The sequence below is a fragment of the Bufo bufo genome, chromosome 1, assembly GCF_905171765.1.
Source record: "Bufo bufo chromosome 1, aBufBuf1.1, whole genome shotgun sequence".
Classification (NCBI taxonomy): Eukaryota; Metazoa; Chordata; class Amphibia; order Anura; family Bufonidae; genus Bufo; species Bufo bufo.
Genome location: NC_053389.1, coordinates 446,111,834 through 446,688,549, shown reverse-complemented (window position 1 = coordinate 446,688,549; position 576,716 = coordinate 446,111,834). Strand labels below are relative to the sequence as shown.

Here is a 576,716-nt window from a genome sequence, read left to right as displayed (position 1 = left end):
AATGATGACCCCCTTCCCAGCCCCCCTAATTCACTGCTGACCCCCCTCCTAGCCACCCCAATACACTGCTGACCCCCATCCTTGCCACCCCAATACACTGCTGACCCCCACCCTCCCAGCCCCCCCAATACACTGCTGGCCCCTCTAATACAATGCTGACCCCTTAAATACAATACACAATAGGTCCTCCAAGCCCCTTTACTCTTACCTGTAGTACAACAGGTCAGCTTAGCTCAGTGATGCCGGTGTCTGTGTGCAGGAGGGACAGGATGCCGCCGCCGCCACCATGCTGTGCAGTCACTAGATCCGCCGCCGCGCAGCCACCGGATATGACGTCATGTCGTCATATGCCACTCACATCCGGCGGCTGGCGGAAGCAAAATCATTGCGCTCGCTCGGCTCTTCTGATCATGAGCCGCAGCGGGCGCAAAAGGAGTCTGAGTAACAGGAAATAAATATTTTCCTGTCTTGTGGCAGCCACCTATCGGGCCGAACCCGCGAGACTGACTCACCGAACCCCTGGGGTTCGATCGAACCCAGGTTAAGAACCACTGTTCTAGATACTCTGCTTAAAAAAAAATTTATTCACAAACAGATTTAAAAAAAAATCTGAAACGATTAATCAGAGATATATAAAAACAATTCCCTCCTTGGGGAATTATCATATCTGTGGCAATTGCAAATTGTACATTAGGATCCTATAAGAAAGCATGGTTACATTAGCATACATAGCAATTAACCTGTTTAAAACTGTGTTCTTATAGATTCTATTTATCAAAAACAGCGGGTCAGACTTTATGTATAAAGTTCCTCTATTATCCTGTAACGCCCTGAGCTACTAAACTCAACCTCCCTGTATATGGGGGTAAATCTCCAACTATGGGAGTTAACTGGCCAGGAATTAATAGGAAGGTTCCTGAGTCAAACAAAGGACTAGAACCGGACCCTTTACCGCCTAGGCTAATGAGACCTACATCTGTTCCCTATCTTGGGACAATTTACTATTAATTTCTGGCGATACAAAAACATCAATTGTGTTTAGCATAGACAAACAACTCCTGAGTTGATTTACATGTCATGCACTGGTTGCATTCGTGTAATAACACTTTACTGCAGCAACTCATCTGCGGTTCTGGTATGGGCTTAACCCCTGCAGTACCAGGACATTAACTTTGACTATGTATATACCACGCCCTTCTAAGGGTTTTAAACGTGATCTGGCTGTAGCATTCTGATGTCATCTCATCAATCATATCTCACTGGGGCCTCCATTTATGTCAAACTATATTTCAAAAAGAAAGAGAGGAGAAAAATAGAGAAGAAGAGAAGCTGAGCTCTCTAGAGGGGTCTATCAAGATGAAAGCCATAATGAGATGCGCTATGATGGACCACCCAGCTTTCCTAGGAGCAGAAGTGAGATTCCTACTAGGACTTGGTAAGATACACAGAAAATTATATTTAATTTTATTAAGACTAATTTGATAGTGTGGGGGAAATTATACCATCTAGATTGGCGAATAAATAAATAATTAAAGTAATTGATCATCTCCATATTCAGATGTAGTCTTAGGATATTGTGAGACTTCATTCTACCTGCAGAAGAATCTAGACTCATAATCTAGCAAAGCATTAAATAATTGCTTATACGTATATATATATTGATAGAACATTCTTCGCCAAGCTAAAGTGATGGATTCCCACAGGAAAGCTTTATTTCAAGTCCTTCCCATTTAAGATATGGTCTAGCAAGATCCTAGATCCCTGTTATTTGTCTTAATATTCTTACCAAAGTTATATATGTGAAAATAGTCCAGGATGGGGCGGAAGGATACAGTTGTCTCTTCTAAGTTATATCCTTGAATGGATTTGCTCATCTTGAAGTCATGTGATGTGTAGTTGGTTAGGGGGGGCAGAATGTATTTAGCATTCTATAATGATGTCTAGGATTAGACATGCCCATCTTGATATCATGAGGTTTTCTCTGAACAGAAGTAATGTATATAACTTATGTTCATATTTTGATATCCTAACCTAATAATAGCTTGGTTATAATGTGACAAGTTATTTCCACTCACATGTATTGTTAAGCTTGTAATGCTTTATATATGTTTATAACCTTGTAACCAATAAATCTGCATATTTTTATAATACCTGTGTATTATTGTATAATGCAGAACTACATTTTATCATTAACGTCATCTCACGTCAAAAAGAACTTATTTATCTGAGGAAATAGTCGGACTCAGATGTGAATTGTATCAATTAGGTTGTCTACAATTCACCAGGTCATGATTTTAAGAATTTATGACAAATTTTATAAATTTTATTTTTTTATGGTTAATTATTTTTATGACCATAAATAATAATTCTTAATTGAATTATTACCCCCCGACACCGTATCTCCGTTTTTCCGTTCCGTTGAAAGATAGAACATGTCCTATTATTGCCCGCAAATCACGTTCCGTGGCTCCATTCAAGTCAATGGGTCCGCAAAAAAACGGAACACATACGGAAATGCATCCGTATGTCTTCCGTATCCGTTCTGTTTTTGCGGAACCATCTATTGAAAATGTTATGCCCAGCCCAATTTTTTCTATGTAATTACTGTATACTGTATATGCCATATGGAAAAATGGAACGGAAAAACGGAACGGAAACGGAAACACAACGGAAACAAAAAAACGGAACAACGGATCCTTGAAAGATGGACCGCGAAACACTGAAATAACCATACGGTAGTGTGAAAGAGGCCTAAGTAGGGTGTATCTGGATTTTTGGAAGCTAATATAGTAACCTTATTTTATTTTCACTCACCCAGTCCCCCTTAAAAAAGCCCCTGGACTCTAATGTAAAATACCCTAAGTAAACGCCATAACTGGACACATACACTCACCTAAAGAATTATTAGGAACACCATACTAATACGGTGTTGGACCCCCTTTTGCCTTCAGAACTGCCTTAATTCTACGTGGCATTGATTCAACAAGGTGCTGATAGCATTCTTTAGAAATGTTGGTCCATATTGATAGGATAGCATCTTGCAATTGATGGAGATTTGAGGGATACACATCCAGGGCACAAAGCTCCCGTTCCACCACATCCCAAAGATGCTCTATTGGGTTGAGATCTGGTGATTGTGGGGGCCATTTTAGTACAGTGAACTCATTGTCATGTTCAAGAAACCAATTTGAAATGATTCGAGCTTTGTGACATGGTGCATTATCCTGCTGGAAATAGCCATCAGAGGATGGATACATGTTCTCATTCTGTTTACGCCAAATTCGGACTCTACCAGAAATCGAGACTCATCAGACCAGGCAACATTTTTCCAGTCTTCAACAGTCCAATTTTGGTGAGCTCGTGCAAATTGTAGCCTCTTTTTCCTATTTGTAGTGGAGATGAGTGGTACCCGGTGGGGTCTTCTGCTGTTGTAGCTCATCTGCCTCAAGGTTGTGCGTGTTGTGGCTTCACAAATGCTTTGCTGCATACCTCGGTTGTAACGAGTGGTTATTTCAGTCAACGTTGCTTTTCTATCAGCTTGAATCAGTCGGCCCATTCTCCTCTGACCTCTAGCACCTCTGACCTCTAGACCTCTAATTATGGAAGCCGACAGGTGGGGAGATTTTCTGTGCCGAACATTGTCCTGGCGCCTGCGCGGTGATGCTTTAATACGTCACAGCCGCACATCTGGTCGTATCCTGATGCTTGCGTTCCACTACAGGGATTAACGCATGCACAGACATTTTTCACAGTCCCACTTCCGTGCGCACATCAATGACATATCTGCGTTCCAGTGTGGATACTAGCGCATGCGCCTTGTTATTACTTCTGGTGCAGCCGCACCAAGGTGGAACGCACGCCATGGGAATGCGTAAGTAACAAATGCAGCAACGTTTTACTGATTAAAATGGGTATATTAGGGGGCAGCCTCCAGATACTTACCTGGACTGCATATCTCCAGCCGGCACATCACTGCAGCTACCAAGCTCAACAGATATTAAGCTGTAACTTAATCACCTTTTATCCCCTGATGAATCTGTCTTTCATTTTGACAGACAGAGGAAATGCGTTGGGATGGTATATCTGGAAAATATAGGCATCACCTGGGAGTACCTTATATATAGGGTTAGTTACTGTTAGGGTCAGCCATCGATAAGTGGGGTCGCTCCCTCTGGGGGTGATTCTTCCGCACATAGGCGGAAGATTTCTCCACTTTTAAGAAGAGTTCAAATAGACCAAGTAGGGACATATCTCCCATTACCCTGCCTTTTCTTTATAAGAGGGGTCACTGTTATTTGGGAATACCTTTATAATTAATATCTATTGGACATTGTCTACAGCGGATGATCCAGCAATCAAGTTCCATAGACAAGGTGAAAAGCCCAAATGGAATCAGCATCAAGGACGCTTCTTTTAAGACTCAGAGACATCACGCCATCTTGAATACAACTCTCACCATAACCGTGAGTGGCTATAAATATAGTGTAAAGAATTGCATTTGTTGCATATTGAATGCGGTTCCCTGTACCTATATGAGTTTCCAGATAACCCATGCAGTTATTGCAGTCATTCATATGAATTATCATTCTTGTGGGACTTATTTTTAGAAAGTAAATTATAAAAGTTAAGTTTTCCAGTGACTAACATTAACAGATATGACTAAGAAAGGTGCGGATTTCTCAGTCTGGTCCGATGAGGCATTACATGCCTTTTCAGCGGTGAAGGAGTGTTTTGTCACAGCCATTCATTGTGGAAGTTGAATTATCCGAGGTAGGGGTTGGAGCAGTCTTGTCGCAGGGTCCTTCTCCTAGCAAATGGCGCCCATGTGCTTTTTTTCTCTAAAAAACTCTCTACTGCGGAGAGAAATGATGATGTAGGTAATAGAGAGTTGCTGGCCATTAAGTTGGCTTTTGAGGAATGGCGTCATTGGTTGGAAGGAGCGATTCATTCCATTACGATAATTACTGACCACAAAAATCTGGCTTATCTGGAGTCGGCTAAACGTCTAAACCCAAGACGGGCCAGATGGTCGTTGTTTTTTACCAGATTTAATTTTGTTGTCACCTATCGCCCTGGGGTTAAGAACGTCAAAGCGGATGCTTTGTCGCATAGCTTTCCCGGGAGGGGGGGGGGGGGGGATTCGGAGGATCCTGGCCCTATATTAGCTGATGGGGTGGTTGTATCTGCCCTTTACCCTGAACTTGAAGCAGAGGGGTTGGAGGCCCAGGGAGATGCACCCGATTCTTGTCCTCCAGGGAAGTTGTTTGTTCCTTCGGAACTACGACACAAGATGTTCCAGGAACATCACAGTACTGTTCTTACAGGACACCCTGGGAGCAGATCCACGGTTGATCTAATTTCCCAAAGATTCTGGTGGCCAGAATTGCATAAATGTATTGAGGACTATGTGTCAGCTTGTGAGACTTGTGCACGTGCCAAGGTGACACATACTCGACTTTCAGGATCTCTAATTCCCTTGTCTATCTTGTCCCGACGGTGGACTCATTTGCCCATAGATTTTATCACAGATTTGCCTAATTACTCTGGTGGTTGTTGATCGCTTCAGCAAGATGTCGCACTTTATCAGGTCTTCCTAATGCTAAAACTTTCGCACAAGTGTTTGTCGATAACATTGTGAAACTACACGGTATTCCCTCTGATGTGGTGTCTGATAAGGTGACTCAGTTTGTTTCCAGATTCTGGAAGGCGTTCTGTACTCGCCTGGGGGTCCAATTGTCCTTCTCTTCGGCTTTTCGTCCTCAGTCGAACAGACAGACAGAGCACACTAACCAGAATCTGGAGACTTATTTGAGATGTTTTATCACAGAGAATCAGGAGGAGTAGTCTTCATTTTTGTCATTGGCTGAGCTTGCCATAAATAACCGTAGGCATGAGTCCACTGATAAGTCGCCGTTTTTTGGAGCATATGGGTTCCATCCGCAGTTTGGCACATTTTCTGGTACTAAGAATTCTGGTATACGGGAAGAGGAAAGATTTTCCTCTTTGTTGTCATCTATTTGGCGGAAAATTCTAAACAATTAAAAAAAATCTGGTAAAAGTATAAACGTATGGCTGACAAGAAACGTATGAGTGGTCCAGACCTGAGAGTGGGTGATTCTATGTGGCTGTCCACAAGAAACATTAAGTTGAAGCTACCTTTGTGGAAGTTGGGGCCAAAGTTTATTGGGCCATATAAGATCTCTGCCATTAATGCGGTTGCTTTTTGTCTTGAACTTCCGCAGGCTTTAAAAATTCATAATGTTTTTCACAAATCATTACTGAAAAGATATGTCGAACCTGCTGAACTGTCCTCCTTACCTCCTGCTCCTGTCTTGGTGGACGGTAATCTTGAATTTCAGACTGCCAGGATAGTGAACAAATTCTCCGTCGATCTCTTCAGTATCTCATGCACTGGAAAGGTTACTGTCCAGAGGAAAGAATGTGGGTTCCTGCGACCAACGTTAATGCCAGTCGTCTTGTGAAGGCCTTTCACAGGGTGCATCCTGATAAAGTCGGCCCTGGGTGTCCGGAGGTCACCCGTGGAGGGGGGGTACTATCACGGTCCCTCCCATGACAGAGGTGAGAAGATCAGAGAGACTGGCGGCACATGAGGGTATATGACAGTCTCTCTGTTTTCTCCTTGCAGTGTTGTTGTTCAGTAATGACCACATCTCTTGGCAGGTGCAGCTTGTAGTCATTACTGAGGCTCTATTTAGTCCTGACTCACACTGCTTACCATGCCGTTGATATTTCCTGCTGGAGTGGGTCGAGCTGGTGTGTTGTTCCTTTGGATCTCCTGCTCCTCCATTCTTCTTGAAGCTAAGTGCATTTTGTTTTGCATTTTGTTGTTCGCTTGTGTGTGTTGTTGTCTAGGCCTCAGGGAGACGCTGGTTCCTTCATCTGGGGAGCAACCAGTAGTCTCATTCCCTACCACCACTCCTAGGGCCTTCCAGGGTCTTCAGGGCTAAGGTTCCGGTGTATGAGTATTTCCACCTTCAAGGTCTACTCATACTCGCAGGAGTCAGGGAAAGGTCTAGGAATTCCTAGGAGGTCACTTTCCCTTTCTCTAAGCTTTGAGGCCTAGACTCCAGTCTATTCCTTCTGTGTGTCATTTGGTGTTATCCCCTGCTCTTTACCCGTGACAAGGGGTTGTGCCAAGTTTTTCAGTTATCTCCTAACCACAGGATAGGGAGTAACTAGGGGATACTTTTTTTTTTCATTGCATTTTCTACTATTTAATAATTTACATAGAAAAAACTGCATTTTGCTGACAGATATGTTTATCACATTTCTTAGAGAAGAGTAAATTAAAGATTGCTCCATGCTCTAGATCTGATGCTTATGTGGCCAATGTAGATGCTTTTGGTGGCAGACTGAGGTCAGCGTGGGCACTGTCACTGATCTGCAGCTATGCAGTCCCATACTCAGCAAGCTGTATTATATGGTGCGTTCTGACTCCTTTCTAGATTACTTTTGGTACGTTCTAACTACTGCATACCGGGAACACCCAACAAAACCTGCCATTTCAGAGATATTCTGACCCAGTCATCTAGCCATCACAATTTGGCCCCTTGTTAAAATCATTTAAATCTTTTCACTGGCCGATTTTCATGCTTTTAACACAGCAACTTCAAAAATTTAATGTTCACTTACTTCCTGATATGTTCTACCTCTTGACAAGTGTCTTTGTTACCTACTCCACCTGTTTTAATCTTATGGCTGATGGGTGTATATACTGTAAATAACATCATCCATAATCATGTCCTTATCTTTTAGCCCTGTTGGATGGCTAAGATGCTGTAAGTACAATACACAGCCATCCATAGGAATAACTATAGGGGTCGCACAGGGCCCACAGTGCCCTCCATGACAGTGCCGCACTGCCAGGATGGCGATACAGTTAGTTGCTGTAGCGGGCATGGGAGTGATGTCTCCCTGCCCCACCATTCCCGCTGATAGGCTACAGGCACAGGCCTGATGATAACATTATTGCGTCACCTGAGCCGGGCACCGTACAGCTCAGGAAACAAGCCAGAATAGGGTTGCACAGCATTGCCGACAGCCCTATGGTGGTAAGTATTTGATTTTATTATTTTTTATATAGCACCATGCTGTTGGGCCACTATGGGGGGGGGGGGTGGAGAGGAGCACTATGGGGATATTTTTCTACTGGCGGCACTAAATAGGGGCATTTTGTACTGTCACACATAAAAGGGCATATTTTTGTACTGCCAGATATTATGGGAGCACTATGAGGACATTGGCTCTACTAGGTGCACTAAGAGGGGGTATTTTTGTACTGGCACATAGAAGGGAGCATTTGTTGTACTGGCACACATTATAAGGAGGGCATTTTTGTACTGACGCACATTATGAGGGGGTATTTTTTGCGACGCATTATAAGGGGGCATTTTTTGCAATGGCACACATTATAAGGATTGTTTTTGTGCTGGCGCACATTATAAAGGGGTATTTTGTGTACTGGCATGCATTATAAAAGGGTATTTTTTTTGTATTGCCGTGCATTACAAGGTGGTATTTTTGTACTGGCACACATTAGGGGGCATTTTTCTACTAGTACACATTATAAGAAGAATTATTACTACTGGGGAACAATGGGGAACACAATTACTAGTATGGGCACAATGGGTGCATTATCACTATTTGGGCACTGTTAACACTAAGTGCACTCTGGCAGAGAATTATTACTTTTAGTGGGACTTTCAGGAGCACTATTATTGTGGTAGGCGCCCTGGCACAGTATCAGCTTAGCACAATTATTTTTGGGGAACACTATGTTTATATGTTAGGGGCACTATATGCTGGGTGCAGTTATATAATTATTGGGGCACTATCTAAGTGGCACTAGTATTTTTTTTAGGGGGACTGTTTCTGTAGTATAGTATTGGGGAGCACATTGGGCATAGTAATGGGGTTGGCAGGATACGATGTTCAGAAGGTGAGAGGATGATGGATAAGTAGGAAACTAAGATGTCTGTTTGTCAAACTCTGCAGAGACAAGAGACTGCTGAAATAAATTATCATGGAGGTCTGGTCTGAATGGAGAAGATGAGGAAAGAGAACATCAACATCAGAGGAGGCATCACTGGATCTAAGATGTATGTTGTGCTGTATTTTTGTAGTGCTGTTTTCCAAGTATGTCTATAACAGTAGGGCTGGTGGGAAGGGCTTGGGTTGAGCATTTGGAATGTGGGGTGCAGTCTAAATTTTTTCCTCAGGCAGCAGAAAGGCTAGGTGCACCCCTGCCCCTTGCCACAAAGCACTGAGGGAAGGGGGGCCTGGTCTGAACTCTAGCACCAGGGCCCATGAGCCTTTAGCTACTCCCCTGCAGCCATCAACTTGTAATTAACAGAAACTGAAGGTGATACTGCTACATTCTGCTATGTAGAATGCTAAAATAATTAAGAACTACATAAAATACATCATATGTCATGGAAAAGCATATAAATGCACAGAATACTAAGCTGGCTATTCCAATTTTTTCATTTACTGTGCAATTGCTAAAAATAAATGAATCGTGATCTGACCCTAGACATGTTGCCTTCACAGTTAGAAAGGGTTGATTGGAATCACAGATTGCTTGGCCACTGAGCAAATGGAAATGTTTTCTGTTTCTAAGCAGGGTTGTCAATGCTGATACGGTTGGATGCATCCAAAACATTTGATAATGAACAAATTTTATGTGAAACTACGTTGTATTTAACCCATTCACTGTGACTTGCACACAGTTTATTTTAGGATTGTAATGATACAAATCATGTATACAGGAATAAATCACCTTAATTAATCCTCCATAGGATGTCTGGCATTTAAGTGAGATGGAATGCGGTAGAGAAATAGTACATAATAACCAGGAGTTAGGCTATGCACTGGAGAACAGATGCAATGCAATTGTAAACCTGTCTCCTATAAAAGCGTGCTTGGAAATGTCAGCACATATTAATAACAGAAACAATATATTACTGAATGCATACCATTACATACATATACAGCAAGAGAGACAGCACAAATTGGGATAATATACCCTGCTGTAACAGCTTCATATACAATTACTAATGAAGCGAGTGGATAATACACTTTCATCCATAAATTACAAGAGATATAAGATGTCATTGTGTCTTGTGAGATTTATGTGACATGTACAAAGGTTACTTATATATGTCACTTGCATGTGGTCATATAAATCCTAGGTGACTTCTGATTTCCATTTGGGGATATGTTTTAATATATATGGGTGACCCTGGGACTTAGGCTATTTAGACACAGCACAGGGATGATGCTGGAAATCTCTTCCTCATCAATATAAAGTGATTACTGTGCTGACAGCTGATGTTATCTGACAGTGCCGGAGATTTAACTGCATAATATTCAAAATGTATAGTGCTCCAGTTATCACTACTGATGGCTCAGGATGGCTGAACTCTATCCATACCCATTATTATGTTATCCAGATTTTAACATTGAATTTAGTGGGGTTTTTTGGCTTATAAACCAAAGAACAGGAATATATTTAACTTCATCAACTTCATCAACTACAATATAGCAAATCAGTAAATATGTTAGCTGCAAAAATATGTTCGAATGAGTCTATGAATAAACAAGGTCTATTAGGGTGTTGAAAATTATTTAAAGGGTAGGATGGTATCAGTGGCAGCAGGTCAAGGTGTTTCGGAATAACAGTCTACCTTTGTAAGGCCTTCTTGGTGTTTTTTCAGCTTGAATCCAGATTGGATCTAAATTTTAGATTTCTACTTAGGATCCACTTATGTATGCTTTTTCCAGGTCTGAAGAACATCACAAAACTATTTAATTTTCGGGAGAAAAACTAAATGCAGACACACTCAAAATACAAATTAAAGGAAACCTGTCACATTGAAAATGGTGACTGACCTGCAGGTAGTATGTTATAAAGCAGGAGGAACTGAGGAGATTGATATATAGACTTGTGAAAAGGCTTATGTGTAACTTGTCATTAATTGATCTAAGCTCTGCTTAATTTAAGGTTAGGAGTCCAGTAGGTGGTCTCTTATTGAGTAAGCACACAACAATAGCTGGAGTAGGACTACCCAATTTAGATCAATAAATAACAAGTTAAAGCCTAATTCACACATCCGTTATGTAATCCCTGATAAAGTGGTCAGTAATTCATCCGTGAAGATGTCCGTGAAGGATCCGTATTTGGTCTGCATGTCCGTTTTTTGCTCTCATGTGTCATCCGTGTTTCACTGACACTGTACAGTCCAAAATAAATTTTCATTGCATCTCTTCCTAATGATCCATGAAACACGGGTGGAGTCCGTGTTGCATTGTGTTTTTCACAAATCCATAGACTGTAATAGGCGTGATGAATCCGTGAACATGGACAAAATAGGGCATGCTTCCATGCTAAAACCATGAACCAAGCTAAAACACGGATGTGTAAATACACACATTAAAATTAATGTGTATGTGTGCTATCCATGGAGAACATGTGCAGCATGCATCCGTGAATCACTGACGTGTGAACGAGGCTTAAGTCGGGTTTACACAGCCCAATTGTTGGGCCAATTATCAGGAACAAACATCACTACGAATACCTATTCTCAATAATAGTAAATGTAAATGTGCTGCCGATTACCTGATGAACAAGCATATAACCCATTAGTCGGTGAAATGGTCTGTCATGCAACACATTTAATTGTTTCTGGGCAGAAGATTGTGCTGTGTGAACAGTGATCTGCTGCCCAGAAACAGCAAATCTTTATAAGGACAAGAGATTGCACTAGTCAGTGCTCATCCCCATACAGTGAAGGTGATTGCTGCATGTAAATGCAGCTCTTCACCTCCACTGACGAGCAGGCAATTAATAGGAAGGAACGCTCCCTTGCTGTTAACTGCCTGCTCAGTTGGGAAGTGTAAATGCAGCATTATGCTTAATCTAGTTTCAATAAATCTGGTCAGCTTTGTAACATACCGTATATACTCGAGTATAAGACGAGTTTTTTGGCACATATTTTTGTGCTCAAAAAGCCCCCTCGTCTTATACTCGAGTCTAGGTCTGTATTATGGCAACTTACATTGCCATAATACAGACCATGACATGTTGGGGGCCGGAGAAGCTGTTACTTACCTTTACAGCTGCTCCGGTCAGCTCCCAGCACGTCCGCGCGGCACCTCTGTTAAGCTCCCAGTGTAAATCTCGCGAGATTAACACTGGGAGCAGACCGCGAGATTTACACCGGCCCCTGCACAGCCTCCCCTCCCCCTGGACAGCCCCCCCACCCCCTGGACATCCCCCCCTCCCCCTGGACAGCCCCCCTCCCTGGCCAAGTATGAAGTAGGGAGGGGGGGGAACAAAAAAATAAAAATAAACAACCTGATAAATATAAAAAATAAAAATAAAAATGCCCAGTTGATAGGAGACTGACTCCCTGTATTTAATGCAGAGTGTGTGTGTATATAATGCACACACTCTGCATTAAATACAGGGAGTCAGAGTCAGACTCCCATCAATCTGAGTCACCCTCTTGCAGATGTGTGTATATAATGTAGAGTGTGTGCATTATATACACATACACTCTGCATTATAGCTGCATTTCCCACCCTAGTCTTATACTCGAGTCAATAATTTTTCCCATTTTTTTGGTGTAAAATTAGGGGCCTCGGCTTATATTCGGGTCGGCTTATACTCGAGTATATATGGTACTACCTGCGTATCGAATTGCATTTTCAATGTGACAAGTCCCCCTAAACTCTTACTTACTAAATTCAGTAATATTTTTCGGGGCAGGCACCTGGATTCCCTTAGCAGTTGTGGACCATTAGTTTACAGATTAAACAAGTTTGTATCAGCCTACATATAATAGCACACAACAAATTTATATTAGATAAGAGCTAATATATAATGTTTTCTTTTAGTAGAAAAAGAAAGGTTGCTTCATAATTATTATTGTATAGGAATACAAGTATTTGCTAAACAAACAAGTCAGGAGAACTGATTTACTCTCTTTAAAAGAGTTCTCAGGTTATTTCACCTGATTGGTATTCAGTAATAACCTGTGGAAGGAAGACCTTCTACATAATTACCCGTCTGTAGCTCCACCGATGCTGCCGTCTCCGCTGTGCTCACGCGCACGTCGGTTCTTCTGCCCAGGTTCCGACCGGATGTGGTCACTTCTTTTCCTGGTTAACTGCATTCAAGGTGACCTGTAATTCTATTGCTATATCTATATATGTATATAATATAGTAGTATAAAATCAAAGGTTACACTAAAAACACATGAGAGAAACTTGTAAAATGTTTTCCCATGTACCTTCACAAGTAATCAAATGGGAATTTTATTAAATTCTTAATCATTTTTTATACTCTGATAACAGATAGTTATTTTTTCAAATTCTACATTGCATTTGTAATAATTTAAAGACTCACTAGCCCTATCTCCTATTAATCATTTCTCTGTTAGCCTCCCCTGACAAGGGGTAAAGCCATTGATCATCTCTGATTTAAGGTATATACCTGCAGTCGCAGCAGCTGATTTTACAGAAGATTACAATGATGCATTAATAAACCTTTTGTTAAATGCTGTCAAGGGAAGAAGAACAAATACCTCAATGTATACTTGTTAAACAATAAAATCATGACACAACATAGTATATATAATAAGAAAGGAATCTATAGGCTAGAGCGTCTCATTAAACTTTTTCTATTGGGTGATAGCTAAGCCTCACCATTGCTCGAGATCCAAGCCAAAACTAAAACCTTCTCTTAATTTATATTTCATATGCTTCCTGAACGTAGAATTGGAAAATATTATAAGAGTGATCAATTATGAAAATTAAAATATAACTTTTAATCTATTATCTAAAATAAATAGCCCTTATAGTGCACGGCGGCACTTATGTAGATAAACCGTAGTCCTACCACTCTGACGACAGGTCCCTCGATATGGCAACTAAGGTCTAGATAGATACGGATCAACTCCCTTTGTGGACTTGTAATCGCCTTTCAGTGTCGGGGTTGTTTAAAGATACCTGTCATGCCCGGCTCAGACGGTGTGCGGAGGTTTGTCAGATTGGCAGCACATGTCTAACCTTTTGTTTGTTTTGGAATCATGCTGGATCCGCCTTCCTTCAGGTGCTCTGGGTGGGGTCATTGGCCTAAATTGCCTTCAATCCCAGAGGGCTGTGCGGGTTATAGCTTTCAGTCTGGCCTTGAATTCAAGGAAGGAAGGATTGTCTGTTCCAGCTCAGATAAGTTTGATTTCTGTTTGTGTTGTTTGCGGTCTAGGCTATTTGTGTGTCTTCTGCCCCTTCTCCCCTTTCACCATCTCAGGGATTCTAGGGTGTTTGCAGTCCAGGCACGAGGACACTTCATTCCTACCATTAAGGTCTGAATGTGGGCTTAGCAGCATAGGGAGAGAAGTCAGGGATGTGCTAGGAGGTGACCTGTCCCCAGGATCTAGCCTAGACACTTGTGTATTTATTTGTCTGTGTATCTGAGTTCCTGTCCGCCGTGACATTATAACCCGCCATACTGTGACTGCCATCACTCAGCAGTTTTGTGATGGCGTCAATTGATGCACTGGTTGACCACATGCAGGGATTATCCCTGGAGGTTGCGTATCTGCGTAGTTCGGTCACACAGTGTCAGAGGGTTCTGGCATCAGGTGCAGGTCAAATTGGTGGGGAGCCTAAAGTCGCTCTTCCTGAGAAATTTACAGGGGGTGCGGATGATTTTATCTGCTTTAAAGAGTCATGCAAACTGTATTTTCGACTGAGTCTATTGTTGTCAGGTGATGAAAATCAGAGGGTTGGCATCATCATGTCTCTGCTTAAAGGGGACGTGCAATCCTGGGCTTTTTCTCTGCCGCCCGGTTCTCTGCCCTCCGGTCGGTGGAGGAATTTTTCAAAGCCCGGGGATTGATTTACGATGACCCAGATCGGGTCTCGATGGCAGAATCTAAATTGCGTAACTTACTACAGGGTAAACATACTGCAGAGGGTTACTGCACAGAGTTTAGGAGGTGGGCTACTGAGTCGGGGTGGAACGACCCCGCGTTACGTAGTCAGTTTTGTCAGGGGTTATCTGAAAGGTTGAAAGATGCCCTGGCTTTTCATGAATACCCCGGATACTCTAGAGAATGCAATGTCTTTGGCTATACGGTTGGATAGACGTATCAGAGAGAGGTGTAAGGGTCCCTCCATGCAAGAGATCCCTTCTGCATGTGGTTTTGTCTCACCTGCTGTCCAGGGTGATATTAATTATAACTCTGGGGTAGGGGAGGAACCCATGCAGTTGGGTCAGATATCTTTTCGCTCTGGCAGGAGATTACATAAACTATGTTACTACTGTGGTAAAAGTGACCATCTTGTTTTTGCTTGTCCTTTTGTTAAATCACGTGATGATATGAAAGAAAGAGAAACCGTCCTGACTCTTGGAAGCGTGAATGGAGTAGTGGAACAAGCAAATATGCAAGCTCCCTGTAATTCTCGTTTTCTCCTTCCAGCCATGGTGGCACTAGACTCAAGAAAATTCTTTGTTGAGGTATTCATTGACTGTGGTGCTGGGCTAAACCTTATTGACTTTCTTTTCCTTCAAAATCTGGGTCTAAGTACGTGCACTTTGGAAAGGGAGATTCCGGTGTTTGCAATAGATTCTTCACCTCTTTCTCAAAGGAGTCTCACTCATATTGCACATAATATTCAGTTGAGGTTGGATGATTCACATGTAGAGCTTATTTCTTGTTTTGTCATGAGGAATTTGCCTGCTCCTTTAGTCCTAGGTTTACCTTGGCTGACAAAACATAATCAATTATTGATTGGCAGGCAAGACAAATTATTGGTTGGGGAGAGTTTTGTTCGGAGAATTGTCTTGGCACATCTATCTCAGGGGTGTCTACTGTGGTTCTACCTCAATATCTCTCAGACTTTGCGGATGTCTTTTCTCTCAGACTTTGCGGATGTCTTTTCGGAGGGTGGGACCCAGGAATTGCCCCTTCATCGTGACTATGATTGTCCAGTTAATCTCATCCCAGGAGCTAAGTTGCCAAAGTCTCGCCTTTACATACTTTCCCAACCTGAAAGAGAGGTCATGCGAAAGTATATCGCCGAGAGTTTGGCAAAAGGTCATATTAGGCCATCTAAGTCTCCGGTGGCAGTAGGTTTTTTCTTTGTCAAGAAAAAGGATGGATCACTGAGACCGTGTTTGGATTTTCGGGAATTGAACCGTATTACGGTCTGGGATCCGTATCCCCTTCCTTTTGAGCTCCGATCTTTTTGATCAGATTGTTGGTGCCAGGGTGTTCTCCAAGTTGGATTTGAGAGGGGACTACAATCTGATCAGAATCAAGGAAGGGGATGAGTGGAAGACTGCCTTCAACACGCACGAGGGTCATTTTGAGAATCTGGTTATGCCTTTTGGGTTGACGAACGCGCCAGCGGTATTTCAGCGATTCGTCAATAACATTTTTCATCACTTGGTGGGGAGGTTCATGGTGGTTTACTTGGATGACATTTTAATTTACTCTCCTGATCTGAAGACCCATCAGGATCATGTGAGACAGGTTTTGACGATCCTTCAGGAGAATAAGTTATATGCCAAATTGGAAAAATGTGTGTTTTCTGTGCAGGAGCTTCCATTTTTGGGATATCTGCTTTCCGACTCTGGTTTTCGCATGGACCCCGAAAAAGTCCGGGCGGTTCTGGAATGGGACCGACCAGAGAATCAGAAAGCTTTGATGCGATTTTTGGGGTTTACTAACTATTATAGAAAATTTATTCTAAACTATTCCACCATTGTTAAACCTCTGACTGATATGACAAAGAAGGGCACTGACGTCTCTGTTTGGTCGGAGGAGGCATTGCAGGCCTTTTCGACTATTAAGGAGTGTTTTGCGTCTGCTCCCATTCTGGTACAGCCCGATGTGTCTCAACCATTCGTGGTGGAAGTGGATGCATCAGAAGTGGGGGTGGGAGCGGTGCTGTCGCAGGGTTCATCTCCTGGCAAATGGGTCCCGTGTGCTTTCTTTTCCAAGAAGCTGTCGGTCGCCGAGAGGAACTATGATGTGGGAGATAGAGAGTTGCTGGCTATAAAATTGGCCTTTGAGGAATGGCGTTACTGGTTGGAGGGGGCTTCTCACCCCGTTACTGTTTATACGGATCATAAGAATTTGGCTTACCTACAATCTGCCAAGCGTCTGAACCCTAGACAGGCTAGATGGTCACTGTTTTTTACCAGGTTCAATTTTGTTGTCACTTTTCGTCCGGGGGTCAAAAATATCAAGGCAGATGCGTTGTCTCGCAGTTTTCCTGGGGGAGGTGATTCAGAGGATCCTGCTCCGATTTTGGCCGACGGGGTTGTGGTTTCTGCTCTGTATCCCGAATTGGAGATAGAGGTGTTGGGAGCCCAGGAGGGGGCTCCTGTACCCCAGGGAGGTTATTTGTTCCCGAAGAACTGCAATACAAGGTTTTCATGGAACATCACGATACTGTCCTTGCCGGACATCCTGGTGGTAAGTCCACCTGTGACCTTGTGTCCCCGATGTTTTGGTGGCCCGGGTTACGTAGGAGCATTGAGGATTACGTGGGAGCTTGTGAGACCTGTGCACGATCTAAGGTTGCTCATACTCGACCGGCTGGTTCACTCCTTCCTTTATCTATTCCGTCTTGTCCTTGGACACACTTGTCCATGGACTTTATTACGGATCTGCCGAGTTCCTCGGGGAAAACAGTAATTTTGGTGGTAGTTGATCGTTTTAGCAAGATGACTCATTTTATATCGTTAACTGGTCTGCCTAATGCCAAGACTCTTGCGCAAATTTTTGTTGACAATATCGTGAGATTGCATGGTATTCCTTCGGATGTGGTTTCTGATAGGGGCACGCAGTTTGTCTCCAGGTTCTGGAGGGCGTTCTGCTCTCGGCTTGGCATTCAACTTTCGTTCTCTTCGGCTTTCCATCCACAGTCGAATGGACAGACGGAGCGTACTAATCAGAACCTGGAGACCTACTTGAGGTGCTTTGTGGCGGGAAATCGGGAGGACTGGTACTCATTCCTGCCCTTAGCGGAGTTTGCTTTGAATAACCGTAGACAGGAATCCACGGGTAAGTCGCCATTTTTTGGCGCATATGGTTTTCATCCTCAGTTTGGTACCTTTTCTGGGACTAGTTCCTCTGGGATGCCAGAGGAGGAAAGGTTTTCTTCTACCTTATCCTCTAACTGGCGGAGGATACAAGTGAATTTGGAGACGATGGGTGAGAGATATAAGCGAATGGCTGACAGGAGACGTGTGACTGGTCCGGACCTGTGTGTGGGTGATCTGGTGTGGTTGTCCACTAAAAACATTAAATTGAAAGTGCCATCTTGGAAACTGGGTCCAAGATTTATCGGCCCGTACAAAATATCTGCGCTGATCAATCCAGTAGCGTTTCGACTGGATCTTCCGCAGACTTGGAAGATCCATGATGTGTTCCATAGATCTTTATTGAAAAAATATGTGAGACCAGTGGAACCATCGCCATTGCCTCCTCCTCCTGTTCTGGTCGATGGGAATTTAGAGTTCGAGATCTCCAGGATTCTTGACTCTAGAGTTCTTCGGGGTTCCCTTCAGTATCTGGTACACTGGAGGGGATACGGCCCCGAGGAGAGGATGTGGGTTCCGGCACTGGAGGTCAACGCCAGCCGACTGGTTAGGGCTTTTCACAGAACCCACCCGGATAAGGTTGGTCCAGGGTGCCCGGAGGTCACCCGTAAAAGGGGGGGTATTGTCATGCCCGGTTCAGACGGTGTGCGGAGGTCTGTCAGATTGGCAGCACGTGTCTAACCTTTTGTTTGTTTTGGAATCATGCTGGATACGCCTTCCTTCAGGTGCTCTGGGTGGGGTCATTGGCTTAAATTGCCTTCGATCCCAGAGGGCTGTGCGGGTTATAGCTTTCAGTCTGGCCTTGGATTCAAGGAAGGAAGGATTGTCTGTTCCAGCTCAGATAAGTTTGATTTCTGTTTGTGTTGTTTGCGGTCTAGGCTATTTGTGTGTCTTCTGCCCCTTCTCCCCTTTCACCATCTCAGGGATTCTAGGGTGTTTGCAGTCCAGGCACGAGGACACTTCATTCCTACCATTAAGGTCTGAATGTGGGCTTAGCAGCATAGGGAGAGAAGTCAGGGATGTGCTAGGAGGTGACCTGTCCCCAGCATCTAGCCTAGACACTTGTGTATTTGGTTGTCTGTGTATCTGAGTTCCTGTCTGCCGTGACATTACCTATTCGCCCCTGTATTTGACCCTGTGGTTAAGTGTAGCCCTAGCCTAAACAATCAGAGCAACCTCACCACAGGGCACTCGTCCTTATAAGGGCGACCCCATCTGGAACCTGTCCCTAACTACTGGCCCAATATTTCCTTACTCTATTCCCTATTATTATTAATATTTTCTCTGTTGAAATCTTTGCCTGAACGTAGAATTACATGAACAGAAGAATATAAGAAGTCATGTTATAGGGGTTAATCGGTGAAAAAAAATTGTTATTCAGGTGTTATGCAGGTTATTTAAATGTTAAAAAAAATACTCAACTCACTGATTCTCTGCTGCTCCTGTTCCAATGCTACATTGCCCCCCACCATGCTCCATTTCCTGCTTTAACTATGAGATGCAATCACTGCAGCTGGTCAATGGCCTCAGCTGTTAAATGTGCATGACTGGCACATGTGAATGGTAATAATTGTCTGCATTTTACCATTTTTGTAGGTTTTTAGAAGAAATCACTGGCTGTTTAAAAAAAAATAAGAAGAGTGGTCTCATAATTACCCATCAGGTGAGTGGAGCACCCTTGTCATAGTAATCCAAAAAGTGGTAGCTTGATTATATAGGGTCCAGCAGTGTTCATATGATTGCAATTCAGTTGAGCAAACTGCCCACAGAATCTTCAAAAACAGATCAATACAATGGTAATACATATCAGTATGCTTTTTTACTGAGTGTTATGTTCAGGGTCCTCACAAAGGTCTCTCCAAGTACAGCACATAACAGTTCGAGGCTCTACATTACTCCTATAGAAGAAGAGTCATGAAAATAGAGAATATAAAAAAGTAAAATACTAAATAAAATAGCTGCTGCCATAGAATACTGTACCTCAAATCTGCAGTCGTTTTATGTGTATGCCAATTGAATTCACAGGATACAGTATGCTTTCTACATTGTAACTGCTAGTGTCAGAATTATTATCTACTTGACACATGAAGTACTTTTCCATCAAGACAATTGTGTGTCAGACTCCACTGCCTTGTGTTATTTCACCACACAAGTATCTGTTCGAGGGAGGAAGTGGTTTGTAATTATGCCTCATTGGGTCAAAGTGAAATTAAAAAAGATGGGCTACATACATTTAGAATCTACCATTTTCGAAGCCCTACCATTACTGATATCCTACTCAGGCTTGAAAAAAGCTTCATGTGAGGCTAAAACATTGCATGGTGTTTGGATAAAGGTGCAGTAAAATCTAGGTATAGCAGGAATGCTGACATCCAACATGCTTTTTTTACGATCTTCTGGATACGTATAAGCTAGCTATATGGGACGGACTGTTGCTTGATATCCTGTTTCCTTTGTCTAGAAGTGACATTTTGTGCTACTCACATTGACTATTTTTTAATGATATCCCACTCTGTCTTTAGTGTAAACTGTGCGTCATGCAAATTATATAGCGTTCAGTCAAAGAAATGTTCGCCTAACAGCTATGTCCCATGACTTTTCCTATCTTCAGATCAACCAAACACTTCCAGCATAGCTTATCTCTCAGAACAACAGAGAATCACACATGTTAATAATCCAAAGTGCCCAATTCTAATTTCCCATGGTACATGCATATAATATACACATACATATTAGATCGTTAGCAGTGTCTCCCACAATGAATCTTTCATGTATGAGCAGCTTACATTACGTGACTTTACATAACATACATTTATTTCACTCCTAAAACAGGTTCTCTTTAAAAGTATGTAGTGATTTTGATGCATAGACGGCAATACACTGTAACCCGATTATTTTTTGCTTACAGTTCATTCATTTTTCTGAATGACACATTTGACCAAGGCATCTGACAATATTTGGTGTTATAACACTTTTCACATAGGCCGTCACAAGGGCTTAATTCAACCATGTTTAGAGTTTAACAGACTGGAAAGAGCTTGTAGTTCCTTCTACATTGTGTTCAAGGTTCTCTTGTAAAGTGTTTCCTGTCATTGCAATATGTCTTACGGTGACTTGTGCTCACCTTCACCATTTATCTTCAGGTCTAGGTACACTACATTTCTAGATGTAAACTTAGTTCTTCAGAGAGATCAAGTGGGAAAACAGAAGACTTTATACTTGCTTTTACTGATGAAATATTAATTTGAGAAAGCATAGTTATTATTTTAGAATTTTTACCTTCAGTATTGAGATGTGTTTGTGGTCACATGGTCACTAAAAGTCAGAATCCAACAGAGAAACATCAAGTTCCCTGGTACATGCCCCATGTTCCTCTGTGTACGTGCATGAGTAAAGGTCCTGGCAGCAGCAGCACTTGCAGTAAATGTAGGTGTCACATGACAGATGTCCATAAAAGTATTGAACTCTGCTTTACCTGCAGGATCCAGCAGGCCCTAAGCTGTTATAGCCCTTACATATTTAGTCAGCTTAGTAGACCTGAGTGCACGGACTATACCTCCTACCGAGCTCTATTGAATCCAAGAACGTCCAGCTCTACAGATAAGTAAAATGTCCAAACTTTTCTGTGTCACAGAAAATAGAAAACAATCAAAAGACAGGATAAGTGCACTAATGCTTACGTGTTTCAATCGTTATATCGTTACGATCTTAGTCATACCATAGGTTCTGTGAGAAGGGGCATGGTTATTAAAGGGTCACTAATACACAGATCTGATCGGCCTGCTATCAGAAAGATGGATATTCCAGAGGGTATAAGCAAAATCACAGAAAAAAGGGGAATAACCCTCGCTAACATATAACCTGTATTAATGATATTTAAAAAAGGTACTGCCTAATCATGGTAATTCTAAAATTGGTTGAAGGATAACTGGATAGTGCCCTTGGCCGAAATTGGTAAACCATACCTCCTCAGGATGTAGTTTGGATGGTAAGACCTGTGTGACAATTGGACAGGTTACTAGTAAGTGGAATCTATGCTTGTCTTTCCTTATCTAAAGCGAAATAGCCGCCCTGATAAAAGTGATCCCACTGTCTTCGAAGCTGGCCCTCAGAAGCTCTGACCTAGCAGACAGATGTTAGGAGAGTGGGACTGTAACGGACCGTTTCAGCAGACAAGGGGTTAAAATCCGTTTAGGCGATATGCCCCTTTCTGAGAGACAGGCACAGCTACTGCAGAACACCAAACTCCCGACTGGATACAAAATAGCACTCCAAACTGGAACCTCACGAGTAGCTGCTAGCAGACAAACAGGAATCAGCTTACACTCCTGGCAATCAGTCTCTAACAGCATACAGTAAATCCCCCCAAGAACGAGACAAGGCTCCGTGTTGAGGGTCAAGCAGTGGTCTGAGGTGCTGGCACCCCCAGCCTGGTTTTTATTACAGTTATTGCAAATACAGGTCCGCCCACAGGGAGGTATAAAACAACCAAGCCCATCTGGTGTACATGCCCCTAGGGGACCAGAAGGAAGACTGCGACACAGGACAGATATGCAGCAATTCAGGATACAGACACAACACATCCCCACAATGCATCATGGTTTCCTCCTCTCTGTCCTGGAGACAACCGAGGAGCAATCCAATTATCTCTCAGGACAAAGGGAAATCGCCAATACACATGTGAGAACAACAGGACAGACATCACCATTTAAACACACAATGGGACAATGGAAACACACCTAGCATATTCCTCCCCTCTGTCTATCCACTCAACTATCTCCCAAGCGGACAAGCTATACTTATTATAAATTGTTACAACTTTGTGAGTTTACATTGTCCATACATATAACTTACATAAATTTAACCAGTATAACCTGGGGACAAACCTATCCAAAATTCACTTGAATAGGTTCAGGGGTTTAAAAATTAGTATGGGCCATAATCCTGAGGCAAGAGGCCAGCAGCCAGGCCCCTCCAAAACCCAGTGGCGAGGTTGGTTTCGCCACACATCTCCCCCTCCCAGGGAAGACAAACCAGGTAGCTGACCTCACGGTCAGTACCTGAGTTAGTCTGGCAGTCCACCCACAACCCAATACTGGACCTGTTGAATTTGGTAGCCTGTCTCTGTCCAGTGAGTCCACCAAGGTTGTGTTGGTAGCTGGTACTCCCGGTCTCTGTGTTGCTCCCTGGCTTGGAGTGGAGGTTACTTTGTAGGCAGGTATCAGCGGTACTCTGCCCTGGTGCCAGCGTTACCATGGAAGAAGCCTGGTTGGAGCCTGGTTGTTGGAGGGGGAGACAGACTGTCTCTACCCCCTGTGCTGTAAGTGCAGAGACCACGGTCTGCACTGTTGTGGGGCTTACTGTCTCCCCCTGGTGCATTAAGCTGCCACTGGGGAGAGGGGGTAACGAGCTCCTCTCCCATACATACTTCCAGCCGCTGGGAAGGGCGACCGACCGTCTCCGCTCCCAATACAGTGTCCTGCTGCTGGGGAAAGGAGACTGGGCTCTCTATTCCCTGCTGGACACTCTGCCACTGGGGGACAGGACCGACTGTCTCTGCCCCCTGTAACTCCGCCTGCCGCTCGGGAATGGAGAATGGGCTCCCAATTCCCAATAAATCACACGGCCGCTGGGGAATGGAGACTGGGCTCCCAATTCCCTGTACATCACTCGGCCGCTGGGGAATGGAGACTGGGCTCCCAATTCCCTGTACATCACACGGCCGCTGGGGAATGGAGACTGGGCTCCTAATTCCCGGCACATCACTCGGCCGCTGGGGAATGGAGACTGGGCTCCCAATTCCCAAAAAATCATGCTGTTGCTGGGGGGCAGGAACAACTACCTCTGCCCCCTGTAACTCAGCCTGCCGCTGGGGAGGGAGGACGCTGCTCTCCTCTCCCTGCATTTCACACTGCCTTCCTGGCATATCACCCTGCTGCTGGGGGGCAGGAACAACTACCTCTGCCCCCTGTAACTCAGCCTGCCGCTGGGGAGGGAGGACGCTGCTCTCCTCTCCCTGCACTTCACACTGCCTTCCCGGCATATCACTCTGCTGCTGGGGGGCAGGAACAACTACCTCTGCCCCCTGTAACTCTGCCTGCCGCTGGGGAATGGAGACTGGGCTCCCAATTCCCTGCAATTCACACTGCCGCTGGGGAATGGAGACTGGGCTCCCAATTCCCTGCTGGACACTCTGCCACTGGGGAGAGGAGACTGAGCTCTCTCTCTCCCGCAACTGTAACTTCCGATGGAGGTCCACCCAACGTGGCAGCTGACCGTCACCCTCTGCCCGGTATAGTAGGGTCTTGAACACTAGACTCCTCATGAACTTCACGAATTTCTCAGCTGGATTGGGTCCGAAGAAGTTCAGCCGCAACCACATCATACGGTCAAATTCCTCAACAGAGTATCTGTACTCCACTGCTGGTTCCATCCTGGTGCTTTTAGGGTCGCTGTACTGAGACATGTGTTGCCCTTAAGTTGTAAAATCCAAAGAAATGGTGTCTCCTGTAGCTGTCCTTCTGGCTGTAGGAACGATCCCGCTGCTTGCCACCAATGTAATGGACCGTTTCAGCAGACAAGGGGTTAAAATCCGTTTAGGCAATAGGCCCCTTTCTGAGAGACAGGCAAAGCTACTGCAGAACACCAAACTCCCGACTGGATACAAAATAGCACTCCAAACTGGAACCTCACGAGTAGCTGCTAGCAGACGAACAGGAATCAGCTTACACGCCTGGCAATCAGTCTCTAACAGCATACAGTAAATCCCCCCAAGAACGAGACAAGGCTCCTTGTTGAGGGTCAAGCAGTGGTCTGAGGTGCTGGCACCCCCAGCCTGGTTTTTATTACAGTTGTTGCAAATACAGGTCCGCCCACAGGAAGGTATAAAACAACCAAGCCCATCTGGTGTACACTCCCCTAGGGGACCAGAAGGAAGACTGCGACACAGGACAGATATGTAGCAATTCAGGATACAGACATAACACATCCCCACAATGCATCATGGTTTCCTCCTCTGTCCTGGAGACAACCGAGGAGCAATCCAATTATCTCTCAGGACAAAGGGAAATCGCCAATACACATGTGAGAACAATAGGACAGACATCACCATTTAAACACACAATGGGACAATGGAAACACACCCAGCATATTCCTCCCCTCTGTCTATCCACTCAACTATCTCCCAAGCTGACAAGCTATACTTATTATAAATTGTTACAACTTTGTGAGTTTACATTGTCCATACATATAACTTACATCAATTTAACCAGTATAACCTGGGGACAAACCTATCCAAAATTCACTTGAATAGGTTCAGGGGTTTAAAAGTTAGTATGGGCCATAATCCTGAGGCAAGAGGCCAGCAGCCAGGCCCCTCCAAAACCCAGTGGCGAGGTTGGTTTCGACACAGGGATGATTTTGGGGTGGATAACCAAACGTGCAGTGATATAAGTGGATAGATACTCTGCTGTATGGGGGAGAGATCTGCCCCAACCTGCTCAACTGGAGCAGGACAGCAGTCCTAGGGAATGACCCCCACTAGTTAGAGATATGGTCAGGAAACCCTGACTGTCAATCAGATGAAAAACTGTGGAGAACCTTAATGCCCCCAGAGTAGGGTCAAGAAAGTCTAAAATTGTAGATAGTGTGATAAAGTGCACGGTAGAGGTATGGTGGGGGGGTGTATTTCACCCGGTGGTTCAGTTTAGCTGGGTGAGAGAACTGAAATCCAGAAATAGTGCTGCTTCAGCAGGGCATAGCTTGCTGGAGATTGTTTTGTTTAAAGTTGTATTGGCTGGATTTCTTTGGACTGGGAGACAGGTTGGTAGTGGGCGTCTCTCAGTCCACACCCTATTCTACTACAGATATTACCTTTAGCTAATGAGATCACAAGGGAAGGTGACACGATCAGTGTGGGGTGAAAACTCCACACTGAACACAGAAGGGAAGGGGAACAGTAACTGGGCCTGTAAACTAGGGAAGGAACAGGTCACTTCCTAAACAACCCTAATCTGGGCCCTAACTACCTATCAATATGATTAGACCTTGAAGATAGGAATATTCATATGCAGTATACCTAGGCCCTTATTTCCCTATAATTCCCTGGAATAAGGTTAGGATCAGAGACAACCCATTACTCCCCAGATGGATGAATGGAAGTCTCTGTCTCAGGCCCAGATACAAATAACTGGGAATATAAAAAACACAATACAATATGAAAAGACAAGACTTAGCTTAAAGTAGAAAACTGGCAACTCCAGAAGCACCACAGAGTACAACCGACCAGCTAGTAAGAATACAGAAGGAAAATCTATAAACCGCACCTCCAAGAGTGAGAAACGGCTACTTATGGGGAAGGTAAATTACCAACAAGCAACACCTGAAGCAAGGGGTGTGGCATTCACCAAAACACAGACACAATAAGATCCACAAGGAACTTGTAAATTTAACCCACATGTTGCCAGTCTCTCTGATCTCCTGGTACCTGCCACGGGAACGTCCGTGACATGAGGTCAGCTGGGCTATAATCAAGGAGGGATAAGACAACCCTCTGTGTATGACTGGCGAGAGGAAGTGACCCTACAGAGAGGGTTGGAGCCGGTGACCCTGTGTGTGAACCTGTGCTTAGAGGTGATTCAGGGAAAAGTACTGTGTATTAGTTAGAGCCCAGACGGGCAGGTGTTTATTTCAATTTGATTGTTATGTTTGTAATGGTGCTGAAGTGCTAGAATAAAGCAACATTTGGACTTGAACCACGTCAGAGTAAAAATCTGTGATTGCGACCCCCTGTGAGAGAGCGATCCCTTACAATAGGTATAGTATACTCTAATGATATGACCATAAAATTGTGCCCACCTGGTTATGTGGGCCCATGCCCTAGATCAGTGATGGTGAACCTTTTACAGATCGAGTGCCCAAACTGTAAACCAAAACCCACATATTTATCGCAAAGTGCCAACACGGCAATTTAACCTGAACACTACAATCCAATATATAACTTATAAATAAAAGCAGGCACTCACCAGCTGGCACGTCTATACCTAGCCACTGAGGAAGAGGGAGGACCCTCGAAACGCGTCTGGCTGGTTCCTGCGAGTAAATTACCCACCCGAATCTGACTGCAATAACCATCGGAAGATTACCGCACAGCTTGTATTAATATTCCAGTACAAACCTATCTGGATCAAGCTATCGCGAGACTACGTGAGATTACACGAACTCTACTTCCTGACTGGTGACACGCAAGGAAGCAACCTCGTGGAACGCCGAGACCGGCGTGAGGTAACTCCTGCATTTCTGGATCCTGTGTCAACCCGGGAGAACTAAGAGTCCCAGCGCCTATGAGAGCGACACCCTCAAAGAGGACAGTCACAATTAAGGTTAAGGTAAGAGGGTTTGAAGAACTAGGGGGACGCCCCAGTTTCAAAACCCGACCACTCTTTACCTAAACCGTTATCGTCTGGCGCATAGAGGAATCGCTACTGAATGGAAACAATATCAGCTACTAGGTCTTTTTAAGATCACATCGAAACACCAACCACTTAAGATTATTATATCTATTTTTTGTCCAAATTATCCTCTACAGGATACTTTTATTTTATTTATTTTCCACAGGATTATTTCACTTTATTGTATGACATTCTATTTCGGACTTTATACACAGGACATTATTATTTGTATACCATGGCACTATATGCACCTATAGGAATTGATCTAGAGCCTATCATCCATTTAGGCAGTTAATATAAGGAAGACACATAACCATATCTATATACTGTCCCCAGTGCTTTTTATGATAATATTTTATGTGAATATTTTATTGTAAATTTTATGTAACAATTTTATACCATTATATAAAGCTACTACCTATAGACGTGCCAGCTGGTGAGTGCCTGCTTTTATTTATAAGTTATATATCTTCTCATGCGGGATGAATAGGTGAATCATCCAAAAAGCAGAGCACCTTAACCACATTAACAGATACGGGTGAGCCACGATATATATATATACAATCCAATATAGTATATCTTTCATGTACTTTATCATTTAGTCGGCCTACATTAAATGTGTCCTGGCAGGAAAAGTCTAAGGCATATTGGTACACCATAGACTTTTTCCAGGGTGTGGGTGCCCACAGAGAGGGCGCTAAGTGCCACCTCTGGCACCCGTGCCATAGGTTAGCCACCACTGCCCTAGATAGTCATAGATGTCTATGTTCAACGCGTTTCTCCCCATACATCAGAAATACGCGGGTTTATCAGGGACTCATGCAAGGGTGACAAAATAGATTATGGTTGACAACTATTCCAAAGAAGGTTTAGTAATCAAGTAAAATGAAAATCCGCCCAATGTGCATGGTTATTATTATTATACTCACTTATATAGCACTGACATTTCCACAGCACTTTACAGACATTAGCATCAAGCTGTCCCCAATGGGGCTCACAATCTAAGGTCCCTATCAGTATGTCTTTTGAGTGTGGGAGGAAACCGGAGTCCCGGGAGGAAATCCACGCAAACATGGGAAGAGCATAGAAACTCCATGCAGATGTTGTCCTTGGGCAGATTCGAACTCAGGAACCCAGTGCTGCAAGGCGGCAGTGCTAACCACTAAGCCACCTCGCTGCCCGCGAGCCACTGTGCTGCCCATATACCTGTATATATACTTTGCATTACACTGAAGGCCTGTTGAAGACCCTGCCCATTAATGTGTCCTTAAGATGAGCTAAATGCAAAGGACAACTATTTGGTGCAAATAGTCAACCCAGTGGGATAATGGGTAAATGAAGTACATACCAAAGGTCCCAATTGCGCTAAGGTAAATATACAGCAGGGAGCGCAAAAACAAGAAATAGAGTTGTAATGTGTTTGTTTGATTGGAAATGTGTCCAAAAAAGTTTAATGTAGGCAACCATGGGCTATGATATAATGAATGATGGTACTAACGAGAAAAAAAATCATCATAATACTGTACGGAGACGAATCTCCGTACAGTATTATGATGAATTTTTTTCTTGTTATTATAATGTATGGGGTCCGATGAGCTGGAGTAAGTTATTCACAAAGTCATGCAAGACTTTGTTGAATAACTTCGTTAATTGATTATTACAGTGAAAAACCTTGGAACTGAACTCTGCTTCGGTTCCAAGGTACCACTCGGAACTGAAGCCGAGTTCGGTTCCAAGTTTTGAAATGATTTTTTACTCTAATATTCAATTACCGAAGTTATTCAAAAAAAGTCTTGCGCGACTTTGTGAATAACTTACTTCAGCTTATCACAGCCCATACATTATAATACTGTATGGAGACAAATATCCGTACAGTATTATAACGTATTTTTTAGTGAAGCAGGTTCGAACGTAGCATCCAAAGCTCGATTCGCTCATCTTTAGTACTAACCTTGCAGAATAAAGGTAGATAAAGGAACAGTATAGGATAGTTCCATAAAGATAAACACAATACACAGTACAGAATGCATTTGTAGACCAACAATACTTAGCTATCAGACCAACTGTGTGTATCCCATGATGGAGGGAGCTCCTCCACATGAGTTGAGTACCTCTCTGGGCAACCCTCGATCAACACCACCTCTCCTCTGATAGTTAAGTATTGGTGGTCTACAAATGCAACATCTATTCGTGCATTCTGTACTGTGTATTGTGTTTATCTTTATGGCACTATCCTATACTGTTCCTTTATCTACCTTTGTACTGCAAGTTTTGTCCCATCATTAACCCTTTTGGAACATCTAGTCAAACAGACAGACACATTACAACTCTATTTCTTGTTTTCATGCTGCCTGCTCTATATTGTGTACTGATTGCTTTGTCTCCCTTATGGGTGCATACCTTATTACAATAGTGACCTTTGGTTTGCATTTCATTTACCCATTATCACACTGGGATAACTTTTTGCAACAAATAGTGTTGCTACATCCTTGTAGCTTGTCCTTTTCATTTTTATCTTAAGGACACATGAATGGGGCAGGGTCTTCAACAGGCCTTTAGTGTAATGCTATATACTGTATATATACAGGTATATAGGCAACCATATATATTGGGCGGATTTTCCTTTTACTTGACTAGTAGGCCTTCTTTGGAATAGCTATCAATCATACTCTATTTTTTCACTCTGGCATGAGCCCCTGATGAACCCCGCCTCTTTGATCTATGGGGGGAAAGTAGTTGGACATAGATATTTATAACTATCTAGGGTACAGGCCCACATAACCAGATGGACCCAATTTTGTGGTTATATCATTAGCGTATACTATAATATCTACAATTTTAGACTTTCCTGACCCTACTCTGGGGTCATTAGGGTTGCCCACTGTTTTTCATTTGACTGACAATTATTCAGGGTTTCCTTATCATATCTCTAACTAGTGAGGGTCATTCCCTAGGACGGATGGCCCGCTTCAGTTGGGCAGGTTGGGGCAGATCTCTCCCCCACACTGCAGAGTATCCATCCACTTATACCACTGCACTTTGGGAGGTTATCCACCCCAAGATTACCTTAGGTTTAGTGAATCCAGATATACTAGACCCTGGGGCCCTCTACACATCCTTGTACCTATAACATACTATTACACCCCCTATACTGCTGGCTCCATTAGACACCACATCACCCTTCAGTTAGGCATCCCACTAGTCTCCTACCATCTATCTGCTAGGCTAGGGCTTCCCAGGGCCAGCTTCGAAGACAATCAGATCACCCTTATCAGGGCGGCTATTTCACTTTAGGTAAGTAAAGACAAGCATAGCTTCCCCTTACCAGTTACCTGTTCAATTATCACACAGGTGTTACCATCCAGACCACACCTTGACAGGGTGTGGTTTACCTAGTGGGCCAAGGGCACTCTCCAGTTATCCTTCAACCAATTTTAGAATTCCCATGATTAGGTACTACCTATTTTAAATGTCATTAATAAATGTTATAGTTTAGGGAGGCTTATTCCTCTTTTTTTATGTGATACATCATAGAGACATCAAAAGTTCAGATCAGTGGGGTGCGCAATTATAGAATGCTCTCTTTCCGCGCTGCACGAGATGGTTTCATAGACGTCTATGGGCATGCCTCTATTCTGTCCTCAGTAGCAAAGAGGAGACCACGATATGCAAACGCTACTTTCTCCTTGTTTTAGGGATTGTTGGGAGTCTCAACACTCAGACCCCAGCAATCTAAACTTTGGATATGTCTCTATGACATGCCAAAATTTTTGGAAAAGTTAGAGGCCCTTTAAGTTATTCAGAACCAATCAACTCTAAACCAACTCCCTTGCCACAGTTGGACCAAATTAGCCATACTGTAATATGGTCTACATAAAAATATTGATGATAAAAACACCCCCTTTGTGAATCATACTTTTAAATGATTGTATTATACAGGTCATCAAATCACATAAAATATGCCCATTAAAGAACATTATAAGTACACTTCATAACAGAGTTACAAAATGATAAATTGCAAAAAATATGAACATAATGATTATTTCAAGAATTATGTGCAGTCACACTAACCAAAAATCTTCTTGATGCTACTCTTATTCTATTTTGATGATCATAAAGCACCTGATAGATTTATATGCTAAAATGTCTTTACTAATAGGATTCAATCCCTATGTGTTTGATTTAAATGTCTCCATTAAATGCAACTGCATAACTTACAGTGTGAATATTGTCTTATAAAAACAGTTGCAGTAAAACCTTGGCGTCTGTTAGAAAAACAATATAGATAAGAACAGACATTAGATTAACATCTTCAACCCTGGGCCAGTTTTCACCTTCCTGACCAGGCAATTTTTTTGCAAATCTGACATGTGTCACTTTATGTGGTAATAACTTTGGAACACTTTTACTTATCCAAGCCATTCTGAAAATGTTTTCTCGTGACACATTGTACTTCATGACAGTCATAAATCTGAGTCAATATATTTCACCTTTTATTTATGAAAAAATCACAAATGTACCAAAAATTTAGAAAAATTCACAATTTTCAAAATTAGTATTTCTCTGCTTTTAACCACCTCCCGTCACCCTCAGTGTGGCGGCACTCTCAGGTCTCGATGACGCCAATAGGCGTCATCTCGTAAGACCCCGAGATTTCCTGTGAACGCGCGCTCACAGGAGCGCGCAGTTCACAAGTTCAACTACAGCCTGCCAGCAGCGATCATTGGCTGGCAGGCTGTAGATTTTTAAAAGATCCAATGAAATGGGTATGTCAGACGCTATTTTGTAAATAGCGTCTGATATACCTGCTACCTGGTCCTCTGGTGGTCTGGAGGCTGAACGGAAAAAAAAAATCTCATTACCCGTATGCTCAATATAAGGAGAATAGCAGAAACTCCTAATGCTGGCCATACATGTAATGATTGTGGAGACCCTCAAATGCCAGGGCAGTACAAACACCCCACAAATGACCCCATTTTGGAAAGAAGACACCCCAAGGTATTCGCTGAGGGGCATATTGAGTCCATGAAAGATTGAACTTTTTGTCCCAAGTTAGCGGAAAGGGAGACTTTGTGAGAAAAAAAATATAAGAAATCAATTTCTGCTAACTTGTGCCAAAAAAAAAAATTTCTATGAACTCGCCATGCCCCTCACGGAATACCTTGGGGTGTCTTCTTTCCAAAATGGGGTCACATGTGGGGTATTTATACTGCCCTGGCATTTTAGGGGCCCTAAAGTGTGAGAAGTAGTTTGGAATCCTAATGCTTAAAAAATGCCCTGTGAAATCCTAAAGGTACTCATTGGAATTCGAGCCCCTTTGTGCACCTAGGCTGCAAAAAAGTGTCACACATGTGGTATCACCGTACTCAGAAGAAGTAGGGCAATGTGTTTTGGGGTGTATTTTTACATATACCCATACTGTGTGTGAGAAATATCTCTGTAAATGACAACTTTTTAAAAATAAATTATACAAAGTTGTCAATTTACAGAGATATTTCTCTCACCCAGCATGGGTATATGTAAAAATACACCCCAAAACACATTGCCCTACTTCTTCTGAGTAAGGTGATACCACATGTGTGACACTTTTTTGCAGCCTAGGTGCGTAAAGGGGCCGAAAGTCCAACGAGTACCTTTAGGCTTTACAGGGTTGCTCACAATTTAGCCCCGCCCAAAATGCCAGAACAGTAAACACACCCCACAAATGATCCCATTTCGGAAAGTAGACACCCCAAGGTATTCACTGAGGGGCATAGTGAGTCCGTGGGAGATTTTTTTATTTTTTTTTGCCAGAAGTTGGCAGAAATGGAAACTTTATTTTTATTTATTTTTTCTCAGAAAGTGTCATTTTCCGCTAACTTGTGAAAAAAAATGGAATCATACATAAACTTACCATGCCCCTCCGCGAATACTTTGGGGTCTTCTTTTTAAAATGGGGTCATTTGGGGGGTATTTATACTATCCTGGCATTCTAGCACCTCAAGAAACATGACAAGTGCTCAGAAAGTCAGAGCTGCTTCAAAATGCGGAAATTCACATTTTTGTACCATAGTTTGTAAACCAATAAATATACACTTATTGGATTTTTTTTAATCAAAGACATGTAGCACAATAAATTCTGACACAAACTTGTATAGAAATGTAATTATATTTGAACAATTTAACCAGAGAAAGTTAAAAATACACTTTTTTTTTAGAAAATTGCGGTCTATTTTGATTAATATCAGAAAAACGAAAAATCTCAGCAGCAATCAAATACCACCAAAAGAAAGCTGTATTTGTGAGAAGAAAAGGAGGTAAAATTCATTTGGGTGCCAAGTTGCATGACCGAGCAATAAACCGTTAAAGTTGTGCCGATTTGTAAAAAAGGGCCTGGTCACTAGGGGGTATAAACCTGTGGTCCTAAAGTGGTTAAAACAGAAAGTGATACCTTATAAAATATTTATTACTTAAAATATGTCTGCTTGTTGACATAATTTAGAAAATGTCATTTTATTTTTTAGCATGTTAGAAGTCTTAGAATTTTAGAAGCAATTCTTAAAATGTTTATAAAAATTTTCAAAACCCACTTTTTAACCCCTTAGGGACCGTGGTAATTTTCACCTTATGGACCAGGCCATTTTTTTGCAAATCTGACCAGTGTCACTTTATGTGTGAATAACTTTAAAACACTTTTACTTATCCAGGCCATTCTGAGATTGTTTTTTCGTCACATATTGTACTACATGACACTGGTAAAATGGAGTAAAAAAAAAATTCATTTTTATTTATAAAAAAATACCAAACTTACCAAAAAATTTAAAAAATTTGCAAATTTCCAAGTTTCAATTTCTCTACTTTTATAATACATAGTGATACCTCCAAAATAGTTTTTAATTTACATTCCCCATATGTCTAATTCATAGTGTTTTTTTTTGGGGATGTTACAAGGCTTAGAAGTTTAGAAGCAAATCTTCCAAAACCCACTTTTTAAGGACCAGTTCAGGTCTGAAGTCACTTTGTGAGGCTTACATAATAGAAACCACCCAATAATGACCCCATTTTGGAAACTACATCCCTTAAGGTATTCGAAACTGATTTTACAAACTTTGTTAACCCTTTAGGTGTTCCACAAGAGTTATTGGCAAATGGAGAGGAAATTTCAGAATTTAAATTTTTGGGCAAATTTTCCATTTTAATCCATTTTTTCCACTAACAAAGCAAGGATTAACAGCCAAACAAAACTCAATATTTATTGCCCTGATTCTGTACTTTATAGAAACACCCCATATGTGGTCGTAAACTACTGTAGGGCAGGGCGTAGAAGAAAAGGAACACCATATGGTTTCTGGAAGGCAGATTTTGCTGGATTGGTTTTTAGACACCATGTCCCATTTGAAGCCCCCTGATGCAACCCTAGAGTAGAAACTCCAAAAAAGTGACCCCATTTTGGAAACTACAGGATAAGGTGGCAGTTTTGTTGGTACTATTTTAGGGTACATATGATTTTTGGTTGCTCTATATTACACTTTTTGTGAGGCAAAGTAACAAAAAATAGAAATTCTGAAATTTCATCTCCATTTGCCATTAACTCTTGTGGAACACTTAAAATGCTAACAAAGTTACAGTTGCAAGAAAAAGTATGTGAACCATTTGGAATGATATGGATTTCTTCACAAATTGGTCATAAAATGTGATCTGATCTCCATCTAAGTCACAACAATGGACAATCACAGTCTGCTTAAACTAATAACACACAAATAATTAAATGTTACCATGTTTTTATTGAACACACCATGTAAACAGTCACAGTGCAGATGGAAAAAATATGTGAACCCTTGGATTTAATAACTTGTTGAACCTCTTTTGGCAGCAATAACTTCAACTAAACGTTTCCTGTAGTTGCAGATCGAATGTGCACAACATTCAGGAGTAATTCTTGACCATTCCTCTTTACAAGACTGTTTCAGTTCAGCAATATTCTTGGGATGTCTGGTGTGAATCGCTTTCTTGAGGTCATGCCACAGCATCTCAATCGGGTTGAGGTCAGGACTCTGACTGGGCCACTCCAGTAGGCGTATTTTCTTCTGTTTAAGCCATTCTGTTGTTGATTTACTTCTATGCTTTGGGTCGTTGTCCTGTTGCAACATCCATCTTCTGTTGAGTTTCAGCTGGTGGACATATGGCCTTAAGTTCTCCTGCAAAATGTCTTGATAAACTTGGGAATTCATTTTTCCTTCGATGATAGCAATCCGTCCAGGCCCTGACACAGCAAAGCAGCCCCAAACCATGATGCCCCCACTACCATACTTCACAGCTGGGATGAGGTTTTGATGTTGTGTGCTGTGCCTCTTTTTCTCCACACATACTGTTGTGTGTTTCTTCCAAACAACTCAACTTTTGGTTTCATCTGTTCACAGAATATTTTGCCAGTACTGCTGTGGAACATCCAGGTGCTCTTGTGCAAACTGTAAACGTGCAGCAATGTTTTTTTTTTGGACAGCAGTGGCTTACTCTGTGGTATCCTCCTATGAAATCCATTCTTGTTTAGTGTTTTACGTATCGTAGATTCGCTAACAGGGATGTTAGGATATGCCAGAGACTTTTGTAAGTCTTTAGCTGACACTCTAGGATTCTTTTTCACCTCATTGAGCAGTCTGCGCTGTGCTCTTGCAGTCATCTTTACAGGACGGCCACTCCTAGGGAGAGTAGCCGCAGTGCTGAACTTTCTCAATTTATAGACAATTTGTCTTACCGTGGACTGATGAACAGCAAGGCTTTTGGAGATACTGTCATGGTCTTACCTGCTTGCTGCTCTCCTTCGTTTGACATGTGCTGGCGGCCATCTTGGATTCTGGGTTTCTTGTAGCCTTCCACCCTGCGGCTCCTCCTTCCCCTGGGAGGAGCTGGATGCCTAGCTCATATATATAGGAGGTCTGTGGCTTCAGTTCCTTGCTTGGTCCGCTTGTGTTCACATGCTTCTAAGACTGCTGCTGCTTCTGGTTCCTGATCCTGGCTTCGTCTGACTACCCTTCTGGTTCCTGATCCTGGCTTCGTCTGACTACCCTGCTGGTTCCTGATCCTGGCTTCGTCTGACTACCCTGCTGGTTCCTGATCCTGGCTTCGTCTGACTACCCTGCTGGTTCCTGATCCTGGCTTCGTCTGACTACCCTTCTGGTTCCTGACCTCTGGCTTCTGCTCGGTTTCACCATCCGTTTGGACTTTTGCTTTACAGCTTTATTTTCAATAAAGCCTTCTCATTTTCACTTATCTCTTGTTGTACGTCTGGTTCATGGTTCCGTGACATTAGGACCAAGCCATGAATTCTGACGGTACAGGGCCATCCTCGCTACCCACGCTGGTTGCCAGACTTGATCAGCAGGATCACCTGTTGGGTCGGTTCGCTGTGGCGTTGCAAACCCTGCTTGAACGCACAGCTCATTTCGCTCCCGTTGCCGATGGGTCGGTTGTCGCTCCTGGGCTCGCTCCTGCTGCCGCTCCTGTTGTTGCGCCAGAGTCTACCCCGACACCTGTTGTTGCGCCTGCGGTGTTTCGGGGTATGACCGGTTCTGCCCCTCTTCCACAGCGCTTTGGGGGAGAGCCAACTCAGTGCCGAGGTTTCCTTAACCAGGTGGGCATTTATTTCGAGTTGCTGCCACATGCCTTTCCTACTGAGAGATCAAAGGTGGGCTTCTTGATCTCGCTGCTCTCGGACAAGGCCTTGGCCTGGGCCAGCCCTTTATGGGAGAACAACAATCCGGTGGTTGCCGAGTTTTCCGGTTTTGTTGCTTCTCTTCGGAAGGTATTCGATGTGCCGGCTCGTGCTGCCTCTGCTGCGAAGCTCCTTATGTCCATCAGACAGGGTTCACGATCCGTAGCTGAATACGCCATTGAGTTTCGTACCCTGGCAGCAGAGGTGGGCTGGAATAATGAGGCTCTGGTCGCTGCTTTCTCTCATGGTCTCTCGGATGCCTTGAAGGATGAGGTTGCAGCTAAGGACCTACCAGTTGAGCTCGAGTCTCTTATTTCTTTCCTGATTTTGATTGACACCAGACTCAGGGAGAGACCTTCCTTTAAGGAGAACCTGCGGAGGTCTTCTAACAGATTGGTGCCTACGTTTGCTGTCCCACCCGTGCCTCCCTCTCCTCCCACGCCTCCTGGGGATGACTTGTCTGGGGGTGAACCCATGCAGCTGGGGTTTGCTCGCCTGTCCGAGGGGGAGAGGGCACTCCGGAGACGTGAGGGCCGATGCATGTACTGTGGTCTCGGTGGGCATTTTCGGTTGGCATGTCCGAACCGTCCGGGAAACGCTTGTACCCTGAGATCCTGTCGGAGGCAGATCTTGGGTGGAGTCTCCTCGTCCCCGGTTTCCCGTGTTGACAAACCACTGATCACTGTTGTCCTCTCCTGGGTCGGGGGCTCGGTGACGACCCAGGCGTTGGTGGACTCTGGTGCTGGTGGTTTGTTCATTGATAGTGTGTTCGCTGCCGCCAATTCCATTCCTCTGCAGGCTCGAGGTTCCCCACTGGCTCTTGAGGCGATAGACGGCAGACCCCTTCTGCCGCCACACGTGACTCATGAGACCCTTCCAGTGGGGATAGCCATTGGTGCCGTTCACAGAGAGTCGGTCTGCCTCCAGGTTATTTCGTCTCCACACTACTCTGTGGTCTTGGGGTACCCCTGGCTCCAGAAGCATAATCCGACTTTCGATTGGAGATCGGTCGAGATCCTCTCGTGGTCACCGCAGTGTGGGGCTAGTTGCATCCATGAGTCTGTCAAGTTGCTGTGTACTTCCTCGGACTCTCTGTTGCCTCCTGAATATGAGGAGTACCGGGATGTATTCGATAAGGTGCGCGCGGTTGCCCTACCTCCGCACCGCCCATATGATTGTGCCATAGAGTTACAATCTGGTGCCGTTCCTCCTCGTGGCAAAGTCTATCCACTGTCGGTAGCGGAGAATGAGGCCATGGAGGAGTACGTGAGGGAGGCGCTTTCACGCGGACACATTCGCAAATCTTCGTCCCCGGCAGGGGCTGGATTTTTCTTTGTGAAAAAGAAGGGCGGTGAGTTGAGGCCTTGCATCGATTACAGGGGTCTCAATCGCATCACGATCAAGAACGCTTACCCCATACCCTTGATTTCCGAGCTGTTCGATCGCCTTAAAGGGGCCACGGTCTTTACCAAACTCGACCTGAGGGCGGCATATAACCTGGTAAGGATCAAGGCGGGCGATGAGTGGAAGACCGCGTTTAACACCAGGACCGGTCATTACGAATCCTTGGTTATGCCCTTTGGGTTGTGCAATGCGCCCGCAGTCTTTCAGGAATTCATCAACGATGTTTTCCGTGACCTGTTGCAGCAGTGTGTGGTAGTCTATTTGGATGACATCTTGGTATATTCTGAATCCATGGAGGCCCACATTCTGGATGTCAGACGAGTGTTGCAACGGTTACGAGAGAACAAGCTGTTCGGTAAGCTTGAGAAATGCGAATTTCACCGATCCCAGGTAACCTTCTTAGGTTACATCATTTCCGCTGAGGGGTTCTCCATGGATCCTGAGAAGGTTTCGGCTGTCTTACAGTGGCCCCAGCCCAGTGGTCTTCGTTCCCTGCAGCGCTTTTTGGGCTTCGCCAATTATTATCGGAAGTTCATCAGGGACTTTTCCATGCTGGCCAAGCCGCTCACGGATCTGACCAGGAAGGGCAGTAATTCCCAGGTCTGGCCGCTCGAGGCCATCCGAGCTTTTGAGGCCCTAAAGTCCGCCTTTGTGTCGGCTCCGATTCTGTCGCATCCCAACCCTGGGTTGCCCTTTGTCCTCGAGGTGGACGCGTCTGAGACGGGAGTAGGCGCCCTTCTGTCTCAGCGTAGAACACCAGAGGGTCCTCTGCTTCCTTGTGGGTTTTACTCCCGGAAACTGTCTTCCGCGGAGTGCAACTATCAGATTGGTGACAGGGAGTTATTGGCCATCGTGCAGGCCCTTAAAGAATGGAGGCACTTGCTCGAGGGTTCGGTGGTTCCGGTTCTCATCCTGACGGACCACAAGAATCTGACCTACCTTTCTGAGGCCAAGAGATTGACACCACGTCAGGCCAGATGGGCTCTGTTTTTGTCACGTTTTAATTACGTGGTCTCCTACCTACCCGGTTCCAAGAACATCAGGGCGGATGCCTTATCACGGCAGTACTCCGAGCTGTCCAGGGAGGAGTCGATTCCGACTTCGGTCATACCTCCGAATCAGATCCTGGCCGCCATTCGCACCAGCCTGACCTCTCCCCTGGGTGAGCAGATTTTGGCGGCTCAATCTGGTGCTCCCTCTGGGAGACCCAACGGCAGATGTTTTGTGCCTGAGGAGTTGCGCACTCGGTTGTTGCGAACCTACCATAACTCCATGACCGCGGGGCATCCTGGAAAGAATCAGCTGTCCTGGGCTGTTTCACGTCTGTTCTGGTGGCCTTCCCTACGTTCCGACATCGCCGCATATGTAGCGGCATGCTCCGTTTGTGCCCAGAGTAAGTCCCCTCGGCACCTTCCGTTGGGCCTTCTGCAACCCATAGCCACCGGGGAGCGTCCATGGTCACACCTGGGGATGGATTTCATTGTGGACCTCCCTGCATCCCGAGGCCATACGGTCATTCTCATGATTGTGGATCGGTTTTCCAAAATGTGCCACTGTGTTCCTCTCAAGAAGTTACCCTCTGCACAAGAGTTGGCCACGATTTTTGCCAGGGAGGTCTTCCGGTTGCACGGTTTGCCTAAGGAGATTGTGTCGGATCGGGGGAGTCAGTTTGTGTCCAGGTTCTGGCGCGCCTTTTGCTCCCATTTGGGGATTCATCTCTCCTTCTCCTCGGCCTACCACCCTCAGTCCAATGGGGCCGCAGAACGATCCAATCAGGCCTTGGAGCAATTCCTTCGTTGCTATGTCTCCGATCACCAAGACAATTGGGTTGACCTCCTGCCTTGGGCTGAGTTTGCTAGGAACACGGCGGTGAACTCTTCCTCTGGGACGTCTCCCTTCATGGCCAATTATGGGTTCCAACCTGCCGTGTTACCGGAGGTATTCTCTCCCCAGGATATTCCGGCTGTGGAGGATCACCTTTCCGTCCTACGTGCTTCTTGGGTACAGATCCAGAAGTCCCTTGAGGTCTCTGCGCAGCGCCAGAGACTCCAGGCTGATCGCAGACGAGCGCCTGCTCCTTCCTACCAGGTCGGAGACCGTGTATGGTTGTCCACCCGCAACCTCAACCTTCGAGTGCCCACTCCCAAGCTGGCGCCTCGCTTTGTTGGTCCCTTCCGAGTGCTTCGCAGGGTAAACCCGGTAGCCTATGCCCTTGCGCTTCCTCCTGGCATGCGGATCTCCAACGTGTTTCATGTCTCCCTGTTGAAGCCACTGGTGTGTAATCGTTTCACTTCCTCGGTTCCTCGGCCTCGTCCGGTCCAAGTGGGCAATCGTGAGGAATATGAGGTGAGCAATATCCTGGACTCACGCCTGGTCCGCGGTCGGTTGCAGTTTTTGGTCCATTGGCGTGGTTATGGTCCAGAGGAGCGTTCCTGGGTTCCCTCCGCAGATGTCCATGCTCCTGCCTTGCTCCGAGCCTTCCACGCACGCTTCCCTCAGAAACCGTTTTGTGCTCCGCGGAGGAGGGGTCCTTGAGGGGGAGGTACTGTCATGGTCTTACCTGCTTGCTGCTCTCCTTCGTTTGACATGTGCTGGCGGCCATCTTGGATTCTGGGTTTCTTGTAGCCTTCCACCCTGCGGCTCCTCCTTCCCCTGGGAGGAGCTGGATGCCTAGCTCATATATATAGGAGGTCTGTGGCTTCAGTTCCTTGCTTGGTCCGCTTGTGTTCACATGCTTCTAAGACTGCTGCTGCTTCTGGTTCCTGATCCTGGCTTCGTCTGACTACCCTTCTGGTTCCTGATCCTGGCTTCGTCTGACTACCCTGCTGGTTCCTGATCCTGGCTTCGTCTGACTACCCTGCTGGTTCCTGATCCTGGCTTCGTCTGACTACCCTGCTGGTTCCTGATCCTGGCTTCGTCTGACTACCCTTCTGGTTCCTGACCTCTGGCTTCTGCTCGGTTTCACCATCCGTTTGGACTTTTGCTTTACAGCTTTATTTTCAATAAAGCCTTCTCATTTTCACTTATCTCTTGTTGTACGTCTGGTTCATGGTTCCGTGACAGATACTTTTATAACCCTTTCCAGCTTTATGCAAATCAACAAATTTTTAATTGTAGGTCTTCTGAGAGCTCTTTTGTGCGAGGCATCATTCACATCAGGCAATGCTTCTTGTGAAAAGCAAACCCAGAACTGGTGTGTGTTTTTTATAGGGCAGGGCAGCTGTAACCAACACCTCCAATCTCATCTCATTGATTGGACTCCATTTGGCTGACACATCACTCCAATTAGCTCTTGGAGATGTCATTAGTCTAGGGGTTCACATACTTTTTCCACCTGCACTGTGAATGTTTACATGGTGTGTTCAATAAAAACATGGTAACATTTAATTATTTGTGTGTTAATAGTTTAAGCAGACTGTGATTGTCTATTGTTGTGATTGTCTATTGTTGATCAGATCACATTTTATGACCAATTTGTGCAGAAATCCATATAATTACAAAGGGTTCACATACTTTTTCTTGCAACTGTATTGTAAAATCAGTTTTGAATACCTTGAGGGGTGTAGTTTCTTAAATGGGGTCAGTTTTGGAGTTTCTACTGTAGGGGTGCATCGGGGGGGCTTCAAATGGGACATGGTGTCAAAAAACCAGTCCAGCAAAAACTGCCTTCCAAAAACCATATGGCGTTCCTTTCCTTCTGCGCCCTGCCGCGTGCCCGTACAGCAGTTTTCAACCACATATGGGGCATTTCTGTAAACAACTGTATCAGGGCAATAAATATGAGTTTTGTTTGGCTGTTAACTCTTGCTTTGTTACGGGAAAAAAATTATTAAAATGGAAAATTTGCCAAAAAATAGCTGTTTTGGCACAATTTTTATTTTTTATTATTTACATTGTTCATCTGACAGGTTAGATCATGTGCTATTTTTATAGAGCAGGTTTTTACGTACGCGGCGATACTTAATATATATACTTTTTTAATAATAGGATAATACAATACAATAATATAATTTTTGGAAAAAAAAAAGAATAATGTTTTTAGTGGGTACGCCCTGTGTCCCCAAAAGGTTAAGGACCAGTTCAGTTATAAAGTCACTTTGTGGGGCATGCATAGTAGAAATCACCCATATATAACCATATTTTAGAAACTACACCCTTCAAGTTATTCCAAACTGATTTTACAAACTTTGTTAACCCTATTCCACAAGTATTAACCTCTTAAGGACACATGACGTACCGGTACGTCATGTTGTCCTGGTACTTAAGGACACATGATGTACCTGTACGTCATGTGTTGTTCCGATCACTGCCGCCCGGCGGGCGGTGATCGGAACAAGGTGCCTGCTCAAACCATTGAGCAGGCACCTCGGCTAAATGCGCGGGGGGGGGTCCCGTGACCCCCCCGTGTCGGCGATCGCAGAAAACCGCAGGTCAATTCAGACCTGCGCATTGTTGCGCTTTCTGCAGTTTCTGATCCCCGCGGTCCCAGACCGCGGGGATCAGAAACTTTAACATGCCCAAAATATAGATTTTCACCCCCCCCCCCTGCACCCCTGAATGATTTTATGGTGGCGGGTGGTGCAAGGGGGAGGTTGCGGGCGGTGCGGCAGGCGGGATCGCGATCCCCCGCCCGCCTCCTCTTGAATATTCATTGGTGGCCAGTGGGTATACCAGAGTGTCAGCACATTGCTGACACTCTGGTATAAACAGGTAATGAATCCCAGCAGCTCTGTCTTTTGAAAAGTAAGCTTCTTTTTATTTCATGAAAGCAAAAAGTCCTACAACCAGGACGCGTTTCGGCATGCAAGCCTTTCTCAACAGGTACATCCAAGAAAATGAATTAAACTATATATAGGGTCTAGTACCGCTTATTAGGGATGTCTCCACCCTTTTTAGTGGGTGGTGTTTTGAACAATTGTCAATCAACTAATGAAACAAAGTAACATTAAGTGAAACAAAGTAACATATGGCAGAGATTATTTTCTACCTTGTTGAAGAATCCTATAAGTCCTTTTCATCCCAAGGCAGAGGTCTAAAGGGAATATATAAGAGGTATATTAAACATTTACATATGTTTTAGCATGTTAACAAAAAAATGCTTTAACATGTTAACAAAAAATCTCACATATGTGTGACCTCATAGTCCCTGTTCAGGCCCCTCGGGTGCAGTGTGTCTAGGGTGTGGATCCAAAAAGCCTCTCTTCTAAGGAGAAGCTTTTTGACATCTCCCCCTCTCCTTGGTCTTTTCACCTGTTCTAATATTTGAAATCTTAATTGTGCGATGGTGTGATTATATTTGTCAAAATGATACGGAACTGGTAACATCAGTTTTTTTGTCCTAATATCAGATTTATGCTTACTGATCCGATCCCTCACTGCCTGCATTGTCTCACCCACATATAACAGGCTGCAAGGACATTTAATAAGATATATAACATTTGCTGAATCACAGGTAAAAAAAACTTTTACTCCAAAGCTTTTACCAGTGTGTGGATGATGAAACGAAGGGCCTTTAATTATGTGAGAGCACTGTAGACAATGCAGGCAGGGGGATGTACCCATCCGTGGCGTGGATATCCGCTGTTGTTTCAATGTGGCTTTTATGCTACCCAAATCTGCATGTACCATTTTATCACGATAATTGGGATTCTTTTTACTGGGGATACGCTTTATTCAGCAGGTGCCAATGTTTCCTGACTATATTATCAATACCAACATTAAATGGATGAAACTTATGGATAAAAGCAACTCTGGACAATTTGCCTCCATCTTGTAAGGCCCTTTTCCCTTCTATCTCTTCTCTAGCTTCTTTTAGAATAGTCTGCGAATAACCACGTTCATGGAATTTCTCAGTCATTTCTGTCATTCTTGTATTTTGTAAAACAGGGTCTGAAACTATTCGCTTAACTCTTTGATATTGCGATCTAGGGATAGCTTTTTTAAGGGACAAAGGGTGGGCACTTTTAACATGTAGTATACTATTTCTGTCAGTGTCTTTGCGGTGGATATCTGTAGATAAATGACCCCCAGGGTCCTTAATGACCCTGGTGTCCAGGAAACTTACCATATTGGTATCAGAGGTGACAGTAAACTGTAAACCATCAACTGCGGTATTCAGATGATTCATAAAATCGGATAGGGTCTCATATGCCAAAAATGTCGTCGACAAATCTTTTCCAAATAATACAATTTTTCCGAAACAACTCATTGTTGTATACATAATTTTTTTTCAAATGCCGACATGAAAATAATTGCATAGGGCGGGGCCACGTTCGACCCCATCGTGGTACCACGCTTCTGGAGGTAAAACGTATCCATAAATAAAAAATTATTTTTATAAAGGCCAAGATGTAATAACTCGCAAAAAAATTCTTGTTCTATTGTCGTATAGTTGGTTTCACTAAGTGCGGCTGAAACAGCCTGTATACCCTCCTGATGACCAATGGAGGTATATAAACTAACCACATCAATGGTCACCAGGAGGCTTTCAAGGGGAACAGGACCCAAATCAGCTATAATCCTTAGAAAATGTGGTGTATCCCATAAGAATGATTTTGTGGATTTTACCAAAGGGGTTAAAACTTTTTCAAGGACAACAGTCGGAGGGGATAAGATGGATCCCACTGAGGACACTATAGGGCGTCCTGGGGGATCAATCAAAGTTTTATGGCCCTTTGGTAAAATATATAGGACCGGAGTCCTGGTAGTGTGATTCACCAAAAACTTACAAAGATGTTGATCAATTACACCTAAACTTGAATAGTGTTCAACTATCTCCATGATCTTATGTTTTATTTCAAAAAGGGGGTCTCCATTTAATGGCTGATATGTAGCATGGTCTGATAATTGCCGCATGACTTCCTGTATGTATTTCATTTTATCCATTATTACAATGGAGCCACCCTTATCAGCGGGCTTTATTACCAGATTTTTATCCTCCATTAAGGATTTAATAGCTCTCTTCTCACTCACTGAAACATTGTGTCTTAGGTGTAATTCACCCCTCTTTATAGAGTCTAATTGTTCCCATACCTCCCTAGTGACTAATTGTATATAGGTTTCGACAGGGTGATAGGTCTTGGGGGGCATAAACGTAGATTTATTTTTCAGACCTAGGTCTGCCAAATGTAAACCAGATTGAGTCTCTATAGGCTCCGTACTCCACTGTTCTCCAACGGGTCCAGAAAAATGGGCCTTAAGTCTTAGTTTTCTGAAAAAGTGCTGTAGATCAACATCCAATTGAAAGGTATCAAAGTCCGCTGTGGGGCTGAATGATAAGCCCCTCTGAAGAGCAGAAATCTGCTCAGAGTCCAGACACCGAGACGACAGGTTTATAACTAAAGATAGAGTCTTACCTGCGACCTGGTTTGTATCGTCTGGCTCTGCGTCACCCCTGATGTCCCGTCGGTGGTACTTCCGCCCCACTCGCCTCCTCCTCCATGCGGACGCCGGCCGCCTCTCCGGAAAAAAGGACGAGTATCGCGAGATCCGACTGACTCGCCGGAACTTGAACTTTGAGAACCAAATCTCGCGGGTTTTCGATATCCGGACTGTGATCGCAGACCCGTGTCTTACCATCTGTATACTCGATTCAGGTAGTAATCTTCGGTGTCGCGTAGAAATTTTGATCTTTTCTTCTCCTCAGTTTCTTGTTTATAAGCCGCAATCTGAGTATCAACAGCTTCTTTCAACTTTTTAAATTCATCAGAGGAAACAGAGTCGCGCAGCTGTTGTTTGGTGCTGGTCACTTGTTCCTTTATTTCAATGATCGCTTTTTGGATGCGCTTAATCGGAAGAAGTATGAGGTCATACGAACATTTGTTGATGATATGTTCGAAATCCAACACAAGGTGAAGTGCTGACCTGTTTCCCTGATTACTCTGGTATAAACGGCTGACATCTGTGCTGTGATGTCAGCCGTTTAACCCTTTCCATACCGCGGTCCGTACGGACCGCGGTATGGAAGAGCAGAGGTTAACAGTCGGGAGCTCCCTCCCTCTCCCATCGGGGGGCTGCTATGCCTTTGCAGCCCCCAGACAGGATGGGGTCACAGAGGTAGGGAGCCCCTCTCCTTACCCTTCCCCGTCTGCTCAGATGTGGCCACAACTGAGCAGATGGGGAAGGTTCCCATGGCAACAGGACGCCTTCTCAGGCATCCTGCTGTCCATGGTGCTGAACAGATCTGTGCTAAAGGCATAGATCTGTTCAGACAAAGTGTACTGTACTGTATTATACAGACATCAGACCCACTGGATCTTCAAGAACCAAGTGGGTCTGGGTCAAATTTTTTTTTTTTAAAGTGAAAAAAGTTAAGTAAAAAAAAACACATTTATCACTGAATAAAAATGTAAAAAATAAAATACAATACACTACACATATTAGGTATCGCCGCGTCCGTAACGACCTGATCTATAAAACGGTAACGTTACTTTCCCCGCACGGTGAACGCCATAAAAATTAAAAATAAAAACTATGAGGAAATTGAAATTTTGCCCACCTTACTTCCCAAAAATGGTAATAAAAGTGATCAAAAAAGTCGCATGTACGCCAAAATAGTACCAATTAAACCGTCATCTCATCCCGCAAAAATCATACCCTACGCAAGATAATCGCCCAAAAACTGAAAAAACTATGGCTCTTAGACTATGGAAACACTAAAACATTATTTTTTTTGTTTCAAAAATGAAATCATTGTGTAAAACTTACATAAATAAAAAAAAGTATACATATTAGGTATCGCCGCGTCCGTATCGACCGTCTCTATAAAAATATCACATGACCTAACCCCTCAGATGACCACCGTAAAAAAATAAAAATAAAAACGGTGTAAAAAAAGCCATTTTTTCATTTTACATCACAAAAAGTGGAATAGCAAGCGATCAAAAAGTCATATGCACCCCAAAATAGTGCCAATCAAACCGTCATCTCATCCCACAAAAAATGAGACCCTACCTAAGGTAATCGCCCGAAAACTGAAAAAACTATGGCTCTCAAACTATGGAGACACTAAAACATGATTTTTTTGTTTCAAAAATGAAATCATTGTGTAAAACTTACATAAATTAAAAAATTGTATACATATTAGGTATCGCCGCGTCCATGACAACCTGCTCTATAAAAATACCACATGATCTAACCTGTCAGATGAATGTTGTAAATAACAAAAAAAAACGGTGCCAAAAAAGCTATTTCTTGTTACCTTGCCTCACAAAAAGTGTAATATAGAGCAACCAAAAATCATATGTACCCTAAACTAGTACCAACAAAACTGCCACCCTATCCCGTAGTTTCTAAAATGGGGTCACTTTTTGGAGTTTCTACTCTAGAAGTGCATCAGGGGAGCTTCAAATGGGACATGGTGTCAAAAAAACCAGTCCAGCAAAATCTGGCTTCCAAAAACCATATGGCGCACCTTTCCCTCTACGCCCTACTGTGTGCCCGTACAGTAGTTTACGGCCACATATGGGGTGTTTCTGCAAACTACAGAATTGGGGCAATAAATATAGCATTTTGTTTGGCTGTTAACCCTTGCTTTGTTACTGAAAAAAATTTATTAAAATGGAAAATTTGCCAAAAAATCTAAATTCTGAAATTTTATCACCATTTGCCATTAACTCTTGTGGAACACCTAAAGGGTTAACAACGTTTGTAAAATCAGTTTTGAATACCTTGAGGGGTGTAGTTTCTAGAATGGGGTCATTTTTGGGTGGTTTCTATTATGTAAGCCTCACAAAGTGACTTCAGAAAGTGGGTTTTTGAAAATTTCAGAAAAAATTTCAAGATTTGCTTCTAAACTTCTAAGCCTTGTAACATTCCCAAAAAATAAAATATCATTCCCAAATTGATCCAAACATGAAGTAGACATATGGGGAATGTAAAGTAATAACTATTTTTGGAGGTATTACTATGTATTATAGAAGTAGAGAAATTGAAACTTGGAAATGTGCAATTTTTTACAAATTTTTGGTAAATTTGGTATTTTTTTATAAATAAAAATGAATTTTTTTTACTTCATTTTACCAGTGTCATGAAGTACAATATGTGACGAAAAAACAATCTCAGAATGGCCTGGATAAGTCAAAGTGTTTTAAAGTTATCACCACTTAAAGTGACACTGGTCAGATTTGTAAAAAATGGCCTGGTCCTTAAGGTGAAATAAGGCTGTGTCCTTAAGAGGTTAAAGGAAAATGGAGATTATATTTCTAAATTTCACTTTTTGGCAGATTTTCCATTCGAATCAATTTTTTATGTAAACCATCAAGGGTTAACAGCCAAACAAAACTCTATTACCCTGATTCTGCAGTTAACAGAAACACCCCATGTGTGGTGGTAAACTGCTGTATGGGCACACGGCAGGGCACAGAAGAAAAGGAGCGCCATATGATCTTTGGAAGGCAGATTTTGCTGGATTGGTTTTTAGACACTATGTCCCATTTGAATACCCTCTGATGTACCCTTCAGTAAAAACTCCCAAAAAGTGACCCCATTTTAGAAAATATGGGATAAGGTGACAGTTTTATTGATACTTTTTTGGGGTACATACATATGATTATTGATCGCATTGCTCTATATTATGCTTTTTGTGAGGCAAGGTAACCAAAAAATGGTTCTGGCACAATTTTTATTTTTTGTTTTTTATAATGTTCATTTGACAGGTAAGATCATGTGCTATTTTTATAGAGCAGGTTGTTACGGACGCGACAATATAAAATATGTCTACTTCTTTTGTTTGTTTCAGTTTTACATAATAAATAGTTTTAAAAAAAACTTTATGGGGCAAGGTAAATTGTTGTTTTGGCAGTTTTTTTTATGGTGTTCATCTGAGGGGGTAGGTCGTGTAATATTTTTATAGAGCAAGTCGTTACAGACATGGCAATACCTAATATGTATACTTTTTTTTAAAAATGTATTGAAGTTTTACACAATTAAAGCATTTTTGAAAGCCATATTTTTTATTTTTTGACAGATTGTCTTATGTAGGGGCTCAATTTTTTCAGATTGAGGTAATGGTTTAATTGGTACTATTTTGGGGTAGATATGAATTTTTGATCGCTTGGTATTACACTTTTTGGGAAGCAAGGTGACCAAAAAATGGCTTTTTTGAAAGTTTTTATTTTTTATTTTTTTACAGCGTTCACCTGAGGGGTAGGTCATGTGATATTTTATAGAGCTGGATGTTAGAAACGCGGTGATACTTAATATGTAAATTTTTGATTATTTATTTCACTTTAATACAATAAAAGCATTTTTGAAACAAAAAATCATGTTTTAGCATCTCCATTTTCTAACAGCCATATTTGTTTTACTTTTTGACCGATTGTCTTATGTAGAGGCTAATTTTTTGTGGGATGAGGTGATGGTTTGATTGGTACTTTTTCGGGGTACATAAGAGTTTTTAATCGCTTGGTATTGCACTTTTTGTGGTGTAAGGTGACCAAAAAATTGCCTTTTTGGCACAGTTTTTTTTTTACGTGGGTAGATTATGTGATATATTTAAAGAGCCAGTCATTACGGACGCGGCAATACTTATTTTTTATTATAAAATCAGGGTAAAGGGACATTTATTTTTTTACTTGAAACGTTATTGTTTTATTATTAAAAACACTTTTTTTAAACTTTATTTTTGTCCCACTCTGGGACTTCAACTTTTTGGAGTCTGATACCCTCTGCAATACATCTGTATTGTAATGCATGGCCTGTTTGTGTATTACATTGTATAATACACTTACAGTTGCCTAGGAGACCCAGCCAGGGGATGGATCTCCTAGGCTTCCAAAGAAGGCAGGTACCGATGCCTCTGCAAGGCATCAGGCTGCCTTCTCACCCATCAGGTCCCTATCACCGCAGCACGAGGAAACGATGGGAACCCTCATAATGCAACATAATTTCCTGTCGCAAACTTTGCCCATCGGTAGTCGAGACCAACAATGAAAAATCCCCAAAAATGTAATGCATTAATAAGGATTGTTTGTAGTCGCCACCCTGTGCATGTCTATTTTCTTTTCCAATACCTATGACTTCTCTGCACCAGATGCCTCCCCACTGCTCCCCCTCCTCTTTTATAACATACTGTACACCTTTACAAGCACAGATAGAAGCTGCAGGTGCATCCCTTTTCTACCTATTTAGTATTGACTATATTACAGCACACAGGTTTTTAAAAGTAGGGAGGATACTAGAAAAATTCCCCTTATAAGTTACAAAGTTTTATCTGTTTACATTTTAATTTATGCAAAAAAAGGAAATCCTGACAAGACTCCTAAGTGAGACATTGAGCACATAGATGGCTGTCAGTCATCCTTTGTGGGTCTGGTTAGTACGCATCTTGTATGGCCTAACATACAGATACTTATGGTAGATCTGGCTACCATGGTAACCCATTAGCAGATAGGCTCATTGTCAAAAACATAAGATTCCACGGTCCACTACTACTACCAGGCTCCCACTGTTGATTGTTCAGGCACACCTTCTGTGTTCATGAGTTAAAGGAGTTGTCCAGTTTCATGATATTGATGACCTATCCTCATGATGTTACCAATATCACATCAGTGGGGGACCAACTACCCACACCCCTGCCAATCAGCTGTTTTAAGGGGCTGCTGTGCTTGTGCAAATGTTGCGTTCTCTTTAATGTTTACCTGCATGCAGGGGTGCACCTAGCTTTTCTGCTGCCTGAGGCGAAAACTGAAACCGTCGCCCACCTTCCAATACCAATTTCTTAACCTAACCCCTTCCTCCAGCCCTACTGTTAAATACATAAAGATGAAAAAATTCCAGCACTTCCAATCTTTGAGTAATGGTTTCTTTATTTCCAGTAGTGGGTAATAAAACGTCAATAGCATAAATCTTCACACATCCATTTACAGTTAACGTCCACTACTGGAAATAAAGAAACTATCACTCAAAGATTGCAGGTGCTGGAATTTTTTAATCTTTGTAACCATCGAAATTCGTCTTTAATTGTCGCGCGCCCCCTCCTTTCATTCGATCCTTCCGCTTTAACAACTTGTCCCACATTTCCGCTCGATCACATTTCATTTCATCCATTGACCTCCCTTGGATGTGGTATCCCTTTCTCAGGCTCCCTCTCCGGCATGGAACCCTGATTCCTCATTACCCGTGATCACCATGGAAGGCGCATAAAAGAACATCAAAGTTAATAGGGAAGATATCCAATTGGATCATGGCCATCACTAGGACGTGTGACATGGTTGAGCAGTATGTGTGCACATGCCTACACGTACTGACTGATTGGTCTGCCCCCTTCAACCTCTGGGTGTCCAAATTGGGCACATGGCCTGAGCTTGCCCTTTACACCTTAGAGGTGCTGGCCTGCCCTGCAGCCAGTGTATTGTCTGAACGTTTGTTTAGCACGGCAGGAGGGGGTTATCAAGAGAAGTGCAGCCGCCTGTCCACAGCCAATGTGGACAAGCTCTAGTTCATTAAAATAAACCAGGCAGGGACCCTACAGGACTTGTCCGTACCTTGTGCAGAATAGACATGTATAACGGCCTCACCCAGCCATTGTTGTACTCCAGCGCACTTTCTCTTTGTTTTATTTTTTATATTTCCCAATGTTTTGGGGTCTACCCAAATTTGAACCAAAAAAATGTAATAATAAAATAAAATAAAAAACAAAACAAAAAACCAGTGTTGGCTACCTCCTCCTCCTCCACCGCCGCTTCCACCTACATCGCCACATCCACCGCCTCCTCCACCTCCTACTCTATATGGACTGGACCTCCTCCTCCTAGATTAAGATTATAAATTTATTTTTTTACGTATTTTATGTTATTTGAAGTCATTTCCCTATCCACATTTGTTTGCAGAGCACTTGCCATGCTCTTAACCACATTTTGCTGCCTTTTGCAGCCCTTTCCATGACTTTTTTAGGAGCATTTTAGTGCTCCAAAGTTTGGGTCCCCATTGACTTGGGGTTCGGGGTCAAGTTCAGGTCCCGAACTAGAACTTTTTTGTGAAGTTCGGCCGAACCCGTCGAACCCGAACATCCAGGTGTCCGCTCAACTCTAATCATGAGTAAGCAATGTCAAGGATTTATCTAGGGCTTCCTGAAATTGCTCTCAAATTAGACACTAAAAGCCAAAAAAATACCATATTTTTTGCCCTATAAGACGCACTTTTTTCCCCCAAAAGTGGGGGGAAAATAGCAGTGCGTCTTATGGGGCGAATGCTGCTGATTTTGCCGTATTTTCAATGATACACCCGCCGCGATGCCGTGCTGGCGGGTGTATCAGCTGTGAGGGAGGAGGGGCTGGGGGCCGGCATCTGCTTTTATAATGACAGTGGGGCCCGTGCAGTGACTGTATTCTACTACACGGGCACTGCTCACTGTATGATCGTATCTGTAATAGTTAATTATGTATATACCGGTAATCGCATAATCAGAGCTACTTACAACTACAAGCGCTCGGTAGGTAACAGAGAGGAGGGAGGAGGCAGGCCGGGAGGACGGGCGGGCGGCGCGTCACTCACTACGTCACGTGCCTGCGCCGCCCACTTTATGAATGAAGCAGGCGGCGTGGGCGCATGACGTAGTGACTCACGCTGCCAGCGCCCGTCCTCCCGGCCTGCGTCCTCCCTCCTCTCTGCTACCGAGCGCTTGTAGTTGTAAGTAGCGCTGATTATGCGATTACCGGTATATACATAATTAACTATTACATATACGATTATACAGTGAGCGGGGCCCGTGTAGTAGAATACAGTCACTGCACGGGCCCCGCTGTCATTATAAAAGCAGATGCGACCCCCACCCCCTGTATTGAGGGTCATTCACTGCAGGGACACTGTTATGGAGGGGATCTGTGGATGACACATAGCATAAGATGCTATGTGTCATCCACAGATCCCCCCCATAACTGTCATACACAGATCCCCATAACAGTGCCATCCAGAGACCCCAATAAGAGCCACCCACAGATCCCCCATAACAGTGCGTCACCCACAGATCCCCCATAACAGTGCGTCACCCACAGATCCCCCATAACAGTTCGCCATCCACAGATCCCCCATAACAGTGCGCCATCCACAGACCACAATTAGTTCAAAACCCACCAAAAGCACACCTATTGGTTCAAAATATTTTTTTTCTTATTTTCCTTCTCAAAAACCTAGGTGCGACTTATGGGCCGGTGCGTCTTATACGGCGAAAAATACGGTATGAAGGGTCTTCGCTGCGAAAAACAACTGAAATGACTCTGTCCTTTCAGCACTAATTCCTAGATATTCAATTCACAAGGTATTTTTTACAGCAACTGTTTGCCCACTAGGCATTAACAACCTAGCGAAAGTCAATACGCAAAACAGTCTGTACTACACATAGACTCAGAATCAGTGTTCCATGAATTACCATAAAGAGAAAGAGAAAAAAAAACATTTGTGGTCAATGCATCTAATCTGAAATCAATATCCCCAAGCAATTGTGCTTGATGCAGATAGCACTAATTACCCAGCTATTAATAATGTAATCAAATATTTCTGCTGCTATGCAAAAAGAAGGAGCTCATTATTTCTAAATGTTCGTTAATCACAGAAACAGGTGTATTTGATGCACGTCTTAAAAACTGCACTGTAAGACATTTCATCCAGGAAGAAATAAAATATGGTCATCATTTATTAACACTTTACAAGTAATTATATTTATTATGTGAATGATCTCATGTGAAGGTCGGTTCTACTCAGATTTTTTAGTACTTCATCCTGACTGGCTACAGCATTAAAACCACCAATCTAATATTGTATCGGTTCCCCTTGCGCCACATCAGCTGTGACACATTGAGATATAGATTCCACAAGACTTCTTCTGAAAGTGCCCTGTGGTACCTGGCACCAAGATGCTGGCTTCAGATCCTATGTCTTGTAAGTTACTAGGTTCGGCTTATGGATCAGACTTATTTTTCTTGCACATTGATCGCATTGAGATCTGGGGAAGTCAACATATTTAATTTTTTTGTCCTGTTCCTCAAACCATTCCTAAATATTTTTTGCACTGTGGCAGGGTGCATTATCCTGTTGAGGAAGACGAGAAAGACACTACCATTAGGGGTACGTGGTCTGCAACAATGTTGAGGTAGGTGGTACCTGTCATCGTAACATCCTAAAGTTTCCCAGCAGAATATTGGCCAGAGCATCATACTGGCTCTGCAGTCATGCCTTCTTTCCTTAAACACCCTGGTATGATATCTTCTCCAGGTAAATGACACACACACACACACCAATCCACATGATGAAAAAGAAATGTGAATCATTCACCAGGCCACCTTTTTCCATTGCTCCATGGTCCACTATTGATGTTCACCTGCGCATTGTAGGCACTTTTGTCACACTCACTAGTCTGCAGCCCTATATACAACAAGCTGCATTAACCGTTTCAGCAATTTGTGCTCTTCTGTGTGATCATACCAGATAATCTAGCTTTTTCTCCTCACATGCATCAATGAACCTTGGGTGCTTATGACCTTATCACTGGTTGACTTTCCATGGGCAACATATCATCTTTAAGAACTGACTGTTCACTTGCTACCTGCTGTTTTAATGTTGTGGCTGACCTGTGTATCCCGCTTAAAGTCTTGACATCCTATTCCTGAAATATTTAGTTTTTTGTTAAGTCCATAGACAGATTTATGATAACTACTGGCAAAAAAATTCAAACAGGGTCCACTTTCCAGCTAGATATTGACTGAGGAGCCTCTAACCTAAAAGTGAGATAAGACTAAGACTGAGTGCACATATGTCAGTTATGTCCAGTCTTTTTTTGCAGAGCCAGACATACAGGTGAAACTCGAAAAATTAGAATATCGTGCAAAAGTCCGTTTATTTCAGTAATGCAAATTAAAAGGAACTGCATTAATGCAGCTTAAAATTAGAATTTTGTGAAAAGGTTCAATACTCTAGGCTCAAAGTGTCACACTCTAGTCAGCTAATTTAATCCATACTCCCTGAGCAAAGGGTACCTGAGATTGTGACTTTGGGGTTTCATAAGCTGTAAGCCATAATCATCCAAATTATAACAAATAAAGGCTTGAAATATCTTGCTTTGCATGTAATGAGTCTATCTCATATGTTAGTTGCACCTTTTAAGTTGCATTACTGAAATAAATGCACGATATTCTAATTTTTCAAGTTTCACCTGTACTATATATGGTATATTTTTATGTGCACTTTAGTGCACAGGTCTGGTATCCATAGACCGATAACCCTGCAGTATTTAGCATCCAGCATCACAACTGGTACACCAGATGAATATGAAGTATCCCATAAAAAACTATGGGATCAGTTCTGGCTTCAGTTTCCTAAAAGGAAACTGAGCCAAATCTATAGATACATGTGAAGGAGCCCTTAAAGGTAGTCTGTCAGCACTAAATTGATTTTTGAACTGCACACAATGCCTTGTAGGCTGCCTCACCAAATTATACCGATACCTTTAGCTGCTCATCCTTCAAAGAAGCTCCGTCACCAGGATCAACCCTGCTAAACCAGACATAATGCCTGCAAAGATATATGTGTGTTTATTCATATGCAAATGCACAAGTTTGAGCATTTAACCCATAATAAAAGTATATTTCCTTATTAGAGATGAGCTAATTTCCGTTTATGAAATTATGAAATTAGTTTGCTATTCGTTTACTGGTAAAAGCATAATTGCGTTATGGACTCTGTTACCACGGACCATAACGCAATTCTATGAAGAGGATTCTTTACGGTAAGAGCAGTGAGACTATGGAACTCTCTGCCTGAGGAGGTGGTGATGGTGAGTACAATAAAGGAATTCAAGAGGGGCCTGGATGTATTTCTGGAGTGTAATAATATTACAGGCTATAGCTACTAGAGATGGGTCGTTCTGATTGCCTCATTGGAGTCTGGAAGGAATTTTTTATTCCCCTAAAGTGGGGAAAATTGGCTTCTACCTCACAGGTTTTTTTTTTGCCTTCCTCTGGATCAACTTGCAGGATGACAGGCCGAACTGGATGGACAAATGTCTTTTTTCGGCCTTTTGTACTATGTTACTATGTTACTAATGCATAACAGAATGCCTTTAGAGGCATTCCGTTATTCATTTCGTCATAATAGAAGTCTATGGGCTGCATAATGTATACGTCCTATTTCCGTTATGCAGCCCATAGTCCAACGGAAATGGGACGGATCCGTTATGCAGCCCATAGACTTCTTTTATGACGGAATGCATCTAAAGGCATTCGGTTATGCATTCAGTCATAGAATTGATTTATGGTCTGTGGTAACGGAATCCATAACACAATTCTGCTTTCACCAGTAAAGGAAAAGGAATTTCAAAATATGAAATTTGCTCATCTCTAATCCTTATCATATCATATATTTTTTAGAAAGGAATAAATATTGCTGGTGTCTTTATAATAATATATTGTGTCTGTGAATAAATCAACAATCGAAAAAACACTATTCTCAATATAGCAAGGCCTTTTATTGTTATTTATTATAATATAGCCTTTTATAACAGAAAAAAAAGTTTATGTAAGTCTCTCCTGGGACCTGAACTTAGGACTTCTACATGCATGGCAAACCACTTACCACCAAGCTATAGGACTACCACATAGAGAAGTATGTTTTTTTTTTTTATAAGCTAACACATACTACTAGTGTCTTTATAATAATATATTGTGCTTGTGAATAAAGCAGTAACATGTATATTATCTTTCTGAGCATATCCCAATGTGGTGAAACTATACTGCATATTGTATATGATATGTAGATGCTAGGAGACAGCTCTAGGACACAGGTCTGCCCTCAGCATGCTGATGTCCAGCTCTGTCAATCAAGGGAAGGGAGAGTCTGCAGAGCACAGGGGGTTTTACAAAACAGTGCCCAAAGTTTTCAGCCCCACCTCCTCATGTTCATACTTGCTCATTTGAATATGAATATAAAATAAAAACGCAGATATCTCTGCCGCTATGTAGCATACAGGCAAAAGAAAAGTATAATTTTAATGCAGCATGATAAGCCCTACCAAGCAGTCTTCTGGGTTTAATAGGGTTGGTCCTGGTGACAGAACCTCTTTAATATACACTCACCTAAAGAATTATTAGGAACACCTGTTCTATTTCTCATTAATGCAATTATCTAGTCAACCAATCACATGGCAGTTGCTTCAATGCATTTAGGAGTGTGGTCCTGGTCAAGACAATCTCCTGAACTCCAAACTGAATGTCAGAATGGGAAAGAAAGGTGATTTAAGCAATTTTGAGCGTGGCATGGTTGTTGGTGCCAGACGGGCCGGTCTGAGTATTTCACAATCTGCTCAGTTACTGGGATTTTCACGCACAACCATTTCTAGGGTTTACAAAGAATGGTGTGAAAAGGGAAAAACATCCAGTATGCGGCAGTCCTGTGGGCAAAAATGCCTTGTTGATGCTAGAGGTCAGAGGAGAATGGGCCGACTGATTCAAGCTGATAGAAGAGCAACGTTGACTGAAATAACCACTCGTTACAACCGAGGTATGCAGCAAAGCATTTGCGAAGCCACAACACGCACAACCTTGAGGCGGATGGGCTACAACAGCAGAAGACCCCACCGGGTACCATTCATCTCCACTACAAATAGGAAAAAGAGGCTACAATTTGCACGAGCTCACCAAAATTGGACTGTTGATGACTGGAAAAATGTTGCCTGGTCTGATGAGTCTCGATTTCTGTTGAGACATTCAAATGGTAGAGTCCGAATTTGGCGTAAACAGAATGAGAACATGTATCCATCATGCCTTGTTACCACTGTGCAGGCTGGTGGTGGTGGTGTAATGGTGTGGGGGATGTTTTCTGGGCACACTTTAGGCCCCTTAGTGCCAATTGGGCATCGTTAAAATGCCACGTGCTACCTGAGCATTGTTTCTGACCATGTCCATCCCTTCATGACCACCATGTACCCATCCTCTGATGGCTACTTCCAGCAGACTAATGCACCATGTCACAAAGCTCGAATCATTTCAAATTGGTTTCTTGAACATGACAATGAGTTCACTGTACTAAAATAGCCCCCAAAGTCATCAGATCTCAACCCAATATAGCATCTTTGGGATGTGGTGGAACGGGAGCTTCGTGCCCTGGATGTGCATCCCTCAAATCTCCATAAACTGCAAGATGCTATCCTATCAATATGGGCCAACATTTCTAAAGAATGCTATCAGCACCTTGTTGAATCAATGCCACGTAGAATTAAGGCAGTTCTGAAGGCAAAAGGGGGTCCAACACCGTATTAGTATGGTGTTCCTAATAATTCTTTAGGTGAGTGTATATGCAGATTAGTTCTCAAGAGCACCAAGGGCAGGCCTGGTGCACCATAGCTCCAGCCTTTTCCCCTCGCAGCACCTCCCTCTCTTGCTTACTTGCCAGGACCAGGTTCAATTATGTGGGTTTCATTGTCGTATTTTGTTCTTTGAGGTCAGCAACTATTTGAAGTTCATGAGGCAAATGTTGTGGACTTTGGACTTAGCCTTCACTCCTAGAATTCTGACAACTGTTCATTATATTTAAATACATCAGGAAGTTTGCTTATATGTTGCATTGGTAAATCCAAATCCATTGGACTTGTTCTAGAAACCTTGAAGATTGTTTCACTACTCATCAAAGTGCTTATTTAACATTACAGATCAATTGTAATTAGTGGTAGGAAGAGTTTCCAACTTTTGCACTCGGAAGTTATTTAATCAATTACCGAGGCAGCATGAAAGTTATTGAAGAAGATATTAACTGAAGGTATGAAAGTTGCATCACCAACTGTAATTATTTTTATTTCCTGTTGAATTTATAGTGACAAAATATTTTACAGCATTGTACAGAGGTTGTCGAAAATCATATCAGTCCAATGAGGCTCACAGTCTGATTTTACCATATCACACACTAGGGTCAATTGCATAAAAAGACAATTAGCCTATTGGTATATTTTTGGAGTGTGAGAGGAAACTGGAGTGCCAGGATGAAACTCATGGAAACAGAGAGAGACATACAAACTCTGTGCAGATGTTGATCTTGCCCAGATTCTACCCCAGTACCCCAGTGCTACAAGTTATCAGTACAAATTGAGCCCCCTTCCTAATCCAGTTGGTCTTAAGGCCCTTTACACACCATACATTTTATCAACCACAAATGAAATGTTTATAAGCATAAATTAGCAGAAGGACATTTACATTTAATAGAACATATTGGGAACTGGTTGGAGATTATTCTATGGACTATCTTTACCTATAATATTGCAGTGTGTCGCTATTCGTGTTAGCATGTAGGCCAAACCTATCCTAGCCTTACTAGAGAGTTACATTTTTCTGTGGCACTTTGACATTTAACACAGTCATGCCATTTTTTGGTGCATAATCCATCCATGTTCTAATTCTCTAAGTCTCCTATAGAATGCTCTGTGTTCTTTATACTGCTACTGAGTCTCATTTTTATATATATATATATATATATATATATAAAAAGCAAATAAACATTGAAAAATGCTGCAGTTTTTGTGTGAAATCACATAACATAGAAAATTGACTTTGTTGTTCATAGCAACAAATCAACAATCAGCTTTTTTTAATCTGCTCTGTAAAAATTAAGATAGTTTTGATATATAACGTCAATTGCCTTTTATTCAAGATTTGTCATATTTTACGTATATTTGTTTATTGATATAGCATTTCCTTATTTAATAAAGATATACTGAAATCTGTTTTTCAGACTATAAACGATTCAAAAATTCAAAACTTATCCACACTTTGGCTGTAGAATCTATTTTAATCAACTTTCAGAGAAGACACTTACATCTTTTTTTCTACATAATCTCCACAGTCACTGCTGTGAAGATTTGAACATGTTACATCAGTTCATTTGTGACTGTGGTGCAAGAAACAATGGCTACCCCACTTGTGATTTGCATGAAAGAAAAGCAGCGTGCAGTGAATAATTTTTTTGTGATATGAGGGTTTGTCTGATGCCAATATTTATTTAAGACTGTGCACATACATTATGGAAAAAATGCTTTGTCGTAAAGCAGTGTATATAATAGGTGTGTATCATGAATAGAGACATTCAAGTGTCATGTACAATGAAAGTGCTTGGGTTCGACTGGTTCGGCTGAACTTCACAAAAAAGTTCGATTTCGGGACCCGAACTTGACCCCGAACCCCAACCCCATTGAAGTCAATGCGGACCCGAACTTTTGAGCACTAAAATGGCTGTAAAAATGTCATGGAAAAGGCTAGAGGGCTGCAAATGGCATCAAAATGTGGTTAAGAGCATGGCAAGTGCTCTGCAAACAAATGTGGCTAGGGAAATGACTTTAAATAACATAAAATACGTAAAAATAAAAAATAATAATCTTGATCTAGGAGGACGAGGTCCATATGGAGTAGGAGGTTGAGGAGGCGGTGGATGTGGCGGTGTAGATGTAGGGTGCTTTTTGGTTTTAAATTTTTTAAAATTAGGGTACACCCCAAAACATTGGGAAATATAACCTGTGATAACCCCCTCCAGTCGTGCTAAACACACGTTCAGACAATACACTAGCTGCAGGGCAGGCCAGCACTTCCAAGGCGTAAAGGGCAAGCTCAGGCCATGTGCCCAATTTGGAGACCCAGAAGTTGAAGGGGGCAGACCCATCATTCAGTACGTGTAGGCGTGTGCACACATACTGTTCCACCATGTTGCACATCCCCATGATGTCCACGATCCAATTGGATATCTTCTCTATCAACTTTCGATGTTCTTTTCTGCGCCTACCATGGTGATCACGGGTGGCGGGGAATCAGGGTTCCACCCCAGAGAGGGAGCGTGAGAAAGAGACCACATCCAAGGGAGATCAATGGATGAAATTTAATTTTGATCGAGCTGAAATATGGGAAAAGTTATTAAAGCAGAAGAATATAAGGAAAGGAGGGGGCGCGCGCAATTACCCACTCCTGACAAGGGGGGGGGGGGGGGGGGGTTTGACGATAAATAACAATACAGGACTCTTAAGATTCCCTGTTATTTGAATGATTAATTAAAAATTACAGGGAATGTCACTGCGGTATTTTGGATTAGGAAACGTTAGGCAGGAGAGGCCCTGCTGCCGCTTTGTTGACTCTAGATAACTTCTGCCTGATCGCACATCCCTGTGATGTCCATCATCCATTTGGATATCTTCTCAATCAACTTTCAATGTTCTTTTCTGAGCCTACCATGTTGATCGCGGTTATCGGCGAATCAGGGTTCCAGGCCGGAGAGGGAGCGTGAGAAAGAGAGACCACATCCAAGGGAGATCAATGGATGAAATTTTATTTTAATCAAGTGGAAATATGGGAAAAGTTATTAAAGCAGAAGAATCTAAGGAAAGGAGGGGGCGCTCGGCAATTACCCACTCCTGACTTGGGGAGGTAGTAACGATAAATAACAATACAGGACTCTTAAGATGCCCTGTTATTGGAATGATTAATAAAAAATTATAGGGAATGTCACTGGGGTATTTTGGATTTAGGCCCTGCTGACGCTTTGTTGACTCTAGATAACTTGTGCCTGATCGCACGTTCCTGTGACGTCCATCATCCATTTGGATATCTTCTCTATCAACTTTCGATGTTCTTTTCTGAGCCTACCATGTTGATCACGGTTATCGGCGAATCAGGGTTCCATGCCAGAGAGGGAGTGTGAGAAAGGGAGACCTCATCCAAGGGAGGTCAATGGCTGCAATGGGATGAAGCGGAAATGTGGGACAAATTATTAAAGCAGAAGGATCGAAGGAAAGGGCCAATTAAAGACGAATTTTAGAAATTTAAGTTCCTGTCACCTATGCAGAGGAGGGTTTTTTTATCGCCAGAAATGGGTTAATGTCACCCACCAATGGAACAGATTATTTTAAAAAATTTCGGTCCCTGTCACCTATGCAGAGCAGGGGTTTATTCACGTCAAAAATTGTAAAATGTCAACCCAAGAATGTAACAGAAAAATTTGTGAAATTTATTAACCTGTCTACTAAGTAGAGTAGGGGTCTATCACAGCCAAAAATTGTTGAATGTCACCCGAAAATGTGAAAAGGAAAATTTGTGAAATTTATTAAGCTGTCAACTAGGTAGAGCAGGGATATATCACAGCCAAAAATTTGTCAATTGCACCCGAAAATGTAAGCGACAAATTAGTGAATTTTTTTTTACCTGTCTACTAGGTATAGCAGTGGTATATCACACCCTAAAAAAGTGGAATTTCACCCGAAAATGTAATAGACAAATTAGTGAATTTTTTTACCTGTCTACTATGTATAGCAGTGGTATATCAAACCCAAAAATTGGTGAATTTCACCCGAAAATGTAACAGACGAATTATAGTTTTTTTTTATCTGTCTACTAGGTATAGCAGTGGTATATCACACCCAAAAATTGTTGAATTTCACCCAAAAATGTAACAGACAAATTACCGTATTTTTCGCCCTATAAGACGCACCGGCCGATAAGACGCACTTTGTTTGAGGAGAAAAATAAGAATTTTTTTTTTTAACCTGCAATCTTTGAGTGATGGTTTCTTTATTTCCAGTAGTGGATAATAAAACGTCAATAGCATAAATCTTCAAACATACATTTACAGTCAACGCCCACTACTGGAAATAAAGAAACTATCACTCAAAGATTGCAGGTGCTGGAATTTTTTCATCTTTGTAACCATCAAGGTCTCACCTATATCTCCGTGGATCATTTAGATTTACAAAGGGGGTGAGCTTGATTTTCCTATTACCTATGTTAAATACATACTTGGAAAACATTATCGTATTTTTCGCCCTATAAGACGCACCAGCCCATAAGACGCACCTAGGTTTTTGAGGAGGAAAAAAAGAAAAAAAAATTTTTTAACCAAAAGCTGTGCTTTTGGTGGGTTTTGAACTAATGGTGGTCTGTGGATAACACTATTATAGGGGATCTGTGGATGGCACTGTTATGGGGTATCTGTGGATGGCACTGTTATGGGGCATCTGTTGATGGCACTGTTATGGGGGCATATGTGGATGGCACTGTGATGGGGGCATATGTGGATGGCACTGTTATGGGGGCATCTGTGGATGACACATATATAGCATCTTATCTAATGTGTCATCCACAGATCCACCATAACAGTGTCCCTGTGTAGTTAATAGGGGCAGGCATCTGGTTCTGTAATGGCAGCGGGGCCCATTGCAGTCACTGTATTCTACTACACCGGGCCCCGCTCACTGTAGTATAATCATATCTAACTTGTGGGTATTGTTAAAGTATTCAAATCATCTTAAATCCAGCGCTTGTACTACTTACTAACTTCTTGGCAGTCAGGAGGCCGGGCGGGCGCTCGCAGTGTAGCTCACTACGTCATGCACCTGCGCAGCCTGCTTCATTCATAAAGTGGGCGGAGCAGGCGACTGACGTAGTGAGCTACGCTGCGAGCGCCCGTCCGGCCTCCTGACTGCCAAGAAGTTAGTAGTAAGTAGTACAGCGCTGGATTTAAGAGGAATACTATAACAATACCCACAAGTTAGATATGATTATACTACAGTGAGCGGGGCCCGGTTTAGTAGAATACAGTGACTGCACCGTGCCCTGATGCCATTACAGAACCAGATGCCGGCCCCCAGCCCCTCCTCCCTCTCAGCCGATACACCCGACGGTCACAGCATTCGCCCCCATAAGACTCACTGCTATTTTCCCCCCACTTTTGGGGGGAAAAAGTGCGTCTTATAGGGCGTAAAATACGGTAGTAATTTTTTTTTACCTGTCTACTAGGTATAGCAGTGGTATATCACACCCAAAAAAAAGTGGAATTTCACCCGAAAATGTAATAGACAAATTAGTGAATTTTTTTACCTGTCTACTATGTATAGCAGTGGTATATCAAACCCAAAAATTGGTGAATTTCACCCGAAAATGTAACAGACGAATTATAGTTTTTTTTATCTGTCTACTAGGTATAGCAGTGGTATATCACACCCAAAAATTGTTGAATTTCACCCAAAAATGTAACAGACAAATTACCGTATTTTTCGCCCTATAAGACGCACTTTGAGGAGAAAAATAAGAATTTTTTTTTTAACCTGCAAAGGGGAAAAAGTGCGTCTTATAGGGCGTAAAATACGGTAGTAATTTTTTTTTACCTGTCTACTAGGTATAGGAGTGGTATATCGCACCCAAAAATTTGTGAATTTTACCCGAAAATGTAACAGACAAATTAGTGATTTTTTTTTAACCTGTCTACTAGGTATAGCAGTGGTGTATCACACCCAAAAATTGGTGAATTCCACCCTAAAATGTAACAGACAACTTAGTGATTTTTTTTTTACCTGTCTACTAGGTATAGCAGTGGTATATCACACCCAAAAATTCGACCAATTAGTGAAATGACATAAAATTAAATAAAATACGTACAAAAAACTTGATTTATGAGGTGGAGGTCCATATGGAGTAGGAGTTTGAGGAGGCGGTGGACATAGCGGTGTAGGTGGAAGCGGCGGTGGAGGAGGACGAGGTAGCCAACACTGGTTTTAATTTTTTATATTCTTTTATGAGGGTACACCCCAAAAGAGTGGGAAATATCAAAAATACAACAATGAGCAATTGCGATGTAGTATAACAATGGCTGGTTAAGGCCGGTATACATGTATATTCTGCACAAGGTACGGACAAGTCCTGTGGGATCCATGCCTGGTTCATTTTAATGAACGTGAGCTTCTCCACATTGGCTGTGGACAGGCGGCTGCGCTTGTCTGTGATAACGCCCCCTGCCGTGCTTAACACACGTTCAGATAATACACTGGCTGCAGTTCAGGCCAGCACCTCCAAGACGTAAAGGGCAAGCTCAGGCTATGTGCCCAATTTGGAGACCCAGAAGTTGAAGGGGGCAGACCGGTCATTCAGTATGTGTAGGCATGTGCACACATACTGCTCCACCATGTTGGTGAAATGCTACCTCCTGCTAAGACGTTCCATATCAGCTGGTAGTGCTGGTTGTTGTGGCGTGCTGACAAAGCTTTTCCACATTTCGGCCATGCTAACCCTGCCTTCTGAGGTGCTGGCGGTGCCCCAGCTGCATTGACGACCTCTTCCTCCTCTTCTGCCTTCACCTTGTGCTTCCATTGTGCCCCCGCTGTCAGGTGGGAATGCCACCAGCAGCGCATCTACCAGCGTGCGCTTGTACTCGCACATCTTACGATCACGCTCCAGTGAGGGAATTAAGGATGGTACGTTGTCCTTGTAATGGGGATCCAGCAGCGTGGCAACCCAGTAATCAGCGCAAGTTAGAATGTGGGCAACTCGGCGGTCGTTGCAGAGACACTGCAGCATGTAATCGATCATGTGTGCCAGGCTGCCTAGAGGCAAAGAAAAGCTGTCCTCTGTGGGAGGTGTATCGTCTGTGTCCTCTGTATCCCCCCAGCCACGCACCAGTGATGGCCATGAGCTGGTCTGAGTGCCACCCTGCTGTGAACATGGTTCCTCCTCCTTCATCTCGTCCTCCTCATCCTCCACCTCTTCATCCTCTAGAACTGTGCCCTGGCTGGACAATTGTGTACCTTGGGTTTGTGGGTGCAGGAACCCACCCTCAGAGCCACTTGTGAATGACTGGCCGGAAACCCTACAAAATTATCCCTCTTCCTCCTCCTCCTGTGCCACATCCTCCTCCATCATCGCCAGCAGCGTTTATTCAAGGAGGCATAAAAGTGGGATAGTAATGCTGAGAACGGCGTTATCGGCACTGGCCATGTTGGTGGAGTACTCGAAAAAGCGCAACAAGGAACACGAGGTGAAGTGGTGCTGTTCCACAGAGCGACTCACCTGTGCGTGCTGCAGCTGAAACTTCACTATCGCATGCTGCTGCTCGCACAGTCTAGCCAGCATGTGTTCAACCTTGTGGGCACATCGCATATGAGGTGGTGAGCGGGAAGGCCGAAGTTATGCTGCAGCGCTGACAGGCGAGCAGCAGCAGGGTGAGAACACCGATAGCGCGCACAGATGGCCCGCACTTTATGCAGCAGCTCTGACATATTGGGGTAATTTTTAAGGAATCTCTGCACCACCAAATTTAGCACATGCACCAGGCAAGGGATGTGCGTCAAACCGGCTAGTCCAAGAGCTGCTACGAGATTTCACCCATTATCGCACACCACCAAGCCGGGCTTGAGGCTCACTGGCACCAACCACTCATCTGTCATTTGTTCCATGCCCGTCCACAGCTCCTGCGCGGTGTGGGGTTTGTCCCCCAAACAGATACGTTTTAAAACTGCCTGCTGTCGTTTACGCCTGGCTGTGCTGAAGTTGGTGGTGAAGGTGTTACGCTGACCGGATGAGGAGTCGGTAGAGGATGAGGAATAGGAGGAGGAAGCAACAGGAGGCAAACTGAAGTGCCCTGCAATCCTCGGTGGTGGAAGGACATGCGGCAAAATGCTATCCACCTCAGGCCCAGCCGCCACTGCATTTACCCAGTGTGTTGTTATGCAGATATAACGTCCCTGACCGTGCTTACTGGTCCACGTATCCATAGTGAGGTACACCTTAGCACAGATGGCGTTGCGCAGTGCACACCTGACTTGGTTGTGCAGGGAAGGGGTGGCACGCCTGGAAAAGTAGTGGCGGCTGGGCACGACATACTGTGGGACAGCCACCGCCATAAGGCTTTTAAAACTCTCAGTTTTCCCACCAGACGGAATAACAGCATTTCATAGGCCAGTAATTTTGAAATGCTGGCATTCAGGGCCAGGGATCGCGGGTGGGTAGGGGGATACTTCCTCTTCCGGTCAAGTGTTTGGGAGATGGAGAGCTGAACGCTTCCGTGGGACATTGTGGAGATGCTTGGGGACCCAGATGGTGGTGTTGCTGGTAGATCCTTTGTTTGCGGGGTGGCAGGTGGCACTGTCACTCCAGAAGTGGATGAAGAGGCCGAGACTGCAGCAGAAGAGGAAGCAGGAGGAGCCAGAGACCTTTCTTGGTTTTTGAGGTATCTACTCCACTGCAGCTCGTGCTTTGCACTTAGATGCCTGGTCATGCAGGTTGTGCTCAGGTTGAGAACGTTTATACCTCGCTTCAGGCTCTGATTGCACAGCGTGCAAACCACTAGTGTCTTGTCGTTAGCACATTGTCTGAAGAACTGCCACGCCAGGGAACTCCTTGGAGCTGGCCTTGGTGTGCTCGGTCCCTTGCTGTGGTGGGCAGTAGCAGGCGTACTGTCTAGGGGACGGCCGCTCCGCTTTTGCACCCTGCTCCCTCTTCTGCTGTGCTGGTAGCAGGTGACTCCTTGCGACCACCGCCTCTTCCTCTGAACTACACAGGTCACTCGCATGCCCTTGATTCCATGTGGGGTCGAGGACCTTATCGTCCTCCACATCATCTTCCACCCAGTCTTCACCCCTGCCCTTCTTGTCGGTCTGCACACTTTCGAAAGCCACAGCAGTTGGCACCTGTGTTTTGTCATCATCCGAGATGTGCTGCGATGGTCCTCCGATGTACTCATCTTGAAACATAAGTGGTTTGGCATCGGTGCACTCAATCTCTTCCACTTCTGGGGCAGGGCTAGGTGCATGGCCCTGGGAAACCCTGCTAACAGAGTCATCAAAAAGCAGAAGAGACTGCTGCATGACTTGGGGCTCAGACTGCTTGGCTGATTTGCAAGGGGGTGAGGTGAAAGACTGATGGACATCGGCTGCAGGTGCCAACTCTGATCTTTCAGCAGGAGACTGGGTGGAAGACAATGTGAAGGAACTGGAGGCACTGTCAGCAACCCAATCTAATATCGCCTGTGCTTGTTCTGGCCTCACCATTCGTAGAGCTGCATTAGGCCCGATCAAATATCGCTGAAGGTTCTGTCGCCTACTCGCACCTGCGGAAGGGGTTTCACTTGTGCGTGTAGCTGGCACAGATCGACCACGTGCTCTCCCTGCAACAGGGGCCATGTCCCTTATTTGACGCTCTCCTCATATTTCTCAAATTTAGGATTTTGCCCTAAATGGGTGTTTTATTAATAGCAGTATGTAAAGGATATATCTCACAATGAAATATGCAGCAAAGACTGCCAAAAATTGGTGTTTTTTTTAATAGCAGAATACAAACTGGATTCCAAAAAAGTTGGGACACTAAACAAATTGTGAATAAAAACTGAATGCAATGATGTGGAGATGGCAAATGTCAATATTTTATTTGTAATAGAACGTAGATGACAGATCAAACGTTTAATCCGAGTAAATGTATCACTTTAAAGGAAAAATAAGTTGATTCAAAATTTCACTGTGTCAACAAATCCCAAAAAAGTTGGGACAAGTAGCAATAAGAGGCTGGAAAAAGTAAATTTGAGCATAACGAAGAGCTGGAAGACCAATTAACACTAATTAGGTCAATTGGCAACATGACTGGGTATAAAAAGAGCTTCTCAGAGTGGCAGTGTCTCTCAGAAGCCAAGATGGGTAGAGGATCACCAATTCCCACAATGTTGCGCAGAAAGATAGTGGAGCAATATCGGAAAGGTGTTACCGAGCGAAAAATTGCAAAGACTTTGCATCTATCATCATCAACTGTGCATGACATCATCCGAAGATTCTGAGAATCTGGAACAATCTCTGTACGTAAGGGTCAAGGCCGTAAAACCATACTGGATGCCCGTGATCTCCGGCCCCTTAAACGACACTGCACCACAAACAGGAATGCTACTGTAAAGGAAATCACAGAATGGGCTCAGGAATACTTCCAGAAACCATTGTCAGTGAACACAATCCACCGTGCCATCCGCCGTTGCCAGCTGAAACTCTACAGTGCAAAGAAGAAGCCGTTTCTAAGCAAGATCCACAAGCTCAGGCGTTTTCACTGGGCCAGGGATCATTTAAAATGGAGTGTGGCAAAATGGAAGACTGTTCTGTGGTCAGACGAGTCACGATTCAAAGTTCTTTTTGGAAATCTGGGACGCCATGTCATCCGGACCAAAGAGGACAAGGACAACCCAAGTTGTTATCAACGCTCAGTTCAGAAGCCTGCATCTTTGATGGTATGGGGTTGCATGAGTGCGTGTGGCATGGGCAGCTTGCATGTCTGGAAAGGCACCATCAATGCAGAAAAATGTATTCAGGTTCTAGAACAACATATGCTCCCATCCAGACGTCATCTCTTTCAGGGAAGACCCTGCATTTTTCAACAAGATAATGCCAGACCACATTCTGCATCAATCACAACATCATGGCTGCGTAGGAGAAGGATCCGGGTACTGAAATGGCCAGTCTGCAGTCCAGATCTTTCACCTATAGAGAACATTTGGCGCATCATAAAGAGGAAGGTGCAACAAAGAAGGCCCAAGACGATTGAACAGTTAGAGGCCTGTATTAGACAAGAATGGGAGAGCATTCCTATTTCTAAAATTGAGAAACTGGTCTCCTCGGTCCCCAGACGTCTGTTGAGTGTTGTAAGAAGAAGGGGAGATGCCACACAGTGGTGAAAATGGCCTTGTCCCAACTTTTTGGGGATTTGTTGACACCATGAAATTCTGATTCAACATATTTTTCCCTTAAAATTGTACATTTTCTCAGTTTAAACTTTTGTTCCGTGATTTATGTTCTATTCTAAATAAAATATTAGAAGTTGGCACCTCCACATCATTGCATTCAGTTTGTATTCACGATTTGTATAGTGTCCCAACTTTTTTGGAATCCGGTTTGTAGAACCACAGTAAGTAAAGGGTGTATCTCACACGTACAGATCCAGACTAGGCCGCAATTAAAGATTTTTGCCCAAAAGGGGTGTTTTATTAATAGCAGAATAGAACTACAGTATCTGAAAAAAGTGTGTATCTCACACGTACAGATGCAGACTATGCCTCAATTAAAGATTTTTGCCCAAAATGGGTGTTTTATTAATAGCAGAATAGAACCACAGTATGTAAAGGGTGTATTTCACATGTACAGATCCAGACTAGGCCGCAATTAAAGATTTTTGCCCAAAAGGGGTGTTTTATTATTAGCAGAATAGAACCACAGTATCTAAAGGGTGTATCTCACAATGACATATGCAGCAAAGCCTGCAAAATTAAGTTTTTTGCCCAAAATGGGTGTTTTTTTAATAACAGAATATGACAGCAGTATATAACGCTTGAATTTCACACGTGCAGATGCAGCAAGGGCTGTAAAATTGTGTATTTTGCCCAAAAAGGGTGTTTTTGAAAACCCAGAAAATTATAGCTGTATTTCTAGCTTAAATTGCACACTGACTAATGCTGCAAAGGCACCAGATGTCTTTTTTTAAAACCAGATTATTATTGCAGTATTTCAAGCTTGGATTTAAATGTCACAAAAGCACAGATGCAGTGCTGGTGCACTGAGCTTGCATAAAATGGCAGCCACCGCCCACCTAACTAACAGACGTTATTTTTCTCTGTCACTGGGCTCAGGGCAGGATAAAAAGATTGTGCACTGCACCCACACAACTAAATCTATGTAGATCACTGAGTTCAATTGGAGTTCTGATTAAAGATTCTGTCCTATTCTCTCCCTCACAGCAGCAGCATCCTCTCCTTACAGCACTACTTGACTCCAGCTTATATAGAGGCTGGGTCACATGCTGCACTGGCCAATCACAGCCATGCCATTAGTAGGCATGGCTGTGATGGCTTTTAAGGTCACACAGTTAAACGCTTGTTGATTGGCTGCTCTGCAGCCTTTCAAAAAGCGGCAAGAAATCGCCAAACACCGAACCAGAACTTTTACTGAAATGTTCGGGTCCGGGGTCCAAAAATCCTAACGTTTGGTACGAATCCGAACTTTACAGTTCGGGTTCGCTCAACCCTACTTGTAAACTGATTTTGTTGGATAGACAAGTGCCAGTGGATTATGTGGCAAAACAGCCGTGAAGACTATGGTGACTTCATGGCTCACAGCTTAGCCTAAAACATTTTTAATAAGGGAATACAAAAGCTTGTCAACAGATGGACCAAGTGTATTGAAAAGCAGGGAGGTTATATAGAAAAATGACGTATCTGTCTTTTGTGAAAGTTGGCTAAAATATATTCTACAGCCAGAGTACGGATAATTTTTGACTTTTCAACTCATCCTCTGTTGAGGAACGGTTGAGACGTATGCATATATCCATGCATGCCTGCAAACACGTGCGGGCATGTATGGTATATATGTGCATACATTAACCACAGCATCATGGGACGATGTGCGCAGATGTGCCCAGCATCTGCGCACGTCTGCCCATGGTGATCCCCAGGGGCTCATGGTGGCCCCTGTGGGAAATATAGGCCCTGTGGAAGATCTGTGCCCCCTTATACGATAGGGGCTGTGCTCCCTTATAGTGTAGAGGATCTGCCCTCTTATAGGATGTAACTATGTCCCTTACATCCCCCTTCATAATGTATATGATCAATGTATACAGGTGTATGGATGTGCCCTAAGCATACATGCACATGTATATCATATATATATATATATATATATATATATATATATGTTATACCCCCCCCCCCCATCTCCATAGGCTGTAACCAGGTGCATCGGTGTGAATGGGCCCCAAGCATTCACATCGATGCAATCTGGCTAATTGCATCAGGATGACCGGACTAGGGTCCGGTCATCCTGATGGATACAAAGAGCTCAGATTCAACAGAATCTGAGCCCTTTGATATAATTGTCGCCAGCGCCACCGGAGACAATTATACATGATAGAAGAAGGGGAGAAGCCTCCCCTCCTCCTATTATGCGCATTCCGGCAGCGAAATTAACATCTCGCTGGCCGGAATGCAGAGTGCCACAGGTGGGAGATCAAAGGCTTCTCCCGCCTGGTGTGCAGCGCGTTCCCGATGTGCGGGCCGGCGCAGTGACGTCATATCACTGCGCCGGCCCACGTGGATGATGGGCACGCGCGCGCGCGCCCCCGAGTGGGCAGCGCGGCGCGGGAGTGCGGGCCGCCGGGGATAAATATCCGGCGGCCCCAGCACTCCAGAGTTAGGGTCTGGGCCCCCATGTGAAGGAGAGCGCGTCCTGCGCTCAGAGCAGAGCGCCCGACCGGACCCCCCCCAACTGATAGGAGAGCGCATCCTGCGCTCAGGAGAAGACCCCTGCCGCCCCACCTTGAGAGCGCGATCGGCGCTCTGTACAGAGCGGCCCCCTGGCTGGCGAGGATCACCCTAGAAGAACGAGCAGAACCATAAGTATCACCCCCTTATATCTACCCCAACCCCACCAACGATATCCCTGATCCCCTAACCCTTACACCCCTGAGCCCAAACCCCTATCCCACCAACGATCTTACACCACCTCCCCTTATTATTTAAGCCCTGGGTTACCCCTACCCCTGCATCCCCTGGTTCCCTACCCTGTCCATATACACCCCTGGTAACCCTAGCCCTATTATACACCCCTGGTAACCCTAGCACACCCCTTGTTAGCCCTATTCACACCCCTTGTTAGCCCTATTACCCCTGGTAATCCTACAACCCTACACCCCTTGTCAACCCTATTATCCCTGGAGACCCCTTGTTGCCCTGATCCCTGATTTACCCTGGTGGCCCTGATTACCCCGGTCCCTGCCTTGGTTAACCCCTGCATTCCCCTGGTTAACCCCTGCCTTCCCCTGGCAACTACATTTGCAGGGTATACTGTGTAGCCCTGCAATACTGTATTTGTGTCGGTGGCCTGCATAAACCCTTGCAGTGCCACCATTAACCCTGTAGGGACAGTGAGTAGACAGACGGGTGGGTTATTGTGATATACTTGTATGTGTGAACATGTTTATGTTAGTTTATGGGTGGAATTGGGAACGTGTAGTGTAGTTTAGGATTGTATATGTGTAGTGCTGTGTATTTACTGTATATCGTGTGCGTCAGGTGATAATAAATACCGTTATATTTGTACCCTTTGTGTAGCGTGTACTTGTTAGCGGTAGCGAGTTAGTAAGGCGCATGCAGCTAGCGTAGTGATTAGTGTAAAGCATAGCGAAAGTATTGGGTTATTATTATATGAAGGTATAAATGGGCGGAGTCATCAATAGATGGCTCCTCCCATTTATGAATATTAATTATTGATATTTGCATAAATATTGGTGATTAATATTCCCCCTTTACATCCTCATATATAAATATAATGCATAACATTGAAAGGTGAATGTATTTCTGGTTTGTTAATTATTTTTGCCTACTTCTGCTGCTACACTCCAAAAATTATTTTATAAACCAGGAATATATTCACCTTTCACTCTTATGCATTCAGTATGCAAGCTTTCTGAATAGTAAAGTAACGTCTTTCCTTAAAACACTCAAAGGTCTAGAACAGGAGTACTCAACTAGTTTTATTAATACCTGGGTCTGCAGTCAGGTGAAGGTCCGAGCTGAACGCCAACAGTAAAGATGCCATGCGATCATGTGATCCATGCGCATGGGGCGCTCTGCTGTTATAGTGGAGTGCCCTGGGTAAGTCCCAGAATTAGTAATGGCCACATTAGTGCCCCAGTAAGAATAATGCCCCCAGTAAGAATAATGTCCCCATTAGTGCCCCTAGTAAGAGTAATGCCCCCATTACCTGGCTGCGGTGAACATTCGCTGCTTACTGCAAGCTCAGGACCGGTGCTCCAACGTGATGACGTCTTGTAGGTCCTGTCCTGAGCTTCTAGTCAGCAGGGAGTGTTCTCCACAGCGTGAGCAAATGGAGGTGGAGATACCGTAATATATATATTTTCTTTTTACTAGCACAAGTAGCGGTGGAGGTAAATGCTGTACTAATGGGCGTTCCATGATGGAAGCGCTCATTAGTAAGGGTACTTTTACACTTGCAGCATAACGGATCCGACAGGCTTCTCTCCCTGTCAGATCCATCTTGCCACTACTTCGCCGTGCCGCTGCACTGTGCCCATCGACTATAATGGGGATGGGGCAGAGCTACGGCGCTGCACGGTGAGAGGCCGCCAGACTAAAAGTACTACATGTCCGACTTTTTCGTCTGGCGGCCTCACGCCGTGCACTGCCATGCTGCGCCGTAGCTCCACTCCCGCTATAGTCAATGGGGAGTGGCAGTCCGGCGAAATAGCGGCAGGACGGATCTGACAGGGTGAACAGCCTGTCGGATCCGTCCTGCCGCAAGTGTGAAAGTACCTTAACAGTCCTTACAGGAAAATTCTGGCACCGGCAAGGGAACTAAAATACCAGCCTTGCTGGTGAACTACTGGCCGGGTGGCAACCCAAGCCACAGAACAGACATATGATAGTTTTGTTCCGCATCCAATTCCCATTATTGGGGGATTGGATGCGGACCCCTTTTTTTTTTGTTTTTTATAATTTTTTTTTTAATTATAATACAAAATTTATATCCATATTACATTTGTGATATTATAAAATCCATAAGTCCGTCAATTCTGATTTGTGAACATGATTAACAATGATTACATACACGTGTCCATAGTTATGTGAACATTTTAAAGATCAAGTGGAGATCTCTTACTGAAGAGGATAGCAGGAATTACCCGACATCCAGGGCTTAATAAAGCGTATGGACAAAGCATCTCATATAGCGTTTTATCATCTATAAAGGGCAGGGATAAGAGGCCCGTAGCCCAGACGGCCGCCAAGCAGCGAGTGCGTATCACGTACGCCCTCCGCCAGACACGGGTAAGCGCGAACGGCAGGATTAACACTCATGTGGCCAATCACTTAATACTCACATGCTCCATACGAGGCGGGCTTACAGCGATCTTTAATCGCAAACATTTCATAGAGCAGAAGGGGGGGGTCCAGCAGTTTTCTATCACAGTGGTAGAAAACCCACTCGCATATTTTACTGCCTCATCCCCATGTGATTAAATTAAATATTAATGCCATAGTTAGCCGTACCTCACATATATTCACGTTGGAATCTCATATGCCAAATAACTCGAGTCGAGTGTCACTCGGCAGTCATCGGCAATTGAGGAGGATATAGACAAAAAACACAGCCAGAGACCCACTCTGTCCCATTAAAGGAACACATAGTAGTACGCCTACCACATGTGTCATGTCTCTGCCCGCAGTCGAACCTCATGTCTGACAGGAAGAGCTGCACCTCGGGTCGCGCCCGATGCCCGGACGCCCCAAGGTCCCGAGCCCCGGTCCCCCGCCCATGTACCGCTAAATATTATGAATAAATCAAGATTTTAATTATTATTTATTGCCGGAAAATCCTCCCATCCTCCAGCATTCCTAGAGATACTCCAGTACTCCAGTATAACTTCACATTCTTCACTGATACAGTACATATAGAAGAGACCAGACTAATAGGATTTTCCCCAGCCCACCCCCCCACCTTGAAGGGAAAAAAGAAAAAAAAAAGGAAGAAGGGTCCTAATCAATTAGCCGTGTCCCAATCTTTCCACAGATTATACCACTTTGAGTAGGATCCTCTTTGTTTGCACAGAATCTTCTCGTAGCTTACAATGGGGCCACAAGAGATGCAGACAGCACACTGTGTGCAGTCTGCATCTTTTTCCGCTCCATTGAAACGAAGGGGTCCGCATCCAATGCCCCAATAATGGTAATTGGATGCGGAACAAAGCTATCATGGTTTGATGGGGCTTAATCACTTTATTTAATCAGGTTACCTAAAGAAGATGGCCCAGGAGAGATGGGAACACGACACTGACTGGAGTCCTTTCCTGCAGTCAGTGACGTGTTCCCGCCTCTCAGTAGCACTCCCTCTCCACACCCCCCTTCCTTCCCAAATGTGACATTTATTTCATTGGTGGCAGTGGCGATGTCCCTCCCCTCTCCAGCAGCACATAAGTGTCCGTTGGAGCTTGAAGCTCCCTTATGTGCTGCCGCTGCTGCAGGGGAGGAGGGACCTGTGAGCGCACTGAGGGAGAAAGCTCCCTCCACCTGCAGGTGCCGGATGAAATCGCTGGTGCCTGCATGTGGAGGGAGCCGTCTCTCACTGCGCCCCTGGGAAGGAGGAAGTGCGCCGGTAAGCTCCTCCTCCTGCACATACCAGAGTGTGCAGGAGAGGAGGAGCGCTACATGTCTCACTGCGCTCAGCGCTCTGGGAGTGGGACAGGAGGAAGTGCGCCGGTAAGCTCCTCCTCTTGCACGGTACAGTGTGCAGGAGAGGAGGAGAGCTCTGAAGGATGGCCGGGGTCCGGACAACTGGCGGCCGCTGTCCGTATTTGGACCGCGGTCCGCCAGTTGAGTACCCCTGATGTATAGTAATCAGATGATAGTATCCAGGATTACATTATGATGTCACAATGTATGGTCAGCAGATAATAGTATCCAGGATTCTATTATGATGTCACAATGTATGGTCAGCAGGTGATAGTATCCAGGATTGCATTATGATGTCACAATGTATGTTCAGCAGATAATAGTATCCAGGATTGCATCATGATGTCACAATGTAAGGTGAGCAGATGATAGTATCCAGGATTCCATTTTGATGTCACAATGTATGGTCAGCAGGTGATAGTATCCAGGATTCCATTATGATGTCACAATGCATTGTCAGCATTTAATAGTATCCAGGGTTCCATTATGATGTCACAATGGATGGTCAGCAGATAATAGTATTCAGGATTCCATTATGATGTCACAATGTATGGTTAGCAGTTGATAGTATCCAGGATTCCATTATGATGTCACAATGTAAGGTGAGCAGATAATAGTATCTAGGATTCCATTATGATGTCACAATGTATTGCCAGCATATAATAGTATCCAGGGTTCCATTATGATGTCACAATGTATGGTCAGCAGATAATAGTATCCAGGATTCCATTATGATGTCACAATGTATGGTCAGCAGATGATGGTATCCAGGATTCCATTGTGATGTCACAATGTATGGTCAGTAAATAATACTATCCAGGATTCCGTTATGATGTCACAATGTATGGTAAGCAGATGATAGTATTCAGGATTCCATTATGATGTCACAATGTATGGTCAGCAGGTGATAGTATCTAGGATCACATTATGATATCACAATGTATAGTAATCAGATGATAGTATCTAGGATTACATTATGATGTCATAATGTTTCCGGGATTCCATTATGATGTCACAATGTATTGTCAGCAGATAATAGTATCCAGAATTCCATTATGATGTCACAATGTATGGTCTTCAGATGATGGTATCTAGCATTCCATTGTGATGTCACAATGTATGGGTCAGTACATAATACTATCCAGGATTCCGTTATGATGTCACAATGTATTGTATGCAGAGAATATTATCCAGGGTTCCATTATGATGTCACAATGTATGGTCTTTAGTTGATGGTATCTAGCATTCCATTGTGATGTCACAATGTATTGTCAGTACATAATACTATCCAGGATTCTGTTATGATGTCACAATGTATGGTAAGCAGATGATAGTATTCAGGATTCCATTATAATGTCGAAATGTAAGTTGAGCAGATGATAGTATCCAGGATTTCATTATGATGTCACAATGTATGGTCCGCAGATAATAGTATCCCGGATTCCATTATGATGTCACAATGTATAGTAATAAGATGATAGTATCCAGGGTTCCATTAGGATGTCACAATGGATGGTCAGCAGATAATAGTATTCAGGATTCCATTATGATGTCACAATGTATGGTCTGCAGGTGATAGTATCCAGGATTGCATCATGATGTCACAATGTAAAGTGAGCAGATGATAGTATCTAGGATTCCATTTTGATGTCACAATGTATGGTCAGCAGGTGATAGTATCCAGGATTCCATTATGATGTCACAATGTATGTTCATCAGATAATAGTATCCAGGATTCCATTATGATGTCACAATGCACTGTCAGCATTTAATAGTATCCAGGGTTCCATTATGATGTCACAATGGATGGTCAGCAGATAATAGTATTCAGGATTCCATTATGATGTCACAATGTATGGTCAGCAGTTGATAGTATCCAGGATTCCATTATGATGTCACAATGTAAGGTGAGCAGATAATAGTATCCAGGATTCCATTATGATGTCACAATGTATTGTCAGCATATAATAGTATCCAGGGTTCCATTATGATGTCACAATGTATGGTCAGCAGATGATGGTATCCAGGATTCCATTGTGATGTCACAATGTATGGTCAGTAGAAAATACTATCCAGGATTCCGTTATGATGTCACAATGTATGGTAAGCAGATGATAGTATTCAGGATTCCATTATGATGTCACAATGTATAGTAATCAGATGATAGTATCTAGGATTACATTATGATGTCATAATGTTTCCGGGATTCCATTATGATGTCACAATGTATGGTCTGCAGATAATAGTATCCAGAATTCCATTATGATGTCACAATGTATTGTCAGCAGATAATATTATCCAGGGTTCCATTATGATGTCACAATGTATGGTCTTCAGATGATGGTATCTAGCATTCCATTGTGATGTCACAATGTATGGTCAGTACATAATACTATCCAGGATTCCGTTATGATGTCACAATGTATGGTAAGCAGATGATGGTATTCAGGATTCCATTATGATGTCACAATGTAAGTTGAGCAGATGATAGTATCCAGGATTCCATTATGATGTCACAATGTATGAACCGCAGGTAATAGTGTCCAGGATTCCATTATGATGTCACAATGTATGGTCTTCAGATGATGGTATCTAGCATTCCATTGTGATGTCGCAATGTATGGTCAGTACATAATACTATCCAGGATTCCGTTATGATGTCACAATGTATGGAAAGCAGATGATAGTATTCAGGATTCCATTATGATGTCACAATGTATGGTCAGCAGATTATAGTATCTAGGATTACATTATGATATCACAATGTATAGTAATCAGATGATAGTATCTAGGATTACATTATGATGTCATAATGTTTCCGGGATTCCATTATGATGTCACAATGTATAGTAACAAGATGATAGTATCCAGGATTCCTTTATAATGTCACAATGTATTGTCAGCATTTAATAGTATCCAGGGTTCCATTATGATGTCACAATGGATGGCCAGCAGATAATAGTATTCAGGATTCCATTATGATGTCACAATATATGGTCAGCAGGTGATAGTATCCAGGATTCCATTATGATGTCACAATGTAAGGTAAGCAGATAATACTATACAGGATTCCATTATGATGTCACAATGTATAGTAACAAGATGATAGTATCCAGGATTCCATTATGATGTCACAATGTATTGTCAGCATTTAATAGTATCCAGGATTCCATTATGATGTCACAATGAATGGCCAGCAGATAATAGTATTCAGGATTCCATTATGATGTCACAATGTAATGGTCAGCAGGTGATAGTATCTAGGATTAAATTATGATATTACAATCTATAGTAATCAGATGATAGTATCTAGGATTACATTATGATGTCATAATGTTTCCGGGATTCCATTATGATGTCACAATGTATGGTCAGCAGATAATAGTATCCAGAATTCCATTATGATGTCACAATGTATTGTCAGCAGATAATATTATCCAGGGTTCCATTATGATGTCACAATGGATGGTCAGCAGATAATAGTATTCAGGATTACATTATGAAGTCACAATGTATTGTCAGCATATAATAGTATCCAGGGTTTCATTATGATGTCACAATTTATGGTCAGCAGATAATAGTATTCAGGATTCCATTATGATGTCACAATGTATAGTAATAAGATGATAGTATCCAGGATTCCATTATGATGTCACAATGTATGGTTTTCAGATGATAGTATCTAGCATCCTATTGTGATGTCACAATTTATGGTGAGTACATAATACTATCCAGGATTCCGTTATGATGTCACAATGTATGGTAAGCAGATGATAGTATTCAGGATTCCATTATGATGTCACAATGTAAGTTGAGCAGATGATAGTATCTAGGATTCCATTATGATGTCACAATGTATGGTCCGCAGATAATAGTATCCAGGATTCCATTATGATGTCACAATGTATGGTCAGCAGGTGATAGTATCCAGGATTTCATTATGATGTAAGGTGAGCAGATGATAGTATCCAGGATTCCATTATGATGTCACAATGTATGGTCAGCAGATAATAGTATTCAGGATTCCATTATGATGTCACAATGTATGGTCAGCAGATAATAGTATCCAGGATTCCATTATGATGTCACAATGTATAGTAACAAGATGATAGTATCCAGGATTCCATTATGATGTCACAATGTATTGTCAGCATTTAATAGTATCCAGGGTTCCATTATGATGTCACAATGGATGGCCAGCAGATAATAGTATTCAGGATTCCACTATGATGTCACAATATATGGTCAGCAGGTGATAGTATCCAGGATTCCATTTTGATGTCACAATGTAAGGTGAGCAGATAATACTATCCAGGATTCCATTATGATGTCACAATGTATAGTAATAAGATGATAGTATCCTTGATTCCATTATGATGTCACAATGTATGATCAGCAGATGATGGTGTCCAGGGTTCTATTATGATGTCACAATGTATGGTCAGCAGAAAATAGTATTGAGGATTCCATTATGATGTCACAATGTATTGTCAGCAGATAATAGTATCCAGGGTTCTATTATGATGTCACAATGTATGGTCAGCAGGTAATAGCATACAGAATTCCATTATGATATCACAATGTATGGTCAGCAGATAATAGTATCCAGGGTTCTATTATGATGTCAAAATGTATTGTCAGTAGGTGATAGTATCTAGGATTCCATTATGATGTCACAATGTATTGTCAGCATATAATAGTATCCAGGGTTCTATTATGATGTCACAATGTATGGTCAGCAGGTGATAGTATCTAGGATTCCATTATGATGTCAAAATGTATTGTCAGCATATAATAGTATCCAGGGTTCTATTATGATGTCACAATGGATGGTCAGCAGATAATAGTATTCAGGATTCCATTATGATGTCACAATGTATGATCAGCAGGTGATAGTATCCAGGGTTCCATTATGATGTCACAATGTATGGTCACCAGTTAATAGTATCCAGGATTCCATTATGATGTCACAATGTACCGTCAGCATATGATGGTATCCAGGATTCCATTGTGATGTCACAATGTATGGTCAGTAGATAATACTATCCAGGATTCCGTTATGATGTCACAATGTATGGTAAGCAGATAATAGTGTTCAGGATTCCATTATGACGTCATAATGTATGGTCAGCAGGTGATAGTATCTAGGATTACATTATGATGTCACAATGTATAGTAATCAGATGATAGTATCCAGGATTCCATTATGATGTCACAATGTATAGCAATAAGATAATAGTATCCAGGATTCCATTCTGATGTCACAATGTATGGTCAGCAGATAATAGTATCCAGGATTCCATTATGATGTCACAATGTATGGTCAGCAGATAATAGGATCCCGGATTCCATTATGATGTCACAATGTATGGTCAGCAGGTGATAGTATCCAGGAATCCATTATGATGTCACAATGTAAGGTGAGCAGATGATAGTATCTAAGATTCCATTATGATGTTACAATGTATGGTCAGCAGATAATAGTATCCAGGATTCTATTATGATGTCACAATGTATGGTCAGCAGGTGATAGTATCCAGGATTCCATTATGATGTCACAATGTATGTTTAGCAGATAATAGTATCCAGGATTCCATTATGATGTCACAATGTATTGTCAGCATTTAATACTATCCAGGGTTCCATTATGATGTCACAATGGATAGTCAGCAGATAATAGTATTCAGGATTCCATTATGATGTCACAATGTATGTTCAGCAGATAATAGTATTCAGGATTCCATTATGATGTTACAATGTATGGTCAGCAGATAATGGTATCCAGGATTCTATTATGATGTCACAATGTATAGTAATAAGATGATAGTATCCAGGATTCCATTATGATGTCACAATGTATGGTCAGCAGATGATGGTATCTAGGATTCCATTGTGATGTCACAATGTATGATCAGTAGATAATACTATCCAGGATTCCGTTATGATGTCACGATGTATGGTAAGCAGATGATAGTATCCAGGATTCCATTATGATGTCACAATGTATGGTCGGCAGATAATAGTATCCAGGATTCTATTATGATGTCACAATGTATGGTCAGCAGGTGATAGTATCCAGGATTCCATTATGATGTCACAATGTAAGGTGAGCAGATGATAGTATCCAGCATTCCATTATGATGTCACATTGTATGGTCAGCAGATAATAGTATTCAGGATTCCATTATGATGTCACAATGTATGGTCAGCAGTTGATAGTATCTAGGATTACATTATGATGTCACAATGTATAGCAGGGGTACTCAACTAGTTTTATTAAAGGTCTACATGCCTGGGTCTGCAGTCAGGTGAAGGTCCGAGCTGAACGCCAACAGTAAAGATGCCATGCGATCATGTGATCCTTGCGCGTGGGGCGCTCTGCCGTTATAGTGGAGTGCCCTGGGTAAGTCCCAGAATAAGTAATGGCCACATTAGTGCCCCAGTAAGAATAATGCCCCCAGTAAGAATAATGTCCCCATTAGTGCCGCCAGTAAGAGTAATGCCCCCATTACCTGGCTGCGGTGAACATTCGCTGCTCACTGCAAGCTCAGGACCGGTGCTCCAACGTGATGACGTCTTGTAGGTCCTGTCCTGAGCTTCTAGTCAGCAGGGAGTGTTCTCCACAGCGTGAGCAAATGGAGGTGGAGGTACCGTAATATATATATTTTTTTTACTAGCACAAGTAGCGGTGGAGGTAAATGCTGTACTAATGGGCGTTCCATGATGGAAGCGCTCATTAGTAAGGGTACTTTTACACTTGCAGCAGAACGGATCCGACAGGCTTCTCTCCCTGTCAGATCCATCTTGCCACTACTTCGCCGTGCCGCTGCACTGTGCCCATCGACTATAATGGGGATGGGGCAGAGCTACGGCGCAGCACGGTGAGAGGCCGCCAGACTAAAAGTACTACATGTCCGACTTTTTCGTCTGGCGGCCTCACGCCGTGCACTGCCATGCTGCGCCGTAGCTCCACTCCCGCTATAGTCAATGGGGAGTGGCAGTCCGGCGAAATAGCGGCAGGACGGATCTGACAGGGTGAACAGCCTGTCGGATCCGTCCTGCTGCAAGTGTGAAAGTACCTTAACAGTCCTTACAGGAAAATTCTGGCACCGGCAAGGGAACTAAAATACCAGCCTTGCTGGTGAACTACTGGCCGGGTGGCAACCGAAGCCACAGAACAGACATATGATAGTTTTGTTCCGCATCCAATTCCCATTATTGGGGGATTGGATGCGGACCCCTTAATTACAATGGGGCCACAAGAGATGCAGACAGCACACTGTGTGCTGTCTGCATCTTTTTCCGCTCCATTGAAACTAAGGGGTCTGCATCCAATGCCCCAATAATGGGAATTGGATGCGGAACAAAACTATCATGGTTTGATGGGGCTTAATCACTTTATTTAATCAGGTTACCTAAAGAAGATGGTCCAGGAGAGATGGGAACACGACACTGACTGGAGTCCTTTCCTGCAGTCAGTGACGTGTTCCCGCCTCTCAGTAGCCCTCCCTCTCCACACCCCCCTTCCTTCCCAAATGTGACATTTATTTCATTGGTGGCAGTGGCGATGTCCCTCCCCTCTCCAGCAGCACGTAAGTGTCCGTTGGAGCTTGAAGCTCCCTTATGTGCTGCCGCTGCTGCAGGGGAGAAGGGACCTGTGAGCGCACTGAGGGAGAAAGCTCCCTCCACCTGCAGGTGCCGGATGAAATCGCTGGTGCCTGCATGTGGAGGGAGCCGTCTCTAACTGCGCCCCTGGGAAGGAGGAAGTGCGCCGGTAAGCTCCTCCTCCTGCACGTACCAGAGTGTGAAGGAGAGGAGAAGCGCTACATGTCTCACTGCGCTCAGCGCTCTGGGAGTGGGACAGGAAGAAGTGCGCCGGTAAGCTCCTCCTCCTGCACGGTACAGTGTGCAGGAGAGGAGGAGCGCTCTGAAGGATGGCCGGGGTCCGGACAACTGGCGGCCGCGGTCCGTATTTGGACCGCGGTCCGCCAGTTGAGTACCCCTGATGTATAGTAATCAGATGATAGTATCCAGGATTACATTATGATGTCACAATGTATGGTCAGCAGATAATAGTATCCAGGATTCTATTATGATGTCACAATGTATGGTCAGCAGGTGATAGTATCCAGGATTGCATTATGATGTCACAATGTATGTTCAGCAGATAATAGTATCCAGGATTCCATTATGATGTCACAATGTATTGTCAGCATGTAATAGTATCCAGGGTTCGATTATGATGTCACAATGGATGGTCAGCAGAAAATAGTATTCAGGATTCCATTATGATGTCACAATGTATGGTCTGCAGGTGATAGTATCCAGGATTGCATCATGATGTCACAATGTAAGGTGAGCAGATGATAGTATCCAGGATTCCATTTTGATGTCACAATATATGGTCAGCAGGTGATAGTATCCAGGATTCCATTATGATGTCACAATGCATTGTCAGCATTTAATAGTATCCAGGGTTCCATTATGATGTCACAATGGATGGTCAGCAGATAATAGTATTCAGGATTCCATTATGATGTCACAATATATGGTCAGCAGTTGATAGTATCCAGGATTCCATTATGATGTCACAATGTAAGGTGAGCAGATAATAGTATCCAGGATTCCATTATGATGTCACAATGTATTGTCGGCATATAATAGTATCCAGGGTTCCATTATGATGTCACAATGTATAGTAATAAGATGATAGTATCAAGGATTTCATTATGATGTCACAATGTATTGTCAGCATTTAATAGTATCCAGGGTTCCATTATGATGTCACAATGAATGGTCAGCAGATAATAGTATTCAGGATTCCATTATGATGTCACAATGTATGGTCAGCAGGTGATAGTATCCAGGATTCCATTATGATGTCACAATGTAAGGTGAGCTGATAATAGTATCCAGGGTTCCATTATGATGTCACAATGTATTGCCAGCATATAATAGTATCCAGGGTTCCATTATGATGTCACAATGTATGGTCAGCAGATAATAGTATCCAGGATTCCATTATGATGTCACAATGTATGGTCAGCAGATGATGGTATCCAGGATTCCATTGTGATGTTACAATGTATGGTCAGTAGATAATACTATCCAGGATTCCGTTATGATGTCACAATGTATGGTAAGCAGATGATAGTATTCAGGATTCCATTATGATGTCACAATGTATAGTAATGAGATGCTAGTATCTAGGATTCCATTATGATGTCACAATGTATGGTCTGCAGATAATAGTATCCAGAATTCCATTATGATGTCACAATGTATTGTCAGCAGATAATATTATCCAGGGTTCCTATCACGGTCGGCGTGGCTATCACATATGTGACACAGAGGGAGGGAACGAGGAAGGCCCTGCCCAAGTGAGAGGGAAGATGGTGACCCCTGACTCACCTGGCGGCTGGCACCTGGCTGCCCTGACGTCCCTAGACGGGTTCCTCACCCGTACGCCGATCACGTGCCTAAAGCCCTGGCTTTCCCTGAGCTGAGCCCTAGGTAGTGAACAGGGCGATGGGGACACTAGTCCGCACCACTAACTCTAAGGGAAAACACCAAGGGGAGGACAGACAACACAGACTCAACATATATTCCCAGGTGGGCGACAACAGGAGACAACAATAAGCCAAACAGGGATCCGGAGGGTAGCACACAGGAACAACAACCAGGATTAACCACTCCAGTGGGTCAGTATAGATGTCCAGGCAGGAAGCTCTATAACTGGCAACTAGAGAAGTGTGAGGGGAGAATATAAGGAGGTAGGGAGTGGCAGACACGAAACAGCTGAGGAGGAGAAGCTACGGATCCCTGAGAGAGACAAAAAGGATAGCAAGGCAAACACAGAAAACAATAACTAAGAAACACCATGATCTTTAGATATAGAGCGCGCAGCCACCCGCTGCGACTTCCTGACCCCGGGTATAACGGAGTCAGACGTGGCTCTTGATACCCTCGTGTGAAGGAGAGGAGAAGCGCTACATGTCTCACTGCGCTCAGCGCTCTGGGAGTGGGACAGGAAGAAGTGCGCCGGTAAGCTCCTCCTCCTGCACTGTACAGTGTGCAGGAGAGGAGGAGCGCTCTGAAGGATGGCCGGGGTCCGGACAACTGGCGGCCGCGGTCCGTATTTGGACCGCGGTCCGCCAGTTGAGTACCCCTGATGTATAGTAATCAGATGATAGTATCCAGGATTACATTATGATGTCACAATGTATGGTCAGCAGATAATAGTATCCAGGATTCCATTATGATGTCACAATGTATGGTCAGCAGATGATGGTATCCAGGATTCCATTGTGATGTCACAATGTATGGTCAGTAGATAATACTATCCAGGATTCCGTTATGATGTCACACTCTATGATAAGCAGATGATAGTATTCAGGATTCCATTATGATGTTACAATGTATGTCAGCAGGTGATAGTATCTAGGATTACATTATGATATCACAATGTATAGTAATCAGATGATAGTATCTAGGATTACATTATGATGTCATAATGTTTCCGGGATTCCATTATGATGTCACAATGTATGGTCTGCAGATAATAGTATCCAGAATTCCATTATGATGTCACAATGTATTGTCAGCAGATAATATTATCCAAGGTTCCATTATGATGTCACAATGTATGGTCTTCAGATGATGGTATCTAGCATTCCATTGTGATGTCACAATGTATGGGTTAGTACATAATACTATCCAGGATTCCGTTATGATGTCACAATGTATGGTAAGCAGATGATAGTATTCAGGATTCCATTATGATGTCACAATGTAAGTTGAGCAGATGATAGTATCCAGGATTCAATTATGATGTCACAATGTATGGTCCGGAGATAATAGTATCCAGGATTCCATTATGATGTCACAATGTATGGTCTTCAGATGATGGTATCTAGTTTTCCATTGTGATGTCGCAATGTATGGTCAGTACATAATACTATCCAGGATTTCATTATGATGTCACAATGTATGGTAAGCAGATGATAGTATTCAGGATTCCATTATGATGTCACAATGTAAGGTGAGCAGATGATAATATCCAGGATTCCATTATGATGTCACAATGTATGGTCCGCAGATAATAGTATCCAGGATTCCATTATGATGTCACAATGTATGGTCAGCAGGTGATAGTATCCAGGATTCCATTATGATGTCACAATGTATGGTCAGCAGATAATAGTATTCAGGATTCCATTATGATGTCGCAATGTATGGTCAGCAGATAATAGTATCCAGGATTCCACTATGATGTCACAATGTATAGTAACAAGATGATAGTATCCAGGATTCCATTATGATGTCACAATGTATGGTCTTCAGATGATGGTATCTAGCATTCCATTGTGATGTCGCAATGTATGGTCAGTACATAATAGTATCCAGGGTTCCATTATGATGTCACAATGTATTGCCAGCATATAATAGTATCCAGGGTTCCATTATGATGTCACAATGTATGGTCAGCAGATAATAGTATCCAGGATTCCATTATGATGTCACAATGTATGGTCAGCAGATGATGGTATCCAGGATTCCATTGTGATGTCACAATGTATGCTCAGTAGATAATACTATCCAGGATTCCGTTATGATGTCACACTGTATGATAAGCAGATGATAGTATTCAGGATTCCATTATGATGTCATAATGTATGGTCAGCAGGTGATAGTATCTAGGATTACATTATGATATCACAATGTATAGTAATCACATTATAGTATCTAGGATTACATTATGATGTCATAATGTTTCCGGGATTCTATTATGATGTCACAATGTATGGTCTGCAGATAATAGTATCCAGAATTCCATTATGATGTCACAATGTATTGTCAGCAGATAATATTATCCAGGGTTCCATTATGATGTCACAATGTATGGTCTTCAGATGATGGTATCTAGCATTCCATTGTGATGTCACAATGTATGGGTCAGTACATAATACTATCCAGGATTCCGTTATGATGTCACAATGTATGGTAAGCAGATGATAGTATTCAGGATTCCATTATGATGTCACAATGTAAGTTGAGCAGATGATAGTATCCAGGATTCCATTATGATGTCACAATGTATGGTCCGCAGATAATAGTATCCAGGATTCCATTATGATGTCACAATGTATGGTCTTCAGATGATGGTATCTAGCATTCCATTGTGATGTCGCAATGTATGGTCAGTACATAATACTATCCAGGATTCCGTTATGATGTCACAATGTATGGTAAGCAGATGATAGTATTCAGGATTCCATTATGATGTCACAATGTAAGTTGAGCAGATGATAGTATCCAGGATTCCATTATGATGTCACAATGTATGGTCCGCAGATAATAGTATCCAGGATTCCATTATGATGTCACAATGTATGGTCAGCAGGTGATAGTATCCAGGATTCCATTATGATGTCACAATGTATGGTCAGCAGATAATAGTATTCAGGATTCCATTATTATGTCGCAATGTTTGGTCAGCAGATAATAGTATCCAGGATTCCACTTTGATGTCACAATGTATAGTAACAAGATGATAGTATCCAGGATTCCTTTATGATGTCACAATGTATTGTCAGCATTTAATAGTATCCAGGGTTCCATTATGATGTCACAATGGATGGCCAGCAGATAATAGTATTCAGGATTCCATTATGATGTCGCAATGTATGGTCAGCAGATAATAGTATCCAGAATTCCATTATAATGTCACAATGTATTGTCAGCAGATAATATTATTCAGGGTTCCATTATGATGTCACAATGTATGGTCTTCAGTTGATGGTATCTAGCATTCCATTGTGATGTCACAATGTTTGGGTCAGTACATAATACTATCCAGGATTCCGTTATGATGTCACAATGTATGATAAGCAGATGATAGTATTCAGGATTCCATTATGATGTCACAATGTAAGTTGAGCAGATGATAGTATCCAGGATTCCATTATGATGTCACAATGTATGGTCCGCAGATAATAGTATCCAGGATTCCATTATGATGTCACAATGTATGGTCTTCAGATGATGGTATCTAGCATTCCATTGTGATGTCGCAATGTATGGTCAGTACATAATAGTATCCAGGGTTCCATTATGATGTCACAATGTATTGCCAGCATATAATAGTATCCAGGGTTCCATTATGATGTCACAATGTATGGTCAGCAGATAATAGTATCCAGGATTCCATTATGATGTCACAATGTATCGTCAGCAGATGATGGTATCCAGGATTCCATTGTGATGTCACAATGTTTGGTCAGTAGATAATACTATCCAGGATTCCGTTATGATGTCACACTGTATGGTAAGCAGATGATAGTATTCTGGATTCTATTATGATGTCACAATGTATGGTTAGCAGGTCATAGTATCTAGGATTACATTATGATATCACAATGTATAGTAATCACATGATAGTATCTAGGATTACATTATGATGTCATAATGTTTCTGGGATTCTATTATGATGTCACAATGTATGGTCTGCAGATAATAGTATCCAGAATTCCATTATGATGTCACAATGTATTGTCAGCAGATAATATTATCCAGGGTTCCATTATGATGTCACAATGTATGGTCTTCAGATGATGGTATCTAGCATTCCATTGTGATGTCACAATGTATGGGTCAGTACATAATACTATCCAGGATTCCGTTATGATGTCACAATGTATGGTAAGCAGATGATAGTATTCAGGATTCCATTATGATGTCACAATGTAAGTTGAGCAGATGATAGTATCCAGGATTCCATTATGATGTCACAATGTATGGTCCGCAGATAATAGTATCCAGGATTCCATTATGATGTCACAATGTATGGTCTTCAGATGATGGTATCTAGCATTCCATTGTGATGTCGCAATGTATGGTCAGTACATAATACTATCCAGGATTCCGTTATGATGTCACAATGTATGGTAAGCAGATGATAGTATTCAGGATTCCATTATGATGTCACAATGTAAGTTGAGCAGATGATAGTATCCAGGATTCCATTATGATGTCACAATGTATGGTCCGCAGATAATAGTATCCAGGATTCCATTATGATGTCACAATGTATGGTCAGCAGGTGATAGTATCCAGGATTCCATTATGATGTCACAATGTATGGTCAGCAGATAATAGTATTCAGGATTCCATTATGATGTCGCAATGTATGGTCAGCAGATAATAGTATCCAGGATTCCACTATGATGTCACAATGTATAGTAACAAGATGATAGTATCCAGGATTCCATTATGATGTCACAATGTATTGTCAGCATTTAATAGTATCCAGGGTTCCATTATGATGTCACAATGGATGGCCAGCAGATAATAGTATTGAGGATTCCATTATGATGTCGCAATGTATGGTCAGCAGATAATAGTATCCAGAATTCCATTATGATGTCACAATGTATTGTCAGCAGATAATATTATTCAGGGTTCCATTATGATGTCACAATGTATGGTCTTCAGTTGATGGTATCTAGCATTCCATTGTGATGTCACAATGTATGGGTCAGTACATAATACTATCCAGGATTCCGTTATGATGTCACAATGTATGATAAGCAGATGATAGTATTCAGGATTCCATTATGATGTCACAATGTAAGTTGAGCAGATGATAGTATCCAGGATTCCATTATGATGTCACAATGTATGGTCCGCAGATAATAGTATCCAGGATTCCATTATGATGTCACAATGTATGGTCTTCAGATGATGGTATCTAGCATTCCATTGTGATGTCGCAATGTATGGTCAGTACATAATAGTATCCAGGGTTCCATTATGATGTCACAATGTATTGCCAGCATATAATAGTATCCAGGGTTCCATTATGATGTCACAATGTATGGTCAGCAGATAATAGTATCCAGGATTCCATTATGATGTCACAATGTATCGTCAGCAGATGATGGTATCCAGGATTCCATTGTGATGTCACAATGTTTGGTCAGTAGATAATACTATCCAGGATTCCGTTATGATGTCACACTGTATGGTAAGCAGATGATAGTATTCTGGATTCTATTATGATGTCACAATGTATGGTTAGCAGGTGATAGTATCTAGGATTACATTATGATATCACAATGTATAGTAATCACATGATAGTATCTAGGATTACATTATGATGTCATAATGTTTCCGGGATTCTATTATGATGTCACAATGTATGGTCTGCAGATAATAGTATCCAGAATTCCATTATGATGTCACAATGTATTGTCAGCAGATAATATTATCCAGGGTTCCATTATGATGTCACAATGTATGGTCTTCAGATGATGGTATCTAGCATTCCATTGTGATGTCACAATGTATGGGTCAGTACATAATACTATCCAGGATTCCGTTATGATGTCACAATGTATGGTAAGCAGATGATAGTATTCAGGATTCCATTATGATGTCACAATGTAAGTTGAGCAGATGATAGTATCCAGGATTCCATTATGATGTCACAATGTATGGTCCGCAGATAATAGTATCCAGGATTCCATTATGATGTCACAATGTATGGTCTTCAGATGATGGTATCTAGCATTCCATTGTGATGTCGCAATGTATGGTCAGTACATAATACTATCCAGGATTCCGTTATGATGTCACAATGTATGGTAAGCAGATGATAGTATTCAGGATTCCATTATGATGTCACAATGTAAGTTGAGCAGATGATAGTATCCAGGATTCCATTATGATGTCACAATGTATGGTCCGCAGATAATAGTATCCAGGATTCCATTATGATGTCACAATGTATGGTCAGCAGGTGATAGTATCCAGGATTCCATTATGATGTCACAATGTATGGTCAGCAGATAATAGTATTCAGGATTCCATTATGATGTCGCAATGTATGGTCAGCAGATAATAGTATCCAGGATTCCACTATGATGTCACAATGTATAGTAACAAGATGATAGTATCCAGGATTCCATTATGATGTCACAATGTATTGTCAGCATTTAATAGTATCCAGGGTTCCATTATGATGTCACAATGGATGGCCAGCAGATAATAGTATTCAGGATTCCATTATGATGTCGCAATGTATGGTCAGCAGATAATAGTATCCAGAATTCCATTATGATGTCACAATGTATTGTCAGCAGATAATATTATTCAGGGTTCCATTATGATGTCACAATGTATGGTCTTCAGTTGATGGTATCTAGCATTCCATTGTGATGTCACAATGTATGGGTCAGTACATAATACTATCCAGGATTCCGTTATGATGTCACAATGTATGATAAGCAGATGATAGTATTCAGGATTCCATTATGATGTCACAATGTAAGTTGAGCAGATGATAGTATCCAGGATTCCATTATGATGTCACAATGTATGGTCCGCAGATAATAGTATCCAGGATTCCATTATGATGTCACAATGTATGGTCTTCAGATGATGGTATCTAGCATTCCATTGTGATGTCGCAATGTATGGTCAGTACATAATAGTATCCAGGGTTCCATTATGATGTCACAATGTATTGCCAGCATATAATAGTATCCAGGGTTCCATTATGATGTCACAATGTATGGTCAGCAGATAATAGTATCCAGGATTCCATTATGATGTCACAATGTATCGTCAGCAGATGATGGTATCCAGGATTCCATTGTGATGTCACAATGTATGGTCAGTAGATAATACTATCCAGGATTCCGTTATGATGTCACACTGTATGGTAAGCAGATGATAGTATTCTGGATTCTATTATGATGTCACAATGTATGGTCAGCAGGTGATAGTATCTAGGATTACATTATGATATCACAATGTATAGTAATCACATGATAGTATCTAGGATTACATTATGATGTCATAATGTTTCCGGGATTCTATTATGATGTCACAATGTATGGTCTGCAGATAATAGTATCCAGAATTCCATTATGGTGTCACAATGTATTGTCAGCAGATAATATTATCCAGGGTTCCATTATGATGTCACAATGTATAGTCTTCAGATGATGGTATCTAGCATTCCATTGTGATGTCACAATGTATGGGTCAGTACATAATACTATCCAGGATTCCGTTATGATGTCACAATGTATGGTAAGCAGATGATAGTATTCAGGATTCCATTATGATGTCACAATGTAAGTTGAGCAGATAATAGTATCCAGGATTCCATTATGATGTCACAATGTATGGTCTTCAGATGATGGTATCTAGCATTCCATTGTGATGTCGCAATATATGGTCAGTACATAATACTATCCAGGATTCCGTTATGATGTCACAATGTATGGTAAGCAGATTATAGTATTCAGGATTCCATTATGATGTCTCAATGTAAGTTGAGCAGATGATAGTATCCAGGATTCCATTATGATGTCACAATGTATGGTGTGCAGATAATAGTATCCAGGATTCCATTATGATGTCACAATGTATGGTCAGCACGTGATAGTATCCAGGATTCCATTATTATGTCACAATGTTTGGTCAGCAGATAATAGTATTCAGGATTCTATTATGATGTCGCAATGTATGGTCAGCAGATAATAGTATCCAGGATTCCACTATGATGTCACAATGTATAGTAACAAGATGATAGTATCCAGGATTCCATTATGATGTCACAATGTATTGTATACAGATAATATTATCCAGGGTTCCATTATGATGTCACAATGTATGGTCTTCAGTTGATGGTATCTAGCATTCCATTGTGATGTCACAATGTATGGTCAGTACATAATACTATCCAGGATTCCGTTATGATGTCACAATGTATGGTAAGCAGATGATAGTATTCAGGGTTCCATTATGATGTCACAATGTAAGTTGAGCAGATGATAGTATCCAGGATTTCATTATGATGTCACAATGTATGGTCCGCAGATAATAGTATCCCGGATTCCATTATGATGTCACAATGTATGGTCTTCAGATGATGGTTTCTAGCATTCTATTGTGATGTCGCAATGTATGGTCAGTACATAATACTATCCAGGATTCCTTTATGACGTCACAATGTATGGTAAGCAGATGATATTATTCAGGATTCCATTATGATGTCACAATGTAAGTTGAGCAGATGATAGTATCCAGGATTCCATTATGATGTCACAATGTATGGTCCGCAGATAATAGTATCCAGGATTCCATTATGATGTCACAATGTATAGTCAGCAGGTGATAGTATCCAGGATTCCATTATGATGTCACAATGTAAGGTGAGCAGATGATAGTATCCAGGATTCCATTATGATGTCACAAATGTATGGTCAGCAGATAATAGTATTCAGGATTCCATTATGATGTCACAATGTATGATCCGCAGATAATAGTATCCAGGATTCCATTATGATGTCACAATGTATGGTCAGCAGGTGATAGTATCCAGGATTCCATTATGATGTCACAATGTAAGGTGACCAGATAATAGTATCCAGGATTCCATTATGATGTCACAATGTATAGTAACAAGATGATAGTATCCAGGATACCATTATGATGTCACAATGTATTGTCAGCATTTAATAGTATCCAGGGTTCCATTATGATGTCACAATGGATGGCCAGCAGATAATAGTATTCAGGATTCCATTATGATGTCACAATGTAATGGTCAGCAGGTGATAGTATCTAGGATTAAATTATGATATCACAATGTATAGTAATCAGATGATAGTATCTAGGATTACATTATGATGTCATAATGTTTCCGGGATTCCATTATGATGTCACAATGTATGGTCTGCAGATAATAGTATCCAGAATTCCATTATGATGTCACAATGTATTGTCAGCAGATAATATTATCCAGGGTTCCATTATGATGTCACAATGGATGGTCAGCAGATAATAGTATTCAGGATTACATTATGAAGTCACAATGTATTGTCAGCATATAATAGTATCCAGGGTTTCATTATGATGTCACAATTTATGGTCAGCAGATAATAGTATTCAGGATTCCATTATGATGTCACAATGTATAGTAATAAGATGATAGTATCCAGGATTCCATTATGATGTCACAATGTATGGTCTTCAGATGATGGTATCTAGCATTCCATATGGTGAGTACATAATACTATCCAGGATTCCGTTATGATGTCACAATGTATGGTATGCAGATGATAGTATTCAGGATTCCATTATGATGTCACAATGTAAGTTGAGCAGATGATAGTATCCAGGATTCCATTATGATGTCACAATGTATGGTCCGCAGATAATAGTATCCAGGATTCCATTATGATGTCACAATGTATGGTCAGCAGGTGATAGTATCCAGGATTCCATTATGATGTCACAATGTATGGTCAGCAGATAATAGTATTCAGGATTCCATTATGATGTCACAATGTATGGTCAGCAGATAATAGTATCCAGGATTCCATTATGATGTCACAATGTATAGTAACAAGATGATAGTATCCAGGATTCCATTATGATGTCACAATGTATTGTCAGCATTTAATAGTATCCAGGGTTCCATTATGATGTCACAATGGATGGCCAGCAGATAATAGTATTCAGGATTCCATTATGATGTCACAATATATGGTCAGCAGGTGATAGTATCCAGGATTCCATTATGATGTCACAATGTAAGGTGAGCAGATAATACTATCCAGGATTCCATTATGATGTCACAATGTATAGTAATAAGATGATAGTATCCTTGATTCCATTATGATGTCACAATGTATGGTCAGCAGATAATAGTATCCAGGATTCCATTATGATGTCACAATGTATGGTCAGCAGATGATAGTATCCAGGATTCCATTGTGATGTCACAATGTATGGTCAGTAGATAATACTATCCAGGATTCCGTTATGATGTCACACTGTATGGTAAGCAGATGATAGTATTCTGGATTCTATTATGATGTCACAATGTATGGTCAGCAGGTGATAGTATCTAGGATTACATTATGATATCACAATGTATAGTAATCACATGATAGTATCTAGGATTACATTATGATGTCATAATGTTTCCGGGATTCTATTATGATGTCACAATGTATGGTCTGCAGATAATAGTATCCAGAATTCCATTATGATGTCACAATGTATTGTCAGCAGATAATATTATCCAGGGTTCCATTATGATGTCACAATGTATAGTCTTCAGATGATGGTATCTAGCATTCCATTGTGATGTCACAATGTATGGGTCAGTACATAATACTATCCAGGATTCCGTTATGATGTCACAATGTATGGTAAGCAGATGATAGTATTCAGGATTCCATTATGATGTCACAATGTAAGTTGAGCAGATAATAGTATCCAGGATTCCATTATGATGTCACAATGTATGGTCCGCAGATAATAGTATCCAGGATTCCATTATGATGTCACAATGTATGGTCTTCAGATGACGGTATCTAGCATTCCATTGTGATGTCGCAATATATGGTCAGTACATAATACTATCCAGGATTCCGTTATGATGTCACAATGTATGGTAAGCAGATTATAGTATTCAGGATTCCATTATGATGTCTCAATGTAAGTTGAGCAGATGATAGTATCCAGGATTCCATTATGATGTCACAATGTATGGTCCGCAGATAATAGTATCCAGGATTCCATTATGATGTCACAATGTATGGTCAGCACGTGATAGTATCCAGGATTCCATTATTATGTCACAATGTTTGGTCAGCAGATAATAGTATTCAGGATTCTATTATGATGTCGCAATGTATGGTCAGCAGATAATAGTATCCAGGATTCCACTATGATGTCACAATGTATAGTAACAAGATGATAGTATCCAGGATTCCATTATGATGTCACAATGTATTGTATACAGATAATATTATCCAGGGTTCCATTATGATGTCACAATGTATGGTCTTCAGTTGATGGTATCTAGCATTCCATTGTGATGTCACAATGTATGGTCAGTACATAATACTATCCAGGATTCCATTATGATGTCACAATGTATTGTCAGCATATAATAGTATCCAGGATTCCATTATGATGTCACAATGTATGGTCTTCAGATGATGGTATCTAGCATTCCATTGTGATGTCGCAATGTATGGTCAGTACATAATAGTATCCAGGGTTCCATTATGATGTCACAATGTATTGCCAGCATATAATAGTATCCAGGGTTCCATTATGATGTCACAATGTATGGTCAGCAGATAATAGTATCCAGGATTCCATTATGATGTCACAATGTATCGTCAGCAGATGATGGTATCCAGGATTCCATTGTGATGTCACAATGTATGGTCAGTAGATAATACTATCCAGGATTCCGTTATGATGTCACACTGTATGGTAAGCAGATGATAGTATTCTGGATTCTATTATGATGTCACAATGTATGGTCAGCAGGTGATAGTATCTAGGATTACATTATGATATCACAATGTATAGTAATCACTTGATAGTATCTAGGATTACATTATGATGTCATAATGTTTCCGGGATTCTATTATGATGTCACAATGTATGGTCTGCAGATAATAGTATCCAGAATTCCATTATGATGTCACAATGTATTGTCAGCAGATAATATTATCCAGGGTTCCATTATGATGTCACAATGTATAGTCTTCAGATGATGGTATCTAGCATTCCATTGTGATGTCACAATGTATGGGTCAGTACATAATACTATCCAGGATTCCGTTATGATGTCACAATGTATGGTAAGCAGATGATAGTATTCAGGATTCCATTATGATGTCACAATGTAAGTTGAGCAGATAATAGTATCCAGGATTCCATTATGATGTCACAATGTATGGTCTTCAGATGATGGTATCTAGCATTCCATTGTGATGTCGCAATATATGGTCAGTACATAATACTATCCAGGATTCCGTTATGATGTCACAATGTATGGTAAGCAGATTATAGTATTCAGGATTCCATTATGATGTCTCAATGTAAGTTGAGCAGATGATAGTATCCAGGATTCCATTATGATGTCACAATGTATGGTCTGCAGATAATAGTATCCAGGATTCCATTATGATGTCACAATGTATGGTCAGCACGTGATAGTATCCAGGATTCCATTATTATGTCACAATGTTTGGTCAGCAGATAATAGTATTCAGGATTCTATTATGATGTCGCAATGTATGGTCAGCAGATAATAGTATCCAGGATTCCACTATGATGTCACAATGTATAGTAACAAGATGATAGTATCCAGGATTCCATTATGATGTCACAATGTATTGTATACAGATAATATTATCCAGGGTTCCATTATGATGTCACAATGTATGGTCTTCAGTTGATGGTATCTAGCATTCCATTGTGATGTCACAATGTATGGTCAGTACATAATACTATCCAGGATTCCGTTATGATGTCACAATGTATGGTAAGCAGATGATAGTATTCAGGGTTCCATTATGATGTCACAATGTAAGTTGAGCAGATGATAGTATCCAGGATTTCATTATGATGTCACAATGTATGGTCCGCAGATAATAGTATCCCGGATTCCATTATGATGTCACAATGTATGGTCTTCAGATGATGGTTTCTAGCATTCTATTGTGATGTCGCAATGTATGGTCAGTACATAATACTATCCAGGATTCCTTTATGACGTCACAATGTATGGTAAGCAGATGATATTATTCAGGATTCCATTATGATGTCACAATGTAAGTTGAGCAGATGATAGTATCCAGGATTCCATTATGATGTCACAATGTATGGTCCGCAGATAATAGTATCCAGGATTCCATTATGATGTCACAATGTATAGTCAGCAGGTGATAGTATCCAGGATTCCATTATGATGTCACAATGTAAGGTGAGCAGATGATAGTATCCAGGATTCCATTATGATGTCACAAATGTATGGTCAGCAGATAATAGTATTCAGGATTCCATTATGATGTCACAATGTATGATCCGCAGATAATAGTATCCAGGATTCCATTATGATGTCACAATGTATGGTCAGCAGGTGATAGTATCCAGGATTCCATTATGATGTCACAATGTAAGGTGAGCAGATAATAGTATCCAGGATTCCATTATGATGTCACAATGTATAGTAACAAGATGATAGTATCCAGGATACCATTATGATGTCACAATGTATTGTCAGCATTTAATAGTATCCAGGGTTCCATTATGATGTCACAATGGATGGCCAGCAGATAATAGTATTCAGGATTCCATTATGATGTCACAATGTAATGGTCAGCAGGTGATAGTATCTAGGATTAAATTATGATATCACAATGTATAGTAATCAGTTGATAGTATCTAGGATTACATTATGATGTCATAATGTTTCCGGGATTCCATTATGATGTCACAATGTATGGTCTGCAGATAATAGTATCCAGAATTCCATTATGATGTCACAATGTATTGTCAGCAGATAATATTATCCAGGGTTCCATTATGATGTCACAATGGATGGTCAGCAGATAATAGTATTCAGGATTACATTATGAAGTCACAATGTATTGTCAGCATATAATAGTATCCAGGGTTTCATTATGATGTCACAATTTATGGTCAGCAGATAATAGTATTCAGGATTCCATTATGATGTCACAATGTATAGTAATAAGATGATAGTATCCAGGATTCCATTATGATGTCACAATGTATGGTCTTCAGATGATGGTATCTAGCATTCCATATGGTAAGTACATAATACTATCCAGGATTCCGTTATGATGTCACAATGTATGGTATGCAGATGATAGTATTCAGGATTCCATTATGATGTCACAATGTAAGTTGAGCAGATGATAGTATCCAGGATTCCATTATGATGTCACAATGTATGGTCCGCAGATAATAGTATCCAGGATTCCATTATGATGTCACAATGTATGGTCAGCAGGTGATAGTATCCAGGATTCCATTATGATGTCACAATGTATGGTCAGCAGATAATAGTATTCAGGATTCCATTATGATGTCACAATGTATGGTCAGCAGATAATAGTATCCAGGATTCCATTATGATGTCACAATGTATAGTAACAAGATGATAGTATCCAGGATTCCATTATGATGTCACAATGTATTGTCAGCATTTAATAGTATCCAGGGTTCCATTATGATGTCACAATGGATGGCCAGCAGATAATAGTATTCAGGATTCCATTATGATGTCACAATATATGGTCAGCAGGTGATAGTATCCAGGATTCCATTATGATGTCACAATGTAAGGTGAGCAGATAATACTATCCAGGATTCCATTATGATGTCACAATGTATAGTAATAAGATGATAGTATCCTTGATTCCATTATGATGTCACAATGTATGGTCAGCAGATAATAGTATCCAGGATTCCATTATGATGTCACAATGTATGGTCAGCAGATGATAGTATCCAGGATTCCATTGTGATGTCACAATGTATGGTCAGTAGATAATACTATCCAGGATTCCGTTATGATGTCACAATGTATGGTAAGCAGATGATAGTATTCTGGATTCTATTATGATGTCACAATGTATGGTCAGCAGGTGATAGTATCTAGGATTACATTATGATATCACAATGTATAGTAATCACATGATAGTATCTAGGATTACATTATGATGTCATAATGTTTCCGGGATTCTATTATGATGTCACAATGTATGGTCTGCAGATAATAGTATCCAGAATTCCATTATGATGTCACAATGTATTGTCAGCAGATAATATTATCCAGGGTTCCATTATGATGTCACAATGTATAGTCTTCAGATGATGGTATCTAGCATTCCATTGTGATGTCACAATGTATGGGTCAGTACATAATACTATCCAGGATTCCGTTATGATGTCACAATGTATGGTAAGCAGATGATAGTATTCAGGATTCCAATATGATGTCACAATGTAAGTTGAGCAGATAATAGTATCCAGGATTCCATTATGATGTCACAATGTATGGTCCGCAGATAATAGTATCCAGGATTCCATTATGATGTCACAATGTATGGTCTTCAGATGACGGTATCTAGCATTCCATTGTGATGTCGCAATATATGGTCAGTACATAATACTATCCAGGATTCCGTTATGATGTCACAATGTATGGTAAGCAGATTATAGTATTCAGGATTCCATTATGATGTCTCAATGTAAGTTGAGCAGATGATAGTATCCAGGATTCCATTATGATGTCACAATGTATGGTCTGCAGATAATAGTATCCAGGATTCCATTATGATGTCACAATGTATGGTCAGCACGTGATAGTATCCAGGATTCCATTATTATGTCACAATGTTTGGTCAGCAGATAATAGTATTCAGGATTCTATTATGATGTCGCAATGTATGGTCAGCAGATAATAGTATCCAGGATTCCACTATGATGTCACAATGTATAGTAACAAGATGATAGTATCCAGGATTCCATTATGATGTCACAATGTATTGTATACAGATAATATTATCCAGGGTTCCATTATGATGTCACAATGTATGGTCTTCAGTTGATGGTATCTAGCATTCCATTGTGATGTCACAATGTATGGTCAGTACATAATACTATCCAGGATTCCGTTATGATGTCACAATGTATGGTAAGCAGATGATAGTATTCAGGGTTCCATTATGATGTCACAATGTAAGTTGAGCAGATGATAGTATCCAGGATTTCATTATGATGTCACAATGTATGGTCCGCAGATAATAGTATCCCGGATTCCATTATGATGTCACAATGTATGGTCTTCAGATGATGGTTTCTAGCATTCTATTGTGATGTCGCAATGTATGGTCAGTACATAATACTATCCAGGATTCCTTTATGACGTCACAATGTATGGTAAGCAGATGATATTATTCAGGATTCCATTATGATGTCACAATGTAAGTTGAGCAGATGATAGTATCCAGGATTCCATTATGATGTCACAATGTATGGTCCGCAGATAATAGTATCCAGGATTCCATTATGATGTCACAATGTATAGTCAGCAGGTGATAGTATCCAGGATTCCATTATGATGTCACAATGTAAGGTGAGCAGATGATAGTATCCAGGATTCCATTATGATGTCACAAATGTATGGTCAGCAGATAATAGTATTCAGGATTCCATTATGATGTCACAATGTATGATCCGCAGATAATAGTATCCAGGATTCCATTATGATGTCACAATGTATGGTCAGCAGGTGATAGTATCCAGGATTCCATTATGATGTCACAATGTAAGGTGAGCAGATAATAGTATCCAGGATTCCATTATGATGTCACAATGTATAGTAACAAGATGATAGTATCCAGGATACCATTATGATGTCACAATGTATTGTCAGCATTTAATAGTATCCAGGGTTCCATTATGATGTCACAATGGATGGCCAGCAGATAATAGTATTCAGGATTCCATTATGATGTCACAATGTAATGGTCAGCAGGTGATAGTATCTAGGATTAAATTATGATATCACAATGTATAGTAATCAGATGATAGTATCTAGGATTCCATTATGATGTCATAATGTTTCCAGGATTCCATTATGATGTCACAATGTATGGTCTGCAGATAATAGTATCCAGAATTCCATTATGATGTCACAATGTATTGTCAGCAAATAATATTATCCAGGGTTCCATTATGATGTCACAATGGATGGTCAGCAGATAATAGTATTCAGGATTACATTATGAAGTCACAACGGATTGTCAGCATATAATAGTATCCAGGGTTTCATTATGATGTCACAATTTATGGTCAGCAGATAATAGTATCCAGGATTCCATTATGATGTCACAATGTATAGTAATAAGATGATAGTATCCAGGATTCCATTATGATGTCACAATGTATGGTCTTCAGATGATGGTATCTAGCATTCCATATGGTGAGTACATAATACTATCCAGGATTCCGTTATGATGTCACAATGTATGGTATGCAGATGATAGTATTCAGGATTCCATTATGATGTCACAATGTAAGTTGAGCAGATGATAGTATCCAGGATTCCATTATGATGTCACAATGTATGGTCCGCAGATAATAGTATCCAGGATTCCATTATGATGTCACAATGTATGGTCAGCAGGTGATAGTATCCAGGATTCCATTATGATGTCACAATGTATGGTCAGCAGATAATAGTATTCAGGATTCCATTATGATGTCACAATGTATGGTCAGCAGATAATAGTATCCAGGATTCCATTATGATGTCACAATGTATAGTAACAAGATGATAGTATCCAGGATTCCATTATGATGTCACAATGTATTGTCAGCATTTAATAGTATCCAGGGTTCCATTATGATGTCACAATGGATGGCCAGCAGATAATTGTATTCAGGATTCCATTATGATGTCACAATATATGGTCAGCAGGTGATAGTATCCAGGATTCCATTATGATGTCACAATGTAAGGTGAGCAGATAATACTATCCAGGATTCCATTATGATGTCACAATGTATAGTAATAAGATGATAGTATCCTTGATTCCATTATGATGTCACAATGTATGGTCAGCAGATGATGGTGTCCAGGGTTCTATTATGATGTCACAATGTATGGTCAGCAGAAAATAGTATTGAGGTTTCCATTATGATGTCACAATGTATTGTCAGCAGATAATAGTATCCAGGGTTCTATTATGATGTCACAATGTATGGTCAGCAGGTAATAGCATACAGAATTCCATTATGATATCACAATGTATGGTCAGCAGATAATAGTATCCAGGTTTCTATTATGATGTCACAATGTATTGTCAGTAGGTGATAGTATCTAGGATTCCATTATGATGTCACAATGTATTGTCAGCATATAATAGTATCCAGGGTTCTATTATGATGTCACAATGTATGGTCAGCAGGTGATAGTATCTAGGATTCCATTATGATGTCACAATGTATTGTCAGCATATAATAGTATCCAGGGTTCTATTATGATGTCACAATGGATGGTCAGCAGATAATAGTATCCAGGGTTCCATTATGATGTCACAATGTATGGTCACCAGATAATAGTATCCAGGATTCCATTATGATGTCACAATGTATAGTAATAAGATGATAGTATCCAGGATTCCATCATGATGTCACAATGTACAGTCAGCAGATGATGGTATCCAGGATTCCATTGTGATGTCACAATGTATTGTCAGCATATAATAGTATCCAGGGTTCTATTATGATGTCACAATGGATGGTCAGCAGATAGAAGTATTCAGGATTCCATTATGATGTCACAATGTATGATCAGCAGGTGATAGTATCCAGGGTTCCATTATGATGTCACAATGTATGGTCACCAGTTAATAGTATCCAGGATTCCATTATGATGTCACAATGTATGGTCAGTAGATAATACTATCCAGGATTCCCTTATGATGTCACAATGTATGGTAAGCAGATAATAGTGTTCAGGATTCCATTATGACGTTATAATGTATGGTCAGCAGGTGATAGTATCTAGGATTACATTATGATGTCACAATGTATAGTAATCAGATGATAGTATCCAGGATTCCATTATGATGTCACAATGTATAGCAATAAGATAATAATATCCAGGATTCCATTCTGATGTCACAATGTATGGTCAGCAGATAATAGTATCCAGGATTCCATTATGATGTCACAATGTATGGTCAGCAGATAATAGGATCCCGGATTCCATTATGATGTCACAATGTATGGTCAGCAGGTGATAGTATCCAGGAATCCATTATGATGTCACAATGTAAGGTGAGCAGATGATAGTATCTAAGATTCCATTATGATGTCACAATGTATGGTCAGCAGATAATAGTATCCAGGATTCTATTATGATGTCACAATGTATGGTCAGCAGGTGATAGTATCCAGGATTCCATTATGATGTCACAATGTATGTTTAGCAGATAATAGTATCGAGGATTCCATTATGATGTCACAATGTATAGTCAGCATTTAATACTATCCAGGGTTCCATTATGATGTCACAATGGATAGTCAGCAGATAATAGTATTCAGGAATACATTCTGATGTCACAATGTATGTTCAGCAGATAATAGTATTCAGGATTCTATTATGATGTTACAATGTATGGTCAGCAGATAATGGTATCCAGGATTCTATTATGATGTCACAATGTATAGTAATAAGATGATAGTATCCAGGATTCCATTATGATGTCACAATGTATGGTCAGCAGATGATGGTATCTAGGATTCCATTGTGATGTCACAATGTATGATCAGTAGATAATACTATCCAGGATTCCGTTATGATGTCACGATGTATGGTAAGCAGATGATAGTTTCCAGGATTCCATTATGATGTCACAATGTATGGTCCGCAGATAATAGTATCCAGGATTCTATTATGATGTCACAATGTATGGTCAGCAGGTGATAGTATCCAGGATTCCATTATGATGTCACAGTGTAAGGTGAGCAGATGATAGTATCCAGCATTCCATTATGATGTCACATTGTATGGTCAGCAGATAATAGTATTCAGGATTCCATTATGATGTCACAATGTATGGTCAGCAGTTGATAGTATCTAGGATTACATTATGATGTCACAATGTATAGCAGGGGTACTCAACTAGTTTTATTAAAGGTCTACATACCTGGGTCTGCAGTCAGGTGAAGGTCCGAGCTGAACGCCAATAGTAAAGATGCCATGCGATCATGTGATCCATGCGCGTGGGGCGCTCTGCCGTTATAGTGGAGTGCCCTGGGTAAGTCCCAGAATTAGTAATGGCCACATTAGTGCCCCAGTAAGAATAATGCCCCCAGTAAGAATAATGTCCCCATTAGTGCCCCCAGTAAGAGTAATGCCCCCATTACCTGGCTGCGGTGAACAATCGCTGCTTACTGCAAGCTCAGGACCGGTGCTCCAACGTGATGACGTCTTGTAGGTCCTGTCCTGAGCTTCTAGTCAGCAGGGAGTGTTCTCCACAGCGTGAGCAAATGCAGGTGGGGGTACCGTAATATATATTTTTTTTTTACTAGCACAAGTAGCGGTGGAGGTAAATGCTGTACTAATGGGCGTTCCATGATGGAAGCGCTCATTAGTAAGGGTACTTTAACACTTGCAGCAGAACGGATCCGACAGGCTTCTCTCCCTGTCAGATCCATCTTGCCACTACTTCGCCGTTCCGCTGCACTGTGCCCATCGACTATAATGGGGATGGGGCAGAGCTACGGCGCAGCACGGTGAGAGGCCGCCAGACTAAAAGTACTACATGTCCGACTTTTTCGTCTGGCGGCCTCACGCCGTGCACTGCAATGCTGCGCCGTAGCTCCACTCCCGCTATAGTCAATGGGGAGTGGCAGTCCGGCGAAATAGCGGCAGGAGGGATCTGACAGGGTGAACAGCCTGTCGGATCCGTCCTGCCGCAAGTGTGAAAGTACCTTAACAGTCCTTACAGGAAAATTCTGGCACCGGCAAGGGAACTAAAATACCAGCCTTGCTGGTGAACTACTGGCCGGGTGGCAACCCAAGCCACAGAACAGACATATGATAGTTTTGTTCCGCATCCAATTCCCATTATTGGAGGATTAGATGCGGACCCCTTTTTTTTTTTTTTTTATATATTTTTTTAATTATAATACAAAATTTATATCCATATTACATTTGTGATATTATAAAATCCATAAGTCCGTCAATTATGATTTGTGAACATGATTAACAATGATTACATACACGTGTCCATAGTTATGTGAACATTTTAAAGATCAAGTAGAGATCTCTTACTGAAGAGGATAGCAGGAATTACCCGACATCCAGGGCTTAATAAAGCGTATGGACAAAGCATCTCATATAGCGTTTTATCATCTATAAAGGACAGGGATAAGAGGCCCGTAGCCCAGACGGCCGCCAAGCAGCGAGCGCGTATCGCGTACGCCCTCCTCCAGACACGGGTAAGCGCGAACGGCAAGATTAACACTCATGTGGCCAATCACTTAATACTCACATGCTCCATACGAGGCGGGCTTACAGCGATCTTTAATCGCAAACATTTCATAGAGCAGAAGGGGGGGGTCCAGCAGTCTTCTATCACAGTGGTAGAAAACCCACTCGCATATTTTACTGCCTCATCCCCATGTGATTAAATTAAATATTAATGCCATAGTTAGCCGTACCTCACATATATTCACGTTGGAATCTCATATGCCAAATAACTCGAGTCGAGTGTTACTCGGCAGTCACCGGCAATTGAGGAGGATATAGACAAAAAACACAGCCAGAGACCCACTCTGTCCCATTAAAGGAACACATAGTAGTACGCCTACCACATGTGTCATGTCTCTGCCCGCAGTCGAACCTCATGTCTGACAGGAAGAGCTGCACCTCGGGTCGCGCCCGATGCCCGGACGCCCCAAGGTCCCGAGCCCCGGTCCCCCGCCCATGTACCGCTCAATATTATGAATAAATCAAGATTTTAACCATTATTTATTGCCGGAAAATCCTCCCATCCTCCAGCATTCCTAGAGATACTCCAGTACTCCAGTATAACTTCACATTCTTCACTGATACAGTACATATAGAAGAGACCAGACTAATAGGATTTTCCCCAGCCCACCCCACCAGCCCACCCCCCCACCTTGCAGGGAAAAAAGAAAAAAAAAAAAAGAAGAAGGGTCCTAATCAATTAGCCGTGTCCCAATCTTTCCACAGATTATACCACATTAAGTAGGATCCTCTTTGTTTGCACAGAATCTTCTCGTAGCTTACAATGGGGCCACAAGAGATGCAGACAGCACACTGTGTGCTGTCTGCATCTTTTTCCGCTCCATTGAAACTAAGGGGTCCGCATCCAATGCCCCAATAATGGGAATTGGATGCGGAACAAAACTATCATGGTTTGATGGGACTTAATCACTTTATTTAATCAGGTTACCTAAAGAAGATGGTCCAGGAGAGATGGGAACACAACACTGACTGGAGTCCTTTCCTGCAGTCAGTGACGTGTTCCCGCCTCTCAGTAGCACTCCCTCTCCACACCCCCCTTCCTTCCCAAATGTGACATTTATTTCATTGGTGGCAGTGGCGATGTCCCTCCCCTCTCCAGCAGCACGTAAGTGTCCGTTGGAGCTTGGAGCTCCCTTATGTGCTGCCGCTGCTGCAGGGGAGGAGGGACCTGTGAGCGCACTGAGGGAGAAAGCTCCCTCCACCTGCAGGTTCCGGATGAAATCGCTGGTGCCTGCATGTGGAGGGAGCCGTCTCTCACTGCGCCCCTGGGAAGGAGGAAGTGCGCCGGTAAGCTCCTCCTCCTGCACGTACCAGAGTGTGCAGGAGAGGAGAAGCGCTACATGTCTCACTGCGCTCAGCGCTCTGGGAGTGGGACAGGAGGAAGTGCGCCGGTAAGGTCCTCCTCCTGCACGGTACAGTGTGCAGGAGAGGAGGAGCGCTCTGAAGGATGGCCGGGGTCCGGACAACTGGCGGCCGCTGTCCGTATTTGGACCGCGGTCCGCCAGTTGAGTACCCCTGATGTATAGTAAACAGATGATAGTATCCAGGATTACATTATGATGTCACAATGTATGGTCAGCAGATAATAGTATCCAGGATTCTATTATGATGTCACAATGTATGGTCAGCAGGTGATGGTATCCAGGATTGCATTATGATGTCACAATGTATGTTCAGCAGATAATAGTATCCAGGATTCCATTATGATGTCACAATGTATTGTCAGCATGTAATAGTATCCAGGGTTCCATTATGATGTCATAATGGATGGTCAGCAGAAAATAGTATTCAGGATTCCATTATGATGTCACAATGTATGGTCTGCAGGTGATAGTATCCAGGATTGCATCATGATGTCACAATGTAAGGTGAGCAGATAATAGTATCCAGGATTCCATTTTGATGTCACAATATATGGTCAGCAGGTGATAGTATCCAGGATTCCATTATGATGTCACAATGCATTGTCAGCATTTAATAGTATCCAGGGTTCCATTATGATGTCACAATGGATGGTCAGCAGATAATAGTATTCAGGATTCCATTATGATGTCACAATGTATGGTCAGCAGTTGATAGTATCCAGGATTCCTTTATGATGTCACAATGTAAGGTGAGCAGATAATAGTATCCAGAATTTCATTATGATGTCACAATGTATTGTCAGCATATAATAGTATCCAGGGTTCCATTATGATGTCACAATGTATAGTAATAAGATGATAGTATCAAGGATTTCATTATGATGTCACAATGTATTGTCAGCATTTAATAGTATCCAGGGTTCGATTATGATGTCACAATGGATGGTCTGCAGATAATAGTATTCAGGATTCCATTATGATGTCACAATTTATGGTCAGCAGGTGATAGTATCCAGGATTCCATTATGATGTCACAATGTAAGGTGAGCTGATAATAGTATCCAGGGTTCCATTATGATGTCACAATGTATTGCCAGCATATAATAGTATCCAGGGTTCCATTATGATGTCACAATTTATGGTCAGCAGATAATAGTATCCAGGATTCCATTATGATGTCACAATGTATGGTCAGCAGATGATGGTATCCAGGATTCCATTGTGATGCTACAATGTATGGTCAGTAGATAATACTATCCAGGATTCCGGTATGATGTCACAATGTATGGTAAGCAGATGATAGTATTCAGGATTCCATTATGATATCACAATGTATAGTAATGAGATGATAGTATCTAGGATTCCATTATGATGTCACAATGTATGGTCTGCAGATAATAGTATCCAGAATTCCATTATGATGTCACAATGTATTGTCAGCAGATGATGGTATCTAGCATTCCATTGTGATGTCACAATGTATGGGTCAGTACATAATACTATCCAGGATTCCGTTATGATGTCACAATGTATGGTAAGCAGATGATAGTATTCAGGATTCCATTATGATGTCACAATGTAAGTTGAGCAGATGATAGTATCCAGGATTCCATTATTATGTCACAATGTATGGTCCGCAGATAATAGTATCCAGGATTCCATTATGATGTCACAATGTATGGTCTTCAGATGATGGTATCTAGCATTCCATTGTGATGTCGCAATGTATGGTCAGTACATAATGGTATCCAGGGTTCCATTATGATGTCACAATGTATGGTAAGCAGATGATAGTATTCAGTATTCCATTATGATGTCACAATGTAAGTTGAGCAGATGATAGTATCCAGGATTCCATTATGATGTCACAATGTATGGTCCGCAGATAATAGTATCCAGGATTCCATTATGATATCACAATGTATGGTCAGCAGATAATAGTATCCAGGATTCCATTATGATGTCACAATGTATAGTAACAATATGATAGTATCCAGGATTCCATTATGATGTCACAATGTATTGTCAGCATTTAATAGTATCCAGGGTTCCATTATGATGTCACAATGGTTGGCCAGCAGATAATAGTATTCAGGATTCCATTATGATGTCACAATATATGGTCAGCAGGTGATAGTATCCAGGATTCCATTATGATGTCACAATGTCAGGTGAGCAGATAATACTATCCAGGATTCCATTATGATGTCACAATGTATAGTAATAAGATGATAGTATCCTTGATTCCATTATGATGTCACAATGTATATTCAGCAGATGATGGTATCCAGGGTTCTATTATGATGTCACAATGTATGGTCAGCAGAAAATAGTATTGAGGATTCCATTATGATGTCACAATGTATAGTCTTCAGATGATGGTATCTAGCATTCCATTGTGATGTCACAATGTATGGTCAGTACATAAAACTATCCAGGATTCCGTTATGATGTCACAATGTATGGTAAGCAGATGATAGTATTCAGGATTCCATTATGATGTCATAATGTAATTTGAGCAGATGATAGTATCCAGGATTCCATTATGATGTCACAATGTATGGTCCGCAGGTAATAGTATCCAGGATTCTATTATGATGTCACAATGTATGGTCTTCAGATGATGGTATCTAGCATTCCATTGTGATGTCGCAATGTATGGTCAGTACATAATACTATCCAGGATTCCGTTATGATGTCACAATGTATGGTAAGCAGATGATAGTATTCAGGATTCCATTATGATGTCACAATGTAAGGTCAGCAGGTGATAGTATCTAGGATTACATTATGATATCACAATGTATAGTAATCAGATGATAGTATCTAGGATTCCATTATGATGTCATAATGTTTCCGGGATTCCATTATGATGTCACAATGTATGGTCTACAGATAATAGTATCCAGAATTCCATTATGATGTCACAATGTATTGTATGCAGATAATATTATCCAGGGTTCCATTATGATGTCACAATGTATGGTCTTCAGTTGATGGTATCTAGCATTCCATTGTGATGTCACAATGTATGGTCAGTACATAATACTATCCAGGATTCCGTTATGATGTCACAATGTATGGTAAGCAGATGATAGTATTCAGGAATCCATTATGATGTCACAATGTAAGTTGAGCAGATGATAGTATCCAGGATTCCATTATGATGTCACAATGTATGGTCCGCAGATAATAGTATCCTGGATTTCATTATGATGTCACAATGTATGGTCTTCAGATGATGGTATCTAGCATTCCATTGTGATGTCGCAATGTATGGTCAGTACATAATACTATCCATGATTCCGTTATGACGTCACAATGTATGGTAAGCAGATGATAGTATTCAGGATTCCATTATGATGTCACAATGTAAGTTGAGCAGATGATAGTATCCAGGATTCCATTATGATGTCACAATGTATGGTCCGCAGATAATAGTATCCAGGATTCCATTATGATGTCACAATGTATGGTCAGCAGGTGATAGTATCCAGGATTCCATTATGATGTCACAATGTAAGGTGAGCAGATGATGGTATCCAGGATTCCATTATGATGTCACAAATGTATGGTCAGCAGATAATAGTATTCAGGATTCCATTATGATGTCACAATGTATGATCCGCAGATAATAGTATCCAGGATTCCATTATGATGTCACAATGTATGGTCAGCAGGTGATGGTATCTAGGATTCCATTATGATGTCACAATCTAAGGTGAGCAGATAATAGTATCCAGGATACCATTATGATGTCACAATGTATAGTAACAAGATGATAGTATCCAGGATTCCATTATGATGTCACAATGTATTGTCAGCATTTAATAGTATCCAGGGTTCCATTATGATGTCACAATGGATGGCCAGCAGATAATAGTATTCAGGATTCCATTATGATGTCACAATATATGGTCAGCAGGTGATAGTATCCAGGATTCCATTATGATGTTACAATGTAAGGTGAGCAGATAATACTATCCAGGATTCCATTATGATGTCACAATGTATAGTAACAAGATGATAGTATCCAGGATTCCATTATGATGTCACAATGCATTGTCAGCATTTAATAGTATTCAGGATTCCATTATGATGTCACAATATATGGTCAGCAGGTGATAGTATTCAGGATTCCATTATGATGTCACAATGTAATGGTCAGCAGGTGATAGTATCTAGGATTAAATTATGATATCACAATGTATAGTAATCAGATGATAGTATCTAGGATTCCATTATGATGTCATAATGTTTCCGGGATTCCATTATGATGTCACAATGTATGGTCTGCAGATAATAGTATCCAGAATTCCATTATGATGTCACAAATTTATTGTCAGCAGATAATATTATCCAGGGTTCCATTATGATGTCACAATGGATGGTCAGCAAATAATAGTATTCAGGATTACATTATGAAGTCACAATGTATTGTCAGCATATAAAAGTATCCAGGGTTTAATTGTGCTGTCACAATTTATGGTCAGCAGATAATAGTTTCCAGGATTCCATTATGATGTCACAATGTATAGTAATACGATGATAGTATCCAGGGTTCCATTATGATGTCACAATGGATAGTCAGCAGATAATAGTATTCAGGATTCCATTATGATGTCAAAATGTATGCTCTGCAGGTGATAGTATCCAGGATTGCATCATGATGTCACAATGTAATGTGAGCAGATGATAGTATCCAGGATTCCATTTTGATGTCACAATGTATGGTCAGCAGGTGAAAGTATCCAGGATTCCATTATGATGTCACAATGTATGTTCATCAGATAATAGTATCCAGGATTCCATTATGATGTCACAATGCATTGTCAGCATTTAATAGTATCCAGGGTTCCATTATGATGTCACAATGGATGGTCAGCAGATAATAGTATTTAGGATTCCATTATGATGTCACAATGTATGGTCAGCAGTTGATAGTATCCAGGATTCCATTATGATGTCACAATGTAAGGTGAGCAGATAATAGTATTCAGGATTCCATTATGATGTCACAATGTATTGTCAGCATATAATAGTATCCAGGGTTCCATTATGATGTCACAATGTATGGTCAGCGGATGATGGTATCCAGGATTCCATTGTGATGTCACAATGTATGGTCAGTAGATAATACTATCCAAGATTCCGTTATGATGTCACAATGTATGGTAAGCAGATGATAGTATTCAGGATTCCATTATGATGTCACAATGTATGGTCAGCAGATGATAGTATCTAGGATTACATTATGATGTCATAATGTTTCCGGGATTCCATTATGATGTCAAAATGTATGGTCTGCAGATTATAGTATCCAGAATTCCATTATGATGTCACAATGTATTGTCAGCAGATAATATTATCCAGGGTTCCATTATGATGTCACAATGTATGGTCTTCAGATGATGGTATCTAGCATTCCATTGTGATGTCACAATGTATGGTCAGTACATAATACTATCCAGGATTCCGTTATGATGTCACAATGTATGGTAAGCAGATGATAGTATTCAGGATTCCATTATGATGTCACAATGTAAGTTGAGCAGATGATAGTATCCAGGATTCCATTATGATGTCACAATGTATGGTCCGCAGGTAATAGTATCCAGGATTCCATTATGATGTCACAATGTATGGTCTTCAGATGATGGTATCTAGCATTCCATTGTGATGTCGCAATGTATGGTCAGAAGAATAATACTATCCAGGATTCCGTTATGATGTCACAATGTATGGTAAGCAGATGATAGTATTCAGGATTCCATTATGATGTCACAATGTAAGTTGAGCAGATGATAGTATCCAGGATTTCATTATGATGTCACAATGTATGGTCCGCATATAATAGTATCCAGGATTCCATTATGATGTCACAATGTATAGTAATAAGATGATAGTATCCAGGGTTCCATTAGGATGTCACAATGGATGGTCAGCAGATAATAGTATTCAGGATTCCATTATGATGTCACAATATATGGTCAGCAGGTGATAGTATTCAGGATTCCATTATGATGTCACAATGTAATGGTCAGCAGGTGATAGTATCTAGGATTAAATTATGATATCACAATGTATAGTAATCAGATGATAGTATCTAGGATTACATTATGATGTCATAATGTTTCCGGGATTTCATTATGATGTCACAATGTATGGTCTGCAGATAATAGTATCCAGAATTCCATTATGATGTCACAATGTATTGTCAGCAGATAATATTATCCAGGGTTCCATTATGATGTCACAATGGATGGTCAGCAGATAATAGTATTCAGGATTACATTATGAAGTCACAATGTATTGTCAGCATATAAAAGTATCCAGGATTCCATTATGATGTCACAATGTATAGTAATAAGATGATAGTATCCAGGGTTCCATTATGATGTCACAATGGATAGTCAGCAGATAATAGTATTCAGGATTCCATTATGATGTCAAAATGTATGCTCTGCAGGTGATAGTATCCAGGATTGCATCATGATATCACAATGTAAAGTGAGCAGATGATAGTATCCAGGATTCCATTTTGATGTCACAATGTATGGTCAGCAGGTGATAGTATCCAGGGTTCCATTATGATGTCACAATGGATGGTCAGCAGATAATAGTATTCAGGATTCCATTATGATGTCACAATGTATGGTCAGCAGTTGATAGTATCCAGGATTCCATTATGATGTCACAATGTAAGGTGAGCAGATAATAGTATCCAGGATTCCATTATGATGTCACAATGTATTGTCAGCATATAATAGTATCCAGGGTTCCATTATGATGTTACAATGTATGGTCAGCAGATGATGGTATCCAGGATTCCATTGTGATGTCACAATGTATGGTCAGTAGATAATACTATCCAGGATTCCGTTATGATGTCACAATGTATGGTAAGCAGATGATAGTATTCAGGATTCCATTATGATGTCACAATGTATGGTCAGCAGATGATAGTATCTAGGATTACATTATGATATCACAATGTATAGTAATCAGATGATAGTATCTAGGATTACATTATGATGTCATAATGTTTCCGGGATTCCATTATGATGTCACAATGTATTGTCAGCAGATAATATTATCCAGGGTTCCATTATGATGTCACAATGTATGGTCTTCAGATGATGGTATCTAGCATTCCATTGTGATGTCACAATGTATGGTCAGTACATAATACTATCCAGGATTCCGTTATGATGTCACAATGTATGGTAAGCAGATGATAGTATTCAGGATTCCATTATGATTTCACAATGTAAGTTGAGCAGATGATAGTATCCAGGATTCCATTATGATGTCACAATGTATGGTCCGCAGGTGATAGTATCTAGGATTACATTATGATATTACAATGTATAGTAATCAGATGATAGTATCTAGAATTACATTATGATGTCATAATGTTTCCGGGATTCCATTATGATGTCACAATGTATGGTCTGCAGATAATAGTATCCAGAATTCCATTATGATGTCACAATGTATTGTATGCAGATAATATTATCCAGGGTTCCATTATGATGTCACAATGTCAGCAGGTGATAGTATCTAGGATTACATTATGATATCACAATGTATAGTAATCAGATGATAGTATCTAGGATTACATTATGATGTCATAATGTTTCCGGGATTCCATTATGATGTCACAATGTATGGTCTGCAGATAATAGTATCCAGAATTCCATTATGATGTCACAATGTATTGTATGCAGATAATATTATCCAGGGTTCCATTATGATGTCACAATGTATGGTCTTCAGTTGATGGTATCTAGCATTATATTGTGATGTCACAATGTATGGTCAGTACATAATACTATCCAGGATTCCGTTATGAAGTCACAATGTATGGTAAGCAGATGATAGTATTCAGGATTCCATTATGATGTCACAATGTAAGTTGAGCAGATGATAGTATCCAGGATTCCATTATGATGTCACAATGTATGGTCCGCAGATAATAGTATCCAGGATTCCATTATGATGTCACAATGTATGGTCTTCAGATGATGGTATCTAGCATTCCATTGTGATGTCACAATGTATAGTCAGTACATAATACTATCCAGGATTCCGTTATGATGTCACAATGTATGGTAAGCAGATGATAGTATTCAGGATTCCATTATGATGTCACAATGTAAGTTGAGCAGATGATAGTATCCAGGATTTCATTATGATGTCACAATGTATGGTCCGCAGATAATAGTATCCAGGATTCCATTATGATGTCACAATGTATAGTAATAAGATGATAGTATCCAGGGTTCCATTAGGATGTCACAATGGATGGTCAGCAGATAATAGTATTCAGGATTCCATTATGATGTCACAATATATGGTCAGCAGGTGATAGTATCTAGGATTAAATTATGATATCACAATGTATAGTAATCAGATGATAGTATCTAGGATTACATTATGATGTCATAATGCTTCCGGGATTCCATTATGATGTCACAATGTATGGTCCGCAGATAATAGTATCCAGAATTCCATTATGATGTCACAATGTATTGTCAGCAGATAATATTATCCATGGTTCCGTTATGATGTCACAATGGATGGTCAGCAGATAATAGTATTCAGGATTACATTATGAAGTCACAATGTATTGTCAGCATATAAAAGTATCCAGGGTTTCATTATGATGTCACAATTTATGGTCAGCAGATAATAGTATCCAGGATTCCATTATGATGTCACAATGTATAGTAATAAGATGATAGTATCCAGGGTTCCATTATGATGTCACAATGGATAGTCAGCAGATAATAGTATTCAGGATTCCATTATGATGTCAAAATGTATGTTCAGCAGGTGATAGTATCCAGGATTCCATTATGATGTCACAATGTAAGGTGAGCAGATAATAGTATCCAGGATTCCATTATGATGTCACAATGCATTGTTAGCATTTAATAGTATCCAGGGTTCCATTTTGATGTCACAATGTATGGTCAGCAGGTGATAGTATTCAGGATTCCATTATGATGTCACAATGTATGTTCATCAGATAATAGTATCCAGGATTCCATTATGATGTCACAATGTATTGTCAGCATTTAATAGTATCCAGGATTCCATTATGATGTCACAATGTATAGTAATAAGATGATAGTATCCAGGGTTCCATTATGATGTCACAATGGATAGTCAGCAGATAATAGTATTCAGGATTCCATTATGATGTCAAAATGTATGTTCTGCAGGTGATAGTATCCAGGATTCCATTATGATGTCACAATGTAAGGTGAGCAGATAATAGTATCCAGGATTCCATTATGATGTCACAATGCATTGTCAGCATTTAATAGTATCCAGGGTTCCATTTTAATGTCACAATGTTTGGTCAGCAGGTGATAGTATTCAGGATTCCATTATGATGTCACAATGTATGTTCATCAGATAATAGTATCCAGGATTCCATTATGATGTCACAATGCATTGTCAGCATTTAATAGTATCCAGGGTTCCATTATGATGTCACAATGGATGGTCAGCAGATAATAGTATTCAGGATTCCATTATGATGTCACAATGTATGGTCAGCAGTTGATAGTATCCAGGATTCCATTATGATGTCACAATGTAAGGTGAGCAGATAATAGTATCCAGGATTCCAGTATGATGTCACAATGTATTGTCAGCATATAATAGTATCCAGGGTTCCATTATGATGTCACAATGTATGGTCAGCAGATGATGGTATCCAGGATTCCATTGTGATGTCACAATGTATGGTCAGAAGATAATAGTATCCAGGATTCCATTATGATGTCACAATGTATGGTCAGCAGATAATAGTATCCAGGATTCCATTATGATGTCACAATGTATGGTCAGCAGATGATAGTATCCAGGATTCCATTATGATGTCACAATGTATTGTCAGCAGATAATAGTATCCAGGATTCCATTATGATGTCACAATGTATAGTAACAAGATGATAGTATCCAGGATTCCATTATGATGTCACAATGTATTGTCAGCATTTAATAGTATCCAGGATTCCATTATGATGTCACAATGTATGGTCAGCAGATAATAGTATCTTAGGTTCCATTATGATGTCACAATGTATTGTCTGCAGGTGATAGTATCCAGGATTCCATTATGATGTCACAATGTATAGTAACAAGATGATAGTATCCAGGATTCCATTATGATGTCACAATGTATTGTCAGCATTTAATAGTATCCAGGGTTCCATTATGATGTCACAATGGATGGTCAGCAGATAATAGTATTAAGGATTCCATTATGATGTCACAATGTATGGTCTGCAGGTGATAGTATCCAGGATTGCATCATGATGTCGCAATGTAAAGTGAGCAGATGATAGTATCCAGGATTCCATTTTGATGTCACAATGTATGTTCAGCAGTTGATAGTATCCAGGATTCCATTATGATGTCACAATGCATGTTCATCAGATAATAGTATCCAGGATTCCATTATGATGTCACAATGCATTGTCAGCATTTAATAGTATCCAGGGTTCCATTATGATGTCACAATGGATGGTCAGCAGATAATAGTATTCAGGATTCCATTATGATGTCACAATGTATGGTCAGCAGTTGATAGTATCCATGATTCCATTATGATGTCACAATGTAAGGTGAGCAGATAATAGTATCCAGGATTCCATTATGATGTCACAATGTATTGTCAGCATATAATAGTATCCAGGGTTCCATTATGATGTCACAATGTATGGTCAGCAGATGATGGTATCCAGGATTCCATTGTGATGTCACAATGTATGGTCAGTAGATAATACTATCCAGGATTCCGTTATGATGTCACAATGTATGGTAAGCAGATGATAGTATTCAGGATTCCATTATGATGTCACAATGTATGGTCAGCAGATGATAGTATCTAGGATTACATTATGATATCACAATGTATAGTAATCAGATGATAGTATCTAGGATTACATTATGATCTCATAATGTTTCCGGGATTCCATTATGATGTCACAATGTATGGTCTGCAGATAATAGTATCCAGAATTCCATTATGATGTCACAATGTATTGTCAGCAGATAATATTATCCAGGGTTCCATTATGATGTCACAATGTATGGTCTTCAGATGATGGTATCTAGCATTCCATTGTGATGTCACAATGTATGGTCAGTACATAATACTATCCAGGATTCCGTTATGATGTCACAATGTATGGTAAGCAGATGATAGTATTCAGGATTCCATTATGATGTCACAATGTAAGTTGAGCAGATGATAGTATCCAGGATTCCATTATGATGTCACAATGTATGGTCCGCAGGGAATAGTATCCAGGATTCCATTATGATGACACAATGTATGGTCTTTAGATGATGGTATCTAGCATTCCATTGTGATGTCGCAATGTATGGTCAGTACATAATACTATCCAGGATTCCGTTATGATGTCACAATGTATGGAAAGCAGATGATAGTATTCAGGATTCCATTATGATGTCACAATTTATGGTCAGCAGATGATAGTATCTAGGATTACATTATGATATCACAATGTATAGTAATGAGATGATAGTATCTAGGATTACATTATGATGTCATAATGTTTCCGGGATTCCATTATGATGTCACAATGTATGGTCTGCAGATAATAGTATCCAGAATTCCATTATGATGTCACAATGTATTGTCAGCAGATAATATTATCCAGGGTTCCATTATGATGTCACAATGTATGGTCTTCAGATGATGGTATCTAGCATTCCATTGTGATGTCACAATGTATGGTCAGTACATAATACTATCCAGGATTCCGTTATGATGTCACAATGTATGGTAAGCAGATGATAGTATTCAGGATTCCATTATGATGTCACAATGTAAGTTGAGCAGATGATAGTATCCAGGATTCCATTATGATGTCACAATGTATGGTCCGCAGGTAATAGTATCCAGGATTCCATTATGATGTCCCAATGTATGGTCTTCAGATGATGGTATCTAGCATTCCATTGTGATGTCGCAATGTATGGTCAGTACATAATACTATCCAGGATTCCGTTATGATGTCACAATGTATGGAAAGCAGATGATAGTATTCAGGATTCCATTATGATGTCACAATTTATGGTCAGCAGATGATAGTATCTAGGATTACATTATGATATCACAATGTATAGTAATCAGATGATAGTATCTAGGATTACATTATGATGTCATAATGTTTCCGGGATTCCATTATGATGTCACAATGTATGGTCTGCAGATAATAGTATCCAGAATTCCATTATGATGTCACAATGTATTGTCAGCAGATAATATTATCCAGGGTTCCATTATGATGTCACAATGTATGGTCTTCAGATGATGGTATCTAGCATTCCATTGTGATGTCACAATGTATGGTCAGTACATAATACTATCCAGGATTCCGTTATGATGTCACAATGTATGGTAAGCAGATGATAGTATTCAGGATTCCATTATGATGTCACAATGTAAGTTGAGCAGATGATAGTATCCAGGATTTCATTATGATGTCACAATGTATGGTCCGCAGATAATAGTATCCCGGATTCCATTATGATGTCACAATGTATGGTCTTCAGATGATGGTGTCTAGCATTCCATTGTGATGTCGCAATGTATGGTCAGTACATAATACTATCCAGGATTACTTTATGACGTCACAATGTATGGTAAGCAGATGATAGTATTCAGGATTCCATTATGATGTCACAATGTAAGTTGAGCAGATAATAGTATCCAGGATTCCATTATGATGTCACAATGTATGGTCCGCAGATAATAGTATCCAGGATTCTATTATGATGTCACAATGTATGGTCAGCAGGTGATAGTATCCAGGATTCCATTATGATGTCACAATGTAAGGTGAGCAAATGATAGTATCCAGGATTCCATTATGATGTCACAAATGTATGGTCAGCAGATAATAGTATTGAGGATTCCATTATGATGTCACAATGTATGATCCGCAGTTAATAGTATCCAGGATTCCATTATGATGTCACAATGTATGGTCAGCAGGTGATAGTATCCAGGATTCCATTATGATATCACAATGTAAGGTGAGCAGATAATAGTATCCAGGATTCCATTATGATGTCACAATGTATAGTAACAAGATGATAGTATCCAGGATTCCATTATGATGTCACAATGTATTGTCAGCATTTAATAGTATCCAGGGTTCCATTATGATGTCACAATGGATGGCCAGCAGATAATAGTATTCAGGATTCCATTATGATGTCACAATGTATGGTCAGCAGGTGATAGTATCCAGGATTCCATTATGATGTCACAATGTAAGGTGAGCAGATAATAGTATCCAGGATTCCATTATGATGTCACAATGTATAGTAACAAGATGATAGTATCCAGGATTCCATTATGATGTCACAATGTATGGTCAGCAGATAATAGTATCCAGGATTCCATTATGATGTCACAATGTATGGTCAGCAGATAATAGTATTTAGGATTCCATTATGATGTCACAATGTATGGTCAGCAGATGATAGTATTCAGGATTCCATTATGATGTCACAATGTATGGTCAGCAGGTGATAGTATCCAGGATTCCATTATGATGTCACAATGTATAGTCATCAGATAATAGTATCCAGGATTACATTATGATGTCACAATGTATGGTCAGCAGATAATAGTATCCAGGATTCCATTATGATGTCACAATGTATTGTCAGCAGATAATAGTATCCAGGGTTCCATTATGATGTCACAATGGATGGTCAGCAGATAATAGTATCAGGATTACATTATGAAGTCACAATGTATTGTCAGCATATAATAGTATCCAGGGTTTCATTATGATGTCACAATTTATGGTCAGCAGATAATAGTATTCAGGATTCCATTATGATGTCACAATGCATAGTAATAAGATGATAGTATCCAGGATTCCATTATGATGTCACAATGTATGGTCTTCAGATGATGGTATCTAGCATTCCATTGTGATGTCACAATGTATGGTGAGTACATAATTCTATCCAGGATTCCGTTATGATGTCACAATGTATGGTAAGCAGATGATAGTATTCAGGATTCCATTATGATGTCACAATGTAAGTTGAGCAGATGATAGTATCTAGGATTCCATTATGATGTCACAATGTATGGTCCGCAGATAATAGTATCCAGGATTCCATTATGATGTCACAATGTATGGTCAGCAGGTGATAGTATCCAGGATTCCATTATGATGTCACAATGTATGGTCAGCAGATAATAGTATTCAGGATTCCATTATGATGTCACAATGTATGGTCAGCAGATAATAGTATCCAGGATTCCATTATGATGTCACAATGTATAGTAACAAGATGATAGTATCCAGGATTCCATTATGATGTCACAATGTATTGTCAGCATTTAATAGTATCCAGGGTTCCATTATGATGTCACAATGGATGGCCAGCAGATAATAGTATTCAGGATTCCATTATGATGTCACAATATATGGTCAGCAGGTGATAGTATCCAGGATTCCATTATGATGTCACAATGTAAGGTGAGCAGATAATACTATCCAGGATTCCATTATGATGTCACAATGTATAGTAATAAGATGATAGTATCCTTGATTCCATTATGATGTCACAATGTATGGTCAGCAGATGATGGTATCCAGGGTTCTATTATGATGTCACAATGTATGGTCAGCAGAAAATAGTATTGAGGATTCCATTATGATGTCACAATGTATTGTCAGCAGATAATAGTATCCAGGGTTCTATTATGATGTCACAATGTATGGTCAGCAGGTAAAAGCATACAGAATTCCATTATGATATCACAATGTATGGTCAGCAGATAATAGTATCCAGGGTTCTATTATGATGTCACAATGTATTGTCAGTAGGTGATAGTATCCAGGATTCCATTATGATGTCACAATGTATGGTCCGCAGGTAATAGTATCCAGGATTCCATTATGATGTCCCAATGTATGGTCTTCAGATGATGGTATCTAGCATTCCATTGTGATGTCGCAATGTATGGTCAGTACATAATACTATCCAGGATTCCGTTATGATGTCACAATGTATGGAAAGCAGATGATAGTATTCAGGATTCCATTATGATGTCACAATTTATGGTCAGCAGATGATAGTATCTAGGATTACATTATGATATCACAATGTATAGTAATCAGATGATAGTATCTAGGATTACATTATGATGTCATAATGTTTCCGGGATTCCATTATGATGTCACAATGTATGGTCTGCAGATAATAGTATCCAGAATTCCATTATGATGTCACAATGTATTGTCAGCAGATAATATTATCCAGGGTTCCATTATGATGTCACAATGTATGGTCTTCAGATGATGGTATCTAGCATTCCATTGTGATGTCACAATGTATGGTCAGTACATAATACTATCCAGGATTCCGTTATGATGTCACAATGTATGGTAAGCAGATGATAGTATTCAGGATTCCATTATGATGTCACAATGTAAGTTGAGCAGATGATAGTATCCAGGATTTCATTATGATGTCACAATGTATGGTCCGCAGATAATAGTATCCCGGATTCCATTATGATGTCACAATGTATGGTCTTCAGATGATGGTATCTAGCATTCCATTGTGATGTCGCAATGTATGGTCAGTACATAATACTATCCAGGATTACTTTATGACGTCACAATGTATGGTAAGCAGATGATAGTATTCAGGATTCCATTATGATGTCACAATGTAAGTTGAGCAGATAATAGTATCCAGGATTCCATTATGATGTCACAATGTATGGTCCGCAGATAATAGTATCCAGGATTCTATTATGATGTCACAATGTATGGTCAGCAGGTGATAGTATCCAGGATTCCATTATGATGTCACAATGTAAGGTGAGCAAATGATAGTATCCAGGATTCCATTATGATGTCACAAATGTATGGTCAGCAGATAATAGTATTGAGGATTCCATTATGATGTCACAATGTATGATCCGCAGTTAATAGTATCCAGGATTCCATTATAATATCACAATGTAAGGTGAGCAGATAATAGTATCCAGGATTCCATTATGATGTCACAATGTATAGTAACAAGATGATAGTATCCAGGATTCCATTATGATGTCACAATGTATTGTCAGCATTTAATAGTATCCAGGGTTCCATTATGATGTCACAATGGATGGCCAGCAGATAATAGTATTCAGGATTCCATTATGATGTCACAATATATGGTCAGCAGGTGATAGTATCCAGGATTCCATTATGATGTTACAATGTAAGGTAATCAGATAATACTATCCAGGATTCCATTATGATGTCACAATGTATAGTAACAAGATGATAGTATCCAGGATTCCATTATGATGTCACAAATTATTGTCAGCATTTAATAGTATCCAGGATTCCATTATGATGTCACAATGGATGGCCAGCAGATAATAGTATTCAGGATTCCATTATGATGTCACAATATATGGTCAGCAGGTGATAGTATTCAGGATTCCATTATGATGTCACAATGTAATGGTCAGCAGGTGATAGTATCTAGGATTAAATTATGATATCACAATGTATAGTAATCAGATGATAGTATCTAGGATTACATTATGATGTCACAATGTATGGTCTGCAGATAATAGTATCCAGAATTCCATTATGATGTCACAATGTATTGTCAGCAGATAATATTATCCAGGGTTCCATTATGATGTCACAATGGATGGTCAGCAGATAATAGTATTCAGGATTACATTATGAAGTCACAATGTATTGTCAGCATATAATAGTATCCAGGGTTTCATTATGATGTCACAATTTATGGTCAGCAGATAATAGTATTCAGGATTCCATTATGATGTCACAATGCATAGTAATAAGATGATAGTATCCAGGATTCCATTATGATGTCACAATGTATGGTCTTCAGATGATGGTATCTAGCATTCCATTGTGATGTCACAATGTATGGTGAGTACATAATACTATCCAGGATTCCGTTATGATGTCACAATGTATGGTAAGCAGATGATAGTATTCAGGATTCCATTATGATGTCACAATGTAAGTTGAGCAGATGATAGTATCCAGGATTCCATTATGATGTCACAATGTATGGTCCGCAGATAATAGTATCCAGGATTCCATTATGATGTCACAATGTATGGTCAGCAGGTGATAGTATCCAGGATTCCATTATGATGTCACAATGTATGGTCAGCAGATAATAGTATTCAGGATTCCATTATGATGTCACAATGTATGGTCAGCAGATAATAGTATCCAGGATTCCATTATGATGTCACAATGTATAGTAACAAGATGATAGTATCCAGGATTCCATTATGATGTCACAATGTATTGTCAGCATTTAATAGTATCCAGGGTTCCATTATGATGTCACAATGGATGGCCAGCAGATAATAGTATTCAGGATTCCATTATGATGTCACAATATATGGTCAGCAGGTGATAGTATCCAGGATTCCATTATGATGTCACAATGTAAGGTGAGCAGATAATACTATCCAGGATTCCATTATGATGTCACAATGTATAGTAATAAGATGATAGTATCCTTGATTCCATTATGATGTCACAATGTATGGTCAGCAGATGATGGTGTCCAGGGTTCTATTATGATGTCACAATGTATGGTCAGCAGAAAATAGTATTGAGGATTCCATTATGATGTCACAATGTATTGTCAGCAGATAATAGTATCCAGGGTTCTATTATGATGCCACAATGTATGGTCAGCAGATAATAGTATCCAGGGTTCTATTATGATGTCACAATGTATTGTCAGTAGGTGATAGTATCTAGGATTCCATTATGATGTCACAATGTATTGTCAGCATATAATAGTATCCAGGGTTCTATTATGATTTCACAATGTATGGTCAGCAGGTGATAGTATCTAGGATTCCATTATGATGTCACAATGTATTGTCAGCATATAATAGTATCCAGGGTTCTATAATGATGTCACAATGTATGGTCAGCAGATAATAGTATTCAGGATTCCATTATGATGTCACAATGTATGATCAGCAGGTGATAGTATTCAGGGTTCCATTATGATGTCACAATGTATGGTCACCAGATAATAGTATCCAGGATTCCATTATGATGTCACAATGTATAGTAATAAGATGATAGTATCCAGGATTCCATCATGATGTCACACTGTACGGTCAGCAGATGATGGTATCCAGGATTCCATTGTGATGTCACAATGTATTGTCAGCATATAATAGTATCCAGGGTTCTATTATGATGTCACAATGGATGGTCAGCAGATAATAGTATCCAGGATTCCATTATGATGTCACAATGCATTGTCAGCATTTAATAGTATCCAGGGTTCCATTTTGATGTCACAATGTTTGGTCAGCAGGTGATAGTATCCAGGATTCCATTATGATGTCACAATGTATGTTCATTAGATAATAGTATCCAGGATTCCATTATGATGTCACAATGCATTGTCAGCATTTAATAGTATCCAGGGTTCCATTATGATGTCACAATGGATGGTCAGCAGATAATAGTATTCAGGATTCCATTATGATGTCACAATGTATGGTCAGCAGTTGATAGTATCCAGGATTCCATTATGATGTCACAATGTAAGGTGAGCAGATAATAGTATCCAGGATTCCATTATGATGTCACAATGTATTGTCAGCATATAATAGTATCCAGGGTTCCATTATGATGTCACAATGTATGGTCAGCAGATGATGGTATCCAGGATTCCATTGTGATGTCACAATGTATGGTCCGTAGATAATACTATCCAGGATTCCGTTATGATGTCACAATGTATGGTAAGCAGATGATAGTATTCAGGATTCCATTATGATGTCACAATGTATGGTCCGCAGGTGATAGTATCTAGGATTACATTATGATATCACAATGTATAGTAATCAGATGATAGTATCTAGAATTACATTATGATGTCATAATGTTTCCGGGATTCCATTATGATGTCACAATGTATGGTCTGCAGATAATAGTATCCAGAATTCCATTATGATGTCACAATGTATTGTCAGCAGATAATATTATCCAGGGTTCCATTATGAGGTCACAATGTATGGTAAGCAGATGATAGTATTCAGGATTCCATTATGATGTCACAATGTAAGTTGAGCAGATGATAGTATCCAGGATTTCATTATGATGTCACAATGTATGGTCCGCAGATAATAGTATCCCGGATTCCATTATGATGTCACAATGTATAGTAATAAGATGATAGTATCCAGGGTTCCATTAGGATGTCACAATGGATGGTCAGCAGATAATAGTATTCAGGATTCCATTATGATGTCACAATGTATGGTCTGCAGGTGATAGTATCCAGGATTGCATCATGATGTCACAATGTAAAGTGAGCAGATGATAGTATCCAGGATTCCATTTTGATGTCACAATGTATGGTCAGCAGTTGATAGTATCCAGGATTCCATTATGATGTCACAATGCATGTTCATCAGATAATAGTATCCAGGATTCCATTATGATGTCACAATGCATTGTCAGCATTTAATAGTATCCAGGGTTCCATTATGATGTCACAATGGATGGTCAGCAGATAATAGTATTCAGGATTCCATTATGATGTCACAATGTATGGTCAGCAGTTGATAGTATCCAGGATTCCATTATGATGTCACAATGTAAGGTGAGCAGATAATAGTATCCAGGATTCCATTATGATGTCACAATGTATTGTCAGCATATAATAGTATCCAGGGTTCCATTATGATGTCACAATGTATGGTCAGCAGATGATGGTATCCAGGATTCCATTGTGATGTCACAATGTATGGTCAGTAGATAATACTATCCAGGATTCCGTTATGATGTCACAATGTATGGTAAGCAGATGATAGTATTCAGGATTCCATTATGATGTTACAATGTATGGTCAGCAGATGATAGTATCTAGGATTACATTATGATATCACAATGTATAGTAATCAGATGATAGTATCTAGGATTACATTATGATGTCATAATGTTTCCGGGATTCCATTATGATGTCACAATGTATGGTCTGCAGATAATAGTATCCAGAATTCCATTATGATGTCACAATGTATTGTCAGCAGATAATATTATCCAGGGTTCCATTATGATGTCACAATGTATGGTCTTCAGATGATGGTATCTAGCATTCCATTGTGATGTCACAATGTATGGTCAGTACATAATACTATCCAGGATTCCGTTATGATGTCACAATGTATGGTAAGCAGATGATAGTATTCAGGATTCCATTATGATGTCACAATGTAAGTTGAGCAGATGATAGTATCCAGGATTCCATTATGATGTCACAATGTATGGTCCACAGGTAATAGTATCCAGGATTCCATTATGATGTCACAATGTATGGTCTTCAGATGATGGTATCTAGCATTCCATTGTGATGTCGCAATGTATGGTCAGTACATAATACTATCCAGGATTCCATTATGATGTCACAATGTATGGAAAGCAGATGATAGTATTCAGGATTCCATTATGATGTCACAATTTATGGTCAGCAGATGATAGTATCTAGGATTACATTATGATATCACAATGTATAGTAATCAGATGATAGTATCTAGGATTACATTATGATGTCATAATGTTTCCGGGATTCCATTATGATGTCACAATGTATGGTCTGCAGATAATAGTATCCAGAATTCCATTATGATGTCACAATGTATTGTCAGCAGATAATATTATCCAGGGTTCCATTATGATGTCACAATGTATGGTCTTCAGATGATGGTATCTAGCATTCCATTGTGATGTCACAATGTATGGTCAGTACATAATACTATCCAGGATTCCGTTATGATGTCACAATGTATGGTAAGCAGATGATAGTATTCAGGATTCCATTATGATGTCACAATGTAAGTTGAGCAGATGATAGTATCCAGGATTCCATTATGATGTCACAATGTATGGTCCGCAGATAATAGTATCCAGGATTCCATTATGATGTCACAATGTATGGTCTTCAGATGATAGTATCTAGCATTCCATTGTGATGTCGCAATGTATGGTCAGTACATAATACTATCCAGGATTCCGTTATGATGTCACAATGTATGGTAAGCAGATGATAGTATTCAGGATTCCATTATGATGTCACAATTTATGGTCAGCAGATGATAGTATCTAGGATTACATTATGATATCACAATGTATAGTAATCAGATGATAGTATCTAGGATTACATTATGATGTCATAATGTTTCCGGGATTCCATTATGATGTCACAATGTATGGTCTGCAGATAATAGTATCCAGAATTCCATTATGATGTCACAATGTATTGTCAGCAGATAATATTATCCAGGGTTCCATTATGATGTCACAATGTATGGTCTTCAGATGATGGTATCTGGCATTCCATTGTGATGTCACAATGTATGGTCAGTACATAATACTATCCAGGATTCCGTTATGATGTCACAATGTATGGTAAGCAGATGATAGTATTCAGGATTCCATTATGATGTCACAATGTAAGTTGAGCAGATGATAGTATCCAGGATTCCATTATGATGTCACAATGTATGGTCCGCAGGTAATAGTATCCAGGATTCCATTATGATGTCACAATGTATGGTCTTCAGATGATAGTATCTAGCATTCCATTGTGATGTCGCAATGTATGGTCAGTACATAATACTATCCAGGATTCCGTTATGATGTCACAATGTATGGAAAGCAGATGATAGTATTCAGGATTCCATTATGATGTCACAATTTATGGTCAGCAGATGATAGTATCTAGGATTACATTATGATATCACAATGTATAGTAATCAGATGATAGTATCTAGGATTACATTATGATGTCATAATGTTTCCGGGATTCCATTATGATGTCACAATGTATGGTCTGCAGATAATAGTATCCAGAATTCCATTATGATGTCACAATGTATTGTCAGCAGATAATATTATCCAGGGTTCCATTATGAGGTCACAATGTATGGTAAGCAGATGATAGTATTCAGGATTCCATTATGATGTCACAATGTAAGTTGAGCAGATGATAGTATCCAGGATTTCATTATGATGTCACAATGTATGGTCCGCAGATAATAGTATCCCGGATTCCATTATGATGTCACAATGTATAGTAATAAGATGATAGTATCCAGGGTTCCATTAGGATGTCACAATGGATGGTCAGCAGATAATAGTATTCAGGATTCCATTATGATGTCACAATGTATGGTCTGCAGGTGATAGTATCCAGGATTGCATCATGATGTCACAATGTAAAGTGAGCAGATGATAGTATCCAGGATTCCATTTTGATGTCACAATGTATGGTCAGCAGTTGATAGTATCCAGGATTCCATTATGATGTCACAATGCATGTTCATCAGATAATAGTATCCAGGATTCCATTATGATGTCACAATGCATTGTCAGCATTTAATAGTATCCAGGGTTCCATTATGATGTCACAATGGATGGTCAGCAGATAATAGTATTCAGGATTCCATTATGATGTCACAATGTATGGTCAGCAGTTGATAGTATCCAGGATTCCATTATGATGTCACAATGTAAGGTGAGCAGATAATAGTATCCAGGATTCCATTATGATGTCACAATGTATTGTCAGCATATAATAGTATCCAGGGTTCCATTATGATGTCACAATGTATGGTCAGCAGATGATGGTATCCAGGATTCCATTGTGATGTCACAATGTATGGTCAGTAGATAATACTATCCAGGATTCCGTTATGATGTCACAATGTATGGTAAGCAGATGATAGTATTCAGGATTCCATTATGATGTTACAATGTATGGTCAGCAGATGATAGTATCTAGGATTACATTATGATATCACAATGTATAGTAATCAGATGATAGTATCTAGGATTACATTATGATGTCATAATGTTTCCGGGATTCCATTATGATGTCACAATGTATGGTCTGCAGATAATAGTATCCAGAATTCCATTATGATGTCACAATGTATTGTCAGCAGATAATATTATCCAGGGTTCCATTATGATGTCACAATGTATGGTCTTCAGATGATGCTATCTAGCATTCCATTGTGATGTCACAATGTATGGTCAGTACATAATACTATCCAGGATTCCGTTATGATGTCACAATGAATGGTAAGCAGATGATAGTATTCAGGATTCCATTATGATGTCACAATGTAAGTTGAGCAGATAATAGTATCCAGGATTCCATTATGATGTCACAATGTATGGTCCACAGGTAATAGTATCTAGGATTCCATTATGATGTCACAATGTATGGTCTTCAGATGATGGTATCTAGCATTCCATTGTGATGTCGCAATGTATGGTCAGTACATAATACTATCCAGGATTCCATTATGATGTCACAATGTATGGTAAGCAGATGATAGTATTCAGGATTCCATTATGATGTCACAATTTATGGTCAGCAGATGATAGTATCTAGGATTACATTATGATATCACAATGTATAGTAATCAGATGATAGTATCTAGGATTACATTATGATGTCATAATGTTTCCGGGATTCCATTATGATGTCACAATGTATGGTCTGCAGATAATAGTATCCAGAATTCCATTATGATGTCACAATGTATTGTCAGCAGATAATATTATCCAGGGTTCCATTATGATGTCACAATGTATGGTCTTCAGATGATGGTATCTAGCATTCCATTGTGATGTCACAATGTATGGTCAGTACATAATACTATCCAGGATTCCGTTATGATGTCACAATGTATGGTAAGCAGATGATAGTATTCAGGATTCCATTATGATGTCACAATGTAAGTTGAGCAGATGATAGTATCCAGGATTCCATTATGATGTCACAATGTATGGTCCGCAGGTAATAGTATCCAGGATTCCATTATGATGTCACAATGTATGGTCTTCAGATGATAGTATCTAGCATTCCATTGTGATGTCGCAATGTATGGTCAGTACATAATACTATCCAGGATTCCGTTATGATGTCACAATGTATGGAAAGCAGATGATAGTATTCAGGATTCCATTATGATGTCACAATTTATGGTCAGCAGATGATAGTATCTAGGATTACATTATGATATCACAATGTATAGTAATCAGATGATAGTATCTAGGATTACATTATGATGTCATAATGTTTCCGGGATTCCATTATGATGTCACAATGTATGGTCTGCAGATAATAGTATCCAGAATTCCATTATGATGTCACAATGTATTGTCAGCAGATAATATTATCCAGGGTTCCATTATGATGTCACAATGTATGGTCTTCAGATGATGGTATCTGGCATTCCATTGTGATGTCACAATGTATGGTCAGTACATAATACTATCCAGGATTCCGTTATGATGTCACAATGTATGGTAAGCAGATGATAGTATTCAGGATTCCATTATGATGTCACAATGTAAGTTGAGCAGATGATAGTATCCAGGATTCCATTATGATGTCACAATGTATGGTCCGCAGGTAATAGTATCCAGGATTCCATTATGATGTCACAATGTATGGTCTTCAGATGATAGTATCTAGCATTCCATTGTGATGTCGCAATGTATGGTCAGTACATAATACTATCCAGGATTCCGTTATGATGTCACAATGTATGGAAAGCAGATGATAGTATTCAGGATTCCATTATGATGTCACAATTTATGGTCAGCAGATGATAGTATCTAGGATTACATTATGATATCACAATGTATAGTAATCAGATGATAGTATCTAGGATTACATTATGATGTCATAATGTTTCCGGGATTCCATTATGATGTCACAATGTATGGTCTGCAGATAATAGTATCCAGAATTCCATTATGATGTCACAATTTATTGTCAGCAGATAATATTATCCAGGGTTCCATTATGATGTCACAATGTATGGTCTTCAGATGATGGTATCTAGCATTCCATTGTGATGTCACAATGTATGGTCAGTACATAATACTATCCAGGATTCCGTTATGATGTCACAATGTATGGTAAGCAGATGATAGTATTCAGGATTCCATTATGATGTCACAATGTAAGTTGAGCAGATGATAGTATCCAGGATTTCATTATGATGTCACAATGTATGGTCAGCAGATAATAGTATCCCGGATTCCATTATGATGTCACAATGTATGGTCTTCAGATGATGGTATCTAGCATTCCATTGTGATGTCGCAATGTATGGTCAGTACATAATACTATCCAGGATTACTTTATGACGTCACAATGTATGGTAAGCAGATGATAGTATTCAGGATTCCATTATGATGTCACAATGTAAGTTGAGCAGATAATAGTATCCAGGATTCCATTATGATGTCACAATGTATGGTCCGCAGATAATAGTATCCAGGATTCTATTATGATGTCACAATGTATGGTCAGCAGGTGATAGTATCCAGGATTCCATTATGATGTCACAATGTAAGGTGAGCAGATGATAGTATCCAGGATTCCATTATGATGTCACAAATGTATGGTCAGCAGATAATAGTATTGAGGATTCCATTATGATGTCACAATGTATGATCCGCAGATAATAGTATCCAGGATTCCATTATGATGTCACAATGTATGGTCAGCAGGTGATAGTATCCAGGATTCCATTATGATATCACAATGTAAGGTGAGCAGATAATAGTATCCAGGATTCCATTATGATGTCACAATGTATAGTAACAAGATGATAGTATCCAGGATTCCATTATGATGTCACAATGTATTGTCAGCATTTAATAGTATCCAGGGTTCCATTATGATGTCACAATGGATGGCCAGCAGATAATAGTATTCAGGATTCCATTATGATGTCACAATATATGGTCAGCAGGTGATAGTATCCAGGATTCCATTATGATGTTACAATGTAAGGTAAGCAGATAATACTATCCAGGATTCCATTATGATGTCACAATGTATAGTAACAAGATGATAGTATCCAGGATTCCATTATGATGTCACAATTTATTGTCAGCATTTAATAGTATCCAGGATTCCATTATGATGTCACAATGGATGGCCAGCAGATAATAGTATTCAGGATTCCATTATGATGTCACAATATATGGTCAGCAGGTGATAGTATTCAGGATTCCATTATGATGTCACAATGTAATGGTCAGCAGGTGATAGTATCTAGGATTAAATTATGATATCTTAATGTATAGTAATCAGATGATAGTATCTAGGATTACATTATGATGTCATAATGTTTCCGGGATTCCATTATGATGTCACAATGTATGGTCTGCAGATAATAGTATCCAGAATTCCATTATGATGTCACAATGTATTGTCAGCAGATAATATTATCCAGGGTTCCATTATGATGTCACAATGGATGGTCAGCAGATAATAGTATTCAGGATTACATTATGAAGTCACAATGTATTGTCAGCATATAATAGTATCCAGGGTTTCATTATGATGTCACAATTTATGGTCAGCAGATAATAGTATTCAGGATTCCATTATGATGTCACAATGTATAGTAATAAGATGATAGTATCCAGGATTCCATTATGATGTCACAATGTATGGTCTTCAGATGATGGTATCTAGCATTCCATTGTGATGTCACAATGTATGGTGAGTACATAATACTATCCAGGATTCCGTTATGATGTCACAATGTATGGTAAGCAGATGATAGTATTCAGGATTCCATTATGATGTCACAATGTAAGTTGAGCAGATGATAGTATCCAGGATTCCATTATGATGTCACAATGTATGGTCCGCAGATAATAGTATCCAGGATTCCATTATGATGTCACAATGTATGGTCAGCAGGTGATAGTATCCAGGATTCCATTATGATGTCACAATGTATGGTCAGCAGATAATAGTATTCAGGATTCCATTATGATGTCACAATGTATGGTCAGCAGATAATAGTATCCAGGATTCCATTATGATGTCACAATGTATAGTAACAAGATGATAGTATCCAGGATTCCATTATGATGTCACAATGTATTGTCAGCATTTAATAGTATCCAGGGTTCCATTATGATGTCACAATGGATGGCCAGCAGATAATAGTATTCAGGATTCCATTATGATGTCACAATATATGGTCAGCAGGTGATAGTATCCAGGATTCCATTATGATGTCACAATGTAAGGTGAGCAGATAATACTATCCAGGATTCCATTATGATGTCACAATGTATAGTAATAAGATGATAGTATCCTTGATTCCATTATGATGTCACAATGTATGGTCAGCAGATGATGGTGTCCAGGGTTCTATTATGATGTCACAATGTATGGTCAGCAGAAAATAGTATTGAGGATTCCATTATGATGCCACAATGTATTGTCAGCAGATAATAGTATCCAGGGTTCTATTATGATGTCACAATGTATGGTCAGCAGGTAAAAGCATACAGAATTCCATTATGATATCACAATGTATGGTCAGCAGATAATAGTATCCAGGGTTCTATTATGATGTCACAATGTATTGTCAGTAGGTGATAGTATCTAGGATTCCATTATGATGTCACAATGTATTGTCAGCATATAATAGTATCCAGGGTTCTATTATGATTTCACAATGTATGGTCAGCAGGTGATAGTATCTAGGATTCCATTATGATGTCACAATGTATTGTCAGCATATAATAGTATCCAGGGTTCTATAATGATGTCACAATGGATGGTCAGCAGATAATAGTATTCAGGATTCCATTATGATGTCACAATGTATGATCAGCAGGTGATAGTATTCAGGGTTCCATTATGATGTCACAATGTATGGTCACCAGATAATAGTATCCAGGATTCCATTATGATGTCACAATGTATAGTAATAAGATGATAGTATCCAGGATTCCATCATGATGTCACACTGTACGGTCAGCAGATGATGGTATCCAGGATTCCATTGTGATGTCACAATGTATTGTCAGCATATAATAGTATCCAGGGTTCTATTATGATGTCACAATGGATGGTCAGCAGATAATAGTATTCAGGATTCCATTATGATGTCACAATGTATGATCAGCAGGTGATAGTATCCAGGGTTCCATTATGATGTCACAATGTATGGTTACCAGTTAATAGTATCCAGGATTCCATTATGATGTCACAATGTACGGTCAGCAGATGATGGTATCCAGGATTCCATTGTGATGTCACAATGTATTGTCAGTAGATAATACTATCCAGGATTCCCTTATGATGTCACAATGTATGGTAAGCAGATAATAGTGTTCATGATTCCATTATGACATCATAATGTATGGTCAGCAGGTGATAGTATCTAGGATTCCATTATGATGTCACAATGTATAGCAATAAGTTAATAGTATCCAGGATTCCATTCTGATGTCACAATGTATGGTCAGCAGATAATAGTATCCAGGATTCCATTATGATGTCACAATGTATGGTCAGCAGATAATAGGATCCCGGATTCCATTATGATGTCACAATGTATGGTCAGCAGGTGATAGTATCCAGGAATCCATTATGATGTCACAATGTAAGGTGAGCAGATGATAGTATCTAAGATTCTATTATGATGTCACAATGTATGGTCAGCAGATAATAGGATCCAGGATTCCATTATGATGTCACAATGTATGGTCAGCAGATAATAGGATCCCGGATTCCATTATGATGTCACAATGTATGGTCAGCAGGTGATAGTATCCAGGAATCCATTATGATGTCACAATGTAAGGTGAGCAGATGATAGTATCTAAGATTCTATTATGATGTCACAATGTATGGTCAGCAGATAATAGGATCCAGGATTCTGTTATGATGTCACAATGTATGGTCAGCAGGTGATAGTATCCAGGATTCCATTATGATGTCACAATGTATGTTTAGCAGATAATAGTATCCAGGATTCCATTATGATGTCTCAATGTATTGTCAGCATTTAATACTATCCAGGGTTCCATTATGATGTCACAATGGATAGTCAGCAGATAATAGTATTCAGGATTCCATTATGATGTCACAATGTATGTTCAGCAGATAATAGTATTCAGGATTCCATTATGATGTTACAATGTATGGTCAGCAGATAATGGTATCCAGGATTCTATTATGATGTCACAATGTATAGTAATAAGATGATAGTATCCAGGATTCCATTATGATGTCACAATGTATGGTCAGCATATGATGGTATCTAGGATTCCATTGTGATGTCACAATGTATGATCAGTAGATAATACTATCCAGGATTCCGTTATGATGTCACGATGTATGGTAAGCAGATGATAGTATCCAGGATTCCATTATGATGTCACAATGTATGGTCCGCAGATAATAGTATCCAGGATTCTATTATGATGTCACAATGTATGGTCAGCAGGTGATATTGTCCAGGATTCCATTATGATGTCACAATGTTAGGTGAGCAGATGATAGCATCCAGCATTCCATTATGACGTCACATTGTATGGTCAGCAGATAATAGTATTCAGGATTCCATTATGATGTCACAATGTATGGTCAGCAGTTGATAGTATCTAGGATTACATTATGATGTCACAATGTATAGCAGGGGTACTCAACTAGTTTTATTAAAGGTCTACATACCTGGGTCTGCAGTCAGGTGAAGGTCCGAGCTGAACGCCAACAGTAAAGATGCCATGCGATCATGTGATCCATGCGCGTGGGGCGCTCTGCCGTTATAGTGGAGTGCCCTGGGTAAGTCCCAGAATTAGTAATGGCCACATTAGTGCCCCAGTAAGAATAATGCCCCCAGTGAGAATAATGTCCCCATTAGTGCCCCTAGTAAGAGTAATGCCCCCATTACCTGGCTGCGGTGAACATTCGCTGCTTACTGCAAGCTCAGGACCGGTGCTCCAACGTGATGACGTTTTGTAGGTCCTGTCCTGAGCTTCTAGTCAGCAGGGAGTGTTCTCCACAGCGTGATAAAATGGAGGTGGAGGTACCGTAATATATATTTTTTTTTTACTAGCACAAGTAGCGGTGGAGGTAAATGCTGTACTAATGGGCGTTCCATGATGGAAGCGCTCATTAGTAAGGGTACTTTCACACTTGCAGCAGAACGGATCCGACAGGCTTCTCTCCCTGTCAGATCCATCTTGCCACTACTTGGCCATGCCGCTGCACTGTGCCCATCGACTATAATGGGGATGGGGCAGAGCTACGGCGCAGCACGGTGAGAGGCCGCCAGACTAAAAGGACTACATGTCCGACTTTTTCGTCTGGCGGCCTCACGCCGTGCACTGCCATGCTTCGCCGTAGCTCCACTCCCGCTATAGTCAATGGGGAGTGGCAGTCCAGCGAAATAGCGGCAGGACGGATCTGACAGGGTGAACAGCCTGTCAGATCCGTCCTGCCGCAAGTGTGAAAGTACCTTAACAGTCCTTGCAGGAAAATTCTGGCACCGGCAAGGGAACTAAAATACCAGCCTTGCTGGTGAACTACTGGCCGGGTGGCAACCCAAGCCACAGAACAGACATATGATAGTTTTGTTCCGCATCCAATTCCCATTATTGGGGGATTGGATGCGGACCCCTTAATTACAATGGGGCCACAAGAGATGCAGACAGCACACTGTGTGCTGTCTGCATCTTTTTCCGCTCCATTGAAACTAAGGGGTCCGCATCCAATGCCCCAATAATGGGAATTGGATGCGGAACAAAACTATCATGGTTTGATGGGGCTTAATCACTTTATTTAATCAGGTTACCTAAAGAAGATGGTCCAGGAGAGATGGGAACACGACACTGACTAGAGTCCTTTCCTGCAGTCAGTGACGTGTTCCCGCCTCTCAGTAGCCCTCCCTCTCCACACCCCCCTTCCTTCCTAAATGTGACATTTATTTCATTGGTGGCAGTGGCGATGTCCCTCCCCTCTCCAGCAGCACGTAAGTGTCCGTTGGAGCTTGAAGCTCCCTTATGTGCTGCCGCTGCTGCAGGGGAGGAGGGACCTGTGAGCGCACTGAGGGAGAAAGCTCCCTCCACCTGCAGGTGCCGGATGAAATCGCTAGTGCCTGCATGTGGAGGGAGCCGTCTCTCACTGCGCCCCTGGGAAGGAGGAAGTGCGCCGGTAAGCTCCTCCTCCTGCACGTACCAGAGTGTGCAGGAGAGGAGAAGCGCTACATGTCTCACTGCGCTCAGCGCTCTGGGAGTGGGACAGGAGGAAGTGCGCCGGTAAGCTCCTCCTCCTGCACGGTACAGTGTGCAGGAGAGGAGAAGCGCTCTGAAGGATGGCCGGGGTCCGGACAACTGGCGGCCGCGGTCCGTATTTGGACCGCGGTCCGCCAGTTGAGTACCCCTGATGTATAGTAATCAGATGATAGTATCCAGGATTATATTATGATGTCACAATGTATGGTCAGCAGATAATAGTATCCAGGATTCTATTATGATGTCACAATGTATGGTCAGCAGGTGATAGTATCCAGGATTGCATCATGATGTCACAATGTATGTTCAGCAGATAATAGTATCCAGGATTCCATTATGATGTCACAATGTATTGTCAGCATGTAATAGTATCCAGGGTTCGATTATGATGTCACAATGGATGGTCAGCAGAAAATAGTATTCAGGATTCCATTATGATGTCACAATGTATGGTCTGCAGGTGATAGTATCCAGGATTGCATCATGATGTCACAATGTAAGGTGAGCAGATGATAGTATCCAGGATTCCATTTTGATGTCACAATATATGGTCAGCAGGTGATAGTATCCAGGATTCCATTATGATGTCACAATGCATTGTCAGCATTTAATAGTATCCAGGGTTCCATTATGATGTCACAATGGATGGTCAGCAGATAATAGTATTCAGGATTCCATTATGATGTCACAATGTATGGTCAGCAGTTGATAGTATCCAGGATTCCATTATGATGTCACAATGTAAGGTGAGCAGATAATAGTATCCAGGATTCCATTATGATGTCACAATGTATTGTCAGCATATAATAGTATCCAGGGTTCCATTATGATGTCACAATGTATAGTAATAAGATGATAGTATCAAGGATTTCATTATGATGTCACAATGTATTGTCAGCATTTAATAGTATCCAGGGTTCCATTATGATGTCACAATGGATGGTCAGCAGATAATAGTGTTCAGGATTCCATTATGATGTCACAATGTATGGTCAGCAGGTGATAGTATCCAGGATTCCATTATGATGTCACAATGTAAGGTGAGCTGATAATAGTATCCAGGGTTCCATTATGATGTCACAATGTATTGCCAGCATATAATAGTATCCAGGGTTCCATTATGATGTCACAATGTATGGTCAGCAGATAATAGTATCCAGGATTCCATTATGATGTCACAATGTATGGTCAGCAGATGATGGTATCCAGGATTCCATTGTGATGTTACAATGTATGGTCAGTAGATAATACTATCCAGGATTCTGTTATGATGTCACAATGTATGATAAGCAGATGATAGTATTCAGGATTCCATTATGATGTCACAATGTATAGTAATGAGATGATACTATCTAGGATTCCATTATGATGTCACAATGTATGTTCTGCAGATAATAGTATCCAGAATTCCATTATGATGTCACAATGTATTGTCAACAGATAATTTTATTCAGGGTTCCATTATGATGTCACAATGTATGGTCTTCAGATGATGGTATCTAGCATTCCATTGTGATGTCACAATGTATGGGTCAGTACATAATACTATCCAGGATTCCGTTATGATGTCACAATGTATGATAAGCAGATGATAGTATTCAGGATTCCATTATGATGTCACAATGTAAGTTGAGCAGATGATAGTATCCAGGGTTCCATTATGATGTCACAATGGATGGCCATCAGATAATAGTATTCAGGATTCCATTATGATGTCGCAATGTTTGGTCAGCAGATAATAGTATCCAGAATTCCATTATGATGTCACAATGTATTGTCAGCAGATAATATTATTCAGGGTTCCATTATGATGTCACAATGTATGGTCTTCAGATGATGGTATCTAGCATTCCATTGTGATGTCACAATGTATGGGTCAGTACATAATACTATCCAGGATTCCGTTATGATGTCACAATGTATGATAAGCAGATGATAGTATTCAGGATTCCATTATGATGTCACAATGTAAGTTGAGCAGATGATAGTATCCAGGATTCCATTATGATGTCACAATGTATGGTCCGCAGATAATAGTATCCAGGATTCCATTATGATGTCACAATGTATGGTCTTCAGATGATGGTATCTAGCATTCCATTGTGATGTCACAATGTATGGGTCAGTACATAATACTATCCAGGATTCCGTTATGATGTCACAATGTATGATAAGCAGATGATAGTATTCAGGATTCCATTATGATGTCGCAATGTTTGGTCAGCAGATAATAGTATCCAGAATTCCATTATGATGTCACAATGTATTGTCAGCAGATAATATTATTCAGGGTTCCATTATGATGTCACAATGTATGGTCTTCAGATGATGGTATCTAGCATTCCATTGTGATGTCGCAATGTATGGTCAGTACATAATAGTATCCAGGGTTCCATTATGATGTCACAATGTATGGTCAGCAGATGATGGTATCCAGGATTCCATTGTGATGTCACAATGTATGGTCAGTAGATAATACTATCCAGGATTCCGTTATGATGTCACACTGTATGGTAAGTAGATGATAGTATTCAGGATTCCATTATGATGTCACAATGTATGGTCAGCAGGTGATAGTATCTAGGATTACATTATGATATCACAATGTATAGTAATCAAATGATAGTATCTAGGATTACATTATGATGTCATAATGTTTCCGGGATTCCATTATGATGTCACAATGTATGATCTGCAGATAATAGTATCCAGAATTCCATTATGATGTCACAATGTATTGTCAGCAGATAATATTATCCAGGGTTCCATTATGATGTCACAATGTATCGTCAGCATTTAATAGTATCCAGGGTTCCATTATGATGTCAGTGACGTCACTATGGGTAACTCACGTGATCTCCCAGTGAGACGTCACATGACAATCGGCTGTACACATCGCTATTATGAGAATGAGTATAGAACCAGCATCGTAACAGAAAATACTAAATTAATTCAAGGATGAAACACCCAGGGTATATAGCCAGGTGACGTGCCATCTTGCGATGCACTATCATCGGACATCTACGAGAGCAAAAAGAGGGGGAGGAGACAGCGGCAGCCATCGACCTCCCACTGAGCTCATCATGATTCAACCCCTTAGCGGGTGACAATCCTCCACAGTAGTGTTGTAGATACACTGGTAACAAACATGAATATGTATGATGAGCAATAATTCAGGGATAAGCCGCGCACGTCCAGAATGAGCATCTCGCCTTCCTTTGAGCAAAGCCCTTCCAACATAAGGTCCTGAATGTGAGACAATAAAAAAATATATTATCCAAATATATTCATTAAAAACTAAAAGACAGTTTTTTCAACAACATATACACCGGCAGAGACAGAACTGAAGAAAGTCATATGAAAAGCCAGGGTCTATATTCTACGTTTAAGCCCCTAGGTCGAATGGTTTGTAGTTTAAAGATCCATTCAGACTCGCGTTTCTTTAGCATTTTTATGCGATCACCACCAGTCCGCGGTAACGGAACATGATCAAGGATCATAAACTTGAGATCTCCTTCAGCATGATCCATGTCCGCGAAGTGGTGTGAGACCGGCAAGTCCTTGCGTTTTTTCCGTATGGAAAATCGATGTTGATTAAAGCGGGACTTGAAGTCACACGTGGTTTCGCCCACGTATAATAGTTTACAGGGACACCATAAAACATAAATCACAAAACATGAGTCACAGGTTAAATAAAATTTAAGAGGGTAAGAGATACCAGTTTGTGGGTGAATAAATGCCCGCCCCTTCACCATGTATTTGCAGTTTACACAGTGGAGGCACGGGTAACTGCCATTATTCTTGGGGGCCAAAAATAGTTGACGTGTGCTTTTTTGTGAGCCAATGTCGTTTTTGACTAATTTGTCTTTTATGTTGCGGGCTCTCTTATAAGAGATAAGTGGTCTATTACTAAATTCAGGGATGTTTTTGTGTTCAGTTTTGAGAATTGTCCAGTGTTTGTTAAGTATTTTGTTAACATAAGGGCTTGCTTCACAAAAGGTAAAAAACAAAGGGTATTCTTGGAGAATGCTCCCGTTGAGTACCCTTAAACAATTCACCTCTCTCTTTTTGATCAGTGCGTTTAAGTTGTTGCCGCAATACAGAGGCTGGATACTGCCTTTGTCTGAAATTTTGTGTCATAGTCTCTAGAGTCGCACTAAGCACCGAGGTATCGCTAACTATGCGTTTAGCTCTAATGAACTGGCTGTAAGGTAATGACCGCACCATCATCCGGGGATGAGCACTGTCAAACCTCAGGATGGTGTTGCGGTCAGTAGGTTTAGTATAAACCTCGGTGCTCAATACACCTCCAGTGTAACGTACATTCACATCCAAGAAATGTAACATATTGGTAGAAAATTCCAAAGTAAATTGTATGTCAGGAATCAGGCTGTTTAAATAATTGTGAAAAAGGTGTAACTCAGAGGGCGTGCCCGTCCAAATAATAAAAATATCGTCTATGTATCTCCACCACCTCAGCACATGGCTGAAGTGGTGGGACACATAGACATGCTGCCCCAAGCATCTATAAGTGTATATATATACAGTTAAACTGTCCCCAGAAGCTCCCATGGATGCCCCCCCCCCCCCCTGGAATGTGCCTGCTGGGTGGGGAGAGACCGACAACTGGACAATTACGTCCAGTTTCGGCCTCTTCAAAGGACAGATGATCAATAAAGATACTCTGCCCTTTGTCACCATCTCCGGCAGCGCTGGAGATGGTATGCCTAACAGGGACATGGGAACAGAGTTCCCATGCCCCTGTGTGCCGCTCACCTCCGGCGCTGTAATTACAGCGCCAGAGATGTGCGATATCTCCACAGGCGGGAGGATCAAAGGATCCCCCTGCCTGGGAGCGCGGGCTGGCGCAGGGCGGTAAAACGGGCGCGATCGCTGCAGGGTTTAAATACCCCAGCAGCACTTTGCTCGGACAGATCGGTCCCCCCCCCAGAAGGTGAGCGCACCCGGCGCTGGGACAGAGAACCCCTGCCTGCCTGCCGCCCAGCAGAGCGCTGTGCTCTGTGCTCAGGAGTACCCCCTGCATGCCGGAGTGAAGATTCCCCCCCCCCCCACTAAGAGGAGAGAGCGCAGCCAGCGAAGGAGCTGCGCTAACCCCATACAGCCTGCACATACCTGAAAGGCTGGCAACGCTCTGAAGAGAAGTGGAGGAGGCTAGCCTGAGTAGTTGAACCCAGAGCAGCCCAGAGGAGGAGAGCAGAAGGACGGAGCAGCTGGCTAAGTATCGATTTCCCCTGTCCTGCTTCTTCCTTAACCCCTGAACCCCTGTTCCTGCTGCCCTGATACCCCTACAACACAGAGACCCTGGCAGACCTCCAGCAGTAACCCCTACACTGCCTGTCCCATGTTGCCCCAACATTAACCCCTTCAGTGCCCAGCAGTCCCCCTGTGGACCCTGTAATCGCCACAGCATGGTTGCTGTCCTTATCCCCTACCGTGCTGCCCCAGTAACCCCTGCTGAGACCCTGGCAGATCTCCAGCAGTAACCCCTCTGAAGAGCATTAACCCCTTCATCGCTCTGTTCCCCTGCTCTGCAAGTCAGCAGAGCATTAACCTCCCAGAACCCTGTGTCCCTTGGCCTGCAGGTATTAACCCCTGCAGAGCCACCATTGTGTTTAACCCCTTGTACCCCGTAGGGACAGTGATTAGTCAGGTGGGTGGGTTACTGATATTTGTGTGTATGAATGTATTATTGTAATGTATAGATAGTATGTGGGGTGGAATTTGGGATTGTGCTGTGTAGTGTAGTTAGGCTTGTATTGTGTTTATTGTAGTACTGTTTCTGTGTGTACGTCTATATGTATGTATATTCATATCCATTGATCTATGAATATATATACACTGCGTGCAGAATTATTAGGCAAATGAGTATTTTGACCACATCATCCTCTTTATGCATGTTGTCTTACTCCAAGCTGTATAGGCTCGAAAGTCTACTACCAATTAAGGATATTAGGTGATGTGCATCTCTGTAATGAGAAGGGGTGTGGTCTAATGACATCAACACCCTATATCAGGTGTGCATAATTATTAGGCAACTTCCTTTCCTTTGGCAAAATGGGTCAAAAGAAGGACTTGACAGGCTCAGAAAAGTCAAAAATAGTGAGATATCTTGCAGAGGGATGCAGCATTCTTAAAATTGCAAAGCTTCTGAAACGTGATCATCGAACAATCAAGCGTTTCATTCAAAATAGTCAACAGGGTCGCAAGAAGCGTGTGGAAAAACCAAGGCGCAAAATAACTGCCCATGAACTGAGAAAAGTCAAGCGTGCAGCTGCCAAGATGCCACTTGCCACCAGTTTGGCCATATTTCAGAGCTGCAACATCACTGGAGTGCCCAAAAGCACAAGGTGTGCAATACTCAGAGACATGGCCAAGGTAAGAAAGGCTGAAAGACGACCACCACTGAACAAGACACACAAGCTGAAACGTCAAGACTGGGCCAAGAAATATCTCAAGACTGATTTTTCTAAGGTTTTATGGACTGATGAAATGAGAGTGAGTCTTGATGGGCCAGATGGATGGGCCCGTGGCTGGATTGGTAAAGGGCAGAGAGCTCCAGTCCGACTCAGACGCCAGCAAGGTGGAGGTGGAGTACTGGTTTGGGCTGGTATCATCAAAGATGAGCTTGTGGGGCCTTTTCGGGTTGAGGATGGAGTCAAGCTCAACTCCCAGTCCTACTGCCAGTTTCTGGAAGACACCTTCTTCAAGCAGTGGTACAGGAAGAAGTCTGCATCCTTCAAGAAAAACATGATTTTCATGCAGGACAATGCTCCATCACACGCGTCCAAGTACTCCACAGCGTGGCTGGCAAGAAAGGGTATAAAAGAAGAAAATCTAATGACATGGCCTCCTTGTTCACCTGATCTGAACCCCATTGAGAACCTGTGGTCCATCATCAAATGTGAGATTTACAAGGAGGGAAAACAGTACACCTCTCTGAACAGTGTCTGGGAGGCTGTGGTTGCTGCTGCACGCAATGTTGATGGTGAACAGATCAAAACACTAACAGAATCCATGGATGGCAGGCTTTTGAGTGTCCTTGCAAAGAAAGGTGGCTATATTGGTCACTGATTTGTTTTTGTTTTGTTTTTGAATGTCAGAAATGTATATTTGTGAATGTTGAGATGTTATATTGGTTTCACTGGTAAAAATAAATAATTGAAATGGGTATATATTTGTTTTTTGTTAAGTTGCCTAATAATTATGTACAGTAATAGTCACCTGCACACACAGATATCCCCCTAAAATAGCTAAAACTAAAAACAAACTAAAAACTACTTCCAAAAATATTCAGCTTTGATATTAATTAGTTTTTTGGGTTCATTGAGAACATGGTTGTTGTTCAATAATAAAATTAATCCTCAAAAATACAACTTGCCTAATAATTCTGCACTCCCTGTAGGTATAGCGTATTGTTAGATTTGTATAAGTGTATTGTGTAATAAATATTACTTATTGTTCATAATACAGTGTATGGTGTTTTTAGTAGTCGCCGCCGTAGTATAGTGATAGTAAGGCGCATGCAGCTAGTTTAGTGAGTAGCGTAGGGCAATCAGTAGTGCTTTGTGGTTAGGTAAGGCATAAATAGGCGGAGCTATCACAAGACGACTCACGCCTATTTATGAATATTAATTATTCAGATTTGCATAAATATCAATAATTAATACCCCCTTTAACACAATATATGGTCAGCAGATAATAGCATACAGGATTCTATTATGATATCATAATGTATGGTCAGCAGATAATAGTATCCAGGGTCCTATTATGATGTCACAATGGATGGTCAGCAGATAATAGTATCCAGGATTCCATTATGATGTCACAATGTATGGTCAGCAGATGATGGTATCCAGGATTCCATTGTGATGTCACAATGTATGGTCAGTAGATAATACTATCCAGGATTCCGTTATGATGTCACACTGTATGGTAAGTAGATGATAGTATTCAGGATTCCATTATGATGTCACAATGTATGGTCAGCAGGTGATAGTATCTAGGATTACATTATGATATCACAATGTATAGTAATCAAATGATAGTATCTAGGATTACATTATGATGTCATAATGTTTCCGGGATTCCATTATGATGTCACAATGTATGATCTGCAGATAATAGTATCCAGAATTCCATTATGATGTCACAATGTATTGTCAGCAGATAATATTATCCAGGGTTCCATTATGATGTCACAATGTATTGTCAGCATTTAATAGTATCCAGGGTTCCATTATGATGTCAGTGACGTCACTATGGGTAACTCACGTGATCTCCCAGTGAGACGTCACATGACAATCGGCTGTACACATCGCTATTATGAGAATGAGTATAGAACCAGCATCGTAACAGAAAATACTAAATTAATTCAAGGATGAAACACCCAGGGTATATAGCCAGGTGACGTGCCATCTTGCGATGCACTATCATCGGACATCTACGAGAGCAAAAAGAGGGGGAGGAGACAGCGGCAGCCATCGACCTCCCACTGAGCTCATCATGATTCAACCCCTTAGCGGGTGACAATCCTCCACAGTAGTGTTGTAGATACACTGGTAACAAACATGAATATGTATGATGAGCAATAATTCAGGGATAAGCCGCGCACGTCCAGAATGAGCATCTCGCCTTCCTTTGAGCAAAGCCCTTCCAACATAAGGTCCTGAATGTGAGACAATAAAAAAATATATTATCCAAATATATTCATTAAAAACTAAAAGACAGTTTTTTCAACAACATATACACCGGCAGAGACAGAACTGAAGAAAGTCATATGAAAAGCCAGGGTCTATATTCTACGTTTAAGCCCCTAGGTCGAATGGTTTGTAGTTTAAAGATCCATTCAGACTCGCGTTTCTTTAGCATTTTTATGCGATCACCACCAGTCCGCGGTAACGGAACATGATCAAGGATCATAAACTTGAGATCTCCTTCAGCATTAACCATGTCCGCGAAGTGGTGTGAGACCGGCAAGTCCTTGCGTTTTTTCCGTATGGAAAATCGATGTTGATTAAAGCGGGACTTGAAGTCACACGTGGTTTCGCCCACGTATAATAGTTTACAGGGACACCATAAAACATAAATCACAAAACATGAGTCACAGGTTAAATAAAATTTAAGAGGGTAAGAGATACCAGTTTGTGGGTGAATAAATGCCCGCCCCTTCACCATGTATTTGCAGTTTACACAGTGGAGGCACGGGTAACTGCCATTATTCTTGGGGGCCAAAAATAGTTGACGTGTGCTTTTTTGTGAGCCAATGTCGTTTTTGACTAATTTGTCTTTTATGTTGCGGGCTCTCTTATAAGAGATAAGTGGTCTATTACTAAATTCAGGGATGTTTTTGTGTTCAGTTTTGAGAATTGTCCAGTGTTTGTTAAGTATTTTGTTAACATAAGGGCTTGCTTCACAAAAGGTAGAAACAAAGGGTATTCTTGGAGAATGCTCCCGTTGAGTACCCTTAAACAATTCACCTCTCTCTTTTTGATCAGTGCGTTTAAGTTGTTGCCGCAATACAGAGGCTGGATACTGCCTTTGTCTGAAATTTTGTGTCATAGTCTCTAGAGTCGCACTAAGCACCGAGGTATCGCTAACTATGCGTTTAGCTCTAATGAACTGGCTGTAAGGTAATGACCGCACCATCATCCGGGGATGAGCACTGTCAAACCTCAGGATGGTGTTGCGGTCAGTAGGTTTAGTATAAACCTCGGTGCTCAATACACCTCCAGTGTAACGTACATTCACATCCAAGAAATGTAACATATTGGTAGAAAATTCCAAAGTAAATTGTATGTCAGGAATCAGGCTGTTTAAATAATTGTGAAAAAGGTGTAACTCAGAGGGCGTGCCCGTCCAAATAATAAAAATATCGTCTATGTATCTCCACCACCTCAGCACATGGCTGAAGTGGTGGGACACATAGACATGCTGCCCCAAGCATCTATAAGTGTATATATATACAGTTAAACTGTCCCCAGAAGCTCCCATGGATGCCCCCCCCCCCTGGAATGTGCCTGCTGGGTGGGGAGAGACCGACAACTGGACAATTACGTCCAGTTTCGGCCTCTTCAAAGGACAGATGATCAATAAAGATACTCTGCCCTTTGTCACCATCTCCGGCAGCGCTGGAGATGGTATGCCTAACAGGGACATGGGAACAGAGTTCCCATGCCCCTGTGTGCCGCTCACCTCCGGCGCTGTAATTACAGCGCCAGAGATGTGCGATATCTCCACAGGCGGGAGGATCAAAGGATCCCCCTGCCTGGGAGCGCGGGCTGGCGCAGGGCGGTAAAACGGGCGCGATCGCTGCAGGGTTTAAATACCCCAGCAGCACTTTGCTCGGACAGATCGGTCCCCCCCCCCAGAAGGTGAGCGCACCCGGCGCTGGGACAGAGAACCCCTGCCTGCCTGCCGCCCAGCAGAGCGCTGTGCTCTGTGCTCAGGAGTACCCCCTGCATGCCGGAGTGAAGATTCCCCCCCCCCACTAAGAGGAGAGAGCGCAGCCAGCGAAGGAGCTGCGCTAACCCCATACAGCCTGCACATACCTGAAAGGCTGGCAACGCTCTGAAGAGAAGTGGAGGAGGCTAGCCTGAGTAGTTGAACCCAGAGCAGCCCAGAGGAGGAGAGCAGAAGGACGGAGCAGCTGGCTAAGTATCGATTTCCCCTGTCCTGCTTCTTCCTTAACCCCTGAACCCCTGTTCCTGCTGCCCTGATACCCCTACAACACAGAACCCCTGACATGCTACACCACCTCCACATTAACCCCTGCTGAGACCCTGGCAGACCTCCAGCAGTAACCCCTACACTGCCTGTCCCATGTTGCCCCAACATTAACCCCTTCAGTGCCCAGCAGTCCCCCTGTGGACCCTGTAATCGCCACAGCATGGTTGCTGTCCTTATCCCCTACCGTGCTGCCCCAGTAACCCCTGCTGAGACCCTGGCAGATCTCCAGCAGTAACCCCTCTGAAGAGCATTAACCCCTTCATCGCTCTGTTCCCCTGCTCTGCAAGTCAGCAGAGCATTAACCTCCCAGAACCCTGTGTCCCTTGGCCTGCAGGTATTAACCCCTGCAGAGCCACCATTGTGTTTAACCCCTTGTACCCCGTAGGGACAGTGATTAGTCAGGTGGGTGGGTTACTGATATTTGTGTGTATGAATGTATTATTGTAATGTATAGATAGTATGTGGGGTGGAATTTGGGATTGTGCTGTGTAGTGTAGTTAGGCTTGTATTGTGTTTATTGTAGTACTGTTTCTGTGTGTACGTCTATATGTATGTATATTCATATCCATTGATCTATGAATATATATAGGTATAGCGTATTGTTAGATTTGTATAAGTGTATTGTGTAATAAATATTACTTATTGTTCATAATACAGTGTATGGTGTTTTTAGTAGTCGCCGCCGTAGTATAGTGATAGTAAGGCGCATGCAGCTAGTTTAGTGAGTAGCGTAGGGCAATCAGTAGTGCTTTGTGGTTAGGTAAGGCATAAATAGGCGGAGCTATCACAAGACGACTCACGCCTATTTATGAATATTAATTATTCAGATTTGCATAAATATCAATAATTAATACCCCCTTTAACACAATATATGGTCAGCAGATAATAGCATACAGGATTCTATTATGATATCATAATGTATGGTCAGCAGATAATAGTATCCAGGGTTCTATTATGATGTCACAATGGATGGTCAGCAGATAATAGTATTCAGGATTCCATTATGATGTCACAGTGTATGATCAGCAGGTGATAGTATCCAGGGTTTCATTATGATGTCACAATGTATGGTCAGCAGATAATAGTATCCAGGATTCCATTATGATGTCACAATGTATGGTCAGTGTATGATGGTATCTAGGATTCCATTGTGATGTCACAATGTATGGTCAGTAGATAATACTATCCAGGATTCCGTTATGATGTCACAATGTATGGTAAGAAGATGATAGTATTCAGGATTCCATTATAATGTCACAATGTAAGTTGAGCAGATGATAGTATCCAGGATTCCATTATGATTTCACAATGTATGGTCAGCAGATGATGGTATCCAGGATTCCATTGTGATTTCACAATGTATGGTCAGTAGATAATACTATCCAGGATTCCGTTATGATGTCACAATGTATGATAAGCAGATGATAGTATTCAGGATTCCATTATGTTGTCACAATGTATGGTCAGCAGGTGATAGTATCTAGGATTAAATTATGATATCACAATGTATAGTAATCAGATGATAGTATCTAGGATTACATTATGATGTCATAATGTTTCCGGGATCACATTATGATGTCACAATGTATGGTCTGCAGATAATAGTATCCAGAATTCGATTATGATGTCACAATGTATTGTCAGCAGATAATATTATCCAGGGTTCTATTATGATGTCACAATGTATGGTCAGCAGATAATAGTATTCAGGATTACATTATGATGTCACAATGTATGGTCAGCAGATAATAGTATCCAGGATTCCATTATGATGTCACAATGTATTGTCAGCATTTAATAGTATCCAGGGTTCCATTATGATGTCACAATGGATGGCCAGTAGATAATAGCATTCAGGATTCCATTATGATGTCACAATATATGGTCAGCAGGTGATAGTATCCAGGATTCGATTATGATGTCACAATGTAAGGTGAGCAGATAATACTATCCAGGATTCCATTATGATGTCACAATGTATAGTAATAAGATGATAGTATCCTTGATTCCATTATGATGTCACAATGTATGGTCAGCAGATAATAGTATCCAGGGTTCTATTATGATGTCACAATGTATGGTCATCAGGTAATAGCATACAGGATTCCATTATGATATCACAATGTATGGTCAGCAGATAATAGTATCCAGGGTTCTATTATGATGTCACAATGGATGGCCAGTAGATAATAGCATTCAGGATTCCATTATGATGTCACAATATATGGTCAGCAGGTGATAGTATCCAGGATTCGATTATGATGTCACAATGTAAGGTGAGCAGATAATACTATCCAGGATTCCATTATGATGTCACAATGTATAGTAATAAGATGATAGTATCCTTGATTCCATTATGATGTCACAATGTATGGTCAGCAGATAATAGTATCCAGGGTTCTATTATGATGTCACAATGTATGGTCATCAGGTAATAGCATACAGGATTCCATTATGATATCACAATGTATGGTCAGCAGATAATAGTATCCAGGGTTCTATTATGATGTCACAATGTATTGTCAGCAGGTGATAGTATCCAGGATTCCATTATGATGTCACAATGTATGGTCAGCAGGTGATAGTATCTAGGATTACATTATGATGTCATAATGTTTCCGGGATCACATTATGATGTCACAATGTATGGTCTGCAGATAATAGTATCCAGAATTCCATTATGATGTCACAATGTATTGTCAGCAGATAATATTATCCAAGGTTCTATTATGATGTCACAATGGATGGTCAGCAGATAATAGTATTCAGGATTACATTATGAAGTCACAATGTACGGTCAGCAGGTGATAGTATCCAGGATTCCATTATGATGTCACAATGTAAGGTGAGCAGATAATAGTATCCAGGATTCTATTATGATGTCACAATGTATTGTCAGCATATAATAGTATCCAGGCTCCCTTTTGTCCGTGCCAAGAACCCGCCTCAAGACAAGGGGGGACAGACGTTTCTCAGTATTAGCCCCCAAGATCTGGAACTTTCTCCCAGAACATATTAGAACTATACCAGATTACCTGGAATTCAGGAAGCTGGTTAAGACCTGGCTATTTGTGTAGGATGACGTAGGGGCCCACCAATATAGCCGTCAACAAGCGCTTCGATCGGATTGAGTTCCTCTAGAGCGCTATATAAGGACTTAGTAACATAACATAACATTATGATGTCACAATTTATGGTCAGCAGATAATAGTATTCAGGATTCCATTATGATGTCACAATTTATGGTCTGCAGATAATAGTATCCAGGATTCCATTATGATGTCACAATGTATAGTAATAAGATGATAGTATCCAGGATTCCATTATGATGTCACAATGTATGGTCTTCAGATGAGGGTATCTAGCATTCCATTGTGATGTCACAATGTATGGTCAGTACATAATACTATCCAGGATTCCGTCATGATGTCACAATGTATGGTAAGCAGATGATAGTATTCAGGATTCCATTATGATGTCACAATGTAAGTTGAGCAGATGATAGTATCCAGGATTCCATTATGATGTCACAATGTATGGTCCGCAGATAATAGTATCCAGGATTCCATTATGATGTCACAATGTATGGTCAGCAGGTGATAGTATCCAGGATTGCATTATGATGTCACAATGTAAGGTGAGCAGATGACAGTATCCAGGATTCCATTATGATGTCACAATGTATGGTCAGCAGATAATAGTATTCAGGATTACATTATGATGTCACAATGTATGGTCAGCAGATAATAGTATCCAGGATTCCATTATGATGTCACAATGTATAGTAACAAGATGATAGTATCCAGGATTCCATTATGATGTCACAATGTATTGTCAGCATTTAATAGTATCCAGGGTTCCATTATGATGTCACAATGGATGGCCAGCAGATAATAGCATTCAGGATTCCATTATGATGTCACAATATATGGTCAGCAGGTGATAGTATCCAGGATTCCATTATGATGTCACAATGTAAGGTGAGCAGATAATACTATCCAGGATTCCATTATGATGTCACAATGTATAGTAATAAGATGATAGTATCCTTGATTCCATTATGATGTCACAATGTATGGTCAGCAGATGATGGTATCCAGGGTTCTATTATGATGTCACAATGTATGGTCAGCAGAAAATAGTATTGAGGATTCCATTATGATGTCACAATGTATTGTCAGCAGATAATAGTATCCAGGGTTCTATTATGATGTCACAATGTATGGTCAGCAGGTAATAGCATACAGGATTCCATTATGATATCACAATGTATGGTCAGCAGATAATAGTATCCAGGGTTCTATTATGATGTCACAATGTATTGTCAGCAGGTGAAAGTATCCAGGATTCCATTATGATGTCACAATGTATGGTCAGCAGGTGATAGTATCTAGGATTACATTATGATGTCACAATGTATTGTCAGCATATAATAGTATCCAGGGTTCTATTATGATGTCACAATGGATGGTCATCATTAATAGTATTCAGGATTCCATTATGATGTCACAATGTATGATCAGCAGGTGATAGTATCCAGGGTTCTATTATGATGTCACAATGTATGGTCACCAGATAATAGTATCCAGGATTCCATTATGATGTCACAATGTATAGTAATAAGATGATAGTATCCAGGATTCCATTATGATGTCACAAAGTACGGTCAGCAGATGATGGTATCCAGGATTCCATTGTGATGTCACAATGTATTGTCAGCATATAATAGTATTCAGGGTTCTATTATGATGTCACAATGGATGGTCAGCAGATAATAGTATTCAGGATTCCATTATGATGTCACAATGTATGATCAGCAGGTGATAGTATCCAGGGTTCCATTATGATGTCACAATGTATAGTAATAGGATGATAGTATCCTTGATTCCATTATGATGTCACAATGTATGGTCAGCAGATGATGGTATCCAGGGTTCTATTATGATGTCACAATGTATGGTCAGCAGTAAATAGTATTGAGGATTCCATTATGATGTCACAATGTATTGTCAGCATATAATAGTATCCAGGGTTCTATTATGATGCCACAATGTATGGTCAGCAGGTAATAGCATACAGGATTCCATTATGATGTCACAATGTATGTTCTTTAGATGATGGTATCTAGCATTCCATTGTGATGTCACAATGTATGGTCAGTACATAATACTATCCAGGATTCTGTTATGATGTCACAATGTATGGTAAGCAGATGATAGTATTCAGAATTCCATTATGATGTCACGATGTAAGTTGAGCAGATTATAGTATCTAGGATTCCATTATCATGTCACAATGTATGGTCCGCAGATAATAGTATCCAGGATTCCATTATGATGTCACAATGTATGGTCAGCAGGTGATAGTATCCAGGATTCCATTAGGATGTCACAATGTAAGATGAGCAGATGATAGTATCCAGAATTCCATTATAATGTCACAATGTATGGTCAGCAGATAATAGTATTCAGGATTCCATTATGATGTCACAATATATGGTCAGCAGGTGATAGTATCTAGGATTCCATTATGATGTCACAATGTAAGGTGAGCAGATAATACTATCCAGGATTCCATTATGATGTCACAATGTATAGTAATAAGATGATAGTATCCTTGATTCCATTATGATGTCACAATGTATGGTCAGCAGATGATGGTATCCAGGGTTCTATTATGATGTCACAATGTATGGTCAGCAGAAAATAGTATTGAGGATTCCATTATGATGTCACAATGTATTGTCAGCAGGTGATAGTATCCAGGATTCCATTATGATGTCACAATGTATGGTCAGCAGGTGATAGTATCTAGGATTCCATTATGATGTTGCAATGTATTGTCAGCATATAATAGTATCCAGGGTTCTATTATGATGTCACAATGGATGGTCAGCAGATAATAGTATTCAGGATTCCATTATGATGTCACAATGTATGGTCACCAGATAATAGTATCCAGGATTCCATTATGATGTCACAATGTATATTAATAAGATGATAGTATCCAGGATTCCATTATGATGTCACAATGTACGGTCAGCAGGTGATGGTATCCAGGATTCCATTGTGATGTCACAATGTATGGTCAGTAGAAAATACTATCCAGGATTCCGTTATGATGTCACAATGTATGGTAAGCAGATGATAGTATTCTGGTTTCCATGACGAGGGTATTGGTTATCCATGTTCGCCTCGACCATTACTTTCATACCCACCTTACTCACCTCTAAACCACCATTACACTTTTCCACCCCAGAATTCTAATCCCAATAAAACTCGGACCACCAATTGGAAATGTAATGGCCACAGCAGCCGTTTATTAAATAACATTTACAACCATAACATAACATAATACAGTATAAAACCCCAATGGGGGGAGGTCCTTGAAGCCCCAAAACATCGAGCTGTCAAACCAGGGTGAGCCATTCTTGCCTCCAGCCGTACCGCCCAGCTCAAAGGCACCATCGAATGACCCCCCCTCGATTCACCACAACCGCTCGGTCCACCTGGGAGTCCAGCCCCCACCGTGGGGCCCCCCCAATTGTCCTCAGATTCCACCGTGCCCAACTCCAAGGACCCCCCCCACCGCCACAAGCCGCCGTGACAAAAAACCCACTCCCCACAATAAATCCCAGCACCACAACCCCGCTCCCCTCCATTCCAAAACTGCCCAACAAAAAGGGGGAGGGTGGGTGGGAGCTTTTCTCTCTACCTAAAATGGCCCCTAGCCTTCTTCTTCCCTGCCTATTTAAACCCCTCGACTCCACCCCCTCACACCCCTAACCTATCCTAACCTATTCTCCCTGCCAAAGCCCCCTCCCTCTCCCCTAGCCCGACCACTCCCCCCCCAGCTCACTGAAACCAAACCCCCGTCATGGGGGCCTCCCCTAAAGGGGGCTCCGCCCCCCTCAGTCCGGCCACTGCTTGACGAGGGTATTGGTTATCCATGTTCGCCTCGACCATTACTTTCATACCCACCTTACTCACCTCTAAACCACCATTACACTTTTCCACCCCAGAACTCTAATCCCAATAAAACTCGGACCACCAATTGGAAATGTAATGGCCACAGCAGCCGTTTATTAAATAACATTTACAACCATAACATAACATAATACAGTATAAAACCCCAATGGGGGGAGGTCCTTGAAGCCCCAAAACATCGAGCTGTCAAACCAGGGTGAGCCATTCTTGCCTCCAGCCGTACCGCCCAGCTCAACTCCAAGGACCCCCCCCCCCACCGCCACCAACGACCGGACTTGACCACCTCAACTCCGGGCGTTCCTCCACAACCTCAGGGCCACCTCAATGCCTTCCTGCAACGCCAAACTCCACATATCCAACCCCACCGCATTCAAATGCACTCCGTCCGATCTCCAAAAAGCCCCCGTTCCCGCCTCCAAATCCCTATGCCTGACTACCACCACCCCGTTCCTAGCCATAAAACGCCCAACTGCCCTGTTCACCTTTATCCTCGCCTTATTCACCGCATCCACACCTGCCGGGGGACAATATCCGACCATATGGTCACCATATCCGGAAATAACGACCACAACCGTAAGAAATCCCACTTGATCTCCTTAATCAACTCCCGGATAGGCTTCGCCGCCAAATCATTGCCCCCCGCATGTACCACCAACACCTCCGGTGCCCTATCCATCCTCACGAACCTATGAATTTCAGGCAGCACCCCTTTCCAAACCATACCCCGCCTCCCAATCCACCTTACCACCGCAGACTCCCTGTCAAATCCTAGCTGTTGACCGTCCGGCCGAACCGCTGCCCGGACGGCCCCCCAGAAGACATAGGAATGCCACACAATCCACACCAGAGCGGGCGCTGTATCTGTAACGAGAGAACAAAAAGAACAATACCGCAGCTTTGCACAAACACAATAAACCTAACACCAACCAACCCTCCACACTTTACAAGCGATCCAAACGCACATAAGATTTAAACCTCGCCGATTCCCAACGGCCAATCCTTTTAATAACGTCTTCACCCACACCCCATCTAGCCGCTTCTGTCGCTGCCCCGATTCTAAAGGAGTGGCTAGAATACCCCACCTTATCCACCCCCACCCGGCTCAAACACCTCGAAAAAATAGCAGAAAACTGAAAGCGAGACAAAAAGGTGCCATCCATATGAACCAACAATGGGGACCCGTCCCCCCCCCTTCACCCATAATCCCGCAAACATTGAACCGGGCACATGTCACAATCCTCCACCCAGAAAAGCACCACCTTCTTCCCTTTACCCAACGTATCCGTCTTTGACCACCGAATAATAAACTCTACCCTATCATCAAACAGCTCAACATCCCTCCTCAAAAGTCCCCCAACCCGACTCACCGACGGACAAACCAACTCCCCCACCCGCATAGCCCCAAAAAAGGCCAGCGAGAAAGCCAACCGAAACAACCTCGTTTCCCCCTCTGACCGACAAACCGTCCGCAACTGCCCCCCCAACTTAAGCAACAACCCAAACGAGACTGGCCTCCTCCCGTCCACCCCAGCACCCATCCTCCTACAACCTTTTAATGCCTGCACCACCAAAAATGACTTTGTCACATCCACCATCCGCCGAGCCTTAAAACCAAAAGCCAACCCGGCCATGTAACTGTTTATCTTGCTAACCGACCAACCCTGCTCCCTACCGTGACCCAAAAACATTAGCAAAACCAACTCTGGCTCCTCAATCCCTCCTCCCAAAGCGGCACACCAGTCCTCCCACACCCTCCAAGCCCTCATATACGCATCCCACGTACCCGGAGCTAATGACACCCGAATAAGCCCCATCAATGCTCCTCCAGCAGCTCCCACAGGCAACCCGGACACTCCAATCCAATCACCTCCGCCTCCGGAGCCAACTGCCGAAAACGATTCCACTGCGAACGAGAAAGGGCGTCAGCAATACAATTGTCAACCGGCACATGCACCGCTACAACCCAAGCATTAAGTGACAAGCACTCTAACACTAACCGCTGCAGCAGCCGCACCACCAATGGCGACGATGCCGACAGCCCATTTATCGCTTGAACCACCCCCATGTTGTTGCAGTGAAAACGAACCTTTTTATTCCGGAACTGCTCTCCATACAACCCACCCGCCAGCACAATAGGGAACAACTCTAACAAAGCCAGATTCTTCACCCAGCCCCGTTCCACCCAAACAGCTGGCCACACTCCAGCGCACCATTGACCTCCACAAAAAGCCCCAAAACCTGAACCCCCCGCGCGCATCCGTGAATAATTCAAAATCAAACGCCTCAACAACTTCCCCCATGAACAGCGAGTGACCGTTGTACTGGTCCAGAAAAGAACTCCAAACCTGTAAGTCCGCCCGCAGCTCCCTACCCAACCGAATATAATGATGCGGAGCCACCACCCCCCCAGTTGCCTGCGCCAACCGCCTACAGAACACTCGCCCCATGGGCATTATCCGGCAAGCGAAATTAAGCTTCCCCAACAGCGACTGAAACTCCCTCAACTGCAACTTTTTTGCCCGAATCGCCCTAGCCACCAAGCCTTTCAGATCTACCAGCTTATCGCCCGGCAACCGACACTCCATCCTCACCGAGTCAATCACTATGCCAAGGAAACTCAATTCTGACACCGGCCCCACTGTCTTACCCTCCGCCAGCGGGACCCCAAACCTCTCAAAAACCGAACTCAACGTTGCCAACAATAATGCGCAAACCGGCGACCTCGGGGGGCCTATACACAAAAAATCATCCAGGTAATGAATCAGCGATTCACAACCCGACGAGTCCACCACTGCCCACTCCAAAAACGAGCTGAAAGTTTCAAAGTAAGCGCACGACAATGAACACCCCATGGGTAAACACCGATCCACAAAGAACCCCCCATCCCAAAAACATCCCAACAAATGCTGACAATCCGGATGAACCGGCAACAACCGAAACGCCGCCTCAATATCCGTCTTTGCCATCAACGCTCCCGCCCCAAAACGCCTCACCCAACCGACCGCAGCGTCAAACGATGTATATACTACAGAACAAACCGCCGGGTCAATACCATCATTGACCGAGGAGCCCCTCGGGAACGACAGGTGATGGATCAAGCGAAACTTATTCGCCTCTTTCTTAGGTACAACCCCCAGCGGTGACACCCGCAAATTGTAAACCGGTGGCTCTAAAAACGGACCCGCCATCCGCCCCAGCATCACCTCCTTCCCCAACTTCTCCCCCACCACCTCTGGATGCTCCCTAGCAGACCGCAAATTCTTTCTGAGCAACACCGCCTCACCCGGAACAAACGGAATTCGAAAACCTTCCGCAAAACCCAAAACCAACAAACCCGCCGCCTCCCTATTGGGGTAGCTATCTAAGTACGGTTGCATCCTTTCCAGCCGAACCGGCGTCACCCCCTTTTCCAAAACCATCCCCCCCTCTCTGCTTGCCTCCCTTAAAACACCGTGCTGCCCCGTGATTCCCTCCACAGCCTGAGCATTCGTGCTTAAATTTACATTTAGGCCCGAACCTACAGGTGCCTTCATTGAAGGCAAAACACAGTCCCCTCGCTGAGGCAACCGCTGTATTGCCCGACCCCCCACTACTACCTTCCCCACGAAAGGGCTGCCCCGAACGCACTGGGGCCGTAACCTTCAGCCATAAAGCAATATCCTTATGGTCCCACCGCATCTCAGGGCGAACCGCCTTCCTCTGCTGGAACTGTTCGTCATACCGCAACCACGCCACTCCCCCATACACCCGATACGCCTCCCCGATTGCGTCCAAATAACAAAACAACCCCGAACAAGCCTCCGGAGTCTTCTCCCCAATCACACTCGCCAATATCGCGAACGCCTGCAACCAGTTTGCAAACGTTCTCGGTATTAACCTATACCGGCGCTTCTCCTCCTCCTCCCGCTTACCATCTTCCCTTCGCACCCTATCCAGCTTGAAGCGTTCCAAAGGAAGCAAGGAAAATATCTCCACATATTCCCCCTTCCAAATCCTCTCCCTCACCTCCGACTTCAAATGCGCCCCCAACGGACCCTCAAAGCAAACATAAACCTCCCCTTTTGCTTTATCATCAACCCGCACAGAATCCTCGTCCCCCTCCGTTCCCGCCTGCGTCTGTACCGACACCCCCACACCCGGCAACCCCCGCTGCGGCTCCACCGACGACCCTCCGCTCGCAGCCAAACCTTGCACGCCCCAGGCCTGCAACGGTGTCCCCCCACTCAACCCCCAACTAGCAACCAACCCCGCCAGACCCCCCAACAATTTCCCCAGGCCCTTACTCAACTCTAACTGGGAAACACCCCCCACCCCAGCCCCCACACCCTGCACTACCTGCGCAAGTGGACCCCATGCAATCTCACCTGGCTGCCTGGGCGCTGTGTTCCCATCAGCCGCAAGTCCTGACTCCTGAAGATCCCTCCTCTGCGTCACGCTGTCGCCGTCTCTCTGTCCCCTGGACCCGCTGGGACCAGGGACGTCCTCTCCCGGATAGACCATGCCGCTGGAACCTTCATCCTCACCCTGCCTCCTGGCAGGGCAGGAACGCGCGTTGCAACAGGATCCCTCCACGGTCCGGACCTCCTCACATCTCCTGGGCTCGGTCGGCTCCTGTCCCCTGGCTCTATGCAAACCAGGGACGCCGGGGTTAACGATGTCATCATAACTGCTCCTGGGGGCGGAGCCTCTCGAGCTGTCTGCAACCTGGGGCCTGCTGCTACCACCGGATCCACATGCAGCAGCCCCGCGCTGAATGCCTGACCTCCCACGCCGAGGGGCCGCCCCTGTGCCAGGAGTTACAGGGGCGCCCGCAGTACCCGATCCCGCTCCCACGCCGCTTGCAGGAGTGGACGGCCGGGCCCAGCCGCACACAAGGCTCCGCCTACAGTGAGGATTCCTCCCACGCCGGGGCCTAGTAGAAGCTGGTGTCGGCGGCACCCGACGTGGAGGGTCCCGAGAGGGGCTCCTAATACGGCGCTGAGCCCTAGGGGGGGAAGTTGATGGGGAAAGGCGCGCCGGCGGCCTGGCCCGCCACGGCCGTAATACCGGTGAGTGAGGAAAGACAGGCACCTCACTCGGCCCCCCCAGCAGCAGCTGGATCTGCTCCTGGACCCACGCTGGGCCTCTCACCTCAGCCGCTGCCCGCAACTCGCCGAACATGGCCTCCAGATGCTCCATCTCTCAGGTGATGTACCAGCTTTTCTCTCTACCTAAAAAATGGCCCCTAGCCTTCTTCTTCCCTGCCTATTTAAACCCCTCGACTCCACCCCCTCACACCCCTAACCTATTCTCCCTGCCAAAGCCCCCTCCCTCTCCCCTAGCCCGACCACTCCCCCCCCCCCGCTCACTGAAACCAAACCCTCGTCATGGGGGCCTCCCCTAAAGGGGGCTCCGCCCCCCCTCAGTCCGGCCACTGCTTTATGATGTCACAATGTATGGTCAGCAGTTGATAGTATCTAGGATTACATTATGATATCACAATGTATAGTAATCAGATGATAGTATCCGGGATTCCATTATGATGTCACAATGTATCCGGGATTCCATTATGATGTCACAATGTATGGTCTGCAGATAATAGTATCCAGGATTCCATTACGATGTCACAATGTATTGTCAACATATAATAGTATCCAGGGTTCCATTATGATGTCACAATGTATGGTCAGCAGATAATAGTATTTAGGATTCCATTATGATGTCACAATGTATTGTCAGCAGGTGATAGTATCCAGGATTCCATTATGATGTCACAATGTAAGGTGACCAGATGATAGTATCCAGGATTCCATTATGATGTCACAATGTATGGTCAGCAGGTGATAGTATCTAGGATTACATTATGATATCACAATGTATAGTAATTAGATGATAGTATCTAGGATTACATTATGATGTCATAATGTATCTGGGATTCCATTATGATGTCACAATGTATGGTCTGCAGATAATAGTATTCAGTATTCCATTATGATGTCACAAGGAATGGTCAGCAGAAAATAGTATCCAGGATTCCATTATGATGTCACAATGTATTGTCAGCAGATAATAGGATCCCGGATTCCATTATGATGTCACAATGTATGGTCAGCAGGTGATAGTATCCAGGAATCCATTATAATGTCACAATGTAAGGTGAGCAGATGATAGTATCTAAGATTCCATTATGATGTTAGAATGTATGGTCAGCAGATGATTCTATCCAGGCTTCTATTATGATGTCAAAATTAATCGTCAGCAGGTGATAGTATCTAGAATTACATTATGATGTCACAATGTATGGTCAGCAGATAATAGTATCCAGGGATCCATTATGATGTCACAATGTATTGTCAGCATATAATAGTATCAAGGTTTCCATTATGATGTCACAATGGATGGTCAGCAGATAATAGTATTCAGGATTCCATTATGACGTCACAATGTATGGTCAGCAGGTGATAGTATCTAGGATTACATTATGATGTCACAATGTATAGTAATCAGATGATAGTATCCAGGATTCCATTCTGATATCACAATGTATTGTCAGCAGATAATAGTATCCAGGATTCCATTATGATGTCACAATGTATAGTAACAAAATGATAGTATCCAGGATTCCATTATGATGTCACAATGTATTGTCAGCATTTAATAGTATCCAGGGTTCCATTATGATGTCACAATGGATGGCCAGCAGATAATAGTATTCAGGATTCCATTATGATGTCACAATATATGGTCAGCAGGTGATGGTATCCAGGATTCCATTATGATGTCACAATGTAAGGTGAGCAGATAATACTATCCAGGATTCCATTATGATGTCACAATGTATAGTAATAAGATGATAGTATCCTTGATTCCATTATGATGTCACAATGTATGGTCAGCAGAAAATAGTATTGAGGATTCCATTATGATATCACAATGTATGGTCAGCAGATAATAGTATCCAGGATTCTATTATTATGTCACAATGTATGGTCAGCAGGTGATAGTATCCAGGATTCCATTATGATGTCACAATGTATGGTCAGCAGATAATTGTATCCAGGATTCTATTATGATGTCACAATGTATGGTCAGCAGATGATGGTATCTAGGATTCCATTGTGATGTCACAATGTATGGTCAGTAGATAATACTATCCAGGATTCCGTTATGATGTCACGATGTATGGTAAACAGATGATAGTATTCAGGATTCCATTATGATGTCACAATGTAATTTGAGCATATGATAGTATCTAGGATTTCATTATGATGTCACAATGTATTGTCAGCATTTAATAGTATCCAGGATTCCATTATGATGTCACAATGTATAGTAATAAGATGATAGTATCCTTGATTCCATTATGATGTCACAATGTATGGTCAGCAGAAAATAGTATTGAGGATTCCATTATGATATCACAATGTATGGTCAGCAGATAATAGTATCCAGGATTCTATTATGATGTCACAATGTATGGTCAGCAGGTGATAGTATCCAGGATTCCATTATGATATCACAATGTATGGTCAGCAGATGATAGTATTCAGGATTCCATTATGATGTCACAATGTAATTTGAGCATATGATAGTATCCAGGATTCCATTATGATGTCACAATGTATGGTCCGCAGATAATAGTATCCAGGATTCCATTATGATGTCACAATGTATGGTCAGCAGATAATAGTATTCAGGATTCCATTATGATGTCACAATGTATGGTCAGCAGTTGATAGTATCTAGGATTACATTATGATGTCACAATATCTAGAACATAATTTTAATTACGGTACTTAGAAGCAAATTTTTTTTTATTCTATTGTGGTCTGATCCTACACAATAAAGGCGCATTTACACACCCAGATGAGCAGCAGATTGTCTGGAAGGAAGTGTCCAGCAAATCGCTCAGTGGGGGTGAAGTGCTGCATTTACATACAGCGATCACCTCCACAGTATGAGAAAAAGGAATTGGTATTGGGATTCCTCATCCTCATACAGCTGCAGTGTTTCTGGGCACATCGCTGTTTAGATAGGACAATCTGCTGCCCAGAAATCATAATTTAGGTGCCTGCACTAATGTCAGTTTCAATGATTCATTGGGTGATCCACTGCACCTTTACACGGGCAGATTGGCAGGAATGAGTGTTCGCAGGAACGTTCATTCCCAGTAATCTGCCCGATTATCTACTCGTGTAAGGCTACATGCACAGTGAAAGAATTCTGTTAAAAACGGATAAACTGGCAGTTTTTAACGGATGTTTTTTTCACTGATGCCTTTTTTGAGAAACGGACACTAAAAACGATCCCATTCAAATGTATGGGGGTAGTCGGTCAGTGAAAACAGACAAACTAGAACATGGTTTATTTTTTTATGTCCGTTAATCACTGGCTATCAAAGAAAACTGCAGGGTGAATAACTCCCTAGACTAACATTGTTCTTAAAACAGACGTGTGATGGCCGTTAAAAAAAAGTATGTTTTTCACTGTCATGTGCATGTAACCTAGATCCACCTTAAGACTTTCTTCTATCTGTCCCCTACTTCTTACAGACCTTTCAAATGTATATGAGAAATGGTGGATTTAGACAGCACAATTGTCAGGACCAAATGTTACTACGAACCACGAACCCTCATTCCTGATAAATCCATGCCCATGTAAATGTGCTGCTGATCGCCCGATGAACAAGCAGGATCAGACTACATAGTGTTTACTTGTAGTCTGTCACTATAGAGACACCTAGGTATGCATAGGAGTTGTTGACACAAAATTATTTTAATTAGGATTATTTGCAAAATTGTTTCATTTTTTATTTTAGATGGAATGGAATAGTCAAACTGGATGCAAAGATATACACATCCTTTAAACCTTTCCCTGCCAAGGATGTATCTCACACATCCTGGCGGGGTGGCAATTTGGTTCTCATGGATATACCATGAACGTCTTTGCTACTGATGGCTAGATCTCAGGTCTTGTTTTAAAGCTTGTCTTTAAAGCAGCCTTTTTAGCCTTTAGCCTTTAAAGTTGACAATCTAAGCTTTAAAACAAGACAATGCTCTAGTCGAAATATATCACAAGTTAGAGCCTTTAAAAATAGGTCTCAGTGAAAGGTGCATATACCTGCATCTTTCATTCCCGACCCAAAAGTGCTCTAACTCACGATATATGGTCTTGTTTTAAAGCTTAGATTGCCAGCTTTAAAACAAGATCTGTCATCAAACTTTAGCTTTTACACAGCCCATAATCTGCCAACAAAAAGCACTAACAAAAAAAAAAGTTGGTTGGTACACTCCTGCTGTTTTTGCATTTCATTAAAACATGCAGCAATGAATGTAGACAAGTGTGGTATGTGTGAACTCCTCACATCTTATAGCTTTTTGCTCTCTCCGAAAATGTAGATTTTGGTAACCTAGAAATTGTTTGCAGTATACAGAGTACAGTATACATTTTTAACACATACTGTATGTGGATACTGACCATGTATTACATGTCCTCTGTGCCAGTGTTTTTAAGAGCACTCACTTTTATTTATTTATATGGTTGTGGTATATATAAGATGTACACACCTCAATATATTTTAATATTGTTTTTTATGTGTAAACTTTTGCATGGTCAGATTTAGGTCCAAATGTTTATTTTGATGCATTTTTTAATAATTTCTGTTTGTGACAAAGTTACCTGAAGGTGTACATAGTTGTCAACAGTCTGTCAAGGCAACTGCGATCATCAGGTTGTCTGCTTTCAAGAAATATGTACAGTCAGGTCCATAAATATTGGGACATCTACACAATTCTAAAATTTTTAGCTCTATACACCCCCACAATGGATTTTAAGGCACACTTGTTGGGAAACACTCGTCTAGTGTATAAACTACTGAGTGGTATTTTTTACAATGGGCCAGGTGTCTACTTTCAGAAAATATATAGGTATGGGGGATCAATATGATTCTTTTATTTTGTAATTTAGGTATTATTTGCACATGTCAAAACTGCAAAAATTGTCCTGCCTACCAGAGGTGCAAAATATCCAAAGACCCCGGCAGTAAAAGGATTAAAAGGGTTGTCTTCTCAGATGAATGGCTGTCCATGTAATACAAGGATGGCTCAAACCTCTTCTACAGAGTGGCTCTTTGTTCTACCTCATAAAGGAGCCCTGAGTAGGAGACCCCTCTGCATGATATCCGTAGGGAATATGGACAAAGGTTGTCTTTGCGAGAAGCCGCCTGTAAATGTATTTCAGATATTTGGGTGATTGTCATCTTAATTTTATGCTAATTTACTTTCAGAAAACATTGGCATACTTCTATTCCCTCTATGAGTATTTTTGTAAGACATGAAATTTTAAGTCAACACACCACAGAAGAACGAGTTAGATTTTAACATTTCTTTATAATAGCTGTTTATAGTACATTCTTCCCATCTCAGAAACTACAGGAAGCAAAGAGATTGATTTTATGAGACATGTTCCCATGGGCAATGCAATAAAATATTGTAGAAAGTTGCAAAAAACAATACAAGAAATGGTTTGAATAAAAATTAGTAAACTCTGTGCATGTGATGTGTCAGATAGAAATGTGAGTGATAAAACAATAAGTATAAATTGATTGTTCAGGTGAGCTGTGACACTGTCCAATCTAGCAGGCTTCCCTTCATTAGCATACAGCCGTGAGTCAGGTCAAAGACTCTCCCAAGCCTGATTAATGATGGCAAAGTGATGTCAAATGGAGCCTGTGAAAAGAAGGAAATTATAGCTGTGAGAGATTCATTTTTCTTGTCATAGGCAAGCATCACATCCATTTTCGCACTTAAGAAGATTAATATCATGAAGCCAAACTGTTCTGCAATACCCACCAAATGGAGAGGAGAAGACACATAGACTATGAAAAGTACTATAAACACTAAATAAATACAACAAATTATGGAAAATGAATCATTTACACTTGTGCCTGATGTTTTTTTGTGTGTTAAAATTATGTAAATGTTCAACATTAAAGATAAATATAAACCGGATGCTAACCTGAGTAATTAGCGGCAGATCTGGATCAGTAGATAGCAAGGATTGAGCTTGAGAACAACACTGCAGAAACATTGCCTTTAATAAAATAACATATTAAAGATGTATTATGGCTGGTTGTTTTACATGAGGACATTAAAGGTGAGGGTTACATTGTAAAAAATATCACTATGAAAAGGCTACCTCCCATTTGAAGGTTACTACAAACTCTGGCAGAATTATCTTAACATAATTTAGTCATATTCAGGACACAATACCTCTTTTGCTAACCATACCTCCTGTTCATAGTGATTATTGTCATACTCTTGCAACAAGCAGACTACTGCCTCAGTGGTGGACATTTACTAAAGGTTTTAAGCCACTATTGTGGGGTAAAATAGTTGTAAATTATGGTGCAGTGTATATGTGTACCATAATTTGCGACTTTGCAGAGAAAAGGGGTGGAGTCTAGCACTGCCCACCAGATTTAATATTACTTTCCCCAAGAAAGTGGCGTAAGTTATAGCTGAAGTCTACACCAGCCTCTGGCTGGTGTATACTTCAGCATCTGGTGCACAGTAGGGTGGAGATGCACCTAATTGCATCTCATGTCATTGCAGGGAAATCAAGACTAGCATATGGGTACACCAGTTTTGATAAATGTCCCTCATTGTGTGCTGTGGAGCAAGAATTCAAGTTCACCAAATAATTAACGAATCTTTCCAAGTCCCATGTTCCTTTATACTGTATGTTCCTATGTTGCTTCTTTAGATAAACCATTGCAATGGGGTATTCTAGTAGTAATAAATATAACCAATTCCACAAATTTGGGACGCTGTGTAAAATGTAAATAGATGTACATAAAAACAGAACAGAATAATTTTCAAATCTCATACCCATATTTTATTCACAATAGATCACAGAACTCATGAGATGATGAAAGTGAGACATTTTACCATTTTGTGAAAATTAACTCATTAAGAACTTGATGGCAACAATGCATCTCAAAAAAGTTGGGGCAGGGCCATGTCTACCATTGTGTGACATCCCATTTTCTTTTACTTTTCATGTTGCTAAAAGGTCTGGACTTCAGGCAAGTCAGTTCAGCACCTAGACTCTTCTTCTGTCATGACATACTGTTATGATGGATGCAGTATGTGGTTTAGTATTGTCTTGTTGAAATACTGTATGCTAGAATTTGCCTGACATACAAGTTTTATGGATGGGAGCATATGTTGTTCTAAAATCTCTACATACTGTTCAGCATTGATAGTGTCTTTCCAGATGTATAAACTGTTCATACCATAGGCAGCAATGCAAGCTCATGCAATCAGAGATGCAGGCTTTTTTTTAACTGTGCTTTCAGCAGTCAGTGCACCTATACTGTTATCTACCAGAAAACAGGCGTAAAAGATGATAAATATGGTGAGCCAGCTGGACCCACCCCCTCCCTCGCCACAAAGACTTTTCAGAGAAGTTGGCGAGGGAGAAGGAGAAATGCCAAATTTTTGCGCACATGGTGTTTAAAAAGTTGCAAACACGCAGTTTACTGTCAAAACTAAATGATAAACGAGGCCCATGGATTTGGAATTGCAACTATTTGGCATATAATTTAAATTTATTATTTTTATAGTAATTTGTAAATCCACCTTTGGCTTTCAACACTGCCTGAATCCTTCTGGGCATGCTCTCGATCAGATTCAAACATGTCTCGAAGGAAATCTTTTCTCAGGTCTCTTCTTCACATTCCCAGTTAGTACCCAATTGGTGCACTTGGGTACGAATACAGCTTTTTCTTCAATTCTACCCACAAGTGTTCGATTGGATTGAGGTGTGGGGACTGTGGGCAATCCAGCACCTCAACTTTATTGCTATTAAAGCTTTCCTTGGCTAATCTAGGAGTATGCTTCGGGTCGTTGTACTGCTGGAACACTATGTTGTCCTTTTCATACCCATAATACTCAAATGTACAAAGTAACTCGTCTTGTAGGATACTCACATATAGCTCAGCATTGAGACCACCATCGATCCTAGTCAAGTATCCAATGCCTTTGGCTGTGAAAAACCCCATATCATCAATCTTCCTCCACCGAACTTGACAGTTCCCTCAATTTCTCAATCCGTTAGCCCCCTTTTCCCTTGTTTCTTCCAGACCCATTTGCACCCAGTCTATTGACTTTCATCTCATCACTCCAAATCACCCGTTTCCAATCTTCTACAGTCCACTGTCCGTACTTTTTTGAAAACTTGAGCCGACACTTCTTATGACGATATCGAAGTCGAGACTTCTTCACCTTTTTTCGGGCCACTATTCCAGACTTGTCTAATGCATGTCGCTTGCATGAACGTCTGTGATCTCACTATTACTAAGCATTCGAGCCACCTCCACTGTCTTGTTTGTTGCGCCAAAACTGACAGACCTTGTGATGAGCCAAATAGTTGACTCTGATATTTTGCCTGGACATCCACCTCTTGGCATGAATGGATGCACTTCATTTTGTATTCTTCCAACTGCCATGGCACTCACATGATGCAGTTTGCCAATTTTCTTGGCCGAGATAACGCTATCGATGAGTTGGATGATGCTATTTCTCTTTTCCTGGGAAATCTTCTTCATGGCTGCTCCTTGATTTGAACTAGTGACCTTTCACTTGGGAATCAACCTAATAACACACTGAGCTATTAGGGAATGTGAGAACAGGTAATTTGTAGTATAAAAGAAGAAAAAGATTGTTCAACAACCAGGAGCAGTAACAATGCAGTTTCTTGACAAGAATCTGCAGAACTAATCATATGCTATCATATCTAGTTTATGTATGAGATAGCCAAGATGATTGTCTATAAAATTAAGGTAGTCTCAAGTTTGAAGCTGTAGTGGATGGTGAGATATGGAGCCTGAAAGTCAAAAGTTCTAAACATTGTTACCCTTTTTTTCGTCAGTGTATGTATTGCAGATGTGGGATATTCAAAGCTTTTGCAATTTTATGTTGAATATTTTTCTGAAATTATTCCACAATTTTTAGGTGCAGTTTTTTACAGAATGGTGAACCTCTGCCCATCTTTGCTGAGAGAATCTGCCTCTTTAACCTGCTCTTTTTATACCCAGCTTCAGTTTTTTTTTTAATTAGTACCACATACTTTTCCAGCCTTTCGTTGCCCCAGTCCAAACTTTTTTGAGATGTGCTACTACCATCAAGTTCTAAATGAGTTAATTTTTATCATGAAATGATAAAGTGTCTCTTTCAACATATATGTGTTCTATGATCTATTGTGAATGAAATATAGGTCTATGAGATTTGCAAATCATTGCATTCAGTTTTTATTTACATTTCACCCACTGTCCCAACTTTTTGGGAATTGGGGATGTGTGTGTATATATAATAGACAGATAGGTAGACATAGATAGATAGATTTGGATAGATAGATAGATATATAAGCCATAATGTTAGAATTACTTCCATGTGACTTCTGGGCGAACGCAGCACCAGCAGTATAATGTGTTCTGACAAGAGCTGTTGTGATGCGTATTAACACATTGTGACTGCCTCTTCAATGCAGGCTATATTCTGACACCTACAGAGATGTAGCAAGGATTTTTTTTAAGTGCTGTAAGAGCGGAATCTGCCCATGGAAATTAGGGGCAGGTTTACAGAACTGCAAAATGATTATAAAAGTTATGAAATACAATCAATATGGCAAGTGAGCCTCTTTGTGAATTATAAAAGAACAGAAAGTCAATACAGATACAGAAACAGAAAAGATAATGTTAAATAAATGAGAAAATGAAGGACAATTCAAGTAATCAGTTTATGTGTTATTCCGCAGCACAAGAACATACAACAGAACATTAGCACATTAGTCATTTTTCCTTCATGTAAACTTCCAGACTCAATGGGAGTCAGTAAATATGGATTTCAAATAAGCCAGATAAGCAGAAACATGAAAAGTGTATCTATTGCCATGACATGCAATTTTGGAGACTGATACATAGATCCCTGGCTTGTCACCAGATACTGATGTGTTCCTTCCTGTATCCAAGTGTGACAACCAAGCTACTAATACTAATGCTTATCAATGTGTTTCCATCTCTCAGCCTCCCACATAAATTGCCCTACAGATTGGGAGCTGTCTATTATACCTGTTCTTCTGTGATCTTGACGGGTTTCAGATCAGGGTTATTTGTAGCCATCTGAGCAGATCGTTTTTGCTTTTCACTACTGCCTGGTACAGAGGTATCACTCACATTGTGTAAGGATATTTCTGCCTTCTGCACCAGATTACAAAGATTTTCATGTAATGACTGGACACTGGATATAAAAAAAAAGTATAATTAAAATGACTCAACTTTACTAATCAGGTTTAATCATTTAACAAACAGGTCAAAATACCATTGGGTTAAATATACACGATGAAAAGGATATTCATACTGTGCAGCACATGTGCCCTGGAAGACGCTTTTGAGCGTTACTGGAGTTGGGCCGGTAGATGTGAGAAATCAGTGTGGATTTTATGCGCTTTTGTGCGCTTGATGTGCCTGCTTTTTATCTGTGTTTGTGAGTACTATAAATCACTGTTTTACTGAATTGTGCGGTGCTTCACCGTTCTGGGCTGTTCTGCGTCTTTCCCGATATAGGTTTTTCTGTTTAGCACGCCTGGAGTAAAGAACATTATATCATTTGCCACTGTTCAGACTTTATGGTGAAGGATTCTGTGTGGCATCCTTTAACTACTTGAAAATTTCTGCAAGAGGGTTGCGTCCCTGTCCAGATTGGTTATTTTATGAATCTCATTCTAGTCCTGCAATGCTTTATTTGAATAGACTGCCAAAGGCATTTTATTATTACTTCTGGTATAGATTTCAGTTTTATTTTATACCAGAAAACTGGTGTAAAAGAAGATAAATATATTGGCCCTGCTGCCCCATCCTTGCCACAACCATTTCGTGAAAGTGGCAAGGGCGGCATAGAAATGCCACTTGCACCTAAATTTAGCAAACACAAGGTTTGTGACTTTATTGCGCCAGAAAACTGGAATGAAGGGAATGATATAGATACATAATATAAGAAAGACATAATGGGGGACTGCCTAGTATCTTGCATCTACTGGTAGTAATGTTCTGCCCACTTTGTAATTCTTGGTTAGCAGTGTGTCTTGCTGAGGACAATTTGTAACTGTGAAATGTATGCTCAGATTGTGATGTGACAAAATAGATTGTAGTGTCCATGCACAGCACATTGGCAAAGGAACAGACATCTGGACTGTTGGTCCCTGCACCAGCATGCACTAATGTGTTAACAGCAGAGCTGGCATTGCATCAGGAACAATGATCATGGAAACACTGGTCCCAGTCTGGTACATTGAATATAGGTTGTTCAGAATGTCAGATGTGAATGCAGCTAGTTCTGTGCTAAGAAACATTATTATTATTATTTATTATTATTAAAGCGCCATTCATTCCATAGCGCTATACATATGAAAAGGTGTGCACATACATAATACAGACAATTGCTCTAAGCATGAACAAGACGAGAGAGAAAGGGCCCTTCCCGCGAGGGATTACAATCTACCATCTAGATGCATCGATAATATTGTACTTACTGTGTCAAAGAAACCCAAAGATAGCCACATAGGACTACAGATGGATCACATTTTCTTGGGTCTTTAACGTCAATATTCTGCTTGTTATAGGCATACATTAGCAATACCTACAGTATAAATACATAATATATACTATAAAGGTCATGTAAATAGCATAATATTAGCTTACTCTCCCCACCTTCGCCGCGCCCATTTATAAAATCACAAACAAGAGGTTTGCAAGTCACAAACATGACTTTTGTACACCAGAAACCTTGAAGGAACTAGGGTCGGACTGGAGTTCATTGCGCCCACTAGAGAATTATTCTCGGGAACCAACCTGCATATCCTCCAAACATTTTTTTTGTCTGTTTTTTTTAGGGCTCACTATGGTATCAAAGACTGGGCCCACATGAGGATTCTTGGGTACCCTGGAGGCCAGTCAGATACTGGATATGAGATAGATAGATCTTGGGCTCTTTTTTTAACACTGGTCCACAGGATCCACTATACAAATGAGTACATGACATCACACTATTCTGTGACATCACAATGATGGTTCTTGCATATGAATACAGAAACTATTGGGGCTGCTTATTCTTTTGCTGGAGGGCGACCTGCATGGTCAGAGGCTACAGCAGGTATGTTCCTCGGTTCTCCAGATTACTCTATGAAAGAAAAGTATAGAGGGGGCGCTCCCTAGTGTAATACCTTAGTGTGTAGCTTACAGCATAACGGTAATAGCACCCCACCAGATAATGTTGTGCATACTAAGCAAAACACTAGATGAAGGCAAAATCATTCCCATATGAGAGGGATCCCAGGCTCCTGCCTTTCTCTGCCAGATAGGCCTCTCAGGACACCGGAATAGTCAAGTTAAGGACAAGTTTGCTCAGGGAGCAAGAAGAAAATAAAGCAAGCTGCACTAAGGGATTCTACTAAAAGATATTTAATGACATTAAAAAACAATAAAATAAGGTCAAAGCTACACATTTCAGTGACGGACAGAAAGAGATACCGTAGATATGAGACCAAAAGATAAATATGAAATAGACACACAGATAGATATGAGATAGAGATAGAATTTAAGACAGAAGGAGAGACAAATGTAAAATAGATAGCTAGATAAATAGGAAACACATAGACATATAACTGTAGGGCCACTATATTACAGTCGCCCATCTAGTAGCTAATAGCTGATCTTGGGCTCTTGTCACATTAGTTCACAGTATCCAATAGTCAGATTAGGTTCCTTGGGCTCACCAGAGGAAATTATTCTTTGGGCCCAAACCCCACATCATCAATAGAGTCTATTACACAATATAAGGATTACACAATATTGTGATATCACAGTTAAATGTAATAAATGTTAAACTCATCCAAGCTAAAATTGAGTATATCTGCACTGCTACAACTTGTAGCTGCCTATCAGAACCTTTTAATCGTGGCACCAACCTAAGATTTTGTCATTTCAAGAGAGTCTGTCAGCAGTTTTGACTATGCCAAACTGCTGATACCGTAGCAGGGTAAGTAGAAAACTCAGGTAGCACTGCCCATGGAAGTGAAGAAGGTACTTGGGTATAATGTTATATTTGTCATCTTTATTGATAGAGGAATAATGCTTTTTTGGGGCCAAATTGGCCCCTTCCTCAGATTTAAATCAATATAACTGATAATATTAATTGGAATCTGAGGAAGGGGCCCGTTTGGCCCTGAAACGCGTTATTCATCTATCAATAAAAGTTACATGTATAGCACTGTGCCTGAGTACCTTCTTCACATATATGGGCAGAGCCTGAGTTTTCTACTTACCCTGCTTTATGTAGTTTGGCCCGTTACTGGTGGCCAGAGACAGAGTGTGGTTGGGTGTTTATGGCTTTACAGCAACCTGTGAAGGTGAGCATTTTATCAGCTACATTCTTTACCTAACATAATGCTCCTACCCGTTTTCCCTTCTCCTTCTCTTGCCTTTCCTGTATGAAACTACTGATGGCATTAGGTAGGAGCTGGACACAGCAGTACAAATAAAGCTTACATCAGGAGTAGTGTGAATATGAAGTTTTATTCTACCAGATTCTGCTACCTAAGTGCACTAAAGGCAGGGCTCACTGTGAAGGGCTCTCTGCAGTGAGCTGCTTGTTAGGCCCTGATCACTGTTCTAATAGCTGTAACATCCAACCAGAAGACCACTCCAGCTGTCACTCAGAGCAGAAGGGAGAGGCTAAAAAACAACTCAATGCAGAGAGGAATTCACATTGAAGCTCCACCTCCATTATACTTAAAGGGGTTGTACCGCAAAACATTCTACATTTTTCAAACCAGGATCTGAATACTTTTATAATTGCATGTAATTAAACATTTTGTATAGCCACTGAGTTATTCAATCACTGAGGTGGTCACACGTACTCAGTTTCAATTTTCACCTGCCAACAGACATATCTTCTGTTAGAAGCTGTGTTACAGGGAAACAGCAGCAGCAGAAAGGCTGAAAAAGGACACACCCTTGGGCTCTCAGTCTGAATTGAATCTAGCAGAACAATTGGAGCAATGAATGGGGAGATCTCTAATTTCATATGAGGTACAGGGCTAGTTGCAGCTTTGTTAGAAAGAGATTGTCATGTGCTATATGATGTCCGATTTTCCAGAATCTGGTAGAATAGAACTTTATATTCACACAACTCCATATAATAAAAGCTCCACAAAAGGAGTATTTGTACTGTTCTACCTATCCTCTACATAGTCTAGTTTCCTGTAAATGGTGTGTGTAATCTCTGGAGTCCTCCATATTCATGAGCTTCCAGCTTCCCCCACTACTGACTGACAACTTGCACACAATACACAGTAATAGGGAGAAAGCTGTCAATCAGTGGCATGAAGATGGGGGAAGCCCACCGCTCATGACTCCAGACTCACTCAGCTCACGCTGTGTCTGTCAAACGTTGATTTAATTAAAATTACCACGTATGTGAGACATCAAATTACTCAGGGTCCTGGTCACTACTTGGTACAAGACTATCTTTAAAAAATGAATTTTGTGTTCAGTCAGGTTAGCTTTTATTACATTTTGTTTGAAAAGAAAGTGTGGAAGATTTGCAGAAACAGAAGACATTAAGAAGGGATAAATACTTTTTCACGCCTCTGTATATAGTTTCCATCTATATTTTCATTGACTATAATACATTTCTTTCGTAAAAACAAAGTGATGACCCAAAATCTTTCACTTTTAATTTAGAAAAGACCTGTAAAACCATATCCTATACCAGTGATGGTGAACCTTTTAGAGGCTAAGTGCTGAAACTGCAACCCAAGACTCACTTATTTACAGCAAAGTGCCAACACAGCAATTTACCCTGAATACTACAGTCCAATATAGTATATCTTCCATGTACTTTATCCCTTAGCTATAATAGCCTGCCTACATTCAGTGCGCTGCCTGTGCTGTGCATAGTGCGCCCTGCGCTGATGAATGGCAGGAAAAGTCTAAGGCATATTGGTACACCATAGACTTTTCCAGGGTGCGGGTTCCCACAGAGAGGGCTCTGAGTGCCACCTCTGGCATCCATCCTATAGGTTCTCCACCACTGTCCTATAGTATGCCTTACCGTGGGTTTCCCTTGATCTTGTCTTGATCTCTCCAAGAGTGGAATATACCACTGCAGACAAAGTTCCTGGTCTAAAGCATGTGTTGACATTTGTTCCCCGTGAACTTCTAATTTGCTTTCCAGTGATCCAGTGGAAGGAGATTTCATTGGCTGTGGTGTACGCTGATTAAACTCTTTAGCCCCCAAATTTGCCTAAAAAACAGATACAATGAGCTATTAGATTTCATCAGCGATGTAAAAGACTTATACCTGACATGGGTAGTACAATTCACAGGCATGTTAATCTGCAAAATAGAACCAACTGAAGATAAGTAGGCTACACTTCAGACAAACAGCTTCTATATCCCACATTACTGCACTAGAGGATGCAATGTGGAGGAATATGGATTCAGTATGGATACCTGGAAGCCATTTTCTCTAAAGCCAGAAATAAAATCACACAGAAAACAGTTAAGAAAAGCAATCTGCCATAGGTGTTGTCATCAGACCTGATAAAAGTTTGCCTTGAATTCTGTTAAACCAATGCTCGTGCTACATTTAGGACAAAGTTTTAATTAGTAATTTCCCCCAAATCATACAAAATATGCATTTTAATGAGAAGCAGTTGTATTCTTTAGGGCTCATGCGCACAGCCATAGTACAGAATCTTTAGTACAACACCCATAAAAAAATCTATTGAGTCATACTGTACCGCCATATGCTTCCAATTTCATATAGTGATATATGGCCCTTTTTAATGGATTAATGTATAATTCCATTGCAATGCATTGCTTCTAGACACAAATATGATGTCTTTAGGCACGTAACAAAATAACCATGGGGTCCCATAGCAAAACTTGGACCCCACTTCACGACCATATATAGCAGCAAGTTCAGAATATTCAAAATTAAGTGATTATTTTGGTCTGCCTAATACACAAAGAAAACGCACACAATAATGTCTTAGTAAGTCCTGAAATGTACTGAATTACACTGACAGCATTATACAATAGATTCCAGGACCCTCAGGGTTACACAACATTATAAATCAGTATAAGGCCTCATGCACACGACCGTTGTGTGCATCCGCGGCCGTTGTTCCGTTTTCCGTTTTTTTACGCGGACCCATTGACTTTCAATGGGTCCGTGGAAAAATCTGAAAATGCACCGTTTGGCTTCCGCGTCTGTGATCCGTTTTTCCAGTCCGTGAGAAAAATATGACCTGTCCTATTTTTTCCAAGGACAACGGTTCACGGACCCATTGACTTGAATGGGTCCGTGAAAAATCACGGATGCAAACAAGATAGTCATCCGCGTCCGTGATCCGTGTCCGTTTTTCCTATGATTTTCAATGGAAACTTGACTTAGTTTTTTTTTTCACTTTTCATGTCCGTGGATCATCCAAAAATCAAGGAAGACCCACGGAAGAAAAAACAGTCACGGATCACGGAACAACGGAAATCCGTTTTGCGGACCGCAAAAAAAAACGGTCGTGTGCATGAGGCCTTATGTTGTGCGATCCTGTCAGAGGAGCAGAGGCCAGAACAGGACCTCTCACTGACATGCACTGCGGGTTTATCACATTCAAATCGCTTGCATATGTGTCTGGCTTAATATGATAATTCTCATAGTGATGTCACAGTACAGAGATAATGCTCTCAGTGATGTAATAGTACAGGTATAATTCTTATGGTGACGTCACAGTACAGGAATAACGATCAGAATGATATCACAATAGTGTAATAATGTCCTCAGTGATGTCACAACACTGTAATAATGCTCAAAGTGATGTCACAATACAGGGATAATTCAAATAGTGATATCACAATAGTCATGTCACAACAGTTTGGTAAAGTACACAGTAAACATCTACAGTGATATTACAGCACAAAAATTATATGAACATAAAATAATGCAACGAGTGCTGCCATTGAAGAAAAATGGCAGCACTAAGTCCAAGAGAGGCGGTATATTAGTGATAGCGACCCGTCCGCGGAAGCCACCTTGACGCGTTGTGGATGGGCCCGACACAAGTTTGAGCAAAATGTGCGCTAAGAGCTTCCATTGATCCAAATAGTAGGTATAGTACCACTTGAATTTAGAATGATCCCCATTTCTCAGCTTTACTGCTTATATGTGTGTGCAGCCATTATTTTTTTATTTATTCGTGTGCTGTCCACATTTTTTTGTGGGCCCATAGAAATGAATGGGTCCGCATTTGATCCGTAAAAAATGCAAACCGAAAATACATTTGTGTGCATAAGGCCTAAGTGTGTATGCATATGTACATAGCTCTCAGTCACTGATAGATGACTGGGGGTGGTCTTAAAGGGGTTGTCTCTCTTCAGTAAGGCCTCATGCACACAACCGTTGTTGTGTTCCGTGTCCGTTGTTCCGTGATTTTCTGCGGACTTTCAATGGGTCCGTTGAAAACTCGGCTAATGCACCGTTTGTCATCCGCGTCCGTGAACCGTGGTTCCAGTCCGTCAAAAAATATAACCTGTCCTATTTTTTTCACGGAACACGGTTTGCGGACCCATTCAAGTCAATGGGACCGTGAAAAAACGCGGAGGCACACAAGATTGTCATCCGCGTCCGTGCGTCCACGTCCGTTTTTTTCCTATCATTTGCATGGCAAACTTGACTTAGACTTTTTTTTACTTTCCTTCATGTCTGGTGATCCTCCAAAAATAAAGGAAGACACACGGAAACAAAAACGGATCACGGAACAACAGAACCCCATTTTGCGGAACGGAACACAACAACAGTCATGTGCATGAGGCCTAGTAGCATTTATTATGTAGAGAAAGTTAATACAAGGCACTTACTAATGTATTGTGATTGTCCATATTGTCTCCTTTGCTGGCTGGATAAATTTTTCCATCGCATTATACACTGCTAGTTTTCATGGTTACAACTGCCCTGTAATCCAGCAGAGGTGGTCGTTCTTGCACACTATAAGAAAAAATGCCAGCCTCTCTGGGTGGTCGTAACCATGGAAACTTTCTCTGCATAATAAATGCTACTTGCTGAAGTGGCAAAACCCCTTTAAGGCAAATCCTATCATTCTGTATTACATGATTTAGAAGATTCATAAGTTTGATAAACATCTTTAGTCCAGTTGTGGCCAAACTTTTTGAGATTGACACACATTTTGATTTTCACAGTTTGCTGCTTCAGTGTTTTTAGATCTTTTTGTCCAAATGGTATTAAAACTTCTGCCAAGATACAGGAGCAATTTGGTGGAGAACAATGCTTTATTCCAGCACGATGGAGCACCATGTTGCCAGGCAAAAGCTATAACTAAGTGGCTCGGTGACCAAAACATTGAAATTTTGGGTCCTTGGCCAGGAAATTCCTCAGATCTTAATCCCAATGAGAACCTGTGGTTCTCAATAGGATTTAACAGGCAGAAAAACAAATGCACTGATTAGGCAAGAACGGATTGCCATAAATCAGGATTTTGCCTAGAAGCTGATATCCTGCATGTCAGAGCAAATTGCTGAAGTCTTTAACCCCTTCCCGACCTATGACGTACTACTACGTCATGGGAACCACTGCGTTCCCGCAATTTGACGTATTAGGCGGGAACGCACGACATAGAAGGGGTTTGTGTCGGGTGAGTGATCCCATCGAGTCCCCGCGCTGCTGTGGCGGGGCCCCGATGCGTCAGAAGGCAGCCCGATGCCGTGTAGAGGCTGCCCAATGTCTTGCACGGCATCAGGAACTGCCTTCTACGGGTGCCGAGGAGATCCAGCCTCAGGCAACCTGAGTAGTCATACACTAACAGGCAATGCAATGCAATACAATACAGATGTATTGTAATGAATTGCAGAGGGGATCAGACCCCCAAAAGTGAACATCAGAAATAAAGTAAAGGAAAAAAAGGGAAAAAAAAGTGTTTTAATAAAATTGATAAAGGAATAAAATTAATAATGTAAAAAAAAAAAAAATCCCTTCCCCTTATTTTATTATAAAAAACTGAAAAAACAAACAAAACCCACACATATTATGTACCGCTGCGTCCGTAATGACCGGCTCTATAAATATATCACATGATCCACCCTGTCCGATAAACACCTCAGAAATGCATCACAAAAAGTGCAACACCAAGCAATCAAAAAGGCTTATGTCCCACAAAATGGTATCAATAAAACTGTCACCTCATCCCGCAAAAAATGAGCCTCTACCTAAGACAATCTCCCAAAAAATAAAAAAAACTATAGCTCTCAGAACATGGAGACACTAAAACATAATTTTTTTTGTTTCAAAACTGCTATTATTGTGCTAAAGTGAAAAAAATAAAAAAAAGTATACATATTAGGTATCACCACGTCCGTAACAACCAGCTCTATAAAAATATCACATGACCTAACCACTCAGGTGAACACCGTAAAAAAAAAAAAAGTAAAAAAAAAGAAATTTTTGTCACATTATATCACAAAAAGTGATCAAAAAGGCGTATGCCCACCTAAATAGTACCAATTAGACGTCACCTCATCCCGCTAAAAAAGTGAGACCCTACCTAAGAGAATCGGTCAAAAAATAAAAAAGCTATCACTCTCAGACAATGGATTTTTTTTGCTTCAAAACTATTATTGTGCTAAAGTGAAAAAAATATAAAAGTATACGTATTAAGTATCGCCATGTCCGTAACAACCAGTTCTATAAAAATATCACATGACCTAACCACTCAGGTAAACACCGTTAAAATTAATAAAAAAAAGTTTAAAAAAAGCAATTTTTGTCACATTACATCATAAAAATTGCAACAGCAAGTGATCAAAAAGGCGTATGCCCCCCAAAATAGTACCAATCAGACCGACACCTCATCCCGCAAAAAATTTGATAGAGAATCGGTCAAAAATTAAAAAAGCTATGGCTCTCAGACTATGGATACACAAAAATATCATTATTTCGGTTTAAAAAATGCTATTATTGTGTAAAACTTAAATAAGAAAAAGTAGACATATTAGGTGTTGCCACATCCATAACGATCTGCTCTATAAAAAAAGTCACATGACCTAATCCCTCAGGTAAACGCAGTAAAAATAAAAAAAATAAAACGGTGGCAAAAATTTTTTGGGGTTACCTTGCCTCACAAAAAACGTAACATAGAGCACTTAAAAATCATATGTACCCAAAAATAGTACCAATAAAACTGGCACCTTATCCTGTAGTTTCCAAAATGTGGTCACTTTTTTGAGTTTCTATTGTAGGGGTGCATCAGGCTTCAAATAGAACATGGCATCTAAAACAATGTTCAGCTAAATCTACCTTCCAAAAACCATATGGTGTTCCTCTCCTACTGCGCCCTGCCGTGTGCCCGTATAGCAGTTTACGATCACATGTGGGGTGTTTCTGTAAACCGCAGAATAAGGGTAATAAAAATTGAGTTTTATTTGGCTGTTAACCCTTGCCTTGCTACTGGAAAAAATGGATTAAAATATATAATCTGCCAAAAAAGTGAAATTCTGAAATTTCATCTCCATTTTCCATTAATTCTTGTGGAACACCTAAAGGGTTAACAAAGTTTGTAAAATCAGTTTTGTATACCTGGAGGGGTGTAGTTTCTAAAATAGGGTCATTTTTGGGTGGTTTCTATTATGTAAGCCTCACAAAGTGACTTCAGACCTGAACTGGTCCTTAAAAAGACCTTAAAAAAAAATTCCAAAAAATTTCAAGATTTGCTTCCAAACTTCTAAGCCTTCAAATGTCCCCAAAAAATAAAATTTCATTTTCAAAATAATCCAAACATGAAGTAGACATATGGGGAATGTAAAGTAATTACTATTTTTGGAGGTATTACTATCTATCTATTATAAAAGTAGAGAAATTGAAATTTGGAAATTTTCTAATTTTTAAAAATTTTGGGTAAATATGGTATTTTTTTTATGAATAAATTTTTTTTTTTTTTACTCATTTTTACCACTGTCATTAAGTATGATATGTGAAGAGAAAACAATCTCAGAATGGCCTGTATAAGTAAAAGTGTTTTAAAGTTATTACCACATAAAGTGACGTCAAATTTGCAAAAAATGGCCTGAGCAGGAAGGTGAAAACAGGCCCGGGGATGAAGGGGTTAAAAAGACTTGATGTATGTGTCAGAAAAAGTTTACAAAATATATATAAAAAGCTTGTAATTGTACTTCAGTATACCATAGAAACATCTCACAAAAAGATTGAAAAACATTGAAGTATCAAAAGTTTGTGACAACTAAAATTTGTGTCCATCTCAAACCTTTTGGATTCAGCCTGCAGATACCGCCTAATGGCCGCTCCTCTATAACAAGGCAGAACAGTAATCATGTTGCGGGATCAAGTATCTAAAACTTTATTTGGCCTTCTGAAGGACATGCTAATCGCTATTCTCACAAGACAAGAAAGAAGGACAAATTATATATGGATTGCTCTTTACCCGGTGCTATTACACTTCCCTATTAGGCTAGAAATAATTACATATACATACTATTTTCTTACAGAAAGGCACATTTGCTATCCAAAACATAAGAACTAATGAGGTATAATAGTTCTATTTACTGAACAACATAACGGGTTTAGTCTTATTACCAAAGATGAGCAAAGCAGTTTGCAAGTTTCAATAGTTCACAGCCAGAAAATCATATCGAAAAGATGTTGTGAAATGGTATTAAAATTAAAACTTAATTTCTTGGCCAGTACTGTATGTTCCACTCCTCTGCATCTTTCCTGACCTCTCCACAATTACCCAATTTAATGTCTGCCTCTTTTTTATTCGCTTTTTCTCTTTGTTTCCTTAGTCTTTGGTTTACTTTTATTTATGTTATCTTCTATAGGAGACAGTCATCTTAATTGCAACTTTTTACCTTTTCATTGCACGTACATTTCTATGGGTCCACAAAAAAAAAGAAAAGAAAACAGCACACAGATGTCATATGTGTACAGTCTGCATCTATACTGTATGTCAGCCTCACCCATTATAGAACGTGTCCTATTCTGGTGCGTATAACCATGTCTATTGATGGGAGAGAGAAAAATGGGGAAAGCACATGGAAAGTATCTGGTTTTTGTGGATCTCTGGTTTACGGACCGAAATACAGATACGGTTGTGTGCATGTGGTCTTAAATTGGATCTTTTCTAGGAACTACATATTTATCTGCTTAACTTGCTTTAACTTATGTGAGGCGGTGACAGGAGTCATCTATGAGGGGAGATATGTGTCACCCAGAATGTTGCAGGAAGTATTCTAAAGCGGCTTGCTTACCACGAATGTGCCACCAAGGTGCCCGGCCTTGGTGGAGTAAAAGCCCTAGTCTAGGTGTCCACTAAGTTAGCTGGTGGACACAGAAAATAGATAGTGTAGCTGGTTCAGCTAGTTCAGGGCGGGCTTTTACTGGGAACAGGCAATGTCTTGGGTGGGTGCCTAGGTTCCAGTCCGGGACTTGAGGCATGCTCATGTCCAGGGATCCTATTTAATCCTGCTGCTGGATCTTAGGTGTGTCTCAGTCTGGAAGAAAGGCAGACAGTGTGAAGTAACAGTGTCAGAGCGTGCTACAACTGTTTGACCCAGCTGCGATCTGGATGTACTGGCTGTACTTTTGATGAAAAAGCCTAAATAAAGAGGACTTTTGTTAAACGTTTTGGTGTCCCTACCTATGTACACTGGTCAAGTGAGTACGGTTCCCCACATTTACCAGATCTTTTTAGTTAGAATGCTATGTTTCAAGACTTACATGTAAACATGTCTCCAAAGTGTCCTGTATTTGGTGGGACAGCTACAGATTGACAGCACAGTCCTGTTACCACAGAATACTCTGCCATAGTGCCTTTATCCTAGTATTAAGTCTCAGATAGCTTCCGGTGGGCAGACTTCCTCTAATATTGAAATTGGACACTGGAGGAGAATTAGTTCTGAGTAGACTCATATTGGCAGCTCAAAGTTAGTTCTTGCTGGAGCACTAGAGAGTGGTGTAGGACTGTGGAGGAGATAAATGTTTGATAGTGGATGTTATGGTGCACTATAATTACCTGTTTAGGCTGTGGCTGTCTGTTCTTGGGGCACTGTGGCTGTAACTCTTATGGAATACTGTGAACATCACTCTATAGGGGAGATGTAGCTGCCTCTAATTTGGGGTATTTAATCCATTCTTCTCATTTGAGGACACTTCCTAATTGCACAACACTTTGGAAGCCCCACGTGCTTGTACAGCACAGCTCGATCGCGTTTCTTAGCTGCTTTGCTTCAGTGATCCAGACTTGACAAAGGGGTCCCATGTACCCCGAAACGCGTTGTCTCAGAATAAAGTAAAACTATACTTGACACCTGGTTGTGTTCTGCACCTTGTGTTATCCACCACAAGCTCAACTACCACGGTCCGGCTGCCTTCTAGTGCTACAGTCTATCCAACCGGCGGTTTGGCTCCCGCCTAAGGATCTCGGATAAGTCCGGCTGCCCCAAACAGTAATATTTTCTGCTTTGCCTTCACTGGTGTTGCGCCAAGTTTGGTGCAGCACGAATAGGTGAGCAGACTATATTTCCCTCTCAGAGGGCCCTTCTAATTTTACATATTTACCCTGTGAGCGCCTCTCTCCTTTTGTTGCCACATATTACCATTTGAGGACACTGTCAATGCTAGGGTATATTCACTGCTGGTAGAGGGGTGGCATAACGTTACATCTTTACTGCATCTGATAAACAGTGGCAAATAAATATATATACACACACATACACACAGTCTCTTCTCATTGATGAACTTTCCTCATTGATGTTATGCTCTAAAACTTTTTTTTTTTATACTCATCCCTACTGAGCACGTTCGACCAGCTCAGTGAGACGGACAAAAAATAAGGACAAGAATAAACAGCAGGTGGCGCTACACAGATACATTTTATTGAATAGCTCACTGGCTATATTACATTTTTAATTACATACCGTTACAAAAAGTATTGAGATCCCGATGCTGGTTTGGAAAATGTACATTATGTTTCATGACACAACCCCTTTAAATGTAATATTTGGCCTATATTTAAACATGCCACAATGATATACAAATTTGCTCTGATATGTGCAGGAAACCAAGTGATATGTGCACAGCCAAGTGTGTGCAAAAACGGACAAAAACACTGTCAATAAGAATCTGCAACCTCTGAAATGTCATTGATAACACCAATCCTTACTAAATAATAGACCAGACCCAATAAACATCATTATCTCCGCTTTAGCAGGATTTTCAAAATTTAATCATCCCTATGGATAAATCCAATCACTGTATTTCCATTCACCAGACCAAGGGAAAATGAAATCAATAATTCCAGAAAAACAAACCCCCACAGCATTGAACAGGCTTAACATTTACCAAAGCTTAATTATTTCATAAAATCAAAATATTTGCATGCCAGATTTTCAATAAAGGAGGTTATGAATTTCAGATGCGGATCTGCCCAATCTACTCATAATGAAGAACGCCTGCATAATGACACTTTCATCCTGGTAGAAAACATGTGATGACATTACGGGGGGAGGGGGGGCTTTGACTGAATTCATCGTGACATGTTTAAAGCAACAAAGCTTTGTTTCTGCTATGAGACGAAATAATCAAAGGAGTGTACGCTTGTTAGCTATCTGCTCCAGACAGGGTAATACACGGTTCCGCCTGCACCTGTCAGCTTAACTGCACTGATGATCTAAGCAAAACCGAATGATAGGATAGGAGAAGGAACAAAACACAAACAAATAGGTCTATACAACACTTCAATACAATGTTGATGTCAACTAAGTTTACTGTTCATCAGGATGCGGTCTGATATTATACATTTTGCTTTGTATTTTATTCTGGAACCTGTTTTACAAATTTGCACATACTTTTAAAGGGAATCTATCACCAGGATATTCACCTAAAGGAGTTGGCCACTTTCTGGCTACTTGTGAATAATGTGTAGGTAACAGGGTATGCAAGTGAGCTGTGCCTCTAATGCTACCAGATGTAAGATAATGTGTAGGTAAGACGGACAAGACCTCTGTGTGGACAGCATTAAAGGGAACCTGTCACCTGGATTTTGTGTATAGAGCTGAGGACATGGGCTGCTAGATCGGCGCTAGCACATCCGCAATATCCAGTCCCCATAGCTCTGTGTGCTTTTATTGTGTCAAAAAAACTATTTTATAGATATGTAAATGAACCTGAGATGAGTCCTGTCTCCTCCATGCTTGAGAGATGAGTCCAGCGTTCTCTGACTCTGAGCCCAGCCACAGCTAGCTTGTGCATAGCGAGATTACAGCGCTCTAGCTTTGTGACGTCGGGGAGCAAGGAGGAGAATCAGAGTATGTGGGGCGGTGCTGGGATCCGGAAACGTTAGTAGCCTCATTTACATATATATAAAATCATTTTTTTGACACAATAAAAGCACAGAGAGGTATGGGGACTGGATATTGCAGATGTGCTAGCGGCCATCTAGCAGCCCATGTCCTCAGCTCTATACCCAAAATCCAGGTGACAGGTTCCCTTTAAAAACATGGCAAACAAGGGGCATGCCTTATGAAATCTAGAAAATGGCACAGAATTTCAATAAAGGCCATATATGTAAGTGCCATAGTCATCTTACATACTTTTATTCGGGGGTCATTCTCACAGACTTCTTCCAGACAAAGGCTTTAGTGTCCGAACAGTGCATTTATTTGGCAGTCTTCATGCACAAACAGCAACCAAAACATAAATCAACACAGCTGTCAATCCTCAGCTGTCTGGCCACTGACTAAACAGTATAGCTCCCCAAAACACTGCAGTGCTTACCCCACACAGGGTCAGAGGGTCCCGGCTCCCACAGGCTTTAGCACAGCCTGCTCCTTCCTCAGACTGAGAGCCTCACCCAAGTCCAGCAACAGGATTAAATAGCATCCCTGGACATAGGCATATTCTTAAATCCCGGAGTGGAGCATGGGGAACAGGCACCCACCCAACACATTGTCTGTTACCAGTAAAAGCCCGCCCTGGACTAGCTGGAGCCAGCTAAACTAAGTAGCTTGGTGTCCACCAACTAGCTTAGTGGCCACCTATATCTAGGGCCTTTACTCCACTAAGGCCGGGCCCCTTGGTGACACACTACTGGTGCAAACAACCCCCCCTTTCCATGCTTTTCCGGGACTTTTCTGTTCTCACAGAGGCTCCTCTGGGTGAGATACACCCTTTCAATGGCCGTCATGTGGCCCTCTGCCAGCTCCAGTGCCACAATACACATTGGTCTACAGATCCATTTAGTCTGAGAAGCACTGAGCCCAAGAATAGCAGATCTGCAACTAAAAAGATGAAAAAGTGGTCACAATTTAAAGAGTCAGGTCCAAAAATCTATATTTTTTATGTGCTCCTAACACCTCTCACCATGTATGTATATATATTTATATAAATGCAATAGCACCTGCATACAGGGTTGTGCTGATTGAATCCCCCACATTTTTTCTTTGTAGTATATATTGGAGGCGTGGCGATCTCCGTGCAGTCATTGCACACCTGACCAGTCAATCTGTCCTGGAGGCTGGTTTTAAAGTCAGTATAAAACTGAGTCTGCTTATATAGCACCTACCAGTAGCCATTTGGCTCCAGAAGTATATAGTGGGCTCAGCATGCATGTTGGTACTTGCATCCCTGGATCCGATGAAAGCTGTAATGGCACCGGACGGGGTTAAAAGCTGAGTGTGCCTGGCGTTCATGCTGACCTGCATTCCCTGGACTTTGTGTGGCTATCATGGCCCATAAACAGGTAGGAACTAGTGTTAGGGACCACTCCTAGAGGCGACCTTGACGTGGTGAGTGGCTTATTACGCTTTGGCCAAAATGTACACCAATGCCTCCTCCAGCATAGAGGCAGGGCAGAGTGCTGGTTGCAGAGTGCTATTGCATTTGTGTTTTTTGCGATTGTATATGTATTTCGCCATAGCGATGTGCACCTGCATACAGGGTTGTGCTGATTGAATCCTCCACATTTTTTCTTTATATATTTATATACCCTCAATACCTGTTTTTCATATCTGTGCTTTCTTTCCCCCTGTCTGGGCTTCAGGGTATCCTGGCAGATCCACTTCCTGTTTTGTTGAATACCTAACTTTTTTATAAACAAGCATGGCTGCACTGCTGAGTGATGAATTATAGGCTGACTCCACTCCCCACTGTTCAGTCTGCAGGAGCTACTCCCACTACACCTCCTGTGGCGATCTTACTACACCCATAATGAATCCTGCTAGTGTCTCTATATATCACTGACAGTCCAAAAGCTCTTTCCTCAGGAGTTCAATAAACAGCAAGGACATCCAAATACATATGTATATAATCCTATCATGTATGATACAGCCTGCTGAGCCTGATACATAGCCTGTTGTGTGCGATACTGCCTGCTGAGCTGTGTATCTAATCCTATCTTGTACTATACTGCCTGCTGGACTGTGTATCTAACCCATTTTGTACTATACTGCCTGCTGAGCTGTGTATCTAAGCTATCATGTCATATACTGTCTGCTGTGCCTCTGTATCTAAATCTATCATCTGCGATAGTCTACTGTTCCTGTATCAAAGATTCTCATGTGTGATACTGCCCGCTAAGCTGTGTATCTAATCCTATCTTGCATGATCCTGCCTGCTGAAGTGTGTATTTAGAGCCTCTGCTTTTTGGTCTGCAAGTTGCAGATTCACTAAATGTCCTTTTCTTCTGCGCCCTGCCGTGTGCCCTTACATCACATGTGGGGTGTTTATGTAAACCGCAGAACCAGGGTAATAAATATTAAGTTTTGTTTGGCTGTTAACCCTTGATGTGTTAAAGAAAAAATTGATTAAAATGGAAAATCCGCCAAAAAAGTGAAATTTAGAAATTTCCTCTCCATTTTCCTTTAATTTTTGTGGAACACCTAAAGGGTTAACAAAGTTTGTAAAATCTGTTTTGAGTAACTTGAGGAGTGCAGTTTCTACAATGGGGTCATTTATGGGGGGTTTCCACTATGTAAGCCCCACAAAGTGACTTCAGACCTGAACTGGTCCTTAAAAAGTTGGTTTCGGAAATTTTCTTAAACATTTTAAGAATTGCTTTTAAAATTCTTACGCGAAGCCAAATTTTTTAGAGAGACCCCAGTATACTAATCCGTGCCTCTCGACAATGAATTGTCTAAGAAGTACTCATTATGGAGAGCTCCTAGTATGTGGAGTACACATTTTCAGTATTGTAGGCCACGTGATGCCCCTCTAGGTTTCTGGGAAAGATATTCAATTTAGCTTTCCTATGCCTATCTGATGCCAGCAGATGTTAGACATGATAATTTGTATACATTTTACCCAGAAATAAAGAAAAGTGTTGTCTAGCCTACAACAGTCCTCATGTATATCAACTGGTCTCCATAATATAAATAGTACCCATCCAGAGGTTTCCCCCAGGCATTGCAACTAAAACAGCTGTTCCTATTAGCTTTTCTCTGATATAGTGCTTTCGTCCTTAAAACAGCTAGTTGCAGATGTGAAGCTGGCTTAGCAATTTTTTGTTGTTTTGCTACATAAGCATGTTTTAAGTTTGAAGACACCCCTGCTGATCAGCTGTGTAAATATAATGTAGCGCTCATGTGGGTACTATGTTCTACTGACTGTTTACCTGTTCACTGTGCAGCAGCAAGCAGGTGTCATTATAGCTGTTCTGTCCCAATTCACTTGAATGCTATAATTGCACACAGTACCCGTATGAGTGCTGCGTTATATTCACACAACTGATCGGCAAGATGCTTTTTTGAATGTGAATTTCTTTGCATTTAACACAGATAGTGATATCTCACAAAATAGTTATTAATTGACATTCATCATATGTCTACTTTATGTTGGCATCATTTTGTAAACGTTATTTTATTTAAGACATTAGAAGGCTTAGAGTTTTAATAGCAATTTTTAGTACCCACAATTTGCTGTATTGTACTGTTCGAAACTGTTAGTTTCTCATTGACAGTGTACCTACGAGACCCAGCCTGGGTCCAGGCCTCATAGGCTTCTGAAGCAGGCCTTTGTAAGGCTTCTGGCTGCCATGGCAACCACTGGCACCTGCAATCGCACTTCAGGGAGCCAATGGGCTGAGAGAGGGAGCTCCCTCCCTCTGTAAGCTCCTTAGATGTTGCGGTCACTGTTGTCAGTCATTACAGCAGTAACAGCCGGAACCCTGTACTAATCAAGCACAGCTCTTTTGCCGCCCAATCAGTGGACCATGTATGGCAGAATGTGGAAACTCACTCCCTGCTGTGCCGTATCATGTACAGCGCATGCCGGGAAGGGGTTAAACTTTATTTATTTATTGAGGAAAATGATCCAGTATTACGTCTGTGGAAAGTATGTAAACCTTTGCTTTCAGTATCTGGTGTGAACCCCTTGTGCAGAAATAAACATTTCCAGTAATTGTTGATTAGTCCTGCAGATCGGCTTGGAGGAATTTTGGCCCACAAAACAGCTTCAACTCTATTATGTTGGTGGGTTTCCTTGCATGAACTGCTCGCTACAGTTCCTTTCACAACATTTCTTTTACATTAAGGTCAGGACTTTGACTTGGCAGTTTGAAAACTTTAACTTTTTATTTTTCTTTAACCATCCTTTGGTAGAACGTCTTGCGTGCTCACGATTGTTGTCTTTCTGCATGACCCACATTCTCTTGAGATGTTGCTCATGGACAGATGTCCTGATATTTTCCATTAGAATTTGCTACTATAATTTGGAATTCATTGTTCCATCAATGATGGCAAGCCGTTATGGCCCACTGTATATCCTCCTCACGTGAGGATTATCATAGAGGTATACACATTTTTTCATCATTGAAGGCTCGAGAAGAAATAGAGCCAGGTAGAACAAAAAAAGTTTAGTGGGCAGCTATCATTTTTGGTTTGAGGTAACACATTCTATGACATGAATTTATTGACAGCAATGCTAAATTTCTATCACGACCCCTCCCAGTATCACCTTATAGCACTTATATACTCTTATGTGGCATATATAAACTCATATGTGGCACAAAGACCTTTGAGTTTTCTAAGACACTAGGGACCAAAGAGACTACCCGCTGTAAGGCTCAAACACTAGACATGGAATGGAATTCTTGTGCCCCAGGTGACGGTAACATTCAAGTAAATGGTGCTGAGCTGCAGTAACCCAGCACTACACAGTGGATGGATCTGTGCTTACAGCTCTGCTCTCTGTATTAGTTCCACATAGCAAGCTGCTGTGAACAGCTTAACATTGGGGTGTTGGGTGTCAGACCCCCTTCTTCCTGATATTGATGACTTATCCTAAGGATAGGTAATTGATAATCTATAACATTACTTTGTTTGGAAAGCACAGGATAACATTTATAATAGAGGGTCTAATAAATTGCCATTTTTAAGGAAACTTGCCTTGTACCCATACCCAAGCAGAATCTCTTTAAATTCATACTCTGTACTGCTTTATCTATATCACTTTATATTTTTGAGAAATACAAATTAACTCACTAGTAACATATGCATAAGTATAGTTGCTTTTAAAAGTTATACGAAACAAAAACAAAAATATAGCATTTGGTGTGGATTCAACTGAAAGGTCCAGCCCTAACGCAAGACAGGGCACTTTCTCTAGGACACCGAACAATATGCAAGTCAAACATTACAATACAAAAATCCATTTGTTTATTCAGATCACGTTCCTCCTTCGATTTAAGCCAACTATTTCAGGAGGTCAGTACGGGAACAATTCTGCCGAGGCGGAAAACGTATATTAAAACCAAGACAGATTTCAGGTCATTTCATACGACCCTATGTGTAATTTTGACACTAAAACATATATTAATTGAGAATATGAAGCTTTACCACAGAAGAAGGTTGATTCTTTCAAATGATTAGCTTATTGTGCTGCATAAAGAAAGTCAGATTTGTAATCCTCTAAATGTAAAGGCTTCCCACTGATTCAGCTGGCACCCCCATTTACGGAAACAGATGGTAAGGTCATTGCTGGCATTTAGGAAATTGTAACTCTCGGAGCAGAAGACAGTGTGTATATTTTAGTTAGCATTCACATGTCACTTAATTGCTTTAAACACAAAATGATGTTTCCCGAGCACACAGCAAGTAGAAAAAAGCTTAATTACTTGCTAGTTGCTAAGGTAACAACATTTTCACTAGGAAAGTAAATTCCCAGATTTATGTAAACATACTGTAGTAATAATTAGAAAAAAACACTGATTTATTAGAAGAGAGATGACATTTACTTGAATCATTAGCAAGGAACCATTGCTATAGGTTATATTTAACTAATTCGATTTTACACCTCAAAGCTATATTCTCCACAGAGAGCTGGAAACAAGAACGGTTTTAGAAAAATAATTCCACCTTCTGAATAACATTACACTGATCTGTCTCAATAGAAGGTAAATCGTGTCTTTTCCAACAGAATACCATGTTCAAAAAATATCGTAAAAAAGAATTGTACATTTCAGAAATCACTGTAGGTTTCCAAACTTTTTATTTTGTGGTGGTTAGGATAGGTCATCAATATCAAATCGGGAGAGGGGGGTGCCAGGTATCAAAGGGAAGGTGTGCGCAGTGCGCGTGTGACATCTCCCTTCTCTCTTCCTGCTCGCCATAGACATAGCAGCAGCTAGCAGGAATCAGGTTCAAATACAGCAATCTGAACCCAATTCGCTCTACCCTATTGTCTACCATGGGGCTATAACTGAGCACTGAAGCATCTCGCAACTGTGTCTCCAAGTTCAAGGTTTAAAGGGGTATTCTCCCTTTAGCAAATGGCATTTATGAAGTAGAAAAAGTTAATAGAAGGCACTTACTAATGTATTGTGATTGTCCATATTGCCTCCTTTGCTGGCTTGATTCAATTTTTTCCATCACATTATTCACTGCTTGAATCCAGGGGTTATGACCAAGCCATTCGTGGTGGTCATTCTTGTATACTATAGGAAAAAGCACCGGACACTTTGGTGGCCGGGACCATGGGAGTGCGCATAGGCTAGTGCTTTTTCATATAGTGTGCAAGCACGGCCACTGCTGTTGGATTGCGGGGTGGTCGTAACCATGGAAACAAGCAGTGTATAATGTGACGTAAAAATGAATCCAGCCAGCATAGGATGCAATATCGCAATACATTAGTAAGTGCCTTGTATTCACTTTCTCTACATCTTAAATGCCATTTGCTTAAGTGAGACAACCCCTTTAAAGGAAATCTGTCACATTGATCATGGTGTCTGAGCTGCAGGCAGTATGTTATAAAGCAAGCAGAGCGGAGCACATTGATATATAAAGAGGATATGTCACCATGTAACCCGCAGGCAGCATGTTATAGAGCAGTAAGAGCTGTGCACATTGATATATAAAGAGGACATGTCACCATGTAATCTGCAAGTAGCATGTTATAGATTAGGAGGAACTGAGCAGATGGATATATAAAGAAGATATGTCACCATGTAATCTGCAGGTAGCATGTTATAGGTCAGAAGGAGCTGAGCAGATTGATATATAGGTTTATTAGAAAAGATCCAGTATAACTTGTATCATTTATATCTCTGCTCTTTGTATGCTTAGGAGTGCGGTGGGTGGACCTACTCAGTGATTGACAACAATCTCTGTTTTCATAAAACTATATATCAATCTACTTAGCTTCTCCTCCATTATGGGCATAAACTGAACAGCATTTTCCAAGTGATAGGATCACTTTAAGCACTGAATTCCGATGTAAGGTAAATTACCAGTGAATATTTTTTAGAGCTCTTTTATATTAATGCTATTTGATTTTATCTTTAGAACCCCTTTAAGAGAACAACTCTTCTTTTGTGCAGGCATATGTTTGATCCACAGTATAATATGAAGCTCTTACTTTATATCCATATGAATATACAGGCACATACAGTCTAATATACCTTAGATGGAGTATAAAAGCCGGTTGTTTTCTGTTCCAGTCCCCACAGTAGTTCGGCAGGAAAGTCATTCACACAGCATGTGGAATAAGAGTAAAGACACTTCTTGAGGAACAGGTGCATCTCCGCATAGCGCACTGTAATCCCATTATCAAAGACAGATGTATACAATGTGTCAGTGGCAGGCATTTTCCCATTATCAAAATCTGTAAAAAAATTTAGAGACAAATTAAAGCATTAGAATATTGTCATTTCAGATGATATATTGTATCTGTTACGGTTAGGCTAGGGCTAACATAAGATAACAAGGTCATGTGAGGGTATAAAGCTTGTGGGCACTGGAGAGCAGTGTTCCCACTAAGCTGCGCGTGTGCGCGGCCACACAGCAATTATTGTGCCCCCGCTCAGAAGTTTATAATATCCGCTTAGCGCACCGCTAACCCTGGTTACCAGGTTAATGATAATTGCTGGTATTTTCTGGCCTGCGCTATCTGGTCAGATCACACAGTGGGCCGCCCGTGTCAGCCCCATGAAAAAAGGCTGTCTATTTGCATATCTGTCTGGACTCACTCAGGAGTGCAGGCTCAGGAGGACCGCAGGGCTGCACCATTACACGTCAGCAGGCACGCTGAGCCAATGAGGAGCCGGCTCTACACATGTGCCTGCTGACGTTGATTGATGCTGCCCAACGGTCCACACTCAGAAGGAAGCATGCAGAGGTCAGGAAGAAAAAACCTCTCTGCATACTGTCAGCGGTCCTTCCCCTCCTCCTCCATGCCTCCTGACTGCTACTCTCCTGCAACCTCCAAGTAGAAAGATATGTGAAAAATCTGTGTTTGTTATGTGTGTGTATATATATCTATGTATGCATGTATAGGAAGATGAAAAAATGAGCAGCACTCCGGTCTTGTGGTAGAAAATAGGTGATGTTTTATTCACACCCAAACGCAATGCAGCATTTAAGCCCTCTCATGTATGCATGTATGTATTGTAGGAAGGTGCAAGTGGCCGTCATTGATGGAAGGTATGTGTCACTGAGGTTCCTGGCCTCGGTGAGGTAAGAGCCGGTAGTTTTAAGTGGTAGTGGCTGCTAGTACTGGTTGACTCTGTTTGTTGTTAGTATTGCTGTAAAGCCGATCCGGGCCGGCTCTTACTGGGAGTAGCCAAAGTTCTGGGTGGGTGGCTTCTCCCCACGCTCCAGGCCGGGTCTTTATTGGCCTATATAAAACCCAGCCAGCAGTCTCAGCTGTGTGTGGTTGATCCTCCATCTGACCGGGAAGATGTGAAGACTCTGTTTTGGGATCAGTGAATTGGTGCTGTGCTAAAGGCTTGAAAACCGCAAGCTGGAAAACAGGCACCTAAAGCCTGCTGTGGACGGCTGGGGGAAAGACTGCTAACCAGGTGAAGATTTTGTTCTATGGACATTGCATGGTGTGAACAAACACCAAGACTGTGAACGGTCATTTTGTGTTTCCTTATGTGTAAATAAACACCGAACTGTTTAAGTTAAAGACTTTGTGATTGCCTCTATACTGCGTCCGCTAGCCTGTCTACCACAAATCCCCACAGTATGTATATATGTGTCTATATATATCTCTAGGTATGCATGTGTGTGTATGTGTCCATATTTATCTATGCATGCATGTGTGTTTATATGTGCCTATATATATGTATATATTTCCCCAGTCGTCTCCATGACAGCACAACCTGAGATTGACTTCCTCTGATAGGACAGGAAAAAACACAGAGAGGTTAAGAACCCCACCCCTTCCCCTCATCACCAGTGTTCTTTCCTGTCCTGTCAAGGAAGGAATACCAGAGAGGTGTGCTGGGAGCTCGTCTGGGTTCCTTAGCTTAACACTCCATGTTTCTTATCTTTTTTTGTTTTTCTTCTCCTACCGGATTGTTGTCAGGCCTGAGGTCGGTTCCGGAGGTCCGGCTCTTCCCTCCTCTGTATGCAGCCTGTGCCCGGGCCCCTCTGTGTTTGGTGGCCCCGGCGAAGCTTCCTCCTGCGGCGGTCCAGTGGGGCTTGATGCGGAGTGGATAGGCGGCCGGAGGGAGGCTAGGACTAGGCTTTTTCTCTCCGGCCGCCGGGTGATGACGTCAGACGCTGAGGGGGCGTGGCTTAGCGTGTTGACGTCACGCGGCGCATGGCCGGGAGCCTGGCGGTAGATTTAAAAATTGCCATGGCGGCCTTCAGAGTGCGCCCAGCGTCTCCTCACCTGCCTGCAGTGTTTTGGCAAACCTGCTGTCGACGGGACCGACGATGAATGCCCCTACCACCGCCGGCTCTGGATTGGAGCCCCCCACTACCTTGGGTTCTGTGAGTAGCCTGGTTCAGGCGCCCTTGTATGTTTGTTTGCCCTGTAGTGGTTGACCCTTCTCTCCCTTGTATTGCAGGGAGAAAAGGAGTCCTCCTCTTCCACTAAAGTTAAACCCAGGAAGTGTGGCCTCTGTGCTAAGCGCTTACCTTCCTCTGGGTCTAAACTTCTATGTAAAGAGTGTACCTCCTCAGTAGTCAAGTCGGAGTCTTCCAGTTTGCTTGAGGAAATAAAATCCATAGTTAGAGTGGAAGTTCAGTCTGCCTTGTCTGCCCGGGAGCCCCCCCACATAGACCGTGTTCTTCTAAGGATATTATGAATGTTGGTAGTGATTCCGACTCTCTTAATCCGGAATTCTCAGACTCTGAGATGTTGGAAAAATTTCAAGAGTCTGATGAAGATAATGAATACAAAAAGTTTCTCTTCAATTCTGAAGATATTGATGATCTAATTAAAGCCATAAGAGCCACGATCAGGACGGAAATTCCTAGGAAACCTAGGTCCGTTCTAAGAAGAAATTTTTGGGGGGCTGGTGGAGAGGCAGAGATCTGTTTTTCCTGTTCCTGATAATATACAGAAACTCAAAAAAGGCAGAATGGGATAAACCTGAAAAAGGTTCATTCATTCCTCGTGGCATAAAGAGACGGTACCCCTTTCAAGAGGCGGATTGCACGGATTGGGAGTCCATTCCCAAAGTCGATGCTCCAGTGGCCAAAGTTGCTAAACGTACGGTCCTGCCCTTTGAGGATGCAGCCCAATTAAAAGATTTCATGGACAGAAAGGCAGAGAGCTTACTCAAAAAGACCTGGGAAGCCACTGCAGCCCTATTAAAACCAGGGGTTGCTGCAACCGGTGTAGCCCGCACCTTAGCCATATGGTTAGAACAGTTGGAGCTACACCTAATTAACAAGACCCCTAGGGAGCAAATCCTAGATAGTCTCCCCTTAATCAGGAAGGCCACAAATTTCCTAGCGGATGCTTCCGCTGGGTCGGTCAGACTGTCGGCTCGCACTGCAGTACTCTCCAATACCATCAGGAGAGTCCTGTGGTTAAAAGCTTGGTCAGGAGACATGGCCTCTAAAAATAAGCTGATATCTTTACCATTCCATGGACAATATGTGTTTGGCCCTGATTTGGACAAAATCTTAGAGCAGGCTACTGACCGTAAATGAGGCTTTCCCGAAGATAAATCTGGGAATAGAAAACAGTTTTTTCGCAAACAGCAGCAGGATTCCAGACCTGACCGTGGAAGGTCGGGAGGACGGAATTATACCAGGGGGAATAAGGGGAAAAGCTTTCTCTTTAATCCCAACAAGGGTGGTCCCTCCGCGTCCAAACAATGACGTCATCCGAGTCGGGGGAAGGCTCAGTTCCTTTTTAAGTTTCTGGGAACAGACCATCACAGACCCGTTTATTATCAGCATCATAAAAAATGGGTATTCTTTAGAGTTGGATTCCCTTCCCCCGCAAAAGTTTGTAATAACCCAACTCCAGGGATCTCTAAGGTCCTCCCTGTCCGAGAGTATAAAAGAACTCCTGTCCCTAGGGGCAATAGAAGACGGAATGGGGGAATGGTCACTACCCGCCTCTATTCATGGTCCGGAAACCAAATGGGAAATTCTGAACCATCATAAATCTAAAACCACTAAACAAACACATTTCATATCACAAATTCAAAATGGAAACTGTCAGGACGGCAGTAAAACTTATCAAGAAAGAAGCTCAAATGATTACAATAGATCTCAAAGATGCTTATTTCCACATTCCAATACATCACCTTTCCAGAAGGTACCTGAGGTTTGCAGTGAAGATGAAGGGAAAGATCCGCCACTATCAGTTCACCTGTCTACCTTTCGGAATTGCCTCAGCTCCTCATATCTTCACCAAGGTTATGGCAGAAGTCGTGGCTTCTCTAAACCGCAGGGGGATTTTAGTGGTTCCTTATCTCGACGACTTGCTGGTAGTGGCAGAAACGTCAGAGCTCCTCCTAATACATCTACAGGTGGTCCTCTCTCACCTTCAGAACCTGGGGTGGATCATCAACAGGGAAAAGTCCAATTTGACTCCAAGTCACAGAAGAGTGTTCTTGGGCATTCTACTGATTCGACGCTCCAAAGATCCTTTCTTCCTTCTGCAAAGATCCAGGATCTAAAACTAAGAATCCAACAATTCCTAAAGATGCGTTCTTGTTCTATCCGGCAGGCCATGAGGGTTCTAGGTCTTCTATCCTCCTGCATCCCAGCCATTGCCTGGGCCCAATTACACATGAGGCCTCTGCAGAGCCTTTTCCTAAAAAGGTGGAACAGATCCCAGTCGACCCTAGAAGAGAGGATGCCAGTAAACAGAGACATCCTGTCTGAGAGCCTCCTTGATATGGTGGCTCTCAGACAGGAACCTGAAGATAGGGGTTCCCTGGAGCCAAGAAAATGTACTATCCCTAACGACGGATGCCAGTTCCTGGGGTTGGGGTGCCCTTGCTGCCACCGGTTCCTTTCAGGGTGCCTGGTCAGAAACTCAGAAAAGAATGTCATCCAACTACAGGGAGCTCTATGCCATATGGGAAGGCCTCAAAGAAATCCAGATTCAGGCCAAAAACCGTCATGTTCTAATACATTCAGACAACTCCACAGCGGTAGCGTTCATACAACATCAAGGAGGGACGAGGCACGGGCATCTTCAGAACCTCGCAAGACGATGAGAACCTCGCATCTGAAAGGCTCACTCAATACTCAAGCAGATTTCCTAAGCCGGCAGAGGCTGGATCCAGGCGAATGGTCTCTGTCACAAACAGCCTTCCAGAAAATACAAGATCAGTGGGGCATTCCATCTCTAGACCTATTTGCCTCAAAAAGAAATCACAAAGTACCACATTACTTCTCTCTAAACCCAAGGGATCCGTGTGTGGCAGTGGATGCCTTCACCAGGACTGGACGTCGGGGCTGGTGTATGCCTTTCCCCCAATTCCGATGATCCCAAAAGTCCTCCAAAAATTCCAAGCAGACAGATGTGTCCTGATCCTAGTTGTTCCCTTCTGGCCCAGAAGAGGCTGTTTCGGTCTCCTGAGATCCCTCAGTCAGGAGGACCCAATCCAATTTCCCCCGGAGAAAAATCTTCTGATGCAGGGTCCAATCCCTCACCCGAATCTCAGACTCCTCAGTCTATCAGCTTGGTTACTGAGAAATCCATCCTATTAGGCCGAGGCCGATCTCAAAGGGTAGTGGATACTCTCCTACTTAGTAGGAAAACAAATACCTGTAGGTCCTACCTTAAAGTCTGGAAGAAGTTCGCTGCCTGGGCGAATTCAAGGTTTAACCAATCCTTACCAGACATCCCTCTCATTTTGGAGTTCCTCCAGGATGGGTTGGATATGGGCCTCTCCCCTAATACTCTTAAAGTACAGGTTTCTGCCATAGGAGTCCTTTACAACACCAGTCTTAATGAGAATGCCTGGGTGTCTAGATTTTTAAAGGCAGCTGATAGGTTGAGACCCACAGTTAAAAACCTGGTCACTCCCTGGAACCTGAATACCGTACTATCAGGCCTATCAGATACTCCCTTTGGATTCCCTATCCATTAAATGGCTCACCCTCAAGACCATTTTTCTAGTGGCCATTTCTTCTGCAAGAAGAGTATGTGAGCTTCAGGCCCTGTCGATTCAAGAACCCTTTCTTTCCATTTTTGGGGACAAACTCATCTTTAAATTAGACCCTGGGTTCTTCCCCAAGGTGGTGTCGACCTTCCACAGGTCCCAGGATATTGTTATTGCCGCCTTTTTTCCCAATCCTAGGAATGATCAGGAAGCAAGGTATCATAACCTAGACGTTAGAAGATGTGTTCTTCATTACATGGAGGTCACAAAAAGTTGTCGAATTGATAAGAATTTATTTGTGCAGTTCTGTGGCCCCAATAAGGGAAAAAGGGCAGCAAGGAGCTCTATATCCCGTTGGATCAGGTGTGCCATCTCTGAGGCCTACATAGCTTCCGGCAGGGAGCCTCCTCAGTCTCTCAAAGCCCATTCTGTAAGATCTGTTTCCACCTCTTGGGCTGAGAGGGCCTCTGCATCACTAAAGCAGATTTGCAGAGCAGCCACGTGGAAGAGGGCCCATACCTTTACTAAACATTACAGAGTAGATGTTTTTGTTAATGAGGACATTTCCTTTGGACGCAAGGTCCTGGGTGCTGTTGTCCCCCCCAAATAGAGTTACTTTGTTAGTTCTCAGGTTGTGCTGTCATGGAGACGACTGGGGAAATGAGTATTACACTCACCGGTAATCCGGTTTCCTGGAAGTCTCCATGACAGCACACATATAGCCCACCCTTTTTTTCTTTATTGGTTTCAGATTCCTTTAATAGTTCCTTTCCCCTTTCCTGGTTCTGTTAAAAATACACTGGTAATGAGGGGAAGGGGTGGGGTTCTTAACCTCTCTGTATTTTTTCCTGTCCTATCAGAGGAAGTCAATCTCAGGTTGTGCTGTCATGGAGACTTCCAGGAAACCGGATTACCGGTGAGTGTAATACTCATGTATATATGTGCCTATATATATATCTATGTCTGCATGTACAGTGCTGCCCATAATTATTCATACCCCAGGCAAATTTTGACTTAAAGTTACTTTTATTCAACCAGCAAGTAATTTTTTGACGGGAAAAGATAATAAGACGATGTTCAAGAGGCATTATTGTGGGAAAGAAAACATTTCTCAGCTTTTATTTACATTTGAGCAAAAAGTGTCCAGTCCAAAATTATTCATACCCTTCTCAATAATCAATAGAAAAGCCTTTATTGGCTATTACAGCAATCAAACGCTTCCTATAATTGCAGACCAACTTTTTGCATGTCTCCACAGGTATTTTTGCCCATTCATCTTTAGCAATGAGCTCCAAATCTTTCAGGTTGGAGGGTCTTCTTGCCATCACCCTGATCTTTAGCTCCCTCCACAGATTATCAATTGAATTCAAGTCTGGACTCTGGCTGGGCCACTCCAAAACGTTAATGTTGTTGTCTGCTAACCAATTCTTCACCACTTATGCAACCACATAATTTTTTTGTTTTCTTCCCTCCTAAAAGATTTCAGTTTGTTTTTCAATTGAGTTGTACAGTTTATAGGTCAAAAAAGTTGGAAAAAGTTCTGAAATGATTTATCTTTGTCTCATTTTTTTACATCACAGAAACCTGACATTTTAACAGGGGTGTGTAGACTTTTTATATCCACTGTATCTATGTATGCATTTATGTCTATATTATATATATATATATATATATATATATATATATATATATATATATATATATTTGTGTGTGTATATATGTAAAATGTGTGTCTTTACGTGTATAGGTACCTATTGCCTATGCATGTATTTGTCTCACTCTCTCTCTCTGTCTATATATATATATATATATATATATATATCTGTATAAAAATTTTAGGAAATATGTTGGTGATCATATTTATTGTATTTTCACCCTATAAGACGCAAAGTGGTGGATAAATTGTAGTGTGTCTTATAGAGCGACTGCTAATGACCACTTCCATTATGAAAGCAGTCATCAGTATGCAGGAGGTGCGGGAAGCAATGAGTCTAGTGCTCCACAAGCTGTACTCTCCTCTCCTTGGTCTTCTTCCGGGCGATGTCTATTCACAGTGCAGCACGGACCAGAAAAAGATCAGAGCCTGGCTGGAGTGTGGTGAGGCCTAGCTGTGTGTGTGTGTCCCTGTGTGTGTGTAACTGTCTCTGTGTGTGCGTGTGTCTGTGTCTGTCCCTCTGTGTGTGTATGTCTGTCCCTCTGTGTGTGTGTTTCTGTCCCTCTGTGTGTGTGTGTGTGTGTCTGTCCCTCTATGTGTGTGTCTGTCCCTGTGTATGTGTGTGTGTCTGTCCCTGTGTGTGTGTCTGTCCCTGTGTGTGTGTCCCCGTGTGTGTCTGTCCCTGTATGTGTGTCTATCCCTGTGTGTATTTGACCATCCCTGTGTGTGTTCCTGTCCCTGTATGTGTGTCTGTCCCTGTGTGTGTCACCATCACTATGCCCACAGTGTTCCTATGTCTTGAGTAGCTGCATCAGGACATTCTGTGCGGGGGAAAATGAATAAGAAAGAGGAGGCAGTACCACCAACAGGGAGGCACAATAAGGATGTAGGTAACACTACCACATGATCTAGACTAGTGTTATCTGTGGTTTTACATAGGACTGCAGGTAACACTACCACATTATCAGCACTAGTGTTATCTGTGGTTTTACATAGGACTGCAGATAACACTACAACATTTTTGGTAATCAGAGAGCCATCACTGTGTTATCTGTGCTGTTACATAGGACTGCACGGGACATCTACTATATTATCTGTACTCAGAGATTTATCACTGTGTTACCTGTGGTGTTACATACAGTAGGACTGCAAATTATATCAACAACATTATCTGTACTTGTACTGCCCCAGATCTGTTCGGTGGCTGTCCTGCCCTCCTGGGAGGGCTGTGGCATGTTTTGCTCTTACCTGTCTCTGCATTTTTTGGATGCAGAGACAGTTGAGTGCAATGGTGCTGTCATGTGTGTTCTATTCACCAGGGGAACAGGACAAGTTTTATTTTTTATTTTATTAACAATTCAGGGGCCGGCACTACTGTAAGGGGCCACTAAAAGAGGTGTTCTACTTTAAGCGGGAATCCAGTTTTGTTGGCCCCAAAGTGGACTGGGTGGAATTGGGACATGTATAGATGAACATTAAGCAGGGTTAGAGGCATGGCTGCTGCTGATCATGACCTTCCTTGGGCTTTTTAACAATTGAAAACTATGACTATCTACTACATTATCTGTATTCAGAGAGTTATCACTGTGTTATTTGTAGTGTTACATAGGACTGCAGATAAAACTTTTATGGAATATCTACAGGAGTCCCATAGATTCAGATACCACAGGTCCCATTCTCCCATAGAAGTAAATGGATGGAACCACACATGTTCAGCCACCTCTCTATACACTGCCATAAGAGTCAGCATCTCTCGCACTTTTATTGTAAATCCACAGAAACATTAGATGAGAATTCCCCTTTAAATTATGGTGACACAGTATGGCAGGTTACCCTGTGGATGCTACATAGGAATGCACTGTTAGTAAGAGATTGTCCACCTTTCATGATGTATCGCCCAGCTACCTAGCTGCTCCGCTCAGCAACAGCAGAGGCTTAGAGGGAACACTAGAGAGTGGTCCAAAAACAGCTTTGAAAAATATCCTGACCACACACATTCTGAGCTAACTCCAGTAGTCCATGCCAGGAAGTGCTGTTTGTTTCCTTCAGAAGACAGGAAAACTGGTTACCAGTTGAAGGCAGAAAGGTGGTCAGTCCCATGGGGAATGTCATCCGAAGGCAATGTAAATGGGCTTAGTAAAAGTCAGTGTGCTGAGGAGGGTAGGCTGTTTATTAATACCAAACCTGCATCTTTTTAGGGACACATTAAGACTGGCATTTTAGACACCGGCCTTAATACAGGCCCATAGCTGGCGGTAGTTCTGCCGAAGTTATGAAGTGGCGCAGGTCTCTCCATAACGTTGGTGCATCCAGCACTAGTTCTTAATGTAAGACAGCCTCCTTGGCGTAGAAAATGGTAAATCAGATCGGCCTGCTGGCCATTTGAAGTAAATATAATTCATTGTTTTAATTGTAAATTAATTATTTTTACAGGGAATGGGGAAAAAAAGTAATGTTTTTGCGTTGTTTTTTTCCCCACACCATATGAAATGCGGTTTCAATAATGTTTCTTTTTTTCTATGGGTAGTTATGATTGTGGTGGTACCACAAAAATTAATTGTACTATTTGTAAAAGATAATATTTTTCTTTTCCATTAAAAACTATTTATTTCAGGGAGACCTTTTTATTCTATTTAACTTCATTAATCTTAATTTTACTTTTTTGTTCCACTAGGGAACTAGAAGCTGCAATCATTTGATGACTTCAATGATCCCTTCCCTCTGTCAAACTCCTTAGGTGTAGTAGTGATTAAAGGTTTAAATACCAGAGATATTGGATCTTGACCACTGCAGTGGGATGTTGGGATATTGCAGCCAGTACTCGCTGCTGATAACATGTGCACAACTCTCCACTACTGGACATACATCTTTTGCAGATAGAACATTACAGTTAGGACGTAATAATATATCCATATCCATGAGAGGGTTAAAGACGCATAAAAGCTGTTTCATTGGGATGGATGTTAGCGTCTATGGCGTTGGTCTGATACTCGTCATAAACACATCTTAAGGGTATATTCATATGGCAGATTTTCCACAAAGATTTTGCTTCATATTCTGCAAATGAAACCACAGCAAATCCGAGTCCCATTGTTCATTAAAGGGAGTCTGTCACCAAAATTTAATAAACTGCTTACGTGGCGCTCTAGCACAACTACACAAGGTACCTTTGTTGTATTCTTCTGACTTTCACCAGATGAAAAAACATAGTTTTATCTATATGCAAATGAGGGCTTGCAAGTGCCCAGGGGCGGGGTTCTTGTTGTAGGTGCCCAGGCTGCTCTGCCTTCTTTTCATATTACCCCTCCCCAGCCTCTTGCTGGTCCCGCCCTATAAGGCTCTCATCATCCCAAGTTTCGGCAGAGATCCGGCGCGTGCGCAGTTCAGCGCAGGCCCGGGCATACGTACTACGATGTCCATTGTGGGGAGCGGCATCGCTTCATGTTGTGCGCATGCGCCGGCGGACGGCACAAAACCATTGGCAAGGGGGCGGACCGGAAGCAAGCAGGGAGACTGGAGGCAAGCAGAGCAAGAGAAAGGTAAGTATATCCACATTGCAGTGCGCATGCCTGGGCCGGCGGTGAACTACGCAAGCGCCGGATCTCGGCCGGTACTTGGGATGATAAAACCGCCTTACAGGGTGGGACCAGCAAGAGGCTTGGAGGGGTAATATGAAAAGAGCAGCCTGGGCACCTACAACAAGAACCCCGCCCCTGGGCACTTGCGACCCCTCATTTGCATATAGATAAAACTATGTTTTTTCAGCTGGTGAAAGTCAGAAGAATACAACAAAGGTACCATTGGAATCTTGTGTAGTTGTGCTAGAGCGCCACGTAAGCAGTTCATATTGTCAAATTTTGGTGACAGACTCCCTTTAATGGAAATCCAGGATGCCGTTCATACAGTTGTTCCAAACCACATCAAGAACGGACATATAATTAAATGGGGCTAGTTTGAGGTTGGGTCGACGGCATTCAAACTACGAATCCACAGCAGACATGCAAGGGTCATCCTGGGATTTCTGCTGTGGATTCCAAAGCAAATACGCATCATATTTGTCATGTGAACATAACCTTAGAGTCCAGGAAGCCGCTACTTTTGGATTGGACATCTAACCATCATACTAGTGTTGAGCGAGCATGCAGTGTTCGGCCAAATACCTTGTGTGCTCAAGCGCGATGCTCGAGTCAGTGTATTTAAATCCAATTTAGCCTCTATTTCTGAAAAGTTTCTGCTGGGATTTGAACTCACAACCTTCTACATTAGAGGCAAGGACTTTAACCACTCAGCTATAAAGCTGAATGATAAACTGTGTTAGAAACCCCTCATAGTAGTTTGCCATGTAGTAAGTATTCCTATACAGCAGAAGTATCATTTCATATTTCACTGCAGGTTAACATGTAGCTGTATATGGTAGTGGTTAAGATTCTTGGCTCTAATGTAAAGGGTTGTGAGTTCAAATCCCAGCAGAAACCTTTCAGAAATAGAGGCTAAATGAGATTTAAATATACTGGGTGTCCCCAAGCACTGACTCCATATACGGACATAGCTATATATGGAGTGAGAGCAGGAACTCCTAAGCCGCAGACTCACACTGGGGGATTCCCTCATTGTACAGCGATCTTCTGCATAGACCTCAGTGGGACCCGGCACCCTCCCCTCTTCAGAGCAGGGGGTTCCTGGTTTAATGCTCGGTTTCTCCCATTGACTTCCATTGTGCTCAGAGCACCCGAGCATCGCAAAGTGTTCACTTTGGTGCTCGATCAACACTACACCATACCCATCTTTCTGTCAACATCCTTCCTTGGGGGAAAGTCACAACACCCCTTTGCACATAGGATGGTTGGCTGGTCCAACCCAAATTTACAAGTTCATTCATCTATTGTGTATGGTCACCAAAAGAATGGTTTATCCAGATAGGACAAACTCAAATTTGAGTGTAATGAAGACAACAGATATCTGGCACTTGCTTTGTAACCTATTTTGTACTATATCAGTCCCTACAAAGCTGTCTGAATTGTTGTGAAAGACAAAGAACTAGGAGGGGGCAGGGAGTCATGATACATAATAAGAGAGATTTATAGGGCATTCAATTTTTGTGGAAAGCTGAGTAACAACTAATAGAGGCATTGTAATGGAGGACAACATCTGTTAGATCAAGAGGCAAAATCGTATGACTAGTAGGAAGAGACTTCAGATACAACAAGAAGAGACCCAACTTAACATCAAATGTGGACACCAACAGCAACCCAGCATTGTTTAGGATTCACAAGCAAATGGCACAGAGTAATTTACCTGTCATTGTCAGCAGATTTTTAAGTCTCATTAGGTGATTATGATAACGGATGACATGGACCCAAGACAACATATCTGTGGGAAGACTATCTCCACCTCTTTTTTTTCCATCAATAGGACTTTCATCAGCAAGTTCTTGTTTGTCAGCACAGTTGTGCAGATCATCTGTGGAGCAACAATCTGTGAATTACAACAATCAGGAGAGCAAGTACTGAAGTTGAAGCACTCTGACTCCCCAGGTATTAATGGCTGTCACTTTTTCAGTGATTATTGTTATCTTCGGATGGCTATTAGTTTAGCATTTTCGTTTTCACTGGACATCTCCTAGCATACACCCTACCAGCAGCACTTCAAATTCTATATAATACAGCAGAACTGAGGCAACTCATAAATTACATGGTGGTTCTAAATGTTCTTTACTTTCTGCTTTTGTATTTATGTATAAAACCCAGCATGCAGGGGCGTAGCTATAGGCCCTAGGGGGTGCAGAGGTAGCAGTCGCTACCGGGCCCAGGAGCCTGAGGAGGCCCAAAGACCCTTGTGCCACAGACACCAGTATTATAGAAAGTGCATGCTGGTCAAGTTACACCTCTGGCTGGAGGGAAGGGGTTAGGTCAAGAATTTGGCATGGTGGGGCGAGGGGGAATGCCTCAGACAGCATTAAGGCTATGTGCTTCCCTGCCCTGGCCACAGAACACTAAGTGAAGGGGGCCCAAGCTGAACTCTTGCAGCAGGGCCCATCAGCCTTTAGCTACACCCCTGCCAGCATGAGAAACTGTGAATGATAAAATTACGGGGTTACCACGACTACAATTTAACTTCAGTGTTTTCCTATAGAAAAAAATTGCTTGTGATTATGAAAAACATCTAAAAAAAACTCCAGCATGAACAGGAGCTGTAATGTCTATATTAGCTCAACATGACAAGGTTACCAACAAAAGCAGTGGTCTTGATTTTGAGCTAAATTACTACCCTATGAGAGCAATGCTCAACTCGATTTTATCCTAAACTACTAAGCTATGAGAACAGTGCTCTCCTTGATTATGTCCTAAATGACTTCCCTATGAAAAAAGTGCTCTCCTCAGTTTTGTCCAAAACGACTACTCTATGAGAGCAGTGTTCTCCTCGACTATGGATCCTAAACTACTTCCACATAATAGCAGTGCTCGGATCGATTATGAGGAAATCAATGGCATTACAAGAATTTATTGAGGTCAACTCTGGCACACTCTACAATATGTTTTCACCCATAGATAAAAAAAATTAACTGATCCAATTTTTACCTCCACTATCTACTTGGCCATGTTTTAAATAAAGAATGAGCGCCTCTTTACCCTTCTTTAAACTCACCTTGCAAGTATTTCTTGTAGGTAGCTAAAAGATCACTACAGGCAAATGCTGGGATGTTCTGATGTAGCTTGGTCTTTGCAGTCTGCACAACAACATCCTTTTCTCCAATTAACTGTTTATATGCCAACATGGCTGTAGCGACCTAATGGCACATAAAAAGCACGTATAAAACAACATAGCAAAGTTAAAAAGTAAAAGTTAGCAAACGAAATGCAAACTTATTTTACTAGATAAACTAAAAGGAGTAATGAATTTACAGAGGAGGTTCACAGCACGACATCCCGATAGACAGGTAATTTTCTGTTTGTTAATGTTCTTTCTGGAGAGGCTACGATTTCACAATGCTTCTGAACTTTCCTGCCCAGAGCAATTTACTGGCAGTATACAAGAAAGGTAATATCTTTCTCCTGACAGGGACTGTAACTCCTGTCTCTAGTTAGCAATCGTTTTTATAATCCAACATTACTCCTCATCAAGGCTGTATTCGTGGTGATACCTCTGCTGTCTTTTTAATAGTACATGCTGTGTACAATCTTATCATTTTTCCTGTGCTTAATCACAAAGATCATTGGACCCTTATTTTTCACACTAGCAATATAGACATTGCTCCATGGAACAATGCCTAACATATTTTTTGAGGCTAAATAGTATTTCTTATCAATCTCTTGTTGGCAGAATCTGCAGTTTCTTTCAGAAAATAATTAGTTGCTTACTGGATGTTGGCATCAGTTTTAGAGTTTTTTCTTTAACTCAGTGAATGCATCTTATTTACCACCTTAGTAACCAAATGTATTGTTTGTTCTTTTATTTTTGTTCTTTGATATTCCATTCAATACATATAAAACACAAACATATAACATTCATTTGCCCCATGCAAAAAAAAAGGACACAGCCATACAAATTATAGTAAAAGTGGGAATAATGGATTTACGAAGTAGAAAGGAACAGGATTGAAAACATATGGTTAGAAAGAGTGAATGTCCACACCATTTCTTTTCATCTAAATGTTTAAACATGATTACAGATTGACCAACAAACCATTGACCGTTCCTGCTGAACTGCCATACTTGTACATGCTTGGTCGTGGGAATAAGCTACTGCCTGACCCCTCTAGTGTAGGCTTATCTCCCATGAGAACAAAAAATTAAGCATGTTGAAATCCAACTTGCCTAACACTTCTTTCCCCCAAGATCCACCATTGGGGAAGAGTCAGGATACCTCTATTAGATAAACAGCTGGTCCAACCAAAAAGTTAATGTAATATGGTTACTTTGGCTTCCCTTAATGGTGGATGAAGACAGTATTTTATTAGGCCATATTTAGCAAAGCAGACTAACTAAACAATTTGTTCTTGTTGCGCATGGAAACCAAACAGAACTTATCCTTCTATTCTTACAAAAGTTAGACATGTGAACATTTACTTTAAGACATCCTATAGCACCATTTAATACAGTCCCATGGCGGGCTATTAATATTATTCTTGGGAGTCTGGAGATCTGGATCTCCAAGCTAAAAGAAGATGGGTTATGGCATTTAGCAGAGTGTTTGGTGTCACTTTGTTCTAACTATCTCTAGGACATGTCAAGAAGATTGATTGTTCCAATAGGAGAATGTTAAGCTCTTATGTGTTTCTTCATCATCCAAAATATTATAGTTAAAATTAGCAATTACAATTTTAAGCTCAGGCTGATGAATTCTGATTAATTTAGCCTATTTTGGAGAATATTATTTATAACACTGCAGAATAACTATGTTTTTGGAATGTCAAAAGGGGTGGCCCGGGATTTTCCGAAACTTGAGTAAGAGCAGAAAATGGAAGAACATACAAATTAAAAATTACTAACCCGTTAAATTCCCTTGCTGGTCCTGCAGCAATGATGTTTCATACATAATCTGCTTCAGCCACTCGCCTCAGCGGTCTAAGGCTGCTTTTACATCTGTATTCTCCCTTTCCGTCATTCTGCTCCGTAATAGGCGCAGAAGAACAAAAAGAACAAAGTCAGCACACAACTGAGCCGAACTGAGCCTACGGACCCTTTAGATTATAATGGGGTCCATTAGGTTTCCGTTCAGGCAATCTATAGTCAATGGGGTCCGTAGGCTCTGTTATGTGCCGAATCCATCCTTTCCGTTCTTCTGCTCCTATAACGGAGCAGAAGAATGGAAAGGAGAACGCAAATGTGAAAGCAGCCATATGCAGTACCTTCAAGCGTCACAGCTGAAGCCAGTGATTGGCTGCAGTAGTCATGAGAATGATGTACATGGGTAATTTTTTTTTGTTCAGTTTTTTTTTTGCTATACCCCTTCCTACAATTACTCAAGTTTCTAAAAAAAATCTACCTAACAACCTTATTTGGAAATTTATATTCATTAAACATCTTACTTATTTTAATGGAAGGTGAGGCAAGGATGTATTACATACCATGCATGGTGGAAGAAAAGAAGAACCAGATATTTCCATCAGCTATCTATCAGGCTGCACAGTGAAGAAAAAAATCTTCCTGGTGACAAATGTTCCCATTCCTAGCATACCCCAGCACTAAATAACATTTAGATATAGCAAAAAAGAAAACAGGTTTTCCCCTGTAATGTTCACAAATCTGATTATAGGATATTATGCCAACTCATAAAATCTGGTGTGATCATAAAATTTCCAGGAGACCTGTACAAGAACAGATGCTGCTTATACTGCCAGCAGACTAATATCTCAAAGACTTGTTTCCATGAGAAAAAAAAAAGACAAAATCTTTTACAAGCTGTGCAGCAATATGTAAATGACTTTCAAAGATTCCAAGAATTTAAAAATAGATAACATGGAATCCGTGCATGAAAATAGATGTAATATCACCTTATATGAGGGCTTTTATAGCATGTAGGCATATAAAAACTGGATTGTTCTAGGACTGCAAACTAAGCAGATGTCTTCACAACAGACAATCTTTCTTGCCGGCTCCCAGGAGAGTGCCTTGTCTAGCTCAGGTCCGCATGCTTTCTGAAGCAAAGCTTCACTGTCTCCTCACATGCATTTATCTGACTGTCCAAATAACAAACACTTTACTTGGAAATCAATAAGAAGGTCATGGCTTGTCCCTACCTGGATGAAATAAGCTTATGCGGCCTGAAAACAAAGCCAGAAACGTATCATGTAATTTATTAATCTATTTATTACGTGCTGAAAGAGGATTAAACTCTTGGCAGGTGCAGATGTAGTAGTTTTAAACCAGCAACTGGCATTAAATGGGTCAACTTTTACTGCTATATATGCTTGCCGAGTTTTCAGCACCATGGCCAGTAACTTGGAATTTCACAAATAATAGAATATCTAATACCAAGGGGAAAGACACAGGTCAGATTACTGCTCAAAACATAATGGGGTGAATTTATTAAGCCCTGCACTCAAAAATTCTGGCTTCAAGGGCTTTGCAACTCTTTGGGCTTATCTGCACAAAATTTTGTAAAATCTTTCATTTTACACTACTCATTCTAGCTTTGAAAAGTGTAAGGGGAAAGTAAATGTGGTTAATTAAAAGGGTTATCCGAAGTCTAAAAGACCACCCACCAATGCCCAGACCCTTCATATACATTATACTTACTAGCTCCCCAGCACCTGCGTCGCACCAGATCCCTGCGCGGCCTCCGCTGCATCTCCCTTTCGGCAGCCGTGCAGGGATCCGGAGCGACGCGGGGGGCCGGAGAGCTGGTAAGTATAATGTATACGAGGGGCCCAAACATTGGGGGGGATCTTTTAGACTTCAGATAACCCTTTTAATAAGTTTCAGTCTAGCTTTATCGACTTCAACCTTAAAAAGTTGAAAAAATGGCTCAATCTTACTCCAGTAGGGGGGTGGCATATAAAAAGTGGAACAACATATCTAAACAAAAGCACCATTTTTAACAATGTAGCATAATTTTCCAACAAAATGTAACATTTGATAAATTATGTGCAAATTGCACCAACACAGACTGAAGAAAAGTTGACTTAAATTTTCCTCTCAAAATAAATTCATATCAATATATTAGAAACAAGACGAGTAAGACAAGGCTTAGTTAACCCGATGACAAAAATCTATTACAATTTGCAAATGTAAATGTTAACCTCTTCATAAAGTAGACGTTCTACCATGTACCAGTTTCTAGCCTTTCCATATTAATTAGCCTGCCGGTGTGCAAGCGTGACATATGTAAAATGTCTTAATATCTAAGTAAAATGGAATATGTTATATCATGGTAATGGTCAGTGTAGTTCAGGCTATGGCATTTTCTGTGGTTCTTCAAATGGGAAAAATGTGCACTACAGAAGCAGCACAAGAAATGTGTTGATCTCTTTGGTATTGGCAAGGCTTTTGTGAACTTGGTGTGTGGCAAAGCAAAGAAACTATTAACTAATAAAACCTAATCTTCTACTTGAATCAGGAGAGACCAAACTACAGAGGTCTTTGAATTATGAACATTATGAAAATATCACTTTTTTTTGGAAAAGAAAAAAAAGTTGAAAGTAAAAAATGAAGGAAAAAGCAGCAATAAGATGGAAGGACTGTGGGCACTAGCACAGAAATCATAAACAGGCCATTTATAAAACTAAGGATTCATTCAAGCATAAGATCATTGCACTAAAAATGTCAGTTTTTATGGGGGTTTTTGTGAGACTTAAAAAAAAGGCCAGTAAATTAAAAATAAATAAACATTAACTCATCTCGCCAAACCCTGCTGCTGATGTTCCAACCCTGACACAGTCCCTAATGCTCTCCACTTCCCAATTCCAGCTTAACCCAAGAAATGGCTTGGAATGCCCGCTCAGCCAATCAGTGGCTGCAGCGGACTTATTTTATATTTTTAACCATTTTTTTAAATAAATGTTATCTTTGAGAGAAACTCCATTAATAATAAAAGCAAGAAAGGAATGTAAAGAAACAGAAAGGTAAGGATTGAAGTGCACTGAGACTGACGTGGTAGAACAAAATAGATATGCTTGTATATTGTATGGACACATGACCATCACACCAAGTAGTTGAGCTTGCTGTAGATCCCATTCCAAAGGATAGGTCATCATTTTGTGGTTATAACAGCCTCCACTATGTGTCTGTGTGAATTTGCACCCATTCAGCCAAAAGAACATTTGTGGGGTCAAGCACTATGTTAACCACAAAGGTGTGGCTCACAACTGGTGTTTCTATTCATCCCAATGGTGTTTGATGGAGTTGAGGTCAGGGCTCTGGAAAGGGCCACTCTGATTCCTCAACTCGTCAAACTAAGTACTTATGGATCCCGTTCTTACTTTCAATCACTAGATATGAAACACAGCTGGATTTATGATCAAAGATCACCTGTCACTTGGTAAAACTGTCCCTCAAATCGGCAATGCTTCCTTGATTTTTTTCTCTGTGTAAACACTGCCTGTGTTGCTTGTAGTTCATGATAATTCCATGAATAGAAATAATATATTACATTGACTTGCAGCGATGTGTAAGAGTATGGGTAGCAATGGACAGAAGCAAAGTAGTAGTAGCAAAGTGGATGATATTTTTTATTTTATTTCATAAACTGACATGCTGCTAATTTAAAATATAGTGGTATGGATTTTAAATCTGCAGCACGTCAAATTATGCTGTGGATTTCAGCTGATGTCGTGCAAAGTTTTTTGTAATTATAGTCAATGATGTCGCACTGCGACATATGACGACTGCGATGCGGCAGTCGCACAAAAAAATCCAACTTGGATGGATTTTTTTGCGACTGTTGTGTCACAGTCGTAGCATGTTGCCGTGCGACACCATAAACTATCATTACAATAAATGTCACCCAACATTGGTGTGACATGAATGTCATGCAACACATGTTGTCGTATAGCCTTAGCCTTATCCAAAGTGGACTTAATGGGGTTCTCCGGGAATTAAGAAAATGAAAATAATTAAATATTACTTTATTATAAATATATTCTCAAATACCTTTTATTATTTATAATGTCTTGTTTTGTCTGGGGAGTAATCATCGGGGGAAACAAAATGGCCGCTGTCCCATTAGTTCACACAAAACTTGTCCCGATCACACATGAGGACAAGTTACTTTACAACATTGAGGTAAAGAGCTGCCTCATCCTCATCTCTACTTGTCAGGGATTATGATCCTGAATACAGATGATAAGAACTTTAGCTGAATCTCTGGGGAATTTAGTTCAGGAGGAGACCTGAAGTATAGAGAGGATGGACAGGACAGTCTGTGGTAACGGAGACTGCATACAAGTGCTGTTACTCATTATCCACACCTCACCCTCCTCTCATGTCTCCTCATCATCTCCATTCCCATAGAGATTCACCTGTATTCAGGATCATGATTCCTGACGAGCAGAGCAGAGAAGACAATGAGGCAGCACTATGGCTCATTGTGATGAAGTAACTTGTCCTCCTGTGTGATTAGGACAGGTTTTGTGTGTACTGATAGGACGGAGGCCATCTTATTTCTCCTAATGATTGCTCCCTAGACAAAACAAGCCATTAAAACTAATGAAAGGTATTTGTGAATATATTTATTATAAAATAATATTCAAGTATTTTAATTTTTTTTATTCCTGGAGAACCCCTTTTAATAGAAGACCGAGGAGGAAATCACTGTTAAAGAGGACCTTTCATGGGTTTGTAGTAAGTGAGATAAATATCTGTACATCTGGGGTACCCCCCGCTGTGCTGCCACCATGCCTGTTTTTTTTAAAACCGAGCTCCTGCGCCCCGTTATGGCCCCCCGCAAATTTCATGCTCAGGTACAGATACAGGTGAAACTCGAAAAATTAGAATATCGTGCAAAGTTCATTTATTTCAGTAATACAACTTAAAAGGTGAAACTAACATATGAGATAGACTCATTACATGCAAAGCGAGATATTTCAAGCCTTTATTTGTTATAATTTGGATGATCATGGCTTACAGCTTATGAAACCCCAAAGTCACAATTTTGAGGTACCCTTTGCTCAGGGGGTATGGATTAATTAGCTGACTAGAGTGTCACACTTTGAGCCTAGAATATTGAACCTTTTCACAAAATTCTAATTTTAAGCTGCATTAATACAATTTACTTGTAAATTGCATTACTGAAATAAATGGACTTTTGCACGATATTCACATTTTTCGAGTTTCACCTGTATTTATCTCACTTACTACAAACCCATGAAAGGTCCTCTTTAAAGGCAAATCATAAAAAAGTGAGACTGAAATTTGCCAAAATGCATATTGACAAGCTACAGAGCTTCTGGAAGAATATCCTTTAGACAGATGAGACTAAACTGGAACTTTTTGGCAAGTCACATCAGCTCTATGTTCTCAGACACAAAATGAAGCATACACAGAAAAGAACATTGTACCTACTATGAAACATGAAGGAGGTTTGGTTATGTTTTGGGGCTGTTTTGCTGCATCTGGCACAGAGTGTCTTGAATCTGTGCAGGATACAATGAAATCTCAAGACTAACAAGGCATTTTGGAGCGAAATGCGCTACCCAGTGTCAGAAAGCTTGGTCTCGGTTGCAGGTCATGGGTCCTCCAACATGAGGTTATGACCCAAAACACACAGCTAAAAACATCTAAAACTGGCTAAGAGCAAAGTATTGGATTATTCTGAATTGGCCTTCTATGAGCCATGATCTAAATTCTATTGAACATCTGTGGAAGGAGCTGAAACATGCAATCTGAAGACGGCACCCTTCAAAACCTGAGACAGTTGAAGCAGTTTGCTCACAAAGAGTGGTGGGCCAAAATACCGTGGACAGGTACAGAAGTCTCATTGAGCGTTCGAGAAATCACTTGATTGCAATGATTGTCTCAAAAGGTTGTACAACAAAATATTAAGTTAATTGGTTTGCTTTATACATTTTTTTGTTGAACCACAATTCAAAAGCAGTCTGATTTTCATTAGGTGATTTTCAATCCATTTTTATTTATTATTACTTTTGACAGTTTCAGTTTATTTCAGTGACCATTGTGGGTTTTTCTTTCATTAACGGAAGGGTACCAACAATTTTGCCTACGTGTGTATATACAAAATATAATCACCACTATTTGGTATTTAACAAACAGAAAAATGTAAGTGAAATCTGATGTTTTTCTGAATAAGTCTTAGTGGCTTAGCTAGATATGCCAGATAGAACAAAATATTGGAAAAATAAATTTGAAGGACCTATTCAATTTTGTAGAAGATCAGGATACAGACTGTTCCTGGTAAGAGCATGCCTTCCATTCTTTTTTATCTTTTCTCTTTGAAAACAGAAAAACCCTCTACATTTTTGTTCTAGGTTCAATGAAAGGTGCATAGGTGATCTCTTGGATATGACGGAACTGAGCAGGATGTCATTAACACTGCATAAAGTCCTTTACATTTTACTGAACTTTATCAGCACTCAGCCAATATATATATGAAGTCAAAATCAAAGACACTATATGTTCTTTATCAAAGGATTGCTGTGTCAGACAGTTATTAAACTAGTACAGAGAAAATATAAAAGCATGTCAAGAACCTGTGTGGCGGCTCTAACAGCAATCCATGCCAGCAATCTGTATAATTCTGAAGGGCTCACTGTTCTCCTTCCACCACCCTGTTCCATCACTTTATCCACCTAGAAAAAATATAAATGTTAAGCTGACAATAGTCCTTCTGGGGTTTAACCAATAATTGATCTCCCCTTTAACAAGCCATCCCTAATACACAGATACATGATATTAAAGGGAGTCTGTCACCTACTTTATACATATTAAACTGTCATCATTGACCTGTAGGTGATATAAATAGTTAACACATCGTACCTTTGTTTCTGTTTTTTGTGTGTCTGATGTTGAAAAAACTATGTTTGATGATATTTGTTAATGACTTGCAAGTGCCCAGGGGTGTTTCTCACTGATGCAAGTGCCCATGCCTTCCGGAGACTGCCACTGATTTCTCATCCCATGTATCACTGTAAGACAGCTCAGTGTCCTTACATCACGGACTCTGCTCACGTCACTGTTGGGCCCAGGCATGTGCCATATACTGCCCACTGTGGGCAGCTGCATCAATGAACTGACTTCACATATCTGAGCCCGGCAGTGAAGCAAGCTGGCTCAGGCTTTCGGAGGGCAGAGTCAGGGACTCTGTGATATAGTGATACATGGGAGGAGAGATCAATGGCAGTCTCTGGAGGGCATGGGCACTTGCGCCAATGGAAAATGCCCCTGGGCACTTGCAAGTCATTAGCAAATATAATTAAACTTTGTTCTTTCAACATCAGATACACAGAAAACAGAAAGAAACTTAACAGTTTATATTGCCTACAAGGCAATGATGGCATTTTAATTTGTGCAAAGTAGGTGACGGACTCCCTTTAAAGAGGTTTCCAAGCTAAATATAAACTCGGACAGCCCCTGAAAATGGTTTTTAAACAAAAGAATCATACTCACTCCACTTCTCTCTTGCTTCTTCCAGTGCTGCGCTTCAGCCCTCCCTGTCGCTGAGGTCATCTTCCTGGCTGCAGTGGTGATGTTCCGTGCACACAGGTCACCAGGCAGCTAATTACTGGCCTCAGCAGTATATAGATTGTCACTGCTGAGGCCAGTGATTTGCTGCATGGTGACCTGTGTGCATGGAACATCATTCCTGCAGCCTGGAAAGCACGCAGCAGTGAGGAGGCACAGAAGCACTGCCCAGAAAGGGGCAGGGGAGAAAAGATGTAAGTAGAATTCTTTTAGTATATTAGACCATTTACAGGGGGCTGCCCCAGTTTATATTTAACTCGGACAACCCCTCTATAAAGGTTGCAGCACAAATAAATATGAATTTACTCTGTAAAACATAACTTTTCAATTGGAATAATAAAAATAAAAAAATGTGTATGCGACAAGCTAAGGCTACTTTCACACTTGCAGCAGGACAGATCCGACAGGCTGTTCACCCTGTCGGATCCGTCCTTCCGCTATTTCGCCGTGCCGCCGCTCCGTCCCCATTGACTATAATGGGGACGGGGCGGAGCTCCTGCGCAGTTCGCGGTGAGAGGCCGCCGGACTAAAAAGTCGGACATGCAGGACTTTTAGTCCGATGGCCTTTCGCCGTGCTGCATCGGAGCTCCGCCCCCGTCCCCATTATAGTCAATGGGGACAGAGCGGCGGTCCGGCGGCACGGCGAAATAGCGGAAGGACGGATCCGACAGGGTGAACAGCCTGTCAGATCCATCCTGCCGCAAGTGTGAAAGTACCCTAATGCTGTTATATAGTTGTTATGATGTCCCCTGGTGTTGATTTGATTTACTAGCAAAATGTCCAGCGCCAGTGGTAAGTAGCTCAGTCAGAGCACTTGGATCCTCTTGTAAAAGGGTGATGGAGTGACCCCTGCACGCCGGCCTGTGCTAGAATTGATTTCTCCCCACCAGTCCTGAGTATATTACTTAGACATTCTGGGGGGTAGTCAAAAGATAGCAAGCATGTAACAGCATTATCCAGAAATAAAATAAAATGATTACAGCTAGAAAATTGTTTAGCCTTATATACAGGCCTTGGAACATGACTCCATCCAAAACCCAAATCTTTTCCATAAAAAAAAAAAAGACAATACAGGCCAGCAAACTGGTTGGATGGGTGAGAAGTCTTTGACATGTGCCAGTAGAAATAAAGTGTAGTCTGCCAAGTTGGCGTCTGGAGTCTTATAGGCCAGACAATGCTCCCTAGGAAAAAGGGCATCCTGTGGAGCATTGCCTGGCGTGTAAGACTCTCTATGGAAACTTGGCAGGAACTTTATTCCCATAGACAGTTGAAAAATTGTTATGTTTAGCCTGATCTAACAGAACATTTAACAACATTTAACATTTAATCATGGGACAACCCTTGTAACATAGTAAATGGATTCAGTTTGACCTTCACTTCACTTGGCATTTTTCTCCTGCAACACGTGTTCTGAACCACCGTACCATGCATTACAACTATGTTACACTCTGCTAAATGTTAATCGCTAAACGTCTACATTTCTCACTTCCCAATTCTCAAACACATAAAAAGGCATCCTGCACATGGAATTCTGTTACACAGCTGTATTACGGAGAATTTGTACACGGCAGATTTGCTGGGGAAATTTGTTCGATTGTCTCATTCATCTGAATAGGGCTCACAGAAATCCATGAACATACTTCAGAAACAAGTCTGCCACGTGTGAATGCGTCCTGAAGGCTCTGAATAAGCACCTTCATTTGTAGACAGTAAATGCATGAAACACCCAACAAGAGTTTAAAAGCACGTGTCTCTTATAATGTTAATAGTTAGACCCTAAATGTCTGCAGGCCTGGGCAACAGGCCCATGCCAAAGATCCTTGGCCCTGAACCTGGGGATTCGGTTTTATCCGTGTATTCTTTTATGGAACCCTAAAAGGAGTTGCTATGCCTAAGGCCTCATGCACACGACCGTATTTTTTGTCAGCATCCAATCCACATTTTTTGGAACCCATTTATTTCAATGGGGCCACATCCGTGTATCCATTCCGCGGCCCCACAAAAAAGATAGAACATGACCTATTCTTGTTTCTTTTTGCATACAAGAATAATTCATTTCTACTGGGTTTAAAAAAAAATTGTGGTAATAAAATGGCCCTATCCATTTTTAAAATGAATGTATCCGTTTTGAGGACAGCAACATAGGCATGAGCCCTAAATGAAAGGACTGTATATCCATTTGAAGTCTATCCCTGTATGTATAGGAATTGCTGTGTACATTGTGTGCAGGGGCAGACTGGCCATAGACCTTACAGGGAAATTACAGAGGGCCGCCTGGGCATTACTCACTGCCGGCCAGTGGAAGTTTTTGGGGATTATTTTATGCTGCTGTGGTATTTGGCTCTGTTGGGGTGGTATAATGTGCCGCAATATGATATTGCTGGCCCTGCCTTCCATCAGTTTGGACCCAACTACAAAACGGGGCCACTTTTAGTATTTTTTCCAGGGCCACTTTAAGTTCCCAGTCTGCCCCTGATTGTGTGACTTTTGGCACATAAAATAATACACATACTGTATCAAGAGCTAGGCACACGTGGGAATAGATTGAGGTCCTCATGAAGACCCCCATCAAATAAAGTGAGTGCTACAGGGGGTAGATCAGAGTGGGTCAGAACTGCTGAAATGTATCTAGACTGGCAGCATTTTCTGCTGCTCCTTGTGACTGAAATTTTTATTATGAATAGTTTTGGGCCTGGAGACCTCAATTTAGACCTTATGGTGTTCAAGATGATATTAGTAATGCACACTGCATCTAAAACTGAAATATTCATAATATTCATATACTCATAATATCTATACATGCTCATAACAACGAATGAGATTCCCCATTTCATTATTCATTGATCTATATCAGGGATCAGCAACCTTCAGCACTCCAGGTGTGGTGGAACTACGACTCCCAGCATGCACAGTTCCTTGGCTGTTCTCAGAACTCTCACAGAAGTGAATGGAGCATGCTGAGAGTTGTAGTTGCACAACAGCTGGTGTGCCGGAGGTTGTGGAAGGCCCATAGCATTTTTCTAGACCTCACACACCATGCTCTGATGTATAAATACAGTATCTGAAACGTGAGTCATAACTTACATAGAAAATTCATACCATCAAATGCTTTGCACAGTATACCGAAATGAAACCCTACATTATAAAAATGAATGATTTGTGACACTAAACTACCACTTGCTTCTCTTCAGAAATACACAAAATGAAGTGAGACACATCTTACTGTAAAATGTGTAACTATTTAAAGCTAACTTCAGAGAAATGTTAGTATTACCTTTCGCTTAGGGGCGGTAGGTGTTTTTGGGTCGTGTATATATATAGTATCCATTCTGTTTGCCTCCAAACTGGACATGTGCAGATATACAAGGGCTATCTCAAGATAACATTTCCTCATTAAACTATGGGTAGAAAATAATCACATAAAATATAATTAGTGAAATAGTTGCACAAAGTTATCATCAAAATTATATATTTTAAAGGTTTGTAGGGGAATAGTTAATCTTCAGTTAATAGTCACAGCGTGTCTCAGTAAGTGGAAGATTGATACTTACCTACTCCGGTCAATGGCTCCACCGTGTCAATAGGCATGAGCACATGCTCCGCTGCAGCCAATGACTGACTTCAGTGGTGACTTGCTACTTGTTGCCGTGTCCCCGCTGAAGCCAGTCATTGGCTGCAGCAAAGTATGTGATCATGCCCATGCTACACTGAAAGTAAACAAAGTTGTGAACTGGAAAATGGACACAGTGAAGCCATCACAGAGGACCGGAGCAGGTGAGTATCAATCTTTCACTTACTGAGTCATCCTGCAGCCATTAACTGTAGAATAATTTTTCCCAGACACCCCGAAAGTTAGGCCTCATGCACGCGACGCTCGACAAACCACGGATCCGCAAAATACGAACACCTTCCGAATGCAATCCCCATTTTTCTCACTCCCATTACTAGAAATGGCTATTCTCGTTCTATAATTTGTGGAAAACACACAAATAACATCTGTATGCTGTCTTTTTTTTTTTTTTTGCTGTCCCATAGAAATTAATGGGCCCGTGTGCAATCTGCAAAAATTGTAAATCAAACATGGATTCAAAATATAGTCTTGTGCATGAGGTTGGAAACACTGACATGCAGGTTTCTCACTGCCCACTCAACAAACTGTGGACAGCAAGCGTGCTCGGCTATTTTCAGAAGTCCCATAGCGGCCACCTCTCCATTTCACCTCTATGGGACTACCAGAAATAGCTGTGCCAGCGCTCGGCTAATTTTATAAATCCCATAGCAGTGAATGGAGGGTAGCATGCTTCCACTTCTCTTCAGGGGGACCATTATGGAGATAGGTGCGGGTCCCTAGTGCAGGTCCCTAGCAATACTCCATCAAAGTCTGAGATGAGACAGCTCCCCCTTTAAGTAGGATACCAATGACAATCTGATAAATCCTACTTGACTGCTATGTACCTGCTCGATTTTATTTAGAAAAGCACCAGCATGGTGTAAAGATAGAAGAAAATCATACCCCCCTGCCTCTTCCATTCTGATGCTCTCTGTTTCCTTGTGCTTCTTGACGCCCAGGAAATGATTACTCAGCCAGTAATTGGCACGTCATGAGGCACCAGGAAGTAGAGACCGTGGGGGCATGTGGAGCATCAGAACAGGAGCGCTGGAGAATCAGTGAGGTACTCTAAGTATGATTTTTTTTACATACCAAATTGAGGCTTTTCTAAGCAATTTACCCCACTTCAACAACCCCTTTAAAGGGGTTGTCTCACTTCAACAAATAGCATTTATTATGTAAAGAAAGTTAATACAAGCCACTTACTAATTGTTATTATCCATATTGTCTCCTTTGCTGGCTGGATTCATTTTTCCATCACATCATACACTGCTTGTATCCAGGGTTTCCGAACAACCTGCAAGCAGTCAGTGGTGGTCGTGCTTGCACACTATAGGAAAAAATTCCAACCTCTCTGGTGGCTGGGACCATGGCACTGCATATATGCTGTTGCTTTTTCCTATAGTGTGCGAGCATGACCACCACTAATGGATTGCAGAGTGGTCGTAAACATGGAAACAAACTGTTTATAATGTGATATAAAAATGAATCCAGCCAGCAAAGAAAGCAAAATAGCTGGGCCCGCTATTATTTAACTTATTCATTAATGACATAGAGGATGGGATTAATAGTGCTGTTTCTATTTTTGCAAATGACACCAAACTTTGTAAAACAGTCCAGTCTATGGAAGATGTTAATAAGTTACAAGCTGACTTGGGAAAACTTACTGTTTGGGCCTCCACTTGGCAAATGAGATTCAATATAGATAAATGTAAAGTTATGCACTTGGGGGAGTAAAACTGGGAGAGTCACTTGTTGAGAAGAATCTGGGTGTATTAGTAGATCATAGACTAAATAACAGCATGCAATGACAGTCAACTGCTTCTAAGGCCCACAGAATTTTGTATTGGAGGTATGGACTCGTGGGACAGGTGTGTAATATTGCCACTATACAAAGCGTTGGTGCAGCCTCAACTGCAATACGCAGTTCAGTTCTGGGCACCAGTCCATAAAAAGGATGCCCTGGAGTTAGAAAAAGTAAAGAGGAGAGCGACTAAACTCATAAAGGGCCTGGAAGATCTTAGTTATGAGCAAAGATTAAATTAACATAATTTGTTTAGCCTTGAAAAAGACGTCTAAGGGGCGGACATGATTAACCTGTACAAATATATAAACGGACCATACAAAAAATATGAAGGGAAGCTACTCTGTGTTAAACCCCCTCAAAAAACAAGGGGCCATCCCTACGCCTGGAGAAAAAAAGATTCAGTCATAAGAGGTGACAAGCATTCTTTACAGTAAGATCCGTGAATCTCTGGAATAGCCTGCCGCAGGAGCTGGTCATAGTAATTACAGTAGATGGCTTCAAAAAAAGGTTTAGATGACTTTTTAATTAAAAATAATATTAAGGCTTATGACAATGTATAGAAATCTTGTTCTACATACCCTTTCCCTTTGTCCCAACCCCTTTCTAAAAGGAAGATGGACATTGATCCAGGGATTGATATAGCAGGATTACAGGTTAGACTTGATGGACTTTTGTCTTTTTCCAACGTTAACAACTATGTAACTATGATAATAACAATACATTAGTAAGTGGCTTGTATTAACTTCCTCTGCATAACTTATTTGCTGAAGTGAAGCAACCCCTTTAAGGTTATGGTCACATGTGGCAGATTAGCAATTTACTACAAGGATGCGCAGTGTGAAGCGCTGCAGATCCACACATTTAATTGAGCTGATCTGCACTGGGAGTATTTTACGGCTTTTCCATACAGATTCTGTGGGAATAAGAAGCATGCTTTTTTAACTTGTGAAAATTCTGTGTCATGACATTTCTTGATAGATCTACATACATACGTATACGATCTACGTACTTATGTCTTACCTGAAGTTTTGATCATTAACACTGCTGATGTTGATTGCATCTGAGAAGGATTTGATGGCACAGGACTTTTCATGGTCTCCTAAGACAAACATCAGGCGTTCTATCTTACCTAGAATAATATACGTATATATGCCATAATAATTACCGGTACTAGAAAATGTGTTTTTTTAAATTATGTTAGGTCAAATATTTATATAAAATAAATGCACATGATTAAATACATAATTTTTGATGGTCATTAGCTACATTACATACACGTCATCAAAGTTTTATTTGTGTTAATATGGATATCTGTTAATATGGATATCTGATATCCAGGGGCGTAGCTAAAGGTTCATGGGCCCTGGTGCAAGAGTTCAGCTTGGGTCCCCCTTCCCTCAGTGCTTTGTGGCCAGGGGCAGGGAAGCACATAGGCTTCGTGCTGCCTGAGGCAAAAAATTTAATACCCCCAACAGACATTCGCCCAGTTCAATCACTCATTTTTCCATCTTTTGAGGTCCAAGAGTCAAACTTTTTCTACCTTTCTCCCTCAAATTGGCAGTTATTTACCAACCCCCTGGCTCACCCACCCAGTTCCTGGATCACTTTGCTTCCTCAGAACCACCAACTTTAATTTTGGGCGACTTTAACATACCCATTGACAGTCCTATCTCCTGTCTGCCTTCCAGTTTCTATCTCTAACCTCCTCTCTTCGACTTTCACAACTTTCAAACTCTCAGACGTATAAAGACGGTAACAGACTTGACCTAGTCTTTTTCTGGCTGTGCTCCATTTTTGACTTTACTAACTCTCCTCTCTCGCTCTCTGACAACAAACCTTCTCACCTTCACTGTCACAAGTCCTCATCCATCTCCGCACACTCCTACTTATCAGAAATCTACATGACATTGACACTAGAAATTTACATCACTGTCCCCAATCTCATCCCTCTCCTGTCCAGAACTGGCTGCAAAACATTATAATGACACCTTCAAAAGCACCCTAAATGAAGTAGCGCCCCCTACACTTAGAACCTCCAAACAGAGATGAAAGCAATCCTGGCTTACACCTCAAATTTGATTGCTCCTGCGATGCTCCAGAAGTGCCGAACGCCTATGGAAAACAACTCGCTTACCATAAGATATCGTCCATTACAAATTTATGCTGACTTCTCTGTCCTTCACCTTGCCAAACAGACCTACTTGACAACCCTGATCTCCTCACTATCCAATAATAATAAAAAACTCTTTGGCACTTTTCACTCCCTTCTCAGTCCAAAAGTGCAGGCTTCTAGTACAGACCTCTGTGCTGAAGAGCTAGCCATCTATTTAAAAGAGAAAATTTAAAATATCCAGCAGGGAATTAGCTCCTAGCCTCTAAGTGCCATCCATCCCCTTCCCTACTGCACCTCCTCTGACTCACTCTCCACATTTGACCCAGTAACAGAAGAAGAAGCCTCCATGCTCCTCTCTACTTCTCATCACACATGTATTTTTTTTTTAAATCAGATAATTTTTATTTGATTTTCATAAAAACAATATATTATTACAGTAACAACCCCTTACACCCACCCACCCCCCTCTTCCCTCCCACCCCTTTTTCAGTCCTGCGACCAAGTAAAGTCCAGAATAATTTCCATGATAGTCTTATCCATACACCATTAACATACTCTCTCCCATATGTCTTCCGTGACCGCCATTCCATCCCCTGTCCTCAACAGCTCACATATTCATCTTTCATCCATCCAACATATAAATGGTCACCATACTTCCTAACAGGCAGGAAATAAAATAATCCAGCATACAATATTTTGGACACTTTCCACCCAATATACTGTTAAATAGTGTTGTAATATCTCAACCACGAGAACCATACTATTTAAAAAATTTTGACCGCTCCTCTCTTCTGATAGACATACCTTTCTAACTTTACCAAGATGTGAACCCTGTCTACTAGCTCTTTCAGTGTAGGTGATTCTGGATCTATCCAATGTTGTGCAATACTTTTCCTGGCTTGATATAAAACACGCATAATGGCCGTTTTCTTCTTTGCCATCCCTGGCTGGACTTTACTCATCACACATGTATTAATTACCCCATTCTCTCACACCTCCTCCAGTCTGTCTCCCCGGCTGTCTCAACTCACCTAACTAAAATCTTCAACCTCTCTCTCTCTCTTCTGGCATATTCCACTCTTCTTTCAAACACTTTGTCATAACCCCATTATTAAAAACACCTTCTCTTGACCTGTCCTACGCAACTAACTACAGACCTGTCTCTAATCTCCCCTTCATCTCTAAACTCCTGGAGCATTTAGTCTACTGTCGCCTCATCTGCTATCTCTCAGCCAACTCTTGCCTTGATCCATTACAATCTGGTTTTAGCACCCGACATTCTACAGAAACTGCCCTCACCAAAATGACCTCCTGACTGCAATGGTGACTACTCTTCACTAATTCTCCTCAATCTCTGTGCAGCATTTGACACTGCAGACCACAATCTCCTCTTCATCATGCTCCAATCTATCGGTCTTAAGGACACTGTTCTCGCTTGGGTTTCTTCCGATCTCTCTGGCGACTCTTTCAGTGTGCCATTTGCTGGCTCTACTTCCCCTCCTCTCCGTCTTGCTGTTGGAGTTCCTCAGGGTTCAGTCCTCTCCTCTTTTCTCTCTACACAGCCCCTATTGGACAGACTACGATCAGATTTGGTTTTCAGTATAATTTCTATGCCAATGACACCCAACTATATACTTCCTCCAATAACATCACCCAGCTGAACAACAGGACACAAGTGTCTGCTGTCTCTAACATCATGTCCTCTCTCTGTCTGAAAATGTATCTTTCAAAAACTGAACTACTAGTGTTTTTCCATCTACTAACCTACTTAAACCTGATCTCAGTGTGTGGCACTAAATCATGCCTAGGCAGCATGCCCGCTGTCTCGATGTTATATTTGACACTGATCTTTCCTGTACTCCCTATATTCAATTGCGTACCCGCTCAGGCCGCCTGCACCTCAAAAACATCTCTGGAATCCGCCAGAACCAAATGCATGTGAGAATGTGTGAATTTTGTTCGCTTCAGAGAGGCATGCAAACTCCATTTTTGCTTGTGTCCCCACTCCTCTGGTAATGAGGAGCAGAGGGTGAGGATTGTCATCTCCCTGCTCAGGGGTAATGCTCAGACTTGGACTTTTTCGCTTCCATTAGGGGATCCCTCCCTTCGATCCGTGGAAAGATTTTTTGTGGCCCTGGGGCAGATATATGATGACCCGGATTGTGTTGCTCTGGCCGAATCTAACTTACGTTTTTTATGCCAGAACAAACTGTCTGCGGAGCTTTATTGTTCTCAATTTCGGAGATGGGCAGCTGATTCAGGTTGGAATGATGCTGCACTCCGGAGTCAATTCTGTCATGGTCTCTCAGAGAGATTGAAATATGCGTTTGCTTTCCATGAGAGACCAACGTCCTTAGAGTCTGCCATGTCATTGGCGGTACGCCTTGACAGGCGTCTAAGAGAAAGAAACGAGACCTCTCTGTCCAGCCATTGTGAGTCTAGGGGCAGTGGTGCGGACTCATTCAGTGTGCAGGGGCCTCATCCTGTCTCGCTCCCCTCTGAGGAGGAGCCCATGCAGCTAGGTCGACTTGCCCCTGATAAAAGAGGATTTAGTCCTCAGAGTATGGTGTGTTTTTGTTGTGGGGGAATAGGTCATTTGGCAAATGTTTGTCCGTCTAGGAGATTCTTGAACTGTACTAAGAGCGATAATAAGAGAAAAACCTCAAAAGGAAAATCATCAAATTCTGCTTCATCTGCTACTTTGGGCAAAGTTGATGTAGGAATTGATGCTTTTCCTCTGACCTGCAGTTCCAGTTTTCTCCTGTCTGCCAGGGTGGCGCTAGAGAGCAAAGTCATTTCTTGTGAGATTTTTGTCGATAGTGGAGCGGCCGTCAATCTTATTAACACTCAATTTGTAGCCATGCATGGTTTTCAGGTTTGCACATTAGAAAAGGATATACCTGTTTTTGCTATTGACTCTGCTCCACTCTCACAGAGATCTCTGAAGGGCATTGTTCACAATATCCGGCTAGCTGTAGGTGACACTCATGTGGAGGATATATCTTGTTTTGTCCTTAACGGATTGCCTTCTCCTCTAGTTTTGGGGTTACCCTGGCTCACTAGACATAACCCCACTATTGATTGGCAAGGAAGGCAAATAAATGAGTGGAGTGACTTTTGTAGAGAGAATTGTCTCACAGCGACTTTTGCAGAGGTGTCTACTAAAACTGTGCCATCATTTCTCTCTGATTTCTCGGACGTGTTTTCCGAGAGCGGTGTTCAGGAGCTACCTCCTCACCGGGAGTTTGACTGTCCCATTAACCTCATTCCCGGCGCCAAGCTGCCAAAAGCACGCCTCTACAATCTCTCACAACCGGAAAGACTCGCAATGCGAACCTATATCTCTGAGAGTCTCGATAAGGGACATATTCGTCCCTCAAAATCACCTGTTGCCGCGGGTTTTTTTTTTTTGTTAAAAAAAAAGATGGCTCTCTGAGACCTTGCCTAGATTTTAGAGAGCTGAACCGTATCACGATTCGCGATCCCTATCCCCTTCCTCTGATCCCAGACCTCTTCAACCAAATTGTTGGGGCCAAGGTTTTTTCCAAATTGGATTTGAGAGGCGCGTACAACCTGGTCAGGGTCAGAGAGGGGGATGAATGGAAAACGGCCTTTAATACCCCTAACGGGCATTTCGAGAATCTCGTTATGCCTTTCGGCCTGATGAATGCTCCGGCCGTCTTTCAGCATTTTGTTAATAGTATTTTCTACCATTTAATGGGGAAATTTGTATTAGTGTATCTTGATGATATTTTGATTTTTTCCCCTGATGTTCAGACCCATCAGGATCATCTTTTTCAGGTTCTGCAGATTCTGCGGGAAAATAAATTGTACGCCAAGCTGGAGAAATGTCTTTTTATGGTATCGGAGATTCAATTTCTGGGTTTTCTCCTCTCTGCTTCTGGTTTTCGCATGGATCCGGAGAAGGTCCGTGCTGTACTTGAGTGGGAGCTTCCTGAGAATCAGAAGGCATTGATGCGCTTTCTGGGTTTTGCGAACTATTACAGAAAGTTCATTTTGAATTATTCCTCTGTTGTCAAACCCCTCACTGACATGACAAAAAAGGGGGCGGATTTTTCCTCTTGGTCGGAGGAGGCGCTTGCAGCTTTTTCTAAGATTAAAGAGAGTTTTGCGTCTGCTCCCGTCTTGGTGCATCCCGATGTTTCCTTACCTTTTATTGTTGAGGTGGATGCTTCCGAGGTGGGTGTGGGTGCGGTTTTGTCCCAGGGCCCTTCTCCTGCCAAATGGCGACCCTGTGCCTTTTTCTCTAAAAAACTCTCCCCGGCAGAGAAAAACTATGATGTGGGAGATAGGGAGTTGTTGGCCATCAAGTTGGCTTTCGAGGAATGGCGCCAATGGTTGGAGGGGGCCAGGCACCCTATCACCGTTTTTACCGACCATAAGAATCTGGCATACTTGGAGTCGGCCAGGCGTATGAATCCGAGACAGGTCAGATGGTCTCTGTTCTTCTCCAGATTCAATTTTGTTGTTACAGTCCGCTCTGGGATCAAAAATGTGAAGGCTGATGCTCTCTCTCGCTGTTTTCCGGGAGGAGGGGGGTAGTTGTTTCTGCTCTATATTCTGATTTGGAGGCCGAGGTCCAGGCTGCCCAGACTGAGGCACCTGCCCGTTGTCCTTCTGGGAAGTTGTTTGTGCCTCCTGAGCTACGTCACAAACTCTTCAAGGAGCATCATGATACTGTTCTTGCTGGTCACCCCGGGAGTAGAGGCACGGTAGATCTCATTGCTCAGAGATTTTGGTGGCCGGCTCTTCGTAAGTCGGTGGAGGGTTTTGTGGCTGCTTGTGAGACGTGCGCTCGCGCTAAGGTCCCTCGTTCACGGCCTTCAGGTTCCCTTCTCCCGTTACCCATACCTTCCCGTCCTTGGACACACCTGTCCATGGACTTTATCACGGATCTTCCTCGTTCCTCAGGGAAGTCGGTGATCCTGGTGGTGGTGGACCGTTTTAGCAAGATGGCTCATTTCGTACCTTTCCCTGGTTTACCCAATGCTAAAACGTTGGCGCAAGCGTTTGTCGACCATATTGTTAAATTGCATGGCATTCCCTCTGATATTGTTTCCGATAGAGGCACGCAGTTTGTGTCCAGGTTCTGGAAGGCTTTCTGTTCTCGCCTGGGGGTTCGGCTGTCCTTCTCTTCTGCTTTTCACCCGCAGTCGAATGGTCAGACTGAGCGCCTCAATCAGAATCTGGAGACATATTTGCGCTGTTTTGTGGCAGAGAACCAGGAGGATTGGTGTTCATTTCTCCCTCTTGCTGAGTTTGCTCTGAACAACCGTCGTCAGGAATCTTCTGATAAGTCACCATTCTTTGGTGCATATGGGTTCCATCCGCAGTTTGGGACATTCTCGGGAGGGGCTCTTTCTGGTTTACCTGAGGAGGAGAGATTTTCCTCGTCTTTGTCTACCATTTGGCAAAAGATTCAGAGTAATCTTACAAAGATGAGTGAGAAGTATAAGCGTGTGGCTAAGAGACGTGTGCCTGGTCTGGACCTGAATGTGGGTGATCTGGTGTGGTTGTCTACAAGAAATATTAAACTGAAGGTTCCCTCCTGGAAATTGGGTCCCAAGTTTATTGGGCCTTATAAAACCTTGTCAGTCATCAATCCTGTTGCCTTCCGTCTTGATCTTCCACGGGTTTGGAAGATACATAATGTATTTCACAGATCTCTCTTAAAACCATATGTCCAGCCCACGGTACCCTCCTCTTTGCCTCCTCCTCCGATTTTGGTTGATGGCAATCTGGAGTTTGAGGTTTCCAGAATTGTGGACTCTCGCATTGTCCGCGGTTCTCTTCAGTACCTCGTTCATTGGAAGGGTTATGGTCCTGAGGAGAGGATGTGGGTTCCAGTGTTGGACATTAAAGCCACTCGCCTCATCAGGGCATTTCATAGGGCTCATCCTGAGAAGGTGGGTCCTGGGTGTCCGGAGTCCACCCGTAGAGGGGGGGGGGGGGGGGGGTACTGTCACTACCAGAGCTTTGAGACGTTCTCACAGCTCTGTTTCTCCACCCCTGTGATGATGTCACTACTAGAGCTTGGAGGAGTTCTCACTGCTCTGTTTCTCCGCCCCTGTGATGAGGTTTTTACTTTCTGTTTCCTTCCTCCCAGCTGTTCCTCCTGCGTTTGATTTCCCTGCCTTTAAATCACCCCTCCTCCTTTTGTAGGGTGTGGATTATATTTTTCATTTGAGTTGTAGCTCTTGCTTGAGTATTTTCACTTGTAAGCTATCATTTCACTGGACCTGTGTTCTGCTGCAGCAAGTACTCCGGATATTGCCAGCTGTCTTTGGATCCGTCTTCTCTGCTGCTGCAGCTCCTTCAGCTAAGTGTGCAGACATTGTAGTGTATCTGTTTATTTTCTGACTGGATCTGAGGCGACCACGGTTCCCTCCATATACTGAGCAGGGCACCGGTGGCCGTGCCCCTTCCACTATTGTAGGGGTTACAGTGGTCATCAGTCTTAGGTACGCGGGCATGCCTCGTTCCACCATTTGGATCCGGGCATGTGCTTTAGCAGCATAGGGAGAGCTTTGAGGGTCTGACAGGGGTCACCCTTTATCCTCCCTAGTTTGGGTCCGGTCAGTAGCTCTGCTTACTGTGTATGCTCTTGTTGCTCACATACAGCCGTGACAGGCGCCTCTTCATAACTTCAGCAGAACCATTGCCACCTTAGGGCTTTATTAAGACATAGTCATGCTCCCAGAGTTTATCTCCCCTCATCCCTCTGTGATGTAAAGGGTGTTACACATCACAAGCCTCATATTTCCACTGCTCCCTGGCTCTCCTCCTTCTTCTCTGTCTCTGGAGGTATTGTGTTTCACACTCTGGGGAGCCAATAATGCAGTGTCAGTGAGCATCTAAGTAACAGAACAGAGGAGGAGTAATTAAAGCACTATATTTTAAATAGTAACTGAAGGACATTCAGGCAGCTATAAATAGAGGTAATGTCTGTGAGGGGGAGAGGCATCATGTGAACAGCAGTCCTGAACATTGGTAAACCCACCCAAAGAAAGCCCTAGCAGCTTAAAAACAAAGGTGCTGTACACAGCTGTACAAGATAAAGTAAAACAAAATAACCACTTCTGAGCTACAGTAGTATCATCTGTTGAACATTCAAACACATATAGGTACTTTTCTGTATGTTTATCAGGTCTTAAAACCCTTTTATGAATGGTGTCATAACTCAGTTTGTTTACAAGATGATAACACTGGCTATATTGTCCAGCAAACTACATACAAGTCTTGAACAATTATAATTATAGTATTGTATAATTCTAGCATTTAGCTATACCTCACATACCATACTAGATATTTTCACATTGTGCATTTTTAAGCAACTGGAGCAGCAGCAAGAATCTTGTGCACTCAGAAGGTGGTGAACTAAAGGACTCTTATCCATACTAGATATTTGTAATGGATGTATCCATGACATAATACCTTTCAAAAAGAGCAACTCAGCTTCCAAATCCCTTTGTCGAAATGCAGACAAACGGCATAGTCCTAATGCCATGTTGCACAGATTAAGACTTGGCAAAATGTAAGATGGATTAACAGGCTCAGAAGGAGAATTTGCGTGGAGAGTCAGTATGTGCCCTGCAGAAAAGAATAAATTATTATTGTTATTGCATTCCAGGGTTTTCTTTATATTTCTTATATATTATAATGCTGCACTCACATGGCCATATTGTCTGTCAGTGTTGAATCTACCTATTACCAGACAAAAGTATAAAACAGGAAAAAAAGAAAGCGGGAACAATCCCAGAATGGACAGGGAATATGGCCATATGAATGCAGTCTATCTGTATACCTGAGCAAACAATCAGCAAAAATAAATACAATTTAGGGGATAATAAATGTTACAGGCCAAAAGACATTATTGTGATAGAAATATGCCACTTTCTGTTCCATTGAAATAATGTCTGACACAAAAAATGGCAACATCTGTACAAAACAAAGAGAAAGAAAAAAAAACAAGAAAAAAACTGAATTACCAAATTTTTCCTATTGCTTTAAAAGAGAGAAGGGCCAAGGCATGCTCAAATAGTGTACATGAACAGGGGTTATGCAGCTTTTTTTTTACATTGCTTTTCAATTCTTTGCTTGCTGTTAATGAATAGAAACATTCAGAGATTGAAAATCTGCCCTGTTCATGCACTTCTCATACAGGTACAAAAACTGTTACATCACATCAAAGCTCTGTACCCGTGTCACCAGGTTTTCAGCTTCTGAAATGAATCTTTTTACAAGGGTAAGGAATTGAAATGCAGAGGAGGCAATTTATTAGGCCTGTAGGTGGCCTTCTAGACCTGCCCCAGGTTTATCACAGTGGCTTAGGCCCATTTAAACACATTTGTTTAGCTCTATACTAACAACTGGTAGCTTACGTTGAGACATTTTACACATGAATTGTGGCGTAAAACATTGCCACTTAGGCCCTGCTACCTTTCCAGTAAAGCCACATCTATTCCCATTATCCTCTACCCCCTTTTTGGACAAGTTGAAAAATTGGAGAAACCCTAGTTGTGCCAAAATTGCACCAATTTGCACCACTTTTTAGACATATTCTAGGTGCATTGGTAAATCTGGGCCAGAGAGTTATACAACTTTTGATTCTACAATGAATAAGATAATTGTACATAAAACCGTTAGATCATCAAAGCCTTAAATTCGACAAATAGATACAAATCTCTTCACTCCCAAAAGGCATTACCATTAAAGTAAATATATAATTATAATAGTAATTGGCTTGTGAAATAAATTACCAAACATTATTTTTAGAGAGCTAGAATCTGTAACGCAAAAATACAAAAAATGAAAGAAAATCTGTAACAAAAATTTACATAAAAAAAGAAAATCTGTAACACAAAGCAAGCACTGATTCAGTATTATTTGGCACAAACAAAAGCTAACACTGGAGGTGTGCCCAAATGCGCATTCTAGATGACGGACATAAAAAGCAGTCGAAAGATTGTTAATTAAACAGCAGCAAATGAAAGCACCGCACTATTACTCATAGCACGACAACAAGATAATGATCATTTTTATTTCATTATTGCTCAATATTTCAAAGTGCAGCAGCTATTAATCACAATGTGTTAAATATTCTATACTTGTTAAGAAAGTTGGATTACATTATATGGTATAAGTGAGAAGAGGCGACCTAAGCTCAAGGTGGTGATATAAGAAATAAGATAGGTCGTGACAATCAGCCGCATATTATGCTTCTATAATCGGAGTCAAGTGGAAAAGAAGAGTGCAACATCATGTGTAGATGCACCGTGAGCGAAGGTTCATTCCAGTTCATGGTCCTTGATTTACCAGTGAAGCATCTTCTAGTGCGTATTGTGCACAGCAACATGTAAAGCACGTTTGAAGACACCTAAAAATAGATACTTGGGGATGGCTTATCTTTAGCAAAATGTGTATGCATAAAATTTGCTGCTGTTGTCAAAAGGCCAGTTTTTTGTTAATGGTTGATCACAGAGTTATTTGACAGCTGAATTTGGCGCAGATTACATGTCAAAAATCAACATGTCTTTTCTTGGCATGGTAGCTGGCATAAGCCACAGCTTCCCACTGAAAATAATGGAAAGTGTTTTCCACGCAGCCACCCAATGGCTGGAATTAGAGCCAGGTTCAGCTGTCAAAAAAATTCCTTGGATTTGATAAATAAAACCCATGTGTCATAGGATAATACTTTAGTACTGAGATATTGTGATATTTAAATTAGTTGAATATCAGTGCTCTTTGAAACATTTTGTAAATCCAGCACCCGGTATTTAAAACCTTTTAATGTAGCATGTTAAAAATACTCCATTGAATCCTCTCGATAAAGTGTTTCAAGCTTTCGCACTTAATCGTAACACAGGAGGAAATGGAAACATAAAATATTTAAAGGGAGTCGGTCACCACCATATGACCATATACAGTGCTTACATGGCTCTGTAGCACACCTATACAGGATTGTAATGGTACCTTTGTACTTTTCTTTACACTTGCACAAGCAGGAAAAACTAAGTTTAATTCACATGCAAATGAGCACTCGCAAGTGCCCGGGGGCGGCCTTCAGTGTGTAGGTGCCCAGGCTGCTCTGCCTTCTTTTCACTTTACTCCTCCCTAGCCTTTGCCCGCCCTCCAAGTCCTTTGCGCCATCGATAGGTCCGGCCGAGATCCCACGCCTGTGCACTGCTTCGTCAGGCCGGGGCACGGTGATGCCCATTGTGGGCACTGCATCGATTCACCTAGTGCGCATGCCCTCGGCTGGACCTTTCAATGACGCAAGGGACTTGGAGGGCGGGCAAAGGCAGAGGCTGGGGAGGAGTAAAGTGAAAAGAAGGCAGAGCAGCCTGGGCACCTACACACTAAATGCCACCCCTGGGCACTTGCGAGTGCTCATTTGCATATGAATTAAACACTGTTTTTCCTGCTTGTGCAAGTCTAAAGAAAAGTACAAAGGTACCATTACAATCATGTATAGGTGTGCTACAGAGCCATGTAAGCACTGTATATGGTCATATGGAGGTGACAGACTCCCTTTAAAACCAAGTCACCCAATGGAGTTAGTGATAAAAGAAAAAACATGTGATACATACCCAGACAATGTATAGTATGATATGCGGGAAAAATGAACCATACAGCCTAATAAAGGAAATTATTTCAACAACCCATGTGGTAAACATCTCATGAGGATGCACATCCATATTCTCCCCCATATACAAATGTATATTAATAAACATACCCTGTCTCAATACATTGCATGCACCAAATAATATAATTCATGCACTCAAACACTGCATTGAACTTCATGTGAGTGCATACAAAAGTCATACCCGATGTATATGTGAAAAATGAAATCTTGCATGATAGTAGTACAAGTCTACACAGTACCAAATCTATTTTGCAATATGATGTTATAGGCTTATCAATTATCAATAATTTGTGTACATATGTATTTTAGTAATTATTGGACCACTGCATCAATCAAAAAGGGTAGACATGGAGAATTCTAACTCTGCTATACCATATCACCCAATAAAGCTATACATCGGAAACAAAGTACAAATACATAGTATTAAAAAAGGCTCTGTATACAGTACTGCAGGCAGGGCAATAAGGTGAAATAAGCACTTATGGGATCACATCCCAAAATTAGTGAGGTGTAGCACTTGCGCTCCCGCTAATTTAATCACTTTCTCCCCAGTATCACAGATGAGGAGCCGTTGCAGGGTTATTAGAATGAGTCCACTGCCCTGACTCAGCAAATATACATATATAAAAATTGTGAATATAATACCCGCGCAGGTTAAGGGATTATATTGCGATTTAATGGTGGAATATTGGCAGATGGAGAGCGGTTGGTGTTGTCAAACGCCTTCTTTTCTTCTGGTGCAGTGAAGCTCTACTTCCTGCGCATGCACCGCTCCGGCCGGTAGCTGACATGCGCACGAAGGAGCTGACAGGTGAGGAAGTTTGGGAGCATATTCGTGTGACGTCACAACATTACTATGGATGCTTCCAAGGGACAAAATTCATCCGACGCATTTCGGAACCAACAGGTTCCTTCGTCAGGGATGCTCTGTGCTGTCAATCTGGACTTTTCTCAAATCCTCATCCATCTTTCAATCAATGTACTATATCCTGGTCACGGTCTATTCATCTACACAGAGTATGTGCATTTAGAAGGCAAACAAGCCCTTTGGTGCTAAACTATTTAGCCTGAATATCCATTTGCTCTCGCAGCGTGACATTTGTTTAATGAAGTTTCCGCCCCTTATATCCCTTTTAACTATAACCCCAAACGACGAGTTTGTAAATCTACCTGCGTGGTACTCTGCATAGTGGCGTGATAATGGATATCCATCAAATTTTTTGTGTACGTTTTTTTACATGTTCTCTAATTCTTATTTTCATTGCACGCTTAGTTCTACCTACATATATTTTACTTTACTCCTTTAGTGTTACAGGTAATATGATTTTCAATCTTATATACATGTAGGTTATCTCCCATTTCGAACGTCAGATTTTTTATTTGCTGTTTCACTAACTTACAATTACAGCACATTTTACAGGGGAAGAAACCTTTCTTGATCTTATCTATATAGCTAAATTCTTTTTTCTGAGAGGGTTTTATAGAGGGGTCTATTAGCTAGATTTTGTGCTTTTCTAAATGTGAAAATGGGACACACAGGGATTCTATCTCCTATTAACTTATCTTGTCTTAAAATGTCCCAATGACGTCTCACAATCCTCCTAATGGCCCCTTCTCCTTCACTGTATTTTGTTATTATGGCTTAATCTGGATGTCCTTTTCTCTTTCTTCACCATTTATTTCTATTGCTGTTTCTCTTTTTGTTTTTATTGTTATTTTCTCATTCAGTAGCAGTTCATTACGATCCAGTTATTTTACTTGTTCTATAATGGGTTCTAGATTGTTTGTTTATTTTGTACCCTTTTGCCATAAATTTTTTATTTAATTCAGCAGTTTCTTTTTCAAAATGTTCAATGCTACTGCAATTCCTATGAGATCTGATGTGCAAGGGATGTTTGTGAGCCAAATGGATAAGTGGCAGCTGTCAAGAGGTATAAAACTGTTACTATCAGTGGGCTTATGATATATTTTGGTTTGTATTTGGCCATTTTCAATAAAAATGGTTAAATCAAAAAAATGTATTTGTTGCCGACTCCAATTGGGTGTAAAATGCAATTAAAACTCATTTTTATTTATTTCATTAAAAAATTGATCCAATAGGGGTTCTCCTCCCCTCCAAATAAAAACAATGTCGTCTATAAATCTTTTCCAGAAGACCAGATTCGCACCCAAGCACCCCCTGTGCGTATATGGTAAGGTCCTCCCACCTACCCATATACAGGTTTGCGAAACTCAGTGCGAATCTGGTCCCCACTGCGGTCCCCACGTCTGCAAATAAAATCCATTCTCATATTTAAAATAATTATGGGTAAGAATAAAAGTAATACACTCCCCTATGAAGTCTACCTATTCCTCAGGAAGTATTCTGTTGCTTCTCTTCCTTTCGTGTTCTCAATTATAGTATACAATGAGGTAACGTCCAAGGTGCCTATGATGTAGTCATCTTGCCATTCTATCTCCTTTAATAGCTGTAAGATGTGCTTTGTGTCTTTTAAATAGGCTGGGAGTTTCTGTACGCTTTTCTGCAACAGGACATCAACGTATCTAGATAGATTTGAAGTCAAACCTTCAATCCCTGAGATTATGGGTCTTCCTGGAGGATTAATCTGACACTTATGAATTTTGGGTAGGTAGTAAAACATTGGCACCCTCAGATTTTGATTATTTATGTATGTTAATTCATCCATAGATAGGATACCCTTTGATTTACCTTTTTTGTTAATATATTTAATTTCTTTTTGTATGAATCAGTAGGATTTTTTATAGGTTGTTTTATCCATAAGTAGTCTTATTGATTCTTTGTGGTAAGCTTCCTGGTCCAAAATAACAATCCCCCCCCACTTTATCTGCCCTTCTTATAACGATGTTATTATTCATCTGTGGCGTTCTAATTCCTTTTTTCTCCTCATTGGACAAATTCTGTGGGCCTTTTTTCTTTCTTGGATTAATTTTGCGTAAATTCCGTAATACTAGAGTTTAAAAAGTTTTAAAGGCATCTGAGTATTCTCCTAGGGGGTTAAACTGGGATTTAGATTTTAGTTCAGTGTATGAAGCCACATGATGCTTTTATTTGTTCTTTATTATCCATATCGATCTCATCTGTCTTACCCTTTTTTTAAAAATATTTCTTTAGAGCTAGATTCCGCAGGAATTTTTTTATGCCTTTAAAACCATCAAAGGGGCAAAATGCAGATGTTGGAGCGAACTAAACCTTTTTCTAGTAGTTCTACTTCACCCTTTTTTATATTTACTCAGGTTGTAGATACCTTGTCCCTTTGTATTTTTCTTATTATTTTTCTTTGTTAAACCCTTTCCCCTCCTTCCTCTCTGTGTTTTTTTTCTTGAGGGATTTGCTTGGAAAAAATCCTTCCTCACAGTTTTTCTTTTCGTGTTTGTTTTGGTAATGGGTTGCTTTAAATCTGTTTTTAGCGATTTTCCTTCTAGACTAGTCCTTTTTTGTACAATAGTGCTATAAGGCCTCATGCACATGGCCGTTGTTTGGGTCCGCATCCGAGCCGCCGTTTTTGCGGCTCGGGTGCGGACCCATTAACTTCAATGGGGCCGCTAAAGATGCGGACAGCACTCCGTGTGCTGTCCGCATCCGTTGCACCGTTCCGTGGCCCCGCAAAAAAATATAGCATGTCCTATTCTTGTCCGTTTTGCGGACAAGAATAGGCATGTCTACAATGGGCCACCCGTTCCGTTACGCAAATTGTGGAAGGCACACGGACGGCTTCCGTTTTTTGCGGATCCGCGGTTGGCGGACCGCAAAAAATGGCACGGTCGTGTGCATGTAGCCTAACTCATATGTTTTGTCTCGTTATTATTATTTGAAGGGTTAGTATGATCTTCTTTATTTGTTTCTTGCTTATTCTTGTTTAAGTTTAGCTTTTCGCTATTGTTGTCATCTTCATTAATTGAGTCAAGAACTTCATATCTATTTTTAGTGATTATGGAGCCATTTTCTCTATTTTTATTATTTATCTGAATCAGTGGTGACAATGGTAGAGGATTAATCTTCCTGATTGTATTCTCATCTACACCCATATCTTCTATGCTAACTTCATACAGTGAGATGTTGCCTATAGAGATAGCCTGTCCTTCACAGTTGGTGACATCTATTGTGTTGTAATGGGATGTATTATCCTCTGATATATCTTCCAAACTATTTTCTCTCATATTATTTATCGTAATTAGATCTCTTTCAAATTCTTGTTTCTTTTTATTCATTATTGCTTCCTCTTTTATTTTTATTCTTGTTTTGATCGATTTTGAAATCTTAATAATATCAGGGTGGTCCTTAAGAAAAGAAGGCATTTGACAACACCAACCCCTCTCCATCTGCCACTCAGTTAGATACATAACTTGACTATAAGCATTTGGGTGTATATAGCTAGAATATTCCACCATTAAATAGCAATCTAATCCCTTAACCTGCGCGGGTATTATATTCACGATTTGTAGACATCCCAAAATTAATTACTGATTTTCCATTTTTGCGTTTTCGTTTTTCACTTCCTGCCATTCACATACAGGTATGTTTGTTTTTTGATGGACAATTAGTATTTTCTAATGGCATCATTTAATATTGCATACAATGTAGTGGAAACTGAAAAAAAATCCAAATAGGGTAGAACTGGGAAGAAACACAATTTGACCATAGTTTTATGGATTTTGTTTTTATGGCATTCTCTATGCGGTAAAATTGACCGTTACATTCATTTCTCAGGTCGGTACGATTACAACGATAACATATTTGTATAGTTTTTCCTGTTTTAATACTTTATAACTTTTTTAGAAAATATTTATTTATTTACGTCTTTTTTGTGATGCCATTTGCAGTGTGTGTGACTTTTTTATCCATTTGTATACAAATTTTTGGGAATGTGATGTATTGGCCATTTCAATTTTTTTTTCGGTATGCCATTTGTCGCATGGGATAAACATTTTAATAGTACAGGTGTTTTTAGAAGCAACAATGCCTATAATGTTTTTTTTTATTGAACTTTTTACATTTTTTTATATATTAAAACTAGGTGATTATAAACTGCAATCGCTAAATTGCCAATTGTATTCTGTGATGGATATTTATCCATCACAGAGCACACCATTCCAAGGTACATGTACAGTGGAGTATGTCAAGGGGTTAAAGGCTATGGACACCTTTGGGGTAATTTTTTATATTATTGCATTCTACATATTACGGGATAAATTTTTTTTATTTTCAATTGGTTGTTATTTAAAAAAATATTTTAGCCACCTTCCCAGTATAAAAGTGTAATCTGTGTATTTGCAGAGCAGCAGGTTATGTGTTTACACTGAATCCCTTATCTGTGATTTCCTGATGCTCATAAACAATTTAACCCATATTCTTATCAATGTGATAAGAACTGAGCTGCACTGAGTATTTATGAGCTGTCAAGAGTTCAAAAAACAGGGCTACAGACTAAAAAGTCAGCTCTGCTGAATGATGGTTAAATAGAAACTGACAGTCTGCAGATGCACTCTCAATTAACCCTGTAGTACACGGAAGAGGGTATGCAACTGAGCAAGTAAGGCAGCCAAGTCTTAAGGCCTGTTTAAAAAGCTAAAGATTAGAGGCAGAGCTTGCTAAGAGCTTATTTGATTACCCTCTTCCCAGAATTCCAGAGGAGCATTGTCTGGCCTATAGAGCTCCTCACACTGTGACTAGATGCTCTCCATAGGCAGATATACAGTAGTATCCCCTGTAGTACAAGAACTGCTGGAAATTTTTAACACAATAAAAAATGATTTGTAGCCCAAAATGAGTAGAATTCAATAATTAAAAAAATTGCCCCTAAACGTGTCGATCACCTTAAAAGGCACCTTTGGGGAAATTTTTTTATGATTGCATTTTACTCACTTCGGGCTAAAAATTATTTTCTCAATGGGTCTTTATTAAGAATATTGAGACTTTCTATCACAAAGGGATAACAGTTTTTATAGCTGTGCGCATCCTACTTTTACTTTCACTTTACGCTGGTCATCTAATAACCCTTATCTCTAAATTAATAAGAGGTCATAAACACTTATTTAAGTTTTCTTATCAGTAAGATAAGGATTGAGCTTTGATATGTGTTTATAGGGTCTGAGAGCAGAGATAAGGAGCCCGCCAGCTCCCTGTATGATGGAGCAGAGAGAAAATTCTAAGCCTGCTAGTAGAGCATCTCAGCTCTGTACAGAGAAAAGGACTCCATATTTTTTAATAAAGACCAAATAAAAAAAATGATTTTTAGCTCATAATGAGTACAATGCAACTATAAAAAAAAATACTACAGCGATACCAAATACATAGAATTTTTTTTTACGTTTTACTACTTTTGTTCAATAAAATCCCTTTTATAAAAGGAAGAAAATCTTTTAGCATTGCCGCTTCCCAAGACCCATAACTTTTTTATTTTACGGAGTTATGTGAGGGCGTGATTTCTGCGGGACAACTTGTTGTTTTTATTGGTATCATTCTGGGGTGAATTACGCTTTTTGATCGCTTGTTATTATGTTTTTTCAGTGGCAACTAAGAATAAATTACCAATTCTGTCATTTTTTTATTACTTTTGTTACTCAATGGCAATCACTGTAGGGGATGATTTACATGATATTTGAGTAGTGTAGTGTGGGTCGTAGATGCGGTGATACCAAAAATATAGGGAATTTTTTTATTTAATACATTTTTTTACCACTTAATAGTCCCACAAAGGGACTATAACAAACAATATTCTGATAGCTTTTAAAATACAATGCACCATCACTATAATGCATTACATTTTATTGTCAGTGCTATACTGACACTGACCAGCAGGCTGCGCCAGAGAGGCACAGCCTGTTAGAAAGCACTCAAAGCTGGCTTGGGGCACTATAACAGGCCCCAGCCAGCCTTTACACACAACGGCACCCCGCAAATGCGATCACTTTGTTACCGCTTACATGCAGCGGGTACCATTGCCTGCGGCATGTAAGGCATTAAACAGCCCGGATCGGCACTCCTATGAATGGGCCACCATGAAAAGGTGGCCGCCCAGCCGAAGGCTCCGTAGTGGTTAAACCTCTTGGATACTGAGTTTTCAAATGGATAATCGAATAGGCCTCCTGATGTAGTACTTTCCGGCGCCAGTCACCACCTCTCTCCTTTTTTAGAACCTAAAGGATGCAAGACTGCCATTTTGGCATGTCACAGAATGTTTGGCAGCCCCTGATGACTTTGTATGTAACAAAATAGATATTTTAGATATAGGTATATTCTGCAATACAAGTTTTAATTTTTCTTATAGTGCACCCCACACATTCCAAGTTGCACTCCATGACATAAATCATGTTTGCTTTACAAAGGGTATGTCCGATAATGTCTTAATTAGTGTTGAGCGAATCACAGTCAAACTGAACTGGACTTTGATCCGAATTTCAGAAACAATTCGATTTTCCACAAAGTCGAATTTCCTCGTGGTAAAAAAAATACATACTCACCTAAACCATTTGTTCGCGGAGAGGCTGTTGTGGCCATCCTGATTGAATAAATACCATGACATGTTATGTCACTACATTAGCGTGCTGATCATCAGTTACAGTCAGGTCCATAAATATTGGGACACCAACACAATTCTAACATTTATGGCTCTATACACCACCACAATGGATTTGAAATAAAATGAACAAGATGTGCTTTAACTGCAAACTGTCAGCTTTAATTTGAAGGTATTTACATCCAAATCAGGTGAACGGTGTAGGAATTACAACAGTTTGCCTATGTGCCTCCCACTTGTTAAGGGACCAAAAGTAATGGGACAATTGGCTTCTCAGCTGTTCCATGGCCAGGTGTGTGTTATTCCCTCATTATCCCAATTACAATGAGCAGATAAAAGGTCCAAAGTTCATTTCAAGTGTGCTATTTGCATTTGGAATCTGTTGCTGTCAACTCTCAAGATGAGGTCCAAAGAGCTGTCACTATCAGTGAAGACAGCCATCATTAGGCTGAAAAAACAAAACAAACCCATCAGAAAGATAGCAAAAACATTAGGCGTGGCCAAAACAACTGTTTGGAACATTCTTAAAAAGAAGGAACGCACCAGTGAATTCAGCAACACCAAAAGACCCGGAAGACCACGGAAAACAACTGTGGTGGATGACCGAAGGATTCTTTCCCTGGTGAAGAAAATACCCTTTACAACAGTTGACCAGATCAAGAACACTCTACAGGAGGTGGGTGTATGTGTGTCAAAGTCAACAATCAAGAGAAGACTTCACCAGAGTGAATACAGAGGGTTCACCACAAGATGTAAACCATTGGTGAGCCTCAAAAACACGAAGGCCAGATTAGAGTTTGCCAAACGACATCTAAAAAAGCCTTCACAGTTCTGGAACAAGATCCTATGGACAGATGAGACCAAGATCAATTTGTACCAGAGTGATGGGAAGAGAAGAGTATGGAGAAGGAAAGGAACTGCTCATGATCCTAAGCATACCACCTCATCAGTGAAGCATGGTGGTGGTAGTGTCATGGCGTGGGCATGTATGGCTGCCAATGGAACTGGTTCTCTTGTATTTATTGATGATGTGACTGCTGACAAAAGCAGCAGGATGAATTCTGAAGTGTTTTGGGCAATATTTTCTGCTCATATTCAGCCAAATTACAGTGCAGATGGACAATGACCCAAAGCATACTGCAAAAGCAACCAAAGAGTTTTTTAAGGGAAAGAAGTGGAATGTTATGCAATGGCCAAGTCAATCACCTGACCTGAATCCGATTGAGCATGCATTTCATTTGCTGAAGACAAAACTGAAGAGAAATGCCCCAAGAACAAGCAGGAACTGAAGACAGTTGCAGTAGAAGCCTGGCAGAGCATCACTAGGGATGAAACCCAGCATATGTTGATGTCTATGCGTTTCAGACTTCAGGCTGTAATTGACTGCAAATGATTTGCAACCAAGTATTAAAAAGTCAAAGTTTAATTTATGATTATTATTCTGTCCCATTACTTTTGGTCCCTTAACAAGTGGGAGACACATATGCAAACTGTTGTAATTCCTACACCGTTCACCTGATTTGGATGTAAATACCCTCAAATTAAAGCTGACAGTCTGCAGTTAAAGCACATCTTGTTCGTTTCATTTCAAATCCACTGTGGTGGTGTATAGAGCCAAAAATGTTAGAATTGTTTCGATGTCCCAATATTTATGGACCTGGCTGTATTATGTCACCGCGCCCAGCCAGCATGATAACGTCATCACGTCACCGCGCATATTTCAAGCGGTTTCTTCAATCAAGATGGCCGCAACGGCCTCTCCGCGAGCAAATGGATAAGGTGAGTATGTTTTTTTTAACCCCTGAAAGGCCTTAATTTTAATGTCAGATGCTGCGATCAATGATGAACACGGCATCTGAGAGGCTCAATGATGGGAGGCGAAGCAATCATAATCAAATTTTGATAACCGCTCATCTCTAGTCATAGAAAATCAAAAACAAATATAATCTCCCTTATTAAAATATACCTTTTAATTAGACTATTAAAAAATATCAGAAAAAAACCCTCAATACTTAAATAAGTCTCAGTCTTGTCATATGAAACGCCAACTACATAAGGTTAGGGTTATAGATATACAGTAGGTTCCAGATGTATGGCATCAGTATACTAGTCAAACTTGGTGCCTTATAAAGGAATATCCCTTATAACTCCACTGCCCCTTTCGGGGTAGGTGCTCTGCCTGTAGGCAGTGAGAGAGTAAGGGGCACAATAGGGATATACATGTTATTCCCAAGTGTACCTGGATCTGGAGTCGAAATTGGAATTTTTTAAAGATAAAGCATTGTGAATATACAGGACATCCAGTATTCAATTCACTCACCATACCTTGTGTCAACAAACCGTGAGTAAAGAAGGACATATTTTGTCCCACCTCTCGATATACTGTATATACACTCACCTAAAGAATTATTAGGAACACCTGTTCTATTTCTCATTAATGCAATTATCTAGTCAACCAATCACATGGCAGTTACTTCAATGCATTTAGGGGTGTGGTCCTGGTCAAGACAATCTCCTGAACTCCAAACTAAATGTCAGAATGGGAAAGAAAGGTGATTTAAGCAATTTTGAGCGTGGCATGGTTGTTGGTGCCAGACGGGCCGGTCTAAGTATTTCACAATCTGCTCAGTTACTGGGATTTTCACGCACAACCATTTCTAGGGTTTACAAAGAATGGTGTGAAAAGGGAAAAACATCCAGTATGCGGCAGTCCTGTGGGCAAACATGCCTTGTGGATGCTAGAGGTCAGAGGAGAATGGGCCGACTGATTCAAGCTGATAGAAGAGCAACGTTGACTGAAATAACCACTCGCTACAACCGAGGTATGCAGCAAAGCATGTGTGAAGCCACAACACGCACAACCTTGAGGCGGATGGGCTACAACAGCAGAAGACCCTCATCTCCACTACAAATAGGAAAAAGAGGCTACAATTTGCACGAGCTCACCAAAATTGGACAGTTGAAGACTGGAAAAATGTTGCCTGGTCTGATGAGTCTTTATTTCTGTTGAGACATTCAAATTGTAGAGTCCGAATTTGGCGTAAACAGAATGAGAACATGTATCCATCCTCTGATGGCTACTTCCAGCAGGATAATGCACCATGTCACAAAGCTTGAATCATTTCAAATTGGTTTCTTGAACATGACAATGAGTTCACTGTACTAAAATGGCCCCCACAGTCACCAGATCTCAACCCAATAGAGCATCTTTGGGATGTGGTGGAACGGGAGCTTCGTGCCCTGGATGTGCATCCCTCAAATCTCCATCAACTGCAAGATGCTATCCTATCAATATGGGCCAACATTTCTAAAGAATGCTATCAGCACCTTGTTGAATCAATGCCACGTAAAATTAAGGCAGTTCTGAAGGCAAAAGGGAGTCCAACACCGTATTAGTATGGTGTTCCTAATAATTCTTTAGGTGAGTGTATATCCTGTTACTATATCCCAGCTACAGCAACTGTCAATGGAGGAGATCTTATACTAAGGAATTTTATTACCATATTTCCATTAGTTACCTCTCTGGGTATCTTATTATCCCCTGAAGAACCAGTGAAAGTACTGGGGAAATGCAGAGTTGGGACTATTGTCGTTTACAGATTAGTTCATCTTTACCTGTGCGGATGTTTTTTTCTACTTTGGGACAGTTTTTTTGTTTACATTAAAAAAATCTTCTTCAGTTTTTTATCTATTTGGACTGATTTATTTTTTATGTATCTTTTTCATCTGGGATTAACATTCTGCTTTTAGGGTAAGGGCAGGGAGTGTTAGGGTTTAGCCACCGATAGGTGGGGTCGCCCCCTTCGGGGCGGGTGCTCTGCCTGTAGGCAGGGAGAGATTAAGGGGCACAATAGGGATATACATGTTATTCCCAAGTGTACCTGGATCTGGAGTCAAAATTGGAATTTTTGAAAGATAAAGCATTGTGAATATACAGGACATCCAGTATTCAATTTACTCACCATACCGTGTGTCAACAAACCGTGAGTAAAGAAGGACATATTTTGTCCCACCTCTCGATATATATATCTATAACCCTAACCTTATGTAGTTGGTGTTTCATATGACAAAACTGAGACTTATTTAAGTATTGAGGGTTTTTTCTGATATTTTTTAATGGTCGAATTAAAAGGTATATTTTAATAAAGTTATGAGATTATGTTTGTTTTTGGTTTTCTGTGACACTCCTTTTGATTATCTAATATGAGTTTAGTCATCTCTAATCATAACAAAGTTAGTTGTTACTGGGAACAAAAACTGTTCTCCTACTGGCATATTGACAGACATTATCTAATGGAGGAACATTTAGTAAATCCTGTATATTGAAGCCAATGATCCGTTAGTTTGTCCTTTTTAGAAGTAAACAGGCTGGGTTTTCCTAAGGTTTGATGTCTCTTCGCTATAAGCTTGCACCCTTTGTTCAGTACTTCCACAAGGATACTGGGCAATGGATTTACAAAAAGTTTCAAAGGGTTCTCCTTAAAAGTATGTTGTCCGAGAAAAGATCTGTGCTTGCCCTTTTCCACAGTTTAAGGATTAACACATACGTTCTGGATCTTGGGTGAGTTATGAACTGTATATTATTGCCTTCCCTCTGAATATTAGTGCTGTTGAGTCCAATGTTTTGGATGAACAGAAGGGTTTTTCCTAACTCAGATAGCTAAAGTATATCCAAATAATCACTCTCTATTCACTTCTATAGGCTCAACAGAAACAACTGAGAGAGCAAGCAACCACATGTGGGTCTCAGCAAGCAAACACATGTGGGTCTCAGTGGTGGGACCCACAGCTATCTGACATTAGATGACCATTTAAAGACCCTTTCAAGTTGAAACAAATCAAAGAAAATGTTCAGAATTGTGTTATTTGAAAATGTGTACCATCCATGAGTGGATTACAGATAAATGCAGATCGAAATATTTACAGGCTGCAAAAAATAAAAATAAAAATCATGTAGTGAAGCGGGTGTTTTGTTAATGCAAAAGGAGAAAATGAGAACAAATCTTTCCACTGTACACAATTTCATAAATGCAATAAAAGCTGGATAATAGACCAGAGATATAAGCGTTCAATGGGTAATTTTAGATGAGTTTGTTTCCCCCTTTGCCCTTTTTAAAGCTCCAAACAATTACTATTCATTCTAGTCTTGGTGACACAGAGAGAATAATATATGCTCAGTGATCATTGACTACAGAGGAGCCCATTTTATAATCAATACGATGGCAGGGTTTGTATAGATAATTATATCAATTTGTATGCAGAATCAACAATAGTTTTCAGAAAGGACTTATAAAATAGAAAAATAAAAAGTAAAGACACAAAACACATAGCACACCTGTTATGGATGTGCTATACTTACCCATTTTACATTTGGTCCTAAGACCATTGGTTGCCTACTCTTGGCGTGCACTTATTTATTTTTTGTGTGTGGTCTTATTTGGTAAAAATTAACTTTTATTTACTTAAATTTAATAAATATTAACAACTAGTAACTAGCCTACTTAAATTCTAATTTTAAAACTATCACCAGTGGGCCTGAGGGTGCTGCATTAGCTATATTAGTCTGCTGACAGCCGTTTGGCAATGGCAGCTTTAACTGTTTTCAGATGGCTGTTTGCCTCATTGTATACTGAATTAGATATCTGTGTCCACTGATTTGCAACAGTTGTTGCACATTGTCAGCAGGCTGTACAATATTAGTGCTAATATGCACTGTATAATAACGTCGATAGTAATGCAGGTGCTGTTATAGCTGCCTACTGCCTATCCTATTAATGAGCTTCGTTCGGTGGCGTTCAATTTGCAGCACAGTATCTCACTGTGCTGTGCTGGCGGCGCAGTCACTTGCTAGGCTATATTCTGCTATTTATCAGCTGACACCTTCATGATAGGCCCTCTGTGGTCTAAAATCTTAAGCGCTGCCTCCCGACATGTTTCGCCATAGAAATGGCGTCTTCAGGGGATCGGGCAGTGTGTAGGGAGAGTGGCGTTGCCGGGTATATTTAAAAACTCCCACCGGTATGACGCGGTACTGTTTGAGCAATAGCCTTGCTCCTTACTTGTCCTTATTCCTGTTTTTTCTATCGAGATCTTTGATAGGTTATTAGTATCGCCCGGCTCTGACGTCAGTGCTCGCGCGATTTTCGCTCCATTCTCGCTCATGTCTCCATACTTGGAGCTTTGCAGCTCCGATCTGCTGACTCGTCTGCCTACATTAGGATTAGTCGCCGATCTTCTGGTATAGTTGGAATATATGGGATCAGCTGGACAGGGTGCCGCGCATGCCTCTATACTTAGAGATTTTTGACTGCTACATCTCCTATTATTCTGCGCATGTCTATATACTTAGATGTTTTTGCATAGTCCCTTTTCCTGCTTTTCTTTCTATTGGCAATTTTCTCAATGTGTAGGTGATTATCTACTACTTTTAGTTCCTTTTATTAGAAATATGATATATTCGTACCTACTCTCTGTTGATATTGATTTGATTTAACACTGATAATTTGCCAGAAGAATCTAACTTGATTTCATTTGCATAATTAAGTTGGATGTTGTTGGTTATGTAATTATTATTTACATAATTTTTCATATGCAAATATTTATCTTGGGTTATATTAATTTTTCTCTCCTGTTTCTCCTACAGGCTCGGTCGACATCATCTAGATCTTTTTAGAAGGTAATATACCCATTATACTTACCTATTCTCATTTGCACTTTAGCCAGTAAACAGATTTGTGGTAAGTATATGTTATTAACAGTAGGTCCAGACGATAACTCCGCAGATTGTGTTACACTGTCCTCAATGGTTTCCCCAAGACATATGAGCTGAAACATATTAAATTACATTTCTTAACTTTCTCACTGACATGCACAACATCTACCATTTCATGTCGTTCCATACAGAGAATACAAATAGTTCCCGATCTTTACTCCAAAGAGTCGTGTGCCTTGTACTGATAAGCCTACAAGGCTAATCAGAGGCCTTATACATTGTTGGCCAGGGGCAAGAAGGGGCAATTTGCATGTCTCCATCCATTATACTCACGGAGATGACAGAATTAAAGTCCTTCACATTTTCACTGGGGTCCTGTCAATGACATACAGTATCACAAACATAACCTTTTTTGTCCCTTTCTTCATTTTCTGTGTTTTGAGCCATATGCAAATGAACTGAATAGAGCCTAATGGGAGGTCCCCAAGGTTAATGGTTTCCAGGGACTTCCAGCTACATCAAGCCTTGTTCCTCTCCACCACATCTTCTTTCTATCACCTTCAGCTGGCTGCGTGAGCAAGCCCCTAAAGGAAATACCATTCTGGTGCACTGCTGGACTCGTTTCGCCCCTGCACAGTCAGTACCCTGCATAGCACAAACTTGTTACACATGTGCAATGAACCCAATGAAGTTACAGCCCAAAAAGGTGTACTGACTATGTCGGCACGAGGTGAGCCCAGAAGTGGGCCTGGCCACGATTTCATCAAAGGGTTTGCTGACATAGAAAGTGGACGGAAGTAGAAAGAAGAGGAGGAGTGGGAAATTGGTATAAGGGATTTATAAATGTGCCCCTTTGTGTTTCAGTTCCTCACCATAGTAGATACTAGTTTTCTGGGAGTGAATAAGAAGACTCTTTACACTTACAGGCTGAAACTCCTGCTCTCAAATGGGGAGTGGAGAGACCTGTATGCAGTCTAGGCCAGGGGTGTCAATTGGCCAAGCTCTTGATGTTTTGCCCAGGTCCCTGAACATTGCGTCTGCCAGACACTCAACTGTATTGGTGTCCTAAAAACAGCGATACAGCTGAATAATGCAGCGGGTCACAGGAGCCATTGGCTTTGTGCCACGCCATAAATCAGTTGCATAGGCTACAGACCCTTAGAAACCTACTAGAGGATGCATGAACGGTACAGGCTGTGTGATGACATCATCGCTATACTACAGTGGGGCATTATAACTACAGGCGCACTATAAGTAATGGGGCATTATAGGGGAGAATAATAACTACAGCGGCACTACAGGAGCATTATAACTACTGGGTGACCACTATAACTACTGGGTGACCACAGGAGGGCCTTATAACTACTGGGGCACTACAAGGGAGTATTATATATACTCACCACTATAGGGAGCATTATAACTGCTGGGGCACTACACGGGCATTAAAACCGACATACTATAGGAGGACATCATAATTATTGGGGCATTACAGGGAGTAAATTATGACTACTGGGGCTCTATAGGGGGACATTTTAACTGGGGCAATACAAGGAAGCCTTATTAACACTGGGGGCACTACAGGGTGTCTTATTACTACTGTACAATATCTTTAGGGAAAGGCGTGGCACTCTAGTCTTCTATGTGATAGGGTGCAGGTTGTCTTGACCTCCCACCCAGACAGAATGAAGTAAATATGACAATCGCACTCCAATTTCAATGCAGAAAAGTAGTTCTTTAATTAGAATAGGCAACTTCACAATACGGTGTGACGTTTCGGTCAAAACATGACCTTTATCAAACTCAGGTTGTCAGGTGGAGAGACGGATAGTGAGCAGGAAAGATAGGTGGTAAACTTCACCCCAGGAAATACAGAAAACATACAGATATGTTTTGTGCAATAACGGAAAGGAAGAGGACTTAAATCAGCAAGGAAAAAACCTCAGATACGGATCAGTGAAAAACGGACCGCAAAACAACAAGGGTCGTGTGCATGAGCTCTTAGGTGGTGTTTTTTGTATGTCTTACTAGTTTTCAAAAAAGCATGCTGTAGCATTTGGCGGTTGTTGTTTTTTTCCTGGCATTTTGCCAACACCACCTCAACAGGGAAAAAAATATGTCAAAATGATCACACTATTGGTAAGACACATTATGTGCAAAAAAAAAAAACACAACAAATGCCACAAAGGCTGCAGCAAAAAAAATTGTTAAAGGGGTTTTCCGGGTTCAGAGCTGAACCCGGACATACCTTCATTTTCACCCCAGCAGCCCCCCTGACAGGAACATTGGAGCAGTTCATGCTCCGATGCTCTCCTTTGCCCTGCGCTAAATCCATTTTTTGGAGATCCGGTGACATCACCGGCACTGAAGGGCAGGATTTAGCACTGCCTTAGCCAGTAAAACGGCTAGGGCAGTGCTAAAAGCCTGCCCATCAGAGCCGGTGAAGTCACCGAACACACTGAAGTGTGTTATTGAAAAGAAAAGAGACCTTGCCCATGAGATGCTCCGATGCTAGCCTCAGGGGGGTCTGCCTGGGTGAAAATAAGGGTATGTCCGGGTTCAGCTCTGAACCCAGACAACCCCTTTGAGCTGTTCAGCCTCTCTGTTCTCCTGCACTGTTATAGGAGCCGAAGAACAGAAAGGACGGATTTGGCACATAATTGAGCCAAACAGAGCCTATGGACCCCATAGACTATGATGGGTCCGTTAGGTTTCCACTCAGTGGAAGCGAAGACAAATGTCTTGCATGCAGGAAACCCCATTATAGTCTATAGGGGCACGTAGGCTCTGTTCGGCTCAGTTATGTGCCAAATCCGTCCTTTCCGTTCTACTGCTCCTGTAACAGAGCAGGAGAACAGAAAGGCTGTACACTGATGTGAACTCAACCTTACATTTCATTTGTGCTTTTTTACTGGTAAAAAAAACACCAGTGCCAAAATCATGTGTGTTGTAACAAACGTATCTGTCTAGACTTCAGCGCCGCGATCCTCAACCTCAGCATGGCCGTGTCGGGAGAGACGAGCTGGTGAGCCACACCCTATGGTGACCCGACAGAATCCTGGTGATGCACAGTGGGCATTTGCTGGGAAGATTAGCAATGGCTGATTATCTAACCTGCTCCATTACTGTGTTGAGTCAATGGACCTATAAGGTTCTGATCCAGGGAATCGACACTCCATTTAAATCCCTTCCTGGCCATATACTATTGACAGTTATAGTCTTTGACTCACTAGCTGTGTTCCTGGTTTCTGCTTCTGTGCTTATTTGGGTTGTTTGTACTTCTGACCCTGGCTTGTCTTCTGACCACTCTCTGTCTCTTGTTTAGTACTGCGTAGTCCGTCTGGTACTGATTTCAGATTGTCTTCTGACCACTCTCAGTCTCTCATTTGGTACTGCACATCCCGTCTGGTTCTGACCCATATTTGTATGACTCTGGTATTGTGTTTGTCTGTCTTTGTTTGTTAGTCTGTCTCTGCACTTAAATTGTGTAGGATATGTCGACCAGTTGCGGTCTAGCTATTTAGGGCTTGTACTGCAAGTAGGTAGGGAAGGCGGGCTGGGTTCTAGCCTTAGGGCTCACTGTCCTTGTCTGTCCCTACCTACAGTCGTAATGTGTAAGGAACCTAAGTACTCTGTTATGATTCAGACCAGGGGCAGTGAGCAAATGTAAATGGAATGTATTGGAAAATAGCCTTAGATCCTAACCCATCTAGTATTTACTACCTAATGACAACCTTCTGGGCAGACATTGTATTGTCCACTTTTATGGTATAAATAATTTTATGACTCACTGATTACCGATTCCTCATGCATGACATGCATTTTTTAGTTAACACACTTGTTGATATTTCCAGTTTATTATTTCATAAATGAACAAATACTGTCATAGTCCGTGTACTCTGCACAGTGATCAAAATCTAGTTACCCAATCTTTTAGATTTAGGTGAACATATCCTTTTACTACCTAGAAAAATGGGCAGAGTATTAAAACGTAACTTTTATTAGGTAATTTGTTAAAAGAAAACTTATATTGTAAGAATCTTTTAACAAATTACCTAATAGTTAAGTTTTAATACTCCACAGATATTCTGAGAAGACTTAAGATTTAAAGACCCCATCTTGTAAAGGGAACATCCTTTAGCATGTATTGTCCATCTTGGCAGCTATCTTAGCTAGTTCCTACTGCGGTCAGAGACATGGTTTTCAATCACAGTTTGCGTGGACTTGCCTGTTTTGTGATAGTTTCCTCCCGATTATCTTAAATCTATCTCCCAGAACAAGGGGTTGTCTCACTGAGATAATTCCTTAGAATATACAATATTAAAACACATGGATGTCTATCCAGGGAGGGTGCCCCTATGCAATGCAATGCTACAGCTTTCCCCAGTGATAACAGCTGATAAGGTGGAGATTCACTTTGATCATTTGACTTTTCAGAATGATCATTGTTCAAACAAATATATTTTCTGAATGTCTACTGTAACTGTCCTTAACAAAAATGAATCTACAAATGCACTTACCTGTTTGGTGATAAGTTGATGTGCTAATTTGTAATTGTTCAACTGATTTGTCCAAACCATTTGCTGGTCCTCATTATTTTCCATTAAGTCAGCAGAAAGAATCAAGCTCTGAGCCAACGTTAAGTATGCTACCGGAGACATAAAACACTTTCCTCGCAACAAGTGGATGATATTCTGTTAAAATAGAAAAAACAGCTTTTGAAATTCAATAGTCGTGTAAATTACGGAGCACGCTTTTTACAAGAACACAGGACTTGCTATATAACATGGTGCTGGGGCTGTTAGTACATCCAGTAATATACTCAAAAACTGTAGATATGGTCCAAGCTAAGTTAAATAAGGTAAATGTAAACAATACTCCAGGTCCAGATGGATTACATCCAAGAGTTCTTAAAGAGCTCAGTTCAGTCATTGTTGTGTCCCTGTTTATAATTTTTAAAGATTCTCTAGGTACTGGTACAGTGCCAAGTGATTGGCGCAAAGCAAATGTGGTGCCCATATTCAAAAAAGGATCTAGGTCCTCCACAAGTGATTATAGACCAGTTAGTTTAACTTCTGTTGTGGGAAAAATGTTTGAAGGACTCTTAAGGGATTATATATAGGAGTATGTGACTGTAAATAATATCATAAGCGATAACCTACATGGGTTTACCAAGGACAGAAGTTTTCAGACTAACCTGATTAGTAGCCTGGACAGAGGGGCGGCTGTGGATGTAGTGTTTTTGGATTTTGCAAAGGCTTTTGATACTGTCTTTCATAGACGTTTAATAGGTAAAATAAGGTCTATAGGCTTGGAAAGTATAGTTTGTAATTGGATTAAAAACTGTCTGAAGGACCGTGTCCAGAGAGTTGTGGTCAATGATTCCTATTCAGAATGGTCCCAGGTTATAAGTGGTGTACCCCAAGGTTCAGTGCTGGGCCCTTTATTATTTAATTTGTTTATTAATGATATTGAGGAGGGGATTATAGCACCATATCTATTTTTGCCGATGACACTAAGCTGTATAGTACTGTGCAGTCTATGGAAAATGTCCATAAAATACAAGCTGACTTGAACATTTTGAGTGATTGGGCATCAACTTGGCAAATGAGGTTCAATGTGGATAAATGTAAAGTTATGCATCTTGGTAGTAATAATCTCTGTGCTTCATATGTCCTAGGTGATGTAACACTGGGAGAGTCACTTATAGAGACGGATTTGGGTGTCCTTGTGGATAGTAGATTAAATTACAGCATACAATGTCAATCAGCTGCTTCTAAGGCCACCAGGATATTGTCATGCATTAAACAAGGCATGGACTCGCGGGGCAGGGATGTAATACTACCACTTTACAAAGCACTGGTGCGGCCTCATCTGGAATATGCAGTTCAGTTCTGGGCACCAGTCCATAGAAAGGATGCACTGCAGCTGGGAAAAGTACAGAGGAGAGCGACTAAACTGATAAGGGGCATGGAGGGTGTTAGTTATGAAGAAAGATTTAAAAAAATTAATTTATTTAGTCTTGAGAAGAGACATCTAAGGGGGGGACATGATTAACCTATACAAATATATAAATGGGCCATACAAAAAATACGGTGAAAAACTGTTCCATGTCAAATGCCCTCAAAAGACAAGGGGGCACTGCCTCCGACTGGAGAAGAAAAAGTACAGTCTCCAGAAGCATCAAAGCTTCTTTACTGTAAGAACTGTGAATCTGTGGAATAGACTTCCTCAGGACATGGTCACAGCAGGAACAGTTTTAAAAAGGGTTTACATGAATTCTTAAAAGTAAATTACATTAATGCTTATGAAAATGTGTAGAAATCTGAGTCTCACTTCCTTCTGGGTTTCGCGTCCCCATCTATCCCTTGGTTGAACTTGATGGACTTATGTCTTTTTTCAACCGTATTGTTGTAATATATCCCAAAATAAGACTAGATATTGGCCTGCTGGGCATATTTAGATACAGGTTTCACAAATGAAAAATTTACAGAATGAAAAACCATCGATTAATTAATCAAAAATGGTTAAACCTGCCAAGATTACTTAGTAAATGTAATTGAATCATCATTTCTAATAAAAACACACATGGACTCAGCCAGCAATAGGAACATGCAGAATCAGTTGTTTTAAGGGGTTTTTCAATAATAACATTTTAGAACTGTGGAATAGCTTAAAGTAAAAAATCATCTTATACTCACCCATTTCTCCAGCTGTTCTCCGCTGTGCTGGTCCAGTCCTCCTGCTGCTACTTATTTACAAACTGCAGTAAAGACGTTTCAGTATGAGACATGTGACCGCTGCAGCCAATCACTGTTCTTGGTGGTCTAACTCTGAGAACAGTTATTGGTTGCAGTGGTGATGCCCCATATGCCTCACGTCACTGTGCATGCCCACCCTCCCTGCAGTTTATAAACAAGCAGTGGCAGGAGGACCTGACCAGAACAACAGAGAACAGCGCAGGAGAAAGGGGTGAGTATAAGATGATATTTTTTTTATTTTAAAGGTTACCTGTCACCTACAAAAAGCATATTAAACCACCTGCATTACCTTACAGAAGTCTTTAGCTTGATTCTAAAGTTGGCTTTGTTCTTTGTGTCTGATGCGCCTAATCCATAAAAAAAGACTTTTAATCCCCTGTCGGCAGTATGTAAATTAGGGTCTTGAAGTCAAGGCAGCAATAGCTTTCTCGGTTTAAGTCAAGCTCGCCGCGCCCCCTTTCCCGCCCCTTAGTGTTTCATTGCTTGCGCCTGCACTCTTATCATATCCAAAATCTCATACGTGTGCCGTGTTCTCGTCATGCAAGCGGGTTCAACATTTGTAATTATTTCAGACATCCCCTTTAAAGGAAAGGCCCAACATTGCAACCAATGTTATTTTTTGAATGTAACTTAAATTAAAAAAGAAACTGCAAGTTGTGCAAAATAAATAATAAACAATATACTATTGTTTTGTGTCTACAGCTCCTATGCAGGCACAAGTGTCTTGTTTACAAGATAGACCCAGGTGGCAATTCATCTTTCAATAATGGCAGTAAAGTAGTAGGCCACCAGGGATGAGGAGTGACAAGTAGGCTGGATAGGAGTCCACGGTGGGTGAACTGTTTGCGGGCATGCATTCCACTATTCCTATAACAGTTTGAAATAGTGCCATTTGGGACCAGGAGGAAGAGGGGTGCTGGAAAAGATTGAAAGAAGTGGGGACTGCAGGTATGGCTGCTCTTCTGGTTTTCAGTTTGTAGCATGAAGTAGGGAAATGGTGTTGGAGTCTACGCAAACATATATACTTCAGAGGATAGGGCTGAGAAAGTGGCATATGAAGTGTGCAGTATATTTATAACTTTAAAGAGTCACTGTATTTTCACACAAGTTCATTTAATTTAATAGAGAATGGTGTAAATAGCTACGGTAATTTCTAAATCACTTCATTTAAAAAAAATCTGCCTGCGTCCAACTGAAAAAAAGCTGTAAAGCCAATAGGGGTCTCACTTCCGCTTAATTTGCAGTCCAAAGGGGATTTTTTCAATGGATTATAGAGCTAGCAAGATGTCACCATAAGGGTACATTCATGGTGCGGTTGTACCACAGTTTTTGGCATGTGCCCAAGAATTATGCAGCAAAAACCACATACAATTTTACTGTGCTAGCTGTGGAACCGTGGTAAAAACGCATCGTTTGCTGTAAGATTCTTGGCTACATGTTAAGAACGGAAGTACAACTACTATGTCTGAATGTACCCTCAAAGTGGGCCGCAGGACAAGAATACTGATTTCTCAGTTCTTTCTTATATTTCCCATACATTTTATATACTATATTAAAGTATTGAGTTGCAATCTGTTTCTCTGCAGCTGCTGTAAAACTATATGTCATGTCAGTTGCAAACCGCTGCTTTATAGGTGTAACCTTTATTTGTATTCAGAAAGCCAAATCTGAAACGACTACTGCTCTTTGATAAAATAGACATGCTCCGGAGGATAATATATCACACAGAAACATTAGCAATACTAAGAATATTCACTAAATCACCAAAAAATTAGAGAATAATTACAATCTCCAAAAACAGTTCTTTGCATATTCTGCATTGGTATAGTACAGGGTGATTCAAAAAGGATGGCGCAAAAGGAACCCAATTCTGCCCAATTCTGCTGTGGGCAACAAAGTCAGTTTTCTATTAGACAGTTTTCATGAATCTCTGCCCCTTAGGTTAAAACCTGGGATATACAATTCACCAATGTTGTGCTGGCCTCCATGATCACCAGATTCTGACACCATGCGACTTCTTTCTATGGGACTACATCAAGAACCCCATCCCCAGCCACAAGATCTGAACAACCTGAGACAATGCATCACTGAAAAAGTGGAGTCCATATCAGAGGATATGCTGGCATGCATCTGGACAGAACTGCTGCCTAGACATCTTCTGTATCACCAGTGGAGCTCACACTGAATATGTTAGTGAATAAATGTGAATACATTTTTATCTCCTCTCAGTTATGAATACCGGGGCTATCATTTTGCGCCATTATTTTTAAATCACCCTGTACAGTTCAAGAATATATGAAATATATTATCTTGAAAAAAGAGAAGGCAGCACTCCAAAGATTCATGAAAAAGTGGGTGGTTTATTACTCTATGTGACAGCAACGTTTCAGCTCTCTCTATGGAGCCTTTGTCAAGCCATCATGGCTTGAGAGCTGAAACGTTGCTGTCACATGGGTTAATAAATCACCTACTATTTTCATGAATCTTTTTTCAAGATAACTAGCAAGACCTTGGTCGCCGGTCTTTTGAAGGAATTTGCACCGCTGTTTGTGTGCTGCTCTTTGCTCTTTTTGTTTTATTAAATATTTTAGCTATAATCATGCAGAAATCCAAACTTAGAATAACATTTTCCTAGTATTAGCAGGAGAGCACAATCATCTATCAGTTTTCAGGCATAATCCAACTATATATAAAACTGCTCTATTCTCAGTTGTTCACGTTTACATCAAGATCAATGCTAACATATTTTGTTGCAGATACAATTTTATTTTAACAGCACTGGAAAAAAAAAAAAAGATTTTAACTTACCAGATTTTTCAGACTATCAAAGACATTTTTAGCAAGAAAAAATGTTAAAAAGTTATAATTGCAGCCAGGAAGACTAGCACCAGCCCCTTCCCCTCCCACCCTCTAGACTACCTCCTTAAAGGGATTGTCCGTGGGTTTTATATTGATGACCTATTCTCAGGATAGCCTACAAACACGTTTGATGACAGCATCTCCAGAAATGCGCTTTTATTCATAGTGGGTCCATGAAAAAATGTGCAACATAGCCAAAAAGTATTGCAAAGACACATTGTCAAAGACAAAGACTACTATGTAGTCGAAACGTTGCAATACATTTTGGCTAAGTTGCACATTTTTTCATGGACCCACTATGAATAAAAACGAATTTCTGGAGATGCTGCCGTCAAACTTGTTTGTATGCTGATCGATTGACATGGTTTGGATCTATGGTCGTGGATAGCTGGTGCATTCCAGTGAAGGTCTGTACGGTATTTGTGTGCTGCTCTGAATACTATATTGCACTCAGGATAGGTCATCAATATCAGATTAGTGGGGGACGACACGCCCACGATCAGTCGTTTAAAGTGGAGGTAGTGCTCCATGCGAGCGCTGCTTCCTCTATATTACACTGCCTGTTGTCTCGGAAGTGACTGTAATTACAAATACTTGAAATTACACTACTCTGCCGTTGCAAGGGAGATAATGTGTAGTGTAATGAAGGGGAAGCAGCGCTCACATGGACCGCCACCTCCTCTTCAAACAGCTGAACAGTAACAGGTGTCGGACATAAAACCTGTGCACAACCCCTTTAACTTTTTCCCGACATGTGACGTACTATTACATCACATCAGGTCTTTAACCGCCTCCGGACAGCCAAAAATGCAGTGTTTGCCCGATCAGGCCTGATCGGTCGCCCACACGTGCGTTCACCCACGCCCGCCCCGCCTCAGTGACAAAAAATCTTTTTTTTTTTTATCACTGCACAATCACTTTACAAGCGCTGCGGCGATAAAAAAAATCAGTTTTGATATTTTTTATCAATCGCATCGGCCTCCGGTACTTCACTAGACTCCCATTTGTAAGACAGGCTTGCTTTTTTTCTTGGGTAGTCTCAGGGAATACCCCTAAATTTTGTAGTCCAAATGTCAAACAGGGGGTATTCTTCTGAAGAGGCCTACAGGCTTCTGACCCAGTCGGATGAGGAATGGGAACCCTCATCTGACGAATCTAGCGGGTCAGAATATGAACCTGTAGAAAGCAGTGTCAGTCTGACCCAAAGTTCGGACGAGGAGGTTGAGGTCCCTGATAGCACCAGGCGTACCCGGCCCCTTGTTGCTAGACCACAGGTTGCGCAGGATCCGCTTGAAGAGCAGCAGAGTGGGGCTAGCGCTGTTGGATTACGTGGTGAGGCATACACCAGCAGCGCAGCCCTCCCTGGACCTAGTACCAGCACTGCCGTACAACATTGTGAAGTGGCGAGCACCAGAAGGGCAGTTGAAGCTGGTACGGTGGCACGTGCAATAGTTACCCCGTCGCAGCCACCGCACAGACAGGCCCATAGAGCCCCTAGAGTCCCTGAGGTGCTGGCAAACCCTGATTGGCAGTCCCCAACTTCAGCCGCACCTGTAGTTCCCCCTTTCACCGCCCAGTCTTGGACTTAGTCGTGGCAGAAACAAATCGGTATGCCACTCAATTTATAGCCGCCAACCCGGGAAGCTATTATGCCCAGCCTTTCCGGTGGAAACCAGTCCAAGTTTCCGAATTAAAAAATTTTCTGGGCCTTCTCCTCAACATGGGTCTAACCAAAAAGCATGAATTGCGGTCATATTGGTCCACAAACCCAATTCATCACATGCCCATGTTCTCTGCTGCTATGTCCAGGGCACGATTTGAGGCCATCCTGCGTTTCCTGCACTTTAGCGACAACACCACCTCCCGTCCCAGATGCCACCCAGCTTTTGACCGGCTCCACAAAATTCGGCCCCTCATAGACCAGCATATGTACTGATCCCCTTAGGGGAAAGAGGGGTAAAACTTAGCATTTAATAACGATAGTTTCTAAAATAAGTGGACACTAGAGGATGAGCCTCTATAACAAACAACATGAAAGACAGCCCTAAAGGCGTAGACTGTACATATATACACAGTGTGGCAAAGATGGTATAAAGAAAAGAGGAACGTTCTCACCCAATTGTAGACCAGGGGTTCTCTCAGAGGTAGTTGACGATGGAGACGGACCTGTGGTAGTTGGTAGCCATACTGGAAGGAGATAGGTATGTGTGCCCTTTTCAGATAGGTGAGTGACATGGTAATTAACCCTAGACAGCCCTAAGAAAAGGGGCAGGGGCTAGTACGCCAGCAGAGTGTACTCACCATACTGTGTCTTTTAAAGGTACTCCAAAAGACGCCGTTTTGCCCTGTAGCTTCCCAGTTCCGGACATGTGACTCTAGTTGAAGGAAGTCACATGTCCGGTGGAACGCAGGGAAGTGAACGTGCGTTCCAGCAGGACGCGGCCCGTGGTGCGCGGCGCCAGAAAATGACGCCGCACAGCAGGTGAAGGAGATCACATGACCAAGAACTGGTCATGGGGCGGGCCGAGCCCAGAAAGCAACGCCCACTGCCCAGGTGCCGGAGTGGGAGCGGGAGTATGAACAGGGGGCGGATTTGTGTACCAGGCAATAAAGCGAACACAAAGTAGATGCAATTCACATAATTGCCGGGGGGACCCATGGTTAGAGGGATCCCATAGTAACAATTAATAATATAAATAAACCAAACTATTAGAGGCAGGTTCACAGGAACACCGGCCGTAGGAGGGGTATAACCGGCACGGTGGGGGTATAGAGAAGTACAGAAAGGGAAAAGAGAAAGTAAACAAATTTAAATGAAACAGCTAAAATTGAGCTGCTCGTTTAAGCCCAGGGGGGGTCATTGTTTTCAAATAATAAATCCAGCGCAATTCTCGCTGCAGTATGGCACGGTCCCAATCTCCTCCACGTTTTGGGGGTAGGATACGATCTATACCCATCACAGAGATACAGGCTTTCCCGTTGTGCTGACTGTGAACATGATTGGCGACAGGGGTATCTTTGGCTTTGGCTATGTCGCTGAGATGTTCACCGATACGTCTGCGGAGCTCGCGGATGGTTTTTCCTACGTATCCTCTGCCACATTCACATGACAAGAGGTAAATAACACCGCGAGTTCTGCAGTTGATGAAGTGGTGTATGCGATATTCCCTACCTGTAACTGCACTGCTAAAATTTTTCCCAGATTTTAAATAGGGACAGGCAATGCATCCACTACATCTATAGCATCCCTTGAGGTCAGATCTGAGCCATGTTGAACCTGACAAAATGGGGGAAGGGGGGTGAATTCACTAGACACCAATGTGTCACGGAGGCTGCGTCATCGACGGTACGTGACATGTGGGTAGTCCCCCACCACCTCTTTCAGATCTGGGTCTAATTGAAGGATACCCCAATTCTTTTGGAGGATGCGTCTAATGTCACTAGCAGCCCTATCAAAGGTCATGATGGGGCGAATGATGTTTATGGGTGGCACAGTGCAGGGTTTCGGGATGAGTAGGGATGTTCTGTCTGAGTGTAGAGCAAACTCGAAAGCTCTCCTCAGGACCTTGTCGGGATAGCCACGCTGGCAGAACCTTGTACGCAAGTCGGCAGCTTGTCTGATGAATTCCCGTTTTGTGGAACAGTTTCTCCTTAGCCTGAGGTACTGTTCCTTGGGAATACCCCGCCTAAGTGGGAGAGGGTGACTACTCTCCTACCTAAGCAGGGTATTAGTAGATGTCGGTTTGCGATAAATCGACGTCTCCAAATCACCTGAGGGTGTTTGGGAGATGAGGACATCAAGGAAAGGCAACCTACTGCCCCCGACCTCAAAAGTAAAGTGCATGCCGATCTGGTTGTCATTAAACATCTTCACCAACAAATGGAACGAGGAATCGTTCCCGTTCCAGATGATGAAGATGTCATCTATGTACCGCGCCTACATGCCAACCTGGTCCATAAGAGTGGAACGTTCCTCCCTGAAGACCAAAGTCTCCTCCCACCAGCCCAGGAGCAAGTTAGCGTACGACGGGGCACATGAACACCCCATCGTGGTGCCCCTGAGCTGGTGGTCGAGTTTCCCGTTGAAGGAAAAAACATTGGTGGTCAGGGTGAACTCCAAGAGGGAGAGGACGAAAAGGCTGTGGGCGCGGTACTGACAACCGCGGGTACTCAAAAAATGCCCAACTGCCTTGATTCCAAGGGTGTGAGGAATGTTGGAGTAAAGGGCCTCCACATCGACACTAGCCAAAAGGCTCGCATTATCGACGTGAATACCCTCCAGTTGTTTGAGCAGATGTGTAGTATCCCGGGTGTACGAAGGTAAAGCAGTAACAAATGGGGCCAGAATGCGGTCCACGTGGATCCCTACATTTTGGGATAGGTTCCCTACCCCTGATACAATAGGGCGTCCTTTCAAGGGACTTGTTCCTTTGTGTAACTTGGGCAGACAATAAAATGTCGCCAGACGTGGGTGAATGGGCAGCATAAATTTGTACTCATCGTCAGAAATAATAGACGCGGTTCTAGCTTCATCTAGGATGTTTTTGAGCTGTAATCTGAATTTGTTCAACGGGTTCACAGATAGAACCGCGTATGTGGATGAATCCCTCAGCAGGGCCTCGCACATATCTGTATATTGACCATGGTCCATGATCACTGTGTTGCCCTCCTTATCGGAGGGCTTGATCACTATAGAGTGATCAGTCTCCAAGCTAGATATAGCACTGGCATGGACCTGGTCAATATTGGAGAAATGCGACGGACGTAAGTTCTCGATCTCTTGCGAGACCGTGCTGAAGAAAACATCCACACACGACATCTCACCCAGATTAGGGGGCATCTTATTGCTTTTCAGCTTTAGATTAGTAAATGGTCCCTGGCCTTCTTGTCTATCTAATTCTCCGTCTAGTCCGTACAGGAGACGGACGTCGGATGTCCAAAGGTATGCCTAACTCGCGGCACTGCTTTTTGTCCTGAAATTTATGGAACTTGTGCCAACAGAGCTTCCTGACAAATAGATTTAAATCCTTGTAGGTGTCAAAGTGATTAAAAGAAGGGGTGGGGACAAAGGAAAGACCTAATTGAAGGACCTCTATCTCGGTAGAACTGAGAGTGCGGGAGGAGAGATTGACTACTTGTGGACCTAAGGGTTTGGAGGTGGCTGCATACGGTTCCGCAGTGGGTATGTCTGCTGCGGATTTGGTGGGCCCTGGTATTGACCCGTTCCTCCTAAAAAACGAGGGTTAGGAGTACCTTGGTATTGACCCCGCCCTCGTGAATTCCCTCTTTGTCGCCCACGTCGGTTGCCTCCCCAGGATGACGGTCTGGAGCCCTTGGACGTATTGTCAGAGTCAAAGCAGTCGGTGTCAGTGACCCCCCTGGGCTTAAACGAGCAGCTCAATTTTAGCTGTTTCATTTAAATTTGTTTACTTTCTCTTTTCCCTTTCTGTACTTCTCTATACCCCCACCGTGCCGGTTATACCCCTCCTACGGCCGATGTTCCTGTGAACCTGCCTCTAATAGTTTGGTTTATTTATATTATTAATTGTTACTATGGGATCCCTCTAACCATGGGTCCCCCCGGCAATTATGTGAATTGCATCTACTTTGTGTTCGCTTTATTGCCTGGTACACAAATCCGCCCCCTGTTCATACTCTCGCTCCCACTCCGGCACCTGGGCAGTGGGCGTTGCTTTCTGGGCTCGGCGCGCCCCGTGACCAGTTCTTGGTCATGTGATCTCCTTCACCTGCTGTGCGGCGTCATTTTCTGGCGCCGCGCACCACGGGCCGCGTCCTGCTGGAACGCACGTTCAGTTCCCTGCGTTCCACCGGACATGTGACTTCCTTCAATTAGAGTCACATGTCCGGAAGTGGGAAGCTACAGGGCAAATCGGCGTCTTTTGGAGTACCTTTAAAAGACACAGTATGGTGAGTACACTCTGCTGACAGCCCCCCCCCCCCCCCCTTTGGATTGATTATCCTGAGGCTCTTTTTCTGTCCACTATAGACGGCACCCACTGGTGCACCTATATACTTTTTAATAGAAATTGCTGATGCGGTCATGTCCTGTGTGATCCAGCCTGACTGGCTACACACACAGTCTTATTGAATTTTTGACATTTGACCCACACAATCCCTTCATTTACCATCTTCCCCTTTTTTGGTCGCACAGGCCCCATCCATAGTCCTGTGACCACCATTTATCTCCCCTGATGATTTTCTTTCACGAATTGAAACGTGACACGTAGGGAGCAACATTTTTAGGGTTTATTAGGGATTCTGCCCCCACAGGGTCAGGTATCCGGACGGGGACGCTCCTTGCGGGGCAAGCTCCTCGTATAGATCGGTAGGGCGTACTAGCCCCTGCCCCTTTTCTTAGGGCTGTCTAGGGTTAATTACCCTGTCACTCACCTATCTGAAAAGGGCACACATACCTATCTCCTTCCAGTATGGCTACCAACTACCACAGGTCCGTCTCCATCGTCAACTACCTCTGAGAGAACCCCTGGTCTACAATTGGGTAAGAACGTTCCTGTTTTCTTTATACCATCTTTGCCACACTGTGTATATATGTACAGTCTACGCCTTTAGGGCTGTCTTTCATGTTGTTTGTTATAGAGGCTCATCCTCTAGTGTCCACTCATTTTAGAAACTATTGTTATTAAATGCTAAGTTTTACCCCTCTGTCCCCTAAGGGGATCAGTACATATGCTAATTAATTTTGGGAGTAAATAGGTCTGGTCGCCAAATACGGCCTCTCTGTTCCCTCATAGACCACTTCAACAACAAATTTGCAGATTTGTATACCCCTGAGCAAAACATCTGCGTAGACGAGTCCCTTATACATTTTACCGGGCGCCTTGGCTTCAAACAATACATCCCAAGCAAGCGCGCCCCGGTATGGGGTCAAATTGTATAAGCTCTGTGAAAGGGCCACAGGCTATACCCACAATTTCGGCTCTATGAGGGAAAAGATCAGACCCTGGAGCCGGTCGGTTGCCCTGACTACCTGGGGAGCAGTGGGAAGACAGTCTGGGACTTGGTGTCACCCTTATTTGGCAAGTGGTACCATCTTTATGTGGACAATTTTTACACAAGTGTGCCCCTCTTCAGGCATTTGTTCCTAGAACAGATTGGCTGCTGTGGCACCGTGCGACCTAGTCGCCGGGGCTTCCCCCAACGGCTCGTTACCACCCGTCTTGCAAGGGGGGAGAGGGCTGCCTTGTGTAACGAAGAACTGCTCGCAGTGAAATGGAGAGACAAGCGTGACGTTTTCATGCTCTCCTCCACTCACGCAGACACGACAATACAAATAGAACGGGCAACCATTGTCATTGAAAAGCCCCTCTCAGTCCACGACTATAAGTTGCTCATGGGAGGGGTGGACTTCAATGACCAGATGTTGGCTCCTTATTTAGTTTCCCGACGCACCAGACGCTGGTATAAGAAGGTGTCTGTATATTTGATTCAATTGGCGATGTACAATAGTTTTGTTCTCTACAGTAAGGCTGGGAGAACAGGATCCTTCCTCAAATTTCAGGAAGAGATCATCGCAAACCTCCTGTATCCAGGAGGTTCCGTGGCCCCAACCACCAGTGTAGTGAGCCGTCTACACGAGCGACATTTCCCCAATGTCGTTGCTGGTACCTCAACCCAACCGTCAACCCGAAAAAGATGTTGTGTCTGTAGCAGGAGTGGAATAAGGCGTGACACCCGCTATTTCTGTCCTGACTGCCCTGACCACCCTGCCCTATGCTTAGGGGAGTGTTTCCGGAAGTACCACACACAGGTACACTTAGCATAGGGATTGCATCTCACAGGACAGGCACACAGGGCTATTAGGGCCCTTTCACTCACAGCTGCTGCAAACCTCTCCTTTCACCTGGGACAAAGTGCATAATGTACTTCGCCACATCTTTGGGCGATTTGTGCTTTGCACATTGTCCCATGGGGAAGGAGAGGTTTGTCCTATAAAGGTAAAAAAAAAAAAACACCGGTAAGCAAAAAAGTTAACGTTCAGTTCAAAAAGTTAAATAAAGTTTATATGTTCCGTTCAAATGTTATTATAAAGTTAATAAATTTTTTGCGTTGCGGCCTGGTTTTTTCTTTTTTGTTTTGTTTTTTTTACCTTCCAGGTGGACCAACCGATCGACTAGCTGCAGCACTGATGTGCATTCTGACAGAAGCATTGCGCTGCTGTCAGATTACACAAAAGTCGGTGTATGCGGCGCTGCAAGACGAGATTTCTCCTCTGCAGTAAAAGATACGTTTGCCGAGGCATATGAGCTGAGGAGGCGGCGGTGTTCATATACTTTGGCAAACACTTTGTATATAAAAAAAAAATTATAAATCCCGGCAATGATTTATTCATCCCCATCGATTGATGTGAATGGAGAAATCGGGTTTGCCAGGGCATACGAGCTAAGTGGGTATGGATGTTGGGCGGAGCTCCTATGTCCTGGCAGACGCCTTTCCCCTCCTTTTTTTTTTTGGCAGAGATTTTTTCATCCACATTGATCGATGCGAATGAAGAAATCTGTGCCGTTCATTTTTTCTTTCAGCCCAGAGGCTGAACGGAAAAAAAAAAATATCATTACCCGCATGCTCAATATAAGGAGAATAGCAGAAACTCCTAATGCTGGCCATACATGTAATGATTGCGGAGACCCTCAAATGCCAGGGCAGTACAAACACCCCACAAATGACCCCATTTTGGAAAGAGGACACCCCAAGGTATTCACTGAGGGGCATATTGAGTCTATGAAAGATTGAAATTTTTGTCCCAAGTTAGCAGAAAGGGAGACTTTGTGAGAAAAAACAAAAAAAAATCAATTTCCGCTAACTTGTGGCAAAAAAAAACAAATTTCTATGAACTTGCCATGCCCCTCATTGAATACCTTGGGGTGTCTTCTTTCCAAAATGGGGTCACATGTGGGGTATTTATACTGCCCTGGCATTTTAGGGGCCCTAAAGCGTGAGAAGAAGTCTAGGATCCAAATGTCTAAAAATGCCCTCCTAAAAGGAATGTGGGCCCCTTTGCGCATCTAGGCTGCAAAAAAGTGTCACACATCTGGTATCGCCGTACTCAGGAGAAGTTGGGGAATGTGTTTTGGGGAGTCATTTTACATATACCCATGCTGGGTGAGATAAATATCTCGGTCAAATGCCAACTTTGTATAAAAAAATGGGAAAAGTTGTCTTTTGCCGAGATATTTCTCTCATCCAGCATGAGTATATGTAAAATGACACCCCAAAACACATTGCCCAACTTCTCCTGAGTACGGCGATACCAGATGTGTGACACTTTTCTGCATCCTAGGTGGGCAAAGCACCTTTAGGATTTCATAGGTCATTTTTTACACATTTTGATTTAAAACTACTTCCCACACATTAGGGCCCCTAAATTGCCAGGGCAGTATAACTACCCCACAAGTGACCCTATTTTGGAAAGAAGACACCCCAAGGTATTCCGTGAGTGGCATGGCGAGTTCCTAGAATTTTTTTATTTTTTGTCACAAGTTAGCGGAAAATTATGTTTTTTTTTTTTTTTTCTTACAAAGTCTTATATTCCACTAACTTGTGACAAAAAATAAAAACTTCCATGAACTCACTATGACCCTCACGAAATACCTTGGGATGTCTTCTTTCCAAAATGGGGTCACTTGTGGGGTAGTTATACTGCCCTGGCATTCTAGGGGCCCTAATGTGTGGTAAGTAGTTTGAAATCAAAATGTGTAAAAAATGACCTGTGAAATCCTAAAGGTGCTCTTTGGAATGTGGGCCCCTTTGCCCACCTAGGATGCAAAAAAGTGTCACACATCTGGTATCGCCGTACTCAGGAGAAGTTGGGCAATGTGTTTTGGGGTGTCATTTTTACATATACCCATGCTGGGTGAGATAAATATCTCGGCAAAAGACAACTTTTCCCATTTTTTTATACAAAGTTGGCATTTGACCGCGATATTTATCTCACCCAGCATGGGTATATGTAAAATGACACCCCAAAACACATTGCCCAACTTCTCTCCTGAGTACGGCGATACCAGATGTGTGACACTTTTTTGCAGCCTAGGTGGGCAAAGTGGCCCACATTCCAAAGAGCACCTTTAGGATTTCACAGGTCATTTTTTACACATTTTGATTTCAAACTACTTACCACACATTAGGGCCCCTAGAATGCCAGGGCAGTATAACTACCCCACAAGTGACGCCATTTTGGAAAGAAGACACCCCAAGGTATTTCGTGATGGGCATAGTGAGTTCATGGAAGTTTTTATTTTTTGTCACAAGTTAGTGGAATATGAGACTTTGTAAGAAAAAAAAAATCATAATTTTCTGCTAACTTGTGACAAAAAATAAAAAGTTCTATGAACTCACTATGCCCATCAGCGAATACCTTAGGGTGTCTACTTTCCGAAATGGGGTCATTTGTGGGGTGTTTGTACTGTCTGGCTATTGTAGAACCTCAGGAAACATGACAGGTGCTCAGAAAGTCAGAGCTGCTTCAAAAAGCAAAAATTCCCATTTTTGTACCGTAGTTTGTAAACGCTATAACTTTTACCCAAACCATTTTTTTTTTTTACCCAAACATTTTTTTTTTATCAAAGACATGTAGAACAATAAATTTTGAGAAAAATGTATATATGGATGTCGTTTTTTTAAAAAAAAATTACAACTGAAAGTGAAAAATGTCATTTTTTTGCAAAAATTTCATAAAATTTCGATTAATAACAAAAAAAGTAAAAATGTCAGCAGCAATGAAATACCACCAAATGAAAGCTCTATTAGTGAGAAGAAAAAGAGGTAAAATTCATTTGGGTGGTAAGTTGCATGACCGAGCAATAAACGGTGAAAGTAGTGTAGTGCAGAAGTGTAAAAAGTGGCCTGGTCATTAAGGGTGTTTAAGCTAGGGGGGCTGAGGTGGTTAAAGATGGCACCCGCTCCTGACCAACTGGTTGACTACTGTTTCTTACAGCAAACACCCGCGGCTAATGTATGCGACCGTCAGTAATGCCGATCGCAGACATTTAACCCCTCAGATGCCGTGGTCAAACCTGACCACAGCATCTGAGCACACTGAAAACTGAAAGCGTACGCTTTTGGTGATGCTCCCAATCCCCTGTGCGCCAATTGGAGGAGCTGGAGCTTGTGTGCGGCAGACCCTGTCATAGGGCTCCATTGAAAAGTAGTAAAATCATCATAGACTCCAATGCTAGTCCATTGGAGTCTATGATAATAGCAGTCTAAGTGTAAAAAAAATTTATATTGTTTTTAAAAATAAAAAAAAATATAGAAAAGTTCAAATCACCCCCCTTTCCCCAAAATGAGAATCAAAAATGTAAAAAAATAAAATAAAAATTATACTTCATCGGTATCGTCACATGCAAAAACGCCTGTACTATCAAAATATAAAAGTATTAATCCTATGCGGAAAAAGGTGAAACAAAAAAAGGTTCAAAATGACTGATTCTCCATTTTTTTGGTCTCTTCTCCCACAATATTTTTAATAAAAAGTGATAAAAAAGTTGTACACACCCCAGAATGGTATCAATGAAAAGTACAGATCTCCCTGCAAAAAAATAAGCTGTCAGAAAATAACAGCAAAAAAATAAACACAAGGAAAAGTATACATATGTGGTATCCCCGGATTCGTACTGACCTAGAGAATGAAGATCACAAGTCAGTTTTACCTCATAATGAACATCCTAAAAAAAAAAAACACGTAACAATAGTTTTTTTTACAATTCCACCACCTTTGGAATTTTTTTCCCACTACATTCTATGCAATATTAAATGGTGGCGTTGGAGTTATGGCTCTGGGAAGGCGGGGAGCGAAAAATGAAAACGCAAAGGCAAAAAAATCTCTAGGGTACAAGGAGTTAATGATCAGGCAGAGCACTCAAAAGTTCTCTGCCTGATCACTGAGGGAACTGGGTCTCAGAAAGAACCCAATGAAACATGCATTGTTTACTGTAATCATACATATAATAATTTGCAGATAGTTTAAGTGCCTACCTAAGATAATATATAATGGTTGCATTTATGTAATGATTCCAAATAAAATAGGAAAACCAAGACAGAAAAAAGAAAAACATTTTGGAAATTATCTAATATCTTTGAATCGACAAGGCAAACAAATCAAACTCACACTGCACTGTGCTGCGTCCCGTCACAGGCGCGTGCGATGATGTTATCACGCACGCCTGCCCTGGGATTTCACTACCGCATAGGCCTCAGGCCTACTAGGCCTGAAGCCTATGGTGGTGATTGGCGGCGGGGCAGGGAACTATGCGTTCCCGTGCCCCGCCGCAGTATGTGGGCGTTCGGGTCGGAGTTGGGCCTCCCAGCGGTGCTAGGCACAGGGCAGCTGCCCCGAAAGTCCCTATTATAATCAGCCACTGACTGGAAGGGGGCCCCTTTGATGACGGGGCCCAGGGCAATTGCCCAGTTTGTCTTCCCCTAACGCCGGCCCTGCCACCAACGAGGTTGGAGACGTCAAGGAGTGTGCTATGCATCAGCCACTGTGTCACCAGACAAGCCTTTGGTGGTGTTACAGTGTGGGCAGTTGTGTCTAGTCAATACAGAACTGCCTTACGCTTTGTGAATGGTACACAATGTATTGATCGGCACTGCAGGAAACAGAGTAGCGGTGCGAGTGTCCCAGGGCAGGCGTCCCATGTAGAGGACCGGCACTCGCTGTTAGTATATAATCTTGCTGTGATTTATTGCCACTTTATAGTGACGTGTTTCGGCATACAATATGCCTTGCTTAAACTGTGAACAAACAAGGAAGCGGCACCTATTTAAATAACCCGCCAAACCTCAGACGCTGCGTGAGGTTGTCATGGTAGCTAGGCAAACAAACAGAAAAAAACAGAAAAACAGAACAAGGGAGAAGGGAAAGGGGATTTAAATAACCTGCCAAACCTTAGACGCTGCGTGAGGTTGTCATGGTAACTAGGCAAACAAACAGAAAAATAAGAAAAACTGTTTTTCTGTTTTTTCGCCTAGTTACCATGACAACCTCACGCAGCGTCTGAGGTTTGGCGGGTTATTTAAATAGGTGCCGGTTCCTTGTTTGTTCACAGTTTGAAAAAGGCAGATTGTATGCCGAAACGCGTCACTATAATGTGGCAATAAATCACAGCAAGATTATATACTAACAGAGAGTGCCAGTCCTTTTTTCCTGTTTTTCTTGTGAATGGTACAGTGACAAGTCCATACTACTTGAATAACATCATTAATCAAGTCATTGTGCCTCTGCATGAACAACACAGGCCTAATTTCATCTTCATGAACGACAATGTGCGAGCTCATCAAGGTCGTATCATTAGGGAACGGCTGCCTCAAATGGAGTGGCCTGCACTTTCTCCAGACCTGAATGCCATTGAAAGCCTATGGGATCAGCTGAGTCGCTGTGTAGAGGCTCGTAACTCTGTACCCCAAAACCTCAATGACCTGAGGGCCGCCATTCAAGAAGAGTGGGATGCCATGCCTCAGCAGACAATAAGACATTGTTGTCAAGCTGTAATTGATGCTCAAGGTTACATGACAAGTTATTCAGACAATGACATTTTTGTGGGGGTATACCCCCCACTGTTGTTGGCTTTTGTTTCAATAAATTGTTTAAGATGAGGAAATCACCATTGCGTGCTTCTACTTAAATATCCTACTTTCATGATATAATATCACTGTACTGTGAACTTTTTACATTTTCCATAAATTTCACCCGAAAGCCAAATATCCCTAACTTTTTGTGAGTAGTGTAGTTTTCTGTGAAAACATTCAGTACAACTTGTAATTTATATATTTATATTTGTGTTTTTTTTTATGAACATAGGACCACTCAGTGCACAACTCAGTGACTGCCATCTATCTATGTACACACACTTACACAGAGAATGCTATCAATCACTGATTACACCTCCCCCATGTACAGCTATCAGTGACTGACAGCTATCTCTGTATACACACTTACACAGAGAATGTTATAAATCACTGTAACACCTCCCCTGTGTACAGCCATCAGTGACTGACAGCTATCTATGTATACACACTTACACAGAGAATGTTATAAATCACTGTAACACCTCCCCTGTGTACAGCCATCAGTGACTGACAGCTATCTATGTATACACACTTACACAGAGAATGCTATCACTGATAACACCTCCCCTTTGTACAACTATCAGTGACTAACATCTATCTATGTATATACACTTACACAAAGAATGCTATCAATCACTGATAACACCTCCCTGTGTACAGCTATCAGTGACTGACCGCTATCTATGTATACACACTTACACAGCTAATGCTATCAATTATATTTCCTCCTCTGTGTACAACTGAGGTCAGAAAAAACAATGATTTAAATGTAAAATATAAGTTTCATTGAAGTCTCACAAAACTATATATCAATCTGCTCAGCTCCTTATGCTGTATACCACTGCTGCATAATATGCTGTTTGTGCCCCTTCTTCTGTTCACATCTTTCTCCTATACCCATGGTGGGAGACAGAATAAATGTCAGTCTCACACAGTTTCATACAGAATACTGTTGCAATGAAATTAGCAACGAGCTGGGAAATATAGGTGCACAAAAAATCCCATTACAAGCTTCCAAGACTAAGGTATCAGTATTGTTCGATCAGTTGGTGTAACCACCACTAAAGTTTGTAGCCATTATTTTCTAAGAAGGCAACATTACCTGAAAAACAATACATAAACAACGGAATTTGCGGTGCAACAAATATATAACTGTACCTTCAGCATGAGCTGAACACCTTTCCTGGAATGTCCCTCTTGAATATCAAGGAAAGCTGCTTGCAGCATGAACTGAGTCTGGCTCTCAGAATCATTGAAGGTTTCTGCCTCTACAATGCCTTCAGTTATTAGAGCTGAACCGTCAAGCAGATCCTGATCTGGAAATGTGAGTTATAAAAACATTATCTAATGGCAGCGGTCTTGTTGTCATAAAAAATACATCTGTCAATACACATGCAAACTAGCAGTAACGTGTGATATTAATGGAAGAGAACTGTCAAGCACACAGACAAGCAGTACCATGAGGAGGTTAAGGCAGATCATGTAGCAAACAGCCAATGAAGTCAGCACTGTCAGCCTGGTAAAAGCAGAGGTAGAATTCAGACAGAGAGAAAAAGGGATTATTTTTTAATAAGACACTATTACAGTAATCCATTTGCAAAGATACCAGTGTCAGAACTATGTGTGCTTAGTAGAAAATAACCTAACAACGCCCTGTGTGCAGGAGATTTGGAGGAGAAATGTGTACACCTACCTCAATATCTAGGGGAAGGTATAACAAAAATGAAAAATAATGTACATAAACTATAAAAGAAAAGTGAAATGTAAAATGCGCTACTCTTGGTTTGTGATGTTTTTGTGGCCTTTTTTGCATATTTTCAGAAAGCAGCCTGCTCTGTGTATGTTCTTGTTTTTTTATTTATTTATTTTTTGTTTTGTTTTTAAGTAGGATGTGAAAAACATCTGGAAAACTGCATGAACAAAGTGAAATGAAGTGATCATAATGTAAGTCTTAATTACAAACAAAAGACTAAAGGTGCTATCACACAATCAGTGTTTGGTCAGTGATTTCCATCATTGATTATGAGCGAAAAACAGGAGTAAAGACTACACAGAGATAAGGCATAATGGAAAGATTTGTTCCTGTTCTGTTTTTGGCCTGACTTTATGAAAATCATGGATCAAACACTGACTGTATGAAAGTGGCCTAATTGTAAAGACGAGTAACTACTAATTTCCATCAAGCATCTTAATAATGTGCGGTAATTAGCTACATAATGTATCTATCAGAAAGCAATGCATACTGCGGCACTACATCTATTCATAGACTTCTTAGGCTTCCAGGAATATCTGACACCTATCACAGCCATTCAATATATTTAAGGTTTTATCTACTAATTAATATTGATGACCAATCCTCAGGATAGATCATTTATATCTAATCGGTGGGGGTCTGACACCTGGAACCCCCGATGATCAGATGTTAGAAGAGGCCGGGCGCTCCGTGAGCACTGCGGCATCTTCCTAGGCCATGTGATCTGACCGTACGTGGGTTACATGGTCTACGTGCAGGTCAGCCGCTTTGAAGTGACTAGGGCTGAGCTGCAATACCAAGCAGTGCAGCTATCAAATGGATGACACTGTGCTTGGAAGGCTGCCGGGAGCCGGCTGTGAAACAGACCTCCCTGAAACAGCTGAACAGCAGGAGTGCTGGGACTCGGACCCTGCCGATGTGATAATGATGACCTATGCTGAGGATAGGTCATCATTATCCATTCCTGGATAACCCTTTTAAATGGTTATTCTCAAATTAGACAACTATGGCATATTGACTGGGAATCTCAAGAATGACTGCCCCCTAAACCCTGTGTTTCAGCTTCTATGAATGGAGCTCAAGATAAATTTGGGTCCTAGCGGTGAGACCCACATATACTGGACATTTATGGCATATCCTGTAACCCCTTTAAAGGAAATCTGTCACCAGGATCTTGGACTATTATCTGCTGTAATACATAAGTAATACTACAGATAAATAGTCCATATCACTATTTTTTATTTCCCTACTGTCTCCCTTCTCCTGCTGTCAGCGTTTAAAGCTGAGCTGAAATAGATTGCCAGGACTGCCATGCATGTGCACAGCAGTCCTCTCCACTATGCTAGCACAACACAGCAGTCCGGACTGTGTATTTCAGTGCAGCTTTAAACGGAACCTGTCATCAACTTTATGCTGACCTCATTTAGGAAACTAACAGAAATAGCGTGGTATGGGATCGCCATTAGCAACGGGCCACAAGTGCAGGATTTGCTCCCCTGTATATATGTGCATAACTGCATATGGGTTTGAGCATTTCCTGCCTGTTGAACACCACGCTATTTCTGTTAGTTTACTTGTATATGGAGGTGTATAAACTCCAATTTAAATGAGCCTGTTTTCCATCTACAGGCTACATTTAGGTGCACCTGTGAGGCCTGGGCCATACCAGCCAGTCTTGAGTGGGACTCGCAGACTCCTCCCTCCTCCCGTTGCTGGCATGGTAGATGCTGGAGTTAACTGGTGAGTGGTCTGTGAGTCGGTCCTCACACTCCTGTAATTCGCCCACTGGCCCCTGGTATTGCCCATACGGCTCAGGTAGGTGAGTGTTAGGACCTGAGCTTCTTGAGAAACCTTGGCGCGGTAGTCGGGCTCGGACATGTCCTCAAGTAGGAAATGTTTAGCTAATCTCTCAATTTTAACACCAGTTTGAGGGCTTAGTAAGATCGCAGAGTGCACCTGTCCTTGTTGTTAGATTGACCTCACTTAGGGCCACATAAAGTAGTGACAGAAATGCTGATTCCAGCGGTGTGTCACTCATGAGCTAAAAGTAAGTGGTTGCCGAGAACCAGCATCTTAGTCATTGCAGCCCAGGCCTTGAAAAGAGCCAAATCTACCTGAGAAGAGTCATGGTTATTCATAATCTCCTGCACTCTCACCCATCTGCTGATGATTGGCAGTTCTCTCCTAGAGAGAAAGAGAGAAAACTAGGTAGAAGACTGTCAGTCATCAGCAGGTGGGTGGGAGAGAAGGACTTCATGAATAACCATGACTCTTCTCAGGTGGCCGTGACTCTTTTCCAGGCCCAGTCTGCAATGATTGTGATGCTGGTTCTCGGCAACCACTTACTTTTAACTTTTAAATGACAGACCGCTGAAATCAACTCACCTGTCTCTACTTTATTCTGCCGCTAGTATGGGCAGCAAAAAGGTGATGACAGGTTCCCTTTAAAGAGCAGCTGACAGTGGGGGAAGAGGGCAGTAGGAAAATAATAAATAGTGATCTGGTCTTTTTATCTGCAGTACTATCCATGTACTACTGCAGACTATAACAGTCCAGAATCCTGGTGCCTTACAATGTCTGTGGCTCAGTTGAATGTATTGAGTGGATAGTGCCAAACTGGTGTAGAAGAAAAACGATAAAATTATATACGCCAAAGAGCTATCTCTGCTTGCAGACAAAACCAATTGGCCATTTTGCTATTAGGACAGAAATAAAGGTCCATACCATGAAGTGCAATGCCACGTATCTGCCTTGTAAGACTGGCAACAAAGGCAAGTCGACATCTTAACCATGTGTTTATGCTCAGACGCTCTCTGGCTTCAGATTCCCTTGGATGAATGGAAGATGATTCTTCAGCAATTTCTTCTCTGATCTAAAGATGTGGCAACGTTGTTAAATTATGGAAATATACTGTACATTTAGGGTGGGTTCACATCATGTTCTTACCATCCTTTTAACGTATACAAAAAACTTATACGTTAAAGGGATACCTCAGACTGATGCCATACAGTGGCATCCGTTCATCAAAGAGAGTGGCATCCTTTTATTTACCATTGTAAAAAAAAAAGAAGTATACTTTTTTTCCCAGACTGTGCAGTATACAAGAACGTGGTGTGCTGTGTTTTTGTATCCTTTTTTTTTTTTGTAACGTATACGTCTTACAGAGGCATAAAACATGTGAACCCACCCTTAAACACATAAGGGGACATTTATCAAAATTGGTGCTTAAACGGAATCTGTCATAATGATCTTGGACTGTTACCTACAGTAATACTTGCGTAGTACTGCACATAAGGAGTCCAGATCACTAATTTTTTTTTTCTACTGCTCCCCATTGCGCCTATGTGTGCTCAATACTGCACTTAAATACACAGTCCGGACTGCTATGCTGTACTAACACACAGCAGTTCTGACAATGTATTTCAGTGCAACTCTGAGTGCTGAGAGCAGGGGAATGGGGGGCAGTAGGAAAATACAAAATAGTCATCTGGACTCCCAATCAGTACTACTCATGTATTACTGCACATAATAGTCCAAGATCATTGTGACAGATTCCATTTTAGGAAAAATGCCTTAGTTGCCTATAGCAAGCAATCAGATTGATCAAAGAACACAGAATCTGGTTGCTATGGGAAACCAAGCCAGTTTTCTTTAGCACCCATTTTGCTGAATGTCCTCCGTATTCTACGAAAGCAAAACTTCAATTTGGCTTATCATGCCGTTAAATCTTTAAAAATATTGTGACATTCAAATAAACACACAAAGCGGGTTACAGGCACAAATATATGAGTGCATTCTAGTTACTGTGCATGATTGGCATAAGGGACAACTAAACCACAGAATTGGCATTGTAAAATAAGTGCAGCTCTCCTAACTAAACTGCACAGTGATCTCATACAATAGACAGGGAAAGGTGAGCACAGAATGTGATTTCTCTGTTCTTGGAGAGTCAATGCATTTACTGTTGAATAACTTAGATTTTTTTTCTGTAGGAAGCCATTGTTCTCAAACACAGTTCTTAAAGGCTATGTAAACCTTTGAAGGCGATTTTTGTTTATGATTGCACTTTACTCATTTTTAACTAAAAATCATATTTTCAATTGGCCTGTATTAAAAATATTGAGCCATTCTGTCACAAAGGGTTAACTGTTTTTCTAACTGTGTGACTGGTACTTTCACTTTATGCGGTCATCTAATAAACCTTATCTCTAAACTACTAAGAGGTCATAAACACTTATTTAACCTTTCGCTACCAGTGTCGTACATGTACGGCGCTGGAGCGATGTGTAAACATGGCGCCCGCTCACGAGTGCGGCGGGCGTCATGGCCGGCAGGTCCCTGCTGTTTCAAACGCCGATCTCGGTAATTAAAGGCTTTAGATGCTGTGATCAAGTGATATCACGGCATCTAAATGCGCAAAAACCCGGAAGCTCGCGCTTCCGACTTCATACCGACACCCCCCAAAAATCGCAGCATGTTCTATATTATGCGTTTTTCACGCAACGCAGGCCCCAAAGAAGTGAATGGGGCTGCGTGAAAATTGCATTGCATCCGCAAGCAAGTGCGGATGAAAAGCGATTTTCACGGATGGTTGCTAAGGAGATAATGTTGATAAATAGGGATAAGCCCCAGGACCCCATTAAAGTCCATTTACTTTATTATTTTCCATTATAACATGGTTATAATGGGAAATAATAGCATTCTTTTATACAGAATGCTAAGTAAAATGTCCATTGAGGGTAAAAAAAAATTAAAAAAATTACTCACCTCATCCACTTGATTGCGCAGCCATTATCATCTTCTTTCTTCTTCTTGCAGGACCTGCTAAAGGACCTGCGCTGACGTCAGGTGAGCGCGATGACATCAGCGCAGGTCCTTTTGCAGGTCCTGCAAGAAAAAGAAAGAAGACGAAAACGGCTTCGCGATCAAGTGGATGAGGTGAGTAATTTTTTTTATTTTTTTTTACCCTCAATGGACATTTTACTTAGCATTCTGTATTAAAGAATGCTATTATTTTCCATTATAACCATGTTATAATGGAAAATAATAAAGTAAATGGACTTTAATGGGGTCCCGGGGCTTATCCCTATTTATCAACATCATCTCCTTAGCAACCATCCGTGAAAATAGCTTTGCATCTGCACTTGCTTGCGGATGCTTGCGATTTTCACACAGCCCCAATCACTTCTATGGGGCTTGCGTTGCGTGAAAAACGCACAATATAGAGCATGCTGCGATTTTCACGCAACGCACAAGTGATTCGTGAAAAACATCGCTCATGTACACAGCCCCATTGAAATGAATGGATCAGGATTGAGTGCGGGTGCAATGCGTTCACGTCACGCATTGCACCCGCGCGGAAAACTCGCTTGTGTGAAAGGGGCCTTACAGATATAGAAGTATAACCTTCTTACACATTTTTACAATTCTATATTATTCTTTTTTAAAGTCTGGTAGAAAAAATGGGGGAGATTTATCAAAACTGGTGCCAAGGGAAACTGGCTTAGTTGCCCCTAAAAACCAATCAGATTCCACCTTTCATTTTTTCATAGCTTCTTTGGGAAATGAAAAGATCAATCTGGTTACTTGGGGCAGCTATACTAACTTTACCTTTGCACCAGTTTTGATAACTTGTGTGTGTTCTTCAATCCACCAAACTATATTATTCATTTCCATGTTTACTAATGTTCTTCTTTTGTATTCTTCCTTCTGCTACCTGCCACTGCCACATTTCCAGCACTACTGATAAGTGGAAACTCCTTCCATCCCTTTCTGGGACTGTCACATTTCCATCTCTACTAATATGTCGGTACTGTTCTCTGCTGCCCTGTATACACTTATATCCTCTTTTTTTGCTGTGTGTACATTCAGATACATATAGCACTCATAATACAGAAGCAAACCGCAGTGTTAATATAACCTCCAAATTTGGTTTAGTGGCTCCATATAGAAGAAATATATGAATATATAGAAATATAAAATAAGTAAAAAGTATAAAAAGGAAACTAAGTAACTAAGAGAAAATGAAAATGTGTAATATCAGGTCATTTCTGTCAGCACTTACTTGCTCATCTTTATTATCACGTTTAATTTTAGCTGCGAATAATTTGGCTTCCTGGAGATTCTTCAGTGCAGAAAATGACATAGCAATGCTGCAATTATTAAGAAAAGCAAAATGATATTGGCCACCCTGTACGTGGGAGTAATACAACTAATGCTATATTCTGAGCAGAAGGGTACTGTATGCATTAATGGTCTTTTATTAAATGTATTCCAGTAGCTTCAAGTTAGGCCGAGTTCACATCACACTTTATTTTTCCGTTCTTCTGATCCGTCAGAAGAACAAAAAAATCATAATAAATAAATAAATTTTGCGTCCGTTTTAGCCATTTCTGACTGAGATCCGTTATTTTAGACGCAAAAAAAAGTCCTGCATGCAAAATAGCGGATAACCGACACAAAAAGGAATGCCAAATTTGCATAAATGAGCATAACGGATGCTTAAAATGCAGAATCCGTTTTTTTTTTCTCTTCTAATGACATATCAGAAGAATAAAAAAATAAACAGTGATGTGAACCCAGCCTTATCAAGTTTCAACAAAACTGAAAGCTTTATTTTATTTCACCATGCTCAGTTATACAGTACAGACCAAAAGTTTGGACACACCTTCTCATTCAAAGAGTTTTCTTTATTTTTATGACTATGAAAATTGTAGATTCACACTGAAGGCATCAAAATTATGAATTAACACATGTGGAATTATATACATAACAAACAAGTGTGAAACAAATGAAAATATGTCATATTCTAGGTTCTTCAAAGTAGCCACCTTTTGCTTTGATTACTGCTTTGCACACTCTTGGCATTCTCTTGATGAGCTTCAAGAGGTAGTCCCCTGAAATGGTTTTCACTTCACAGGTGTGCCCTGTCAGGTTTAATAAGTGGGATTTCTTGCCTTATAAATGGGGTTGGGACCATCAGTTGCGTTGAGGAAAAGTCAGGTGGATACACAGCTGATAGTCCTACTGAATAGACTGTTAGAATTTGTATTATGGCAAGAAAAAAGCAGCTAAGTAAAGAAAAACGAGTGGCCATCATTACTTTAAGAAATGAAGGTCAGTCAGTCAGCCGAAAAATTGGGAAAACTTTGAAAGTAAGGGCTATTTGACCATGAAGGAGAGTGATGGGGTGCTGCGCCAGATGACCTGGCCTCCACAGTCACCGGACCTGAACCCAATTGAGATGGTTTAGGGTGAGCTGGACCGCAGAGTGAAGGCAAAAGGGCCAACAAGTGCTAAGCATCTCTGGGAACTCCTTCAAGACTGTTGGAAGACCATTTCAGGGGACTACCTCTTGAAGCTCATCAAGAGAATGCCAAGAGTGTGCAAAGCAGTAATCAAAGCAAAAGGTGGCTACTTTGAAGAACTTAGAATATAACATATTTTCTGTTGTTTCACACTTGTTTGTTATGTATATAATTCCACATGTGTTAATTCATAGTTTTGATGCCTTCATAGTCATGAAAATAAAGAAAACTCTTTGAATGAGAAGGTGTGTCCAAACTTTTGGTCTGTACTGTACATTACGGATAAGTCACAGTAAAAAAAATTCCCAACCAAAAATGTTTTCGAAATGCAGTTTTTTCAGGTGAAACACATTTATTTAACATGTTTTCACCTGTACAAAAGCATGTGGTCAATTACCACATACAAAACCTCAACAGTAATAGTAGAAATTAGGGTGGTTATTACTAAAAAGCTTTTTTTGCATTTTTTATCATGATTATTCCTCAATGTGTAACTCCAGCCCCAGTTATGACTGTATTGTCACATGTTGCACTTACCTTTCCGCAATGTGCTGCCTCTGCTGGGCTATTTCAGAAAGCTGAAGCTTGGCCTCAATTGTAATTTCCAGGTCAACTGCCGTACATTCTGATAGTTGATGCTTATATTTCACCTCTAAATCCTGAAGAATGCATTTTACTCTACCCTCGGCTTCATTTAATGAAATGCCCTAAATGAGAACAAGACAAACAACAATGAGGAGGAAGTGACATACAAAGTACTTGGTCTATGTCCCTAGAAAACCAAGGTATTACTCTTAGGCCCCATTCACACGACAACCTCTTTGTCCGTGTGGCAGACCACAAACCGCAGGTCCACCAAATACAGGCATCAGCCGTGTGAACTCCGCACTAAAGAGTAACCACTGACTAGAGGAATTTAAAATGACTAACAGCATTGTAACAAACCAAATATGTGTGTTCCCTGAAACCTGTACTTAGAAAGACTCTGAGCTCTGGACTTCTCATACTTAAAGGGGTTGTCTCACTTCAGTAAGTGGCATTTATCATGTAGATAATACAAGACACTTACTAATGTACTGTGATTATCCATATTGTCTCCTTTGCTGGCTTCATCCATCACATTATACACTGCTTGTTTCCAGTGGTTACAACCACCCTACAATGCAGCAGTAGTGGTCGTGCTTGCACACCATAGGAAAGAGCAGCAGTCTATGCTCACTCCCACGATCCCGGCTCACTCCCTCACTTTTTCCTATAGTGCACAAGCACGACCATCGCTGTTGGATTGCAGGAGGGACGTAACCCCTGGAAATGGGCAGTGTATAACGTGAAAAATGAATCCAGCCAGCAAAGGAGGCAATATGGACAATCACAATACATTAGTAAGTGCCTAGTAGTAACTTTCTCTACATGATAAATGCCACTTGCTGAAGTGACAAAACCCCTTTAAAAATACCATTATTAGCTGTGGGTTCCATGGGGACACTCAAGACACTCAAAATCCAAAATCCCCCCCCACCCCAAAAAAATAATTTAAAAAAAAATCCAACTATGCAACTCAGTTTCCCATAGGGAAATACTTTTGTTGGCCAGGTTTTGCAATGTGCAGCCTCATAACTGTAGATTGTGAGGGACTCTGTGTAGCCATGGAACTCTAGCTGACAGTTGTGATGTACTCAGTGCTGCAAACCTTTAATCTTGGTAGTCTAAGATCTCGTTCACATGCAAGTTGTACTGGAGCATCAATTTCGCCTTTGGATCCGTTTTCTTCTGCAAAACAAGAATTTCAAAAACTTTCTTAACTATTTCATAGAACAATATGGTTTTGTCCTAGGAAGGTTCTTACAGTACAGTGCCACATTAAAATGGTCCAACATAGAATCATAAGAGTAGATGTTCCAGAATCATTATTTCATGGGGAATGCAAGTAGTTACTAAAACAGACATGTTAGGAGAGGTGACAGCTCCTCTTTAATTAAAGGGGCTTTCCAGGGCTTGTTATAGAATATGTCCTATCTTTAGGATAAACAATAAGAAGGGCAGACCGCTCACAGGAGTGTCGGGGTCCCTACTATAAGCTGGTCGTCAAAACCCTATGAATCTGATATCCTAAGGATAGGCCGTTAATATCAAAGTCCCAGAAACTCTTTTAAGCTGTGCGTCTTATAATATTTATGACCTTTTCTTAGAACAGATCTAAAACTAATTATAATAATATTGGAAACATTTTACTTCTTCAAGGTGCAATTAGTACCTGTGTGTGTTTTTTTTTCATTGTCTTACTAAGCATGGTCCATGGAACTAATAAGATAATTACTAGATGTAACAACATGAAAAAAATCACAATGCTATATGCCTTTTGGTTAAAACTAAAGTATACCATTACATAATTATAGTGTATAAAGCATGGCATTAAACGTCTTAAAAGGAAATGCATTCTGTATTTAATCTATATTTCCATCTTCGAAACACTGTAATTTCAAGTTTCCCAGCACGTTCTTCTCCAACAAAGAGTGAGATGGAACTCATTGGGGCAGATTTACTAATCCTTAAAATGTAGACTTAGAGCAGACCAGTTCTCACAGAGGCACACACTGGATGATAAATTTGGGGCACAGGTGGCCCCTATTGCACAACTTTACACCACCAATCTGATAGCAATATTTTGTAGGTATTTCCGCAGATTTTTTTTACCTAAAAAGGTGGGTTCCTGGTTTTTACTTTGCTGTTTGGTTCTGTCCCCAGTCACATCATCTCCAGGATCCCTGACTACTTCAGGGATGGCATTAATCGTTGAAGACAGTTTTAGGATGAAATGTGTTTTAGTCAGTACCAGCCTATTCATGGTTGCTTGATCACACACGGAAAGCAGACAAGGACTGGGTTTTCTGTTGAGAATCTCTTCTAGTGCCTGTAATTTCAATAGAGTTCATAGAATGCATGTAATAACAAGATTATCTCCAATGTCTACATATGATTACTGATTCAAAAGCAAATATTACATTACTGCATATTATAGATTTATATTCCTATAATAAAAGTGTATAAGTCGTTTACCAGTAGCATTCTACCTTACAGCATTTTACGGGTGACGGTTTGTGATCTAGATTGTTTTTCCTAGCAAGATCTGGTTCTTCAATTAAATGAGCCTTAGGGACAAGAACTGCACCTTTAGGGGAGCAAATATCAAGCTATAGCTGTTGCTGTAAAGAACAGTTCTGACTTATTTTAGTAACAAAACCACCAGGGTATACCTAGTCCTGACAGCAGACTTTACTTAAAAAATAAGTGGCAAAACATTCTTTATGAGAAAACTCTCCCTTTTTTATATAGACTGGTATACACAGCAAAATACACTAACAGTGTAAATTAGGAAAAAACATGAAGTTGTTGCAAATAATAGGGATTTTATCTTTACTAAAGAGGTCTATACTACATACATTTGTGCATATGTGCATTGATCCAATGTTTGCCAGTATACATTATTAATACACAGCAAGTCTCATATTGAACATATTGAACAATAGGGAATGTTCAATATGTAATCCAAATCCAAAAAATCCCATATTTCTTAAAGGGTTTTTTGGGACTTTTCTATTGATGGCTTACCATCAAGACCATCAATATCTGATTGGCGGGAGTCTGACACCCCTGCCGATCAGCTGTTCTGCGGTATCTCCAGCTCCGGAACCACACAGTCCCATCCATTGTGTAGTGGATGGAGGCTGTTACCATTTACTTCAAACCTTCACTTCACTTCCTGACTACAGAGGTGATGACCTCAGCAGCCAATCTCTGGCCTCAGTGGTCTTGTACCGCAGACCTTTGAAGCCAGTGATTGCTTGCACCAGTCACATGCAGTATATACTGTAGGCATGCATCCCATCCTTTTTGCTGCTGCAGCCATGACATCATGATTTACAGGAGCGGCAGTGCTGGAATGGAGGGAATTTGGGACAGAAGTATAACCTTTTTTTTATTATTCTAATAGGTTCCCTTTTGAAAAAATAAAAAATAAGTAGGACTACCCCTTAAAGATAAAGCTTCAATACATTTCTCCTCAATGTATGTTTAAGGGGCTATGCAGTTGGTAATCAGTAATTGTACCAAAAGACGTGGGCCCCCATCTCACATTACTGCAAAATCATCTTTGCTGTTTTCCAGATTTTTTTAATGAGCATCCTTGGAGGACAGACAGTATCAAAATGGTGTTTGTAGGGTGGGTAATAATACATTTACATACATATATAATAATATATGTACTAGGTCCCAGAATCCTCTAACTATATCAGTCTATATAGTCAGAAAAATATTTCCTCAGGATAGGACATCAATATCTAATCGGTAGAAATCCCAGCAGTTTCAGAGTAGCTCCAGCAGTGCTGCAGTAACCAGCTGTGTCCACTACACAGTGGACGGAGCTGTGCGGTTCTGGCGCTACTCTGATTGTTTGGGGTGTGGCATGCCCTGAGGATAGCCCATCACTATCAAAATCATGGAATACTCCTTTAATAATATAAGAAAGCATACCAAAATGAACAATCTACCTGTAAGTTTTCACTGCAGACTAGTGTCTTTGTTGATGAGAATTTCAAAGTTGCCTAAAATAAAAGAGTACTGTTAAAAGCCACCATTTCTAATGTCATCATTCTGCCAAGTTCTTCTTAAACCAAATCATTCTCTGAAAATTAAAGAAAAACAAAATATAGAACTATTTTACCATAACTTTCCCAGTTGATGAGTATCCTTCAAGTGGTCTTCTGGGAATTCTTTTTCCACTATTTAGGAGGAAAAGCTCCTCAAAAGCTTCAGAAAACAGGTGAAGATCTGTGAGGACTTTAACCTTAAAAAAAAGAATATAGTAAAGGACTATTAAGAACTGTTAATACCGTTCAGCTGTAAGAAAAAAAAATGGGGCCTATGAGAACTCAATTCATGCCATACTGTTAAAACATAGCAAGGCCTATGAGAATTTATGACATCTTCTATCCACAGGACAGGGGATTAGTATCTAACTGGTGGGGGCCAGACTGGTGAAACCACCACGAGTATGCGAGAAGATCTCGCCAGCGCCACCTATTGGAAATGCCTCCCTTATGAGTCAAGATCCAACTTTCCAACAAGACTTAGGGAATACAGCCAAGAGAGATGGTTCTGTTTCTTGAGATACCTCTTTGCATATATATTGTAAAGCTAGTAATTTTAGAAACACTGGCTGTTGCGAGGACTTATGGATTAACATGGCCATTCTGGGTACTGTTTAGTACTATATGAGCATGCTATAAATGTATGTGGGCATAATAAGGCATTATGGGGCACTTTTTGGCTCTACATGGACACGACTTCCCTCTCTCAGGGCCAAATATGGCACTTGGTTAATTGCTTGGCATTATGCAGATACTATGGCTCCATGCAGTCAAAACATGAAACTATGGGGGAGATTTCAAGACCGGCACTTTCTGCTCATGCCTCGTCATAAATTAGGTGCACCCTTCCTGCAGACGTAAACAGAAATCTACGACAGCTCAGAGCTGCCATAGATTATTGCCTTTATTTGCACCAGAAAACTGGCATACATGAAGATAAATTTGTCGGGGCAACTGGCTACACCCCCTTCCCAACCTTGCCACGCTTCTTTAGGGAAAGTGCTGAGATGCAACTTTTTAATGCCACTTTTAAGGCCCAAGAAGTTGATGAATCTCCCCCTATGTGCTCACTGTCTGGCTTTATGTCGACACTGTATAATCTGTAAAAGCATTTAATTCGGGGCAATGTAGTACACACTGTGCATCTGGGCAATGTATCAGACTGGGCACTGTATGTAATGCACCACCTAGAGCAAAAGGATGACCTTTTAGGCTACTTTTAGACAACGTTTGACTATATGTGGAGACCTTATAGAACTCTGGGCAGTATACAATATATAGCATGCACTGTGTATCTGGGAAATATACTGTATGGGACTAACTGGCACTGTAAACGGCTGCTGTATGCTGGCATTTTGTTACTATGGCACTATTTATCAAGGTATGGCAACTGTGTGACATTTTGCCAGTTTATTCATATATGTACAACCACTACTAGGGCAGGAACAAAGTTTGAAAGTATAGTGTCCCTTTCAGAAAGTTGGGAGGTATGCATAAAGACTTTTCAATCTATGGTAAGTCTCCATATGCTGACTAGCTGTATAGCAGTTTGTGTGACGACGGACAACCTACAATTACATACAGTAGATGAGTGATCTTAACTCCCCACAATGCACAAAAAATGATAAATGATATATTCATCTATGCAACATCTACAGTATATATTAGCAAAATGGAAACATGAGAGAATTATGTGAATTTAGTATCCCTTAGAAACTAAAAGGTGGTGAGAAAAAAAAGTGTTGTTGGTCGAAGTAAGTAACTGTTTTCTTGGGTTTTCTACATCAATATCCACAAGACAGATAGAAACTGTTAATTTGCTATAGCTAGTCCCAGAGTTTTCCCTTTGCAGTGATGGCACTTGTAACTGCTATCTTTAGTGTAAAAATACTGATACTTGTGTCAATACAAGAGAAAGTAGCAGAAGACAGCATATAAACAAATCAATTGTTGGCAAGATAATATCTGTCCGTGTAATACATTTACTGCTGTTAAAAGTCACGCTGTCATCTGTTTATCTCGGTGTCAATAAGCTGAAATTAAAATTTCACATACCTTTAAGAGCCTTCCTTCTACACTTCTGAGAGGGTCACGGCAAATAACGCTGACAAAATACTGGTACAATGTAAGTAACGGCAAAACCTGTAAAAAACAGGATTCACCTGAAGTGAGAACATTACATGCTGAACAGTTTAACCACTGCTAATAATAATTCGGAATATGTAAATCCATTTACGCAGATTGAACACAATGGATCCAAATGAGTTTTAGTTCTATAAGAACTGAAGAAATGCTTTGACAATATGCACACAAGTGACGACGTGAGGGTCAATGTGTCCGGGGCACTAAGCCAACATCTCTTGCCAAATTTGTAAAAAAAATAAAAAAATCTATTTAGCCTTTCTGTTGTTATGCTGTATTTGAGAATATTGGGTGACGTCTATAGCATCTGCCATCCTTCCCACAGACCTGTGTACAGCGTTCTGCTCTTTCTGGAAGTCCCATAGAGCTTGAATGGAGTGGCAATGCACATTCTCAAATGGGGGACAACAGACCCTAGTGATAGTTGGGGGTCCCAGCCGTTGGATCGCCACAAATCAGATACTGATTACCTGTTCTGCAGATAGGTGGAAAGTTGACAATCTGGGCCAACCCCCTTTAACCACCTGCCATCTGGGCCATTTGCCCCCTTCCTGACCAGGCCAAATTTTGCAAAACTGACATATCTCACTTTATGTGGTAATAACTTTGGAACGCCTTTATTTATCCAAGTCATTCAGAGATTGTTTTCTCGTGACACATTGTACTTCATGATAGTCATAAATTTGAGTCAAAATATTTCACCTTTATTTATGAAAAAATCCCAAATTTACCCAAAAATTTGAAAAATTCGCAATTTTCTAAATTTCAATTTCTCTGCTTTTAAAACAGAAAGTGATACCTCATAAAATATTTATTATTTAACATTTCCCATATGTCTACTTTATGTTGGCATCATTTTGGAAATGACATTTTATTTTTTTAGGACGTTAGAAGGCTTAGAAGTTTAGAAGCAATTCTTCAAATTTTTAAGAAAATTGCCAAAACCCACTTTTTAAGGACCAGTTCAGGTCTGAAGTCACTTTGTGGGGCCTACATAGTGGATACCCCCATAAATAACCCCATTGTAGAAACTACACCCCTCAAGGTATTCAAAACCGATTTTACAAACTTTGTTAACCCTTTAGGCGTTCCACAAGAATTAAAGGAAAATGGAGATCAAATTTTAAAATTTCACTTTTTTGGCAGATTTTCCATTTTAATCAATTTTTTTCTTTAACACATCGATGGTTAACAGCCAAACAAAACTCAATATTTATTACCCAGATTCTGCGGTTTACAGAAACACCCCACATGTGGTCATAAACTGCTGTATGGGCACACGGCAGGGCGCAGAAGAAAAGGAACTCCACATGGTTTTTAGATGCCATGTCCCATTTGAAGCCCCCTGATGCACCCTTACAGTAGAAACTCCCAAGAAGTGACCCCATTTTGGAAACTAGGGGATAAGGTGCCAGTTTTATTAGTACTATTTTTGGGTACATATGATTTTTTGATCATTCATTATAACACTTTATGGGGCAAGGTGACCAAAAAATTGGTTGTTTTAGCACAGTTTCTATTTACTTATTTTTACAGCGTTCACCTGATGGGTTCAGTCAAGTGACATTTTTATAGAGCAGATTGTTACGGACGTGGCGATACCTAATATGTATACTTTTTCTCATTTATTAACGTTTTACACAATAATAGCATTTTTGAAACAAAAAAATTATGTTTTAATGTGTCCATGTTCTGAGAGCTATAGTTTTTTTATTTTTTGAGAGATTTTCTTATGTAGGGGCTTATTTTTTGCGGGATGAGGTGACGGTTTTATTGGTACTATTTTGTGGGACATACGCGTTTTAGATCACTTGGTGTTGCACCTTTTGTGATGCAAGGTGAAAAAAATTGCTTGTTTTGACACTGTTTTTTTTTTTTTTTTTTTTTACGGTGTTCACCCGAGGGGTTAGGTCATGTGATATTTTTATAGAGCTGGTTTTTACGGACGCGGCAATACCTAATATGTATACTTTTTTTTATTTGTTTCACTTTAACACAATAATAGCATTTTTGAAACCAAAAAAATGATGTTTTAGTGTCTCCATGTTCTAAGAGCTATAGTTTTTTTATTTTTTGAGAGATTTTCTTATGTAGGGGCTCATTTTTTGCGGGATGAGGTGACGGTTTTATTGGTACTATTTTGTGGGACATACGCGTTTTTGATCACTTGGTGTTGCACCTTTTGTGATGAAAGGTGACAAAAATTGCTTGTTTTGACACAGTTTTTTTTTTTTTACGGTGTTCACCCGAGGGGTTAGGTCATGTGATATTTTTATAGAGCTGGTTTTTACGGACGCGGCAATACCTAATATGTATACTTTTTTTTTTCATTCCTTACTTGGGGACTTTTATTTTCAACCTTTTATTTTTTTTAATTTTACACTTTTCGTCCCCCATAAGGTCATACAAGACCTCTGGAACGTCCACCCATAGGAAATAGACGTCCACCCATAGGACGTTTATATCCTATGGGCGGACGTAAAGCGGTTAAAGAGGACCTTTCATTACAATAAAAAATCTAAACTAAGTTGACATGGAGAGCAGCCCAGTGATCTCCCTGCACTTATTATTATCCCTGGGCGCCACTCCGTTCTCCCGGTATAGGCTCCGGTATCTTCAGATTTTCGGCTCAACCGGGAGGAGCCTGCTCTTGTTCTCCTGGGCATCTTCTTCTCCTCTCATAACCTCTCAGGTTATGAGCTGAGCGCTGCGATTGGCCAGCGCTACAGCCTGGGAGAAGGAGACGCCCAGGAGAACAAGAGCAGGCTCCTCCCGGTTGAGCCGAAAATCTGAAGATACCGGAGGCTATACCGGGAGAACGGAGCGGCGCCCAGGGATAATAGTAAGTGCAGGGAGATCCCTAGGCGCCACTCTACATGTCTGTATACTTAGTTTAGATTTTTTATCGTAATGAAAGGTCCTCTTTAAAGGGGAAATTCAGTCGAAATGGTCTACTGAAATGTTCTAGATACATGTGAGATAACATTGGTAAAGTCAAGCTTACATCGCTTTGAGCTTTCTGAAAATCTGCTACTGAAAATGTGACCAAACAATAGGGCCATTTGAATCATCAAGATGATCTTTTCACATCTGGGGATGGTAGTATCACATTAAGGGGATTTCCCCTTTAAATGCAAGAACAATGTATAGCATTCATTTGGTATTTCAGGTTTTATTTCGTATTTTCTGAGACTTATAACCACGGGGCTTCATTTTCAAACAATACCAAGTCACCAAGTAAACCGAATACAGATGTGTAGAGCAAATAAAACCTTTTTTAGAGACATAATGTGGGACTTGCATCTGACAAAAATAAATCCAAAAGATAATGCCATCGTAATCATTCAGGTATATCAAAAATATTGATTTATCTTTTTTAAATGAGCACTAACCATAAGATTCTGAGAAACAGAATGCAGTTCGCAAATGAGAAAACCTAGACTGGAAACAACAGTTATGACATCTGCTCTGTGCCGATCAGAAAACAGGTCAATCCCTGGAATAAGTTCAGATATTTCACATCCTTCTCCAATCTCATACAATGCATAATCAAGATCTTCATCTGGATGTGGCAGGGACACGCGAAACAAGGACTAGAAAGAAAAACAGAAACCATATATTATGTCATTTGCTTTCAAATGACTTATTACTTGTCACGTAAGAAACAAATGTGCCTCTTACCTTGAAAAGTAAAGCTGAAAGCAAGCAGCAATCTGTTCTCTTTCTAACATCTGATGTCAATATATAACTACAAAAAACACACAAAACAAGAAAGTTATACAACAATGCATGGAGAGAGACCTATAAAAAACCAAAAGCAGATGTAAAATTGACTGCATTGATGTGACCTGTTGCCAGTGTTTAATTGCGAGCTTAATGCATAGCCCCCTGCCGTACTGAATTACACATACAGAACATATCTGCTTGAACGGAAATGTTATCGTGAACAGTCACATAAACAGTACTGCCAAACATAACCTTTAAAGAGAACCTGTCGCCACGAAAAGCAGTGCAATCTGCAGGCACCATGTTATAGAGCGGGAGGGGCTGAGCAGATTGATATACAGTTTTCTGTGAAAATATTCAAAAAAACGTACACACTTAGATTTCTGCTCTTTTTGATCTCTTTTGTACATGGGGAGGTGTTATCAGTGACTGAAAACATTTTCTACGTGTGTATACTGAGATAGCTATCACTGATAAGATATGTAAGTGTATAAATGACATGTTTTGCAGAATCTTGTCCCATAAAACTATAGGGTTAAAAAAAATAGCAGTGAGTTTAAAGAGGACCTTTTACAGGTTCTTTTTTTTTTTTTTTCTCTCTTTTTATTTAATCCAGTAAAGTACAAAAAGAGCAGTAATAATACATTTAACAATTACATAATAAAAACATCAGGCATCAACCAAGAGGAAGTAAGAGTGCTTAACCCTTTCATGACCAAAGGTCATTGATGCCCCAGTGTCCAGGTCAAAATTTACAAATCTGACATGCGTCACTTTAAGTGGTAATAGCTTTGGAACACTTTTACTTATCCACGCCATTCTGAGATTGTTTTCTCGTGACACATTGTACTTCATGACAGTCATAAATTTGAGTCAATATATATCACCTTTATTTATGAAAAAATCCCAAATTTACCAAAAATAAATAAAAATTAGCAATTTTCTAAATTTCTCTGCTTCTAAAACAGAAAGTGATACCTCATAAAATATTTATTACATAACATTCCCCATATGTCTACTTTATGTTGGCATCATTTTGGAAATGTTATTTTATTTTTTTAGGACGTTACAAGGCTTAGAAGTTTAGAAGCAATTCTTAAAATTTTTAAGAAAATTTCCAAAACCCACTTTTTAAGGACTAGTTCAGGTCTGAAGTCACTTTGTGGGGCCTATATAGTAGATACCCCCATAAATGACCCCATTGTAGAAACTAGACCCCTCAAGTTACTTAAAACCAATTTTACAAACGTTATTAACCCTTTAGGTGTTCCACAAGAATTAAAGGAAAATGGAGAGGAAATTTCTAAATTTCACTTTTTTAGCAGATTTTCTATTTTATTACATTTTTTTCTTTAACACATTAAGAATTAACAGCCAAACAAAACTCAATATTTATTACTCTGATTCTGCGGTTTACAGAAACACCCAACATGTGGTCGTAAACTGATGTAAGGGCGCACGGCAGGGCGCAGAAGGAAAGGAACACCGTATGGTTTTTGGAAGGCAGATTTTGCTGGATTGGTTTTCTGAACGCCATATGTTTTTTATTTTTCTACCGATCGTCTTGTGCAGGGGCTCATTTTTTGAAGAAAGAGTTGAGGTTTTTATTGGTACCATTTTTGGGTACATAGGATTTTTTGATCATTCATTATTACACTTTATGGGACAAGGTGGCCAAAAAATTGGCTGTTTTGGAACTTTTTTTTTTTTACAGCGTTCATCTGAGGGGTTAGGTCATGTGACAGTTTTATAGAGCAGATCGTTACGGACGTGGCAATACCTAATATGTATACTTTTTCTTATTTATTTAAGTTTTACACAATAATAGCATTTCTGAAACCAAAAAAATGATGTTTTAGTGTCTCTATAGTCTGAGAGCCATAGCTTTTTTATTTTTTGGGCGATTGTCTTAAATATGGGCTTTTTTTGCGGGATGAGGTAACGGTTTGATTGGTACTATTTTGGGGTATATACGCCTTTTTTGATCGCTTGCTGTTGCACTTTTTGTGATGTAAGGTGACAAAAATGGCTTATTTTTTTACACCGTTTTTATTTTTTATGGTGTTTATTGGACGGGGTTGATGATGTGATATATTTATAGAGATGGTCGCTACGGACGCGGTGACACCTAATATGTGTGGTTTTTGTTAGTTTTTTTGTTTTTTTTTATAGGAAAAGAATTTATTTTTTTACATTTTTATTTATTTATTTTTACTTTTATTATTTTCAATTTTTTTTTTATCAGTTCCCTCTTGGATCTTGAAGATCCAGTGGGGCTGATGGTTGTACTATACTTTGCAATGCTTTTGCATTGCAAAGTATAATACAATCAGATGCCTGTAGGTGGCAGCACCGGACGCCTATGCCATGGCAACCGGACGCCTTTGCAAAGCGTCCGGTTGCCATGGCAACCATCGGGCGCTGCGATCGCAGCAGCCCTGATGGTTGAGAGAGAGGGAGCCCCCTCCCTCTATTAACCCCATGGATGCCGCTACAGCAGTGTCAGCATAGAGCTGACACACGCTGCTGATGGCGGCGGCTCAGGAATGGAGACGCCGCCATCACACACAGAAGGGGGACCGCATCGGGGGCAGCATTTTACTTATAACAGATCGGGGCAGGAGGGGGCGGACGCATCGGGGGCAGGGGGCAGCATTTTACTTATTACAGATGGCGGCAGGAGGGGGCGGACGCATCGGGGGCAGGGCGCAGCATTTTATTTATTACAGATCGGGCCAGGAGGGGGCGGACCGCATCGGGGGCAGGGTAAGAAGAAGGACAAGAAGGGGGCACAGATCGGGGGCTTCAGGACACATTACCGATTTCAGGCTGTGATCTGCAGAGCGCAGATCAGAGCCTGAAACCGGCATTTTAACACTGCCGCGATCCGATTGGTTAGTCTGCACAGACTAACCAATCGGATCGATTGCCGGCAAGGGGCCACTCTGATTGGCCCCTTGCTGGCATTACTAGACTGTATGCTGTCCGTGACAGCAGCAGGGCTCGGGCAGAAGCTTTAATCCAAGCGCTTTGCAGCGCTTGGATTAAAGAGCTGGCTTGACGTCTATACACGTGATAGCTGCACGGGGTATGTGCAGCTATCACGTATATATACAGATTGCGGTCGTGAAGAGGTTAATACAATTGCACCGATAAAAGTAGTAGGGTATTCGTTCCCCTGCCACTAAAACATCCCCTACATGGAGATACTTGACCTATCCAGTACATTACAGTAATTAGCACATTACTTATATTACCTTTAAACCTTTATTCCTTATTTCCCCCCTCCCCCCCATCCCGCCCTATATCCACCGGGAAGGGGGGAGGACAAAAAAAAATAGGTAAATAAAAAAAAATTATAATAAAAAAAATATATACCGTGTATATATATATATAAATATATCTATTTATTTATATGTTTTAACCACTGAGCCCAAATTTTCTCATGTCTATAACCTATGTTACTCCTAATGTATCCTACTCTTTCTATTATACGATTGGAGTTCATCAAATTTTCCCATTCTTTTATTGTTGGTACCTCAGGGCGCATCCATCTTCTTGCTATCAATAAACGAGCTATAAAACATGATTTATATAACATAATTTCATTCTCCTTTGATAGCTCATGGGAAGTTTCACCCAAAATACATACAGAAGCCGTCCATTGGATTTTGAAACTAAAAATATCCCTAATTAGTTCAATCAGACTGCACCAGAATGGTTGAATCTTTGGGCACCTCCACCACATATGGATAATATCCGCTTTATCATTCATACATCTAGGACATAGTCCGGGCGTTTTAACTGAAACTTTCTTGAGCCATTTTGGTGTTATATATAAACGGTGTAATATCATAAACTGAGTTACCCTATGAGAGGGGTTCCTCAGATATGGTTTAAAACACCAACATTTTCCCCACTGATCGTCTGTTATTATCCCTATATCATTCTCCCATTTTGATTTACTATTACAAATAAATCCCTCACTTCTAGTCTCTCGTATCTTTTTATACAAGCTTGACACCAATTTGTGCTTACCTTTCCAGCCTAGTACCGTATTTATCGGCGTATAACACGCACTGGCGTATAACACGCACCTTCATTTTAAGGGAAATTTCAGGAAAAAAAATTAAATTTCAAATTGTACTGCTATGGGGTGGGGGGATCTGTGGATGGAACTGTTATGGGGGGGATCTGTGGATGACACTGCTATGTCATCCACAGATCCCCCTCATAACAGTGTCCATTTCAAATTGTACTGCTATGGGGTGGGGGGATCTGTGGATGGAACTGTTATGGGGGGGATCTGTGGATGACACTGCTATATGTCATCCACAGATCCCCCTCATAACAGTGTCCCCCAATACACCGGGCCCCGCCGCTCACCGAAGTATTTATAAACGTGAATCCTTATCCTGTTATTAAGCTGCCCTCTCCCATGTTCCCATGTCCCCCCTGTATCCCCACAGCACTTACTTAAGCAGCTAAGCTTCCATAGCAGGCAGGGCGGACGGCACCAGTAACGTCACTCACTGACGTCGCGCGTCTGCTCCGCCTGCTTCATTCATAAAGGGGGCGGAGCAGGCGCTCAACGTCAGTGAGTGACGTTACTGCTGCCACCCACTCTGCCTATGGAAGCTTAAGTAAGTGCTATGGGGATACAGGGGGGACATGGGAACATGGGAGAGGGCAGCTTAATAACAGGATAAGGATTCACGTTTATAAATACTTTGGTGAGCGTCGGGGCCCGGTGTAAGAGTACAGTGACTGCACCGGGCCCCGCCCCTAGTTACGGACTCCAGCCCCTCCTCTCTCCCGGCTCATACAGCACAGTCTGTGATGCTGCATCTTTGCCGGGCCGCAATGAATATCGGCGTATAACACGCATACATCATTTGCCCCCTATTTTCAGGGGGAAAAAGTGCGTGTTATACGCCGATAAATACGGTATATAATTAATCACCTCATGTGGTTTTATCACTATATCTTCCTTTTTTATAACCGTTTTGACAATATTCACCAACTGAATATATCTAAAATAACTTTGTCTACCTTCCCTTATATTCATTAATAATGTGTCCCTATCCTTCAGTGTTTCATTTTGAAAATATTGTGAAATATGCCATAAACCCTTATCAGTCCAATATTTAGCCTCTTTCAAAAAGGTAGCATTACCTAACCTCCTATTATACCATAACGATGTGACTTTAATCTGCCCCTCTAAATTCAATATTAATACCTGGCACTGTAGGGCATGTTTAGGAGATGTCATATGGCAATTTTTTTTTTTCAAATCCACTACTCCGTTGCGCTGCTGTGCCCCCTGTTCTGTTTTGGCGCCCCGTATGCTAAGTAATAGCATTGGTACAGGGAGGAGGATATGGCCGTGTTTCTCAGTGGGCGCCTCCTTCTACCAGTCTGCGAGCTGTCCAATCACAGCGGACCCCGTCTCAGCCATTGACAAAAAAAAAAGCTAACCTTCTCCCTGGCTGTGACGTTCTCCGCTGAGAAACGTGGCCATCTCCTCCTCCCTGTACCGATGCTATTGATTAGCATACAGGATGCCAAAAGAGACGGGGGGCACAGTGCCGCAAGGGACCAGCAGAACTGAAAATAATAATAGTGATATGCTATCTCCTATAGGCTACATGCACACGACCTTGCCATTTTTTGGGGTCCGCAAACCGCGGATCTGCAAAAAACGGAAGCAGCCCGTGTGCCTTCCGCAATTTACTGCACATTCCATTCCAGATGAAAACAGTAACAACATTTATCCAGTTTGTGTTAATTCTTTACAGAAAGCAAAGAAAAGGCAATATTAGGCTGTTCAAAAATAGCAGTGCCAGCTTTTTCCTTTAAACACTCAAAGATTGAATGCAGAAACTGAAAAATGTTTGAGATTTCACTTTAGTTTGATGTACTGAACTAATATTTAGTGGCATAACCATTGTTTCTGGGAACTGCTTCACATCTGTGTTGCATGGAGTCAACCAACTTCTGGCACTTCTGAAAAGGTATTCCAGCCCAGGAAAATTGGACTACATTCTACAGTTCTTCTGCATTTTTGGGTTTGCCTCATAAACCACATTTATATGTCACTCCACAAGGGGATTGGGCTGGCCACTCCACTATCTCCATCTGGTTTTTCTGTAACCAAGTTGTTGCTCTCTTAGGCTGCGTTCACACGGGCGAGATTTCCGCGCGGGTGCAATGCGGTAGGTGAACGCATTGCACCCGCACTGAATCTGGACCCATTCATTTCAATGGGGCTGTTCAGATGAGCGATGATTTTCACGCATCACTTATGCGTTGCGTGAAAATCGCAGCATGCTCTATATTCTGCGTTTTTCACGCAACGCAGGCCCCATAGAAGTGAATGGGGTTGCGTGAAAATCGCAAGCATCCGCAAGCAAGTGCGGATGCTGTGCGATTTTCACGCATGGTTGCTAGGTGACAGTCTATTCACTGTATTATTTTCCCTTATAACATGGTTATAAGGGAAAATAATAGCATTCTGAAAACAGAATGCATAGTAAGTGATCAGTTGAGGGCTAAAAAAAATAAAAAAAATTAACTCACCTTCTCCGTTTGTTCGCGTAAGTCCCGGTCTCTTCTTTACTTCTCAAAAGATCTGTTTTCAGAATGCTATTATTTTCCCTTATAACCATGTTATAAGGGAAAATAATAACATCTACACAACACCGAACCCAAACCTGAACTTCTGTGAAGAAGTTCGGGTCTGGGTACCACAGTCGGTTTTTTATCACGCGCGTGCAAAACACATTGCACACGCACGATAAAAACTGAACATCGGAACGCAATCGCAGTCAAAACTGACTGCAATTGCATTCCTACTTGCGCGGGTTTGCCGCAACACACCGGGACGCATCCGGAACTAATCCGGACACGCTCATGTGAACCCAGCCTTACTGGTGTGTTTTGGGTCACTGTCCCGCTGAAAACAGCAGGTTTAGCCGAGAATTCCTTAATGTGTTTGAGGGCCTCTAGTCTTTAAATGGTCACTAACTATTCACACACCTTAGTTACATACTGATTGAAGCAGGGGTGTTATATACCAATAATATACTTTCTATATAGTGCATTTAGGTAGTGCAGCATTTTTCTGTGGTTTTGCTGCGTTACTGCATCTACACAGAGTGACAAACACTATTTGAAGAAATAATTTCTACTGGTGTGATTAACCAGTTGCCCCCCCAAAAAACGGATTGAGGCTGAGGTGTGATATACCTTCTTCCACAAATACTGCTCTTCTATAGGGACTTTTGTCACAGGGTCATTTTGAAAATGACAGGCAGAGGAAGAGGCCATTCCGCAGGGGTGGTAGGGGTCCGGCAGGAGCACCAGGCCGGAGCCTAAGTGGGAAGTTACAGAAGGTGCGTGCGATTACATCAAAGGAGGCACCAAACTTGGTTGAGTGGCTCACTCAGCCTTCCGCTTCTGCACCCTCCTCATCCTCTCTATCTGCACCCTCTTCACTCTCTGCTGTGTGCACCCCCAAAGACACCACCACTACCATATCCCCTCCGTTCCAGTCAGAGGAATTATTTTCCCATCCATTACAAGACCTTACCGATGCGCAGCCATTATTGGCATCGGATCAGGAAGAGGAGGTAGCAACAGTCGCCATCCAGCAGTCTGACGACATTACCCAGATCAGCCCAGGGAGGGTGGTCCCCGCTGTTGCTGCCTACTTTAAGATCTCTAATGTCAGTGGTGGTGAAGGTGACGAATCCGATGATGACGTGTCGATGGACGTCACGTGAGTGCCCACAAGAGAGGAAGAGGAGGGGAGTTCAGAGGCGGAGCAGCAGATAGGGAGGAGAAGGAGGAGAAGCAGTCAGAACTTACAGTGCACAGGAGGCAAAAAGCAGACTGCTAATGTATCTGGAACGAGCCATCCACCATGCACGGTCACATCTGGAGCTCCCAGGACACTGGCACATGGCTCCGCAGTGTGTGCTTTTCTTAACGTTTCCGCTGCTGACAATAGTGTTGCCATCTGCAGCCTATGCTGTCAACGCATAAGTCGCAGTAAGCCCAACACTCACCTAGGGACTACCGCCGTAAGAAGGCACCTGGTCTCCCATCACCGAGCCCAGTGGGAGCAACGCTGTCAGAACCCACAAAGCCACACTCCCGGCGCTCCCCGTCCTGCCTCTTCTCCTCTCTCCTCCCAGTTGTCCTCCATCCACCTTCAACCATGCCGTCGTCACGTTCATCTGGCAAAAGGCAGGCTTCCTTGCCCCAAATGTTAGAGCGAAAAAAGATGATGACGCCAGATGACCGCTGGCTTGTGAAAACTGCTATCCCTCCAACTACTGCCATATAAACTGGTGGACTCGAAGGGCCTTTAGAAAATTTATGGCCATTGGAACACCGCAATGGAAGGTCCCCGGAAGGAAATATTTCTCCCAGAAGGGCATCCCAGAGCTATATGGCCACGTTCAGATGGAAGTGAATGTATCTCGGCCCACAGTGTCGGTGCCAAGATACATCTGACCACAGACACGTGGTCTAGCAAACACGGGCAGCGAAGGTACACATCAATAGTACTAGTGACTATACGAAACTTTGTACTGTATCTTATCATAGAAACATGCCTAACCTCTCCTAACATGTCAACATACTTCCCCAATTATGAACAATTCTGGAGCATCTACTCTTATGACTCTATGAGGTACCATATTTCTACTAAAAGTTTATGAAGGAATTGCTAGCAGCTTGCAGTAAAGGTACAGATGCGTGTTACCAGTTGGGGAGGGGGGGGTGTCCCTGCACAGTCTGATACCAGCAGCACTGATTGTGCAGAGTCAGACACACCCGCTCCTGGTAACACACAGCAGTACCTTTACTGCAATTTATTTGTAAACTTATAGCAGAAATAATACAGGAATGGCACAACATAGAGTCATAAGAATAGATGTTCCAGAATCTTTCTTACATGGGGAGTTGTTACTAAAACAGACATGTCAGAAGAGATGAAAAGTCCTCCTTAATGCCTGTAGCGGCATCTGGACTTCGCTGCAGGGGAGCCACCACCAAGCCGCTGGAGTGGTCATGGTGTGGTTGACAGGAGATAGTTACCGATGCGAAAAACCGAGGGGTCAGGCTATACCTATAGTCAGAAACATGTGGAGATCAGGGCAGACAGAGTTTGTGCAAATCTGAAAAACAGGTCCGAAGTCAGGAAAGGCAGCAAAGGGTCAATACAGTAAACAGGTACAGGTTGGACCAAGCAGACGTGGGTCAGAATTGGTAAAAAGTAGAAGTCAGTACATGGGCAGACAAACAGAACAGCATATCTTTTCAGGGAACTAGTAAACTAGAATAACTATTGCTCAGACACCCTCCCATAGGCCTCTTTCACACGGGCGTTGCGGGAAAAGGTGCGAGTGCGTTGCAGGAACATGCGCGATTTTTCCGCGCGAGTGCAAAATATTGTAATGCGTTTTGCACGCGCGTGAGAAAAATCGGCATGTTTGGTACCCAGCTTGGGATCGGTGTTCTGTAGATTGCATTATTTTTCCTTATAACATGGTTATAAGGGAAAATAATAGAATTCTGAATACAGAATGCATAGTACAATAGCGCTGGAGGCGTTAAAAAAAATAAAAAATAATTTAACTCACCTTAATCCACTTGATCGCGCAGCCCGGCATCTCTTCTGTCTTCTTCTTTGCTGTGTGCAGGAAAAGGACCTGTGGTGACGTCACTCCGGTCATCACAAGGTCCGTCACATGATCTTTTACCATGGTGATGGTAAACGTCACCACAGGTCCTTTTCCTGCACACAGCAAAGAAGAAGACAGAAGAGATGCCGGGCTGCGCGATCAAGTGGATTAAGGTGAGTTAAATAATTTTTTTATTTTTTTTAACCCCTCCAGCGATGTTTTACTATGCATTCTGTATTCAGAATGCTATTATTTTCCCTTATAACCATGTTATAAGGGAAAATAATAAATGCTTGCGGATGCTTGCGATTTTCACGCAGCCCCATTCACTTCTATTGGGCCTGCGTTGCGTGAAAAACGCACAAAATAGAGCTTGGTAGATTAAATAACATCATACAATGCTGCTTCTAAGGCTAACAGGATATTGTCATGCATTAAACGAGGCATGGACTCGCGGGGCAGGGATGTAATATCTTTACAAAGCGCTGGTGCAGCCTCATCTGGAATATGCAGTTCAGTTCTGGGCACCAGTCCATAGAAAGGACGCACTGCAGCTGGAAAAAGTACAGAGGAGAGCGGGCATGGAGGGTCTTAGTTATGAGAAAAGGTTAAAAGAATTAAATTTATTTAGTCTTGAGAAGAGTCGTCTAAGGGGGGACATGATTAACCTATACAAATATGTAAATGGACGTACAAAAATACGGTGAAAAGCTGTTTCATGTAAAACGCCCTCAAAAGACAAGGGGGCACTGCCTCCGACTGGAGAAGAAAAAGTTCAGTCTCTAGAAGCGTCAAAACTCCTTTACTGTAAGAACTGTGAATCTGTGGAATAGACTTCCTCAGGACATGGTCACAGCAGGAACAGTGAACAGTTTTAAAAAGGGTTTAGATGAATTCTTAAAAGTAAATGACATTAATGCTTATTAAAATGTGTAGAAATCTCACTTCCTTCTGGGATTCGCGTCCCCACCTATCCCTTAGTTAAACTTGATGGACGGTCCGGGCTGTTGGGGCAACAGGAACAGAAGCCGGGTCAGAGGCACGGCACCTGTGCTCACCCCCTACAGCGTGACAACAGCAGGCACAAAACATCTCTGCAACATCATCTTTTCTAAAAATAACTTTCTGAAATTTATGAGAAATCCAGCTTGATGAGACCAAGACATTAAGTCAAGTAACATCATCCAGTACAAGTCTATGGAGAGGGGAGAAGGGAGGAGTGAGCAGGAGCTGACTGAGACAGGACTCCAGGAGAGACGGCAAAGAAGTCTACACCAGTTACAGCGTTATCATTTTTTTTTTTCAGGTTACTTCATTTGAATCAACTTGAAGGATAACAGACTGAACTGGATTTACAGATGTATTTTTTCAGCCTTATAAACTATATTACTTTGCTCTTTCCTACTTCTAACAATGATGGCTATGGAGAGAGTAGAGGGGGAGGACAAGGCTGTTGGATGAAAGACATAGAAAACGCAGTTTCTTAGCTCTGCTACACTTAACCCTTTTGACTATACTGTATCTAGTAAGATAAGGCTCTACCACTGTTCAGAGTGAGGTAATAATCACTTACTAGCTGACAGCAGCCTCCTCCTCATGCCCCTTTCTCTCTCCATAAACATTTGAGGCTGAGTGAATTGAAAGAGGAGGTAGGCACTGTAAGAAGCCCAGAAGGAAGCATAATTGTTTAATAAGAATTATTAGAAAGTTTCTTTCATTCACCTGTACAGTCATGGCCAAAAGTTTTGAGAATGACACAAATATTAGTTTTCACAAAGTTTGCTGCTAAACTGCTTTTAGATCTTTGTTTCAGTTGTTTCTGTGATGTAGTGAAGTATAATTACACGCACTTCAAACGTTTCAAAGGCTTTTATCGACAATTACATGACATTTATGCAAAGAGTGAGTATTTGCAGTGTTGGCCCTTCTTTTTCAGGACCTCTGCAATTTGACTGGGCATGCTCTCAATCAACTTCTGGGCCAATTCCTGACTGATAGCAACCCATTCTTTCATAATCACTTCTTGAAGTTTGTCAGAATTAGTGGGTTTTTGTTTGTCCACCCGCCTCTTGAGGATTGACCACAAGTTCTCAATGGGATTAAGATCTGTGGAGTTTCCAGGCCATGGACCCAAAATGTCAACGTTTTGGTCCCCGAGCCACTTAGTTATCACTTTTGCCTTATGGCACGGTGCGCCATCGTGCTGGAAAATGCATTGTTCTTCACCAAACTGTTGTTGGATTGTTGGAAGAAGTTGCTGTTGGAGGGTGTTTTGGTACCATTCTTTATTCATGGCTGTGTTTTTGGGCAAAATTGTGAGTGAGCCCCCTCCCTTGGATGAGAAGCAACCCCACACATGAATGGTCTCAGGATGCTTTACTGTTGGCATGACACAGGACTGATGGTAGCGCTCACCTTTTCTTCTCCGGACAAGCCTTTTTCCAGATGCCCCAAACAATCGGAAAGAGGCTTCATCGGAGAATATGACTTTGCCCCAGTCCTCAGCAGTCCATTCACCATACTTTCTGCAGAAGATCAATCTGTCCCTGATGTTTTTTTTGGAGAGAAGTGGCTTCTTTGCTGCCCTTCTTGACACCAGGCCATCTTCCAAAAGTCTTCGCCTCCCTGTGCGAGCAGATGCGCTCACACCTGCCTGCTGCCATTCCTGAGCAAGCTCTGCACTGGTGGCACTCCGATCCCACAGCTGAATCCTCTTTAGGAGACGATCCTGGCGCTTGCTGGACTTTCTTGGATGCCCTGAAGCCTTCTTAACAAGAATTGAACCTCTCTCCTTGAAGTTCTTGATGATCCTATAAATTGTTGATTGAGGTGCAATCTTAGTAGCCACAATATCCTTGCCTGTGAAGCCATTTTTATGCAACGCAATGATGGCTGCACGCGTTTCTTTGCAGGTCACCATGGTTAACAATGGAAGAACAATGATTTCAAGCATCACCATCCTTGTTTGGTCTAGGGAGCAATCATCAGGAGAAATAAAATGGCCGCTGTCCTATTAGTACACACAAGACCTGTCCTAATTACACAGGAGGACAAGTTACTTCACAACACTGAGATAAAGAGCTGCCTCAAGTCTGCCATTTTAACCCAATCAGCCTGACATAATGATCTCCAGCCTTGTGCTCGTCAACATTCTCACCTGAGTTAACAAGACGATTACTGAAATGATCTCAGCAGGTCCTTTAATGACAGCAATGAAACGCAGTGGAAAGTTTTTTTGGGATTAAGTTAATTTTCATGGCAAAGAAGGACTATGCAATTCATCTGATCACTCTTCATAACATTCTGGAGTATATGCAAATTGCTATTATAAAAACTTAAGCAGCAACTTTTCCAATTTCCAATATTTATGTGATTCTCAAAACTTTTGGCCACGACTGTACTATTAATTTCTGAAAACGTGTCAAAAACTGAAGGAACACTTTAAATAGTTTCTATTTAGCCCAAGTGCTCTATACACATCCAAACAGATGAGCACTTCTCTGTAATGTCTTCCGTGATCCTGGGGCTGCTTCTGAGTGAGAAAACGTTAGGAAGTACATTCTCCTCTACTTCCTGTGTGAAATGTATGGCTGCTAGTCTCCAACCAACAGCTCCAGTACACAGAAAAAAACTAAAACACCAAATACAAGCCATATAATGGCCAGATATAGTCTTTTTCCTCATGTACACACGCTGTACTACTGATTAATGCAAAGTCTGTTGAAATGTGACATACGCTTTAAAGCTGTCTTAGACGATATTCATCCACATCCTAATACAATTTAAAAAATGGCCTCATTGGGTATTTTTTGGTATGGTAAGCAGCAATTTGACTGCACAAACATTTCCGTTAAACATCTTCAATGAATAATTAAATGACCAATTACAACCGCTATAAACAATTTTTCTCTCTGTCCAAATGTATGACCCTGTAGGAACTGAGAATTCCACAGGCAAGTGTAATGTTACTTAGCAGAGTCCATGGTAGTAATCTGCTGTGGGTTTTAAGCAGAACCATAAATAATTTTTTATTACAATATTACATAACTTCTAGTAAGGGTTAAAAAGTTGTGTTTATGCGGCAAAAATATAGGGGTTCATGCATTAAACAAGAAAGGAGAAAAAAATCTGCTGCTACCAAGTTTTCCCTTCCTATATTGTCAAATTTTATTTCTTCAGTATGTACCAGGAGAAGCTTTTATTGCTCCCCTCTGGGCTCTAAGCATTACGTGATAAATAAAAGTAAATCAAGAAGTTTTTTTTTTTCAATACTTACCGAGACATTTTAGCAGCAATGACGGCAGCCAGCAAACAACCCCAAATTCCCGCTCGGGAGAGAAATTTCTCACTGTAATCTTTAGATCTTCCGTTGCTTATGCCGTCTGGGGAGCTATCAAGCTCTTGCCATGAATTAAGAGCATCAGACATGTTGAGCGTTTCATCAAGGGCCTGACACCAGCATTTGAAAGCAGCTCTGCAACATATAAAATGCAAAAAAAAAAAAATAATATATGACACTATAGGGGGGTTTAGTGCACACACAGCCAAATAAAATGCTTAACCTCTTTAGTTGAAAGATCATGTAATGCATACACAAAGGAATAAGAATACAGTGAGTTATGTGGATATTATCCAGGTGCTTTATTATTATATCGCTTTAAAGTATAATGTATGCCAAAAGCATTTCTAGATTTCCACACCTCACCTGTGCACTAGAGGCAAATGGGAAATGTATATTAAATGGAATTAAGGAATATGGGAATACGAAGTGTCTTTTTTACAAGTTCAAGCGCAAGTCTAAAATGTAATAAGACCTTACAGGGCATATACTAGAGTGAAAATGTGGGTTAACCCTTTTATGACTGGGAGTGCTTTGTGCCTTCATAGCCAGAGCTAAATTAAACTTTTTGGAATGCTGCATTCTAAAGGTTAATTTTGCTTCATTTAGTTTTTTAGTCTACCCCAATTTAATAAAAAATTTTTGTTCAGATGACAAGTGATGGTGGCACGGTGTGGGACATGTTAGGAAAGGCGCATGCTGTGGAGCATTTTTTTTATTCACTGGGCACATAATGGGACTTTTTTATTTAATGGGCACAGCATGGATCATTTTTTTTTATTCAGGGAGCACAATGTGGTTAATATTGTTATGCAGAGCATAGAGCATGTAGAGCATATTTTTTATTAGGGTGCACAACATGGGGCGTACTTTTATTCAATAATCATCATTATACTGGGGAGATCTGTGGCTTGAAAAGGAAATATATTTAAACCCTATAATCCTAAAAGGGCATCAATCCCTAATAACAACCCAGTCCTTTGCTAACAAGCCAGCTGGTCTGTTATTGAAAAGCTGGGAGTTTAATGGTGCTTGATGCCCTTTTAGGATTATTAGGTTTATATTTTTATTTAGAAACTCAGTATGTAGTATGTTTATTCAGCAAACACAATTTGTGACACTATTATTTTCAGGTGCATAGTGTGTGAATGTTCTGCAAAATAGAGGAGCAGAGGACATCTAGGCAGCAACTGAAGAGGCGAGTCGTGACTGAGAGGTCATAATGGCTACTAGTTTCAGAATTGCTGCCAAGTCCTTCATTTATGATGGAAACATAAGAACAATCAAATATTCCATTCAACAGTATTAGTGTTACCATAGGTGTTTAATGCTAGTGTAAACAGGGCAAATGAGAGTAATATTAAAAGGAGTTCTCCAGCAATAAGGAAAATTAAAATACTTAAATATTACTTTATTATAAATATATTCCCAAATACCTTTCATTAGTTATAATGGCTTGTTTGGTCTAGGGAGCAATCATGAGGAGAAATAAAATGGCCGCTGTCCTATTAGTACACACAAAACCTGTCCTAATTACACAGGAGGACAAGTTACTTCACAACACTGAGATAAAGAGCTGCCTCGTCCTCCTCTCTGCCCTAATTGTCAGGGATTATGATCCTGAATACAGTTTAATATGATTTTCAGATGAATCCCTGTGGGAATAGAGTTCATGAGGAGACATGAAGTAAAGAGAGGATGGACAGGACAGAATGTGGTAATGTGGGGCTGTGGTAATGGAGCCAACTGCATAAAAGAGCTGCAGCTCATTATGCACATCCCCACCTCCTCTATGTACTTCATGTCTCCTCATGGACTCCATTCCTACAGAGATTCAGCTGAAGATCTTATCAGCTGTATTCAGGATTATAATCCCTGACAAGTAGATCAGAGAGGAGGCTGAGGCAGCTCTTTACCTCAGTGTTCTGAAGTAACTTATCCTCCTGTGTGATTAGGAGAGGTTTTATGTGTACAAAATAGACAGGCCGCGGCCATTTTATTTCTCATAATGATTACTTCACAGACAAAAGGAGCCATTATAACTAATGAAAGGTATTTGGGAATATATTTATATTAAAGTAATATTTAGGTATTTTCATTTTCTTAATTCTAGGAGAACTCCTTTAAAGGGGTTGTCTGGTTTTCCGATATTGATTTCCAGCACCCCAGCTGATCAGCTGTTTGAAAAGGCTGCGGTGCTTGTGCGAGCAGGGCATCCTCTTCAATGTGTGTCTACACACTGACAACATTGTAATGGTGGTGCAGCTTTTTTGTCCCATTGACTTGAATGAAAGAGGATTTTCACGATTTTCACGCACGGTTGCTAGGAGACGATAGGGATGGGGACCAGATCTTTATTATTTTCCCTTATAACATGGTTCTAAATACAGAATGCATAGTACAATACTATGTTTTCAGAATGCTATTATTTTCCCTTATAACCATGTTATAAGGGGAAATAATACAATCTACACAACCTTGAACCCAAACCTGAACTTCTGTGAAGAAATTCTGGGTCTGGGTATCACATTCAGTTTTTTATCACGCGCGTGCAAAACACATTGCACTCGTGCGATAAAAACTGAACAACGGAACGCAATCGCAGTCAAAACTGACTGCAATTGGGTACCTACTCGCGTGGGTTTGCCGCAGCGCATCCGGACCTTATCCGGACACGCTCGTGTGAAAGAGGCCTTACATACAATTAGTTGTTTGTCGTCAAAGATTTATTAGAGTTAACCTGAAGGCTACATCCACACGACCGTATGTGTTTTGCGGTCCGAAAATTGCTGATCTGCAAAAAAAAACTGATAATGTTCCGTATGGCATCCGTTTTTTTTGCGCACCCATTGTAATAATGCCTATCCTTATCCGCAAACTAGAAAAAAATAGGAAATGCGCTATTTTTTTTGCGGGGCAGCGGAACAGACATATTGATTCGGACAGCAAAAAAACCCGGAAAGGACACGGAAACAAAATACGTTCGTGTGCATGAGGCCTAACCCTAAGGGCCCTATTAGACTGCCCAAGGACAAAACATACGCCAAATTACAAAAGACACATCCATCCGCGATCATTTGCATCAGCCTATTACACAGGCTAATGCAATGAGAACGTGAGAGGAACAATCGCTACAGCAGTTGTTCTTCCCTCATTCTCTTCTATTGATTATTGGTAGTACATCACTGATTACACAGGGAGATGAGCTGCCGATAGTTGAGCATCTTTTTATCCTGATGAAAGATGCAAATCAGCAGACAAATGAGCATTTGCTGATTTATTGGCTGACCGGTAGCACAATTATACAGGCCAGTTATTGTGAACACGAATTCCTATAAACACTTGTTCTTGACAACTGGCTCGAAAATTGCTCTGTCTAATACAGCATTTAACCATATTATTAGGATTAACCTGAAGGCGGAACTGTAACTCTATTATTATTATTAATATTAGGGTTAACCCAAAACCTAACTCTAACACTATTATTATTAGGGTTAATCATAACCCTATTATTTCATACTTTGCCAAAAATGCTATACATATAGAATAGCTAGGAATTCTCTTAGGTCCCTGGGGAAAGTACGGTATATAATATCAGAATAAATAACCTTATTTCATATTTTGCTAAAAATAAATAAATACATTTTTTTAAAAGCTAACCGTTCTATACAATAACTTCATGTCACGCATTGCCTGTAATATATATATAACAGATACAGCACACACATTATATCCCATATAGTGTATAGAAATATGGTGACCTTGGAACTATACAACAGATCCCTAATTTGAATGTCCAACCTATTGGAAATCAGCACAGAAGAAACAACAGAATTACATGCACCAATAAGAAGCAAAGAACATAAACATAATAAATCTCTTACTAGATAAGGTAAATGGCATTGACAGCCGATACTGTAAGCGCTAGATAAATATGACAGTCACAATAAAAAACATCTTCGTTGATAACTAATCACACACAACGCAGATTATCAGCATATAGAATTGTGATTTCAAAGAAAAATACTTTTGGCAGAGTCGCAAAACAATTTTGGTCGCAAATTATTTAAATACGGTATGTTGATGATCTATTCTAAAGCATATAAAGCAATGTTTGCCCAACATGAGACACAGAGGATTTCAGCGCAGGTTCGTCGCCGTCACAGTACAGTTTATGACAGTGCAGGGTCTCCTTTAAATTTTTCTTTGAAATAAAACAAAATAAGTTATTTTTATCTGACAGAATAGAGGCGCTATGGTAAAATGACGGTGACCCCAACTGCTTTTATTTATTGTTCCCTTATGTGGCTGTGTAATATAATCCAATGCTTTTAAAGGCAGAGAAAAAAAAACGCCATATTTTCAATACAGCAGTTACATCAAGACTACCAGCTGCACGGAAAGATTTCATCCATATTCCAAATAAATGACAAAAGGTAGGTCATAGTCAACTGGTAAGATAAAGTGCATCTCCTAATGGTCATAACAAATATATGTCCAAGCAGTGAGAAAAATAAAATAAAATTTCCAGCACTTAAATGAAAAATAAAATCAAGCCTTTATTGTCACACATTAAAAACATTAAAAAAAAGGCTCAATCCAGACACTTACGCGTTTTGAACAATAAAATCCATGTTCTTAGTCATAGCATAAAGGCTAGTATCTGAACACTCTCCTATATACCAATACGTCAGTCAACCCCTCAGATGCCTGTAATTTATCCATGTACATACAGATGTAGCAGGTCTAAACCTGTCACTTAACTGTCCACTGTGATAACTTACTGCCTCCCAGATAATGTTTGCCAAATGACAAGCTCATACCTACCACTGCAACAAACTCAGCCCTACTACATCTCTATACTTTTGGGCCTGTCTAAAAGGTAAATGTTTTTTTGACATTCATTTACCAAACTTCTCCTCACTAGCAATAAAATAACTTAAATAGACATGTATCCCTTTATAAGTTTGTCTGCTGGAAAGAAGTTCCCCGACAAAAAATATTGTATATTTTTTAAAGCAGCACCTGGATCTGAATACTTTTGATACTGTATGTAATTAAAAAATGTTATATAGCTACTAGTTATTCATTAAATTCTATCTGTATAGCGTCTCCTGGTGTTTGTCCTACTGAGGTGGTCGCACATGCCCAGTTCAATCCTTCAACTTTTACCAGCCCTATCTTCTATTAGAAGATAGATATGATAGAATGTCGCACTCGAATGGGGTGGTGATCTAAACAGAGGTGCTCCCACTAACAGACAACACCCAGTCTGAAAAATAGAGTAAATGTAAAAAATGGAAGTGGGGCACTCTCTTAAGCAAAAAGATCCCTTTTTGCTTAAGAGAGTGCCCCACTTCCATTTTCTATTAGAAGATGTGACAGTTACAGGGACAGGGCTGCAGCAGAAAGGATACACCCCCTGAGAAAGCACACACCAACTGATCTAGCAGAGCTATTGGGGTGATGAATGGAAAGTTTCCTAGATCCATGTGAGGTACACGGCTGGTTGTAACTTGGTTAGAAAGAGATTTTCATGTACTATATGATGTCTGATTTTTATTTCTTACATTGATCATGGGATAACCCCTTTAATGAACACCTAATAACCAAAAATTAAAAGCAAAGTATATATCAAAATACACTGCTCAAAAAAATAAAGGGAACACAAAAATAACACATCCTAGATCTGAGTTAATTAAATATTCTTCTGAAATACTTTGTTCTTTACATAGTTGAATGTGCTAACAACAAAATCACACAAAAATAAAAAAAAATGGAAATCAAATTTTTAAACCCATGGAGGTCTGGATTTGAAATCACACTCAAAATTAAAGTGGAAAAACACACTACAGGCTGATCCAACTTTGATGTAATGTCCTTAAAACAAGTCAAACTGAGGCTCAGTAGTGTGTGTGACCTCCACGTGCCTGTATGACCTTCCTACAACGCCTGTGCATGCTCCTGATGAGGTGGCGGACGGTCTCCTGAGGGATCTCCTCCCAGACCTGGACTAAAACATCTGCCAACTCCTTGACAGTCTGTGGTGCAACGTGACGTTGGTGGATAGAGAGAGACATGATGTCCCAGATGTGCTCAATTGGATTCAGGTCTGGGGAACGGGCGGGCCAGTCTATAGCATCAATGCCTTCGTCTTGCAGGAACTGCTGACACACTCCAGCCACATGAGGTCTAGCATTGTCTTGCATTAGGAGGAACCCAGGGCCAACCGCACCAGCATATGGTCTCACAAGGGGTCTGAGGATCTCATCTCGGTACCTAATGGCAGTCAGGCTACCTCTGGCGAGCACATGGAGGGCTGTGCGGCCCTCCAAAGAAATGCCACCCCACACCATTACTGACCCAATGCCAAACCGGTCATGCTAGAGGATGTTGCAGGCAGCAGAACGTTCTCCACGGCGTCTCAAGATTCTGTCACATCTGTCACATGTGCTCAGTGTGAACCTGCTTTCATCTGTTAAGAGCACAGGGTGCCAGTGGCGAATTTGCCAATCTTGGTGTTCTCTGGCAAATGCCAAACGTCCTGCACGGTGTTGGGCTGTAAGCACAACCCCCACCTGTGGACGTCGGGCCCTCATATCACCCTCATGGAGTCTGTTTCTGACCGTTTGAGCAGACACATGCACATTTGTGGCCTGCTGGAGGTCACTTTGCAGGGCTCTGGCAGTGCACCTCCTGTTCCTCCTTGCACAAAGGCGGAGGTAGCGGTCCTGCTGCTGGGTTGTTGCCCTCCTACGGCCTCCTCCACGTCTCCTGATGTACTGGCCTGTCTCCTGGTAGCGCCTCCATGCTCTGGACACTACGCTGACAGACACAGCAAACCTTCTTGCCACAGCTCGCATTGATGTGCCATCCTGGATAAGCTGCACTACCTGAGCCACTTGTGTGGGTTGTAGACTCCGTCTCATGCTACCACTAGAGTGAAAGCACCGCCAGCATTCAAAAGTGACCAAAACATCAGCCAGGAAGCATAGGAAATTGAGAAGTGGTCTGTAGTCACCACCTGCAGAACCACTCCTTTATTGGGGGTGTCTTGCTAATTGCCTATAATTTCCACCTGTTGTCTATCCCATTTGCACAACAGCATGTGAAATTGATTGTCACTCAGTGTTGCTTCCTAAGTGGACAGTTTGATTTCACAGAAGTGTGATTGACTTGGAGTTACATTGTGTTGTTTAAGTGTTCCCTTTATTTTTTTGAGCAGTGTATATTGTGATGAGCTAAGGGTTTGTGCTGTTCTATTATAGCATTACCTATTTGGAAAGAGAGGGGAGATCTCTAAAAGGCATTGCAATCAACTGATGCCAACTAGATTAGTGCACGTAACCTGGTATACATTTTATCAATAGTACCAATTTTTTTGGAATACAAGATGTGTAGTTCCACAATGATGCCGAGTCGCAAATTAATTGATCATCAAAAGACTTATGAAGACAGTCTACTTGTAAGGCTAAAGCTATATTCACATTGGCAGATTTGTTGCAGACTGTCCCATTCATTTTAATGAAGACGGCAGAAAGCAATGTGCTTGCCACCAAAACAACCCCATTGAGACAAATCTGGCTAAATTCCCCCTAATGGTACTGAACACACATGCAGAAGATAACAGCAGTTTCCAATACATAAGATACATGTCCCTGAAGCTATCCAAACTGAAAGCACTTTATTCATTGGCGCTATTTTAAGGTCATAATAGAGCACACGTGGCATATGAAACATGTCACAAAAGAAAAACAGCATTGTATCCTTACGTTCCCTAACATTTACAAAGTGATTATATATTTCCATTGCAGCGCACACTATAATAGATGATACCTTTTATCCGTAACCTCGATTAATACATTTCTATACTGAATATGGAACAGTAAAAGGAATTCCATTTTCACCTTTTGCTGTTATGAGCTGAAGTGGCAAGGCTACACGTGGCAGGGCTACTGAAAGAGTGCAGGAACCAACAAAAGCAAAATTAAAAATTGTAGTATTAAACATAAAAAAATAAATATCCTTAAAGAGTGACTACACTTTAAAAAAAAAAAATGTTGATATGTCATAGGGACATATCAGAAGTGTTGATTGGCGGGGGTCACAGCTCTGAGGTTCCCACTGATTGCTAGAAGGAGGGGTCAGAAGTGCTTCTCGCTGCTGAGCGCGAGACTGTGGAGAAGCTCATAGACTTATTGAAACCGTCTACAGTCTGGCGCTCATCAGTTGCCCTCGGCTGAGCACTTCTGACCCCTCATTCTAGCGATCCGTGGGGGTCTCAGAGCTGTGACCCCCGCCGATCAACATTTCTGATATGTCCCTATGACATATCAAAAATTGAAAAAAAAAAGTGTAGTTGCTCTTTAAATACCATATAAAATATTATGTAAAATATACAAAAAATTACCTATTTGGGGGAATTTATCAGGGGTTCTGCACTGGTTTTCAGCACCTTTTAAAAAAAAGTAGTTGGGGCAGGGCATGAGTAGTTATGGTAGTAGTATGAGTAGTTATGGTATTACGAAAAGAATACAATGAAATATTCTATTTATTGCAAAGCTCTTTAGACTATAGATGAACTTCTGCACGAAAGTCAAAGCTTTTGGTGTCTTATTATTTCCAAAGTGACACAACTGAAGGCAGTTATTAGGGACTTTTCATAGGCGGCCATGTTAAAAACAAAATAAAAAAAAACACACCATCTCAGTCAGTATAATGGAGGCTTATTGTTTGCGCTGGGCACTTTCCTGGCACTTGCAGTGAATGTACACTTTAGCTTGTCAATAAATAGTTCTGGACGATGTCTGGTATAGAGCCAAAATACTTACCGCATGATCTGCACAGTGTGGAGAATGACTCTCGAAAGCAATATCTACTGCTCTGAGCAGCATAAAACTGAAATTCCTTTTTCCAAAAGAGACTATCCCTAGTTTGTTTAAAGACTGATAGGTGAGGAACAGTTTCTGAAATACTCAACTGCCCCCCTCTCCTCATACCCAGAACATAAATGTGACTGTTATACAAGTGATCTCAAGCTATAATAGAACATACTAAACCTTACCTTTTATTTCCTGCGTACAGGTGAAGATTGCCAAGTTCATGAAGAGCCTGAGCTTTAAGGCCTTGTTGTCTGTCTGAATGAAGGATTTCTATTTTCCGGAGAAGAAGAGATATCAGATGATCAGGAATGAACACAGAATTACCGATAGCAGTAGTATAGTTATAGTATAGGTGAGTCACTGTATACAGTACTGTGAAATGATATCTAATTACAATCTTACACCATGCTGTATTGGGAACCAATATAACACACCTATTTCTAATGTATTGGGAACCGATATAACCCACATATTACTAATGTTGTACTGTACATATTCCCGATGTCTCTGTAAATTTCACTCACGATAATAGCCGGACAGATGGGGACTTTCTCAAGGAGAACAGAAAAAAAAAATGGAATACATTTTCACCAGTGGCGTAACTAGAAATGAGGGGACCCCAAAGCAAATATTTGAACGGGCCCCCAGTACCTCCTTTGCAATCCCCTCCTCCTGTAAAACCCTCACTCCTGTGGCTAGTCAAGACAGGACCGGCAGCCGCTCCGTCCATTTCCTACAGTGTCTCTGTGTATAATGTCAGTTTATAATACTGTTGAGGGGGTCCTGATAATAAAATCTTTTAGTCCTCCTCCTGGGTGGGCCCCTCCTGAGTTTGGACCCCAAAGCAGCCACTTCCCCTATAGCGACACCCCTGATTTTCACGACACCTCTCAGATGTACTGTCCAAAACTCCCAACATGTATGCTCATAAACGTTAAAGGGTGTCCCTTTAGCGTAAATTTTGCCAGCCTATGGAGGCCCAACTGTATTGCTTTTCATTTTAACTATATACATAAAAATACTTTTTATATATTGCCAGTCAGTGGCAATTGTAGGCAACTGTATACACATGCACAAGCACCGGATGTGGTGTGAATGTATATTAAGCCTATCTGGAAGTGGATGATCGGACTGCTTAGCAGAAAAGTAGAAGTCACCATCTTGCTCCATTAAAAAAAAAAAGAAATAAAACAATCATAATTAAAGAACAGTTGTATATTACAATACCCAGCTGCGTATTCTTATTTCATTCACTAGGCATAATACAGAAAATGACAGATGAAGCCATGTTCTCCTTTTTAGCCTAATGTATTTTTCTATAGGACCTTACATTATTATGTTAACCTTCCTATTTTGTCTGCTTTGAAATAAATTTGCAAATAAATGGATATGTCAGTAAAAGATAAATGATGTATTGGCAAGTGCACGGCACACTATGACAGGCTGCGGTGTCTGGGCTTACAAAGTACAGCTCGGGATGTGAAGCAGAATTGTTTAGCGCTGATGAGATGAAGGATCTAATGAGTGGAAACTCCATAAGCCCACATGCATACTAATCTTTCCCTCAGGTAACAGGACGCGTTGATTGAAGCCCCCTCTCACTTCATCAGGATAATTAAATGAACTTGATATATTTGGGAATATTTTGCTGTCCCTGTCCAGCTTTCCAATATTTATTGGATGTTGAAGGCATTAATCCCCAGCTCACAGATTAATTGATCGAAGACTGTGACTTGTTATCAGTCAAAAAATAAATGCCTTACCAATAGTCTTGTCATAGGACGCTATAACAACTGAAAGGTGCGAGGGGGGGATCGCCTTGCTTTCAATAGAACAGACAGAGACAAACTCTTCTTCTCGGAGGTCTGGAGGGACTGGGCGGTGTGCCTGAAGTGCACCTGCAGAAAAGCCAACTTTTCCATAGGCTAGTTGTGGACTGCTATGCTTGTCTTGAGATTTTGACCCTAAAAAGGAAAAATAATACAGACTAGTAAAAAAAAAATAGGCACCACCGTATGCAAGCCAGTTACAGAAATATGAATGCACCACGGCCCTCTTTAAATATATTATATTACACTTTGATGTATTATATTACATTACCAACAGGTTTGAATTTAAGCAAATGGCGCTGAAACCCTTATAATGATACATTATTAAACTAATCAACACAAAAGTTTAGGCATATATATATATAGCCAGATTTACCACAACCACAACTGGAGACTATCATGGGTTAGATTTCTAGGCAATTTCTATTAAAAGGAACACCAAACCTTGAAATAAATGCTAAAGTTGCCCTACTATCTGTCAGTCTGCAGTATTTTCTGCATGATCCCAACACAAAGATTATTCTAGAAATCCTGTAAAGGACACAGAAGTTAATCTCTTGCTGATCTCTTCCATTTTCATTTCATGACTGAGGGATGGGGCTTAGGAAAGGACTGGGGCTTAAAGGGAACCTGTCACCAGAGCGGGCCTATTGAGCTATTTATGTTTGCACTGGTCACGCTGCCAACAAGTTTTTTTTTAAATACCCATTTTGCTTTTTTGTCTAAAATGTCGCCTACTTGCCCATGCCAACGTGTTTACATTGGCATGACCTCAAGAGGACTGAGGAGACGCACACAGGAACATGTTCTTAGTATAGAAGCGGCCAAGGATGAAGATGATGTGACTATGCTTAAACCCATTCCTAGGCACTTCATACAATTCCATAATTGTGACAGCACGACCTTTCGAATTAAAGGCATCAATCGTATCTACATAACAGCACGTGGTGGTGACTGGAGGAGAATCCTGGCACAAAAGGAGGTAAGATAGATTCATGAGTTGGATTGTATGGTACCTAGGGGATTGAATGATGATATGTCCTTTGTTCCTTATTTATAAATGAGGTACGAGTCCCCATTTGGTCTCTGGCGCAGTCCGGCCCCTTTGTTTGTTTTTATTCTTTTATCACTCAATATGTTTTTAATTATGTTGTGCTCTTTTTTTCTTTTAGTTTTAATATCCATGTATGTGCGGTGTGTTCTGATGGGTCAGGTGGATGGCATTTGTGGTATTTGGTTCCAGTGAGAGCGGTGGACTGTTCGGGTGGAGGATACCTTCGTACGGCTTCTTGAGATTGATTGGACAATTGGGATTTTGGAATACATATACATATAATATTTATTATGATGCATTTATTATGATATGCCTACTATGTTATTTATATATATATTGTGGTGTACTATTATATGTATTCTGATATTCCTGTTTATTTAGGGCCCTTAACCTTACTATATATATCTTATACAGTTTTTTAATTATCACATTCCCAGCAACTATATAAAAATCCTTTTTTATAGGAACAATATATGTTATGTTATTATGTATTTAGCAATATAATTTTAATAGGTGCATTATCTATTATCTACTTTATGGAATTGCATTATTATGTATTGGCACTTTATTATAAAATCATGAATATGATCAATCACATGTATTTTTCACACTCACTTCTTTTTCTTTTTCCTTCTTATTATTTCACTCATCACCATTCACCCTTATCACTACTTTCACTTACTTCACCTTCACCATGTTTCACATTACTGGCCCTTTGATTTAACTTGTATAATTCCGTATTATTATGCTGCTCGATATAAGGGGGAGGTTCTGTATACGTTCCGATCATGTAACCTAATGGTTCGGTGCGTCATGTATCATATGACCTATCTCCCTCCCCTTCTTCTCCCCTCCTTTCCCGTTTCTTTTTGTATTTAAGGATTACAGCATATATATTATATTCTTTGAGACTGTTCTGGCCCCTTTTTTCTATAATGAAAACCATATTTGGATTTGTATTGTGATGGCCATTAATGCCGCTGTTATCTGTTAACCGAGCGACCTATCAGCACACTATCTGAATGCTGATGGGCGCGGCCGGTATGACGATGTGCTGACGCAGCGGTCACGTGACCTACGTGTCATGATGACTGCACGTTGAACTCCAATAACCCTCATTGATTTCCTCCTTTCCTTACCACCTGACCTATGATGCGAGTCCTCATTGGTGAGTCAAGCTCATCACACACCAAATGAGGATGATTGTATTGATTTACACCTGTGAGAGCGATATATAAGAAGGTAGAGTTCTCATTAGTTTCTTATCCCCGGAAGAAGCCAGGTTGCTGGCGAAACGGCGTTGGGAGAAGGAGACTGAGGGATCGGCGCGCCTACCTTGGGTATTTTTCGGAACTTCTTGAATTCTACATTGCCTACTGATGCCCCTATTGGATATCTTGTCCAGGGTTTTCTTGTCCCTTTTTGGCCTTTATGTGGTGTTCTCCAATACTTTTTGTATGCCCATGTGTGTTGATCCCCAGTCCCCTTTGGGTTTTTTTCCTCGCTGAAATATGCCTGCTTATTGCTGTTTTTATACCTATATGTGATTATATGTATTTAATAAAGATTTTTTTCTTACTATGAGATGGAGCTTTAGTTCTATGGTTTGGGTATTAATTTTTGTATAGTGAAGGCTCCCTTTACGTGATCATTACCCGGTGCTTATAATTGGTGGGTATACTGATAACAAGTTCAAACAGGTGGCATTAATACAGTTAACAAGTGGAGGACAGAGGAGCCTCTTAAAGAAGAAGTTACAGGTCTGTGAGAGCCAGAAATCTTGCTTGTTTGTAGGTGACCAAATACTTATTTTACCAAGGAATTTACCAATTAATTCATTAGAAATCCTACAATGTGATTTCCTGTATTCTTTCCCCCCACTTCTGTCTCTCATAGTTGAAGTGTACCTATGATGAAAATTACAGGCCTCTCTCATCTTTTTAAGTGGGAGAACTTGCACAATTGTTGCACAATTGTTGGCTGACTAAATACTTTTTTGCCCCACTGTAACTGTGAGGACAAGTGGGGATATAGATGACCTCGTGGGAAACAGATTTCTTTATATACAGAGTGGCCCACATAACCTGCCTCCAATATCTCTAAATCAAACTGCCTAATAGTAAATCTGTCTTACTTGCCCATAGCAACCAATCAGAGCTCAGCTTTAATTCTTTGTGCGAAACAGATTGATTAAGGAAACGCAAGAGACCTTTGCTGACAAGTACCTAGGAACAAAACCACCAGGCTAAACGTTGTATTTAGAGTCTGGTTCGGAAATGGCATCAAACTGGTTCTGTTGCAAACGGCTGAAGTTGTGTATGAAATTCAGCAGCGGATTGCAAGTAGCCCCCAAAAATCAACTTGAAGACTGTCACAGCAAGTTGGTCTATCGTGAACGATGTGTCTGTGAGTGCTGAAATCTATGATCCTGAAACTGTACTGAATAATAAGTGTGCAGGAACTGAAAGAGTCTGACAAAGCTAAACACGTAAATTACTGGACTTGGTTGCTGGCTATGATTGCTGACAGACATTTTGGACTTATTGATGTACTTCATGACGGACGAAGCTTGGTTTAATTTATCAGGTCATGTAAATTCCCTGAATATGAGGTTCTGGTCTGCTGAAAATCCCCATTTGACTCACGAAACACCACTTCATGATCAGAAAATTGGCATTTGGTGGGCAGTGTCAAGAACACGAATAGTGGGCCCAATTTTCTTCAAATCAACTGTGAATACCGCAATTTACTGGACATCTTTGAACAGTTTTACAAGTCAGCTAACACCAGAAGAAAAAATGCCCTGCTTTTTCCAACAAGATGGGGTAACATGCCACACCTCATGGAACTCACTGGCACTGGTCCATGAACTGTTTACAGAGGAGAAAACTGTGAGCAAGGGGTTAGGGCCACCACGTTCCCCAGACTTGTCCACATGTGATTTTTTACCTGTGGGGAAATTTAAATCAGAAAGTGTCCGCTAACAATCCACCTATCCTGGATGAACTCAAGGAAAACATCACAAACACTATCCGCAGCGTCACAAGCAGGATCAGCCAACATAATCCCACGTGCCCAAAGATGCATAGATGTGAACGGGGACCACTTTCAGCATCTTTTCTGACTTGTGGGTGATAAAAAAAAAAAAATAATGTCCTCTTGTCCTACTATCGCTGGAGGCGGGCTACTTTTTCGTGGGCCACCCTGTACTCAGTATTACTTGGAATGCGACAAAATAGGATAAAAGGAGAGGAGTAGGTGAAGGGAGGATTTTAAAAAAATATTTTTTTGTTTTTCTATGTTTATTTTTCCTTTAAGGATTGAAATATTCCAAATTACAGTAGGTACCCACTCGAAAGAGGCCACCATGACATGGTGTGGGGGCCTATGAATTATGATCAAAACATATACAAAGTGCCTCATGGACATGTTTAGAAATTATGCTGAAAAGCAATAGATCAATGCAAGGCATATGGATGTGCGATCCATGTCTGTTTTTTATGCAGATTTGCAGTTCTGTCTCCTCATTTTTTATAGTATCAGCACCCCTTCCATTTGACCTAGGAGTTTTTAATTAGGTTAATTCCTACTTGGTCTCAGTCTTGTTTCTAAGACCACATAGAAAGGTGAGCTTTTGTGGTTGCCACTGTTGCTATGATGCTGTGCCTGTGGGTTGATGGGGCCTAGTTCCAAGGGGGCATAGCCTGACAGCAGGGGTGTTGTTGAGCTATTGTGTCTCACCGCCTACAAGTACTTTGTTGCAGTGGCAGTGGTCCCTATGTGATGCTGCAAGAAATTAGAGTAGGGACCCACTCGAAAGAGACCGCCTAGTAGTGAGTGGTCCTATTTTGATCAAAACATGCAAAGTGACTCATGGACATGTTTATAAATTATGCTGAGAAGAAATAGACCAATGCATGGCATGTGGATGTGTGATCCAGGTGTTTTGCTCTTTTTTACAGATTGCCGTCATCGCATTTAGAATTTTGAAGTTATGCACATCTATAATGAAGAGCCATAATACAACCGTGTGCATGAGCTCTTTGCCTTTGCTCATAAAATCAGCTAAATGTAAATACTGTATTTTTGCAATGACTTTTAACTAGTTTCATGCTCTTTTCATAGCGCCATACAGTGACATGTAGTTCACTGGTGCAAGAACAATGGCATACCTACGAGTATTATAATTCATCAGTAAAATACGTTGGGTTTATACACTGCCTGTTCAAAACAAAAAGTCGCAACCAAAAAAAAAAAAAAGATTCTCAATGGGGTTAAGGTCTGGACTCTGTGGTGGCCAATCCATGTGTGAAAATGATGTCTCATGTTCCCTGAACCACTCTTTCACAATTTGAGCCCGATGAATCCTGGCATTGTCATCTTGGAATATGCCCGTTCCATCAGGGAAGAAAAAATCCATTGATGGAATAACCTGATCATTCAGTATGTTCAGGTAGTCAGCTGACCTCATTCTTGGAGCACATACTGTTGCTGAACCTAGACCTGACCAACTGCAGCAACCCCAGATCATAGCACTGCCCCCACAGGCTTGTACAGTAAGCACTAGGCATGATGGGTGCATCACTTCATCTGCCTCTCTTCTTACCCTGATGTGCCCATCACTCTGGAACAGGGTAAATCTGGACTCATCAGACCACATGACCTTCTTCCATTGCTCCAGAGTCCAAACTTTATGCTCCCTAGCAAATTGAAGCCTTTTTTTTCTGGTTTGTCTCACTGATTAGTGGTTTTCTTACGGCTACACAGCTGTTTAGTCCCAATCCCTTGAGTTCCCTTCGCATTGTGCGTGTGGAAATGCTCTTACTTTCACTATTAAACATAGCCCTGAGTTCTACTGTTGTTTTTCTTCGATTTGATTTCACCAAACGTTTAAGTGATCGCCGATCACGATCATTCAGGATTTTTTCCCCGACACATTTCTTCCTCGAATACGATAAGGCATCACTATCCTTCCAGTTTTTAATAATGCTTTGGACAGTTCTTAACCTAATTTTAGTAGTTTCTGCAACCTCCTTAGATGTTTTCTCTGCTTGATGCATGCCAATGATTTGACCCTTCTCAAACAGACTAACATCTTTTCCACGACCACGAGATGCGTCTTTCGACATGGTTGTTTAAGAAATGAGAAGCAACTCATTGCACCAGTTGGGGTTAAATAACTTGTTGCCAGCTGAAAGATAATCGCCCATGCAGTAATTATCCAATAGGAGGCTCATAACTATTTGCTTAGTTAAATCCAGGTGGCAACTTTTTTTATTTTGGGACAGGCAGTGCATTTTACAGTCTGAGAAATCAATGGTTAATTCCTAATTGCAATACTGTGATCAGTATACATAGGAGCCTTGATATAAAATCAGCCATAAAAAGCTCTGTCCTAATGTATTACAAAAATAATTAATGGCAGTTGAAGTGGGCTGAGGTTTCTGTGACGCTGATCTCTTGTAATCTTTCACAGCCAATTATAATGCTTTTGTGAAAGCATTGTACTGCAGACTTCTAGGAATTTATTTTGAGCGGTACATTCTGAGATACACAGCTTTGACATTTTGACTATGCTGTCAGCATGATAACTTATCTGTTGTATTGAATTGCTGTCCACAGAGGCACACGTATGGATTACTAACCACAATATTCCTTCTTTATCGCTGACCACTTGTCTACATTTCAGTAGGCCTGTGGAGAGCCCAATTCTTCCAGTATACAAACACTACTATTAATATACGGTACCTTTACATGGATGTTACAAATTCCATATACATGCAGAAGCCTTACAGTGCAATACATACAGTATACAGCTGTGTTCAAAATTATTCAACCCCCACTGAAATTGAGTGTTTTGGCCAGTTTGACTTTGATTTTGATCATTTCAGTCATCTTATTTACAATTAAATCAAAGAGGCACTTGTAAGTCAGACAAATATAACATAACATTTATAATGAAATAACCACAAATGTATTTTCTGTGCTCACATCATTATCAGTTTTATTCAACCCCCAAGTGACATTCAATCTTAGTACTTAGTACAACATCCTTTTCCAGTTATAACAGCTTTTAAACGTGAAGCATAGCTTGACACAAGTGTCTTGCAGCGATCTACGGGTATCTTCGCCCATTCTTCATGTGCAAAAGCCTCCAGTTCAGTCACATTCTTAGGCTTGCGCGCTGCAATTGCTTTCTTTAAGTCCCACCAGAGGTTCTCAATCGGATTTAAGTCTGGTGACTGCGATGGCCACTTCAAAATGTTCCAGCCTTTAATCTGCAACCATGCTCTAGTGGACTTGGAGGTATGCTTGGGATCATTGTCCTGTTGAAAGGTCCAACGTCTCCCAAGCCTCAGGTTTATGACGGACTGCATCACATTTTCATCCAATATCTCCTGGTACTGAAGAAAATTCATGGTACCTTGCACACGCTGAAGCTTCCCTGTAGAAGCAAAACAGCCCCAAAGCATGATTGACCCCCCACCATGCTTCACAGTAGGCAAGGTGTTATTTTCTTCATAGGCCTTGTTCTTCCTCCTCCAAACATAGCGTTGATCCATGGGCCCAAACAGTTCTAATTTTGTTTCATCAGTCCACAGAAAACTTTTGTGGTTTGTCCACATGACTTTTGGCATACTGCAGTCGATTCTTCTTATTCTTTGGAGACAGCCTGGGAGTTCTGGCATGGAGGCCTTCATTACGCAGTGTGCGCCTTGTTGTCTGAGCTGAAACTTCAGTACCCACATCTGACAAATCTTTTTTCAGTTCCTCAGCAGTCACACGGGGACTTTTCTCCACTTTGCGCTTCAGGTAGCGCACAGCAGTCGAAGTCAGCATCTTCTTTCTGCCACGACCAGGTAGCGTTTCAACAGTGCCCTTTGCCTTGAATTTGTGAATGATGCTTCCTATGGTGTCTCTTGGTATGTTTAACATCTTTGCAATCTTCTTATAGCCATTGCCCTTCCTGTGAAGAGAAATCACCTCTTCTCTTGTCTTCCTGGACCATTCTCTTGACTTCACCATGTTTGTAAACACACCAGTAAATGTCTAGAAGGAGCTGAGTATCACAGTCCTTTTAAATCTGCCTAATTGGTGCTTATTATGCTTGATTGCTGCTCCTTGACATCCACAGGTGTTTTCAATACCTGATCGAAAACACTTGAATGAACCTCTGTTCTTAAGAGTGGTAGTCTTTAAGGGGTTGAATAATTGTGTCAATGAAGAAATCACAAAAAAAAAAAAAACATTTAATACTGTATTACAAAAACAATTGATGTCATTTTAGTTGCATTTGGTTCTTTAAAAAGTCCTTGTAAGATTTCATTCTGAACACAATTACAAATGTACACTAAATTCCCTAAAAACCTTTACAGCATTGGGGGTTGAATAATTTTGAACACAACTGTATATAAAAATGGCGTTGTGTACCTTGACCATAAGCAAGGAATAGAGCGAGTAGTTTTCTGCTGTGCTTCAGTGCTCGACTTGAGTATTTTGATTTCTGTAAACTTTCACGGAAGCAAGCAAATGTATCAAACACGTCCAGGGGAACACGTGTAAGCATTGTGCCGTCTGTAATGAGAGAAAAACTTGGTTTTTACACAGTAAGCTAAAGGCACACACGCTTTGGTTTGCTAGATTTACTACTGGATAATTAAGAATTTCTAGATCCCCAATTATTGAAAATTTTTGTAAGCAGCGAAACACACACTATAGTTCAATATATTATGTAGACATACAATCCACTAGGAGTAAAAAACAAGCAGTGACATTTTGGCATCGTGCACATGGGCAGGAGGCTTGGTACTACAGAACTGTAGGCATTAGGGGCAGATTTACTAATCCAATAGATGGTGTACATTTTGGCTGTCTAGACCTGCACCAGATTTATTACAGTTGCTCCAGCCGGATGATAAATCTGGTGAATGCTTAGACACTTCTGTCTAACTTTATACCAACTACTAATTGGCTTAGTATGAAACAGCATTGTACACCAAAATTGTGGCATAATTTTGGAGTAAAATTTAGTGTTTTAGACAACACCCTATTCTCACAAAGCCATGCCTCTTCACTGTAAGCTACACCCCCTTGTGTGCACTCATATTAGTAGATGTGGGCCTATGTGTGATGCCGTATGGTGCTTCCTATGATGTCGTATTACAGAGTTATTCCCTACCAGAGGCAATGCTTCTCTGGTAAAATAGCTTTGGAATACAGAATCTACTAGAGCATCCATGATTATTTCTTGTCAGACTCATATGGAATCTGTCAGAAAAACCCTGTGTATGCCTCAATCTGAAATCAATGCTAAGGCCCCATTATCGGTGAAGCAAGCGCCTTACATCTGTCTGATTAACACTACTTGCATAGCTACTGCTTTGCGATTACTGCCGTGCTATACTATCAGCGTGGGGTTGTCACAACTGTATATGGGTGCCGTATTACAGCATGCTACAGCTCAGGTGTGATTTCCAAAGTGTATGTCCTTGAGAGCAACTTCTTTTTTTAGTGCTTTTAAAAGGTTTTCCTGTTGCCTGGAAATAATATAGAAATGCTCCTAACCATTTTTGAGATATGCATTTGTTTTCAGTGGATGGGGTCACTGTTTTCTACATTCAGAGGTTGGAAACCCATAGACACCTAACTCCTGCTGTCAGCTAAGAACTACACTAGATACAATCGTTTTCGGTCTAGGCAATGCTCTGTGAGCTAAACAGCCTGGCCAGCCTGGAGAACCATACACAGCAAGTCCTCTTCTCAGCCAAGAAGTGGCTACAGCTCCCTCTGGTCTGGCCAATTTTCAGCATTAAAATTAAAATATTAAAAATGGTGAGGAATTGAAGCGCCAGGAATATTAGAAAGTTGTAGAACCTACAATGTACATAGTGATTAAAGGGCTATTCCTATCACATATCCTGACTTCTGGGACCCCCCTTCCCCCCAGAGATCCTAGGATTGATAGGGCCACAGGGCTGCATCCCCATTTTAATATTGTTAAGCACAGTGGCACTCCCAGACACCCATTGTACAGGTAATTTCAGCACAGCACTACGCAAGGGAGCACTGATATGCAGGGTAAACTTTAAAGGGGACATGACAAAAAAAAACTAACGCTTTACCCTCAGTCCAGCAGTCAGACCTCAACTGATCAGAGGTGATGGCATTTTAGTATCCTGAACCCTAACTTGACAACATGCTTAAAGAGGCAGTGCAAGGATGCCCCTCAACTTGGCCAGACCTATAAAGGAAAGATTACTTACCTGCTTCCTGGCGCTGGCTCCGTGCTCCTTCTACTCCAGGCCTGCGATGCCCCGCTGGGCTTCTGGGTTGACATTTCTACAGCCCATCACTAGTCATGGCGGAGACTGGATCCCCTTGCATCATGTGACCATCTGTCACAACGTAAGAGGAGCTGATTTCCGGTGTGGCCAGTGATTGGCTGCGGTGATGTTAAACCAGATGTTGACACTGAAGGAGCCCAGCAGAGTATCACAATCACAGGCCTGGAGGGGAAGGAGCGGGGAGCCAGCGCCGGGAAGCAGGTAAGTAATCTTTCCTTTACAGGTCTGGGCAAGTTGGGGGGGTCTTTCACAACCCCTTCAAATAAAAAAAATATATATATTATATTATATATATATATCCCCTGTACTATTAGTCTCGAATATGCCACTCCCTGCTTTATCAATCTTTATTTAATAAATGTTGTCAAATGGCAAAATGTCAAGTGAATACCACAAGCTATCATCCAGCGGTTATACAAAATAGTCCACTTCATACAAACATTATAGCGGTCTAGAGAGAACATCGTGTGGTTTATTTGCTTTGAATACAAATACACGTCACATAAAGAGATGTAGCTCAGCTCTGACCTAAATGAACAATGTGTCCTCTCTGATCAATATCGGCTCCAGAGTTCCTCACTTTATTATTGAATGTGCCAACGTGCGGTTGTTTTCCAATGTAATTCCTGCAATGCATCTAAAGAGCAAACGAGATGAAAGAACATTTCTGAAGGCTTATGTTAACAAATGTGTTTAGCAATTTATGATGTGCATGTTCTTCAGATACCATAATAACAATGTTGTTTTATAGATAATCCAGCATGGGAGAAGACAGACTGAGGTTAATCTTGAGTAAAATATCATAACTAAAATGTTATACGCCAATCTAACAAAGCAGAAAAGCTGTATTATGTTCTTTTTATGTTAAACAGAAGGAACAGTTACTGGAAATAATATGTTTTTATAAAAAATAGAAAATACCAGAAAGACAATGATGACAACAGAAAGACATTTCTTATATCTTGTGATTTTCTTCATTTATGGAATGCAAAAAGTAAAGAATAAATGCAACACAAGACTAAATCTGAAAGAAGATGGCAATCTTTATACACTGCTCAAAAAAATAAAGGGAACACAAAAATAACACATCCTAGATCTGAGTTAATTAAATATTCTTCTGAAATACTTTGTTCTTTACATAGTTGAATGTGCTGACAACAAAATCACACAAAAATAAAAAAATGGAAATCAAATTTTTCAACCCATGGAGGTCTGGATTTGGAGTCACACTCAAAATTAAAGTGGAAAAACACACTACAGGCTGATCCAACTTTGATGTAATGTCCTTAAAACAAGTCAAAATGAGGCTCAGTAGTGTGTGTGGCCTCCACGTCCCTGTATGACCTCCCTACAACGCCTGTGCATGCTCCTGATGAGGTGGCGGACGGTCTCCTGAGGGATCTCCTCCCAGACCTGGACTAAAGCATCTGCCAACTCCTGGACAGTCTGTGGTGCAACGTGACGTTGGTGAATAGAGCGAGACATGATGTCCCAGATGTGCTTTATTGGATTCAGGTCTGGGGAACGGGCGGGCCAGTCCATAGCATCAATGCCTTCGTCTTGCAGGTACTGCTGACACACTCCAGCCACATGAGGTCTAGCATTGTCTTGCATTAGGAGGAACCCAGGGCCAACCGCACCAGCATATGGTCTCACAAGGGGTCTGAGGATCTCATCTCGGTACCTAATGGCAGTTAGGCTACCTCTGGCGAGCACATGGAGGGCTGTGCGGCCCTCCAAAGAAATGCCACCCCACACCATTACTGACCCAATGCCAAACCGGTCATGCTGGAGGATGTTGCAGGCAGCAGAACGTTCTCCACGGCGTCTCCAGACTCTGTCACGTCTGTCACATGTGCTCAGTGTGAACCTGCTTTCATCTGTGAAGAGCACAGGGCGCCAGTGGCGAATTTGCCAATCTTGGTGTTCTCTGGCAAATGCCAAACGTCCTGCACGGTGTTGGGGTGTAAGCACAACCCCCACCTGTGGACATCAGGCCCTCATATCACCCTCATGGAGTCTGTTTCTGACCGTTTGAGCAGACACATGCACATTTGTGGCCTGCTGGAGGTCATTTTGCAGGGCTCTGGCAGTGCTCCTCCTGTTCCTCCTTGCACAAAGGCGGAGGTAGCGGTCCTGCTGCTGGGTTGTTGCCCTCCTACGGCCTCCTCCACGTCTCCTGATGTACTGGCCTGTCTCCTGGTAGCGCCTCCATGCTCTGGACACTACGCTGACAGGCACAGCAAACCTTCTTGCCATAGCTCGCATCGATGTGCCATCCTGGATAAGCTGCACTACCTAAGCCACTTGTGTGGGTTGTAGACTCCGTCTCATGCTACCACTAGAGTGAAAGCACCGCCAGCATTCAAAAGTGAACAAAACATCAGCCAGAAAGCATAGGAACTGAGAAGTGGTCTGTGATCACCACCTGCAGAACCACTCCTTTATTGGGGGTGTCTTGCTAATTGCCTATAATTTCCACCTGTTGTCTTTCCCATTTGCACAACAGCATGTGAAATTGATTGTCACTCAGTGTTGCTTCCTAAGTGGACAGTTTGATTTCACAGAAGTGTGATTGACTTGGAGTTACATTGTGTTGTTTAACCACCTCAGCCCCCAGTGCTTAAACACCCTTAAAGACCAGGCCACTTTTTACACTTTTGACCTACACTACTTTCACCGTTTATTGCTCGGTCATGCAACTTACCACCCAAATGAATTTTACCTCCTTTTCTTCTCACTAATAGAGCTTTCATTTGGTGGTATTTCATTGCTGCTGACATTTTTACTTTTTTTGTTATTAATCGAAATTTAACGATTTTTTTGAAAAAAAATGACATTTTTCACTTTCAGTTGTAAAATTTTGCAAAAAAAACGAGATCCATATATAAATTTTGCTCTAAATTTATTGTTCTACATGTCTTTGATAAAAAAAAAATGTTTGGGTAAAAAAAAAATGGTTTGGGTAAAAGTTATAGCGTTTACAAACTATGGTACAAAAATGTGAATTTCCGCTTTTTGAAGCAGCTCTGACTTTCTGAGCACCTGTCATGTTTCCTGAGGTTCTACAATGCCCAGACAGTACAAACACCCCACAAATGACCCCATTTCGGAAAGTACACACCCTAAGGTATTCGCTGATGGGCATAGTGAGTTCATAGAACTTTTTATTTTTTGTCACAAGTTAGCGGAAAATGATGATTTTTTTTTTTTTTCTTACAAAGTCTCATATTCCACTAACTTGTGACAAAAAAATAAAAAGTTCTATGAACTCACTATGCCCATCACGAAATACCTTGGGGTCTCTTCTTTCCAAAATGGGGTCACTTGTGGGGTAGTTATACTGCCCTGGCATTCTAGGGGCCCAAATGTGTGGTAAGGAGTTTGAAATCAAATTCTGTAAAAAATGACCAGTGAAATCCGAAAGGTGCTCTTTGGAATATGGGCCCCTTTGCCCACCTAGGCTGCCAAAAAGTGTCACACATCTGGTATCTCTGTATTCAGGAGAAGTTGAGGAATGTGTTTTGGGGTGTCTTTTTACATATACCCATGCTGGGTGAGATAAATATCTTGGTCAAATGCCAACTTTGTATAAAAAAATGGGAAAAGTTGTCTTTTGCCAAGATATTTCTCTCACCCAGCATGAGTATATGTAAAATGACACCCCAAAACACATTCCCCAACTTCTCCTGAGTACGGAGATACCAGATGTGTGACACTTTTATGCAGCCTAGGTGGGCAAAGGGGCCCATATTCCAAAGAGCACCTTTCGGATTTTACTGGTCATTTTTTACAGAATTTGATTTCAAACTCCTTACCACACATTTGGGCCCCTAGAATGCCAGGGCAGTATAACTACCCCACAAGTGACCCCATTTTGGAAAGAAGACACCCCACGGTATTCGCTGATGGGCATAGTGAGTTCATGGAAGTTTTTATTTTTTGTCACAAGTTAGTGGAATATGAGACTTTGTATGAAAAAAAAAATCAAAAAAAAAAAATCATCATTTTCCACTAACTTGTGACAAAAAATAAAAAATTCTAGGAACTCGCCATGCCCCTCACGGAATACCTTGGGGTGTCTTCTTTCCAAAATGGGGTCACTTGTGGGGTAGTTATACTGCCCTGGCATTTTCCAGGGGCCCTAATGTGTGGTAAGTAGGTAAATGACCTGTGAAATCCTAAAGGTGCTCTTTGGAATGTGGGCCCCTTTGCCCACCTAGGCTGCAAAAAAGTGTCACACATCTGGTATCTCCGTATTCAGGAGACGTTGGGGAATGTGTTTTGGGGTGTCTTTTTACATATACCCATGCTGGGTGAAAGAAATATCTCGGCAAAAGACAACTTTTCCCATTTTTCTATACAAAGTTGGCATTTGACCAAGATATTTATCTCACCCAGCATGGGTATATGTAAAATGACACCCCAAAACACATTCCCCAACTTCTCCTGAGTACGGCGATACCACATGTGTGGCACTTTTTTGCAGCCTAGATGCACAAAGGGGCCCACATTCATTTTATGAGGGCATTTTTAGACATTTGGATCCCAGACTTCTTCTCACGCTTTAGGACCCCTAGAATGCCAGGGCAGTATAAATACCCCACATGTGACCCCATTTTGGAAAGAAGACACCCCAAGGTATTCAATGAGGGGCATGGCGAGTTCATAGAATTTTTATTTTTTTTGGCACAAGTTAGCGGAAATTGATTTATTTATTTTTTTCTCACAAAGTCTCCCTTTCCGCTAACTTGGGACAAAAATTTCAATCTTTCATGGACTCAATATGCCCCTCAGCAAATACCTTGGGGTGTCTTCTTTCCGAAATGGGGTCACATGTGGGGTATTTATACTGCCCTGGCATTCTAGGGGCCCTAAAGCGTGAGAAGAAGTCTGGAATCTAAATGTCTAAAAAATTTTACGCATTTGGATTCCGTGAGGGGTATGGGGAGTTCATGTGAGATTTTATTTTTTGACACAAGTTAGTGGAATATGAGACTTTGTAAGAAAAAAAATAATAATTTCCGCTAACTTGGGCCAAAAAAATGTCTGAATGGAGCCTTACAGGGGGGTGATCAATGACAGGGGGGTGATCAGGGAGTCTATATGGGGTGATCACCCCCCTGTCATTGATCACCCCCCTGTAAGGCTCCATTCAGATGTCCGTATGTGTTTTGCGGATCCGATCCATGTATCCGTGGATCCGTAAAAATCATACGGACATCTGAATGCAGCATGACAGGGGGGGGGGTGATCAATGACAGGGGGGTGATCAGGGAGTCTATATGGGGTGATCACCCCCCCTGGAAGGCTCCAGGGAGACGCATGTATGTGTTTTGCGGATCCGATCCATCTATCAGTGGATCCGTAAAAATCATGCGGACGTCTGAATGGAGCTTTACAGGGGGTTGATCAATGACAGGGGTGTAATCAATGACAGGGGGGTGATCAGGGAGTCTATATGGGGTGATAACCACAGTCATTGATCACGCCCCTGTAAGGCTTCATTCAGACGCCCGTATGCGTTTTGCGGATCCGATCCATCTATCAGTGGATCCGTAAAAATCATGCGGACATCTGAATGGAGCTTTACAGGGGGTTGATCAATGACAGGGGTGTAATCAATGACAGGGGGGTGATCAGGGAGTCTATATGGGGTGATCACCACAGTCATTGATCACGCCCCTGTAAGGCTTCATTCAGACGTCCGTATGCGTTTTGCGGATCCGATCCATCTATCAGTGGATCCGTAAAAATCATGCGGACATCTGAATGGAGCTTTACAGGGGGTTGATCAATGACAGGGGGGTAATCAATGACAGGGGGGTGATCAGGGAGTCTATATGGGGTGATAACCACAGTCATTGATCACGCCCCTGTAAGGCTTCATTCAGACGTCCGTATGCGTTTTGCGGATCCGATCCATCTATCAGTGGATCCGTAAAAATCATGCGGACATCTGAATGGATCTTACAGGGGGTTGATCAATGACAGGGGTGTAATCAATGACAGGGGGGTGATCAGGGAGTCTATATGGGGTGATCAGGGAGTCTATATGGGGTGATCACCACAGTCATTGATCACGCCCCTGTAAGGCTTCATTCAGACGTCCGTATGCGTTTTGCGGATCTGATCCATCTATCAGTGGATCCGTAAAAATCATGCGGACATCTGAATGGAGCTTTACAGGGGGTTGATCAATGACAGGGGGGTAATCAATGACAGGGGGGTGATCAGGGAGTCTATATGGGGTGATCACCACAGTCATTGATCACGCCCCTATAAGGCTTCATTCAGATGTCCGTATGCGTTTTGCGGATCCGATCCATCTATCAGTGGATCCGTAAAAATCATGCGGACATCTGAATGGAGCTTTACAGGGGGTTGATCAATGACAGGGGTGTAATCAATGACAGGGGGGTGATCAGGGAGTCTATATGGGGTGATCACCACAGTCATTGATCACGCCCCTGTAAGGCTTCATTCAGACGTCCGTATGCGTTTTGCGGATCCGATCCATCTATCAGTGGATCCGTAAAAATCATGCGGACATCTGAATGGAGCTTTACAGGGGGTTGATCAATGACAGGGGGGTAATCAATGACAGGGGGGTGATCAGGGAGTCTATATGGGGTGATCAGGGGTGATCAAGGGTGAATAAGGGGTTAATAAGTGACGGGGGGGGGTGTAGTGTAGTGGTGCTTGGTGCAACATATTTACTGAGCTACCTGTGTCCTCTGGTGGTCGATCCAAACAAAGGGGACCACCAGAGGACCAGGTAGCAGGTATATTAGACGCTGTTATCAAAACAGCGTCTAATATACCTGTTAGGGGTTAAAAAAAACACATCTCCAGCCTGCCAGCGAACGATCGCCGCTGGCAGGCTGGAGATCAACTCTCTTACCTTCCGTTCCTGTGAGCGCGCGCGCCTGTGTGCGCGCGTTCACAGGAAATCTCGCGTCTCGCGAGAGGACGCGCCGGCGCGTCCACCCAGAAGAGCAGGGCCGCCGCAAAGACGCAATCCTGCGTACGGCGGTCCTGAGGAGGTTAAGTGTTCCCTTTATTTTTTTGAGCAGTGTATGTGCATGCTATAATTCAAGGAGATTGAGTCCCACTGATACTGACAACATACACTCACCTAAAGAATTATTAGGAACACCTGTTCTATTTCTCATTAATGCAATTATCTAGTCAACCAATCACATGGCAGTTGCTTCAATGCTTTCAGGGGTGTGGTCCTGGTCAAGACAATCTCCTGAACTCCAAACTGAATGTCAGAATGGGAAAGAAAGGTGATTTAAGCAATTTTGAGCGTGGCATGGTTGTTGGTGCCAGACGGGCCGGTCTGAATATTTCACAATCTGCTCAGTTACTGGGATTTTTTAACGCACAACCATTTCTAGGGTTTACAAAGAATGGTGTGAAAAGGGAAAAACATCCAGTATGCGGCAGTCCTGTGGGCGAAAATGCCTCGTGGATGCTAGAGGTCAGAGGAGAATAGGCCGACTGATTCAAGCTGATAGAAGAGCAACGTTGACTGAAATAACCACTCGTTACAACCGAGGTATGCAGCAAAGCATTTGTGAAGCCACAACACGCACAACCTTGAGGCGGATGGGCTACAACAGCAGAAGACCCCACCGGGTACCACTCATCTCCACTACAAATAGGAAAAAGAGGCTACAATTTGCACGAGCTCACCAAAATTGGACTGTTGAAGACTGGAAAAATGTTGCCTGGTCTGATGAGTCTCGATTTCTGTTGAGACATTCAAATGGTAGAGTCTGAATTTGGCGTAAACAGAATGAGAACATGTATCCATCCTCTGATGGCTACTTCCAGCAGGATAATGAACCATGTCATAAAGCTCAAATCATTTCAAATTGGTTTCTTGAACATGACAATGAGTTTGCTGTACTAAAATGGCCCCCACAGTCACCAGATCTCAACCCAGTAGAGCATCTTTGGGATGTGGTGGAACGGGAGCTTCGTGCCCTGGATGTGCATCCCTCAAATCTCCATCAACTGCAAGATGCTATCCTATCAATATGGGCCAACATTTCTAAAGAATGCTATCAGCACCTGGTTGAATCAATGCCACGTAGAATTAAGGCAGTTCTGAAGGCAAAAGGGGGTCCAACACCGTATTAGTATGGTGTTCCTAATAATTCTTTAGGTGAGTGTACATTTTAAATGGTTTAAAAACCACTTATTCTAAATTAGGGGTGCATAAACATTTTTGGGGGGCCAAAGGCCACAAATTCTCAGTCTGTAGTAACTGAAATGGCTACAATATAAATCGCGAGATAATGTAAATTATTATATTTTGAGCCAAGTGCAAATGTTCCATCCATCCATCTCTCCCTCCTATACTGTTGATAGGTTTTCAAGCAGGTACAGTGTCTTGCGAAAGTATTCACCCCCTTGGTGTTTTCCTGTTTTGTTGCATTACAAACTGGAATAAAAACGGATTTTAATTTAGATTTGATTTAATGGACCTGACAAAATTTTGCATATGTATTCCCTCCCTTTGCTATAAAACTCCAAAATAATGTCAGGTCCAAGCAACTAACAAAAATCACATATTTAGCTAAATAAGGTCCCCTTGTGTGCAATATGAGTGTCACATGATCTATCACATGACGTGAGCATGAATACACCTGTTCTGGGGCCCCTGAGTCTGTAACACTACGAAGCAAGCAACATGAAGTCCAAGGAGCTCTCCGAAGAGGTCAGAGACAAAGTTTTGAGAAGTATAGATCAGGATTGGATTATAAAAAATATCCCACACTTTGAACATCCCACGGAACACCATTATAACAAAATGGAAAGAATATGGCACAGCTACAAACCTGACGAGAGAAGGTCACCCACCATAACTCGCAGGTCGGGCAAGGCAGGGCATTAATCAAAGATTCAACAAAGACACCAACAATAACACTGTAACTGCTCCAAAGATCCACAGAGGACATGGAAGCATTTGTCCATAGGACTAATATAAGCACGTACACTTTATGAAAGAGTAACCAGAAAAAAAGACACTGCTTAACTGGTCACTGACCTTTCACAAAACTATCATAAGAAACTCTGTAATATATCTAATCTGTCTAGTTCTCATATTATCACCTGTTTAAACCCTCTCCCGTTTAATTGCATTTTACTTTGAAAAATGTCTTAAACCCATCCAGGACGGGATCAGCTTCACAGAGGGATCATATTACACATGTCAATGCAAGTCCATGGAATGGGGAGTTAAAGTTAGGGCTCATGCACACGACCAATGTATTTTGTAGTCTGCAAAAAATACAGATGACGCCCGTGTGCATTCCGCATTTTGCAGAACGGAACACCTTGACCATAATAGAACAGTCCTATCTGTTATGCAGACAATAATAATGACTTCCAATTTTTTATTTTTTTTGCGGAACCATTGAAATGAATGCTTCTGCATACGATCCACACAAAAAAACGGAATGGACACGGAAAGAAAATACATTTGTGTGAATGAGCCCTTATTCTTGATTCCCTGCTTTACCCAACTGCCTACTGATGATTGCTAGTTCTCTTCTAAGGAGAAAGTTAAGGAAAAGGCTGCCAATCAGCAGATGGGCAGGGATGGCAGGAGATCATAAATAAAGCCTCATTCACACGTCAGTGTTCCATGGACGTGTGCTGTACGTGTTCTTCGCGGACAGCACACGTCCCCATTGATCTTAATGTGTGTATTCAGACATCAGTGTTAAAGCATGGTCCGTGGTTCTGTGTTTTTAGCACAGCTGCATGCTCTATTTTGTCCGTGTTCACAGATCCATCACACCCATTATAGTCTATATGTCCGTGAAAGCCACGGATGCCAAAAACACAGAACGGGTGCAGATCTTTCCATTATACCTTATCTCTATGTAGGCTTCATATCTGGTTTTGGCTCACAATAGCTGATGGAAATAACTGACCAAATAACTGACATGTGGGCTTAGCCTAAAATTATATCGCTTGTTGAGTCTAGATATTTCCACAAGGTCAGGACATGAAGCCTAGAGTTCAGAAATGAGCATGTGGTCTGCTTGGTTTCAGCCCACTACTATTCTCCCTGCGTTCTGTCATAACCAAACACACTTCCCTATTTACACCCAGAATAGCCAAGCATATGACAGGGGACTGTATAAAGCAGAGTTCCCACATTAATAGCTTAACCCCTTAATGACCGCCGATACGTTATTTTTACAGCAGTTATTAACTGGGTTTGTTCTGCCTTTTTACGGTGGCCTAGAATAAGCGTTGCATTGGTATCCCACGTAGTGAAGAGCAGGATCTCAGCTCTCATATGACAGCTGGGCTCCTGCTCTAACTGATGGGATCGGCAGAATCACTGATTTGGGCCGTTTAATCCCTTAGATGCTGCAGTAAATAGCGACCATGGCATCTAAGTGTTTTAATGAGAGCGGTCCCCCCCTCTCTCAGGCATTGTCATTCTCGAGAATGAGTTGCAGGGTGCCGACGTCTGTACACAGCAGGGGGGGCATAATTACAGCCAGTGCATGCCAAAGGCGCAGCCTGAGAGTGCCTGTCAGTATGCTACTGACAGTAGAATAAACTGTACTACATAAATAGTGAATTATAGAAGCGATCAAAGGGTTGCATTTCCCAGTTCTCTTGTGGGACCAATAAGTGGTTAAAAAAAAAATCCCATTAAAAAATACTAATTTTCCAGTGGAAAAATGCTTTTCAATAAAATAAAAAATAAAATAAAAATTCCCTCCACATATTTGGTATTGCTACATCTGTAATGATCCCCGCTATACAATTATCACGTCATTTTGAATTCAACAACTTGAAAAAGTACAGCTTCCATAGCCAAAGTAGAGAAAAGTTTCTTTATTCCAGCGACTTTGTAAAAATAACAGGACAAATTGTTACGCGTTTCGGACCAGTTTAGTGGGGGTCCTTCTTCATGACAATATGAAATAAAGACACTTTTCTCTACTTTGGCTATTGAAGATGGACTTTTTCAAGTTGTTGAATTCGTGATTGCCAGCACTTTCCAGTGGCTGTGTCCTTGCTCATTGCAAAGGAACACAGGTGAGAGCTGCAGACAGACCTGTTTTTGCAATTATCACATAATTTATACTGCACGAGAAACGCAGTGAAAACTTTTTAAAAAATATGATAGAATTATTTTATTTTGTGTATTAGCCACCATAAAAAGAAGAATGTACTTTCCATTGGACTACAGGCATGACATATTGTTTTGGCTGCAGCTGTGACATTCCATAAAGGGGCGAACTGGCCATAGACCCTACAGGGAAACTTCTCAGTGGGGCAATGCCCAGGGGGCCACAGAGCCCTCCTCATGGCCGCCAGCCTAGTAAATGACAATCTGACGCTCCTAGACCTGAGACCGTCAAGCACCTAGGTACCAGGCTGGCAACTGCAGGTGCCCTTTTGACTCCGGAGTTCAATTGTATTGTCATCCTGAGGCAACTGGAGTAGGAGGACAGAACATGGTGCTGGCCACCATAGTAGGGCATCTTCCGGGGAGGTATTTTGTGCTACTGTGGCATTATTTTCTGGTGCACTGTGGAATTTGGTTTTGATGGTGCAGTATATTGTGCTGCACTGTGGTATTTGTAGAAGGGGATGTCTCTAACCTCCACTCGAACTACAAGTGGCGTGGTGGGAGAGAGAGAGAAAGGGGCGCACAATAGGATAGTACGTTCGAATAAATTAAATTATTGAAAATAAAGAGCAAGGCTCACCTTATTGAGTTGTGCTAAGGATAGGCACAACTCTATTGTAGATATGAATAGAGTAAAATCCAATTCCACAGGGCTGCAGCCGCAGGTAATATCTCTCCTGGAAAGGGGGTCCAATCCTCCAGAGAGTGCTTGTCGAGAAGAGAAGATGCTGCAATGGCGCAAATCCACTGGTGGAAACGGACATGAAACTTCGATCTGGATATTCCTTTTTTTATTTAAAGAAAGTGCATAGCCATGTAAACAACGCGTTTCGGGGACTAATAGTTCCCCTTCATCAGGTTCCACTTCAAGTGGATTTGCGCCATTGCAGCATCTTTTCTTCTCGCACTGTGGTATTTGGCTCTGCTGGGGAGGTACCAGGCTCCCAGCAGTTTGGAACAGTAACAGAACTTGGACATAACCTTTAATGCAGTCTTTATAAAAACCTTAATATCAAATATATTCAGACTGTTTTCTCTCAATGGTTTCTACTTCTAGACAGCTTCTATCCAGTCTAAAATGAAGAGCATGCCAAACATATTGGCAGTACCCCATACTCATACTGTAGCACTAAGACGCTTCTGAGCATTAAAAACTTTTCGGAAAGAAATCTAAGGAGGATTTTGCCAAAGTGGACATTTTATTAAATCCAGTCAAGGTGATCCTAGGGGGCGTGGCTTCGGCATGGCGGCGTGAGGTCGTGTATGAAGAGAGCTCCGTGACCAGATTCAGGAGAACACGCAAAGACTGCTCCCCTACTCGCCTTTCCTGGCCATGACTAAAGGGAGACGATCGAGGAATCAGCCTGCGGTCCCCCCTGAGCAATCCATCGGCCGCTTCCTCCGTTCCAGCCAGCAGGGAGGTTGTGACTCCCCCACAATGGCCGCCGCTCCTCCGTCACTGCGCCCAGCAGCACCGCCGTTTTCACCAGCGCCGGCACTGGAGACCGCCCGGCCGCAAGATCGACACCTGGGGGTTGAGAGCACTTACCAAGCGGTCTCTGCAGTGAGTAGCCAGGTCGCCAGCCTGACTTCTTCATGGCGCCACGCTGCATCCTCCCAGCCAGACCCTGCAATTACCGCTAACCAGGCCGGTTCTGGGCCTATTGAATCGGAGGGCCTGCGTCCCGCTGCAGCTTCTCCCTATGAGGTAAACAGACACCCTGCCGAATCTAGGCAGCCTATGGACAGGGCCCCTGCCCACTTGGTGTCCCCTGTCACTACTTCCAAGGAGAGCCCTGTGGTAGATAAGACGCCTCCCTTGATGGCAGCTATTCCCACTCCAGGCCACACTCCAGGCCGCATGAGCCCGGTCCCAGCTACCCAGTCCCTTAGCCAAAACGTGCCGGCCATCTTCTCCACGCAGTTACAGCAACCAGAGGAGCCACTGGGGTCCCCTTTACCCCCACCCTCCATTGATCGCACGCTGGCAGAACTCTGGGAAATGATTAGGGCCCTACCCACTAAATCCGACCTGGAGGCTCAGTTGGCCCGTATTGAAAACAAACAAGCTCAAGCCCTGCAAGCTGTCCGGGATGACGTCCATCATCTGGATGACCGTTTATCCTCGCTAGAGCACCGCTATGCGGTTACCGCTTCCGTGGTTCATTCCCACTCAGAGTCACTATCTGCACATACTCTTCAAATGCAAGATTTCTCTCTACACCTCGACGACGTGGAAAATAGAGGCCGCCGGAATAATCTTAAGCTTCGCAACATCCCGGAGTCTGTTCCTAATGACCAATTACATTCCGTCGTGGTCAGCATCTTTAATTCAGTCTTGAACAATTCTCCTCAGACCAAAATTGAACTGGACAGAGTCCATAGGACTGCAGGACCCAGAAACCGTGATGTAGACAGACCGCGTGACGTCATATGCCGGGTCCATTTTTATACAGTCAAAGAAAGTATCCTGCGCAAGGCCTGGGAAAAGAAGGAGATTTACTTTGAGGATATACCAATCTCCATTCTGCCTGATGTATCCCGTCTGACCTTATCGATGAGAAGAATGGTCAGGCCCCTGTTGGAAGCAATCAAGGACGCAGGAGCATCCTATCGTTGGGGTCATCCATTCCATATTATTGTCAGATACCCTAACGGCCAATCCATACAGGTCCGTTCTCTGGCTGACCTCCCGGAACTGTTCAGGTTCCTTGATGTCCGCCCCTTCACGGTTCCTGACTGGACACTACCTCCGTCCCTGCAAGGTCTGTATCAGGAACTGGACTTTCCGCAAAGAACACCCTCCACATCCCCGAGACGGTCATCTCCTGGCCGTTCCAACTCCCTCCGCGGCCGCCTCTCCGGACCACAATATCAGCCTCCACGACGCCTTCCTCCACCTTTTCGCTGATCCGCCGGGGTATCCTCAACTGATGTGACTGTCTGTCTGCATTATTAAGAGTGGCCCAGTGGAGCTCTTCTTGGCGTCACTTCATTTTTCATGGACTTATGTGGTCTTGTGATAATCTCTGCACCTTCTCCTCTGTGTTTTCGTCCTATCCTTGGGATGACTCCTGTCCCTTTTTCTTATGGGCCTCTGCTCTTATCACTAACTTTCTCTACTCCACCCAGCTAAAGTACCTTACCCTCAGGGGAAGGAGTCTTTGTTACGCTATTCTGTCCTGGTTTACTTCTCTGGTCACGGATAGCTCTCCGTGTGATATGTGGTCTTTTTCCTTTGAAGACGCCAGCTGTTCCTCTCCCCCCATTAGGGCACTGTGAGTTCTTGCCTCTGTGAATTCTAACAGACAGGTTACTCACAGTTATTTCTACCTTGTTAGGTTTTTGCCCCTCGGCTGAGGGTTAGATTTCCTCCTTCTTTCCGTCCCGGTGTTCCTACCCCCCTCCCTCTCCTCTCCCTTATCCCTGCTGTCAGCATTCCTTACTTTTACTGAGAAACTCTGATTGTCGCTAGTCTCTGTCTCGCAGTACTGCACCATGTCTGATGTTTTGTTGGTCTCCCTTAATGTACAGGGGTTGAACTTGCCTGAGAAGAGATCGTCCCTTCTGCGTCTCCTCTGGAAGAAACGCGCGCATGTGGCGTTCATCCAGGAAACTCACTTTCGTTCGTCTTCCACTCCGAAGCTCTCGGACAGGCGCTTCCCACATGTCTACCATAGTTCTGATCCTGACACCAAGACGAAAGGTGTTTCCATTCTCATCTCCAATGATATCTCATGGGATCCGATTGACTCTCGCACTGATGGAGCAGGCAGGTACCTTTTCGTAAAGGGTAATTTAGCGGGTTCTAAGGTTACATTAGCATCTGTTTATGCCCCCAACAATGGTCAGGTGGGATTTTTGTCTAGAACCCTCAGGGCCTTGGAGGATTTCACGGAGGGTCTGCTAATTCTCGATGGTGATTTTAACATTGTCCTGAATCCTCGCTTGGACTCCTCCAAGGGCCAGGTTTCCCTCCCTCTCTCCGCCATCTCCAGACTTAAGGAAATCTTATTTTCCCACCAACTTGCTGATACCTGGCGTATCCTTCATTCAACATCACGGGACTACACATTCTTTTCACATCCCCACAATTCCTACTCCAGACTGGACTATTTCTTCCTGAACCATGCTAGACTAGACCTCCTCTCTAAAGCAGAGATTGACCCTATTACATTCTCGGACCACGCCCTGGTCTCCATTTCCCTTTCCCTCCCAGCACACCAATCCAGAGCCTGGCATTGGCAGTTAAATGATTCGCTTCTCCAGGATCTCCAGGTCACTTCGGAAGTCCAGAGAGACCTGACTGAGTATTTCGCGACTAATATAACTCCCGAGAGCGACCCTCTTACCATATGGGAGGCCCATAAATGTTATATCAGAGGCACCTTTATTAAACTAGGGTCTTGTTTGAAGAAGGAAAGGGCAGCAAAGATATCTACTCTCCTAGCGCGAATACACGCGATTGAACAGCAGCACAAGGAGACACTGGACTTGCAGCTGGGAGCGGAACTTACCCAGCTGAGGGACCAGATTCGCTCTTTGTGCCTTTCAAAAGCCAAAGCGACCTTGATTAAGTGCCGTAGACATTTCTATGAACACGGTAACAAACCAGGCAGAACCCTAGCACGTGCGTTACAAAAGACAAGGCTGCGATCCTTTGTCCCCCAGGTATCTCTCCCCTCCGGTAGAAAGACCTCTCTCCCGAAGGAAATAGCAGAAGCATTTAGATCCTACTACCATACCCTGTACAACCTTGACGACTCTCATCAATCCGTTAGCCCTGAATCCAGACCCTCTGTGAGAACGTATCTTGAATCAGCGGGTTTGCCATCTATGCCTCCAGAAGCGGTTTCTGACTTGGAGACACCCATATCACTGTCTGAGTTACAGGCAGCTATTAAGGACTCTCAGACAGGAAAGGCCCCGGGTCCAGATGGACTTACGCTTTCCTACTATAAACAGTTTAAGGACATTTTGCCTGTCCATTTTATAGCTGCCTTTAACTCATTAGATGGGGCCCGCACGCTTCCAAATGACACCCTTAGGGCACATATCACAGTAGTCCCCAAGGAAGGGAAGGACCCCTTAAGTTGCCAGAGCTACCGTCCCATTTCCCTGATCAATGTGGATCTAAAATTGTTTTCCAAAATACTGGCCACTCGCCTGTTACCTCATTTACAGAAATTAATCCACTTAGACCAAACAGGTTTTTTACCTCTAAGAGAAGCCCGCGACAGTACCACGAGAGCAATTAACATGATCTACCGTGCCGTTACTTCCAAGACTCCAACTTTATTCCTATCTACCGACGCCGAGAAGGCGTTCGATAGGGTCAATTGGGAATTTATGTTCGAGACCCTACGCTGTGTGGGTATGGGGGACAAAAGGATGGCTCGAATTACTAACCTCTACTCCAACCCCTCGGCGGTGGTCAAGGTGAATGGTCAGTTTTCCATGCCCCTGTCCATCCGTAATGGTACGAGACAGGGCTGCCCCCTATCCCCTCTAATATTCGTGATTTGTCTAGAGCCGCTTCTGTGTCACATAAGGGGGAACCCCGATATTTCAGGGCTACGGATTCATGAGACTTCGCACAAGGTTGCAGCTTATGCTGATGATCTTTTGTTCTTTCTTACCAACCCCAGAGTTACCCTTCCAAACCTTCTTCAGGAGCTTAAAATATATGCTCACTTCTCGAACTTTAAAATTAATTATCAAAAATCGGAGGCCCTAAACATAACCCTTCCCCCCTCCTTGGTTCAATCTATTTCAGAGAACTTTCCATTTAAATGGGCTCGTTCATCCTTGAAATACCTGGGGATTCTACTGACCCCCACACTTGCGGAGCTCTACCAGGTCAACTATCCACCCCTTCTTCGAACCATAAAAGCAGACTTGGACAGGTGGCATATTGGTACGTTCTCTTGGTTTGGAAGGATCTCTATTTTTAAAATGAATATCCTGCCAAAGATTCTATTTTTCTTCCAAACCCTACCGATTCACATCCCCAGACTCTTCTTCCACTCTCTCCTGAAAATGCTGACCCATTTTATATGGGCAGGCAAACCGTCCAGAATAGCCAGGTCAATACTTTTTCGTCCTAAGCTGGAGGGTGGTCTTGGGCTCCCTGATTTCCTTTCCTATCATAGGGCATCGCATCTTCTTAGGATAGTTGATTGGTGCCGACACCAGGCATATAAACAATGGGTCTCAGTTGAGCAGTCCTTCCTGTCTGCTCCATTGTCAGCCATTCCTTGGTTGTCCACCCAGGTCCCATTGGAGGCTCGCTTACACCCAACAATTGGCCCTTCCCTGAAAGCCTTAGCCAGCATTCAGAATCGCCCAGGTATTTCTCCATCCCCCTCTCCCATGTTCCCTATTTTCGGGAACCCTCAATTTCCCCCAGGGTTAGAGCGAGGTCCTTTCAAAGAGTTAATGAACTGCAACAAATTTAGAGCCCACCATTTGATTACCTCGGATCAATGGCTCACACCACAACAGATCTCGGAGTCTGTGGGTCTGCCTACCCTCAACCCCTGGCAATCTAGACAACTCACTCACTTTCTGTCTACACTTCCTCCTGCATCTACATACATTCGTGCTAAGACAGATTTTGAGGCCCTCTGTGAACAGTCTGGAGTGACTAGACGTACCCTTTCCCGCACATATAGTCTGCTAACATCCCCCCCGGACCAACCTCCCCCTAATTTTATCTCCCAATGGGAAACTGATTTAGCAATAACTCTTTCTTCAGAACAACGGTTGAGGTTATATACATGTATTCACAAATCTTCTATGGCCAGTAATGTCCAGGAGGCGGGTTTCAAACTTATGTCACGTTGGTACAGGGTCCCAACTAGGCTCAACTCCATCTTTCCATCTACCTCGCCCATGTGCTGGCGTTGTGGCTCTGAGAGGGGTACATTTTTACATGTATTTTGGTCTTGTCCCCTTCTCTCGGCATTCTGGGATTCTGTGTGGGGGATTATATCGAAATTTACTACATACACCCTCCCGAGGGAACCGGCCTTTTTCCTGCTCCATCAGTGCGAGATTCCTCTGTCATCCTACAACAAATCTGTGGTAAGACATTTGGTGAACGCGGCGAGAGTTTGCATCCCGTGCCTATGGAGGCAGTCTTCCGCTCCCTCCGTAGCAATGTGGATCAGTAGAGTCCAGGAGATTATGAGAATGGAGGATCTCACTTCTTCTTTGAGACACACAGAGAAAAGATTCTCTAAAACTTGGAGTCACTGGTTGACCTTCTATGAATCGGCTGAATGTAAGTCGCTATTGTTACCTGTGTGAAAGTAGGGTTTGCGATTGCTGTCCCCCTTTCCTTTACCCTTCCTCCCCTTTCCCCTTCTTCCCTCCCCTGTTTCCCCATCTCCGTGTCTACAATTTGTTTGTATTTCATTTACATAATTTTGTTCCACAGTCGTTTGTGGTTTCTCCCGAGTAGGGATATAGAATTCTACGACCCATTGATTGACATTTACTTTACCTTTGCTGTGATACTGAGATTTATTCAACATCTGTCTCGTTATTTGTCATGATTTGAGGTCATTTATTTTATTAATGCTATGATACTGAGATGTATTCAACATCAGTCTCATTGCTTATCATGCTTTGTTCCTTTGAAAATTTTAAATTAAAATAAAGAATTTATAAAAAAAAAAATCCAGTCAAGGTATATTACTGCAATCATTTCATCGACACTAATTTTTAGCTACACACAAACACTTATACATTTTTCTGTGCTGACGAAGCACACTCTGAGCGAAAGCACAATGCTTACCAGTACTGGATAGGATGTATGACTGATGTGCTCAATTATTGAGCTTCAGAACAGAACAGCCGCACAAACCTACATAGCAACTAAAGTAAGAATGACCAGGTCTTTATACTGGTGCTGAACAAAAAAATTTTAACTTATACAGAAAAAAGAGAAACAATAATAACTGAGTAAGCATGGGGATTAATATATATAAGGATCAAAAGGACCAGAAGTTTGCTAAAGCTCTCATCTATTTTACCAAGAAATAAATTAGAATGAAATTATAATGCAAAAATATTCTTACCATTCAGGAAATTAAGGTGAATCCATGTCAGTACAAACATTAAACAATAAATATGCAAAAAATATGATATTCAGTCACTAACCTTTTTATCACTATAGGAATTATCTTCTGGAACATGAGGTCCCTTTTTGTCAAATATTTTGCCAGTCAGCTTCCTTTGTGCATGAACCAACAGTGGTGTGACTTGTTCAGTAAACCTCTCACTGTAATAATGGAATATCATATTAATATATTAATATATGTGTATATGTATATATATATATATATATATATATATACAGTACAGACCAAAAGTTTGGACACACCTTCTCATTCAAAGAGTTTCCTTTATTTTCATGACTATGAAGGCATCATACTATGAATTAACACATGTGGAATTATATACATAACAAACAAGTGTGAAACAACTGAAAATATGTCATATTCTAGGTTCTCCAAAGTAGCCACCTTTTGCTTTAATTACTGCTTTGCATACTCTTGGCATTCTCTTGATGAGCTTCAAGAGGTAGTCCCCTGAAATGGTCTTCCAACAGTCTTGAAGGAGTTTCCAGAGATGCTTAGCACTTGTTGGCCCTTTTGCCTTCACTTTGCGGTCCAGATCACCCCAAACCATCTCGATTGGGTTCAGGTCCGGTGACTGTGGAGGCCAGGTCATCTGGCGCAGCACCCCATCACTCTCCTTCATGGTCAAATAGCCCTTACTTTCAAAGTTTTACTTTCAAGTAATGATGGCCACTCGTTTTTCTTTACTTAGCTGCTTTTTTCTTGCCATAATACCAATTCTAACAGTCTATTCAGTAGGACTATCAGCTGTGTATCCACCTGACTTCTCCTCAACGCAACTGATGGTCCCAAACCTATTTATAAGGCAAGAAATCCCACTTATTAAACCTGACAGGGCACACCTGTGAAGTGAAAACCATTTCAGGGGACTACCTCTTGAAGCTCATCAAGAGAATGCCAAGAGTGTGCAAAGCAGTAATCAAAGCAAAAGGTGGCTACTTTGAAGAACCTAGAATATGACATATTTTCAGTTGTTTCACACTTGTTTGTTATGTATATAATTCCACATGTGTTAATTCATAGTTTTGATGCCTTCAGTGTGAATCTACAATTTTCATAGTCATGAAAATAAAGAAAACTCTTTGAATGAGAAGGTGTGTCCAAACTTTTGGTCTGTACTGTATATATATATATATATATATATATAAATGATCAGGGTGTATTTAATTTAAATCAAACTGATTTAAATCACTAGTCAGTAAGGCTTGATTTAAATCATAGTTTTCTACATAAAGACAAATTCTTGCTGGTATAACTTATAATATGCAAGTAGATGAAGATTTTTAGAATAACAACTTTTCATATTAGTTTGATTAGGTTGATTCTGTATTCATAGGTTTGTAGAAGTTAGGATTAAGGTCTTTTTCTCAACTCTGTTCATGTTATAACATTTTTGCTGTGAAGAAGAGGCATGTGATCTCTGCTGAGTCAAATTCAGTTTTGAGAACTGCAAAAGTAAACCAAGCATCTGTGATAATATCTTGTAGGCAGAGAAACTGCCCAATAATCTTACAAAAACCTCTGGAAGAGCATGACATTGTAAATGGATTAATGGAATTTATTTACCAAAAAAATTTAACATATACAGCCTTATTCTACATAATTAAAAAACAAATCTTTATTTCATGATGGAATAACCTTTGGATGGTAATATATTTTCCTCAAAAAGCATTTTATATTAAAAAAAATCTGATTGAAATAAAAAAAATCCGATTTTTTAGATATTTTTTTTAAAATCATAGATTTTTATCCACCGTGATATATATATATATATATATATTCACTCAAAATTAGAAGCAGTGTATTTGAACACTTAAGTATGAAACATATCTGCAGCAACTATTTATATATCAGTGCAAATCTACTTACTGAGAGAGTATATTAAATTGCACCGCTATATGCACCAATGCTTCCCATCTTTGCAAGGAGTATAAAACTTCCAAGGCTTTCATTATTACATCACATATCCAACGCATGTCAATTATAGTCACATCATCAAAGGGATATTCAAACTTCAAGTTAGATCCACCCTCTTCATCTGCAATATTACCCATGCAGCTTGGGACACTAAACTTTTCACTGTCATCAATGACCTAAGAACAAAAAACAAGAACATTGCATTATTCACTCATGGCACATGAAGATTGTATTTATCAGCATGCTACTACAAGTGCAATGCTTCTAGGAAAGAACACCTCTGTAATACAGCATACGGTGAGACATTAGGCTATGTGCATGAGACCCAAATGTGATGTGCCCATGTGACCACTGAGTCCAATGATTGGCTGCTGCAGTGATAGGAAAAAGCCACTTTCGGTCTGGCAGGGACCAGAAGCAGCTGGGAATAGAGTAGCCGAGTCAGAACAGCAAGGTGTTTTTTTTTTTTCTTAATTAGCCATAGGCTACAACTAGTGTTGAGCGAATCGAAGCATCCAAAGCGGAATTCGATCTGAAGTTTAGGAAAAATTCGATTCCCCTTGAAGCCGAATTTCCTCATGCTTCATGATAATGAATCAAATTTTTTCTAAAATGGCTGCTGTACGTGTTAAAAAGTGAAAGTAAGAAGTCCGGGAACATTATATAACCCATAAGCAGCTAGCCAATCATAAGACAGCCATCCCCTGTGATGTCACAGCCCTGTAAAAAGCCTCATCCCATTCGGTTTTCACCATTTACTGTGAGCTGAGCTTAGGGAGAGTCGTGATAAGCGATTATTAGGGACAGTATTGCAGACAGCTTTTAACTGTAGAATATTGGATAGGGAAAGTGCAAGAAGATCATAGGATGAGTTTTTATACACTACAGGGATAGCATAGAAACAGCATAGGGAGACTGCAGGTTGAGTGTAATCGCCATGTGCATCTTGTTCATCTGCTGCCACAATCCCAGTTAATCTGTTAGATTATATATAGAATTACTGTGCGTCAGTAGTAAAGGGTGGTCTAATATATTGATGTGTGCATCTTGTTCACCTGCTGCCACAATCCCAGTTAATCTGTTAGTTTATATATAGAATTATTATGCCGCACTATTACAAGGCGGTCTAATATATCGCCGCGTGCATCTTGTTGAACTGCTGAAAAATTTGCAGTTAATATTTTATTTTATATATAGAATTACTGTGCCTCAGTATTAAAGGGTGGTCTAATATATTGTCGTCTGCATTTTGTTGAACTGCTGACAAATTCACAGTTAAAGGGGTTATCCATTATCTACAACAGCCCTCCCATGTGTCGGGCCCCTCTGTGGGAATATACACTGCTCAAAAAAATAAAGGGAACACAAAAATAACACATCCTAGATCTGAATTAATTAAATATTCTTCTGAAATACTTTGTTTTTTACATAGTTGAATGTGCTGACAACAAAATCACACAAAAATAAAAAAATGGAAATCAAATTTTTCAACCCATGGAGGTCTGGATTTGGAGTCACACTCAAAATTAAAGTGGAAAAACACACTACAGGCTGATCCAACTTTGATGTAATGTCCTTAAAACAAGTCAAAATGAGGCTCAGTAGTGTGTGTAGCCTCCACGTGCCTGTATGACCTCCCTACAACGCCTGTGCATGCTCCTGATAAGGTGGTGGACGGTCTCCTGAGGGATCTCTTCCCAGACCTGGACTAAAGCATCTGCCAACTCCTGGACAGTCTGTGGTGCAACGTGACGTTGGTGGATAGAGCGAGACATGATGTCCCAGATGTGCTCAATTGGATTCAGGTCTGGGGAACGGGCTCGCCAGTCCATAGCATCAATGCCTTCGTCTTGCAGGAACTGCTGACACACTCCAGCCACATGAGGTCTAGCATTGTCTTGCATTAGGAGGAACCCAGGGCCAACCGCACCAGCATATGGTCTCACAAGGGGTCTGAGGATCTCATCTCGGTACCTAATGGCAGTCAGGCTACCTCTGGCGAGCACATGGAGGGCTGTGCGGCCCTCCAAAGAAATGCCACCCCACACCATTACTGACCCAATGCCAAACCGGTCATGCTGGAGGATGTTGCAGGCAGCAGAACGTTCTCCACGGTGTCTCCAGACTCTGTCACGTCTGTCACATGTGCTCAGTGTGAACCTGCTTTCATCTGTGAAGAGCACAGGGCGCCAGTGGCGAATTTGCCAATATTGATGTTCTCTGGAAAATGCCAAACGTCCTGCACGGTGTTGGGCTGTAAGCACAACCCCCACCTGTGGATGTCGGGCCCTCATATCACCCTCATGGAGTCTGTTTCTGACCGTTTGAGCAGACACATGCACATTTGTGGCCTGCTGGAGGTCATTTTGCAGGGCTCTGCCAGTGCTCCTCCTGTTCCTCCTTGCACAAATGGCGGAGGTAGCGGTCCTGCTGCTGGGTTGTTGCCCTCCTACGGCCTCCTCCACGTCTCCTGATGTACTGGCCTGTCTCCTGGTAGCGCCTCCATGCTCTGGACACTACGCTGACAGACACAGCAAACCTTCTTGCCACAGCTCGCATTGATGTGCCATCCTGGATAAGCTGCACTACCTGAGCCACTTGTGTGGGTTGTAGACTCCGTCTCATGCTACCACTAGAGTGAAAGCACCGCCAGCATTCAAAAGTGACCAAAACATCAGCCAGGAAGCATAGGAACTGAGAAGTGATCTGTGGTCACCACCTGCAGAACCACTCCTTTATTGGGGGTGTCTTGCTAATTGCCTATAATTTCCACCTGTTGTCTATATCATTTGCACAAAAGCATGTGAAATTGATTGTCACTCAGTGTTGCTTCCTAAGTGGACAGTTTGAGTTCACAGAAGTGTGATTGACTTGGAGTTACATTGTGTTGTTTAAGTGTTCCCTTTATTTTTTTGAGCAGTGTACTTACCCGCTCCCCTCCGCGCTCCTGGTCCCTCCTGGTCGTCAATCTCAGAAGGAAGCTATCGTTCCTTCCCATGGACTTCAATATCGTCTATTGCTCCTGATGCTGCTCCTCCTCCTTGTTACTTGTTTCGACAGCAATCAATCACTGAGGTGATTGCAAAAAGACAATAGTATGCATGCCTGGCCAAGTTACTGGTACTACAGTCCCTCCCTTTCCATGTAGTTGACTGTGGTAGTATGTAGTAGAATATGTGGGGGGAGGGAATGCCTCAACAGTTCATTGGATTCAACTGCCAGTCACCTACTGCACCATAAGGTACTTTTCATATGTAGTTTCAGGATGCAAAGGTAAGTATAACTTTAACATTAGGTTAACATGTACCATATTTCTCGCCCTGTAGGACGCCCCTGCCCATAAGATGCACTTAGGTTTAGCAAAGTAGAATAATAAAAAAATATTTTTCATTAGACCTCAGATCAGACCACCAATCAGACCCCCAATGTTAATAAGACCCTCAATCAGACCTCATATAAGACCCCCAATGTTAATAAGACCCCAATAGGACCTCAGCTTAGACCCCCAATCAGATGTCAGCTCAGACCCCAATATGAATGACCCCTAATAAGACCTCAGATCACAGCCCCAATATGAATAAGACCCCCCCTCATTCAAACTTCAGAACAGACTCCCAATTTGAATGACCCCCATACCTCAGATCAGACCCCCATGCCTCAAAGCAAATTAAAAAAATAATAATCCCCACACTGTCATGGGGCCACTATTGCTGCTGCCACTGTCCCCACTCTGTCATGGGGCCAAAACTATCAGTGTGACTGCCACCTTCCCCGCTCTGTCATGGGGCCACCACTGCCACTACTTCTGCTGCCACCATTTTCCCCACTCGGTCATAGGGCAACTACTGCTAATACTGCTGCTACCACCCTCCCCACTCTGTCATGGGCCACTACTGCTGCTGCCACCATCCCCACTCTGTCATGGGGCCATTATTGCCACGATTATTGATATTGTTGCTGCCACTGCTCCCACTCTGTCATGGGGCCACTACTTGAATTTTGGGACACTGCGCAGTTAAGTCCACAGCGATAAATTAACATTGACCTGTAATACTGATGCACAGTGATTCAACAGCTAACAGAAGGGATTAAAAATCATGTGTTTGGACTGCCACAACATGCATTAAAAGAACATTTTTTTCTCCACTACTTTATTGGTGCAGCCTCCATTTCTTTATTTTGTTCCACTAAGGAGCCATTTGGACACAGCTCCTGCAGGGATTAGCTACGAATCTTGGTGCACACTGTTACTGCCACTGCTGCTGTCAACTTGAAGCTTGGTGCACTGCACAGTTAAGTCCATTACTATAAATTAGTCCTGACACTTATTGACCTGTAATACTGACGCACAGTAATTCAACAGCTAACAGAAGGGATTAGCTATGAATCTTTGTCGCTGCTCAGCCATGATGGCATATTGTAGGCAGGATCACATTAGCATCTATTGTAGAGCAGTGTAGTGAGGCCCTTTAAATTAAGCTCTCCTCTTGGACCCAATTCATTGTCTGATGCACATTTAGGGCTCACATAAAGCAGAGTGAGAAAAAGTAGAGTAATGGAGGTGTGTTTTATTTTCCCATCTAAGGTGAGAACACAATGCACTATACTTTCCAATGAAAACATAACTGAGCGGACTTCTATTCATATATATTAACATCATAAAATTTTCTTTGCGTCGTCTTTTCAACGGGCAGAACCGGGATGTAGAGATGAACACTACTGCAGAAAGCTTTATATTGTGTTTAAAATAAAGACTCAGAAGGGAACATATAAACTGTGACCGGGAAAGAGTAATGTGTGTTGGCATTACACCAGAGTTTGTTCAAGACACTAATGAATCATGTGTAGCATGAACTACTGTTTGCCAGCAGCTTTATTCCTCTGATTCGCTCTGCTCTATGGACATTTTTAATTGACTGGACTAAATGTAACGTTTTATCTTTGCCTGTTCGTGAAACATCTTCATTTCTCATGGGTATGATGAATATTTACTAGTTAAACAGATTATTCTTCTGTGCATTTTAAAATATAAGTGAAAGTGCTAAATATGGTAAGCGATATATCACAGCCATATGTTTAGTGAACCATACTGGTAATCGCACTTCACTTCAATTTTCCCCTAAAGTGAGGAAAATTGGCTTCTACCTCACAGGGTTTTTTTGTCTTCCTCTGGATCAACTTGCAGGATAACAGGCCGAACTGGATGGACAAATGTCTTTTTTCGGCCTTATGTACTATGTTACTACCGTCCAGCGTTGACAGTACAGTCGTGGCCAAAAGTTTTGAGAATTACATAAATATTGGAAATTGGAAAAGTTGCTGCTTTGCTTAAGTTTTTATAATAGCAATTTGCATATACTCCAGAATGTTATGAAGAGTGATCAGATGAATTGCATAGTCCTTCTTTGCCATGAAAATTAACTTAATCCCAAAAAAACCTTTCCACTGCATTTCATCGCTGTCATTAAAGGACCTGCTGAGATCATTTCAGTAATCGTCTTGTTAACTCAGGTGAGAATGTTGACGAGCACAAGGCTGGAGATCATTATGTCAGGCTGATTGGGTTAAAATGGCAGACTTGACATGTTAAAAGGAGGGTGATGCTTGAAATCATTGTTCTTCCATTGTTAACCATGGTGACCTGCAAAGAAACGCGTGCAGCCATCATTGCGTTGCATAAAAATGGCTTCACAGGCAAGGATATTGTGGCTACTAAGATTGCACCTCAATCAACAATTTATAGGATCATCAAGAACTTTCAAGGAAAGAGGTTCAATTCTTGTTAAGAAGGCTTCAGGGCGTCCAAGAAAGTCCAGCAAGCGCCAGGATCGACTCCTAAAGAGGATTCAGCTGGGGGATCGGAGTGCCACCAGTGCAGAGCTTGCTCAGGAATGGCAGCAGGCAGGTGTGAGCGCATCTGCTCGCACAGTGAGGCGAAGACTTTTGGAAGATGGCCTGGTGTCAAGAAGGGCAGCAAAGAAGCCACTTCTCTCCAAAAAAAACATCAGGGACAGATTGATCTTCTGCAGAAAGTATGGTGAATGGACTGCTGACGACTGGGGCAAAGTCATATTCTCCGATGAAGCCTCTTTCCGATTGTTTGGGGCATCTGGAAAAAGGCTTGTCCGGAGAAGAAAAGGTGAGCACTACCATCAGTTCTGTGTCATGCCAAAAGTAAAGCATCCTGAGACCATTCATGTGTGGGGTTGCTTCTCATCCAAGGGAGTGGGCTCACTCACAATTTTGCCCAAAAACACAGCCATGAATAAAGAATGGTACCAAAACACCCTCCAACAGCACCTTCTTCCAGCAATCCAACAACAGTTTGCCGCAGAACAATGCATTTTCCAGCACGATGGAGTACCGTGCCATAAGGCAAAAGTGATAACTAAGTGGCTCGGGGACCAAAACGTTGACATTTTGGGTCCATGGCCTGGAAACTCCCCAGATCTTAATCCCATTGAGAACTTGTGATCAATCCTCAAGAGGCGGGTGGACAAACAAAAACCCACTAATTCTGACAAACTCCAAGAAGTGATTATGAAAGAATGGGTTGCCATCAGTCAGGAATTGGCCCAGAAGTTGATTGAGAGCATGCCCAGTCGAATTGCAGAGGTCCTGAAAAAGAAGGGCCAACACTGCAAATACTGACTCTTTGCATAAATGTCATGTAATTGTTGATAAAATCCTTTGAAACGTATGAAGTGTGTGTAATTATATTTCACTACATCACAGAAACAACTGAAACAAAGATCTAAAAGCAGTTTAGGAGCAAACTTTGTGAAAACTAATATTTGTGTCATTCTCAAAACTTTTGGCCACGACTGTACATCTGAGAGTGTCAATAAAGGAAGATGTAGAAGAAGTATAGGGCATATTGGCACACAGGGTAACACAAAGAACAACATAGGGTGTTTGATGAAGACCCGGTACTGTGGAACAACCTCAGTGAGTAGGAAACTGAATAGAGCAGCAGTTGAGCATTGCCAGTCACTATCTAAGGGGGAAACAGGGGAGCGATGTACTTGGCTGTCTCCGTCAATCCTATAGTCTTTAAATGGAGCCTACTGCTCACGGTTGACTTCTGCTTCCTTCAGAGTTCATGACTACAGTGAGGAAAACACTGGAAACTGAGAATTCAACTATCCTGAGTATAGGTGATAAATGTCCATTGTGCGACAACCCCTATAGGACATCTTGGGATTAGCTTCACACTAGTTCCAGTGTCAGCCTAGAGGTGTAGCAGTTAGATAATGATGTAGAGTAGTGTGTGCTACTCTAACCATTAAGGTGTGCATAGCTAAGTTGTGCAATGTTCTTATTTGAATAATTCTGGTTTTCATAAAGGTATTACACTATAAGAGACAGTTCTGTTCCTTTTCTTTTGTTTTTGACTAATGTAGAAATATGGATGAGGTGCTTCAAAGATTTGGCTAATGAGTGGCTACCCTTGGTTCATAGGTGAATTAGCTTCCTGGTGGGCAGTAAAATCAGTTGTGAAAACTCAGGCACTCTACTTGTGTTATTAATGTGCATCATTAGATTGCTTCTCCCATATATTACTTTGATTTAATACAGTAGTAATATTACTTTGATTTAATACAGTAATATATATATATATATATATATATATATATATTTATATATAAATAGTAAATTCAGAATATTCCTATGCAGCACTGCCACCTGCAGGCTTACATTGCTATATACCTGTTACCATCAATGAACTATCTCAATCTCAACGTGGGCCCAGGAATGCAAACCCCGGGGTCAAGCTACCTCATAACTGACCATGGCCTCTGAGGGGTTAAATGTCTATGATTAGCGTTATCGACGATCGCAGACATTAGCCCCGGGTGTCTAATGTGTGAAACAGCACACACCCAGCGGCTATGATGCCCGCTGCCTTCTTTGAACGAGACAACATCCACCGAACATGTACAGCACATGTCTTAAAGAGGTTCAAAAAAATAATAATAATTCTGTTCTCTGTAGCTCACTCTTTTCCTGTCTAATCACTTCCATGGGTAGCATGTAATCTGATTCTTCAGCAAGCTGGGCGGGGATACAGACTGAGATAGCTGAGAATGTTAGTTTAGGAGAAAGTGGGAGAAGAAAAAAGCCCTTTTTCGTAATAAAGATATACTATAAAGTTTCTTATACTCACTTGTATTACTGATTTATGCAGAGTTTGTTGAAATGACAGTGACCATTTATCTTCAGACAGTATTCATAATAATTAAAGGGGTTGGCCACTTTCTGGTTACTGTTGACCAATGTGTTTGTGAGATAATTATATGACACTAATATAGCCTTTGTTGAAATTCTGCACCATTATAGTGCCTTGTTTACAAAGTAAAACTTTTGTGCTGTCCACACAGAGGTACGGTCAATAAGATGGCTGCTGTTGGAGGGTCATGCGACCAGGCAAATCACCTCCATGTGATACTCCATTCAAAGACACTGCACATGCACTAAACTGATGCAGGTGCTGTGGTTTAATGGAGGAGGCTTCACATGCAGGTGATTTGTCTGGTCACATGACCCTCCGTCAGCAGCCATTTTATGGACAAGACCTCTGTGTGGACAGCACAAAAGACTTTATAAACAAGGGACTATACCTGATAAAACACAGAAAATGGTGCAGAAATTCAACAAAGGCTATATTAATCATTTCACAAACACATTGGTCAACAGTAACCAGAAAGTGGCCAACCCCTTTAAAATCAATGACATTTAATATTTTAACACATTAAGTTTTTCTAGATTTTCCTCTTCTAATAGACCAACAAATCTCTTCCATAATTAAACTGATTTTAATCAGTCATGATTCAGTTCTTTATACACTCAGCTTTCCTATGATTTATAACTTTGACAATTAATCATTGTGCATCCTTTATTAAATATTAGACATATTTTAGCAAATTTGTCACCTATAATATTGAAAAGACTTTCCGACCATAAAAAGTTATGGCTGGAATATCGCTAGGATATGTGATCACAAACTACCATGACCCTTATCAATCCTTGGGAGGACTTTAGCTCCTTTTTTTTTAGTTTTTTCTCCACGTGCCATTGCTAGCCACCCCCTTTTTCAGCGATCTACAACACAGTCCCATTCATCTAAGACATTTCATTCTTGAGATCAGCATGGTAATAGAGGTTAGATCCCCCCTGGCGATCATAATGTTAAGGCATATCCTAGCAATAACATTATAAGAAATGAATTCCCCTTTATGATTACTCAGTAGTAATTTACGAAATATCTCTCTAAGCAGGATAGCATTTGTGAAGCATAAAATTATATTGTGATATTGTAAATTAAAGGGGATGTCCAACACTTTGTAAACAGCATGGTTTATTAAAAAAAAAAAAAGAAAGAAACTAACTAACCTACTAAAGGTCCCTCCAGTCTAGTGCTGTGGGTCTGGTCCCCAGAGCTTTCAGCCCCTATCGGACCGGAAGTGCTAATGTGACATCCATTGTTCACGTACGCCAATCACATATCTCAGAGGTCAATAGTACATAAACAGCATGTGACTAGTCAGGTCAGAAATTAGGTGAGCAGTCACGTGAATATTGTCACTGCCGGTTCGATCAGAGGGACCTTTAATAAGTGAGTTCAGCTTCTATCTTTGTTTTATAAGCTTGGGTGCTCCCCTGCAAACTTTTACAAAGTATTGGATAACCCCGCTAAGTGCTCATTCACACGGTGTATGGTCGCCGCGCCAGTGTTGCGTTCCGCAATACACAGGCACAGGCAGTGTGAATCCCGTATTGCGGTGCAAACCCATTGACTTGAATGGGTCCCCAATCCACAAAGTATGACAAAAGACTGGACATGGTCTATCTTTTGCAGTGCAGAAGCACGGACCCGAAAGCCCACGGAAGCGCTTCGTAGAGTTTCAGTGGGCTTCCGATCCATGCCTCCGCTCTGAAAAAGATAGGACATGTCCTATCTTCTGCCATATTTTGCAGATCGTGGACCCATTCAAGTCAATGGGTGCACATCTGCAGCACGGAGTGCACACAGCCAGTGGCTGTATATTGCGGACCTGCCGTTTGCGGTCCCCAATACAGGCACGGAGCCATTACGGTCATGTGAATGGGCCCTAAAGGTGTTCTATAAGCCATTAGTAAATACATTTCTGATATACACTCTATTAAAATTTGGTCTAAGACTGCTGATCTCAAGTAGTCTAGATATTCATACATATTTAATAGTCTTTCTGAACTTAACAGATGTTATATAGAGAACATAGCAAGTATAATTCTGTACGCGCTACAAAGCAAGCAAAAGTTTCATCTTCATTAGCTCTAAACACATTCATAAAAACTAGTGTTACATTTCATGATATTAATGAAAGCCCAATTTTAAAGTTCATTTTATTTTTATGCTTATGGCTTTGAACTATGTTTAGATTTTTGTGACATCCTTTGAAAAAATATTTTAAAAATGTTCTTCTGCTGATGTGTCATGAATGTGAAACATTTTATCAGAATCATTTTAGAAATAAATGAGCACCCTAAGAATCAGAAGGCTTCTGCTAACTGGTGAAACAACAATTTCAAGATTATCAGAATTCAACTTTTGCACATCTTTAAGCCATGCCATGTCCAACTAAACCATTCTAATTTCCTGCTAAGTCATGGCCAATCGTAACAGGTGCAACTTTTTAAGTAATTAGCACTGGGAGTATCAGGTACTTATGTACCATGCTGGTGTCCGCAGATACAATTGAATTCAGGAGGGTTGCACTGTCCTCAGGACGATGAAATATTTGAATACTGCAGCATGGCATGGTGCAAGTGGTGTGTCTGGAATGGGCCTGTGGCCTGCACCCGTGACAGCGACATGGAACGGCACCTAAGTATTTTATTTTTTTCTTCTTTGCTTGGCCATTTAGGGCACTGTATGGGTTTTTAATGGGGGAAGCATGCTAAAGGTAGGGCTGGCTTGGTGCTGAGGCCTGCATATCACTTCCCAAGCCCCTTGATACTTATCTTAATGAGAAACAATGGGAGGAAGAGGACATAATGCAGCAGCTATTGATAGCCCAAAAGAGAGGCAGCTTATGGTGCAGTTTATTGTGCTGAACTGTGATATTTGGTTCTGCTGGGACGGCATTTTGTGCTGCACTATGGTACTGCTGACCTCACCTACCTGTCGATATGAACACACATCATGTGGCCAATATTAGTTTCCCCAGTTCCCAGTCCACACATGGCTGCAAAGCATGTACACCTGTTTTTTGGCACAAATTTAAGGGGTATTCTAACTTTGGCACAAGGCATTTATCATGTAGAGAAAGTTAATACGAGGCACTTACTAATGTATTGTGATTGTCCATAATGCTTCCTTTGCTGGCTGAATTCATTTTTCCATCACATTATACACTGCTCGTATCCAGGGGTTATGGCCACTGCTGCTGTGCAGTTACAAGGTGGCCTCGATGGGAGTTGCTGTACATGCATGACTATGAGTGCTCCCACAATCCCGGCTACCAGAGAGGCCCGCATTTTTTCCTCTAGTGTGCAAGCACGGCCAATGATGCTGGATTGCAGCGGTGGCCGTAAGTCCCAATTACCTATCCTAAGGATAAGTCATCAATCTTCTACTGCCAGACGACCACTTTAAGTCAAGGTTTTTACCTCAATAGGACTTTTAATTGGTCTTAATGCATTAAAAACGTATGTATAAAAACAGACACCATTTAAAAAACACAACAAATTTCAACTAAAAAATGTCACTAAAACATACATAAGTATGCAGTTTAAAAGCATCGATAAAACCCTACGTGAAATCATTTAACACTTGACACCGGCATTGCTTTTTGTTGTCAGAAAATCAGCTATGTAGAACTTTCCTGATTCTCTGCTGTTTTCCACCCAAGAAGAAACCAAAATATTAATGAGGATATTAGGTGTTATAATTGCTGGCCAACCAAGTTTTATCTAACTCTTTCATAGTAACATAAAAAGACACTATAAAAAAAAAACTGAAATGTACACTAAACATGAGAATATGGTTTTAAATTAAAACTTCTATTCCCAGATTCCTTGAAGTTACAGCCCTAAAGCCCAAGGCAGAACTTCTAAAAGATTCTGGTAACAACATTATTCCCTCTGAATTCAGTCAAGTTTACATCTCAGCATAGAACATATTAAAAAAGAGTTTTCACATTTTGATATGATATTAAGGGGCCTTTTAAAAAAAATTCTTTTGTTATATCTGCTTTAACTGTAAACGCAATTAGTGAAAGGAAAACCTGGTCCTTATAAAGTATACAACATACATATATGGTATTGATTTGACCATAATTTTTAGGACAACTGTAACAAGGGAAGATTTATCAAGACCAGTCTTGATATCCCCTGCTGTCACGGATGGTGTTACAGAAAACTAGAAGACACAAATTAGATCCGACTGACTTGATCCAAAACTAAGGAACAAAAGGGTAAGCCCTGTAACAGCCCTAGCTCTCTCCCTTACTGCTCAGCCTATGCAAAAATCTCAATGGTAGAAAATTGCATACCCTCGTTCCTCGACTGTATTACACCTGAACACCCTATAATAGTGAGGGGACACGACCACCAGCTCCCTACACTTAATACGGAGGGAGTCAGGGTCACCTAGGATCAAGCCCACAGGAAAACAGAAATAAAGAAACAGACATCTTGTGGATGCAGCAGTAACAGCTTCTAGCATCAGCACACTCCAGGAAGTTGTATAAACCGCAAGGTAAGGCAGTATGGGGGGGGGGGAGATATATAGGGAGGCAATCACTGCTAATAGACGACAGCTGGGAGAGGGAGGAGAGATGTCAAAACGAAAGAAAAACAAAAGAAGATCATGCAGAAGGTACTGAAGAACGTCTAACAGAACTTCTCAAAGATCTGGTGGTGACAGTACCCCTCCCTCTATGAGTGGACTCCGGACACTCAGAGCCCACCTTCTCAGGATGGGACCTATGGAATGCCCTGATAAGACGAGTGGCCTTAGTGTCCGCCACTGGAACCCACATCCTCTCCTCAGGACCATAACCCTCCAAATGAACAAGGTACTGAAGAGAACCACGGACAATACAAGAGTGTCCACAATCCTAGAGACCTGAAATTCAAGATTACCATCAACCACAATCGGAGGAGGAGGCAAAGAGGAGGGTACAGTGGGTTGGACATAAGGTTTTAATAGGGACTTATGAAAAACATTATGGATCTTCCAAGTGTGAGGAAAATCAAGACGGTAGGCAACGGGATTGATGACGGACAAGATTTTGTAAGGCCCAATAAACTTAGGACCCAACTTTCAGGAGGGAACCTTCAATTTGATGCTCTTAGTAGACAACCATACCAGATCACCAACATTCAGGTCCGGACCAGGCACACGTCTCTAATCCGCCACACGCTTATATCTCTCACTCATGATCTTTAGATTATCCTGAATCTTTTGCCAAATAGATGACAAAGACGAGGAGAATCTCTCCTCATCAGGTAAACCAGAAGCCCCCTCTCCAGAGAATGTCCCAAACTGCGGATGAAACCCATATGCACCAAAAAGTGGTGACCTATCAGAGGACTCCTGACGACGGTTATTTAAAGCAAACTCAGCAAGGGAGAGAAAAGAACACCAATCCTCCTGATTCTCCGCCACAAAACAACGCAGATATGTCTCCAGATTCTGATTGACGCGCTCTGTCTGGCCATTCGACTGCGGGTGGAAAGCAGAAGAGAATGACAACCGAACCCCAGAGTGAGAACAGAAGGCCTTCCAGAATCTGGAAACAAACTGCGTGCCCCTATCAGAGACTATGTCTGAAGGGATACCATGCAGTTTGACAATGTGACCAATAAATGCTGCACCAGGGTTTTAGCATTGGGCAAACCAGGAAAAGGAACAGAATGCGCCATTTTGCTAAAACGGTCCACAACCACCAGAATCACAGTCTTCCCCGAGGAACGAGGCAGGTCTGTAATGAAATCCATGGACAGATGTGTCCAAGGACGGGAAGGAATGGGTAACGGAAGGAGAGGACCCGATGGCCGTGAATGAGGGACTTTGGCACGACCGCAGGTCTCGCAGGCTGCCACAAAACCCTCAACCGACTTACGAAGAGGCGGCCACCAGAATCTCAGAGCAATGAGATCCACTGTGGCTCTACCCCCCGGGTGCCCAGCAAGGACAGTATCGTGGTGCTCCTTAAAAACCTTGTGTCGTAAAGTGAGAGGCACAAACAACCTCCCAGGAGGACAAAGATCAGGAGCCTCTGCCTGGGCTGCCTGAACCTCTGCCTCCAATTCAGAATAAAGAGCAGACACAACCACCCCTTCAGCCAAAATGGGACCCGGGTCTTCAAAGTTCCCCCCTCCCGGAAAACAACGTGACAGGGCATCCGCCTTCACATTCTTAACCCCAGGGCGGAACGTGACAACAAAATTAAACCTTGAAAAGAACAAAGACCATCTGGCCTGTCTCGGGTTCAGACGCTTGGCTGACTCCAAGTAGGCCAGATTCTTATGGTCGGTAAACACGGTAATAGGGTGTCTGGCTCCCTCTAGCCAATGGCGCCATTCCTCAAAAGCTAACTTGATGGCCAACAACTCCCTATCTCCCACATCGTAGTTTCTTCGAGAAAAAGGCACACGGTCGCCATTTGGCAGGAGAGGGACCCTGAGACAAGACCGCACCCACACCCACCTCAGAAGCGTCCACCTCAACTATGAAGGGCAGAGAGATATCAGGTTGTACCAAGATGGGAGCGGAATCAAAACTCTCCTTGATACTAGAAAAGGCCTTACGCGCCTCTACCGACCAGGAGGAAAAATCTACCCCCTTTCTAGTCATATCAGTGAGTGGTTTAACAACAGAGGAATAATTCAAAATAAACTTCCTGTAATAATTGGCAAAACCCAAAAAACGCATCAGCGCCTTCTGATTCTCAGGAAGCTCCCACTCAAGCACAGCGCGGACCTTCTCGGGGTCCATGCAAAAACCAGAAGCGGAGAGAAGAAACCCCAGAAATTGAATTTCTGGAACCGCAAACACACATTTTTCCAGTTTAGCGTACATATTATTCTCCCGCAGGATGAGCAAGACCTGACGTAGGTGGTCCTTATGAGTTTTGAAATCAGGAAAAAAAATAAAAATGTCATCTAGATACACTAGTACAAATTTCCCCATTAAATGATAAAAAATGCTGTTCACAAAATGCTGAAAGACGGCTGGAGCATTCATCAAACCAAAAGGCATAACCAAATTCTCAAAATGGCCCTCAGGGGTATTGAAGGCCGTCTTCTATTCGTCTCCTTCTCTGACCCTGACCAGGTTGTATGCCCCTCTTAAATCCAACTTGGAAAAAACTTTAGCCCCAACAATCTGGTTAAACAGGTCCAGGATCAGAGGAAGCGGATAAGGGTCACGAATTGTGATACTGTTCAGCTCCCTGAAATCCAGACATGGTCTTAAAGAACCATCTTTTTTCTTAACAAAGAAAAAACCAGCGGCAACAGGTGACTTCGAGGGTCGTATGTGTCCCTTTCTCAGGCTCTCAGAGATATAAGCACGCATAGCGACCCTTTCAGGTTGGGAGAGATTGTATAAACGAGATTTAGGCAGCTTGGCGCCTGGGATGAGATTAATAGGGCAATCGTACTCCCTGTGAGGGGGCAGCTCCTGAACACCACTCTCAGAAAACACATCCGAAAATTCAGAGAGAAAAGATGGTACAGTCTTAGTAGAAACCTCTGAAACAGATGTTGTGAGGCAATTCTCTCTGCAAAAGTCACTCCAACCATTTATTTGCCTCGCTTGCCAATCAATGGTGGGGTTATGTTTAGTGAGCCAGGGTAGCCCCAACACTAGAGGAGTAGGCAACCCGCTTAGGACGAAACATGACACATCCTCAACATGAGTATCACTCACAATCAAACCGATATTGTGAACTATGCCCTTTAACGATTTCTGAGAAAGTGGAGCGGAATCAATAGCAAAAACAGGTATATCCTTTCCCAAAGTGCATACCTGGAAACCATGTGTTATAGCAAATTGATTATCAATGAGATTGACAGCTGCTCCACTATCTACAAAAATCTCACAACAAATGTTCTTGCTCTCTAGCGCCACCCTGGCAGGTAGGACAAAACGGGAACTACAAGCAAACGGAAAACCTTCAATTTCCGCATCAACCTTGTCAATAGTAACAGATGGAACGTTTTTAGAGGATTTTTTTCTTTTTGTTTCTTTATTACTCTCAAAAAACTGCCTGAATCTCCTAGAGGGACAAACATTTGCCAAATGATTTATACCTCCACAACAGAAACAAACCCTCCTCTGAGAGCTGAATCTTCTATTGTCAAAGACAAGCAAACCCAGCTGCATGGGCTCCTGCTCAGAAGGGATTGAGAAAGACTGAGACCCCTGCGCACTGAATGAGACCGCCGCACTGTCCTTGGACTGAGTATTACAGGAAGGAGTGATCTCTCCTCTCTCTCTAAGACGCCTGTCAATACGAACGGCAGACTCCAAAGAGATAGGTCTCTCATGAAAGGCAAATGCATCTTTCAATCCCTCTGAAAGACCATGGCAAAATTGACTTCGGAGTGCAGCATCATTCCAACCAGTATCAGCTGCCCATCTCCGAAATTCTGAACAATATATCTCTGCGGACTGTTTACCCTGGCATAAAAGACGCAGTTTAGATTCCGCCAGAGAAATACGATCCGGATCATCATATATCTGACCCAGGGCTAAAAAAAATTAATCTACTGAACGAAGGGGCCATGCCCCCACCGGCAGCAAAAAGGCCCAGGACTGAGTGTTATCCCTGAGTAGCGAGATGATGATCCCCACCCTCCGCTCCTCATCACCAGAGGAATGGGGAAGTAGGCGAAAATTGAGTTTGCAAGCCTCTCTAAAACGAACAAAATTACTACCCCCGGAGAATGTATCCGGAAGCGAGATTTTAGGCTCAGAACAAATTCCATGAACGCAAGCAGAAACGGTCACCTCAAACTGAGAGACAGTTTTCCGGAGATCTGCTACCTCCAGTGAAAGACCCTGCATGCGGTCAATCAAGGTTGAAACCGGATTCATGCTTAAGACGGTTTTGGCGGTTTATAATGTTACGGATGGTGTTACAGAAAACTAGAAGACACAAATGAGATCCGACTAACTTGATCCAAAACTAAGGAACAAAAGGGTAAGCCCAGTAACAGCCCTAGCTCTCTCCCTTACTGCTCAGCCTATGCAAAAATCTCAATGGTATAAAATTGCATACCCTCGTTCCTCGACTGTATTACACCTGAACACCCTATAATAGTGAGGGGACACGACCACCGGCTCCCTACACTTAATACGGAGGGAGTCAGGGTCACCTAGGATCAAGCCCACAGGAAAACAGAAATATAAAAACAGACTTATCTTGTGGACGCAGCAGTAACAGCTTCTAGCATCAGCACACTCCAGGAAGTTGTATAAACCGCAAGGTAAGGCAGTATGGGGAGGAGCTATATAGGGAGGCAATCACTGCTAATAGATGACAGCTGGGAGAGGGAGGAGAGATGTCAAAACGAAAGAAAAACAAAAGAAGATCATGCAGAAGGTACTGAAGAACGTCTAACAGAACTTCTCAAAGATCTGGTGGTGACACCTGGGCTGCCGGAGGTGTCGCCTAATTTATGTTCATCATCATTTTATCATAAATTAGGTGCATCCTCCGTCAGTCCATGTGCCCAAACAGAAATCTACAGCAGCCCTGAGCTGCCGTAGATTTCTAGCTCCATTTGTGCTAGACAACTGGCGTAAATTAATAGAAATGTGGTGGAGGCTGGTCAAGCCCCCTTCCTGATTTTACAACGCCCCCTTCTGGAAAAGTGGTGAGGGCAGCGTAAAAAACTCCACTTCAGGCTATTTTTTCTAAAAAGTTTGTGACTTTTTAACACCACTTTTCTGGCGCAAGCTAAATGATTTATTTCCCTCTTAATGTTTATAGGTAAGGCTTGAGGTTAACCGTATAACCTGCAGGTTCAAAAGAGCTTTGAGAGTTTGCGCCAGTGAAGATCTGTTCACTAAACCTCAGTATACTAGACAGGTACAGGTTTATACAGGTTAAAGTGGCATTACCAACCACACAATATGCCATAAATGTCTGATAGATACAGGTCCCATGTGGAGATCCAAACCGACTGACGCCTTATCCAGGTGGAGATTGAATAAAAAGCTGAGCACGTGTGTGTGACTCTCTTAATTCACTGCTATGGAAATAGTCAAGCATGTCACACCAAGCGGGACATGGTTTGGGGAACTCCACCCTCTAATGAAGGTGTTTATGGCATATTCTGTGGATATGTTATACATGTCTGAGTTGTGAATACCCTTTGATTTCTACATCTCAAATAAATTAGTTTTCCACTGTTCAAACATTAGTCAACACAGCTGCAGAACAAGAGGCCTACACAAACCGAACAGTTGTGACCACTGTCCAAATAAACAACAAATACATAAATTAATGAAAATGAATAAATGTCTTCCTTAAAATGTGCAAGGTCATAGACATACACTAATATCAAAATTACCTGCACTGAACCAGTCTTTTGTAATGTGACAATCATATCAAGCATGGTGTCTGCCGCAAAATAGAATGGCATCCAAATTTCATTGTTCAGGCGATCTCTTGTGATGGGCAACAATCCTTTATTTGCATCGTGATTTTTAGTGATTAGCTGTATTTCAAGTACAAGGTTCCATAGTACTCGACCAGCATTCTGTAGTAAAGTCCAATGTCCTCCTCGATGTGCCAAAACCTGCAAAATTGTGATGCACAAAATGGATTATGTGGCTGGAAAAGGGGTTAAAAAGGCGTCAAAATCTTAGAAAACCCCATTAAAACGTTTGTAATAAATGTATAAATTTGGCTTACATGCATTCAGTATAGTCATTTAAATATTTTTCTCAGATGTCAGGAGAATATGAATTTGTAATAGTAGAAGGAAAGTGTGTTAGTGCTTCAAAATGAAATATGCAAAATTTTAAATACATTGCATAACACTAAAAACCATTTAATGGCCGTCACTGCACTTCAGGAAGCATAAAAGAGGCAATTCACTAGGAAAATGGCTTACCAATGCTCTTTCAAGGTGCATAAAAATCTTCCCAAGGTGATCCAAAAGAATAAGTGAGGACATGTTTAGCTTTGCTTGTTCTTTTAAAGGAGGAGATGAAGTATCTGTGTCATTAGTCATTTGTGTACGTGGAGTATCCATATCACTTCGTTTTGTACTTGGTTCAGAGATATCTACAGAATCTAAATAGTAACATGTAAATATAGGCTAAATACGGGATGAAAGAGGTGCAATCATATAAACATGTTGGCAACAAATACAACATTTCCGGTGAACATCACTTCCTATCTGCAATGGAACACTTGGAGAACACGTTTGATATTATATTAAAGGGATTTTTACTTTTTTTGTGTAGGCGCTGCTATCACAGAATCCACAATACACCTTAGGTTAGATGTAGACGTTTTTACTTTAATTTTAAGGGGGTGTATATGATTGGTTTCAGGACTGGACCAGTCCCTGCTTCAAGGTAAACCACACTGACTGATTTTATGGTTGTCCGAAATAGAATGAACATATTATAAAATTATTCTACAACTTGAATGGCGGGATCTTTCATCACTTGAGAAGGGTTGAGAGGGTGTGGGTGATTCACCCTCCTCTCCAGTGATATGTAAGGTTTATGCCATATCATGTCTTAAAGGCTACAGATACTGGTGCTTTTAGGGGGCATTTTTTTCTGTATTATTGCATTGTGCTTTTTTAGGATAAAAGGCATTTTTCCAGTTGGTCTTTATTTAAAATTCTCTGTCTTCTACAGCCTTTTGTTTCACTGACTCTGCAAGCTGTTCCTTCTTCAGGTTGCTCTGATGGTTCAATCTGTAACCATTATCTCTACTTTCCTGACAACTCATAAACCTTTAACCTAAATTATGATCAAACTGATAAGAATTCAACTTAAATGACTGTTTATGAGCTGTCTGGGAAATTGAGATAAGGGCTATAGATCTAGCCATCAGAGCAGCTCTCCCATGGATTTCAGTGAGATGGAAAAGTCTGTAAAGTCAGTGAAACCTGAAGGTTGTAGAAGACATATTGTTGAACATTTTTGATTTGGTAAAATTGGTAAAATGTTTTTTTTTAGCCCAAAAGGAGCACAACACAATAGTAACAAAATTGCCCTAGAAGATATCGATAGACTTTAGGGTATTTTATCAGTATTTCTATAGGGCACTTAATTTTTTTCGATTGAGTGCTCTCCAGTATTTCCCTAATGGCCATGGAATTAGCTCAGGCTACGATGTCTACAGTCTTCCACATCATAGACATTGATTGACGTTACAGTTAACAGCTTTAATTGTCACTTTGAGAATCTAGAGGAAGTTTCCAAGTCAGCAGCATAAAAAACTAATAGCAGTTCCACAGGATGAATCAGTAGCCAAATGGTGGTCATTACTTATTAGTTATTAATGCCCGTGATGAATTAGTTACCCCCAGTAATAAAGGACTGGACTGGATTTCAGGACTGGCACACAGTGAACGGCATGTCTTTTTGAAAATGCATGCTCTACAGTCACTGAGAGCAGAAGCCATTACACAGGCAATTTGTATTTCAATGGAGGCGTTTTGAGAATGCAATTACATTTGTAATTAAATGCAAAAACACAGTAAAATATTGGACATTGTGGTGTAAATTTATAAAATGTTTACCCGTTAGTTTGGCGTCTGGTGGAAGATCTAGTTTAAGTGAGGGATGAAGGTGACCTAGGCTAGACATTAGCTCATCTGCAGCATTTGTTTCTGTTGCCATGACTACAGTGCCAGCGTGATGCAAAGTGAATAATTCGGGATCCAGAACTCTATAGCTGCAGAAACACAGAAAAACACATGTATGGAACCAAAACAAACGTTAATTCCAAGCAATTAATTCAGTCACAACAACTTGAAGAACAGACACTTTTCCACTTAACTAGCAACTTGGAACCAGACAGCAGGTACAATTTGGCAGTGCAATGAGAAGAGAGTTCTAGTAATGCAGCGTTAGAATGAGCATTTTCAAAGGAAGGTGTTTCAATTGACAACTACAAGCACAGAAGAGAACGCTTTGGTCTATGGTTACTGTTCTTTAGTGTTACATGCTATAAATGGAATTTATGGTGGGTGGTAGATGGCTATAATGAGACCACAGAAGGTCTGGGGGTCTTATAACAAAGACAGCAGTAGTATGGCCATCTAAGACCAGCCTAAAATGCTTGCTTCAGATTAGGGTCTATATCTATTCTAATCTTATTCAACCTCTTTATACAGCTGACCAATTTTCTAATTCACAAATCTCTTTTAGGAGAACCTGTCACCATGAAATGCAGTGCAATCCGCAGGCAGCATGTTCTAGGGCAGGAGGAAGGAGCTGAGGAGATTGATATATATCGTTTTGTGGGAAAAGATTCAGCATAATCTGAAATGAATTCATCAAAATCTCAGCTCTTTGTGAGCTTACTAGCTGAATGGGCCACCTTATCAGTGACTGACAGCTATCTCTGCATAAGCACTTATACAGGGAATGTTATCAGTCACTAAGTAGGACCACCCAGAATGCTATTCAGCTCAGAAAAAAACGGAGGTTTAAATATATAAAATGACATGTTTTACTGAATCGTTTACCACAAAACTATATATTAATCTGCTCAGCTTCAGATTGTACTGCATTTTGTGGTAACAGATTCTCTTTAAAGGGGCTGGTGGGGATTCAACTTCTTGGACCTTCATAATTCTGAGAGCGAAGGGGCAGAACTGGTTTGGTACTGTGTTCCCTGCTAGCTGGCCATCCTCATTCACTTGAATGGGGTTGTGCTGCAGTTCCTTGAACAGCGGGTGGCCAGGACACCACAAGGAACGGGATGCACTGCTGCATCCCTGTCCTTCTCAGTATCACTGAGGATCCCAAAGGGCAATCTCCTTCCAATCATAAAGTATTGGAAATGTCCTGGCTTTTGTAAGATGGGACCAACCACCGAACTCTTGCACTATCAAGGAATTTTAGCCTTCAAATGATACTAGACTTAATTCAGGTAGCAGCATGAAAAGTTTTACTTTCTGGTCCTATCTGCCTGTAAGAGAATGGTAGGAGGAGGAGGAAGCCTCATGTGATATCAGGAAGAAAAAAAAGGCCTGTTACTGTCTTCTTTTTCCCTGTATAGCCTCCAGTGATCCCAAGGAGTAATACAGGAACTTTTCTTCATGCTATCACCCCTACCTATTAGGGACTGGTGTGGGAAGACAAGCAGATTCTCGTGTAATCACCCCCTGCTCCTAATTAAGGACATTTGTCATGGTGGGGATTTTTGGGTGAATTTGTGAAGATATGTAGACACGTGTGAAACATAATAACTTGCATATCTGGAACATTCATTTTTCAAAGCGTTGGGCATCTCAGACTTTTAACATAAATCTTTATGCATTTCTTTTAAAAAAAACTTTGCATTAAGGCACCCATGAGTGTGAAGTCCATTTTCAGAATGTGTCAGGTGTGTACTTTCAGAAAATATATGGGTATAGAGGCATAATTAGATTTCTAATAATATATAGTTCCATAGGCTCCAGAAGACACAAGTCCATCAAGTTCAACCATTCTCATGTTTTATTTGAGTTTGTCTATATTGGCCTATATCAGGGGTGCACAATCTTTTCTGTTTGGGGATCACATTGTCAGACTGAAGAAATACCATGGGCCGAAAATTAAAGTTAAACGAGTTATACCAACTGAAATAGTTTATAGTATTTATGGCATATTGTACATACAGTATATAATGCAGATATCTGGCTACACCTCCAGGATTCCCATCTAATGAGAAAAATGCATGTGAGCAGCCACAAGACATAAACATACATGTCTGTCACCAGATGATTGGGGGCCACACAGAATGATATCTATATGGTCACTGTTAGAATATGGTCACAAAAACACACACCTCAGGATGGTGGAGGATACTGCCTGTTTACATGTGTTTGTTCATAAATGTGGGATGCACACATTATAGAGGGACCCATGCAGAATTATTAGGATTTACATATAGTCCCAGGTCAGCATGAGTTGGGGCTTAAAACAGTATTCTCCCGACCTTATGCAAATAACTTACACTAATGGGATTTATGGGATTCTTAACAGCATTAACCTGCTAATATATAAAGATGACTTTAACAATGATTTATTGTTGTTTAGGCTTACTTGGCCAATAACTGATTACTTTAGTTCATTTATATCATACTGTATAATAGAAAAAAATATTCATTTTTTAACTGTGCTGCTTTCCCTTCAGCTTTGTGAACAATCGACACAGCCCCATTTCACAGATTTCTCATCTACATTATGGCAAACACCTTGGGGAGAAAGCCTTTGTCAATTGAAACTTTTGCTGGCTCTTTTTGATTTCTCATAAAAAGTAGATCAATAACTTGAGCTCTCGTAACAAATGTAATAGCAACCAGAAAAATTTCAATCTGACCAAAGTAATTGGTTTAACGGGTTTGTGAAGATTCATACAGAGCTCCCAGGGGAGATGGGGAAAACAAGACTACTTTCTAATAAATGTCCTAATAATAGTGGTTGAACTGATGTGCAAATCTGCTATCTTACTGCAGTTTTTATTGGTTGTGTCAGACAAAAAGTGCACTTTTAAAACTACATGCGGCACTCACGGAAAAAGACCCTGAAGTGATGTATTTCATATGCAAAAATAGAATACAGCCAGAAGTATGAGAGTCTCAAATTACAGCTTACACAGCATTGTTCAAAGTAGTACAAAAAGGAAAATGTGTGATTTTAATAGAATACAAAATATCTTTGGGCAAAAAAATGTAATAAATAAATTGCATTTTTGGTTGGGTTAGGGTCAGTATCATACCCTATAAAGAAGAGATGCACAACGTTCCATGTCTGAAGCCACATAGTCCAATTGAACTAATCCCAAGGCCATGATGAAACTAAAGAGGTACTACCATTTGAAACATTTTTGGCATATCAAAATATATGCCATAAATGTCTGAGTGTCAGTTGTGCTTCCAGGACTCCCACCTTGAGAATAGGGGTCCCCTCCTACCCCATTTGCACTCCAGAAAGGAAGGGACCAGGCATGAATGTGTCTCTCGACTTTGTAGTTTTATGTGTGGTAGCTAAGCAGCTAAGTGTTCCACTACTACCATAACCTACAATGAAAATAGCATGCAGGCCACATTTCCACCTTATCTATTCATTTTCAGGAGCCACACAGGGGTCAGGAGACCCAGATTTTGCCAATATATGTCCATTCAATGGAGCATCTGGACTGAACAACAGCAGCAGTGGTTTCTGCCATGGTATATGCCATCCGTTGTGTGAACAGACCCTTATATTATAAAATTACTAAGCACAATTTTGGAAAATAAACTGGTGTTTAAAGAAAGATATTCATTTTAATATATTAATTTTAATTAAGGAAGTATTACTGTGAAGCTCACTATACCTGTCTACAGTAAGATCCAGCATCCTCAGGATTTTTGACATGCTAGATTATAAACATGCATACATACCCATATGCATACACACACACATACACAGTATATCCAGTTGAATTTCCCATCACATGCGTTTTTTTTCCCCTCTTTGCCTTCTTGGAGAAACGTTGTTGTTAGGTCCCATAACTTCTGCATATGCCCCTGGTTACATATTAATAATATAAAGATGAACTGATCAAAGAGAGATCAGTAGAGATGGGATTTCGGCCGAGATCTTCAATCAAGATAGTTGCGACCAGCCAGTCGTGAGCAAATGGAGGACCTAAGTATGATGTTTTTACACTATTTCAGGTTAAATCAATCCGCTACCACGAAGGACAAGGAAATTCGGCTTCGCGGCGAATTGAATTTATCATGAAATTTGGATTGAATTCCACTTTGTTGGATTCGATTCGCTCATCTCTAGAGATGAGTAATAAAATATAAAGCAAAAGAAAAAACTGATAAATATGTACTGTCACGTATAGATATCAGCATAGCTTTCACTGAATACCTAACTTAAGAAGTGCGACAAATGCAGTATATTCTAATAAAGAAACAAATATTCCAACCAATACTGATATGTGCTGCTCAATGTATCTAGATACCTGAGAAAACTGACCCTCTCACCACCCGAACCTCAGTTTCCAGGCTAGCTATAACATATGGGTAGCATCACTATTTTACATATTATACGAGAATAGAATTTACTCATTCTGATAAGGCTAATGCGTTCTTATCAGAGCACATCATGGACATCTGAGGTAATATAACACAGCCGGCTTTGGTGCTATAAAAACACTGATGTTATTGAAATTATTGCAATTCATCAAGGATATGCAATGTTGTCAAGTCACGAGATGAATTATGAGAAAGAAATCTTGCCACTGCATAATGTATTATGGTCTGCATTGGGAATTTATCTTTCTTAGGTATCAATAGGATGGCACAACTGAGAGTAATAATAATGTACGAAAAGGATCAATAATACTTGTTACATCTGTGACATAGACGGTATTAATGTTATATCCTCATTTACATTCTAAGCTAAAAGCCCTGTTTGTCCCTGTGCCAGGGTCTTCTTAATTTCATACACATGATTAAAAGATTTACATATAAATGAACATTAACAGTTTGCTCTCTACCCCTAGAGTATTAATTAAAATTAAATCTTATTAAATAACAAGAAAAAAATAAATTAAACTTAAGTTAGAATTGAGAAACCAGACTTTGCAGTGAGTACATTGCTTTACAACACGACTGGGTGATTTTCAATGGTTAGTGTCATTTACAAAGATGAGTCACTTTATTATGACCACTTCCTACATTGGCAGCTCGTAGCTCATGAAGGAAGTTACGTGTCATGATCTGACTTGGTGGGTATATAAGGTTTACAATAGGCTGTCTGCACATATATCCCTTGTTGCTGTTATGGGTAAAAGGCGCAATTTATCCAAGTTGCTTAAAGAGATGATTATTGGCTTTCGAGCCAAGGGTGGAAGTATTTCAAAAATTTTGCCGGTTGTGAACTGTTCACGTGCTGCTGTGGTGAAAGTGTATCATGAATAGACAAACTGTGAAAAGGTGATGTGGAAACTGTGGAGCACCACATGCCATTGATGTGAGAGATCAATGTCAGCTACAAAGGTGCGCAAGGGCGGACCGACAAGCTACAGTGGAGCAGCTCACCACCAAAATGAACCAGGAGGCAACCAGATGTGTGTCTAAAACAACAGTTCAATGAACCTTGCTGTGTATGGGTGGACCCTACTGTGGATGCATGGTTAATGCAACCTGCTAATGAGGTTGCATCGGCAGAAAAGGCTTAACTTTTCATGTCAGTATCGGAATTGGACCTCCACTGATTGGCAAAGGGGTGCTTTCTTCTATGAGTCACGTTTTCTGGTTCATCAAATGGATAGACGCTGGCGAGTCAGGTGAAATGTATCAGAGAACAAACACCCTACAACCATTGCTGGAAGAACAAAAGCTGGTGGTGGCAGCGTTATGGTCTAGGGAAGGTTTTTGGGCATTCTATGAGTCCACTCATCCATGTAGAAGACAATCTCAACTGATTTGGGTATGAATCCATTCTTGCTGATCACGTACACCCATACAGGCTGATTGTCTTCCCTAGGGCGGATGGGATATGATGGCAAATACGACATGTCACATGGATAGAAATGTACAACATTAATTGTAAAAGCATGACCAAGACATTCAAGTACTACCTTGGCCCCCTAATTCGCCAGACCTGAACCCAATTAAGCATCTGTGGGACCACCTCGATCGTTTTATTCATTCTATGGATCCTCCCCCATGCACCCTCCAGTAGCTGTGGAATGCACTGCAGTCTGCATGGCTTCAGATACCAGAGACAACCTACCAGGGACATCTAGCTGCAGGCACATCTAGCTGCAGCCCATGCTTCACACGATGGCTACTCTGGATATAAGCTGGTGGTCATAATAATGTGATTCGACTGTGTATAATATAGTATAACCAGAGGCTAACATTAAAATAGAAAGCAATACACAAAGACAGAAGTATAAAGATATGCATACTTGTCCACTCAAGAGCTATTCCTGCCACTTAGAATATGAGCGCAGCAGTAGAAAGCTAGAATTAATTGTAAGACTGACCATGTACAGTACAGACCAAAAGTTTGGACACACCTTCTCATTCAAAGAGTTTTCTTTATTTTCATGACTATGAAAATTGTAGATTCACACTGAAGGCATCAAAACTATGAATTAACACATGTGGAATTATATACATAACAAACAAGTGTAAAACAACTGAAAATATGTCATATTCTAGGTTCTTCAAAGTAGCCACCTTTTGCTTTGATTACTGCTTTGCACACTCTTGGCATTCTCTTGATGAGCTTTAAGAGGTAGTCCCCTGAAATGGTCTTCCAACAGTCTTGAAGGAGTTCCCAGAGATGCTTAGCACTTGTTGGCCCTTTTGCCTTCACTCTGCGGTCCAGCTCACCCCAAACCATCTCGATTGGGTTCAGGTCCGGTGACTGTGGAGGCCAGGTCATCTGGCGCAGCACCCCATTACTCTCCTTCATGGTCAAATAGCCCTTACTTTCAAAGTTTTCCCAATTTTTCGACTGACTGACTGACCTTCATTTCTTAAAGTAATGATGGCCACTCGTTTTTCTTTACTTAGCTGCTTTTTTCTTGCCATAATACAAATTCTAACAGTCTATTCAGTAGGACTGTCAGCTGTGTATCCACCTGACTTCTCCTCAACGCAACTGATGGTCCCAACCCCATTTATAAGGCAAGAAATCCCAGTTATTAAACCTGACAGGGCACACCTGTGAAGTGAAAACCATTTCAGGGGTCTACCTCTTGAAGCTCATCAAGAGAATGCCAAGAGTGTGCAAAGCAGTAATCAAAGCAAAAGGTGGCTACTTTGAAGAACCTAGAATATGACATATTTTCAGTTGTTTCACACATGTTTGTTATGTATATAATTCCACATGTGTTAATTCATAGTTTTGATGCCTTCAGTGTGAATCTACAATTTTCATAGTCATGAAAATAAAGAAAACTCTTTGAATGAGAAGGTGTGTCCAAACTTTTGGTCTGTACTGTATGTTTGGAATGTGTTTGCAATCTTCTGTTGGACAATGCTGTTAGTTATATATATTGTGATAAGTGTGATAAGGTGGACAGTGCGGGAAGAGGTGTATATCCCACTCAGATACCTCAGCTGGGTGGGATAGCTAAAATATGGGAGGTAATAGTCTCAGAAGTATGTAGCTTACTGAGACATTGACAAAGTTCTTGTTGGTGTAGTCTGGGCCGGATTTTAGTTGGATTGGCAGATAGGATTGGAAGTGGGATCTGCCAATCCACACCCATCCAGCACGGGTGTTACCTTGGACCACAGAGGATCGCAGGTGAGGTCTGTGATAATCAGACTGGGATAAAGATCCTCCCAGGGTGTCAGTTAGTGGGGAATATACAGACAGAGGCCTGGTGAGGCTCTGTCAGTGTGGTCTCAGCAGGGCAAGGCTGAGGGGCCACGGGGCTAGGCGCTAGAGGAACTTTGGGGGACGCCTTGACGCCTGGGAACAAGGGTCGTGAGGCCAGAGTAGGGAGGACTAATGGGCCACAATCCCCCAGAACGTGTTGAAGGGTCAAAGACCGGAAGCTGCTGGACTTTATGGCTGGTGAAAGCCGCATTTATGTTCCATGTGTGAAAAGCGCTCTATATAGGTGAGTCAGGGATCATGTTATATGTTTATGTAGAGCCCAGACGGGAAGGTTTTCATTTTGTATCGTGTTTGCTGGCGCTGGTATCAAAATAAATGCACTGTTTGGACATTTAACACTGTTGTCAGCGAGAATATTGTGACTGAGACCCCGGAGATAGAGCTAATCCCTCACAACAATTAAAGCATAGGTTTGGTACAGACAAAACAGCCACAGAGAATGACTTAATGTATCTATGGTTGCATATAAATTTGGGTAAGAATGCTGCATACAAATTTGGGAAGCAGCTGTATAAAGAAGTACTGCAATGCTACAGAATTATAGATATTGTGATCTGTGTTTGTGCCCATTAACAGACGGAAGGAACAGGGCATAGAAAAGGTCACACAATGGCAATTTGTTCTTGCAGCATTAAAGGAACTAACAAGACAACATAACATTTAAGTTGGTAAACCTAAGAACAAGGGCCACCGTGTCTCTTCATTACTAGAGGATCTTACACTGGTTATTTGTCTCTAGCTGAAAATGTGGAAGAATGCTAATGAGAGGCATTATTTGTGAAGCTGCTCATGTGCTGTCTTAGTGTTACCTGTTAATGCTTTGCTCACTTGCTGGTTCTTCGCTGCAACGCTGACTAAGCTTTTTCTTAAACAAGGTGAAGTGAGTTAGTGCCAGAAGTAGATTCATTTGAGCTCTCCATGGCATCTCTTCTCTGCTGGCTTGAAAAAGTCTCTTACGTTTTATATATCTCCCAACAATAGGTGTTAGCAGCACGACCAGAGTTGTAAAAGCTTTTTTCTCAATCTCCTCTCTAGTAAGTCTGAAATGAAAAGAAAAATAGTACTAAATCTATAGTATAGAACCACAAAAGTTCAACATAACAGAATTATATAACACAATAGTTTATATTCTGATAAAATGTGCAGATACACCACCCAAAACTTTAAAAAGTGAATAATATGTCATGGGGATACAGCACAGAATAGAGATTGCAATTGTAACTATGTACCAAATACAGCGATGTATTCAACATTTTACATAAAGGAGATGTTCTTCTAGTGTCCTTTTAGGTATAAAAAAAGTTTTAAAAAATTATATATGACTGATTTTGTACCAGTGCCGCCTTTTTTCCTTGGTATATATATATATATATATATATATATATATATAGAGGTCAACCAGAAAAACATGTATCTTACAGTCTATTCAGATGAAGGCTGGGGGTATATGCTTGGTGCACATTTCAAACATAGACATGTACCCCAGATGGATGCAACTGTATGCCTATGTCATTGACTCCCATTGTAAAAAATCTATACAGCACATTATGTATTCTTGTGGGATTCCCGTCTATTGAAAAATGTAGTTGATTATGCACATGTATACTGCCCAGATTTATGCCACAGACACCCTTTTGGAGTGAAGTCTATGGGCATACCAGCATATATGTCAAGAACTACAGAGCCTTCGTTATAATGCACTGACTACATAAACATCTATTTGAATGGCTTGAGCCTCTGTAACTGGTTGGCAATATACAAACCGGATTCCAAAAAAGTTGGGACACTAAACAAATTGTGAATAAAAACTGAATGCAATGATGTGGAGATGGCAAATATCAATATTTTATTTGTAATAGAACGTAGATGACAGATCAAACGTTTAATCCAAGTAAATGTATCATTTTAAAGGAAAAATACGTTGATTCCAATTTTCACGGTGTCAACAAATCCCAAAAAAGTTGGGACAAGTAGCAATAAGAGGCTGGAAAAAGTTAATTTGAGCATAACGAAGAGCTGGAAGACCAATTAACACTAATTAGGTCAATTGGCAACATGATTGGGTATCTCAGAAGCCAAGATGGGTAGAGGATCACCAATTCCCACAATGTTGCGCAGAAAGATAGTGGAGCAATATCAGAAAGGTGTTACCCAGCGAAAAATTGCAAAGACTTTGCATCTATCATCATCAACTGTGCATAACATCATCCGAAGATTCAGAGAATCTGGAACAATCTCTGTGCGTAAGGGTCAAGGCCGTAAAACCATACTGGATGCCCGTGATCTCCAGGCCCTTAAACGACACTGCACCACAAACAGGAATGCTACTGTAAAGGAAATCACAGAATGGGCTCAGGAATACTTCCAGAAACCATTGTCAGTGAACACAATCCACCGTGCCATCCGCCGTTGCCAGCTGAAACTCTACAGTGCAAAGAAGAAGCCATTTCTAAGCAAGATCCACAAGCTCAGGCGTTTTCACTGGGCCAGGGATCATTTAAAATGGAGTGTGGCAAAATGGAAGACTGTTCTGTGGTCAGACGAGTCACGATTCGAAGTTCTTTTTGGAAATCTGGGACGCCATGTCATCTGGACCAAAGAGGACAAGGGACAACCCAAGTTGTTATCAACGCTCAGTTCAGAAGCCTGCATCTCTGATGGTATGGGGTTGCATGAGTGTGTGTGGCATGGGCAGCTTGCATGTCTGGAAAGGCACCATCAATGCAGAAAAATATATTCAGGTTCTAGAACAACATATGCTCCCATCCAGACGTCATCTCTTTCAGGGAAGACCCTGCATTTTTCAACAAGATAATGCCAGACCACATTCTGCATCAATCACAACATCATGGCTGCGTAGGAGAAGGATCCGGGTACTGAAATGGCCAGTCTGCAGTCCAGATCTTTCACCTATAGAGAACATTTGGCGCATCATAAAGAGGAAGGTGCAACAAAGAAGGCCCAAGACGATTGAACAGTTAGAGGCCTGTATTAGACAAGAATGGGAGAGCATTCCTATTTCTAAACTTGAGAAACTGGTCTCCTCGGTCCCCAGACGTCTGTTGAGTGTTGTAAGAAGAAGGGGAGATGCCACACAGTGGTGAAAATGGCCTTGTCCCAACTTTTTTGTGATTTGTTGACACCATGAAATTCTGATTCAACATATTTTTCCCTTAAAATTGTAAATTTTCTCAGTTTAAACTTTTGTTCCGTGATTTATGTTCTATTCTGAATATAATATTAGAAGTTGGCACCTCCACATCATTGCATTCAGTTTTTATTCACGATTTGTATAGTGTCCCAACTTTTTTGGAATCCGGTTTGTATGTGCGATAGTATTCATAGTCCCATATGTTCCTCCAAGTTACACTTATTTGGCATTGAGTGGTGTGCATTTTGCCACTACTTTGTACAGACATTATCATCATTTACAATCTTAGTTCCCTATCAGTATGTCTTTGGAGTGTGGGAGGAAACTGGAGTACCCAGAGGAAACTCATGCAGAAACGGGGAGAACATACAAACTCCATGCAGATGTTGTCCTTGACAAGGACAGCCAGCAAGTGGATTTTCTTTTTTAAAATTACCTTCAAGTCACAAAAGATGGTGAAAGTGGTCCCCGTTCACGTCTGTGCCAATTTGGGCACGTGAGATTATGTTGGCTGTTCCTGCTTGTGATGCTGCGGATAGTGTTTGTGATGTTTTCATTGAGTTCATCCAGGAGATGTAGATTGTTAGCGGACACTTTCTGTTTTAAGGTTGAATTTAATTGGACCGGCACTCGAACAGAAGGGTTCACGCATAGGACCAATATAAAATAAAATAGTGCAATTTATTAAACCATAAAAACATAAAAACATGCATACACGTATTTGTGGGATGGATTGGACAGTAGATGAACTATCTCATATAACAAGTCCGCAAGGTGTAGGTATATCTGTTAAGTTGGATCAAGTGAGGAAGAAATAGGGATCTATTTCGAAACGCGTCTGGGATCGATGGGATATTCATAAAGAGTCCGAAATTTTAAGCATGGCCATGCAACATTGAAAGATATCTATGAAACTACTTTTTGAAGAAAAAAAACTAAAGAAAACCGACTGGTGGTCGATCTTACTAACGGCTGGCTACTGATAGTAATATATGATCAAAAGATCGAAGCTTCACTGCGATTTTTAAGCCGCGTTTAAGCCGAGTCTGTATCATACGAAAGAAAAGGTAACAGCTCATCTCACGAGAATAGAAGCGATCTTACGGAGTTCCGATTTATGACGTCAGCAAGCAATTACATTCTGCCGTTTGCATTTGATTGAATCGACACCGAGGAAAGCGCTCTTACATGTGGGACACCACAGAGTTACGCTTCAAATAGTGAGTACTCCACTTATTATGCTATGAGACTGTTTGCTATGGATTTTTCTCAACAGGAATCATCAGCATAAGAACGGGACTTTATCCATTTTCCATTCAGCTAGGTTTGATCCAACTTAACAGACATACCTGCACCTTGCGGACTTGTTATATGAGATAGTTCATCTACTGTCTCATCCATCCCACAAATACGAGTATGCATGTTTTTATGGTTTAATAAATTGCACTATTTTATTTTATATTGGTCCTCTGCGTGAACCCTTATGTTCGAGTGCCGGTCCAATTAAATTCAACTTTACTGCTTTTGAAGGGGTGATTCATTTTGGACATTGGCACCTATCCGTGTTTATAGAGAGTGAGCCGTCCCATTAGTATTTATTCACTTTCTGTTTAAAATTTCCCCACAGGTAAAAATCGCATGTGGACAAGTCTGGGGAACGTGGTGGCCATAACCCCTTGCTCACAGTTCGCTCCTCCGTAAACAGTTCATGAACCCGTGCCAGTGAGTTCTGTGAGGTGTGGCATGATGCCCCACCTTGTTGGAAGAGTAGGACTCTTTTTCTTCTGCAGCATCGCTGTAGAAGAGCTGCAAACAGTATCAGCCAACATACTTCAACATGCCCAAAGATGCAAAGATGTGATGGGGACCAGTTTCAGATTCTTCGTCTGTGACTTGTGGGTAATAAAAAAATAATAATAATCCACTTGCTCATTCATCTTGTCATACTATCGCTGGAGTCAGGCTACTTTTTCGTGGGCCACTATATATATATATATACATGCCTTTCATTAGATGTATCTACAGCATAAAAGGTACTAGTGGATAAATTACTATACTATTTGTTTTCTATAGGAATCTGTCCAGAAATTGCTTTAAGTTACTATTGCACTATTATAGTGTATGTACCATATTTTTCGCCCTATAAGACGCACTGTTTCCCCCCCCAAAAATGGGGGGGGGGAATTGCAGTGCGTCTTATAGGGCGAATGCTGCAGTTTACAATTATACAGCGCTGACCGCATGCTGCACAGCGCGGTCGGTGGGTGTATCAGTGGGGAGGGAGGAGGGGCTTGGGGCCGGCATCTAGTTTTATAATGGCATCGGGGCGCGGTGCAGTCTCTGTATTCTATTGCATCGGGCCCCGCTCACTGTAGTAATCCTATCTATAACTGTAGGCATTGTTTAACAATAATCTTCAATACATCCATTAATCTTCACTTACTAACGTCCGTATCAGGCAGGAGGCCGGGCGGGCACTGGCAGCTTAACTCACTACGTCACGCGCCTGCTCTGCCCACTTTGAGTTACGCTGCCAGTGCCTGCCCGCCTGCCCGGCCTCATGTCTGATACGCACGTAAGTAAGTGAAGATTAATGGATATATTGAAGATTATTGTTAAACAATGCCTACAGTTATAGATAGAATTACTACAGTGAGCGGGGCCAAATTACAAAACTAGATGGCGGCCCCACCCTCTGTATTTGGGGTAATTCACACTACACAGGGACACTGTTATGGGGGGGATCTGTGGATGACAGATAGCATAAGATGCTATGTGTCAGCCACAGATCCCCCCCATAAGAGTGCCATCCACAAATGCCCCCATAACAGTGCCATCCACAGATGCCCCCATAACAGTGCCATCCACAAATGCCCCCATGACAGTGCCATCCACAGATGCCCCCATGACAGTGCCATCCACAGATGCCCCCATGACAGTGCCATCCACAGATGCCCCCATGACAGTGCCATCCACAGATGCCCCCATGACAGTGCCATCCACAGATGCCCCCATGACAGTGCCATCCACAGATGCCCCCATAACAGTGCCATCCACAGATCCCCCCATAACAGTGCCATCCACAGATCCCCCCATAACAGTGTCAGCCACAGATCCCCCCCATAACAGTGTCAGTCACAGATCCCCCCCATAACAGTGTCAGCCACAGATTCCCCCATAATAGTGTCATCCACAGACCACCATTAGTTCAAAACCCTACAAAAGCACACCTTATGGTTAAAAATATTTTTTTTCTTATTTTCCTCCTCAAAAACCTTGGTGCGTCTTATGGGCCGGTGCGTCTTATAAGGTAAAAAATACGGTATGTGTACATGCTTGCTTTGCTCAGACACTGTAGCACTGTATGCACATCTCATTACTGTGAGGTATTATTCAATGAAAATTGCTATATGCTCCGAAACAGTTTCTAAATTAGAGTGTTTTTATTTTAAAACTTTAATTTCAAATTGCTATGTTCATTAGACTGATGCACTCAGACTGCATTGCGAAAAGACAACACAACACAATTACATCTAATTACCCTAATGACTGCATAAACACATCATTTAAACATTATTTTAAATAGATATAATTTCCCCATGAGTGTATAATTGGAAAATGTTCACAAAATTAATGTAGTGGATTTTTACACAAGCACAAGCGTGAACAAAACAGAGAAAAAAAGAAGAAAAAGAAAAACGAATATCACTTTCACAGTCAAGTCGCATGAGATTCTGTAAAGATGGGACCTCTGTACAGTAAGGGCATTATGCGCAGGACTGTAGGCAGTGCAAAGCTGTTATAAGGCATCAGTGGGTCTATATGGTACCTCACTTTGTCTTCACTTGTCTTTTCACATGGATTATTATATTGATGCCTTCGTACACATACACGTAAATATCTTCTATGGGAAAATACCTATGTACGGCAGCATGATAAGACAAACATGGCACTATACATGCCAACACCTCCAAATTGCATACAAACTCTAGGTGCCACTGCACAGCTCCATACACATGGCACTGCTGTGGGTACGAGGCCTCAGAACTAAAGAATCCAACCCTTTTTGTATTAACATCACTTGTTTAGTATCTTTACTATAAGATGTTATTATATCTACGTTACATGGAATCTGTCAGGAGAAAATAGTGTCAGAGACCCTAATTCAAACACAGGGTCACTTACTTTTTTGGTCCTATCACAGATTGGCAACTTTCTTCCTATACTATGCATGAACTGTCAATCAACTGTATGGAGTGGGGCAGCCAAAAGCTAAAGAATACAAGAACTCCACTGCGTGTGCACATCTTTGAGCGGGCTCCAGCACTTGGCTGCTCAACAGGTATTGTGAGGGATGAGAATCCATTTTGGATGAGTATTTCTTCTATCTTGTGCATATGTGGAAAATTACTGAGCCAGCTGAGGGATGTGGGCAGTTTACCAAATGTTCTAGCTACAAGGTCAGAGTTTGACGTGCAAGACAGTTATGTTTTGTTTTCTGAGTTTCGGGATGTACTGCTGGAGAATGTTAACTTTTTAATTATTAGAATTTTGTTAGTATAGTGCGGAAGTATTGCCTTTTATGAATAACGAATTAAATCATTAGTTTCAATTTCCACCCCCTTGGCAGTGTGCCAGATTTGTCTATGATTATCTGTAGTGTTATGAAGATGTACAGTGGATATAAAAAGTCTACACACCCCTGTTAAAATGTCAGGTTTCTGTGATGTAAAAAATTAGACAAAGGTAAATAATTTCAGAACTTTTTCCACCTTTAATGTGACCTATAAACTGTACGACTCAATTGAAAAACAAACTAAAATCTTTTAGGTAGAGGGAAGAAAAAATATAAAAATGTGATTGCATAAGTCTGAACACCGTTAAACTAATACTATGTTGAAGCATCTTTTGATTTTATTACAGCCCTCAGTCTTTTTGGGTATGAGTCTATCAGCATGGCACATTTTGACTTGGCAAGATTTGCCCACTCTTCTTTGCAAAAACACTCCAAATCTGTCAGATTGTGAGGGCATCTCCTGTGCACAGCCCTCTTCAGATCACCCCACAGATTTTCAATCGGATTCAGGTCTGGGCTCTGGCTGGGCCATTCCAAAACTTTAATCCTCTTCTGGTGAAGCCATTCCTTTGTTGATTTGGATGTATGCTTTGGGTTGTTGTCATGCTGAAAGATGAAGTTCCTCTTCATGTTCAGCTTTCTAGCAGAAGCCTGAAGGTTTTGTGCCAATATTGACTGGTATTTGGAACTGTTCATAATTCCCTCTATCTTAACTAAGGCCCCAGTTCTAGCTGAAGAAAAACAGCCCCAAAGCATGATGCTGCCCCCACCATGCTTCACTGTGGGTATGGTGTTCTTTTAGTGATGTGCAGTGTTGTTTTTGGGCCAAACATATCTTTTGGAGTTATGGCCAAAAAGTTCAACCTTGGTTTCATCAGACCATAACACCTTTTCCCACATGCTTTTGGGAGACTTCAGATGTGTTTTTGCAAACTGTAGCCTGGCTTGGATGTTTTTCTTCGTAAGAAAAGGCTTTAGTCTTGCCACTCTACCCCATAGCCCAGACATATGAAGAATACGGGAGATTGTTGTCACATGTACCACACAGCCAGTACTTGCCAGATATTCCTGCAGCTCCTTTAATGTTGCTGTAGGCCTCTTGGTATCCTCCCAGACCAGTTTTCTTCTCGTCTTTTCAGCAATTTTGGAGGAACGTCCAGTTCTTGGTAATGTCACTGTTGTGCCATATTTTCTCCAATTGATGATGACTGTCTTCACTGTGTTCTATGGTATATCTAATGCCTTGGAAATTCTTTTGTACCCTTCTCCTGACTGATACCTTTTAACAATGAGATCCCTCTGATGCTTTGGAAGCTCTCTGTGGACCATGGCTTTTGCTGTGGGATGCCACTAAGAAAATTTCAGGAAAGACCAACTAGAGCAGCTGAACTTTATTTGGGGTTAATCAGAGGCACTTTAAATGATGGCAGGTGTATGCTGACTCCTATTTAACATGATTTTGAATGTGATTGCTTAATTCTGAACACAGCTACATCCCCAGTTATAAGAGGGTGTGCACACTTATGCAACCACATTATTTTAGTTTTGGTTTTTTTTCTTCCCTCCACCTAAAAGATTTCAGTTTGTTTTTCAATTGAGTGGCACAGTTTATAAGTCACATTAAAGGTGGAAAAAGATCTGAAATGATTTATCTTTGTCTCATTTTTTTACATCACAGAAACCTGACATTTTAACAGGGGTGTGTAGACTTTTTATATCCACTGTATGTGATTTTAAACTGTACCCAAACCGTAACAAAGAATCATTGTCAAAATAACCTCTGAGGTTGCACGTTTCGGTTCTTCTTTTTCTGAGCATTCGAAATGTCCACTTTTTTGGAAACATTTTGTGTTTTAGCTTCTTTCACTGTTGAAGGTCCCAAATCCTTAAATATAAGAATATATATATTTTAGCAATGTGCTGATTTAATTCAATTAAATACTTAAATAAAAAATATAAGCAGAAAAAAATAAATGTGACACGTCTACACACTGACACCATGTCAAGCTACCATGGTGGTCAATCACTGCTGGAAGATAAATGGACATCACTATAGGCAAATTGCCATTACACCGTAATCAACGCAGAGTGTTGAGATTACACTGAGGCTGGCAGAGGTGCCACTGCACTGTGAAAAAAACTTTTGATATGTCATAGCGATCGCTAGAACGAAGGGAGAGAGCACGCTATGTGATTAGTGCAAGAATTTGTCAATAGAGAAACTTAAAGGGGTTGTCTCTTTTCAGCTAATATAAGTCACTTACTTATCCATATTGCTTCGTTTTCTGGCATTTTTCTATCACATTATACACTGCTCGTTTCCATGGTTACGACCACCCTGCAATCTAGCAGTGGTGGCCATGCTTGCACACTTTAGGAAAAAGCATCAGCCTATGTGAGCTCCCACACTCCTGGCATCCAGAGAGGTTGACGCTTTTCCTATAGTGTAAAAGCATGACCACCACTGATGGATTGCAGGGTGGTCGTAGCTATGAAAACGAACAGTGCATAAGGTGATGGAAAAATGAATCCAGCCAGAAAAGGAAGCAATATGGATAATAACAATACATTAGTAAGTGACTTGCATTCAATTCTTCTACAATAAATGCTATTTTCTTTAAAGGGGTTGTGCAAGAATTGGCTGGACCTGTAAAGGGAAGCTTACTTACCTGTTTTCGAGTGGCGGCTCCCCGCTCCTGCTCCTCCAGGCCTGCGATGCTCCACTGGGCTCCCTCACTGAAAACATCCGGTTTGACACTGCTTGCAATTCATCACTGGCCATGCTGCATCATTTGACTATTTGTCATGGCGTAAGGGGAGCCAGTCACCGCCGCAGCCAGTGATTGACTGCAGGCGGCTTCACACTGGATGTTTTCAGCGAGGGAGACCACCGGAGCATTACAGGTCAGGAGAAGGAGCGCGAAGCAGGTAAGTAAGCTTTCCTTTACAGGTCCAGCCAAGTGAGAGGGTTCACCAAAACACCCCCGTTCTTGCACAATGTCTTTAATGGGATTTTACTATTGTCGGAAAACCCCCAATCTTGGGTTCACATAGCAGATTTGCTGCAGAAATTTCAGGTATTAAAAAAATTGGTTCCATATATCTGAGAAACTTATGCCACATGTGAAGATATTCCAATTTTTTTTTAGGGGCATATTCTGGACAAAGTATCCATCTGTATTACTTACGTGTTTCATGGCCCTACCGTGGGTATAACTGATCTTAACTCATAGCATCATATATACCGAAGATGCTGTGAATTTAGGTCAGTTGAACCCATGCGGGACTGTGACACACGCGAGTAATACCGAGAGCGAATATGTCTGGAATAGACTCATGTGAATAGCCACTTAGGCATCAAGCATTAAAGTGCTAATATTGCATCCAAAGATGTACTTCAATCAGTATCTAACCATTTCTATTGAGTGGTACTACCCTACCTACCGTATTTTACGCCCTATAAGACGCACTTTCCCCCCCCCCAAAAGTGGGGGGGAAATAGCAGTGCATCTTATGGGGCGAATACTGCGACCGTGAATATGCTGAGAGGGAGGAGGGGCTGGGGGCCGGCATCTGTTTCTGTAATGGCAGCGGGGCCCGGTGCAGTCACTGTATTCTACTACACCGGGCCCCGCTCTCTGTAGTATACGGTAATCATATCTAACTTGTGGCTATTGTTTAAAGTATTCCAATCATCTTAAATCTAGCGCTGTACTACTTACAACTAACTTCTTGGCAGTCAGGAGGCCGGGCGGGCGCTCGTAGTGTAGCTCACTATGCTCTCTGCGCCTGCGCCACCCATTACAGAAACAGATGCCGGCCCCCATTCACTACACAGGGGCACTGTTATGGGGGATCTGTGGATGACACATAAGATACTATATATGTGTCATCCACAGATGCCTCCATAACAGTGCCATCCACAGATGCCACTACAATGATCCCCCATAACAGTGCCATCGACATATGCCCCCATAACAGTGCCATCCACAGATCCCCCATAATAGTGTCATCCGCAGACCACCATTACGGTAGTTCAAAACCCACCAAAAGCACACCTTTTGGTTCAAATTTTTCTTTTCTTATTTTCCTCCTCAAAAACCCAGGTGCGTCTTATGGGCAGGTGCATCTTATAGGGCAAAAAATACGGTATATTTAAGCTTTAAAAGTGCAGTACGTTATATCTCTTTATGAGACTTGATTTTGTAACATACAGTAAGGTGGTTTGCAATCAGCATACCTTATGATATTCAACAAGGGCTGTGGTATATCTCCTGAAGGAATCATTTGGTGCTGGAACATCCCCTGACTCTTCATGTTGCTTGTTTCCAAAAACAGTTTCATTTCTCCTAAGTGGATAAAAAAAATCTTTATTTTATTTATTGCAAATGTCACTCATATGGGCGTATAAAGTGATATTCAATATAGTGCACAGTTTTAAGGCTATGTGCACATTGTGGTTCTTTATTATGTTTAGAGCATGCACTTGGTAAATCACCCCGCGTATACAGTAAATTTATCTATAGGTCCCTATTCAACTCACGGAGGCCAAAAGATTCTACTTTTGGTTCAAAACTGTATGCAACGGCATACTGTTTTTTCAATTGTATAGGATAGCGCTATCCTCTACAACGGGCCAATGCAAAAAATATATACTGTACAAAATACATTTTATTTTTACAATAGGATCCTATGGGTGAACCTATGGCCTCCATCCGATATGTTGAGTGCGCATACCACTGATAAAAGCCATAATTGCAATGTATTTAGAACCTAACCATGACAAAAAAGACATTCAAATGTAACCATTTGTAACTGGTACCAGTGGTCTGAAGTGCACATAGATGTGAGGGCACAGCATAATAAAGATGAAAGGGGTTGTCCAGGATATGAAAACCATGGCTGCTTTCTTACAATAACAGCAACACAACTATCCATAGGTTGAGTGTGGTAATGCAGCTGGGATCCAGTGAAGTGAATAGAGCTGAGTTGCAATACCACACACAACCTCCAGGTGTGGTGGGATTTTTGGAAGAAAGCAGACATGTTTTTCTTATCCTGGACAACCCCTTTAAAGTAGGGTCTACTTATGGTACTGGTTAACATTACCAAACCCCTGACCACTGGGGACCTTTGGCGTCATTTATCAATCTGGTGTAGAGTAGAACTGGCTTAGTTGCCCATAGCAACCAATCAAATTCCTCCTTTCATTTTCCAAAGAACCTGTCCAAAATAAAAGGTTGAATCTGATTGGTTGCTATAAGCAAGTAAGTCCGTTCTACTTTACACAAGTTTGATAAATTACCCCCTTTGTTTTTTCTTGCCCCTTCTAAATTCCATGTTCCTTGTTCTGAGCCTATGGTGAGGGGGGATCACAGCACCAGTTCTCATCTTCTCACTAAAACATAGAATGCAGACAACCTGGCCTGGCCTTTCTCAATCCAGGAGCCCCAAAGGACCCCATATTGGCTTTCTTTATAGTAAATACACACTTGCTGGTGGTTAGAACTAAAGTTTTCTGCTTAAACCAATTTATTTGACACATTGCTATGTATAAATCCTAATTTCAGACTCAATATTTTTTCCAACTCTTCAAGTGGTTTACTGCAGCTTGTATGGGTCCATGCCTAAAGACTGTTGAGAAGTCAGATGAATCAGTAGTTAGCGTAAGAAGGTTGCAGCAGGAATTCTTCAGTGGTGTAGCTGCCCATACTTCTGAAAAGATGATAGCGCCTATTTTAAGTGTAAGATTCCATCTGTATAGCCTTCCTTTTATAGAACTTTTCTCTCACTGAGACATGCTATATAATTAAGAGGTTTTTTTTCTGTGCATTTTTCAGCTAAATTTTAAAAAGATCAACTTTTATGGTCATGACTTGTCTTGAAAAACTGTCAATGCCGTCCAGAATTTCACTGAATAAAAATAGAATTACATTACAAATTAATACTCTGTAATTCTTGCACAGGGAGAAAAAAGAAAATCAATAAGCAGGTGGTTGTCAACATTTCACTCTCTTTGTACTACTGTAAGATGACAGTTTATTGATTCAAATCTATTTCTCAACTTCAATTTAGAAATCAATTTCACAAAGTGAAAGCAAGACCCATAACCTGCAGAACTTATTTTTTTTAAATGCATATATTACGGAATGCCTTACCCTCAAAGATTTAATTATCCTATGTAACATGCTATTCTGTATTATGGTTATGACACAAAATTAAGGGTATAAATTCATTTTTACCTAGTGCACGGAAAGTCAATGGGAGTAATTTATTATACATCTATGCCAGTTTTTTTGCCATAGAAAAGTCACAAATTTAGCCACAAGTGCCGTTTTGAAACAAATGTGTGACATATTTAGTTTTTGATACCCTTGACACTTTTCCAAAAAGTAGACGAGGCATGGGCAGGAAGAGGCTGGTCACAGGCAGGACCTCTGCAGCTCAACTCATTTAACAATATGTACGCCACAAAACTGATGCACATTATGACAAAAATCTACTTTAGATCCTGATTGGAGTAGATTTCAGTTCAGCAGAAGATGCAAAAAATGTATAAAGATCTCTTAATAAATTAGCCAGCTAGTCCGGTAGCTGGATTTCACCAAGACTAGCATGTAAAGGTCTTTAGTGGATGACCCCCAATGTCCAGTAACTAAAGTCAAGCTGATGCTAATTTTATTTCAATTGCAAATTCTCCAACTGTATGTTAAAGGGGTTATGCCATGATTACAGTAAAAAATGAAAATCAGACATCACATTAGTATATGACAGTTGCTTTCTAACAAAGCTAGAACCAGCCCTGGACCTCACATGAATCCAAAGATCTCCCCATTCATTGCTACACTGGTTCTGCTAGATTTATTTCAAGCTAGCAGCTCAGGAGCATGTCCTTTCTGCTCCAGCTCTTTCCCTGTAACTGCCACAGCTCCTAACAGAAGATAGTGTTGGTGACTATTGAAGATTTAAACTGAGTGTGTGCAACCACCTCAGTGAGGTGGATGGAGAATAATGGAAAAAAAAAAACAGCAGGTGGTGCTATACAGATACATTTCATTGAATAGCTCAGTGACTATACTAAGTTTTATTTACATGCAATTACAAAAGTATTCAGATCCAGGTTTGAAAAATGTAGAATATTTTTCATAGAACAACCCCTTTAAAATACAGCTATTGTTAGAAGATCCAGTTACTTATATGAAAGAGTATTAAAGTGATACAAAGTCAGATTGAAAAAAGTAGTTAAAACTTTAATTTGGGTAGAGTAGTTATATTGTAAGTGCCTTAAAGGATTACTGTCATATTATTTTTTTTGGAGTATTGGATTGTGGTGATTAATATCTCCTTGGTGGCCCTATTTCAACTTTTCACTGTGTATTCAATTACCCCTTAATTCCACATTTTTGTTCCCTATACTGCCTACTTTTACCTGTGCTTAAAATAGGGTTGCTAGGCATGGTCCGTCTATCTGTTGAAGGACGGAGGACGCAGAAGCAGGATGCGTGCAAGGTCACATTACTGACAGCCAGGGACTGTAAGTAAAATAATTAAAGCCAGGTCCTCCCCAGCAGCTGATAACAGTGCCTGGGCTGTGTGCACTTCTCCCTGTCCCTGCGCTTGGCAGACGCTCCCTCACTCAGCACAGCTGGAGAATGCAGAGTGGAAGCAGCGCAGAACAGGGAAGGGAGATCTGCCGTCTGCTCAGTGTATAAATGAAAGCAACATGTGGTAAGAGGACCCCTTTGTGCTGCAGGAGATTAACCCTTTAGGGGGAGGGCTCTGGTTACTGACAATTTTGGGGGGCTATTGTTACTGGCTAGTGAGGGCAGGCTGGATTAGCCTCAGGGTGAGGGCAGTGGCGGCCATCTTAACTGAATAGTGAAATTGCAGTTTTATGCAGACTGGTTGCTAAGGGCTGAATCTTATTAAATATGGGGTAAGTCAGTCTAATAGTAACTGATTCTGGAATATCATGTTATTAGTAACTACATTTATGAAAATTGAAATTAGGGTCTAAATGTGGTCTAAAAGCACAGTGGGAGAGATTTATCAAACTGGTGTGAAGTAGAACTGGCTTAGTTGCTGATAACAACCAATCAGATACCACCTTCTATTTTTTATAGCTCCTTTGGTAGATGAAAGGTTGAAAGGTGGAATCTGCTTGGTTGCTATGGGCAACTAAGCCAGTTCTACTTTACACCAGTTTAATAAATCTCCCCATAATTTTTTCCAGCACTACAAGACATAGCTTTTTAGCAAGAACAAATCTTACTAAATCCTGCTTATAGCCCAAACTCGGTGGGAGGAGGTGGGGGGGGGGGGGGACGGGGACAGGAAATAATAAGGACTCTATCTCAGACTGCGTACCAGCTAGAAATACGAACCAGGTTTTATTTTAAAGCTAACAATCAATCTAAATGTTAAAACAGGAATGTGCTAGCCATGATACAGCCCGAGACAGAACCTTTAGAAACCAGGTCTGAAGTAAAATCTGCAGGCATTACCAGCTGCTATACAGCCCAAGAGGAAATTGAAGAAGCTCCCTCACCCGAATCATGTCAACCAGCATGGAGGAGGAGGAGGGGCAATGTGGAGACTGTTGACAGACTGCAGGGAGAGGAATAAAGGTATAGGTCCTCCTCTCCCAGTGTGACTGTACATGACCCCAGGAGGAGGGGTAACATGGACTTCTGTGCATGTTATCATACCCCCAACAACCAGAGAGCATATTTGATTTTTTGATAAATAGTGAGAAAACAGTGAGATGAGTGCTTACTCATCTAAAACATTCCTCACCCACTTTATTAGGGTGTTTTATGCCACAGCCCATATGTTTACCAATGTCTGAATCGTAGTAGCAAATCAGTCGCACTAAACACTCCCACCTTAAACACACAAGCAGCAATTAATTTTACACCGTCTTTATACTGTCCGTTCCTGATTTTTTTTCCCAATTTTTTGCTGTCCAAAATATGGGCGTGTCCTATAGTCAGGTGTGTCTTATAGTCCAAAAATATAGTATCTTTGTTCAGACAGAACTACCAACTAACCCCAAAACTGGCCATGCCTTAAAGATTTTCTCAAAATTGCCCAGATTTATTTGGCTGTGTTCACAACTCATTCCGTGATTTTGTTGTGTAGGAAGGAGGAGAAATGCTCGCAATGTACAAACCACATACACTCACCTAAAGAATTATTAGGAACACCTGTTCTATTTCTCATTAATGCAATTATCTAGTCAACCAATCACATGGCAGTTGCTTCAATGCATTTAGGGGTGTGGTCCTGGTCAAGACAATCTCCAGAACTCCAAACGAAATGTCAGAATGGGAAAGAAAGGTGATTTAAGCAATTTTAAGCGTGGCATGGTTGTTGGTGCCAGACAGGCCGGTCTGAGTATTTCACAATCTGTTCAGTTACTGGGATTTTCACGCACAACCATTTCTAGGGTTTACAAAGAATGGTATGAAAAGGGAAAAAACATCCAGTATGCGGCAGTCCTGTGGGCAAAAATGCCTTGTGGATGCTAGAGGTCAGAGGAGAATGGGCCGACTGATTCAAGCTGATAGAAGAGCAACGTTGACTGAAATAACCACTCGTTACAACCGAGGTATGCAGCAAAGCATTTGTGAAGCCACAACACGCACAACCTTGAGGCGGATGGGCTACAACAGCAGAAGACCCCACCGGGTACCACTCATCTCCACTACAAATAGGAAAAAGAGGCTACAATTTGCACGAGCTCACCAAAATTGGACTGTTGAAGACTGGAAATATGTTGCCTGGTCTGATGAGTCTCGATTTCTGTTGAGACATTCAAATGGTAGAGTCCGAATTTGGCGTAAACAGAATGAGAACATGTACCCATCCTCTGATGGCTACTTCCAGCAGGATAATGCACCATGTCACAAAGCTCGAATCATTTCAAATTGGTTTCTTGAACATGACAATGAGTTCACTGTACTAAAATGGCCCCCACAGTCGCCAGATCTCAACCCAATAGAGCATCTTTGGGATGTGGTGGAACGGGAGCTTCGTGCCCTGGATGTGCATCCCTCAAATCTCCATCAACTGCAAGATGTTATCCTTTCAATATGGGCCAACATTTCTAAAGAATGCTATCAGCACCTTGTTGAATCAATGCCACGTAGAATTAAGGCAGTTCTGAAGGCAAAAGGGGGTCCAACACCGTATTAGTATGGTGTTCCTAATAATTCTTTAGGTGAGTGTATATACTGAATGTATCAATAGACTAAACTGGCTGGGACATTTATTAAAAGAGTGTCCATTTTGCATAGATCTGACTGAAACAAATCAGCATAACATTTAACTGTATTGGAAAGCACAGTTGTCTACTTGACGGTGACACTTTTTATATACACTTAAAAGGGTTGTCGAGTGGGAAAATGTTTTTCATTTAGGGAGCAGAATATCACCGATCCCTGCTGCTCCTGTTCCAACACTTACCAGAGTCCAGCTGGTCCCTAATTCTGGACTTGACACACTGGAAAAGGCAGGAGATGCCTGCTCAACCAATTACTGGCCGCAGTGTTGAGCCATCTAGTTTAATCCATTTCCTGTGTTTTGAGCCCAGACCAGGAGGTGACCTGGCAAGCATCACAATGGCAATGGCAGGGTATGGGAATAATAGTTCTTATATTTTTTTAACACCATACTGCACCCGTTTATACAAAGTTGAGTCACATTGTTATGACCTCTTCCTACTTTTGACGTTGGTAGTATGTAGCTCAGGAAGGAAGTCACATGTCATGATCTGGCTTTATGGGTATATAAGGTGTGAGATATGCTGACTGCACATATATCCCTCATTGCTGTCATTGTAAAAAGGGGCGATTTATTTATCAGTTGCAAAAAGGGATAATCATTGGCTTTTGCACCAAGGGTGGCAGTATTTCTGAAACTGCGCAGTTTGTGAACTGTTCACGTGCTGCTGTGGTGAAAGTGTATTGTGAGTGCATAAATGGCATCATCGTGAATAAGTGACGTGGAAACTGCAGAGTACCACGTGCGATTGATGTGAGAGGTGAACGTCAGATACTAAGGTGTGCGAGGACGGACCGACACACTACAGTGGAGCAGGTCACCGCCAAAATGAACTAGGGGGGGCTACCAGACGTGTGTCTAAAACAGCAGTTCAGAGAACTCTACTGTGTCTGGGGCTCTGAAGCAGACAGATAGTCACTGCTACCAAAGTTGCATCAGCAGAAAAGGCTTCAATTTTTGCGGCAGTATCAGAATTGGACCTCTGCTGATTTGCAAAGGGTTGCCTTCTCCAATGAGTCACATTTTCAGCTTCATTGAACATCAGAGAACAAAAAACCTACAACCATTGCTGGAAGAACACAAGCTGGTGATGGCAGTGTTATGGTCTGGGGAATGTTATTGTGTCATTCTTTGGGCCCAGTCATCCATGTGGAAGGCACTCTCAACTGGTTTGGGTATGAATCCATCCGTACAGATCACGTACACCTATACATGCTGATTGTCTTCCATGGGGAGGACTGGTTCTTCCAGCAAGACAATGCGACATGTCACACAGCTAGAAATGTCTGACATTGGTTGAAAGAGTATGACCAAGACTTCCAAGTACTAATTCCCCAGACTTCAGCATCTATGGGACCATCTCGATAGTCGTGTTCGCCCTACTGATCCTACCCAATGCTCTCTTCAACAGCGGTCGGATGCACTGCAGTCAGCATGGCTCCAGATACCTGTGACACCCTACCAGGACCTTATTGAGTCTCTCCCAACCCATCTAGCTGCTGTCCATGCTGCACACGGCAGTTACTCTGAATATTAGCTGGTGGTCATAATAATGTGACTTGTCTGTGAATATACCAGAATTAAATCCACATGTGTACAAGATAACTGAGAAGTTCTGAGACAATTTGTGTAACCATTCTAATGGCATAGGTATAGATATAATACAATAATTCTCTTTCTACATCCACTGCATATCTTTCATAAACAGCTATTCCAAACTCGCACTACTAAACCACTAAGGTCCCGTAGGTTACCTGATACTTAATTCACACATTCAGTTTTATCATATTGTTATGAATTATTGCTTCCATTAAAAGTGTAATGAAATCCACAATTTTTTTTATGCTAACATTTTATACCCCATACTCTGCAATTCAGGAGCATTTTGCTATAGATGTTGGCATTTTATTTTTATATATGTGAAACAGAGGATTCAGTTTAATAGCTTTCATTTGACAGATTAAACCTCAATCTCAGGGCTTACACATGATCAAACTGTGAAATTTTTTGATGGGCCAATCCATCAGCCTCTGCAGTTATGTTGTTAAAAATATAGGAAACCTGGGGCTATTATTTCTAAGGATCCATGAACACCATGCCACTGTATGTGGGAAGTCTAAGAAATATTAGTAACATGAATGATTTATTAACAAAAACAAAAACACCATTTCAGATAATTAAATTAGTGTTCCATACAACTAAGCGACAAACATAAGGTGCGTATAAAATGTCAATAAAAAATAACACAGACAAACAATAGGGAAAGGATCAATTGAAAAATATGACATTTAAAGAAAATCCTCAATATAATATTCAAGGTGGAAGGGTACGTGAAAAATGTGAAAATGTAAACTGGTTTACTATGGTCGTATGATAACACTTCCAGCCTGTGCTCTGGGAGATTTTTTTAAAGAATACTTGTCATCGTTGCTGACATATCTGTATCTGTATCGTAGTAAATACTTTCATTCCCTATACAGTCTGATACTGTCCAATTAGTGCTAACAAGGTCAGACTCTGTAGGGACACACTCCTCTGACAAGGGGAATTGTAACATGCAGTTGATATATTATTCACAAATTTTAAGAGGAATGGAACAACTAAAAGTACTAAGAAAATATGATCCAGATTTGTTATTTCATGGAGAATACAAGGGTTTACAAAAAGAGACATATCAAGATAGATGATGGTTCCTTTTTAAAACTGCTGCACCATGTGAATAGTGTTCCAATATCCCTTTCTATGCAGACCAGTTGATGATTCTGGCATAGACTGGAAACATCTCAAAGGGTTCAGTTTTTAAGGGTACTTTCACACTTGCGGCAGGACGGAGAGGTGGTGAGAGGCCGCTGGACTAAAAAGTCAGACATGCAGGACCTTTAGTCCAGCAGCCTTTCGCCGTGCACCGCCGTGCTGCGCTGGAGCTCCGCCCCCGCCCCCATTATAGTCAATGGGGACGGAGCGGCGGCACGGCGAAATAGCGGAAGGACGGATCCGACAGGGTGAACAGCCTGTCGTATCCATCCTGAAGTGTGAAAGTAGCCTAAGGCTCCGTCCGGCCCCATTCACTTTGATTGGGAGCGGCAAAAATCTGGCCACATTCCAGCAAATATGCCCGAGAATCGGCCAGAAGAAAACTCATACTGAGTTTGATCCAGAAAAAGACACAAAAAATACACTGGGACATTGTAGATAATTTTATCTTCTAAGGAATGGGCAAAGGGACATGGTTATTTTGTTTGCAGAACCAAATACCACAGGGCAGAACAAAATACTGCCCCAACAGAACTGAATACCACAACACAGCACAATATACTGAGGTGGCCAGAACCAGCTGCCACATTCTGTCCACATCCTCCTCCAGTTGTCTCTAATAAAGAAATGGAGGAGGAGGCTAAGGAGGTGAGACGAAGGTCAGAGCGGGCCAATAATAACACCCCCTATTGTCCCCCAGTCATAATAATGCCTCCAGTACAAAGAAAATCCATGGATGGCAATACAGTTGAGTTCAGGAGCCGTGCTTGTGGCTGCATTAATTAACGCTGGGAGCACCAGATCACGATATAACCAGCTGGTACCTGTACTTAGCAGAGAGCCCCCCCAACTTCCTGGTGGTCTAGGCAAGTGCATTTAGTGCCTAAGGCTACTTTCACACGCTTCAGTTTTGTCCCCATTCATTGTCAATGGGGACAAAACATAACTGAACAGAACGGAATGCTCCAAAATGCATTCCGTTCCTTTTAGTTGCGTTCTCATACTGTAGAGCAAACCGCAGCATGCTGCGGTTTTCTATCCGTCATGGGATGCGAAACAAGACTGATCCGTCATGACCCACAATGCAAGTCAATGGGGACGGTTCCGTTTTCTCTGACACAATCAGACACAATAGAAAACTGATCCGTCCTCCATTGACTTTCAATGGAGTTCATGACAGATCCGACTTGGGTATGTTAAAGATAATACAAACGGATCCGTTCATAACAGATGCAGATGGTTGTATTATCAGAAACGGAAAAAAAACTAACAGCGGCTGCTGTGCGCTGCTGTTCCCCTGCTTACCACTGAAGTCCCGGGCGCCGTGTTCAGTGGTAATCTGCGGCCAGTGCTTTCAATTCACCGCTGCAGTCCTCGGCTCTGTGTAGGTACTGTTCTTCTGGGATCCGCTACACAGTTTCCTCTCAACCCTGGCCACAGCATGCTTGCTGCTTGTTTCCTGTAGCACTTCCTTAAGGGCCGGCGCGCGTCACTTCCTGTGCTTTATGGGTTAGGTCATGGAACCTCGCTGACCAATCCTAGCCCTCCTGGCTCAGCCCCCTTCCCAGAGGCCTCAGTGTCAAGGTCCTTGTGTCCTGCTAAGGTTCCTGATATCCGCTTGTGCTCCTGTGTTCCTGACTCGTACTTGTATTCCTGGACTCTGCTACCTGTTTGATCCCTGCCTGCTTGCCTTGACTCTCCTGTTGCCGACGCGGATTGCCTGACCTGTACCTGTGCCGCCTGCCCTGACCTATTGCCTGTTTGACTTCGCCTCTGCCTCATCCTTCAGTCCTGCACTGTTGCTCCTGGTTACGACTCAGCCTGCTGACAACGCCTGTACCTCTGGTACCTTTCTCAGGTACCTCCTGGTCCACCTGGACCAGCTGCCTCGTGTGCCTATCCTCCTCAAGAGGTAGCGAACTGGTGTTCCCCTCGGGAAAGTCTATCCCCACCATCAGGGATACTGTGAAGATCGAGGGGTTCACTTAGACAACGCCCTTAGAGGAAGTAGGACACGTGGCACTGTGGGTTGACACCTGCTGGTTCGTGACAAAAACGCTAGTGTCAAAGTACCCTTACTGAACATACAGCCCTGACTGTAGTTCTGGCGCCACAGCTACTCCTGAGCAGCTAATTGTTGGGGGAGGGGGTCAGACCCCGTCGATCTTATATTGGTGTCCTATCTTGAGAATAGACCACAGACCATCAGTATCAAAATACTGGGAAAACCCCTTTATACATTATACATGTTGAAGTGCAACTAAAATTTAAAAGGGATTTCTGGGATTTTAAAATTAAGAATAGGCAAGAAAAAATAAAGTTGAGGAGAGCCTCTTTAAATCATTTTTAAAAATGTAAATGGTGGATTTCTTTGTGGGACTTATTAAAGGGGTTTTGTCACTTCAGCAAATAGCATTTATCATGTAGAGAAAGTTAATACAAGGCACTTACTAATGTATTGTGATTGTCCATATTCGGCGATTTTTAAAAAACAAAGCAATGTAATAAAGGAGCGCTTTGTGGAAAAAGGCTATAAAAATGAAGACCTGGAGAGGTGCATAAAAGATGTAACTGAACAACAAGAGGGAACCCCCAACAAACTTAAAAGAATAGAGAAGACCATGGATTTCCGTTTTTCATTCATAACCCAGTTCACACAGTGTTCTGGTGAACTGAAAAACGCAATCAGAAAGAACTGGTCGATTTTAAAAAATGACCCAGTATTGGGACGTGTAATTCCTGAACAACAGACAGTCATCTATAAAAAGGCTCCCAACTTACAAAATAAATTGGTACACAGCGCCAATCGTTTTGAAAATAAACACAAGAATAAAAAAAACGAAAAACAGCTTTAATTGGTGTGGCTTTTGCATTCCATGCAAGAACAGAAAAAGAACAGAAAAATTACAAAAGAATACGCTAATCAAAAGTACCAACAAAGACAAACAATTAGAAGTAGTAGGTGAGATGACATGTCATAGTAAAGGGGTTGTATATGTACTGGAGTGCCCTTGTGGCCTCCAGTATGTTGGACGGACTATTAGACCTCTAAAAGTCCGCATACAGGAACACATAAGAAACATAAAAAAAGGTCTTGAAAGTCATGGAGTATCGGCCCATTATAAAAAATACCACCAAAAAAAACCAGAAGGTCTAAAGTTTATGGGAGTAGAATCCGTACAAAACCATTGGAGGGGAGGCAGTCTTTTGGAAAAAATCAATAGGCAAGAAACCAAGTGGATATATGAATTAGGTACACTGCAGCCGGGAGGTCTAAATGTAGATTTTGACCTGCAGGCTGTATTGAATTAGTGAAAAAACGATATATATAAAAAAGCATGCTCATGTGAATGGGGACTTAATAACATCCGCCTTCTTTCCCCTGGGGATGAGGAGAGTCCAGTATAGGGTTAATAGCAGGATAGGAAAACACTGTGGAGGAACACACCTGACTCCTGATTAATTGCAATGGACGAATAAAAAGGAGGGGGAGGGTGAAAACAAGTGAGCCCCTGACGAAGCTCTAGGAGTGAAACCCGGGTCGGGCAGAAGCAGCAGACGCTGGGAATTTTATGTGTTTTAAAAAGTTGTTTTAAGAAAGTTGTCTTGTAAGTATGGACAAATAAAAAGTTTTAAACAAGTATATACGGAGCTTCACTATTGCAGAAGCCATTCTTGTCCACAGAAAATATTCAGGAATCTGAAGAAAAGAAATATAGATTTGTCTGAGGTATACATCATTTGAGTCCGTGTGGGGATCTAACCAGATTGCATGGAAACGTGGCTGTTCCGATAGAACAAGAACAACTTACCACGGAGGGATTACATTTACGCCTTGTGTGATTCGCATTGTGTGAGTATAATCAGTGCAATGCAGGTTACTGTTACATACGGACTCACACTATTATAATTCCATTGGTTGCAGGATATCTACTTGAGGGATATTTGCAGCCCTCAGGCTCTCTTTGTAAACGAGGAAGTAAGAAGGACTAAGAACTTGCACACTGACCTGGACCAGAAGCACGGTCCGAACCCCATATATTGTACCTGTTTATAACGTGATTGAACCCACATCACTTTTCGGACCTGCTGCATAGCATTATTGCGGACTGGTGATATATTTATTTCTTTATTGATTGTCCATATTGCCTCCTTTGCTGGCTGGATTATTTTTCCCATCACATTATACACTGCTCGTTTCCATGGTTATGACCACCCAGCAATCCAGCATCGGTGGCCGTGCTTAAACACTACAGGAAATAGTGCTGAACTATGTGTGCTTCCACGGTCCTGGCCATCAGAGAGGCCAGCGTGTTTTTCTATAGTGTGCAAGCAAGGCCACCACTGCTGGATAGGGCGGCCATAAACCATGAAAACGAGCAATGTTTAATGTGATAGCAAAATTAGTATATTTGCAACGGGCCGCCCCCCAGGGCCAATCATGTCCCAGGTCTATAGGAATGTGTGGTGCGGCCTTAACAGTCTGTGTGTGTGTCACGGTGCTCCTAACTGAACACTGTCTCTTCCCAGGGTTTGGCTCCAAAGCAATAAAAGGGATGAGTAATGGGGGAGGTGGAGCATAAGTCGAGTCCAGACTTTTATAAAGTTCAACAGCTTTACTTGAGTAAACTTGCATCCAGACAATATTCAGGCTTTCTCTTGGTTCCAGAAGGATTTGGCATAAACTGGCAGGCAAACTTGAGTATTCTGCTTTTTCTCTCTGCTGTGCTAAACTTGGCTTTAATCTGATTTCTGGACTTTAGGACTGTTCTCTATCTGTGCAGTGGGTTGCCTTTGGCTGTTGACCCCCTCGTGATACTCTGTAGGTAAATCTGCAAGGAGTCTGCTGCTGCTTCCCTCTGGAGGGACTTCTGCTGCAGCAGTGGAGCCTACCCTGGCTACTACATCATGGCACGTCTGCATCTGACACTGCCCTGGCTTAGACCAACCAGACACTTCCTGCTGCCCCTCGCTTGGTAGGAAATGGGAATAGCCCACTTTTGCCCAAAGGGGGGAGAATAGAATGGTCTAAAGATCTCTCTGCTATATCCGCTGCCACCTGCAAGTCAACCAGGCACATTACATGAACAAAACATTTTCATAGCAACATTATAAATGCACAGTGACAAAGGACTTGGATTCCATACACAGATGACATTGTGTTTAGCAAATTAAAGACAGTAGCAGAGTGTAGCAATGGTAATACCACTCTGAGGTATTACATATCCAGCAAAGGAAGCAATATGGACAATAATATTACATTAGTAAGTGCCTTGTATTAACTTTCTCTACATGATAAATGCCATTTGCTGAAATGAGACAACCATTTTAAGTCATCACTGCTTTCTGAAATTTAAATTTGGGGGTACTCTCTCTCTTTGGGGAGAAAGCGCCTTAATCAGCATGAGAAGACTTATAGGCCATACATGCTTCTCTGGAATGCTGTGAAGAAAGGGATACATATCAGCTCTTGACAAGCTCTGCCTCTAATGCCACCAGATATAAGGCAGCTATCCTATTAATTTTTGACCCTTCAAATAGGCCTTGAGACATGACTCGAGCGTGAGTGGGGAAAAGTCGCAGATTTTGCCGCAACGAACTGACATATGCCTAATATAGGTGTATTTCAGGATAATAAATGACCCCCTAAGTTTTTTTTTTTTTGTTTTGTGGATTTTTTTGCTTCTGACATAAAATTGTCTCCGGTATTAACACTGGTACTTCAGCTGCATGCAAATATAAGATTTACCATGCATTTTATAAAATGAAAAATGGCTGCGAACAACCACCATACCTTTTCAAATAGTCTAAGGCAGCAGATGACCACTCCAGGATTTTTTGAAACTTTTCCTCGTAATATACCCTGTGCAACAACTGAATAAAAAACTCCAGGAAACGAGATTTCTTCTTGAATTTCATGACTGGATAAGGAAAGAAAACAGAATACAATGCAAATGGGGTCAAATGGCTTCATAAATATAGTCAGAAAAGGTAATTATATCATCTACCTACAGTATTAACAATCAGGTCACGCTGATAATAGTGACACAGGCATCAATCTGAAATTCGGAAGCTTGAACCTCTGACAGCTGAGCATAAACTAGACAAGAGTGACATCTTTTGGTTATTCATAACCACTAGTTTTGTAAAACATTCTCGTTCTTTCAGGTCACCAGATTCTGCTTGTCACTGCATTCAGGCGGTGGCTGTAGGACTCTTTCGAACTGTCATGTCCCCTTCCCCGTCTCGTAGACTGTGGGTTCTAGTAAACAGCATCCTTTTATCTAATAGTCTTGCAAATATTCTAGGACTTGTACATTTACCAGGACAAACTAAGACAGAGTGTACAGTAGGTTTTCCAAATGTGCAGGGTAGGTGCATTTTATAGTAAAAGACCAATGAGACATAGGGATGGAATGGGCCATGTGAAGAGGTAATGGCTCATAGGTCTATTCCTTAGACAGTTTTGCCTGATTTAAAGTGGTTTTGTAACATGTAAAAATAGCAAATAGCAACATACTTAAACAGGACTTGTCACCCCTCCTAATATGTCTTCTTCAGTAACTACTCTCCATGAAATAGCAATTCTGGAGCATCTTTTCTTATTCCTCTATTATTCCATACATTTATGAATAAATTGACAACAGGCTGGTACAATTAGTGGTGAGTGAAGCGAGCTTCGGATGCTTCATCTGAAGTCGCTTCAATGTATGGGCTCCAATGAGCCGAAGTTGGTTATTCACGAAGTGGCGCGTGACTTCGATGAATAACTTCGGTAGTTGATTTGTAAAGTGGAAAAAAACACTTTAAAACTGGAAACCGAACTCGGCTTCGGTTCAAACTAGTACCTCGGAAACGAAGTACCTCGTACCTCACATATCAGTACACCGCTGTATATACTATATATCTGTACAGTATGCAAATGTGTAAGAGGGGCACACCTACATCTGATTCACACCAAACGCTAATCAATGTTAAGTATTAATATTTAAAAATTTATTAAATACAGTTTGATATAATATGCTGAATTTGGTACCTTATCGCTCTAAAATCATAAAATACATGCTTAAAATATAGCCATGCCAAGGGTTAATGTGTACTTCAATCTGAGATTTGAGTAGTGGATATAATGTCTATTTCAATACTACCGAGTCTCAGTTTATAAAATGATAGTGAATGCAGTCTCTGTGTTAATCCGCAGTTTATCAGCGATATTTTCAATATAGGAATTTGCTGAGATAGAAATATTGTCCTTTGCAATTCCTTGCATATGATCTTTCACAGTTATAGCTCAAAAGGTGTTTGGCTAGTGCACTGTGATAATATAAGGATAAATTACTCACTGTTTGGAAGCAGTAAAGTGTTCGGATTTTTGCGCTTAACGTGGCGTCCCACGAATTATCAGCACAGGTAGTCGTACCACCGATCAATTTTACATGTGAGCTATGAGCTTGCAAACAAAGAAACAGTCCGTTTGGGTGCCGGGGTATGTGTGTGGCTACACCCGCTTGAAGTTTGTAGTGGCTTGATATCTTTTTTCCCAGGACAATACCGGACTTTCGTTTCTTTACAAAATATATTCGGATATTGTTGCAAGTTGAGTAAAGATGCGCAGATAGTGAACTGCGGTTTTTCTTCCTTTTGTAGAGACTTGTGTACACCACTGGTGTACACCACTGGTGTACACAAGTCTCTACAAAAGGAAGAAAAACCGCAGTTCACTATCTGCGCATCTTTACTCAACTTGCAACAATATCCGAATATATTTTGTAAAGAAACGAAAGTCCGGTATTGTCCTGGGAAAAAAGATATCAAGCCACTACAAACTTCAAGCGGGTGTAGCCACACACATACCCCGGCACCCAAACGGACTGTTTCTTTGTTTGCAAGCTCATAGCTCACATGTAAAATTGATCGGTGGTACGACTACCTGTGCTGATAATTCGTGGGACGCCACGTTAAGCGCAAAAATCCGAACACTTTACTGCTTCCAAACAGTGAGTAATTTATCCTTATATTATCACAGTGCACTAGCCAAACACCTTTTGAGCTATAACTGTGAAAGATCATATGCAAGGAATTGCAAAGGACAATATTTCTATCTCAGCAAATTCCTATATTGAAAATATCGCTGATAAACTGCGGATTAACACAGAGACTGCATTCACTATCATTTTATAAACTGAGACTCGGTAGTATTGAAATAGACATTATATCCACTACTCAAATCTCAGATTGAAGTACACATTAACCCTTGGCATGGCTATATTTTAAGCATGTATTTTATGATTTTAGAGCGATAAGGTACCATATTCAGCATATTATATCAAACTGTATTTAATAAATTTTTAAATATTAATACTAAACATTGATTAGCGTTTGGTGTGAATCAGATGTAGGTGTGCCCCTCTTACACATTTGCATACTTGACTTTTCCCTAAAGGTTTGGGGTTACCTTTTTAGGGGGAGCACCCTTTTCCTTGCAACTTGGAGGGTGAGCCATCCCGATATTTTCTATATATCTGTACACACTGCATCTATTATACCTCGTACCTCACATATCAGTACACTGCTGTATATACTATATATCTGTACACACTGCATCTATTATACCTCGTACCTCACATATCAGTACACTGCTGTATATACTATATATCTGTACACACTGCATCTATTATACCTCGTACCTCACATATCAGTACACCGCTGTATATACTATATATCTGTACACTCTGCATCTATTATACCTCGTACCTCACATATCAGTACACTGCTGTATATACTATATATCTGTACACACTGCATCTATTATACCTCGTACCTCACATATCAGTACACTGCTGTATATACTATATATCTGTACACACTGCATCTATTATACCTCGTACCTCACATATCAGTACACCGCTGTATATACTATATATCTGTACACTCTGCATCTATTATGCCTCGTACCTCACATATCAGTACACTGCTGTATATACTATATACTTGTACACACTGCATCTATTATACCTCGTACCTCACATATCAGTACACCGCTGTATATACTATATATCTGTACACTCTGCATCTATTATGCCTCGTACCTCACATATCAGTACACAGCTGTATATACTATATACTTGTACACACTGCATCTATTATACCTCGTACCTCACATATCAGTACACCGCTGTATATACTATATATCTGTACACTCTGCATCTATTATGCCTCGTACCTCACATAATCAGTACACTGCTGTATGCTCTATATATCTATACACACTGCATCTATTATACCTCGTACCTCACATATCAGTACACTGCTGTATATACTATATACCTGTACACAATGGATCTAGTATACCTCATACCTCACATATCATAACACAGCTGTATATACTATATACCTGTACACAGTGCATCTAGTATACCTCGTACCTCACATATCAGTACATCGCTGTATATACTATATATCTGTACACTCTGCATCTATTATGCCTCGTACCTCACATATCAGTACACTGCTGTATGTTCTATATATCTATACACACTGCATCTATTATACCTCGTACCTCACATATCAGTACACTGCTGTATATACTATATACCTGTACACACTGCATCTAGTATACCTCGTACCTCACATATCATAACACAGCTGTATATACTATATACCTGTACACACTGCATCTAGTATACCTCGAACCTCACATATCAGTACACTGCTGTATATACTATACACTCACCTAAAGAATTATTAGGAACACCATACTAATACGGTGTTGAACCCCCTTTTGCCTTCAGAACTGCCTTTATTCTACGTGGCATTGATTTAACAAGGTGCTGATAGCATCCTTTAGAAATGTTGGCCCATTAATGAGAAATAGAACAGGTGTTCCTAATAATTCTTTAGGTGAGTGTATATCTATAATAAGTAATAAGTAATATAACAGGGCACTCAAGAAACCGTGACCATGTGGTTCATATGGTTAAACACTTTATTTGCAATTATAATCAAAATGCTGATATTGGATGGTATTATCATAAAGATGAATGATATTAGGCAGCAAAAATAAATAAAATAAAATAAAAATAATTCGATTATCACAATGGATACATCAATTTGTGCAATATACCAATAATGATAAATATAATAATATGACTTGCAACCATGGATCAATAGTCCCAAAAATATCTTGAATGGGTTGGTCAATCAAAAGATCAAAACATAATTGTTACACCTGAGTGTCGATGTATAAAATCAGATGTATAGTAGCAAGTGTATAAAAATGTATAAAAATCAAGTCTCTGTGTCCACCCTCAGTATCAGCAGCGTCCCACCGATACGAGGCAAGTAGCGGCGTCCCGCTACGTAATTACTTGCAAGTTTTAAGCTGGTTACCTTGTCTCTGACCACAGATTGTTAGACTTCCTCTCCCTTGATGTGCGCAGCACAATGTATCAGGAGGCTTTTCCTCGACGGCTCTGTCGTTGTATTTCACGTCACTGCCTGGATTTCCGGCTTACGGCCTCTAAGTAAAGGATTCCGCGATGGTATTATACCGGAGGTTTTTGCAGCAGTGTTAGATCAGAGGTTTCTCGTCGGGAACGATGTCCAGTGGTCGATTTAAGGTGCTTGGATCTTTCAGTATAAATAAGCAGGGGGTGTAGCACCAGACGCTTTTCGGGGTCTAACGTATTGCCCCTTCCTCAGTGGTATGCTTCACCCCTACCATTGCCCCTCTTATATACAGCCTCTTCTATGGTTTCATTGGTCACTCAATTAAACATCCGAACCTGTTTGTTAATTAGCCCAGGTGTTGAAATTACTAATCAAACTTCGTCTCAAAAAATAACTTGTCTTAAAAGGATATTTGTACCTCTTAGCAATGTAATATAGTTGTGTAATTTCACCCACTGGTATAACTAGGAGTTATGTTTCTCCTGAGGAAAAAACGCATGGTTACCCCATGCGTTTTTGATGCGGTTTCCATGCGTTTTTTCATTTTTCTTTTTCATTTTTCTTTCTTTTCATGTCTCTTTCCCTCTACACAAACCATTACTCACTTACAGGCATTCTCATATAGTTGTACTTCATATTAATCAACACAAGTGAGGAACATTACCTAAAATATAAATATAAATGTATATATATGTATATATATAAAACTTTACAATATTAAATATTAAAATGGGAAATATACGAATATAAAATTTTGACAAATATAAATAGCTATAAATAGTTATAAAAAAATTATAAAATAGATGTATAAGGATGGAGACCCCTGTGTAGAGGACAAACCGCATGCAATATATCAACATGCGGTTTATCGTCGACACATGGATCCCCATCTGACTCATAAAAATCCAAAGAGTTTGAACTCTTTGGATTTTTATGAGTCAGATGGGGATCCATGTGTCGACGATAAACCGCATGTTGATATATTGCATGCGGTTTGTCCTCTACACAGGGGTCTCCATCCTTATACATCTATTTTATAATTTTTTTATAACTATTTATAACTATTTATATTTGTCAAAATTTTATATTCGGATATTTCCCATTTTAATATTTAATATTGTAAAGTTTTATATATATACATATATATACATTTATATTTATATTTTAGGTAATGTTCCTCACTTGTGTTGATTAATATGAAGTACAACTATATGAGAATGCCTGTAAGTGAGTAATGGTTTGTGTAGAGGGAAAGAGACATGAAAAGAAAGAAAAATGAAAAAGAAAAATGAAAAAACGCATGGAAACCGCATCAAAAACGCATGGGGTAACCATGCGTTTTTTCCTCAGGAGAAACATAACTCCTAGTTATACCAGTGGGTGAAATTACACAACTATATTACATTGCTAAGAGGTACAAATATCCTTTTAAGACAAGTTATTTTTTGAGACGAAGTTTGATTAGTAATTTCAACACCTGGGCTAATTAACAAACAGGTTCGGATGTTTAATTGAGTGACCAATGAAACCATAGAAGAGGCTGTATATAAGAGGGGCAATTGTAGGGGTGAAGCATACCACTGAGGAAGGGGCAATACGTTAGACCCCGAAACGCGTCTGGTGCTACACCCCCTGCTTATTTATACTGAAAGATCCAAGCACCTTAAATCGACCACTGGACATCGTTCCCGACGAGAAACCTCTGATCTAACACTGCTGCAAAAACCTCCGGTATAATACCATCGCGGAATCCTTTACTTAGAGGCCGTAAGCCGGAAATCCAGGCAGTGACGTGAAATACAACGACAGAGCCGTCGAGGAAAAGCCTCCTGATACATTGTGCTGCGCACATCAAGGGAGAGGAAGTCTAACAATCTGTGGTCAGAGACAAGGTAACCAGCTTAAAACTTGCAAGTAATTACGTAGCGGGACGCCGCTACTTGCCTCGTATCGGTGGGACGCTGCTGATACTGAGGGTGGACACAGAGACTTGATTTTTATACATTTTTATACACTTGCTACTATACATCTGATTTTATACATCGACACTCAGGTGTAACAATTATGTTTTGATCTTTTGATTGACCAACCCATTCAAGATATTTTTGGGACTATTGATCCATGGTTGCAAGTCATATTATTATATTTATCATTATTGGTATATTGCACAAATTGATGTATCCATTGTGATAATCGAATTATTTTTATTTTATTTTATTTATTTTTGCTGCCTAATATCATTCATCTTTATGATAATACCATCCAATATCAGCATTTTGATTATAATTGCAAATAAAGTGTTTAACCATATGAACCACATGGTCACGGTTTCTTGAGTGCCCTGTTATATTACTTATTATATACCTTTTTTTGATTGAGTGAGTGGTCTCAATTATACAGGAGCACCAGTTTGGGGTCTAGTTTTCCTAGTGCGACATCTCACTAGATTATCTAGAGTGTATATCTATGCACACCCGATCTATTATGCCTTGTACCTCACATATCAGAACACTGCTGTATATACTATATATCTGTACAAACTGCATCTATTATACATCGTACCTCACTTATCAGTACACTGCTCTATATACTATATATGTGTACATATCGCATCTATAATACTGTGTAATATATGCAGTGTGTGTATATATACAGTATATATATATATATATATATATATATATACACACACAGTACAGACCAAAAGTTTGGACACACCTTCTCATTCAAAGAGTTTTCTTTATTTTCATGACTATGAAAATTGTAGATTCACACTGAAGGCATCAAAACTATGAATTAACAAATTATATACATAACAAACAAGTGTGAAACAACTGAAAATATGTCATATTCTAGGTTCTTCAAAGTAGCCACCTTTTGCTTTGATTACTGCTTTGCACACTCTTGGCATTCTCTTGATGAGCTTCAAGAGGTAGTCCCCTGAAATGCTTTTCACTTCACAGGTGTGCCCTGTCAGGTTTAATAACTGGGATTTCTTGCCTTATAAATGGGGTTGGGACCATCAGTTGCGTTGAGGAGAAGTCAGGTGGATATACAGCTGATCCTCCTACTGAATAGAGGCTGCTGAGCGACTGGCTGAGAAAGTCGCATCTGATTCCAAGTGTGAACTGTGTTATGTAGGTGAGTCAGGGATATTATTCTGTTTAGGTAGAGACCAGACGGGCAAGGTGTTTATTTTGTATAAATGTTTAAGTTTACGCGGATGTGCCGCAATAAAGCACAGTGTTTGGACCTTAACTTGGTGTCTGGCGAAGATATCTGTGAGTGTGATCCCCGAAAGAGAGCTAATTCGTCACAAAATGTGTATGTATATATATATATATATATATATATATATATATATACACACATTCACCTAAAGAATTATTAGAAACACCATACTAATATGGTGTTGGACCCCCTTTTGCCTTCAGAACTGCCTTAATTCTACGTGGCATTGATTCAACAAGGTGCTGATAGCATTCTTTAGAAATGTTGGCCCATATAAATAGGATAGCATCTTGCAGTTGATGGAGATTTGAGGGATGCACATCCAGGGCACGAAGCTCCCGTTCCACCACATCCCAAAAGATGCTCTATTGGGTTGAGATCTGGTGACTGTGGGGGCCATTTTAGTACAGTGAACTCATTGTCATGTTCAAGAAACCAATTTGAAATGATTCGAGCTTTGTGACATGGTGCATTATCCTGCTGGAAGTAGCCATCAGAGGATGGATACATGTTCTCATTCTGTTTATGCCAAATTCGGACTCGTCAGACCAGGCAACATTTTTCCAGTCTTCAACAGTCCAATTTTGGTGAGCTCGTGCAAATTGTAGCCTCTTTTTCCTATTTGTAGTGGAGATGAGTGGTACCCGGTGGGGTCTTCTGCTGTTGTAGCCCATCCGCCTTAAGGTTGTGCGTGTTGCGGCTTCACAAATGCTTTGCTGCATACCTCGGTTGTAAAGAGTGGTTATTTCAGTCAACGTTGCTCTTCTATCAGCTTGAATCAGTCGGCCCATTCTCCTCTGACCTCTAGCATCCACAAGGCATTTTTGGCCACAGGGCTGCCGCATACTGCATGTTTTTCCCTTTTCACACCATTCTCTGTAAACCCTAGAAATGGTTGTGCGTGAAAATCCCAGTAACTGAGCAGATTGTGAAATACTCAGACCGGCCCGTCTGGCACCAACAACCATGCCACGCTCAAAATTGCTTAAATCACCTTTCTTTCCCATTCTGACATTCAGTTTGGAGTTCAGGAGATTGTCTTGACCAGGACCACACCCCTAAATGCATTGAAGCAACTGCCATGTGATTGGTTGACTAGATAATTGCATTAATGAGAAATAGATCAGGTGTTCCTAATAATTCTTTAGGCGAGTGTATATATATATATATATACAGTACAGACCAGAAGTTTGGACACACCTTCTCATTCAAAGAGTTTTCTTTATTTTCATGACTATAAAAATTGTAGATTCACACTGAAGGCATCAAAACTATGAATTAACACATGTTCATCTACGGATACTGGAAGCCTGTGCTAGCATTTCTCCTGCGGTGTTGCTATCAGTGTGTGAAGAGTGGGAGAAGAGGGTTGCATTGACAATCCAACACAATGGGCAGCACATTGAACACATTTTATAAGTGGTCAGAAACTTGTAAATAACTCATGAAAGAATAAAGTTACGTTAAAACCAAGCACACCATTGTTTTTCGTGTGAAATTCCCAATAAGTTTGATGTGTCACATGACCCTCTTCCTATTGAAAAAACAAAAGTTGGATTCAAAATGGCCGACTTCAAAATGGCCGCCATGGGCACCACCCATCTCGAAAAGTTTCCCTCCTCACATATACTAATGTGCCACAAACAGGAAGTTAATATCACCAACCATTCCCATTTTATTAAGGTGTATCCATATAAATGGCCCACCCTGTACAATAATTCTGACTAACTGAACAGGTTCTATGACTCAGGCCTCATTCACATACTGCAAATGTGGTCAATGGTCCGTATTTTGCATCAGTATTTACAGGTGAAACTCGAAGAATTTGAATATTGTGCAAAAGTTCATTCATTTCAGTAATGAAACTTAAAAGGTGAAACTAACATATGAGATAGACTCATTACATGCAAAGCGAAATATTTCAAGCCTTTATTTGTTATAATTTGGATGATTATGGTTTACCGCTTATGAAAACCCCAAATTCACAAGAAAATTAGAATATTACATGAAATCAATAAAAAAGGATGTTAAAAAGAAAAATGTAGGACCTCTGAAAAGTATAATCATGCATATATACTCAGTACTTGGTTTGGGCCCCTTTTGCATCAATTACTGCATCAATGCGGCATGGCATGGATGCTATCAGCCTATGGCACTGCTGAGGTGTTATGGAAGAATAGGATGCTTCAATAGCAGCCTTCAGCTCTTCTGCATTATTCGGTCTCATGTCTCTCATCTTTCTCTTGGCAATGCCCCATAGATTCTCTACAAGGTTCAGGTCAGGCGAGTTTGCTGGCCAATCAAGCACAGTAATCCCATGGTCATTGAACCAGGTTTTGGTACTTTTGGCAGTGTGGGCAGGTGCAAAGTCCTGCTGGAAAATGAAGTCCCCATCTCCATAAAGCTTGTCTGCAGAAGGAAGCATCAAGTGCTCCAAATTCTCCTGGTAGACGGCTGTGTTGACTCTGGACTTAATGAAGCACAGTGGACCAACACCAGCAGATGACATGGCTCCCCAAATCAACACAGACTGTGGAAACTTCACACTGGACTTCAAGCATCTTGCATTGTGTGCCTCTCCATTCTTCCTCCAGACTCTGGGTCCTTGGTTTCCAAATGAGATGCAAAAGTTGCTATCATCAGAAAAAAGCACTTTGAACCACTGAGCAACAGACCAGTTTTTTTTTTCTTTAGCCTAGGTAAGAGGCTTCTGACATGTATTGTTTAGGAGAGGCTTGACAAGAGGAATACAACATTTGAAGCCTATGCACAGGATCCATCTGTGTGCGGTGGCTCTTGATGCACTAACTCCAGCATCAGTCCACTCCTTGTAAAAGTCCCCAGCACTTTTGGATGGCCTTTTCCTGACAATCCCCTCCAGGCTGCGGTCATCCCTGCTGCTTGTGCCCCTTTTTCTTCCACACTTGTCCCTTCCACATAACTTTCTATTAATGTGCTTTGATACAGCACTTTGAGAGCATCCAGCTTCTTTTGCAATTACCTTTTGAGGCTTATGGAGGGTGTCAATTTTTTGCACAACTGTCAGGTCAGCAGTCTTTCCCATGATTGTGATTCCTACTGAACCAGACTGAGAGACAATTTAAAGGTTAAGGAACCCTTTGCAGTTGTTATGGATTAATTAGCTGACTAGAGTGTGACACTGAGTCTAGAATATTGAACCTTTTCACAATATTCTAATTTACTGAGATTGTGAATTTGGGGTATTATAACAAATAAAGGCTGGAAATATCTCGCTTTGCATGTAATGAGTCTATCTCGTATATTAGTTTGACCTTTTAAGTTGCATTACTGAAATAAACGAACTTTTGCACAATATTCAAATTTTTCGAGTTTCACCTGTATAAACTAACATCAGGACTGGAACTTAAACAAAGGGGAAATATGATGAAATGTGATTTTCAGGGAACAATAAAACTATTAACTGAAGCCCCCTAGCCTTCATCACCGACTGCAAGATGCATGTTTATCTGCTCCCTGCCACTTCAGTCCTGTGCACTGGTAACTATTCCTTCATCGTTCAGTCCCCATCTTGTTTTCTTCTGTCTGGGTATAGACATGGGGGCAATTTATTAAGACTAGGGTTTTAGACGCCGGTCTTAATAAAGGCCCTGTGCTGGCAGTGGATCCGCCAAAGTTAGGAAGAGGCGCCGACCTCTCCATAAACTTTGGCGCATCCAGTGCCAGTTCTAAATATAAGACAGCTTCCTTGCTGTTTTACATTTAGACCTTTTTCTACCCCTGAAACTGGTGTAGAAAATGGTAAATGAGATGGGCCTACCGGCCCATCCCCTTCCCCACCCAGGCCCACAATTGTAGACCTGGCAAGAGCAGTGAGAAGTTAGTTCCACCGCCATCTGCACCTGAAATATGCCTAATTCAGGAGTATTTCAGTATAGTAAATGACCCCCATGGTCTTTTGTAGAAGGCTGCAACCAAACAGTGAATTCAGCAGTGAGGTGTCACAGCTGAAGCCAGTCATTGGCTGCAGTAGCACAGGTGTTCTGCCCAGCAGGGTTAGAAAATGATTCTAGTTCATTCTGCCAGAGTCTTGGTATTTCTCAAGTGGTTAGTGTGGTTATAGCGCCATCTAGAAGTGTTAAGTTGTATTACACTTTGTTTTTCTGTTACTACAGCATTGTGGGTGGTGCACTGCATTGTGGGAGTGAAAAGCATCCTGGGAAAGAGAAGTCTCCAGTCTCCAGGACACATCAGCAGTGCTGTCCTTTTGCATATCTCCTTATTAAACTCCATTATCCTTGTATAAGTATATCTGGTGAGAGATCTACCTTTATTTCAGGGACATGATGTTATGCAGAGCTGTTCAGCTAGTTGTAATTGTTACTCAGAGAAGTTACTACTGTTAGCTAGACATGTAATCCTATGTATAGGCAGCCATCTTACCAGGTGTTAATGCAAATGTTATAGTACATGCTATCTGTACTTATACTTGCTATTTGTATTTTTATCGTTTTACCAATCAAACAATCCTGTTTTACCAATAAACAAGTTAGACTACAAAGAACAGTCCTCTTATTTGGAAGACAGGAATGGTTTATGCTGGATGTCAGACTGCACACTATGTGAACGTGTATGAAGACAGAACAACAGGTGACCATCTTTCTGCACCGGTTAGAAGAAAACAAGCTTGAAAACCCCTTTAAAGTATTGATGTAAATCTGTCAACTGTGATTCTACCATATGTAGTATCTTATACCCCTACCTTGTAAAATGTAAAAAAGAAGTAGTCACTTGAAAATGCAGCTTTTCTTCCAGTTTTTACTACGAAATACTCACTTTCTTTAAATGCAGCACTCGGAGCCCAGCATGAAACAACAGAATACAGAAGGATAGGATCTTCTTGTCCGGTAAGCACTGCCCCAGCAGCTGCAAAATAAAGTGATGAAGTGTCAGAGTTATACATATTCAAATAAATTAACTTTAAACTATTTAAAGAACGTGGCATTTTTAGACTAAGATATACATTTTACACTGTCTCTGCATTTCCCTGCTTAGTATTCTGTGCCAACATGTGAGCGCAGCAAGCGGTAAATTTACGTTGTGCTGTGTCAGCTTGTTCTTTCCAGTGGCAAGAATCTCTTAATTGTTTTTTTATTTTCCATAGAAGCATCAGTGTAAAAACAGCAATACTGCAACTTCATATCTTATTTCATTAATTTACTCAGGTAAACCAGACTGATTAGCTATTATGATTTGTGAAATAATAACTTTAAATAGGGTTTTCCAAGCTGTTAAAAAAAAGTGTCCCAGAGAGGGGGAATGTTCAAAAATAATAAAAGAAAGTCTGCTCACTAGTTTTTTCACGGTTGTTTCAGTGCGGTCACTCCGGTCCTCACAACCACTCTTTGTTTACTTGGCTATAGTCGTATACCTTATGTGACCGCTGCAGCCAATCACTGGCCTCAGCAATATACGGCACAAGTGTAGTATACAATAATAAAATAAGTCGTACTCACCTTGGGGATAAGCCATACTCACCTGTCCATGGGTGGTGTCTGGTAATGCAGCTCATCTCCACTAGAGTGAATGAGATTGAGCTGCAATACAAGACACAAACCATGCACAGGTGTGGCACTGTTTGAGCAAGGAAGCAGCTTTGTTTTCTACAACCCCTTTAAGCTGCTGATTGGATGCATGGCATGTGATGACCCTAATGTGATGATAAGGTGTCACTGCCTAAAGCCCTTGAAGAATCCTGATTGATGACATCTTTGGAGTACCCTTACAGAGGTCAGAGGTTTCCCTGGTCTCACCAGTTAAGATGCATTCCCATATATCAATTGTATCTGGCCAGTTCTTGTGCCTGAGAAAACACAACTGATTGAAAAGTTTAAAGGGGTTGTCCAGGTGTTTAATATGGATGACCTATATTCAGGATAGGTCAACAGTATCTGATTGTGGGGGTCTGACACCTGGCCCTGTAGAGCGCTGCAGCCTCCTCGCACCTTACCAAGCATCTATTGGATAGTTGATGCACTTGGTATTGCAGCTCAGCCCCATTCACTGTGCCTAGGCCATGTGACTGATGAACATGATGTCACTGGCCTAGGAAGAGGTCGCAGAGATCACCGGTGCACCTCCATTTCTTCAAATAGCTGATCGGCAGCGCTGCCAGGAGACGGACCCCCGTGATCTAATATTGATGGCCTAACTTGCGGATAGGTCATCAATATCAAAATCCCAGACAACCCCTTAAACACTTTGTAAAGCATAACCAGATAGAGAATCCTGACATCTGTCTTTGAAAGACATCAATCAGTAAAACGGACTCAGACCCATTAAGAAAACTACTGAATCAGTCCATTTTCTACTATTGGGATGTTATGTTATGTTACTAAGTCCTTATATAGCGCTCTAGAGGAACTCAATCCGATCGAAGCGCTTGTGGACGGCTGTATTGGTGGGCCCCTACGTCATCCTACACAAATAGCCAGGTCTTAACCAGCTTCCTGAATTCCAGGTAATCTGGTATAGTTCTAATATGTTCTGGGAGGGAGTTCCAGATCTTGGGGGCTAATACTGAGAAACGTCTGTGAGGGCCATACAAATGTAAATGGTCCCACAGACCAAGAAGTTTGGCCATACTTGATAACTGAGCTTCCTTTCCCAACATCATGGTGTATCTATTAATTTTATGTCACTTATTGAGAGTACAAATGGTCTACTGTGTAAGTAGAAACTGTATTTTTAACATTCTACCTTGTATCAGCATCATTGACCTTTAACTTTTTTGACGTTTTCTTCAAAAAGACATTTTTATTTCTTTCCTTCTTGTGACTTAATTAATACATAGAATAGTCTTACAGTATGTACTTTTACCTCATTAAGTAAAACAAAATCTAATATCTATCTTGTACAATTTCTGCTCCGAAACACAACACTCTTGGCTTATGACCGCGATGCAGAACTTATATGCATTTTTGCTAAAAGGAATATATTGAGGTTATTTTCAGTCTCATGCCATTAAAATCCAAATCTATCCTCATTTTTTTTTATAATTTAATGACTAGACTGTAAACTGACTTAATTAATTTATCATATGCTTCAGCAACCAACTTGCATAATTAGCTGATTAAGATGCATATCTCATTGATTTAGTTATACACTTGTTAATTTAATTGCCACAAGTTTAGCTAATTACATTAAGGAGAGTCCCCATAGTTAGATATTGTCCTTTGTTTTTAAGGATGTATAGAATATTATATCTAGGTTGTGCTTGGCAGAGATGTGCTTGACGCATGCATTTATTTTCTCCTGGATATTAGCACAGAACGCCATTTAATCTGTAAAAGGCAGAAGCAGGATAATTCAATTAAGACTTATTTATATCTGTTTCCACATTAATGCAAGCACCTTGCAAAGTAATATGTTCACAGTTTTCATGATGGCTATTAGATGCCTAACCGACATAGCGTTAGTGCACAAGTGATGAAAACATTACAAAAAGCTGCATATGTTCTAATATTTCAAAGATTTCAGAGCGCTTTACTTTTCACATTATGACGATACCAATTCTCATAAGTAAATTACCTACAATAAATACACTCGCTGACAAAAAAAAACAAAAAAAAAACACCCAGATAGAAATGTCGGATTGCTTCAAAACTCGGCATGCAGCTATGTCCGAGACAGATATGTAAATGATTATAGGTGTGTTCTGACTAGTGTCAGACAGTGTCAGATCTCACAGAGGTGAGAGGCAAGGAAGGGGTGGATACTGCGGTCCACAGGTGAGACCAGCTGGAGGTGCTAGGGCTGGCATAAAGCACCTCCCAGGGTGTCAGTAAGGGGAAGGAGATTCGTTGTACAACAGGGTCCTGCTGGAGGCTCTGTATTAGTAGTCTTAGCCAGGCTGGCTGAGGGACCACGGGGCTAGGTGCTAGCCGGAGCATTGGGGGACTCTGTGACGCCTGGGCGCAAGGGTCACAAGGCCGGAGTCGGAGAGACTACTGAGCCCCAATCCCCCACAAGAGACAATGGACTGGAGACAGTGATCATACTGTGCTCTGTACAGCCAGGAGGCTGTGGGACATTGGCTGGGAAAGCCATATTGGTTCACAGGGTGTGAACGATGACTTAGGTGAGTCAGGAATACTGTGTTTAGTTAGAGCCTGGACGGGCGAGTGTTTATTGTTTTGTTTGTTTTGCTTTTGCTGGTGTGCCACAATAAATGCACTGTTTGAACCTTAAACCTGGTGTCCTGAAGCCGTATCTGTGAGGATGATCCACTGAAAGAAAGCTACCTCTCACAATTGGTGGAGGATACGTGCAGGAGTCCCGGCTGAAAAGAGGCAAAGTGGTTGCTGAGAGCAATGACTGCACACAGGAGCCTGCTGGTGATAATCTGGACTATTTTTTTTTTCCTCTGTGGTGCAAACGATGCAGGATTTAAAGGGCCAGTAGCCGAGTAAAAGAGACTGACCCGTGGAATTTTTTTTGGTCAAAATGGCGACCGGGGTGAAAGGTGGCCCGGTTTGGCGGACAACCAAGGCCACAAAGGAAGTAATAGCGCAGCTGGTGCGGGAAACTAATTCCTTGTTGAGGAAGCCAAAAGCGGTACTTTGGAGAGGCTGCTCTGAACTGGGCTGAAAGTGGAGTGCCGGAGGAAAAGTGGATATATGCCGTTGCCAAGGGCAACCGCCGGGAAGGTAAAGAGGTGGAGAGCGGTGTGGATCTCAGGAGTGCCTGTGTTTCCTGTGATGGTGTACAAGGTCCTAAAGGGTTCGCCTGGAGTGACCGTCTGGGAGAGGTCCGGTCTCCAGGCCATGTGGTTTCCGGTAGCAACTGTTGTAGTAAGGAGTTTGCCGGTGGTCGTGATACCAGGAACCCAGAGAAGGCTGGAGATCTTGGTAGAGGTGATCTTGGAATATCTTCATCTCCAGAGACTGACGAATCCGCAACGTCATGCGGTAAGAATATTCCTGTATTTATTGGGCTGGCAGACCCCGTGACAGTACGCCGACGACAGTTGCTACCTGCCGGGCCAGCAGGGGGTAAGTCCCAGAGGCAAGGAACTGTCGCAGGGGGATGTGTCTCTGTGGAAACGAGTAAGCCTGTTGCGGTTGCTCCCTCGCGGAAATCCGCAGGGGTGAAGGGTACTGTGTGGCCCAAAATGCCCGTGCCCAAGCTAGGCTTGGGGTCGTGAAAGTTGGAGACCCTATGCTAGTCTGCGTAAGGGGTAGTACGATGGTGAAAACTAAGACTGGTATAATGGTAAATATGCTGGACAGACATGTGATTAAAAAGGACTGCCAGTGGGGGACATAGAGGATGTGGTACACCCTCTCAAGAGAGACGCTGCAGATCACTCCCGCAGGCTTGATGCAATCTCTGCTAAACAGGACGATCTCGAAAACCGACTGAGACGAAACAATGTGAGGCTAGTTGGAGTGCCTGAGAAAGTGGAAGGCTCTAACCCCACTGAGTTTTTTGAAAATTGGCTCAAAGAACAGTTTGGAGGTGGCGTCTTGACTCCTTTATTTGCCATCGAGCGCGCGCACAGAGTTCCCACTCGGCCTCTGCCACCAGGGGCGCCACCGAGACTGGTCCTTATGAAAGTGCTCCACTATAGGGATCGGGAATCTATTTTGCGCAAGGCAAGAGATATGCCTGATCTTTCTATTGACGGACACAGGGTGTCGTTTTTCCCTGATTTCTCCATGGAGGTCCAGAAGAGGCGTGCTAGGTTCCTGGATGTAAAACGGCGTCTGAGGGACCTCGGAGCATCGTACTCTATGCTATATCCGGCCAGGCTCAGAATAGCAGCTCTTGGATCCACAAGCTTCTTTGAGGACCCGAAGGAGGCATCCAAATGGCTGGACAGACATGAAAGGCAACTTTGTGCGGAAAGGAACCAGGGCGAATAAGAGGTCAACTCTGCAAAATGACATTGTATATTATGGGTGGTAAACACTGATTATGTGGCAATGCACAGATAGTTGTAGCCGTATATAGTTAACCTCCTGCCCGCTTTGTGTGGCTGTCAGGAGCTAAGATACCTGTGTAATGCATAGGTTTGTCACATGTAGCTATTATTGTCTATATTACTCATAACTGAGGTTAGTGCAGGATGTTATCCATTTTATATTTTTCTGCTGTTTATCAGTGTGCACCTGAATTTGGCGAAATACGGAAGAGTTCAATTCTGCCTGGCCAGATAATATGTGTTTAGGGAGCTCGCTCTGCTGATAGATATTTTAACTGCCCACAGGCCTTAATATCAAGGTGTATTGATGGGATCTGTCAGGAAGAGTGACTTCAAGTGTTACTTAGAAAATGGGGAGGGTGTTTTCTAGGTTAAGGAAGAGGGGGGGGGGGATGTTGGGGAAATCTGGTCCCAGGTCCGCGGCCATGTTCCAAAGGATAATATTGCCTATACAATGTAAGTTAAAGTATCCGTTTAAGATGAGGTTCCTTATATTTAAGTATGGCTAACCCAGTGAAATTTCTGAGCTGGAACGTTAGAGGGGTTAAAGATGCCATTAAAGGGAGTCTGTCACCACATTTGAGCCTATTAGACAGATCCAATAGCGTTATATGTGCCACCCAGAAGTTTAAAACGGTACCTTTGTTGCATATACCGGAGTCTTGTTTCAGCCAAAAATGAACTTTGTAGGTTCTGTAAATGCGCCCTCTCAAGTGCCCAGGGCGGCGTCTCAATCTTCCGAGCCCAAGACCGGACCTCTCCAACGGCTCATAACCCCGCCCTCCGTGTGCCTCTGCCCGCCCGTTTACGCTCCTCCTCTCTCCTGCGGTGCAGTGGAAAAGGAGAGAGGAGGAGTGTAAACGGGCGGGCAGAGGCAAACGGAGGGCGGGGTTATGAGCCGTTGGGGAGGTCCGGTCTTGGGCTCGGAAGATTGAGACGCCGCCCTGGGCACTTGAGAGGGCGCATTTACAGAACCTACAAAGTTCATTTTTGGCTGAAACAAGACTCCGGTATATGCAACAAAGGTACCGTTTTAAACTTCTGGGTGGCACATATAACGCTATTTGATCTGTCTAATAGGTTCAAATGTGGTGACAGACTCCCTTTAAAAGAAAGGCTTTGATGGAGAGTGTTAAAGTGTACCACCCTACAGTCTGCTGCCTACAGGAGACGCACCTCCTTCCGGAACAATCCCATTTGCTTACCCCTAGATGGGCGTTGTTATCATTCTACTTACTCCTCATATGCAAGGGGAGTAAGTATACTGATTCACAGACAGCTGGATTTTAGCTGCATAGATAAGAGGATTGATACGAACGGATGCTTTGTCTTCCTTTATGGCAAACTTTTTAATGTTCTATGTATTATATGTGGGATATACATACCACCTCCATATTCCCCGCTTGTAATTAAGAAGTTGATGGCTTTTCTGTCAGACTATCCAGATACCCCAGCATTGATACTGGGGGACTTCAATAATGTAATATGCCCTGAATGGGATAGAATGTCTGCTTCCGTGACACAATCGGAGAGGCTGCTTACGCCGTTTGGGAGACTTCTAGAGGAAGCGTCATTAATGGATTTTTGGAGGCTGCGTAATCCACATGTACGTCAGTATTCTTGCTGTTCTAGCACGTATCAAACATTGTCTAGAATAGATTTAGCTCTTGGGAATGAAGCGATGGGCTGCCGTATCTGCGATATCAAATATTTAACCAGGCAACTTTCAGATCATTCTCCTACACCCTGTACAGAATTATTAGGCAAATGAGTATTTTGACCACATCATCCTCTTTATGCATGTTGTCTTACTCCAAGCTGTATAGGCTCGAAAGCCTACTACCAATTAAGCATATTAGGTGATGTGCATCTCTGTAATGAGAAGGGGTGTGGTCTAATGACATCAACACCCTATATCAGGTGTGCATAATTATTAGGCAACTTCCTTTCCTTTGGCAAAATGGGTCAAAAGAAAGACTTGACAGGCTCAGAAAAGTCAAAAATAGTGAGATATCTTGCAGAGGGATGCAGCACTCTTAAAATTGCAAAGCTTCTGAAGCGTGATCATCGAACAATCAAGCGTTTCATTCAAAATAGTCAACAGGGTCGCAAGAAGCGTGTGGAAAAACCAAGGCGCAAAATAACTGCCCATGAACTGAGAAAAGTCAAGCGTGCAGCTGCCAAGATGCCACTTGCCACCAGTTTGGCCATATTTCAGAGCTGCAACATCACTGGAGTGCCCAAAAGCACAAGGTGTGCAATACTCAGAGACATGGCCAAGGTAAGAAAGGCTGAAAGACGACCACCACTGAACAAGACACACAAGCTGAAACGTCAAGACTGGGCCAAGAAATATCTCAAGACTGATTTTTCTAAGGTTTTATGGACTGATGAAATGAGAGTGAGTCTTGATGGGCCATATGGATGGGCCCGTGGCTGGATTGGTAAAGGGCAGAGAGCTCCAGTCCGACTCAGACGCCAGCAAGGTGGAGGTGGAGTACTGGTTTGGGCTGGTATCATCAAAGATGAGCTTGTGGGGCCTTTTCGGGTTGAGGATGGAGTCAAGCTCAACTCCCAGTCCTACTGCCAGTTTCTGGAAGACACCTTCTTCAAGCAGTGGTACAGGAAGAAGTCTGCATCCTTCAAGAAAAACATGATTTTCATGCAGGACAATGCTCCATCACACGCGTCCAAGTACTCCATAGCGTGGCTGGCAAGAAAGGGTATAAAAGAAGAAAATCTAATGACATGGCCTCCTTGTTCACCTGATCTGAACCCCATTGAGAACCTGTGGTCCATCATCAAATGTGAAATTTACAAGGAGGGAAAACAGTACACCTCTCTGAACAGTGTCTGGGAGGCTGTGGTTGCTGCTGCACGCAATGTTGATGGTGAACAGATCAAAACACTGACAGAATCCATGGATGGCAGGCTTTTGAGTGTCCTTGCAAAGAAAGGTGGCTATATTGGTCACTGATTTGTTTTTGTTTTGTTTTTGAATGTCAGAAATGTATATTTGTGAATGTTGAGATGTTATATTGGTTTCACTGGTAAAAATAAATAATTGAAATGGGTATATATTTGTTTTTTGTTAAGTTGCCTAATAATTATGCACAGTAATAGTCACCTGCACACACAGATATCCCTCTAAAATAGCTAAAATTAAAAACAAACTAAAAACTACTTCCAAAAATATTCAGCTTTGATATTAATGAGTTTTTTGGGTTCATTGAGAACATGGTTGTTGTTTAATAATAAAATTAATCCTCAAAAATACAACTTGCATAATAATTCTGCACTCCCTGTATATTAGTATCTGCCAACTTCCTACCCTCTGTGACCGGCTGTAGGCCATTATGGAAATTCAATCAATTTTGGCTGTCGGTTTTACCCACAGTCTCAAACATTGGAGATATGCTAAAAGAGTTTTTTGCTTTTTAATCTTCCAGGTGCTTCTTCGCTTATAGTTTGGGATACCATGAAAGCCTTTTTGCGGGCAGTAATTATTGCTGAGGTTAATAAAAAGCGAAATGAGTCCCGAGCGACGGTAAGAAAATTGGAAGGCCAAACGGTTGAGGCAGAAACTCAATATGTCATGCAGCCCACAGAAGTGCATAGGGCTCAATGGCAGGAAGCACAACATAAACTGAATGATAAACTTCTTCTTAGAGCAAAAAACTAACGCTTTTTCCAAAAACAATCATTTTATGAAGAGGGGGAGAGGACAGGTAGATTGTTGGCAATAATCTCCAAAGCGCAACAGCCCTCTGCGTATGTCGCTGCTCTTCGTGACGTCGAGGGGGTTGTATGTACGACTCAGGACAAAGTTTTAGATATTATGCATGTATTTTACTCATCCCTTTACGAGTCCGAAATCACTGCAGGGGATCCAGAGATTACAAATTTTCGAGATGGGCTCCAGCTTCCTAAACTGAGTATTGATCAGGTAACGATTTTAGATGGTCCCATAACAATCACAGAACTGGAACTAGCCCTGAGCGATCTGTCTAATGCTAAGGCCCCTGGGAGTGATGGACTGCCTGCCGAAGTTTACAAAGCATTCGCCCTTCTCTTGCTTCCTCAGTTGTTGGAGGTGCTTAAGGAGGCACAACTTCGGTGTGGATTGCCACTCAGTATGAATGAGGCGATCATAGTCATCATTCCCAAACAGGGCAAAGACCCTCTGATGGCAGAATCATTTTTTTTTTTTTTCAACAATAAGTTTTTATTGAGTTGCATATGATAAATATGACAGTTTACAAATTGTGCATACCAAGCAAAAATAATAATACAAACAAATAAATTATATTAAAGAAGAAATAATAAAGTACGGTACCAAGTTACAAGTATAAAAGTATGCAATCATTGTATACAGCTTGTTCCATATAGATTACCTCTTTGTCTATTTCAACGTGCACATTTTATATTATAGCAAGGGAATACATCTTACTCACTAGTACGTGCTACCCGTATACTTTGATTTTAAAGTAGGTAATGCGGAAGCGGAATCGCGTATGTACTAGATAGCCAGAGCATCCATGCATTGTGTGTCGCCACCCTATTTACCATAGATGAGGCGAAAGTAAACTCGCACTGCATATGATAATTAACCAGATTAACAACTTCACAGGACGACAAAGATTGCAGATCCTTCCACCTACGAGCAATCACCTTTTTAGCTGCTGAGAGAATATGAGCTATTATACTCCTACTTTCCTTAGGTATATTCCCTAGCCCAATGCTAAGAACCACCAATTCTGGAGTCATTACCTCTGTAAATCCCGTAACCTCTTTTATTATTCCTGACACTGATGGCAGAATCATATCGGCCTATCTCTCTGCTTCCAGTTGATGTGAAGCTGCTAGCGAAAGTGTTAGCGAATAGACTCAATACAGTGATAACGACGCTTGTACACTCAGATCAGGCAGGGTTCATGCCTAATATGTCGACAGCGGTCAATATCAGGCGTCTTTTCCTAAACATACAGGCAGGTCGGTTCCACGGATTGAATGCGGCGGTTGCGTCTCTTGACGCGGCCAAAGCGTTCGATAGCGTGGAATGGAGATATTGGTGGGCTGTGCTCAAAAGAATGGGCTTTGGGACAACCTTTATCCAGTGGATCCAACTCTTATACAAATCCCCAACAGCTAAGATTGGGGTGAATGGAGCTCTCTCCCGATCTTCCGATTTACATAGAGGGACAAGGCAGGGGTGCCTTCTGTCACCCTTACTCTTTGCAATAGCAATTGAGCCCCTGGCAGCGGCGCTAAGGGAAACGAGGGAAGTCCAGGGCTTTAGATATAATGGGCTTATCGAAAAAGTAGCTCTTTACGCCGATGACATGCTTTTATTCCTAGATGAATGGAGCTCCTCTCTTCCGGCAGCCATTAACATCATTAATGGATTCAGCTGCCTGTCAGGACTGAACATTAATTGGTCCAAGTCTGTGCTGATGCTGCTCTCTGCTGACAACGAGAATGATTACCGCTGAACAGAAAGCTTGCAACTTGTCAAGTCTTTTAAATATTTAGGTGTCCAGGTTACCATTGATGTCAGAGACTATGAAAGACTGAATTTAACTCCGTTGATGCAGAGATTTCGACAGAAGGTACAGACTTGGACCAAATTGCCACTCTCAGTAATAGGAAGGGTCAACCTTCTGAAAATGATACTAATGCCACAACTCCTATACTTGCTGCATAATGCACCTATATGGGTTCCCGCCCGATTCTTTGTCACAGTTAATGCCATATTTAGGGACTTAAATCTGGAACAGAGGGGTTCCGCGCATAAAATTTACTACGCTTTGCCGACCAAAAACAGATGGGGGACTTGGGGCTCCAGACCCTTGGATTTATTATTTGGCTGCCCAACTTCAACATCTGCGGGGTTGGGGGATGGACGAGGACATTAATAAGGCAGGGCGAATCACGCGAGTTCTAATAGGGGGTAAGAACCTAATAACAGCATTAGAGGATGGATCGCTGGATAAAGCAGGGAATGATATTCCGATACTTCGAGTAATTCATAAAGTTTGGTGGAAAGCGAGGAAAGTAGAAGGGATACAAGGTTACACTAAGTTTACCGTAATTTGGCCCAATCTCATGTATGCAGAATTGCATAAAGTATCCAATGTTCAGACTTGGAGACGATATGGGGATACTCTGAAAGAATATGCCCAATTACAAAGTGAGTTTCAGCTTCCACATTCCCAATTTTACTTATATTTGAAGCTTCGGCATGCTATCAATTCCCAAGGAAAAGTAGAGGGGATTAAACACTGCACTACAGTAGTCTTATGGAAATGCAATTTAAAAAAACAGCCTCTCCGATTGTATGATAAATGGCGGAAAGATATAACCGACTTGACGGAAGACCAGTGGCACACAGTGCTAGAAGGGTTTACTGATATAGCGGTGGGTGAAGCACACAGAATGTCACAGCTGCTATTGTTGCATAGAGTTTATCGGACACCTGCCCTCCTAAGGAAAATGGGATACAGATTAGACGACTTGTGTCCAAGGTGTGGGACGCCCAATGCTGCACTGATACACCTTATGTGGAACTGCCCTAGGCTGAGGAGGTACTGGGGGGGAGTGACGGATGTACTACAAAAGGTGTTTGAGACACACATAGTAATCACCGCCAGGTTGTGTGTACTTGGAGGTGTTGAAACTTTATCATTACCTGCTGAACATAAATTAGTGATTATTTGCATATTGTATCTGGCAAGGAAGGTGATAGCGTATCATTGGGTGGATCCTGATCCTCCTAAGGTTAGGGAACTTGTAAATAAGGTTCACACCCTGTTGCAAATGGAGAGATTTGTAAACCAAAAGAGGAACAACCTTAAAAAGTTTGAGAAGATTTGGGGCAGATGGATGCAACACTATAATATTGCAGATTAACATTGAGATTGTAGGCTGATCTGAGTGGGAGGTGGTGACTGAACTGCTCCGGTCTTACAAGAGCGTTTGGATGTTATCCCTCTGGATACCTGATGCTGGTGCTCCTAGGGAGCAGATGGGAAGTGGTGGATATGGGTGGGATAAGGTTCTAGATTTATTACTTTACCGTGTAATATGCTATCATATGAGTCGAACGGAAGATTTGATATATGTACTACACCAATGTGAACTGTGTATCTGGGTAATAGCGGATTGGAGTTAATACTGCTTTTCATGTTCAGATTTTTCTTTTCAGAGACTTTTGGAGATCTTCTCCTCCAATGAAGGACATTTGGGACCAGGGGTGGGAGGGGTGGGGAGAATGTTTGTTATCTTTATTTCTTTAAAATAGTTTTTATTGAGCACAAAAAAAAGGACTGTCAGATAGTTCCCACCGGACGTGAGACTATGGTGACAACTAGAATCAAATGGTGGCAAGTTATCTGCATTACCTAATGAAAATGTGAAGTTATGTACTAGGTACAGATAAGCAGTCTCCACAGGGTTCTCTGGTTAGTGAGCTTGGGTGATAAAAGTGGTGTGACCTATTATGTGAACAAGGCACTTGAAAGAGCCTGAGCAAGTGCAGGTGGTTCTAACTGAGGGGGAGTCTCCAGTGAGAACTGGGTCTTGTGGACCTGATGTTACAAATATGTTCATATATGATGTGATGTTGGGCTGTGATATTGTTTCGTTGTTGTGGGGTAAGGTAGACACTTCTGCAGATAGTGACGAAACTCCTGCAGAACTTGTACTTGCCCGTTTAAATGAAGGCTTAAGGGAGCTGCACATTGACCGCCATAAGGAAAGAATATTGCCTATTGAAAACAATGGTGCTGATCAGGTGCAAAGCGATTGTGCCAGGTTTGAGGAAAGGCATAATGAAAGTGATGACAGGTGAAATATGTGATGATGACATGCATTTTCCATTGAGGGATGTGGTCAGGGGAATAGCACTCCCGGGTGGAAAACATGTGAATGATGCAGAAGTGCAGATAAATGTTGTGAGCACTGAGTGGAGCAATCCTACTCTGGCGAACGTGCAAGAAAGGGTAGCAGTCCTAGAGGGTGTATCGCACATAGCAGTCTCCACAGTGTTTTATGGTCAATAAAGTAATGTCCCAGGTAGGGATTAACTCGGCAGTGCCCTTAGAGGTCAGCGTTAATAATGACACGAGTGACATAGGCGATATATGCGCTGTGACCATTAGCAACTCCGAGAGGGAAGCTACCAGGTCAAAGTATTGCGAAATTTAGGCGGTCACTAGTAGCGACCAGACGACAGTTATACCTGACGTGACGAGAGCTGAGTGGGAAGACGGCAGCCTAGTGTCTGAGACCCATACCCAGGCAGGGGTAGATGATCTGACACGTCAGTACAGCTGCAATCCTGAAGATTTTTCTCTCTCCACACGGTCCCTAGATATGATAGAGAAGGGACTAGCTGTCTTCACAGAGTCCCCGAAGAAGACTGCAGTAGACACAAACAAAGTGCTTAAAGGGACCCTGGGTGAAACCCTCACAGGGTGGCCAAAAGAGAATGGTGATACTCCTACATTGGCTGCAGCAGAGCAGAGTGAAGAGCATCTCGAACAGGAGGCCCTCTCCTTGGCTTGATCCCTTGAAGAATCGCTTGACTCAGAGCAGGGATTGAAAATCTCATGAGCTCAAAAGATAATGTCGGTAAGACAGTCTATAAGTTGAAGAAGTCTAAGCCAGAGCCTGTAAAGAATGGTTCTGGAGATGGTGGCGCCGACTGAAACGGAGAAGACGTAAGATCTTTCTGGTGAGCCTGCTGATGGGGCTGATGTGAATGCAGAGGCCAAGAGTACCCAGGACCTGGTCATGAAAGATGTTCCTTCTGCCATCAGTGCCTTACAGAAATCCAGCAGTCTGCTGGAGAAGAAATACCAGGAGATAGGCGACCAGCATGCAGATGGTGTCTACTACTGTGAGATAGCTCTCCTAGAGCCTAAACGATTGGGGAACAATATCCTGAGTAAACCTCTGGAAGGTTTGCCAGAAGGCAACAAGTCTGGTGAAGATCCTGATGTCACCAGTGCCTCCAACCTTGATGAGAAGGAGGAGTTAAGAAGGCAAGGATATGATGCCATGTCCGTGAAGGATGAAAATGCTAGTAAAGGAAATGGGGACTCCAAAGAAATAGAGGCCGAAGAAGCTAAGGCCGAGGTCTTGAAATGGGAGAAATCCTTGGATGTTCCAGAGAACAAGGTTAGGGTGGAAGGAGCGACTGTGGGAAAGGCCACTGAAGACTCTGAAGCTGGCCCCAAATCCGAAAAAAACCCTGCTGAGAATAATGGGAAAGTGGTCCAGATGCGTGGAAAAGTAGCGAGTCGTATGAAACCTGCTCTGCTGAAGGAGCCCCACAAGGCAAAAGAGAAAGGGTCCGGACACGACCATGACTGGGACCAGTTCAGTCAAGATTTGCCGCAGTCCAAGAAAGGACGTGAGGGGCCTGTGCAGAAGCCAGGAAATATAAAAAGAGAGTACTTGCTCATGAGATGGGCAAGAAAATCCCAGCGGCCTTGTCAGCTCTGTAATAAACTCATGAGGGTGACAAACCAAGCACTGTTGTCCTGGATCTGGCAGAATAAGGGGAAGACTGTAGGCCAGGTCGATGCCCGTTCACAAGCATCTGGATTTGATGCTAGTATTCACCCCTACGGGCTTGAACAAAAGGGGGGGGGGGGTATGTGAGATAGTGACAGATCTCACAGAGGTGAGAGGCAAGGAAGGGGTGGATTGTGCAGTCCACACCACTATTCCACCACAGGTGAGACCAGCTGGAGGTGCTCGGGCTGGCATAAAGCACCTCCCAGGGTGTCAGTCTAGGGGAAGGAGATTTGTTGTGCAACAGAGTCCTGCTGGAGGCTTTGTATTAGTGGTCTCAGCCTGGCTGGCTGAGGGACCACGGGGCTAGCCGGAGCATTGGGGGACGCTGTGACGCCTGGGCGCAAGGGTCACAAGGCCGGAGTCGGAGAGACTACTGAGCCCCAATCCCCCACAAGAGACAATGGACTGGGGACAGTGGGTATACTGTGCTCTGTATAGCCAGGAGGCTGTGGGACATTGGCTGGGAAAGCCGCATGGGTTCACGTGTGTGTGAACGGTGACTTAGGTGAGTCAGGAATACTGTGTTTAGTTAGAGCCTGGACGGGCGAGTGTTTATTGTTTTGTTTGTTTTGCTTTTGCTGGTGTGCCACAATAAATGCACTGTTTGGACCTTAAACCTGGTGTCCTGAAGCCGTATCTGTGAGGATGATCTCCCGAAAGAAAGCTACTTCTCACACTAGACACTGGATCTTCCCACAAGGTGTAAAAGTGCTTCGCCTGATGCCCTATAAAAATTCTCTCAGAGACTACTTTTGGGTAGTGTACCTATTTGTGAGAAATCGTTGACTGGTACCGACTGGAACAAGAACCCTGGACTGCTATGGAATGGAACAGTATCGTCTTTAGAGATGCATCTAGGTTCTGTTTGGGATACAACAACAGTAGGGTTAAGTATGGAGGGGTTGAGTTGGGCGATTCAATCATGCCGTCACACTAGAGCGACATACTGCCCCACTTGCTAGTATGATGATGTGGGAAGCTATCGCATACAACAGTCGGTCACCCCTAGTAGTGATACGAGGAACAGTAACAGAGTAACAGCTCAGAGATATGTTAAGGACATCCTGCAGCGACATGTGCTGCCTCTTATAGCAGGGCTTCCAACTGGCATTTTTTAGGAGGATAAGGCTCACCCACACACAGCAAGGGTTTCCCAGAAATGTCTCCACCAGATTACGACACTTCCTTGGCCTGCCCGGTCACCAAATTTACTGTCAATCAAGCATTTATAAGACCAGCTAGGATGCCTGCTTCAGCAACCAACATGTGTGCAGGATCTACAGGCCCGCTGCAACGTCTGTGGGCAAATGTGCTGCAGGATACCATGCATAACCTGTATGCTTCTTTGCTCAACTGTATCTAATCTTGTATCCAGGCCTGAGGCAGCCTTGTATTACAGTGGCAAGTCCCGACCTGACCATGAGTTTAATGAAATGAATTGACAGCAGCATCCTTACACCAGAGGTTGGCCCATGACTAGTGGCCATAATACAGAGGCACACATGCTCCTGTAGTGCCCTTGCTTGAAAATGACCTTAAGTTGCTGCTGTTAATTTACAGAGTACTTACTTGGCTTTGTCAGTTTTAGCAAATTTTGTTCCAGAGCATTTAACTGTTCATTAACCTTTTCAGAGATGATCATTTTCTTTTTCTGATGCTTTTTTGGAGGACCGCCCTTTAAACATAAAAATAAACAACAAGCAACATAATCTTAAATTTCATGAAAACACTAAATATAACTTAGAACTCTCTTCTTATATACTTTAATGCAATATCAGGGTCCAGTTTGCAACTAACCAATATTCTGTTGCTTAGAACATGCAGCAAGGCTTTACATGGCACAATTAATACACGCATTGTAGTATAGTTTGTCAAAATTCTGTCCAATATCAATATATCCAATATACAAATTCTGTCCAATATCCAATAGACCAAGCTGTGTAGCTTTGACTTCCAGCACAGGAGCTATTCAGAAACAGCTGGATGTGGAGTCTCAGACCCCTGTCGATCAGATATTGATGGCCTATCCTGAGAATAGACCATCAGTATTAAAATCCTGAACAACCCCTTTAAGATTTTCTAGGAGACAATGAGAAAGAAATTGGTAGTTTCTTTACAATTACGATGCTCTTACTTATGATCACAATGTTTTTTTTGTTTTTTTTTTACTAGTTATTATATATCATGTTTAATTCTGGTACAATAGTTGAAAGTTTAATTAAAGTGCACTACTGCATACTGGAATATCTGTTCTTAAATGGAAAATAACAGGATCTGCCTGCAATACAGTAAGTCAGTGGCTTATGCTGGGTGCTAAGGAATGGCTTTGGACAGTTTGAATATAACGAATCCTTTATTACTTTGTGCTCCTACCAGTGAATACAGGGAGCCACGCATGCGGGGATTGCACTCTGTTCATGGCAGAGTGCGTTGGGGCCACCTACCAGACATTTATGCACATCCTGTGGATATGCCATAAATGTTGAAATGGAAATGCCCCTTTTTGAATTGTTCAAACCTCTGTTCAAACATAACAATACTTCCCATATTTTCTCATCTATACCTTATCTTTATCCTCCTTCGCTTTTTCTGCATCATCATCCCAGTTGGATTTTGCTTGAGAAACTGGTATAGTAACTGATGTATTTTCTGTCAAATCAAGTAACTTTTTCCCAGTTTCTATTACCCACATGGCAAGTTCATATTCTTCCCAAGAACGAAGTGCCTGCCAAAAGTAAAACAGCCAAACTCAGTATTCATGCTATAGAATAATCAAAGATGTACAGTTGATCTTTCTCAGCCTCCAAAATGTAACTTCATGCTGAGATTTTTAAAGTTCTTCTGGTCTAAATGAAAACCAATGAGTCTGCAAAAGGTAGTGATAAGATCCATTCAACCTTCCAAATATTACAGGATCCAATAGGATCATAACCAAAAGCAGGTTTGGAGAACCCTCTGTATATACAGTATGATCTCTATAATGTGTTAGCCCAGTTAAAAAAGTTTGAAAGATTTTGAAAGAGGTTAGAAATCAACCCAAAATTCAGTTTAACACTCATTTTATTACTAAAAGGGGTTGTGCAAAAATGTAAAGTGTGCATAGGTGTCTGATGAATGGGAGTCTGAATGCTGAGACCCTCAGCAATAGGGGTGAACTGGCCATATACCCTACATGAAAATTTCAGGTAGGCTGATGCCCAGGGGGCTGCCCAAGCACTCCTCATGATCTGATACTCTCAGTATTAATTAATACTAGGAGCATCAGGTACTTATACCCCTGGCCAGCAGATGCAGATGCCTTCCTGCCCTGTATCCCCCTGTATGAATAGAGTTGCAGTCAAGCATGCAAGCTGCCGTTCATCTCTACCCAAGAAGAGCGGAGTACAGCGCTCCACTAGTCCCATAGAGATGAACGGAGCTGCAGATTAAACACCACTAAACACCACTCATACGGTAGGGCGATCGGACCCCCGCCGATCAGACTGCGGATAGGTTTAAGTTTTGGCACAACAAATGACTGACCAAATAAAATAATGAAATATTAACAAAGCATTACATTTTGTTGACCTCTGGTTTAAGGAGTACCTATAACAAGCTGCAAAACCAACTCGCCGTTCTTTAATACATCTCATTGTGTTTTTCAGTGCTAAAGCAGAACCGTTCACTAGACTTTCCTAACAATCTAATTACACCATACATCAATGAACTGCCACCGCAAACAAAATATTCTATGCTGTGCTCTCTCCTTCATATATTTCTAAAGGGATTAAAAACTATCACTGCCATTAGGCACCATCTTTTGATCTCACTGTGAGCAGGACAATTACGAACTATTTCCTCAGCACCTGCGCAATTAGGTGCAAGCGCAACTCTACATTTTTACTGAAGGATACGGAATTTCCTTTGAATCCACATGAAATGTTTGATAATCGGCGAGTCATAAGCAGATTGCATTATCTTTCTTTTCAATCCTTACGGCTAATATGGAAAAGTGCATTATCTCATTGCTACGTGCTGTCAAACAGATAATTACATTGAATTCTGGGCAACAAGACATATGGATAGCACGCACTTACTCAAGCTTAGTTAGAAAAACTTTCCGTCTCGATTTCTGATTTATAGCCGGAAATCTGATTAAAAATAACGTATAATTATAGCCTTTGTAAAGCGGATTTCGGAAGCTTTTGCCCATCGATTTTGACAGGTTACATGGCAGCAAGAGAAAATATTTACATCCAGGAGCTTGGCAAAGTAGGCCATTATGCGCTCTAATCTGATAATAACACATATAATTTAAAGAGACTCACCATAGGGTCATGATTCAGAAATAATAATACATTCATTATCAAAAGCAGAAAAGTAACAGAAAAATGTTTTGCTTCTAGCGTCACCCTAAAAATAGAAATATAATAAGCATCCTCTTGATTGCCATGTTGGATGTGTCTAAATAAGTACCTTAGCTACATAATACACGATGCAGGCTGTCATGTGTAGAACGCCCTCTGTTACACCAGCCTGTTTTTTCTGCCAGGTGCTGCTGGGGATTTCTTGTAAGACTGCCAAGCATTTAATTAGGATCTGAAAACATGAAAAAAGTGACTTGAGCCTTATAACATTAACTACTTCTTTACTGCAAGAGAATGTTTCATGATCATGTGAACAGCTGACAGGTTACGGAACTGTACATGGAAATTTCATCAACCGATTGCTGAAAATACAGTCATGAAATACGCATATGAATGTCACAGCATAGCCAAAAGGGAGTGCAGAAAGGTAATAGGATTCTTCTAGTTCAGAGAGTCAATGTCAGCAATGATATGCTGTATACGTAATACAAGTGCGTTGTGTTTAAAGAGGACCTGTCACCACTAAATGCAGTGCAATCTGCAGGCAGCTGGTTATAAAGCAGGAGAAGCTGAGCAGATAACATTCAGTAAAACTAACAAATTATTCAGTTAAGGTAAGTTTGAGCGAATCATTTCTACTGCTTTGAGATTCGTTCCGAATTTCGAAGCCAAATTTTTGGTGTGTCGTTTCAAGAGAGAGAGAGAGCGAAAGAGAGAGATATCTTTCTAAGAAAGAAATTCAAATTAGCTTTCCTAAGGGTACTTTCACACTTGCGTTTTTCTTTTCCAGCATACAGTTCCGTCACAGGGTCTCTATACCGGAAAAGAACTGATCAGTTTTATCCCCATGCATTCTGAATGGAGAGTAATCCGTTCAGGATGCATCAGGATGTCTTCAGTTCAGTAATTTTGACTGATCAGGCAAAAGAGAAAACCGTAGCATGCTACGGTTTTATCTCCGGCGAAAAAAACTGAAGACTTGCCTGAATGCCGGATTCGGCATTTTTTCCCATAGGAATGTATTAGTGCCGGATCCGGCATTCAGAATACCAGGAATGCCGGATCCGTCCTTCCGGTCTGCGCATGCGCAGATTGAAAAAAAGGTGAAAAAAATAAATGCCGGATCCGTTTTGCCGGATGACACCGGAAGGACGGATCCGGCATTTCAATGCATTTTTTCGACTGATCAGGCATTTTTAAGACTGATAAGGATCCTGATCAGTCTTACAAATGCCATCAGTTGGCATACGTTTTGCCTGATCCGGCAGGCAGTTCCGGCGATGGAACTGCTTGCCGGATCTCTCTGCCGCAAGTGTGAAAGTACCCTAAGCCTATCTGATGCCAGCAGATGTTAGACATTATAATTTGCATATATTTTCCCCAGAAATCAATAATTATAGTTATGCTGTCCCAAGTCACTTCAATGGGATGACTCCTTCCTATTCATAGGATAGATCATCAGTATAGCAAAAGCAGAGAACTCCTTTAAGAATGAGCAGTTCCATTTCACCATTTGCAGATTAACTTCAGGTGAACCAGAAAGAGACCTCCAAAGTAACATTCAACTGAAAGTGAGACAAAAGAACTAGAACATCCCATAAAGCTTACACTTCTCTCAATGAAACATGCAAGCTAGTTCTCTTTCTAGAAGTACAAGAGATCCAATATGTCTCAAGAGAAATTTGCCTTATTTGGTTGACTGGCCTTGTGGGGTACTCTTCGGGGTGCTCTTTATCATTAGGGAGACCAAAAAATATGCACGAGTATTGTATGCCAGGCCACTACTCTTGGTTCCTAGTAAAATTATATGCAAATCGCATATGTTAATTTGGCTGGCATGAGAAATAATTAACATTTTCTGTTTTGGAAGAAAAGCTAATTTGAATATCTTACCCCGAAAGCCAAAAGGTATACAAATTAGCTTGCCTGACAAAAAAGAAAAGAGGGGATATCCTATCATATGCCAGAACAATTTAGATATACGATTTATATGTACTCTGCGATCTTGGAACGAAACAAAATTTGAAAGGTTCGCTCATCTCTAATTTAGAGCTATGCTCACATCTCCGGTACAAACTCCGGTATTCTGTTCTGGCAGAGCTTACCATATCCAGCATAGCTGAATACCACCGGGCACCGCCAAATCCCCATTGACTATAATGGGATCCGACAGCTCTTCGGCATAAATGCCGGCTTTCAGTGTGAACCCACCCTAAAGGTGGCCATACAACATTAGTCTAAAGTTGATCAAAATGGCAGATTTCAATTAAAACAAATGTTTATTGGGTGAAATTTAACAACGAACGATCGTTTTAGCCGATCAAAGACAGACCATTATCGTCCACGTACTTGGATGAAAGGACCAAATAATTGTTTGTTCAACTGGTGCTAAACCATCAACCAACTTTTATCTAATGTGTATGACCAGCTCTAGTCTCTGCTCTTTCTGAGTTTGGTTGTACATGGGGGGGGGGGGGCTCTTATCAGTGATTGACAGCCACCTCTGTATACAGACTTACACACAAAATGCTATCAATCACTGAAAATAGCCAAATGAGCTATCCGGAGCACAGAAAGAGATCTAAATGTATACATACAAGTTTTATTGAATTTTTTCCCACAATACTATATATCAATCTGCTCAGCTCCTTCTCCGCTATAACCTGCAGAATGCGCTGGAATACGTGGTGACCTCTAAACCAGGGATCAGCAAGCTCTGGCACTTCAGGAGTTGGGAAACTACAAAAGTAAATAGAGCATGCTGGGAGTTGTAGTTTCACAACACCTGGAGTGCCAGAGGTAGCTGATCCCTGCTCTAAACTATATTCTGGCATGTTTAGCATAGGTGAGATACTTAATAAATGGATTGCCTGGATTATGTAATGCTTTTTAAAGCCCCTGTTCACACTGTTGCTTTTGTCGTTGGAATTCTGGCATTGACTCCATGCCAAAAAAGCTGTCAGTGGCCGTGCGGAGACCACCTCCCACTGTTTTCAATTGGAATCTGCTCTACTGTTCATGCAGCCACAGTTAATAACTGAGACCACGCCAAGAACAGGTATTTCTTTAAATCTCTGGAGTTTTATAGGGCTTTTATACTGATGGTCTGTCTTTAGGATAACCCATCAATGCTTGATCAGTGGGGGCCCAAACACTGCCAATCAGAACAATGAAGGGACCATTGTTTTCCCCTTTACTTGAATGTGATTGAAATGAAATATCAGGCACAGTCACTATTAATAATCCTTAGCATTTTCCAACTTTGGCACTGCTATCCTATACGTATATGTATACATCTAAACAGACCGCCAAATCCAAACTTGGCAACTTTTCTGCTGAACCACCTTATTTTCCTGTAAACAATTTGGGTTGATTTACATTGAACCTGTCTCCTCTCCTGACATGTCTGTTTTAGTGAACTGGCCATCACTGCTTATGACTATGATGTGCCATTCCTCTATTATTGCTGCTAGAAGTTATGAATTAACTACTAGCAGTTTTCCATGAGAGTGCCACAAGTTGTGGGTGTGCCCCTGCAGAGTCTAACACTGGCAGCTCTGATTGGATAGTGTCAGACTGTGCAGGGACACCCCCCCAACCGGTAACACCCATCAGGAGCTTCATTACAAACTGCTAGTAATTTATAAATAAACTTCTAGCAGGAATAATAAATGAGCGGCATATCATAGAGTCATAAAAATAGAAGTTTCAGATTGATTACATGGGGAATCCAAGTCGTTACTAAAAGACATGTCAGGAGAGGTAACAGGCCCTCTTTAAAAGTTATTCAATATAATGAATATATAGTTATATATTCAATATAGTTATTCAATATTTATTATTATATACTAGTTAGGTGCATATATACACTGAACAAAAATATAAACGCAACACTTTCGGTTTTGCTCCCATTTTGCATGAGCTGAACTCAAAGATCTGAAACATTTTCTACATACACAAAAGATCCATTACTCTCAAATATTGTTCCCAAATCTGTCTAAATCTGTGTTAGTGAGCACTTCTTTGCCGAGATAATCAATCCCACCTCACAGGTGTGGCATATCAAGGTGCTGATTAGACAGCATGAATATTGCACAGGTGTGCCTTAGACTGCCCACAATAAAAGGCCACTCTGAAATGTGCACAGTTTTGCCTTACTGGGGAAGGGGTGGTCAGAAAACCAGTCAGTATCTGGTGTGGCTACCATTTGCCTCACGTAGTACAACACATCTCCGTCACATAGAGTTGATCAGGTTGTTGATTTTGGCCTGTGGAATGTTGGTCCACTCCTCTTCAATAGCTTTGCGAAGTTGCAGAATACTGGCAGGAACTGGAACACGCTGTCATATACGCTGATCCAGAGCATCCCAAACATGCTCAATGGGTGACATGACCGGTGAGTATGCTGGCCATGCAAGAACTGGGATGTTTTCAGCCTCCAGGAATTGTATACAGATCCTTGCAGTATGGGGCCGTGCATTATCATGCTACAACATGAGGTGATGGTCGTGGATGAATGGCACAACAGTGGGCCTCAGGATCTCGTCATGGTATCTCTGTGCATTCAAAATGCCATCAATAAAATTCAGCTGTGTTCGTTGTACATAACATACACCTGCCCATACCATAACCCCACCACCACCATGGGCCACTCAATCCACAACGTTGACGTCAGCAAATCGCTCATCCACACGACGCCACACATGCTGTCTGCCATCTGCCCTAAACAGTAAAAACCGGGACTCATCCATGAACAGAACACCTCTCTAACGTGCCAGACGCCATTTAATGTGAGCATTTGCCCACTCAAGTCAGTTACGACGACGAACTGCAGTCAGGTCCAGACCCCGATGAGGATGGCGAGTATGCAGATGAGCTTCCCTGAGACGGTTTCTGACAGTTTGTGCAGAAATTCTTTGGTTATACAAACCGATTGTTGCTGCAGCTGTCCGGGTGGCTGGTCTCAGACGATCATGGAGGTGAGCATGCTGGATGTGGAGGTCCTGGGCTGCTGTGATTACACGTGGTCTGCGGTTGTGAGGCCGGTTGGATGTACTGCCAAATTCTCAGAAACGGCTTTGGAGACAGCTTATTGTAGAGAAATGAACATTCATTGCACGGGCAACAGCTCTGGTAGACATTCCTGCAGTCAGCATGCCAATTGCACGCTCCCTCAAGCGTTGCGACATCTGTGGCACTGCGCTGTGTGATCAAACTGCACATTTCAGAGTGGCCTTTTATTGTGGGCAGTCTAAGGCACACCTGTGCAATATTCATGCTGTCTAATCAGCACCTTGATATGCCACACCTGTGAGATGGCATGGATTATCTCGGCAAAGGAGAAGTGCTCACTAACACAGATTTAGACAGATTTGTGAACAATATTTGAGAGTAATGGATCTTTTGTGTATGTAGAAAATGTTTCAGATCTTTAAGTTCAGCTCATGCAAAATGGGAGCAAAACCGAAAGTGTTGCGTTTATATTTTTGTTCAGTGTAGTTAACATTAACAGACTTGTGTACTGAATAACATATTTTCTCTTGTAAAATGTCCAGCACTATGACAACAAGATACATGACCCTAAAAAAACACAGCGTAATAGCACATCAGGAGCAGGCTGAAACAAGAGGTTCATTACTTGTATTGGAGTGATTTGTTATGTTATAAGAAATAAATAGAAATGATTACTTATTACATCTGAATGAATTTATTTTGGAACATTTCTGCTTACCTGCACTACTGCAGCTGACGGGATCCTGTGATAGATTAGTGGAACAATCAGACTGTAGCACTGAACAGCAGCTTGAAGGGCATAGCTGGTATCACTCAGCAAGGCACTAACATCAAGAGCCACTAACAATCTCTCACATTCGGCAATCCGACAAATCTAAAGATAACAAAAAGACATTCTGCTCAGCAGAGCTGACCTTCCTATAATGATCCAACCAAAAGTGTTCCGGCAATCTAAATGTAAATACATTTTTCATAATCTCCTTTTTTGCAAATAAATTTGAAATTTCCCTTTGTGGATTATATTCATTTTTTATTCTCCGAACTGCCAACAGGCTGTTATTTTAGTAATAAGCTTCTACTTCAGTCATTGATTCTACTCCATTTAATCGTTAAAGAGGTTGTCTCATCCCCAGGTAAAATGTGCTTGACATAAGGAATGAAGCCACCCACCTGTTCACCGATACTCCGTTCCCGCGCTGAGAGTCCAGCCTCGCTGCTACTGGTCTCCGATGGACTGGAAGTGTGAAGTCCCATCCGGCGTCACGAACTCTGCTGCAGCCATTCACTAGTCTGAGTCAATGCAGCGAGGATGGGATCATCAACTGGAATGGAGCACTGGTGGACAGGAGAGTGGCTTCCTTTTTTTGATGAATTTACCATGGGGTCAACCAAAAGCTGGTCATACACATTAGATCTATGTTGGCTGAAACCATCTATTTCAGTGGGAACAGCCGACCATCTAATGTGTAAGGAGTCTTCCAACCGCTGATTTTGGGGAGGAGGAGGAGATAAGGATCAGTATGTTGGATTTCAACCTTTTTTCCTCAAGACATAAGGCTTTTTTCAGATTTGCAGCTCAGCCTTCCAGCAGGCTGTTCCGGGATAGAACAAAAACCTTTGCATGCAGCGTTTTTTTTCCCCATCTGAATCCTTGCATATTTGCAGGGTAGCGGCCGGATCTCCTCCGGACCCCATTATGTCAGATCCGGAGAACTCTGGCAGGCTGGGATATCCTTCCAGAACGCTGTGCCGCAAATGTGAAACTTGCCTAAGCCGCTTCCAGAGGTACCCAGTAGCGTCTTTCTCCCCTCTGCCATTTGACTACAGATGCATGCACGGCCAAATCGAGTATGTATATGTATGGGAAGATCATGTTAGATAGATGTGAGTTGAACAAGATGGATGGCCAGCTAAAGGCTGCATTCACACACAGCGTTTTTGTGTTCATAATTGAGGGGGTTTTTTTGGGCCAAAAGTGCCTAGCATTTTACTAAACAAAATAGCACCTCGTCCTGCACTGTTTTGTCCTGTATAGTTTTAATGGAGCTTTAGATGGAGGTCCAATGCAGATGCAGATGCAGATGCTTACGCATTTCAGACAGCATCCTTAAAGCGGTTGTGTCACTTCAGCAAATAGCATTTATTAAGTAGAGAAAGTTAATACAAACCACTTACTAATGTATTGTTATTATCCATATTGCCTCCTTTGCTGGCTGGATTCATTTTTTCATCACAGTATACACTGATCGTTTATAATGTGGTTACAACCACCCTGCAATCCATCAGTGGTGGTCGTGCTCGCACACTATAGGAAAAAGCACCAGCCTATGTGCACTCCCACGGTCCCAGCCATCAGAGAGGTCTGCGCTTTTTCCTACAGTGTGCAATCAGGACCACCGCTGATGTATTGCAGGGTGATCATACCCATGGAGACGAGCAGTGTATAATGTGATGGAAAAATGAATCCAGCCAGCAAAGGAAGCAATATGGACAATTACAATACATTAGTAAGTGCCTTGTATTAACTTTCTCTACATGATAAATGCCACTTGCTGAAGAGAGGCCGCCCCTTTAATCATAACAAGATTGAGGACGCTGTCTGAAAGACATAAGCAAACTATATTTTTCTGACTGTGACGCCATCGTGGATTTAAATTCTGAATGAATAAAGCTGACAAAAAAATGAATGTTACAAATATAATGAAATAAAAAGGTTAAAGGAAATAAAAGAAACACTATGAATAAACACTTGAAATTCAAGGCATTTTTTTCCAACATGCACTAAAAGAAAGTGTGTGAGGAGGAGCTGTTCAATTTGTGTGCTTTTCAGATTCCATAATACGTTAGTTGTTAAGACTTTTGGCAGTAAAGACATTCTATATAAGTGGACAGTGTGAGATTTCACTAATCTACACAGTCTACGGACCATTAAACATACAGCTCTGGATGCTCTTATGACACTTGGAGTGCTTAATGACAAGATGTAGTCATTTTGAAACCTAGTTTAATGTTGAAAGGAAGGAAAAGTGGAGTAAAATAACAAGACTGCATTTATGAAGGTAATTACAAGACTGCTGACGTAAAGCAAGGGCTGAAGGATTCTAAAGGCAGGATCTGGAAGGTTCCACAACCAGGGAAATATGCTGTACAGTATGACCCACCTATCTATTTTTTCTCCAAGAAAATATGGCTTTAACTCCTTAGTGGCGGTCACTAAGGGGCCTTAGGTTGGGCCACCGCTTTTCGCCCTTTTTCCAATGAGAGCCACGCTTCTGATCTGACAGCCCGGACATCAGGAGCCGTTTAACCCCTTCGGGCAGGTTCGCACTTGCATTAAGGAATTTCGTTATGGGTTCCATTGTAACGGAATTCTCAGACGAAAATCTAAACAAAAGCCTTTAAGAGGCATTCCGTTTTGATCCGTCATAATAGAAGCCTATGGGCGAGCATGTTTTCCGTTCTGCATAACGGATACCAGACAGATCCGTTATGCTTACCCATAGACTTCTATTATGACGGATCAAAACGGAATGCCTCTTAAAGGCTTCCGTTTTAATTTTCGTCCGAGAATTCCGTTATATTGATGTTATAACGGAACCTATAATGGAATTCCCTAACGCAAGTGTGAACCAGCCCTTACATGCCGCAGGCGGTTACAGAGGGAGTGGGCTCTCTATGTTCGATCGACACCCCGCAAGTGAGATTGTGGGGTGTCGATTTATTGTGTTATTTATGCAGAAAAATGAAAGAGTTAGTAAAAGTTAATCAGTAAGTTATGCGCACCCAAAAATGGCACCATTTAAAAACTAAAACTTGTCCCACAAAAAATAAGCCCCCATAAAGCTACATAGACAGAAAAATAAAAAAGTTATAGCTCTTGGAAGACGATGGTGAAAAAAAGAAAAAAAATGACATGGTCAGTAAGGCCCAAAACAGGCTGGTCATTAAGGGGTTAAAGAGGTTCTCCCATTCAGACATTATGGCACATTTATAGGAGGACGAGGTGGCTGGCAGACAAATTTCATTCAACCCACCTCAATCTGTGGCTGCTCGCCTTGTATCTGATTATTGGGAAGGCTAATGTCTCCCAAATCAATCATTTTGGGCTCATGTAATTTACTAAGCTGTGTCCAGATGTGTTCCTGCGCACTGCTGAGAAACTAAGGATATGGTCCAGGAGTGGGCATGCCAAAAGTCCACACAGTCGCACCAATTTGGCACTGTCAATCATGTGGAATACAAATGCCGGTGGCACATATGCATAATCAGCCATCACATTGTTAAAGATGTGTGAATTTTATTCTATGTTTTGTATATCTAGGACTGTAATGAGTTAAACTTTTTCTTTTCCAAGTGCCTCCCCCCCCACCCCTCTCTTTGTTTCAAGGCTCGAGAGGAGAGAGAGGGGGGGGGCAAAGGGTTGCGGGCAGTGTCTGATTTCTCATCTTCTTGCAGGTGTCCCATAGAGTGTGGTAGAGATGCGTAAGCCAATCATATGGCTTGATGATATATATATTATTCACTGCCTATAGAGAAGCACCTCTTTGAAGTGTCACATATGACGTATGCAGTATTATTGTTAGATTGTCCGCCATTAACAAATGGCGATGGTAACGAGATGTTTACATTAGTTCACATTCCAAAGTAGTATTCACTGCGCAAATGCAGGTGTATAATCTTCTCTCTCTTATCTCTTCTTCCTTTTTAACCAATGAAACAATGTTTAAGCCTCAGTGAGGACTGCCCTCTTCTGAAGATGTATAATACGGCTTACCTGATTTAAATAAAGTTAGAGATTGCTTTGACCAACTTCTGTGTCAGTGTTCAGTCTCTCAGCCACGCGTGGATATTAACCCCTGGGGGGGGTACATTGATCCTACACACCAGAGTGTATCTAAAATGCCCTAATTTAGGGCTGCTTTAACAAATGGCGCCCAACGTGGGGCCCCAAGGCGAATGTAGCGTCAAACAACTGACAAGACGGGCCCCTGAGCTTGATGAACGGCAGAGGGGAGAGGATTGCAACCTCAAAGAAAGGTGAGAAAACTTTTTATCTCATCTGCCTTTCTGCTATTTACTTTGTCATGCTCAGATAGCTCAGTCCGCTGTGGGGTGGTACCCATGTAAGTATAGTAGTCGGCTGTAATGCTGAAAGCCTGGGGTCCATAGAACCATAGTCTGAAATCATAGATCACTCTGGTGTGTATATGTTTTTGTGTGTGTTTGTAATTTATGTGAAGAGTGAGTTGAGCACAGACGGTAAAACCACAGACAAAGGGAGGGGACCGTAACCTCCTGGTTTGGAAGGGGGCGCTGTAGCGCTGAGATGTGGGACAAAGGAACTCCGGCTGACCTGACCAGGGAGACTGTAGTTCTACATGACCGTTTTGATCTAAATGGAAGACTGCGGAGACTACCTGACCTGACCCCCAGGAAGATGCGATGGAGCCCGGCCTGACCCCTGGTTTTTGGGGAAGACGTGCGGGGAGTCCCGACTGACTAGTCAGACGTGATAGTCAGATTTGAGCAAACCAGTGGGGATGGTGAATCCTTTGTCTGCGGAGGAAAGGGTTAAAGGTGCTGATCACTCCTCTGTTTTGTGTGTGTGTCAGTTTGTAATACTGTTGTTAAGATGGGTCAGTCCCAGTATTAGAAAATACAGCCCCTAGCTAGTAGCGAGGAAAGAGGGAATCGTATTGAGTAAGTGATGTTATATGTGTAATATTATTATTATAGAAGACAAAGAACTGTTAATAATCTTCTTTCTTCTTTCCCAAACAGTGCACTGTGGGAATCCGGCTTTTAACAAAATGACTGTATGATTTATAACATGTATATTGTCTTACAGCGACAGACCATCAGCAATTCTGGGTGTGGTGTGGAAAGCTGTGTTTGTCTGTGCTGCAAGTTTTGGGATGAAACAATGTGGGTTGGAAGACATAAATGATTCAGTGGAATGTGAATGGGTATGGCTTTGAGTTGTAATTGAGGCGAATATGTGTGAAGACTGATTATGAGCTGTTAATGAAAATGTATATGAATGCGTATGGAGTATGGTATTTGTTTTTTTTAAATAATATGCGCATTGAGGATTTTATTCTATTTTTTCTTGGAAGTTTTTGGGTTTTTATTGGTGCCAACAGCATTGATCAAGCTGTACATTTTTTTATATCGCAGTCAATGAAAAGTTTTTATGGGCCCTTTGTGTGTTCATGTCTGTATTGTCAGATCTGTTTGTTTCAATGTTTGAAGTTACGTGTTACATGTTAAGTGTTGTGCTAAACATCAGAGCTCTGTTCTTATAGATAGCTGGCACATTACTGACGGACAAAAGAAGGACCACAGCGTCCGACTGAAAGGGGTGGACTTAGATGACTCAGAGCGGACGGAGGAGGATAGGGGTGGACGTTACAGACAACGACAGCCCTTGTGCCCATCCCCTAGTTACAAGACACTCCCATGAAAGATGAGAAGTCCTGTTTTGTTTTCCAGTCTATTAATTCCGCGATAGGGAAAGTTGGATACTTCTGTAAGCCAAAATGCAGAGTAACATCAAGCAGCATTGGGTGGTTCAGTGGTGCCAACCATAGGTAGTGTTCCTTTGGCATTGCTTCAGCCCTGATGCCAAATGCCTCATTGAAGTGAGGAAAAAGTAAGTCTGCCACCCTGTGATGGGCCTGCAGAGTCTGTGGGACCCAGATCCCAGAAGAGAGAGTGTTGTGCTGTGTGTGGTACTCCTCGTCCACACCACACGAGAGGATTGTATTCTATGTTGACCATGCCCGGATCACTGTCCGTCCCCACAGACACCCATGTTTTGTTGTTATAAGGAGAACACAAGACAGAGAGGGGGGGGGGGGGAGTTAGATCAAGATTAGGAAACAGGAAATCCAGTATCGGCTCTACTTTTAAACATTTTTAGCAGATACAGTCTGGCCCAATGATATCCCTCACACTGGGTGATAAAGAAGTAGTCCCTTTTTGATTGATACTGGAGCAGCCAAGACAGTTTTGCACACACAAACATGGCCTCCCCTGATTTACTCTCCAAGCACACCAGTCTTTGGGTAGAAGTGGATGGGAAAGTAGTATGCTCCCTTTTTCAACAGAAACCATCCACATTAGATTTGCCCGTTTGCTGGTCAGTGGTAACGCCCTTTGTTGCCTCCTAGGTGCAGATTTGCTTGCAAAAGTACATGCTGGTATCTCGCATCAGGAGGACGGCCCTCAACGACCAGGAACTTTGTTTGTTGGCCATTAGTGATAAAATTCCCTGGTCCATGTTTGTATCAGTACTCCCAGAAGCTGAAAAAAAAGCAAAACCACTCACCATTGGATGGTACATGACCTACATGCCGTTAATGAAGTCACAGTTTCTAACACCCACAGCGTGCCCGACACACACACCTTGTTGGCTCAGGTTCCCATTACCCCTGCTCACTCCACTGTGATTGATTTGTCCTTTAGTCCCTACCGCTTCGCAGATGAGGTGGTAGATGCTTTGTATGCCTAGAACTGGCAATTTTGTGTTCCCCAACAATGTACTATCAGATTATTACATTTAGATTGTATTGTTATGAAGTGAGTGGCCATGACTCAGCTGTCCTCACCCAACTGCATGGCCAGCAATAACGCCCCGTAGCATATGATTCAGCCAGACTTGATCCCGTGGTCAGAGGTGCCCCTTTCTGCCTCAGAGCTGTAGTAGTTGTATTAGCTATGCTTGATGAAAGCTCTGAGATAGTTCTGAACCACGAAGTGATGGTGATATTACATCTTTCCTCATGAACGTACAATCCAAATGATTGTTTTGTTGCCCGTTATTTGAGAATGCAGTGTTCCATTTTGTTGCCTGACAATGTTGCTCTCCAAAGGTGTAATACTAAAGTTTGGACCCAGCCACCCTGTTGCCTCTGGACCAAGGGGGGAGGGAAGAGTTAGGGCACCGCACTTTAAACTTTTCTTCCAGATTCAAAGGAAGAGGCTCCTGACTGTTTGCAGATGATGTCACAAGAGGTAGTGGGATTTGGTAAATCAGCCATTAGGTAATCTAGATCATGTGCTCTTTGTGGATGGATCGAGGTATGGCCAGGATGGCAGGTACTACACAGGTTGGGCAGTGGTGATTAAACGTGAACTACCACACATGTCTGCTCAAGAAGTGGAGCTAAAAGACTCTGAAGATGGCTTGCAGATATGCAGATGGAAAGAACAGCCAACATTTACGCTGATTCCAGGTGTGCTTTTGGGATAGCCCATTTTCGATGGGCCCACATGGAAAGCCAGAGACTCCTTGATCGCTTCAGGTAAACCCATCGAAAATGGGGAAGCAGTGAGGTCTCTGATGGAAGCCCTCTTGTCACTAACATGAGAGGTGATGATAGCAACGAAAGGCCACTATAAACAGATGCAGAGGAGGCAAAGGGGAAAGCCACGGCAGATCAGGCGGCAAAAATGGCTGCCAAATTACCTAAGCAGACCCCTGTCTTAAGTGGCCACAGTTCAGGTCCCTGAAATACCTCCTCCTGTCTCCCGAAAGTTCTTAAGACCTTACAGAACCAGATGGGGAAGGAGCAAAGGGACTGGTGGATGGAAAAGGGGGGACTACAAATAAGAAGGGAAACTTTGCCTTCCCAGGTCCCTCTAATCCACGATGGCACAGGCAACCCATGGAGTGACGCACCAGACAAAAACTGCTATGTGTGATTTAGTACGTAGCATATGGTACGCCCCAGGGTTCAGCACTGTAACAGTCAGACATACTCAAGGATAAACGGTTGTGCCCACAACAATGTGGGCAAGGTGGTTAAGGTACCCAAGAAACACGTCTTGCTTTTTGTGCTTTTTGTATCTGTTTCAACGTTTACAGACTACCTTCAACTACACAAGGTGGGCATGTATGAGTATGTATTGATATGTGACTTGTTTTCAGGATGGCCAAAACCGTACCCAAAGAAGTAAAAAAGATGATGGCCGAAGTTGTGTGCAGGTATGGGGTACCTTAGATCATTGAAAGTGACACAGGTGTTCACTTCACAGGTGAAGTGATGCAGGAGATGATGAAGGTTTTGGGTGTAGGACAGGCCTTACATGCTTCGTACCATCCACAAAGCAGCAGTAGAGTAGGGAAAAGGAACTGAACGGGACACTAAGTTAAAGATTCAGAAGCCTTAGAGTGCCTGCTGGTAGCCCTCTTTTAGTAAGGTATACGCCTAACCGTGAGACAGGCCTTTGTCCCTATAAGGTCCTTTTTGGGTCAGGCCCTAGGATAGGATTGTATTTCCCACAGCAGCTTCAGATGCAACATGGTTGTCTGACAGATTATGTGATCAGTTTTGTACAAGCATTTGACTAAAGTACATTTTCGAGTTTTTGCTTCACTTCCAGGTTTTGATAAAGTACCAGGAACCCACCCACTTGTGTCTGGAGATTGGGTGGTAATAAAAGACGTTAGAAAAGTCCTAAAACCCTGGTTTGATGGTCCATTCCGAGTGTTGTTGACCACAAGCACAGTGAAGCTCAAAGGAAAGCATAATTGGATTGATTTCAAGGAAGTGTTGAGACTGGTTTTCCCTTGTGTGACTGTTGATCATGACTCAAAAGAATATGAAAATTGTATGAAAACATCGATCCAGAAAATCAGGAGCATTGATGACCTCCAGTCCCCCCATATAATGTCAACGCCAGTTAGGGAAAGATCATCTGACTTCCCCGTGCTCAAATCCAGTGTCACGGGAGGTTGTTCGCTAGGAATGACTTGTCGTGGAAGCTGGCGAAAAGGAGGCGGAGCATTGGGACAGATGGTTAGGTTTAGGGAGAGAATGAAATTCAAGGGGGGACTGTTAAAGATGTGTGAATTTTATTCTATGTTTTGTATATCTAGGACTGTAATGAGTTAAACTTTTTCTTTTCCAAGTGCCTCCCCCCCCACCCCTCTCTTTGTTTCAAGGCTCGAGAGGAGAGAGAGGGGGGGAGCAAAGGGCTGCGGGCAGTGTCTGATTTCTCATCTTCTTGCAGGTGTCCCATAGAGTGTGGTAGAGATGCGTAAGCCAATCATATGGCTTGATGATATATATATTATTCACTGCCTATAGAGAAGCACCTCTTTGAAGTGTCACATATGACGTATGCAGTATTATTGTTAGATTGTCCGCCATTAACAAATGGCGATGGTAACGAGATGTTTACATTAGTTCACATTCCAAAGTAGTATTCACTGCGCAAATGCAGGTGTATAATCTTCTCTCTCTTATCTCTTCTTCCTTTTTGACCAATGAAACAATGTTTAAGCCTCAGTGAGGACTGCCCTCTTCTGAAGATGTATAATACGGCTTACCTGATTTAAATAAAGTTAGAGATTGCTTTGACCAACTTCTGTGTCAGTGCTCAGTCTCTCAGCCACGCGTGGATATTAACCCCTGGGGGGGGTACATTGATCCTACACACCAGAGTGTATCTAAAATGCCCTAATTTAGGGCTGCTTTAACAACATAAAATATAGAATGTAGTCTTGAATCTGAATTTGTAGGTGATGAATATTTGATATATTAAATTTCTTTTAATAATGCAGTTATTGGAGTCTACGAGAGACAGGCAACGGGGCTTTTCATCTCTGTGCAAAATGGTTTTCCTTCAACTACCCAACCCCCATGGTTCTTAGATATTTAAAGGCTTGGGCTCATCTTTATTTCTGTTGTTAAATTAATACTTTTTCATCCATAAAACGAATTAATAAAAATTCTGTGTTTCCCCTTAGGACAAGTAGTCTCTTGCCTCTCAAGGACCACTCTGTTCTGAAATATACTGCAGTGATAAGAATTACCTAGATTTCATTTCTTGCTGACAAATGTACCTAATGCATAACGTATGCCTTATACTGTATTAAGAGCCTTAATCACCGCTATATTGCCTCTACAGATGGATACAACCGTGTTGTAGCTATAAGCAGGGACAGGATGTGCTGTTGCTATGCAAAAAACAATGGAACCAGCTGTAAGACAATGTGTAGCCCTTGAACACATTGTATTGCTTGTTTATAGCATTAAAGGGGTTGTGCGCTGTAACGATATTGATGACCTATGCTCAAGATTGGTCATCAATATCATATTTGGGGGGGTCCAACCCCAGGCACCCACGCTGAACAGCTGCGCTGGCTGTACTCATCTTCCCTGGTCTTATTCCGGCCTCGCTATGTGTCCTGATACGTACACTATGACCTGACGCTGTGCACTGGCAGGTCACAGTACAGCACGATGGCAAGACGACCAGGTAGAGTAAGTGAATCTGCCAAGTGGCAGCGCCATCCGGAGCTGGAGAGGTAAGTTTATTTTTTTTTTAAGGTCTGATCTGAGTTCTGATTGGTTGCTGGGGGTGTCTGATAGGGGCTGATCTGAGGCTAATGTAGGGTGGGGAGGGTCTGATATGAGGCTGGGAGTCTGATCTGAGGCTTGGGAGGGTTTGTTAGGAATCTGAATTGAGGTTGGAGGGTCTGATCTAAGGCTGGGGAGGGTCTGATCTAAGGCTGGGGAGGGTCTGATCTGAGGCTGAGGGGTCTGATCTGAGGCTGAGGGGTCTGATGGAGGTCTGATCTGAATTTGACTGCTATGTTTGGTCAAAATGGCACCTGTACTATATGTAATTTTTTTCACTGATGGATTGCAGGGTAGTCGTAGATGGAAACAAGCAGTGTATAATGTGATGGAAAAAGAATCCGGCCAGCAAAGGAGACAATATGGATAATAACAATACATTAGTAAGTGCCTTGTATTTTTCTCTACACAACAAATGTTATTTGCTGAAGTGAGTGAACCCCTTTAACTATCAAAGATGGCAGTACTGTCTCTCAGGCTTCCTGATGCATACTGTGTTTTTCCTGCTGCCCTTGGACTGTCCTGCGCTGATCACGTGAACAGTGTTGGCCAATCCAAGAGCAGGGCTGGACAAGTAGGAAGTGTCTTGGGCTACTGAAGCACAGTGTGTATCAGGTAGTCTGAGAAGCACTGCAGCCATCCTAGATGATAAAAAAGGAGCCCAGGAATTGGTGGATCAGCAAATAAAAAGAAGAAAATGAGATCACCAAGTAAGTGTTCTGTTCATTCCCCAGTTAATGTGATTATTTTTTTCTTAAACAAAAGGGTCACTTTAATGTGTACCTTCCAATGTAACCTTTAAAGGGGGTTGTCAGAAATAATAAAAAAATCGCAGGAAAGCCCAAAAATGGCTTAAAATAAAAAAAAAATTGTTATACCCATTCCTCAAGCGCCGTTCTCTGGGGAGCTGATCTGCTTCTCCTGTCGCAGTTTATTTAAAAACAGCAGCAGTAACCTGATGGGATATAGCAAATCTAATACTGAGGACAGTGTCTGGCTGCAGCAGTCACTTGCTATATCCTGGCATATCACTGTGCACACTACTGACACTGATGTGCAAAGTGTATGGAACGTTACTGCTGCAGCAAATCACTGACCTTAACATTAGACCATAGAGGATAGTGAGTGGCTGCACCAGTCACATGCCATATCCCGGCACATCACTGTGCACGTCACCCACGCTGTGATGTGCAAAGTGTACAGAACGTTACCGCTGCAGCAAATCACTGACCTTAACATTAGACCATAGAGGATAGTGAGTGGCTGCACCAGTCACATGCCATATCCCGGCACATCACTGTGCACGTCACCCACGCTGTGATGTGTCAAAGTGTACAGAACGTTACCGCTGCAGCAAATCACTGACCTTAACATTAGACCATAGAGGATAGTGAGTGGCTGCACCAGTCACATGCCATATCCCGGCACATCACTGTGCACGTCACCCACGCTGTGATGTGTCAAAGTGTACAGAACGTTACCGCTGCAGCAAATCACTGACCTTAACATTAGACCATAGAGGATAGTGAGTGGCTGCACCAGTCACATGCCATATCCCGGCACATCACTGTGCACGTCACCCACGCTGTGATGTGCAAAGTGTATGGAACGTTACTGCTGCAGCAAATCACTGACCTTAACATTAGACCATAGAGGATAGTGAGTGGCTGCACCAGTCACATGCCATATCCCGGCACATCACTGTGCAGGTCACCCACGCTGTGATGTGCAAAGTGTATGGAACGTTACTGCTGCAGCAAATCACTGACCTTAACATTAGACCATAGAGGATAGTGCGTGGCTGCAGCTGTCATGTGCTGTATCCCGACAGGTGGACACTGCTTTTTGCAAACAATAAGAGGGTGAACTGGACCAGCACCAGTGTCAGTATAACATGTTTTTTTGTACGCAATACAATAAACATCTGAGATTTTTAATTAGACAACACTACTAACCAATCTATGTTTATTAATCTATTTTATCTAATTTTGAATATCAATTTACTACTTACTTGTCTCTTCCGAGAAAGCTCACCATCACAAACTGAATCACAAAAAAGTGATCCTTCCTTTACATTTATATCATTGAGCATAAAAATACTTCCCAGGAAGAGCTGCAGCAGTATAGGAGAGGAGTTTGATACAGCTTCATGACACAGTCTATGGAGAAAGAAATACATCATCTCAGATATTTGCACCAACCTATCCATTCTTTTACATAGCGTGCTAATATTCATCTGAGAACAAATTTCAAGCTGGGAAGGTAAAATGCACTGGGACATAATGCAGCTAATTTTCATGTTGGTCCGTCCTGAAGGAGACGAAGAATCTTAAAGATAAGTTACGGCAAACTGACTATTTACTAAACAGCGAGAGTCACAATCTGACAGCGCTAATTAAAAATTCTTCCATGCACACAGCAGGCTGCTACTGGCCACTGCGGTTACTATGGAAACCAGCACCAGGTCCCTCTTGTCTGAAACAAAGACGATATTAGAAATGGATTCCAAGCATCTCGGTGTTATACATAGATCACTGCACGCTATTTACTGTAGTCCTGGGAGAATTTGATATTGAGCTTAAAATTTTTAAAAAAAAACACTTGGTGACACAATAAGTGGGCCACTGTGTTACAGCTGGGTAACTGCTCACAGAATTAGCGAGAAGGATATTGAACAACGGAGGCAGAGCAATGAACACAGCGACGAGTTTTATTTCTGGCCTGACCTTTCCTTCAATTGCTTCTGCATCCATTTTAAAATAAGAAATGAAACAGCTTCACCTATTACATTCACTTCACTGAAAATGGACACAATCACTCTGTGTTTCATTAAAGGGGTTGTCCCACGAAAAATATTCTATACTTTCCAAACCAGAAACTGGATCTGAATTCATTTGTAATTGCATGTCATTAAAATTTTGCATAGCCACTGAGTTATTCTATAAAATGTATCTGTATAGCGCCACCTGCTGTTTTTTTCTTATTTCTTTGATCGGTTCACTGATAAGGCCGCACATGCTCAGTTTCATCCTTCAACTGCCTCCTGAGCTGTGATAGGGAGAGCTGAGACACACCTCCTGAGCTGTGATAGGGAGAGCATGGACACACCTCCTGAGCTGTGATAGGGAGAGCATGGACACACCCGCTGAGCTGTGATAGGGAGAGCATGGACACACCTCCTGAGATGTGATAGGGAGAGCATGGACACTCCCCCTTAGCTGCAGCAGAAAGGACACTCCCCTTAAACTGCCAGCTTGATATAAATCTAGCAGAGTAATGAATGGGGAGATTTCTGGATCCATGTGAGGTCCAGGGCTGGTTCTAGAAAGAGATTGTCATGGACTATATGATGTCTGATTATTATTATTTTTTTTTTTATGAATCATGGCATAACCCCTTTAACAAACTTTCTACGGTTAGGAGCATCAGTAATATTACTACTGTTTAGAAATATCATTGGAGCCATTGGAATGCCAACAGTCCTTAGGGATGCCATGTACCCATTGGTCTCTGGTTCTGGCTGCACCACTCCTAATGTCATGACTGTTTCACTAATCATTTGTACGTTTTTCAGCTAACAATACTACCGGTAATTCCCCAATGTCATGGCACTTAACGAGCACTGATCCACATGCTACAGAGCTGATTGGCACCCATTAAAGTGCATAAAATCTACCAGCATTAATGTAATATTCAAGTTATGGAGCAGATTACTTATCCTACAATGGTATAGTACAGGTTAGAGATAACCTTAATCGCATCCTTTATGCCAACTTAAAAATAATTGTTCTCTGCAGCACATTTTCCCATATAAATCGAGTATGTGCTGCCAACAATATGCAAACTGCATGTGGACTGAACTATGTCGTAAAAAGCCCTTTAAACCAACCACAACTGGCTTGTTATTTCTTCAGTCTGCATATTCTATAGCCATCGGCCTGTATAAAAGGACCCTTAAGCTGGTTGATGGCTGAACAGCAGTTGAATATCATCTGGAGGAGGTTCATTTCGCAGGCCATATTGCCCATTAAAGCTGTTCAAACTGCCCATACATGTTCAATGAAACCGGGCGACAGATGAAAGATCCTTCTGGGAACGTTCTTTCAAAGAAAGATCTTTCCTTCAACTATCAGTAGACAATATTAAACATGGATGAATTCTTCTCAGATGATACTGCTCTGTCACTGGTCGGCTAAAATGATCGTTTATTGTTAAAACTCACCAGACGAACGTTCGTTTTGATCAACTTTAGACGAATGTGTATGGCCACCTTAAGTATGGTGAAACCACAGTCTGAACTAAAGATGCATTTACGCGAGTCAATAATCGTCCAGTTCCTGTGAACGCTCATTCCTGATAATCTGCCCATGTAAATGTGATGCCGATCACCTGATGAACATGCAAAACGCTCTCGGGTGATCCTGTCGTTCGTGCAGGCACCACTGATCATAGTTCCTGGGCAGCAGATTGTGTGGTCTGAACAGCGACCTGCTCCTCAGAAACCATAATTCTGTATGAGGACGAGGGATCGCAATAGCGATTACTTGTCCTCATACTGTGAAGGAGAGCTCTGCATGTAAAAGTCTCCTTCACTGAGCGAGCAGCCGACTGTCAGGAGGGAACGCTTCTTTCCCAACAATCGGCTGCAGAATCGTCCCATCTAAATCCACCTTTACTTTTCGCTGCAAACTGCATTAAGGGAATTGCTATTATCTGACTTGCAAACAGAACCAATTATGATAATGCAGGACTGACAACAATCTGTTCATTCACAAAATACAGACCCCCATGAATGGTTCACACTTTTTGTCAACATCTGCTGTTTGACCATTATTGTAGAGGTTTATTATAGCTTATTATACAATATGTAACATCATCATCTGGTACATATAGAAATTCTCAGCGCCCACTATATATGGCATCATGTTTTATTTACTAAAAGTACAAAAGACATTGTCTTCCTTCACAAAGCTACCTTACAGCCATTGTTTCATCAGACAGCAATGACTAAAAGGACCCTTTAGGGTCCATTCACACCTCCGTGTGTGTTTTGCAGATGCACGGATCCGTGGATCCGCAAAACACGGACGTCGACGATGTGCGTTCCGCATTTTGCGGACCGCACATAGCCGGCATTCTCATAGAAAATGCCTTTTCTTGTCCGCAATTGCGGACAAGAATGGGACATGTTCTATTTTTTTCGGGATCGGAATTGCAGACCCGGAAGTGCGGATCCGCAATTCCGGATCCGGGCAGCACATCGTGCTGCCCCATACAAATGAATGGGTCCGCAATTCCGTTCCACAAAATGCGGTACGAAATTGCGGACGTGTGAATGAACCCTTAAAGAGGACCTTTCATCTGGCAAAACATTGTGAACTAAGTATCATGATATATACAGCGGTGCCCAGGGATCTCACTGCACTTACTATTATCCCTGGGCGCCGCTCCGTTCTCCTGTTATGCCCTCCGGTATCTTCAGTCACTTGGTTATAGTAGGCGGAGACTTAGGGGACTTGGTTATAGTAGGAGGAGACTGCCGCTGTTCTCCTGGGCGTTTTTTTCTCCCAGGCTGTGAGCTCTGCGCTGTGATTGGCCAGCGCTACAGCCTAGGAGAAGGAGACGCCCAGCAGAACAAGGGCAGTCTCCTCCTACTATAACCAAGTGAGAACGGAGTGGCGCCCAGGGATAATAGTAAGTGCAGTGAGATCCCTGGGCGCCGCTGTATGTAGCCTGATACTTAGATCACAATGTTATGCCAGATGAAAGGTCCGATTTACCCAGGGGCAAGGAGAAGCCAATTGTCAGTAAGGAAGCGTTCCTTCCCGACAGTCGGCTGCTTGTTAAGTGGAGGTGAAGCACTGCATTTACATGCAGCAATCATCTCTACAGTATGAGGACGAGTGATCACTAGTAATGAGCGGCAGGGGCAATATTCGAATTCGCGATATTTCACGAATTTTTGGTAGAATAATCATCATATATTCGCGAATTCAAGATTATTTTCTTGATCGCGAAAAATCAGCAATGTAATATTCGCGTAATGCGCGCAAAATACAGGCGTGGGTCACTATAGCTACATTTTCCAAGCTGCTAGAAGTTTCCTGAGACTGGAGAAAATGGTTCGCACAGCAGAACATTACAATAGCTTTATATGCAAATAGAGTGCTCCAATATATTCGTGATTGCGCAAATTGGCAATTAATGATGCGCATATTTTTGCACAACACGTGCAACTTCACATTTTAGCGGGTCTGACTACTTAGAAGTGATTGGTGCACTAAGTATTGTTGTGAACTTGTGACATCACAGCACTATGTCTGTAGCATGGATGTATGTATGGACAGCAGCTACACTCTATCACTATCTAACCTACACTGACTATCTCCCACTAACTGTCTGTAATATATATATAAGCTAACTAACTAACTAACTAACTAACTAACTAACTATCTAATGTAATGACACAGGAAAGCAGAGAGCACAGTAATAACTGCTATTTCTCTCAGATCTGCAAAATCCTGCCTACAAGGGCTGCTGGGGAGGTTCTTATATAGTAAGGGGTAGGCAACTTTCCTATTGGTTGCTAGGGATATCACTATATTCTAAATATTTGCGAATTCTCGAAGTGCCAATATTCGCGATTAAAATTCGCAATTCGAATATTCACACCCAACACTAATGATAACTGCTGCTTTTGCTCATCCTAAGGCCTCATGCACACGACCGTTGTGTGCACCCGTGGCCGTTGTGCCGTTTTCCGTTTTTTTTCGCGGACCCATTGACTTTCAATGGGTCCGTGGAAAAATCGGAAAATGCACCGTTTTGCAGCCGCATCCGTGATCCGTGTTTCCTGGCCGTGAAAAAAATATGACCTGTCCTATTTTTTTCACGGCCAACGGTTCACGGACCCATTCAAGTCAATGGGTCCGTGAAAGAACACGGATGCACACAAGATTGGCATCCGTGTCCGTGATCCGTGGCCGTAGTTTAGTTTTTATACAGACGGATCCGAAGATCCGTCTGCATAAAAGCTTTTTCAAAGCTGAGTTTTCACTTCGTGAAAACTCAGAACCGACAGTATATTCTAACACAGAAGCGTTCCCATGGTGATGGGGACGCTTCTAGTTAGAATACACTACAAACTGTGTACAAGACTGCCCCCTGCTGCCTGGCAGCACCCGATCTCTTACAGGGGGCCTTCATCAGCACAATTAACCCCTTCAGGTGCGGCACCTGAAAGGGTTAATTGTACTATCATATCCCCCTGTAAGAGATCAGGGCTGCCAGGCAGCAGGGGGCAGACCCTCCCCCCCCCTCCCCAGTTTGAATATCATTGGTGGCCAGTGCGGCCCCCCCCCCCCTCCCTCTATTGTAATAATTCGTTGGTGGCACAGTGTGCGCCCCCCCCCTTCCTCCCTCTATTGTAATAAATCGTTGGTGGCACAGTGTGCGCCCCCCATTGCCCCCCCCTCTATAGCATTAACAACGTTGGTGGCCAGTGTGCAGCCTCCCATCTCCCCCCCCCTCCCCCCCATCATCATTGGTGGCAGCGGAGTTCCGATCGGAGTCCCAGTTTATTCGCTGGGGCTCCGATCGGTAACCATGGCAACCAGGACGCTACTACAGTCCTCGTTGCCATGGTTACTTAGCAATAGTACAATAGTAGAAGATTAATACTTACCTGCTGCTGCGATGTTCGTGTCCGGCCGGGAGCTCCACCTACTGGTAAGTGACAGTGACAGGTCTGTGCGGCGCATTGCTAAATGAACCGTCACTTACCAGTAGGAGGAGCTCCCGGCCGGACACGAACATCACAGCTCCCAGGTAAGTATGAATCTTGTACTATTGCTAGTAACCCGCTGCCACCAATGATCGGGGGGGGGGGGGGGGGCGCAAGATGGGTGGCCGCACACTGGCCACCAATGTTGAAAATGCTATAGAGGGAGGGGGGCCAATGATTGCCACCAACGATTTATTACAATAGAGGGAGGAAGGGGGGGGGGGCGCACACTGTGCCACCAACGAATTATTACAATAGAGGGAGGAAGGGGGGGGGAGGCGGGGGGGGGGGGGGGCACACTGTGCCACCAACGAATTATTACAATAGAGGGAGGAAGGGGGGGGCGCACACTGTGCCACCAACGATTTATTACAATGGAGGAAGGGGGGGGGGGGCCGCACTGGCCACCAATGATATTCAAACTGGGGAGGGGGGGGGGGGGGCTGCCCCCTGCTGCCTGGCAGCCCTGATCTCTTACAGGGGGATATGATAGTACAATTAACCCCTTCAGGTGCGGCACCTGAGGGGTTAATTGTGCTGATCACGGCCCCCTGTAAGAGATCGGATGCTGCTAGGCAGCAGGGGGCAGTCATGTACACAGTTTGTAGTATATTCTAACTAGAAGCGTCCCCATCACCATGGGAACGCCTCTGTGTTAGAATATACTGTCGGAAATGAGGTTTCACGATCTAACTCATATCCGACAGTATATTCTAACATAGAGGCGTTCCCATGGTGATGGGGACGCTTCAAGTTAAAATATACCATCGGATTGGAGAAAACTCCGATCTGATGGTATAAAAGGGACTCCGGACTTTACATTGAAAGTCAATGGGGACGGATCCGTTTGAAATGGCACCATATTGTGTCAACGTCAAACGGATCCGTCCCCATTGACTTGCATTGTAATTCAGGACGGATCCGTTTGGCTCCGCACGGCCAGGCGGACACCAAAATGACTTTTTTTTCATGTCCGTGGATCCGCCAAAAATCAAGGAAGACCCACGGACGAAAAAACGGTCACGGATCACGGACCTACGGACCCTGTTTTTGCGGACCGTGAAAAAAAACGTTCGTGTGCATGAGGCCTAATACATATTTATTGCTCCTGGGCAGCAGATCGCCGTTTAGGGAATGATGATTGAGGTGTCAGCACATCCGATCAATTCACCCAATGAACAAGCGTTTTGCTTGTTCATCGGGTGATCTGTGGCTCAGTGGTTCGCACTGGTGCCTTGCAGCGCTGGGGTCTTAGGCTCAAATTCAACCAAGGACAACATCTGCATGGAGTTTGTATGTTCTCCCCGGTTTCCTCCCACACTCCAAAGACATACTGATAGGGACCTTAGATTGTGAGCCCCATTCGGGACAGCTTGATGATAATGTCTGTAAAGGGCTACAGAATATGTCAGCGCTATACAAGTGAGTTAAATAAATAAATAAGGGCAGATTATCGCTAACGAGCGTTCATAGTAACATTCGTTCCTGATAATTGGCCAGAACATGGGTCGGGTGTAAATCCTCCTTTACACTGCCTGATATTCAGGCAGATTATTGCTATTGAGCGTACATATGAACACTCGTTAGTGATAATCAGCCCATTTAAAGGTGCTGCCGCTTAACCGATGAATGAGCAAAACGATCTTTAGCATGATCACCTAAAATACTGTTAGCCAGCAGCAGATCATGCTGTCTAAACAATACACTGTCTGTATGGGGATGAGCGATGGAATTAGCAATTACTCCAGTCCTGCAAGATCCTCACTTGTCTCGCACTCCGGTGTGACCAAAAAGGGTCCTCGTGGAGCGGCGGTTTAACGGGGTTCCGAAGGTGCACTCGGTCCCCCATTGCCCGCAGACCTGTTGCTTAGCTTTGGGAATGAGGATCTGTGTTTGACCTCATTCCCAGGGCGGCTTTACTAGATGGGTGGCTCCCTGCTCCTAGTCTGCCTTGAGCGCCGAGCTGATCACTCGGTGCTCGACTGGTTGGTCTGTCGGTCATGTGACGCTGGCCACGTCACATGACCCTCACTCCCCACTATAAATACAGGCAGCCTGCTGGCCACAGGTTGCCTGTTAATTTAGGTTCCACCTGTGATTTGGTCTTTCCTGGCGTACTTACCTCCTGCTGAATTCCTGACGATCCTCTGCCTGCTCCTTGTGTACTTTGCTGCTCTCCTGGTATTTGACCCCGGCCTCCTCCTGACTATCCTCTGCTGACTCCTTTGGTACTTCACGTCTCTCCTGGTATTTATGACCCCGACTTCTCCTGACAATTCTCTGCTTGCTCCATTTGTACTTTGTAGCTTTCCTGGTATTGACTCGGTCCGTTCACGTCCTGTTTGTCTGTCTGTCATCCCTGCACTTATTCCAAGTTAGGGATTGCCGTCCAGTTGTCCCCTGTCATTAGGACTCGCGAGGCAAGTAGGCATGGCCAGGGGTAAGGGTGGAGCGCAGTGGTCACTTCCCTCCCCCCTGTGTGTGTGTGTGTACGCGACCGTTAAAGGCGGTACAGGTTATGCGTGTCTCCACTGATACACCAGATCCGACCCCTTTGCGAACCGACACGGGGATGCGTTCGTGTGTGCGCCGGAGGGGAAGACTGCCGGGGTCTCGGGGCCAGGTTGGTCGGGCTAGTGGCAGTACGCCGCGGCCGGGCTTGTCTACGGCACCTCTTGCGGATTCCTCTTCCGGATGGTTCGTTGTTGCCTTGCATTACATGTCCATACTGTGAAGAGGATTTACATGCAGCGGTCTCCTCCACAGCAGGCAATTGCTGGGAAGTAGCGCATCCTTCCCGTCGTCTGCTCCACTGAGCACTGTAAATGTCCCTTTACACAGGACCATTATAAGGCACGAATGTTCATACAAATACTAGTTCCCGATAATTGGCTCATGTTAAAGGTGCCGCCGGTCACCTGATGCACGAGCAACCACTCGTTCACTGGGGGAATTTATGCAGACGTATAAATCATCATTTCTGTGTAGCAAATAGTGCTGTATAAACAACTATCTGTTGCCCAGAAACAATGATTTTCTAGGGGATGAACGATCACTAGTCCTCATATAGAGGAGATGACTGCTTCATGTAAATTCAGCTCACAGCTCCTCAAACGAGCAGGCAATAATCGGGAAGGAGAGGTTCCTTCCCGATAATTGCCTTCTCAGTTGGTGCATGTAAATGCTCAATAACTTGGTCATTATACGGCAGAGCGAAAATCAGTGCATGTGTGTCATGCCAGTCCTGCAAAGAGAGCAGAAATACCCAAGAAAACATCAATTTATGGTATATCCACACACAGCAAACATTTATCTGAATGCTGCTTGGAGAAATCCATGCAGATGCTGAAGAAAAAAAAAAACTTCAGGTCAATGGGACTTTTCACCAAAATGTTTTCAGCAAAAGTTTGCTATGTGTGGATTTACATAGATAAACTGCAGCCTAACTAATCAGTTACGTGAGACAGAGATTAAAAGAGTTATTCAACCAGACAGGGGAGTTGGGCAGCCAATAGCAAGGAAGCTCGTTCCTGTCGCGGCTTGCTATCGGCTGCCCCCTGTCACCGGATGTTTTGATCCGCACGATGGGGAGATGCAGTGGCGGCCCGGGGGGGGGGGGGGGGGCATCAGGAGCGATGTGGGTGCCGGGGAGCAGGGTAAGTATAACCTGTATGTGGTGCCCGGGCATTTTGGGGGGCGTTATAGGGTTTGGATAACCCCTTTAATATGTGAAAAATGATCACTTATTTAAAATGAATTAGACTTAGCACAGAAAACACATCTTACAATCTTTCATATTTCAAGTAAGTCACAAATGCTATCTTGATTATACTTATTACAATTATTAAATTGTAAGTCACTGCCAAGGAATGATACATACAACTGCAACTGTTATCTCAGAACTTACCTCATCTGGGTTATATGACCGTCTTTGAATCGTGTTATTTCAGAAATATTTTGTGCCAGACTTGGTGAGAAGACAAAGTAGCTCCATAGGACAGAGCATGCCTTCTTAGCTACTTTGTAGTTACCAATTTGATAAGCACTCTGTAAATAAGAATATTGGTTATTCAAACCACATGAGAAAAAGACTCTGCTAGATAAACATTGTAATTAAAGGGGTTTTCTGGGGCATAAATATTGATGACCTATCCCTAGGATTAATATCAGACTTCCAGTACCCCCACCAATTAGCTGTTTAGAAGGCATCTTCCTTGGTCTGTGATGTCATGTTCATCAGTCACCCTGGCCTGGCCTTTCTGCAGCTCAGTCCACGTCTATTCAAGTGAATAGGATTGAGCTGTAATCCCGGCACAGCGGCTATACAATATATCGTGCTTTGCCTGGCATATAGTGAACAACACTTGCCCAAGTACCGCAGCCCCCCCCCCTAACAGCTAATCATTGGGGTTGCTGGGAGTCAGACTCCCACCAATCTGAAATTTAAGCACTGAGAAAAAACCTTTAATTTCGATAGATATTTTCCCCCTACCATATATGCAGAAAGTGATACCTTTGTGCCTTTAACCCCTTAGTGACCATCCATATGACTTTTTACAGCGGTCACTAAGGGGCCTTAGGCTAGGCCATCACCTTTTTATGGTAGCCTAGTCTAAGCTCTGCATGGGTCTCCAGTGCACCTGAGAGCTGATGCTGCTTGAATCTCAGCTGAGAGCCAGGCTCCTGCTCTAATAGAAACATAGAAACATAGAATGTGTCGGCAGATAAGAACCATTTGGCCCATCTAGTCTGCCCAATATATCTGAATCCTATGAATAGTCCCTGGCCCTTCTTATATGAAGGATAGCCTTATGCCTATCCCATGCATGCTTAAACCCCTTCACTGTATTTGCAGCTACCACTTCTGCAGGAAGGCTATTCCATGCATCCACTACTCTCTCAGTAAAGTAATACTTCCTTATATTACTTTTAAACCTTTGCCCCTCTAATTTAAAACTGTGTCCTCTTGTGGTAGTTTTTCTTCTTTTAAATATGCTCTCCTCCTTTACTGAGTTGATTCCCTTTATGTATTTAAAAGTTTCTATCATATCCCCTCTGTCTCTTCTTTCTTCCAAGCTATACATGTTAAGGTCCTTTAACCTTTCCTGGTAAGTTTTATCCTGCAATCCATGTACTAGTTTAGTAGCTCTTCTCTGAACTCTCTCTAGAGTATCTATATCCTTCTGGAGATATGGCCTCCAGTACTGCGCACAATACTCCAAGTGAGGTCTCACCAGTGTTTTGTACAGCGGCATAAGCACTTCACTCTTTCTACTGCTTATACCTCTCCCTATACATCCAAGCATTCTGCTGGCATTTCATGCTGCTCTATTACATTGTCTTCCCACCTTTAAGTCTTCTGAAATAATTACTCCTAAATCCCTTTCCTCAGATACTGAGGTCAGGACTGTGTCAAATATTCTATATTCTGCCCTTGGGTTTTTACGCCCCAGGTGCATTATCTTGCACTTATCCACATTAAATTTCAGTTGCCAGAGTTCTGACCATTCTTCTAATTTTCCTAAATCCTTTTCCATTTGTCGTTTCCCTCCAGGAACATCAACCCTGTTACATATCTTTGTGTCATCAGCAAAAAGACAAACCTTACCATCGAGGCCTTTTGCAATATCACTTATGAAGATATTAAACAAAATTGGTCCCAGTACAGATCCCTGTGGAACCCCACTGGTAACATGACCTTGTTTTGAATGTTCTCCATTGACTACAACCCTCTGTTGTCTGTCACTCAGCCACTGCCTAATCCACTCAACAATATGGGAGTCCATGCTCAATGACTGCAGTTTATTGATAAGTCTTCTATGTGGGACAGTGTCAAAAGCCTTACTAAAATCTAGATATGCGATGTCTACTGCACCTCCACCGTCTATTATTTTAGTCACCCAATCAAAAAAATCTATAAGATTTGTTTGACATGATCTCCCTGAAGTAAACCCATGTTGTTTTTCATCTTGCAATCCATGGGATTTTAGATGTTCCACAATCCTATCCTTTAATAGGGTTTCCATTAATTTGCCTACTATTGATGTCAGACTCACTGGTCTATAGTTGCTCGATTCCTCCCTACTACCTTTCTTGTGAATGGGCACGACATTTGCCAATTTCCAATCTTCCGGGACGACTCCTGTTACTAATGATTGGTTAAATAAATCTGTTAGCGGTTTTGCCAGCTCACCACTAAGCTCTTTTAATAATTTTGGGTGTATCTCATCAGGCCCCTGTGACTTATTTGTCTTCACCTTAGACAGCAAACTTAGAACATCTTCCTCTGTAAAGATACATGCATCAAACGATTTATTAGTCATCCTTTCTAGTGGAGGTCCTTCTCCTTTTTCTTTTGTAAAAACTGAACAGAAGTATTCATTAAGGCAGTCGGCTAGCCCTTTATTCTCTTCTACATACCTTCCGTCCTTTGTTTTTAATTTAGTTATTCCTTGTTTTAATTTCCTTTTTTCATTTATATATCTGAAGAATGTCTTATCCCCTTTTTTCATAGACTGAGCTAGTTTTTCTTCTAATGGGCCAGATCGGCAGCGGCACTGATCCAGGCCGTTTAAACCCTTAGATGCCATGGTTTATATTGACTGCAGCATCTTTGTGGTTTAGAGATAGGGAGCTCCCTCGTTCCCCTATGTCTTCAAATGGCAGCCAGGGGACTTAAAGGCTATGTACACCTTTGGAGCAATTTTTTGTTACTGCATTGTTCTCTTTTTGGGCTCAAAAACATTTTTCAGTTGGTCTTAATTAAAAATATGAACCTCTGTCTCTGTACAGGCTTGTAGTAGCAGGATCTGAAATTTTACTCTGTTCCGTCAGGCAGCTCAGCTGACGGCTCCTTATCTCTGACTTTATTAACACTCATTATAGCTCAAGTCTTATCTTACTGATAAGAATGTGGCTTAAATAAGTATTTTATGACCTTTTAATAATTTAGAGATAAGGTTTATTAGATGACTGCACAAAGGGAAAGTAAGAAGTACATTCACACAGCTAGACAAACAGTTAACCCTTTGTGATGAAACGGCTCAATATTTTTAATAAAGACCAACTAAAAAATTATGTATTGCCCAAAATTAGTAAAATACAATCATAAAAAAATTGCCCCTGAAGGTGCACAGCCTGCTGGTAACTGCCAGTATAGCACTGATCGTATAATACACTATACTGCATAAGCAGTGGTGCATTATAAAAGCAATCAAAAGATCACTTGGCACAATTCCCTTTGTGGGACTAGTAAATGGTTAAACAAAAGTTAAACAAAGTTTTATAAAATAAAATGCCATTAAAAACTACAACTTGTCCTGCAAAAAACAAGCCCACATACAGCTACATAGACGGAAACATAATTCTAGCTCTTGAAATGGGACAACGAAAAAATAAAAAAAACTATTGCTTAATCACTAAGGCCCAAAACAGGCTAGTCATTAAAAGTGCGGAGAAGAGGGTGCTCCATAATTTGCAACTTTTTAATGCAACAATTAAAGCATTAAAAAAATCTGTAGCCCTTTTCACTTCAATAGAACAAATAGTGGGTGACCTTAATTAATACTTATCTTTTAATATCCAAAGAAAATAGTAGCCCATTAAAGATAACACACAAACAATCGCACACAATGGTGCAGACACATATAACACACAATGGTGCAAATTCAAAGTTGCTGAACCATACCAGGGGAATGTCATCAATGGTAATTAACGCAAGAAGGATATTGGTAGGGATCGGAGGGGATCCATGTGCTGGATCTCTTCCCCTACAAGTCCCTACTCCAATTCATCTATCTCTACACAGGGGGTGTAAAACGCCTGGCTCCTTAAATGTTCCTTCTTATCCCTACGCCACGCCAGTTGACTGCCCAGCTTCATCAGGGAGAGGGATACAACAACCAGAACTGGTATGAACAAAGATTACCATTGATGACATTCCCCTGGTATGGTTCAGCAACTTTGAATTTGCACCATTGCCTGTTATATGTGTCTGCACCATTGTGTGCGATTGTTTGTGTGTTGTCTTTAATGAGCTACTATTTTAATTGGATATTAAAAGTTAAGTATTAATTAAGGTCACCCACCATTTGCTCTATTTAATTGCTCATTATTGGGTACCCAATTGTCTGTAACCATAATTGACCATTAATTCCTATGGTTGTGTGAATAGCCCTTTTCACTTCCAAGAACACTGCCACGCGATTTTAAAGAGGTTTTCCCATGACTGACATTGATTGCCAATTCACAGGATACGTGAGAGATGTCTAAGTGCGAGAGGGAACCATCAGTGGGACCCCCATCGTTCACAGTAGATTGCAGAGAGGAGTTTGAATGGTATGGTGGTCCAGCACGTTTCCTGTTGCTCCATTAAATGTCTATGGGGCTGCTGAAAACAATGAGTACTCAGTGCCATAAACACTGAAAAAGCACACCACTCAAGCTCAATCATCACTCCATTCAACTGCAGTGAGGAGCAAAGTGTGGGGGGCTCAGGAAACCTCATCAAATGAAATGGTATCTATTTAGTGTTATTTTACTGTTTGAACTGACTGACAGTGCACTAGAGAAGAAGCTGGGTAGACATGCCCTAGGTTAACGCTTTCATACTGGCAGTACCCATCGCATATCGGTCATATCAAAAAGTCCAAATTCCCAGTGGTAGAGTGTATTCTGTGGGAATGTCTGCAGGCAAATCGTCAGGTTGCTACTGGAACACTACTTTGCTTGCTATATACCTGAGCTAGATAGGCCAAAGTCGCAGGTACTGACAAAGGGAGAGAGGCAAGGATTGGTTTGGTTGATTCTCCTATCGCATCTCCAAGAAGGCGTCCATCTGCTGCATATGCCGCAACTGCAAATATGTATTTCTCATTTTTCTTTAGACCTTTAACTTCCAATAAGATATTAGCATTTGCTGGAACCTGTTGATGAAGTATTTGTGAGCATTACTGCATGGTAAAAATACTGCTCATTTAAGGCTAATTTCACACTGGCGTTTTGGCTTTCAGTTTGTCAGATCCGTTCAGGGCTCTCACAAGCGGTCCAAAACGGATCAGTTCTGCCCTAATGCATTCTGAATGGATAAAAATCCGCTCAGAATGCATCAGTTTGCCTCCGATCAGTCTCCATTCCGCTTTGGAGGCGGACACCAAAACACTGCTTGCAGCGTTTTGGTGTCCGTCTGACGAAACTGAGCCAAACGGATCCGTTCTGACACACAATGTAAGTCAATGGGGACTGATCCATTTTCTCTGACACAATCTGGCACAATAAAAAACGGATCCATCCCCATTGACTTTCAATGGAGTTCAAGACGTATCCGTCATGGCTATAGAAGACATAATACAACCGGATCCATCCTGACACACAATGTAAGTCAATGGGGATTGACCTGTTTTCTCTGACACAATAGAAAACGGATCCGTCCCCCATTGGCTTTCAATGGTGCTCAAGACAGATCCGTCATGGCTATAGAAGACATAATACAACTGGATCCGTTCATGATGGATGCAGACGGTTGTATTATTGTAACGGATCAGTTTTTGCAGATCCATGACGGATCCGCAAAAAACGCTAGTGTGAAAGTAGCCTAAGACATCAGGGAATGGTGCAGCTACTGGACTTGGCCAGGTACACCTGGAACAAACTGCAACTTTATGGAAATCTACAAGCACCCCCCCTTTTGTAAAAATTAGCTCTTAGATGTTATATTCTGAAAAGTACGTAGTAATGAGAAATAAGATTAATAAAATCATATTCTGTACATCTTTTACGTTTTCTGCTCTTATTATATACACTGCGTGCAGAATTATTAGGCAAATGAGTATTTTGACCACATCATCCTCTTTATGCATGTTGTCTTACTCCAAGCTGTATAGGCTCGAAAGCCTACTACCAATTAAGCATATTAGGTGATGTGCATCTCTGTAATGAGAAGGGGTGTGGTCTAATGACATCAACACCCTATATTAGGTGTGCATAATTATTAGGCAACTTCCTTTCCTTTGGCAAAATGGGTCAAAAGAAGGACTTGACAGGCTCAGAAAAGTCAAAAATAGTGAGATATCTTGCAGAGGGATGCAGCACTCTTAAAATTGCAAAGCTTCTGAAGCGTGATCATCGAACAATCAAGCGTTTCATTCAAAATAGTCAACAGGGTCGCAAGAAGCGTGTGGAAAAACCAAGGCGCAAAATAACTGCCCATGAACTGAGAAAAGTCAAGCGTGCAGCTGCCAAGATGCCACTTGCCACCAGTTTGGCCATATTTCAGAGCTGCAACATCACTGGAGTGCCCAAAAGCACAAGGTGGGCAATACTCAGAGACATGGCCAAGGTAAGAAAGGCTGAAAGACGACCACCACTGAACAAGACACACAAGCTGAAACGTCAAGACTGGGCCAAGAAATATCTCAAGACTGATTTTTCTAAGGTTTTATGGACTGATGAAATGAGAGTGAGTCTTGATGGGCCAGATGGATGGGCCCGTGGCTGGATTGGTAAAGGGCAGAGAGCTCCAGTCCGACTCAGACGCCAGCAAGGTGGAGGTGGAGTACTGGTTTGGGCTGGTATCATCAAAGATGAGCTTGTGGGGCCTTTTCGGGTTGAGGATGGAGTCAAGCTCAACTCCCAGTCCTACTGCCAGTTTCTGGAAGACACCTTCTTCAAGCAGTGGTACAGGAAGAAGTCTGCATCCTTCAAGAAAAACATGATTTTCATGCAGGACAATGCTCCATCACACGCGTCCAAGTACTCCACAGCGTGGCTGGCAAGAAAGGGTATAAAAGAAGAAAATCTAATGACATGGCCTCCTTGTTCACCTGATCTGAACCCCATTGAGAACCTGTGGTCCATCATCAAATGTGAGATTTACAAGGAGGGAAAACAGTACACCTCTCTGAACAGTGTCTGGGAGGCTGTGGTTGCTGCTGCACGCAATGTTGATGGTGAACAGATCAAAACACTGACAGAATCCATGGATGGCAGGCTTTTGAGTGTCCTTGCAAAGAAAGGTGGCTATATTGGTCACTGATTTGTTTTTGTTTTGTTTTTGAATGTCAGAAATGTATATTTGTGAATGTTGAGATGTTATATTGGTTTCACTGGTAAAAATAAATAATTGAAATGGGTATATATTTGTTTTTTGTTAAGTTGCCTAATAATTATGCACAGTAATAGTCACCTGCACACACAGATATCCCCCTAAAATAGGTAAAACTAAAAACAAACTAAAAACTACTTCCAAAAATATTCAGCTTTGATATTAATGAGTTTTTTGGGTTCATTGAGAACATGGTTGTTGTTCAATAATAAAATTAATCCTCAAAAATACAACTTGCCTAATAATTCTGCACTCCCTGTATTTGCTGAGATTTGCCCCACGCTAATGGCATATTTGGCATCAATGAAATGAGAGAGTTGGAGACAATAAATCTACGGCAGTTGACTATTTGCATTTCTTTTTAGCCTGCTATAAGCAGCCATACATTTGCATCTCTAATGGTTTAATAAGCCTAATCTATGCTCACTTGTAGTTACGTTGACGTGTTTCCAGACGTTGCACTCTCTCATCCATCACTCACAATGGGGATAGACAGGGAAACTAGTACAAGTGTAGTCCGTGCCCAGTGTAAGTGAATGGAGACCGCTAATGGATGGGACCCTCCACCAGCGGCCATTTTGGGGGCGTAGCCCTAGGAAGCAGGTAAACAGACCTTCAAGTAAATATAAATTAGGCATATTATTTATTATTACTAGCTGCCTGCATGTGATGTTCCCAGCCCATGTGCAGCTAGTAATAGATAAGGGCTAACCCCTTTAAATTTTGTGTCACTTCAGTAAGTGGCATTTATCATGTAGAGAAAGTTAATACAAGCCACTTACTAATGTATTGTGATTGTCCATATTGCTTCCTTTGCTGGCTGGATTAATTTTTCCATCACATTATACACTGCTCGTTTCCATGGTTACATCCACCCTGCAATCTAGCAATGGTGGTCATGCTTGCACACTATAGGAAAAACGCCGGCCTATTTGCGGTCTGGGACCGTGGGAGTGCACATAGGCTAGTGCTTTTTAATATAGTGTGCAAGCACGGGCACCACTGATGGATTACAGGGTGGTTGTAACAATGGAAACAAGCAGCAAAGGAGACAATATGGATAATAACAATATATTAGTAAGAGCCTTGAATTAACTTTCTCTACATAATAAATGCTATTTGTTGAAGTGAAACAACCCCTGTAAGTTTGATTTGAATGAACAACCATTTACAATACTAACAAATGAAGTATAAGGCTAAATGCACACGATCAGGATTGTGTGCGGAGAATCCGCACCGTAGGTCATGTACATTGTATTCTATGAGAATTTGAAATTCTCAATACACACGATGCAGATTTTTCAGCGCGGATTTTGACCTGCAGTGCGGATTTTAAAATCCACAGCATGTCAATTTATTTTATTTTTCCTGACCGGATTTTCTTCATTTCTTCATTCACTTAGTGAAATCCGCATGTGGAAAATCAGCACCAAATTCGCACCAAATTTGCAATTGATGCGGATTGACAGGACGGATTTGCCTGCGAACACCTGCGGATTTCAGTGCGGATTCTCCACACATGAATCCTGAACATGTGCATGTACCTTAAAGGTATTTCCATACATTGTAATATCCTTTATCTACAATATACAGAATATCACACAAAATGTTAAGAGATTTACCTGCTCTCCAGTTCCCAAAAGAGAATGATCATTTAACCGTACTTTTAAGTTGGGGCCTGTTACACACCGCCCAAATAAAGAGTACCAGGCCACCTATAAAAATAAACAAACATGGAAATATAGTAAAAAATATTGTGACAAATCAAGGCAAAAAGATTCATGGAAAAACAAAAGGCTGTTAGATGGAAAATATACAATATCTTAAAAGCATCTGTCAGCAGATTTGTACCCATGAAACTGGCTGACCTGTTACATGTGCACTTGGCAGCTGAAGGCATCTGTGTTGGTCCCATGTCCATATGTCCCTGCATTACTGAGAAAAAATATGTTTTAATATATGCAAATGAGCCTCTAGGAGCAACAGGGGCGTTGGCGTTACACCTAGAGGCTGAGCTCTCTCTGTAACTGCCCCACCCTCTTCACTTTATTTGACAGGGCCAGGCAGTGAAAACGTTGCTCCTAGAGGCTCAAATATATATATATATATATATATATATATATATATAGTATATATATAACATTGGGTGTCATTTATTAAACAGAAATACGCCTAAATTAGGCGTATTTCTGCCACAGATTTTCGACTGTTTGCGGCTTCTCCATGCTCCTGCCAGGTCTAAAAAAGTGGCCGTGGCATGGGCATGGAAAGAAAGGGGATGGGCCAGCCGGTCCATCTCATTTACCATTTTCTATGCCTGCTTTAGGTGTAAAAAATTGTCTAAATGTAAGACAGCTAGGAAGCTGGCAACTACATCTAGAACTGGCGCTGGATGCGCCAAAGTTATGGAGAGACCTGCGCTTCTTCATAACTGCGGCGGATCAACCATCAGGTATAGGGGTTATTAAGACCGGCGTCTAAAACGCCGGTCTTAATAAATGTGCCCCATTGTTTTTCTCAGCAATGCAGGCACATAGACTGCCTGTCCAAAAAGAAAGTCGCCACCAAAAAAAAAAAAAAAGATTCTCAATGGGGTTAAGGTCTGGACTCTGTGGTGGCCAATCCATGTGTGAAAATGATGTCTCATGCTCCCTGAACCACACTTTCACAATTTGAGCCCGATGAATCCTGGCATTGTCATCTTGGAATATGCCCGTGCCAGCAGGGAAGAAAAATCCATTAATAGAATAACCTGGTCATTACGTATGTTCAGGTAGTCAGCTGACCTCATTCTTGGAGCACATACTGTTGCTGAACCTAGACCTGACCAACTGCAGCAACCCCAGATCATAGCACTGCCCCAACAGACTTGTACAGTAGGCACTAGGCATGATGGGTGCATCACTTCATCTGACTCTCTTCCTACCCTGATGCGCCAATCACTCTGGAACAGGGTAAATCTGGACTCATCAGACCACATGACCTTCTTCCATTGCTCCAGAGTCCAATCTTTATGCTCCCTAGCAAATTTAAGCCTTTTTTTCTGGTTTGCCTCACTGATTAGTGGTTTTCTTATGGCTACACAGCTGTTCAGTCCCAATCCCTTGAGTTCCCTTCGCATTGTGCGTGTGTAAATGCTCTTACTTTCACTATTAAACATAGCCCTGAGTTCTACTGTTGTTTTTCTTTGATTTGAGTTGACTAAACGTTTAAGTGATCGCCGATCACGATCATTCAGGATTTTTTCCTGCCACATTTCTTCCTCGAATACGATGGGTCCCCACTATCCTTCCAGTTTTTAATAATGCAGTGCACAGTTCTTAACCCAATTTTAGTAGTTTCTGCAATCTCCTTAGATTTTTTCTCTGCTTGATGCATGCTAATGATTTGACCCTTCTCAAACAGACTAAAATCTTTTCCACGACCACGAGATGTGTCTTTCGACATGGTTGTTTAAGAAATGAGAAGCAACTCATTGCACCAGTTGGGGTTAAATAACTTGTTGCCAGCTGAAAGATAATCGCCCATGCAGTAATTATCCAATAGGAGGCTCATAACTAATTGCTTAGTTAAATCCAGGTGGTGACTTTTTTTTTGGACGGGCAGTGTATGAACATGGTACCAACACAGATGCCTTCAGCTCCCAAGTGCACATATAACAGGTCAACCAATATCATGGGTAGAAATGTGGTGATAGATGCCCTTAAACACCTGTATCACTTTCAGATCAAAAAATATTATGCAAGATCATGTAAAAAAAAAAAAAAAAGGGAGAGAGAGAGAAAAAAAGACTTGTATACTTCGAAACAGTAATTTTGGTCAAAATACATAACTCCATTTGTCGCTTTACTTCAACCACATTCAACCAATTTTCAGCATTAGATCAGTGTTTGGATGTAATGACAAATACATTTTACTTTTTCTAGTTTAACACTTTTTCCCTTTTATTTTTTTTTTATTCTTTTATAGGTTTTTAGACCCAAGTGGACTGAATAAGTGCATGCAGCACTACATGAAAGGAGGTTTCCAGCTGAGAATAAGAAAGGACATTACTTGCCAATATACAATGATTACTGAATATGTTCCCTGTCTCTAGTCAAAAGTAAGCAGTCTGATTGCAGGAACAAGTCGTCTTTGTGTCGTCATGCCCACACTGTCCATGAGTTTCTGCTTTGTATGCCCATTTGTGGATGACTATTGCATATAGAGATATGTGCATGTCCATGCACTATGCCGACACATGATTATTGTATGTCATGCAACCTCCATGTTTGTGATGTCTCGAGGACAACCTGTACGTGCAAGGGGTTATCCCATGTGTAATCTAAAAACTGAAAATCAAATATTATATAGTATGTGGCAATGTCTTTCTAGCAAACTTAGAACCAGCCCTGTACCTCACATGGATCCAGAGATCTGCCCATACAATGCTGCAATTGCTCTGTTAGATTTATTTCGAGCTGGCATCTCAGGGGGGTGTCCTTTCTGATGCAGCTGGTGGTAGTTGAAGGATGGAACTGAGCAGGTATGTTAACCTCAGTGAGTAGGGCAGAGAAATTTGAAAAAGGGCAAACAGCTGATGACGCTGTTTCTATGATGACATGGGACAGAGCGCTGACCCCAGGGAAACACCTGAGCTCTCCTGTTTCCATAACTCCCATTGTAGAGAATAAAAGCTGCAAAAACAGCGTGGCAGAACAAGCTACGCTGCTTCCGTAACCCCGGCATGTTCTGCTACTCTGTGTGTGTAGCTCTCATTATTACAATGAAAGTTATGGAAACAGCGGAGCACCGGCTTGCTGAACTGTTTCCGGCTTGCTGAACTTAGTCCGAACCGCAAGATAGGACAGTCCCTTTAATCAAAAGGCAGGGATTCTTTATAGTAACAGCAAGGAGACTATGGAATTGTATAAATGTCTTTCTTGAAAAATAAAATTGATAATATAATTTTCGGTACAATATTTCTCAAGATAAGGCATTGATCCAGGGATTTTTCCCCCTTATTTGGGGCTGATGGCATTTGCCTCCCATGGATCAAAATGGTACGATTTATAGGTTGGACTTGATGGACATGCCTCTTTTTTCAGACTTATCGACTATTTTATGATCTCTCTTTAGCACACCCTAAGGCTACTTTCACACTCGCGCTTAGTGCGGATCCGTCATGGATCTGCATAGACTGATCCGATCAGATGATACAAACGTCTACAAACGTCTCTTTAACATAGCCAAGACGGATCCGTCTTGAACACCATTGAAAGTCAATGGAGGACGGATCCGTTTTCTATTGTGCCAGATTGTGTCAGAGAAAACGGTTTGGCTCAGTTTCATCAGACGGACACCAAAACGCTGCAAGCAGTGTTCTGGTGTCCGCCTCCAAAGCGGAATAGAGACGGAATGGAGGCAAACCGATGCATTCTGAGCGGATACTTTTCCATTCAGAATGCGTTAGGGCCAAACTGATCCGTTTTGGACCGCTTGTGAGAGCCCTGAACGGATCTCACAAACGGAAAGCCAAAACGCGAGTGTGAAAGTAGCCTTAAGAAGTAACATCAGTAACAGACAATATTATACAGCAGTACAAAGCAGTTATAGAAAGCTAGTAAAACACTTAGCGGCCAGCAGCACCTCTGTGCATCTCTCTGCCTCTGTCTCTCTCCAGAAGCTCCTCCCCCTCCCCTTCCAATAGACTTTCATGGGCTGCAGATGTAATATGATCCTTCAGTGAGTTGCTAACTGATGTTCAATGAAAATGCATTTAAGCAGTGAAATTAGTGAAGCCGGTCGGGAGAGGAGAGGAGACATTTTCTGTGAAAACATCTATTACAAAGTTTCTTATATTCAATTATGATGCTAAATTTATGAAAAAAGTTGAAACCATAATTATTCTTTAATTGATGCTGGTTATTTCCCGTGCATACAAATCAAATGTTTGCGTTGAATTAAATATAGAACAAAAGGAAAATCATTTTTAATAACTGTATAATAGATCTTTATGTATGCATTCAACTAATGACTGATTATAAAAAAAAGAAAGGCCACAACCAGCTATAGGCAGTTGTCGATTATGTCTGTAAACTAATTTACCTTAGTATGAGATGTAAATGGAGCTGGTTTAAACACCATTGAATTGTCTGTTCTGGAAAGTAAAATGGGTGGGGGGGGTACATTCATTTTTCCACCTTTTGTCTCTGTTTGTTTAATGCAAGATAAGTAGACTGCATTTTCTTCCATTTCAGCTTGCTGAATCAATTTCTCTGAATCCTGCCAGTAGAATAACGTGGAAATAAATAAGCAATAAATTGTTCTTCTGACTGCTCGTGTCCAAAGCAAGAACAATAAATATGTCCTAGACATTGTTAAGCTGGGAGAAAAGCATAGAAAAGTCTTTGTAACATTGCAGATTTTTATTATGCTATAGTTTAAGCCAAAGATCAATATTTCTGTAACAGACACTAGCACAACATATACACTGGAATCATAATGACAGCACGCCAAGAAGGTTTAATGACATTGATCAGAATGATAATGCTCAACATTACCTCCAGGAGCATAGTAGGAGAACAGTCTAGTCCTTTATTCAACAGCATGGCTTTCTGCATTAAGAAGATGGCTTTCGAGAGCTTATTCTTGCCGATTTTATCAAGTATTTCCGGTTCTACAACCCAAAAACGTGGTTAGGGCATGCAATTATATATGTTATATTTTTAGGATACGTCCACATGGGGCTGTACTGGCTACAAATTCTTCACCTCCAAATTGTGGATGGAAATATGCAGCGATTTACAGAAGCCGCAAAGTGAATGAGATTTAAACAAATGTCACCCATACACTGTGAAAACACAAATAGACATGCATTGCGGATTTAAAATTGGTTTCTAATGCAGAATTCTGCCGTGGATTTTACCTTTTGCATTGCACGGGGTGAAATATGCTGTAAATGGCCAGCAAAATCCACATAATAATGTGCACGTAATTCATGTGGATTCTGACGCAGATCTTCAACAAAATCACCTGCAGCAAAATATGCCCCACGTGGACATACCCTTATACTAAAAGCATGTAGGGGAATATTTCACCTGTGTGGAAGCGTAAAGACTCGTCTCTTCCTTGGCTTTTAGAGGATCTGAGATATTCACCATCAGCTGTAAATACAGTAACTATATGTTAAAGGGCATCTGTCAGCAGATTTGTACATATGAAACTGGCTGACCTAAGGCACCTGTCCCATGTTCATATGTATTCCAAAAAATATGGCTAGCTCACAGTTCAATCAACAGTACTTATTCTACATCCATAAAAAAACATTTAACAAATACCCATATAGATAATAAAATCAATGTCCATACACCTAAAATAATTATTGCAATCAAGGTCCTGTTATTTTACATGTGGCGCTCACATGTAATCAGTATTTGAGGCGGCTAATGTATAAGATCACTCTCTCATAGGATTACCAATAATACTTCTCCTAGTATCAGTTCTGCAGTATGTATATTGAGGTTTGCCTGTACTTTTAAGCCTCCTGCTTGCAATTGTCTAGTGTGCGCTTCTAGATCGCCGCACTAACCAGGTTTATTTGCGATGGAGATTTGCAGATGATGGCTGATTACAACCCTAAATGGGTTAACTCCAGTGAGATCTTGTAGACAGTAACATGAATGTAATAGCCCGTCGGCTTATAGTAATGTCAGATCGTTATAGTTATGAATATCGATGTCTCACCAGTCCTTTCGTCTCCTCGCGCTCCGATGCCGGCTCTCGTGTTTTCGCGCATGTGCACTTAGTTATTTCCCTCGCCGGACTTATTTTAATGTAGTAATATTGTAATCCTATTCGACATCTTCAATATTCTTGTTATAGTTGTTTCAATACTGCCGCCCAACGCCAGACGCGTTTCGGAAATAGCTTTCCTTCCTCAGTGGCAAAAAGGAAGGAAAGCTATTTTCGAAACCTCCTTATGGGAGCCCATAATGACGGGAACAGTAGCACCATTGAGTTAGTCTATGCTCATTGACACACAATCTGGTATCAGTGACCAAATGATTTAGCAGTTATAGCTATGCCAGAGAGCGCGGAGAACTCTCAACAATAATAAATAGCCAATATTTTTTTTTTGCTTTTTAACATGTTTGAGGTTGCTATAATTCAGGAAGGAAATTAATAGTTTCACCCCCTACTTTCAATAAACATCAATGTAACTCGCACACTATAGGAAAAATTTGGTGGCCAGGAACGTGGGAGCGCACATAAGCTAGTGCATTTTTCCTATAGTGTACAAGCACGACCACCACTGATGGATTGCAGGGTGGTCATACCAGGGAAACGAGCAGTGTATAATGTGATTAGTTAATTAAACCAGCCAGCAAAGGAGGCAATATGGGTAATAACAATACATTAGTAAGTGGTTTCTATTAACTTTCTGTACATAATAAATGCCCTTGAAGGACCAGGCTTATTTTAGTTTTTGCATTTACATTTTTCCCTTCTGGCCTTCAAAGAGTCAGAACTTTTTAAATTTTTTATTCACATAGCCATATGAGGGTTTATTTTTGGCAGAGCAAGTTTTATTTTTAATGTTACCATTTTATTTACGATATCTTGTATTTGAAAATGGGGAAAAAAATTGTGGCCTGAAAAAAAATGCAATTCCACCATGGTTTTTTTGGGCTTTGTTTTTACAGCATTCATTGATGGCTAAATAAAATCTGACAACTTTATTCTGCAGGTCACAACGATTTTGGTGATACCAAATGTATATAGCTTTTTTATGTTTTACTGAACAATTTTTTATATAGTTTTATATTTCTGTCTAAAGAGTTGTAGAAAGGCTTGTTTTTTGTGGAATGAGCTGTACTTTTTATTAATTACTATTATTTACATAAGCCTTTTTGATAACTTTTTATTAAATTTGAGGGGGGGGGGTTTGACTAATCACTGCCTGTATAAGACGCTAAAATTGAACACAATAATTCTTTATTACCGTAATTCGTTGGGTAAAAAGGGGGTGTCACCCGGTTACAGGCCTCTATAGCAATACTCCAGACACCCAAAACTGTATCAAATAAATAAATGGGTGCATCAACAGGGAAAATGAGGTGCTGACCGATGGGACCAAACGTCACATCCAAGGGTAATTCATACTATGTGCTTAGCGGTGCTACGCTTATGGTACGAAATGGGGGTCATGTGACCACACCTGCTGCTGGGTTGCCGATTAGTGTGTTGGTGTAACAGTTAGCGTCCACCACTTTAACACCCTAAGCCTTTAGCAGCATTGAGATCCAAATGACCCCCAGTGCCTAATAAAGCACCAATCCTCAGCTACCGTCTGCAATTCAGCAGATATACTGCAGGCAGTGCTGAGGAATTACTGTGTAATCTCCACCCCAAACAGTACGCCTGCAAAATGCTACAGCGCACACACAATGAGGCAGAGGTTATAATTAGTAGCGTCTCAACGCGTTTCAACGGTTAAGTATCATCAGGAGCCCATACAGTAACAAAATAACAAAGGCAGAGAGACGTGACCACACCTGTGATGCGGGGTCCGGCGCTGGTATGGCCGTGAGCGTGCGCACCACCGGGCCAGTTGATAAAGGAGAACACCCGCCCCTAGGAAGAGCGAGGAACGCGGCCTCTGCCAATCGGAGGGCAAGAGCGGGAAAAACCCTGTCAAACTATGCCCTCCAGGCAGCGCACAGCGAGTATGTGATCTCGCTGAGGTAAGTATACCGCAGTGTGTTTGGACATTGAAGCGGCTTACAAACGAAGGGGGAAAGAACGGAATATAGTAAGGGGATAAAAGATGATGCAGAACATGTTGGGAAGCCGTTAAATAATAAAATGTCACTTAAAACATGACGCCACATATCTCACAGAGATATGAAATGCCCCAGCAAAGGGGACATGGGGTGTGGAACCAGGATGTAAGAAAGAGAACAACAATTGTATGCACAGGTAGCTCTGACAGGTGGTATCAACGAGCAGAAGAACAATAGACCCTAGAGACCACCTGAAGTATAAGGCCAATTACTGTTAAACCAGTAATGGGGATAAACTATGACAAAAGGTATTGTTACCGCGTATAACATCCTAATGAGGGAATTGTTGAAGCATAATTCTCAGATAAAGCAAACATAGCTTATCTGTTCATTTAATCCCACCGGCTGTACATTATGAAGCCGAAAAGTCCATTGTGCAGGAATTTATTGAAGTCCCCCCCCCCCCTTCCCCTCCAGAAGGGGAAGGTCGAACTTTTTTAATTCCCTGGAAGGGCAGCACCCTAGCATCGTTGTTGTGGCAGGCCTTGACATGTCGTTCAATAGGGGTCTCTCTTTCGTTTCTGATATCCCCCACAGATTCGCCTATCCTCCATCTAAATTCACGGGCTGTCTTGCCAACATACTTCATTCCACAGCTACAGGAGGCCATATACACAACCCCTGTGGTTCTGCAGTTAATGAAAGAACATATCACATACACTTTGTCACTTGACATTCACGTGAATGACTTCCCCGTGCCAATGAAATCGCACGCTATGCAGTGCCCACACTTAAAGGTGCCTGTGAGACCATTCACTAGCCAGGTGCGCGGGGTGGAAGATTCATAGAGGCTATGCACCAGACGGTCGCGGAGATTGCGACTCCTTCTGAATGTAATAGATGGAGCGGACCCCACAAGATGTCCAATGTCGGGATCTGCCTGCAAGATGATCCAATACTGTTCTAGTACATGTCGCATGAGCAGTGTCAAACATGCTGATGATGCAAATAAGTCCTCCATCCTCTTCCCTAGGTCTTGGATGAAAAAATGATTCCCTATTGCTGCACAACGCGTGTTGGTAAGCGGACTTAAGTGTCTGTCGCGGGTATCCCCGCCGTTGCAATGGATTGGAATAAATAACCCGGTAACATTGCCTGTTTTTGAGGATGGTCTGAAACATATTAACCACTTCAGCCCCCCTAGCTTAAACACCCTTAATGACCAGGCCACTTTTTACACTTCTGACCTACACTACTTTCACCGTTTATTGCTCGGTCATGCAACTTACCACCCAAATGAATTATACCTCCTTTTCTTCTCACTAATAGAGCTTTCATTTGGTGGTATTTCATTGCTGCTGACATTTTTACTTTTTTGTTATTAATCAAAATTTAACGATTTTTTTGAAAAAAAATGACATTTTTCACTTTCAGTTGTAAAATTTTGCAAAAAAAAGACATCCATATATAAATTTTTCTCTAAATTTATTGTTCTACATGTCTTTGACAAAAAAAAAATGTTTGGGTAAAAAAAAAATGGTTTGGGTAAAAGTTATAGCGTTTACAAACTATGGTACAAAAATGTGAATTTCCGCTTTTTGACTTTCTGAGCACCTGTCATGTTTCCTGAGGTTCTACAATGGCCAGACAGTGCAAACACCCCACAAATGACCCCATTTCGGAAAGTAGACACCCTAAGGTATTCGCTGATGGGCATAGTGAGTTCATAGAACTTTTTATTTTTTGTCACAAGTTAGCGGAAAATGATGATTTTTTTTTTTTTTTCCTTACAAAGTCTCATATTCCACTAACTTGTGACAAAAAATAAAAACTTCCATGAACTCACTATGCCCATCACGAAATACCTTGGGGTGTCTTCTTTCCAAAATGGGGTCACTTGTGGGGTAGTTATACTGCCCTGGCATTTTAGGGGCCCAAATGCGTGCAAAGTAGTTTGAAATCAAAATCTGTAAAAAATGGCCGTTGAAATCCGAAAGGTGCTCTTTGGAATGTGGGCCCCTTTGCCCACCTAGGCTGCAAAAAAGTGTCACACATGTGGTATTGCCGTACTCAGGAGAAGTTGGGCAATGTTTTTTGGGGTGTCATTTTACATATACCCATGCTGGGTGAGATAAATATCTCGGTCAAATGCCAACTTTGTATAAAAAAATGGGAAAAGTTGTCTTTTGCCAAGATATTTCTCTCACCCAGCATGGGTATATGTAAAAAGACACCCCAAAACACATTGCCCAACTTCTCCTGAGTACGGGGATACCAGATGTGTGACACTTTTTTGCAGCCTAGGTGGGCAAAGGGGCCCACATTCCAAAGAGCACCTTTCAGATTTCACCGGCCATTTTTTACAGATTTTGATTTCAAACCACTTCTAACGCATTCGGCCCCTAAAATGCCAGGGCAGTATAACTACCCCACAAGTGACCCCATTTTGGAAAGAAGACACCCCAAGTTATTTCGTGATGGGCATAGTGAGTTCATGGAAGTTTTTATTTTTTGTCACAAGTTAGTGGAATATGAGACTTTGTAAGAAAAAAAAAAAAAAAAAAGAAATCATAATTTTCCGCTAACTTGTGACAGAAAAATTAAAAATTCGAGGAACTCGCCATGCCCCTCACGGAATACCTTGGGGTGTCTTCTTTCCAAAATAGGGTCACTTGTGGGGTAGTTATACTGCCCTGGCATTCTAGGGGCCCTAATGTGTGGTAAGTAGGTAAATGACCTGTGAAATCCGAAAGGTGCTCTTTGGAATGTGGGCCCCTTTGCCCACCTAGGCTGCAAAAAAGTGTCACACATGTGGTATCGCCGTATTCAGGAGAAGTTGGGCAATGTGTTTTGGGGTGTCTTTTTACATATACCCATGCTGGGTGAGATAAATATCTCGGCAAAAGACAACTTTTCCCATTTTTTATACAAAGTTGGCATTTGACCAAGATATTTATCTCACCCAGCATGGGTATATGTAAAATGACACCCCAAAACACATTGCCCAACTTCTCCTGAGTACGGCGATACCAAATGTGTGACACTTTTTTGCAGCCTAGATGCGCAAAGGGGCCCACATTCCTTTTATGAGGGCATTTTTAGACATTTGGATCTCCGACTTCTTCACACGCTTTAGGGCCCCTAAAATGCCAGGGCAGTATAAATACCCCACATGTGACCCCATTTTGGAAAGAAGACACCCCAAGGTATTCAATGAGGGGCATGGCGAGTTCATAGAATTTTTATTTTTTTTGGCACAAGTTAGCGGAAATTGATTTATTTATTTTTTCTCACAAAGTCTCCCTTTCCGCTAACTTGGGACAAAAATTTCAATCTTTCATGGACTCAATATGCCCCTCAGCAAATACCTTGGGGTGTCTTCTTTCCGAAATGGGGTCACATGTGGGGTATTTATACTGCCCTGGCATTCTAGGGGCCCTAAAGCGTGAGAAGAAGTCTGGAATATAAATGTCTAAAAAATTTTACGCATTTGGATTCATGTGAGATTTTATTATTTGACACAAGTTAGTGGAATATGAGACTTTGTAAGAAAAAAAATAAAATTCAAAAAATGTCTGAATGGAGCCTTACACGGGGGTGATCAATGACAGGGGGGTGATCAATGACAGGGGGGTGATCAGGAAGTCTATATGGGGTGATCACCCCCCTGTCATTGATCACCCCCCTATAAGGCTCCATTCAGATGTCCGTATGTGTTTTGCGGATCCGATCCATGTATCCGTGGATCCGTAAAAAAACATACGGACATCTGAATGCAGCCTTACAGGGGGGTGATCAATGACAGGGGGTGATCAGGGAGTCTATATGGGGTGATCATCCCCCTGTAAGGCTCCATTCAGACGTCTATGTGTTTTGCGGATCCGATCCATGTATCCGTGGATCCGTAAAAAACATACGGACATCTGAATGCAGCCTTACAGGGGGGTGATCAATGACAGGGGGGTGATCAGGGAGTCTATATGGGGTGATCACCCCCGTCATTGATCACCCCCCTGTAAGGCTCCATTCAGACGTCCGTATGCGTTTTGCGGATCCGATCCATCTATTAGTGGATCCATAAAAATCATACGGACATCTGAATGCAGCCTTACAGGGGGGTGATCAATGACAGGGGGGTGATCAATGACAGGGAGGTGATCAGGGAGTCTATATGGGGTGATCACCCCCTGTCATTGATCACCCCCCTGTAAGGCTCCATTCAGACGTCCGTATGTGTTTTGCGGATCCGATCCATGTATCAGTGGATCCGTAAAAATCATACGGACGTCTGAATGGAGCCTTACAGGGGGGTGATCAATGACAGGGGGGTGATCAATGACAGGGGGTGATCAGGGAGTGTATATGAGGTGATCACCCCCCCTGTCATTGATCACCCCCCTATAAGGCTCCATTCAGATGTCCGTATGTGTTTTGCGGATCCGATCCATGTATCCGTGGATCCGTAAAAAAACATACAGACATCTGAATGCAGCCTTACAGGGGGGTGATCAATGACAGGGGGGTGATCAGGGAGTCTATATGGGGTGATCACCCCCCTGTAAGGCTCCATTCAGACGTCTATGTGTTTTGCGGATCCTATCCATGTATCCGTGGATCCGTAAAAAACATACGGACATTTGAATGCAGCCTTACAGGGGGGTGATCAATGACAGGGGGGTGATCAATGACAGGGAGGTGATCAGGGAGTCTATATGGGTTGATCATCCCCTGTCATTGATCACCCCCTTGTAAGGCTCCATTCAGACGTCCGTATGTGTTTTGCGGATCCGATCCATGTATCAGTGGATCCGTAAAAATCATACGGACGTCTGAATGGAGCCTTACAGGGGGGTGATCAATGACAGGGCGGTGATCAATGACAGGGGGGTGATCAGGGAGTGTATATGAGGTGATCACCCCCCTGTCATTGATCACCCCCCTGTAAGGCTACATTCAGACGTCCGTATGTGTTTTGCGGATCCGATCCATGTATCCGTGGATCCGTAAAAATCATACGGACGTCTGAATGGAGCCTTACAGGGGGGTGATCAATGACAGGGGGGTGATCAATGACAGGGGGGTGATCAGGGAGTCTATATGGGGTGATCACCCCCCTGTCATTGATCACCCCCCTGTAAGGCTCCATTCAGATGTCCGTATGTGTTTTGCGGATCCGATCCATGTATCAGTGGATCCGTAAAAATCATACGGACGTCCGAATGGAGCCTTACAAGGGGGTGATCAATGACAGGGGGGGGTGTAGTGTAGTGTAGTGGTGTTTGGTGCTACTTTACGGAGCTACCTGTGTCCTCTGGTGGTCGATCCAAACAAAAGGGACCACCAGAGGACCAGGTAGCAGGTATATTAGACGCTGTTATCAAAACAGCGTCTAATATACCTGTTAGGGGTTAAAAAAATCGCATCTCCAGCCTGCCAGCGAACGATCGCCGCTGGCAGGCTGGAGATCCACTCTCTTACCTTCCGATCCTGTGAACGCGCGCGCCTGTGTGCGCACGTTCACAGGAAATCTCAGCTCACGCGAGATGACGCGTATATGCGTCGCTGAGCGCAGGGCTGCCGCCTCCGGACAGCAATCCTGCGTTAGGCGGTCCGGAGGCGGTTAACATAATCTTTTTCATCCATGATTACAATATTACCCCCTTTGTCGGAGGGCTTGATAATAATAGAGGGGTCATTTTCCAAAGCTATAAGCGCTTCAAATTCCACGGGGGTTAAGTTTCTAACACCACCCCTCTGTCCCTTAATTTTAGTTAACTGGTCAGTACCACTTTCAAAAACATGACAATGGGGGTGTTGTCACTAATGGGGCCCTTTTAGAAGAGACCGGCCTAAGCATAGTAAATGGCCCCTGGCCTCTATCTCTTCCACCCTCCTCGGGCAGCTCCGCTAGAGACCTTACATCCTGTAGATCCCCTGGATCAATCCCCAATTCCTCGCATTGACAGCAGTCATTGGAAGCAAAACATTTATTCCATTTTAACTTTCTCCCAAAAAGCTGAAGATCCTTTACCCATTCAAACAAGTTTAACCCATGGGTAGTGTGGGGATTTGTTCTGGTAGTTAGGATAAGCGGGCGCAGTACAGAGGCAAAATACAAGTTCGTAATTCAAAAATAATATAACAAAAAGTCATCTTGGTGGCAGTTCTGCCTCAGAAAGTCCAAATACAGGCTTTAGGCAGCCTGTTTCCCTGACACACGGGGTCTCAGCTCTCCAGCCCAGCACAGGCCTCAGATCCCAGCACACAGACATGGCTTCTGAGCCCAGCTGCCTATTTAAGGACAGCCAGGTGCTGCCAAAACCCGGACCGGCACTTAAAATCCGGTCCGGTATTTGACCTCACCTGGCTGTAAATCAGCCCAGCATCACAGGCTGGGAGGAAAATACCTGTTTTCCCAGACCAAAACTCTCACTGTGTCACAGTAGGCACAAATGACAGTCCATTTTTATTTTTTTTAACCGTTCACCACACATGATAAATATTTTTATAGTTTAATAGTTCTGACATTTTCGGACTTGGCGATACCAATTACGTTTATTTTTTTATTTTTATATGCAAAAATGGGAAAGGGGTGATTTAAATTTCTAATAGTTTTTTTTATATTTTTGAAGGGTTAAATGACCAATATCGGAATCATCTCCAAACCTGATCATTGCAGCCAGTATTACACAGCCAGCACCCAACATGTATGGAGCAAGCACAGCTTGTGAGCCTACTTCATACACCCCTTACATATAAATGATGTACAATTAAGTTTTTGGTTTTTTTTGCATTAAGGGGTTAAACAGCTTGTCCAACCCCCCAAAGCAATTGTACTTATGGTCCCAAACACGCCTAGCATAAAGAAAAAAGTCAGTGATGAAGTGTGACATTCTGCCCATCATCACGTGCACCACTGCAGCCATTCATTGGCTTTAGCAGTCATGGGCCCCCAGACAGGGCCAGTAAATGCACTGCACATGATGATGGATGGGTCACACTTCAGGTTCACAGGCTACCAGAAGCAGCAGAAATATTTAATAAGTGGCTTTTTTATTTTATGCTAAGCTTTTTCAGGGCCTTAAGTAAAACTGCTTTGGCGGTCAAACAACCCCCTTTAATATTTTTAAGAGACTGCAGTGGGAATTTACTAAGACTAGAGTTCAATATACCAGTTTAGGTCCAAACTGTGCTAGAGTAAGATGCAATAAATTTCATTACAGGCAGGCCTCCTAATAAATATGTCTCATCTTTTGCCTGTCACATGTTAATTGCAGTAAATCTCTGGGGCTGCATGAAACCATAGCCCCCATTTTTTTTTATAATTTAGTGAGTGTGGGGTAAAATCAATAAAAGTCACAAATTCTGAGCAAAACTCATAATATATTCCTCCCATTGCTCCAGGAAATCAGTGTTCTGTAAAAAGTTTTACACCTGATGTCAGAGAGTGACCCAGTAATCCAAAAGCAATGCATAGCCACAATGGTTTCACTATACATAAGACAATTACCCGCAATAACTCTGTAAAATAAATTCACTGACACAACACAAATAGTAAACAATTTATGTAACAAAATTTAGCAGCTTTAGGCTACTTTCACACTGGCGTTTCTGGGTCCGCCTGTAAGATCCATTCAGGGCTCTCACAAGCGGCCCAAAATGGATCAGTTTTGCCCTAATGCATTCTGAATGGATAAGGATCCGCTCAGAATGTATCAGTTTGGCTCCGTTCAGCCTCCATTCCGCTCTGGAGGTGAAGACCAAAACGCTGCCTGAGGCATTATGATGTCCGCCTGACGATGCAGAGCTAAACGGATCTGTCCCGACTTACAATGTAAGTCAATGGGGACGGATCTGTTTTCACTGACACAATATGGTGCAATTGAAAACGTTATTTTTGAAAGAATAATGCAAACTGATCCGATCTGAATGGATACAAGCGTTTGCATTATCGGTGCGGATCTGTCTGTGCAGATTCAAGACAGATCCGCACTGAACGCAGGTGTGAAAGTAGCCTTAGTCAGCTTTTGCTGAAGACGATGTCCGAAGTTGATATGATTTTCTTCTTTACAAATGTATAGTCTCCATTATCTTGCTAATGGGCTTTATTACATGGTGAGATGTGCTTTCATAGCACTTCCACTTTTTAGTCAGATATGGCACAAGCAGATCTCCTACCTTTTACTTGACGGAGGATTTTGATTGACACCCGATGCTGGGCTACAATTAACTCAAGCTGCAAATCCATCATCGTCACATTATTTACAAGTGACTCGGAAGAACTGTTTTGCACGTTAAGTGTGTTTTCTACATGTTGAATCTTTGCATCCAGCTAACAGGAAAAAACAAACATATAGAGGATGGATTAGTATTCATTTGCATTGCTGTGTTTTAATTAGTTTATAATCCTAACAAATATTACTTCAGGATTTAACGAAGAATTTATAAATCATTAAGTATTCAGTAAACAAGGGAGGAATTTATTATGAGGGGAATATTTGAAGTCTGTGTTTTATCTTTGTTTAATCTTTTTGCCACATATCAAATGTCTTACGTTACTTGATAAATTTGTCTTGTCCTTAAACCTAACACTTTTAGAAAAGCTACTCCAGTTTTCCTACTCCACCCTCCCACTCGAGTGAGATTGTGACTTTTTTACAACTTTTTTTTGGAGTGAAACTCATTAACATATCTAACCACGCCTATTTTCCCACCTATATTTCAAAACTGGAGTGAGTGGTGTAAAAATGCAAAAAGTCGCTAAATTTTTCCATAAGCGAGCCCACAACGTTGCAAAAGCCCCATTTTGCGACTTTTTGAATCCCGAATTTTGGAGTGCAGGCATGATAATTCAGGTCCAAGGAGTGTGAATAATATAAAGCTTTCTGCTAAACTGAAGTAGAACCTGATTTAGCTAAATCTTGGGTCTCTACATCTTACAATAATTACATATACTACTTTAAAGTAGTAACTCATTTTGGTTTATTTTTAATATAGTGTTTTGACAATGGAGTTAAGCATTTTTGTATTATAATTTATTAGGGAAAGCTGTTTATTTCTACTAAAAAACATGATGTAAAGCTATAGGGAGGCAGGGGCTGGGGTAAGGACAAGAGGCAGGCTGGAAACCTCTATGTGTTCGATAGTCATCTTTCACGCGCAGTAGAACTGAAAACAGACTCTCCTTAGCAACGCTACTCTTACACCCTGATTACTAGCAAAAATAAAATAAACACCTTTCCCTAATAAAGTATATTACAAAAATGTTTAATATCCCCCATCCCTACACCATATTAAAAATAAACTGAAACAACAGTTACACTTTAATCTAAAACCCATTATTATACTTCTCTACAAGGTTATCATACGTGTTCTTACCATTCTGATGTAGTGGTCAACAACTGATAATTCATGATGTCCACTGCCTTCTGATCGAGACACGGCTAAGCCTTTATTTGCTTTGTCTAAGGTGTCATATGCAAAAATCAGCTGCATCAGAGGGGCTTTCTACAATAAAAAAAATAATATTCCACATAAGAATGAAAGACAATCTCTATCTAGAATTTTAAAAAAGAATTTCTGTGAACCATGTCATAAATTAAATTAACTAGGCCCCCAGCTTTCTGCTCCCAATTCAATAAGATTAATAGGGCTATCTGTCCCAACTACATAAAGCACTCACAATAAAACAGAAATAAAGTGCGTGGAAAGGTTTGCAGTACTGTAAACTGGGGGGGGGGGGAATGTATCATTGCATTTTACTTTTTTTGGGGATGAAACACTTGTTTTTTAGTTGGATTCATTTACATTTTCAACAGTTTTTCCTCTACAGCTTTCACTTTCAGTCCATCTGCAGCAATCATTACAGCTAAATTCTTATCACCTTGATCATAATTCAGCTTAAGCAAGTGTTTATGAGCTATTAGGAAAGTACAGATAAGAGCTACTGAGCACCTATCTGTCGGATTCTATGCGATGCGGAAATCAACAGTCTGCAGATGCACTGAAAGTGAAAGCCATAAAGGAAAAAACTGTTGAAAATGTTTATTCAAAACACAATTGAAAAAATGATTTTAGCTCAAAATGAGTAGAATTCAATTATTAGAAAATGCTGCAAAGGTGCCCACAGCCTTTAAATTAACACAATAATAAGACATTACTGTTGTAAACCAGATGAAAATTAAAATTTCCTTAGCAATAAAGACTGGGCAGAAAAATTTCCCATATTCTGCTCTCCACACATCCTACATGCATTAGTTCTGAACGTGAAAGGTGAATATGAAGCCAATGCAAATCTTCCATGAGTCACTAGTCAACAGCAGCAGGATCCAGCTATAGACATACAACCAAGTTGAATCCTGGTGTAGCAGGATACATTTGTTTTGGAGTATGCAGTTAAAAGCTTATACCTCAACTAGATAGCAAAAAAATTATATGAACCTAGTATGGCACAAAAATGGTTTATTTTGCATCTTCATTAGGTTATGTCTTCTATGGAAACACATCACTTATCTGCTCACCTTCATACTTAAAGGTTTATTGCTCCCATAGCGCACGTCTGTATTTATTGTTTCTTGTGATCTTTCTGAAAAGAGGAAACGTGTTACTTCTCCTTATAAGCTGCAGACAATTGAGGGAACCACTTAAGCAAAATACGATAGACGTATGGCTAAAGCAAGCTTTACTAACTAATTAAAATGATTACAGTAGAATAATTCCTCAGGATAAAAATGATGATATTACAACACTCTTTTATTCATACATCCCACTTTGCAAAGGTAAGAAATGCCAACTATACTATCTGTATACACAAAACATTTTAAAATATCATCCTCAAAAACACAAAAGAATACAAAATGAAAACCTCCAAGCACAATACAATTATTCTAGCTACTATTATTATCTACGAACTACCTATTAAAAATTACCAGACTGCATAAATTATAAATACATTTATTGATAACATACATAGAGGACAATCCATACATAAAGAATGGGTGCAGGGAAAGGCGGCATCCACAAGAGGAAAAACACACAAGGGCAGCGATTCAACATGACATCCACATTAGATAATAATAAAGTGCAAGTGCATAGTGCCAAACAATCAAACATATAAACACAGAATCAGTTACCCATGTGTGCTGCCCTAAGGGATGGCGCCAGCCCCGACGCGCATTTCGCGAACCTTCTAAGAAAGAGCTATGGAGAGCTGTTTTCAGTTAACCACTCATCCAAAGTACTAAATGTGCTGCTGTTAACTGACCGTCACTTTATGTTTATGAATGTCATGCATGTTGAACCGCTTAAAGCATTAGGTAGTAGATGGGGAGAGCAGCACAAATATACTTTTCTCATCAGGAGTAGTGTGAATATAACGTTCTGTTCTGCTAGATTTTGTGCCCAGGGCAGGGCTTCACTGTATAGTGCCCTTTGCATTGAGCTGCTTCACAGCCTCTCCCCTCTGCTTTGAGTGGTGGCTGTAGAGTCCAACCAGAAGACCTCTACAGAGGGAAGGGCTGTGAAGCAGCTCAATGCAGAGAACAATTCAAAGTGAATCTCAACCTCCTGGGCATTTGAGAGAGAGCAGCATTTGGCAGAATAAAACTTCATATTCTCACTACTCACGATGAGAAAAGCTCTCACAAGGTATGCATGTACTGCTCTCAATAAATTATACGATAAGCAGAGTAAAAAGGACTCACTAAACGAATAAAACATACATACATAGATAGGACCAATTGGTACCAGGCTGGTACAAATGAAAAATTCTGCTCCGTCACGTGAGGACGCGAACAGTCTTACCTTTGTAGATAGTGGGTACGGTTCCTTGATAACAGGAGGCAGGAAACCCTGGGAATATGCCGGGCGGAGGACGGATGCTTCAGCTGTGCAGTCAGGTAGATCAGACAGTGTAGTCAGGTAGATCAGACAATAGGAGGAGTCCTATATATCCCTATCAAGGTGAAAGGGGCTATTATGCTGCTACCTGTCTATACAGAGCACTCGCCTTGAAAAAGGCGACCCCGTCCGGTAGCCTGTCCCTATGGTGGACCTGTACCCTGGAACTACAGTGGATATTTTCAGTGATGAGTAGATGGTGATACTTCCAGTGGTCACCCGACGTGGCACGTTTCTGTCCGTGACTTCTTCAGGGGGAACGACTGCAGGAGGTAACAGTATAGCCGTAGGTATTTAACCTTAGGCTAGTTTAACACTGAGAAAAAAGAACAGGCTGTAACGGCCTGTGGTCTGCTAAACCCTGGTTGGGCTGCAGTTGCTGCTTGATCCAGGGTGGAAAGCAGAGTGGCACAGGAGGGGTAGTCCTGTGCAGGACGGTCTGGGGAATCTAATAATCCCTTTCAAACATGTGCAACCCCTATGGTTGGGGGTGACAGTATAGACCAGCCGCAGTTGTATGTCTCAGTAGTGAGTTTTAAATATCCGCGCCTCAATTCCGTCGCCCCGCCCCCCCCCCAATGACGTCATCGACGCAGGACGCCACCCGGGAGCGCCGCCGTACGTCCAGTCACGTGACCCAAGCATCAGGGAAACCCGAGGAGAGTCACAGTGAGCAGGGCAGAGGGCGGACGCAGCCAGTGACGTCACACGCCAGCAACACCACACAGGTAAGGCGGGATTGTGGCAGGAGGTGGGCGGAGACCAATAATCACACAGCCAGTGTCTGGATGGTCTGGTGACAGCGTCGGACGCAAAGTATATGCGTCACCTAGGTTACCAAGTAAATAGTAATAGAGCCTGGATGCGGCTAATGGCATTTAGTGCAGGGTGGACGGGCACAGGGCGGGATACAGATGATGCTAGAGATATAACTAGCTGGGCCACATGAATTCGATATATATAAATAAATATGGGTGCACTTTTGTAGTGGACAGGGGTGCCATGAAGTGGTGTATCAGGGATCCCTGTAACAATACACCATACAGTGCAACCTCAGTATTATGTGGATGACAGTCAAACCATAGTGGCTGCATCAATTCAAGGAGGGGGATGGGCCAAAACCGGCGCATGTACCCCTAAGGAATTGAGTCAGGGGCAGCACATGTATGTAGTCGGACGCAGATGTATGTAGTCGGACGCAGTCGGACGTATTCCAGACCACACTCACATAAGATGCGATATATCACACCTCTAGATTTGCAGTTGATGAAGTGTGGAATGGAATACGTCTTGAGCTGCACCTGGGCAGGCACTGACTGCTGCGCAATCTCTGACGCGCATTGCGGTGCATGGGCATACAGTGCAGAGCCTCCCCTCGCCCCTCCTGCATCATCACATGTATATGATCTGCGTCCGACTACATACATGTGCTGCCCCTGACTCAATTCCTTAGGGGTACATGCGCCGGTTTTGGCCCATCCCCCTCCTTGAATTGATGCAGCCACTATGGTTTGACTGTCATCCACATAATACTGAGGTTGCACTGTATGGTGTATTGTTACAGGGATCCCTGATACACCACTTCATGGCACCCCTGTCCACTACAAAAGTGCACCCATATTTATTTATATATATCGAATTCATGTGGCCCAGCTAGTTATATCTCTAGCATCATCTGTATCCCGCCCTGTGCCCGTCCACCCTGCACTAAATGCCATTAGCCGCATCCAGGCTCTATTACTATTTACTTGGTAACCTAGGTGACGCATATACTTTGCGTCCGACGCTGTCACCAGACCATCCAGACACTGGCTGTGTGATTATTGGTCTCCGCCCACCTCCTGCCGCAATCCCGCCTTACCTGTGTGGTGTTGCCGGCGTGTGACGTCACTGGCTGCGTCCGCCCTCTGCCCTGCTCACTGTGACTCTCCTCGGGTTTCCCTGATGCTTGGGTCACGTGACTGGACGTACGGCGGCGCTCCCGGGTGGCGTCCTGCGTCGATGACGTCATTGGGGGGGGGGCGGGGCGACGGAATTGAGGCGCGGATATTTAAAACTCACTACTGAGACATACAACTGCGGCTGGTCTATACTGTCACCCCCAACCATAGGGGTTGCACATGTTTGAAAGGGATTATTAGATTCCCCAGACCGTCCTGCACAGGACTACCCCTCCTGTGCCACTCTGCTTTCCACCCTGGATCAAGCAGCAACTGCAGCCCAACCAGGGTTTAGCAGACCACAGGCCGTTACAGCCTGTTCTTTTTTCTCAGTGTTAAACTAGCCTAAGGTTAAATACCTACGGCTATACTGTTACCTCCTGCAGTCGTTCCCCCTGAAGAAGTCACGGACAGAAACGTGCCACGTCGGGTGACCACTGGAAGTATCACCATCTACTCATCACTGAAAATATCCTCTGTAGTTCCAGGGTACAGGTCCACCATAGGGACAGGCTACCGGACGGGGTCGCCTTTTTCAAGGCGAGTGCTCTGTATAGACAGGTAGCAGCATAATAGCCCCTTTCACCTTGATAGGGATATATAGGACTCCTCCTATTGTCTGATCTACCTGACTACACTGTCTGATCTATCTGACTGCACAGCTGAAGCATCCATTCTCCGCCCGGCATATTCCCAGGGTTTCCTGCCTCCTGTTATCAAGGAACCGTACCCACTATCTACAAAGGGTCTGGTAAGACTGTTCGCGTCCTCACGGACGGAGCAGAATTTTTCATTTGTACCAGCCTGGTACCAATTGGTCCTATCTATATATGTATGTTTTATTCGTTTAGTGAGTCCTTTTTACTCTGCTTATCGTATAATTTATTAAAAGCTACATTTTAAATAAGTATACTCCCCCCTTCCTTTGCATAGGGGCCCATTGCCTGCTCATTACCTCGGAGTGTATTCAAAGCCTGAATTGCATCAGGGCTCTGATCAATTTTTGCATGTACTGCTCTCCCCAGCCCCTACCTAGTGCTGTCAGTAGTTTAGCGTGGCGAAAAAAATGCTTGCAGACTCTCTTCAAAGGAGTCTACACATTAGACACTTTGCCAACTTTCACCAACTTCCACGTAGACATGCACACTGAACTCAACTGAGTATGAATGTTTATGGGAAATTACGATCTATGCCCTTGAGTATTCTGTGGCAAATGAGATTATAACACAAAAGGTCTATGTAGCGCAATGTCTCCATGGTTTTTCATTGGTTACTTCACATTGGCCGGTATGTTTTCTTTTTTCTAAGTACAAGAACAGTCCCATTGATAGGAATATGATCTTAACTATTTACATGTAATTTTTGTATCTGATCTGTTCAAAACATCTCTATTCTATAGAAGGAATATGTCAAAGGATTCATGCTGCCTGAACCATGGGCATCAATAAATACTGACAGGTTCCCTGCAGCTATGTTTTACTTTAAAATGCTCTGGTGTTTTAAAGAAAGTAGATTTTTAAAAATCAGTCAAGAATTGGGGGAGGAGTCATGAAGGCAGCTTCCTGATGGCTTCTCCCCACCAAACTCTGCTAGATAGTCTCTCCCATTGCACAAATAGGGACAGGTCTGCCAATCTAGCCAAGCTGGATGGGAAGATGCCAGTGGGTAGTTGTCCGAGTGACTATTTTACCTATTCTCTGCTTGTTTTTAAAATAAATTTTCTCTGAAATGCAGCATTTCTTTGTAAAACATAGTTGTTTGTAACCAAGGAGCCTGTTGGGATTTCACACTGCCTGTGGATCGGGCAGCATCTCCTGATAGGTACCCTTTAATAAGTCAAGCAGTACAGCATTCTGTCTAATTATAAAAATAATTATCTTAATTTTCTACATTGTAGTCTGTGAGAAGATGTTCAACAGCAGGTTTCATCACCATCACTGAATTTGTCAAACCATGAAACTTAGCATTTAATAATCATAGTTAAAAGATTCAATATAAAAATACACTATAAAACACACATATGGAAACCAAATCCAAGACCATGGATCTGGCTGTCATGGACATTTACTATTCTTTTACCTTATAGGTCACACCAGATATTGTAGGTACATGGGAAGGATAACTGTCAATCCAGACAATAAAGCATATAGACGGGACTACAAACAAAAAAGCAAAATACGTAGTATCCCTAACTTGGCCCTGGTACAAACTCTCTAGATTCTAGAGAACAAACAGGGTCATCTCTCTGATAAGAGCTGCTCTGCACTGCAGACTGTGCTCTAACAGACCATGGAAGACCCTACAATAAGAGGAGTGACATAGCCTATGAAAATTCCTAATATAGGATAAATAGTATCACCACAAAAGAGGAAACAATGTCTCATCCAGACACAATTGTTGTGGACCCTGGCATAGATAAATGATCCCAGTTGCCTACACCATACATGCAACGAAGTACAGAGCGTCCTAAAGAATAAACGCTGTTATCATACCGAGTCCCATGTCCAAAACGGTTCTCTGCATCTGAGATCTCAATAGATAATCAATCAACAAAGCAAGCTCAAGATGCAAAGGGGCAATAAAGTGCTGAATCCAAACTGTCAAGTACTCAAGATTACCAACTCTCTGGCATAGTTGATGGAAGTGGGGAGTGGATACATCTCCCGGTGATCTTTTTGACATCCCTTGTGTCGATACAGAGGAAGTTACAGGGGTTTTCCGGGATTTTAATCTTGATGACCTATCCTCAGGATAGGTGATCAATATTAGATGGGCTGGAGCAAATGGGCTTCCTTTCCCCGTGCCAACAGCGAACAGGTAAACAATGAAGGAAAGGCAGCTCTGGCACGGCATGCAGTCTTCTCTTCAAACAGCTGATCAGCGGGGGTGCAGGGTATTGGACCCCCACCGATCGGAAACTGATGACCTATCCTAAGGATAGATCATCAATAATAAAATCCCAGAAAACCCCTTTAAGGAAAGAAGAATACACTTATGTACAGTGCAAGCACTGAAAAATGGCTCCTGCACAGTATACTGTAGCTTTCTGATAAACGAGGAGATCAAGAAGGCTCCCTGATTAGGCAGTAATGCCTGCATACACTCATTCAGTGGACATTCATTGGACTCTTAGGCCTCTTTCACACGGGCGTCGCGTGTGAGGGCCGGATAAGATGCAGGTGCGTCGCGGGAAAATGCACGATTTTTCCACGGGAGTGCAAAGCGTTTTAGTGCGTTTTGCACGCGAGTGAGAAAAATCGGCATGTTTGGTACCCAGACTTCTTCGCAGAAGTTCAGGTTTGGGTTAGGTGTTGTGTAGATTTTATTATTTTCCCTTATAACATGGTTAAAAGGGAAAATAATAGCATTCTTAATACAGAATGCTTAGTAAAAAATAGGGATGGAGGGGTTAAAAAAAATAAATAAATAATTAAACTCACCTTATCCACTTGTTCGCGCTGCCCGACTTCTTTTCTTACTTCTTCTTTGATGACCTGGGAGGAAAAGGACCTTTGGTGACGTCACTGCGCTCATCACATGGTCCATCACCATGGTGATGGATCATGTGATGAGCGCAGTGACGTCACCAAAGGTCCCTTTCCTCCCAGGTCATCAAAGAAGAAGAAAGAAGACGAGCTGAGCAGCGCAAACAAGTGGATAAAGGTGAGTTTAATTTTTTTTTTTTTTTTTTTTTTTTTAACCCCTCCATCCCTAATTTACTTAGCGTTCTGTATTCAGAATGCTATTATTTTCCCTTATAACCATGTTATAAGGGAAAATAATAATGATCGGGTCCCCACCCCGATCATCTCCTAGCAACCATGCGTGAAAATCTCACCACATCCGCACTTGCTTGCGGATGCTTGCGATTTTCACGCAGTCCCATTCACTTCTATTGGGCCTGCGTTGCATGAAAAACACACAATATAGAGCATGCTGCGATTTTTACGCAACGCACAAGTTATGCATGAAAACCAACGCTCATGTGCACAGCCCCATAGAAATAAATGGGTCCGGATTCAGTGCGGGTGCAATGCGTTCACCTCACGCATTGCACCCGCGCGGAAAACTCGCCCGTGTGAAAGAGGCCTTAAAGTTTCATCTCAATCCACAGGTTTCACTGGTGGTTCTATGGATCTTAATGAGAAAATAAAATATCCTATTTAAGGTTTTTTTCTTACGTATAAAATACAGATCAAATATGGATGTTCAATCACTATATTGAATAAATAGTTTTTAATCCATTTTTCATCCATATTTCTTCTGCTTTTTGTGAAAGGATTACCTACTGCTATTTTTGTAATGTTTCTGAAATTCAGATGATAAAAAATTGACTTAATATGCACATTTGATCTATGCAAACACACGCTTGTAACTTCAATTTATTGACTTCTATAGGCTAAGGGCAATATTAACAAGGATCCAGTAGAACAAGCAGCATACTGAAAAAGAAAACTTCATGCACGTTAAAAAAATATGCGTATGAAGAAAAATAAAAAGGAAACGTGCATAAATGACACCATTTGACTGTATTGGCACCATAAATATGGATCTGTAATTCACAAGTGTGAATGAACCCTTACACTTAGAGGTTGTGTTTCAATGGAAAAATGTGAATTTATTTGTGTTTTTTTGTTGTTTAGCCATGAATTGATTTCTATTTATCCTGACTAATGATTGAGCACACACACAAAAAAACTACATTATAGGCCTTGTTATTTCTCTGCATTATGAGATATGAATACAACTCCAAACAGATTTGCCCAGGGTCAAATAATACATACCTGTCCTTTGATCAGAAGGTTAATATGCAGATTATAGAATTGTAGTACTGTGACTTTTTCCATGGGTCACTTTTACATTTCAGTTGGTGGCTAGATTGCTAAATGGTTTATTTTACAAGGTCTTCAGAATGGGATTCTCCAGACTCGAAGTTCACAGTGTCTCTGTGGGTTAATTGCCCTGTTGTCAGCAGAATATCCTTACGGCAGAAAACTAATTTCCACCATGGTCAGAAGGGTCCTAGTTCAGATTCCTTTCAGCAGTGTGTTTAGCCGAGCTCACAAATACATTCCTCTTCACTGCTAGGAATGTGCTGTATCTGTTAATTAAATCCATCCTTCCTTTCACTTGCCACAGTGCACTCATTTTGCTCCATTTGTCAACCTATGTTTCTTGGAAACCATAAGCGCATACGGTTCAGCTGACTTCACCTGACTACTTGATAGAAAATTCTTACCCATCAGGTAACTAGCAGTTATGTAAGAACGCAATTAATGTGTTGTCAATGCTGAGAAGGTTAGGTTAAACAAAGACACATTTTCATTCTTTCTAAGAGATATTTGGCTTTGTTGATTTCCGACAATATAAAGACAAAGCTTTAACAGATTTGCATGGTCCTACAAAAAGTGCAAATAAAGCTGGCAATACACATTAGATTAATGGTGGCCAACCTTCCTGATTTTGGCAGCACTGGATGGCCATCTAATGTGTATGGGAGGCCCCCAATGGCAGATGGCAGGTTAGAGAAGGCTCGGGAAGTTGGATTTCAACATACCCAACCCTTTTGTTACCAGGAGATAAGCTGCTGCCAGATGTGTCCCCTCCCTCCATTCAGAACACGGGCCATACATGAATATGCATGGGGATCGGAAGAGAAAGCTGTTGGCCGAACAAGTGTACAGCTGACAGCTATCTGAAATGTCCAGCTTAAGCCTAATCTAAATCATTTAACCATCGAAAACATTGGGGGGAATTTATCATTCCTCCCACACAACTTTTGTGGCATAAAAATAAAGTTGCAAACACCATGTTTGGGACCTTTTAAATGCCACTTGAGACAAATATTGGACTAGTGGGCCCAACACTTTTATCTTTATTTGCAGCAGTGTTACGGAGCTAATGAAGAAGACCTGTAGATTTCATTCTGTCACATGGACTACCGGAAGGTGCACCTAAAATGCAGATCTTTGATAAATCTTCCCATTTGTTTCTTTGCAGTGTTGCTTTTTCCAAGTATAATAATGAAAATCACTTTATTCCTAAAATTTCCAACATACTACTTTTGAACAACATGTTCACCACTACAGCTTACCACAAAGATCTCTGCTCAACAAGTTATCAAAATCGGGACCACAACTTATCCCTTCCACACATCTCAGCGTCAATACCTCCCTACTCATAATCTCCAGTTCTCACAAGACCTTCTTCTCTGACCTCCTCATATCGTGATTTCCAATATTTCTCCTGCCCAACCATCTAACCTACAATAACCCTGTCTGTACTGCACAACTACTGTATATAACCAGCTTCTATCCTCACATACTGAATGATTTAAAATGTCTGCCAACAACCCCTCCTAGAACGTGAGCAGGACTGATTGTCTCCACTTGCAGAGCTGCCTAGGTGGGTGAGCGGACAAGGCTTCTCTACACACTATGCTCTGGTACTTGCATATACCACACATTGTTGAGTTTTCCTGTCAGGCTGCTCAGCCATGATGGCATATCATAGTCAGCATCACATTATTACCATCTATTGTAAAGCAGTGTATTGTGTAGCAAGGCCGCGCACCCTCACCAGCCGAGTGGTGGCTACCAGTCCTACTCACATTCTAGGACAAGTTGCTTGTGGCCATTTTAAATCATTCCAAGAGAACCCCTTTAAAGAGAACATGTCACTATGATAATGCTAGTTAAGTTACAGACACCAAGGTATAGAACAGGAGGAGCTGAGCAGATTGATATATAGTTTTATGGGAAAAGATACAGTAAAACCTGTAATTTACGGTAATTATTTAAATTCCCACTTATTCTGGGCTTTGAAGTCATGGAGGTGGTCTTATCAGTGATTGACAGCATTCTCTGTATACACAGTCATAGAGGGAAGGCTGTCAATCACTGATAGGACCTCCTCCTTGTCTTCAAAGCCCAGAATAAGCAGAGATTGAAATGAATAAATTACAAGTTTTACTTAATCTTTCCCATAAAACTATATATCAATCAGCCATTTGGAGAGAAAGAGAGATTGGAGGGCATCAATAATAATGTGATTATGCCACATAGTGAGTGACTATATACTAATTAATAGTCAACCTGTTGGTATATATTCTGTCACGAGGGTGTCAAGAGCCAGGTCTGACTCCGTTATACCCGGGGTCAGGAAGTCGCAGTGGGTGGCTGCGCACTCTATGTCTAAAGATCACACTTCTTCTTAATGATAGCTTTCTGTGTTTGCCTTGCAATCCTTTTTGTCTCACTCAGGGATCCGTAGCTTCTTCTCCTCAGCTGTTTCTTGTCCGGCACTCCCAACCTCCTTATATTCCCATCTCCCACTTCTCTGGTTGCCAGATATAGAGCTTCCTGCCTGGACTTCTATACTGACCCACTGGAGCTGTGTAGCTGTGATTCCTGGTTGTTGTTCCAGAGCGTTACCCTCCGGATCCCTGTTGGGTTTTTGTTGTCCGCTGTTGTCGCCCACCTGGGATTATATGTTTTGTCTGTATTGTCTGTCCGATCCTTGGCGTTTCCCTTTAGTGTTAGTGGTGCGGACTAGTGTTCCCACCGCCCTATTCACTACCTAGGGCTCATCTTAGGGAAAGCCAGGGTTTAGGCACGCGATCGGCGTATGGGTGAGAAACCCGTCTAGGGACATCAGGGCAGTCAGGTGCCAGCTTCAAGGTGAGTTAGGGGTCACCACCTTTCCCTCTCCCTTGGACAGGGCCTTCCCTTTTCCCTCCCTTTGCGTCACGTATGTGATCGGCACGCCGGTCGTGATATATTCAATCGGTACCAATACTTTATAGACACTCACAATATACACTCACCTAAAGAATTATTAGGAACACCATACTAATACGGTGTTGGACCCCCTTTTGCCTTCCGAACTGCCTTAATTCTACATGGCATTGATTCCACAAGGTGCTGATAGCATTCTTTAGAAATGTTGGCCCATATTGATAGGTTAGCATCTTGCAGTTGATGGAGATTTGAGGGATGCACATCCAGGGCACGAAGCTCCCGTTCCACCACATCCCAAAGATGCTCTATTGGGTTGAGATCTGGTGACTGTGGGGGCCATTTTAGTACAGTGAACTCATTGTCATGTTCAAGAAACCAATTCGAAATGATTTGAGCTTTGTGACATGGTGCATTATCCTGCTGGAAGTAGCCATCAGAGGATGGATACATGTTCTCATTCTGTTTACGCCAAATTCGGACTCTACCATTTGAATGTCTCAACAGAAATCGAGACTCATCAGACCAGGCAACATTTTTCCAGTCTTCAACATGGCCTCTATACTGCCATGACCAACTTAACTCGCACCTACTGTGTCCTTCTCCCATACCATGTAGATTGTAAGCCCTCACGGGCAAGGCCCTCTCTCCTTCTGAACCTGTTTGTAACTTGTCTTGTTTATGATTAGTGCAATTGTCTGTATTATGTATGTGCACCGCTTATCATATGTACAGCGCTATGGAATGAATGGCGCTTTAATAATAAATAATAATAATAATAATAACAGTCCAATTTTGGTGAGCTTGTGCAAATTGTAGCCTCTTTTTCCTATTTGTAGTGGAGATGAGTGGTACCCGGTGGGGTCTTCTGCTGTTGTAGCCCATCCGCCTCAAGGTTGTGCGTGTTGTGGCTTCACAAATGCTTTGCTGCATACTTCGGTTGTAACAAGTGGTTATTTCAGTCAACGTTGCTCTTCTATCAGCTTGAATCAGTCGGCCCATTCTCCTCTGACCTCTAGCATCCACAAGGCATTTTTGCCCACAGGACTGCCGCATACTGGATGTTTTTCCCTTTTCACACCATTCTTTGTAAACCCTAGAAATGGTTGTGCGTGAAAATCCCAGTAACTGAGCAGATTGTGAAATACTCAGACCGGCCCGTCTGGCACCAACAACCATGCCACGCTCAAAATTGCTTAAATCACCTTTCTTTCCGATTCTGACATTCAGTTTGGAGTTCAGGAGATTGTCTTGACCAGGAGCACACCCCTAAATGCATTGAAGCAACTGCCATGTGATTGGTTGACTAGATAATTGCATTAATGAGAAATAGAACAGGTGTTCCTAATAATTCTTTAGGTGAGTGTATATGGCATATGGTATGTCAATTTTGGGTGGAAGGTTATGTTAAAGGCACAAAAACAGGCAATTTGGATAGATGCAACAAGCGTCTACAGGCGCATAGTTAAACATTTGGATAATATACAGCCCCGTTCAGATGAGCCTTTATTTTCAGGGTATTGATTACTGTACACATCAGAAGCCCATTAGAGGGGGTAAAAGTCACTCAACAAATGAAGATGTGATAAGACACCAAGTTGCGCGAGTGTCTAGTTCCATATGTTTCCTATAGATCGTGTCTGCGTGATGTCTACTAAAGTGATGTTTCCTCCATTAGTTCTGACTTTGAAATAAAACGGTAGCTCAAAAAGACTTGGATGTCCTTTTTTGACATTAAGTCTTGACTGCGCTTATATCCACATTACTTATCTAGATAAAATCGGACAATGTAACAGCTATGGGCATTAATAGTAACGTTACCCTTTTGATGTTTCAGAGTCCATGTAGCCGGCACTGGTATGTATCAGGCACTTGGATGTGTTATAGCGGTCCCTGCAGGCCTCGCTGTATCGGCCTCTCATGTATCAGGCACTTGGATGTGTTACAGCGGTCTCTGCAGGCCTCGCTGTATCGGCCTCTCATGAATCAGGCACTTGGATGTGTTACAGCGTTTCTGCGGACCTCTCTGTATCAGCATCTCACGTGGCGTCCCATGTGGTGCTGAGTTCATCGGTTGGTACTTGCGCTTAGGTGTCGGTGTGCCGATTGGAGTAGTGGAGAGCTCCTGGTTTCACTGATCAGTATATTTAGCAATTATAGATGCGGTACATCTCGCTATACTGTCTCCCAATTTCCAAACGCGTTTCGGAGCTAAACTTGCTCCTTCATCAGTGGTGGACAATATACCATTCTTTGGCTCCTTTTATAGGCAGACATTAATTGCGAGTGATACGTATCACCTTGGTGGATAGTAACACTTGGAATGGATTCATAGCATCGCAAACTGGATATCGTAATCCTCATCTGTTTATTTCTAAACAGCTATTCACATGATGCGTTCTTGATATTTAGATTCATTAAAATTATTCTAGCATGAATCCATATGTATTTGTGTATACCCTAATAAAATCTAAATCTCTCTAAATTAAAACATACAACATGATAATATCATGATAAAATCAATCTACGGTAAATAATATCTTATCCTGGTATTAATGATTTTGCGCAGATCATATCAGCATCCCAGGTTAGACAAAAGGGAGGGAGATAGATGAGGATGGAGTACATCCATCCTCATTAGAGTCATTGCAAATTTCTTGCATATTGATACAATCTAAATGTAGCAAACGCATTTGCGTCTTATATATATTATTGTATAAAACAACTTCAATAGACCACATAGTGAAAACTATTGCTATCTTGTTGTTTCTTTAATCCTATTTCATGTTACAATATGATTGACAGATTGATAAACCTCATCTTCATCTTATTCAATGAACACATACTATTTTCTGTTTTCAAACTGTAAGTGATGTGAACAGTGTGGATGGGAGTGATATGGATATATATATATATATATATATATATATGTGTGTATCAATCAGTGTAGATTGCACTGCATTTCGTGGTGACAGGTCCTCTTTAAATACACTCAAAATAATAACACTTATAATAGAGGGACGGATAATAAGCTATCAAAACTCAGGGAAACAAGGGATTGAATCAACCTACAACCATTGTTGAAACATTTATGACCTATTCACAGGATAGGTAACAGATATTGGGTCACAGTGTTCAATTGCTGGGACCCCATCGATCATATTAATGGGAATCCCTGAGTTTCCTTTGTGAATGCAGTGGTGGTGCACATGTGTAACCAGCGTCAGTGATGGCCAGTTCGCATTGTTCGCCCGCGAACACATGCGAGCTGCCATCTTTTCTCACAAGTCCGGCAAGGCACAGGTAATCCCTTACTATTAAAATCAGGGGAACAGTGCAAAATGTATTTCTTTGGTATATACATATAAGAATATTAACTACATTAGCATTTCCTGAAGGAAATACATAGGGGATCATTTATTATACTGAAATACACCTAAATTAGGCGTATTTCAGGCGCAGATGGCGGCACAACGGTTAGGCTACTTTCACACTTGCGGCAGAGTGATCCGTCAAGCAGTTCTGTCACATGCAAACGGACAGCATTTGTAGACGGATCCGGATGCGGATCCGTCTTATAAATTCATTGCAAGAACAGATCCGTCTCTCCGGATGTCATCCGGAGAAACAGATCCGTTATATATTTTTTTCACATTTTTACCGGTCTGCGCATACGCATCCGGCATTGTGGTATTTTTAATGCCGGATCCGGCACGAATACATTTCAATGTAAATTAATGCCGGATCCAGCATTCCGGCAGCTGATCCGGAAATTTGGACGGAGATAATACCGCAGCATGCTTTTTATTTTTAAACATAAATTCATTAAGAAGGACAAATCCAATCGACTCCAAAAATACATCAGCGCTGAGAGCTTTGAAACATAGTTTAACAGAGTCTGTACGTTAAGCGCTAAAGGCTGTATTAATCGCAGAATACTGGTGAAGAATAAAATACTGGAAATCTGATAGATTTAAAAAAAAACATAGCACACCCCCTCAGTGCAAAGAGCTTCAAAACACAGTTTGAACGGAGTCTGTACGTTAAGCAGTTTGGGTTGTATTAATTGCAGAATTCTGCCATTCATTTCTATGGCGGAGTTTTAAAAATGTATAATTTAACGTACATTTATTAAAAACAATTAAAAAAATAAAAACAATAGATCTACTCCAAAAGTACATACTGTAGCACACCTCTCAGTGTCGAGGGCTTTGAAATGCAGTTTGAATGGAGTTTTATGTTAAGCAATTTGGGCTGTATTCACTGCAGAAAACTGGAGAAGAATGAAACATAAGGCTAGAGTCACATCTATCAGAACGGCCTGCTGGAATTAACTGGATTCGGTGCTGCCGGATGCGAACAGAATGTCCGCCCGCCTCGTTAAAGTATAATGGGGTCTGGCTGACAAGCAGAGAACCTGCCGGACACAAACCGCTGCATCCTCCGTTTACCTGCCGGAACAGGCGGCCAGAACACTTCTACCACACAAGTGAAGGTAGAAGATGAGGAATAACAATGTAGTGCCTTTTCCAGCCCTATAATAAGAACATGAGGAATTTCAATATGGTGCTTATCAAGCATTAGGGGGGCCTCAGGGGGAGTGAACCGTTGATACTGTATAACCTAATGAAAGAAGTCCATCAGAACTGGACACAGATGGAAAACATCTTTACCATATAGATTGATGTGTAAACTAAACCAAAGATGAAAAAGTAACACGGAACAATCATTACAAACGGCATGCAGTTATACTGAAATGCCCAGAATTAGCCTCTTTGACATTTTGAATACTTTTAGGAGCTTTAGCAGTTAAAAAGCTAAAGGTTAGCACATGCTCTTTTTCAACCTCACATTAATGGTTGAAGGCAATATGTAGCACGTTCACTTTGGCATCAAGTCAGCTTGTTCCTCGTCGAGATTTCAGTAATTTAGAGCTGAGAAAGTCATTATTCTCAGCAGAAAAGGAAAATTCAGAGTGACATTGTCATTTCTCCGAAAAACAGAAACAAGGAAAGTTCTGCGAGCCTTTTCTAAGGAACTTCGTGAATTGTTTTTATGTGTGTTTCAAAGACTCCGAATGAATCAATACCTCCACCTGTATCTCAGAAAATAAGAACATGGCACAAAAGCAAGATTTAGATGCAAATCACTCTTCTGGCTGAAGAATGCTGAAATGTCGGTGCCTAGCTGTGGGTGTGGTGGCACAGCTGTGGTCCTTTCCATTAGCTCCAGCCTTTCTGCATGGACACAACACATTTTGGTAAAAACTTTCATGACTATTCTCCTCAAAATGCACTGTATATTTGTAGCTATTTCCTTTAAGAATAATTAACCTTTAGCAGGCTAAAGTTGATGTTTTATGTGTTTTTTTTTATGTTTTAATGCAATATCTGTAATTCACCAACACACTTTCACAAGCTGCTTCTCCAAAGTGATCTAAACCAACTGCAGAGGAGACATGTAGAAATAATGGGGGAGATTTATCAAACTGGTGTAAAGAAGAACGGGCTCAGTTGCCCATAGCAGCCAATCCTATTCCACTTTTCATTTTCCAAAGGAGCTGTGAAAAATGAAAGGTGGAATCTGATTGGTTGCTATGGGCAACTGAGCTGGTTTACCTTTACACCAGTTTAATAAATGTCCCTCAATATTCTTTGAAGACAAAAAAACATTTATTTTTTTCACAGCGGTGAGCATGGGGGACTCTCATTCTGGAGATAGCTGCAGGCCCCAGAGATGGGACCCACAACTATCCTAGAGATATGCCATCAATGTCCCATAGGGGAATACCCCTATAAGTAAACGTATATTACGAAAACTCTTATTTTTTTACTTCTAAACTCATTTTATTTTAGCTACAAGTTAGCTTTAAGCCACAACCAATTAAGTTGACGTATTACCTGACTTTCTTCCACTTTTCATAATGGCATCAGCCATACTTTCAGCGATCCCTGCCAATCTCAATGCCGCTTCTCCTAATATAAGTGCATCTGTATGCATGATACTTGAGTGCTGCATCACTTCATAGATGAGACATAGAATATAGATCCACTGGAAGAAAGAAAAAGAAAGACGGATATTACAAAAAATGTACTTCATTAACCTCCTGATCATGTCTCTGATATATTATCCAAATGAGTGACGTGTATGATGGTTCTGAAGGTTATAAATAAGGACAGCGAGCACATGTAGCCTGTAGGAACTGGATGAGACAATGTGTTGGTCTATCTACAATTCTATTCTTAACGGTCAATTCACACGTCTGCAAAATGGGTCCGCATCCGTTACGCAGTCCCATTCATTTTCAATGGGGCCGGAATGTGCTGTCCGCACTTCCGTTCCACAAAAAAATAGAACATGTCCTATTCTTGTCTGCAATTGCGGACAAGAAAAGGCATTTTCTATGAGAGTTCCGGCGATGTGCGGTCCGCAAAATGCGGAACACACATTGCCAGTGTCCGTGTTTTGCGGATCCGCAAAACACATACGGACGTTTGAATGGACCCTTACAGTAATGATCAACACCGTTTTGTATTGCTCCGCTGTGCCTAAAATCAAAAGAAAGCGGCTTTGCAATAGGTCTTGAATAAAAACTTCCAATCACTTTGTTTCTACAGCTTATATGTAGAATTATGTGTCCTCATGGTAACAGACAAAAACTGTTTATAGGGTTTGATACCGGAATAATGCCATCTTCCATCTTTCCCCTACATCTTGGGTAGTAGGAAACAGATGAAATGGCACAGTGCATTTTTTACATCCCAATCCCTAATAATAAAAACCAGTTCCTTTCACTGGGGCAGTTCATTTTGTAATATTTAGAAAGAAATTTAGTAAGGTCCTCGCCAAGTCAGCTTCACCAATGGGTCTGTTTGTCATCAAAGCTGAACGCTCATGCACATGGCTCTGCCTGATGGTCAGCCTCCCATATTTTTCTCACTCCCATCAATAGAAATGGCTATTCTGACACACAGACGTAGACCAGAAGAGGATAAGCGGTGAGCTTCTTGGATCAGGCATATGGATCTGTGAAAAAACGTCTTTTACTTCATACTGGCTGACAGGGGAACTGGGGAATCCTTTGGTGAGCCCCTACTCCCTCCAGGCCCCGCACAAGTAGAACATGACACAGTACACTAACTGCACTAAAGATCAGTGTACAGCACCTCAACTGGACTATGGCGTACATATAAATAGCTGGGTAAATTATTTAACAAAGTACCCATTTGATTATTATACATGCATTCGGTGGCTCAGATGACTTCTAGGCACAGAATTAGGCTATCCAGGACAGACCAGTCTGTGGCACAGGCTAACCAGCAGGCTACAACTGAAAATAAATGTATGTTGGCGCAGTTTTAAAACTTTGAACACGGGGGTCAGGTAATATTTGCATGTGGCTGTACGGTGAGTCCCTAGAATGAATTTTACTGGTAGGTCCTAGGCGCCCCAGTCCGACACTGAGCCCCACTGGCTTGTACCATTTAGTGTGCTATCCATTTTTAAAAACCAGCACACAGTTGTATTACTAATAGGGAGTTTACACGCGCTCATTCCTGATAATCGGCCTGTCTAAAGGTGCAGCCGATCACCTGATGAATGAGCGCTTTGCTTGTTCATCGGGTGAAACAGTTGTTCATGCAAGCAACTAAATCATCATTTCTGGGCAACTGATCGTGCAGTGACAATGCAGTGCCTAGAAACAGTGGTAGTGGTCGCAATAGCGATCATCCATTCTCATACTGTGGAGGTGATCGCAGCATGTTGTGGCGAAGGAACATTTCCTTCCCGATAACCGGCTGCTCCTCGGAGCGTGTAAGACCTCATTGTTCTCCCCTACAGAAGCATGCAAACTATAAAAACTAGCTTGCAGACTTCCTAAGGTCTTAAGCAGAGCTGAGCACGACAGATCAATATCAAAAACCACACATTAATCAAACCTACCTTGCTATTCATTTCACATTTCTGTACAAATTTGGATCCATCTACTGCAGTTTGCATTCGCTGCACTCCAACTTTGCATTTTTGCCACAGAAACATGATAACATCGATGACAATGTCTTTGTCAGGCTGAACATCCTGGAAAATCAAAAATGTGAATTAAAAAAAAAGTGTAGATTCCAAATAAGTTACAATAAAATATGGTGAAAGCCTGCATTACTGTGTCGCTAAATGATTTTCCAGCATCCTCCATCTCTGAAGGTAACTTATGAGATAGATGATAGACAGACAGATAGGTAGATATGAGGTACACTGTAAGGCCACTTTATTATAGATGGTAACAATGAAAAAGAAATTTGGATCTGCTCACCTCCATACAGGTACGGTGCACGGGATCTGGGCTGGCAACCCAGAACAATGCCGGAAAAACGTGGATAGATCTGGCACTCAAATAAAAACAAATTCCTTTATTGACTCAGAACATAGTAGAAAAATATTAAAACCACTGTCGCTTACGTGTTTCGGGCATACAGGCCATTCCTGATAGCATTCCTCATATGCTGTAAGGAAGGGCTTGTAGGAGACAGTGGTTTTAATATTTTTCTACTATGTTCTGAGTCAATAAAGGAATGCGTTTTTTATTTGAGTACCAGATCTATCCACGTTTTTCCTTTATTATATACGCCCATCTAGTAGCTAATAGCTGGTCTTGGGCTCGTCACATTGATTCACTGGAAATAAAAGTGGCTTTACGCAGTTTAAAAGACAACAGATTGGCAGCTGCATATGCAAATACCCAGACATCACGGCATTCTGTGACATCAAAATGACGGCTCTTATATAAGAACATCAGACACTATTGAAGCTACTCATTCCTTTATAGAATAACGAACTGTGTGGTCAGAGGCTACAGCCGGTATGTTCGGAGGTTCTCCAGCTTCTCCAGGATTCATTATTGAGGACAGAAAGCTAGCTTGATAGGTAGATAAATGGATATCCAAAAAGTAAGAAAGAAGCAGCACCCCAAGATAGGTAAAAAGGGTGGTGGACCCACTTTATAAATCTCAACCGGTTAAAGTGAATAAAGCAAGTTCACCACCCCTTCATCTATTTTGGGGTGCTGTCTCTTTATTACCTTTTGGATATCCATAGACCTACAGCCTACAGTCTTGGAGGAATTGCAACCACATTTCCTCTCTCAGACTGTGCTGCGGCTTTCTTCTGTTTTAGATAAGTAAGTTGATATGAGATAGATAGATAGATAGATAGATAGATAGATAGATAGATAGATAGATAGATAGATAGATAGATAGATAGATAGATAATATGTAGAAATGGTAGCACTGGGAAGCAAAAGAGGAAACAGAGAAAAGAAAGTGCAAGCCAAAGGGGGCTTGACTATATCTCAATAGATAAAAAAGCAAAAAAGGCAGCACACTCCAAAATGCTAAAAAAAATTAACCAAAAGGTCTTTTATTCAGCTATGTGATCGCGATGTTTCAGCTCAACAATAGAGCTTTTCTCTCCCCACTTGAGAAAGACTCTATTGTTGAGCTGAAGCGTCACGATCACTTGGGTGGATAGAAGACCTTTTGATTTCTGTTTATTTGTTTTTTTTTGGAGTGTGCTGCCTTTTTATAGGTAGATAGTAGCTCCAAGTGTTTTTTTTTTCTCTGGGACCTTTGGGGCCCACTATGGTATCAGAGCCTGAGCCCACTGGAGGATCCTCTGGTGGTCTGGTGGGCCACTATGTTGCCGTTTTAATGAACTGATCACATGATACGAGGAAGGTAATAGCAACAAAAGACTAAGGCCCCTTTCACACGAGCGAGTATTCCGCGCGGATGCGATGCGGGAGGTGAACGCATTGCACCCGCACTGAATACTGACCCATTCATTTCTATGGGGCTGTGCACACGAGCGGTGATTTTCACGCATCACTTTTGCGTTGCGTGAAAATCGCAGCATGCTCCTCTTTGTGCGTTTTTCACGTAACGCAGGCCCCATAGAAATGAATGGGGTTGCGTGAAAATCGCAAGCATCCGCAAGCAAGTGCGGATGCGGTGCGATTTTCACGCACGGTTGCTAGGAGACGATCGGGATGGAGACCCTAACCTTATTATTTTCCCTTATAACATGGTTATAAGGGAAAATAATAGCATTCTGAATACAGAATGCTAAGTAAAACAGGGCTGAAGGGGTTAAAAAAAAAAAAATCATTTAACTCACCTTAATCCACTTGCTCGCGATGCCCGTCATCTCCGTCTGACTCTTTTACTGTATAGGACCTGTGGAGAGCATTAACTATAGTTTAAGGACCTGGGATGACGTCACTCCGGTCATCACATGGTACGTCACATGATCTTTTACCATGGTGATTCACCATGGTAAAAGATCATGTGACGTACCATGTGATGACCGGAGTGACGTCATCCCAGGTCCTTAAACTATAGTTAATGCTCTCCACAGGTCCTATACAGTAAAAGAGTCAGACGGAGATGCCGGGCATCGCGAGCAAGTGGATTAAGGTGAGTTAAATGATTTTTTATTTTTTTTAACCCCTCCAGCCCTGTTTTACTTAGCTTTCTGTATTCAGAATGCTATTATTTTCCCTTATAACCATGTTATAAGGGAAAATAATACTATTTACAGAACACCGATCCCAAGCCCGAACTTCTGTGAAGAAGTTCGGGTTTGGGTACCAAACACGCGCGATTTTTCTCACGCGAGTGCAAAACGCATTACAATGTTTTGCACTCGCGCGGAAAAATCGCGGGTGTTCCCGCAACGCACCCGCACATTTTTCCGCAACGCCCGTGTGAAAGAGGCCTTAGAGTTTGAGAGATTTCATTTATGCATAAAAGACTACCCATCTTAGATTAAATCAACAGAGTCAGCATTCAGTATTCAGCCCGGACTGGGCACCTTCTATTCATTATTCAGATCCATATTGATTCATGTGGCTGGGAATTAAGTCACAGCTGAATCAACATAACACAGAACAGTGCTAGGTTACAGGGATGAATGACCAAGCAGTAGCTACAAAAATAAATTAAAGTTATACCTAGAAGTCACAAGAAGGGAAAGTAGAAAGCAAGTTAGAACATAGGGAAACAAGTAATAGACGTAAGAACCCCAATGGCCATGAGGAAAGATACGGAGGGTGGAGTAGAAATGCCATTGCTGTAATTATATGGGTTGTCACTGATCTTTCTGAGACTCGAGAATGTCACATTTTCTTGCTATGCAGAACCATGTAGTAATAAATCATCCAGTATTGTTTGATGCCTGAAACCATTACCCACAACATTCTGAACGTTGGTGACAACCTTCTATGAAAGCTGTAACAGTAAACATACTGGTCTCATTAAGCGTCACCAAAAGGAGGCATAACTCTGACATGGCTGAGAAAAAAGGACAACCCCAGGAATTAGGGCGAAATTGAAGTCAATGGATCCGTGTAGTACTGGCACCTGATCGGCAGGGGTGTTGGGAGTTGGATCCACCGCCAATCAGGTATTTATGCCCTATCGTAAGCATAGGCCATCAATACATAAATCCCTGTCATAATAATTTAAAGAGGACCTTTCAGCAAGATCACCCTATTCAGAGATAATTGAGTTGATTCCATATGAAAATTAAAGGGGTTGTCTCACTTCAGTAAGTGGCATTTATCATGTAGAGAAAGTTAATACAAGGCACTTACTAATGTATTGTTATTATCCATATTGCCTCCTTTTGCTGGCTGGATTCATTTTTCTATCACATTATACACTGCTCGTTTCCATGGTTATAACCACCCTGCAATCCAGCAGTGGTGGTCGTGCTTGCACAATATAGTAAAAAGCACTAGCCTAGGTGTGCTCCCATGGTCCCGGCCTCCAGAGAGGCTGACGCTTTTTCCTATATTGTGCAAGCACGACCACCACTGATAGATTGCAGGGTGGTCTGTAACCATGGAAACGAGCAGTGTATAATGTGATAGAAAAATGAATCCAGCCAGCAAAGGAAGCAATATGGATAATAACAATACATTAGTAAGTGTCTTGTATTAACTTTCTCTACATGATAAATGCAACTTACTGAAGTGAGACAACCCCTTTAAAGCTTCAGTCCACCGAGCGACAGGTCCTAGCCCCTTGGTGCACCTCAACTATCCTGCTTTCCTGTGTTTGTCACTGAGAGAGCCAATCATTATCAATGTCTTCTTGCCTGGCCCTGTAATCCTGTGTATGCGCCATAGAGTCTATTATGCACAGTAATCAAATCAGCAGCAGGGAAACCCAAAAGAGATGAACTGTGCATGCGCCGATTATACTGTTTACAGCACCTCTGCAGGGCCAGGCAGGAAGACAATGATGATGCCCATTAATCAAGGGGAGGGGGTTAGGCAAATGTAGGAAAATAGAGGAGCTAGGCTGCACAGAAGGGCTTGGAATGTTTTCTCTGGAATGACGCAGTAGATTTTCAACATCCAGGTATTGTTTTAATATTGTTTAAATTAATTTATGGTGCTCCCTGGTGTTCTTATGATTCGCTCTTGGAATGTCCACTTTATGGAGGTCTTTTACTAAGCCTGGCGTTTCACATGGATCAGGCTGTGGACCCCCTGCCAACGGCCAGTCTCCTACGCCTGCTCATTTTATGTAAAACTAAAAAACAGCACTTGCAACTAAATTTCTGACTTTTTTTATGCCATTGTAGAACTATGGTAAATGTGTTGCAGGTGGTCACACATGCTCAGTAGCTCAGCCCCACCACCTGGATCCTCTTCTATACAGGCAGAAAAGGGATTCCTGTTATTGTGCAGACAGCTGATAAGAATCATTGCACTACAAGTGTACCTGCAATGTTCACATTACTGGATGGTCCAAGAGAGAATTAAAAGAAACCAATTCTTACTGAAAACTTGTTAACTTGTTCTATTTTGCCAGAACTGACCGAGTAAATTATTACTTCTATGTGGTACGGCCCCTTTAAGTTTATTATTTTAGCCCATAATACACAATACACACATACAACTTAAGAAAATTTGGACTTTCCTGTTCCTTTTAAGGGTACTTTCACACTTGCGGGAGAGGATTCCAGCAGGCAGTTCCGTCGCAATCTGGACACAAACTGAGGCATTTTTCAGGCGGATCCGGATGCGGATCCGTTTACAAATGCATTGAAATACTGTATCCGTCTCTCCGGTGTCATCCGGAAAAACGGATCCGGTATTAATTTTTTTTTTTTGCATTTTTAAAGGTCTGCGCATGCCAGACCCATTTTGCCGGAACACTTAATGCCGGATCCGGCACTAATACACTTCAATGTAAATTAATGCCGGATCCGGCAAGTGATCAGTATTTTTGGTTGGAGAGAAAACTGCAGCATGCTGCGGTATTTTCTCTGTCCAGAAAACGGAAGAGGGGCTGAACTGATGCATCCTGAACGGATTGCTCTCCATTCAGAATGCATTAGGATAAAACTGATCAGTTCTTTTTCGGTATTGAGCTCCTGTGACGGAACTCAATAGCGAAAAACAAAAACGCTAGTGTGAAAGTACCCTAAGCTATTTGATGGATCTATTTTATATTATTCCTAAAAAATAAATGCAGCCTAACAGCGCTCCGTGTCCTCTCACAATAATAATCCCCGTTTACAGTACACAAAGCAGTCCCTGTGATTGATTTATATGCAGACCTAGACAAAACCTGTCAAGTTTCACTGATTTCTTGTCAGTCTTACTGACGGTTTGCAGTGACGCATACGTTAATGGATTATCTATCAGTCACAGCTTTCAATAATTTCTCATTTAAATTTCAAATTCTACCTTTATTGTTAAAGTCCTCAAGCACATATCTGTGTGGCTGGAGATAGGATATATCTGTTATATGTAAGTATGGGGAAGAGACAGTTCTATGGTTACATTGGGCTCATTATTGACTTGAATCAGTGTATAATGTGACATGAAATAACTGGTATGTGGGCAGAACATCAAAGGCTATGGACACCTTTGGCATGAAAGTGGTTACCTTGAGTAAAAAAAGAAGTTGCACTAAGTTTCAGTCTGCAATCTTCATTCATTCCTTTTCAGACATTTAGTTAACACACTGCTCCAACTTGTAGCTGTTTGTGCATGTGCCCTTCTTCTAATACGGCCCCTGTTGGATCTCCTGTCCCCTCTTCCTGACATTGATGCTCCGTGCATAGGATTTGTTTCTCTACATTGATGCAGTCTATGTTTGTGGGTGAGATCACTCCCTAAAGCTCTGGTCTTCTAATGATGGGAAGGTTTTAACAGTCAATGATGGCCAGGGCTGGCTTTTTTGTAGTAGTCAGTTGGGGTGGATGTTAAAGGAGTATTCCCATCTGGGGTATTGAGAGCATACTGCTAGGCAGTGATGGTCAGTTCGCAGTGTTCGCCAGCAAACACATGCGGGCTGCCATCTTTAGTAAGGTAGACTCACCCGTCCGGCGATGCACAGGTAAGCCCTTACCTGTGCCGGGAGCCGGTCTGAAATCAAATGCAGTCACCGGGAGCAGGCAGTTCCGAGAACAGCCCGATGAAGGCCCCCGGCTGCTATTCTCGGAACTGTCTGCTTCCGGTGACTGCATTTGATTTCAGACCGGCTAACGACAAAGGCACAGGTAAGGGCTTACCTGTGCATCGCCGGACGGGTGAGTCTAACCTTACTAAAGATGGCAGCCCGCATGTGTTCGCTGGAGAACTGACTGCGAACTGACCATCACTGCTGCTAGGACCTGCACCAATCCCCAGAATGGGAAACCCAAAGTGCACAGAGAGCACCCGTACATGCCCAGCCAACCTCCCTTCACTACTATGGGAGTTCTGAAAATAGCTGAGCACTGGCTCGGCTATATCTGGCAGTTCCGTAGAGGTGAATGGAGAGGTGATAGTGCTTATGTGGCGCACTCTCCATTAACTTCTATGGGGCTTCCGAAAATAGCTACCGTAAGTGCACTCGCTCCATAAAGGGAATTGTGCGAGTTCAGAGCTGAACCCGGACATATCCCCATTTCACCCAGGCAGCTCTTCCGGCTCCACCTAGCTCAGGGATGCCCAACCTGTGGCCCTCCAGCTGTTGCAAAACTACAACTCTCAGCATGCCCAAACAGCCCACAGCTATCAGCCTACAGCAGGGCATGGTGGGAGTTGTAGTTTTACAACAGCTGGAGGGCCGCAGGTTGAGCATCCCTGACCTAGCTTTACCCTTGTAGAGCCCAGTACGTCACCAGATCTCCAAAAAAAAAAGCCTTTGTCCCGTGCGATTCCTTGCAGGGCAAAGGAGAGCATCAGAGAATAAAATGCTCCAACACTCATAACCAGGGAGGCTGCCTGGGTGAAAATGGGGGTATGTCCGGGTTCAGCTCTGAACCCACACAAACCCTTTAACTGCAGTGAATTTTCAGGGCCTGAGAGGAAAGAAGAGGGTATAAAGTACAAGTAGTAAAACTGTCAGACACAATACCTGGGAAAAGTTGCACACACATGAGTACAATGTCTCTGCCAGCTTGATGTGATCGTCTGGAGATCTGTTATCTACAGGTTCACCTGTTAAATAGAATAGATCAGTCCATCAACAGTGTAATGCCTCATTCACACATCAGTGTTTGGTCAGTGATTTACATCAGTGATTGTGGCCCAAGACCAGGATTGGAGCCTCCACAGATATAAGGTATAAGGGAAAGATCTGCACCTGTTCTGTGTTTAGAGCTGCACCTGGTTTGGGCTCACAATCACTGAAGAAAATCACTGACCAAACACTGATGTGTGAATGAGACATAACATACATAACATAGATAATTGCAGAAATTCCTGAATGCACACATTTTTCAAGATTTACCAATAACTTTTATTGTCTACTTTTACAAAGACTAAGCGTTTTTTGCTAATCTTTTATATATATCTTCCATGTCTTCAGACACAATGCTGTTTCTATACTTCACAAGTATTACAGGCAGTGTTTTTGAATGTTTTTAATGTCCCTTTCATCAGAGTTACATTTGTTTACCGCAGTTGCTATAGAGGTATTTATGGTAAGATGTAATACCAGTTTGGAGTGTGAGGCGCTTTGTATGCAGACACCTTTCTTCTTCATTAAATAGTCACAAACAAAATCAGTAATGTACACAAGGAGAGTCTGCCGATTGCGAACAGTCTTTAATGTTTTAAGATGTTTTAAGATGCTAATCACTATGAAATCTCATGCATATTTTAACTTGTCGGGTTGTCCCCTCAGAAGGGAAAACGCTAATCAATTTGACTGGAAGCGCACACCATGTTTTAATGAGGCATCTTCACCTTCTTAATCTTTTTTTATTTTATTTTTTTACTCAGAAAAAAACTTGTTTAATGCTCATAGTAGAGACAGAGTCTTAGAATGGACTAAAACACTTTCGAAAATATCTAAAAGGGTTAAAAGTGTAAGTATTTTGAGTCAAACAGAAGCAAACGGTGAATATATTAGGTAAGGTGATGCTTTCGACTTGAAAAACTTTGGTTTCCTTTATAAGGGTGCCATCTGGTGGGAACATTCAGTAATGTTAATGCATCTCTAATACAAATGATGAAAATACATATATTTTTAGATAAAAGTTGCTATTATTTTAAATTCATTTTTTAACAGTATGTGCATGGTATGAGCTCAAATGACACTTGCTGTAAGCAACATCGCTGTAGATCTTAAAACGATTAAAAAATTAGGTTCCCACTTTACCTACCTTGTAATCCAATAATTCCAAGATAGTCGGGTAAGTCTGCTATATGATTTTGCTTCATGCTAACTTGTACATTGTGCTTATGTTTTTTCCCTGACAACAAAGGTTCAGCAGCGATAAGGATGCTAAGATCCATTTCTTCTTTCTTCCACTTTGCACTTTCCGTGGCCTAGAATTCATATTGCTATATTAGAGTTTTTACTTGCATTCATTTCAACAACCCAAAAACGATAAAAACATAAATAAAAGTGTGCATACGAGTGCAACAGTTGTGAGCAGGCAACTGTATAACGGGAGACATCTAGATGTGCGCAACTAAGCTATAAGGGAATTAGCCCCATAGCAATACATTGAGTAATACAGCATGTACCCTAAGTCACGCCAAAGCTGCACTGACTACAAACACGTGACTCAGGTCATGAAACCCGCACCGAGGATCGCATGGCAAAAGTACTATTTAGCTCAGGCCTAAGTAGAAAGCAACAAGCAAGCAAGGAAAGCTTCTGTGGCAAAAAAAGGCGCTGTTAAAAAAAGAAAATGTCCTGCAAGATAAAAATCGAATGCAATGATCTAGTGAGAAAGTCTTGTCAACTGAATTTTCTTTGTGACATTACGATATACAGTATTTGGGAGAGTTAGGATATATTCTTTTTTTTTCCCAACAGCAATTTTTTTTTGTTTTTGATACATTTTAAAGTTATAGTTATTTTCATTCATGTGAAAAATATATATTCATAAACAAAACTTTTACATCTGTTTCATTGGTTTGTTAGTTATGAATTTGAATAGATAATAAAAAGGGGTTGGACATGCCGATATGGTAGTGAAATTGGTTTTGAATATATAAATATACATATAAAATAAACATGTACTTCAACATTATTTATCATAACTATGTAGCATTTTGAGTATGTGTGTGTGTCTACATCTACTGACACATGTATCTATATATTTTTATATATTTATATAATCATCTTAGATTATCCACATATGCGGGGTTAGGATATATTCAGATGCAGCAGATATGTTGAAAAAACATTCTGCAACTGCCCCATTCATCCAAGTACTTTCCACCAACACAAACATATTCAGATTTTGAGTTGCAGAAATTTCTACACCAAATCTGTTGTGTGTGAATACACCCTTGAAGGGCAACTTCAGAGGATTTGCACCTATGACACTGGCTGACCTGTTACATGTGCACTTGGCAGCTGAAGACAACTGTGTTGGTCCCATGTTCATATGGGCCCGGATTACTGAGAAGGATGTTTTAATGTATGCGAATGAGCTTCTAGGATGGGGGCGTTGCCGTTACACCTAGAGGCTCAGCTCTCTCTGCAACTGCCACACTCACTGCACATTGACATTAGAAGTCAAGGTCAGGTGTGATGACGTTTTCACTGCCTGGTCCTGTCAATCAAAGTGCAAAGGACATGGCAGTTGCATTGAGAGCTCAGCCTCTAAGAGCAACAGCAATGCCCCCATTGCTCCTAGAGGCTCATTTACATATATTAAATATTTTTCTCAGTAATGCGGGCACATATGAACATGGGACCAACACAGATGCCTTCTGCTCTCAACCGCACATGTAACAGATCAGCCAGTGTCATAGGTACAAATCTGCTGAGAGATGCCCTTTAAAGCTATGCTGGTGTCCAATATAACTCTACTTATGGAAGCATGGCCAGAGAATAATACTGGAAATGCCTGCTGCGACTTTTATTGGGCAGTGACTGAAGTGAGTAATGTGTGTGCCAGTTTCCATCTTACTGCACTTTTTATATCCCAAGCATTTTTTATTTTATACTGTATGATCTGTTACACTTTTTCCTTCTTTTTGGTGGTTTCCATACCAATGTATGAAATATGGAAACACATTTGTGAAACGTTTCGCAATAGGGATCAAAATGCTTTAAAGCTGTAACGTACTCACCCCGCCTTGCTACTGTCCCTTGCTGTCAGTCCTGCTGTGAGAATAGTGGCCGGCCTGGCATGGAGGTTGGGTGGCATTCAGTGAGACTGGCCGCTCCTCTGATCACAGAGCTGAGCTAATCATCCAGAGAGTGTCTACCATCCAGCCAATCAGAGTGCATAGGTGCTCCCTATGAAATCTCACCGTAATGGCTACAGTGCCAGATATTGGTGTATTTTCCCCTAACCTGCTTGTGTTTTTCTTGCGGATTGTATTACAGTGCTTTGACATCCTCTGCCCTCGTTCCTTGGATTATCCCCTCTGTACTGTGTTGAAGGGTCCATTCACACATCCGTATGTGTTTTGCGGATCCACAGATCCGCAAAACACGGACACCGACAATGTGCATTCCGCATTTTGCGGACCGCACATCGCTGGCACTATAATAGAATATGCCTAATCTTGTCCGCAATTGTGGACAAGAATAGGACATGTTCTATTTTTTTCGAGAACGGAAATGCGGACCCGGAAAGGAATGGGCAAAATGCGGAACAGAATTGCGGACGTGTGAATGGACCCTTATCTAAGGTATTACATGAGTAGTAGTGCAGAAACAGGATCCGGATTGCTAACTTTTATTCTCAAACTACCCCCCCCCCCCATCCCCCTATTTCCCCACTGTGCACCTTCAAGGCTCAGTTGTATTGCATTCCTGGGACTGCCGAGCTGTGACCATAATGAAAATGACCTTCTGAGCGAGAGCTCAGCAGTAATTACAATGTATTACTGTACATCGGAGCTTTGAGGGCATACAGCGGGGCAACAGGGGGTGTAGGAACATGAAATGGAGAAATCTGGACTCCGTTTCAGCAGTTAATAGGGCTTAATACAGGTGTCTCCCTTTAACTCTTTCTGAAATTCCATATAGCTAAGAGAGACATGACCCCTGGACCAATACACCTGGTATCTGTAGTGCTTCTGGAACTGAACCCTGGCTTGTCTCAGAGCCCACTCTTAATTCTTTCTAAGGTTACTCATCTGAACAGCCCGTCCTTCTACTCTACCAACACAACTAACCCCAGTTGCAAGTATTTTGGGGACTGCGAGATAAAAATCCATCCGCAGCCAAGTCCGCAGGAAAAGGGTGTACACTAGTGAATCCATTAGACTTTGTACCTATTCTAACCTGTGCAAGGTGACTGGTTCCCAAGGACCAAAACAGAAAGCAATCCAGCTCCACCGGAATGAAAATTAAAATCTCCTTCTTCTTTATTTAGAACATTAAGAGTACATGCACACGTTCAGGATTCATGTGCGGAGAATCTGCACTGAAATCCGCAGATGTTCGCAAGCAAATCTGTGCAGTCAATCCGCATCAATTGGTGCAGATTTGCATGCGGATTTGCGTGCGGATTTGGTGCGGTTTCGATGCGGATTTTACTAAGTGAATGAAGAAAATCCGGTCAGGAAAAATAAAATAAATTGACATGCTGCAGATTTTAAAATCTGCACCGCAGGTCAAAATCCGCGCAGAAAATCCGCACGCAATCCTGATCGTGTGCATTTAGCCTAAAAGGTCACATCTACTAAGTGATCTTAATCACATGTTATGATTACAACTGCTAAGTCGATCGACAAGAGTCATTTGTACTCACTACCGTTCCCTGTGACTTTTTAATGTTCTAAATAAAGAAGAAGGAGATTTTAATTTTCATTCCGGTGGAGCTGGATTGCTTTTTACCTGCACTTGCTGGATTGGAATCCGTGCACCTGGAACATCTCTTGGCTGGATAGCTGGTGAATATACTACTCCACGGCTGGTTCCCAAGACCTTATTACCAAAGTATTGTAGAAAATGGAAGAAAAACAGCACAAATGTGCGCATTGAAATACAGACTCATGATCCAAATGACTGCAAATTGGTTATCATATCATATTACATTGGTGCTCCAGTGGCTTTCTTATTCATAGACTCTGCAGTAGGGGGGAACACAACTTACACTGATAAATGCAACAGGGGAAAGGAGGACATACCGTATCAACGCTAGACTGATTGTATTACCTGTAGAAATGAATATAACGGAGCTATAATGGCATCAAAGGCTTCCCAGTGTTCATAGCTAAATGCCAATTTGGAAAACTTCACAACAGCTTCTGCAGACACAGCATCCGTCCCTGTACCAGACAGAAAAGAGACAAAGCTATGCAGATCTCGCACATCAGCACAATAGATAGCTCTGTTGTATTTTACAACTTTGTTATCCATAGATCATCAGTCCCAGTGTGAATTGTACGTGGCGGCAGGAACATTTAAACTCATTTTAGACAATGTAATGCTGCCTTTGGCTGTGTCTGGCATCTTGTGAATGTTCCAGGATGCTCGGTGAAGGTTTGTTTTTCAATGATTTATTTCTTTTTGCAGTACATTTATCTTATTGTATGAGATTAAGTCATCAGTTATGTTACACAGTCTTTAGTCTGTCTAGTCTGCTCCTTGGGTTAGAAACCGAGATAATGTATGACTAAAGCTACTTTCACACTGGCGTTTTGGTTTTCCGTTTGTGAGATCCGTTCAGGGCTCTCACAAGCGGTCCAAAACGGATCAGTTTTGGCCTAATGCATTCTAAATGGAAAAGGATCCGCTCAGAATGCATCAGTTTGTCTCCGATCCATCTCCATTCCGCTCTGGAGGCGGACACCAAAATGCTGCTTGCAGTGTGTTCGTCTGACGAAACTGAGCCAAACGGATCTGTTCTGGCACACAATGTAAGTCAATGGGGACGGATCCGTTTTCTATGACACAATCTGGCACAATAGAAAACGGATTTCAATGGTGTTCAAGACGGATCCATCTTGGCTATGTTAAAGATAATACAAACGGATCCGTTCTGAACGGATGCAGATGGTTGTATTATCTGAACAGATCCGTCTGTGTAGATCCATGACGGATCCGCACCAAACGCGAGTGTGAAAGTAGCCTAACATTCAGCAATACAGTGGGAAAAGTAAAGCACAGATGCGGCTTTAGATGTATTCTATGCTCTGATACATTGATATTTCTTCAATATAAATAGGGCAGACATAGACAGCAGAGGGTCCTGATGCCATAGGATGTGGGCACCTGGCTTTCCAATAGCTAATTTGCTGCCATAAAGCACCTTTCTAATGGAGCTCTAGTAAATCTCTAACCACTCTAATGCTGGCCATGCACATTAGACAGAAGTTGGCTGATGGTTGAACAATCATCTGGTGAAGACATGGTCATATACATTTTAGTCCACATTGACCGTTACAGTTTTTCAAACTGCCCATAAAAATTTCATTGAAACCGGGTGATGGACGAAAGATCCTTCTAGGAAAGTTCTATCAAAGAAAGATCTTTCATCCACGAACAATCTTTCTTTGAACAAAAGATCTTTCATCTGACTATTGAACAAAATAATAAACATGGCCGACTACTTTTCAGATGATAATGGTCTATCAATGGTCAGCTAAAATGATAGATAGATAGATAGATAGATAGATAGATAGATAGATAGATAGATAGATAGATACAGATATGAGATAGAGAGGAGATAGATAGATAGAAATCTATCTCTCTATGTATATCTCATATATATAGAAAAACAAAAAAGTTCAGTGGCAGCACCGTCAATGGAACAAATGCGGGTGCAGCTGGCCCAATGTGGATGTAAGCCAATCCAGATAGATAAAAATAACAAAAAGGGCAGCCCTTTTTGTTATTTTTATATATATATATATATATTTATCTCATATCTATCTCCTATGTATATCTATCTATCTATCTATCTATCCATCTGTCTTCCATCTATCTCTCTGTCTTCTATCTATCTATCTATCTATCTTCTCTCTATCCATCCATCCCAGATGTATCTATTATCTAATCTAATCTAGTCTAATCCATCTATGATAGAAATACTAGTACAGTTTAACACCAATAAAATATGAAAAGCTCACCCTGTACTGCTAATTCCAGAAGAGAGGACTCCTTCATCAGTTTACCCAGCTCAGTTTGGGGGGTACCACCCATGTTTCGTTCTCCTTTGTTGCCTCCACCTAAAGCAATTGATAGGAGAATGACCTTAATCTCTCAGATTGACATTTGTATGTTACAGTACATGACAGGAGTTTTTATGTCATCCAGTGCCTCTGCTCCGGGTCCTCCCAGCTGGAATTTGTTTACATGGCCTCGGCGGCCTCATGCTGTGTACTGCTGAGACCAGGCTGCAGTGGTGATGTGGGTATACAGGCGCAACATCACAGTGGCCAAGTAAACAAAGCCCAGAGGGAAGGATTGTAATGCTGGAAGGGTGAGTATAGCTTCTTTTCCTATTTTAACACAAATTCTAGCTTTGGACAAGTTTATAATTAACTTGGTTGCAATGTTTGAATGTCCATCATGCTTTAATTCCTTATTATGTTCAAGATCACTGCTTACTGCCAGTAACTGACACAAGAACAGTTTAAATTCAGAGGCTGAAAACTGTCCTTGTGTCAGTTACTGGCAGAGGCTTACCCACAGCTGAGGATCTGTTACTATGTATAAAGCTAGCCAGTCTCTGCCCTGGACTCTGCCGTACATGGCTACTTGTAACAATCAACCAGCAACTAGGTGAGCAGGACATAAGCATGCTCCAAGGGTTTCAACTTCTGAATGTAGAAAACCAAAGTTTTCATTCACTGACAGCTAGCAGATAGTGTTTAAATGGTGAGGAACTGAATTATAAAGTATATGAGCTGCGTCACTGATTGGCCCATTCTTGTACATAGTCACATCAAGTTTTAGACATATGTATGAAGCAAATGCATCAAAAAGTCTAACCCAAGACACCTCGCTCATCATGGGGGCATGGCCTAACTGAAAAGTGGGTTAGCTTAGCAAAATGAGGAGTGGCCCGAGAATCACCAATGTGGCCATAACGATGTCAAAAGTTTGGAGCAAAATTCTGTCGCAAAGTATGTAAGTAGAATAAAGTAAGAAAAAAGTGTTTATACCAAATGTATCATCCAGCCTGAGCCCTAGTGCAGGTCTACACAGCCTATCCAAGCTTACACCATCTACGTTTCAAATAGGATTGGTAAATCTGCCCATTAGGCTACACGTTAAACTATATTCCAACCCCTTGAAAATGCATGTCACCCCAGAAGAAATGCACTGCACAATGGCCAAAACTGGAGACCAGCTTAAGCCATGCTACAGTCAAGGAACTCTAGACTACCTGCTAAACATAAAGCATGTACATAGAGATGCTCATCTCATGGTGACTTATTTCTGAATTATAGAAACATAGAATGTGTCGGCAGATAAGAACTATTTGGCCCATCTAGTCTGCCCAATATGTATATTAACCTATACAGTATGTTTAAAGGTGAGCTCTTGGCAGCCCCCTCACCTTTAGAAATGTTCTGCATTTGCCTGCTTCTATTTTAAAAGTAGTGGACTCAGTGACTCTAAGGAGCTATGGAGCTGGGGACAGTGCCCGACAATATAACTCTATATTGGGGTCAGAGAGGTTCTTTAGGAACTCCGTTAAGAAGGTTGTTACCTGAAAGGATATCAATGCCAGCAAAACAAAGCTCTGCAATCACATCATGTACTTCTGGTTCATCAGGCTCTGGTGGTCCAGCCTGCAACAGGCGTCTATTGCTATCTGTCAAAGCTTCAAGAATGGCAAGGAACTGGGCTGCATTGTTTCCAAACATCTCAACCAGCAGTCGTTCAGTGTTAGTACGAGGCCACGGTAACTGGGAACAAAAAAGCAAGAATACATCATTAAGATGTGACTAATTTTACCATTTATTAACAATGGTTGTGTCCGGTAAAAAATATCTAAAATGATGTAGCTCTTATTTCCATGCAGAATATATCTGTTTCAGACTTGGTACTCTTCTTTAGTCCATGATAACAAGTTAACGGCTGTACAGTGCCTGAGGTTCTCCAGATTTTGCAGACTTTTTTGGTCGGATGTTCTCCCATTCTTGTATATTTTTTGGCTTCCTTCAAATACTTAGAGGGCCAATTATTAAGACCAGCGATTTAGACACCGATCTTAATCCCCCAGCGCTGATGGCAGATGTGCCAAAGTTTTGTAGAGGCTCAGGCCGCTACATAACTTTGGCGCTTGGTGCAGCCGGCCGTGCGACATGGTTTAAACTATGCTAGCATTCTTGCTCGCGTTGTATAAGACCATTTTCCACAACATTAACTGGCCTGGGGAGAATGAGACGGTCCAGCCGGCGCGCCCCTTCTGCACCCATGCCATGCCCCTTTTTTCATCACATCGGAAAAGTGGCGTGAGCAAGGAAAAGTCGCAGATTTTGCCACAAAACACCTTTGTGACAAAATCTGCGACACAAATACACCAACAAGTGGTGTATATTTTTTCATACATGCCCCCCTTACTCCACAAATTTGCCGTTTGGGTATTATTGGTAATATCGGTAATAGCGTTTCTATGAAAAGTTCAGATCTTCAGATTTGTGCTTTTCCGTGTACGTAAGGCCTGGCAATTGTTCCTGCTCTTAGTGCATTGGGATCAATTGGCGAATAAGCATGTCCCTCTCTATATGACACTATATATGAATAGGAGATGTGCATACAAATTTAATAAGGTTGTTGTTGGGGGCCACTGTTTTTGAACTGCTAGGTTCTAGTTTAGTCGATCTCTCTGATCCACTGAGTTTGGCTTTACTACTTTCTGGCTCTTCATTTTTGCAACTCTGTGGGTTTGGCTTTTCATATGTGCTAATAAGACATCTGTGGGGGAGGACATCTGTGTGGGTGTGTTTCTGATGGCTGTGTTAGATGGTTTGGTGTGGTGACCTAGAGCTCCCTCTAGGGTGGGATATATGTCTTTACTCTTCTAGTTTCAAACATAAGGCAAATTACACTGGATTCCAAATTGGGGGACTATGTTTTTTGCTTTCTTCTGATTATAATGTTTAAGCCTTTAAAAAAAAGGGAGGGGGCACAGCACTAAACCAACAGTGTGGCCTTTTCATTCTCAGGATCATTGAAAGGTCCCAGAAGTCAGACCCCAACCATCTATGAAGTGATGGGAATATCCTAGCAATTTGCCATCTCTTTCCTATATGGGAAGACTGCTTTATAAGTAGTTGTCCATGAAAACATAATTTCTAACAGTTGTCAGCAGAATGCCTCCCGTACTGAAAAGATCATACTTACCTGCTCCCCGCTGCTCCAGTCCTCCACTCTGGCCCTCAAGCATGGTCATCTGGTCACCTCACATCACCTCAGAAGCCAATGGTTGACTGAAAAGGATCAGGTAACCATTCCCAATTGCTGGGGCGGAAGAAAGTAAACCCCAGACTGGATGATGGAGACGTGGGGGCCAGGTTGGAGGACCGGGAAGCAGGTAAGTATGTCCTTTCAGATAGGAAGGAAGGCTGCTGACAACTGTTAGAAATTATGTATTCACAGACAGCCATTTTAATGGACTCCACTGTAAGGTATTCTAAATCCACCCTGTCATTTTGTTCAGAAGAACAATATGCAATGAAAACAACAAGATAAAAAGGTTAAAAAAAACAACAATACAAGTCCTCAAACCAACCTTTTCTGCTTCTTTTAGATTATTTTTCAGCTTTGGGCGAAGAATGCCTTTTGGTTTTCTTCTTGACTCAAACACAGCTCTTTTGAAGATCATTATCGCCATCTGATGGAGATTGCATTAATTTAGTCCCATAAAATCAATTTACTATATATTAGTTAGGAAATAATTTACAATTAAAGACGAAAAAAATGCTTAGTAAATTTGTAACTGCCTTGCTTTAGGCCTCATGCACACAATCACGAAAAGTGTTCTGTCTTAGGTGCCAAATCTCTGACCACATTCCCCCTGCATCAGATGGTCCAGAATTTCCATACAAGATACTTTTATTCAAATCTTCATTAAAATGAAAATTATTGTGCCGTTTCGGCCATACTTGGCCTTTATCAAGTGAGATTGACTTTGGCGTCAACATTGAGAAGTGCAGCATGTACATGAGTTACTGATGGAGTTTGGTGCTGGAGCACATTGGTGCGGCAGGACATAACAGATAAGGCAGATATATACAATCATATGGGAACATACGCTTGACTGTTTCACATTGTGGATTATCCAAATAACCGTTTCAACTGGATGAAAAACATTTCTAATTTCGCTTGATGAAGGCAGAAACATTGCAATTATTGGCTGAAACATTGCAATTATTGATATTTTAATAAAAATAGAATTTCTTTTAGAATAAAATGATTTTCTGGTGCCTTGGAATAGTTACATGTACGGTATATGGGAGGTCATCCAAACTAAGTACGATAATAGGAAGTGGTGCAGGAGGACAAGATTGGACCCCGCATCATGTGTAGCATGCACTTTATTTCTTGGTATTTTTAAAAAAAGGTACCACATTAATTAAATGTATACACCAACAGTATTTTGCCAATGGGTGAAGAATGGGCACTGTAAAGCGCCAATTAGCATTGCTGACCACAGATTATGCTAATGGTGGCCTGGCAATCAGCTGATACAGTACAGTACAAAACCAGAGCTGTTACATGTAGCTCCTGACAGTCCTGGGCACCTGGCACTATCTGGGACCACATCTATTCCACTCATTTTTGAAGGGACTGAAGGCATATCACTAGGACTGCAGTGACTCCCTCAAATCACTACAGCGAAGTGGCATCAGCTCCAGAAAAGAGCCATGCCACTTTGTCTTTAATTGGCTCCTCCTGGCTTTTTTATGATACACACACATACATGCATGCATGATCAGCCTACTTAAGTGTGCATGTGTATGGGGGCACTGGGAGAGATACCTCTTGGCCAAACAAGCATCCGACCGACAGTTATACTGTATCATGCATATGGCGGGCTTAAAATAACCTAAAACAAGTGACATGTAAAAAGTGTGGAAATGCTCTCTTTATCTATCCCAAATAGATGCCATATCATTTTTACGAGTCTCATTATAAATTCTGCCAATTTTGCTGCAGCAATGGTATAACCAGAGAAGAATCACTGCTCCTAATACAGTAATTAAGAACGTATTTTTTTCCCGTGTCCGTTCCGTTTTTTTACAGACCATTTACTTCCATGGGTCTGCAAAAAAAAACGGAAATGAGTTAGTGTGCATTTGTTTCCGTATGTCCACACGGCCGTTCCACAAAAAAGATAGAACATGATCTATTCTTGTCCATTGTGCGGAAAAGGATAGGCATTGTTACAATGGATCCGCCCAAAAAACTGATGCAATACGGATGTCACAGGGACGTTATCTGTATTTTTTGCTTATATACACAAAAAAACTGGGAAAGCATTTCCTGAGAATCTACTAGTTTTAACTAGGACTGCACCTGATCACGTACACATGGTCATCCGCCAAGTAATATGGTGCTTTCTCAGATGGAATTGAATGGGTGGCGATTTGACAGCATCACAGGGCTTGGCTGATAGTGGAGCTATTAAGAAAGGGTCCTCTGTGTAATATCGAGTTCAGTCGTCCCTTAGGCTAGAATTACACTAGATCAGCCAGGCGTTCCTTCCCAGCAATTGCCTGTTTGTCAGTGGAGGAGACCAGTGCTATTACATGGAGCGATCTCCTCCACAGTATGGGTAAGAGCAATCGCTAGTGCCACTGCTCATCCCCATACAGAATCATTGCTGATTAGACAGCACGATCTGCCACCGACAAACAATGATTTTTAAGAATGCTGAAAGATTCTGATTGCCCGATGAATAAGCGTTTGCTCCTTCATCGGGTCATCGGTGGCAGTATTACTAATGCTCGTTAGCAGTGTAATATAAGCTTTAGTTTTAGGTTTTGGGAGCAGGGGAAGAGGCGAGTGGTCTGTACCCCACCATTAAGACACTGAACAGACATAACTAATCAAGATGCCATCATTGTTTACTATGAAAAAATCTCTATAAATGAAGTCTGTCTATAAAAGATTCCATAAGATGCTCATTAAAACAAATACATTGGGAGAGATTTATCAAAAGCGGTGTAAAGGAAAACTGGCTTGGTAGCTCATAACCAATCAGATTCCACTTTTAATTTTTCAGAGCTCAGTTGGAAAATGAAAGGTGGAATCTGATTGATTGCTATGGGCAACTAAGCCAGTTTTTAATATATCTACCCCATTGAGTGTAATTGCACTTGCTGAACAGCCCAGACTGTTAACACAGGAAGGGGTTACCACTGTGGCAACATGTAGCAAACATATAGTACATGTTACAAATGGTTGTTTGTGATGGCTCACCTGATTATTGCAAATGGAATGGGTGCCCCAACCAATATAGACACACCCAGTCTACAGAAGCAAGATCAATATAATATATAGAGTGGTTGTGCACACCTAATTTGGAGGAATTCATCTATCGTTTATGTAAAACAAATTGCTGGTATATAGTGACAGTCTTATCTACTAAAGACAGAAGTGTAACAGTATAGGGAATTTCAGAGATATTCAACTGCGTAGCCCTAGGTCAGGTGGACCAGATATGTTAGGGTCTCTGTAATAAATATCCCGGACAGTCCTCAAGTGGCTATATAGCTCTCTGACAATTCAAGCAAAGTAGAAATCATATGTCAACATTCATCAGATAGATACAGACGTTAGCCAGATTCATTAAAATAGTATTGACGCTGATATCAATAGAGATCAATATTTCATCCACCATGGGACTGAAGAAGACGATAGTAAAAAGGACAATAATAAAATATATCCACAGTAAGACCACAATACAAATACTTATATTAAAGTGAATGCATAAAAATAAATCCACCTATTAAAAAATATTGTGATTATGTTGGAGAGGAGCCTTATATTTAGGTGTAAGATAATTCCACCTATGTAGACAATATTTCCACCTAAAAAAAGAAAATATTTCCACCTATAAAAGAAAAATAGAAAGAGTTCCACCTGTACAAAGAAAAAGGAGGATTCCACCTCAAGGGAAGTTGCTCCAATAGCTATATAGTCCAGAGTGCAGCTGCAAGGGTTAAAAATGTATCAAATAATTCATCCACTGTAGGAAGACCTATTGCCTGTTGTAACAAATGGATATATATATGTTTCCAATTGTTTGACAATGTATCACTTCAATATTAAGAGTGAGGTAGAATATACTGAAGATTTGTTACCAATTGCTGCAGCTTTCAAAAGTTCCCGCAGTACACATGAAAAGTAGGGCTTGGTGGTAATACCCTTACTCACGATTCATTGTCCCGGTTGGGAAACAGCCTGGCGGTGGTGAACGGAAGATCAGGTGATGTGTTCCGTGTCTGCCGCAGATATTAATCACAGTGTTTGGAGCGATGTGCTAATAATGTTCATGCTTGTGGCCGCGGCGTCCCACGTGCCTACAATGTTAGCAATGCTATGGTCTTCCGGCGTCTCCTTCTGGTCTGGAGGGATGAAAAAGTTGCAGGGTCCATGTGCTAATCTAATCAGAACTGATTGCGGTTGGTGTCAAGTCCCGCATAAATGAAAAAGGTTAGAGCGCTCTAACAAATTCTCAATATTGACAGATAGCGTGTGGTTGGGGGTCCTCACCATACGTGTTTCAGAGATTTCAGTCTCCTTCCTCAGTGGCTAGGCACTGATTAGATTAGCACTTGGACCCTGCAACTTTTTCATCCCTCCAGACCAGAAGGAGACGCCGGAAGACCATAGCATTGCTAACGTTGTAGGCACGTGGGACGCCGCGGCCACAAGCATGAAGATTATTAGCACATCGCTCCAAACACTGTGATTAATATCTGCGGCAGGCACGGAACACATCACCTGATCTTCCGTTCACCACCGCCAGGCTGTTTCCCAACCGGGACAACGAATCGTGAGTAAGGGTATTACCACCAAGCCCTACTTTTCATGTGTACTGCGGGAACTTTTGAAAGCTGCAGCAATTGGTAACGAATCTTCAGTATATTCTACCTCACTCTTAATATTGAAGTGATACAGTGTCAAACAATTGGAAACATATATATATCCATTTGTTACAACAGGCAATAGGTCTTCCTACAGTGGATGAATTATTTGATACATTTTTAACCCTTGCAGCTGCACTCTGGACTATATAGCTATTGGAGCAACTTCCCTTGAGGTGGAATCCTCCTTTTTCTTTGTACAGGTGGAACTCTTTCTATTTTTCTTTTATAGGTGGAAATATTTTCTTTTTTTAGGTGGAAATATTGTCTACATAGGTGGAATTATCTTACACCTAAATATAAGGCTCCTCTCCAACATAATCACAATATTTTTTAATAGGTGGACTTATTTTTTAATAGGTGGATTTATTTTTATGCATTCACTTTAATATAAGTATTTGTATTGTGGTCTTATTGTGGATATATTTTATTATTGTCCTTTTTACTATCGTCTTCTTCAGTCCCATGGTGGATGAAATATTGATCTCTATTGATATCAGCGTCAATACTATTTTGATGAATCTGGCTAACGTCTGTATCTATCTGATGAATGTTGACATATGATTTCTACTTTGCTTGAATTGTCAGAGAGCTATATAGCCACTTGAGGACTATCCGGGATATTCATTACGGAGACCCTAACATATCTGGTCCACCTGACCTAGGGCTACGCAGTTGAATATCTCTGAAATTCCCTATACTGTTACACTTCTGTCTTTAGTAGATAAAACTGTCACTATATACCAGCAATTTGTTTTACATAAACGATAGATGAATTCCTCCAAATGAGGTGTGCACAACCACTCTATATACACTGCTCAAAAAAATAAAGGGAACACAAAAATAACACATCCTAGTTCTGAGTTAATGAAATATTCTTCTGAAATACTTTGTTATTTACATAGTTGAATGTGCTGACAACAAAATCACACAAAAATAAAAAAATGGAAATCAAATTTTTCAACCCATGGAGGTCTGGATTTGGAGTCACACTCAAAATTAAAGTGGAAAAACACACTACAGGCTGATTCAACTTTGATGTAATGTCCTTAAAACAAGTCATAATGAGGCTCAGTAGTGTGTGTGGCCTCCACGTGCCTGTATGACCTCCCTACAACACCTGTGCATGCTCCTGATGAGGTGGCGGACGGTCTCCTGAGGGATCTCCTCCCAGACCTGGACTAAAGCATCTGCCAACTCCTGGACAGTCTGTGGTGCAACGTGACGTTGGTGGATAGAGCGAGACATGATGTCCCAGATGTGCTCAATTGGATTCAGGTCTGGGGAACGGGCGGGCCAGTCCATAGCATCAATGCCTTCGTCTTGCAGGTACTGCTGACACACTCCAGCCACATGAGGTCTAGCATTGTCTTGCATTAGGAGGAACCCAGGGCCAACCGCACCAGCATATGGTCTCACAAGGGGTCTGAGGATCTCATCTCGGTACCCAATGACAAACCGGTCATGCTGGAGGATGTTGCAGGCAGCAGAACGTTCTCCACGGCGTCTCCAGACTCTGTCACGTCTGTCACATGTGCTCAGTGTGAACCTGCTTTCATCTGTGAAGAGCACAGGGCGCCAGTGGCGAATTTGCCAATCTTGGTGTTCTCTGGCAAATGCCAAACGTCCTGCACGGTGTTGGGCTGTAAGCACAACCCCCACCTGTGGATGTCGGGCCCTCATATCACCCTCATGGAGTCTGTTTCTGACCGTTTGAGCAGACACATGCACATTTGTGGCCTGCTGGAGGTCATTTTGCAGGGCTCTGGCAGTGCTCCTCCTGTTTCTCCTTGCACAAAGGCGGAGGTAGCGGTCCTGCTGCTGGGTTGTTGCCCTCCTACGGCCTCCTCCACGTCTCCTGATGTACTGGCCTGTCTCCTGGTAGCGCCTCCATGCTCTGGACACTACGCTGACAGACACAGCAAACCTTCTTGCCACAGCTCGCATTGATGTGCCATCCTGGATAAGCTGCACTACCTGAGCCACTTGTGTGGGTTGTAGACTCCGTCTCATGCTACCACTAGAGTGAAAGCACCGCCAGCATTCAAAAGTGACCAAAACATCAGCCAGGAAGCATAGGAACTGAGAAGTGGTCTGTGATCACCACCTGCAGTACCACTCCTTTATTGGGGGTGTCTTGCTAATTGCCTATAATTTCCACCTGTTGTCTATCCCATTTGCACAACAGCATGTGAAATTGATTGTCACTCAGTGTTGCTTCCTAAGTGGACAGTTTGATTTCACAGAAGTGTGATTGACTTGGAGTTATATTGTGTTGTTTAAGTGTTCCCTTTATTTTTTTGAGCAGTGTATTATATAGTACATGTTCTTGAATGGTGCCCCAAGTTCCCATTGTAACATTTGTAAGAAGGCACCTGGAATCATCGTGGATGGAAGGTATGTGTCACAGAGGTTCCTGGCCTTGGTGAAGTAAGAGACGGTATTTTATGTTTCAGCAGCAGCTATTGCTAATTGACACCTTGAGATTTAGCATGGCTGTCATAGCTGATCCGGGACGGCTCTTACTGGGAGTAGTCAAAGTGCTGGATGGGTGACTACTCCCCATGTTCCAGGTTGGGTTTTGCCAGGCATAAAAACCAGCCAGCACTGCCAGGTGAGGAGGATTACCTCCGTCTGACAATGGAGCTCAGGAGTCTGTGTGCTGTGAACTGAGGGCTGTGCTGGGATTTGAGGTTTGAGCCGGGCTGGAGGATTCAGGCCCCTCTAAAGGCGAACAGGCCGCCTATGGACTTGATGAGGCCGAACTGCTAACGGGGTGTGAATTAACACCCAGGAGAAAAGGTGACTTTTATTGTTAATGGACTTTCCTTGTGTGTGAACAAACACTAAGCCACCTGCGTTTTGTGATACACCTTATCTGCATTTTGTTATACACCAATGTGTGAATAAACACTGCTGTTTGATTCAAGAACTGTGTACTTTGCCTCTATACTGCATCCACTAGTCCTAACTACCAGAGCGAATCCCCACACATTATAAAGGAACATCTTATAGATTTCCTTATTAACAGGGTTGATCTCTTTTTTAAGATGAAAAGATAAAGGGGGTCATTTACTATCAGATATATGTCAGTTTTCTGTGGTGGCGCAAAGTTTATTTGCACCGCAATCTGCGACTTTTCCCCGCTCACGCCAGGGGTGTGGCATGGGTGATGAAGGGGAGCGGCCGGCAGGCCCATCTCATTTATCATTTTCAGCGCCTCTTCATAACTTTGGCGGATCTACACCAGCACAGGGGTTATTAAGACCGGCAACTAAAACACTGGCCTTAATAACGCCCCCCCAAAAGTGTATATGTGTCTGAGGGAGTCGGGAGAGATTGCTGTCAGGTGATAGCTACTGAAGGTGTATGGGCACCTTAACAATAACATATATTACTATACAGTATAAAGGATATATTGTAGACTGTTTTACATGTCTCCATTTCTACACATACTGTTTCCAGTTTAGGTATATTTATTAGACGCAGGACAGCTGTAATATAAAATGTAATACATTCCTTCATGCTTCAGTAGCACTAAGGAGAAGCAAGATTCCTGTTATATGTATAAGTTACCACACAGGCAGTATTACATGTCTTGTTCCTTGGCTGGTGTGTCTAGGAATATCTTACTGAGCTTGTAACTCAAGCCTAGTGCCTACAATCACTTCACTTCTTACAGCGGGAAAAAATGTCTGTTTACCTTAAGAGTGGACTCTTTAAAAGCTTTTTTTGTCTCTTCGTTGTATGAGGAATCGCTTATATGTTCAAGCTGACTAAGCTCGTTGATCTTACTGAGAGCACGACGAGCAAATACCTATAAAAACACACACATATCAAATATGAGATGTCTCAATAACCTTGTCTTTCATACAATGAAACAATAGATCAATAAACAAAAATATTAATTGCAGCATAATCCTATGTGAATAAGGAAGGTCAGAGGCCAGGTTTGTTTCTCAGGAAATATTTGCATAAGTAGAAAATTAATATTAATTTCTGTAGTTTATGAAAAATGTAATTATTTGTATTTCATAAATAAAGAAAAATAAGTTATGCAAATAAAAAAGGAAACAAAAACCCTTTCCTCTTTTGTGAAGATGTTAAAAATTAATTTGCTTCCTATATTTATTAGTGGGCAGCTGGGTGACATATAATGTGACATTAAATGGTCACTATCCTTTCATCAAGGTTTTATAAATCATCAATACAGGGAAACTTGTAATAAACCTTATGAGGATAAATTTCTCCCTCTAGCAGCTCATTCCTCCATCTTCCCCCTCTGTAGACTTCTATTGGCAGCATGTAATCTGATCCTTCACCGATGTGACAGTCCAGACGTAGCAGAGAATTATGGCCTGCATACATACGAATGTATTGTCGGCCGAACCCAACTAGAACGTTTAATGTGTATTTGGAGCTCCCGACTCTCTCCAACCCTTCCCCCGATAGATGATGTTCGGCGAGAGAACGATCAGACGAAATAAAAAATTTTGCTCTCCCGGGAGACAAGCAGCCACCAGAAGTGACTGGCAGCAGCTCTCTCCAGGTTGTCCAAGTTATTTTTTTGTATGTTTCTAACTAAAAAGGTAAGGGGTTTTCAATTCACTTACTTCATCTACAGTGGCCCTGTGTGTATCAGCATTGTTATTGTACTGTGCAGCTGGGACTGGTAGACCCACACATACAACATGAGTAACCCAACGATCAGACTGCAGACAGGGCAGCAATTTTATTCACTCCCTTTGCAGAGTAGGGGGAAAGGAAATGCAGTCTTTGTTGACACCCACAAATATTTATGAGGAAACCTCAGAGATTGTTGTTACACGCCCCTACAGCTCTGCAACTGCATGTCAACAAAGGGCCAGAACTGAACTAGGGAACTGAGAAAATATATTTTTTTTGCCTAAAACTTGCTTAGCTTATGAATATATTGTTGACCATCAGATTTACAGTGCTTTATTTTTTTCACTTGGACAACCCCTTTAAATACACATACTCATTCAGCTGAGCCAAATGTGCATGTGTATGAGGGAGTAGTGAGGGAGTTGAGAAAGATAGCTGTAGGACAAATTATCGTTTGGCCAACAGCTATTGAATGTGTATGGCCACCTTTAGTTTAGGAGGAAGAACAGAGAAAGGGGCATTTTGTCTCTGATAAGATATATGTCAAAGTTTCACATGTACGTACTAGGGATCGACCGATATTGATTTTTTAGGGCCGATACCGATAATTTGTGAACTTTCAGGCCGATAGCCGATAATTTATACCGATATTCTGGGAATTTTCATTTTTGAGAAAAAAAAAATTCCTACACAAATCTGCTGAAATTTAATGTTTATTGTTAATGTGCATTTATTTATTTTTTTTTAAATCTTTTTGATTTATACTTAATTTTTTTTTTTTTTTACTAACTTTTAGCCCCCTTAGGGACTAGAACCCTTGTCCTATTCCCCCTGATAGATCTCTATCAGGGTGAATAGGAGCTCACACTGTCCCTGCTGCTCTGTGCATAGTGCACACAGCAGCATGGAGCTTATCATGGCAGCCAGGGCTTCAATAGCGTCCTGGCTGCCATGGTAACCGATCGGAGCCCCAGGCTTACACTGCTGGGGCTCCGATCGAAGGAGCAGGGGAGAGGGGACCCTGTGGCCACTACCACCAATGAGTAATACTGGGTGGGGGGGGGGCGCACTGCGCCACCAATGTTTTTACTATTGGGATGGGGGTGGGGGGCGCACTGTGCCACCAATGACTAATACTGGGGGGCTTGGGGGGGGGGGGGGGCGCACTGCGCCACCAATGAAGATAAGTCTCTCAATCACATACAGGAGGCGGGAGCTGGCTGCAGAATCACATAGCCGGCTCCCGACCTCTATGAGCGGTACCTGCGATCCGCGGCACCTGAGGAGTTAACTACCGCAGATCACAGCTACAGTTCATAGAGGTCGGGAGCCGGCTATGTGATTCTGCAGCCAGCTCCCGCCTCCTGTATATGAATAAATGAAAGACTTATCTTCATTGGTGGAGCACTGGCCACAGCCCCTCCCCTCCTCTTATGTTCTCTCCTCTCATTGGCGGCAGCGGCAGCAGCAGCACAGGGGGAGGAGACACTGCTTCCTTCTCCCCTGTGCTGCGGAGGGAACACAGAACACGCTGAGAGCAGCGCGTTCTGTGTTCCCAATACGTTATCGGAATATCGGCAAAATAGATGCCGATAACGTTCAAAATCCTCAATATCGGCCGATAATATCGGCCAAACCGATAATCGGTCGATCCCTAGTACGTACTATTGATTTATGCAAAATGTATTGAAAGGTTAGTGACTATTTAGGAGCTATTCCTACAGGATTTGTCAACTAGCTTTCCAAATGGAAAGTCAGCCTGGGAGAGGGAGTTGCATAGGTGGCTATACTGGCAGTAACATGACTTTTCTGGAAACAGATATAACAATCACCTACAGTATGCTTGATTGATAAACTTTGATTTGATCATAATTGAGCTTAGAAGTTCATTCAAATCATACAGATTTGTGAAACACAGAAGCTGCAGAAGCCAAAAGGTACACAATTTTTTAGAAAACCTAATTACAATATATTTTTTTTTTATAAAGCAAGTAGTGACATCAGTAAATTAGTAGAAATATCTAAGGCGATCCTTCAACTTATCCCGCCCCCTTTCTGTTAGTGTCCCTGAAGGCCCTGTCCCGGGTCCCCTGCTTTTCTCCACTTATACATTAGGCCTGAGACAGCTCATAGAGTCCCATGGCTTCCAATACCACCTCTATGCTGACGACACTCAAATCTACCTCTCCGGCCCAGATGTTGCTTCCCTCCTATTCAGAATCCCAGCGTGTCTGTCAGCAATATCTTCATTCTTCTCTTCCTGCTTCCTAAAACTCAACATGGAGAAAACTGAATTAATTGTCTTTCCCCCCCATGTCACTCAGCCCCCCTACCTGACCTGTCCATCACAGTTAATAGCACAATACTTTCTCCAGTCTCGCAGGCCCGCTGCCTGGGGGTAACAGTGGATTCTGCCCTGTCCTTTAAGTCACACATCCAAACCCTCACCTCCACCTGCCGTTTCCAACTTAAGAACATCTCTCGTATTCGCGCCTTCCTCACCCCTGAGTCAACTAAAATACTAGTGCATGCTCTGGTCATCTCTCGCCGGGACTACTGCAACATCCTCCTGTGTGGCCTCCCATCCAGCACTCTCACTCCTCTCCAATCTACTCTCAACTCTGCTACCAGGTTAATCCACCTCTCCCCTCATTTCTCCTCTGCCTCCCTCTCTGCCAGTCTCTTCACTGGTTCCCCATTGCCCAGCGAATTCAGTTTAAAATACTTACAACTACATATAAGGCCGTCCACAACCTGTCCCCTCCTTAGATCTCTGACCTGCTTTCTCGATACAGCCTCACACGTAATCCCAGATACTCACAGGACCTCCTCCTCAGTTCTCCTCTCATCTGTTCCTCACACAATCGACTACAAGATTTCTCACGTGCTTCTCCCCTACTCTGGAACTCACTACCCCAACACATTAGGCTCTTATCACGACCAGCATGGCGATCACATAAGTGACGCAAAGGGAGGGAAAAGGGAAGGCCCTGTCCAAGGGAGAGGGAAAGATGGTGACCCCTAACTCACCATGAGGCTGGCACCTGACTGCCCTGACGTCCCTAGACGGGTTTTTCACCCGTACGCCGATCACGTGCCTAAACCCTGGCTTTCCTTAAGATGAGCCCTAAGTAGTGAATAGGGCGGTGGGAACACTAGTCCGCACCACTAACACTAAAGGGAAACACCAAGGAGAGGACAGACAAAACAGACAAAACATATAATCCCAGGTGGGCGACAACAGCGGACAACAAAAGACCAACAGGGATCCGGAGGGTAACGCTCTGGAACAACAACCAGGGAACACAACTACACAGCTCCAGTGGGTCAGTATAGAAGTCCAGGCAGGAAGCTCTATATCTGGCAACCAGAGAAGTGGGAGAGGGGAATATAAGGAGGTTTGGGATTGCTGGACAAGAAACAGCTGAGGAGGAGAAGCTACGGATCCCTGAGTGAGACAAAAAGGATTGCAAGGCAAACACAGAAAGCTACCATTAAGAAGCAGCACTATCTTTAGACATAGAGCGCGCAGCCACCCGCTGCGACTTCCTGACGCCGGATATAACAGAGTCAGACTTGCTCTTGACACCCTCGTGACAGCTCTCCTCCCAACATCCAAAGCTTCAAGAGTAACCTGAAAACCCACCTTTTCAGGAAAGCCTACCATCTGCAATGAGCATTCTGCCACCACACAGTCACAAGAGCAGCCTATACCCTCACCTACTGTGTTCACCCCTCCCACCCTTATAGATTGTAAGCTCTTCTGGGCAGGGTTCTCTACCCCTCTATACCAGTCTGTTAATAGTTTCTTGTTTACTGTGTTTTTTATTTCTGTGTAAACCCAGCTGGATGTACAGGGCCATGGAATTAATGGTGCTTTAAAATAAATAATAATAATAAATGGCCCCCGTGATTTTCATCACAAAGTCTTCTTTCACATCTACATTTAGTATTATTGTTTTTTTTTTGTGTGGAAAAAAACATCTCAAAACCACACGCTTTCATGTGATATGCATTTTTTGGGCATTATTTGAGGAGTTGGCATTTTCTACAATTTTGAGAAATAGTGAGTCAGATACATTAACCCCTGCATTCATTTTTTCATCGTCGTATTCTAAGAGCTATAACTTTATTTTTCCATCGATGTAGCCATTTGAGGGTCTATATTATTTTTTATAGCACCATTTTGGTGTACACATGCCTTACTGGTTAACTTTTATTAACTCTTGCTGGGGAAATGGGAAAATATTAATACCGCCATTGACTTTTTACATTATAAATTTTGCAACATTCACTTTGCAGCATAAAAAACATAAAAGCATAAAAAACATAATAAATTTATTCTCTGGGTCAGTATGATTACTATGATTCCAAATATGTATAGTTTTTTTTAAGTTTTATTACTTTTGCCCAATAAAAATCCTTTTCTAAGAACAGAAAATATTTTTGCATTGCCGCTTCCCAACACCCGTAAAATGTTGGTCATTATTGATGCAGCAATACGAAATATGTGAAAGAGGTTTTTTTCATTTTTTTTCTTTGAAAAGTATTGTTTCAATGGAAAAAGGTGTATTTTTCTTTTTTTTTTATAAAACTTTATTTAACTCTTTGACAGGTGATCTTCTGATCACTTCTATAATACACTGTACTGCTTATGCAGTACAGTGTATCATACTGTTCATACCATACTGACAGGCACTATCAGCCTGATAGGGCATATCCTGATAGGGCATGCATTGCAGGCAAACCTGGGGGAGCTTCATTAGGCCCCCAGATGCCATGCAAATCATGAGATCGCAGTGTGCCGTTGGCCCCCTCCCTCTAAGCCACTTAGATGCCACTGTTGTTTTTTACTGTGGTATCTAGGGGGTTAAACAGGCCAGATTGGCACTTATTTATTTTATGTACTTATATAGCGCTGACATATACTGCAGCGCTTTACAGACATTATCATCCAACTGTCCCCAATGGGGCTCACAATCTAAGTTCCATATCAGTATGTCTTTGGAGTGTGGGAGGAAACTGGAGTACCCAGACGAAACCCACACAAACCCACGGAGAACATACAAACTCCATCCATGAACCTAGGACCCCAGCACTGCAAGGCACCAGTGCTAACCACTGAGCCACCATGCTGCCCGGCACTTCTGCCAATCTCAACCGTAAGAGCAGAAGTCCAGCTCTCATGTGTCAGTTGAGCTCCACTCTCCACTGAACAGGAGACTGTAAAAAGAAGACAGCCTAAAATAAAGCTGTTATAATTTGTGGTGAGTTTTTTTAGGCCACAATAATGGCAAAAAAACATTTGACAAATGTTCCTTGGTGTTTTTTACTGACAGGCGGCCGATCCTCTATACTGGGGTCAAACACAGGGGCTGGCACATCAAGTCCAGGGTTGGCTTTCCCAGAAGGGGTTATGCCCAGAATAAAGCAGACTGCCCAGCGTCACTGGGGAAGAGACCAGAATATAGCTTGGATTATTCTGATAGCACCAGCAGGAGAGCATCTGTGCAACCTAAAGAAACAAACAACTGAAGCAGGTAAACCAAAAGGGGCTTTTATATTTTGCTGCTATGTTCTTTCCTGTCCCCAGGGAGGAAGAAAAACCCTCCTGTTAGTGTTATTTTAGAACAAATAATAGAGAAAGCACTCCCAGAACCACACTGTGTACAGTCGTGGCCAAAAGTTTTGAGAATTACATAAATATTGGAAATTGGAAAAGTTGCTGCTTAAGTTTTTATAATAGCAATTTGCATATACTCCAGAATGTTATGAAGAGTGATCAGATGAATTGCATAGTCCTTCTTTGCCATGAAAATTAACTTAATGCCAAAAAAAACTTTCCACTGCATTTCATTGCTGTCATTAAAGGACCTGCTGAGATCATTTCAGTAATCGTCTTGTTAACTCAGGTGAGAATGTTGACAAGCACAAGGCTGGAGATCATTATGTCAGGCTGATTGGGTTAAAATGGCAGACTTGACATGTTAAAAGGAGGGTGATGCTTGAAATCATTGTTCTTCCATTGTTAACCATGGTGACCTGCAAAGAAACGCGTGCAGCCATCATTGCGTTGCATAAAAATGGCTTCACAGGCAAGGATATTGTGGCTACTAAGATTGCACCTCAATCAACAATTTATAGGATCATCAAGAACTTCAAGGAAAGAGGTTCAATTCTTGTTAAGAAGGCTTCAGTCCAGCAAGCGCCAGGATCGTCTCCTAAAGAGGATTCAGCTGCGGGATCGGAGTGCCACCAGTGCAGAGCTTGCTCAGGAATAGCAGCAGGCAGGTGTGAGCGCATCTGCACGTACAGTGAGGCGAAGACTTTTGGAAGATGGCCTAGTGTCAAGAAGGGCAGCAAAGAAGCCACTTCTCTCCAAAGAAAACCATCAGGGACAGATTGATCTTCTGCAGAAAGTATGGTGAAAGGACTGCTGAGGACTGGGGCAAAGTCATTCTCCGATGAAGCCTCTTTCCGATTGTTTGGGGCATCTGGAAAAAGGCTTGTCCGGAGAAGAAAAGGTGAGTGCTACCATCAGTCCTGTGTCATGCCAACAGTAAAGCATCCTGAGACCATTCATGTGTGGGGTTGCTTCTCATCCAAGGGAGTGGGCTCACTCACAATTTTGCCCAAAAACACAGCCATGAATAAAAAATGGTACCAAAACACCCTCCAACAGCAACTTCTTCCAACAATCCAACAACAGTTTGGTGAAGAAAAATGCATTTTCCAGCACGATGGAGCACCGTGCCATAAGGCAAAAGTGATAACTAAGTGGCTCGGGGACCAAAACGTTGACATTTTGGGTTCATGGCCAAACTCCCCAGATCTTAATCCCATTGAGAACTTGTGGTCAATCCTCAAGAGGCGGGAGGACAAACAAAAACCCACTAATTCTGACAAACTCCAAGAAGTGATTATGAAAGAATGGGTTGCTATCAGTCAGGAATTGGCCCAGAAGTTGATTGAGAGCATGCCCAGTCGAATTGCAGAGGTCCTGAAAAAGAATGGCCAACACTGCAAATACTGACTCTTTGCATAAATGTCATGTAATTGTCGTTAAAAGCCTTTGAAACGTATGAAGTGCATGTAATTATATTTCACTACATCACAGAAACAGCTGAAACAAAGATCTAAAAGCAGTTTAGCAGCAAACTTTGTGAAAACTAATATTTGTGTCATTCTCAAAACTTTTGGCCACGACTGTACTATGTATCATAATTTGGTAACAAAAATTTTAGGGTTGGCCAAAGTCTACAAAACAATAGAAAGATTGCAAGAAAAGGAAATAACATTTCAATAAGTCATTTTGGTAAAAAGAGATGTTACTTGGTCTGTCTTTTATATGTTTATGAGGAATTGCATTATGTGCCATTCTGGGTTGTATTATGGAGGAGAGGAAGAATATGTCTAAATCTGGTTGGTAAATTATCAGAAGAAGGAAGGATAGGGAAGGGGGTCGTGGTGGGTTCCAAGTCTCAGAGTAATCAGGGGGGCTTCTGTGTACTTTATACTTGTTTGTATGTCAGCTGTATTGCCCAAATGTAACACAAAAGAGCCTACTTCCAGGTTCAGGAGCAAGCATCTGCACATGATCTTCATGCCTCTTCTTCTTAGGGCTCATGCACACAAATGTTTTTTGCGTTCCATATACAGACCGTATTTTGATTCCGTATACGGTGCTTATACGGAACCATTCATTTCAATGTGTGCTGTCCGCATCCGTTGTTCCGTTCCGTGGCCCCGCAAAAATTATGAGGCATGTCCTATTCTTGTCCGTTTTGCGGACAAGAATAGGCATTTCTATAATGGGCCTCCTGTTCCGTTACGCAACTTACGGAAGGCACACAGCGGCATCCGTTTTTTACGGACCGCAAAAAACGGCACGGTCGTGTGCATGAGCCCTTATGCAGAAGGAATTAAAACAATGCTTAGTAGTGATGTATGGTAGAGATCTAGCCATCGAAAAATTTGAAGTGTGAATTTAAGCCTGGAGTTAACCCTCTAAATGTATAAAAAAAATAATATGATACTTAATATATAAATGTTTTGTTTTACAGTGTTGCTCTCAGCCATAGCAGCGTGCCCCTGCGCATTGGGATGTGCTGACTGACCCCCTTTTTCTTTGCAGTTTGTACTGGAGGTGTGGCTGACACCTCAGTCGTGCACTACTGACCAGCTAGTCTGCCCCATAGGCTGATTTTAATTGCATGCATGTGGAACCTACACTCCCTGAATTGTATGGTAGCCGTCATGGCACATAACAGGTAGAATTTAGTGTTAGGAACCCGTCTTACAGAGATCGCCTTGATGTGCGGCAGACGGGCTCAAATAATTTTGTACAAAATGATTTGCCAAGCATCTCTAATGTATAAGTATAGCACTTGCAATCATTATGCATCTTTGTACATTATTTGGTTTGCAGAGAGCTGTTGCATTGCATGTTTTGTTTTACAGTGTTGCTCTCAGCCATAGCAACGTGCCCCTGCGCTTTGGGATGTGCTGACTGACCCCCTTTTTCTTTGCAGTTAATATATAAAGATACTGGTGGAGATTTATCAAACTGGTGTAATGTAGAACTGGCTTAGTTACCCATAGCAGCCAATCAGATTCCACCTTTCAATTTCCAAAGGAGCTGATTGGTTGCTAAGCAAATAAGCCAGTTCTACTTTACACCAGTTTGATAAATTACCCCCATTCTGTATAGCATCCTATACAATATGAAAGTCGGTTTGGATTTTGCCGCATAATCCGTGCTGCACGCTGGCATAAAACAACGGCTTGGAGACAGAGCTGCAGACTCTGCAATTCAGTAAGGAGCCTCAGCAGAAATTAGAATGAATCTGCGCTGCACAGTAAAGCTCTGCAATGAATATATAAACCCAGGTTCTGTCTCCTTCCCTTCACTTTATGCACAGCATATTTCAGGGACGCTGCTCAATCTGTGCTGCAATATGAATTCTATTAGGAAAATGCTCACCAAGGTAAGCCCAATGTTACAATACCTTTAAGGAAGTGGGAGCTTTCTATTAACAGAATATCGCAATCTGCTTGGCATGTCCAGATATAAAAAATGTTCTATAGTATCCAGAAATAAAATATGCAGCCTGAAGTTTATGGCATCTTCTACTTTACCTCTCCATGAACACCAGCGCGGCAGTCAAAATAACACTGGCACACCGCAGTATACAGGGTCGCCCTCCAGGTTAGGTAACGGACAGATAAGAGAGGAACAGAAGACTCCATGCATACACTTGCCCATAGCAGGAACTCAAGAGCCTGGAAGAAGGAAGCATTTAACCAATGTTTATTACCTGATAAAACACAGTGATTTGACATTTATGGGGAATAAAGTGTTTTATATCTGGCTAGACTGATAAGGAATTAGTTTACAGACACTAAAGCAATAGTCATGGACATTAATGCTGAATGCTAAGATTTATTATTTCATAAATGGTGATAAATATGTGGAAACAAATGAGAAGAGCAAACAGACTACTGATTTGTTTTTTATAACCGTCTTATACCCCAAAGTAGCCACTAGGGGTCGCTATCAGATAGGCTATGCAGTACAGTTGATGAGACCCTTCAGTTCATTGCTGCTCCATATTGAGTCTGATGGGGTTATAAAAATGAGTTATTCTTCACAGGAGAGGGTTATAAAAATAACTACAGCAAATATGTAGCAGTTCTGTCTAGAGAAAGTTTGGCAATAAAATGTACTTTCTATCTGATCACAGCACAATTACTAAATTACAATTTAACTAGAGTTTGGCGAGACCTGAAATTTTGTAAACCCTTCAGAATTTTTCATCAGATTTTCACAAAAGTCCTAAAGTTAAATAGAGATAACTAAATCAAACAAATCTCAGACATGGTCATTTATTGAGAAAAATGATCCAGTATCGCATGTCTGTGAGTGGCAAATGTGAGCCTTTAGGACTAGCAGATAATTTGAAGGTGAAATTAGAGTCAAATGTTTTCAATCGATGGGATGACAATTAGGTTTGAGTGGGTGACCTGCTTTATTTAAAGAACAAAGATCTATCAGCGTCTGATCTTCACAACACATGTTTGTGGAAGTGTATCATGGTACAAACAAAGGAGATTTCTGAATACCTAAGAAGAGGAGTTGTTGATGCTCATAAGGCTGGAAAAGGTTACAAAACCATCTCTAAATAGTTCTGACTACACCAATCCCCAGTATGTACAGATGGAGGAAATTCAAGACCATTATTACACCCCACCCCCACCCCCAGGAGTGGTTGACCAACAAACATCATGCTAATACCAAGACGTGTAATTGTACACGAGGTCACAACGGAACCCAAGGTAACCTCGGAGCAACTAAAGGCCCTTCTCATATTAGCTAATGTTGATTTTTAAACTGAAAAAACATTTTAAAACTTGGATCCAAACTTGGCTTCGATTCCGATTGGTACCTCGGAACCGAAGTCGAGTTCGGATTCAGATTTTCAAATGGTTTTTCAATGAAAAAATTAAATACCGAAGTTATTCACCAAAGTCTCGCGAGACTTTGGGAATAACTGACTTGGCCTCATCGGAGGTCCTACATTTTAATGCCATCTAGGATCTCAAAATTCTGAAGGGCTCACAGGCTTCACAAGGGTCTGTTTTGTCCATTTCATTTGTTGCTTGTGTGTGTGGTAAAAAGATGTACACAGTGACCCCCATAATAGTGACATCTACAGTGCTCCTATAACAGTGATATCCACAGTATCCCTATAAGAGTCAAGAAAAATGGCTGACTTATTATGGAAACCTGGTGTAAAACTGTGTAAAACAGTGAGGCAAACATTGAAGGACATGAGAGTTTCTATTGGACGACAGGGGTCATGTGACTGTGTGTGTGTCAGTTAGGAAATGAATGAAGGACCTGTGAACTTTTTTGGGCTAATATGGGTTATGCGATGGTGTCATAATTGTGTCAAGAACGGTAAGACCTGGAGAGCTTTCTAAGCACCTGATTTAGCTACATGCCACATTTGGTGCAGATTAGTCCAGTTGTATGGTCGTGAATAAAGAACAGACAACTTCAATTCTTTTTTATATACAACAGTTTGAAAAGCGATGATTTAGCCCTAGTACCCCAATTGCCTGAATCAGCCATCATCACTACGAGTTACAAATCCTCAATATGATTCAAATAAGAAATATGAATCTTTATAATGTATGACGACTATGGATCTACTGATTACATCTTACCTGTGATGAACGCCCTAATGCCATTAAATGTCTGCATATGGTGTATATGTGAAGACTTCCTAAATGGAGGCAAGACCAAAAAAATTATTGGTGACTCATGAACAGACAAACAGCCAACACATGGAAAACATAAAATTGCATCCTAGAAGAGCACACTGTATGGAAACGCCAACAGCGCTCTCGTCAGTGTTCAAGACTGGTTAATAAGTGAAAATGTCCATCTAGTTTTATAACTGTGCATACCATTAAATATTAACCAGCAGAGATGTTCTTGTGGAAGGACAACTTCCATGATGAGCTGAAGAAAGGACAATATATTTAGGCATTTCTTCACCGATTCTGGATTCCGGAGATTGGCATCACTGGTCTTCACCAACTGGTACATGCAAATACATCTGCCTTGCAGGGCATGGAACTAAGAGGTAGGAATATATTATGTTAATTATTAGGAAACAATTTAGCAAAATGTATTATTTACTGTTGCAGAAATTCCTGGTATTTACATTGGAATTAACCCTTTATTAGACAACTCCAGTTTATGGAATCCATTATTTGCTTGCCATGTTGTATACTCAAAGTGGACTGCTGCAATTTGTGTCTATGTCTGCCACTGAAAGTGGAACTTAGAGGGGTTGTCTAACCTTCAACATTGGTGGCATATTGCTAGGATATGCCACAAATGTCAGAGGTGGACGCCGCAACTATCTCTACAATGGAGCTCCCAAAGTGAAGAAGACTGCACCACGCATGCGTGGCTGCCCTCTATTCATTTTTATGGGACTGCCGAAAATATCCAAGCACTGCTCAGCTATTTCCAGCAGTTCCACAGACGTGAATAGGGCAATATGCCACCAATGTAATATAGAAAAGAATGGGCACTCTTATAACTGGACCACAGAGTTCGTAAAGTGACACTGATTTATTGATGGCGATACATAGATTGGTACAGACTATTATATATTGTCACTATAAACAGATTACAACTAAATAATATAGTATACCTTAAACAGAACTAGGTCTCTGAAAATACATTAAAATAATTGATAAAACATTCATTGATAAAATACTGTACAATCTAATATCAGTCCACTGGTATGGCTGGTAGATAATAGGCTGCAAAGTCTGGTTTCCCGGCCAAATGATGGATGGTATCTGAAGTCTGAAACAAATCTATTCAGGCTGCAGATACATCAGCAGACTGGCTGTGATCAATTTGCTACAGCAGTGACTGATATCTAATGAATATCCGTAGAATACAAAATCCAATGTGCAAAAGTGTTGAAGGTAATAAGAAATCAATAGATCAATAATGGTCATACATGGGTGCTAAAAACAAGATGGTAAATAAGAAGAGTGATGCAAAAAACAGTAATAAATGCGAGAAAAATGTAGAAGATAGTATCATGAAACGGTCTTTTGTTTCTGATACTACTGGAAAGTGCACGTGCAAATTTATGTGAAATATAAATATAAGGTATAACAGTGCTCAAGTCCTTAGAATATTCAATATCAATAAAGCAAGCTTACTTTATTGATATTGAATATTCTAAGGACTTGAGCACTGTTATACCTATATTTTGGTCAGAAGGAAAGGCAGTGGTCAGAAGGAAAGGAGCGCCATATGGATTTTGGAGGCAGATTTTGCTAGAATGGTTTTTAGGCACCGTTTTGTATTTGAAGAGACCCTAACGTACCCCTACAGTGGAAACCCTCAAAAAGTGACCCCATTTTGGAAACTACACCCCTTAAAGAATATATTAAGGGGCTTACTGATTGCTTTGACCCAGGGCCGGCTCCAGGTTCATGTGGGCCCTTGGGCGATAAAGTCTCGATAAAGTGATAACTCTCTGAGTACAGATAATATAGTAGATATGACCTGCAGTCCTATGTAACAACACAGATAATACAGTGATGGTTATCTGAATATAGAAAATGCAGTAGTGTTACCTGCAGTCCTATGTAAAACCACAGGTAACACTAGTGCTGATAATGTGGTCGTGTTACCTGCAGTCCTATGTAAAACCACAGTTAACACTTTATGGTACATGTTAATAATTCCTTTTTAAATCCCAGTCCAAGTACTGGGAATCATTGGGAGTCATATTAGAAGGTAACAAAAGGTTGGAGCATAACTAAAGGTGGAATTCCCTTTAAATGTCCCCAAAAAGTGGCCACACACATTAGATAGAAGTTGGTTGACGATCTCAGCATAGCATAAGTGTCTGTCCATATGTATGTGTCTGTTCCTGTGTGTGTGTGTGTGTCCCTGTGTGTATGTGTGTCCCTGTATGTGTATCTGTCCCTGTGTGTGTGTATATCTGTCCCTGTGTGTGTGTGTGTGTGTGTCTGTGTATCTGTCCATGTGTGTATGTGTGTATCTGTCCGTGTGTGTGTGTGTATGTGTATCTGTCCGCGTGTGTGTGTGTGTGTGTGTGTGTGTGTGTGTGTGTGTCTGTCCCTGTGTGTGTGTGTCTAATCCTGTGTGTGTGTGTGTCTGTCCCTGTTTGTGTGTCCTTGTGTCCCTGTGTGTGCATGTGTGTCCCTGTGTGTGCATGTGTGTCCCTATGTGTATGTGTGTCTCTGTGTGCGTGTGTCAGTCTGTCCCTGTGTGTGTGTTCCTGTGTGTATGTGTCCCTGTGCGTATGTGTGTCCCTGTGTGTATCTGTCCCTGTGTGTATTTGACTGTCCCTGTGTGTGTCTGTCCCTGTGTGTGTGTGTGTGTGTGTGTTCCTGTGTGTGTATCTGTCCCTGTATGTATTTGACCATCCCTTATGTGTGTGTGTCAGTCCCTGTGTGTGTGTTTCTGTCCCTGTGTGTGTGTGTGTGTTTGTCTGTCCCTGTGTGTGTGTCTGTCCCTGTGTGTGTATATCTGTCCCTGTGTGTGTCCCTGTGTGTATGTGTGTCCCTGTGTATCTGTCCGTGTGTGTGTGTCTGTCCCTGTGTGCGTGTCTTTCTGTCCCTGTGTGTGTGTATTTGACCGTCCCTGTGTGTGTATTTGACTGTCACTGTGTGTGTATGTGTCTGTCCCTGTGTGTGTGTGTGTCTGTCCCTGTGTGTATTTGACCATCCCTGTGTGTGTATTTGACCGTCCTTATGTGTGTGTGTCTGTCCCTGTGTGTGTGTCTGTCCCTGTGTGTGTGTGTCCCTGTGTGTGTATATCTGTCCCTGTGTGTGTGTGTCCCTGTGTATCTGTCCATGTGTGTGTGTCTGTCACTGTGTGCGTGTCTGTCCCTGTGTGTGTATATCTGTCCTGTGTGTGTGTGTGTGTCCCTGTGTGTGTGTGTGTGTGTGTGTGTGTGTGTGTGTGCCTGTCTGTCCCTGTGTGTGTCCTTGTGTGTGTATTTGACCGTCTGTGTGTGTGTATTTGACTGTCACTGTGTGTGTCTGTCTGTCCCTGTGTGTGTCTGTCCCTGTGTGTGGTTGTCTGTCCCTGTGTGTGTGTGTCTGTCCTTGTGTGTGTGTGTCTGTCTGTCTGCCCCGTGTCTGTGTGTGTGTGTGTCTGTCCCTGTGTGTGGATCTGTCCCTGAGTGTATTTGACCGTCCTAGTGTGTGTGTGTCTGTGAGTGTGTCCCTGTGTGTGTATCTGTTCCTGTGTGTGTGTGTGTGTGTGTGTGTATCTGTCCCTGTATGTATTTGACCATCCCTGTGTGTGTATTTGACCATCCTTATGTGTGTGTGTGTGTCTGTCCCTGTGTGTGTGTGTCTGTCCCTGTGTGTGTATATCTGTCCCTGTGTGTGTGTGTGTGTGTGTGTGTGTGTGTGTGTTTGTCTGTCCCTGTGTGTGTGAATCTGTCCCTGTGTGTGTGTGTCCCTGTGTATCTGTCCGTGTGTGTGTGTGTCTGTCCCTGTGTGCGTGTCTGTCGCTGTGTGTATATCTGTCCCTGTGTGTGTGTGTGTCCCTGTGTGTGTGTGTCCTTGGGTGTGTATTTGTTCCTGTGTGTGTGTTCCTGTGTGTGTATCTGTCCCTGTATGTATATTTGACCGTCCTTATGTGTGTGTGTGTGTTTGTCTGTCCCTGTGTGTGTATATCTGTCCCTGTGTGTGTGTGTGTGTGTATATCTGTCCCTGTGTGTGTGTGTGTGTGTGTCTGTCCCTGTGTGTGTGTGTCTGTCCCTGTGTGTGTATATATCTGTCCCTGTGTGTGTCCCTGTGTATCTGTCCGTGTGTGTGTGTGTGTCCCTGTGTGTGTATATGTCCCTGTGTGTGTGTCCCTGTGTGTGTGTGTGTGCCTGTCTGTCCCTGTGTGTGTGTGTGTATTTGACCGTCCCTGTGTGTGTATTTGACTGTCACTGTGTGTGTCTGTCCCTGTGTGTGTGTCTGTCCCTGTGTGCGTGTGTGTCTGTCCCTGTGTGTGGATCTGTCCCTGTGTGTATTTGACCGTCCCAGTGTGTGTGTCCCTGTGAGTGTGTCCCTGTGTGTGTGTGTCCTTGTGTGTGTCCTTGTGTGTGTATCTGTCCCTGTATGTATTTGACCATCCCTGTGTGTGTATTTGACAGTCCTTATGTGTGTGTGTGTGTGTCTGTCCGTGTGTGTGTGTCTGTCCCTGTGTGTGTATAACTGTCCTCGTGTGTGAGTCCCTGTGTGTATGTGTGTCCCTGTGTATGTGTCTGTCCCTGTGTGTGTATATCTGTCCGTGTGTGTGTGTCCCTGTGTGTATGTGTGTCCCTGTGTATCTGTCCCTGTGTGTGTGTGTGTCCCCGTGTGTGTATTTGACCGTCCCTGTGTGTGTATTTGACTGTCACTGTGTGTGTGTGTGTGTCTGTCCGTGTGTGTGTGTGTGTGTGTGCGTGCGTGTGTCCCTGTGTGTGTGTGTCTGTCCCTGTGTGTGTGTGTGTCTGTCCCTGTGTGTGTGTGTGTGTCTGTCCCTGTGTGTGTGTGTCTGTCCCTGTGTGTGTGTGTGTGTGTGTGTGTGTGTGTGTGTGTCTGTCCCTGTGTGTGTGTGTGTGTCTGTCCCAGTGTGTGTGTCTCTGTGAGTGTGTCCCTGTGTGTGTCACCATCACCATGCCCACAGTGTTCCTATGCCTTGACGCAGCTGCATCAGGACGTTCTGTGTGGGGAAAGAAGAAGATGGAAGAGGAGGCAGCGCCACCAGCATGGAGTCCGTGGGAGAGACACAGGGAGGCACACTAAGGACGTAGGTAACACTACCACATGATCTACACTAGTGTTATCTGTGGTTTTACATAGGACTGCAGGTAACACTACCACATTATTAGTACTAGTGTTATCTGTGGTTTTATATAGGACTGCAGGTAACACTACCACATTATCAGCACTAGTGTTATCTGTGGTTTCACATAGGACTGCAGGTAACACTACAACATTTTCTGTACTTAGATAGCCATCACTGTGTTATCTGTGTTGTTACATAGGACTGCAGGTCATATCTACTATATTATCTGTACTCAGAGAGTTATCACTGAGTAAGGGGGCCCACTGAGACTTTATCGCCCAAGGGCCCACATGAACCTGGAGCCGGTCCTGGGTCAAAGTGCTCAGTACACCCCTTAATATATTGTATTCTTTAAGGGGTGTAGTTTCAAAAATGGGGTCACTTTTTGAGGGTTTCCACTGTAGCGGTACGCCAGGGTCTCTTTAAATACAAAATGATGCCTAAAAAAACATTCTAGCAAAATCTGCCTCTAAAATCCATATGGCGCTCCTTTCCTTCTGACCACTGCCACGTACCCATAGAGCAGTTTACCGTCACATATGGTTTATTTCTGTAAACTGCAGAATCAGAGTAATGCATATTGAGGTTTATTTTGCTGTTAACCCTTGATGTGTTGCAAGAAAAAAATTGATCAACATAAAAATAACTCCCAAAAAAATTTAATTTTTAAATGTCACCTCCATTTTCCTTTAATTCTTGTGGAACACCTCAAGGGTTCACGAAGTTTGTAACATCAGTTTTAAATAATTTGAGGGGTGTAGTTTCTAAAATGGGGTAATTTATGGGTGGTTTCCATTACTTAAGCTCCTCAAAGTCACTTTATAACTGAATTGGTGCTTAAAAAATGGTTTTGGAAATTTTGTTGAAAATTTTAAAAATGGCTTCTAAACTTCTAAGCCTTCTAATGTCCTAAAAAAATAAAATTACATATACAAAATTATGCCAACATAAAGCAGACATATGGGGAATGTTCATTAATAACTATTTTATGAGGTATTACTATATGTCTTAAAAGTAGAGAAATTCAAATTTAGAAAATTGTGAATTTTCCCAAATTTTTGGTAAATTTGAGATTCTTTTATAAATAAAGGTGAAATATATTGACTCAAATTTACCACTCATGAAGTACAATGTGTCACGAGAAAAGAATCTCAGAACGGCTTGGATAAGTAAAAGTGTTCCAAGGTTATTACCACATAAAGTGACGCATGTCAGATTTGCAAAAATCGGCCTGGGATTTAAGGTGAAAAGTGGCTCGGTAGTGAAGGGGTTACTATACATTGACCTTCTACCATTCCAAACAAAAATAGCACCCGACCGTATGTATTTAGCGGTCCGCAAAAAACGGATCCGCAAAACATACAGATGCCGTCCGTGTGCATTCCGTATCGTTGTCCGTAATACGGACAATAATAGGACATGTTCCGTTTTTTTGTGGAACGGAAATACGGAAACGGAATGCACACGGAGTAACTTCAGGGTTTTTTTGCGGACCCATTCAAATGAATGGTTCCGTATATGGTCCGCAAAACATCCGGAACAGACAAGGAAAGTAAATATGCTCGTGTGCATGAGGCCTTAAAGGGGTCCTGTCACTTCAGCAAATGGCATTTATAATGTAGAGAAAGTTAACACATATTGCTTCCTTTACTGCCTGGATTCATTTTTCCATCACATTATACTCTGCTTGTATACAGGGATTATGACCACCTGGAAATCCAGCAGTGGTGTCCGTGCTTGCACACTGTAGGAAAAAGCGCCAGCCTATGTGGCGGAAAGAGCTGCATTTAGACACAGCAATCTCCTCCACAGTATAAGGCCTCCTGCACACGACCGTATGGTTTTGCGGTCCGGTTTAGGCTACCTGCACACGACCGTATGTGTTTTGAGGTCCGCAAATTGCGGATCTGCAAAAAAATTTGGCGGATCCATTATAACAATGCCTAAAACGGACAAGAATAGGACATGTTTTATTTTTTTTCCGGTGCTACGGAACGGACATACTGATGCGGACAGCACACGGTGTGCTGTCCGCATTTTTTGCTGACCTATTTAAATGACTGGGTCCGCATCCTATCCGCAAAAAAAACGTAACGGACACGGAAACAGACGTTTGTGTGCATGTAGCCTTAAACAGATCAGTTTTTCTGTTTTTTGGTTTCAGTAGTGTTTCCAGATCGCAAACGGAAATGGAAGCATACAATAATGTTTAAACAGTAAGTACATAAAAAAATTGGGCTGGACAAAACATTTTCAATAGATGGTTCTGCAAAAACAGAACAGATACGGAAGACATACGGATGCATTCCGTAAGCATTCAGTTTTTTTGCGGAACTATTGACTTGAATGGAGCCACGGAACGTGATTTGTGGGCAATAATAGGATATGTTCTATCTTTGAACGGAACGGAAATACGGAAATGGAAGGCATATGGAGTACCTTTGTTTTTTTTTGCGGATCCATTGAAATGAATGGTTCCTTATACGGTCCGAATACGGAACGCTAAAAAAACACGGAACGTAAATGTAAAAAAAAAAATATTCAAGTGCAGGAGGCCTAAGGCCTCTTGCACACGACCGTATGGCTTTTTCAGTATTTTGAGGTCCGCAAAAAACGAATCCGCAAAAAATACGGATGACGTCCGTGTGCATTCCCTTTTTTTGCTGAACGGAACAGCTGGCCCCAGATAGAACAGTACTATCATTGTCCGTTATGCGGACAAAAATAGGACATGTTCTATCTTTGAATGGAAAAATGGAAATGGAAGGCATACGGAGTACCTTCCGTTTTTTTTGAGGATCCATTGAAATAAATGGTTCCATATTCGGAACGCAAAAAACGGAACGTCAACGGAAAATAAAAACGTTTGTGTGCAAGAGGCCAAAGGGTCCATTCACACGTCCGTGTGTGTTTTGCACATCCACGGATCCGCAAAACACGGACACCAGCAATGTCCGTTCTGCATTTTGCGGACCGCACATCGCCGGCACTTAATAGAAAATGCCTATTCTTGTCCGCAATTGCGAACAAGAATAGGACATGTTATATTTTTTGGGGGATCGGAATTGCGGACTCAGGAGTGCGGGTCCGCATTTCCGGATCCAGGCAGCACATCGTGCGGCCCCATAGAAATGAATGGTTCAGCAATGCCGTTCCGCAAAATGCGGAACGGAATTGTGGATGTGTGAATGGAGCCCTAGGATGAGAGATGGCAGTAGCCATTGCTCGTCCTTAGGGCTCATGCACACGACAGTATTTTTTTACGGTCCGCAAAACGGGGTTCCGTTGGTCCGTGATCCGTGACCGTTTTTTCGTCCGTGGGTCTTCCTTGATTTTTGGAGGATCCATGGACATGAAAAAAAAGTAGTTTTGGTGTCCGCCTGGCCGTGCGGAGCCAAACGGATCCGTTCTGACTTACAATGCAAGTCAATGTGGACGGATCCGTTTGACGTTGACACAATATGGTGCAATTGCAAACGGATCCGTCCCCCATTGACTTTCAATGTAAAGTCAGGAGTCCCTATTAATATACCATCAGATCGTAGTTTTCTCCAATCCGATGGTATATTTTAACTTGAAGCGTCCCCATCACCATGGGAACCCCTCTATGTTAGAAAATACCATCGGATTTGAGTTATATCGTGAAACTCAGATCTGACAGTATATTCTAACACAGAGGCGTTCCCATAGTGATGGGGACGCTTCAAGTTAGAATATCCTACGAACTGTGTACATGACTGCCCCCTGCTGCCTGGCAGCACCCGATCTTTCACAGGGGGCTGTGATCCGCACAATTAACCCATCAGGTGCCGCACCTAAAGGGTTAATTGTGCATATCATAGCCCCCTGTAAGAGATCAGGTGCTGCCAGGCAGGAGGGGGCAGACCCCCTCCCTCCCCAATATTATATTCATTGGTGGCCAGTGCGGCCTCCCCTCCCCCCCCCCCCCCCAAGTTAAAATCACGTTCCGAATCCCCCATCATTGGTGGCCAGTGCGGCCTCACATCCCCCCCCCTTGTTAAAATCACGTTCCGAATGCCCCATCAATGGTGGCCAGTGCGACCTCACCTCTCGCCCCCCCCCCTTGTTAAAATCACGTTCCGAATCCCCCTTCATTGGTGGCCAGTGCGGCCTCACATCTCCCCTCCCCCCCCTAGTTAAAATCACGTTCCCCCATCATTGGTGGCAGTGGAGAGTTCCGATCGGAGTCCAAATTTAATCGCTGGGGCTCCGATCGGTAACCATGGGAACCAGGACGCTACTGCAGTCCTGGTTGCCATGGTTACTTAGCAATTTTTAGACGCATTATACTTACCTGCGAGCTGCGATGTCTGTGACCAGCCGGGCGCTCCTCCTACTGGTAAGTGACAGGTCTGTGCTATAGGCAATGCGCTGCACAGACCTTTCACTTACCAGTAGGAGGAGCGCCCGGCCGGTCACAGACATCGCAGCTCGCAGGTAAGTATAATGCTTCTAAAAATTGCTAAGTAACCATGACAACCAGGACTGCAGTAGCGTCCTGGTTGCCATGGTTACCGATCGGAGCCCCAGCGATTAAACTGGGACTCCGATCGGAACTCTCCACTGCCACCAATGATGGGGGAACGTGATTTTAACTAGGGGGGGGGGGGGGGGGGGAGAGGTGAGGCCGCACTGGCCACCAATGATGGGGGATTCAGAACGTGATTTTAACTAGGGGGGGGGGAGATGTGAGGCCGCACTGGCCACCAATGATGGGGGATTCGGAAGGTGATTTTAACTAGGGGGGGAGATGTGAGGCTGCACTGGACACCAATGATGGGGGATTCGAAACGTGATTTTAACTGGGGGGGGGGAGAGGGGAGGCCGCACTGGCCACCAATAAATATAATATTGGGGAGGGAGGGGGTCTGCCCCCTCCTGCCTGGCAGCACCTGATCTCTTACAGGGGGCTATGATACGCACAATTAACCCTTTAGGTGCGGCACCTGAGGGGTTAATTGTGCGGATCACAGCCCCCTGTAAAAGATCGGGTGCTGCCAGGCAGCAGGGGGCAGTCATGTACACAGTTCTCAGTATATTCTAACTTGAAGCGTCCCCATCACTATGGGAACGCCTCTGTGTTAGAATATACTGTCGGATATGAGTTTTCACGAAGTGAAAACTCATATCTGAAAAAGCTTTTATGCAGACGGATCTGCGATCCGTCTGTGTGAAAGTTGCCAACGCCACGGATCACGGACGCGGATGCCAATCTTGTGTGCATCCGTGTTTTTTCACGGACCCATTGACTTAAATGGGTCCGTGAACCGTTGTCCGTCAAAAAAATAGGACAGGTAATATTTTTTTGACGGACAGGAAACACGGATCACGGCCGCGGATGAACAACGGTGCATTTTCCCAGTTTTCAACGGACCCATTGAAAGTGAATGGGTCCGCAGAAAATCACAAAAACGGAACAACGACCACGGATGCACACAACGGTCGTGTGCATGAGGCCTTATCCAGATTCACAAAGCAGGATCTGCTGCCAGGAACGATGATTTAATGTGCTGCATGAAAGATCATTTACCTGATGAGCAAGCATTTTGCTCGTTCATCGGGTGATCGGCAGCACATTTACACGGGCTGATTATCAGGAACAAGAATTCGTAGTAAAGTTCATTCTTGATAATCGTAGACCGTGCGGTGTAAATCCACCTTTAGGGCGCTGTTCCATCAGCGAAGCATGCAGTGTTTGAATGCAGAGATTTGTCTCCGTACAGCATCCAAATGTATGGGCTCCAGCGAGGCGAAGTGAGTTATTACCGATAGGGGCGGATTGGGAACCTAAAGTGGCCCTGGAAAAAAATACCTAAAAGTTGCCCTATATTGTAGGAAAGTCTAAACTGACAGGAGGCGAGGCACCAAAAGTAGGCAGGTCAGCAATACCATAGCGCCAAATACCACATACCACAGTGCCACACAATATATTGCCCCAAAAGCCATCCCTCTGAGTTGGCCATCAATAGAGCCAAATTTTCTCTCCTCCTCTTCCAGTTGTCTCTGATTAAGATATGGCGCGGGGGGCTTAGGAGGTGAGATGCAGGACATAGTTGAATTCAGGAGGACATGTCGCTGGCCGGGTACATGAGTACCTGATTCTCACAGAGTTAATTACCACTGATAATCCAGCTGTTGTGAAACTACAACTCCCAGTGTGCACACCTGCTCAGCTGTTCTCATAACTACCATAGCAATGAATGGAGTATGCTGGGGGTTGTAGTTTTTACAACTGCTGACCCCTGGTACAGAATGTGTTTAAAATACGCTCCCCAGAGCAGATCTAGATATTTAATAGAAATGTTACTGACTACAGTTACTTAAACTGACCAAAATGAATAATGTAATCTAATACATCAGGGGTTATCCCGAGAGGTTTTTTAGGATTTACTATGGATAGGCCATCAATATCAGATTAGCAGGGGTCCTACCCTGTCGATAAGCTGTTGGGGAGTAACTACAGCACTGGAACCAGACAGCTTTGTCCATTGTGTTGTGAATGGAGTTGGTTACTAGAGTGCTGCTCAAATTCACTTTAATGGGGGCAGCGCTGCAGTAAATATCTCAGAGCTGTGTATTTCCAGCGCAGGAACTACTCCTGATCGGTGGGGGTGCTGGCTGACGGACCGCAAACAATCTGATGTTGGTGGTTTATGAATATAAAAACCGTCCCGGCCATGAGGGAGGCTGCTGCTTTTTCCTATAGAGTACACGCACGACCACCGCCGCTGGATTGCAGGGTGGTCACAATCCATGGATACGAGCAGTGTATAATGTGATGGAAAAATAAACCCAGCCAGCAAAGGAGACAATATGGATAATAACAATACATTAGTAAGTGCCTTGTATTAGAGGGGTTATCCCATGATTAATGTAAAAAAAATGAAAATCAGACATCATATAGTACATGACAGTCAATTTCTAACAAAGCTAGAACTAGCCCTGGACCTCACATGGATCCAGAGATCTCCCCATTCATTGCTCTGCTAGATTTATATCAAGTGAAAAGCTCATGGGGAGTGTCCTTTCTGCTGCAGCTAAGGGGGAGAGTCCATGCTCTCCCTATCACATCTCAGGAGGTGTGTCTATGCTCTCCCTATCACAGCTCAGCGGGTGGTGTCAATGCTCTCCCTAACACAGCTCAGGAGGTGTGTCCATGCTCTCCCTATCACAGCTCAGGAGGCGTGTCCATGCTCTCCCTATCACAGCTCAGGGGGTGTGTCCATGCTCTCCTTATCACAGCTCAGGAGGTGTGTCCATGGTCTCCCTATCACAGCTCAGGAGACAGCTGAAGGCTGAAACTGAGCATGTGCAGCCATCTCAGTGAACCGGACAAGGAAGTAAGAAAAAACTAACTGGAGGTGACGCTATACAGATACATTTTATAGAATAACTCAGTGGCTATGCTAAATTTTTTATTAAATGCAATTACAAAAATATTCAGATTCAGGTGCTGGTTTGAAAACTGTAGAATATTTTTCATGGGGCAACCCCTTCTCTACATGATAAATGTCATTTGCTGAAGTGAGACAACCGCTTTAATTTATTGTATTTGACAAGCTTACAACTCTTTTAACTTTCCTTTTGTCTTGGATCAATTCCTTGACTTGACATCAAATTCTTGAAAAGACATAAGAGGAGTCATTACTTTCACAGAGGAAAAGAGAAGGGGAGAGATTTCCTAACAACACTGAGATGTAAGAGTTTCAATTAATATGCAGGGACTTCAGGAAACTGTATTGTAGCACCGTGTCATCATACATACCATCAGACCAGCTTTTTCATCATCTGTTCCATTTGGAAAAAATGAAGATTTGAATTGTTCCACATCTGAAATATCATCAATATCCAGTGAACAAAACTGTTCAAGGTACCTCCCATAGCACTGAAAGAGTGCCAGCTTGTATTCCTGAAAATGAATCAGAGGATGTAACTGTATTTCTATCAGCCATGAATATCTTGCATGCTATTTGCAAGGCCAAACTGACTTTTTCCGCATGTATATACAACACAGCAAAAGGACAGGACATATGTAACGGTCGCGTACACACACACACAGGGGAGAAGGGAAGTGACCACTGCGCTCCACCCTTACCCCTGGCCCTGCCTACTTGCCTCGCGAGTCCTAATGACAGGGGACAACTGGACGGCAATCCCTAACTTGGAATAAGTGCAGGGATGACAGACAGACAAACAACAGGACGTGAACGGACCGAGTCAATACCAGGAAAGCTACAAAGTACAAAGGATTAAGCAAAGAATGGTCAGGAGAAGCCGGGGTCAAATACCAGGAGAGCAGAGAAGTACAAGAGGAGTCCTAAGAGAGTAGTCAGGTGGGAGCCGAGGTCACAATACCAGGACGGATGCGCAGTACAGGAGGATCAGGCAAAAGGATGGTCAAGGAACAGGATCAGGTAAGTATTCAGCAGTCCAACAAATAGCCAGGAACCTAGAAATTAACAGGCAACCTGTAGCCAGCAGGCTGCCTGTATTTATAGTGGGGAGTGAGGGTCATGTGACGTGGCCAGCGTCACATGACCGACAGACCAACCAGTCGAGCACCGAGTGATCCGCTCAAGGCAGACTTAGGAGCAGGGAGCCACCCAGCTAGTAAAGCCACCCTGGGAATGAGGTCAAACACAGATCCTCATTCCCAAAGCTAAGCAACAGGTCTGCGGGCGATGGGGGACCGAGTGCACCTTCGGAACCCCGTGACAACATATTTATTAGACTGGTGAGGGTCTGACTGCTGGGACGCCCACTGATTATGAGAACCCATAAACCGAAAACACATTCTCCTGATCAGTGTAGGTTCCAGGAGTCAGACCCCCAACAATCTAATCAAAGGAGACTAGCCATAGACCCTATAGGGCAATTCTCTGATGGGCTGATGCCCAGGGGGCTGCACAAGCACCCCTCACAGCTGCCAGCCGAGTACATAACAATTTGATTCTTTCAGCATAAGGCCACATGCACACGACAGTATTTTTTAATGGTCCGCAAAACGGGGTTCCGTTGTTCCGTGATCCGTTTCCGTTTTTGTTTCCGTGTGTCTTCCTTGATTTTTGGAGGATCACCAGACATGAAAAGTGAAAAAAAAAATCTAAGGGCTCTTTCACACTTGCGTTGTTTTGTTCCGGCATAGAGTTCCGTCGTCGGGGGCTCTATGCCGGAAGAATCCTGATCAGGATTATCCCTATGCATTCTGAATGGAGAGAAATTCGTTCAGGATGCATCAGGATGTCTTCAGTTCCGGACCGGAACGTTTTTTGGCCGGAGAAAATACTGCAGCATGCTGTGCTTTTTGCTCTGGCCAAAAATCCTGAACACTTGCCGCAAGGCCGGATCCGGAATTAATGCCCATTGAAAAACATTAATCCGGATCCGGCCTTAAGCTAAACGTCGTTTCGGCGCATTACCGGATCCGACGTTTAGCTTTTTCTGAATGGTTACCATGGCTGCCGGGACGCTAAAGTCCTGTTTGCCATGGTAAAGTGTAGTGGGGAGCACTATACTTACCGTCCGTGCGGCTCCCGGGGCGCTTCAGAGTGACGTCAGGGCGCCCCACGCGCATGGATGACGTGATCGCATGGATCACGTCATCTATGCGCATGGGGCGCTCTGACGTCATTCTGGAGCGCCCCGGGAGCCGCACGGACGGTAAGTATACTGCTCCCCAGGTCCCCACTACTACTATGGCAACCAGGACTTTAATAGCGTCCTGGCTGCCATAGTAACACTGAACGCATTTTGAAGACGGATCCGTCTTCAAATGCTTTCAGTTCACTTGCGTTTTTCCGGATCCGGCGGGCACCTCCGGCAAATCGAGTACACGACGGATCCGGACAACGCAAGTGTGAAAGAGGCCTTAGTCAAGTTTGCCTTGAAAATGATAGGAAAAAAACGGACACTGATCACGGACGACAATCTTGTGTGCCTCCGTGTTTTTTCACGGACCCATTGACTTGAATGGATCCACGAACTGTTGTCCGTCAAAAAAATTGGACAGGTCCTATTTTTTTGACGGACTGGAAACACGGATCACGGACGCGGATGACAAACGGTGCATTTTCCGAGTTTTCAACGGACCCATTGAAAGTCAATGGGTCCGCAGAAAATCACGGAAAACGGAACAACGGACACGGAACACAACAACGGTCGTGTGCATGAGGCCTTAATTAATACTAGGAGCATCAGGTACTTATGCACCTGGTTAGGGGCCACAGGACAGTGATATTGAATACTTACGCTGGCCTTGTCTTCTGTCTTATGACAGGCTCCCGCCCTCTCAGCAAAGTCTTCACAAACCCCCTCCTCCCGTGCAACCCCCACTCCTGTGGCTAGTCAAAATTGCTCTCTCAGATGAGGCCCGGCAGCTTCTCCTTCCTGACAATAAAATTTTGTGTCGTCCTCCTGGGTGGGCCGGGCCCCTTCTGAGTTTGCGCCCCAAAGTAGCCGCTTCCTCTGCTTCCCCTATAGCTACGCCCCTGAGGAGACCACAACACTCGCACTAGTGCAATGGCCCCTCCAAACAGCTGATTGACAGGGGTGCCTAGAGTCAAACTCCCACCTATCTGATGTTGATGGCCTATCCTCACGATAGGTTTTCAGTTGTCTCAAGCCAGACTACCCCTTTAGGAGCACACCATCCTGAGAACTGTAGAAAATCTTTGATGGAGCAAAACCTGTATACATTTGGGAATGCTTTGAATTTCAGCGGCACTTGCACCAACAGATGGTACATATATCCACGCTACTCTTCACCTATCTCCTTCGTATCTGTACTTTGGATTTTAGTTCTTTCATTGGTGGCATTTGTCTCCACACATTTACATGTCACTATAAGAAATGTATTTTTATAAAAAAAATAGTAGTAGTGATAATTCAAGTGTTTGATGGAGTTATTTTGTCAGGTTAAAAAAAAAGTTATGGCAGTGTATCATGGAAAGCTCCAAAGATCTCCCACTTCCACTCCACATTTCACTGACCATAAAAGTCTAACTTCCTACATTTTCATCATCAAAGAATGTGATATCTCCTAACTGGACTGAATGGAGTGAATCACAGACATGATTCATCAATACATCAAGGAGATAGATGCCAGATGATTCAGTCTCAGGAAATCTAGCATTCACGTTGTGATCATAAGAGATGTAGGAGCTTTTTATATCAACGTCAGGCAGACAAAAGCCTTCACAGCAAAATGCTGAAAAACATTATTGATTCACCCAGGAATAACCTTGACTTACTCTGATCTGGGCAAGGCTATCTCCAACCTTAAGGAGCTTTTCTTGGTAATACCACTCTGGCAGTCGGGGTTTATACTTGACCCATATATGAAATAAAGTACTGGACCTAGAGAAACAATAAAATACATGTAAAGTAACAGAGAAGATATTTTCCAGAGCTAATATTGACTTAGGCTACATGCACTCGCCCGTGTTCTTCCCCCCCCCCACCCCTGTATTTTGGCCCGCATACAGCGGGTCCTCAATACACGGGGCACCGGCCACGTGCATTCCGCATCACAGATCGTGGACCCATTCACTTGAATGGGTCTGCAATCACGGAGATGCGGAACGGAGGCACGGATCGAAACCCCACGGAAGCACTACGGAGTGCTTCTGTGGTGTTTGTGGCCGTGCCGCCGCACCGCAAAAAAGGTAGCGCATGCAATACAGACCGTCGGATGCGGATCGCAGACCCAATTCAAGTGAATGGGTCCGCGATCCGCATGTGGCTGCCCCACGGTCTGTGCCCGTGCATTGCGGACTGCAACAGAGCCCTTACGTTCGTGTGCATGTAGCCTTAAACATATAATAATAAGGATTTTGTATACTCTTTATGGCTGACTCCTATGCATAAGCAACAGCACAGTTTTGGCCTACATTATGCACCTGACTACAGGACGTACCCAAATGGGAAATAAAATATTTCATACTAGTTCAGCATAAATATCATTACTTTTAGTTCATGAGTTAGTACTATTATGGCAATACCATAGAGCAGTGGTGGCGAACCTATGGCACGGGTGCCAGAGGCGGCACTCGGAGCCCTCTCTATGGGCACCCACACCCTGGAAAAAGTCTGACTGTACCAATATACCTTAGACCTTTCCTGCCATTCATCAGCGCAGGACGCACCATGAACAGGCAGTGCACTGAATGTAGAAAGGCTATTATAGCTACTACATTATAAAGTACATGAAAGATATACTATCTTGGACTGTAGGATTCTGGTTAACTTGCCGCGTTGGCACTTTGCTATAAATAAGGGGGTTTTGGGGTTGCGGTTTGGGCACTCGGTCTCTAAAAGGTTCGCCATCACTGCCATAGAGGGACAGTCTATTAGCTGATGCACACAAACGTATTTTTGGTCTGCATCCAAACTGCATTTTTTGGCGAGTCGGATGCAGATCGATTCACTTTAATGGGGCCGCGAAAAATGCAGACAGCGCACCGTGTGCAGCCCACATCCGTATGTGCGTTGCGTGACATCGGCAAAAATACAGCACATGTCCTATTCTTGTCCATATTAGGCTACTTTCACACTAGCGTTCAGAGCGGATCCGTCTGATGTTTCATCAGACGGATCCGCTCCGATAATGCAGACGTTTGCATCCGTTCAGAACGGATCCGTCTGCATTAAAACTTAGAAAATTTTCTAAGTATGAAAGTAGCCTGAGCGGATCCGTTCAGACTTTCCATTGTAAGTCAATGGGGAACGGATCCGCTTGAAGATTGAGCCATATTGTGTCATCTTCAAGCGGATCCGTCCCCATTGACTTACATTGTAAGTCTGGACGGATCCGCTCGCCTCCGCACGGCCAGGCGGACACCCGAACGCTGCAAGCAGCGTTCAGGTGTCCGCTCACTGAGCGGAGGCTGAACGCTGGCAGGCGGATGCATTCTCAGTGGATCCGCCTCCACTGAAAATGCATTGGGGCCAGACGGATGCGTTCGGGGCCGCTCGTGAGCCCCTTCAAACGGAGCGCACGAGCGGACACCCGAACGCTAGTGTGAAAGTAGCCTTACAGACAAGCATAGGACAGTTCTATTATGGACCAGACTTTGTTCTGCAAAATGCGGAATGCACACGGCTGATATCCGTTTTTGCAGATCTGCAATTTGCGCATAGCAAAACAGGCAACAGTCATGTGCATGAGCCCTAAAATGCATACTTTAGTGATGTTTGTGGTTCGACAAACATGTGGCCACAGGGTGTCCCTTACATACAGTATCACTGAGTTGTTAGTGTCCCTCATATCTCCACATCGTTTGCGATGGATCCCCAGATCATCACTCCAGCATTTGGGGCAGTGTGTCACTCCACAGCAAAGGCAGGACTGAAGTGCTCACTATGAGGCCTAGTCAGATACCAAAGAGAACCTGGATTTGGCGCTATAGATAATGTTCCAGTCTGTAGCAGTCCAGGATTCTCGTTCACACCACTGCAAACAAAGTCGATGGTGGCTGGCTGTAAATGGCAGGACACGTAATGGGCACCATGACACCAAATTTCTTTCTGCTAAGCGCCTGAAAATGGTCCAGGCAGAGACAGGAGTGTGTAATGAAGGGTCTACCTGTGTCTGGATGGTGGACAGCAAAACTGTGGGAGCTGTCAGTGGATTAAACGATCTTCTCTACTGGTGGTCTGTCTGGGCTGCCCAGATCCTGTTCACAGTTTGTGCATGCCCTCATGTAACCACTTCTCCCAGCACCCCATAGTGAGCTCAGAACGGCAGGCAATTTGTTGATACGACCATCCTGCTTCTGTCAGTTCAATGATGCGCCCTCCTCTCTCAAAGTCTGTCAACTGGGCAAAATATATTTGAATGTGTTGTAGAGGCATGTCTACCAGTCCACAATCTCTCACCAAGAGGTATAATACCCAAAAGTAGCCTCTGTGAGACTTTTTATAGTGCAGCAAGGAAGGCACTTTAACGCCCTCTTGTGGCAAGACCCAGTGTCTAACCACAACACACCTGTAATCATTTACATATCTGCCTGAGACATACTTGCATGCGGTGTTTTGCAGCAATCCGACACTTCTGTGATCTGCATGTATTGCGGAAGGGGATGTAGAAAAAAAAATTGGGGGGGGGGTGCTGCAACAGCAGTTTTTGAGACAAAACCAGTGGAAATCAAAATAATGGTTATCCATCTCTATCCTTTTAGATCCATTTCTGGCTTTAGCTTAAAAACATGAATCAGAAACTGCAATGGCATTTTCCCCCCAAAAATGATGTGGGTGAAACCACGCTAAGGTTGCTGCTAAACATAGTTTGAATTGTGTTTTTTTGTGGCAAAAAAAAAAAAGTTGACTTTTTCACAGTTTCTTTGAAGTGTTTTTGCCCATTTATTGTGTTTCACCATCTAGCTTTTTGTTAATAGAATTTTTTGTATGACTTTATAGGAAAGTACACACATCTACCCCCATTTGATGTTACTTCCTCTGCAGAGTAGAATGTGAAAAATACGTTGGTACAAAAACCGCCATGCAAAAACGCCATTAAAAAACACAACACACACATTGCAAATGCTTTTTTTTCAGCGGGGCAATAAAAACCAATAGAGGTCTATGGGAGAAAGACGTGCGCCCTCCACCACCTTTCCGCGCTCTGTTCTCGGTGTAGGTGCGGGTCCCAGATGTGGGACCCACACCTATCAGACAATGGGGGCATATCCTAGCGATATGCCCCTATTTTCTGTGATGGGACAACCCCTTTAAAAGTCCAGTGGGCAATCCTACTGCGTGACTGACCTCTATCTCTGTACATGCAATTATTTAGGGCAATCAGTGATAAGACCACCTACTTGGGCACCTGAGCTCAAAAGGGCAGAGATGTAAATTAATCTTTTCAGTTAAAACTATATATCAATCGTTCTGTTTTAAGCTGGTCCTCCTGCCACTGCTTTTTCATCATTTACAGCAGGGAGGGGCCAGTATACTGCACATGACCGCTGCTGCCAACACTGTCGGCAGACTAAGGCCCCTTTCACACGGGCGAGTATTCCGCGCGGGTGCAATGCGTGAGTTGAACGCATTGCACCCGCACTGAATCCTGACCCATTCATTTCTATGGGGCTGTGCACATGAGCGGTGATTTTCACGCATCACTTATGCGTTGCGTGAAAATCGCAGCATGCTCATAGAAGTGAATGGGGCTGCATGAAAATCACAAGCATCCGCAAGCAAGTGCGGATGCGGTGCGATTTTCACGCACGGTTTCTAGGTGACGATCGGGATGGAGACCCGATCATTATTATTTTCCCTTATAACATAGTTATAAGGGAAAATAATAGCATTCTTAATACAGAATGCTTAGTAAAATAGCGCTGGAGGGGTTAAAAAAATAAAAAATAAAATTTAACTCACCTTATCCACTTGCTCGCGCAGCCCGGCTTCTCTTCTGTATTCTTTTTTGCTGTGTGCAGGAAAAGGACCTGTGGTGACGTCACTCCGGTCATCACATGGTCCGTCACATGATCTTTTACCATGGTGATGGATCATGTGATGGACCATGTGATTACCGGAGTGACGTCACCACAGGTCCTTTTCCTGTACACAGCAAAGAAGAAGACAGAAGAGAAGCCGGGCTGCGCGAACAAGTGGATTAAGGTGAGTTAAATTATTATTATTATTTTTTTAACCCCTCCAGCGCTATTGTACTATGCATTCTGTATTAAGAATGCTATTATTTTCTCTTATAACCATGTTATAAGGGAAAATAATACAATCTACCCAGCACTTAACCCAAACCCGAACTTCTGTGAAGAAGTTCGGGTTTGGGTACCAAACATGCCGATTTTTCTCACGCGAGTGCAAAACGCATTACAATGTTTTGCACTCGCGCGGAAAAATCGTGGGTGTTCCCGCAACGCACCCGCACTCCCGTGTGAAAGAGGCCTAAGGCTACATGCACATGACCGTGCTGTGTTTTGCAGTCTGCAACGGGCCGCCCATTATAGAAATGCCTATTCTTGTCTGCAAAACAGGCCACAGAACGGAGCAAAGGATGCGCTGTCTGCATCTTTTGCAGCCCCATTGAAGTTAAAGGGTCTGCATCCGAGCCGCAAAAACAACGGTCATGTCCATGAGGCTTAACTAGGGTGGCCTGTACGCCCTGTGTATTTTCGATCACCGCCGCGCGGCGGGCGGTGATCGGAACCCGGTTAGTTTTAGGGATAAGTACATGAACACCCGTGCCCCCACACACACGCACACTGAATAAAGATTTGCACGCACACACTCCCCTATGGCCCGCCGGATGTTCTCGGCCAAGGAGGCATACGCCCAGCTTGCCTCTGAGTCCGAGAGTCCTAGTTAGGACGAGGATGACTCCACTTTCATGTTGTCATCCGCGTCCTCCTCATCATCTAGCGATGATGATGAGCCCCCAAGGCGGCGGAGACGCCGCCAGGCGGAGCAAGGGGACCACCATGCTAGGGACCCTGTCGCCCACCCTAGTACGTGCAGCCTTGGGGCTCGTACTAGTTTTCCGGCCCACCAGTTAAATCCTGAACACTTGCCGCAAGGCCGGATCCGGAATTAATGCCCATTGAAAGGCATTAATCCGCGCATGGACCAGTGAGTGTATGTGTACGTCATTCAGTGAGTTTCTGAGTGTGTGTATGTCTGTCAGTGTGTCTGCCAGTGAGGGAGTGTGTGCGTGTGTGTGCTTCAGTGGGTAGGTGTATGTCTGTCAGTGAGTGTCTGTCAGTGAGGGAGTGTGTGTGAGTGTGTGTGTGTGTGTGTGTGTGTGTGTGTGTGTGTGTTTCAGTGGGTAGGTGTATGTGTGTCTGTCAGTGAGTGTCTGTCAGTGAGTGTATGTGTGTCTGTCTGTCAGTGAGTGTATGTGTGTCTGTCAGTGAGTGTCTGTCAGTGAGTGTATGTGTGTCTGTCTGTCAGTGAGTGTATGTGTGTCTGTCTGTGAGTGTATGTGTGTCTGTCAGTGAGTGAGTGTATGTCTGTCTGTCAGTGAGTGAGTGTATGTCTGTCTGTCAGTGAGTGAGTGTATGTCTGTCAGTGAGTGTATGTCTGTCTGTCAGTGAGTGTATGTGTGTCTGTCTGTCAGTGAGTGTATGTGTGTCTGTCAGTGAGTGTATGTCTGTCTGTCTGTCAGTGAGTGTATGTCTGTCTGTCAGTGAGTGTATGTCTGTCTGTCAGTGAGTGTATGTCTGTCTGTCAGTGAGTGTATGTCTGTCTGTCAGTGAGTTTCTGTGTACGTCATTCAGTGAGTTTCTGAGTGCGTGTCTGTCTGTCAGTTGGTCTGTGTGTCTGTCAGTGAGTGAGTGACATGAGGGGGCAGCAAAATGGATCTTTGCCTAGGGCGGCAAAAATCCTTGCACCGGCCCTGGGTGGAAACTACAACTCAGGACATATTGGGAGTTGTAGTTTTGCCACAGGTTGGAGGGCATGCATTCTCTGAGTGACCAACCTTGCACTATAGCACATATTACAATTTACACCACTACTATCCAGATTGTATTGCAGTAGCAAGTAAAGGTATAGCGGCAGAGAGCCAATGGACGTGTTACCCCCTTCTGCGGTCCTGCTGCTGGGCTTCTCCGAGGGGAGCTCGCTGCACTTTCCTCATAAATCCAAGAAACTCCTTGATTTCATTTTCGAACGTTGCTATAACCGGGTTCTTGGCGTCTATATCTCCGTAGAAGGCGGCAGGCAGCGGCTCCATGCTGTATGTCAGACCGGGATAAGCAAGTATACCCTAGCAGCTGCTGCTAGGAGACCGTCTCCATAGGAACGACGCACGGGGCAGCGCGTGACGTCACGCCTTCTGAAAGTCCGCCGCAGTTTCTTGTCAGTCGTGTAGCAAGAGGAAGTAGCCGTGGGTGACAGTGTGGTGTATGAAGGAAATAGTCTATAGACTGGTGCGCTGACGTGAACCTAAAGCATGTTGTCTGCAGGCAATTCCAGGCTGGTTGTAGGGTAATGGCTACAGCCATTGTCACAGGGTCACGTGACTAACTTTGCAGAGTGGGCTTGTGTTGCAGGGATTTCCTTCCACCAGGATAGGGATTTCCTTCTGTGCCCTTGTGGTACATGTGCAGGGTTACACGGACTTCCATGTGGATTTCTGCCTGTTTCCGCACCAATAACCGCATGTATAACTTGTATTGTGGTGGGTTTTGATGCGGATATGTTGCAGATCTCAAGCTTTACAAAAAATAGGACAGGTACCACGGCTGTGGAAAATCCGGCCGTGTTTCGTCTGTGAAGGATCCGTGTTTGGTTCTTGTGTTTTTTTTGCCCCCGTGTGTCACATTCATTAGTCACATGGCCTAGGAGCAGCTCAGCCCCCATAGAAGTGAATGGGGCTGAGCTGCAATACCAAGCACAGCCACTGTACAATGTACGGCGCTGTGCTTGGTAAGCTGTAAGAAGGCCAGGCCCCTGCACGCGGCCATCTCAAAACAATTGGTGGGGGTCCCAGGTGTCGGCCCCACACTGATCAGATACTGATGACCTATCCTGAGGAGGTCATCAGTATTAAAATCTCAGAAAACCCTTTTAACCACCTCCGGACCGCCTAACGCAGATTCGCGTTCCGGAGGTGGCAGCGCTGCGCACAGTCACGCATATACGCGTCATCTCGCGATGGCCGAGATTTCCTGTGAACGCGCGCACACAGGCGCGCGCGCTCACAGGAACGGAAGGTAAGAGAGTTGATCTCCAGCCTGCCAGCGGCGATCGTTCGCTGGCAGGCTGGAGATGTGTTTTTTTTAACCCCTAACAGGTATATTAGACGCTGTTTTGATAACAGCGTCTAATATACCTGCTACCTGGTCCTCTGGTGGTCCCCTTTGTTTGGATCGACCACCAGAGGACACAGGTAGCTCAGTAAAGTACCACCAAGCACCACTACACTACACTACACCCCCCCCCGTCACTTATTAACCCCTTATTAGCCCCTGATCACCCCATATAGACTCCCTAATCACCCCCCTGTCATTGATTACCCCCCTGTCATTGATCACCCCCCTGTAAAGCTCCATTCAGATGTCCGCATGATTTTTACGGATCCACTGATAGATGGATCGGATCCGCAAAACGCATCCGGACGTCTGAATGAAGCCTTACAGGGGCGTGATCAATGACTGTGGTGATCACCCCATATAGACTCCCTGATCACCCCCTGTCATTGATTACCCCCCTGTAAAGCTCCATTCAGACGTCTGCATGATTTTTACGGATCCACTGATAGATGGATCGGATCCGCAAAACGCATCCGGACGTCTGAATGAAGCCTTACAGGGGCATGATCAATGACTGTGGTGATCACCCCATATAGACTCCCTGATCACCCCCCTGTAAAGCTCCATTCAGATGTCCGCATGATTTTTACGGATGCACTGATAGATGGATCCGATCCGCAAAACGCATCAGGACGTCTGAATGAAGCCTTACAGGGGCATGATCAATGACTGTGGTGATCACCCCATATAGACTCCCTGATCACCCCCCTGTAAAGCTCCATTCAGATGTCCGCATGATTTTTACGGATGCACTGATAGATGGATCCGATCCGCAAAACGCATCCGGACGTCTGAATGAAGCCTTACAGGGGCATGATCAATGACTGTGGTGATCACCCCCCTGTCATTGATTACCCCCCTGTAAAGCTCCATTCAGATGTCCGCATGATTTTTACGGATGCACTGATAGATGGATCGGATCCGCAAAACGCATCCGGACGTCTGAATGAAGCCTTACAGGGGCATGATCAATGACTGTGGTGATCACCCCATATAGACTCCCTGATCACCCCCCTGTAAAGCGCCATTCAGATGTCCGCATGATTTTTACGGATGCACTGATAGATGGATCCGATCCGCAAAACGCATCCGGACGTCTGAATGAAGCCTTACAGGGGCATGATCAATGACTGTGGTGATCACCCCCCTGTCATTGATCAACCCCCTGTAAAGCTCCATTCAGATGTCCGCATGATTTTTACGGATGCACTGATAGATGGATCGGATCCGCAAAACGCATCCGGACGTCTGAATGAAGCCTTACAGGGGCGTGATCAATGACTGTGGTGATCACCCCATATAGACTCCCTGATCACCCCCCTGTCATTGATTACCCCCCTGTCATTGATTACCCCCCTGTAAAGCTCCATTCAGACGTCCGCATGATTTTTACGGATCCACTGATAGATGGATCGGATCCGCAAAACGCATCCGGACGTCTGAATGAAGCCTTACAGGGGCGTGATCAATGACTGTGGTGATCACCCCATATAGACTCCCTGATCACCCCCCTGTCATTGATTACCCCCCTGTAAAGCTCCATTCAGATGTCCGCATGATTTTTACGGATGCACTGATAGATGGATCGGATCCGCAAAAC

At 41.9% G+C, this 576,716-nt stretch overlaps 1 protein-coding gene across 1 annotated transcript; it reads right to left on the bottom strand.

The window, feature by feature from the left end:
- Nucleotides 1–168,453: 168,453 nt before the first annotated feature.
- On the bottom strand, nucleotides 168,454–574,035 carry CFAP54 (cilia and flagella associated protein 54). The gene is made up of 69 exons (XM_040408225.1): nucleotides 573,881–574,035; nucleotides 567,590–567,695; nucleotides 564,106–564,249; nucleotides 551,390–551,561; nucleotides 551,147–551,205; nucleotides 549,056–549,199; nucleotides 538,995–539,108; nucleotides 530,929–531,030; nucleotides 528,901–529,099; nucleotides 527,312–527,410; nucleotides 525,396–525,508; nucleotides 521,425–521,590; nucleotides 520,173–520,255; nucleotides 512,701–512,835; nucleotides 510,657–510,807; nucleotides 493,703–493,767; nucleotides 492,561–492,689; nucleotides 491,361–491,514; nucleotides 480,498–480,563; nucleotides 479,961–480,076; nucleotides 479,506–479,682; nucleotides 475,041–475,133; nucleotides 471,056–471,241; nucleotides 466,225–466,364; nucleotides 456,546–456,693; nucleotides 443,884–444,039; nucleotides 438,262–438,384; nucleotides 436,370–436,531; nucleotides 435,376–435,481; nucleotides 419,076–419,165; nucleotides 406,375–406,501; nucleotides 391,783–391,891; nucleotides 389,321–389,427; nucleotides 380,625–380,855; nucleotides 371,985–372,139; nucleotides 370,335–370,516; nucleotides 369,789–370,016; nucleotides 351,168–351,391; nucleotides 349,318–349,438; nucleotides 330,504–330,612; nucleotides 328,063–328,206; nucleotides 319,512–319,712; nucleotides 317,931–318,018; nucleotides 308,804–309,001; nucleotides 294,791–294,857; nucleotides 294,502–294,702; nucleotides 291,023–291,109; nucleotides 289,042–289,164; nucleotides 288,869–288,922; nucleotides 287,016–287,232; nucleotides 286,012–286,091; nucleotides 284,859–285,028; nucleotides 283,079–283,166; nucleotides 279,739–279,886; nucleotides 276,420–276,577; nucleotides 256,554–256,727; nucleotides 252,023–252,149; nucleotides 234,576–234,731; nucleotides 226,028–226,136; nucleotides 222,865–222,988; nucleotides 218,600–218,698; nucleotides 210,100–210,241; nucleotides 208,750–208,914; nucleotides 195,894–196,096; nucleotides 178,031–178,222; nucleotides 174,450–174,556; nucleotides 172,990–173,158; nucleotides 168,876–168,950; nucleotides 168,454–168,586 (listed from the first exon to the last, which is right to left on the bottom strand). Exons 1-69 carry the CDS (start codon nucleotides 574,033–574,035, stop codon nucleotides 168,467–168,469), a joined length of 9,432 nt encoding a protein of 3,143 aa, XP_040264159.1. The 3' UTR covers nucleotides 168,454–168,466.
- Between the last annotated feature and the right edge of the window lie 2,681 nt (nucleotides 574,036–576,716).

What these genes read in the sequence shown, in the direction of transcription:
- CFAP54 (XM_040408225.1), bottom strand. Translation starts at nt 574,035, where the DNA reads ATGGAGCCGCTGCCTGCCGCCTTCTACGGAGATATAGACGCCAAGAAC. An exon ending in AATGTGAAATGAATAGCAAG is followed by an intron (nt 510,808 to 512,700) that starts GTAGGTTTGATT and finishes TCTTTCTTCCAG; the next exon opens with TGGATCTATATTCTATGTCT. An exon ending in TAGAAGGAAGGCTCTTAAAG is followed by an intron (nt 289,165 to 291,022) that starts GTATGTGAAATT and finishes CTTTTTTTTAAG; the next exon opens with GTTAAAGTCCTCACAGATCT.